The 507,920-nt window shown below is 56.6% G+C and overlaps 11 protein-coding genes, 7 long non-coding RNA genes, 1 other non-coding gene and 1 pseudogene across 85 annotated transcripts in view; 7 read left to right on the top strand and 13 right to left on the bottom strand.

The window, feature by feature from the left end:
• CDK10 (cyclin dependent kinase 10) overlaps window positions 1-18,292 on the bottom strand; it is a 24,207-nt gene extending 5,915 nt beyond the window's left edge. The window contains exons 1-4 of one of the 8 annotated variants that reach the window (XM_045045682.1): window positions 18,164-18,292; window positions 17,585-17,749; window positions 3,051-3,123; window positions 2,280-2,351 (exon numbers count right to left, since the gene is read on the bottom strand). In XM_045045682.1, the coding sequence (XP_044901617.1) occupies window positions 2,280-2,351; window positions 3,051-3,123; window positions 17,585-17,635 (196 nt within the window). In that variant the 5' untranslated portion in view covers window positions 17,636-17,749; window positions 18,164-18,292. Of the gene's footprint in view, window positions 1-2,279; window positions 2,352-3,050; window positions 3,124-3,217; window positions 3,408-5,052; window positions 5,396-5,566; window positions 5,716-17,584; window positions 17,750-18,084 lie in introns of those variants that run through there. The other 7 variants (XM_045045683.1, XM_006941827.4, XM_003998365.5 and 4 more) reach the window with 7 other exon arrangements.
• LOC123382193 lies at window positions 5,721-11,421 on the top strand. Its single transcript, XR_006590191.1, has 2 exons — window positions 5,721-6,155; window positions 9,076-11,421. It is a non-coding gene; the product is annotated as an uncharacterized LOC123382193 (long non-coding RNA).
• CHMP1A (charged multivesicular body protein 1A) lies at window positions 18,281-26,661 on the top strand. Its single transcript, XM_006941832.5, has 7 exons — window positions 18,281-18,422; window positions 20,285-20,304; window positions 22,438-22,515; window positions 23,413-23,559; window positions 23,914-24,042; window positions 24,479-24,666; window positions 25,215-26,661. The coding sequence occupies exons 1-7, from the start codon at window positions 18,416-18,418 to the stop codon at window positions 25,234-25,236; spliced, it is 591 nt and encodes a 196-aa protein (XP_006941894.1). The 5' UTR covers window positions 18,281-18,415; the 3' UTR covers window positions 25,237-26,661.
• A 2,361-nt stretch (window positions 26,662-29,022) lies between these two features.
• Window positions 29,023-47,274, bottom strand: DPEP1 (dipeptidase 1). Of its 7 annotated transcripts, none has more exons than XM_045045421.1 (12): window positions 47,124-47,274; window positions 35,508-35,712; window positions 33,691-33,802; window positions 31,646-31,778; window positions 31,266-31,398; window positions 30,967-31,150; window positions 30,724-30,793; window positions 30,207-30,383; window positions 30,019-30,103; window positions 29,863-29,938; window positions 29,473-29,608; window positions 29,023-29,394 (listed from the first exon to the last, which is right to left on the bottom strand). In XM_045045421.1, the coding sequence occupies exons 4-12, from the start codon at window positions 31,745-31,747 to the stop codon at window positions 29,227-29,229; spliced, it is 1,131 nt and encodes a 376-aa protein (XP_044901356.1). In that variant the 5' UTR covers window positions 31,748-31,778; window positions 33,691-33,802; window positions 35,508-35,712; window positions 47,124-47,274; the 3' UTR covers window positions 29,023-29,226.
• Window positions 47,275-65,607: 18,333 nt separating this feature from the next.
• CPNE7 (copine 7) lies at window positions 65,608-81,440 on the bottom strand. Of its 16 annotated transcripts, none has more exons than XM_045046379.1 (15): window positions 81,181-81,414; window positions 79,112-79,294; window positions 76,583-76,657; window positions 76,356-76,430; window positions 75,645-75,758; window positions 74,884-74,973; window positions 74,661-74,759; window positions 74,235-74,321; window positions 73,737-73,892; window positions 72,780-72,913; window positions 71,139-71,193; window positions 70,576-70,627; window positions 70,359-70,492; window positions 66,969-67,205; window positions 65,608-66,316 (listed from the first exon to the last, which is right to left on the bottom strand). In XM_045046379.1, exons 1-15 carry the CDS (start codon window positions 81,352-81,354, stop codon window positions 66,131-66,133), a joined length of 1,851 nt encoding a protein of 616 aa, XP_044902314.1. In that variant the 5' UTR covers window positions 81,355-81,414; the 3' UTR covers window positions 65,608-66,130. The 16 variants fall into 16 exon arrangements, with proteins under 16 accessions (XP_044902314.1, XP_044902316.1, XP_023101143.1 ...); XM_045046381.1 differs by having other exon boundaries at window positions 73,841-73,900; window positions 81,181-81,405; XM_023245375.2 differs by having other exon boundaries at window positions 73,841-73,900; window positions 75,645-75,728; window positions 81,181-81,404.
• Window positions 81,441-92,603: 11,163 nt separating this feature from the next.
• Window positions 92,604-95,005, bottom strand: RPL13 (ribosomal protein L13). The gene is made up of 6 exons (XM_023245576.2): window positions 94,850-95,005; window positions 94,527-94,647; window positions 94,220-94,361; window positions 93,851-94,024; window positions 93,411-93,467; window positions 92,604-92,781 (listed from the first exon to the last, which is right to left on the bottom strand). The coding sequence occupies exons 2-6, from the start codon at window positions 94,628-94,630 to the stop codon at window positions 92,623-92,625; spliced, it is 636 nt and encodes a 211-aa protein (XP_023101344.1). The 5' UTR covers window positions 94,631-94,647; window positions 94,850-95,005; the 3' UTR covers window positions 92,604-92,622.
• On the bottom strand, window positions 94,092-94,169 carry LOC111558142. The gene has a single exon (XR_002738735.1). It is a non-coding gene; the product is annotated as a small nucleolar RNA MBII-202 (small nucleolar RNA).
• A 4,979-nt stretch (window positions 95,006-99,984) lies between the features above and the next one.
• SPG7 (SPG7 matrix AAA peptidase subunit, paraplegin) lies at window positions 99,985-132,061 on the bottom strand. Of its 3 annotated transcripts, XM_011290291.4 has the most exons (17): window positions 131,730-132,061; window positions 129,175-129,277; window positions 127,378-127,467; window positions 120,099-120,340; window positions 117,975-118,114; window positions 117,001-117,103; window positions 115,326-115,451; window positions 114,842-115,004; window positions 114,325-114,498; window positions 108,431-108,555; window positions 107,599-107,701; window positions 106,805-106,915; window positions 104,894-105,009; window positions 103,276-103,432; window positions 102,701-102,867; window positions 102,026-102,103; window positions 99,985-100,398 (listed from the first exon to the last, which is right to left on the bottom strand). In XM_011290291.4, exons 1-17 carry the CDS (start codon window positions 131,910-131,912, stop codon window positions 100,198-100,200), a joined length of 2,382 nt encoding a protein of 793 aa, XP_011288593.1. In that variant the 5' UTR covers window positions 131,913-132,061; the 3' UTR covers window positions 99,985-100,197. The 3 variants fall into 3 exon arrangements, with proteins under 3 accessions (XP_011288593.1, XP_044902504.1, XP_044902505.1); XM_045046569.1 differs by lacking the exon at window positions 114,325-114,498; XM_045046570.1 differs by lacking the exon at window positions 99,985-100,398 and having other exon boundaries at window positions 102,048-102,176.
• Window positions 132,062-134,756: 2,695 nt separating this feature from the next.
• On the bottom strand, window positions 134,757-143,473 carry LOC123382335. 2 transcript variants are annotated; one of them, XR_006590561.1, is made up of 5 exons: window positions 142,810-143,473; window positions 138,026-138,719; window positions 137,209-137,277; window positions 135,768-136,935; window positions 134,757-134,893 (listed from the first exon to the last, which is right to left on the bottom strand). It is a non-coding gene; the product is annotated as an uncharacterized LOC123382335 (long non-coding RNA). The 2 variants fall into 2 exon arrangements; XR_006590560.1 differs by lacking the exon at window positions 138,026-138,719 and having other exon boundaries at window positions 142,810-143,471.
• LOC109495012 lies at window positions 134,891-142,535 on the top strand. The gene is made up of 2 exons (XR_006590562.1): window positions 134,891-135,200; window positions 142,129-142,535. It is a non-coding gene; the product is annotated as an uncharacterized LOC109495012 (long non-coding RNA).
• LOC111558010 (basic salivary proline-rich protein 2-like) lies at window positions 143,473-146,765 on the bottom strand. Its single transcript, XM_023245129.1, has 2 exons — window positions 146,723-146,765; window positions 143,473-144,386 (listed from the first exon to the last, which is right to left on the bottom strand). The coding sequence occupies exons 1-2, from the start codon at window positions 146,763-146,765 to the stop codon at window positions 143,473-143,475; spliced, it is 957 nt and encodes a 318-aa protein (XP_023100897.1).
• ANKRD11 (ankyrin repeat domain 11) lies at window positions 143,593-322,223 on the top strand. Of its 25 annotated transcripts, none has more exons than XM_045046550.1 (17): window positions 143,594-143,922; window positions 212,940-213,021; window positions 236,455-236,568; window positions 238,220-238,290; window positions 276,351-276,516; window positions 289,299-289,443; window positions 295,340-295,478; window positions 305,175-305,345; window positions 305,446-305,649; window positions 306,819-306,961; window positions 309,117-309,264; window positions 309,550-316,061; window positions 317,431-317,529; window positions 317,616-317,759; window positions 319,699-319,812; window positions 319,996-320,161; window positions 321,345-322,223. In XM_045046550.1, exons 6-17 carry the CDS (start codon window positions 289,357-289,359, stop codon window positions 321,947-321,949), a joined length of 8,532 nt encoding a protein of 2,843 aa, XP_044902485.1. In that variant the 5' UTR covers window positions 143,594-143,922; window positions 212,940-213,021; window positions 236,455-236,568; window positions 238,220-238,290; window positions 276,351-276,516; window positions 289,299-289,356; the 3' UTR covers window positions 321,950-322,223. The 25 variants fall into 25 exon arrangements, with proteins under 25 accessions (XP_044902498.1, XP_044902497.1, XP_044902485.1 ...); XM_045046556.1 differs by lacking the exon at window positions 276,351-276,516 and adding an exon at window positions 254,292-256,337; XM_045046552.1 differs by lacking the exon at window positions 236,455-236,568.
• Window positions 299,372-309,120, bottom strand: LOC123382334. 3 transcript variants are annotated; one of them, XR_006590559.1, is made up of 3 exons: window positions 307,108-309,120; window positions 301,810-304,716; window positions 299,372-301,530 (listed from the first exon to the last, which is right to left on the bottom strand). It is a non-coding gene; the product is annotated as an uncharacterized LOC123382334 (long non-coding RNA). The 3 variants fall into 3 exon arrangements; XR_006590558.1 differs by having other exon boundaries at window positions 299,372-302,864; window positions 303,068-304,716; XR_006590557.1 differs by having other exon boundaries at window positions 299,372-304,716; window positions 307,108-307,291; window positions 307,547-309,120.
• A 21,073-nt stretch (window positions 322,224-343,296) lies between the features above and the next one.
• LOC101092724 lies at window positions 343,297-344,593 on the bottom strand (annotated as a pseudogene).
• A 5,313-nt stretch (window positions 344,594-349,906) lies between these two features.
• Window positions 349,907-354,871, top strand: SLC22A31 (solute carrier family 22 member 31). Its single transcript, XM_023245525.2, has 9 exons — window positions 349,907-350,699; window positions 352,185-352,288; window positions 352,413-352,567; window positions 352,823-352,991; window positions 353,195-353,340; window positions 353,425-353,533; window positions 353,660-353,874; window positions 354,162-354,273; window positions 354,569-354,871. The coding sequence occupies exons 1-9, from the start codon at window positions 350,322-350,324 to the stop codon at window positions 354,801-354,803; spliced, it is 1,623 nt and encodes a 540-aa protein (XP_023101293.1). The 5' UTR covers window positions 349,907-350,321; the 3' UTR covers window positions 354,804-354,871.
• A 123-nt stretch (window positions 354,872-354,994) lies between these two features.
• CDH15 (cadherin 15) lies at window positions 354,995-379,545 on the bottom strand. Of its 4 annotated transcripts, none has more exons than XM_023245523.2 (14): window positions 379,381-379,545; window positions 367,255-367,413; window positions 366,906-367,061; window positions 365,666-365,810; window positions 361,658-361,818; window positions 360,636-360,764; window positions 359,970-360,155; window positions 358,879-359,132; window positions 358,148-358,290; window positions 357,749-357,985; window positions 357,232-357,471; window positions 356,895-357,031; window positions 356,488-356,655; window positions 354,995-355,562 (listed from the first exon to the last, which is right to left on the bottom strand). In XM_023245523.2, the coding sequence occupies exons 1-14, from the start codon at window positions 379,543-379,545 to the stop codon at window positions 355,362-355,364; spliced, it is 2,481 nt and encodes an 826-aa protein (XP_023101291.2). In that variant the 3' UTR covers window positions 354,995-355,361. The 4 variants fall into 4 exon arrangements, with proteins under 4 accessions (XP_023101291.2, XP_044902502.1, XP_011288592.2 ...); XM_045046567.1 differs by having other exon boundaries at window positions 358,879-358,982; XM_011290290.4 differs by lacking the exon at window positions 379,381-379,545 and adding an exon at window positions 373,595-374,308.
• ACSF3 (acyl-CoA synthetase family member 3) lies at window positions 379,540-434,517 on the bottom strand. 6 transcript variants are annotated; one of them, XM_045046572.1, is made up of 11 exons: window positions 432,994-434,041; window positions 428,316-429,011; window positions 426,814-426,969; window positions 420,449-420,603; window positions 418,827-418,972; window positions 414,559-414,671; window positions 403,973-404,099; window positions 394,077-394,211; window positions 393,384-393,495; window positions 389,359-389,501; window positions 389,101-389,266 (listed from the first exon to the last, which is right to left on the bottom strand). In XM_045046572.1, the coding sequence occupies exons 1-11, from the start codon at window positions 433,108-433,110 to the stop codon at window positions 389,256-389,258; spliced, it is 1,911 nt and encodes a 636-aa protein (XP_044902507.1). In that variant the 5' UTR covers window positions 433,111-434,041; the 3' UTR covers window positions 389,101-389,255. The 6 variants fall into 6 exon arrangements, with proteins under 6 accessions (XP_023101292.1, XP_044902507.1, XP_006941866.1 ...); XM_006941804.4 differs by lacking the exon at window positions 432,994-434,041 and adding an exon at window positions 434,410-434,517 and having other exon boundaries at window positions 389,101-389,501; XM_045046571.1 differs by having other exon boundaries at window positions 389,101-389,501.
• Window positions 398,456-402,160, top strand: LOC109495010. Its single transcript, XR_002150212.3, has 2 exons — window positions 398,456-401,528; window positions 401,989-402,160. It is a non-coding gene; the product is annotated as an uncharacterized LOC109495010 (long non-coding RNA).
• A 49,280-nt stretch (window positions 434,518-483,797) lies between the features above and the next one.
• Window positions 483,798-489,275, top strand: LOC109494692. 2 transcript variants are annotated; one of them, XR_006590526.1, is made up of 4 exons: window positions 483,798-484,113; window positions 484,252-484,305; window positions 484,409-484,632; window positions 488,608-489,275. It is a non-coding gene; the product is annotated as an uncharacterized LOC109494692 (long non-coding RNA). The 2 variants fall into 2 exon arrangements; XR_002149680.3 differs by lacking the exon at window positions 484,252-484,305 and having other exon boundaries at window positions 483,818-484,113.
• A 6,087-nt stretch (window positions 489,276-495,362) lies between these two features.
• Window positions 495,363-498,650, bottom strand: LOC123382301. The gene is made up of 3 exons (XR_006590491.1): window positions 497,793-498,650; window positions 496,537-496,706; window positions 495,363-495,904 (listed from the first exon to the last, which is right to left on the bottom strand). It is a non-coding gene; the product is annotated as an uncharacterized LOC123382301 (long non-coding RNA).
• Window positions 498,651-507,920: the final 9,270 nt, after the last annotated feature.

Below are 507,920 nucleotides of genomic sequence, written 5' to 3'. Positions count from 1 at the left end.
CTGCAGACAGACCTGCAACTCAGCAACCCCAAGCCCTGAAGACTAGGACTCCTGAAATTAGACCTGCAACTCAGGATGCCCACCCCTGCACAGAAGGACCGCTGCAACCAGACCTGACCTTAGCAACCCGCACCCTGCAAACAAGGACCCCAGGAACTAGACCTGAAACCCATCAAACACCACTCCTCCAGACAAGGACCCCTGCAACCAGACCTGGCTTCAGCAACCCCCACCCCTGCAGACAAGGACCCCTGCAACCAGACCAGCAACTCAGGAACCCAACCGCTGCAGACGAGGACCCCTGAAACTAGACCTGTTACTCAGCAACCTCCACCCCTGCAGACAAGGACCGCTGCATCCAGACTTGCAACTCAGCAACCTCCAACCCTGAGAACGAGGACCCCTGAAATTAGACCTGCAACTCAAAACCCCCACCCCTGCAACCAGACCTGCAACTCAGCAGCCCCCACCCCTGCAGACAAGGACTCCTGAAATTAGACCTGCAAATCAGGAACCCCCACCCCTGAGAGAAGGACCCTTTAAACTAGACCTACAACTCAGCAACCCCCACCCCTGCCGACAAGGACCCCTGAAATTAGACCTGCAATTCAGTAACCCCCACCCCTGCAACCAGACCTGCAAACAGCAGTCCCCACCCCTGCCGACAAGGACCCCTGAAATTAGACCTGCAAATCAGGAACCCCCACCACTGCACACAAGGACCCCTGCAACCAGACCTGGCTTCAGCAACCCCCACCCCTGCAACCAGACCCGCAACTCAGCAATCCCCACTCCTGCACACCAGGAACCCTGTGACCAGACCTGGCCTCAGCTACCCCCACCCTTGCACACAAGGACCCCTGGGACCAGACCTGGCCTCAGCAACCCCTACCCCTGCACACAAGGACCCCTGCAACCAGACCTGGCCTCAGCAACCCCCACCCCTACACACAAGGAGTCCTGAAACTAGACCTGCAACTCAGAAACTCCCAGCCCTGGAGACAAGGACCCCTGCAACCAGACCCGCAACTCAGGAACACCCACTCCTGCAGAAAAGGACCCCTGAAACTCAGCAACCCACACCCCTGCAGACAAGGACCCCTAAAACTAGACATGCAACTCAGGAACCCGACTGCTGCAGACGAGGACCCCTGAAACGAGACCTGCTACTCAGCAGCCTCCACTCCTGTAGACAAGACCCTGCAACCAGACCTGCAACTCAGCAATCCTCATCCCTACGACACACCTGCACCTCAGCAACCCCCACGCCTGCTTCCAGACCTGCAACTCAGCTACCCCCACCCCTGAGAACAAGGACCCCTGAAATTAGGCTGCAACACAGGAATCCCCACCCCTGTAACCAGAGCTGAAACTCAGCAGCCCCCACCCTTGCAGACAAGGACCCCTGAAATTGGACCTGTAACTCAGCAACCCCCACCCCTACAAAGATCCCTGCAACCAGACCTACAACTCAGCAACCCCCACCCCTGGAGACAAGGACCCATGCAACCAGACCTGTAACTCAGCAACCCACACTCCTGCAGACAAGGACCCCTGAAACTCAGCAACCCACACTCCTGCAGACAGACCTGCAACTCAGCAACCCCCACTCATGCATCCAGACTTGCAACTCAGCAACCCTCAGCCCTGCAGACCAGGACCCTTGAAATTAGACCTGCAACACAAAAACCCCCACCCCTGCAACCAGACCTGCAACTCAGCAGCCCCACCTCTGCAGACAAGGACCCCTGAACTAGACCCGGAACTCAGCAACCCCCACCCATGCAGACAAGGACCCCTGAAATTAGACCTGCAACTCAGGAACCCCGACCCCTGCAGAAAAGAATCCATGCATCCAGACGGGTAACTCAGCAACACCCACCCCTGCAGACAAAGACCCCTGAAACTAGACCTGCAAATCAGGAACCCCCACCCCTGCAACCAGACCTGAAATCAGCAGCCCCCATCCCTGCAGACAAGGACCTCTGAAATTAGACCTGCAAATCAGGAACCCCCACCTGTGCACACAAGGACCCCTGCAACCAGACCTGGCCTCAGCAATCCCCATCGCTGCACACAGGATCCCTGTAACAACACTTGGCCTCAGGAACCCCCACCCCTGCATACAAGGTCCCCTACAACAAGACCTGCAACTCAGCTACCCCCACCCCTGCACACAAGGACCTCAGCGATCAGACCTGGCCTCAGCAACCCCCACCCCAGGCCAGAAGGAACCTTGGGCAACTGGCACCTTTCTACCCCTCCCACTTTGAGCTCACCGTCCTTCTCTTTGTCCATCCGCACTTTCTTCAGGGCAACAATCTCATCCGTCTGGGTGTCCCGGGCCCTATCTGGAATGGAAACTCATCCATGATGGAATGATCAAAGAGGCTTGATCCCACATCACCCACCCTTGTGCCACACAGGGGCCTCGTTCAGAACCCTGCGGGTTCCCTTTCCCTTCTTCGATAACTGGATGCCCATTGACACTAGGTCCTCACCATGCAAGCAGCGCCCGCATCCCCACCAGACACAGGCTCTCTGGGGGAGTCCTCTCATCTAACCTGGGTAGAGGGTGCTACTTACAACAGGCTCCCTCTCAGTGTTTCTCCTTAGAGTCAGGACGTGGGTAACTGCTCTGCTCTCTGTTGTTACTATGTTCTAACAGCAAATAAGATACTTTTTCCAGGAAAAAAATCCCTTATATTGTGCCAAGGAGGCTCCTCAAAGCCCTGTGCTAAAGTGCGCAGCTTCCGAACCCCAGTAGTATAAGGTATACCAACATCTCAGCTGCCACAGGCTGCAGCCCCGGCTGCTTCTGGAAGTTCTGCATTTTGCTGTAACAGTTGCCCCAACTTGCAGGTCAGGGTTGCAAATGCAATTTGAATAAATTACATTTATTCAGACATGGTGTGGAATTTATGGCAAATACACCACAGATCCTAGTTCACTTGTAGAAATTCTGCCCTGGCTGTGGAGCAATGGGTGTTAAGTTCCTCAACTGCTGGGACAGTCCCCTGAACCCCAGACCTCCCATCTTGGCCACTCACAGACAATGCCATAGGTGCCTTCCCCGATGCGGTTCAGCTTCTCAAACTCCTTCACACTCCGGCACCGTCCCAACTGAAAGACAGAGGTGCTGGCAGTGCAGGGATTGGCCAGCTAACGAACAACTAAAGGTGGACATTTCACATTTAATTTGTACCAGGGAGCTTACTCGTGTCTTGCTCACCAAACAGAAAGACAACCACGCACTTGGGCTTTTCAAGTGAGCAAAGGGGGACGATGTTACTGGGTGAGCAGGCACCTCGAATGCATCATCACAGATAGCCTGTTCCCTTCCAATCCCACGGTCCAGATGTAGGCTGCCTGGAAACAATAACCACTGGCCATGGATGGTTAAAATTAATTAAAATTAGTATTTCATTTCCTCACTTGCCATGTGTGTCGTGCTCCACACTGCTATGTGGCTCACGGTAACCACACTGGACGAGTCAGAAAGCAACATTTCCACAATCGCAAGAGGAATAGTGAGCAGCATTGGTCTAAATTATGCTTTGGAGATGGACAAAGCTCCTAGATCCTCACAAAGCATCTATCTATCAAACGCAGTGGAAACTCATCTGTGGCAGAGACGAGCCATCCCCAACATCCACGCTGTACTTTTTCTAGTTAGGAAACACTGTCCAGTGGCGTGAGGCCAACCTGTTGGTAGCTGGATTTCTCAGCCTCCCTTGCAGCTAGGTCTGTCCATTTGACTCAATTTTGGCCAATGGGATGTGAGCAGAAAGGACCAAGGCCTCAAAGGGACTTCCCGGTCAAAGGAAGTTGGTTGCCACCCACTCCTTTTTGCTCCTGAAGCAGGGTGGGGTTTGAATGACGTGGATGTAGATCTACAAGGCAGACAGCTTGAGTCCACCTCGTGGAAAACAGCTGCCTCTCTCTGGAAAGCTAGGGGAGGGAGAAAGAAAGTCCTGTACTTAAGCCACTATATTTAGGGGTTCCTGTCCTAGCAGAGAGCCTGTATCCTGATGCACCTTTGTAATGCAGTACTTTGGTAGGTGGGCCGAATGGGCATGTCTCTTTGGGTCCAGGAAGCACATGTGGCAAGTTTCAAATTCTAACAGTCTCTCTCTGGCCTTGCTGCCTCTATTCTCTTCCCAGCCCTTGCCTTCCATCTCCTCCCTTCCCACCACCTCTGGAGCCAGGTCAGAATCACCCAGACTGAGCCCTTCCATGATCTCACCTCAGCCTCCTCTGCCCACCAGTGATTTCTCACATCCTCTCTCCTGGGGGAACCCCTGGTGCTTCCTAGTCACACTGTGTCTCTTATCTCCGTGAGGTTGCGTCTGCCACTCTCTAAATCTGGCATGCCAGGCCTCTTTGTCTCTGCATGTCAACATCCTAGTCACACTTACTAGCCTGGCAGAAACACCACCTTTGTACAGATTTTTCTTTTTTACTGTTTATTTTTGAAGGAGAGAGAGAGACAGACAGACTAAGCATGAGTGGGGGACGGGCAGAGTGAGAGAGGGAGACACAGAATCCGAAGCCGGCTCCAGCCTCTGAGCTGTCAGCATAGAGCCCGCGGCAGCTCTGGAACATGAGCCATGAGATCATGACCTGAGCCAAAGTCCCATGCTTAACTGACTGAGCCACTCAGGCGCCTCCACGCAAATTTCTTTTACAAAAAATTTCCCCCAGCTGCAAACAGTTCTTTCCCTAAAATCCCGATACTTTCATATCTTGAAGCACCTACTATTGTGTACTCTGTCCTCATCTGGGTATGTCCCAGCTCCCCTCCGAGAGGTTTCCCCTCACTCCTGCACCGTACTCGGAAAGCTGCGCGCACCTGCTGTGTGTGTGAGTGATGTGTAACCGCCAGCGACTGCTCCAGGTGGCCCCAGGTGCGCACTCCGCCAGTGTGCTAATGACGCTTTCCGGCTTCTCAGCACCAGTAAGTAGTTAAAACACTAGGGTTCAAACCTGCACCTGCACGAGCCGTCTCCCTTGGTAAAACCACTCCACACCCCTAAGCTTCACTTTCCTCACCTTTATAAAGGGTCGCCGAGAGGACTAAATGACAGTAACACACGTAGAAGCCTCCCACAGAGCAAGACACAAATGGAAGCTGCCGGGTGTCAAGCGGGGCCCGGCCACATCCATTTAAAGCCAAGGAAGACCACGCCTCCAACTCTTTCCACGGGCCAACTCCCCCCTGACACAAGGGGCTCCCGGGTCAGCCCGCAAAGCCCGGCCCCGGCGCAAAACGAAGGGACGCCCGCGGTAGAGCCCAGAGCCTGTTCTTCCAGAGGAGGCCGGCTGCTTGACAGCCCGCCCGTCCCTCGGCGGAGCGCGACTGGCCCCGCGGTCCGCCACCAGCCCAGGCCCTCGGCCCCGGAGCATCGCCGCCGGTTTCCGCGCCGGCCGCGAGGAACTCTGGGAGTGTCGTTCCCGGCCGCGGCGGCGGCAACCTCAACGCTTCAGCGCGACACTAAGGGGCTCCAGGGCGTTTCGGTCCCGCCCTGCCCCCGGCGGAGCTACGGCGAGCGGCCCCCCGTCGCACCCTGTGTTCTGGAGGCACCGTGAAATAGCCGTCCTTACGGATACACTTCAAACGGATCTGCTCAGGCTCTGACTCCGGGTCCCCCATGCCGACCGCGGCGCCCTGCTCCCCGTGTGCGCAGGCGCAAACGAGGTTCTCGCGCGCTGGCGCTTGTTCTACTTCCGGGACACGCCCACTTTAGCAAAGGTTTTCCCGGAAGCCTCCCAAAGGCTCCTGGAGGACGTCGGTTGCTGCTGTCTCCTCGCAGCACCGAGGTTTGGGCCTTATTTTAGTTTTAAGCGCGGGCACCTGAGCCGGCTGGGGCGCTGAGGAACGCCTGCGGGAGGAGGGGGAGGGCGAAGTCCGAGGGGCTGGGGAGTCCCTTGGAGCTCGCGAGGGCCGATCTGGAGCTACGCCGGGAGGGGCTTGGGCTGGACCTACGGGGGTCAGGGAGCGGAGGGCGCGTCAGAAGGGTGTCGAAGGCAAGAATGGATGGGACGCTGCGACGGACGTCCCCTGACCCACGAGTGTGGAGCACCCACTACGTGTTGGGCCCTGTCAGGCTCTGCCCTCGTGGACCCTCCATTCTAGTGGGACGCAGCCAAACGAGGTAAGTAAATAGACGGCCCGAGAGTTACGCGTGCTAAAGAGAAAACTGAGGCAGGGCAGTGAGTGGGACGTGCCGGGCGCGGGGGTGGAGCATTAAATAGGGTTCCAGGAAAGGCCTCCGTGCATGGGACTACACTGTAAATGCTAGTATTAATATAGGCTAAGGACATTTGGTAATCATGAAATTAATCATAACTTAGAATCATTTTAGTTTAAACTAATTATCATGTTCAGTTCATTCCAGCCCCTTTTTAATCATTCATAAGCTAAGCTTCTAGCTAATAACGAAATTAGAAATAGTGCCTTGGTAGGTATAGTTTTTAGATTGTTTGAGATTCTCAGGGCAGGGGTAGGAAGAGGGCAATTTCTAGGTCAAATAGATTTTTTTTTTTAATTTTTAATGTTTATTTTTGAGAGAGAAACAGTGTGAGCGGAAGTGGGGAGGGTGCGGTGAGAGAGGGAAGCACAGAATCTGAAGCAGGTTCCAGGCTCTGAGCTGTCAGCACCGAGCCGGACGTGGGGCTTGAACCCACAGACCGTCAAGATCATGACCTGAGCTGAAGTTGGACGCTTGACGGACTGAGCCACCCAGGCGCTCCTTAAATAGAAATTATTGGGTACTAGAAATTTTAGGGAGAAGGTAGGTGTGCTGGCCCAGTGCGGTCAAGTCCACATTTGCATGGGCTTGATTCTTCTGTACACACACTTAGCTGTGACAGGATGGGTAAGTAAACGTATTGAATGAATACAAGTAATGATGTTAATAATGTGTTGTTAAACAATGTCAGTATGAGATTTATTATGTTGGGGTTTACACTGAAACTGGAAGTCAGTTGTACTATTTAATACTAAAGGGGTATGATTCTCATCAACACACAGAGACAGAGGGGTGCTTGGCTGGCTCAGTAGGTGAAGCGTGCAATTCTTGATCTCGGGGTTGTGGGTTTGAGCCCCACACTGGGTGTAGAGGTTGCTTGAAACATAAAATCTTTGATAGAGACATAAAGACCAAGTGTAAAGCCTGCTGACCGTTCTAGCAACCAAGGAGACGAACACATACTGTTACGAGACTGACTGTGTCGGACCAGACAGGGCAGGGTGTTCCCTGCAGCCACTCTGGAGGAGAGTGGAGCCTGACCCGTGAGCTGCCAGTTGTGAGGGAACGCCAGCAGGGCTTCCCTGAACAGCCACTCCTGTTGGGACCCCTCATGCACAGCCAGAAAGAGGGGACGTTGTCAGCTCCCCTCCCCCCGTCCCATGGCAGCTCTGGCAAGGCCACTGCCCAAGTTCTACGTGCCATGGGTGCCCCCACCCCAATTCCACATTCTTCGTCTGGATCCTTTAATACTCGGCATCAGCTTACAGTCAAGCTCGGAGCCCGTGGGCCCCGCAGGGTGACTGTGCACGTCCCTGTTCTGGGATGTGACACCTTAAAGTGGAGTCCTCAGAGTCCAACCTTTTGTCCAAGTGTGGGGGACGTCTCGTTCACCGTAACTGCCGAGTACTTATGCCACACCCCTTCGGAAGTGAATGGGAAGGATTTTAAATTGCCCAGCAAGAGACTGGGACATGCTGCCTGCCATTCGTTCATCACTCTGCACCGGCAGTGACACCAGAGGGTTACTGATTCGCTCGTTGCCGCAGAGTTCACTCTCTGGGCCAGAGGCACTCTTGCCCTCTGCCAAGCTGCCAGCAGCTCTGGGGCAGGTGAGCCCGAGGTGGTCACTGGGGGACCTCATTCCCCGAAGGGGCAGCTGCAGCTTCTCACAGGGCAGGTGGCCCTTCTGCCGTCACCGCTGAGACTCAGCACAGTGAAAATCGACAGCTCCTCGGGGCACTTGTTTATTCTCGTAAACCATAGGCGTCTACTGTGCTAGGGTTTCTGTGTCGGTAGTAGGGGCCCCATTCAGCCTGCTCCTGAATGGTTCTCTGCTCTTCACTTCTGATGGAACCGTAGCTGGTTAGAGTCTCTTGTGAGGCTTTAGTGATGATGATCTGTGGAATGACAGCTTTCTTCTTGCTTGAGTTTACCTTTACATCAGGTTTCTCTAGAAGGAAGAAAACATCCAGGTATTTAACATGTCTGTGGAAAAGCCCTTCTAGAAGGCAGAGAATGTCTGTGTTAGGGCCAGAGCAAAAGAATTAGATGTGTGGTTCAGGAAGAGAAGTGGTCAGGGTCAAAAGCAGTCAGAACATGTTACAGAGCTTTCATGGATTGACAGCTCAGCCAGGAGGGTGGTGAGTACTCGACGCCTCTTTCAAGGAAGGAAAAGGGAGACACGCTTCCACCGTCCACCGTGGAGAGTCTGAGCTGCTGGCTGGCTCGTGCAACAGACCAGGAAGGAGAGAATGGAGAAAGAAGACAAAAGGCAGAGTCTGTCCCAGAGGTGAAGGTTCAGATACGCAGTTTCCCCTGCACAGAACCTTATCAGTCAGAACGCTGAAGAATTAGCATTTCTGATGTCGGCCACAACATCCTCTTAAACTTAAGCTTCCAAGGGTTGCACAGAGCTTGCGAAATGCCAAGGTTGTCTTACGTCACACAAGACGAAAGCAGAAGTGCTTTCTTGCCTCCAGGGTTGTGTCTCCCAGCCCCCTCCCTGGGGTTACAGGTTTGAGGCACAGCCTTTCAGGCTTCTGTTGAGGCACTACAGAGAGGTCTCTTTCTGTGCGTGTACCCAATAGAGCAGGGAGAGTTAGAATAATCGCACTGCCGCAGAATTGTTACAAAACGCTATTGCACTGGTTCCATTGCTTTGTCCCCCGCTTAAAATACCTCATGAACCCAGCTACGGGCAGGGGCGGGTGGATAGTTGCTCGTTCTGTGTCAGACATCATTCTGAGCCCAGAGTAATGACGACGGTGACTTCCAGCTCACAGCAGTTTCTGAAGTAGGTCCTCTTATGAGCTGTGTTTTACAGGTGAAGGGACTGAGGCACAGAGAGGTCATGTGCTCAAGGCTGACGGTACAGGGAGATGCTGGGGCCCCGAGCTCCCTCCTTCTTCGTCACCGCATCCACAGCTCCGATGGTTTTAACTACCAGTGAAGGGCCCATGGCCTGCACCAGGCACTGAGAGTGTCCTTTTTATTTTTATCATAAGTAAAAAAAAAAACTGCATTTCATCGTATTTTGCATTTAAGTTGGGGAGTTCATGTTTTTTATATTAATACACACTTTTTGCGTATTAAGACAAAGAGGTGATGACTATGCGATTTAAAAACTGCATATGGAATGATGTGCACGCACTGTTTGATGCTTTTAGGGTCACATTATGGAAGGGGGAGTCCGGCAACTGCTCGCAGGGCTTGGCTGAGCCCCATGTTTGCACATACAGGGGTGGCCTCTTCCACGGCAGCCTGTGTTTCGCTCTCTGGGGCCCATCCATTACACAACCAGCTCCCTTTAATGAACATAACTGGGGTTATTTGCAGTTTTTATCTTTTTCAAGTGATGCTGCAATGAACATTCTTTCATTTATGTACTTGCACATTTGTGAGGGTGTATCTACTGGGTAATTTACTGGAATGAAGATTTTGGTAAGTATTGTCCAGTTGTTTTTTGTAAAGATTACATCAATACATATTTCCACTAAGACTCTATAAACAGGACATGTCTCCATCCCCTCCCCTCATCCTTGCCAATTTGCTAAATCTTTTCCCATTTATATGAAAATGGGAAGTACTGACTTCTGCCCCCACTGGTCCCAATCACCTTCCCTGAAGCTTTACCTTAGCAAGGGGAGGTAGCGTCTTGCTGCTTATTCACAGTCCAGTGGTGTTTATCTTCCTGTGAATGCTGGTCACGTTCTTTGCTCATTTTGCACTTGGACCTTTTTTGTGTGCAAGAGCTTTTTGTACATTTAGGAAATTTGCCATTGGCGCTGGTACCGTAAACGGTTCAGACACATCAGTCTCTTTCTTCTGGCTCTTAGAGTCTGTCAGAGCGAAAAGGTGCTCCCTCCACCCAACCTACAAAAACCGTTACTGTTTTACTATGTTCAGTGTTCTGGTTCCTGGAGAATTGGAGTAAGGACCGAGGCAGCGTCGTTGCTTTCTCAGTGGTCCAGTCAGCTGTCTCTGAACCACCGAGCGAACTCTCCCATCTTTCCTCCACTCCTTCCACTTGGTGCCTTCATCATGAATTCCGTGACGGTGAGACACATGTGTCCACCCTGCTCTCTCCATGGCAACACACTTTCATGTCGGGGCTCAATCCCTCTTGTGCCTCTGCTCTTCCAGTTTCCTGCTATTTTTATGTTTTTATCTCCTAGGTAAACATTAGAATAATTTGGTCCAGTCCCCAAAAAGAACTGTGGTGTTCCGATTGGGGTCACTGATTTTATAGACTAAGGGAGAGTTAACATCTTTACATTATTGAGGTTCTCTAATTCAGAACAAGAGTTCTTTAGAGTTTTAAAACGTTTTCACGTAGGAACACGAATCTTTTTTAGGACTCTTGATACATATTACCTGTACTAGTTTTCAATTACTGTCTAACAAATCACCACAAATTTAGTGGCTGGCTTAAAACAGTACCTGTATTTGTCATCTCCAATTCTGTTGGTCCTAAGTCCAGGCTACGATCCAGCTGTCAGCCAGACTGCATCTTCTCTCGGGCCTGGGGCCTTCCAAACTCATTCAGGCTGCTGGGTAGAGGTTCGTTCTTTATGGGTGAGGGACTGACGTCCCTGCTTTCTTGCTGGCCGTTGGTAGAGGTTGCTCACAGCTCCTCTCACAATGTGGCAGCTTAAAAAAAATTTCTTTTGAGATATGATTGACACGGTAGCTTCCTTCTTCACAGCCACCTGACACTGACTTTTTAAAAAAGGCTTCTCTGGTTAGGTCTGGCTGACCCAGAATAAACTCCGTTTGAAGTCAAAACCAATGGATTACTAACGGGATCACAGGAGTAACACCCATCTTCTTCACAGGCCCCACCCACATTCAAGGGGCAGACAGGGATCTTGGGGCCTGAGAATCCCGCCTACCACATTACCAAGTTGTCTTCAGGAAAATCGGTATTTCCATCAACAATGTGTCAGAGCACTTGATCTGTTGTGTGTTATTCTTTGACCTTTCATATGATGCAAATATTTTTTGACCTTACCATTTGTTTTACGTTTGTTTGTAGAGGATTTGGGGAGATGTTTTACTTTTTAACGTAGTCAGATTCTTCAGTTATCTCTTTGTAATGTCTTTGTTTTGACTCTTAGAAAGACGATCCCCACTGAGGACTCATATTAAAATGTACCTATTTTTGTAGTCATTTCTGTTCTTTGTTTTAAAGTTTATTTATTTTGAGGGGCGCCTGGGTGGCGCAGTCGGTTAAGCGTCCGACTTCAGCCAGGTCACGATCTCGCGGTCCGTGAGTTCGAGCCCCGCGTCAGGCTCTGGGCTGATGGCTGGGAGCCTGGAGCCTGTTTCCGATTCTGTGTCTCCCTCTCTCTCTGCCCCTCCCCCGTTCATGCTCTGTCTCTCTCTGTCCCCAAAAAAAAAAAAAAAAAAAAAAAGTTTATTTATTTTGAGAGAGACTGCACAAGTAGGGGATGGGCAGAGGGAGAGAGAGAGAATCCCAAGCAGGCTCTGTGCTGGCAGCGCAGAGCCCAAAGCGGGGCTCGAACCCACAAAGCCGTGAGATCATGACCTGAGCCGATACCAAGAACCGGTTGCCTAATGACTGGGGCCCCCAAGGCGCCCCTGTAGTCACTTCTTATATTCACTCTCCCCTAGCTGGAATTTCTCTGAGCACATAGCAGGAAGTTAAAATTCAACATGAGTTTTCCCTTAAAATGGTAAGCAATTCTTCTAGCATAATTTATTGTATAATTCTTCCTTTGCCACTTACTTTTGGTGCTAATTTTATACACACACACTCATAGTAAGGTCTTTTTTTTTTCTTTTTAATGTTTATTTTTTGAGACAGAGAGAGACAGAGACAGGGCATGAGCAGGGGAGGGGCAGAGAGAGGGAGACACAGGATGTGAAGCAGGCTCCAAGCTCCGAGCTGTCAGCACAGAGCCTGACGCAGGGCCTGAACTCACAAATTGAGAGATCGTGACCCGAGCCGAAGTCGGACGCTCAACTGATGGAGCCCCCCCAGGCACCCCAGTAAGGTCTTATTCTTGTCCATATTTTGTTTCATTGATCTATTATACCGGAACTATATTATTTTAATTATTACAAATTTTGATGTATTTTTTTTAAGATTTTATTTTAGTTTATTAAAATGTTTTTTTCATGTCTGTTTTTGAGAGAGGCAGAGCGAGAGGAGACACAGAATCCAAAGCAGGCTCCAGGCTCTGAGCTGTCAGCACAGAGCCTGACCCGGGCTCAAACTCACGAACCTCGAGATCATGACGTGGGCCGAAGTTGGACGCTCAACCAGCTGAGCCACCCAGGTGCCCCTTAGATTTTATTTTTAAGTCATCTCTACACCCAATGTGGGGTTCGAAGTCACAACCCCAAGATCAAGAGTCACATGCTCTACAGACTGAGCCAGCCAGATGCCCCAATTTTGATACATTTTTAAACTTACAATTTTGAAGTTATAAACTCACAGAAAGTTCCGAAAGTACAGATAAGTCCCATATACCTTTCACCCAGTTTCCTCCAATGGTAACATCTTACGTAATTACAGTACAATGGCAACACCAAGATGTTGATTTTGGCACAGTTTGTGTTCTGTGCCATTTTATCCCATGTAACCACCACTAAGATCAAGATCACTAAGATCCAGATACACCACAAAGACCTCCTCTTTGCTATACCTCTATAGCCACACCTTTCTCCCCTCCCCCCAACCTTCCCACCCCCCTACCATCCCTAATAGACTCTGGCAACCACTGGTCTATTCTCACATTTCTGTAATTTTGTCATTTGGAGATTATATAAATGGAATCCTACAGCATGTGATCTTTTGAAATTGGTTTTTTTCCTTCAGGATATTTGAAATAGCTGACTTATTGCAAATAGGCACACTCTGCCTTCAAAAAATTATGGACATATTCAGACACACATGGAAACAATAGTATAACGATACCCATATATGCATCACCCAGATTCAATGTTTTGTCCCTTTGTTTTGTCTATCTTCCTCAGTGTTTTTCCTGAGGAAATCTCAGGAAAGCAAATCTCAGACATATAATTTTACCCATAGTTAATGCAATACGTTTATCAAATAGGGATTATTTTTAGCATAAGCACAATAACCTTGTCACATCTAAGAAAACCATTATTAATAACTAATACTCAATTTGGTATCTCAAGAATGACTTAGCCCAGGCCCACGCTGTATTCAGTTCCTAGGTCCCTCAAGTGTCCTTGCACAGTTCTCTCTGCTATGGACTGAATGTTTGGGTCCCCCCGGAAGTCAGGAAGTCGAGTGTGAAAGGCCTAATCCGCAGCGGGATGAAATGTGGAGGTGGGGCTTTGGGGAAGTGATTAGGTTGAGACGAGGTCATGAGGGTAGAGCCCCCACGATGGGATCAGTGCCCTTACAGGAGGAGGAGGAGGAGGAGACCACAACCCTCTCTCCCCAGCCATGTGAAGACACAGCAATCTGGGGCACCTGGGTGCTTCAGTCATTTAAGCATCCAACTTCACCTCAGGTCCTGATCTCAGGGTCTGTGAGTTCGAGCCTGGCACAGGGCTCTGTGCTGACAGCTCAGAGCCTGGAGCCTGCTTAGGATTCTGTGTCTCCCTCTCTCTCTCTGCCCCTCCCCCACTTGTGCTCTGTCTCTCTCTCTCTCTCTCCTAAAAATAAATAAAATGTTGAAAAAAAAAGTCTTTACAGGCAAAATGTATCTGTTTATCCCCCTTGCAAAAAAAAAAAAAAAAGACAACACAGCAATTTGATGGCTGTTTGCAGGCCAAGGAGGGGTCCTCACAGGAATCGAATCAGATTGTTGGGACTCCTCCGCCTCTAGAATTAGGACGAATAAATGTCTGTTGTTGAAGCTACACAGTCTATGGCATTTTGTTACAGCAGCCAGAGTAGACCTTTTTTCCATGTCATTTATTTGCAGAAAAATCAGGATCATTTTTTTTTCCACTAGAATTTCCAGCATTTTGGAACTGGCCGATTGCACATTTTTGTGGCGTGTTAATGTGTGGTATAACGTGCGTATGTGGGTTTCGTAATGCAAAGGTGTAAGTATCTACAGAAGTAGCAAGACAACGAACCCATCCCACAGCTGCCACAGGTCAAGCGCAAGGTCAGACTCCACCTCCGCCCCAGCGCTTACCCCCCATTCTAGTTACCGCTGCTACATGACAACTTACCCCAACCCGTAGCAGCTTGAGACAACCGTTTTATTTTCTCACAATTTTGAGGGTCGGGAATTCAGGACAGGTTTGACCGGGCAGCTATGGTTTATGGTCCCCAGGTGGCTACAGTTGGATGCTGTCTGGGGCTGTGGTCTCTGAAGGCTCCGCTGGGCTGGACGTGCAAGACAGCGGCTCCCAGGGCTGGTCACTGATGCTACTGCTATGTGGTGTCTGGTGGCTCGGCCGGGGAGACCCCTAGGCGGGGGGCCAGAATCACCTGAAGGTTTGTTCAGTCGCAAGTCCGGCCCTTAGGCTGGAAGGGCTTAGAGACCAGGGCCGCGAGGCCTCCCTAGGGGGCTGGGCTCCTTCCAGGCGGGGTGTGGCGGCTCAGGGTTCCAGGCGCCGGTCTGCGTTCCGGAGAGCAAGGCGGGACGGCATCGCCTTTCCCGGCCCAGCCTCACAAACCACTTTTCTCCACCTTCTATTGGTTACAAGAGAATGTCAAGCTGGCAGAGATTTAAGGAGAGGCTACAGGCCCCGCCCAGGTGGGAGGGGCATCAAGGTCACACGGCAGAACCCGAGGCAGAGCAGGGGCTGCGGCTGCCTTTGGAAAATGTCCTCAGCCGCACTCTTTCCACTTCGCAGCAAATCTCAGACACCATCTCGGTCAGTCACATCGATTTATACTTCAGTACTTTGGGTGCAGCTCTAAGAGACAAGGACTGGTGTGTATTCTCTGCGTTTTGAAGCACAATTCACAGAAGATAAAATGCCCAGTCCTTAACTGCACAGCTGGATTCGTTTTCACAATTGTATGCACCTGTGTAATCACCCCCAGGAGAGGCAGAACTTTCTACCACCATGCAGCGTCCCCACAGGCTCCCTTCCAGTCAGCTGGCCTCTCCCTCCCTCATTCCTACCCCAGAAAGAACTTTCTGGTTTTTATCCCATAGTAGTAAGACCTACTTTTATTATTTACGTGATACACAGCATTTTCGCCTCATTAGGACTCTCCATTGCTCTTAGCCTTTTGTAGTATTAGGTTAGTTGAAGGAAACTTTGACTCCCAAGGCCCTACTTTTTCCAAATCTAATAGGGAAATTCTTCAGCTTTACAGCACAAATGTGAGAGAGAAGCTGCTCACGCCCTGGTTTAAATGTTCCACCTGGCAGACCAGGTGTCTGCAGTTCTGATCGCCGGATCCTGCTCTCTGCAAGGTGACCAAGACCCGCTGCGTCCGCCTTATCGAACGCAGCCTTTTCTGGGTTTACTTGATCTCTTTGCAACATTTAATGCTGTTGACCAAATTACCTTCTTTCTTTTCTAACAGCTTTGTTGCGGTATAATTTACATACCATAAAATTCACCTGTTTGAGCATACCATTCAGTGATTTTTCGTAAACTTTCAGTGTTGGTCACCCATCGTTCCAGTATTGAGAACATTTCTGTCACCTTCAAAAGAACCCTTGTTCCCATTTATGGCTGATCCCTGCTCCCACCCTTAGTCCAGGCTTCCCTTTATATAAATTTGCCTTTCCCGGACACTTCACATAAATAGAATAACGATACATGTGGTCTCTTACGTTTGGCCTCTTTCAGTGGACTATCAGGATTTGGGGACTCCCTCGTGGGCACGATGTCAGTAGCTTGTTCCCCGTCACTGCTGAGATGCCGCCTTAGATGGAGAAACCACTCTTCACCTTCTCTCTTGAAACCCCACCTTCACTCTCGCTCTCTGACCTTGCCCCTCTATATCCACCGTCTCTCTACCCTCTGAAAGGAGGGTGTGACGGACACTAGGTGCCTCTCCAGCCGACACCCACCTGCCCACACCTGCCTGTACTGGCAGAAGTCCAGCCCCAGAACTTTCACATCTGAGCCTATCCTGGCGATGCTGGGCAGGTGAGACCCTCCAAGGGAAAGTTCTTGCATGGAGAACGGCCTCTCGTGAACGAGACAGCAGTCCAGTCTGCACGTGACGCCAAGGGCCATCCAGCTCTCTGACAACACTGAGGGTGGCAAAAGCGTAGACCCAAACAGTCCTTGATGCCATGGCATGCTGCTGAGCAAGCCACCGTGAGTGCCCTCTTGTGACCCTTCATTTGGGAGGTGTTGAACCCCTCAGCAGTATAGCCGCATCTTGTTAGCTGCTCTGTGACTTGCAGCCAGAAGGCTCCTGACCGACCGGCAGCGTTCTTCAAACCTCCTCCCCAGGACGCTGGCCCTTCCTGCAGTCTTCCACTCAGGCAAGGGTTCATACAGCAGGATCTGGAGTCCGGGCCTTGCTCCCAAGCCCAGCACCCTCATTTCAAACGGCTTCCTGCCCTTGACCTCGCAGGTGCCTCAATCGGAGCCCACCCGTGCTCACCAGGCCAGCATTGTCTGACCTGCCAACCATTCATTCCTAGGTCAGTGATGCCCCACGTCCCCTCCAACAGCAGGGTCTGCGGGTCCTACCTCCCGCATCCTTTCAGAATTCCTACTGCCAATACCTCATTAGTTCCTACTCCATTGCTGCCACGGGCCTATGACAGGTCCCCTCCCTGCCCCCGAGTAGCCTCTATTCTGGAGAAAGACTTCTCCAAGGCACAAACCCCATCACACCTGCCTTGTTTTAGTTATTTAACAGTTCCGTTTCCATAATGCACATGATAAAATTGATGAAAGGCTTCATATTCTGGCTGCTTCTGAGGCCAAAGGTCTGGCCACACTAGGCTGCCAACAAAGTGAATACATTTACCAAACTGACCTCTCTGTCCCACCGACGTCCTACTTCCTCTGATCCCTGTGCCCCGGGTTGAGTTCCCACATCCCTTCTTACAGGACTCCCAGGTCCTGTTCCAGTCTGCGGAATGTTGAGGGAGCAACAGTCCTGCCCAAAGACACTCGGCCCTCGGGAACGGTGGGTCTGCCTTGCAGCCAGACGCTGCGAAGTCCCTCTGGACTCTGCTATGCATCTACCACCTGGAAAGTTACCCAAACCTTTATCCAACTGCTGTTTTCCGCCGACAATTCTGGATATTTACCTCCTACGTAAAGGTCCTAAAACCCTTCCCTCACTAGGGCATGCCCCCTGCCACTGGTATGCCACCACTCAGGCCCCTTTCTACACCACCCCCACATTCCCCGGCCTCAGGTTCTGTCCCCTCCCGGGCGTGCCTTACCTTCGACTTCAGATGAAGGCCACTGCCGCTTGGCTGCCCCTCTCTTTCCATGGAGGCTCTCTGCAGGCTTAGTGTCCGGAGGCTTCTCAGACTCTTGAGAATGCCTGCCCATCGGCCTTTCCTTGGCCTTGGGAACTGAACAGACGCGCCCCTTTTGCTCCTCACCTGAAACACACGGACAATTAGTCCTACAGTTTACTGGATCCCCATCCTTCAGTTGGCTGCTTTGGCCCACAATGAAACAAGGAAGCTCGCAACCCTTGGGTCCCTCCGTCTCTCTGAACGTGGGTGTTTCCGTTGGTGAAAAGACTCCCGAAGCACAGTCCTCCCCAGGGAGGACTCAGGCGCCTCACTCAGGAGTGAGGAGCAGGGGCGGGTGGAGCGCCCAGCACCCCCAGCCCCCGGCGTGGGCGGACCCCGCCGAGCGCCCCTGTCGCCCCGCCAGCCCTGCGCGAACCGCGGCCGCGGGCCTATGAGACGACGGGCCGACGGCCCTTTACCTTTCCTAGGTTTGTGTTTGCTTTTGGAAAGTCCCATAGGTGAGCCCACCGCTCCCCGGCGCAGCCCCGCACTCCGTACCTCTGCTGGCGCGCCGCGGGAGTGACTCACAGACGCTAACCCGGCCGACCTGCGCGGGTCTCCACGGCAACGGCCCGGCCCGGCCCGCCCCGCCCGCGGGACTTGCGTCGTAGTCTCGCGAGAGCTGCCGGTCGCCGGAAGTGGGCGGTGACCCCGGAAGTTCCCGCGCGACGGAGCTGTTTGGTGCGATCGACTCGGCCCCGGGGTTCCCGTCAGTCGGTTCCTGCGAGGGCTGCCCCTGCCGGACCTGCCATGGACGGTAAGAGACCCCGCCCACCGGGGGAGGGCGGGGCTCAGCCGGGCTCCCCAGGCCTCAATCTCCGACAGCGATCTCCGATCCCTGGGCCTAGACCCCAGACCCCGATACCCGACCAGGGATTTGGATCTCCGGCCCTGGACCCCGATCTTCGATCCCCTGAGCTTCGAGCCCAGAACCCGATAAGGATCCTCGACCCCACACCCTGCCCCCCTGCCCCCAGACTCCTCAGCGTCCGCCTCCCAACCCCCCAGCTCCTATACCGGCTAGGGACATCGGCCTCCTTGGGGTCCTGGGATGTCAGGTCAGAGGGCACCAGAAAAGGAGACAGTTGCACCACTGCCCCCAGAACACCACTAAGAAAAATAGGAAGAGCTCAGGCGAAAAGCACTTACTGTGGGCCAGGCACGGTTGTGCATGTGGCCTACTGCACAACAGCTCTTGAGATAGGAACGTTATGCCCCAATCCTGCAGATGCGGAAACAGAGGTAGTCATCTAGCTCCCTCTGGTCTTGTCCTCCACTGTCTACAGCACTCACTCCGCCCCATCCGTGCTCGGGGACACTAAAGAACAGGAAGAATCAGTGGTAAAGTGAGGTACATACATTTGCTAGAACGTTTAGGGGCTGGTGTGATAGGTTTCAAAACTCACTTTGTGAAACGTAAAAAAACTGTACAACCGTGTCGTTGTCGCAAAGGAAGTTCTACGGCGGTTGTTTCAGCACCACACACCCAGCACTCCCATCACCACAAATGTTGGGTTTTGCCCCATAGTTTACCCAGTTCTTGGGGGAACTTTCTTTTGGCCGTTTAGCTTTTTTCTTGGGTTAGGTTTTGCCTTAACAGCTGTTTGCTCTCCAGAGCCCGTTCCTGCTCCTCACGTGTGAAGAGAAGGAGGCAGGGAGCCACCTGGTCACACCGTAGGGTAGAGAGTTGGACAGCCTGCCAGGAGTGTCCCTTAGCTCTGATTTACAGATTCACAGGCGGCTTTGGCCTTGACCAGGGCCTGCACTGATAGGTGGCGGATGCACGGGGCTACCTGAAACCCCACTGGGTTCTCAGCGGGGGCGGGGGGTGCTTGCTTTGCATTTGTGAACACAACACCCTCCTGGTTGCAGGATTTCCTTCCTGCATTCTGGGCTAGTGCAGCAAACCCTTTCAGACATCATTCTCCGAATCTAGAAATTGAATAAATAGAGAGAGTTGCCACGTGAATCTGGATCTGTCTGGTCCTTGAGTTTGGGTGTGTGAGTAGCAAGAGTGAGCTGTCAGTACTCCCACGTCTCTTTGGTTCCTCTGTGTCGGGAGGGAGGCTCCTGAGCCTGAGTTGATGGCCCAGGTATGCCAGCTGCCATGGAGGGTGGTCTCCGTAGGTCAGCTCTCTGATAGCGTAAGAGCCGTCGTTCTACTTTTTTTATCCATTTACTTTTGGGGAGAAAGTGTCTATAAAATATCCTCCAGTACCGAGTTTTATTAGATTGGGAAAGAATCCCAAAGGTCTTTGTAAAGTTGCATTAATTACAAACGACTCCTTGGGTTTTCACTGAGGGCCACGTGCTGCGTCCATGACCTCATTGGCCTGCACACTGATCCTTGAGGCCAGCCGGTGCCATTCTGGTGTTCTCTGGAAGGAGTCACAGGTTAGGGAAACTGTTTGCCCAAGCCCTCTGGCCAGCGGGGGAACAGAGGTAGCACACGGTCCAGCTTCTGCCTCCAGTGTGGGCTGGGCTTCCAGCAAGGCCCCATCCATGCCTGCGTCCTGATCCGGCTCTTTGTGTCCAGGAGGGTCTTAGCGGCCCCCTCTGCTTGTTAGAAGTGCCCCCTTGTCTTAGCTGGAATCCTCAGACCATCTCCTTTTTTTGCAGATACCCTGTTCCAGTTGAAGGTATGTACCAGATGACCTTTCACCCCAACCCTGTCCTGGTGGTTGGCAGATGAGGTCAGATGCTGGCAGTCGCAGTCAGAAGCACAGATTTCTGCACGGTGCTCACCCAGACTGATGACGAAGGGGGTATCGAATTGGCTCCATGGCACATTGCTTCTTTCCTTGTCTTGGGCTGAGCAGAAGCAGCTGAGTGGGCGAGTCCATGAGACAGCGAGCACGTTGAAAAGACACAACTTGGGTGTTAGGTGCGTCCCTTGATAGGCACGTAGAACTGTGCTTTCCAATTCTTTAAAATCCTATCGAAGGAGAGCGTTCTAGGCAGCGGAGCTGGCCTCTTATGACTGGCCCAGGGCAAGCTTCTCCATAACCACCTGTGGTTAGTTGTGACAGACCCGGCAGGAGTGGCGTGCAAAGGTGTTCACAGTAGCTTGTCTCCTCGTCTCGCTGGCTCAGCTCTGCCGGGGGGGGGTGGGGGGGGGGAGTTGGGAGCACCTGGCGGCACCCAGGCACTTTGTTCAGCAAGCTTCCACCTTGTGGACCGTGCTCAGGGCCGCATTTCCGAGTCAGGAAAATCTGGATTTTTCCCTTAAGCAGAGGAGGAGTGTGAGGTGGGCAGACAAAAGAAATCCTTTCCAGTAGGACAGACAAACGGCCCCGAGAGGGAGCATCCACCTGCCCTCTGCAGCGGTGAGGGCTTCAGATCTGTGCTGCCCTCCGCCAGCCACACGGAGCCCTTGGAATGTGGCTAGTTTGAGGAACTGATTTGTTACTTGTACATCATCTTAGGTAACTAGAACTTAGATAGCCATATGTGGCTAGTGGCTCCTTTGCCGGACAGTGCGGGCTTACCGAGTCTGAAGGAAGCAAGGTCAGGATGCTAGGTGCAGCAGACACTGATGTAAAAGCACCTAAGCCGTGAATGGGAATGGGTGGGCGACCTTCGAGAGCGTGCCCTGCCCTGTGAGCCCAGCACTGTGAGCACAGCACTCGGGGAGGTGGGTTTTCACAGGTCGGATCGTCTGAGTGAGAGGTGCAGGAGCAGTCAGGAGGGCCCGTGTGATGCTGGGTGACGCAGGGGCCCCACCTCTGCATGTGCTCCCAGGACTGGCCAGTGGAACACGTGGGCTGGTGCCTCAGAGCGGGTTGGCGGAAGGACAAGGGGCTATATATAGAAAAAAGGCGGGGCTCCTGGGTGGATCGTGGGGTCGAACGGTTTGCGAGATCAAGCACCGCACCGTGTGGGGCTCTGCGCTGACAGCATGGAGCCTGCTTGGGATTCTCTCTCTGCCCCTCCCCCACTCACGCATGCGCACGCTCTCGCGCTCGCTCACTCAGATTTTAAGAGAGAGAAAGGAGGGAGGGTTCTGGGGACAGAACTCTTGCAAAGAGGGCCATCCTTGGGTACGTGACACTTTTGTAGACTGAGATATATTTCAAGTAGATGTCGGGTTGCCTCAGCTGGGCCGGGTCTGGGATGTTCCGGGACAGAAGTGGCCAGTGGGGGGACGCCCACGAGAGGGCGGTGTTTGTGGCTCCAGGTCAGGCAGCGGCCCCTCCCCCACCCCGCCACATCTAGCGAGTGCAGGGCCCCCCCCCCCCCCCCCCCCCCCCCGGGCTGAGGCCTGCACGTGGGAGCCCCGTGCCACATCATCCTGCTTCCAGACCGGGCTTCCCATAGGGGCTGCGGTACTTGGCAGGCAGGTACCAGGGCGACGCGTTCGCTGCCCAGCAGCCCCTCCCAGACACGGTACCGTGTGACCAGAGCACTCCGAGGTGTGTGTCCGCTGGGAATTGTGAATTACTCCCCAGGCTACTTGGGGTAGCTTGAAACACACACTGTCAAGTTTTTTCCGCGTACGTTGAAAATCCATAAGTAGTGGCGATTGCGTGAGTTGCCTTTTTAACTTCCCACTCCGGGGGAGGGTTTGGGCAGGGTGTTCTGGGCGAGGACCTCGTGGGAAACCCTCACGGCCCTCCCTTTCCCCCGAGCCTCAGAGACCCAGGGAGCCCCCTTCGTGCAGCCCTGGGCCGTGAGGACACTGGCGGAATGGGGCAGGGAGGTGCCGGTGAGGGGGGGGGGGGGCGTGCCGGAGGGCAGGCTCTGTCCGACCTCAGTGTCCTGCTTCCGCTCAGTTCACCGCCAAGCAGCTGGAGAAGCTGGCCAAGAAGGCAGAGAAGGACTCCAAGGCGGAACAGGCCAAAGTGAAGAAGGTGAGGCCGCGTCTGTGGTTGTGCTGGCGCCTTCCTTCCGTGTGGGGGGCGCTGCCCGCGACTCTGGCCGCGGCTGTTCTCACAGGAGCCAGCTCGAGGCCTGCGGTGGCTCCGGTCTGCCCCCCGGCCCCCCGAGAGTGTCCAGAGCCAAAGGACCGTGCTTGCCTTGCCTTTGTTTCTTGGACTGTCCGCGCCTTTTACTCACTTCCAAAGCGCTGAACCTGCTTTCTCACAAACCGTGTGGGAGGCGGGCTTCCGGCCCCCCTGCCGTGACCGCTTCCGGCTCTCTTCCTTCCTTCCGCACCTGGTGCCTCGGGCCTCAGACCCTGGGCAGCGGTGAGGCAGCCCCTCCGCCGGCGAAGGGCGGGGCTGGCGGTGTGCACGCTGCCGGCGAAGGGCGGGGCTGGCGGTGTGCACGCTGCGGAGGGGAAGGTGGGAGGGGTCCGCCAGCTCTCAGGCGGGCCTTTCTAGCAGCCGTTTACAGGTGCAGCAGATCCTGGGGGTGTTGGATTTGGGGGCTCCCAGGGCAGAGGGGAAACTGGACGGCTGGCTCCGCTCTGGGTCCTTCGTGTTCCCCCGCGGTCGTGCTGGCTTCGGCACCAGCATGTCCCGCCCCGGTTTCGTGAGAGGGAGCACGGCGGGAGGAGAGAGGCCGGGCCCGGCTCTCCTGCTCAGCCCTCAGTGCGGGCTGGTCTGGCGCCCGGCCTGGACACCCCAGCTCCCGGATAGGCTTGGGGCCTAGCATCTCTGCACTTTCACGAAGCCCGCAGGCGGAAGGGGCTGCCCTACGCTAGCGCATCTCGCCCTCGGCAAAGCCAGGACCAGGTCCCTGAGCAGGGCGGGCAGGGTTCGGACAAACAGCCATGTTCTCCCAGCTGGTGCCTCCCCGACTTTCAGGCCCTTCAGCAGAAGAACGTGGAGTGCGCCCGCGTGTATGCCGAGAATGCTATCCGCAAGAAGAATGAAGGTGTGAACTGGCTCCGCATGGCATCCCGCGTCGACGCGGTGGCCTCCAAGGTGCAGACGGCCGTGACCATGAAGGGGGTGAGTGCTCGTGCCCGGGGTCGCCTGCCACAAGGACCGGCCTCTGCCGGCAGGGCCGGGGGGCCTGGCTGGGCCGGAGGAGCCACGCCAGACCCCTTTGGGCGCGGAGTAGGGATCACTCGACACGGTCAGGGCAGCACCAAAGGATGGGACGCGGCGTCCTCAGTCTTCTTCAGTGCCCATGGTCTGGGGACCTGCCAGGAGAGAGCCTTGCAGCCTGTCCTGAACCTGGCTTGGCTGGGCCGGGCCTGGAGTCCTGTGGGCCTTGTGGGGGGGCACTGCGTGCCTGGGGAGGGTGCAGAGGGCCCGTCCTTCCTTTAGTTCTGTCACCCGCCTCACGTTCTCCCGTGCCAGGTGACCAAGAACATGGCGCAGGTGACCAAAGCCCTGGACAGGGCGCTGAGCACCATGGACCTGCAGAAGGTCTCTGCGGTGATGGACAGGTTCGAGCAGCAGGTGCAGAATCTGGACGTGCATACGTCGGTATGTCGCCCGTGGTCTGGGTGTGCAGGGGTGCATCCGGGGGGCGGCTCGTGGTGGGCCACGCGTGTGTTTCCCTAGCGGTGCCCCGTGGCGGGGGGGGGGGGTCACCTCCAGAGCACCCGAGTCTTGTGGAGGCTGAAGTCGGCACACGGAGGCCTAGCAGAGAAGAGGGAGGCCCAGGGCTAGGGTGTGGGGCCTCTCCCAGTGATTGGCCAAAGAGGCTGTGTGCAGATGTGTCAGCTCAACACCCAGGGAGCTAAGAGTGCTGGAGGAAGCGCCCTAGAGAGAGTGGGGGTGGGAGCCTCGTGCAGGTGGAGGGAGCGGGCAGGAAACGTGGTTGAGATGGGTGGCTGGAAACGGGGCCGCAGCAGTCCTCCTGAGGCTGCAGGGGAGGTTCCTGGGGCCTGCACCCACCTGTCCAGAACGTGACCCCCAGGTAATGGAGGACTCCATGAGCTCGGCCACCACGCTGACCACGCCACAGGAGCAGGTGGACAGTCTCATCGTGCAGATCGCCGAGGAGAACGGCCTGGAGGTCCTGGACCAGCTCAGCCAGCTGCCCGAGGGCGCCTCCGCCGTGGGGGAGAGCTCCGTGCGCAGCCAGGAGGACCAGCTGTCCCGGAGGTGGGCTCGGTGCCCCAGAGGTGCACCCCCGGTCCCTCCTCCATGCTCTTGACGCTAGGGTTGTGGGGGAGGGGCTCGGTGCCCCCGACCTGTGCTCTGATGTGGGGGAAGGGAGGCGCAGCATGGCCTTAGGGGGAGCGCTTGTGCGGTAGACTTTGGCCCAGCGAGTACCGCTCTTTCCAGGAGGCCCCCGCCCCGAGGCCCAGTCCAGGGCCCATCTGATCACCTCTCTCCCCTGCTCCTTGTTCAGTGTCTGTGTTGTGTGTCAGCCATGGTGCTCCCACACCTGTCCACTGCTCGCTTGAGGAAAGGAGGTCTCTGCTGTCCCTAACATACCAGATTCTTGACAACGCGTGGCCATTCCCCGAGCCTTCCTCTGCTGTCCCCACGCAGCCATGCAAAGCTGAAGTTGAAAGGAGAGGGTCGCGGCTCCATGGATGGGTGCGGGGCCTTTGGCACCCAGGGTGGGCGTCTTGTCCTTGAGCGCACAGCAGGTCAGAGTGCTTCTGCCCCTCGCCCTCCCTTACAGGAGTTGTGTTGGTTCACAGGTTGGCCGCCTTGAGAAACTAGCCGAGATCCTGCTGCAGGGCCCTGCGTCCCCCGCCTCGACGTGCGGGAAGGGCCGGGGACGAGGGCTACATCTCCCCCCCCCCCCCCCCCACCTCTTGCCTTCCTGCACGCCCTGCAGCGCAGCCCTGACCTCCAGGCCTGGGAATTGTTCCTCTTAGCGTAGACGGTGGCTCTGTGTCCTGGTGGGTGAGTTTGCACAAACTTCTGACTTCTGTGGGTTATTTCTGTGACTTTGGGCTGACCAGCTCGGGGTTCTGCAGGCCTCCCCCTCTCCATCTCCTACCCTCGGAGGAGTTGATGGGGACTGACCAGTGGACACTGTGTGGACCGTGGGGGCCTCCGGACTCCGTGCTGCTGGCAGTCAGCAGGGGTCAGGGCTGCTTCCTGTTTCGGGCCGCGTCCCCACTCGGGGTTTCGGTGTAAGCCTCCAGGCTCCGAGTCCAGGCGGGCCCACCCGGGGGCGGGGGGGTGGGGGTGTCTCGTTCCACTGCCGCCTCCGGAGGACCTGGGCCCTGAGAGCCGTGTCGTGTGTCCTCCAGGAACTCAGGGTCTGCACCGAGGCCCCTCCCAGCGGGGAGCAGACGGTCTCACGCTCCCGGTCGGGTGCTGCCCCTGCACCGTGCTCTCCTGTACTGTAAATAATAGGTGCCTCCCCACGACTGGGCTCTCCTCCTGCCCACACCGTCAGACCTGGAAGTCAGAGTGGCTGGCCGGAGCTCGGGGGCTGGGAGAGGTGCCCCCGGCAGGGCCGTGGCAGCCACAGCCGAGCAGCTGGCTGCAGCCCCCTCCTGAAGATTCTCCGTGACGGGCTGTGGTTTCTAGTTTTTTCACGTCTTGAAGTTTACTTTGTTTTCTTGAAGCTTCCTGGGTTTTTTGTTTTTTTGCCAAAATAGGAGCAGGCGGCAGATGGGGGGTGTTGGTCCAAGCCTCCTCCTTGGCACAGTCTGGGGGGGTGGGAGGGTAGGTACCTCGTGGCTGGTACTGAGCAGGGCCCAGCTCCGTGCTCGACTGACCCCCCGACCAGTCCTCCCCAGATGCCTTCAGCTGCCGGGGCTGCCCTCACACCCACAGCTCTTGTGCACGGAAACGTTGGAGGCCCTTACCGTGACTCGCTACGTCTGATCTCTTGGGCCTGGTGGCTGTGGGTGTTCTGTGAAGTCCGCTGTGTTGGCCTGGGCACTCGGGACGGTGATGGGAGACCCCAGAGGGAGGGTCAGAGTGCTGGCTTCCCTTCCTCAGTGCCAACCTCGCCTCACTCCCTGGCCGTGGTCTCTCAGGGCGCCCACGTGCAGGGGTGCAGAGAAAGTCCTGAGAGTCCTGCTGCCCAGGGGGTACAGGGCTCCGTGGCTGTGGCTCATCAAAGAGCAGTGGGTGTGTTTGCCCGGTTCCTAAAACACTGTTGTGAGTAAACAAATTGATCCCTGAGAACTGTCTCCAGCTTTGCTTTCCTGGCTTTGGGTCGGGCAGGGGGCCGTAGGTGGGGCCGTAGGCGGGACCCTTGGTATGGCTCTCTGGCCCCCATTTAGGAGGCTGAGGAGGGGTACCTAGAGGAGCGCGGGTGGGGTGGGGGTGAGGTATGCATGTTCTCAGGCTCCGCCCCCACAGATGGAATTAGAATCCGAAGTTTTAAGTTTTTACCTTGATTTTAAACACACATAAAAGCGGCAGAGCACACGGTCTGTATACGCTTGTGTTTACCGCGCCCTTCGCGTCCCCTTCCTAGTGAACCGCACGTAACCCGCTGTGTCAGGAAACCACCCTGACAGCTGTCTGCTTGCCCTGCCTCCGTCCACCCAACCCAGGACCGTCCCTCCCATCTGTCTCTGGCGCCTGGGTGACCCTGAGGCCTGCCGGCCAGCTGTTTTGCAGACCGGCTTGCCACTTGGGCTGATGGGACGTTTTCACACGATGACATTGAGGTCACAGCTGTAGGCGGGACCCCCACAGAAGTGGTGGTGTGTCCTCAGTGCCTCACACCAGGTGCACAGTGTCACTGTCCTCACCTAGGACAGGTGGTGTGGGCCAGGCATCTCCCCCAGAAAGTCTCATTTTCCTCCTCTGTTGCATGTCCTGTCGGAAAAAATCGTAAGACTGCCCGCATCGCCTGCAAACACGGTCATGCTTTGTCCCGACCTCCGTGTCCCTCCGTGAATCTCCTGGTGACAATATTCGTGGTGATTTCCCATGTGCAGTTCCGTCGAAGAGTTCCTTCCCTCCGTTTCCTTTTTCTTACTCCGTCGTTTATGTCAGCGTGGACCTGTGGGTGTTTGTCCCCTGAGCGCCAGAAACCACCGCTTGCTGTCATCAGCCTCCCTCTCCTCATTTGGAACTTTGACTGCAGAAGCCTGCCGCACACACTCCCATCTTTGCTTGTGTTTGCACAAAGCGCTCAGAATTGCTGGCCACACCTCTGAGAGAAACCCCTCGCTGACCAGAGGCCCCCCGGTGCTTCTGTTCTCGTCCGCAGCCACCTTGGAGTGGTTGTGTCCCTCTCCTGTTAGAATCACGATCTTCCGTTGTGGGTGCTCCCCATCCTGCCCGGTGTGGATGGGGGTTTTGAACGTGTGAGGCGTGACCAAGGCTGACAGCCGGAACCGAATCGTGCCCCTGCCCCTCAGCCTCAGGCTGCCCAGCGATGTCCCCCACCTCCCACCCCCACACCCACGCGTATCTGCGGGGCAGCGGGGTCCTTGGAGCTGCTTCTGCACCTTGAGTTTGAGAAGTGCTGATGTGGGCCTTGCCGGGGGATGGGTGGCCCCTGGCGGAAGCCGCTCGCGTCCTGAAGGGCGTCCGTGCTGCAGGGTGCGTGCCCCTGCCTACTGCCTCTATGGCAGTTATCAGGGCCCCAAGACACCCCCCCCCCCCCAGTTTTATTTACTCCTCAGGAAGGGGCTTTTGGAATTGGACAGCAAAGCACTCCCCGGGACCAGATATGTTTCTGGTGTGGCGCCTGCAGCTGTGGTGCTCTGGAGGGATCCGGGTCATTTCAGGACAAGTAGTGAAGCCTGGGGAGAAAGTACTTCCAGGTTAGCAGAATTCGTGTGCCGCCTCCGCAGGCCACCAGGGGGATCCTCCCCACAGTCTCCACCAGACGAATCCCCTGTGGCCCAGTGGGGGCTTTGGGCAGAATCTGGCCAATTCAGGACAGAGACCCTTACTCGCGGTTTCCTCCTTTAACACTGAATCGATCCTAAGTAATCAGCAAATACCCACAAATGTCCCTTCTGGTCACAGATCTGCCTGGGAATGACAGGGAGGGACCTTCACAGGGGTGGGGGAGCCGAGCAGGCACCTGTGGGCCGTCCACCTTCAGGTTGGGAGCTGCAAGGGGCCGTCCACCTGTTTGTGGGTGTCTTAGGGCCCGGGCGCTTGGGCACTGGGGCTCCTGCTCAGGAGTCTGAGGCCGTCCAGACAGAGCGTTCTGAGAGGCTCCGGCCTGGAGTCGGGGAGTGGTTCAGCCCTGCTCCAGACCTGGCTTTCCCCTCTGAGAGCAGCTGAGCCAGGTGGCAGGGGTGTGGTCACATGTGTGTGTGCGTAAAGGTGTGGGGCACGCAGGTATACATGAGTGTGCATGTTCATTCATATGGTGGGGGGGGGGGGTCTGAAGCCCAGACCGTGTGTTTTTAGACTTCAGCAATGTCCATGCAAATCTCTTTCCGGAGGACCCAGGCACGCCTGAGTCTGGGGGTCTAGCCTGGGACCATCTTGACAAAATTTGCCCTGGGTGCTCAGGAGCCCCCCTCCCCACCCCCGCAAGGACCGGGATGCTGAGAACACACAGCCTCATAGCTCGGAAGGGTTGTTGCCTTTATTAAGGGTCCACTGTGTGTCTGTGTCTGGAACTGTCCACAGCTTCCTGCCCTCAGCTGAGCCCCGGTGCCTGCTCAGGAGAGGCCGGGCCTCGTGCCTGGGGAGCCAGACTCTCCCTGCCCCGATGCCACCATCTCCCCGGGGCCGGAGGGGGACCCTAGAGGTCCGGGCCCCAGGGCGTCACAGAAGGCCCAGGCCGAGGAGGACGGTGGTGAGGGAGGCCAGCAGGGCCCCTGGCTGCCGGTGGAGGCTGGCGGCCTCTGAGTAGCCGTACATTGTCCTGCAGGAAGCCTGCAGCTGGTCCGCCGGGATGGGCTCCTCTTCAGGACTTTGTGTGTGATCGCTCACCTGGGGACACACACTGCTTGGGCAGCCTGCCCGCCTTCCGGCAGAGAAGGGCGGGCGGGTGCACCGGCCTCTCCTTACCTGTTCCACTGCCTCAAAGACCCTGAGCAGGTTGTTGGCCAGGGCGCCCCTGACCTCCGCCTCTGTCCACCGCCTCCTGAGTAGCTCGGCCACCAGGTCTGGGTACTTGGACACATCCTCGAGCCCCACGGGGAGCCTGAGGTGAGGGCAGAGAGAACCAGGCCCTGCGTCCCAGGGGTCAGGGCCTCGGACCTGTCCACCTCCCCACGACCCCCTGTGGCCCCCACCCCAAGGCATCGGGGGGTCCAGTGCAGTGGCCTTCAGACCCAGACGTGCTGGGCCTGTCCGAGCTTCAGACCCTCATGACATGTTTGGGCGGGGGTGGGGTGGGGTGGGGGACGTGGTGTGACCTTCCCAGGTCAGCCACAGGATGTAGGCCTTGCCCCTTACCTTGAAACACCATCAAAGTCCCCACCAAAGCCCACGGCTCCTGCTCCTGCCACCTTCTTGATGTGGTCCAGGTGGTCTACCGAGGAAGGCGGCGGGTGTGGGTCCCGGGAGTGGCCCTCCCCCGCCCAGCTGCCGTGGCCACTCACACGCACCAACCTGCTACTTGGGACAGGGTGGCTTCCTGTCTGCAGGAAACGTAGTCGTTGTAGAAATTAACCATCACCAGGCTGCCCGTCTGGTTCTGCCCAGGAGAACAGTGGAGCTGTGGGCACGGGAGGAGGCGGGGCACTCCGGGACCACCGCGGGGAGGGGCAGGGAGGGAGGGCCGGCCCGCAGCCCCTCACCACCAGCCGGAGCACATCGTCGGGCACGTTGCGCCGGTGCTGGCACAGGCTGTAGGCCGAGGAGTGGCTGAAGATGACGGGAGCCGTGGACAGGCGTAGGGCAGCCTTCATGGTGGCCACGGACACGTGCGCCAGGTCGATGATGACCCCCAGGCGGTTCATCTCCTTCACCACACTCTGCGCCGACACAGGGCTCAGGGGTCGGGAAGGCTGCACTGGCCACAGTGTCTGCACACCCGGGGTTCACCGCAGCCCCCCCACACACACCCCACGAGTCCCGGCATGGCGGGCGGGACATTTGGGAAAGGTCCCCTCGCTGGCCAGGGGTTCGTGGACTCTTCAATGGCTGGAAGATGCCCAGCCGCTCCAGCGGGTACCCACCCTGGGATGGCCCTGGGGCTCCAGGTTATAGGTGAAGAAACAGGTCCTGAGAGGCGAGAAACTGCGTCCTGGGTCACTTCTCTGAGGGTGACTGTGGTCCTTGCCTGACGCCCCCCCCCCCCCCCCACCGCCTTACCTGGCCAAAGCGTGACAGGCCTTGGCTCTCAGCCTTGTCCTCTCCCGTGTCCACCAGCCAGTTGTCAGCCCTGGGAGAGCAGAGAGCAGGTGTGCCAGGGATGGAGTGGTAGTCGTGGCCCACCCGGACCCAGGGCGCTCGGACGGGGAGGAAGGAGCCGGAGGAGAGCAGGGCTAGGGATCGGCCCTGCCCCGCGGCCCGCCCCCTCCCACGCGGCCTGGCGGCCTCCCCGGGGTCACCTACCACGGCGTATTGCAGCTGTGGGTGAGGGTCAGGTACCGCATGCCCAGGCGGTAGAGTGTCCGCAGGACGCCCAGGCTGCTGTCTATGGAGTGGCCGCCCTCCACGCCGACAAGGCTGGCCACCCTCCCCTCCCGGAAGGCCTGCCGGATGCCTGTGAGGAGAGCTGGCTGAGGGCGTCGGGCACCTGGGCGTCCGGGGAGTTTCGACGTAAGGCACACCCGGGCGCCCCTAGCCACCCTGCCCGGGGCTGGGGTGGGCAGCGGCAGGGGCTCAGGAAGGCGGGCCGGACCGGGACCCACCTGCGCTGTTGGTGACACACACAAAGGTCTCCGGATACATCTGGCACATGCGCTGGATGACGTCGATCTGCTCTAGGGTCCTCTTCACGGCATCCTTGTTCTGGGTGTCGCAGGGCGTGTACGCAGACCAGAACTAGGGGCCGTGGGGGAGGGCGGCTAGGACCGCTGGCCCCCGGCCCCACGCCACACACGCTTCCCTCCTGCCCCGGGAGCCCTGGGATGGCCTTGGTGGCCACCAGCGTCCCCTTCCAAAGACTTGTGGCCCCAAGGGCTCAGGAGGGACACCGCCCCGGGCACGCCTGCACCCTGGCCAGGACGCGGTGGGGAGGGAGATGGGTGGACGCCAGCGTGAGCGAGCGTGGGGCCGGGCTGAGCCATACCTGGCCCCCAACAAAACCAGCCCTCAGCTTGGGGATGTTGGTGTGTGTGTTGGCAAGGCTCGTCAGGTTGGCCCTCTCGGTCTGAAGCTGGTTGTTGAACATGGTCAGCAGCCTCCAGGGCAGGTCATTGTGCCTGGGGGTGGGGGTGGGGGTGGGGGCGGGAGAAAGGGCCAGGGCCGAGTCAGGGTGGCCACTCAGGCCGGGGCCCTCCGAACTCCCTCACAGGCTGGGAATTAGAGCCGGCCACAGGGCTGGCGGATTGCTCGTGATCTGAGCACGCCTACGCGCAGGTGAGTTGCTCGACTGTGCCCCACACCCAGGCCGGGTGACTGAACGGAGAGAGCCTCTGGGAGGTGTTCCCTCCAAGGGCCTTCCACTGCCCAAGAGGCAAGGGCAGATGTTTGTCTCCAGAATCGTCCTGGGGAACGGGCATGGTTCAAACCACCTCCATGAATAGTGCTGGTTGACACGGGCAGCTGGGCGGGGGACTCTTGAAATCCTCCCCTTGCAGGGAGGGGGCAGGGAAATGGGGGTGTGGCCTGTCTGGCACCCCCCCCCCAACACACACCCCATCCTCTTGGGGCACCGGGGCCTCTGTGACAGCTCTGCCCATCCTTCTATGCTCCTATGGAGGGAGAGAAGGAGGGGAGGGAAGGAGGAGGCGAATGGCAGGGGCCAGTCTAGGCTGCAAAGGCAAGAACCCACAGGGCTGGGCAGATTCAGCCCTGGACCCAGGAGCCAGGAGCAGCCTCGACGGGGAGAGACCTCTGGGCTGCCAGCACCCCCCAAGTTCACACATGGAAGAAGCAGGGGCCGGGGAAATGCAAAGTCTCAGACCTGCGAGGTGGAATCTGCACTTGGATCAGCCAAGCCTGGAATACGGGACACCCGTGGAGAGCCCCTGCAGGATCCCTGATGCACCGGCGACGGCGAGGGGCCTGGTGCCTCACCCACCCTCCCCTCCCGCCCCACTCCCGCTCCCAGCCCCATCCCAGGGGCCACTGCTCTGTTTGAGGGGCCGCTTCTGCTTTCGAGACCCCTCCTCCAGCTCTGTCCTCAACCCCCATCCAGTTCCCATCCCCAATCCTGGCTCCTGCCTCTCTGGCCTCAGTTTTTCCACCTGTAACATGGGGACGCTTTGGTACTTGGCTCAGAGACTAAACTATGAGTGCCTGGACCTCCTCGGCCAGCCGTCCTGGGGTGAGCCTTTCCAAAGCAAGCTGGCTCCAGACTCTGGAAGCCCCCCAGCTCTCTCGAGGGCCACCGCCACAGCTGTGTTTTGACGTGGTCGGGTGTGGGCTGGTGGTCAGAACGCCTTTGCTGACCAAGCGGGGGCACGTGTAGGTGAGCCCAGAGTGTCCGTGCCTCTGGGCAGCACTGGGCAGGGTCCCTGGAGGGGACGTTCCTCCTGGCCTAAGGACGCCCCACCCTCCAGCCGGCAGCCAGGAACCCACCAGGAGGGAGGGGCACTTTGCTCCAGCCTCCTCCCCTCCTGCCTTCGCCGGAGCCCAGCCCGGAGTGGGGAACAGAGGTCACATTTGCCCTGCGGCCAACAATGCCCTTCTGGAGCCTGGATCCACCCTCCTTATCTGTGTGGCCTGGGCAGCACCCCCAGTGGTCAGAGGACCCTGCTCCTACTCCAAGGGGGGAGGTGACCATTCCAAGCACTTGAATGACAGCCAGCTATTGTAGGAGCGACTGCTGGAGGCCCACTACCCACTCTCCGTCTTTTTCTTGGTAACAGAACCGCCTGTTTTTAGCAGGAAACCTGGCCATTTGAAATAAAGCGACTTCGTGTCCCTTTACTGCTGGGTGTGGCCATGTGACTAAGTTCTGCCCTTTGACAGCTCCCAAAACCTCTCCTTGACTCGCTCACCCTTTGCCCTTTCTATGTCCCTTCCTCCTTCATGCTGGCTGGCATGCAGACGTAAAGGCCGGGGCTGCAGCGGCCACTTTGAAGCCTGAGGTGGGAATGATGGCCGCTGTGTCACACTGTGGAACAGCCAGGACTCCCTGGGGCTCTTTCTCTTGTTGAAACCACTTACCTGAGTCTCTTACCTGCAAGAGGAGCTAATATCACAGTGTCGGTTTGGGTCCTGTCACCTGCTCTTCACTGTCTGGCTCTTGGGACAATCCCGATTCCCAAATTCCAGCTCCCTGAGAATTCCGGGCTGTCTAGGCTCTTGGAGCCACTTACCCCTCCTGCGGTCCTCCCAACCCCCAGCACCTGACCTTGCACCCCGCTCTCTGTGCCCAGCTGCCCCCCACCCCACCCCGGTGGGTTCTCAGAATGAAGGAGCACCTTCCCGGGCTCATACTGTTGGCATCTTCTACCAGACAGCAGGGGCTCCATCTGGGGTGGGAGCCCAGGGCAGCAGCCTCTCAGCAGACCTCTCTTTGCCTCACTCCCCTTGAGTGTATACGAGGGGACCCCAGGGCCAGGAAGGAGGTACGGGGGAGGAAGCAGGGGCAGATGGGGAAGGGCTGGCGGCCCCTCCCTTCTCTAGGGCTGCCACAGCTCCCTGGGCTTCCTGTATAAGGACACACCCCATTTTCTCTGCTTTTCTTGCAGACTATTTTGTCCAACAAAGCCCAGAGGCGTCTGCCAAATAGTCACGACCGCAACATTTATCACGCACTTACTGGGTGCCAGACAGGCACAAACAGGTGCTCCCCTAACACTTCCAGCGCCCAAGGGTGTGTGTGTGTGTGCCACACGGCCCTTCAGACTGAGTGCCCAGGGAACGGGGTCCTCGCTCCCTGCTGGTATGTTGGAAATGGGACAGGAAAGGAAGCGGGAGGGGCAGGGGTGTGTGTGCCCAGGTGGCGTTTCACACGGGGGCCAGGAGAGGTAGCCCAGAGCAAAGCCCGGGAGGAGCTGAGGGAGGCAGCGTGGACATGGGGACCGGCAGGGACAGCACGAGCCTGCCTGGGGCACCCGGGAGTGTGGGGATGGCTGGGGAAGGCAGTGAAGGGTCTTGGGGTCCGTTGCAGGACTTAGACAATACTCTGAGCTCAGTGGGAGCCGTGACAGGTGGGGAGTTTGAGCCAGGGGACAGGAGCTGGTACTTCTGTCTCCCAGACTCCCTCTGGCTGCAGCCCTGAGACCAGACCTCCGCTGGTAGAAGGAAGGACAGCCAGAGGCTCACCGGATGACCCAGCAGAGGTGGAGATGGGGGCAAGGGAGGAGGGAGGACGCACCGGGCATTGGAGGAGACAGGCCCTGCCAGCTTGGCTGTGCATCAGAGACAAAACCACAAGGTGTCACCAGGGTCTTGGCTAGAAAGGGGTCTCCCTCTGTGGGGGTGGGTGGGTCAGCGGACATGCAAGTAAGGTCAAGCTGGGCACACAGCACAGAGGTGACCCGGGGACCCTGTGCTTGAGGAGGTCTCCCCAAGGCGGATGCAGGAGAGGGAGAGGAATGAGGAAGGTCTTGGAGGAGGGTTAAGGAGGGGCCTCCCAGGGGAAACTAAGGCCCAGGGAGGGAATATGGCTCCTTGGGCTACATGGCTAGTTTGAGGCGTGCCCTGGGCCAGGCCCCAACCTCCTCTATCCCCAGCACCCACTCTGAGCTGGGAGCTGGCACCCAGGGTGCAGGGAGTCAGCTTGTAGGGCACCCCAGGAGCTGCTGAGGGCCACAGGGGCCTTTTAACTGCTCCATTCCCTACAGACCATCATGTGCTGAAGCTTTGGGGGCCCTAAGAGACCCCACAAATAAGCTGAGGCCAGCAAAGGCAAAAGCCATGTTGTGGTTGAAGAAACTGAGCCCCAGCAGAGATAAGGCAATGTCAGTGTCAGGGTCACATGAGCTCCTAGCCCCTCCGGCCCCGGACCCCCCGTCCCGTCCCCAGTGGCCACTTACCCGTCAATGACAGGTGTGCCCCGCATGATTCTCTCAGCCTCATCCCGGAACTGGTCTCCAGTGCAGACGGCCACCAGGGCCCAGAGCCACCAGCTGGTCCCCATGACACAGCGACCAGGGGCCTGCTTCGAGCACTGCTCTGGCACGTCTGGCCTCGCCTGGCCGGCTTGTGTGTGGGGTCCAGCCAAGGCGAGAAGGAGCTGGTCTGTGAGCCAGAAGAGAGAACAGAGGCCTTTGGTCCTGGTGATTATTGCCGGGAGATGTCCCATTTAAGATTCATTCCAGTGTTCAATCAGTAACCAGCACTCCCTCGGGAGGGGGGTGGAGGATGGGAGGTCCTGGACCCTGTGGGCCGGGCGTTGCTGTCTGGGCCAGGCACAGGCATAGTAGGAGGCTGCTGACCCCAGGGGAGCAGAGCCAGGGTGAAAGGGCAGGCCTGGGAGGGGCGACCCTGGGTAAGGTCTCAGCCTGCATTAGTGGTACTGTCTTATTCCCTCTGCAAACTCAGGACCTGGCGGCCAGTCTAAGATCTGCAAACAAGAACTGAAACGTCATTCAGATTTGCCTCTTGTGATGTTTGCCTGTAAAAACAGTCTTACATCATCGTGGAAGACGGAATGCAGCCCCCCAGGATGCTCCCATCATACCACCCACTGCTGGGGGTCGGGCCCTGGCTGCTGGCCCTGCCACCGTCTGGCCGTCCAGCCACCCACACTCTGGCTGCAGGCTTCTGGCCGAGCAGGCCGGACTCGGCGGGTCAGAAATCTGGAGGGTCAGCGTTTCCTTAGCACGGAGGTGGCTCTCCAGGCTTTCTGGGCACTCAAGGCTCCTGATGTCTTTGCTGGAACCCATGGATCCTGGTCCCAGGGCTGGGCCAGCGTCCAGGGTTCCAGTGGGCACCCGGGCTGGGAGAGAGCCAGGCCAGGAAGGCTGCTGAGAGGTGTGGGTGAGGCAGGGAGGCTCAGGAGGGCAAGCCTGGGGGTGGGGGTCCTTGGACCCCATCCCCTCAGCAGGCTCCCTGATGCCTCTGCACCTGGACGGTGCTGGAGCCTCATGCAGACCTGCCCTGCGGAGCCCCCCCTGTCCCCCCCCCCGCCCCAAGGATGGATCCTTCCACCAGCCTGAGGAGGGAGGTCACGTCCCAGCCCCGGCTCTGCCCATTAGCTGGGTGTCCGTGCCTGGGCCTAGCCTGTGTATTCTGTTGAAAGGGCAGCACGAAAGGCTGTGGGGTGCACGGTGCTGAGGGTAGCAGCCCTGGTCTGCTCCAGCTCCTCCGCACCCCTTGAGAGGAGGAGCAGGGACACGGGGACATCCTCTGTGCCCCTGGCCCCAGACCCCATGCGAGACTTTCTCCGTCAGGATCCCCATCCCACCAGGGTGACCCTCACCCACCCCCCACTCCGGCCACAGGCTCTAAGCAGACCGCGGGCGCTGGGGAGGGTGACGAAGCCCCGGGGCCAGCTGGAACCAGGAGTCTCCGCGGAGGTGGCCGGCACACACCTGCTTGCCCTTGGCCGTCTTCTGCACAGCCACTTGGTCCACTCACCTCCAACCTCCCGACCTGTCTCCTCGGGGCCTGGACGCTTCCGTGGGCGGGGCTCTGGTCTCACCCCGGCGGGCCGCCCTCTCCACGGGGTCCCTTTTCCCGGGATCTCTCCCGGAACCCGTTCCCTGCTCTTATTTTTTTGCCTGCCCCCGATTTTTCTGTTTATGTTTAACTTTTTTTTTTTTTTCTTATCAGTTTTGTTTCGGAGTTGGGTCCTCAGAACGTGTAACTGTATTTGATTTCTCAGCCTCGTCTGAACACGCTGTCTTTACACGTGATCATTCAAGCCAGAATAATGATGGTGGTGGTGCTGGGCCCACTGTTTCTTGTCCCATCTCGAAGCTCCTCCCCTGTTTCTTGCTTTAGCCAAAATTTTCAGGGTATTTCAATTCCCTGTCTCCGGGAGTCTCACTACTTTGCTAGCGGTGATATGTGTAACAGTTGTATTTAAATCAGTATTTCTCCTTCAACAGAGAAGTCCTTCCCAGGAGGTCACAGCCAGCGGTGGGCTGAGCCCTTGATTTAAATGTAACTATGTAACTACACCTTGCCCTGGATCCAGTTTCCTGTGCACTGTATTTGCTCCTGTCTTGAGATATTTATTCTAACTTATCTCTGGCTCGTCTACAGTACTTTCTTGGGCCATGCCCCAGGAACACTTGCATCCCGGTGAATTCACGCAGGGGCTTCTCACGGCCACTTTCCAGCACGGCAGCCACGGCAGCCACGGCAGGTCAGATTCCTTTGTACACACAGTCTCGTGGCTGTGAGTTCTTCTCTAACCCTTCATCCGTTGCCACACAGCTCCATGTGTCTGTCCTTCGAAAACTGCCTGACCCTGGATTTTGACCTTCTCTCCATCTTCAAGTTCAGGATTCGTTTACGTTATTTTTTATTATTATTATTATTATTATTATTATTATTATTATTATTATTAAATTCTCTGGTCAACCCTTTGTAATACTTTATTAGTTTAAAAGCCCAACAGAAAAGGTCTTAACACACCCTCATCCCACCCCGCGGTGGGAGGTGTACCCCATCACCCCTGAAAGGTGGGCTACGTGGCTGTTCCTCTTTTCCCAGCTTTGCACGTCACACCTTGACTTCCTCTTTCCCCTCACAAGTTTGGTTCTCTCCCGCTGGTCCCTGGTTCTCCCAGGTACCCAGGTAGCACAGGGCTGGTGGAGTGTGAGGAGAGCCAGGCATTAGCTTCACATGCAAATTTCAAAGTGGGGGGGGGGCACAAAAACTTGAGCCATCGAGGTCAATAGTATTTTCACGCAATATTTCTAAAAATAAAAATTTGTGCAAAAAAAAATCCATGCTGGACAAAATATAAACTTTTAAGTGCAGTCAGGGCCCATATTCTGACTTTTCCGTTTGCCCCCAGCTCCAACACAGTCCCACCTGCCTCTAGTCTCAGGGAACATTCACATTCTATTGGCTCAGGACAGAGGACAGCTTTCCAGGAGCTGAGCTGTGGGTGTGACCACACTTAGGTGCTGCCCAGAAGAGAGGACTCAAGGCCATGGGGATGCACCAGGTGGGAGGACCCATGCAGCCTTGTCCTAGAGTTCACAGCGTCACACTGAGCACGAGTGGCACTGAGCCTGAGGGCAAACCTTCTGGGGGCCCGGGTTCGGGTGTGCATCATTCCTTTGACTCACACGCTGTGGGGGACAAGGCAGCAAGCCTTATGCGAGCTGCTCAGAGCCCTCAGCCTCAGTATCTCTGTGAAACAGAAGTCATTCCAGTCCTGTTGGAAGCGCTAACATGTAGAGCTCCCAGCGTACCCGGCGGATCAAGGCGTTCTCAGCTCCCAATTCAGCTTGCTTGTTCCATATGGTTTTATTGTTCACCTGGAGTTTCTGGTTGCTTTTGTTTTTTATTTTTTTTCATTCCACTGGACGCTGTTAATCATATTCTCTATCTTCTAAGCTCTGTGCCTCATACCTACAGCCCCTAGCTTTGGATTGATGGTTTCCACTTAATTTCTACACTACGAGTCTGCCTCCTTTTGGGTTTATGTTCTTACTTTATTAGAGCTGGTCCTCAAATCATTCCTTAGTAGTGGGTGTGGGGGAAGTCCAGATTAGAGTCCCCGGGGGTTTGCACATGGTCAGCAGTTTTGCTGGACATGTACCACTGAGCTGTAAACCATTTTCCCTTGGAGCTTGAGGGTGTCCGCACTGTGTTGTTGATGGGGCATCCAGTGTTGGTCTGAGCCCCGGGTCTTTCTGGGGAGAGGACATGTTGCTTTTTCTCCACAATCTTCGTGAGTCACGTCTTCGTCCTGGGGTTCTGCAATTTTTTCATGGTGTGCCTTAATTTGAGGCTCTATTTTTCATTCAACTAGCTCAACCCTCAGGTTTACTGATTGGAAGTCTCTTTCTGCCTTTATCACAGGGCACCATTTCTCCTCTCCCACTTACTCTCTCTCCTCTCTCCTGGCCCTGCTCTCCACCAGATGCCGGATCTCCTGTGTTCATCCTTTGTGTCTCGTTTTAGGTTTTCTTGTGCTTTTACTCTGTGTGCTAAGAGATTTCCTCAATTTTGACTTTCAGCACTTGCAATGTTTTCTTTCAGGGATCATAGATTTAATCTCCCAAGAGTGGTCTGTGGTTGATGTTTTCCCCTTGGCACTCTGTTTTTGTTACGGAAATAAGGTCTGATATCGGGGGTTCTGTTTTCATCTGTTTACCAGACGATCGCTTGTTTCTTCTGAACTCGTTCTTTCCCGTACTTTATCTGGACCTCGTGTTGCGTTTGCACACTTCCCTTAACCACTGGCCATCTTCGTCACTTCACATTGAAGAAGGCAGTGACAGCAAAGCTGGGTGTGCTGTGTGCACCCAGACAGCCTCCTGGCTTCAGATTTGGCATGAAATGAGCACGAGGGAGGGTCACATCACACAGGGGACCCCTTAACGCCAGAACTCGACTCGGGCACTTGTAATGCAGCTCCGATTTCCAGACAGACAAAAATGTTAAGGGAGGCCCTCCTGGTGTTCTGGTGTTTTCCACCTGGCTGTAGGATCCGTGCATCCATGTGAACAGCTCCCTTATCACGTCCACCCCTGCAGCGTCAGAGCCGAGTTCCCTTCTGGCTTCTCCTGGGTGGGCTGTCCCCTTCCCGCCCCTGCAGCCCCCTCCACAAATATTCCCGACGGGTCTCCCTTCTCTGCTTCATAGATGGCCTCTTCCAGCCTGTTTTCAATCCCGGAAATGTGTTGAAATCTGAGCGCTGATGGATGCTTTCCATTCTCTGATGTCGCAAGTTCTGTTCTCAACCCGAATGCGCCAGAACAGGGGACGTGCGTCTCGGCCTCCCACTGTGGCCTGGAGGACGCTGGCGTGGTACCACGAAGCCTCGTCAGTGTTTGCTTTTCATTCCAGTCACCTCCACTTGGCCTGGTTGCTGCACATGGCACCCATCTCTTTGTAACTTTTATTTATTTTATTTTTACGTCTGTTTTGTTTTTGAGAGATAGAGAGAGTGAGTGAGAACGAGTGGGGAGGGGCAGAGAAAGAGGGGGGCAGAGGATCTGAAGCGGGGCTCAAACTCATGAACTGCGAGACCATGAATCAGGGCTCCAGCCAGAGTCGGAAGCCCGACCGACTGAGCCAGGCAGGCGTCTGCGGCTGTCTTTCTCATCGTCATGTTGTAGTGGTTCAGGCAGAGCCAGGGGCTGGCCTGGCCCAGGCCATTCGTTTTTAAGGTTCACTGTGAGGAGGGAGGTCAGGCCTTTGTGAACAGCACACACTTCAGAAACAGACAGTCCTGGGTTCGAACCCCTGGCCGTGGCAGACTGCACGAGGCACAGGCGACAACAGATGTTGGCGAGGATGTGGAGAAAGAGGAACTCTTTTGCATTGTTGGTGGGAATGCAAGCTGGTGCAGCCGCTCTGGAAAACAGTCTGGAGGTTCCTCAAAAAACTAAAAATAGAACTACCCTAGGACCCAGCAATCTCACTACTAGGAATCTATCCAAGGGATACAGGTATGCTGTTTCGAAGGGGCACGTGCACCCCAATGTTTATAGCAGGACTATCGACAATAGCCAAAGTATGGAAAGAGCCCAAATGTCCAACGATGGATGAATGGATAAAGAAGATGTGGTATAGATATAAATGGAGTATTACTTGGCAATCAAAAAGAATGAAATCTTGCCATTTGCAACTACGTGGATGGAACTGGAGGGTATTATGCCAAGTGAAATTAGTCAGTCAGAGAAAGAGAGATATCCTAGGACTTCACTCATACGAGAACTTTAAGACACAGAACAGATGAACATAAGGGAAGGGAAACGAAAATAAAATAAAAACAGGGAGGGGAACAAAACAGAAGAGACTCATAAATAAGGAGAACAAACAGAGGGTTACTGGAGGGGGTGTGGGAGGGGGGATGGGCTAAATGGGTAAGGGCACTAAGGAATCTACTCCTGAAATCACTGTTGCACTAGATGCTAACTTGGATGTAAATTAATTAATTAATTAATTAAATTTAAAAAAGAAGAAAAAGAAAAGAAAGAATGCACTGAAAATAAACACGTGGCAAGGGAACAGTGCTGTTGAGTCCCAGCCTGAGCCGCAGGGCGGTCACACTGGTGGTGCTACAGCCTTCCCGGTCACCATCAGGGCCCAGCGGGTTGGCAGAACCTCCTTGCAAGCCGCCTGCCCAGACACCCAGGGGGCCACGAGCACTAGAGGCATCAGGTCCCCTCAGAAGCACCGGGGAATGAATTATCAGCTGAAGCTCACCAAAGCCTCTTCCAGCAAAACAGCATCATGATGTGGGGCCCAAGAGAGCCCCCCACCAAAGTTTCTCCCGCGCTCACGCCTCCAACCTTCCAAGGGAGGTAGTTCGCAGCAGCACGGAGGTCCCAAGACCCGTGACCCACCATCCCGCATGGACACACAGGCCGTGGCGCGTGAGCAAGCAGAGGAACGCACGCACCGACACGCGGAACGCAGCCTGCCACGCACCCGCCGTGTGCGCGTGCATTCACACCCACACACACACACGGGAAAAACAGCCCGACACATCCCACGTACACACGCACAGCTAGAGACACACACCCCTCACGCGCATGCGAACACCGTGTCCGATCGCCCACACACAGCACTCGTAGCAAACTCGCGCAGACCCCATCCACATCGAGACGTCACTGCGTCCGCACAAATGGACTCGTGACCCACACACTCGCGCACGAACCGCAGGGGCGAGAACGCTTGGACTCATCCTACGGCCGCACCTGCGGACCTGTAGCGCACTCACGTGGTCAGCAGACACTCGGCTACCCGGGCGTGTGCACGTACGGACACACACGCAAGCGCTGGACAGAAGCCCACTCACACCCAGACGTCGGCACGTGTCGGTGATGATGCACCCGCATGCTCAGCGCAGGCCGGTCTTTGAGTCGGTGTGCGCCACCTGGCCCCCACACTCGCCTCAGCGCACGCGGCACTGCCCTCAGCCCGTGGCCACCCTTGGAGCCCGGTACGCGGTGGCCCCCAATCAGCTCGGAGGGAGGACGGAGCAGGTGACACGTCCCCGGGAGAGCTTGGGGTACAAGGGCAGCTCCAGCCATTGTCCCAGGCTACCCTGGATCGGGGCGTCCTCAAGCCCCTCAGCCTCCCAGGCCCAGCTACGAGGCCACCACACTGACCTCTGTGCCCCCCAAACCCTCACTCCCCAGTCTCCTCACAGACGACACCTGTGTCTGCCCACCCTTGGGAGTTGTCTTCGGGCTGGTGGACTTGCCACAGCCCTCCTGGTCCTGTCTCGTCCCCTACTCCCCCGGGGAGACCACAAGACCCTGAGGGCTGCCCCCACTGTTCTGGGCCTCGCGACCCACCGTCCACACAGAATTGGGTCCCTCCCTCAGGGGCTTCCCCCAAGACGCTCCTACGAGGTCCTGGCCCCTTAGCCTCAGCTGGGAAGGGGGCTCTGGCCTTGTCTCACCACCTCTCGCACCTCAAAAGTGACGTTCTTGTCCATCTGCTGGCACCGGGTCCCCTGCTCCTCTTCCCCTCCTCTTTCCCAGGAGCCCCGGCCCCCAGCCCGTTGGGCCCTTCCCGTCCCCCACTCCCAGTGTGCTCACGTCTCAGGTGTGGCTGAACTTGTCTGTCTCTCCCCAGGTCTGGCTCAGAGGCCTCACTGGGCATACAGCAGGCATCCACTAGGGAACGCACCCCAACCAGGTGGCTCTCCGGCGGTGGAAGGAGACAAGTCTCCTGGACCCCTTAGAACCCTGGCCCCAGCCCAGTTCCCAGGCTCCTGGGACTCACTGTGGACAGGACGGCGCGTCTGCCTCTGCTGCTTGCTCGCCGCTTCCAGCTCATGAGGGCTGGGGGTTGTTTCTGTTTTACTTAAGTTCGTCCCTCCCTCCCTCGAGCTCTCCACCCAGCTTCCCTCTCACATAAAAAGCCACCTCTTTAAAAACAAATTCCCCCGGGGGCCTCCGCAATGCACCACTCCACGAGAGCAGGACCCAGGGGCTTAATGTCTTACACATGTCAGCTGGTTGTAGTTTCTACATGAGGCCTCAGTCAGGCGTGCGCATTTGGCCATCCACCCCCACCCCTGGGCCCAGGCAGGCAGCACTGCATTGAGTGATGAGGAAGCAGGGTCCCCCAGACAGTGATGTGGGGGTGCTGTCAGGCAGGGCGTCGACGTCAGGTGGGAGGATCGTCGGGAGGGTGCTGGGGGCTGGAGGCTCGGAGGGCACCCAGAACCCTCCCACCAAGCTCACCCCGACTGGGGATTCCCACTCGGATACTTTGTCCCTGCCCCCTAGCCTCTGCCCAGTGTCCTCATTCCCCAGGGTCGAGAGGGACCTTCTGTGCCCAGTACAGGAAGAGGGTTGGCCCTCGCCTGCCCAGAGGCTGGGGGCCCTGGTATCCGTGCGTGTCGCAGGGGGAGGGTATCTCCCCCACATTCCCAGCTATCAGAGGATCAAAAACAATCATGAATCAGAACGTCCTCTGGCAGAGCTTGGGGACTTTAGAAATCGGGAAGATCTGTGTAGGGCCTGGGCTAGCTGGGGGATGCCTTCACCAAGTGGATTCAGAACTCTGAGGCTGGGCTGGGGGACATACGCTGGAGGACTCCCTCTGGCGGGCAGCAAGTTGTCCCGACCCCACAGGGCAGGGGCCACGCAGCTGGGCCCACGCTGGGTCCCAGCAGCCCAAGGCAGGGACACAGTGGCGGGCACAGCCCCCTGCTCCCTTGCTCCGGCCCGCCCTCTGCCCTGGCTGTGGGACCCTCCTGTGCCACAGTCACCTGACTCTGAACAGGAGCAGCCCCTTAGTCAGGCACCGTGTGGAGGGTTCATACCGGACTTAGAGAAACGCGTCTCAGTGATGAGGCCTGGGGTCTGGGCGGGAGTGGGGGGGCGGATCTGGACCGAGGAGGGGGCTCTGACAGAGATAGGGATCCAAGCTGAGGGCAGAGCTGGGAGGGCGCGCCGGTAAGTGGTCCGGAGTGGGGGGGCGGAGCACGGCTCTCCTCCGGGGAAGGTGGAGGAGGGCTGCGTGTCCTCTGGGCCTCCCGGAGGCTCCAGCCCACCCGGTTTTGTTCACCCTCTCTGCCGTGTCCTCAGCTTCTGGAAAGAGAGTATAGGAGACCAGTTAATGAGGACAGAGGAGTGGGGTCGGCAGATCGCAAATGCTGTTCAAGCCTGTAAATACCAGCTGTCCCTGCGTGGGCTCTGAGCCGCCTGTGGCCACGCCACCAGGTGGACGGAGTTCCCCATAAAGGACGTTCAGGTGTCTTCAGGTGGCTGCTGGGCTTGGCGTGTTTGAGGGTAGGAGACACCTGTGGGTAACTTTCAAGGCTGCGCGCCGTGCCGGGTCCAGGGTTGCTGGGTTCTCAATTCTGAGGCCAGCCCTCCATTCTGAGACCGCCACGGTGCTGGAGGCCCTAGCTGAGGGCGCCTCCCGCAGGGGTGAGGCCGCCTCACCAGCTGTTCGGCCAGCAGATCCAGGTCCTGAGAGGCCGACGGTCCTGGGCGCGGCCCCACATCCATAGCCCCTTGTTCTAGCACAGTGACAGGGCAGCCCTGGTCATCCCCTGGATGGCTCCACCTCCCAGCATGGTCACTGAGCCCCGCCGTAGCGGGCGGCCTGCTGGCCTCGGCCCCTGGACGATAAAGTGGGGAAAACCGTGCCCGGCACGGGGACACTGTAGATTCGAGGAAGACGCGTGTGAAGTGCTCAGGCACTCTTGAGCACTACGTGTGGGGACCTCTGGGTCCCATTTGTGAAATGGGCCGGAAGCCCTAAGGTTGACCCGAGGCTGGCAGACACTCTGGGTCCTGGCCAGGGGCTCAGGCTCAGTCCCCCTCACACCCTCACCCCTCAGGCACAAGCCCCAGGTGTCCCTGACCACCCCCCTGCCACCTTCTGCTGCTGTCCTCTGTCGGCCGGGTGGGCTCCTGCAGGTGTGGCCCAGGAGGTGACCGGGTGGGGTCAGCACCCTGCAGACCCCGGGGGCCCAGGACTGCCGCTCAGGTGCTGGTAACCCCCTTTCCCAGCTCTGGAAACTGGGCCATGGTGGACACGTGCCCGGAACACAGGGTTCCAGAGCAGTGCAACCTTGAGTTACCACTCAGGACAGTATGAGAGGAGAAGGGGGCCCGGACCGCCCCTGCCTGCCCTGTCCCCCGGGTGCCCGGGAGCCCCTGGTTACACGGAGGCCACTCTCTGTGGCTTCCCGGAACCATCCCTGTGCCCCTGTTCCTGGTGGGTGCCACACTCGGATGTGTCATGTGGACCCATCAGGACCTTCGGTGAGTCTGCCCTTCTACAGACAGGAGACCGAGGCTCTGTGCTCCCAGGGGCATGTCTGGGAGACACCCGCATGTCAGGGGCACCAAACGTTCCCTCCTGCCCATGACACCAAAGCACCGGCTACCTCCTTGGGGCGGGACGCAGGTCAGGGACAATTCTGAATCCCAGGGGAGGCTCCACGCGTTGCGTTAGCCTCCGCCCCCTGAAAACAGCTCTACCGTATATGAATGTTGCCACTTCCAAGCTCCCCGGGCACCAGGCAGTTTCGCCCCGCCCGCTGGCCTGGCTCACACCCACCTGTCCCCACACACGGCCCTGAGCCCCGGACCCTGGCTCCTACTGTGCCTGTCCCTCTCTCCCTAAGATGTTCGGGGAGGCCCCTGAGGTCCTCTCCCCTTCATACGCAGGGAGTTCAACTCTGTCCCCTCCCAGGATTTGTGACAGAGATGTCCAAGGAAAGAGGAGACTGGGTGAGAAAAGGAAAAGTGATAGACTCCTTATTAAATAAGTAATCTTTAAACCATGATTTCACATGATGTAGAACTGACTGAGACAGTAATTCCAAGGGGACACGAAGGGACTGGAAGGCATGCTGTCCTTAGGGGTCACTGCTGACTGTGTTAGGTCTTCAGGAGGGAGGCGGCCCGGGCCAAGGTGGGAGGAGCAGGCCCCAGTGACCAGCCAGGCAGGGTCCCTGGCGGGGGGCTCAGAGCCCACCCATCCCAGGTCCTCAGCTTCAAGCCAGGTGACCATGGGCTGCTATGCTCCAGAAAATGTCCTTGCTTCCAAAGGGAAGACAAAAGACTCAGACTACATTAGAGGCAAAGAATATGTCCTGAGCATATTTTGACTCTATTTTGTGAGTTACTGTTGCAGGAAGGTCTGGTTCTGCCTCATGAGGGCAGAACATTCTGCGGGCCGCTTTGCTTTCCATTCACGCCTTCATTAATTCAACAAGCCCTTTCCGCCTGGTGGAGAGACAGCAGTGGGCAGGGCAGGGACCCTGCTCTCCGCCAGGCAGAATCCCAGGACAGGAAGACTTCCTGGAGGAAGGAGCCAGTCGATTGAAGCCTGAAGGGCAGGTAGCGAGGTCGGAACATTTGCGGCACAGAGGAGATGTAGGAAGGCGTAGGCTGGAGGGGCCTCAGGAGCCTAGCCAGCCTCAGTGGGTCTGGACCTCGTCCTAAGAACAATACAGAGGGGCTCTTGACTCAAAGACACGTCAGGCGAGCCTGTTTGCTGTCTCCAAATGACGGGGCTGACCACAGCTCTCCTACCTTCTAGAATTCCATTTCCAAGGCCACTCGTCTCCTGGCTGTGTCCTGCTGAGACTGGGCTCCAGGAGCAGGTACGAAGTTCTGGACAGAAATCCCCTAGGCAGCGGCACCCTACTGACCCCCAGCCTGCTCACTGAGGCCTAGGGGACACAGGTGTGTCCCCACCAGGGGCTCTTCTGGCCCGGGCCAGCCCCTCCTCAGGACCTCACAGCTGGGCCAGGCTCCAACTCCAGCCACCTGCCTGCCTTCCCAGGCCTCTCCCCAGGATGGAGAAAATGCCCCGTTGGCCCTGGGTCTCTGAATGTGGGCAAGGAGGAGTGGGGGAGGGGAGGGGAAAGAGCGGGTCTGAGAGAACCGGATGGGCGGACGGAAGGCAGGGTCACACACACGCCATTAAATGCCCCCCCCCCTTGGAGGGCCCCTTGTCAATGGCCAGAACTGTCACCATGTTGCTACAGGGAGATACCTGGACACATATGGTGACTAGGCTTACTCCCTACCCTCCTCCAGTCAAAGACAAGTCTGCAGACTCTGGGGAACAAAGGCAGGGGTGCGGGGTGCACGGGGAGGGTGGGCAGCAGCCCACCGGGGAAGGAAGGGACGCGTTTCTCCCCGGGAGGGCGGGCCCTGTCAGTGCGGTTGTCCGAGCAGGATCACGTCCCTCAGCTGTGCCAAGTCCCAAGACACTTGGAGGGAGGCCTGCATGGGCATCTCTGCCTCACTGGGCCCCAGCATCTCTCCCGAATTTCCACCCATAGTGTGGTGACAGTGAAACGGGGAACAGGGGCTGTACTGGGGGGCCTCTCAGTCACTCCCACGCCCGATACCCAGCAGCAGAAGTGACCCTGAGGAGACCCACCTACAGGAGCTCGTGCTCAGTGGGGACGGATGTGTTCAGGGGTGCTAGAATGTCACTGCGTCGCGGGGTCCCGAGGGCCGGCAGCCCCTCTGGAGGACACGCCTCCCAGGAGAGAGCCTCTGCCTCCCCTCTGTGCTTGCTCTGGGGAATGTTCTGTTTGTTTCCCTCTTGTTCCCGGGACATTGGACTCCGATTTGACCTTTTGTCTCCAATAATTCCTCCTGAACATATCTGCTCCTTCAGGCGACCTCAAGCCGAGCTGTGGGGCACAGCTGCCGGCCTCTATCTTCTGTTCAAGTGAGGGACGTGAGCGCCTGCCCGGCTTCCTACCTGCCCAGCTTGGGGCTGGGCCTTCTCTGCTCAGCCACTGCAGGAGGGGCCAGGCAAGAAAAACAAGAACGTGTGTCGGCTCGCTGGGCTGGGCTCTGTTTCCTGCCTGCAGCCCCATTTAGAGTGAAAACAGCTGGATTAAATCCCCAGTAAACAGGGACCGATGGCAGAGTGCAGCCTGCCAGCCAAGCACATTTCGGAGACAGACACAGCCAGAAGCTCGTTCAGCCGTGCAGGACGGACTTCAGTCCGTGACTATTGCACGAGGGAAAAGAACTGGGGGGAAGGAGCCCCACTTTGGTTTGTGCAGAGAGACGGCATCTTGCAGGCTGAAGGACAGGCAGGGAGGGGCGGGCGGGGCTCGGGGGTCAGGCATGTAGAAATTTCCAAAAAGCGGGAGGGGCCCCCCAAACGCATTTGCCGCAGTAGTGGGCAAAAAGGGCACATGGGGGTGTGTGAGAATCCCGCAAGCCTGAGGTCCCCGGTGCCTGACACAAGCGTGCCCCGCGTGCACACCTCGCGGTGACTCAGAACAGCACCGCCACCAAGCTGGAACCTTGAATCATTTAGAATTTTGTTCTAGTTTCGCAAAAGGCTCAGGGGAAAAACAGAGGGACGCTTCTTCTGGTTTGAATATTCTCTGGTCTAAGTGCTCCAGCTGCCGTCTGCTGTGGTAGAGAAGCAAGCTGTTCGGGCAGTTTCGTTGCTCAGGACAGTGGTAGAAACTACAGAACACGGAAACTAAGGCCTTAAAACTCGATGCGCTCCCTGTACCTTTTGTCCTGAAGCCGTAGGGGATCCGTGTTTTATGTGACGCGTGTGACTAAAGTCTGTTATTAAAAGTTACCACATTTAAAAACAGGGAAGGGAGAGGGGCTCAGTTCCGTGAGACCACCTGTGTCTGCCTGCCCCTGCCCCCCCAGCACCTTCCCCTCCCTCCGGAGCCCGGACACGGGCCCTGCCCACAGGGGGCGGATGACAGGAGCAGTCTTGAGTTCTGTCAGGCAGGCGCCTTAAGAGGGTCCAGAGCCACCCTGGGGATGTGGCTTGAGCTGTCAGAAAAGATGTTAGCGTTTGCTCTGCCCTCGAAGAGGAGCCTGCGTGTGGTCTGCTGGGGGGCAGGGGGGCTCGGGGACCCGAGCAGCTGTACCTCCTCCTGGGCACTCTGCTCCCGGAGCCCAGAACACCAGGTCAGACTCCAGACTCCAGGGGAGGGGTGCGGGGGGCAGGCGGCAGGGGCGTCGGCTCTCAGCACTTTCCCGCAGTGTCAGTGAGCTGCAGACAGCGGTTCCAACCTCGCCACAGCTCCGCCCGAGCAGGCAGGTGGCTGGAAGTGGGGTGACAGGGATCGATGCCACCATGAGCACCGGGGCCAGACAGTGAGGCCACCTCCTCACGTGCGGGAGGCTGACATCCAGGTTCTCCCCATCAGTCACTCCCGATCCAGCCGGAGTGGAGGCCTGCCGGGTCCCCAGCACTCCCTCCTCGCCTGCCCGACTTCTCATCTGTCCGGCCTCAGTTAGGCGACCCCACCTCCAGGAAGTCTTCCTTGCTGTACCATATATTCCCTCAAACTCCTGTTAGTGTGACAAGACCCCTAAAGACAAGAGCAGAATTTTTCTAATCACGATCTCATATCCAGTCCAGGCATATGCCCCAGAAATATTGGTAGGTAGACGGGTTGCTCACGGCTTTGGTTGCCCACTTTATCATGTGGGGGAATATCCGTGGTTTTTTTGTCCATCAAATGTCGAAAAGAGAGGGAGGGGCGTGGGAACCGGGTCTTCATCGCCGAGCTCTGTGCTACCGGTAAGGATGGGGTCGTGTCAGCCAGAGGGCTGTTTGGAAAGCTCGATACCCAACTACACGCGAACAGTTATTTCACGGAAACGGTAGCCCATCAAACCAGCGGGCTTTGAATAAGTTGTGTTGGGACGACAACTTAGTCATTCAAAAAAGGATCAGGTTGGAATTTATACCTCATGTTCTACAAACGCTGAGTAGATCAATGGCTTATATAATGGAGATTAAATCAGAAAGTACTAGAAGGACAGGCAGATTAACTGTCTGGAAGGCATTAGAGAAAATATTGATAAATTTCCTACATAGAACAAAATATTGCATGGCCAAAACACTGCTCGGGAGGATAAAAGACCAGTGACAAACTAGGAAAAAATATTTTTAATATATATTTTTAATGTTCATTTATTTATTTTTGAGGAACAGAGAGAGAACCCCAAGCAGGCTCCTCGCCATCAGCGAATGGGGGCTCAAACCCACGAGCCGTGAGGTCATGACCTGGTCAAAGTCAGATGCTCGGCCCACCGAACCACCCAGGCGCCCTTAGAATCGCTTTTTAAAAGTAAGCAGTCTTGGGGCGCCTGGGTGGCTCAGTCGGTTAAGCAGCCGACTTCAGCTCAGGTCATGATCTCGCGGTCTGTGAGTTTGAGCCCCACGTCGGGCTCTGTGCTGCCAGCTCGGAGCCTGGAGCCTGTTTCGGATTCTGTGTCTCCCTCTCTCTGACCCTCCCCCATTCATGCTCTGTCTCTCTCTGTCTCAAAAATAAATACACGTTAAAAAAAATTTTTTTTGGGGCGCCTGGGTGGCGCAGTCGGTTAAGCGTCCGACTTCAGCCAGGTCACGATCTCGCGGTCCGGGAGTTCGAGCCCCGCGTCAGGCTCTGGGCTGATGGCTCAGAGCCTGGAGCCTGTTTCCGATTCTGTGTCTCCCTCTCTCTCTGGCCCTCTCCCGTTCATGCTCTGTCTCTTTCTGTCCCCCCAAAAATAAATAAACGTTGAAAAAAAATTTAAAAAAAAAAAAAAATTTTTTTTAAATAAAAGGAAGCAGTCCAACAGGAAAATGGACAAAGGACACAAACCAAAGATGACAGAAAAAAAAAAATCCCTTGAACATCTGAGTAAAATGCTCAACCTCACTCAGAATGAGGGAAAGGCAAATTAATCCCAGATGCTGTTCTCCTAACGAAAATGGTGAAACTCTAAAAGTTAATTGAAATCCAGGCTGCATTTGCCCGTCGAGCGAGCAGCCCCACTTTGGGAAATTCACCTTGCTGAAATTCATTCTGCCACGCGCACACAAGGTGCTGTTTGTAAGAGGAGAGTCAGACCAGCCAAAGCTCCCGTCTAGAACCACCCGGAGCCCATCGTTCCTCGAGAGGCCGCGGATCAGCTGGGCCCAGCCTCGCGCTCCTTCTGCCCCCCTGGTGTCAGCCGGGTCGTTTCTATGGCTGCCTTCTGGGGCTTGGCTGGGGCTGGCATGTCCTAGATGCCTTCATTCTTCTGTGTCCGGCCTTAGCTGGGCGGCCCGGTGACTGAGGCCTGGCGGGGCCTCTTTCCCGCAGGATGGCCCGGGGCTCCTAGAGACCAGCGGCAGTACCTTCTACAATGACACGGCCTCGCTTCTGCCACAACCTGTTGGTCCAAACAAGTCACACGGCAGCCGTGGTACAAGGAGAGGACAAGCGTCGTGCGTGCAGAGGCGGGCAGTGATTTTCTGCAGTCGCCTCTGGAGACGACCTACCACATTTTGAGAGCAAACGAGTAGAGACAGCCAATGTCCGCCCGGAGGGGTGGTTACAACGACAGCACAGGTATTCTATACCGTATTTAATAAGTGTGGGAGGGGCGCCTGGGTGGCTCAGTTGGTTGAGCATTCGACTTCGGATCAGGTCATGATCTCGCAGTTTGTGAGTTTGAGCCCCGCATCGGGCTCTGTGCTGGCCGCTCGGAGCCTGGAGCCTGCTTTGGATTCTGTGTCTCCCTCTCTCTCTCTGCTCCTCCCCTGCTCATGCTCTGTCTCTCTCTGTCTCAAAAATAAATAAAACGTTAAAAAAAATTAAAAAAAAAAACAAGTGTGGGAGCTCTCCAGGTGCCGGTGTGCAACAACCTCCTGGATTTGTTCACACGGCGATGCACACGGGGGAAAGGAGACACATTTGTGATTGTTGGCACCTACCAAAGCCCAGCCGGGCCACACAACACGCAGTGACAGCGGCTACCAGGGGGCGATGTCCCCAGGCATAGCTTGCTAAAACTGCTTTCTAAAAAATGTCTTTAAGGTGTCCATTTGTTTGTTTATTTTTAATGTTTATTTATTTCTGAGAGAGAGAGAGAGAGAGAGCAGGGTAGGAGCAGAGAGAGAAAGAGAGAGAACCCCTAGCAGGCTCCACACTGTCAGCACAGAGCCTGACGTGGGGCTCAAACTCACAAACTGTGAGATCATGACCTGAGCTGAGGTCAAGAGCCGACGCTTAACCGACTGAGCCACCCAGCCACCCCCCCACCCCCACTATTTATTTTTAAGTCAACTCTACCTGCAACGTGGAGCTCGAACCCACGACTCCGAGATCAAGAGTGTTATGCTCTACTCACTGAGCCAGCCAGGTGCCCCTACAACTGATTTCTTTGTACCGTGCGAGGATATTACTGTACTCACCATTTACAAGAACCCCATTTTAAAAATTATATAAGAATCGTGGTCGGGGACGCCCGGGTGGCTCAGTGGGTTAAGCGTCCGACTCTTGATTTTGGCTCAGGTCATGATCTCATGGTTCGTGGGATCGAGCCCTGCATCAGGCTCTGCGCTGACAGTTCAGAGCCTGCTTGGGGTTCTCTTTCTCTCTCTCTGCTCCTCCCTGGCGTGCACCCACACACTCTCTCTGTCTCTCAAAATAAATAAATAAACATGAAAAAAATCGTGGTCTTAGGACAGCGCACACACGGCCACCCTCTTCTGCTGAGAACAAGGGAGGCGGGCCCCACGCGCCTGCCTCCTGCACGACAGGATCATCACCGGTGCCTGAGCCGGCAGCATTTTGTAACAGGAAACCAGCGCTATGAAATCAAACACACTCAGTCGTTGCTGAAATGACCACACCTCGTCCTTGCTTAGAAGGGGTTCCGGATAGGCCGTCTAGTCAGTCATCCTCAAGAAAGAGCCATATTCTCATTTCAGCCAGAGGTCAGTCCCTTCCTCCCCTCCAGAGCAGATTCCTTCCCCGGGGGACGGGTGCCGGGAGGCTCGTCTGCACTCCTGTTCCATCATCTGACCCCAAATCCAGCCCAACCCCAGCTACCCAGCTGCAAGCCCAGAAGTGGGCTGGGCTTTCCTGGGGCTTTCCAGGGCCAGCTGGGGCTTTCCTGAGCCAGCCTGGTGGGTGGGCCAAGTTTCCCAGGGATAGGCCGCCAGGCAGAGTGGGGAGGATTGCATGGTGAGTGGGGGACTCAGACTGCTGCAGGGCGTGTCCAGGGGTTCTGTTCTCCTCCCCTGGGGTGACAGAGAGCATGGGGGTGTGGAGGTGGGAACCTCAGACTCGCTGCTGCCGGAGGGGATCATTCACACTCCCGAAGTCCTGACCACCATAATGAGATGTTTGCTCTGGGGTCTTCACATAAGACGAACAAGGGTCACCTCACCCCTTTCAGCACACTCCCCCGGTGGGCTGCGTCAGTAAATGGTCCTGAAATACTTTTTTTTTTTAATGTTCATTTATTATTGAGAGATACAGAGCATGAGCAGGGGAGGGGCAGAGAGAGGGGGAGACACAGAATCCGAAGCAGGTTCCCAGCTCTGAGCTGTCAGCGCAGAGCCCGACGCGGGGCTCCAACCCACAAACCGGGAGGTCATGACCTGAGCCGAAGTCGGCCGCCCAACCGACGGAGCCCCCCAGGCGCCCCGCTCCTGAAATACCTTTGACTGATGCCATTACGTTGTCTATGTTTGGGATGTGTTCAACTTTGGGAGTCAACATTTAAAGCTCCACTTTTCCATCTTGCCCTGTGGGGGCTCTGTCCACGTGGCTTGTCCTTCAGACCTCAGCACAAACTATAATGGGAATGGCCCTCGTCCCAGAAGCGCCCCTCCCACCCCCCTGCCACCCGCCGCCCTGGTCCTTGAATAGGCTTCCTCCTCCTCCCCAAGACCTTGGCCCGTGCTATTTCCTCTACCTGACAGGCTGTCCCCCAGCCTGCGGCTCGGCTCTCCTGGGGTGGACTCTAGAACTGGGGCAACATTTACCCGCTTTCTGCCTCAATCTCCTCGCCTCTGAAATGGGGGAGGGGGTAAGAGCGTCTGCCCGAAGGGCCGCGGTCTGGGAACTCGTTGGGTGGCAGAGCTGTGCCCCACACCGGGTGCAGCTCTTGTCTCAGACCGGGGCCCCGACAGGATTCCACCCAAGGCCTCCCTGAGATGTGGGCGCCCAGCTGGCGTCCCGGCCAAGTCACAGCTTGTTCAGACGCTAACCAACCACAGCACAGCGTTTTGGAGCGCTGCTGCCTCGGACCTCAGTCCCGGCACGAGGTGCAGGCAGGTAGTCCCCTTTGCGGGACTTGCCACGACCACGGCGGGTGGGCACGCACGAGCGTCGAGCCAGCCGTGACTCCGGCCACAGCCCCCACTTCCAGAAGGAAACTGGCGGGCTGCCTGCAGAGCCGAAGGCATGGAAGGAGCGTGGGCACCCAGCCAGCCCCAGGCGGCACAGCCGTGGGTCCACGGGCTCCCCATCCCTGCGGGGGCCTCCCAGGGCTCTTTACCTCCTGAGGGGTTGAAAGGACACTTCTGCTCGGAAAAGGAAGTCCGCGAATGATGGAGGCAAAGCCTGTGTGGGAGCTGGAGCGCCAGTCTGAGAAGGCCCCGCGCTTTCCAGCTCAGCGACACCCTCTGCCCCTGCTCGGGAACCAGCCGCGTCCTTGCGCCCCCCACCCCCCACCCCGCGGCCTTTGGGGTGCTTCGGCCCCTGCTCCTGCAGAGACAGCCCGGCCCCAGCCCCTCTCCCCTCCTCTCTGTGGTCGGCTGAATGGCGGCCTCAAGACGTCCACGTCCTAATACCCGTTTGTTGCCTCATTTGGCAAAAGGGGCTTGGCAGCCACGATTAAGGGTTTTGAGATGAGCGGTGACCCGGATTATCGGGGGGAGGCCGGTGGCATCAGGGTTTTATAGGAAGGAGGCAGGTGTCTCAGAAGGGGAGGTGTGGCCGTGGAAGCAGAGGTCAGACAGACCTGCGGAGACGGCTGGCCGTGAACGTGGAAGAGATGCCACGGGCCGGGGACGTGCTGCCCCCAGAAGCTCCGAAAGGCAGGAACAGACTCTCCCCCGGAGCCTCCCTGACCCTGTGACTCAACATCACAACATGGCTGCGCCTTCCCCGTGTCTATCAGTCTTTCCCGTGGAGGGGCGGCCCTGCGCCTGCCGAACCCTGGGGGGCCCTGCCGAACCCCAGGGGGCTCTGGGGGTACAGGGGCGAGACCCCCGAGAGCATCGCCGGGCTTCTCTGCTCCTCTCAGGGTGTCAGAGCCACAGAGAGACCATTCACTTTTACTTTCCGTTTTAATTATAAAATTAATGCATGGCGGGGGCGCCCCGGGGGGCTCAGTCGGTTACGCGTCTGACTCTTGATTTCAGCTCAGGCCATGATCTCACAGTTCCTGAGGTCGAGCCCCACGTCGGGCTCTGTGCTGACAGCTCAGAGCCTGCTTGGGATTCTCTCTCTCTCTCTGCCCCTCCCCAACTCGTGTTCTCTCTCAAAATAAATAAATAGACTTAGAAAAACAAACAAATAAATAACAAAATTAATACATGGATAGTTAAAATATGCAGGCAACACAGGGGGAGGTAAAGCCGCAGCCCTCCCTTGTGCATGATTCCAGAACATTCTTGTGGGACCCCACATGTGTTTCCTCAGGACCATATTATACTTGCTGCCCTCCATGTTGGGTTTTTTCACTTAATGCTCGATCTTTGACGTCCTTCCCTATCGACACTTAGACAGACTCACTGTAAACTCATGCTTTTGTACCAGTGAGCTCAGCTCATGATGCAGCTGGGCCTCCATTTTGAGGCCATGCCCTACCAATGGGCATATTCACAGTCATTCCCTATGACATCACTGGATATCTTAATACGGCTTTTTTTTTTAAATTGTGGTTTGAGGCCTAGTGGTGGATCATAAAATTAGTGAAACAGGCCCCGACTGGTATTTGAAAAAAAAAAGATTAGACTTGACTCGACTTGACTCGGCTTAACAGTGCCCAAGCATGTGACATGTGGAGCGAGTGTGTGTGCGTGTGTCTGGGTGTGTGTGTGCTTGCACGTCTGCTGGGTCTGAGGGGAAACTGTATTTCTTTTTTTTTAATGGCAGAATTTATTCTTTTTTTTTTTTTTTTTTTACATTTTTTAAATGTTTATTTCTGAGAGAGAGAGAGAGACAGAGCATGAGCGGGGGAGGGGCAGAGAGAGGGGGAGACACAGAACCCGAAGCAGCTCCAGGCTCCGAGACGTCAGCACAGAGTCCGACGCGGGGCTCGAATTCACAGACCGCGAGATCGTGAGCTGAGCCAAAGTCGGACGCTCCACCGACTGAGCCACCCAGGTGCCTCAGAATTTATTATTTCAAAAAATAAGGCTGAAATTGGAGAGCAGGACCAAACAATTTGAGGGAAGACCAGCGGTGGGAGACGAGTTGGGGATCAGGAAGTGAGTCAGCAGTGACAGAGTCAGAGCTGGGGCAGTGCTCTAGGTAGTCTGAACACGACAGGGTGCAGTGGAAGACAGCAGGAGAGATGAACAGTCACAACTTTGAAGACTGAGTAGGAGGCAAAGCCCAAAGTATATAGACCAGATTGGGGGGATTCAGTCTGAAGTGCTCACACATGTACCTCCATTAGGCAGTTAGAAATGTGGCATCCGAGGGGCACCCGGGTGGCTCAGTCGGTTAAGCGTCCGACTTTTGGTTTTGGCTCAGGTCATGATCTCGCAGTCCATGGCTTCGAGCCCCGCGTCGGGCTCTGTGCTGACAGCTCAGAGCCTGGAGCCTGCTTCGGATTCTGTGTCTCCCTCTCATCCTTCCCCTACTCATGCTCTGTCTCTCTCCATCTCTCAAAAAATGAATAAACGTTAAAAAAACAATAAAAAAAAAAAAAGAAATGTGGCATCCGAGCTGGAGCACAGACTGATTGTGAAAACAGCTTGTGGGTCACCCAGGCCTCGGTCAAACCCCAGCTTTATCATTTACTATCAGTGAGAGCCTGCACGAGAACTTTAACCCTGCTGAGTCAGTTTCCTCACTTGAAAATAGTGCTGAGGACACATGCTTCCCCGGGTTTGAGGAATGGGTTAAATGAGATAGTATACACAGCAATTAGCAAAGGGCCAGGCAGCAAAACAAGAGGTGCCTTTGTTATCACTATAGATGCAGAAGTCATCACAGTACAGACGTTGCCGAGGGTGTGGGGCCAGAAAGCTAAAGAGAGTCCAGGACCCCCAGCCAGAGAAGTGGGCAGAGGAAACAGAGGCAAAGACATGGGGGCCAGAAGTCAGAGTGCCAGGGGGAGCCTCAGGGAGGGCGTTTCCACAGCAGGAGGATGGACCCGCCTCTTCCCACTCCGCAGTAATCGAGGACGTGGGATAAAAGTTACCCCTTGCATTGGGCAAGTGGAAGTTGAGGAAACGTATTTCTGACTGTTAGAACTAAAAAGTGAATTCAGCAAAGTAGCAGGATCCAACACCAATGCACAAAACTCTGTGGCATTCTAGGCACTAACACGGAAAAACCTGAAAAGGAAATTACAAAAATAGTTTTATTTACAATAGCATAAAAAATACTTAGGAATTCGCTTAATGGACGTGCTAAAAGAGCTGTATGTCGCTGAAAAACATTAAAGCAGGCACAGGGGCGCCTGGGGGCTCAGTCGGTTAAGCGTCCATCGCTCCATTTCAGCTCATGATCTCACCGTTCGTGAACTTGACCCCGCGTCCGGCTCTGCGCTGACAGCGTAGAGCCTGCCTGGGATTCTGTCTCCCTCCCTCTCTCTCTGCCCGTCCCCCACTAGCGAGCACACTTTTTGTCTTTTTCTCTCCCCAAATAAATAAATAGACGTTTAAAAAAAAAAGTCAATTTAGTTTTGAGAGAGAGAGAGAGCCAGCATAAGCAGGGGAGGGACTACACAGAGGGAGCACGCCGTCAGCACAGAGCCTGATGCAGGGCTCGAGCCCGTGAACCTCGAGGTCACGACCTGAACCTAAATCGACAGTTGGGCACCCAACCAACCGAGACACCCAGGCGCCCCAGGAAATGAAATCACCATCTTAAAGAGGTATCCGCACGCCCGCGTTGACAGCAGCATTATTTACAGGAGCACCTTCTGCTTGCACACGCGTGCACACCGCTGGGGCCTCAAAGATTGTCCGCGTTCAGTGCCTCACCGGTGTGAGGGAATCTGTGCAGGGCAGCGGTTTGTATGTCGGGAGGGACGAGCCGAGAGCCAAGAGCACCTATCTGCACCCCTGCCTCCCCAGGATGAAGGGCTAAGGCCCCGAGAGACCATAGTCAAAACCCCACAAAGTCGGGGTCCTAACACCACCGCAGGTGTGCACCAGCCTAGCGCTAAGAGCGCTCCCCGGGCACTGGGCCACAAGAGGCAGGAGCCACCGTGTCCCTGGTCTTTGGCCCACCGCTGAGGGTGGCCAGGCTCCCGGCTGGACCACCCTGAGCGGAGACTGTCCAGGCCGACCCTGCGCGGGGCCCCAGGCCTCCAGGAGCTTCCACAGAGCACCGGGCAGGAGGGAACCCTGGAGGAAAAGTACCCAGGCGTGTGCAGCCACTGCCGGCCTTCCCTCCGGCTTTCCCAGGGGAGAGTTTAGGCCAGGCCCCGCTGCTGCAGCTGAGGAGTCAGAACGGGCAGACTCCTCCTCCTCGTGACCGGGCCACGCGGGCCTGGCAGGGCTGAGCCGGGCACCCAGGGCCGGGCCGTGGCTGGCAGAGAGCCCGCTCTGCTCCCAGGATGTGACTTCCCCGTGTGGACGTCACGCCGAGAAGTCTTCCGAGGTGACGTCAACTCGGGTACGTGTACGTGGAGAGACGCACATCTCACAGCCCAGAGCGAGACCCAGCATCCCCTTGCCTCCCCCACGCATACCTCCTGTCCTTGAACTTCATGTAAACGGACCACACAGTATGAATCGCCTCACGTCTGCCTCCATTGCCTGGCCGCCCCGCACGCATGTGCACAGGCGGGGGGGATGTATAGGCTTGATCCTCGGGGCGAGGACCGGGCAGGTGTCTATCAGACAGCCCTGAAAGTCCTCCACCGTGGACGAGGTGCGTGGTCGGTCCTTGTGGTCCGGACACTCCTGTCTCCGATGTTCGGTGTCTCGCAGGCCCTCTGGGGGTCCAGCCGTCCGGGAGCCAGGCCCCTGCTGCGGGCGGGGTGGCCAGCCCCGAGTGCTCCCTCCGCGGCCTCTGAAGGCAAACGCACCAGCCGCCAGGGCTGAGCTGAGGCCGTCAGGGGTGCGAGCTCAGCCCTGGGGCCCCGCGGCCGGGCCTCTCACCTCAAACGAATGAGGCAGCGGCGCCTCCCGCTCCCGGGCGGCCACGCGAGGCCTTCAGCCGGTGCCAAGTCCGCGGCAGGCTCGACACAGCTTGTGGGCACGGTCCCGGCTGCCAGCCTCCTGCCCGGCTGTGCGTCTCCCCCTCCTGTCCCGTGCCCAAGCCACTCAGTGCCCCTCTGCGGAGGAGCCGCACGACGTCAGCGGGGCTGGCTGGGAACAGAGTCCTCCTTCCCTCCCGACACGTGGGAGGGAGTCTCCCGCGGGGCAGTCCTTCATCCAGCACCGCGCCCCGCGGGCAGAGCCAGACAGGCCACACTGGCCAGGCCGACCAGACCACGGGGCCATCTGGCCTGACGCACAGCCACACGGTCGGTGTTCGGGCTTCCAGAGAGCTCCCGGGGCGTGGCCGCGGCCCTCAGCCTCGGGGACCCCGGGGGTGTGGCCGCAGCCGGCCCCCCACCCTGCCTCGGCCGGGCCGTAGGCTAAGCGGTGCCCTGCCCTTGCCAACAATCCACTGCTGTGGGGAGTTCCGGGTGTAGCCTCCTTCCCGGCGAGCCCGGACACCTCGCTGTGCAGGGGCGGGTCCCCTGCTGCCCACAAGGAAGGGCCCCCCCGGAGCCGGATGGGGATGAGTCTTGTGTTCGGTAACCCGCGCGTGCCGCTCGGGCCACAGATTCTCTGACGCCAGCGAGGCTGTGCAGCGTTGAACGTGGACACGCTTCGAGGCCCCAGTGTCAAGTGTGTGCATGCACAAGGTGCTCCATGACGCCCCCAAAGGCAAGGGCAGGACCCAGATGTCCACCGCTGGGCAGTGCGCCACAGACCCGTGAAAGCCTCTGTGGGAGGAGCTGGGCACGGGCTCACTCAGGGTGTCTGCCTATGATGGCAGGTCACAGCCACTGAGACGGGACGACGAGGAATCCCGCGGGCTTCTGTCGGAGGGTCACCCTCAGGCCATCAGAGCGATGCTGACGCGGAAGAGCTGGGGTCCCTGTGTGGCACCCGGGCTGCCACCGTTGCAAGCCTGTCCTGTCCTTCCCTTCCTCTCGGGGAGGCCCTAGGTCCCCCGCTCCGCGCTGCCCACGCACGCCGTCCTCGGGCGTGCACCATGGGGGTCCTAGCGCCTCCTCTCTGGCTGTGGACACAATCAAGGGCGTCGGCAGATGTGACGCGTGTGGGCAGCACAGTCCTGTTATGAAGCAGCACTCACCCCAGTGGCGGTGGTTCTCCTCTGGTGCAGAATAAGCGTGTGAATATTCACGGAGAGTCGGTGGGGGAAGTCCCCAAGGTGTTCCCATGGCTGCCGTGGGGGTGGATGTGCTGGTGATTTTTGTCATTATTTTTGCTTACTTAGATTTTCTAATTTCCACAAAGAACATAAATTGCCTCTGTTAGAAGAAGAGAAAATCTTTATGCTCAGTAACGAGGTCCAAGACCCAGAAGGAGAGGAAGACAAGACCCACCACACTGAAGGCAGTCCTGGGGCCTGAGGCAGGCCCTGGCCAGCAAGCAGGGAGAAAAGACAGAATTCAGGAGCCGGGAGAGAGCTTCTGACGGTCCCACACAGGGGGCAGGGCTCCCAGCAAGGGGCTCCGTGAAGTCACTGCCACAGAACTTCCTCGCTTCCGCTCGTCGGCTCTCCACTTACGCCACCTCTTCAGGGAAGTCTTCCCGGACCACCAAGCTTGAGCCCGCTGCCCCTTCCGAGGTTTTGTCTACAGCAACACCCATGACAATGACGGCATTTTCCAGAAGCTTATTTGATGCGAATGCTGAGTGCGTTAGGCCCTGTCACATGGATGATTGAAGTTTCTCTCTCACATTCAAGAAATTCAGTGGTGGTTGTTTTAGGACCGTGTCCAGGAACTGGGCCCTCCTGTCTTTTTAATCTTGGCGGTATGGCTTCTACTTCCAAGTTCACCTGTGGTGCAAGACGGCTGCTGACCTCCAGCCATTACATCTCGATCCAAGCCATGGGAGCTCAGGGAGGGGAGAAGCACACCCGTAGCGCATGCCTCTCTTCCTCACGCCATGAGCTAAAGTGTAGTCGGGGAGCCACAGCCAGTGCCAAGGGACGGGTGGTCTTTATCAGGACAACTGTGTGCCCTGCTGGCATCTGGGGCCTTGTCACCACAGGAGAGGAGAGGACGAGCATCAGGTGGCCCCGAGTATCTGTGTCCCATGGACCGGACACTCCCCTCGGTAGGCACGGCAGAGGAGGCAGCCTGCCTCAAGTGGCCTCCCACAGCCGCCCCTCGGCACATGGTCACGGCCGGCCTGTGTCACCTGGACGGAATGCCGAGCTCCTGTGTTCTTGCTGTTGGCACGCAGCGGGCACGTAATAAATGTTTGCTGTTCCACCAGGGGGACGGCGGGAAAAAGAAATGCCCGAGGTGAGTAGGGTACCAGGGCTCCCGCGACCCACGGTGGCCGTCAGCCCGGCCGGCCCCACCCGGCTTCGGGACACAGAGAAAGGGCGGGGGTGTGAGGCCCGAGCGTGCGTGCTGCTGGGAGCTCAGAAAGACGCTTCGCTAAAGCAGCTGAGGACAGAGATGCCCCCCCCCCAATGTGTACACGCTCACACACGAGCCAACGGCCGGGGACCGCGGCTCGGGCCCCTTAGAAACAGCGCCAAGGCCCCGCTCGGGACTCGCTCCACGGCCCCAGCTGTGCTTACTGAGCCAAGTGGCTTCACTTGTCTGAGCCTGGCCCCCTTCGGGGAAATGGCACTCATGAGAGGCGGCCACCTGGTGAGGACCCGGGCCAGTAGAATGTCCCCTTCCCGGGGGCCCCGTGGTAGTGGCAGGCCTTGACGGGAGGAAGCGGCCGGCCCCAGGCGAGGGCTCCAGGGGCTCCTGCCCGGGGCACGCGTCAGTGCAGTGGGAGGAGGGGCGGGGAACAAGGAAATCGGTGTCGCCCACGGCGCCCGGGTGCCACGTCTGGCAGCCGGCTGCCGCCCCCACACCAATTACAAGCACTTACAGTCCCGGCCTGTGCTTCTCCTCAGCAGCGGAAGAAAGAACAGCCTTGATGCCCAGCTGCCCCTGTTCCCACCCCTCCAGCCCACGGTTCTGAGACCCAGAGGGCGGGCCCTGGGGTGGGGGAGTCTGACCCAGAGTCCTTAGCCTCTGAGGCCCAGCCTGGGCTCTGTGGGGGAGGGGCAAGCTTATAATCAGAGAGATGGGCTTTGGCACAATCGTCCCCCAGAACAAGAGAGAGAAGCCCAGCTCCTGTGCAAAACTGCCGTTCGTTTACTGAACAGGCATTTTGCTCCGAGGCCTGTGCGCCACCCATCCGTCCTCACAAGCCCCACGTGAAGAGGGTGTGTCAGTTACCTGCTGCCGCGTAACAGATGATACCCAAACTTGGTGGCTTAGAACGACAACAAGCATGGATGCATTCAGACCGTTTCTGCGGTTCCGGAACACAGGGGAGGATGGGCTGGGGGGTTCTGGCTCAGAGCCTGCCCTGTGGATGCAGTGGGGGTCTCAGCCAGGCTAGAGGAGCCCACGGCACACAGCCAGCCAGTCGTGCGTGCTGTTGGCTGGGGCCTCGGTGCCACGGGGGCCGCTTGGGCTTCTTTGCAGCTTGGCCACTGGGTCCCAAGCACCGGTGTCTCAACGAAGCAAGGCAGCAGAATGTGGCATTTTCATGACCGAGCCTTAGAGGGCTACATGGGACCCCAAGCCTTCCCGGGTGCCCGGAGAAGGGACGCTCACCCCACCTCTCAGTGGGAGGGGCCGCCAAGGAATTCGAGCCGTCACACACCCGTGTGACAGATGACGAGGTAACTTGTCCAGGCGTCCAGTCCGACTCGGGGCCAGTGCCCGAGCAGCTAACACTCTGTCTGCAAATCCCAAGTCCTTCCTCTGACGAGGGGGCGGTTCCAAAAGTAAGTGTCCTGGAGGCAATTTCTGAAGGAAGCCTAGCCCGGGGTGGCTCCCGCCGTGGGGTCCCCGGCCCATGCACACTTTCTGGTTCCGATGGCTGAGGAGACCCAGGCCTGTGCTGTTATGAGCCAAGAGCGAGGCGCTGGCAGGCTTTCGGTCCACGTTCCCTCCCTGGAAGCCTGTCTGGAGTCCAGGGCCAGATCTCACATCCCTTGATGGAAGATGTGTGGAAAGACATAAATCCTGGAATTGCCTGGAGCTGGTGGGTCCTTAACCGTGACCCTGAGCAACTCACTTAACTGTTCTGGACCCTGCTTTTCTCGTCTGTGCGATGGGCGTATTTGCCATCTCTCTGGGCCGGAATCTTGGGGTGGCACTCGATGGAAACCCAGCTCCAGCTGTCTCGGTAGAGAGGGAGCTCACAGGGCCACTTCTCTGGCCCGCCCATTTGTGTCAGCTTTGTCCCCAGGTAGGTCCAGCCCACGAGGTGGCAGAGTGGTCACCAGCTGTTCCTGGCTCCCATGCCACCAGCTCAGCCACTCAAGGAAAACCAAAGGTCAGCAAAAGTCCCAGGACGGAGTCCCATTAGCCGGCTCAGGCCTAGGAGGAGGTTGGGCTCTAACTGGTAAAAATCCCTGCGTCCTGTCGGCTGATCTGGTGACCCCGTCCTGACCCTACCTCCTCCGACAGGTGCCCAGCTGAGTCTGCCCGCTGGCCAGGCCCCATGCCCACAGCCTCCTGCCTCCCTCCAGTCCAGGAGGGGATCCTCCATAGGCCTCCCACCCCCCCCCCCACTGCCCGCCCCCAGCTGCTCCCTGCTTCCTGTTGGCCGGAGAAGAAAGGGCAGAGGGGAAGGGTGGAGGGTAGAGGCCGGGCCTCACGCCTCCGCTCCCTCCCCACCTCACCTGTTCTGGGAGTGGCTACATGTCTGCTAAGGCATCAGCAGCAAGATGACACCCTTCCTCCACTGCCCTGCTCGCTGGCCCAGAGCCACTGCCCGCCCCTGCTGCCTTGGGGCTGTGCGCAGACCCCCTCCACTTCTCCTTAGCCGGCTCTCTGTGCATTTTGTGCCCCCGGGGGTCGGAACCGACCAACTTCCCTTGGCCTCACCTGAACCGTCTGAGGCTTTCTGCCACTAAAGCAGTCCAGTCATAACAGGACTCAGTGGCTGGGTCAGGACACAGCTCACACACCCTCCCGTCTTGGGGCCCACAGCCTCCCCCACCCTATGGCCCTGCTGTCTCCCAGTGTAGATGGAGGGGGCTGTTTCTCCGGTGTCCTCTCCATCCCCAAAGAGACCAACATCGTCCCTTCCGGAATTCAGCAGTAGCTAAGTTACCATGGCAAAGCCTATTATCTCTCCCTAACAGGAGATGAATCAGAAGCTAAAAATAGGTCTCTAGAGTGAGTGGGTGGATGGATGGATGGACAGATGGATGGACAGGTGGACGGATGGATTGGTAGATAAATGAGGGCGAGAAGGGTGGATGTGTGGGGGGAAAGATAGATGGATGGATGGACAGGTGGATGGATGGATGGATGGATGGATGGAGGGATGGAGGGAGGGATGGGTGGACAGACGGATGGATTGGTGGATAAATGGAGGGCGAGAAGGGTGGATGTGTGGGGGGACAGGTAGATGGATGGACGGAGGGATGGAGAATGGGTGAGTGGGTAGGAGAGAATAGATTCAGGGTCAGGATAGTTTTGTGTTTTTTTTTCCCCGGACAACATATTCCAGGGGAAATCTCAATCAGAAGCCCACCCCCAGAGGGCCCGGAGGCTTTGACAGGTGGTGCTCCTTCTCTGACAGAGTGTGTAGCATGGAGCGCATAGTAGGTCCTTGTAAAGTTGAGTTGCAAGTTCAAGGCACCTGGGTTCCTGCCTGGTGGCCCCTCTCCACCTGGGCCTGGCTGATTCCAGGCAGTGGATCAGGGGGAGGAGCAGCACTGCCTCCTGGCATTCTCGAGCGGCTCATCCAGGAAGGACCCAGAGAACCTGAGTCTAGAGACCCCCTGTCCCAGGGTGGGGGCTGGGAGGGGGCAGTAAAGGCACAAAGCACTTCGAGAACAAGATGACACTTTATTATGCCTAAGCCCCCACCTGCGGACCCCAAGGCCTGGGTGCTGAGCTGGGGGAAGCAACAGGGGAGGAAGGCAGGAAGAAAGAGGAATCTGACTGGTCAGGAGCTCTGGGGGCACCCCGGTCTCCCCCACAGCTGGGATGCAGGCTGCGGGCCCCTCCTTGTGAGAACCAGATGCGAAGCAGGAACCACCCCCCACCCCCATCCATAAGCTTCCCTTCGCGTTGGGCTGAGCTGCTGGGGCCTCCTCCTGCTCTCTCAGGGAACCCTCCCCACCCCCTGACCCTACACCTGCCTGGCTGGGGCAGGGCCAGGCATGGGGGGCTACCACCCGCACCCCACACCTTCGACTCCTGTTTCAGGGTTCCCCGGGCCTGGATTTGTTCAGCCTTCAGCCTTGGGGGCCCCTAGAGGCTGGTCTGGGCAGCAGGGTCACAGGAGGGTTAGAGGTGGGCCTGGGGGCGGGGTACAGGAGGGCTCTGGAACGTGGGCGGGGGAGGGCCTAAGGCACCCCAAGGGTGCTTGAGACAGAGACTGGCCGCACTCCTGGCTGCCCTGCCCTCTCGGGGCCAGCGTCGTGGGTGTGGGTGCCGAGGCCTCTGGGAGGCAGCTCCCTGTAGCTGAAGTATTCCACCACCTGCCTGGGCACCTCAGCCAGCACGCACTTGGCCAGCGCCGCCGGGGACGCCTTCAGAGCGGGGACAACGTGGTTACGTCACAGCTGGGGGCCCTCCAGACCCTCTTGCCCCCGAGCTGCTCAAACCCCAGCGTCACCCTCTAGCGGTGGTGGAATCTGTCCCAGTGGCCGACCAGTAAGTCGCCTGGTGGCCAGGCGAGCCTTTGTGACACCCGGAGTGTGAGGTTGCCCTGCGCACAGCGCTGGCATGGGGTGACCTCGGACGGGCTCCGGGCACCGTCCTGAGTGGGGCCCTTGCGCCCCCAGGGCCCTGCCACCCCTCCAGGCACACAGTCAGAGGCAGGAAGGAGGTGGGTTGTACCCATCCCCCGTCCCGTAAAGCCCCGTGAGTGTGTCCACTGGCCGTGAACTTCCTTCGTGTGTCTGTCTCACAAAGGGTCTGAAAGTGCTAGAAACTGTGTGGTGCCCTCCCGGGAGCCCACCGTGCCGCCCTCTCGCGTATGTGTAGGCTTGATGTTTTCAAAATAGGAAGGTTTCTAGCTGCTCAAAAGTGGCCGAAATCCTGCTCACGACAGGAGCGGGGGAGCGGCCTGGGAGCCTGGCAGCTCCCCGGAAGGCAGACCTGTGACCCCCACCCCTGGAAGGCAGGCCTGTGACCCCCACCCCCCGAAGGCAGGCCTGTGACGCCCCCACCAGCACTCACGCTCTTGAGCTCCCGGAAGGGAACAAACTGCACGATGTCGCGGAGCGCCGGCTCGCCCCTCGGGGAGCGCAGGACGCCCTCGTCCCCGTCCAGGGTCTGCATATCCGTGAAGTCAGCGTTGCCCACCCCCACGATGATGATGGACATGGGCAGGTAGGAGGCGCGCACGATGGCCTCCCGGGCATCCGCCATGTTGGTCACCACTCCGTCAGTCAGGACCAGCAGGATGTAGTATTGCTGGGGACGCAGGGACAGAGTGGGCACGGGCCACCCCCCACCCCTTCCTCAGGCCCTTGGGGGTTGCCTGGGGGCCCTTCAGGGCCAGGTGTCCCCCCGGGGCGACCCCACGTCCCCCGGCCAGCTCTCCCCTCCCCCAGCCGCCCGGAAGCCACCGCAGGCAGGCCTCGCTGCTGGTTTCCAGGCTTTTCGGAGATTGTTGTTTGCTAAAGGGCGATAGTCACAGTCACAGTACAACTTGAGCTCATGCCCCCCTCTGTGCCCGATGCTTCTCATCTCCCAGCGCCCCCTCCCCTGGCCTCAGCCTCTTACAGATGGAGGGGCTGAGCTGGTGGAGCCTGGGTCCGAACCCAAGCCTGAGGCCGGAGAAGGAGCGACCTGATGGGGCCTCCTACACCCTGTAGGTGGCCCGGGGCCCCAGGAACAATTGAGAAAGGACAACTCTGGTACAGCTGGGCCCGGTGCCCTGGGCGCATCTGCACAGACGGACCGGGTCTTGTTTCAAATAAAAGTCCATTTCCATTGTTAAAAAAACAAAACAAAAACAAAACAGAACTACTAAAAATCCGGACAGGAGAAGACATAAAGGAGAAGAAAGAACCACCCGGCCCAGTGGGCGCTGGCCCTACACCACCACTTGAGGGAAGGACCAAGGGCAATCCCACGGGGGTCCCTGCCACCCAATCCCCGCTCCCCCTCTGAGCCCCAGACCCGTGGGACGAGTGGCCTTGTACTCGGCAGTCTCCCGGCAGGACTCAGCCCAGCCCTCAGCCCCACATAGGCGGCCCCTCCTCGGCAAAGCCCCCACGCCCTCCTCCTGCCCCCCAGCCTCGGTCCAGGGCCCCCTAAGACCTCACAGCCCCGAGCTTTGCCAGCTACTCAAACGCTGAGCTCCGTCACCCCCCCCCCCCCACCAGAACGGCAGATTTGCTCTGAGGCCCCCGAGCTCGGGGCCTCCAGGGCTGGGCAGTGGGTGGCTGTGGCCCGGCCCCAGGAGGCTGTATCTGCCTTGGAAAGAAGGGACCCTGCTTTCCCTCAGGACGGAAAGAGAGAAGAAAATCGGGTGGTCCCAGGTCACACCTAGCACCTACGCACAGTATCAGCGCTGCTCTGAGAGGGGGTCTAACAGCCCACACAACCCCGTGAAGCATCTCGGTTAAGATGCAGGCTCTGACGGAGGGGAGAAGCAGACGTGGGTGCCTCCTGGGGACATTCCTGTCACCTCGGGGGAAGCCTGAGCCCTGTTCACGGGAATCAGACGACAAGAATGTGGTGAATGCCACCAAGGGACACGGTGAGCAGAGTCCAGACCAGGAGACCTTACGGGACACACAAGCCGGCTGCGCGGTGCGGGAAGCTGGTGATGGGCAGAGTGGGGAGGGGAGGGGTCCACCAATCGCACAAGGGGCCGTTTTAACCCTGCTCTGCCTGTGAAAACCACCAGGACATGAATTATCCAGCTGGACGTGCATATACCACCTAGGCATTTCATCCTAGGGGACCAACCTTGTCTTTCAGGGGAGACAGTGCATTGTAGCTATGTTTTATCTCTCTTCTGGGCATTCATAGCGATATTTGCAGACGAAGCTATGTATCTAGGACTTGCTTCAAACTAATATGGGAAGATGTCTGCTATCCTTGATTCCGGCCTGGATCCTGTGCCAGAAACATAGTGCTAGGGAATTATAATCGGGGAAGTTAATGAAATTGGAACATATCCCATAGATTAGATAAAAGTGCAGTAGCTAAGTTACATTTCCTGAAATTGATATTTGTGCTATGATTATGTAAGAGGATACAGGGATAGTAGAAAATACACACCAAAACACTAAGAGATAACCGGGCAAGAGGCTGCAGACTGTGGCTTCTGGGGGCTCTGTGCCTGGGAGAGAAAGTGTAAACTGTGGGGCTTCCCCAGCAGAGGATGAGAGACAGTCTAGCCGGAGTCTGGACAAGGGCAAGTCACGTGGTCAGGGTAAGGCTGAGGAACAACGCAGGTCAGGAGACCGGATCACCGGGCAGATCCGGGGACCACAGGCAAATGTGGACACATGGGGAAAGGCGTGCCATGGGAAGGGGGTCTGTTTCAATGCCTTGGGCTTGGAAGCTGAGCTGCGGTTGTGCACAGAATGTCCCTGCTGCTGGGGGCGGAGGCACCAGGAGGCCAGCAGCCAACTCTCAAATGGTTTGGAAAGAAAACAATAGTAGCATACACACATGGAGAGAGAGAGGGAAGGGGGAACCAGGTGGGAGGAAGGCAGGAGGGAAATGGAGGAAGGAAGAGGGGGGAGGGAAGGAGGGGGAGGGAGGGAAGTGGGAGAGAGGGGAGGGGGAAGGAGGGAAGGGGGAGAGAGAAGGAGGGGGAGGGAGGGAAGAGGGGAGAGAGAAGGAGGGGGAGGGAGGGAAGGAGGGGGAGGGGAGAGAGAAGGAGGCGGAGGGAGGGAAGGGGGGAGAGAAGGAGGGGGAGGGAGGGAAGGAGGGGGAGGGAAGGGAAGGGGGAGAGACAAGGAGGGGGAAGGAGAGAAGGGGAGAGAGAAGGAGGGGGAGGGAGGGAAGGAGGGGGAGGGAAGAAGGGGAGGGAGGGAAGAAGGGGAGGGAGGGAAGAGGGGAGAGAGGAGGAGGGGGAGGGAGGGAAGGAGGGGGAGGGAAGAAGGGGAGGGAGGGAAGGGGAGAGAGAAGGGGGGGAGGGAGGGAAGAGGGGAGAGAGAAGGAGGGGGAGGGAGGGAAGGGGGAGAGAGAGGAGGGGGAAGGAGGGAAGGAGGAGAGAGGATGGGGAGGGAGGGAAGAAGGGAGAGAGAAGGAGGGGGAGGGAGGGAAGGAGGGGGAGGGAAGAGGGGGAGGGAGGGAAGGGGAGAGAGAAGGAGGTGGAGGGAGGGAAGGGGGAGAGAAGGAGGGGGAGGGAGGGAAGGAGGGGGAGGGAAGGAAGAGGGGGAGGGAAAGAGGGGGAGGGAGGGAAGGGGGAGAGAGAAGGAGGGGAAAGGAGGGAAGGGGGAGAGAGAAGGAGGGGAGGGAGGGAAGAGGGGGGAGGGGAGGAAGGGGAGGGAGGGAAGGAGGGGGAGGAGGGAAGACCATCCCCTGGCCCCAGGCCCCCCACGGCACACACCCCTTCTAAAACACCCAGCCCCCAGCGCACCACCTGCCCCAGGTACCTACGGAGGCCTCCCCAGTGCTCTTCTCGGCCGCTGCCATGCGGGCCACCTTGGAGATGACAGGGGCCACGTTGGTGGGGCCATAGAGCTGGACCCTGGGCAGGCAGTTCCGATAGGCCTCCACCACGCCCTGGATCCCTACAGGGGAAGGAGGGTGAGTCCGGCCTGGTGCATGCCGCCCCCGCCCCCCCCCCCCCCCAGGCCTGCCTCGTGCCCTTTACCTTCACACTCATCGTCCTCAGGGTTGAAGTTGATGGCAAAGTCATGGGACACCTGGGTGGGCACAGAGGGACTGTCAGCTGGGTGACCCCTCAGGACCCCCACACCCCCGCCTACGGGGGGCGGTAGGTTTGCAGCCCCCAGGACCAGCATGTGGAAAGAGCCTCGCGGAGGGAGTACCCCGGGTCAGAGGGCAGACAGGAGGCCCCAGGCTTGGAGTTGCATTGACCAAGAAGTCCCTCCCGCCACGTTTTCGGGCTTAAGCCAGGTGAACTGCTATTTGCGGCTGAAGATTCCAGACTCATTCCCCTTCTCCTGACAGAGACACGGAGTTTGTGTTCAGTTCTCCAGAGGTCACTAGTGCTGGGTGACCAAGGTCAGCCTCTCTGGCCACAAGCGCAGGGTCTCCGCGATCTGCCCACTGTCACTTAGGAGTCGGTTCCCAGCAGCGAGAGGCAGAGGCAGCAGGTGACCCAGGACAGCCTGTGCTACGAGAAGCAGCAGGGCCCTGGGGGCCCCCCGGCAGAGGCAAGGGGGTGAGGTCCCGGTCCCCAGGCTCCCCTACCTCATACTTGGGAGGGATCCGCGCTCCGAACCCCAGAGCAGAAAATCTCTTGTCACTGGAAAGGAAGCAATGGTCTCACACGGGGCCCCTGACTTCCCTGAGGGCGGGGCGGGGGTGCTTTGGGGAGACATTCACCAGAACCAGGACAGCCGGGCTCTGATCCACCCCTGGGTGACCAGGCCCAGGCTGACACTTTCCCGAGGGGCTGGCTCTGCTCCGAGCCGCATGGGGGAAACTGAGGCACTGAGCAGTGAAGACACCCAGGCAGGGGTGGAGCCTTCTCCATCTCTGTCTCTGTCTTTGCTCTGGGAGCAGCAGGTACCTCCTGGGGAGGCAACCAGACCCTGGGAAGCGTTGGCCTCCTGACTTGGGACCTCCGCTGTCTGCCAGCCACCCCGACAGCCTTCTGTTCGTCCATGGCCTCAGTTTATTGGTCTGTAAAGTGGGACACAGATCCCCTGCGTGTGTGTGTGTGTGTGTGTGTGTGTGTGTGTGTGTGCAGGGTGAAAGCCATGTGACTGAGGCCCAGCCCCATGTCAACACATGCCGGTTTTGACCCGAGCTTCACTTCAGAGATCAGCCACGCAGGACATCGGGTCTGGCCCGTGGAGCGAGCCCCACCCACCGTGGCCCACACACTGCCAGCCTCAGGCAGGTTCCTCTGGTCAGTGTAGAGTCATGATGACCCTCCGGGCCCAAGTCTGCGCTGGAGTCCAGGGAGGCAGGGAGGCGAGGGGCAAGTGGGGGGTAAGGGCCGCACCTGTCATCGTCCTGGGCACAGGGTGATGGGGGGGCAGGGCGGTACCTGTCATAGTCCTGGGGACAGGGTGAGTGGGGGGTGATCCACACCTGTCATCGTCCTGGGGACAGGGCTAGTGGAGGGTCAGGGACCACACCTGCCATAGTCCTGGGGACAGGGCCAGTGGGGGCAGGGCCACACCTGTCATCGTCCTAGGGCCAGGGCAGTGGGGCCAGGGCCGCACCTGTTATCATCCTGGGGACAAGGCCAGTGGGGGGGGGACAGGGACCACACCTGTCATCGTCCTGGGAACAGGGCAGTAAGGGCAGGGCTTCACCTGTCATTATCCTGGGGACAGGGCTAGTGGAAGGGCAGGGACCGCACCTGTCATAATCCTGGGGACAGGACAGTGGGGGTGGGGCCACACCTGTCATCACCCTGGGGACAGGGCAGTAGGGGCAGGGCTGCACCTGTCATAGTCCTGGGGACAGGGCCAGTAGGGAGGGGGGGGGGGAATAGGGACCACACCTGTCATAGTCCTGGGGACAGGGCCAGTGGTGGGGGGGGGGGACAGGGACCACACCTGTCATAATCCTAGGGACGGGACAGTGGGTGTGGGGCCACACCTGTCATCATCCTGGGGACAAGGCCAGTGGGGGGGACAGGGACCACACCTGTCATCGTCCTGGGAACAGGGCAGTAAGGGCAGGGCTTCACCTGTCATTATCCTGGGGACAGGGCTAGTGGAAGGGCAGGGACCGCACCTGTCATAATCCTGGGGACAGGACAGTGGGGGTGGGGCCACACCTGTCATCACCCTGGGGACAAGGCAGTAGGGGCAGGGCCGCACCTGTCATAGTCCTGGGGACAAGGCCAGTGGCGGGGGGGGACAGGGACCGCACCTGTCATAGTCCTGGCAGATCTCTCCCACGGCCACCAGGGCCTGCAGGTACTCGTTGGGCTGGAAAGGGTTGATATAGTGCAGAGAGCAGCTGTTCCGCGGGTCACCGTTGGAGGCTGTGAAATCGATGGCCACCTGCAGAGACCCGGGCTCATGAGCCGGGGGCCCCTCTCCCACCTGGGCGGGACTAGGCACCCAGAGCCCCCATTTGACAGGCAGGGGGAAGGGGGCGTGGGGAGCTGCCTGGTGAGGGGTGCAAACTAGAGCAGTTCCCGGGGCCTGTCGGAGGAGACTCCTGAAGTGACAGTCCCAGGGCCGGGCTCTGTGCTGGGGCAAAGGGCACCCTGGGGAGAGTGGGCACTGGCGCTGAGCAGCAAGCCCGGACCCTGCCAACCCCGTCTACGCAGATCCCCAGGCGGCAAGAAGCACCACGCGGGTGATACCGGCCCACGGCCCAGGGCCTGGTCACGCTGAGCCCCGAGCACCTGCAGCCAAGTGCCCTGGGCGCGGGGCGGGCTGCTGGCAAGGGACCCATGCCATGACCAGGCGCATCTCTTCTCTGCTGCCGCTCTGCCTGGGCAGGGACTGCGAGTTCAAGCCCCGGGCTGGGGTCCCCACGCGGCCCCGCCGGGACGCTTCCCTCAGGCCAATCTGGCTGCCGCTGGGTGGCAAGACCCGGACCCGTGCAGCCACGAGCGAGTGGTGAGGCGACACAGAGGCACGGACGCCGGGCTCTCCCGCGCCACTGACACCCACAGCTCCGGACCAGAGCCACCGCCGTTGGGTCTCGTGGCTTCTGGCGCTGTCCCCGGCCACCACAGGTGCCACTGCATTCTTGCCACACACGTCTTCCTGTCACTGTTCTCGTGGAGGGTGACCCCGGGCAGCTCCTGGGACCCAACTGCCCACTTCATCTGCACGGGAAGGGCCCCGAGCCCGGTCAGGGGCCTCACTGTACCCACTTCTGCACATCCGCCCCGGGCCCCGGGCCAGGCTCCGAGTTACATCCAGGGTGGGCAGGGCGCCCGGACTCTGCTGGTGTGGAGGGGCCCGTGCACTCACGGTGAAGTGAATCTGACAGCCGCCCATGATGTAGTCCAGGAAAGAGTGAACCCTGTAGGACTTCCAGGCAGGGAGGTCGGCAGGGCCCGCCCAGGACACCCCACACCCTGAAACTGAGGCCGGAGCCCCGGGGACCTGCCCCTCTCCCCCAGCTCTCTGCCTGGGGCAGCCCCCCCCCATTCCCCTCCTCTGTCTCCCCCTCCCGTCCATCCCTCCCATCTCCCTCCCGCACGTACTGGGGACCATCAGACCCCTGGCGTCCATCTGACAACGGGGAGATCTGCAGGGAGGGGTGTGCCTGTGCCCCGTTGCCTCTCTGTCAAGTTTAGGCGGGAGCCAGCCCCCTCCCCACTGTGGGTGAGTGGGGCGTCTGCGGGCAGGGGCCGCAGCTCACCTTCAGGTCTGCCAGGATGACCACCCCAGAGTTCTTGTAATTGCGCTTCTTCTGCCTGTACTTGGCATTCACGCAGTCCCACTGGGCCTGGGGCACAGGGAGAGACAGAGACCCCCACCCCAGAGCGCCAGTGCCCAAACCCCGCTCCAAGGGGGCAGGGAGGCCTCAAAACCCCAGCCCTGGACAGCATTTTTCCACCTGTAACACAGTGACTGTCGTCCCTACTCTGGCCGCCCGGCGGGCGTGGTCCTCGATCTCGGGGGTTTGCCGACAATAGCAATTTCTGGGGCCGACTCAGCTCAGGCTGGTGCCCTACCTGCCTCTTGCGGCTCCTCCCAGCGATCCCTTAGCAGATGGGGCAGGGCCCCACTTTCACCCTGCTTCCACCCTGTTTGGGGGGGCGGACAGGGAGGGGCCCCAGCTCACCTGGTCCTCCCCAAAGGCTTTCTGCATTTCCTCAAAGGTGGTGGAGAATTCCCCGATGAAGTCGTGCTTTCCGCGGGAGTCGTGATCCCAGACGAGGCACTGGGGAGCCCAGGCCCCTCAGGCCACCGGCCCCTCTGGGCCCCCCACCTGGACGTCTCCGTTCCCCTGCAGCCAGGCCAGCCCCCTGCCACCCCCCACCTGCCACCCCCCCTGCCACCCCCACCTTCAGAGGCCGCGTCTCCTCACAGCTGCAGAGGTTGTTCAGTGACACCTTGAAAGGCTCCCACACGGGGCTGAGGTTGTCCTTCACCACCTGTGGGCCGGGGGTGGGGGGGCCGGCTCAGGTTCCAGGCAGGACTGGGGGCCCAGGACCCCTGTAGTTCTGAACCCGGTCCTTCAGGAACCACCTCCGTAACTTGTGCCACGTTCCTGGGCCCCCTGGACCCCCAGCTTTTTCTTTAAATAGCCTCTTTTTTTTACTCAAATTAATTTATCTCACAAGCAGATGTTCTTGGGGCGCCTGGTGGCTTAGTTTGTTGAGCGCCTGACTCTTGGTTTTGGCTCAGGTCACGGTCTTGACATGGAGCCCTTGTCGGACTCGATGCTGACAGGTCAGAGCCTGCTTGGGATTCTCTCTCCCTCCCTCTGCCTCTCCCCTGCTTGCACGTGCACACGCGCTCTCTCTCTCAAAATAAACATGCTTACAAAAAAAAGGAAGTGCTCTCTCACTGCTGTAACTAAAATGCCATTTCACCTGTAGGCGGGGACAACAAAACACAGTTGTGAATTCTAGTGGCAGACGGCCTGGCCTGCTGGCTCCCTGATGCAAGGAACTGGGTGCTGGGGGTGAAGGCCCCCGCAGCCGTCGGGGTGCTGGGAGGACCCGGGGTGGGGGGGAGACGGGCCGGCTTCTGCCCCTCTCTTCTCATTCCCGTCCCCAAAGTTCTGCAGGGGATGTCAAGGTGCAGGGCAGGGAGCCCTCACCTCGGTCCGGTACACCAGCTGCTCACTCCCATCGTCATTGACCCGGTATAGCTCCAGGAAGGGGTCTGACTTGCTGAAGAGGTCCTGGAGGAGGGGCAGAGGCTGCGCTTGGTCCTGGAGGGGGGACAGAGGCTGCACCCCTGGAGCCTCTATCTCCTTAGCTAGGGAATGAGGGCATGACCCCTCCCAAGAGCCTCTCAGAATGATCCAACGCCTTGTCCTCCCCTCTAGAGCCTTCGCTGGCCCCCCAGCAGCTTTGTTGTAACTCCCGGGCCCGGGCCCAGCCTCCCTCCAGCCACGTGTGCACGCCCCCAGCTGGCACCCCCACCGCCCCTGCTCCTCCCCCCCAGAGGACGGCCTCTACCAGCTGAGACCCTGCACTGGGCCCCCGCCCTGTGTGAGCACCCGACGGAGCCAAGCTCACGGCCAGTTCTTCCACTGTCCGGATGGTGACCGCCCTGAGCATGTGTCCCCGTCACTAAACAGGGGCCACGAGTGCCCCTGCCTCAGGAGGCATGAGCACTTACAGATGTGGCAGGAAGGGGCCCAGGGCACAGGAACAATGGTGACAGGGGTGGCCGGCCCCACGGGCTCCGCGTGCTCCTCACTCAGCAGCCCCGTGTCTGTGGCGTCAGGAGGGCAAAGCTGGGGGGGGGGGCTCGTGGCGTCGGCGGTACGTGCCCTGGGCCCACGCGGGCAGCCTCCACTCACCTTGTCGTCCAGCTTCCTGGCCCGGAAGGACAGCTCCACGTAGCCATTGTTCCCGGAGATGTCCTCAGCTGTCACCTGGGAGGAAAGCCGTGGCTCTGAGCGCCACAGGCCCCCAGGGGGCCGGGGGCCTCGCCAGCTGCTTTCGGGGCAGGCCTCTGAGAGCCATGAGGAGAAAGGGGTGGGGTCTGAGGGGTGGAGGGGCTGGGCGGGAAGGCGGGCGGCCTCACCGTGATGGTGGACTTGCCGGCATTCCTGCCGAACCTGAGCAGCAGGGCACGGGTCACCTTCTTCTGGGCCACAATCTGGAAGTCAGAACAGCCAGGGAGGGGTCAGCTCCCGTCCCCCCCCCCCCGGGCACGCCGACCTGGCCCTCAGTCTCCCTGGGCAGCCCAGCTGCTCCAAATCAACGCCCCAGGGCCCCACGCCCTCCCTTGAATCGCTCGGCCACCTGACATCCCTCTGTGTGGCCACCACCCCTCACCCCGGACCTGGCCTCGTGTCAGGAGGGGAGACAGGCTCAGTGAGGAGGCACCGCCTGGGGCCACAGCCCCACATGCCGGGCCAGGAATGCCCACCCAGCCCCAGCTCCCCAGCAGCTCAGAGAGGCTGTGTGGGGTGTCCCCGGTCCCTGCCCCAAGGGCAGCGAGGGGCTTCAAACAGCCCCCCGGCCAGCAGGGGGCCGAGGGGGTTCCTGGACACCGCACTGGACTCCCGGCTGTGGAGGTGGCAAAGGGTCGGGAGCAAGAGTGCGACCTGGCTCTCCACCACCCTGTGCGGCCTCCCCGTGGGCTCCCACCTGCCCCTGCCCACCTGGGCCACCCCCTCCCCTCCACCTGGCCCTCATTTGGCCACCAGCCCCTAACTGGGGCCGAGAGTTGACACAGGGCAGCTGTGTGCAGCCAGGGCACCTGCTCACCAGAGGGCAGCACTGAGGCAGTAGGCGCCCTGGTCTGCAGAAGCGCTCAAGGATGACAGCCCGCACCCTCCCCCCGCCGCGCCCCCGCGCCCCCACCCCGCCCCACGGCTGCCAAAGCGCCCATGACTTCGTAGGGGACTCCACTCGTTGCTGGCCAACGCAGAAACACGCGCTATCGCCACGGTGACAGCACCCCGATGCTCATCAGCGCTCACCTGGCCCCACCTGCCGCCAGCTCCCGGAGCGGGGGCGACCGTGCAAAGTGAGCTAAGTCCGGACGGCACACGGCACATTCCCAGCCACCCGCCCCTCGGCTCCTGCCTACCTAACGGCTTCCGAGCACACGGGAACATGGCCTGCGTGCCGGAAGGTCAAAACGGGCTAAGGGTGGGAAAGCTCTCCGCAAGGTGCGAAGGGAGGGAGGCCGTGTGGCCCCAGGTTCTCCCACTTACGGGCTGCACTGCTACGGGCTCTCCGATCAGGAGAAGTGGGAAAGCTGCTGTGTGAACCAGTGTATGGTCAATAAGCTCGCTCTTCTTGGTCCCCTCAAACACCCACTGAGGTGCCTGATGCTTGGAGGTTCGGACAGGGGTCAGGGGCTTGCTCAAGGTCATGCAACTGGGGTTCAGGGCCACTGTCCATACCCTTGACCACTGACGGCAGCTGCCCCGAGGGCCGTGCCGGCCTCGATGGGCCTTTTCACTGTCTACAGTTTACAAGTCGGTCCCGACACGTGTGTGCTCACACATGTTTCTCTGTGTCCGTGCATGCATCCATACAAGCGTCCGTGCACTCGTGCCCGTGTGTACATGCAGTCCGTGCATACATGTCAAATCCCGCTCTGCTGCCGTGCAGTGATCCGTGCTGTCATCTATAAAATGGGATGACAGGGGGCCCACCCCAGACCAGCTCCGACGCAGACGGCCATGGGGATGAGTCATGCAGACATCACGCTGGGTGCAAGAAACCGGGCACAAATGAGAACACACTGTGTGATTCATGAACAGGAAGTTCTAGAACAGGCAAAACTAGCAGGGACGTGCTGGAGAGGAGGGGTCTGTAGGGTGATGTGAGCTGCTGACGGGCAGGAAGACAGGTGCCTAAACTCATCAACATCAACCCTTAAGGTCTCCGCGTTCTCCTGGACGGAAATCATGCCTCCGTAAAAAGGAAGCATCTCCCATCACAGGCTGAGAGCGAAGCGTGTGGCCCGCAGCCCGGTGCCCAGGCTGTCTCAGTGGTGGCTGGCAAGCACTCTTGCCATGCGGCTAACGGAACAGCTAGTGGACGGGACATCATCTGAGGACTGCAAACTGTCCCTCTGGTGACAGCAGCCCCCAGCGGGCTGGCCGGCCGGCTGCAGGGCGGAGTGGGGACACGTTGACGTCACGGGGTGGAAGGGATCTCGTGCCACGGCAGCAAGAAAGCAGCGCAGGACAGTAATAGTGTACGTACTTTGTGTTAAAATATATACGTATATACACACAGAGAACAAATACCCCCTCACGTTCTCACGCGAGAGTGTGAACTCGCGGACAGGCGAGGGTGCGCGTCCCATGGCTTGCCTTTCACTCTTCCTGAATTTTGAATTATATGAATGTGTTACCCAGCTCAAAACTACGTATTTTTAAAACTAATAAGGAATTTTTAAGGGAAGTCACTGTGGAGACGGGCAGAGCAAGATACTTGTCCCGGAGGGAAGGACCTCCGAGGAGCCTGGAGCACCGCTGTCCCCCACCCCCCCCACGCCCCGCCCCCAGCCCTCAGCATTAGCACAGCTGCACTTTCTACGCTCCGGGATCTCTCTTGCCCTCCTCCCTCCCAAGGGGACGGGGCCCACCTGCCCCAAGGTGCACTCCATGCCCCCAAGGAAGTCATCGTCCTGATAGCCAAGGTCGCTGGGTCCTCGGGTGTCATAGACCTCAAAGCGCAGCTTCTGCACCTCCTCAAAGTAGTAGTCGAGCGTGAAGACCTTGGAGAACACAGGGTGCAGGCTGCTCCGGACCACTTCCGTTCTGTCCACCTGCAAGCAGCCAGTGTGGGGGCCCCACAGGAGTAGGTCCCCCCGCCGCCCGCCTCTCCCTAGCGCCCTGTGCCCGGCGCTGGCCCGCAGCCTCCGCTCACCTGCCCTCAGTGCTCCTGAAGGACTCACTTCCAGGCCGTACCCTGGGAAGTCCCCCTCCCTCACCAACCTGCACTCTAATCCTCAGGACTCCAAACCCCACACGGCTTCTGGCCACCCCTGGGGGGGGCACCTCCCTCCCTGAAATAAAGACCCCCCACCCCTGTCCAGCCACAGGCTGCAGTCTCTGCATTTTCTCATGTCATGCCCACCACAGCCTGCTCCACCCCCGTCACAGATGGGGAAACTGAGGCTCAGAGAGGGGAAGGGTCCTGTGCAAAAGCAGTCCAATCAGGAACAGAGTTGGATCAGAATCCTGGGCTGATTCTGATTCACCCAAAAAGAAGATCTCTCCCCAGCTGGGCAGGCAGGGAGACTGGGGTGGGGGGCAGAGACTCCCCCTGGGTGCCATATCTCTCCTACATCTTGGGCCCCTCTCTGTCCCCAAAGCACAGCCCAGCCTGGGGAGTGTCCCTCCAGTGTCCACAAACTCCCACGCTCTCAGATGGGGGGCCTTTGTGGGCCATCCTTTCTCAGGGACATCCGCACCCAGTAGTGCCAAGGCCAAGAAACAAAGACTAACGGGAGGCTAGGGCACAGACACCCCTCATCACAGATCCTCCCCAGTGTCCCCCCCCCCAAAGATACTGGGCTGGGGCAGGCCCTTTGCCTCCAAGGTCGAAGACGGGCAGGGTTTTGCGGCCCCAGGAGGCTGGCGGTCCAGAGACCACAAGAGACCAGGTCACGGCATCGGGGGAGCAAAAAGCAGGTCCCCAGAAGCTGGCGCCTGGAGCCTCCAGCACTGTGTCCTCACAGGTGGGGGCCCCACGGGTCTGCCTCCACCACGTCCTGCCCGCTTCCCCACCCAGGTCCTCCCCAGGGGGCGCGCTAGAGCACAGGGAGGCTTCAACCCCCAACCTCTCCAGCCCACAACCCGCCTTTCTTGGCCTTTCAAGGTGATGTACACACAGGAGTGGTGACTGAGACAGCGCTTTGCACAACGCACAGGGCCCTGAGCTGTTGCCACGACCTGCACACGGGGAGGGCTGGGCTGGGGGTGACTAGGGGCGGCAGGCTGGACAGGCACCCCAGTGACCCCCGGGACCAGAAGGTATCACAGGAAGAACTGGCTCTGTGGGGAGCACAAACCAGACCCCAGCTGTCCCAGCCTGGCCACGTGCACTGCGCTGGGTCACCCGGGGCTCGGCACTCATGCTGGAGTCTGCAGGACCCTACGGGAGAGCAGGCGACTGGCTGCCCTCCAGGTGGACCAGAGATCAATCTCTGGCTCCCTAGTGCCCCAGCCTCGGTCAGCAGCTCCCACTAACCCAGCAGCCCTTCCCGGCCCTTGGTGCTCCCTGGTCTGCGGTCTGGGTGCCTCTGCCTGATGGGTGAGGACCTGGCAGACAAGTGTCCCTCCTGCGTGCCCCACAGGCCGGGGGGACCCACGAGCCCAGGCCCACCCTACGTCACCACTCGGGCCACGCCACTCGCTTCTGCAGCCCCCAGGCCCTTCTGTGCCCCTTAGGAAAGCCCCCTGCCAGCACCCTCAAGCCTGGGTGCCTCACTCTTGTCCCCAAGCCCCCCAAACGGGAACCTGCTCACAACCGCACTGGGGTGCTCCCTCTCTCTACCTGGGGGTCCTCTCAGTCGCCTCCAGTCCAGCGCCCCCCAAGTGCCGGACACCCCCTCTCTAGACCCGGTCCCCTGCCCACCGCCTCCTGTCTCCGCGTCCGCAGCTCCAGGCCCCCAGTCGCCGCTGGGCTCGGCCCCGCCGGCGCCCCTACCTGCACCCACTGATTCTGGGACCGCAGCAGCAGCAGCACGCTGGGGTCGGACTTGGTGAGCGGGTCGCGGTCCAGCAGGTGGCGGCAGCTAAGCCGCAGCTCCACCCTGGAGGCGCGGGGCGCGGGCACCGCTCTGGGGGCCGCCGCCGCCCGGCGCTCCGAGCCCGCGCTCATCTCGGGGACCCGGCGCTCGGGGACCCGGCCGGGCGCACCGAGGGGCCGCCGCGTCGGGAATGATGGCCGGGCCAGGCGTGGCCGCGCTTCCCTGCACGCCCGCACACGTGGCTCCGGCGGCCGCCACCGCGCGCGGGGACGGCGGGAGGGGGGCTGGGGAAGGGGGACAGAGGAGGGGGCGGCGCAAGGGACGAAGCCTGGGGGTGGGGGCCGGGCCGGCAGAGGATGGGGAGCCGTGGAGGGGCGGGGAGCGGGCGAGGAGGGGTCTGCGGGAGGCTAGACCCCGCCCTCAGTCCCGCAGCGGGGGTTGCCAGGGGTTCACCGGGTTCAAATTCTCCGGGTGCGGGGGGGGGGGGGGGGGGACCCGGCGGAGAGGTTTGGGGTCAGGGCAGGCAGCGCCCTCCCAGACCGCGCAGGCCCTCTGGGGCGGGGGGCACTCGGCTGCCCCAGGGCCGGGGAGGAGGGGTCCAGCGCTCCCCGCCTTCCTCCCCAGGAGCCCATGTGGAGGCCCCGCGGCATCTGGTGATGAATCACTGCCATCAGCAAGCGTTTCCCGGGCACACGCTGTGTGCCAGGCACCCCCCGGGCTGGGGCTGGAAATGAAAGAACAGGTCCCCACCTTTGCGGGACCTGTGGTCCAAGAGTGGGGAGCCTCTGCTGCCCTGGGGGTGTCGGGGCTGAGGGCCAGAATCTGACCGGGACAGTGCCTGGCGCCCTGCCATTTATCCGCTGCAGTCGTTTGCTGGGTGCCAAGGGAGGGCTCCCCCCCCCCCCGCCCCGCCCCGCCCTGCTCTGGACCACCCGCAGCAGAAGGCCTGCAGAAGAGGAGGTGTTAACAGAGGCAGAAACCACGTCCCAACCCATTCTCTTTGCCAATTTTTGCCTAAAAATAGGGCACAGATCTGGCCCAAAGCCATAGTGGGAGGGGGACAAGGAGAGGCTTTAAGGTGGACCGACAGGATGGGGTGGGGGGGGAGCGGAGACCCCTGTCTGGCGTGCCTGGCTCTATGCCCTCAGGCTGATCAGGGCTCAGCCTTGGCCTCCTGGGCTGCAGAAGAAGATTCTGAGGCCAGAGGGCCTGCCAATGGCAAGACAGGGTCAGGCAGGAGAGGTCTCCCCGGCCCCTGTGCCTGGACGGCATCCTGGCACAGAGATGACGGGACTGAACCCCAGGCACACCCGGAAGCCAAACGCCATGTGCCGGTTGGCAAAAAAAGGGAAATCCTTGCAGCTGGGGTTAGTGAGTTGGTCTCCGGCACAAGGGCCTACTTCCTGGGCACCTGGGGAAAGAGGCAAAGGGCAGTGAGACACAGAGAGGGATTTGAGGCCCGTCAGTGCCCCGTTCTGCCCCATCCAGCCTCCCCGTCACTCCTTCTCGGGAGCCGGCACAGGGCCAGACAGCTTTGGGATCCAGCTGTCAAGGGCTAGCCACTCTCCACTGTGAGTAGCCTGGCCCCCCCGGGCCTTCTGGCCCCTGCATCTTTCCCAGACCAGCTTCTCGGAGCCGAGGGGAGTCGTGTTGGGCCCACCAGCCACGCATGTGGGCTTTTGGTGGTGGCTCTTGGGCTCACAGGCCCCAGGCCTCCCAGAGCCAGCTCCTCTGCGACGCGGACCCACCTGCACACTGGGCAAGGTCTCCTGGCCTCTCTGAACGTCCGTGGGACTAAGGGCCCGGGCTCAGGTGGGCACCCAGCACCACGCTGCCTGGCCCGGCCTCTCCTGCAAGGGCCCAGGGGCTTCCCTGCCAGGCTCCTCAGTCTGCCAGGACCCGGGGGACCTTCCCTTGAGGACCGGCTCCCCCAAGCTCAACTTCCACGCTTGACCTCTGCAGCTGATGGGTGGAGGCTGTCCCGTGTGGATGGCTGTGGACCCGCCACCCCGCTGCACACCTCCGCCCTCACTGCAGCGGTGTGGAAGTCAGCCCCATTCCACAGGTGAGGGCAGGGGGCACTGAAAGTTCGGCAACCCGCCCTGGGACACCTGACTCGCCCGTGGGGGTGCAGGGCATCGGTCCTGACCGCGGTTCGGTTCTTCACCATCACACACACATCACACAGCACCACAGTAACAGGTGACACTTCCATCGAGGGGAGAGAGGAAAGACCATCAGAGTTGGGGAGTTGGAGCGTCTGAGGTGGAGAGATTTTAACGGACTCCCTGGGGTCTCCGGCCACAGCCTCACAGGACGTGGCTGTCTCCACGGGGTGACCCTGCGCCTCGGCTCCGGATGGCACTAATGCAAAGAAGCCACAGAAGAAGAAGCAGGTTTCCCGCAACCCTGGTCCGTCCGTGAGGCCTGGGCCAGTGTGGCCCTCCTGAGTTCCCAGGACACGCGGCGGTGGTGGGGCTCCCTCCTCACCCACCAGCCCACAAGAACCCTGGGGACAAGGGAGGGCCGGGAAGGCAGGGGCAGGGGGAGGGCCGGCAGCCAGACGTGGGAAAGGAGACCCCCGTTCGTAGATTTTGTTGTTGTTGTTGTACAGGAAATAGGAGTACGCGTTCCACGTCGAAAACTTAGAGAGTGTGGAGAAGCACGTAGAAACAAGAATTCTAGCGCCCAGACATAAACACCATTGTGATGTTTGCCCTTCCAGCCTTCTCCCCACGCAAGTCTGTATTTACTTTTCAAAAGTTGCCTCCAGCGTCCGAGCCCTTACCACATGGCTCATCAGACTGTCAGCGTGGGGGACCAGCCTGCCATGTCACGGTTGAGTCCCTGGGCCCAGGACTGTGCCCGGCACGTACCACGTGCTCAGTACGTTTGTTGAATGAGGTCTTTGCGCAAACTATTTCTGTTTGTAACTTGTTTCTTCTTTTATAAACGGTTTATGGCCTTCTTCCATGCCATGGACTGAATATTTATGCCCCTCCCCCGAATTCGTGTGTTGAAATCCTGACCCCCAATATGATGGTATTAGGAGGTGGGACCTTTGGCGGGGGGCCCGGGTGGCTCAGTAGGTTAAGCGTCCAACTCTTGGTTTCGGCTCAGGTCACCATCTTGTGGTTTTGTGACTTCAAGCCCCGCAGCCCAGAGCCTGGGGCCTGCTGGAGGTTCTTTCCCTCTCTCTGCCCCTCCCCTGCTCACGCGGTCTCTTTCTCAAAATAAATAAACTTAAAAAAAGTTTAAAAAAAAAAAAAAAAAGGAGGTGGGAACTTTGGGAGGCCCTTGGGTCCGTAAGGGTGGAGCCTTATGAGTGGGGTCAGGGCCCTGAGAAAGGGACCCTCAGAGCCCCCTCGCCCTTCCGCCAACGTGAGGACAGACCAAGAAGGGGAGTCCCTCACCAGATACTGAGGGTGCCGGCACCTTGATCCTGGACTTTCAGCCTCCGGGACTGCGAAATCGATGTCTGTCGTTTAGAATTGCCCAGTCTGTGGTTTTTTGGTTTCAGCAGCCCAAACAGACCGGCACTCTACCTCAATAAAAGTAGGCTACCGCAGGTTACCGGGGACCCAGTCTGGTCGCCGCCTGTCCTGTAAATCAGGTTCCACTGGAGCACGGCCTCGCCCGTCCGCTCACATTTTGCCTGGGGTCGAGTTTGCTCCAGAGCAGAGCTGAGGAGCTGTGGCCCAGAGAGCCTGACACGCTTAACTAGCTCTTCCTTGAGGGCAACGTTTGCCAAGCCCTGGCCTGCCTCCCTGCTCCTGCTGCTTCACCCTGGCGCCCGCTAACCCAGCTCCCGCCCAGCCAGGGGCTCGGGAGGGGTCACTGAGGGATCAGCCGATCAAACCAACCGTCCCTGAGGTATTTAACTAGCTCCCATTTGGTTCTTTTTAAGTTTATTTATTATTTTGAGAGAGAGAGAGCGAGCGAGCAGGGGAAGGGCAGAGAGAGAGGGAGACAGAGAATCCCAAGCAGGATCCGCTCCGTCAGCACAGAGCCCGACACGGGGCTCCAACTCCTGGACCTGCAGATGATGACCTGAGCTGAAACCGACCGAGCTCCCCAGGCAGGCGCCCCCATTTGGTTCTTTTGACGCTTCCAAAGAATCCTTGCTTTGGACGACTGGCGTTTCAGGCCACCGTGCTCTCCACCAGCCGACTCCAGCAGGCTTCCCCGAGCTCCTGGCCCTTGTCCCACAGCATTGAACTCGAGCAAGTTCCAGAACCACTCATGCCTCCAGGATCACCTGGAAAGTGGGACAAGAGCAGAGTCACCTCCAGGCTGTGTGTGAGAGGCGTGCTAGCTCAGGGCACGTCCTTGCAGGTATGCGCACCTGCCCCCCCACCCCCACCCCGCCCCCGGCCCTGCTCCTCATCAGGCGGAGGACGCGGGCCACCGCAGGCCACCGCCCCACAAGCCAAGAGGTTGTATGGGAACGCTTGTTGACTGTAGAAACTATAGGCAGGGGTGGGGTGGGGGGATCCACAGGATTTCCAGAAAGGGAACAGGCTACATATGGCTGTCTGGGTTCTTCCTTTGATAAGCTGGTTGCAAACGTACTCTCTTCCTTTGTTTCTTTCCTCCTGAGAAATGCTATTTTATCTCAGAACATCTGCAACCTGTCTCGATCAGATTGTTTTCCTACAAGATTTGGCACGTGTCTTACTTTAGAAATCAGACAGTCGCACCCAGAGGGCCCACCCGGCTGGGACAACACGCAATCTGTGGTCCTACAGCCACGTTGTCATGACAGCATCGGAGAGCCGGGACTGAGGCAGGACTGATGGGACTTCCCTCCCTCACCCCACACGCGCGTGCACACCCCACACAGACACAACACACGTGGATCACACGGGCACACAACGGGCCAGGCACACGTACACGTCAAACGCACACGTGCGTTCACTGACCAAGCGCACACACGCATCAAATGCGTGCAGACGTGCACGTGACATGGACACACAGACATGCCTGAGCGCAAACACATTCAGACACAAGGAGCCCTGACAGGTCCCTTCTCCTCCAAGGACACTGTGTCCCTTATCTTGGTGACTTCCCACATTCAGTCCCTGGCTGCCATCCCCTCCTGCCCCAAGCCCCTGCCAGGCAGGTGGTATCGCCTGTTTTGTCAATGAGAAGACCACGGCTCAGAGTGGGTGATGCCTTGCCTGAGGTCACACAGCGGGGGCAGAGCTGGGATTCTAACTGGACCCCGCAACGCCACTCAGAACCTAGTACCTCGCCTTCCTTGGCCCATCCTGGCCCCCCAGTGTGTCTCAGGGGCTTTGCTGTTCCCTCACCCCCTGGGAGGTCACAGGCGACTGTGAGGGTACAGAGCGCCTGCCACGGCCAGGGCCACAGGCCAGAGGTGAGCCAGAACCAGCTGTCCCTTCCTTGGGTTCCCCTGACCTAGGAGGCCTCCCGTGCTCGGGGCTTGCCCCGGGGACCCCAGCGGCCTGCTTCCCCAGGGCTAGTTATCCGAGGGGGAGGGAGGCGGTTGACACAGGAGCCACAAGGAGCCACGGTAACCTTGTCTCAGCCTGGTGCCCTCCACTTGTGCTCTGTTCAAGTAGTGGCAAGCTGCTGGGTCCAGGTACACACTTCAGGGACGGTATCAGACCAGGACGTGGACGTCAGCTGGCGGGGACCACAGGACCAGGGCCGGAACAGGCAGACCACGAGGACACAGCTGCCCACAGGGTCCCCGGGGGGGGGGGGGTGACGGTGGTGTGGGTCAGGGCGGCAGGCAGGTGCAGCGTCCACGGGGCTGGCATCTCCGACTGACGGACGCCCTGGTTTTCTTCTCACCTGACTCATCCGGAGCTTTTGATGATATTCTCGGTAAGAGCCGCCTGGGTGGTGCTTTGACACTGCCTCCATCCCCAGACCTTTCATCAGTGACCCAGTTTTGCCTCCTCCTCCCCAGAAAGCATCCCCCTTTCTGGGGAAGTTTCCAGAAGGGCAGGAGCTATGCCGCATTCTGTCTGCCCCAGCACTCTGGAATCAGGGTCCCTCTGCAGCTGTGGAAACTGAGGCTTGAAAACGAGGGGCCCCAGCTAAGGCTCTGCAGGGGAGAGTGGGGAGCCAGGGCTAACACACACCTTTCCCACAGCCCCATATGGCCTTCTGGCAGCGATCAGATGCCTGTCACCAAGACCCCTCTCATGTGTCCCGGACCTTAGCGCTCTGGAGGAGCAGCCGTGAGAAGGTGGATGTCCCGGGGGGGGGGGGGCACTCGGACCCCCACCGGGAAGGGTAGGTCTGGGGAAGACTCTGCAAGGCAGGCCAGCCTTCCCTTCCTAGGCTGACGGCCCTTCTGTAGGCCCCAGGCCACCTGTCCCCCTGCAGCCTGGCACCGGGTGGCCGGTCTTCCTCTCTGGAGCCAAGGCAGCCGCCCCACCCTGTGCTTCCACTTTCTGTTCCGGTTTACCTGTGAAGAGGGGTCTTGTGGCTCACTCACGGTGGCAGCCCCAGGGCCTGGCCTGCAGGGGGCGTTCAACACGTGCTGTGCACTCCCTGCTCCGCCCCAGGACCACTTAGAGAAGACACACTGGGGGGGGGGGGGGGGGGGGGGGGCAAGGAGCCACAGGCACCTGATGGCAGGGGGCTCTGACCGTCTCGCCACTGACCCGTGACAGACGTGTGTCCAGAACACTGCAGGAAGCAGACAGAGCGGGCCTGCCAGAGCTGGTGTCTGGGGACCCTTCAGAATGAAAACCCCACAAAGACAAGGCAGATACACATAGTCCCTGCAACCGGGGCGACGCCTGGCACACAGTAGGTGCCGAATAAATACCGGAGTGAATGAATGCCTGTTCCCCCTTCATCTCCTTGTCCTTCAATAATTTCCTCCACCTCACTTTCCACCGTCCCCGGCCCCTCCAATGATCTGCTGCCCAGTGCCTACCCCATCATTGGGCTCTGCTTACATCCTGCAGCCTGATTCCCTCCCCTAACGCGGTGCCCCATCTGTGGTCAGCACTCGGTGCATGTCGAGTGAAAGCCTCCTGGATGGTCAGTGCCAGGCAGGCCCAGAGCCAGACCCGGGTCCGCGTGCTCAGTATATCTGGTCTAGTTCCAAGCAACTGGAAACAGATTCCAGCTGAGGGAGCCAAACACTGGGGAAGCCCTGGGATTGGTGGGGGGCACCCCAAGACCACGGAGAGGACGGTGAGGTTGCATCACCAAGGATGTGCCCTGGCTGGGGACAGGGGACCAGTCTGCGAAGTGTGGAGCCTGGCCATGTGACCAGGAAGCGGGCCAGGAAGCAGGGCAGAGAGTAGGTGCCTTGAGCTCCTACAAAAGAGGCGGGTTCTGCTTCTCACGGGACTCAAAGAAGCTCCCAACGTGAGTTCTGATGCTGAAAAGCCAAAAAAAAAAGAATAAGCAATGTCTACTACAGAGGCCAGGCTGTGGTATTCCTACTACAGCACACTGTCTCCTAAAAGACAGCGCTCCATCCCCCCTCCAGACCATACTCAACATATAAGGCTCAGGGAGCCTGGCTGGCTCAGTTGGTAGAGCACCCAAGACTTGATCACAAGGTCATAGGAGCCCCACGTTGAGTGTAGCAATGACTTAAAAAAAAAAAAAAAAAAAAAGATGTAAGCAAGACTCAAAAGGAAAAGAATAAACTAGAAGAAAAATCGTCAACATATGACAGAAGGCAAATTTCCTTAATATGCAAAGAGCTGCTACAACTCAAGAAAAAGACATCACAATAGAAAAATGGACAAAGAATGTAACAGAGGAACCACACACACACACAAAAAGATAATTTGCCAGCAAATATGAGAAGAGGCTGAGCTTCACAAATAATAAATGCAAGTTAACAGCAGCATTCCAGGGCTCCTCACCTATAGAGGCCTGTTTAAATAAAACCCCTTCAGGGGTCCTCTACAGGCTGGAATGATACGGAGCAGCGTACACAGTGTGACTCCATTTGCTGTCAAAAAAATATTTAAGTGATCTTTGCACCCAGTGTGGGGCTTGAACCCACAAACCTCGAGATCAAGGGTGGCACGCTCTTCCAGCTGTGCCAGCCGGGCACCCCTCCCATTTGCTTTTATGAAAACAAAAGGGGCAGCTGTTTATACCAGAATATAACTTCACGGAAACCACTCTGGGTAGATGCAGAAGCTGTTCTAGGTGCTTGGAGGGTGGGGGTGATTCAGGGGACCCTTCACTTTGGTTTATTCTCTTCTCTTTTCTGGATTTTTTTTTTTTTTTAACAAAGAGCATATTTTCTGTAACTTAGAAAAGAAAAAAAAGCGAACATCCAGAAACAATAAAAGAAAACATGATGAATGTAAGTATCTGTAAATAAAAAGTAATGTGTGAGACACAAAAAAAGTAGAGAAAAGAACCCAGAGCCCTTTGCACGTGCACTTACCTCCTTCTACTCTCTGGCTTGAACTGAGTTAAGTGGCAAAAAGCCTAAATAACCTAAAACAACTGTAGTCTTTCCCCTAAATTACAACAGTTTCAAGCAAGTGGAAATTAGTGTTAATCTTAATTCTTCCTTAAAACACCACAATTGTAGATATTTTAACAAAGCAACTACAGGATAGGGCGCCTGGGTGTCAGTTAAACGTCTGACCTCGGCTCAGGTCATGATCTCACAGCTCGTGACTTTGAGTCCCGCCTCAGGCTCACTGCTGTCAGTGCAGAGCCCTCTTAGGACCCTCGCTCTTTCTCTCTCAAAAAGAAGTATAAATAAAAAAATAAAAAAAAAAAAACTGCTTAAAAAATAAAAAGAAAACAAGTAATACTTTGAGAAAAAAACCTTTGCAACTTCTATCAGAACAATGCTTATCCGAAAACTGGCAAAGAGGTACACGTGTGACACGGACCATCTGGTGGGTGGCAGGAGCCCAGGCACCCCTGTGGGCCGCCATGGCCATAGCTAGTGACACCCGTGAACCTACTTTGGGAATCTGACCTCAAAATGCACTTGCACCCCACACACGACCGGCCTGATGAGCCGAACTCCGTGTCGGACCCCCGCTCGGGTGTCCCGGAGCGCACCAGCTGGTGGAACGTTACCCGGGTGTAGAAAGGGGTGAAGGAATCTGCCCTGTACAGGGTTAGTTTCCTACGCTGCGCATCAAACGACCACACACAGTGGCTAAAACCACACACGGGGGAGGGCAGAGCACAGCCGGTTCTCTGCTCTGGGGCACCTCATCAGAGGCCGTGCTTGCTGGAAAAATTCAGTTGCTCACCAGAGAGAGGACGGAGGCCCCGTTTTCTTGTTGCTCTGTGGCCTCACGCCTCTGCTGCCCCACCAGACACACAGCCGAGTGAGGAGCCATCTGTCCAGGGCAGTTCCGCACACACTCCAGGCGAAACCCTCCAGGAGCCGGAATGCCAGGGGACGGCCAGTTGACAGAGGACCCCGTCACCCTGGCCGTGGCGAGGGCTGCCTTGGAGCCGACGGACACACAGGGACCAGTCGCGGGGGACGTCCTTCCAGCCTCCTTGCGGTGCCTACCACGCGCGTGAGCTCACTCTCACCCGGTCGTTCCCCAGCTACCGGGTCACAGGCACCAGGGTTCCACCACCAGTCCAGCACAACTTCGGCTTTCCAGGCTGGTTGGCACCGCCTGCCCTCCAGGCTCCCAGCTCCACCTCGCAGGGATCCTTCCTCAGCCTCGGGAAAGGCTGGGCGGGGGCCCCTTTCTCCCCAGACGGGGCCACAGTTCGGAGGGGACACCAGCTGGGCTGTCCCATCCATAATCACCTCTGGTACCAGACTCACCCAAGTCCTGGGTGATGTAAAAATCTTCGAACCCACCAAGAGCATTCCAGACCGCAGAGGAAAGAAGTCCTCACAACTGCAGGTCAGGGAGTTTAGCGCATCAAGCAGGGGGGAGAACCAGCTGGGCCCGGCACCTTCAGAAGCCCCTTTGGTGGGGCTCAGGAGCCCCAAGTCCTAGGATCCGGCTTACTTCCCGCCTGGCTTCACCAGACAGCTCGCGTAGCTTACCTGCAGGGGTGGGGCCGGTCCCGCTCACCAAAAGTTCGTGGCACTGCGCTAAGTGACCCTTGGAAACTGCTTAGTTCAGGTGACCCAGAACCGTGACAGAACCAGAGGAGGGCTGCTGCAGAGGACCCAGTGAACAGGGTCCTAGCAAGCGGGTCCCCTACCCCAGGCTTCTCAGGTGTCCAGCCTGTCCCAGGGGCTCCTGAGGGCAGGAAAGGCCCTTCATTCTGGTAGCACAATGCCAAAAGGGGGACAGGGTATGTCCAGAGGTGACTGAAGGCCACGCAAAGGTCTCTTCCCCTTACTCCAAAGGTTGGATCACAGGTGCTGGGGTGGTGGACGCCACGGCCGTGCACTTTCCTGGAGGCCTGGGGTCCAGCCCAAGCGTAGAGCCACCTGCGGTCGGGTAGCTTAATCCCACTCCTTACCGGGTTCTCTGCACAAATGCTGTGGAAACCGTGCCACCAGGATATCCCCTCTTCACAGGATGGTCCAGGACATGGCTTGGCCTCAAATTCCCACCCGTCAGCTGACCCTTCCCTGGCACAGGTTCTCCAAGTGCAGGAGCATGGAAGTCAGCCCCTTACAAACTTACTTCAGGTGTGGAGTAAAGTGCCTTCCAAATCATCTGTTAGATGAAAACCTATCTGAAATCTGGTTCCAAACACACTCAGGTGGCAGCACAAGTACCAGACACAGAAACACACACCTCTCATGGCTTGTGGACACCTATACCCACAAGGCTGGAGCACTGAAGCAAAACTTGCTGAGTGCCAGTCCCCAGAGTGGGCCCTGCTGGGACGAGGGACCAGCTCAGGGCTGGACCTCAGTACCCACCCGTAGAGAAACCAAGCTCCAGTTTCAAAGGAACTCAAGCATCATGCTGTCACAAAGGGTCCGGGGACAGTGCTGCCTGCCCATGAGGGCACGCTTGGCCGCCATACAGGCTCAGTAGCCCGAACGTGTGTTCAGGATGGACAAAGGCCAACTTTCTGCACCAAAGCTTGGATGCCTTGCAAATGTGGGTGAAGGGGCTGCTACTGGGCACAGGAGAAGTGCAGACAGGCCCAGGAAGGGTCTGACCCGAGACACTCAAGTAACTGGAAAATACTCATTAACAATGAAGCCAATGAACCGTTATAACACCTCTGCAAAAAAAAGTACCAAAGTTTAGGAGTTTGAGCCTGTGTCAGGCCCCACACTGACAGCGCAGAGCCTGCTTGCGATTTGCTCTCTGAAACTAAAAAAAAGCAGTTCGGTCTTTGGACTTCCCTGCAAAGATGCTGCCACCCCCTGCCAGGTCTCCTCAGCAAGGGCACACATCCCCACGTCCTTGCCCCACCCCTCACGGGAGACCGCTGTCACACGGAGACCGCAAATATCTCAAGTTGCCAACGGCGCTTTATTTTTTCTTTTCCACATCCTGTTCTGCAGCTTCTTTGGCCCTTTTGGCCCGGATGCCAAACAGCCGGGCATGGGCACGGGCCATGCGAAGACTGGCAAACGCCTTGAAGTTCTTCTCCTCCTCGGTAATGACTCTGGCTTTCTCTTTCTTGTAGACCTGGAACGGAGCACAGGAGTCAAACCCTTGCCTGCAGTGAGGCCGGAGACAAAACCCAGCATATGAGGATAGCAGAAACCGTGGAGGCGCACGCTGTCTGCCCATCGGCTGCTGAAAGGCTACGTTGACACCAAGACAGACTTTAATGCCCCCGCCAAACACACAGGAGAGGCAGAAGCGACCCCCTGAGCTATGCAAACAACCGTTGGGGGACGATGTGCTGAGACAGATATTGTGTCACCGTCAACAACAGAGAACGTGGACCGAGGGAGGCCCTGGCCCACCTCCCTGGCAGAGAAAGTCAAGGGCCCAGTCACGACCTGGATCACCAAACGTGCAATTACCTGTGGCCTGGCCTTTCAAATAGCAAAGAGGCGGACAAAAAAAAAAAAAAAAAAAAAAAAAAAAAAAAAAAAAATCGAAGGAGGTCTAACAAATGAGTCCCCAAAGATGAAGACAAGGCCCTCCCTCAAGGAGCCCATCTGTTAAGAGTGAAGGGTGTTGCTCCCAAAGTTAAAAAAGGTTTCTTTTTCACAAACCCATAAATCTTGACACAGGCCCTGGCTGCCACCCTTCAACCCAATCTCCGCCCCGAAAACTCACTGGTTCACCCCCCAAAGCCCACTTACATTCCGTATGGGCATGACCGGTCCTGTCAGCTGCGTGGCCAGCTTGAGTTCCTCGGCCTGTTGGTTAAGGACAAGAGTCACCCGGGCTCACCTCAAGTCCCCAAAGGCTGCAAGCTTCTAACCCTGGACAACAGCCCTGCTTGCTGGGTGACCCCGCCAACGGGTGCACAAGTCACCGAACCCCCGTTCCGTCGAGCAGAGACATGGAGACGCCGGGGGAGCGTTTGTACGTGAGCCAACTTACAAAGCAAACAAGATAAACCCCTAACCCCCCGGCCTCCAGCCAACAGCTTTGAACGCGACCCAGATGGGAAAGCCGGGCTCCCGGTGCTCTGCACAACTAGGGAAACGCCAGGAACTCTGCCCTTCTCCACCCACACGCGTCCCTCTATCTGCGGGGACGCAGAGATTACCCTGACCCGGCGGGGAGGGCGACTCACCGAGCTGTCCCCCTTCTTGGGGGCTGCTGGCCTCCGCGGGAACAGGAGCAGCTTGGAGCGGTACTCCTTCAGCCGCTGCACGTTGGCCTGCAGGGACTCCGTGGATTTGTTCCGCCGTCTCGGATCCACGGAGATCCCGATGGTCCGCGCCACCTTCTTGTGGATGCCAGCCACCTGCCCCCAGACAGACACGGATGCAGGACCCCCACCCCGGGGCCTCTGCTCCCCGCGCCCCCACCCGGGTGCCCGGCCGTCAGATGGAAAAGGGTTCAAAAGCGCTCTCATCAAAGAGGTGCAGCGATTCCGGAGAATGTCATCATGGACCGGGGGCCGCCAAGCAGAGCCTCCCGCGCCTCCCGGCGCACTCACCCGCAGCTCCTCCAGGCTGAAGCCCCTGCCGGCTCGCACTTTGGTGTGATACCGCACCGTGGGGCACCTGACGATGGGCCGGATGGGTCCGGACGCGGGGCGCGGGGCGATGCGGCGTGCCTTGGCTTGCCGGGCCTTGCGTCTGGGCGGACAGAGGCGGGCGGCGGTCAGCTGGCCCCCGGCCCGGCCCCGGCGCACGCTCCCGGCCCGGCCCACGCTCCCGACGGCCGCGCGCTCACCGGGCCAAGGGGTTCAAGCGCACCTGACCGTGGGCTCCCCGCGGCCCCACCCGGCATTGGTGGCTTACCTGCGGATCTTCCGCGCCGGCTGGTTGAACCACGTGGCCACGCGCCGCTGCCAGTCCTTGTGGAAGTGGGGCTTCAGGATCATGCCATTCCGGCTGGGCGCCATGGCTGCTGCCTACGGGCCTGGGGAGCCGCGGGAGAGGGGAGCGAGTCAGGCCCCGGCAGGACGCGGCGGCCCGCCCGGCCCCAGAACCCGGGCCACGGCCCTCTCCCGTCTGTGGCAGGGGCCCGAGGCCCCTCTGCGGCCGCGCCGGACGCGGCCCTACACCGATGGCGGCGGATACCACCCGATGCAGCCAAAGGCGCCTGAATCGAGCACACTCACCTCCTCCGGAGGAGAACGGCCAGCGGAAAGGAACTGCTACCACAAAGCACCCTGGGATGGTGTTGGGCTCGGCCAATCAAAAGCGCCGAAGCGTTCCGGCCAGTCAGAGTCCGGGATCCCGGAAGTGACGTCCACGCTCTCCCAGCAGACCTCGCGGCCTGGGCGGGCGTGGCGCCTCCCGCTTCCCGCGGGTTGGGTCCCGGGCCGTGCTGGGAGGACGCCGGGTCCTGCGGGACTCCGCGGCCTTCAAGGAGGAACGGCCAGGCCAGAGGAGAGCAGCGGCTGTTTGGGTGCCGAGTCTTTCCTGCTCCTGCACGTCACGGGACTCGGTACGTGCCCCTAACCCTAAAGCCTCGCCTCCACGTCCGTCTTTGTGCCTTTCCAACTTTTTGAAACATTTGTGCTTCTTTGTTTACCCAGAAGTGACACTTGTTGAGTGCTCTAACTGGAGCGTAAGTACTTCGCATGCGTTTTCACGCTGCAGGGCACAAGCGCTGTACCTTCCCCGAGTCGGGCGGGGGCGGGGGGTAAGAATCCGGGTGACGGACTGCAGACCCTGCAGAGACGAGCGTCATGGAAAACATGTATTCAATAAATAGCCCGACATAGCTCCGTGACCTGTGCCCTGCGCGTCTCCCGTTCTCCCGGGTGAGTCTAGGAAACCGCCAACACCCTGTCCCTTTCCGTGAGCCTTTACAGCCTGGTAACTCTCCTTCCTTCCCACCCCCCAGACGCTAAGCTTCTTCCTAACAGAACTTAACACTCGAAGAATTTTTTATGACACAAAATGAGAAACGTGGAGGCCTGTGTGCTTCACTGAGTACATACAGTGATGCCGATACAGTTTTCTGCCCTATTGAGACACCCTTGGGTGTTAGAAGTATCAGGTTGAGATTCATTGGGGAATTACAGGGTTTGGCCAGGGACACGGAACAGGTAGAAAGGACACAGAACATGTGTAATTTATGAAGCACCTGCAGTCTCTTGAGACGAATGCGCTGAGCCTGCACGGAAAGTCCAAACCCTAGCTCTGGGTGCTCAGTTAGGAGACAAGGACTGTGTTAGCCCCACTTTGTGACTGTTGTCAGCACAGGAGAGGCTGAAGGTACTTCTCGTGAACTTGGGAATGGTATCTACCTGTGACGTTAAGGTGACGTTTAAAATTTGGTCTGCCACTTTCACAAACAGATGGGCTCAACTGGAGAGTCCCTGGCGAGTCAGTAAGAAAGTGGCTGGAGTTGCTTGGGAACCTTTGTACTAGTTTTGAGACGTTGGGCATCGTTTGAATTTTTCCCTTCTGTGAAGTGGGAGGAGAGTCTGTGTTAGACCACAGCACATCGTGCGGTGTCCCGTACAGGGTGAGTGAATGTACTGGCTGTCACGGATGTCACACAGCTCCACTTCCATGTGACGTGCTGGGAGCCAGTGCGGGAGAGAAGAGAGCAAGTGATCCCTCCATCAGTCCTTACAAAAACCGTGAGAGGGATTATCATCTGCCTCACAAGTCCCTTCTTTCTGGTGGAACTGGAACGTGAACCCCCATAACTGCAGCAGAGGGACATTGGGGAAACATCTGCCAAATACATACTTGCCTTGGCCCGTGCGGATTTTGCTTGAACGTAGTCCATCAAATGTTAGCCCGCACCTCCCTGGTCTTTCTCAGACCCCTTTCAGTGGATCGTCGTGGCCAGATACCGTGTTCTTTTTAGTCTCAAACACACTCCTATCTCCATCCCCAGTTTCTCTTTCCGGACAGACCCCAGACTCGTGCAGTTCCGTCTGCCCTGAGCCACATCTTGACCTGAGCTGTAGCCGCTCATGGTTGAGGTGCTGCCATGGGTCACCGGTTGGGGGCTAGAAGCCAGAAAATAGAGACACTGATCAGAATCAAGTTGGCAGTAAGAAAGCGAAGTTGTAATTCAAGGACCTCGGTCTGCTGCGCACACCATGCCCGATGCAGACTCCAGGATCCCATGCTTGAAGACTCCACACGCTTACTTCCTTTGAACAGTATGCAGAATAGTGAAGTAAAAACGGTTCTGACAGGAAATCTGCTAGAAATAGGCTCAACTTTCTTGTTGGGAAAGAGGAAAATGAACTGTTATAAACTGTGTTGTTGTTGTTGTTGTTTATTTTAATTTATCATTGAGAGAGCATGAGCACGGGAGGGGCTGAGAGAGGGGGAGACACAGAATCTGAAGCAGGCTCCAGGCTCTGAGCTGTCAGCACCGAGCCCGACGCGGGGCTCGAACGCACGGACCGCGAGATCATGACCTGAGCCGAAGTCAGCTGCCTAACCAACTGAGCCACCCAGGCGCCCCGAACTGTTCTAAAGTGTTAAGCAGGAATCCTTCTGATACAAAGACTCGGCTGGCCCACGCATTTAAAAAATCATCAGCTATAGGGACAGGCCGTGTCCCCCTGGGCACAGAATTCCACAGCCAGTCTCTGCTGCAGAGCTTTTGCCCTGGGCTTGGGCCTGCAGGGGCCACTGAAGGAGCCAGCTAATGCCCCTGCGAACTGCATGCACATAAATAAGGTAGCCAGGGATTCCTGGATAAACATGCCTGACGGTGTTGGAGTGTCCTCTGCGCAGCCTCCCAGAATTTCCTTGCAAGAGGGAGCCCCAGTTACTCCCAGCAGTGCCTTGTCACTCAGCACCTGCACCTGACCAGTGCCTTCCAGCTGGTGCTGTGGGTGTTGGCTTCAGAGAAATTCCACCTGAGGCTGTCAACGATAGTTTTTGGAACACTGTCAGACACACGGTCATTTTTTTTTTTAATGTTTATTTATTTTGGAGAGAGAGGGAGAGAGAGAAGCCCATGCCGGTTCTGCACTTTCAGAGCAGAGCAGGACGTGGGGCTCAATCCCATGAACCATGAAATCATGACTTGAGCTGACATCAAGAGTCGGACGCTGAACTGACTGAGCCACCCAGCTGCCCCTTGATTTTTTACGTTAATATCATAGCAGAAGTGATGATTTTATAGTGTTTGGGGAAGTGGGGGAGGTTATATCCCAAAGCACTTTGTAAAATTTGCATGTTACGTTATATAAATACGGGCTGATGGTCGAGTTAGGAAAAGCAGCAGCCTAATAACAGCAAGGACAGGCTAATGTTCGCTGCTTAATCACAGAACTCATAACTATCCATCATCTCAGCTTTCCAGAATCGTGGCCTACCCGTAAATCAGATATAGGCTAACACAGAGGTTCCTAAAACCTGAAGGAACACTTGATGTCAGTGAAAGGCAGTGGAAAGAATATTAGTGTCATAATCATAAATGTTTTATTTAAAAACTGCTAAGAGTATGACCTTAAGAGTTCTCATCAGATTATATACCTGTGTGGTGACAGGTGTTAACTAGGCTCATTGTGATCACCCTGAGGCACATACGAACATCCAATTGTATGCGTATGTCTGTTAACTGCAACAAAAAGTGAGCTTTTAGGGAACATAAAAGAATCACAAGTACAAGTGTAGATTACAGAGGACAATTTGTATTGTTAAAGGATGTAAGTTAATAGGCTGATGGTGTTAAACACACGTTTACTTTGAAAATGTGACTTTCTCGGGGTGCCTGGCTGTCTCAATCGTAAGAGCGTGCGACTCTTGATCTGCAGATCGTGAATTTGAGCCCCACATTGGAAGTAGAGATTACTAAAAAACAAACAAAAGAAAACATGTTTTTCTTGGTGAGGAGACCTCGCATACCGGACTCAGGTGAAGCCAGTTCCAGAGGCTACAGTCGGGCCATGTTATACCCCCTTTGCCGGGTGGAGGGCAGAGGGTCAGGGCTGCGGCTCGGGTGTTGAACACGCCGGTTGCCCCGTGTGGTCTGGCTGCCCCAGACCAACATGCAGTTGGAGGAGGCTCTTTACAGGAAGTCTGAGGGGCAGCCTCAGTCCCCGCCTGAGATGGTAGAGGAGGTGTGACTTCTGGCGCTCGAGCACCTGATGACCCGGAGGTGACATCACTTGTGACCACTTGGGGGTCCAAAGTCGCAGATGCCTTGAGCCTCTCTAAGTCAGCATAGCGAACCTCCCCCATCCCACCAGTGAGTGCTAGGAAGTCAGGCTCCCCTGCTTCCGCTGCAGGGAGGGGCCGCTTTTTGTGCCATTTACGTTTGGTTTCTGTGTATCTTGTGGTCAGCAAACGATTTTCCAGAGAATAAAGAGGCACGGGCCAATTTATTGGTAAAGTAGGAGGGGGATAAGCTTGACCACATCCGTCCATGGTTAGGGTACGGAGGGTGCCACCCTGGGGCGAAGAGACCAGAACCCTCCTAACTGCATATCCATCTTTGGAAGTGAATTTGGGGACCTGGGGCAAAGGCCACAGTGCTCTCAGAGCTGCCCTCCCTCGGGTGTGACCCCCCACCTGCTTACATACTGCATCCCTCGGGCCGTACTGTGGGATGGGCGACCGAACTACCCCTTCTGTCAGGAAGCACCTGCAGTCCGTGGCTCCGAACACCGCTGCGCAGGGAGGGCAGGCGCAGTGAGAGCAGTGGGCGGGGACACCGGCGTGCGTGTGGCACACCCCTGGGCATGAGGGGGCCGAGGGGACATCGCTTGCTGCGATGAGGGGGCGTCCCAGGGCCTTTCCCCCAGATTCCTACAACAGGGCTCTTCTGTTGGTTATCTTGGGCTGACATTCTAAACTGAAACGCAGGACCCCACGTCTGGGTTAGAGCTGGCCCTGTGGCGCAAGATGGACTCTCCCCCTGGAACTTACTACAAATGCCACAGCAGGCCTCAGGGCTTACCCCTCATGTGGAGGCCAGGCCAGCAGGACAGGCTGGTGCCCGGGTCTGCACAGCAGTAGGTGGCAGTATTTTAACACCCGAGAGCCCAGGGCCTGGCCCTGATGCCGACCCTGTGGACGCGCCAGCAGGACAGGCCCACGGGAGGGAGGACAGGCGGCAGCTGGCTCGGGGGTCCTGTTAGCGCTCTGATGAAGTCCCAGCAGCTGGGACAGCCCCCGCACGAACTCCTGGCGGGAGCAAGCTGCTCCCACACAAAACCACCTTGTCACGGGGTCACCGGCCTGGGAGTTCGGATCTACATGCCCATCTGTACCCCATGCGCACCTGTACCCGGCACGGATAAAACAATCTACTAACAAAGCCAAGTCATCTGCAAAAACGTTTACCTCTCACCGGGAGGGCAGTCAATAAATAGATCTCAGAAGTCTTTTCAGAGACCAGTGAGGGCTGGGAGGGGGTACCAGTCTGGGCAAAAGAGGAACAGCAGGGGCGGGGCACTCAGTGAGGCGTTCCCTTCCTGGGTCTGCGGGGGACGCCGCATCCCCACGGCACAGTCGAGGCACAATCCAGGAGGCCGGTCTATTTGGGCCAAGATGGCTCCTCCCCGCGAAGTGGGGGCTGCTGAGGCGCCTCCTCCTCCCCGGCGTCTTGCTTCTCCCTCTCGGCCTCACTCCACCTTTGAGGCGCGATCATCTTCTTGGGCCCGTGAGGGGGCGGACCGATGAGGGCCTCGATATCCTCGTAGTTTATCACTTCCTTCTCCAACAGGGCATTTGCCAGCTAACGGAACACAGCGAGTGGTGTGTGAACCCCCGACAAGGAAACAGATGAGCCTTTTGAGAGCCGAGCACCCAGCAGGGAGGGGGCGTCTGGAGCGGGACGCCCTGGGCAGGCGGCTTCCCAGGGCAGCAGCGTAAGCGGGCAGCTCATGCACGGAACCCTCGTCTGCACCTTACAGGCAGCCTCCCGGCTGCCGGCCTCCGTCATTTTTCTGCTTCCCTCCCAAATTGTTCTCTGGGGCCACTTTAGTTTCCTTTACCAAACGCGGTGCGTGTGTCTGCACGTCGGGGAACAAGTGGGGGCTGGAACGTGGGGACGGGGTGCTGGTGCCCAGGGCTAGCAAGGGAGCCTCTGCCTCCCTAGACATGGTCCCAGAGAGCACGCTGAGGGGGCCGCGTGCACAGCCTGCACCGGCCGTGAGGGATGCGTCCCAGGCACTTCTGAGCAGGGCCACTGCTTCCTTGGGAGGGACAGAGCTGCTAAGCCCTGGAACACGCCCCGCCCCCCATGGTGCAGAGGGGGGACACCCGGGGCCCCCGCAGGAGGAGCCCCACCCAGTCCTGCCAAGCAGCAGCCGCAGCGCGCACGTGTGGCACCTGGGCCGGGTACACGGCGGGTTCTGGCTCAGCAGGTCCCTGCGCTGCCCACAGCCCCCTGGTCCAGGGGCAGCACTGTGAGGGCAGCACCCCAGCCTGGGGGAGCAGCGCCTCATCTGAATGGAATGAGGAAGTGAGGAAACGTGGCCTGTCCACAAAGTGCTGCCCGCTTCTACGAGGGACACGGGAGGCACCCGCTTCAGGTGCCGCCTTCCCAGCCTCACTGAGAACTGCAGACAGATCCCAGCTGGGGGACACACCACACCCACCAAGCCACTGCTCTGAAAACTGCCAGAGCCGGCAGCCAACAGGCAAGCGGGAATTCACAGCCCAGGGAAGCGTAACGAGACATCGCAACCAAGAGCGAAGTGGGGTCCAGGGACAGGAAACGACATTAGATAAAAACGAAGGAAACGTGAATTTAGCGCAGACTTCAGTTAATGACGTATCGACACCGGTTCACTAGCTCGTAGAAAACCCACCGCGTTAAAGGGAGATGTTAACGATACAGAAAACCGGCCATGGGGTAGAAGGGTCTTGTGCTATATTTGCAGCTTTTCTATAAATCTAAGATTATTCTAAACTTGAAATCAAAGTCAAGAGTTCAAGCCCCATGTGTGGCACAGACATGACTTAAAATAGGGGCCCCTGGGTGGCTCGGTTGAGCATTCGACTCTTGATTTCAACTCAGGTCATGATCTCACGGTTCATGAGATTGAGCCCCCCATCGGGCTCTGTGCCAACAGCACAGAGCCTGCTTGGGATTCTCTCTCGCTCTCTCTCTCTCTGCCTCTCCCCCTCCCAAAAGATAAATAAAGGAAAAATAAAAGACTGCCATGCCCCAAGTGGTCTTTGAAAAAGGTGAGATTTCAGTTGAACTGGGGGGAGTGTGGAAAGGCTGCTTTTTCTGTGGCTGTGTGTGTGCTGGAAAGAGTCCCTCGAGGAGTGACAGCCACATCAGCACCGTGTGGCGATGGCTGCCTGCCCCCACCCCCGCCGAGGGAAGGACAGGCAGGTGCCCAGAACCTTACCGCCTGTAGCTTGTCCTGGTTGTCCCGCAGCACCTTCTCCGTGTGCCTGTGGGCCTTTGCCACCAGCACTTTGGCTTCCTGCCAATGGGCGAACAGATCTGTCACGAGCAGGACGGCAGACCAATGCTCACGACATCTCCTGTGCCTGATTCTGGCACAGAATTCTAGCATCAGAGCACATGTTAGAGCCACGGGGCAGGAAGCCAACCTCCGGCTCACAGGGACCAGGAGAGCTTGGCTGCCTGTGGCATTTCCTGCCCTGACCCCATCCCCCGCGAATGCCCCTGTTCCAGGAGGCTGCCTCCCACCCCTTCCCCCTTCACGGCTGCAGGCGCCCACCAGCTCCTGGAGGCCGGGGAGCGTGCGGCCACCTCACGTGCGCACCAGGCTGGACGTGGGCCCGGCCAGGTCGCGCAGGGAGCGTGCATGTGTCCTGCAGGTGCGGGGACCGCTGGGGACCGCTGGGCGCCGGCTGCATCGTTTGGGGTGTTTCATGGACAGTTTCACCAGGGGCCACACAAGTCCTCACCCGAGAGCAGACGCTCAGAACGTGAGAGCCACAAGGGGTCAGGACTGGAAAGCCCACCATGCGGACCACGTGACGGCACAGCGCCAGCACCTCAGACACCTGCTCCCTGACCCACTGCGCCGTGAGAGGGGGCGGCACGCACTCACGTGATCCATCATCTGCTGGAGGCCCTGGCTGAAGGGACGCCGTCCAACTCCCGTGAGTCCCTCCTGCGCCTCGGGAAAGGACACGGGCCCGATGCTTGGGGCCATGCCAAACTGCCTCACCATGGAGTAGGCGATGCGCGTGACCTTCCTCAGGTCGTCCTGAGCCCCTGGAGCATGGGGCCGAGAAAGAGGTTTCTCTCCTGGCAGAGTGGCACGGGCCTGGGCCTGACCGCAGAGGACCCAGGGGACAACTGTGCCCTGTTACTGTTCTTTAAAGGACAGAGTCTTTAAACTCTAAACGCTACGTGGGGTGCACCTCTGGGTTCGCTTCCCTGGCAGCTCCCCAGCACACGTCCAGCACTGACAACACCCCTGTCAATGCTGAACCCCTGTGTCACTGGGGACACGAGCACCTGTACCAGTAGCTTGAGAACACTTAGTGAAATTCAGAAGTACGTGTGTAAGCCACCCTTCGAATTCCCCCATCGGATTCACCCTCCCAAGCCCACGAGGAAGGCGCGGTGGATGTAAAAGCACTTTGAGAACGCCAGAACCAGCACGGGCCAGCTCCTCACCAGAAGTGACCTTGTTGAAGGAGATGGATTCCGACACGCGGCCACCCAAGGCCATGCACATCCGCTCGAACAGCTGCTCCTTGGTGAAGAGGTGCTGGTCTCTTGGAAGCATCTGAGCAAAGCCCAGGGCTGCGTTTGTCCGCGGTGCGATGGAGACCTGCGGAGTGTCAGGCGGCCGAGTGAGCAGGAGGACGAAGGTGGGGTGGGGCAAGACGGGTCTTTAACTGGAGGCTTTCAAAGCAGTCAGAGCAAGTCTGCACCGGCCTCACTTTTGTGACCAAGGAGAACAGCTTGCACACCACGCAAGGCACAGCAAAGATGGCTTCCTGGGTGGAGCCAAGGAGACAGGACCCCGCCCCCCAGCCCCAGCCCCAGCCCGGGCCAGTCGTCGTGCCCTCCTGTCACCGCCCACTGCAGTGGGCATGGGACTGCACAAACCCTTGGGGACACCAAGACTGGAGACCATCCTTGCCTTTCTCCCCCACCAGCGCAGCACCAGGTTGGCACGCAGGGGCTCTGGAGAGGAAGCTGAGAGGCTAATACTTAAACGAATTACACTGTAAAATGCTCTAAGTAATGATCACATCCGCAACTGGCAGAGTGCCAGGCCGGGTGGGGGTGGGGTGGGGGGTGGTTCTCATTATGACAGATTTATCTTTTGGCCGTCAAACAGGAAATTTTAAATTACGTTTACTTCATCCAGGATCTTCCTGCATTAATTTTTCTTGAGATACTGCATTCAAGTATTTATCTTGCTTACTGAAATATTTAGTGTCCCATAAATGTCACACCCTTGGTGACTGTCCTCAGCCTGACCCAGGTCACCTCAATGACGGCCGTGTCCACTTGTCTGTCACAAACACTGGACTTCGGGCCCTCTGGGGGAAGGCCTCTCAGACACGACCAGACTAACAATCTACTTGGCTACAACTGACACCTCTGAAAAGAAGTTCAAGGACAGTAAACAGACGTGCCGGCTGGCAGTGGCCACGTGTCCTCTTCTTCGGTGCTGGGGATGCTCGGCGCTGCGGCTCCCTCCCTGCACCCGCCGGCCCCCTCTAGGCCGGACGCAGGGCACAGTTCAATCCGCACCTGCCTCCCACACCTTCACGTTTTCCTGAAGGGTCACTCGGTTCCCTGGTCATGAATCCACCATTCCGGAGGAGTTGTTTATACTATAGGCATTTGATAGAAATAAATTTTCATCAAACTCCCAAATGCTTATGAGAGTGGTAGTTCTTTAAGGTGAGCTCCACGCACCTATTCTTAAGGTTAGGAGTCGTTACATTACTGCTTTCAGAGATGGTGGTAAACTTGACAATTCTTAATTCCAAGATTGAGGGTGCAGACAGGAAAGGGGGCCCCCCCAGTCGTTGCGTGGCTCTCCAGTGGCCTCGCCCCACAGCTAGAGCCACGTGTCCTGCCCTCTGCCTCCCAGGATGAGGGACCCTGCACGGTCGCCTCTGCCCTGTGCCCCCGTCCACCTCACACCGTGCCTTCTCTTCGAGTGAGAACACGCGGTGCTTCCGAGGCCAGCGTGGTCCAAGGGCCAGTGGGGCTAACGCCTGCCGACGCCCCAGACCCGCCCGCGGCCACATGCGCGCGTGGGACAGCCCACCTTCATCACGGCCTCCGTGTGCTCCAGCAGCCAGCCGACCAAGGCGTGGCCCGACTCGTGGAACGCAACCACCTTCTGTTCTTCCTTGGAGAGGATCTTGCTCTTTTTGGCGGTCCCTGCAAGAGGGCCGGAGAGTCCGAGGGTCCCGGGTGAGTGTCCCAGGCACTCCGCCTGGCCTCACAGAGTTCCACCCTGTGTCACCAGAGCAACGTCCTCACTGGACGCTCGCCTCCCGCGTCTCGACCCCCAGCCAACACCAAGAACTGTGTTCCTCACTGCGTGAAGCTCATTTGGTGAGGGGGATGCTGCAGGCTCCCCGTTTGTGCGTCTGTGAATGCGGGAGCGGCCAGTCAAGCTCCTGCAGGCTTTAGGAACACCCTCAGCTCAGGGGCCCGCAGGGCTGCTGTGATTGGATGGGGGTCCCGAGTGGGTTCCGGGCTGCGCACTGCCGTTCCCCCCAGACGGGCAATGCAAGCCGCAGTCCCGATGCCTCCCACCTGGTGACCCTCTGCTCCCGTCACACCGTCACACCTCCCCGAGTTTCCACTTGAGGCATCCTGGATCAGCTCTGGGTTTGGGGTATTTGGTAGGAGGGTCACCTCCATTTACTGCAAGGTTATAAATCCTTCCTCACACTGGCTGTAGCAGCTCAGTCATCTCGACCAGAGCTGGTGATGTGAGCATCTACACACGAGGGTGGGCTTGAACGCGACGTGCTGTAGCCCAGGCAGGCCGCAGAGTGAGGCCGGGGGGCTCTGGTGCCTGCTCACAGGGCCAGCGTCGTCAGTATTGACAGGCGTCTTTCTCGCCTTCACACCATTACTGCAAGCGTATCAGTTCCCCCGTAAAAATAAGGGGCTTGTATAAAACCGAGTTTGTAGTAAGAAACAGCCACTTAGGGGCACCCAGGTGGCTCAGTCAGTTCAGTGTCAGACTTTGGCTCAGGTCACGATCTCACGGTTTGTGAGCTCGAGCCCCGCGTCGGGCTCTGTGCTGACAGCTCAGAGCCCGGAACCTGCTTCGGATTCTGTGTCTGCCTCTCTCTCTCTGCCCCTCCCCCGCTCGTGTTCTGTCTCTCTCTCTCTCTCAAGAATAAACATTAAAAAGTAAAAAACAAAAACATTGAAGAAACAGCCACTTTAGTTTCTCCTGTCCACGCCAATTCCTAACCGGCAGTATGGGCACCTGGCGGTATTTGTAGCAGACTTTAACTCCAGTGGAGGGTGACAGGGACAAGCCCCTCCTCGGGATGACTCACGACTGAGTGCTCCCCCTCCACAGACAAGGCCTTGCTTCTCCTACACCTTTGGAAGGAATAGTTTCCCTTTTTAAACAACTTTCAGTATCTTAGATCGAACACTGCTCAAGAACAAGCCATGGAGGGCCGCGGAAACTTCTAGAGATCGTGTCAGTGCCTCTTCTGACAGAAACCCAGGGACCCCACTTGGAGCAGTGACCATTAAGCACTGCCGGAAGCCACCCCCTCCCTGCCCCTGTCCTGCCGAGACCCCGAAGCAGAGACAGGCGGGACAGCAGAGCTCAGCTCTCGGGAGACCCTCTGTCCCCAGGCAGCCGTGGCCTCAGCCCCACGGTGGGTGGCCTGCAGCTTGGGGGCACCGCTGACCACCTCGGGGCTGCGTGCCACTCACCCTTGGCTGTGGGAGATCCTTTTATATTTCTTCTTGAAGAGTCTGCTCTTTGGCAGATTCTCGGTATTTTACACTAAGGATAAGTCTCGTGGTAACAACCTGACATAAAAATAGAACTTTGCGTACTGTTCCCTTGTCCGATCATAATTGTTTGCTAATTGCTTCCGTCACTTGATGTGGAAGCTGACCTGGCTCCCACCACCCTGCCTTCCATCTGGCTGCTCCTGGGGCTCCAGCCCTGCTGAGAACACCTCCCTCGTACCGGCAATGACTCGTTCCACGGCGTACTCGAAGTTGAACGTGTGGACGGACGTGTGGCCCTCTCGCGCAGCGTGCAGCGCGGCCTCGTTACAGATATTGGCGATGTCGGCACCTGTCCACGCAGAGGGTGAGAGGGGAGGGCAGGGGGCTGACGACTGGCAGACAGGCGGGCAGGCGACGCCCATGCCCTTTGCTGACCCCACCCACACTACTGACAGACCCATAGCATTCCCCCTCGTGCCTTCCAGCCTAACCCTAACCTCCGGGCTCTTTACTGCACAACTGTCGTCAGCAGGCAGAGCACCACGTGCTGTTTTATTCCAGCTAGTAATTCACACGTGCACTGAGGGGAAAGAAGTTAGTTTTCCTGGTTCCACAAGATTCTACTTGAGGGCATTAAAAAAAATCCAAAGGGAAGAAATTACAATAAAAGGGATTTTGTTTCTATTGCCCTTTAAAATGAGAGCCGCGCAGAAAATATCCTGATTTGTGATCCGATTCTACTCATCAACGGCGGCACATACAGCCCGAGCCCAGGAGGGCCCCGAGAGCTGGTGTGCAGAGCCCGGAAGGCAGGAGCGCCCCCTGCGGGCACGCACACGCGCACGGGCACGGTACTCCCTGAACGCCGGCGCCGGCCGTGGGCTCTGGCACCACTCCGGGAGGGAAGTGCTGTGCGGTCTGGCTCCCCGTGCACACCCTCACCCTCACCCTCACCCCCACCCCGGAGCGGGGGATGTGGGGCACTTGGGGGAGGCCTGCACCCTCAGGACTGGCAGGAACCAGCTTCCGTACCACTGAACCCCGGCGTCAGCTCTGCCAGACGCTGGGAGTAGAAGCTGCTGGCCTGGGTCAGCTTCAGGCTCTTCAGGTGCTGCTCAAAAATCTCCCGCCTTTCCTGCAGAGAAAGGACACGAGTGTGGGCTCACTCCTGCCCCACAGACGGGCCCCTGGCTGTTAGATCCCTGTCCTTGTCATCACTCCCGACCTTCATATGTGAGACCAGTTGAGAGCCACAGGCAGCATCTCAAAATGAAAGGTTAGGTCACGCATAGTAAGGGCTTACTTCGTAGGACGTCTGGTTCGTAGACGTTCTGTGTTTTCTAGACCCTGATGGGAATGCTCCTTACGCGGTCAGAGAAAGGGAAAGGTGCTGTTCTGGAAGCAGTGGCAGCGGGGAGCTCCATTCTGCTCCTTAGAGCCTAGGAGCCGTTCGAGTGTCAGACCCAGGGTGCCACCCATGTGAGGTCGCCATCACTGCCTGCTGGTTCCTGCTGCCTCGGGGCACCACCAAGGCCTGGCCACCAGAGGGCGGACGTCTCTCCAGAGGCCCAAGGAGGCTGGAGGGGCCGAGGACACCGGCAGGGCTCGCACCTGCTCCCAGGGCAACACAGCTCATGTTCCAAACCCACGGCCAGCCTGCAGACTTGGGGTCAGGACGAGACTCCTGAGGTTCTTGCTACAAAACTCAGCCCCAATGTTTAGGGATAAAGGGAAGATGTGGGTGAACCAAATGAGCTGCAAAACGGTGGGAAGAGCGGGAAGCCAAAGAAAGTCTGGACAGACAGGCACCAGGACTGTGCGGTCGCAGCTGGGCCAGGAGGGGCCGGCCCCCGGCCACCCTGACCTGCAGCGTGGGAAGGTCGATGAAGACGTGTCGGTCCAGTCGGCCTGGCCTCAGCAGAGCGTTGTCCAAGATGTCAGCTCGGTTGGTGGATGCCAGGACAATGACATGGTCCGTGGTGCCCATTCCTGGAGGGATGACAGCCGTTCAGGTGGAGCTCCCCTGTCAGGACACAGGGTGGGACTGACTCCCCCCTGGGGTCCGCAAGAAAGGAACACGTACGTTGCTCTGAATGAGGATCAAAATCCCCACAGAGCAAGAATTCACCCGTCTCCCCCAGGCTGTCGGCCCCCAGGCTGAACCACAGACCAGAACTGCACTGCCATCCAGACAGCGCCTGGGGGGGACCTCGTTTTTAGAGAAGTGCCCAGCAGGCCTGGGGAACGAGGGGACACTGTCCCCACGCTCCTTCAGTGCACTGGCTGTGGGCCAGAGCCACTGCAGCAAGACGTCTGGGACATTTTGTCCCTAATGCTGGTCTGTAGCCTGCGTTTAGGCCCTCGCTTTCTCACAGGAGTTTAAAAACAAGTGCAGACAGAAAGTTCCACCGATGGCCCAGATCTGTGGGAGAACCAGACTGGACCCCAGTTTGAATAAAGCAACTGCAGAAGTGCGCCTAAGGAGCAACGGGGCAAATCTGAGCCTGACTGGATATCTGAGTGTCATATCTGTGTTTGTAAACTATGCATTACGACGATACTGTGGCATCTCTCTGGATGTAAAGAACTACGTTCAGAGCATAGAAGATTTAGAACACGTAAGATTCAGAAATTTGGATTTGCTTTAAAATAACCCTCCCGAGAAGAGGAACGGAGCGGGGTGGCTGGAACAGGGCTGGCCTGCGACGTGGAGGTTTGCCGCCCATCTCTCTCTGCTCTGATGTATGCTTGACAAGTTCCGGAATAGAGTGAAAAATGCCGGAGGCGCCTGGTTGACTTGGTCAACAGAGCAACAGAGCAACTCTTGATCTCAGGGTCTTGAGTTCAAAGCCCACGTTGGGCGTAGAGCCCACTTAAACGATAAGTAAAATGAAGATACCCTGATCTTTTGCTAGTAAAAAAAAAATCTTGATAAGTTGACACTGACAAATATAACTTAAAACTACTTGTCTTAAGTGAAATTTAAAAGAACGGTTGCAGAATTATGGCCTGAGTGTTAGGCACTGCCATCTCCCAGCCGACTGTCACTGACTCCACTCTGCATGACAGCAGTGAGGGGCCTGGCCGAGTGCACGGGCCTGGGACCCAGCGTACCAAGGAACTGACCCCTGAGTCACCGAGAAGCAGCCACTAGGACGCCCAAACCACACCCACCTCTCAAGGAAATCCTCGAGAACCCTGTATGTGTGCATTCTCCATGGAAGGCGACAAGCCAGGATGCTTACTTGACATTTCTGTGTCAGGGGAGAGTGCAGCACGTAACCGTGACTTCTGAAAAGAACCCGGAAACCAGCCAGCACCAGCCAGCACATGCAGCGTGTCCCCCTGTGTTCGATCTGCCTGCACCGTGGTGTTAGGAGAAGTCAACCTGTGACACCCGGCAAACAAGAGGCTGACTGGAGAGAGGGCCCTGCCAGGATTCCCGAAGGCCGTGGACACGGAATTCCGAAGGCACATGAACTGAAGACACATGGGACGACGGTGGGAGTGATGGCTGCGGAAGAGCAGCGGCAGGGCAGGGGCGCAGGCGGCGCCAGCCAGCCCCAGCACGAGCTGCGGGAGCGCTCAGAGCTCTGCTGGCGGGTCTCAGCTCCACCTCCCCGCAGAGCCAGCCCCTCACTCGGGCCAGGCACCCTGCGTCACTGGGGTCACGATCACATAGAGGGTATAGCCCCCCGGGGCTGGACGGATTGCTCTAGAAACTTTGCATTTTGACCTAGTTACAGATACACAGGTGCAGCTTGGTACAGAGAAGTCCTTTCGAGGGTCGCTCAGAGCCAGGAAGCTGGCCGTGCAGGGCAGAGTCTTCTCACCGCCTCGACTAACGCACTCGACCAGGAGCTTTCTTCTCTGCAGGTCCCCTGCACGCGAGCCCCCTGCCCGCCTCTCTCCGCGTCCCCGCGGTACGCAGGCCTGCTCCACGGCCACCCCACCACCAGTCTGTTCTCGTCTCTGGGATTCTGTCACTTTGACAGTCTTGCGTAAGTGTTCCCGTACAACCTGTAGCCGCTTGACGCTGGCCCTTTTTGCTAAGCAGAATTCCCTCGGGATCCATCCGAACGGCGGTGTGTGAGCACTCAATTTCTTTCCTTTGCTTCACGGTAACCATGGCAAGGACACGCAGACTCGGTTTAGAAGCTGCATGCGGGGAGTTTCCAGCTGCCACACGTAAGCGGACCTTTCTTGGGGCCGCAGGCAGGCGCGTGAGCGCCGGGCCAGAGGGGAGGAGTGAGTTCGGTTCTGTCTCCCAGGGCGGCTGGCCGAGCGTGGGTCGGCTCACGCTTCCGGCTGCTGTACTCCAGCGAGGGCCGTGCGGGCTCACTCGCAGACTCGTCCGAGCCGCCGGTCGGCCCCCGCCCCGGCGCGCCACGCGTCTCCGCTCTGGCTGTCCTAGGAGGTGTGTTCCCACCCAGCTCTCAGAAAAGGGTTTGGCGGGTGTGGACGAGCGCGTTCAAAACCTTACATGAAAAAGCAAACGGAGCACGGCAGCCGCAGCCCCATCGGTCGAGGGGAACACGGTGCGAGGTGCCGCCCCGCACGAGTCTGTGCCGCGTGGTGCGTGCGGGGGGCCCCGTGGCGTGGCGGAGGCGCGGGCCCGCAGAAGACCTCCGCGGGCCAGGAGGCCAGACTCTACAGACCCCGCTAAGCGCTGGCAGAGCACAAAAGCAGTTCAGCCTTTTCAGCAAATGGAGCTGGGGCAAACAGACGTCCACGGGCCAAGGGGTGGGGGTGGGGGTGCACCCAGGCGACTCAGTGGGCGGGGCACCCGACTTCGGCTCAGGGCGTGACCTCCGAGTTCGGGTGTTCGAGCCCCGCGTCCAGCTCCGCACTCACGGTGTAGAGCCTGCCTGGGATTCTCCCTGTCTGCTCCTCCCCAACTCAAGCTTTCTCAAAACAGATTAAAGTAAACTAAAATGGAAAAGGCCATGTGGATGGTAGCTAGGACTTTCTGACTCCACGTGAGAACGCAGCTCACGTCCCCACACACTCTTGCTAACACAGAAGCTCCGGTGAAGGCACGGGGAAGGGGCACTCAGCACAGAGCCCTCTTTCTGCTGATCAACCGTACAGAGGTACCGAGTCACGCTGACCCCAGCACGCTCCGCGCAGGTGCCTGGCCCCTGAGGCCTGGCCCTCCGGTAGGGCCACCTCTCCCTGACTCACGAGTGGGGGGGGCGGGCAATCCCTTCCTGGTGAGCTTTTCCCACGACCGGCACAGTGTCTGCTCCGTGCCCTGCGCCTCAATGAGCAAGCACCGCCCCTCCGGGAGGACTGACACAGACCCCTCAGACTCATGTGAAGGGCGAAGAATGCGCACTGTGTCCGCACACAAAAGGACCCGTTCACCGCTGGCCCAGCCCAACAAGGGGCTTCAGTCAGGGCTCCTGGGCGCTCGTGGGCCTGGAGCGGAAGCAGCCCTATTCACGGCAGCACAGAGGTTGGGCTCAGAGGAAGCCACCGTTTGGTAAATGCTTCCTGGTGGGCTCGGGTCTGCCCCAAAACGTGGGCTCAGCCTTCAAGTGCAAACACCGATATGAGCAGGAAGGCCTATGTGGGCCTCCCGTGGGCCCGGTGGGAGGCATGTGGGGGCCTTCACCTCTGAGTGCCTTCATCTCACCTGCAATCATGAGCTGTGGCACTCGGGCCACAGAGTCACAGGGGGGTCACACACTCTCTCCACACTGCACGGGTCAGAAAACCAGCCTGAAGAAGCAGGGGCAGGCGTGCACGCCCACAGCACCTTCTCACCCAGGGATCTAGTGCTCGACGGGCATCTGCAGGAGCCGGAGGGCAAACGGACCAGAGGGCACTTTAAGCGTGGATGGCCACCTGGTCATCTGATGACTTCCAATGGCCAGTTCTCCCTTGTCCACTCGATATCACAGATGTCGGTCATTCTTTCTTTTTTTTTTTTTTCAAATGTTTATTTTTGAGAGAGAGAAGGTGCGCGTGCGTGAGTGGGAGAGGGGCAGAGGGCGAGAGAGACACAGAATCAGAAGCAGGCTCCAGGCTCTGAGCTGTCAGCACAGAGCCGGACGCGGGGCTTGAACCTCATGAACCACAAGATCGTGACCGGAGTCGAAGTCAGACACTCAACAGACTGAGCCGCCCAGCCGCCCCTTTTTTAAAAAAATTTTTTTTAATGTTTATTTTTGAGAGAGAGAGACAGAGACAGAGACAGAGACAGAGCGTGAGGGAAGGAGGAACAGAGAGAGAGAGACACTTGTCATTCGATTACAAAGACAACCAGGGGGTGCCTGGCTGGCTCAGTCACTGAAGTGCGTGACTCTTGATCTCAGTCCGATGTTGGGTGTGCAATCTACTTAAAAATAAATACATAAAAAAATTTTAAAGTAATAATAAATGAAATAAATACATAAAGGGGCGCCTGGGTGGCTCAGTCAGTTAAGAATCTGACTCTTGATTTCAGCTCAGGTCATGATCTCGCGGTTCATGAGTTCAAGCCCCATGTTGGGCTCTGCTTGGGATTCTCTCTCTCTGCCCTTCCCCCACCTGCTCTCTCCCAAAGTAAATAAACATAAAAAAAAAAAAAAAAAATTAAGCCCTCGCCCCACAGCATGGTGGAAGCCGGAGGATATCACACTGGGTGAGTCTCAGAAGGACAAACAGCAGCAGGAGTCACCCACAGGAGGGTCCAAGAAGACTCAGACTCGTGGAGACACAAAGTGGCATGGCTGCCAAGGGCTGGGAGGCTGGTGTTTAATGGGGACAGAGTTCCAGTCAGGGAAGATGAGAAGGTTCTAGAGATAGATGGTGGTTGCACAAAAAAGAGAATAACACTAATAAATGGCTAAAATGGTAAATTTCGGGGCTCCTGGGTGGCTCAGTCGGTTAAGTGTCCGACTTCGGCTCAGGTCACGATCTCACGGTTCGTGAGTTCAAGCCCCACGTCGGGCTCTGTGCTGACAGCTCAGAGCCTGGAGCCTGTTTCAGATTCTGTGTCTCCCTCTCTGTCTGCCCCTCCCCACTCGCTCTCTCTCAAAAATAACAAACGTTAAAAAAAAGTTAAAAAAAAAACAAAAAGGTAAATGCCACGTATATTTTACCGCAATAAAAATAACCGGGTACCAGGCTGGCTCAGTCAGTGGAGCATATGCGACTCTGGATCTCGGGGTCCTGAGTCCGAGCCCCACGTTGGGTATAGAGATTGCTTAAAATAAAATCTTCAAGGAATATATAAATAAAAATAAAATAAACATACAATGCCTATCCAAAAAAACCCCAAAATCTTACGAAAGTAACCGAAAAGAAAAACCATTCCGTGTCACTCAGAACCCCCAGATCAAGAGTCACATGTGCCTCCACCTGGGGCAGCCAAGCGCCCTGTGCTACCTTTCCTGCATCGGGCCGCGGGGTGTGCACAACACCATCACCTGGGTTTATCCAAGACTGGAAACCATGTCCTGCCCTGCCCTTTGTGTTCCCAGGTTTTTTCTTTCTTTTCTACTATGACCTTGACTTTTTAAAATTAAAACCTGTGTTTCTTGAGTGCAACAAGGTGACAAATAGCTCTGAAAGTGGCCTTGTCTCAGAGTCAGCTACTAGGGAGCGTGTTGACGGCACCCTCACCTGCAGCAGGTGCTAGGGCAGAGAGACGCAGCCCGTGTACGTGGGCATCAGTGCGTGTTCCCGAACAACACGCGTGAGCCGCGTGGTCCACCCCGCGAGTGGGTCTCAGGAAAAGAACCCCTTCCCTGCACAGGAGGGGGCACCCACCATCCATCTCCACCAGGAGCTGGTTGAGTGTCTGCTCCTCCTCCGTGTTGGAGAAGCCAGACATGGTGGTGGAGCGCTTCTTGCCCACGGCGTCGATCTCGTCAATGTACACGATGCAGGGCGCCCGGGCCCGGGCTTCCTTGAAGAGGCTCCGCACACGGGCAGCGCCGAGGCCTAAGGTGACACAGAGGACCGGGCGGGGAGCGGGGAACGGGAGGGGAGCCCAACTGTTGCGCCAGGGGCCAGAACGGCCCACGGAGGATGACGAAGCCTCAGGAGAGTCACCCTGGCGGTACCTGCCCCCTCGTGGACCCCCAGGCCGCGCATGGAGGCGGCTTCAGAGAACATCGCTGCCCAATTCTCTACACCAGCGGCATTCCCAGGAGCATGGGGCTTCTGTTTGCCTCTCTGTGCCCCCAATTCCCCGGCCGGCCGCCACCTGAGGAAGAGCGTGTGACGGCAGAGCCATCCATCCTGCACAGACGGTCCTGTCTGCAGCCCCCCAGGCAACACCAACCTCCAATGACCTCCACGAACTCCGGGCCAGCCATTGCCAAGAAGGGCACCCGGGCCTCCGTCGCCACTGCCTTGGCCAGAAGGGTCTTCCCACAGCCAGGGGGCCCGAGCAACAGCGCACCTTTTGGGACTTTGGCGCCGAGCTGAAGGAAGCGCTCTGGGCTCTGGAAAAGCAGCAGACAATGCAGCGCTGATCACAGGCGTTGCAGAGAGAACTTTCAAGACAGGACACATGGAGATCAGCTCATGCGCGGTCACGAATCCGCTGTGGTTCACACGGTTCTGGCGCAAGTCAGTCCGGGACTGACCGGGTGTCCCAGACGGCTTAGGCTGCAGTCGGCGGTGGGCTCTCGGCCCCCCTACTGGTTGAAAACTGTGCACTCGGCCTGCACGGCGGGTTTAATACTGGGTCCCACCACCTGACTACTTCGGGTCTTTCCTCCAGGATGGTGCTCACCTGCCTCCTGCTTGGCAGGCACGCCTACCTTCAGATAATCCACGAACTCTTTGACTTCCAGTTTGGCTTCGTGCATTCCTGCTACATCTTTGAAGCTGACTCCTTTCCCCATCTTGCCATCCACAATCGTGAAACGAGCCATCTTAAGCTGATTCTGGGCAGAAAGAACAAAGGACGGGGTGCCGTGACCTCTCAGCACAACAGGGAAAGTGAGCATCCCTGGGCCCCACCTCCCCTCGGCCCAGGGTCCCCTCTCCCACACCCCCTCCCAGGCATATGAAGGGAAATGTTTCTTGTGCGTCATGAACAGTAAGAAAGTTATCAGTATTTAACGGTTTGCCTTAAAAAAAAAAAAATGTAAAACCACCCCCCGCCCAAACAAGGTAATTTAACTATCTCTTTTGCACATAAACTGTATTTTTCTATATGATTTTTCCCGCTACTGTGTAATACTCTGATTATAAAAGCAATGTAGATAACACTGAGCTCTAGGAAAGTTCGGTAGAAATGTTGGCTGGTAAATTTCTGGAAAGCAACCAGGCAAGAGAAAGCTCGTAGTGAGGGGCGCAAACTTGAGCTCAGTTCCGCCTCAGGAGGCGCACAGACATGCCCGCGCTCAGAAAACGTGTGCGCTGAATTTATCATAGTGCTATTTAAATAAGACAGTAAAAATAAACAGCCCTAAATACACAAGAACGGTGAAACTGGCCGAGTAAAATACAGCCCGAGCCCATGATGAGACACCCTTCAAAGAGTGTGAGCGTTCAGCTACAGCCAGGAACACGCTCTTGGTCTCGGTTCTCAGGGAAGGGGCTGGGTGGTGCCGTCTGCAGACCTGCTCCGGCCGGGGCTTGAGCCCCTCAGCTCTGCTGCTGATGGGCTAACCGGCCACATGCTCCCCGCCAGGGAGGGTTCGAGTTACAACGAGGGCTACCACCAGAGGACGCTGTGTGTGTGTGTGTGCGTGTGTGTGTGTGTGTGTGTGTGTGTGTGTGTGTGTGTGTGTACACATTAAGTAATCTCTACACCCAACACAGGGCTTAAATTCAAGACCCCAAGATCAAGCGTCGCATGCTCCTCAAACTGAGCCAGCCACGTGCCCCAAGAGAATGCTTTTAAAGTGTATTTGGGGTGGGGGGGGCAGGGTGCCTGGATGGCTCAGCCAGTTAAGTGTCTGACTTCAGCTTAGGTCATGATCTCACTGTGGAGTCTGTCTGTCTGTCTGTCTGTCTGTCTCTCTCTCTCTCTCTCTCTCTCTGAATAAATAAACTTTAAAATAAAATTTTAAAAAAGTGTATTTAGGTTTGGGGCATCTGGCTGGCTCAGTTGCCAGCCTTAAAAAATACGCAGCATCTTAGCAAGTAGGAGAAACCAAAGAAACAGTCATGCCCAGCTACCGAAACAGCAGAATAAACTGGCCTATACACTAGCCTGGCTCAGCTGCCCCACGAGCCAGGGGGAGAGTGGGCCTCAGGTGGATCCCCTAGTTGGCCAGGCACAAAGAAAGGAGCTGGCAGGCCACGGCTCCAGGCTGGCCTCTGTGACAGCTTAGCCTTCACTGCGTGCTCACTCTTGGGAGCCATACTCAGCAAGCACAGACAGACCCTAAGAGCACACGTTCAGGGAGATGGGACAGAGCACAGGTGCAGGGGGATGGGACAGAGCACAGGTGCAGGGGGATGGGTGGCACGTGCCCAACTTACAAAAGCACTGAGTCCTCCTTCCCGTCCTGTCATCCCAGCCAGACGGAACACGTACCACAGGATGGCCAGGCCCACTGCGGTCATCCCCAAGGCGTAGAGGGCACTAGCGAGGGAGAGAGAGTTAGTCACGGGCAGGAAGCTCACGGGCACGCCTCGCGAAGTCCGGGGCCACGGACCCTTCAGAGATGGGAAGAGCGACCCGCACTCCGAGAGCAGCGTGCAGAGCGAGTGGTTGTGAAAATGGGTTTCCTTGTCCAACTCTGCTCTCTCGTGACCTTCTCCCACACGGGCAGGTGGAGCGTCTCCCCACGGCGCAAGGCCAGGACGTGGACACGACACGCTCACCCCGTCCTCCAGAGCCTACCGATAACGCCCAGCGAGAACCGATTTTCACATGCGCCAAAGTAGGCCACCGGTTTTGGATGGGACGGCAAAACACGCAGAGCAGGAAACCGAGTGAACGCTAGGGCGCCAGCCCGCCCTCCCGCCGCCCGCCAGCCTTGGCCCTGCACCTGCGGGAGAGACCCGCCACCGCACAGGAAGCTCAGCGCCTCAGCGGTGTCTGCCAGTCAGCAGCGAGCCTCTGCAGGCAAGCTCCGGCCGCTGCCGGGCCCAGTGTGTGGTGAGACGCCATGACTGGGAGCTAATGTGTCCCGCTGAGTCTGTAGGTCCCACGGGCCCAACACGGTCCCCGCTTCCGTCTGCCGCACGGAAACAGGGATTTCTACCGGACGGGCCCGCTTCTCCCTTTCTGTTCCACTTTCCTATTTGTAGAAGACAACGGCCCCACGACGTGCTGGATCAAGAAAAGCCACAGACCCACGGGCGCCCTCCCCACACGTGGTCCCGGACTCGCCCTCCCACACGGGGGTCTGCTTCGTGCAGGCCAGGCCACTTTCTGGTGTGTGTGCTTTGTCAGCACATTACAGAGCCACGCCTGGTTTAGTTCAGGGGCCAAATAACGACCAGCATACTTTCCAAAGAATCCTGTCCGCTTATAGGAGACGGGGATCCTGTCCTTGCCTTCAATGTTCAGGGCGTCTTCGGCGGCTCGGAGCTTCTCCTCAAACCTGTCGATGTTTGCCACCTGCATCCGGTACATCAAGGCCAGCCGCTGGGGGCAGAGAGCACAGGTGGTGCGAGTGACACACGGGCCAGACGGACGACCCCCAGACGCTGCAGGGCTCCAGCAGCAGAAGGTTCATCTGCGGGTCAGAAACTACTTCTGCGTCACAATTCCAGCAAAACTTCAATACGTGTGCTTTCTCTATCTTCAGGAATGGGGACATTTTAAGAAAAGGGAGGGTGTGCTCCACACTGACACCCCCCACCGAGCCTCAGCTGTGCGTGCAGAGCACAGAGACACGCGACAGGCCGGAGCTCCCCGCCGGGATGCAGGCAAGTCTAAGTCCAGAGCACAGGTTTTGCGCCTGCCCGCTGGCTGACCCCGAAGTCAGCAAATCAGCTAAGTGGATTTCTGTGTCCTCGGGAAGCCTTTCCTGGGTGGAGGCTCAGGGAGTGAGCAGGTGGAGTGTCCTGGCATGACGTCACCGCCGCCTCCAGGGGGACAGGCTTCCCTGAGAGGAGGCAGCGTGGCCCAAAGTCCACGCTGGGCCCCCAAATGCCTTCTCTGTGAGCCGTCCTGATGATCTCCAGCAGCCTAGACGGTGTCCTGCCAGTCCCACACCATTCTCCTGAGGGCCTGGTCCAAATGCTTTCTAGAACTAAGCCGTTCCAAGCTCAGCTTCTAAACACACTCTTCCAATCTACATGGAGCACCCAGATTTCCCCCTGGCTCTTAAGAACCTCAGAAGATGTCGTGGGGTCACAAGGCCAGATGGGAGAAACAGACGGGGGCGCCACCGGCCACAACATCCTGATCACGGTCTGTGCTGGACTAACCCCACAGACCCAAACGTCTGATGTGGACTTCATGCCCCCGTCCCTCACACACCCGGCCCAGCCAGGGAAACAGAATGGAGAAGCAAGCAATGTCCTCCTTTCTATCCCAGAAGCCAAGAGCAAAGTGTATGACTCCAGAAAGCGATTCAACTCCCCCATCTTCTCTCTGACCGCCTGGCCCTGGACGACCCACTTGCTTCTGCAAGGTCCCCCGGGTCACACAGCCGTCAGGGCCGGGAGGGGCCTGTCCCCCACAACTAAGTCACAAGCTTGTGTAAACTGACAAACAGCTGAGCACACGTGCGTGGCGCTTAGCCCTCTCTAGAGCCCTAGCAGCGCCCAGGGTGCTGTCCTAAGGGACAGAGTCCTACGCCCACGAGTAAACTTGTGCCCCAAGTGCGCACAGTATGTCCACACTGAACACCTGTCTCCCAGCATTCTACCTGGTGTCCTTTTCCCGCTGTCCAAACCTCTAACAAACAACAGGAAGGAGACTAAAACATGACAGGACCGTGGATCAAACATCTAACCCAGCTCTGAGCGTCCGTACAGAGATGACTAGCAAACAGGATCAGGGAAAAGTGTTCTGCAAAATAGTCTCGTGTCGCTACCTCTCCTGGGCCTGCCGGTGGTGTGGTTATGGGGTGGGGGGCGGGGCAACAAAGAGGCAGGGAATGGACGGTGGCTCCCTCTCATAGCGGGGTTTCCACAGTCGGCTTCCGGGGCCCAGTGCCCCACACTGATGCCCAGCTCTCTCCCTGAGACCAAATCCCACCCGTCTGACCCCTCCTCTCCCTGGGGAGCACCCGAGGCAGGGAGGTAAGCAGGCCCTGCTTGCTCTCTCCTCCCTCCCGTCCAAGGGCCAGCCCTTGCCCAACCCCACCTCTCAGCCACCCTCACAGGGAGGGTAGGCTCCTGCCCCCGGCCCCCAGGGAATCCCCCCAACAACCTTGGCACCTCAACTCACCAGCATCCGCCAAAGCTGCCCCATGTGCCAACCTGCAGCCAGTGCCAGACCCACAGAGCGGGATGTCGGGGCCACCGCTGGCTCACGTTCCCTCCTCCTCCTCCTCTCTGTACATGGCCACCACAGCTGCGGGCCCCCAGCTCCCGTCTGGGACAACACCCCCTCCCCCAATCACGGGACCTCAGGGTGGGGGGGGTGGGGGGACAGAAAGGGGCCCGCCCGCACTCACAGGCCGCCCAAACACCACGGCTCCGGGGTGCAGGTAGACCTCCACCACGTCGCTCTCGGGCACCACCTGCACCCGCTGCACCTCGCCCTTGGCCAGCATCTCGTGGACAAAGTCGTTCCAGGAAATGTTGCCCCCGCTGGTGCTGAGCGCGTTCAGCAGGCTCATGACCACGGCGATGACAAACAGGGTGCGTAGCCGCTCGCGGTACATCTGGTCCTCTCTCTCCTTGCGTCTCCTCTCCTCTGCGGGCGGGGCAACCGGGGGACCGTGAGACAGAGGCCGCAGGCAGGGCGGCAGAAGAGCACAGGGGCGAGGAGGCCGGCCCTGCGTGTTGGCCGGTTTTCAACAAAGTGGCCTGAGACAGATACTAATCACATGCCATCCGGGCCACCAGCACCCCGTTCGCCGTCTGCGTAGAGCACAAAACCAGGGTTTTCCACTTCCCGGGACCAGCGTGTGCTACGTCTCCACCGTCAGCCCTCGGCCGGGAGCACGGCTGACCCCCCGCCCTGGCGTGATCACCGGCGGGCTGTGCGCACACGTGCAAGTCTTTAATAACAACCAGACACCTGCCTCCCCTCCCCCACAGCCACACATTTAAACAGCTTAGTCCGTGGACAGATGGTGGGGTCCACTTAATTCAAGAATGTTCCCAAAGACCAACTCTTCACCCAAATCACATTACTTGGCTACTGATACCCTACTCAGGGTATGGACTGCATCGTGCCCGTTCTTAGGGGTGAGAGGAGGACCCGAGACTCGGCCCCGGCTTGGGGTGTGCAGAAACCCAGGGAGGTAAGGTGGCCCGAGCAGCGTGTGGAGGCGGGGCGGGAGGGGAGAGCCCACGGCACAGGGGACTCAGAGAAGCAGCTCCCAGCATGGGCACCAGGGAGAGGCTCCCAGAAGGAGGGAGAGCAAGCGGACCAGGAGGCCAGAAGGACGTTCAGAAGCTGCTTCCCTCCGGCCCAGAGCGCAGACGGGAGAGTCCTGCTTGCAGCCACCAGAGGCCAGGCCACAGTCTTCCTCCCAAAACAGCCAGTCAGGTAAACCCTCTCATTTGCGCGACGCTGTCATCTCAGTAGCCCACCCAGCCCAGTCCCTGGAAGGATCCGGCGCCTCCGTTTACACACCAGGCTGCCGTGCGGCCCTCACCTGTGCGGCACGGCCCGTCCTCCCGTCACGCCACCCAGACTCCAACCAGGCCTGTCATTAATGATGCCTTCACCACTTCTGCTTACCACGGCCCCGACCTCGCTCGGCAACCAAAGTTTCCACCATTGCTCCTTCCGGCACAAACACAAGCGTCCGCTCGGGGGAAGAGCAGAGGCCCACTCCCGGGAGCAGGGGGACCCAGCACAAGGGCTCAGCCCAAGCGCACACGCACCGGAACCGGTGCCGCCCGCTTCCCCCTGTGCCGCTTGGAGCTGGAGCCGTCCACAAACACACCCTCGTCTCCCAACAGTTTAGAGGAGCTGAAAGGCATTTTAAGGCAGCTTAAACACAAAATGAAGCTTATGGAGAAGGCTGTGTCTGCAACCGTTCTGAAAACCTGAAAGCGCATTTTAGATGTTCTCTTAGACTGGAACGGGGGTGCCTGGGGGGCTCAGTGGGTTAAACGTCCGACTCTTGATTTTGGCTCAGGTCGTGACCTCATGAGTTCGAGCCGTGCATCAGGCTCTGCGCTCACAGCTCGGAGTCTGCTTGGGATTCTCTCTCCCCTCTCTCTGCCCCTCCCCCCACTCATGCGCACTCATGCTCTTTCTCTCAAAATAAACAAACTTAAAAAAAAAAAGAACGGGCTATAAGAGCCTATCCAATATGTAAAGCTCAGGTACAAAGGGCAACTAAATAAAGGTAGCAGTTATTTTAGAAAGCAAATTTATGTTCTCGGTGAGTAGGTAGAGACCATGTATTTCAGTGTAATTTTCTACTTAATTGGTCTGTTGAATTCCCATCTTGTTTTCTAGTTAATAATATTGAGAGTCCCCAAACTGGGCAAACTGGGTGAGACTCCACCAGCAGGATGAACGTCTCTGTTTTAGAAGCTTTGTATGATCGGCAGGCTCTCACTCACACACAAATTGTTGTGCATCCCTGGTTCCTGGCCGGCAGTCGCAGGGCACGCGTCCACTGGAAGCACTTGCAGATTTGGGCCCAGGCCATGTGGCAACACTGCCCTTCCTGGCTGCTCTGGCCAGCACACCGGCACGCCCCGCGTGGAAACAGGCTCGCGACGATTCTGCAACTCACATGCATCTGTTTGCAGACTGTGAGACAGGGCTATGATTTTTAAAAAATATGGTTTGGTTTCATTTATTTGTTTTTAAAAAGATTTTTTTTTTTTTAAGGAATCTCTATACCCAAAGTGGGGCTCAAACTCACAACCCCGAGATCGAGAGTTGTACGCCCCACCAACTGAGCCAGCCAGGTGCCCCAGATATGGCTTGGTTTTAAACAAGATAATTTTGCACTTTTTTGCAAGAATTTCTAAAATCATGGGGCGCCTGGGTGGGTCAGTCGGTTAAGCATCCAACTTCGGCTCAGGGGCTCAAGTGATGGTCTCACGGTTTGTGAGTTTGAGCCCTGCGTCGAACTCTGCTGACAGCTGGGAGCCTGGAGCCTGCTTCAGATTCTGCGTCTCCCTCTGTCTCTGCCCCTCCCCTGCTTGTGCTCATGTGTGCTCTCTTTCTCAAAAATAAACAAACATTTAAAATCAAAAGACAGCTTGGACAGGGCACCTGGGGGGCTTAGCCAACAAAAGCGTCCAACTTCGGCTCAGGTCATTATCTTGAGGTTCGCGGGTTCGAGTCCCACAGTGAGCTTTCTGTTGTCACTGTAGAGCCTGCTTTGGATCCTCTGTCTCCCCGCCTCTGCCCCTCCCTCAATCACGTGTGCATGCGTGTGTGCAGGCGTGTGTGTGCTCTCCTCTCTCAAAAATAAACATTAAAAAAAAAAAAGCTTGCCTTTAGGCTCCAAAACACACATCTTCTTTCTTCCCAAAAACCCAACCCTTTTCAAATGCTAGCCAGGTGTTCTGACACTTGGAGCTGCCTGCCGCTGGCCTGTTTGAGAGAGAAGGATCTAGGCCGGGCCTGGAGGCAGCGCATCACGTTCCCAGAGGACTCTCCAGGCGAGAGAGGAGGGAGGTCCCAGCCCAGAGTGGTAACTGCTCTGGGGCGTCAGGACGGTTCACTGAAGGCAGGTTAAAATCGTCTGTGCTTCTCAATACAACTCCTGCTCTGGCTTCTGAGTCCAAATCGCCCTGAGTCCTGCTCCCGGGCAGAAGGAGACGGCCATGGCAGGCCCACCCTGACAGGACCTCACACACACACAGAGACGGCTGTGCCGGCAGACAGCATCGTTACAAACGTGCGCAAACACGTGCTGCATACATTTGCACGTACAACAAAGTAGAACCCGGATGCACGGGGTGCGGGGAACCGGCCGTGCACACGCTGTCAAGCGGGACCAGTGAGTAAACCCTCCTGAAAGCTACTTGGCTGGTGTATCAGGGCCACAAAAACATTTGCTTTCTGTAACTCACTAAGTGTACTTCTCAAACCGTAGCCCAAGGAAACCAAATGTAGAAAACACAAACCTGGGGGTGCGTGGCTGGCTTAGTCGGTGAAGCACGCGACTCTTGATCGCGGGCTTGGCGTTCGAGCCCCACGCTGGCTGTAGAAATTACAAAGAATAAAGTGCCTAAAAACAGACGCCTGTCTGTGGTGTTGGTGAGGTATGCAATCATGAGGGCCAGTCCGAGAAAGACAAAGGGAAACAGTAAAGGGAAATGTGGAAATGAGACACTTAGAGGACTGGCTAAATAAGAATAGGGTTTTTGGGGCGCCCGGGGGGCTCAGTCGGTTGAGCATCCGACTCTTGGTTTTGGCTCAGGTCACGATGTCAAAGTCACGAAGTCGAGCCCCAAGTTGGGCTCCGTGCTGACTGCACGGAGTCTGCCGGGGATTCTCTCTCTCTCTGCCCCTCCCCCACTTGTGCAGGCTCTCTGTGTCTCTCAAAGTAAATCAGAGTAAGATTTCTGAGGTATAGGAGGTGAAACAAAATCTGATCCTGAGATTCTGAACAGGAAATGGCATTTAAACGCTCCAGATACAAAAAGACGTCTCCTATCCCCGGAAGACCCTCTTCCTCCTCGGCCCCTCATGGCTGGGGCGCCGCATGGGTCTGCACTTGTGAGCACAGCACTCAGGCGCTCCCATCCCCTTGGCTCGCGCGTCTCCTTTGGCTCCTGACACCGATGACAGGCACGTAAGGAGCTGACAGGCCAGCTCCTGCTGCCCACGTCCCCAGGCACCCAGGGGACACTGCTGCCTCCCGGCCACCATACTGCCCACCCACCGGACAGCGGCCTACAGGACACAGCCCCTGCGAGATTCTGGTGGCAAACTCCTTTCCAGGGGGTAGCGTCCATCACCTCAGAGTGCCCCGAATCAGTCACCTAAAGCCAGAGGCCCAAGGACACAGCTACCAGAGCTGTCCCAGGTTTTCCCTCCAGAAACCCTTTCTGCAGGCCCCCCCGCGCCCCCCCCCCCCCCCCGCAGTCAACTGCTAACGCAAGCTCAGAGGCTAGCGGTGCAGGGGGATCCCAGTGACGATCTAGCTCTTTCCAGCCATCACCTGGCACCGATCCCGACGCAGATGGGGCCGAGAACCCTACCTCACGGGGTGTTCTCACGTCTCAGGGCCAAGAAGCACCAACTCAAAAGTTGTCCGGAAATTCCAGCAACTGCTTTTTTTAGCTGAACTTTTTCCTATAGCTGTGGATCCCCATGGAGTCCCAGTGGTACCGCAAAGCCATCCTTTGTCAGCCCGGCTGCTTCCGACGGTGACACTGTACAAAGCGGGCAACGAGGGTTCTGACGCAGTCCCCCGCCTCACTCAGACGCGCGCTCCCGTGTGGGACTGCCTTGTGCAGTCTTAGCACAGGTGAACGTTCACGCATCCACCGCCGGCGAAGACAGACTTCCCCCCCTACGATGGCCGGCTCTTTCGCTGCAGACCCTCAGCAGGTGGGAGGCCCAGACGCCGGGCTGCGCCTGCTGCACGCGGGCAGGTCGGGGGCGCTTACAGGCAGCCGGGCCCGCACAGGCGGCAGAGCCAGGGAAAATCCACAGTGGGTTCTCCCAGAAGGAAAAATCCTCGGCTAAACAAATAATCATCCTCTAATGAAAACTCGACAGACACGAACTCCGTCCCGTTTTCTCAGGGCACGCCACCGTTCAATCTGAAGTTCACACGTATTACACGCTCCAGGAAGGCGGGGGAGACGCAGACGCCCTCTAGCCGCGTGCGGCTGCCACCTGCGCCGGTGAAGGAGTGGGCGAGACTCCTACTCGGGAGTTACTTCTGCCCCCGCTGTCCCCTGCGCCACAGCACTGGCTGACGGCACCGTGGCGGCGACCAGGCTCAGTAAGCGTGTGGTTCAGCACCTGGACTGAGGGCCGCGGCCACTCCCGCAGAAATCACAATTGTCAGCGGGACCGAGCACGAGGAACGGGACGGCGGCGCACACAAGGCCCGCACCCGTTTCTCTACAGGAAACCCTGGCTACCTTGTCACCTCTTTCTTAATTTAGGAAGGCCTTTCCCGTGTCCATATTCTGCCACATTTCCCCCTAATTCTTTTATGGTTTTGCTGTTTAGATTTAATGATTTAATCCATCCAGGATTTATTTTGGTACGTGTGATTTCGTCTCTCTCCAAGTCACGAAGCAACTGTTCCAAACCATTTCTGACACAATCCATCCTTCCTGCGACTGCACGAAATGCCACTCTAGTTACGCCCTAATTCTTACATAAACCAGGCTCTGCTACTGGATTTTCTATTTTGTTCCACTGAGCTACCTACCTATTACTGGACCAACACGTTAATTTTTGGGAAGAAAAAAATTTTAATAGCTGCCAATATCAGCCTCGCCAGTATTTGTGTTTCAAAATCCTGCAGATTTCCTGACAAGCGAAACCCTCATCCCCCACCCCTGAAAACCTTTCAACGCGGAGTCCCTGTGGGGTGAAGGACGCACACGAACGTAGCAGCCCACAGTGGGAAACGCGCGTGTGTTCGAGTTCAGAAGCCTGCTGGGGAAGAGCTGAGCTCCCGGGGAGCTCTCTGGGTGAAAGAAACGAGCCACTGCCAAAGTGGATGCCCTGCGAAGGCGGCAGTGAGATCAGTGCAGAGCTTGAAACCAGAAATATCTAAGAAATGTCTCCACGGAACCCAGCCAATGACCACACGGGTGGCTTCCGGGAGTTAAGACCCATCTCTCACGAGCTTGGAGATGGGGGCCCCCGGCTGGCTTAGTCGGAACAGCTGCGGCTCTCGATCTTGGGGTTTGTGAGTTTGAGCCCCACATTGGGCATAGAGACTACTTTAAAAAATAATAATAAAACAAGCAAAACAAAATCAGCATCTTAGTACGAGGAAGGTCTTTGACAAGACACCCACTTCTCTACCTGTGTGTCCTTCCCCAGACTCCGCACAGGACAGACACCCGATGTCCTCAGGGATAAAAAGGGAACGATAACGGGGAATGAGGAGAGAATTAATTGTGAAGATGTAGAAATCATGTAGTGCAGTGCTGGGTACACTCCAGTCATTCTTATGGGTTAGTGGTTTCCACTGTCATTACCTCTAAGCAGCCAGCTTCTACCTTAGAGGTCAATTCAAACTGACCTTTTAATTTCCCTCACCCCTTCGCCCGATCAGAGTCCTAATTCCATAGGAGGTGAGACTCAAGGTTTACACGTGAGGTCGCTGTGAACTGGGGCTGGGGCAGGGCTAACAGGCAAAGAGGTCACTCACACGGGAGTGTTGTTATGTGTTCTGCCACCTCCTTGAGGCCATACGCTGTCCCAACCTCTCCTCTGGCGGGGAGACTGCTTCTCAAGGCCACACTTCAGCAGGGGTGTGGGGGGTGGGTTCACCAAGGTGTCCTGGTGCCTTCCTCCCCACCCTGGAACTCCTGAGTTCAGGGCAGACCTGAGAGTCACCATTTCTATGCAGAGGACAGTAATCCTGCCTGCCTACGGACATTCTGGACATGACAAGGGACACAGGTGTGGATGGAAGCCTGTCTCTACAGGAGAAGAGAAGACCCAGTGATCACATCAAAGGTTGGGGGTAGGTGTGCTCAGGGTAAGAGAGACAGAGGTGCCTGGGCTCCCTCTACTTCTGAGACCAACTTCCTGCTGCAGAGAGCAGAACACACATGTGAAGACAACCGAGGCAGCCATTATTTACGAACGTCACATAGATGTACCTTCGTCATCTTCAGGGGTCCTCGCCTTGGATTTACCATTGTCCTTAGTCTTCTGCTTCATCCTGGACGTGTTAAAATAGTAAGTGCCACCTGTAAGGAACAGGGACAGCGTTTAGCAAGGTCTGCCACTACGGGGGAGCACTCGGGAGAAGAGTATGTTCTCCAATAACCAAACCCAAACAGAAGCCACCCGAAACCTACATGCTGAGATTGAGCGCTGTTGGGTCCTCATTTTTAGTACGGCAGCTGCTACTTATGGCATTTAAAGCCACTTCAACTTATGGAATGTCTCGTCACTGCCGTTAGCAAGCCAGGGAAGAAAACTTAGTCGTGCATGTAAACTGAGGAAACGTCGGAAGTCTGCTGGAGGATGGCCTCTTCCACACACACACAGCCACTTTAATGAACCTGAGCACACGAGCCACACTGGCTGTGACGTGTGCAGCAGCCTCCCGGCAGCCACCACTGGGACACAATACTCATCACACCAGAGGCTCGGCCTTGTCCGCTAATTCCACTGCTGTTTAAAAGGAGGGGAAAGAGAGTCTCACAGCCATGACTGAGCTGGATCTTTCTTCACAACGCTCACAGAACTGCCAGTAAGACTACCCTGATGGCCCTCTGAAGAAGGTCAGGCTGTCTGGAGGGCGAGGCGTGTGTCCCTGGGGACGTGTGTAGATTTAAATGCGGAAACAGCTGCTGCCAAGTGGCCCTCCCCGAGCACACGGGGGAACCAGGCCATTTCATGTATTTTAGGAGTTGGGAGGTTTCACTTTTGCCCTTTCCAACTGGATGGAGCGGGGAATAAAGTCCCAGGTGTCAATCCTGAAGATCCTAAGGCCTCTGACCTAAGATCTTGCTTGAAGATGTCACAGTATCTCATTAAACAAGCAAACTATTTTAAGAATAAGTTATTTGTGGGCTGTTTTTAGTTACCTTCTTCATATAAAACATACACTTTGAAGAGCCTTACTAACTGTTCTTGCAGCTGCTAGAGAACACGAAAATCCTTTCAAGCAGCCCAATCATTGCTATGCACGAGAATTTTAAAAAAGTCCACTCAAGGAAGCAATTAGGCCTTAGCCAATCTTCTCTTTTGTAAACTGCTCTTTAGAACATCTAGGGGCTCACAATAAATAGAAGCCAGGGGGCGCCTGGGTGGGTCAGTCAGTTAAGCAACCAACTCTCGATTTGGGCTCAGGTCATGATCTCAGGGTGGTGAGGTCAAGCCCCACGTTGGGCTCTGTGTAGATGGCTCAGAACCTGCTTGTTTCTCTCTCCCCTTCTCTCTCTCTGCCCCTTCTACCCGCCTCTCTCTCAAAATAAGCAAGTGAGTAAAACAACAACAACAACAATAATAATTAGAGGCCAAACGGGGTGTCTAGGTGGCTCAGTCAGTTAAGCATCCGACTTCAGCTCAGGTCATGATCTTGCAGTTCATGAGTTCAAGCCCCGCGTCAGGCCCCGTGCTGACAGCTCCGAGCCTGGAGCCTGCTTCCGATTCTGTGTCTCCCTCTCTCTCTGCCCCTCCCCCACTCGTGCTCTGTCTCCCTCTGTCTCTGTCTCAAAAATAAATAAACATTAAAAAAAACTTTTAAAAAAATAAATCAACATTAAAAACATAAAAAATAAAAACAAATAAAAAGTAAATAAAAATTTTTTTTTAATTAAAAAAAAGCCAAAAGTCATCTCAGTGATTTTGTTTCTCTGCCGATGTCAGACTAGCAACGATATCCTAACTTATTTACAAATGTCACAGGATTTGCCTATCAATTCTCTATTTCAGAAGATACACACCTAAGAGTTTCCAGAGTCTGACTGGATCCTGGATGAGATGCTGTTTCAGCAACAGTCCCCGGAACCTGTCACAGGTAGGGGTCAGCAGCCACGACTGCAAGTTCTGGAAAGGAAAACACAGAGGACGGTCACCCATTCCACACCACACCACCGCAGTGTGACTGATTCCTTGTGCCAGACCTTTCCTGACAACTCCAATGCTCATTTATTGTGCTTACATGGCCCTGAAACATGAATGGCCTGAGCATCATTTCAGAGTTTTAATGTAACATCAAAACGTCAAGCGTGATGTGAGTGAGCGCAAGAAATACTGAGGGGCAGGCAGGGAGCGCTGGCTACCACTCTGTACCCAAGGATCACAGTCTGGAAAAGCACACAGAGACACAGACACACACACACACACACACACACACACACACACACACACACACACGGCAGCTGTGAGAGCCCAGGGCCCTTGATCCTGACATCTCCAGACAGCAGTTCCACGCAGAGCGTTTCTGGCTCTACAGCAGCTCACTGGCCTGTCTTTCCAAAGCTCTGCTCTCAGGGTGAGCATTTTCCCACTTGAATACGTTTATGTTAAGGTCAATGATCCAACTTAACTTTTTCTCTTTGTTGGCAGTTTCTTCATCTGCTTTTGATGTCTCCCTCAGTTCATCCCTGTCCCGCTGCTATCAAGAAAAGTAACACCTTGCTCAATGCTTTCTGGTAACAAGCACATAACATGTAACCTCCCGTTAGCAACAAGAGGCAAATTCCTAGTCTATCGAGTTATTGTCCCATTTAACTAAAACTAACATTCTTGGTTGGGTGAGACGCAGCAGGCATAGAAGAGGTGGCCACGCAACGTGGACTGGACCCAACAAATGACTAACATCAGTGTGAAAGATACAGCAAACAAAACAAAACAAAAATTGTCATTCTTGAAAGTCAGACCCAAACAGTTTGCTTAAACCAGGTTACTTTAGTTTTACTACTATTACAGCCACTGGCGAGGTAACCTGCTGAGATTTCACACTGTGTGACCTGACTACATCAGTTATTTTCATAAAATGAGCACAGGTTCAGACTGATGATAATAAAGCACGAACTTCCTTTTCAACGGAACTAAAAGGCAGGAAAAAAAGGTCATACGTCTACAGTTGCCCTCAGGTTAAAGAAGGACAGCCAGTAAGCTAGAAAAGAAGAGAATTATAATTCAAACTGGTCCTCAAGTTATGATAAAATATAATAACAACAATAAATTATGACCTAGGATGTCAAGGCTGAGCTCCTAAGACTGCGTAAAAAAAAATCAGCCATAAAGGCACCAGGACTTAGGGTCTTTGTTTTCTGGATGAAGAGTTAACCTGAGCAGAGCCTAAACAGTCTTGGCCAGAGAATGCTCCGTGATTTTGAGTTCCTAACACGTTAAGCTACAAGACAAAAGTCAAATACAATCACGTGGTGTTTGGCTCACAAAACCTCAGCCCACTTCGAACCGAACGCCAAGTACTATTTGGAACTAATCCTCAGGAGATCAGATCCAAATGAGCCAATTGTGAAATTGTTCTCCGCTAAAATCAGTGAAACTTTTAGTAGATTCAATTTATTTATCTATTTTTTTAAACATTCTTTTAAATGTTTATTTATTTTTGACAGAGAGAGAGAGAGAGAGAGAGAGAGCGCGAGCATGGGTGGGGGAGGGGCAGAGAGAGGGAGACAAAGAATCGGAAGGAGGCTCCAGGCTCCGAGCTGTCAGCACAGAGCCCGATGTGGGGCTCGAACTCACAGGCCGCGAGATCATGACCTGAGCCGAAGTCGGATGTTCAACCGACTGAGACACCCAGGAGCCCCACATTTATCTATTTTTTTTTAAGATTTTATTTTTAGGGGTGCCTGAGTGACTCGGTTGGTTAAGCGTCCGACTTTGGCTCAGGTCATGATCTCATAGTTCATCAGTTCGAGCCCCCCAGGTCGGGCTCTGTGCTGACAGCTTGGAGCCTGGAGCCTGCTTCGGATTCTGTGCCTCCCTGTCTCTCTGCCCCTCCCCCGCTCATACTGTCTCTCTCTCTCTCTCTCTCTCTCTCTCTTCCTCAAAAATAAATAATTAAAAAAAAAAAAAGATTTTTAAGTAATGTCTACACCCAATGTAGGGCTCGAACTCAACCTGGAGATCAAGAGTCTCACGCTCCACCGACTGAGCCAGCCAGGCGCCCCTGGATTCAATTTTAAGATGCCAGGAATTCAGGCAAACAGGCAGAAAATATCAATACAGGAAATAAGGGCTGGAAAAATCCAAGCTGGAGCCTGTGCGGAGTCTCTCCAAGGCTGCCCCGGCCCTTCCGTACCACCCCGCATCACTGGACTGGAAGGCACCGCTCGGGCTCAGGGGCCGGCGGCGGCGCGGGGAGAGTGGGGGAGGCCTATGGGGGAGGGGGAGGGGCCTGGCCGGGGCTGGGGAGGGGGATCAGGGGAAGGGGGAGGGACCCAGCCGGGGCGGAGGCGGGGCGGGAGAGGCCCGGCCCAGATTCAGGAAGGGGGCAGGGTCCCAGCCTGGGGTCGGCGGTTACCTGCTTGGCTTGGCCTCCGGCGCCCGCGAGTCGGATCGGAGGCCTGTAGACGAAGTGCTGGCACCTCCTCCCGCCTTCGGTGGTGAGGCCTGGGCTCCAGCCCGAGCAGGAGCCCCGCAGTCGCCCGGGCCCCGCAGTCGGGCCCCGACGGAGGGCACGCAGCAGCAGCAACACGGCCGCCATGTTGGCGCGGAAGCGGCGCCTGCGCAGTCGGGCTACCCGGGAGCGCCTGCGCGGTGGGGGCTGCCAAGGCTCTGTGCCCCCCACGCCCCGCCGCAACCCCGACCGGACTGGCGTAACCTAGCGGTTTATTAGGTGGCAGCCTGTGCGGGGCACCGCGCATAGAGCCCTGGAGGAAGAGTGCCGTGACTCTGCGCCGGGCTGCATCCTGCAGCCACGCCGGCCAGGGGCGCCGCTGCTGGGGCGGCCGTCCTTTTCCCGGGCGGAGCAAGGAGGGAGACGCGCCCAAAAGACTGGACCGTCACCCGGGACCGGTACACGGACTCGGACTCAACCCGCTCCCGGGACTGGGATTCGGACCCCAACCCCCAGACCCCACGAGACCCGGACTCGGACCCCGAACTCCCCCTCCCGGGACCGGAACCGGACCCTGGTCCGTCCGCGGGTCTCCGGGGGTCAGGCGGCAGCGCGCCGCCGGGCAGTTGAAAGGGGCCCGCGGGGCTCGCGGTCAGAGCAGGGAGGGTGGCCGGGCGCCCTTGCGCAGGCAGGAGCCTCGTCCTGAGGACGTTTAATTTCGGACAGATAGCCACCTTAACTAGTTATTTTCTGCGGAGGGCACGAAGACTTCTGGAAGTCGTCCCCAGCCCGAGACAGGAGGGAGGGGCCTTTTGGTTCGTCGCTGGCCCAGGCAGACCCGGCCCCTGGCCGCCGCTGTCTGCATCTTTCCTCCTCTTTCCCAGCCTGCGTGAGGCCCAGGGCTTTAGTGCTTAGCTTTGACGCTGCTGACTGCTCAGAGCTGAAAAGCTTGTTGAGTAGAAAAACCAAAAACTAGGTGGATGTCTTACAGAGGTAGGGTTATGGTAACGTGTTTCTTTTTTGCTTAAAAAAAATTTTATGTTTAATTTTGAGAGAGCGAGCGCGCGAGCGAGCATGAGTGGGGGAGGGGCAGAGAGAGAGAGGGGAGACACAGACTCTGAAGCAGGAGGCTCCAGGCTCCAGGCTCTCAGATGTCAGCACAGAGTCCTCTGCGGGGTTCATACTCAGCAGCGGAGAGATCCTGACCAGAGTCGAAGTCCGATGCTTAACAGGCTGAGCCACCCAGGCTCTCCATGTGCTTTTCTTTCTGTATTCTGGAAATTCCTGCAGGCAGTCTTAGTACTAACTGGTGCCTGGCTCGCTATCAGATGCTCTTAATATTCACAACTCTGAAGTACTTTTAATATCTACTTTACAGATGAGGCAACAGACTCAAACACATTAAATCCCATCCAAGGTCACAGCTAAGGAGTGATAGTGCAGAGCCTCAGAGCTGGTCGGACTGGTTTCTGGGGCTGCGCTGCTCCCCACCATTGTTCCTTGTGTATTACAAAAGTAGCATGATTTGTATATCCTTCCCCTCCCTCACTGCTGAAAACTTTGGGACCTTTTAAGTGATTATTTATTTTGAGAGAGCGCTGGTGCATGCATGGGAGCAGAGGAGGGGCAGAGAGGGAGAGAATCCCTAGCAGGCTCCCTGCTGTCCGCTTGGAACCTGACCCTGGGCTTGATTCCACGAAGGGTGAGATCTTGATCTGAGCTGAAGTCAAGAGTCAGGAGTCAGACGTTTAACCGATTGGCCCCTCCAGGCACCTTTGGGGACATTTTTAAAATTCAGTGTCTGGATTATGGGTGCTCAGCTCCCCAGCAACTGGTGCCTCTGTAGAGATTCTTGTTCGTGGCTGGTTCGTGGAGGGAGCAGCCCCTCGGCCCAGGGCTGCCTGTGATTCACACAACTGAACTAATTGCCTTTCCTTTTGTTTTTTATGTCCTCCTACCCTGGTCCTTCACCGTCAATCCTTCCTCCCCAGCCTTCCCTCCACTGTTTTTTTCTTTGCTGGTTAAATTGTCCCACCCACTTTCTGCCTTCCGGCTCACTGCGTCCTGCCCTCACTGTGCCCAGACCAGTCCTGTGACCGGAACCGAACTTCCGAGAGAGTGGTTTCTTGCACCCTATCAAAGCTGTGCAATGTGCCCTGACAGGAAGCGACCAAGCCCCCCTCCCATCCCTGTTCCCTCATCACCCAAAGCCTCTAACATGTGTTTAGGATGTGTATGTGTTTAGGAATGTGTTTAGGAAGAGTATAAGCTAGGATCCCGCTAATACTGCTTGAAGAGAAATTGTTATTGTGGTCTCTGTTGACTGACAAGTCAGTGGGAAGCAATACCGAGTAGTGGCAAGGGGCCAACCTCTGTGGAAACAACGCTGGCTTCTGTCCTCATCCTATGACGTTGAGCAAGTTACTACCTTGTCAGAGCCTGAATTTTCTCATCATTAAAATGGGGATAATAATTATCTACAGAGTGAGGCTAATAGCAGCCTTGGGGTTCCCACAGTCTCGTCATAAAGATAAAATACAATAAAAGTACGTGAAAACAGCTCATGAAGCCGGAAGTCATTCGTATCTGGGAGTTATTCCTGGGATGTCATAGCAAATGAGATTCTGGAAGAACAGATTATCGATTCATTTATTCAAAATGTTTATTCATTTATTTTTGAGAAAGCAAGCAGGGGAGGGGCCGAGAGAGAAAGGGAGACAAAATCTCAAGCAGGCTCGTGGGGCTCAAACCCACGAACCACGAGACCATGACCTGAGACTCGGATGCTCAACCGACTGAGCTCCCAGGTGCCCCCCCTCTTAACCTCTGTTTACTCAACTGTCCTTCCTCGGCTCTGTGCACTCAGTGTCCATCAGGACGCGGCTTCCCTTAACTGGCAGAGGCAACCTCACGGTGAACGGGTTGCAGTCCCATGTCCTAGATTCCTGCATTGCCACTCCGACACCAGGTGTGTTTGTGAGCTAGGCGACCCTTGGTGGGGGATGTGGAAGGAAGGAGCAGAGAGGACCTCTGCTGCTCCCACCCCTGCAGCTGTTCCTTGGCTGGTGGGGGTCCTGGGCTCTCAAGTTCCTGCTTCAGGCAAGCTGCTCCCCATCTGTCCTCCTTGTCTGTAAAACAGGAATGACACGTTAGCAGTCAAGACAGAAATTGATCTTTTGGGCTGTTTTTGGTTTTAATATCTAGGCTTCCTTTCTCCTTTCAGAGCAATTATTTGCTTCTTCCTAAATTGGGCAGCTTGGCAGCAAGTAAAGTAAGCTGTTTCTCTTTTCTTAGAACAGGTGCTTCCACACTTGCCCTGGCCTCTGAGGCCCTGGGACGGTTGCACGGTGCAAGCACTGCTCCCAGAGTCACTCTGCTGAGTTCCTGCTGCCGAGGCTGAGTCACAGAGCTCTGAGTGGCCTGTTCTACAACGAGGTATTTGGCCAATATTAGGACGTCTTCTATAAGATATACTTCCTTGTGGAGCATTTGAATAAACTCGTTCATTTCTTTGAATTTTGGGAGGTTTTGTTTCTGAACTAAAGATCTTTCTTACGAAGTGACGTCTTCTCATATCGCTTGTTAGCTGGGTTTTAGTCACCATATGTATGAGATTTTGTAATCACAGATTTTGTTCTTAAAGGGATAAAAAGTCCATTTCTACTCGCAAACAACCTGTATAGAAATTTGTGTGTGACTAAAGAGCCACGTATGCTCCGTGTTTCACTAGACTGCTGGGTGTGAGATTCTGGACCAGTGTCTCGGGGGACACCTGGAAAGGGCAGGGTCCACGCCCTCTCTGCGGACTGCTACCCCTCATAGCTCTGGACAGCACTTACTGAATGTATTAACTTAGCTTGCTGTGTTGCTTCGATCGGCCGTCCGTTGCTATGGAACAAATCAGCCTGACACTTGGCAAGTTAGAACAGTGTTCATTGTGTCACACGGTTTTCTGAGGATTGGGCGTCCGGGTGTGGTTGAGAAAGTAGTTTTGGCTCTTACCCAAGGGTGCGGTCCAGGAGAAGCTTTCCTGGTGCTGGAGGGTGGCTCTCCAGGGGGTGCCCTCACCTGGCTGTTGGCAGGAGACCTGAGCTCTTCGCCACGTGGAGCGTGTGGCAGGGACGGCCCCAGGGTGTGAATTCCAGGGGGTGGGCATCACCGAGGGTCTCCTGAGAGCCCGCGGACCACAGTGATGATTACAGAAGCTGTCTGTTGTTCACGTCTGTTCAGCAACATCCACCCCTCCGATCCTGATCCCCTGGTCACGCGACCCCAGCCCTTCCTAGGGCTGCATTAATCCGCGCGACGATTGGTTCAGGAATGCAAAGCCAGCCAATGGCGTCCTTCCTTAGAGCTCCTGTTTGAAGATGAAGGGACTGCCTTTGGGGTCATGGAGAGGATGGACCGAGCAGGCCACTCCCCCCTCTCCCACCCTGTGGAGAAAGCCAGGAGGCCCACGTGTAAAGGAGCAAAGGCTGCAGGTGAGGCGTGGGGCAACCTGGTTTGCGCCCCTAGATCCAGTCACTGCGGGTGGGACCCCCCGCCTCGTCTCCTCATCACGAGCCGCCCCGTTTCTTTAGATGCAAGTTTATGTTGGGTTTTTGGGGTGTTGTTGGTCCAAGTTGGGGTTTGCCTGTCCAGGTTCACTAGCTACTGGGGAGTCGTCACTAGCCAGAGGCCCAGGGTCCCCCAGACCGCTTGCAGTTGAATGTGCCCTGTAGCCAACAGGGTCCTCTGCTTGCTGGTCTAGGATGTAGCCAGTGACCAGGTCCGCCGTGTCTCCGCTCCCTGACCCACAGTCAGCAGCAGGCAGCCGAGCGACTCCTTTTCGCGGGGTTGGACAGAGCATGCTCTTCCCCTGAACAAGGACGGTCCTAGGTCTCTGTGCCCTTCCATTAAGGCACTGAGTGTTCACCAGCTTGCTAGATCCTAGAGGTCTATGGCCATCATGGCTTTTCAGCAAATGAACGGTGGACCTACTTCCGTAGAAGTTGCCGTGAGGCACACTGAACTCGGACAGCCGCAGTGTAACAGGGAGAGACACAGCGACAGGCCAGTGTTCCCAGACGTCTCTCCCTTGTGTGCCTCCCGCTAAGGAAAACCTTGCCTTTGTTCACTGAGACCTTCTAACGCCTGGTTCTCAGAGACTGCTGGCTCATTCCCGCGTGTTCTGTAGAGCAGAACAAAAAGATAAGGGACAAAACCAGGCCAAAAGAAAGGAGGAGAGATACAGAGGGGTAGGGGAAAGAGCCCTCCCCCTTCCCCAGAGCTGTTACGGGTTCTAAAGGAAAGATGGGGAAGGGGAGGGAGGGCGAAAGGGGCAGGTGGTGACTTTTGGGGGATTGGTGAGAGGCCCTCAAAGCAGTCGCAGAAAATGAAACAACCTGGAGAAAAAAATAGATTTTTGTGGGATAAAATGAAATTTCCCTTAACAGGTACTTACTCTGTGGCCACGACCTAGGCGCTAGGGACACAGCAGTGGACAGATGCTTGTCCTCACTGAGCTTCTGTTCTAGTGAGAAACAAAAGTCAGCCACGTCAGCAAAGCACACGGTCCGTGAGATTGTAAGTGGTCGCAGAGACAAAGCGTGAGATGGGGTGGCCGGGGCCGACTTCACAGAGAAAGGGACTCTATTATTTTTACTATTATTATTCTTTTTTAAATATCCTTTTTAAAAGTTTATCTATTTTGAGAGAGAGTGAGTGAGCAGGGTAGGGGCAAAGAGAGAGAGGAAGAGAGAGAATCCCAAGCAGGCTCTATGCTGTCAGCACAGAGCACAATGTGGGGCTCTAACCCACAACCTCTGAGATCATGACCTGAGCCAAAACCAAGAGCCGGATGCTTAACCAAGCCCCCCAGGTGCCCCAAGGTTACAGTTTCTTGAGCAGAATAAACAAAGTGACCCAGAGCCCATAGACTATGGGCGTAACCTGTCTCCAGGCAGAAGGGAGGGACTCAAACATTCGCCTGGGAGCTCTGTGGTTAGCAGGTGCCAAGAAGCCAGCCTTGCTGGACAGTGTGGGTGCCACCCACAGGGTCACTGGAAGGGGACACAGTATTCAACACTGAAACACAGCAGCGGCCCTGTAGCATTTCTTTTCTTTCTTTTCTGGTAGCATTTCTGTCCTTTTATTTTCTGAATACTTTTTAAAGTTGCAAAGTAAAGCTGGGTTTCAGGGACAACATTGAATAATTCCTTTAATACTGAGCATCTCTGCTGTCCCCAGTGCCGTATAATTGTTTTGAAAGATACGTGTACCCATAAAGCGCAGTCTCTGTCTCTGAGCAGGCTGGTGAAGCAGGGAGGGGTGAGCATTCCCAGGCTGCCTGCTCCAGGAAAGTGCTGAGTGACTGACATCCTCCGGGCTTCTGCCGCCTGGGCCTGGACGTCCCCTCCAGCAAGCTCATCTCCAAAGGTTTCTGCTTCTCACCACCAGGCTGGTACATACGTGACCTGCAGGACAGCTCCAGTGGCCATCTGCTAGCTCCAAACTGCTGAGGCCTGGTACTTCTCTATCTTGGCACACAGCCTTTCACCCTCTCCCCAGACTCAGTGGGACCACTCCTCTCTCCCTCCTTCCCTTGTTAACTGGTACACCTTCCAGTCTGGTGACATTCAACTCAATCTTCCAGACGCCAGGGCTCTGGATTGCCTTCTTGAGAATAGCTGCCTTTGCTGACAGCCTGCAGCCATGCCCTCCAGACTGCCAGACTTTTGCTGACCCCCAGAAAGGTCTTGGGCGGCCTCCAGGGGTCCCTGAACCACAGTTGGTGAACCCCTGGTCTCAATCATGGCAATTCCAATGTCATTAGGGTTATTCTTTATCAAAGATATGTGAATTTTATGCGCTTAAAAAGGGAACTTGAGGGTGCCTGGCTGGCTCAGTCAGAAGAGCATGTAATTGTTGATCTCAGGGTCATGAGTTCGAGCTCCACGTTGGGTGTAGAGATTACTAAAAAAATAAAAAGGGGACTCAGATTAGATTCAAGATTATCTTTTGTGAGTTCCTCTTCAGCTAAAGATATCTTGAAGTACCCAGGGACAGTTTGGGGAATTTGTTATTAAATCATCCCTGAATTCAGCATTAGCGAAAGGATGTGAATGGACCATTCCGGACACTGAGCACTGTGGTCCCCCCAGGGCTGGCGTCCCAACCACCTTACCAGTAGGGCTCAGCTGTACCACAGGGGCTGGTTTCCAGGGATTGCATAGGACAAAGCCTCCATGGCTCCTTCACAAACCCCAGAGAGGGGCTGCAGATGGGTGTCACATCACTTCCTGACCATGGCCACCCACCCAAGCTTCTGGAATGTTTTATGCCAGCTGCAGAGCCACAAGACCGTCTTTCAATCCCCATCTGGGCCATGAAAGTGTTTGAGAGATTTGTGTTCTGCCTCTGCTGTAATGCTGTCCAGCACACGGCAGGCACCCACGCATTTGTTGAATGAGTACACAATTCATCTCCCAGCTGAGTAAGCTCCGTGCTTTCTGCAAGCTGACGTTCATTACATAAAACACATTATGCAATATTATGACACCCTCACTAGGAAAAGAAGTCTTAGGAAGACTTATTTTTACTCTCAACCTTTCTAGTTGGATTTGTGAGAAATTGAAGAGAAGAATACTTCATATCGATTTTAAAATGACATAAAAACCGGTAGGCTACAGAAAAGATACTGGGTCCAAAGTTTTAAAAATGACGGGGTGGCCTCGGTGGTCCTGGGGCCAGGGGTCCCAGGAACATCTGACTCTTGCCACACACAGCAGTCAGTCCTTCCTCTGAGGTTTGGGAGGGCCGTGCGTCACGAGCTACGGTGGAAGCAAAGCATGTGATAATTCGTTGTGGTTCCAAATTCTAATGTGAAGAATGCTGGAGAGCTGGGGTTGACCACAGGGCTGAGGCGGGGCTGGCTTGGCCTTGGGGTAACAGGCAGAAGGGAAGGGGTCAGAATGTGGGCCTGCTCTGGCCACTTCTGCCACTTGTGTAGAAGAGGAAGCAGACAGAAAACAAGGTGGCTGGGCCGCCTCCCTTTCAGCAGCAGCCTCCGGCAGTTTTGCAAGGGTAAGAAGACCCTCACCCGTGCACCATCACTCTCCGGGTCCACATGGTGGGGGGGCAGGTGGTGTCCTGCGGAGGGTGGAGAGTCACTTCAAGCAGCTTGGCTTAGGAGTAAAAGGTCACATCATTTCTTCTCTGGGAGGGCGTCAAGCATCACCAGGGCACTGGATTTTTCCGAAGCCACATTTGGCTTATGTTTAATCAATAATTTCTTCTTTTGGCTCCTGAGGAACCGAGACATACTGCAACATAAATGCTTTGGGCAGGGTCTTGGTTTCTTGAACCTGAATCTCCCGGTGGGTCCAGGTAACTGCATTAAAGCAAACAGGCTTGCCAGGAAAGCCTGTGGGGAGGATACTACCCTGCGGAGAACTAGCCTGTGGGGATCCAGAGGAGGAATTTGTAGATCTAATTTGTTTTGTTTGGCCCACATGTTTGGCAAATTGTTTTTACTGAACTGTCCTATAAAAATTTGGTTTCTGGTTTCCATGGAAAAAAATGGAAGGTGTGGCAATGCTGGCTCTTTGGTAGCCCCCGTCAAGCCCCCCAGCCTCAGCCATGCTATCTCCACCTGGCCCCGGCTCTCCTACTCTGCCGTCCTCACCGCTTCGCCACCCCCCTTCCTGTTTCTCTTTTCTCTGGAACTATTGCAACAGCTTCCCACCTGGCCTCTCATCATGGTCTCAACCTTCACACTGTTTCAAAAGCGGTGTTTTAGAACAGGACTCTGTCCCTGTGCTTCCTGATTAAAGCCCTTCTCTGGCAGGTGCTGCTTGCAGGCTAAAAAAATCATTTGTGTGCCAGGGCACCTGGGGGGCTCAGTCAGTTAAGCATCTGACTTTGGCTCAGGTCACGATCTCTGGGTTTGTGAGTTTGAGCCCCAAATCGGGCTCTGCGCTGACAGCTGGGACCTGGAGCCTGCTTCTGTTCCTGTGTCTCCCTCTCTCTCTCAAAAATAAACTTAAAAAAAAAAAATCATTTGTGTGCCTGCGAGGCCTCACCTGTGCCTAGCTACCTCTCTGCTTTCTGTGGTTGCCCCCCCCCCCCCAACCCATCACCCACATGGAGACCCAAGCATCTTGCACTTAACTATGTAAAAGTAAACTCCCAGTTTTTCAGCCCAAAGCTCTATCCCCCCTGGAGCCCTGCCATCCGGTGGTGACTTCAGCCCAGACCCTTCTCTCTTACAACCCACAAGTCCTGCCAACTGTCTTCAAAACACATCCCAGACTCGCGGGCACAATGGCACTGCTGCCTCGCCCCACCTTCTCTGTGCTCTCGTCGTCTCGAGTGATCCTTCAACAGTAGGTCAGGCCACGGCTCGTGGTCCTGCGACCCTGCAGTGGCTTAGGGTGATTTCCCAACTCCGAGTGGGACCCTTGCTCAGACATCTTCCTCATCTTGTTTGCCCGGGCTTTACTCTGTGCTTGTGGGGCTCCTTCCTGCCCCATCTGGGGTGATTTTCTCCAAATCACGCCTTGCTTCACCCCCGGGGTCCTCCTCAAAGATGATCTTATCTGAGTTCTTCACCTACTAACTTATATTAAACAGCATGCCTCCTCTGCCCCCACTGCCCTGTATTTCACGGAGGTCTTACAACAGTGCTGAAAACACACCGGGCGCTTATAAGCCTTAAATACGTGAATATGGCCCCTTGGGCCACCGCAACCCTCTCCAACTTAAGGGCACCAGTTAGCTTGCTCCTTTGCCCACGAAACTGAATGCAGCCAGGATGGCATTTAAAATTTCCTAGCAGTTGGGGGGCGCCTGGGTGGCGCAGTCGGTTAGGCGTCCGACTTCAGCCAGGTCACGATCTCGCGGTCCGTGGGTTCGAGCCCCGCGTAGGGCTCTGGGCTGATGGCTCAGAGCCTGGAGCCTGTTTCCGATTCTGTGTCTCCCTCTCTCTCTGCCCCTCCCCCGTTCATGCTCTGTCTCTCTCTGTCCCCCAAAAAATAAATGTTGAAAAAAAATTAAAAAAAAAAAATTTCCTAGCAGTTGGGGTGCCTGGCTGGCTCAGTTGGTAGAGCATCCAACTCTTGATCTCCGGGTCGAGAGTTCGAGGCCCATGTTGGGTGTGGAGCCTGCTTATACAAAGTAACATTTCTTAGTAATAAAAACAAAATTTCCTGGTAGCAATGATTAGGGGAAAAAAAAGGATAAAATTAGTTTCAAAGCTATATTTTATTTAATGCCATTATCCAAAGTACTATCACTTCCATGTGTAATAAAAACATTTTTTTGAGATATTTTACATTCTTCTTCATGCTAAGTCTGAAATCTGGTGTGTATTTTATATTCACAGTACATGTCAGTTTGGACTCACATCTCCAGTACTTAACAGTCCTATGTGGCTAGAAGCTATCCTATTGGACAGCAGACCTAGAATATTCTCCCATCTACTCAGCTCTTCCTCAGACTTCTGACAGCAGCAGTTCGAGTGTAACACCTTATGGAAATCTTTTGCAAGCCACTCCCCCAGACTAGACCTGGTTTTCACTCAACATTCTTTCATAACTCCTTGTACGTCTTTCTCAAAGTGCATACTGTGTGGCTGTTTGATAAACACGTTTTCCCGGCCTGACGCTAAATCCCAGCTGGTAGAGACTCCACCTGCTCTGTTCCCGTCGACTTTCCAGGGCTTGATACAGTGTTTGGCCCATGGCAATAAACCTCTCTGAATAAATGCACTAAATGGCTTCTTTCACTTTACTCTGCATTTCTTTTCTCTACTGTAGTTTTTACTTACAAGTTCTGTTTCTGTTAAAATTCTTTGCTTTTACCTTGTCAGAGTATTTCCAAGGCAAATTCCCTCTAGAGAGTATTGGATTGGCTAAGGTCAGTGATTTTGAAAATTTCCCAAGGATGAGTATTATCAGAGACCAACATAGAAAGTCCTAATTCCTCCTTCCCTCCATCTAGATTTACGCAAGTGGGCGTGAGGTCCGGAGTCCCAAGTTTATCAGTGTTCCCAGGGAATCCTTACAATGAGGTGTCCACCGGGACCCTGGGTCATCATCCCGCGGGTGCTCGACAGCCCACGGCGCCCCGCTCACCCAGGGAAGTTACTGGCTGGGAGCGGGGAAATCGGAGCCTGGAAGGCAGCCGCTGCGGAGGGACCAGTTTCCTACGTGCCGAGTCCCGGCCAAGGGCCGCGCACACTCCTCGCGCAGTCCTCCCGGTGGCCCTGCGAGGCGGGCGCGGTCCTTGCTGTCCGCACCCGCCGCACGCGGAGCACCGCGCGCGCCTCCACTTAACCACAGGGCAGGGGCGCGACGGCCGCGGTCCGCCCGCACCAGCGCGCGCCGCCTGGTCTCCTCAAGCCGCGCGGGCGGGGGGACTCGGATCAGGGGCCGAGGCTGCCGGGCTGAGGCCCAGCGCCGCCGCCGATAACCTCATCTCCCCGCTCCGTGGACGCTGGATCCCGGCTTTCGACCGTTCCCCTCGTCGCTTCCGGCATTTGGAAAGACCAATCGTCGCGTCCGGGAACAAAAGGCCCGCCCCCTCTGCGAGGCAAGCAGCCAATCCAGCTGCTCGCTTCCCAACGTGCCGTGCGCCCGGACGCACGACTTTGACCAATCCGTCCCGGAACGTCCTCTGGTCCCGCCCCAGGCCTGTCACCGAAGCGGTCCCTCTCGCTGCCGCCCCTTCACGCCCGCCGGCGCACTTCCTCCCCGACGCCGTGACGTGCGCAGTCCTGTGCCCGGCCGCAGCGGGCCAATGGCGGAGGCGGATACGGCGGGCCAATGGGCGGCGGCGTCTCATGCGGCCGGCGCCCGCCGCAGCCGCCGCCGGGTCCGGGAGCCAGAGGCCGCCGAGCCGGAGCGCGATGGAGCGAGGGCCCCAGGCGGGGAGGCGCCGCCGCCGAGCGCGCGGCCCGACGTCCCCTCAGTGAGCGCCCGCGCCGCCGCGGCGCCGCCCGAGCCTGGCCGCGCCCGAGGGGCGGGCTCGCCTCCCGCCGGCCTCGCCGCTTCGCCGGCGCTCGGAGCCCGCCGCCGCCGCCGCCGCCTTCCCGCTCGGGCCGGGGGACGGGCTGGGGCTGCATGGCCTCGCCCGCGCGCCGCCGCTGAGCCCCGCGGAGCCGTGCAGCCGGGAGCCGGTGAGAGCCGCCGCGGGCCGGGCCGGGGGTCGGGGCGGGCGCCCGGGCGTGGGGCCGCCTCGAGGCCTGCAGGCCTCCTCTCTTGGCGGAGCAGCGCGGCAGGCGCCGGGGGGCCCGAGGGGCCGACTTGGGGCTCCGGGGGGCCCGAGCAGCCGTGAGGGGCTGACGGGGGGCCCCTGGGGGGCCGGAAGCGGGGGGGGGCGCCCGGGCAGCCGTGGAGGGCCGACGCTGGGCTGCGGGTGGGCCTGGGAGGCCCGGGCAGCCGTGAGGGGCTCCGGGTGGGCCTGGAGGCCCCGGGGCCGCCGTGAGGGGCTCCGGGTGGGGTTCTGGGTGGGCCTGCGGGGCCAGGGGCAGCCGTGAAGGAACTGACGGCGGCTCTGGGTGGGCCTGGGGGCCCAGACAGCCGTGAGGGCCTGCGGGGGCTCTGGGCAGCCGCGCGGGGCCGACGGGGGCTCCAGGTGGGCCTGGCGGGGGGCGGGGGGGGGGCTGGGCAGCCGTGAGGGGTTGAGAGTGCGCCTGGGGGACTTGGGAGGGCTCGGGGCGGCCGTGAGGGGCCTACGGGGGCCCCGGGCACCTGGGGAGCGGGTGCGCCGACCTCTGACCCGAGGGAGGGGTGCGTTCGCAGTGTCGGTTGTAGTTGTTATTCCCAGCGTCCCTATTATTATCACTGTTTTGAAATGGGAGCAGGCGGTTCTCGGGCTCCGAGCCGGAGGGGGCGGGCGGACGGGAGTCGTGAAGGGAGAGTGGGGGCGCCGGGGGTGCAGGAGGCGCGCGTAGGCCCGCGGAGGGGCAGGAATGCGGGGCAGCGGCGCGGGGGTGTCGTCTGGGGGGAGGGTAGGCGGGACTGGGGGGCGGGTGGGAGGGAAGCGGTGGCGGTGGCGGCTGCAACAGCAGTCCTTGGCCTCAAGGAACAATGTGAGACGTTGCCTGAAATGTTAATTTCCGTTCCTCATTTCATCATCCCCTGGCAGGGCGGTAGCTGCGAGTGAGTGAGTGAGTGTGTGTGTGTGTGTGTGAGTGAGTGAGCGAGTGTGTGTGTGTGTGTGTGTGTGTGTGTGTGTGTGTGTGGCTGGCCATGCCACATGGATTCAGTCTTCTCTCAAAGAGGGATTGTGCTGTTAAATTTTGTATCTTTGCCGTTTGTGGATGGGGGTGAAGAACTCTTCGTTTTTCTTGAGGTCTGCTCTTTTCCTGGTGCCTCATCAAGGTTTTACTGCTTCTGCTGTTCTTTTGGAAAGCTAGCCTGTATCTCGGCGTCCAAGGGTTTTTGGAAGAGGCTTTGAAAGATTAAGCTGGCCTAAGCTGGCCCTGTGCTTTGAAAACCATTTTCTCTCCGGCAGTTGAGATGCGGCATGCCTAGGTTTCCTGGTTTCTACAGGTTATAGGAAGTTTTTTATCCCTTTGCAAGAACAGGATGGTTTTGCAGATTTCCCGGTGGAAAAATCGAATTTCAGGCTTTCTTGTAAGGTGGCAGTTTTTCAAGTGATTTGAGCAGTATGCTCAACATTCCTTTTAAGCTAAGGAGTGAAAGTGCGCACAGTTGTTGAGTTGCAAACCTTAGAATATTTTGGTGCCTGTGGCGGAGTGAGGAGCGGCGCTCAGCAAAGCTGTGTAACAGGATATTGCTGGTGGAAACAGTGCAGTTGAAACAGTTGCTATTTTGGTTCCTGCAAACCCGGTCAATGGCATAGCTTGAATAGTTGCAAATCAGAGACCCCCAGACGTGTGTTCCGTTCATTTGGAGACCTTGATTTCTCATCCGAAATGTTGTCCCGGAAGACCTGCTCTGTGTTGTGTCTTTGGAGACTGATTGCACAAGTCTTCTGATATTCCTTTGAAACTGCAGTTAAAAAAAGAAAAAAGGAAAAACATCTTGCTCAACTTTGATTGTGACCCTTGAATCGGATCCTTATCTCGGAGTTGCCTCCCCCGCCCTCCATTCAGCTGCTGTCCTCTGTGTAGTTGGTGCTCCGGGCTGGATCCCGAGCTGGATCCCGGTCGGTCGATAGGCTGGCCCTCCTGAATGGGCTGGGAGGAGACAAAGACCAAGTAGCTTTGACATTTTTCTGTGTCCTTTGTGCGTGCCTCCTGACTTAGTTAAAAAGCTCCCTCAAGATATTGCTAAACTTGATCCAACTTTGAAACTTTCAGAGGCTTTTTTTCCTCAATATTGTTTTAAGTTGTAGCAAAATATACATAGAATTTACCAGAAGTTTGTTTTGAAAGGTGTCACATAGTCTCAAGTTCCTCATTTGCAGTTCTAACTTTGTGTCAGCTGTCTTCCTCGCTGGGGCCTGTCAGATGTTCTAGACCCGCTGCAGACCAGCCACGCTAATCACACGGCACCGCCGTTCATCTCTCTAAACCAGATGGGCTGCTTACGACTGGAGGCTGTCATGTTCTCTGTAATTACAGTGTTGATACGGTGACAAGCAGAACTTTCCACGGACAGAGCTGAGCTCTGCTGTTTGTATTTGAGAGTATTTTTCTAGAAGCTGTGTGTGCCTTGGGTTTTTAAGTACATTTGATACAGTAAGGTTATGTTTTATCCAGTGTAGCACAGTTATTTTGCATACGGGCAACGAGCCCATTATCAATGAAATAACGTAATTAGAGAGTGTCAGTAAATGCTGGTTCAGAGCATAATCTGCATTTGTTGCCAAAATCAGTGTTTTGATCCGTCCACTGCCCCGTGTAAGGCCCTTCATCCCTCACATGGTAAGCGTGGTGGGTGAGCTTTCTCTAATAGGATATCTGCTAGTTAAAGGGCAGAATGCTGACTGCGCACTGTGTCACTTACTGCTGTCGGGTGGGTCCATGCCCTGGGCGGGCGCGTTTTGCATGGCCCGTTTGATGAGAGCCTCCTGAAGAAATTAAATGAACCCCAATAACTAAAAGTCATTGTCTTGACATTTTTTACTATGCGTTTTCTTAATTTTTTTGTTTGCTTACTTTTGAGGGAAAGATTGAGCATGAGCGGGGGAGGGGCAGAGAGAGAGGGAGAACACAGGATCTGAAGCGGGCTCCAGGCTCCGAGCTGGCGGCACAGAGCCTGACGAGGGGCTTGAACCCATGAACCGTGAGATCGTGACCTGAGCCGAAGTCGGACGCTTAACCGACTGAGCCACCCGGGTGCCCCAGTATGTGTTCTCTTAGTTGTATTTCAAATGGATTTTTTTTGTGCAATTCAACTTTTCCAGTTTTATTTTACAGCTGTAGGAAAGAAGGGGTCAGTCTTCAGCTCCTGGAACTCAGGCAGTTAGAGATAATCAGCATAGAAAGCCTAAAAGGCTTAGGAAATGATCCACTTTAACAACTAGGTTGTTAATTCTGATCAAGATGTTTCTATTCCGAGGTGGCTCTTTTTTCTGTTTGATGGGTCTTATTCGTGGTATCTTTTAAGCCAAGTCAGACCAAGCTATGTGTTTCCTTGTTGGTTTTTGTTATTATTCTGTGCTTAACTCTGTTTCTCTCCCTCCACACTCAAAACTGTCTGTAAATAGTGTTTTATGGTACAGTAGAACTACAAATGTTATTTTTATGGTAAGGTCCCAAGTGGTTATTAACAATCTAACCCTAATTGCGTGACCTCTTCCCCCGAAGCCCCCATGTGATCCCCCATCACTCTCCCTCTTAACTCCGGATGCTTTGGCTACATTGGCTTCCATTTCCTGGATTGGGACACGTGCCGTATTCTCTCATGGCCTCGACACATGCTGGTCCTCCGTCTGGAACAGGGCCCTGCTGAGTGCACATTGTTGCCTCCCTTGCAAATCTTTGCTCGTCCAGAGCTACAGGATGACTCCCTCCAGCCTCTGGGTCTTAGTCAAATATTCACTCCCAAGGAATATGCCACCCCACCTTGTTAGAGCCACATAAACACAGTTGGGGGCCTGGGCGGCTTAGTTGGTTGAGCTTCCAGCTCTTGATTTCAGCCCAGGTCATGATCCCAGGGTTGTGGGATCGAGCCCTGCGCTGTGCTCTGCGCTAAGCGTGGAGCCTGTTTAAGGTTCTCTCTCTCCCTCTCCCGCCCCCCCCCCCCGCCTCCCCCCTTCTCCCCTGCTTTACTGCCTCTCTCGAAGACGTTAATAAATAAATACAAAAGGACTTAGCAGAATTGATGGAATACGCAGTGGTTGGATTACATCTGCCCTGTGAAAAGAAGGACTGCATGCTTAGTGACAATAGGGTTGGTCTCCGTGATTGCTCCTAGGGCATGACACTTGTTCTAGAAGTAGCTCAAGAAAGACTTGTTGAATTGTTTAAAGACTCTATATGGAAATACCGTATTTGAATGACTTTGAAAGGAGAAACTTGGGATGAGGAACTTTCATTTATTTGACTAGGAATGATGCTATGTGATTTCAGCCATTTTTCCATTTGTTTTCATTACAAATTTTCTTTACAATTTAGACAGAGGTATGGGATCTGACGTTTAAGATCGGCACAGAACAACACCTAAGGACAATAATTAACGGAAAGGTTGTCTTTGTGGGAAGGAAAATGCCTCCTGGAAGCGGTTTTAGTGAGATTGCTGCTTTCGGGGCAAAGGTGAAAGCCTGCTGAGTGTAGTTTCCTGCTGTGTTTAGTTTAGAACTTTGAGCACCTTCTGGCCCCTTGTAACGTAAGCAGTGGTTTAGTATGGCAGTGGAGTACCTGGAAAGTTTTCGCATTTTATCTTACCTTTTTTTTTTTTTTTTGACTCCTAAGCTGTTGTAATAAATGCTCCTGAGCTTTGAGGCTAAAGCTTCTGTTTAAATATAAATTCTCCAGAATGGAGTTGGCACCTTAATGTCCTTCCTACCCCAGTTTTAGCATTTTGATGACCAAAAAAGTAATCTCTTTGGAGGGAAATACACCAAAATGGAACTGTATGTTATTTTTTTTTTTTTTTACCACTTATGTTTTCTGATTAAAAAAAAAAAAATATGAACCTGTTACGTAATTGGCAAAAAGATTGATTTTTGAAGAGACTAATTATGGCTACAATTTGGGTGACAGAGACTTGAATTTTTGGTTTAGATAAGAGTGTGCTTAATTTGTGTGGTTTTAACCTCTTAGGTAAGTAAGGGGTGAGGGGAATTGGTTGTGGTTGAAAGCATTTAGGGACACCATTCTAAAACTTAAGAAATCCCACAGTTTTGAAGCTGATCTGTGACTAAAGAGTTGAGTGGGTTTGCATTGTGAAAATAAAAGAGGTCTGTCCCATTAGTACAGCTGAGGTTTCCAAGGGCTGGAAGGACTGACAGTTCTGTTGCCGGGTGGAGGCTGCCGGCCACCCCCGCGCCTAGGCCGAGGCCGTTGTGGGAGTTACAGTGTCCTTCCCGGCTGGCTGAGGGCAGGACCCAAGTTGCCAGCTCTGCCCTTGGCATCTGTGCAGTGAATTATTTATTAGCCTCAAAATCTGTAGGCACTCGTTTTCCACTTGTAAAGAAACCAGTGCGCACCAGTTCACTGTATGAAAGTGTTGGCCTTTTCTCAACGTAAAACATTTTCGATCACCTAGATCACAATTTTTGTCAAGGTTAAATACAATTTCATAAAATCCCCCTCCCCTCCAATTGTTTAACTGTACAGTGTGCCCTTTTAGAATGGTGAAATTGAAATTTTGACTTGTGAGTGCTTAATAAATGTGATATCAGAGGTTAGTTTTCATCTAAAATGTAGCGAATAGAGTTCTTTTCTCAGGGCATTAATAGAAAGTGCCCCACTCCTTGTAATGGCAGGTTCCAGAGCCAGGATGCTAATGTCCTGGAATAATGACTTTCTAAATAATGAGAAGTTTGCGTAAGGTTTTGGCTTAAGTTATGATTGCTTTGTGTTCCACTGCATTCATATCTAGCAAAATAAGATTTTCACTTAATTCTGTGTGATGATGTAAACTTGAAATCATTGCAGGTGTACCGTATAAATGTGTCTAAAATACAGAAGGTGAGGGAAGCAGTGAAGAACCTTATTACTCTTGAGAGATAAAGACTTGCTAGCACGCACCGTGTTTCTAAAGTGTGGTTTTACATCCTGTAAAACAGGAAGTAAAAATAAAGAACAACAACAACAAAAAACCCCAAAGCAGCACTCTTGAAGGATTTTTTTTTTTTTTTTTTTAATTACAAAAATGCCTGCTACTTCAAGGATATGCAGAACACTTAAAAAGAAAAACTCTGACCTTGTGGATGATAGAAAAGAAAGCCCAGGTTTTGGGGTCTGAAACTGACAGGGTCCTTAGTTTAATGCCCCAGCCCTTCCTGGGGCTCCGGTTTCAAGGCGTGTTTAGACTTTGTGACTCTTTTCCTTTCCAGACGTAGATGATTTGCTCCTGATGTGTTTGGATTACGTCGAGAACAGTCCACCTGAAATTTGAAGTATTTTAGTTTCGAGATTACTAGATTAAATACGCTAAAACTCAAAGTATTTTCTTGTAGGAAAATTTTTCCTTAACACTTAAGAGGTAATCTTTGAATTGTGTCCTTTGTCTTTATGTATGAAGCTTGGAAAAGTGATCTGTGCTTTTGCTCATGGTTTAATTTTCTGCAGATGCAGCCTTAGTGAAATTTACATGGGAGCTTTATTTCTTTTCAGGGAAGTGATTAGATCTAATTCTTCTAAAAGTGGGTTCTCATCAGATGATGGACGTTTTATTTATTTTCGTTTATCTTAATTTTTTAAAGCAGGCTCCACACCCAACGTGGAGCTAGAGCTCACGAGCCTGAGGTTGAGAGCTGCGTGCTCCACCCACTGCGCCAGCCAGGCGCCCCCAGATGAGTGACGTTTTAAAGAGGACTGTGTTGAAGCAATAACTCTCATTTTCTGCAAAAGGCTATTTGAAGGCTAAAGGCGCAGTGAGGGGTTAGCAAGTTGGGAAGAACATCTTTGTCCCGGAATCTATCCTATAGTCTCCTCCTTTCCTTTCCTTGATAGTTTTCTTTGAAGCCCCCAAATGTGTTGGCCCAAGGGGGCTGAGGAACAGACGATGAGGAAGGCTGAGTTACGTTAGATGGTGCCACAGGACGTGGGGGGGGGGGGTGAGGGAAACACGTGCACTCCCACTTGGGAGGAGCGCTTGTGTTTTTGTATTTCAGTCGTGTCACTTGCTTTTCTATAGCTGCTGTAACAAATTAGCACAGACTTGGAGGTTTAAAACCACATAGATGTGTTATTGTACAGTCCTGTAGACTAGGAGCCGGACGCGAATCTCAAGGGGGAAAATCCAGGTGTTGACAGGGCCAGTTCCTGCTGAGGGCTCCGGGGGACACTGTTTCCTTGCCTCTTCGTCTCTTAGTGGCTCTTCACATTCCTGGGCCTGTGGCTCCTTTCTCCACCTTTTTTCTTTCTTTTTTTTTTTTTAAGGGCTTTTATAAAATTAAAAAAAAAGTCTTATTTATTTTTGAGAGAGTGCCAGTGGGAAAGGGGCAGAGAGAGGAGGAGGATTCTAAGTGTGCACTGCATGGGGGTCAGTGAGCCCGATGCAGGGCTTGAACTTGAGAGCTGTGAGATCGTGACCTGAGCCATAGTCGGACGCTCAACAGTCTGAGCCCCCGGGTGCCCCCCTCTTCTCCATCTTGGAAGCCTGCAGTTTTGCATCTCTCTGACTTTCCAGTGTCACATCTCCTTTCTACTCTGTTCTGTCTCACTCTTCCACTTTTGAGGACCCTTGTGATTATATTGGGCCCACCTGGATAACCTAGCATATGCACCCTGTCTGCTGATTAGACCTTAATTCCATCTGCAAACGTAATTCCGCTTTGCCGTGTGACCTCAAATACCCACAAGTTCCAGGGATTAGAATAGGGACTCTTTGGGAGCAGTGTTTTGCTGGCTATGCTAGGGTTCCGTGGATGCGGTCATAACGTGAGGTTGGATCAGGTCATAGAGCTGGCTCTGGTGCTTTGCCTCAGTTCACCAGAACCATCTTGGCTCTGGGAAGACTCAGCCGACTCAGCCATCAGTCAGCCAGTGTAGTTTGGCATTGATGGGGAGTTAGTGAATGTGGTAGAAATACTTGTCCTGGATGAGGTCTGGCTTTTTTTTTTGTTTTTTTTTTTTTCAAAATAAACTTTTATTTTGGAATAATTTTAGATATACAGAAGTAGGACACACAGTAGTACTAGACCAGGTTCTTGAATGGTAACATTTCCCATAACACTGCTAAGGTTGTGAAAGCTATGAGATCAACATTGGTATATTACTATTAATTGAACCCCAGACTTCATTCAGATTTCACCCATTTTTCCACTGAGGTCCTTTTAGTGTTTCAGGATCCCACATTACATTTAGTTAATGTTTCTTTAGTCTCTTCCTGTCTGTAGTAGTTTCTCGGATCTTGTTTTTTATGACCTTGACAGGTTTTAAAGTTTGTTTATTTGAGAGAGACAGAGAGAGGGAGAGAATGAGAATGAATGGAGGAGGGGCAGAGAGAGAGGGAGAGAGAATCCCAAGCAGGCTGCATGCTGTCAGTGTGGAGTCTGATGTGGGGCTCAATCTCACAAACCGTGAGATCATGACCTGAGCCCCTACCAAGGATGCTCAACCGACTGAGCCGCCGAGGTGCCCATGACCTTGGCGATTTTGAAGAGTACAGGGTTTGTTTTTATGTCTTTGTAACCATTCACCCATTTGGCACAGTTACAAAGCTCTGTACCACTGACTTCTGGGTTTCTCTGACTGCTTTTCTAAATGCAGGCTGCCTTATAGTAGGAGAGCAGTCTTCAATTTTTTTTGCAACTGGAATGAATTACTTGTCTTATGGAGGGGACTCGTCAGACTAGACACACTTTGCTTTTCCCACGTTATATTGGTTTAGTCACTCTTACTCACTGCTCCTTGGGCCAGGCTGTGTTGTGGGTGCACAGAGGGACTGAGACACGGCCCCACCCTGAGGTTGGGAAGGAAGAGAGGTTGGGGGGGGGGGTGCTGTGACATGAGATAGGAGTTGAGAGGAGAGAAAGCATTTCTGGCTCTGAAGTCTGGGAGATGTCACGGAGGAAGTGTTATTTAAGAATCAGTGAAAGGGGTACCTGGGGGGGCTCAATCTGTTAAACTTCCAACTTTGGCTCAGGTCATGGTCTCGCTGTGTGTGCATTGGAGCCCCACGTCGGGCTCTGTGCTGACAGCTCAGAGCCTGGAGCCTGCTTCGGATTCTCTGTCTCCCTGTCTCTCTGCCTCTCCCCTGCTTGCGCTCTGTCTCTCGCAAATAAATAAACATTAAAAAAAAAAAACTGAAAAGAATCGGTGAGATATCGGGGTGCAGAACGCAGGGTGAGTCTGTCAAAGACTGTGGGAAGGACTGGGAGATAGGCTGTAATGTGGGACTTGCCAGCTAGACCTGTTTGAACACGCAGCCCTTGGAAACAAACAGCAGCAGATAAAGCTGGGAAAACGGACTGGGCTCAAATTGTGTAAGACCGGGTCTGCCGAGGAGGGGGCGGGGCACTGCTCCTGGTGTGTCCCAGGGTGAAGGTGGTGGACGGCCAGATGGAGGTCAGAGCGGCACCGGGAGGAGGCTTTGCAGCGCTCCTGGGCCTGAACTCGAGGAGGGGAGGAGAAACAGGGAGTTGGCTGCCGCTCTTGGAGGCAGGCGAATGCAGGGTCAGCCTTGTGTCTTCCAGTTCGTACTTTGACCACCGCCCTCCATTTCTGGGCAAATCATCAGGTTTAGGAAAGCTCACACCAGCAACACTGCTGTAGAAAGTAGGTGCACGTTTTCCAGATAAAAATGTAAAACAGCTAGTTGGAAATGGATGATGGGGGGTGTAAAATTTGTCATAGGAGCATAACTTGAATTCAAGTGAGTGGCAGCAAGGCCCATCCCAGAAAAGTGAGGAGTGGGGGGCTTGTGACAGAGCCTGGCCGAAGGCCTGGCAGAGCTTGGGGAGCGCCCCAGACGGGGGGCGGGGGGAGGCGGCCCTGTCATCGGAGGAGGGCAGCGTGGGCTAAGACCTTCCTAAAGCATCTAGAGGACCTTGAAATGGGGAGGGGGTTCAGGTGCGCTGCGTGAGCGAGTCGTCCAGGCCAAGTGGTGCTGCCTGACACGCATTTATACACAACGCTGGAAAATGGGAGGTGGGTTGACTCGGTGGATGGAATGGGGCGGACAAGTGAGGGGCAGTCTGGCGAGAGGTGATGGCAGGTGAGGAGGTGTGGCAGAGACGGAGCGTGGGAGGCCACGGAAGAGAGACAGGAGGGGGGCCGGGGCCCAGGGGGTGGAGACGCCCCTGCTGTCAGGGTGCAGTCTGACGGGTGGAGGCCAGGAGTCCAGACCTCGTGTCCAAGACAGGGGCAGTCTGGTTGAGACCGTGTGAGCTGCAGGCCAAGGATAGTAGTTTTGGGTTCATACAGGAGGGCTGGAGATTTGGGGGGCTGGAGAAATAACCTGCTAGTGCAGGCAATGCAGAAGGATTTGCTGTCTTGCTGTTTTGCCCAAAGTAATCTCTACACCCAGCGTGGGCTTGAACTCCCAACCCTGAGATCAGGGTACACGCTGACTCTACTGACAGGGCCAGCCAGACACTCCCGAACTTCGTTAGACTTATGTTTGTTTTACATTTTAAACATGTTAGTGCGTGTATCAATAGATACCTGATCAATGTTTGCGTGAAAGATCAATCTTAAAAGTTAATGACTTAGGAAACAGGCTTGTGGCTTCAGAAGAGGAATGATACCAGTCAGGAAGTGTACTCCATGTAACAAACATGTAACACTTGGAACCTGTGCCAAGCATACTAACTAGCGTGAGAGTATTCCTGATTTGCTTTAAGTCGGTAGAATGTAGGCTTTTTCCTGCTCCGTCACAGCACTGTTACCATGTGCTGGGGCAGAGGGGCTTTGTCCTTGTGTCTGTCTGTGGTTGGGCAGTAGTGAGACTCTGGGCGTCTGGCGTAGGCAGCTTTCTGTTGTGTGGCTGTCTCTGTTGGCTGGACTCTTAAGTTGAATATAGTTTCATTGCATTGCAGAAATCAGGGTAGAGCACAAATATGTGTTTCGGACAGCCTGACCATTGCAGGTGCCCAGGACAGGGTGCTCTTAAAGGGAGTTGCCTCGGCCACGGATGGACTACTCGTGTGTGGTGTGCTAACTTCTTTCTTTTACTTTTTTTTTTATTAAAAAAAAATTTTTTTTTTTAATGTTTATTTATTTTTGAGACAGAGAGAGACAGAGCATGAACGGGGGAGGGTCAGAGAGAGAGGGAGACACAGAATCGGAAACAGGCTCCAGGCTCTGAGCCATCAGCCCAGAGCCCGACGCGGGGCTCGAACCCACAAACCGTGAGATCATGAGCTGAGCTGAAGGCAGACGCCCAACCGACTGAGCCACCCTGGCGCCCCCTTTCTGTTTACTTTTACTTACACTCTCCACACTTTGGCTAAATCTCCTTGTTACCAGCCCCCTCTATCACATTACACATTTTTCCTTCCACTGGTTGACAGTTGCTGTTTCTTTGAGGGAGAAAAATTTTTATAGTTGTTATACTGTCACAGAGCTAATCCAGCCTCTGGTTCCATGGTTAGTTCTGTAGGTCTCTGCCTTTCTTGCCACTTTTCCTTTCTTGGTAAAAAAATAAATAAATAAAATTATTTTTTAAGTTTATTTGTTTATTTTGAGAGAGCACGTGTGTGCATGGGAGGGGGGAGAGAGAGAGAGAATGCGCATCCCAAGTAGGCTCTGCACTGTCAGCACAGAGCCCCACGTGGGGCTTGAACTCGCGAACCGAGGGCTCACGATCTGAGCCGAAACCAAGAGGTGGACACTTAACCCGCTGAGCCACCCAGGTGCCCTGCCAGTCATCCTTTCTTGATTTGCAGACTGCATGTAGGAGCTGCAGAGCAACGCAGTCTGGATTTTGTAAATTACGGGTGCCCGTGACTCCAGTGATGACGGCTGCCAGTCACAGCAGGGAGGGGGGTGCGTTGGAGGACTCCTGCAAAGTCCCTCAGCAGTCGTGGCCTTTCCTCACCCTGACTAGGTTGGGTTGTTATTGTTTGTTTGTCCGGGAATACTTTGGAGGGCTGTGATTTCAGGTGGGCAGAGTGTTGTATAACTGAGGCAGTGGTTTTAAGTTTTTATTCCCATATGGGCCTGTTTCTCAAATGTTGTGACTTAATTAAGCAGTAAAAATTACTCTTTGGATTGTAAAACGTGAAAGTCAAGTTTGTTCCAGATGTTAGTGAGTTTATACTAATGTTCTATTGTTAACATCATGTTATCACTTGGGTTTTCTCTTCTTGACGCATGGAGCTTTCCTTAACAAAGAGGTTCGTGATAGCAAAGGGAACCATCAACAAAATGGAAGGACTGCTTACGAAAAGGGAGAAGATATTTGTAAACCATATATCTGATACGGGGTTAATATGCAAAATATATAAAAAAACTCATATAACTGAATAGCAAAAACCCCCCAAAAAACAAAAACCCGAATAATGCAGTTAAGAAATGGGCAAAGAACCTGAGTGGACATTTCTCCAAAGGAGATCTACAAAAGGCCGGCGGATACATGAAAAGATGCCCAGCATCACTAGGCATCAGGCGGATGCAAATCAAAACCATAACGAGCTGTCACCTCACACCTGTTGAAACGGCCGTGGTAAAAAGCACAAAAGATAACACATACTGGCGTGGATGTGGGGGAAAGGGAGCCCTTGAGCGCTGCTGGTGGGAATGCAAAGCGGTGTGGCCATTATGGAAAACAGTATGCAGGATCCTCAAAAGGCAAAAATAGAACTCCCCTATGATCCAGCAACCCATTCTAGGAATATATCCACAGGAAATGCAGATACTCTCTTGAGAAGGTATCCGCACCCTACGTTCATTGCAGCGTTATTTACGGTAGCTGAGAAAACAACCTAAATGTCCCACTGACAGGCGATGGATAAAAAGGTTGTGGTCCGATGAAATACTATTCAGTCATTAAAAAATGAGGAAATCCTCCGTGTGTGGCAACACGATGGGCCTTGAAGGCATTGTGCTCAGTGAAATAAGTCAGGCAGAGAAAGATAAATCCTGTATGGAATCCAAACAAAACAAAACAAAAGCCGAACTCGGAAAAGGAGATCAGACTTGGTGGGGGGAGGGGCAGCTTGGAGGTGGTGGTGAAAAGGTACAAACTTCTAGTTATCAGATGAGTAAGCACTGGGGGTGTGCCGAGCTCCGGGTGCTGTGTGACACACGGGACGGTTGGTCGTTAAGAGTAAGTCCCAAGGGTTCTCAACACAAGGAGAAAACAGTTTCTTTCTCATTTTCCTTTCTGTTGTGTCTGCGTGGGAAGATGATGTTAGCTGAACCTGGTGTGTAAATCGTTAACACAGGAACGATAGAGGAGGCTGGCCTGCTGTTCCCCTTAAACTTACACAGGGATGTGTGTCCATTATTTGTCAGTAAAACTGGAAAAAAACAGAGATCATGGCAAGATCTCGCTGGTGTTCGCTTAGTGCTACGAGTGCCATTTAAAAACCTCTTGAACAGGACGAGGCCACGGGATTTTTGGGGCAGCCGGGGGTGCTCTGAAGTCCACATGGCTCACCGGCTCTGACTGCTGCTCCTCTCTGCCCAGTCATTGTTGCTGGAGGGTGCGTCTGTAGGGTGACTTTGCTTGGAAAGATGTGAAAGGTTAGCACTTACACATAGTGTGTAAACTGAATTGATACAGGAGTGAGTGTCACGTGCTGGTTAGTCTAGGGAAGTAGTTTTTCAGGCTGCTTTAAATAGTCCTCAGTGTTATGAAAAGTCGTTTCTGAGTAATGAGATCTTTTTTGTATCAAGTCACGTCTGTTTCATAGAGGAGGCAAACCTGCCTGGTAATTAATGTTCTTCTGGTGACACTACCCTCTCCCAGGTCAGTTCCCTGACACCCAAAACTCATAGGGACTGTGGGAGCAGGGTGGCACATTGTCCGTAGAGTTAGCAGAGGTGGGATGTTTACCTGGCGTGGGTCATTTCATGTGAGGGCCCGTGGGTCGCCGGAGGGTGGCTCAGTTCAGGCACGTTTAGTTTTCCATACCACCTCGTTGTGGAAAACTTGGGAATGATCAAGGTTTCATTTTGTTGAGGTGTGGTTCTTTGATGTGAGAGTTATGGGAATAAGGGTTTTCATTAAGCATGGAGACTTGTTTATGAGAAGTCCTAACGAAAAATTCCTAGGAAGAAGCTGCTGGTTGCTGGTGGTCGTGCCAGGAATGCGCCGGAGGACTGCTCTCCGCCAGCCATCAGGTCTGAGCACAGGACACAGTCCCAGGAAGGAGCCTCCCGCTCCTGCTGTGACTGTTGAGTACAGCAAGGGTGCCAGGCTGTCGTGAGAAGGACCTCCAGGTGGCTTGTGGGGGACGCTGTGAGGCCCGAGCGCTGTCTCTTTGGGACCCTGTGTGTTGACTTGGGGGGTGAGGGGAGAATGTTCTCTGGAGGGACGGGGGACATCAGGTTGGTTACTGGTGTAGGGCTGGGGGTCTACATACTGCTGCTGACATGAGGAATAGGATCTCTTATTTTTGTATAGATTTGAGAGATTTCAAAAGAATGGTAGACCCCAACGATTTGCCTTTACTTATCCTCTACTTGTCGTCTTTCCCTCTGTCATTGTTGCAGTCAGACCGTCTGTCAGGGTGATGGTTCCCGCGTGCACCCTGGCAGTCCTAGCACGGCCCTCGAGTCACGGGGGAGTTTCTGGGCCTGGGCCTGCCAGCCCCGAGGGTGTGCGTGCTGCTCCCCACAGTCCGGGTCCAGACTGGCCGAGCACTTGTCCTTTGTGTCCTGGTGGAGACTAGTTGGGAACCGTTTCTGAAAAAGTAAGCCTCAGGACCAATTTATTAAGCACTCCGCACGTTAAACCATTAAAAACATTTCTTTTGTTTTTCTTTTGAAGCCGTAATAAGCTGGATATAGAAGAATACCCAGAAACAAATGTGAGGTCGAATGTTTAACATTTAAAAATGTGTCAGTCGTGTTTAATAATTCTGAAAGTATTTTACGGTGAGCCCTTTTTCATGAAGCACAATTAAATCATATCCAAAGGTGTGGAATCAGCAGTGCTCTGAAAACTTGAAGCAAGGAAGGAAACATGCCCCGGCTGTGTTCTGCCTGTAACTTCTCTGAGGCTGTAGCGTCCAGTGAGGTCAGCTTACGTCCAGTGTGTTGAGGAAAAAGGGTAATGGCTTTGACGTAGGGTTCTGGGTCCTCGTTATCAAGATTTTGATAGAGCTTGCTCGTAGCTAAGCACTTTGTATCAGGTGAGTCAGTTTAATGAAGAGGTATCTTCAGATGTGGTTGAAGTAAGCTGGTTAGGAAGATGGTGTTCATCAGGGCACCCGGGGGGCCCAGTCTGTTGAGCGTCCGACTTCCGCTCAGGTCACGATCCCAGGGTTCGTGAGGGTTCTTGAGTCTGAGCCCCGCATCCTGGCTCGCTGCTGTCAGCGCACATCCCACTTCGGATCCTCTGTCCCCCTCTCTCTGCCCCTCTCCCGCTCTCTCAAAAATGAGGAAACATTAAAAAAAAAAAGAAGAAGAAGAAGAAAGAAAAGAAAAGGGTGATCCTCATCTTAAATACTGCGATACTTAGCCAGGTTTTCAGGGAATAGTTTAGAAAGTTCCCGCATCGCAGGGTTGATTTTTGCCTTTTACAAGTTTCTCCTCCTGTCCGAAAGTAGAGCGCCCCTGAGAAGCTTTTTTCTAAGCTGAAATGATGTAAAGCAAGGAAGCAGTTACCATTGATTTGTATGGAAAAAATTTTGAGTGTTCCCAGAGTCAAAAAACGTCTGTTAGGCTTTTCTCCTATCTCAGGACACCTCCTGCTAATGGTTACACAAAATAAATCAAGGTAAAGCACAGAAGCTTAAGGATCCAGTTCAAAGCTCTGGAGGCTTGATGAAGAGATTCTTCTTTTTTTTTTTTTAACAATTTTTTTTAACGTTTATTCATTTTTGAGAGACAGAGCATGAGTGGGAGGGAGGGGCAGAGAGTGAGGGAGACACAGAATCAGAAGCAGGCTCCAGGCTCTGAGCTGTCAGCACAGAGCCTGTAGGGAGGCTTGAACTCTGAAACCACAAGATCGAGACCTGAGGCGAATTCAGACGCTTAGACGACTGAGCCACACAAGCGCCCCCCCCCCTTTTTTTTTTTAAGCTTTATTTCTGTATTTTGAGAGAGACAGAGACAGCGCAAATGGAGGAGGGGTAGGGAGAATACCAAGCAGGCTCCAGGCTGCCATGCAGAGCTGGACGCAGGGCCCAAACTCAGGACCTGTGAGATCATGACCTGAGCTGAAACAAAGAGTTGGTTGCTCAACCAGCTGAGCCACCCAGGTGCCCCTTGAAGCTAGGATTCTGAGTGTAGTTCCTGGGGAAGGAGCTGGGTGGGGCCCCTGAATTCTGTTTTTGTAAAAACAGTTCTTTTAAGTTGATTTATTTTTGAGGGAGGGGGAGGGGCAGAGCAAGAGGGAGAGAGAGAATCCCAAGCAGGCTCAGCACTGTCTGCACAGAGCCCCACTCGGGGCTCAGTCCCGTGAGCCGTTAGATCATGACTTGAGCCGAAACAAAGAGTCGGACCCTCAGCCAACTGAGCCACCCAGGTGCCCCTGAAATTCTTGTTTTGCAAAAGCAAAAATGCTCTTTGGATTTCTTTCGGTTAATGAAAGCTGGTACCAGTATAGGTCTTTCATAAAAGCCAAGTGGCCTAACTCAAACTTTCAAAAAACTGAGGGTATCTGTACTTGTTCATTTTTAGCCAGAGCTCTCTCTGGTGTAGAGTTGGGGGTTGTGACCTTGATCTGTATATTCATAAACTTCCCATCTTGTTGTGTATTTTTTATTGTGATTATAAATAACAGAATTTACCCTTTTATCTTACAAGTGTCTAATTCAGTGGCATTAAGGACATTCACAGTGTTGTGTAATCATCACCACTGTTTCCAGCACTTTTTTGTTGCTCCAAACGGAAAGTCTGTCCCCATTAAACAATAACTCCGCATTTATCCCTCCCCCAGTTCCTGTTAACCACCATTCTACTTTCTGTCAACTTGATGACTCTAAGTACTTCCTTTAAGTGGAATCATAAGTATTTGTACATTTGTGTCTGGCTTATTTCACTTAGCATAATGGTTTTAAGGTTCATCCTGTTGTTAGCAGAATTTCCTTCCTTTTTAAGGCTGAATAATATTCCATTGTATGTACATACCAATTTTCTTTTTCTTTGTTTTTTAAGGTTTATTTATTTTGAGAGAGAGAGCACAAGCAGGGGAGCGGCAGAGAGAACGAGACACAGAATCTAAAAATTTTTTTTTTTTTCCAACATTTATTTATTTTTGGGACAGAGAGAGACAGAGCATGAACAGGGGAGGGGCAGAGAGAGAGGGAGACACAGAATCGGAAACAGGCTCCAGGCTCCGAGCCATCAGCCCAGAGCCTGACGTGGGGCTCGAACTCAAGGACCGCGAGATCGTGACCTGGCTGAAGTCGGACGCTTAACCGACTGCGCCACCCAGGCGCCCCGAGACACAGAATCTAAAGCAGGTTCCAGGCTTCAAGCTGTCGGCACAGAGCCTGACGCGGGGCTCAAACCCATGAACTGAGAGATCATGACCTGAACCTAAGTCGGCCACTTTAACTGACTGAGCCACTCAGGCGTCCCACCAGTTTTGTTTCTCTGTTGATGAATACTGGGGTTGTTTCCGTGTCTTAGGTATTGTGAATAATGCTGCCGTGGACATTGGTGTGCATATGTCTGTCCAAGTTCCTGCTTTCCGTTCTTTTGGGGATATACCCAGAAGTGGAGTTGCTGGATCATATGGTGATTCTATCTTTAACTTTTTGAGGAACTGCCAAAGTGTTTTCCACAGCAGCTGCACCAGTAACACATTTTTTTAAAGGAGCGTTCATTTTACTTTTTATTATGAAATACAGAAAAGTAGAATGGTAAAATGAACATCCTATGCGTATCACTCAGATTTAACAATTAGCACTTTACCGTACACTTGATTCAAACTTCATTTAGGTCTGTGTCTTACGCAATCACATTACCTTTGTCACACTTAACATAATAGACAATAACTTTCTGTCGTCTTAATGCTTAGTTTATGGAGTACTCTGTTTTGTTTGTATTTATTCTGAGAGAGAGAGCAGGTAAGGGGCGGAGAGAGAGGAAGAGAGAATCCCAAGCAGGCTCTGCTCTGTCAGTGCAGAGCCTGACCTGGGGCCCGAACTCATCAACCCATGAGCTGAAAGCAAGCGTCGGATGCTTAACCGACTGAACCACCCAGGTGCTCCTGGAGTACTTTGATTAATTGATTTTGTAAGCACTTATTAGTCTACTAAACTTGGGCAACAAGTCAGTGTTCCCCCCCCCCAACTTTTTAATATGAAACTTTTCAGAAATATGGAGAAGCAGGGAGAGTACAGCGATCACCCGTGTACTGCCATCTGGATTAAACCTTTGTTAACATTTGCCATGTGTCCTGTTGCCTGAAAATTGAAAGTGAGATGTAGACCTCATGACCCCTCTACCTCATGGACGTCTCTGTACAGTGACTGCACCCTGCATTCTGCAGCATCACGTTACGCCTAAGAAACCATTTTAGACCGTACAGCCCATTAGGTCGATAATGCTAGGTCGAACCTACACGTGTGTTCATCCCATTCATCCCATTGTCTTTGGTCATTTAATGTCAACCCTCCTTGCTTTGTTTTTTCTTCGTGAGTCCAGACCAGTCATCTGTAGAGGGGAATGCATTCTTGAGTCGTCTGGCTTTTTCCTGCTTATGTGGTTTAACTTGTTCCTTGTCCTGTGTTTCCTGTAAATTGGAAGTTCGGTTGAAAGGCTTGATTAAAGTTAGATTAAACACTTTTTACCTACATAGGCAAAATTGTTGGTTCAAAGTAGTCATATAGTGATGAAGGATCACTCCATAGATTACTTCTTGGTTGCAAAGGGTCATGTGTGTGTGTTTCTTTTTAAAGTGGGCTTCATGCCCAACGTGGGACTTGAACTCACAGCCCTGAGATCAAGAGTCGTGTGCTCTACCTACTGAGGCAAGAAGGCGCCCCTGATGTGTTTCTTTGTAAGTGGGAAGACCTGGTGGTCCCTACCTTAACCATGTGATGTAACGCCTCGTCACTTCTGATTCACAGTGTCATCTATCAGATGTTCTTACCTTATGTTTCACCTGAGTCTGTATTAATGACCATGTGCAACGAGGAAGCCTTGCTTGGATCCTGGTTTGGAGGGAGGGAACACAATGGCTTTTAAAAAATCGTTTGGAGGGGCGCCTGGGTAGCTCAGTTGTTTAAGTGTCCAACTCTTGGCTTCTCGTGGTTCGTGGGTTTGAGCCCCGCATTGGGCTCTGCGCTGACAGTTTGGAGCATGTTTGGGATTCTCTCTCCCTCTGTCTCCCTCCCCTTTGTGCATGCATTCTCACTCTCTAAAATTTTTTTTTTTTTAAATGGGGACATTTGTACATTTAAATATGAACTAGATATCAGATGATTAATCTGAATTCTTTTCTCTTTTCTTTTCAAGAGAGAATGCAAGCTGGGGTGGGTGGCAGAGGGAGAGGGAGAGAGAATCTTAGGTTCCATGCTGAGTGCAGAGCCCGATGTGGGGCTTGATCCCACGACCCTGGGATCGTGACCTGAGCCGAAATCTAGGGTCAGATGCTCAACCAGCTGAGCCACCCAGGTGCCCTGATATTTTGCTTCTGCATGGTAATGATTTTGTGGTTTTGTTGGCGATAACTTTGCTCCAATGATACGCAGATGGAGAGGAAGCGTGAGCCTTTGAGTCTGTGTGGGGCCGGCGCGTGTACCTGTCTTGGTTCGTATCTTTTCTCCGTTTCATGTGCTCACGCAAAAGTGGGAGAAGTGCTTCCTGCCGCACCATTTGGTGAGGTAAATTTAGCATGCTTAAACCGTGTCCTTTCAATGATGGATGAGACCAAAGAACCTTGTTCTCATTGTTTCTTAAGCTGCTTGTCTTCATTAATAGATGCTCATGGAGTAGACTTCCGCACATTTTTCCTGTTTTACCCTTGATTAGCTCTGAGCTTGAAGAGCTCCACGCGTTACTGATCGCCAGTCGGCTCTTGGGTGCCAGTCTGTGCACATACGTGAGTGTGTGTTGTGTGTCCTCCTGTAGAGGAGGAAGGGTCTGCAGAGAGACTGTGAAGTCAGGGCCATGTCTGGTCTACGCCCCGGTTCTTCTGATGCCTCTGAGAGGGCCAGGTTCCTAGGGAAGTGAGGAGAGGACGAGGTGTGGGGAGGAGGGTGGGGTGTGCTCCAGTGTCAGTTTCCAGTGCGGGTAGTAAACAGGAGTGAAGAATGAAAGACGGGGGCGCCTGGGTGGCTCGGTCGGTTCAGTGGCTGACTTTGGCTCAGGTAGCGAGATCACAGTCTCGCATTTGTGGGTTCAGGCCCCGCGTCGGGCTCTGTGCTGAGGGCTGGGAGCCTGGAGCCTGCTTGGGAGTCTGTGTCTCCCTCTCTCTCTGCCCCTCCCCTGCTCATGCTCTGTTTCTCAAAATAAAAACATTAAAAGGAAAAAGGAATGAAAGACAGAGATGTTTGTGTGTTAGATGGCTTAGGTCTTGCCCACTTTTATGATAGAGAATATATAAGTAACACGGAGAGTAAAATCTTGACATTTGACAGAGGTTGGCTAGAATTTTCAGGTGAAATAGGACAAAACGGAAGTCCCTGTACTTAGGGTTGTTAAGACCGCATGGTGATGTAGGTTGATTCTATCGTGAGAGCTAAAATTTTATATTTTCTTATATTCACGCAGTTTGGTCTTATCTGCTTTTGTCTTTATGCTCACTTTTCGCATTGCAGATTGTGATTCTCTTTGTGTCGGCCGGCACGGGAAGTCTGGCTCCTGGTCCTCGGCCTTCCAGTGCTTCACGCCTTGGGTGTCCCCGCGGGGTGGTCCTTGCGCATGCACGCTGCTGAGCGTGTGTAGTGCTTGGTGCAGGTGCTGGAGGCAGAGGCTCGCTCTTGTGCACTTCCTCTGGGTGTCGACTCCGTACTCACACGTGTGGAGCTGCTTCGTTGTCCCTCATCGTCATGATGCGGATGTGCCACAGCTTCTTTAACCTGCCTGTTACTGGCGGCGTGTCCTTGTTCCCCGCGTCTTACTGTGACAGAGGAACATCTTTGTATGTGTGTGTAAGTCATATCTAGTGGCTACGTTCCTAGAATTGCTAGGTCACGGGGTATGGGTATTTAAAATTTTGATGTTAGGGGCGCCTCGGTGAACCAGTCGGGTGGTCATCCAACTCTGGATTTTGGCTCAGGTCACGATCTCGTGGTTCGAGAGTTCGAGCCCCGTGTCCGGCTCCATGCTGAGCCCGAGGAGCCTGCTTGGGAGCCGCTCTTGCCGCTCTGTCTGCCTCTCCTCCACTGGCGCAAGCACATGTAGGCACATGCTCTCTCTCCAGATAAATAAGTAAACTTAAAAAATTCTGTTTTGATTTTCTAGATTGCTTTCAGTTGAGATTGTGCTGGCTCATGTTCACCAATGATGTATGAATGCTTTCAATTTATTTTTAAAGACCATTTAACTGCTTCGTGTTCTACATGTTTCCAAGTGACCTTGGGTCAAAATTCTGACTTTTGAGAGAACGTCAAACCAGTCATCCTTTCTGAATGGATGGAAAGGTTTCATACGTTGAGGGACCGGTGTTTGGTGGGTATATTTTACAGAGATTTCTCTATTTCTGTCTAGGAAAAGCTGAAAAAATTAATGGTTAAACAGTTAATGTTATTCATATTTGCCATGATTGTAGTGTGTTTGCGTGTCTGTATGATGGTGAAAGCCCTTGTGGACCACAAGGGTCGTGTAACCATGTCAGCTTGGGAGGCTCAAGTCACTTGCAAAGCCAGGGGATGGTTCTCGGCTGAAGGTCGTATCTGGTTCTGGAAGAAGGGGAAAGTCTCTCTTGGACTGTCTTCTCTGAAGGCAGAGATTGGTCTCCAGAAGCACAAATGGATTTGGGGAAGGAATACCAAGTCAAGGAAGAAGGTGGTGGATGGTGACTCCTTTGTCGTCTTCTGTTTGTGCATGGAGTGGCAGTGGTCACAGTGGCATTGGGGGGAACAAGAACCCACCCCGCCCCGTGTGCGAACAGGGAGAAGAGTCTTCCTGGGCTGCCCAGTCCCTGCAGCTGGAGGGCTCCCCATCCACAGCTGCTGCTGGGAGAGCCCCGCCCTGCCGAGTCAGGATCGGCCTGCTCGCCTGGTCCGTCCGAGGCAGGTGTGGGCCCTCATGGTCCAGACGCCTCTCCTGGTTTGGCCAGCTTTGTTTGTATTTCTTCCTCATGTTGACATGTAAATAATAATTATATCATTACAAAGCAAGTTGCTTTACTGTTCTTTAAACAAGCTCAGAACAGAGAGTAACATGAAATGTTAACGTTAACCGTCTTGCAATTCAGATTTCTGATTCTACCTCCGGGGTGTGGCTGGGTTATTAAGAATCGCGACAAGCAAGAATTAGCTCTCCAGGTGTTGAAGAAAAGGTCTTTTGAATTTTTTTGTTAAGATTTTATTTATTTTTTTTTAATGTTTACTTATTTTTGACAGAGAGAGAGGCAGAGCATGAGCGGGGGGGGGGGGGGGGGGGGGGGGAGGGGGGGAGGCAGAGAGAGAGGAAGACACAGAATCCGAAGCAGGCTCCAGGCTCCAAGCTGTCAGCACAGAGCCCGATGCGGGGCTCGAACTCACAAACCATGAGATCATGACCTGAGCTGAAGTCAGATGCTCAACCGACTGAGCCACCCAGGCGCCCCAAGATTTTATTTTTTTAAGTCATCTCTACACCCCACGTAGGGCTTGAACTCAAGGCCCCGGGATCAAGAGTTGCATGCTCCACTGACTGAGCTGGCCCTGGGGCCTCAAGGTCTTGTGAATTTGATTCCATTTTTGGACAGCAGGTTGACAGGACCTGAGTTGGCTTTGTGATTTTGTGTCTTGCTGTGAGAGAGTATTGGCTAGAATTGTTTTCTTCTCAGAATTTGCGTTTCTATCTTTCCATCATTGTTTTGCTCAGCGGTCTTTATGTCCCTTCTATCTTTTCAGGCTTTGGAGGGCATTTCTTGCTTGATGTAGATGTTAGAAGAAAGATGAGAAGTTTGATTTGGTTGTACTCTTGATTTTGATTGTGATTGCTTTTGTGGTAGCTTTTGACCCTGCTCCCTGATGCAAAAGTGGAGGACCTGGTGTACTTCATTGAGAGCAGTTTTAGTACTCATAAAATAGCTTTGAGACTTCTGGTGCGGACAACATAAAATTATTTTAGAATAATTGGTTGGTTGTGTGGATGGTGACTAGCTAGCATTATTGTCAATGTTTATCTAGTTCTTTATCAAAATGCTTCTCCTGACTGTAGCATTTCATTGTAATGGAGAATGATTTTCATGTAAAGCTGGTTGCTGTACAGTTTCTTTCTGGTTGCTATGGAAACAGTAAGGTGTGGTAGTGAGTGCTAATCAAGTGCTGGGTTACCCTTCCTGTTCACCCGCTGCAGCTCTCCGCAGCGGGAATCGGGAGGGAGGGCCCCGAATTGTCCTCTTCTCTCACCCTGTTTGGTCACAGAGGTTTCGGGATCTGGATGGTTAGAACGGTGTGATTTTCTTTCCCTCCAGCTTAAGTGCTGGGGGCTTTTGTTTTTTGGCTGAGTGGTCATGGGTTTCCTTCCTGTGTGTGCGTCTGTCTCCCAGCCTCTCTGCCTGTCCTGTAAGATCCTCTCTTAGGACACAGGTAGGAGGGTTTGTTGAGAATCGCTGTTAACTAAGACATGCTAGAATTTGGCCTGAGTTGTGCAAGTCCCCACAGCCAACCCCCCAGTTGAGACCCTCATGTCTCTGCAGCCAGAGAGGGCAGGGAGAGCCCTGCACCCTGCCGAGCAGGGAGGAAGGCGATCAGTGCCTTCAATTTGAAGATTTAAGTTCGATTTAAAAAATTTTTTTTTCAACGTTTATTTATTTTTGGGACAGAGAGAGACAGAGCATGAATGGGGGAGGGGCAGAGAGAGAGGGAGACACAGAATCGGAAACAGGCTCCAGGCTCTGAGCCATCAGCCCAGAGCCCCACACGGGGCTCGAACTCCCGGACCGCGAGATCGTGACCTGGCTGAAGTCGGACGCTTAACCGACTGCGCCACCCAGGCGCCCCTTAAGTTCTATTTGAAATGAGATTTTTTGTGTGTGAACTGTCAGCCAGTGGATTTTCATCTGTTGTGCGTCGTCCTTAGGACTGTCCTTAGGTGGCAGATTCCACCCCAGAGAGCAGCGTTCTGTTAACTTACTAAGAAAACCTTGCAGTACAGTGGCTGTTGCAAGCTACGAGGTCTGTGAGGAAGAACTTGGTCTCAGCACGGTTGGCATAATTTGTTTGAATCATGTGTTGTAACAGAGACTTAAAGTTCTGATGACATTCTCCTGAAATTCACGGCTGAGAGGCCTGTATCCAGCTGTCATTTGTGTAGGTAAGGAGGCCGTGTGGAGTAGTGCGGGTGGGTTCTGTGCCTACTGCCCCGGGACAGGTGACCACAGGGGGTTGTGGCTTAAAGCAATACACAGGTATTACCTGGCGGTTTCTGTAGCTCAGGAGTCCAGGCATGCCTTAGCAGGGTCCTCCGTTCTTGGTCCCACTTGGTCACAGTCCAGATGTCAGGTGGAATTGTGGCCTCCGTGGAAGATGGAGGCGGGGGCGGGGAGTGGTCTGAGGTCATCAGAAGAATTTATTTCCTTGCAGTTGTAAAGTCCCTGTTTTGTGCCGCCACCTGGAGGTCCCCACTCTTGGTCCCGGGAGGTCCCCGCAGTTACTTGCCCTGTAGCCTCTCACAGGTAGCGAGTCTTGGGCTCCAGCCTAAGATGGGGTCTCACGGAACAGGAGGTATTATGGAGGTGCCGACACGCTAGGCTCTGCCACACTGTCCCCCTGACCAAGGAAGAGACATCCTCTACCCTTTGCCATATTCCATTGGGTAGAAGCAAGTCACGGGTCCCACCCACTCTCCGGTGAAGTGACTCCACTCAGAGGTGGGGTCTTCTTAGGGTCTGTGGGCCATCTGGGGTGCCATTGGGACGGGGTGCTTTTTAGAGCTCTCAGTCCCTAGATTCTGGCGTGCCGGTCTTGGGTGGCATCTGTTTTGGCACGCTCTCCCCCGATTGCTTGTTCTGTTCTCTGTGCTGTCGGGCCCGCCTGCACGGGTGAGAGTAGGACCGAGACTGATGGCCACAGGTTGGGTGAGAAGAGAGTTTGGATTGAACTGGATGCTTGCCCTGCTACCTGCTGACATTTTCCCTGTGTCTCCTGTCGGGCAGGTTTGTGGTAAAGAGCAGATGATGGGTGTGGTCAGTGAGCCAGCTGGGCAGGGCCCGTGGAATGCCAGGCTCCGAGCCAAGTGAACCAAACTGCCCCTTGTCTTTCTCCAGGCAGTGGGGTGACAGTGGGTTAGGCTTAGGAGTAAGTCCAGGCTGTCCGTTTGCTCTAGCCACGCCGATGTCCTGCTGTTCCAGCCTGGGCTCTGTGGAGTGTGTGGGACCTTTGGTGGGGAGCATGCTCAGAGGCCTTTTGGACAGCATTGGCCATTTGTCTCTGTTGCTCTCTCTCTTTTTCCTTTTAAGTTTAGAGAGAGAGAGAGAGAGAGGGCAACCCAACAGGGGAGGAGGGAGAGAGAGGGAGAGAGAGAATCCCAAGCAGGCTGTGCACTGTCAGCCCAGAGCTGGCACAGGGCTCGATCTCATGAACTGTGATATCATGACCTGAATTGAAATCCAGAGTTGGACATTCAGCCAGCAGAGCCACCCAGGCGCCCCTAAATGGTGTGGCTTCTGCCTGGAATTCTCTGCTCCCCACTTTTCCCGGTAGTGCACACTCACCCTTCCGGCCTCAGCTTCCAAGGCAGCCTTCTTGGTCTCCTGGCTTAGCTTCCTCCTCGTGTGTGACTTCTGCCCCCACTTGGCAAGACTGGTGCCCTCTGCCCCACTCTCTGGTAATAACTTAGGGTTTTGTGTTACCGTCTTCCTTAGGTGTCTTCCCTGCCTGCAGACACCAGGCACGGGGCTTGGCACACTCCTGGTGGGCAGGCCCCTCGCGAAACAGCATCACCGCATAGCAAGCCTTCAAGAGGGAACTGAGAGGGAAGCGGTGTGTTTGTGAGTCCTGGGCTCTGGCAGCCTTGACCCTCTTGCTTTTCATTTGCTTTGAGTGTCAGTAAATCTACTTATTTTCACAGCTGGGTTTGTTGTGTGAGTCTGAAGTTCGTTCTCATAGTCATTGCCTGGCTCTCCCCAATACTGCACCTAACTTAGAGGTGGGCACCCTCTCCTTTTTTGTGCAAAAATAAAAGCATAGGTGGTGTCCGTATTTGGAACTTGGAGAATCAAGGCCACGTCCTTGCTTGTCTCCCGTTCTTGCTTCCTTTTAGCTGTTGCTCTGTGCTCTGGGAGTGCTTGTCTGCAATTTCAGCCTCGGAATACGGATGGCAGACGTCCTCTTGGACTTAGAACCCTGAAACACGGTGCCATTTGATGTTTCTGTCCGTGATCCTGAGGGGCTCCTTCTCCGTGGGGAGCGCCTTTACAAGAAGTCACCTGGGTGTCAGACTGGAGGAGGCCTCGCATGGGGGCAGGTGGGCCTCTGCTCTTACAGAGGCTTGTGTGTTGACTTGCGATGCCTTATGCCTGCTAAGTGGGAAGCGGTGCTAATCACGTTTGGTTTACTGCTCACGTACCCTTTGGCAGAGAGTAAATACAGTTTTTGAAAAATCAGGATAAAACGTGCATTGTTGTGCTGGGTGAAGATACGTTGCCCGGTGCTGGTGGCCAGCTGCCGTGTGCTCGGGGACAGGGCCCGATGGTTAGGGCGTAAGTGCTTACGGTACACTGCCGACGGTTGTCCTTGTCCTTCTGTGTGGCGCTGCGTGTGAACTGGGGCCCGAGTTGGGCAGTTGCTTGTACCTTAAACATCTCCACGGCGGCCTGAACCTTTCTCACAGGCCAGCCTCTGGTAGAGCACGCTCTTCCTGTTGGGCTCCTCAGGGCTGTCGGGCAGTGTGTTTGCTCTTGTGGTCCTTGTGGAGCTGAGCCCAGGGTTTTCCTTGGCCTGCTCTAATCACATGCTCAGAGGGGCACCTGGGTGGCTCAGTCAGTGGAGCGTCCGACTTTCGCTCAGGTCATGGTCTTGGGGTTCGTGGGTTCGAGCCCCGCGTCGGGCTCTGTGCTGACGGCTCAGAGCCTGGAGCCGGCTTCGGATTCTGTGTCTCCCTCTCTCTGTGCCCCTCCCCTGCTCACACTCTGTCTCTCTCTCTCTCTCTCTCTCAAAAATAAACAAACACTAAAAAGAAAACATGTCTCCTGTTCCACCAACTGAGCCAGCCAAATGCCCCTCTTGCTTTTCTTGTAAGAAGTGGAATTATATCTGCCTCTCCGGGCTTCTTTTTTTTTTTTTTTTTTTTTCCTGATTAAATGCGCTAATGACCAGGTGCCTGGGGGGCTCAGTCAGTTAAGCCTCTGACTCTTGACTTTGGCTCAGGTCATGATTTCACGGTTTGGTGAGTTTGAGCCCCGAGTCCAGAGCCTGCTTGGGATTCCCTCCCTCTCCCTCTCTCTCCCCCCACCCCTTCTCTATGCCCCTGCTCTGTGTGTGTGTGCCATCCCCTCCCCCCCAAATAAATAAAAAAACAATAAATGTGCGAATGACTGTTAAAGCAGCTAGCACAGTGACTGCATATAGCCCTAAATAATAATTTTATTTTTTTCCTCCTGGCTTGCTTTGCCAAGGGTGACATTTGATGCTTGGTAACTACTGTTTGTTTGTTTTTGTTTTTTTACTAGCTTTATTCAGGTACAGTCATACAATAAACTCCTTCTTAAAGTATACAATTTGGTAAATTTTGGCATATTTATGTACCACAGTGGAGATAATGATATATTTATCATCCTAGAAAGTTTCTCGGGAACCCTTCATAATCCCTCCCTCCCACCCTGCCCTGTCTTGCCCCCAGTCTACTTTCTGCGGCTGTAGAATACTTTGTGTTTTCTATAATTGATTTATAAAATTTATAAAATTTCCAGAAGTTTTTAGCATTTATATAAATGGAATCATTTCTTTCTCTGTTGCCTTTTGTGTCTTTGTCAAAAATCAGCTGTCCGTATGCAGGTGGATCTGTTTCTGGACACTCTCTTCTGTCCCATCGATTTCTGTCCTTGTCATGGCATGGTGTCACCATGTTGGTAGCTTTATAATAAGCCTTGAAGTCTGGGAATATCAGTCCTCAAGCTTGTGTTTTCTTTTTTTTCAAAGTTGTTTGGTTACTTTAGGTCTTTCACATTTCCGTACGAATATTAGAATCAATATGTCAAAATACACAAAAAAGCCTGCTGGGAGTTTTCTTTTTTTAATTGAAGTGTAGCTGACACAGAGGGTTAATTAGTTCCAGGTTACAGCTTAGTGGCTGGGCGGCTGTAGAGGTGAGCCTGCCGGGACCTGGAGGGGGATAGCCTTGCCTGGCTGGGTTGCAGAGAGCTGGTCTGGTGCGGCTGTTGAGACTTCCCCCTGACCACAACACATCTTCCCGTTGAAGTCAGTGGGCTGCAGTCCCCCGCTTCCGTGTTTAGTGTTGGAGTCTTGCACGTCTTTTGTTACATTTATTCGTAAGGTGTTTCACGCTGTGACATTGTTGCAAATGGCACTTAAACTTGTTTTCTGATTATTTTGGCACTAGTACAGGTGTCAATTTAAGAAAAATGATTTTGTATCCTACAACCACACTAAACTCACTAGTTCCAGTGGCTTTTTTTGTTTTGTTTTGTTTTGATCTTTATTTTTAAGAGAGAGAGAGGATCTGAAGCGGGCTCTGTGCTGACAGCAGAGAGCCCAACGTGGGGCTCAGACTCACGAACCGTGAGATCATGACCTGAGCCGAAATCAAGAGTCAGATGCTGAACTGCCTGAGCCACCCAGGCGTGCCACTTCTAGTGGCTTTCTAGTAGACCCCGTTGGTTTTTCTATATCGATGATGTTGTGGTTCACAAATGAAGTCTGTTTTTCTTCTTCCTTTCTAATCTGGATACCTTTCATTTTTATTTTAAGCAGGCTCCACGCCCGCCATGGGGCTTGAACTCACGACCCTGAGATTAAAAGTCACGTGCTCCACCGACTGAGCCAGCCACGCGCCCCTTCTTTTTTTTTTTTTTTTTTTTTGATCTGACTGCCCTGACTGGAGTTTCCAGCACAGTGTTGGGCAGATGTGGGGAGACTAGACCTGCGTCTGAGGCTCAGTCTGAGGCTCACTTCTTACTGTGGGAGGGGAGTGCTAGCTTCGCACCATTACCTGTAATGGCAGGGTAGGGTTTTCAGAGGTGCACTTCATCCGGTGGAGAAGTTCCCTTTTATTCCACGTTTGCAGAGTTTTTCTCAGGAATGGATGTTGGATTATATCCAAAGCTTTTTGCATATACTTAGTTGATTGTATGGTTTTGCTTTTTTGGTTTGTAAATACGTGAAGAGCGTTGATTCTTTCTCAGATGTTAAGCCGGTCTTGTCTTCCAGGGTTCAAAGCCACTTAGCTGTCTAGACGGCTGGCTGGTGGCTGGGTGATCAGCCGTGTGCCTGCCGTCGTCCAGCGGCGGGGCCTGGGTTCCCCATGCAGTGGAAGCTGCTGTGTTCCTAAGAACCGTGGAAGGACGAGAGTCGGGGCCGTAAGACCTGCAGAGCGTCACTTCTGCCTCATGCTTCTGGTCACAAGTCCCGAGGCCAGCCTGGACGGAAGGGGAGTGAGCTGGGTCCCACCACTCACCCGTTGGCAGGAGGTGCTTCAGAGTCCCAGTGCGGCCGGTGGGCCAGTGCGGCCGGTGGGCCAGTGCGGGTGAGGAGCAGACGCCCAGATCCTCTTATTTTGCTCTAATTATCCTAACAAATGTGCGTTTCTCCGCTTTGGTTCTCCTTTTCAGGTGAACAGGACCGAATTAGCAGATCTTTGCTAGGTTTCCCGGTAACAGTGTTGTGAAGTGTTAAAGAACATGGTGGCAGGGAACACAGGTCTGTCTACCTCATGTGTATAAACACGCACTATTATCCCTGATGCTGTGCTCGACTGTGTATCTGTGTGTGCACAGCGGATGTGAGCACGCACTGTTTGTGGCTTTGTGTAAGTGTGGGCGCTGGTGCCTCCAATCTGGTCCCTGCCTTTTGATGCTGAATTTATCAGTATCAAGATGTTAACTGAGTACTTGTTGTGGCCCCTAAGCTTGGAGAGCAGGTAACTCCCCCCCCCTCCCCCATGTCAGTGTGATTTTCTTCCAAAATTTGTTTAGTTTTTTTTTTTTTTTTTTTTTTTTTAAATTTTTTTTTTTTCAACGTTTATTTATTTTTGGGACAGAGAGAGACAGAGCATGAACGGGGGAGGGGCAGAGAGAGAGGGAGACACAGAATCGGAAACAGGCTCCAGGCTCTGAGCCATCAGCCCAGAGCCTGACGCGGGGCTCGAACTCCCGGACCGCGAGATCGTGACCTGGCTGAAGTCAGACGCTTAACCGACTGCGCCACCCAGGCGCCCCAAAAATTTGTTTAGTTTTTAATCAACAGTAATGTTAATGTTTGCCGGGTACTTAATTGTATGCATTCTCCCCCGTCTCCCCCCCCCCCCCCCCCATGGTTTTGTGTGGTCAGCAGGATGATTTCTATTTTACTGATGACCAGAGTGAAGCTTAGCGAGGAGCTTAAGAAGTAAGGCTTTCAGGTTTTAAGATAAATGGGAGAATAATTTCTTCTTCGGAGAATTGAACTGTCAGCAAACTTGGGCTAGTTACAGAAAGGGGCATTTACGTGTTCTTCATACGTTAGCATGAGGTATCTGCCTTACGGCTAGTGGCGCATGTCTTGCCAGCATCTTTTTCTGGACACGGTGTTGAGTTTATGCTGATATAACCTCATTCTTGTCCTGTTGTCAGCATGCTGACATTTTTGAAAGTGTCACTGGTGACTGTGCAGCTGAGTAGGCTTCTTTCTGGAGATGGGGAATCTTGGGAGTAAACAAGAAACATGTGCTTGTTGCCAGATGCTCTGTAGAGGGTTTTCCTTTGTCTTGCTGTGGACTCGTGGGGGAGGGGCGATGGTCAGCCACCTGCTGGCCCAGCTGTTCTGGGCTCCAGCTTTCCGCTGAGGTGTATGGGCAGGAACTAGGGCCCCGCAGAGGGACACAGTCGCTCTCTTGTTCTTGATATTAAAACTTCGCCGATCTTTGTTCTCTGACACAGAGCATCTGCTGTTGAGAGAAGTCTGTCGCCAATCTGATTTGTAAACCTTTGTAGGTAATCTTTTAGGATTTTATGGAAAATTTACAGGAGTGGGTTTTTTCCCCTTAAAGTTTATTTATTTATTTTGAGAGAGAGAGAGAGAGAGAGAGAGAGAGAGAGGGAGGGGCAGAGGGGGAGGGACAGAGAGAATCCCAAGCAGACTCCTTGCTGTCAGTGCAGAGCCCATGTGGGGCTCCAACTCACGAAACTGTGAGATCATGAGCTGAGCTGAAATCAAGAGTCGGACGCTTAACTGACTGAGCCCCCCCAGACGACCTGATTTTCTGTGTATCTGAGGGAGTCTGAAATTTCATGACCATCAGGGCTTGGATTTGACATTTTCATACTGCTCATTATTCAGTAGCTCTTTCAATATGCAGACTTGTCTTTTTATTTTTATTATTTTCAAAATTTTTATTTACTTATTTTCAGAGAGAGAGAGAGCACTAGCATGGGAGGGGGTGGAGAGACAGGGAGACAGAGAATCCCAAGCAGGTTCCGTGCTGTGAGCACGGAGCCTGATGAAGGGCTCGAACCCACAAACTGTGAGATGGTGACCTGAATTGAAATCAGGAGTCAGGTGCTTAACCCACTGAGCCACCCAGGTGCCCTTAGACTTGTCTTTTTAAATTTGTGTTTAAAGGTTTTCAGTCAGGGGTCAGATAGTAAATATTTTACATTTGTGGACCACCTTCTCAATTCATGAAAGGACCACAGACCACATATAAACAAATACACCTGCTGTGTTCAAATAAAACTTTACTTACTGACACTGAAATTTGAATTTCATGTAATTTTTGTGGTCACAAAATACGTTTTTTGAATGAGATACAAATGTAAAACCATTTGTAGGTTGTGGACTGTCTGAAAAATGGCGTTGGGCCAGATTGTGCCTTCTGGCCTCTGTTTGCTGCACCCTGTCATCTGACATGAATGCAGCACTACCTGACAGTGACTCTGGTCTTTGAAGGGTTCTTTCAGCTTTGCTGAAATTTTGACTTTGCTCCTTCCTTCTGTGTAGTTTGTTCGGCGGTGATTCTAGACTTGGGTTATCTGTCCACCTGACCTGGCGTGTATCGTCCTGTTTTCCGGTGCTCTTATGTGGCTGTATTCTTTCCAAAATGTCACTTTAAGAACTTTTGGACGAAAAGAGTATAGTGATCAGCACTGCGATCTGGCAGCATTGATGTTTTGTGAGTGTAATTGCGTCCTGGACAGGAGGCCCCTCCCTCACACGTGCACAGACTTGTCCAGAAGGGGTGAGGAAAGAAAGCTGTTGTCCCTTGTTAACAATCATGCACACGTGCTAGACTCAGGCATTAATTTTGAATTGAATGTGAACTAAACACTTTGCTCTGGAATAAAAGCGATGTGAAGTATTTGGGACGGTTGAGCTGGTGCTAACAAGGCTGCTTGTAAACTGAAGCTTGTGACAGACGCCAGACCATCAGCTGAGAATACACGGAGCTGGAGATCGCGGTGGCGGGTGCTGTGCAGAACTTCACACACAGGTGGTGAGGAGGGAGAGCACGGTGATTTAGTCTGAAAAGTGTTGGACAGGCTGAATTAGTAGTAAAGCTACTGATTTTTAGAGAGAACCTGAGTTTTTGAAACGTAATGTTTTAATAGAACTGACCCTAATAATTAGTGTTCGAGGAGACATTTAGCCTTCTTTTCCTAGGTGACGAGAAAAAGTTTGGAGAAAAGTTTGGCAACTGAAACAGGATAGTAAAGAAATGGCTCTATGAAATTTTCCCTGTCTGGTAAAACCTCCTTAAAACTGGATTCTTGCAAACCTGAGTTTTCTTTCTATTGTGGTAAAATATATATAATATAAAATACACATCGTGGCCATTTTTAAGGGTACAGTCTCGTGGCGTTGTAGTCACATCCCGTGCAGCCATCAGCACCGTCCGTGTCCACAGCTGTTTCATCTCCCTTCCTCCCACACCGAAACTCTGTCCCCGTTAAACTTTGACTCCGTGTTTCCTTCCCCTCGCTCCTGCATCCATTCTGTCTTCTGTCTGTGGATTTGACTATTCTGGTCCCTCACATAGAAGTAGAATCCTACACTGTTTTGTCCTTTTCTGTCTGGCTTATCTCACCCAGCATAATGTCTTTAAGGTTCACCCATGTTGTAGCAGGTGTTGGAGCATCCTTCCTCTTTAAGGATGAGTCACGTTGCCTTGTCTGTATAGACCACATTTTGTTTATTTGAAATTCGTCATTTGGACACGTTATCGTACGAACACTTAAGTTGTTTCCACTTTTCAGTTATTGGGAGTAGTGCTGCTGTGAACATGAGTGTGCAAATAAATGTTCAAGTCCCTCCTTTGACCACTTGTGTGTGTGTACAAAGAGCTAGAGTTGCTGGATCAAGTGGTAAAATTCTGTTCACTTTTTGAGGAGCTGTCATAGTGTGTACTGTTTCCCACAGCGACTACACTGTTTTACATTCCTGCCAGCAGTGCACAGGGTCCACTTTCTCCACATCCCTGCCAACACCGGCTCTTGGTTGATTGATTTGATTGGTTGACTGTTTGATAGTAGCCATCCTAATGAGTGTGGATTGGTATCTCGTTGTTTTGATTTGCATCTTCCTAATGACTGCTGATGTCAAGCATCTTTTCATGTGTTTATGGTTCATTTGTATACTTTCTTTGGAGAAATGTCTGCTCAAGTCCTTTGACCATTTTATTTTTTAAAGTTTGTTTATTTTGAGAGAGAGCGCATGTGCGTGCGCGTGTGCACATGTAGAGGAGGGGCAGGGGGAGGAGGAGGAGGGAGGAGGAGGAGGAGGAGGAGGAGGAGGAGGAGGAGGAGAGAGAGAGAGAGAGAGAGAGAGAGAGAGAGAATCCCAAGCAGGCTCTGCGCTGTCAGCACAGAGCCTGATTTGGGGCTTGAACTCACAATCATGACCTGAGTGGAAGTTGGAAGCTTAACCAACTGAGCCACCTAGGCACCCCTCTCTGTGTCTTATTTTGGATAATTTCTGTTGCTGTGTTTCCATGCGCACTACTCTTTTCTTCTGCAATGTCTAAAATGTCAGCCATTTTTGTCTCAAAAAAATTTTTTTTAAGTTTATTTACTTATTTTAGAGAGAGAAAGAGGTGGGCGAAGGGCAGAGAGAGGGAGAGAGAGAATCCCAGGCCGGCTCTGCACTGTTTGTGCGGAGCCCCACCTGAGGCTCAAACCCTCAAAGTGTGAGATCGAGCCCTGAGCCGAAGTTGGAAGCGTGAACTGACTGAGCCACCCGTACAGGTGCCCCTTGTATCTTTTTTTTTTTTTTTTTTTTTTTTTACCTCATTCCTTGTGGTGTTAATTTCAAGAAGTGTGATGTGGGCCCTTTCCAGATCTTCACGTGTCTTCTGTGTCCTAACTCTCACTCGTCTTCTCTGTGTCACTTCTGGCTGCTGGGTCTCGCTTCTGCTCAGGTTCTCTGCAGAGCTGGGCGATGTTTGATGGCGTTGCAGACACTGGTCTTTGTATCCTACCTGTGGTTGGATATTTTGTATTACTGCAAACATCTCGGGCTCTGGTGTGGATGTTTTCGGGCCCCCTGAAGCAGTCTGCTTCTGTTAGTTCATTTCATCCTTTGTCGTCCGGTGCTGCGTGCGCTCCGTAGCCAACCTCACACCTGCTTGTGCGCTTCTTCCTCTGTGGCCTCGCGGCCAAGTCCAGCTGCTTTGGGCTGCTGGGAGCATGATGTCTTCCTCTCCAGGCAGGGAGGCCACTCTTCTGGGTTTGCGCTGCCCACGCCGTGGCCTGGAAGCTCTCCCCAAGCAGGAAGCCGAGCAGGTGTGAGCTCACTTCACCTATTTTCCATCTCTCGGGGGTCGCTTTCCTCATCGCTTGATGTCCAGTGTCTCGAAACCATTGTTTCCTCCTTTCTGTCCAGGTTTAAGGGGAGTAGAGGTCCAGTTCCTTTTAATCCACCTTGGGCAAAGCCAGGACTTTCTAGAACTTTAGTATTTTTTCCTGAAAGCTCAGATATTATAACTGATCACAAATACTGACGTTTATTTACTTGAGTGACTGTGGTGTGTCACGCGTTCAATACAACTTGGTTTTCTGTAGCAAATTGCACTTGAGACACGGGCTTCGTCCCCGAGGGCCTCACGCTCTGCCCTCCAGCAGGTGTGCTTCATGCCCTCTGTGGTTTTGTCGTAGGATTCAAATGACCTGTACTCCTTCGTCGAAACTTACTAAAATTAGTTTTTGCTGATTAATCCAGAGCAGTCTTCAGTGACACTGGCATTTGAAACTTAGGATTGGATGGTGATGAAGAGTGTGGCTGGAGTGTGGATGGAGATTCTGCCTGGATTTGTCTGGGCTGCCAGCACTTGGGTCCTCCTCGCAAGTAGGTGATGACTCCAGAGAGAGGACGGACGGTCTCTCTTCAACCTTTATGATGGTGGTTTTCACCTCAAGACGCTTCTTCTTTCACGGCCGGGGTAGAGAAACTCTGGAGACCGCGAAGGGGAAATGGCTGAGGGCTGGTGGCACTGGACGGATTGGAAGCAGCTTTAGGATGTAAAAGATACACTTAAATAAGAAATAAGGCAGGGATTTTTCGTTTGGGGAGAATTTAAGTCAAGTTTTGTTGCGATGTTGTTAAGTGAAGCAGCTTCTTTGTAGCAGCTTTGGAGGTGATTAATGGAACACGTCTGCACGCGCCAGGGTCATGTTTAGCCGTCCACTGGAACTGTAGAGTAAGCTAGAGCACTGTGTAGCATCACCGTGGTCACTTCTCTGCAGCGGTGTCACCCTGAGAGCCCAAGGCCAACTGCGTCGGCAGACGCTCCCTCTAGGAGGCCCATGGCCTCTGTCCTTGGACTTGACCCCATGTTAACCACTGTGTGTCATTTCTCCTGGTCCATCCAGCTCCCTGTTTGTGTGTTTCCTTTGTTTGTTTGTTTGTTTTGTTTGCGTGTTTCTTGTGATAATCACTGATGTACTTGGGAATGTGTTGGTGACATTTCTACAGGAATACTTCAGACAATACAATTGCCCGTTCTGAAACCTGCAATTAAATGGCTTTTGATAGTCGTGTTTAACCCCATGTAACCGACAGCAAGTTTTGATCTAGAACAGTCCCCTTACCTCAGCAAGTTCTTTTGTAGCCTGTAACCCCCACTCCCAGCTGTAGCCTCACCCTGAGCGGACACCGGTTTTCCTTGGGCACGGGTGTGTTTTGCCTGTTTCCGAATTTTGCATACAGGGAATCATGCAGGATGCAGTATTTGGAGTCTCCTGTCACTCCCACAGCGTGATATTTTTTTTAAACGGAGGAAAAATTAGTACAAGAAATGCAGTGCTCCCAGTGCTTTGTGCCCGTCACTACCTGGTTTAAGAAGACTTCTACCCTCGGAAAGAAACTCTGTCCCATTAAGCAGCCACTGCTCGTGCCCCTCTCCCTCCCTCAGACGCCCTGCCAGGCATGCAGTCTCCTTTGGCTCTGTGTAGATTTGCCTGTTCTGGACATTTCATATAAATGAATCATACTAGATTTCCCCCCCCCTGCCCCTTTTAAGTAATCTTTATGCCCAGTGTGGGGTTTGAACTCATGACCCTGAGATTAGGAGTCGTGTGCCCTGCTGACAGTGCCCCACAAGGTTGGGTTTTTGCGTCTGGCTTCTTTAACTTGGTAGGACGTCTTCAGGGCTCAGCCATGTCGTAGCATATGCTGGAACTTTTCATGTGTGAAAAATACTCCAGGGGCGCCTGAGGGGACTCAGTCAGTTAAGCGTCTGACTCTTGGTTTCGACTCAGGTCATGATCTCACAGTTCGTGAGTTCAAGCCCCACATCGGACTCTGAGCTGACAATGCGGAGCCTGCCTGCGGTTCTCTCTGTCCCTCTCTCTCTGCCCCTTGCCTGCGCCCCTTCCCTCCCTCCCTCCCTCCCTCCCTCCCACCCTCCCTCTCTCTCTCTCTCTCTCTCTAAATAAACTAAAGAAATTCAAAACAAAACAAAACAAAACAAAAAAAAACACCACACTCCACCATATGGATGGATACATTCTGCCACCCACCTGTGGATGGGCATGCGGGCTGTTTTCACCTTTCTGCCTTCGTGACCAGTGCTGCTGAGAGCGTATGTGTGCAAAGGTCTGTTTGAACACCTTTTGGGCGTATGCCTAGCAGTGGAATGGCTGGGTCATATGGCCATTCTGTGTTTAACTTTGTGAAGAATTACCAGGCTCTCACAGTAGTTGGATCATTTCGCTTCCTGAACATATAGGTCAGGAGCACATGCACAGTTCTTTGAGAATACCGCTCCCCCTGGTCCCAGCGTCCTGCCTGATAGGTGTGGGCAGCTGTCTTCAAGGGGGTGGGGGGCTGGCGAGCAGGCCCATCGGCACAGTGACCTCCTGGGGAGATCCAGCAGCTACCTCGTTAAGTGCTGTTGTTCCCTTAGACGGGAGCTTTTCCTTGCATCCTGTCCTTCATACTTCTGACCACTTTGACTACTTGTTCATTGCCGGTTTTGGAGGGATAGAGGCCTGGAGTTCTCTGTTCTGTCCCTTTGGGTGGTATCTTCCCCTGCTGTGATGTTTTGAGACCTGTGCGTGTCTTCATGACTTTGTCTTGCTGCAGAGATGTGCCCTGACACAGCGCCTCACGTGGAACCAATTCAAAGGTGTCTGTGACGTTGGTCACTGCTGAAGAGCTTAGAGTTTGAGGACTTGTCTGTGGAGACTGCATTTAAAAAGCTCAGATTTAGGGGCACTTGGGTGGCTCAGTCGGTTCAGCGTCCAACTTCGGCTCAGGTCATGATCTCACGGTCATGATCTCATGATCTCTCTCCCCTGCTCGTGTTTGGTCTGTCTCTGTCAAAGATAAATACACATTAAAAAAAATAAATAAAAATAAAAAAATAAAAAGCTCCAATTGGTAGTTTATGAAGAAGAAAATTGGCAAATGATGTAAGAGGAGTGCTTATTAAAAAATTACCTCCTTAACTGGGTGCAGCACGGTTGCTCTAAGAACTTGCCCATTCTTAAAGGTTCCCTTACCCATTGGGTCAGGGCGGAGGATTTGCAAACTGCGACCCAGGCTCTTACACCTGTAGGTGATCTAGAACAGTTTGATCTAGAACAAAGTCGATGCTGGGCTAAATGCTGGCCTCACCGCTCTTCTCTGTCTATTCTCGGCCTTATCTGCAGGCCTGCGGGGGTCATGACCCCTCCAGGAGGGCAGGACTTTGCAGGACTTTGCACGTTCAGTTACTTGAAAGCAGCTCTTCAGGGCTCTGCCGCTCCTGGTGGACTCTGCTCCTCCCCTGTGGTGTCCACCTCCGGGCCCTTCATAAAGCCCCTCCCCCGTGAGTCCCGGTGCCGCAGCACAGTTACGGGGCCTCTTGCCGGGTGCCGTTCTGTGTGCTAGACCACAGTAATTCACTTGACCTCGGTGCCCCCAAGGCACTGGTGCCGCTCTTCTCCCTGTTGCAGAGGAGGGTACGTCGAGGCACAGAGAGGCCCAGCCACCTGCCCAGGTCATGAGTGACAACACTGGCATTGCCTGAAAGATTGGGCTGGCAATCCCCCGGGCTAGCCGGCTCCAGAGCCCCACTCTGGTCGCTCACCTGCGCTGTCTCCCCGCCTTTGGGCAGGTACGTAACCATAGAGCTGGGGGACAAGTCTGTTTGCTGGTAGCTGTATCTCCTGTGCTAACATCTTCTCGTCGTGCTGTTCTGTCTGCCCGTGTATGTTCGTGCTCATGAAAGGGTGCTTTGTAGTTTTAGTTAAAAAACATCTCTCTTGCCTCCTGTTAGCCATTCCCTTTGAAGTACCCAGGACCATCGTCAGTAAGCTAGTTACTAGCACTTTGTCCTAGGTGACACCATGGCAGCAGGAAAGGCAGTTTGGCTCGTAGCACAAAGGGAGGGAAATTATGCTAATTAGCGCTTTAACTTAGCTATAGATTCCATTTATTTTTTTAATTTTTTAATTAAATATTTTTTTCATGTTTCTTTATTTTGGGGGGGGGAGCGCGCGCAAGAGAGAGAGCGAGCATGAGTGGGGGAGGGGCAGAGAGAGAGAGAGGGAGACACAGAATCCAAAGCAGCCCCAGGCTCCTAGCTGTCAGCCCAGAGCTCTACGTGGGGCTCAAGCCCACGAACCGTGAGATAAGGACCTGAGCCGAAGTCGGACACTTAACCGACTGAACCACCCAGGTGACCCTATAAATTCCTTTTAGAAGTTTCGAGGAGGGGCGCCTGGGTGGCTCAGTCGGTTGAGCGTCTGACTTCGGCTCAGGTCATGATCTCGCGGTCTGTGAGTTCGAGCCCCGCGTCGGGCTCTGGGCTGATGGCTCAGAGCCTGGAGCCTGCTTCCGATTCTGTGTCTCTCTCTCTCTCTCTGACCCTCCCCCGTTCATGCTCTGTCTCTCTCTGTCTCAAAAATAAATAAACGTAAAAAAAAAAGAAGTTTTGAGGAAACTAATAGGGAAATAAATGCTCTGTGAGGGATTGCTGCTTCAGGATTTTTTTATTAAAAAAATAATTAATTATTATAATTAATTATTAATTATTAATAATTATTATTTTAAAAATTAATTATTAATTATTATAATTATTAATGTTTATTTTTGAGAGAGAGAGAGAGCGAGAGAGAGAGAGAGAGTGTGTGTGTGTGTGTGTGTGTGTGTGTGTGTGTGAGAGCAGGGGAGGGGCAGAGAGAGAGGGAGACACAGAATCTGAAGCCGGCTCCAGGCTCTGAGCCGTCAGCAGAGTCAGATGCAGAGCTCCAACTTACAAACTGTGAGATCACGACCTGAGCTGAAGTTGGACACTTAACCGATTGAGCCACCCAGACGCCCCAGGATTTTTTTTTTTTTTAAGATTTTATCATTTATTTATTATTTATTAAATTTTTTTTTGAAAGTGAGTGGGGGAAAGGCAGAGAGAGAGAGAGAGAGAGAGAGAGAGAGAGAGAGAGAGAGAGAATCCCAAGCAGATTCCTCAACTGTCAGCATGGAGCCTGACACTCCTGTGAGGCCATGACCTGAGCCAAAATCAAGAGTCAGATGCTCAACCTACTGAGCCACCCAGGTGCCCCTCCTCTTTTTTATTTGAGAGAGAGAGTGCGCACAAGGTGACAAGAGGGACAGAGAGAGAGAGAGAGAGAGAGAGAGAGAGAGAGAGAGAGAGAACACCTTAAGCTGGTTCCATGCTTAGTGTGGAGCCACGACCGTGGGATCACAAGCTGAGCCATCATCAAGAGTCAGACGCTCAACCGACTAAGCCATTCAGATAATTAACTTTTAAAATAAAAGCCCTTAAAAATCTTTAAAAGCAGCAATCTTACCCGCTTATCTAGCATGTGAACGCTTTATCTTTGGTTGAGTAAAACCCTGGGCTCTGAGCACAGGTCAAGGGGTTGGCAGACTTTGTCTATAAAGGGCCAGGTGGTAAATACTTTGGACTTTGTGGGCCATACATAGGTCTCTGTCGCAAGGACCCAGCTTTGCCAATGAACCACGAGAATAGCCATAGATAATTGGTAAAGTGGTAAGTGTGAGCCTGTTGTACTTTGTGTCAAAACCAGGATTAGAGGTCATGGTAGTTTATGTTTCCACCAGTGATTCTGATGGCTGATATTAAGGGTACTTACTTAATTTATGGGTGAAATTTAAATAAGTAAGATGTAACAGTACCTTACCTGGGAAGATATTCAAGAATTTAGATTATCCTGACAATTCAGAGAAATTAGGAATTTATGAGTACATTCGTAAATGGTAGGTTTTAGACGGTCTGGGAACTGTAACCATGAGAAAGGATTTGAGTTTTGTAGGTTCATAAGTAAGCACTCATCAGCAATAAATATGAAAATGAGGAGTTTAGCACTTAAAACTTGAGAATTTTAAACATGGATCAGGGTTAGATTTAACTGGAAGTACTTCTAGATCCTTAGGTGTGGGTATGGTCCTGGCAGACTGCATAGTTCTCTTTCTGGTCAGCTTTACTCAGTCTGGTTCTTACATTCTGTCTCAAGTCTTAAGTTTTTGTGTCCTTTTTTTTTACAAAAGTTACAAAAGCACAATATTCTGAGCAGCATTCAGGTCTTCACAGCAGAAGCTGGCAACCCTATGTTTACCCACTCCTTAGAGCTGCACTGCGGTTGCTGGTCGAATCTTACAGAATCTGCAGCGCCTTTCTGATGTGTATGAAAATAAGTGTGCATATTTAAAAATGTAACGTTTTAAAAAAGTTTATTTTGAGAGCATGTGTGTGCATGCATGAACTGGGGAGGGGCGGAGAGAGAGAGAGAGAGAGAGAGAGAGAGAGGATCCCATGTCAGCACTGAGCCTGACGCGGGGCTCCAAGCCGCAAATTGTAAGATCATGACCTGAGCTGAAATCTAGTCAGATGCTTAACTGACTGAGCCACGTTTTTTAAATGTGAGAGGAAACTGTGTATACTGTTTAGTTGTGGTCTTTCCCCAGTCAGCGCTGTGGACCTTGGTTCTCTGCTCCCACTGTTACTCTCTTGTGCCCTTCTCTTCTCCCCCTCTTGAACTGCCAGGCATTTTGTTGGGATCTGAGGAAAGAACACAGAAGTTTCCCAGGATATCACTGAGAACAAGGTCATACTTTTTTTTTTCTTTTTAATGTTTACTTATTTATTTTGAGAGACGGAGAGTGGATGAGAGCAGGGGAGGGACAGAGAGAGAGGGAGAGAATCCCAAGTAGGCCTCATGCTGTCAGTGCAGAGCTTGATGTGGGGCTCGAACTCAGAAACCCTGAGATCATGACTTGAACTGAAAAGGAGAGCCAGACGCTTAATTGAGCCATCCAGGTGCCCCAAGATACATGTTTTTAAAGTCAGGGATTCTAGCATGCACCTGTCTTTCCCCCTAACTGCACAATGCCTCCTCTGCTCAGGATTACTTTCTCCTCACCTACAGATGGGCTCCCCTCTGCTGTCACTCTTGCCCAGAGCCCCAGTGTTGGAGCCCCTGGGGTCGGGTCTCCAGTAAATGGGGGCAAACAGTGTTCATTACTAGTGGAGTGACCCTTGCTTGTGGGCCAGGCTTACAGACCAGGACTTGGGTACTTCCAGCGGTCTCCCCTCGCCCTCTCTCCTCCCACCCCCACTTACCACTTCCTGAGGCACACACACCATGGACAGTGACAGCAATGGCGTTCTCCCAGGCTGTGGGTGCTGTTGCGTTTGCTGCCTGCCGGAATGCATTGCTGACACATGTTTACAAGGAAGCTTCAGGTGAAAAGCTAACTGAGAGTTAGCCTGGATTCACCCTGAACCTCCAAGGATCATCAGTCCACCCCCCATGACTTCAGGACTTTGTGCTTCTGACCTGTGGGCTTTATTTTTCCTTCCTCTGGTGTTTGATCTCAAGTGGACATTCACACTATTACCAATAGTGAGGACCTTGCATAAGTCAGCTTCCACTTCTGTGACTAACATCATGTATTACTTTCTTATTTACTTTTAAAAGATTTATTTATAAGTAATCTCTACCCCCAACTCACAACCCCGAGATCAGGAGTTGCATACTCCACTGACTGAGCCAGCTGGGCACCCCACTTTCCTGATTTATTTTGATTTATTTCCGCTATGTAATATTGTTTGGCCCTTTTGCATTAATGCACTGTTGGGTTGGTTTTAGGGCAATTGGTTATATTCTATAGAATTGAGACATGGTTTGAAATTTTCTTGGGCTTCTTTGAGGGCAGAATTTTATCCTGGGGTAGTTCAGATAATTTTTCTCCTTCTGATGACTTTTGTGTCTGAGATACAAAGGAAGTTCGGGAGGAAGATTAAGTGATGAATGAACTTGGTCGCCCTCTGTCTCTACTGAATTTCTATAAAAACGCATGGGTTGCCATTCTGGGTAACTTTACTGACTCTGCCTGCCCCCAGAGTAGAGCTTTTGAGGCGTGTGCACTGTCTTCAGGTTATTTAACACTGCCAGGCGTCCCTCCTTGGAGCCCATGCTGGTTTTCCTTGGAAGACACATGGAGCACAGGTTAGAATGGTTTGTGATGTTTTTTTTTTTGGTACAAGAAGATGGTTCTGTCTTACTGTTAATCAGTGAATTTGCGGTAAATTATGTAGAACCAATAATGAAAAAAAAAGGTGTTTCCTGGAGCTAAAAATTGGGTTTGACAAACACTGTGACCTGCTCTTGGCCCCACTACGTTTATAATTAAGTTTGAAAAGGGATATGTAACAACATGGTGGTGGGGGAATTTCTTAGATACTTGAATCTTGATGACTAAAACTTTTATGGCATGTCCTTTAAGTAGAGACTGGCTCCCAGAACTTTCAGGACTGCTGGGTAACTGAGATAGCTGTGTGGGCTGGGTGCTCAGTGAGGGAGCTGCAGTAGTCACGTGACAGGCAATCTGGGCATGGGGTCGAGAGGAAACCGAGGGCACAGTCAGAATTGTTCCGTTGTATTTCCAGCCGTTCACTTGCCCTGTAACATGTAGGGAAACAGGACACATTTGACAAATACATAAGTGTTTATATATCTTTTTTTATTTTAAAGGTGATCGATGCGGGTTTTTTTTTTTTTTAATGTTTTTATTTTATTTTTGAGAGAGAGACAGAGCATGAGCCAGGAGAAACAGAGAGAGAGGGAGACACAGAATCCGAAACAGGCTCCAGGCTCTGAGCTGTCAGCACAGAGCCTGTTGGGGGGGGGGGGGTGCCTCAAACTCGGGAACCGAGAGATGACGACCTGAGCCGACTTTGGAAGCTTAAACAATTGAGCCCCCCAGGCGCCCCCAGTGTTTACAAATCTTGAAGTCAGATGCTCCACACAGAAATAATTAGACCTCTGTGACAAGGTCAGGGAAAAGAATGCCCTTCACTAATCATGCAGTAAAGACGTGCTCCCTTGTCAGATGGCAGGAGTCGTGTGGGGGGCGCACCTGTGGTGGAAGGAGGCCGGGCTAGGAGCCAGGAGGGGGGCACAGTGTGGTGGCTCCACCCTGTCTGTGCCACTTGGAACATGTCATCTGCTCCTTGTTTCAGTTTGTGACTGACCTTGTTCAGGAGACAGGCAGCGCTGTGAAAGGTATACCCGCCCTTTACAGGGATGTAAGCGTGCCCGATGTGTGTGTGTATGATTGTTTTTTAAACCACCAACCTTGCTTACCCTGGCCCTATTACAGCTGACTTCTCTCCATTACTGTGTTTCTATTCTTGGGCTTTCTCTTTCCTTTGCTGATTTGGAATAGCAAAGAATGTAACAAGCTAGCTTATAAAACGGTTCGTAGCTGCTAACAAGGACTGCAGGAAAGGGTGTGGGCAAGTGTGGCGTGAGCCCATGGCACGTTAGGGCCTCAGGCCAGGGAGTGAGTTCTGCTGTACTCAGCAAGCCAGAGATGGGGGTTACAAGCCCTCTCAGTGGGTGCTGGTGTCTGGGATAGCGCTGGTGCACGTTTTTTCTAGGACTGCAAGGCCTGCCCTGCCTTGGCCTTTATCTTTGCCCGTAAACGTTAAATGTGTGTGGGTTAGTGGCTGCTTTTAATAAGGCAGACATGAATGGTACACGAAAAGTCTTTTTGTACTTAGGCATCAGGCTTCTATTTTGTTTGTTTGTTTGTTTATATTTTTATTTATTTACTTAATGTTTATTAATTTTGAGAGACAGTGGGGGGGGGAGGGGCAGAGAGAGAGGAGACACGGAATTCAAAGCAGGCTCCAGGCTTCGAGCTGTCAGCACAGAGCCCGGTGCGGGGCTTGAACCCATGAACTATGAGATCATGACCTGAGCCGAAGTCTGATGCTTAACTGACCGAGCCACCCACGTGCCCCAGGCTCGTATTTTAAATTTCAGTTTGTGGCTTGAGAGTGTTAGTGATACGACAGTAAGACTTTTTTGTTTTTGTAAGATAACGGAAATGGGTGTTCAGATGCTGCATTAGGTTTGTTTAAGCCAAGACTTTGAATGCCTTGGCAGGATTTGGAACCCACAGCGTGAATTCTGACAGACCATGGAGAGTCTTTTCTTGAACACTACATTCGTATTAATTGTGCTTGTCCTTTCTATTTAAATTTTACTTTGTTTATGGGGCGCCTGGGTGGCGCAGTCGGTTAAGCGTCCGACCTCAGCCAGGTCACGATCTCGCGGTCCGTGAGTTCGAGCCCCGCGTCAGGCTCTGAGCTGATGGCTCACAGCCTGGAGCCTGTTTCCGATTCTGTGTCTCCCTCTCTCTCTGCCCCTCCCCCGTTCATGCTCTGTCTCTCTCTGTCCCAAAAATAAATAAACGTTGAAAAAAAATTTTTTTAAATTTTACTTTGTTTATTAAGAGCTTCCTTTCAGAAAGAGAGAATCAGCGGGGAAGGGGCAGAGAGAGAGGGGGACAGAGGACCCGAATGGGCTCTGCACTGACAGGGCCGACAGCGAAGAGCCCAGTGTGGGACTCACACTCCCAGACTGCTGTTGGGCTGAGTGTTGCACTTGTGAGCGTGTGTGATGTTGGTGATTTGAATGGGCGCAGAGGCTCGTTCCTGTCCTACTGAGGGGTTGGCTGACCCCCATTCCTCTCTGCAGCCCTAGAACTTGCCCTGAGCTCTGGCAGGGTTGGGAGGTGGGTGGGGCCCAGGGACTCACCTGGAGGAAATGGGAGGGCTCACAGCGTTTGCTTCCTCGTAGGGCTGCAGCAAGGGCTTTGAGGGCCGGGCAATGGTGCATTTTGGGGCTCTGTTTTCATTGTAGTGCTCTTAGGAAAGGGAGTTTTTATTTTCGTTTCAACGGGATAAGAATGTTATTCTATTTAAAGAAAATACCAGCTAAATGACGGTCTGGGAAGTGAGTGCATGCTTATGGCAAACACTTAGGAATATGGTACCTAGATGGGTGAACTGGGCAATCATTGGCTGGGTAGGGTAGCGGATCGCACAGAGGAGTGGGTCTTGGCAGTTCCTTTAAGGACACAGAATAGAAAACACTGGTGTGCCACACGTGCAGTATGTACTCTCTCTGAACATTTTCGTTTTGCTTGTGTGTGGTGTATCCTGGTCAGGGTGTGGATTGTGTGTCTCACTGTGGATTGTGTTCAGAAAAGTGTGAGAACTCCTGGCCTGCATGACCTTGAAGGGACTTTGCACCTCTTGGATTCTGTTTTGCTTTATTTTTTCAGGGACTGTTTATCGAACACCTAGCTTGTTCCGGGGCCTGGGCTAGGGTGCCAGTGGAGAAGTAAGATCCTGCCCTTGGGGAGACTTTGCTGGGTTTGAGAAAACAGTTCTTACGAACCAGGTATTGTGTCTGCCCCATGGATCCCCAAAGCTATTACTTTACAACTCTGAAATGGGATGTCGGATGGACACAGGCGACAGTCCTGACGAGCTGGAACTCCCGGCCCTTGGGGGGACCTGGTCACCGTTGTTCACACTGTTGTCAGCTTAGTTGAGTTGTGTATTGTTGGTGCTAAAAATCATGAAAGCAGTTCATATCGGAACGTCTTTGGGAAAGTCACGCCGAGATTCCACCAGGAAAGGGAAAGCGCTTGTGTGTGCGGGGCCCACTCCCTGCCGACGAGACGCACGCTGGCCCTGGCCGAGTGAGGGCAGTTCCGTGTTTGTTGCACAGCAACGCTGGGTGCTTCACGGAGCCTCGGGAAGGGTGATGAAGCTTTGCTGTGCTTTGTCGCGGCCGGGACTGCCTCCAAAGGCCAGAGGAGCCACTTCCTCCCGAATAGATGAGAGCCGTGGCCGGCTCACGTGACCGGCTTTCACAGGACTCAGAACTGCCCCGGGGCAGTCCCCTTGCTTTCTGAGGAGCCGGACTCCTGGCCTGGGTTCTGTGGCACGGGTTAGGAGTTGACCATGTGGATAGAACTGTAGAGGAGCCTAAGCATGCAGGGCAGCCTAGGGTTGGGCAGGGTTGGGGACAGGGTCGGGGACGAGGGCCTTGTGGGTGAAAGTTCAGGAGGTGGCGGGTGCCCACCCAGGTGGGGCTGGGTGCCTCGGTGGGGCACTGAGGATGTAGAGAGGACTGACAGTGATGGCAGAATAATTCTCGTCGTATGCATTGGCTGGTGTGTGACAGGATGTTTTACGACTGAAGACGTACGACGTGTCCGTAGTACAAGGTACAGAAAGGAAAAAGCCTGGCGGAGACAGCTTGGGAGGCTGTCCCAGTGGGCAGGAGGTGATGGGCCTTGTTGGGAGGGTTGTCCTTGGGCGGGAAGAATCCAGCGCCTGCAGTCCGGGAAGCGTGTGGGGTGAGCGGTCCAGGGGTCTGAGGGCCTGCCAGCTGCTCGTTTAGGAGGAGGGAGAGGGGGCTGCACGGAGCCCCCCAGCTTTGTTCATGCCATGATCCTTCTGCAGCAGTTTCTCTGGCACCACCGCTGGCCTTCAGGGATGCTGGCTCAGCCGGCGACATGCAGGGGATCTCCTGGGAGCAAAGACCAGGGAGTTGGTGGGGTTGCGGGGGAGGGGCCACCCAGGGACGCTGTCTCAGTGAAGTGTGGGGAGGGCCCTCAGGAGGATGGGACATGTTTGGTGGCAGTAGGCATGGGGGGGGGGGCGGGGGGCGGAGGTGGGGAGGTCGCTGGGGTTGAGCAGGGAGGTTTGTGTCTGGATAGCTCATGTGAGGACAGCGCAGGCCAAGCTGGGGGAGAAGGAGGGTGACCCTTGTAGCGTCCCTTGTCGGTGGGGCCTGGACTGCTGGCTGGGCCTTGTGTTGGGTCCTCCTGTGCTCTGCTGAAGCCTTAACTAGGACCCAGTCCAGAAGGGAAAGGCTGCCGCCATCCCGTCCACAGGTGCAGAACGGGCAGTTGGGGGAGAGGGCCATGGCTGGCAGGCTGGCTGGGACTGCTGCGGGGGCGTAGGGGGCATCTGACAGGTGCGTGCGGGGTGGAGCTGGTCACAGGAAAGCGGTGGGCGTGGGCAGCGGCCCCTGGCCTCTGGCCTCCGGAGTGGAGGAGGAGGGAGAAGGGGACGGTGTGTGTGAGTGTGGGCCGGTGCTCAGGAGGTGCCTTGGGGGCAGGGCACCGAGTGCTGGGAGTGGCTTACCCTGGGAGTGGCTTACCCGGGCCATGCTTTGGGACATTCTTCTGCTGTAGGCACTGGGGCCTGTCAGCAGGACTTCACCTGAAAGCTCTTTCCTTTCACATTTATTTATTTATTTTGAGGGAGAGAGAGAGTGGGGGAGGGGCAGAGAGAGGGAGAGAGAATCCCAAGCAGGTTCCGTGCTGTCAGCACAGAGCCCGACTTGGACGCTCGCCTCTGTTCACACTGTAAGCTTTCTCCTCGTTCTCAACACTCACAGGGTGGGAGTCTCTTCAGAGCTCGTGTGGTAGACGTTCCCTACATCGGAACATGTGCTGTACTAACGCTATTGGAGCCTGCCTCCCGGTCTGGGAACGAGGCAGGGGGACACAGCCCCCAGGGAACTTCAGGGCAGCCTGGGATCCTTCGCCCACTCCCCTCACCTCTCTGTCCCATTCTTTGAAAACATACCCAACTGGGAGCCGATCATGGATTTCTTGCATCTTGTATGAAATGCAGTTGGAAAGAGGTTCTTTTAAAATTACCCTACAATTGTAAAAGGGGGGCCCCCGGGTGCCTCAGTCAGCTAAGCGCCTGCCTTTGATTGAGGTCATAATCTTGTGGTTGGTGAGGTTCAGCCCCACATTGGGCTCTGAGCTGACAGCATGGGGCCTGCTTGGGATTCTCTGTCCCTCCCCTGCTCGTGCACACACACGCACACTCTTTTTCTCTCTCAAATAAACATTTAAAATAAAATAAAATAAAATTGTAAGACGTTGTTCCCTCAGGCGGTGGTTTTAAGTGGATCCTGTTAAGAATCAAACAAAACTTCATATTCTCTGCTATTTGCTTGTTAAAGAACATACATGCTAGGCTAGTTTTTTTCAAATCTCTTTTATTTTAATCTTTTAAAAAATAATTTAAAAAATAAACCTCTTCCCTGATGTCACTAAAGAGCCTGTTGGGATATCAGAGGAAGGCAGGGAGTCGCCAATGAGTCTGTGAGGGCTCTGTTGTCCCCAGCAGCTACAACAGCCTGGAGGTGTGGGGGGGGGGGGGGGGGGCTCGGGTCCAGGCAGGGTTTGGGGTTTAGGGTCCGAGGCTCCTCCTGGTACTCACGAAGGCGGCACCTAGGGCTGCATGGAGATGGTCCCCCAGCTTCCCTGGAGCCCAGAGGGGCTGCCCACGTTTGCCGGTCTGTGGTAGCTACAATCTTGGCGTCTTCTGGAGCCTCCTCTCCTCTGCCGGCGGCTTCCCCTGGGGACACCACGTGGTGTCCGTGGCAGCATCTGTGCGGTGCCTTTTCCCACTTCCCGTCCTGTTGGGTCCTTGCATGGCCCTGTGTTCTACCAAAGAGGCTCTTGGCGCCCTGGGTCAGAGGAGGTACGTCCTGGGAGATGGTCGCCTCAGTTTGTACTTTTCTGAGTCTCATGCGTCTGCAGGTTTGACTGTCCTTCTGTTGTGACAAGGAACAGTGAGCCTGGCACTCGCACGGCCTGGGTCTCCTTGAGGGAGGTGCGTGTCGAATGGTGGAATCTGTCCCATGGAGGTGCTGTGACGACCCCCTGAGGCCGGAGTGTTCAGGCTCTCCACAAGTGCCCAGCCTGGGGTGGGGCTGTCCACTTTGCTCCCTCCCTCTGCAGGGCTCGATTCATGCCACGTCCACACGGCTCGTTTTCCTTTTACAAACAAGCCACACAGGTAGGGTCTGGGAAGGCATCAGCCGTGAACAGTTGCCCCCACCAAGCTGGGCCTGCTCTGGGGAGATACGGGGTGCAGTAAGCCTGTGCCCCTGTACCCGTGCCTGGCCCTGGCCTTAGAGGCCAGCAGGACTAGGTGGTTTTTGCACGGTAGGTGCCGTGTGAGCTGAGTGGCTCAGGGTCCAGCAGGGTCATGGTACTGTGTGTGCCCCTGCCAGCCCTGGTGCGTCGTCCCCTGTGGGTTCCTTCCCTTCTGCAGACCCCTCCTCTAGGCTCCCTGAGGCCAGTCGCTGAAGCACTTCATGGAGACACTGGCAAAAGAGTAGGGTCTTTCAGTTGGTTCTTCATAATTGATTGTTTATAAGAATTTTAAAAGTAACCTTGCATACTAAGAAATCCCGAAGTGGTCCGTAATAATTTCAGGTCCACTGGCATCATTTTATTTTTCCTGCTTTTGGGAGTAGAGGCAGTGGCTAAAAGCGCGATGATCACCAGTTGGCTCTTGTAGTGTTGTTGGTTGAACCGGATTTTCCATGTATGCAGGGACGGACGGGTCTTGGGGACCGGATTTTCCGTGCATGCAGGGATGGACGGGTTTTGGGGAAGTAGTCAGTGAAGCTGCTGATTGTGACAGCAGGTACCCCCCTGCACCCCTCCCCAAGTAGCTCCTCTGAAGACAGAACCTTTCAGAAAGGTTTAGCAGCTGCTTTGCTCAGCAAAGGCCTTTGATGCACAAGCCCATGAAACTCGGGTGAGCAGTGTTCCATCTATTCTGGGTTACAATTCAGGGGGGAACCGTAGCTAGAGCATTCTCTGGGCGTGAAGACTTACCTTCTTATTGATAAATTCTTCTGCTCATGTCTTTTTGATGTGGAGGCTTTCAGTATAGTGTGTTGTTTATTCCGCTTGTAATTTTAAAAATTGCACACCAATAGCTATCTGTTTTGAGTCTTGTTATTTTAGGTGGGAGTATAAAAATCATTCGACTACTTTTCCTTGGTAAAACATCTCTGTGTTATTGTTATTATCTTACTGTTGATGTATTTATTTTTGAGGGGGTGGAGAGAGAGAAGCCCAGGCAGGCTCCACGCTAACAGCAGCATGTAGCTCACTGTGGGGCTTGAACTCATAAATCGTGACATCATGACCTGAGCCGAAACCAAGAGTCAGACGCTTAACTCACTGAGCCACGCAGCCCCCCCCCCCCCCATGTTCTTACTGATGAAAGATTTGAAGTTTCCATCAGCTTCTGTCCCACCCTCAGTAGGTTTGAATGTTCTCCTAAAACCGTGTACCTGACCCTCAGGTTTACCGCTCGCGCTTTATCCCGTCCAGCTGGACAGGGCACTTTGTCCTCACACACTGGTGACACATGTGCACGATTCTGCTCCCGTTCTCCTTCAGGGACAGACCTCTGTTCTCCAAGTGGGTTCACTCTGCACCCGTTTGGGTTCTCGGTCCATCCCTCAGCACGTGTGCAAACGTGTTTCTTAACCTGTCTTGGTAACAGACCACTGCTTTTTGCCCATCCATCTCGTTTGTGTGTCTTTATATGTGGAAAGGGGTGTTCCTCGTAAGTACCGTCCCTAATAAATTGATGTCTCTTGCTTGCAAAACCTGGTGGAAAGGGCTCAACAGGCTTGGTGGCCTCTGGGTGGGGAGGGCGTGTGTGGCTGGTGTCCTTCTGCACGTGTGTGTTGACACTCCTAGTACAGGGTGGTGCTGGGGGCGGGATGTTTGTGTTAGGAATTGGAGCGCTCTGTGTGTTTCCCACCTCCTCCCTGCCTGCAGGGCCCCTGATGCCCTGGAGTACAGGTATGTGTTCTCTTTGCTGACTAAGATCAAGTCTAATTTGGAATACTAAATGTTTGACATATTTCCTGGCTGGAGGAAAAATTCGTATTTGTCTTTGTTATGAAAGAGGCAGAGAGACTGGATGTTGTGGTGAAGTGCTTCGTAACAGTGGTCAGTGACCGTGACAGCCCCTTGGAAGGAGTGCCAGAGGCCTGCCGGAGGCCGGCCAGGAGTGCAGCGGCTGTGCAGGGGGCTGGAGGTGGGAGCGGGGCACAGGGCCTGGGGAAGCTGCTGGAAGCAGGGGTGTGTTGGGAACCAACCCTGACGACGTGCCCTTTGTGCACATCTCCTCCGTGAGCCGCTTGCGCACTTCTCTTGAAAGTGAGTCTTAGAGGTGTCTGGCCGGCTCAGACAGAAGCACGTGCGACGCCTGGTCTCATAGTCATGAGTTCGAGCCCCACGTTGGTCATAAGGTTGACTTAAAAGTTTAAAAAAAAAAAAAAAAAGAAAAGTGAATCTTAGATTTGTAAAACTACTCTTGAATGACACAGGCCAGCGAAGTAAAAAATTGATTTGGCCTAAAACCTGGAGGAATTGGGAGACAGAGATGGAGACAGACAAAACCAGTGTGTCTGGATAAGCTGTTTCTAGGGAGAAGGTTAGAGAGTTTTCTTTACTCGGGATCACTTTTGAGCAAAACTCTTTACAAAGGAAGAATTTTAATCTCTTGTTAATAAGCAGCTTTCTGAAATAGAGCTTCTTCTTTGTGCTTTAGGTAGGTACTACTCCATCACATCCCAAAACATAGGTTTTAATTTTGATTTATTTTTTAAAAAATGTTTATTTAGGGGCGCCTGGGTGGCGCAGTCGGTTGAGCGTCCGACTTCAGCCAGGTCACGATCTCGCGGTCCGTGAGTTCGAGCCCCGCGTCAGGCTCTGGGCTGATGGCTCGGAGCCTGGAGCCTGTTTCCGATTCTGTGTCTCCCTCTCTCTCTGTCCCTCCCCCGTTCATGCTCTGTCTCTCTCTGTCCCAAAAATAAATAAAAACGTTGAGAAAAGAAAAAGAAAAAAAAATGTTTATTTATTTTGAGAGAGAGAGAGAGCGAGCGAGCAGGGGAGGGGCAGAGAGAGGGAGAGAGAGAATCCTAAGCAGTCTCTGCACTGTCAGTGCAGAGCCTGACACGGGGCTTGAACTCACGAACTGTAAGATCATGACCTGAGCCGAAACCAAGAGTCGGAAGATTAACCGGCTGAGCCACCCAGCTGTCCCTTTAATTATGCTCTAACCGTTTAGAAGACCATGCAGAATACTGTTATTCCCTAGGGCGGAGAGTGTAGATATACCCTGGTGTGTGTTCCCAGGCACCACCGCCTGTGGGTGGCCCACCCCGCCTCTGCAGGGCTTTCTTGCTCTCCACGCCTGTTGTTGCTGGTTTGGCTCCTATGCTCAGTGATTCCCGAACCCTTGTCCTGGGCACTCACTGTCACGCCGTGGACACATTTGTCTGACTCTTCCCACGTTGGTGAGTTAACGCTTCTTACTTTTAAAAAGTATATTTTTGGGGGGGGCACCTGGGTGGCTCAGTCAGTTAAGCGTCCCACTTTGGCTCAGGTCATGATCCCACGGTCCACGAGTTCGGGTCCTGCATTGGGCTCTGGGAGCCGGGAGCCTGCTTCCTATTCAGTGTCTCCCTCTCTCTCTGCCCCTCCTCCTCTCACTCTCTGTCTCTCAAAAATAAATAAATGTTAAAAAAAAATTTTTTTTTTTTAGAATTTTGGTCATAGCTGATCTTGATTTTGCTTCTAGTGCAAGGATTTTTAACTTTTAGGCTTTGATAAAAATGTTCTTATTTATTTTAAATTTAAAAAATTTTTTTAATGTTTATTTATTTTTGAGAGGGGTAGAGACTGAATGCGAGTGGGTTGGGGCAGAGAGAGAGGGAGGCACAGAATCTGAAGCAGGCTCCAGGCTGTAAGCACAGAGCCTGACTCAGGGCCCTAACCCACAAACCATGAGATCGTGACCTGAGCCCAAGTGGACGCTTAACTGACTGAGACACCCAGGTGCCCCTGTTTATTTATTTTTGAGAGAAAGAGAGAGAGAGAGAGAGCGCGCATACTCGTGCAAGCGGGAGAGGGGCAGAATCCAGAGCAGGCTCCAGACTCTGAGCTGCCAGCACGGAGCCTGACATGAGGCTTGAACTCATAAACTGTGAGATCATGACCTGAGCTAAAGTCAGATGCTTAACCCACTGAACCTCCCAGGTGCCCCTTTTAGAGTTTTAATTTGTAGTTGTTTAACTACAATAGATTGTTTTGAAATCTGCCGGCAGATACATCATCAGGCTCAGATCTTGGATGATTTGAGGGAAGCTTTTTACAAGGAGAACCCGGGAAAACAACTTTCCATGAGGTGCTGTAAATGGCTGGTGCCATGGAGTCACTGTGGCAACACTAGGTTGCAAAGATTGCTGCAGGAGGCCTATGCTTAAATTGCAGGGCAGGGTTAATTTTTTCGATTCAGGTTTGCACATCTTTGAAACGGGTTTTTTGTTTTTTAAATTGATTTCTTTATGACTGCATTTATAATTAGATGTTAGGATGTATTCTGACCTTGGATTTGCAGGTTTGTTTTTTTTTTTAAAGAAAAGTCTGTGTAATATAGCCTATTTTGAGAATGTCTTTAGTTTCTTTAGAATGAAAGTTCATTTAGGACATCCTCCCAGAGAATTTTAGCACATGTATAGTATAGGAAGCTCATTTGAAAAAAAAAATTTTTTAATGTTCATTTATTTTTAAAGACTTTTAGATGTTTGTTTTTATTTGAGAGAGCAAGAGAGAGAGAGAGAGTGTGTGTGTGTGCAAGTGCATGGACGGGGGAGGGACAGAGAGAGAGGGAGACACAGCATCCGAAGCAGCTCCAGGCTCCGAGCTGTCCGCACAGAGCCCGACATGGGGCTCGAACCCACGGACCGCGAGATCATGACCTGAGCTGAAGTCGGAGGCTCCACCGACTGAGCCACCCAGGGGCCCTTTAGATGGAATTCCTTACCCTCATGCCTAAATCGCTGTTTCGGTGGAGGACTTTGTTACCTGTTTTTCCTTTGTTGCAGTGTTTAGGGCACATTTGGTTTTCTCTCTCTAGAAGCGAAAGCATTTGCTTGGTGTTGCTGGCTTTCAAAATCTCGTATACAGGCATACTCTGTTTTATTGCACTTTGCAGATACGGTATCTTTTTACAGATTGGAGATGTTGGCAACTGTGCGAGGAGCAGGTCTACCAGTGCTGTTATTCCAGCAGCACTTGCTCTCTTTGTCTCTGGGTCACATGTTGGTAATTCCTGCGGTATTTCTAGTGTTTTCATGATTTGCTGGTGCTGTTGCAGTGATCTTTGGTGCGATCGGTGTCTCTGATGTTACTGTTGTGATTGTTTTGGGGTGCCAGAAACCGTGCCTCGTAGAGGACAGAGAGCTTAGGTGCTGATACCTGTTGTGTGTTCTGACTGCCCCACCGCCCGGCCAGTCCCCTGTCTCTCTGCCTGTCCTCAGGCCTCCCCCTGTTTCCCGAGACACCACGTTACTGAAATTAGCCCAGCCACTACCTGTGATGGTCTGTCCATGCAAGTGAAAGGAAGAGTCTCACTTTGAGTAAAAGCTGGAAATGGCCAAGCTTAGTGAGTAAGGAAGGCATTCAGAAGCTGAGATAGGCCGGACCGAGGCCTCTCGCACTGAACATTAGCTGAGCTGTGAACACAAAGGAAAAGCTCCTGAAGGGATGAAAAGTGCTCCTCCCGCGAGCGCACGAATGGTAAGAAAGCACAATAGCCTTGTTGTTGGCATGGGGACAGTCTTAGTGGTCCGGAGAGAAGCTGGAAGCAGCCAGCTCCCAATATTCCCGGGAGCCGGCGCCTAATCCAGAGCCAGGCCCTGACTCTTCAGTTCTGTGAAGGCCGAGACAGGTGAGGTGAGGAAGCTGAGAAGGAAAGTTTCCAGCCAGTGGCGGAGAGTGGTTCACGAGGCCTAAGGAGGGAGGCCGTCTCCACAGTGTAAAAGTGCACAGCGATGGAGAGGCGATGTGCCGGGATGGGAGTTGGAGCAAACTATCTAGAAGATCTAGCCGAGACCACCAATGAACGCGTCTGGCTGCAGTAAACCCAGGTGTTCAGTGTAGACGAAGTAGCCTTCTGCCGTCTGGGACTGTGGTAGCTGGAGAGGGGTGGTCAGTGCCTGGCTTCCCAGCCTCACCACCGGCTGACGCTCTTGTCCGGGGCCGCGTGTGGGAGCCAGCCTCACCGACCACTCCCTAAGTCCTCGGGCCCGTACTGATTGTGCCCTGTAAGTGCCACGGCAAAGCCTGGGTGACAGCACATCTGTTCACAAGATGCTTTCCTGAATAGTTTAAGCCCCTGTTGAGACCTACTGCTCAGGAAAAAAAAAAAAAGATTATTTTCAAAATATTAAAGCTCATTGACAGTGTACCTGGTCATCCCAAGAGCTCTGATGGAAATGGGCAGTGAGATTAATGTTTTCATGGAGGATTCTGAGGGGTTCAAGACTTTAGTGGAGGAAGTCACTGCAGATGACAGGAAACACGAGGGCTGGGATTAGAAGGGGGGTCGAGGATGGGGCTGAATTGTGCAGTCTCATGATAAAACTTGAACAGAGCAGGAGTTGCTTCTAACGGAGGAGCAGAGAAAGTGGCTTCCCGGGATCGAATGTGGTCGTGGCAAAGCTGCCGGGAAGGTGGTGCAAATGACGACAGGGTTTGGCGCGTTAGATAAACTTCGTTGATAGAGCAGCGGGGTTTGAGAGGTTCGACCCAGGTTTGAAAGAGGTCTCCGGTGGGCGCGTCAGGCAGCGTGGCCCGCTGCAGAGGGAGGGTCAGTTGATGCGTGACGAAGCCCGTGTTCGGTTGTGTTTACCTCTGAGGTGACTGGAACACGAGTCCCCTTTCAGGGACTGTGACAGCTTCTGCAGGACGCTTCTTCCGGATGGCGCTTCGTGACCCGTTGTATCTTGGTGAAGCAGTTCATCCCTCTCCCAGGGACGTAAAGATAGTTTCCTGTGCCTTTTGGAAATTGTGTACTTTTTGTCTTTAATCTTTTTCCCAGATTAGTGTCCACGTACGGTGTGGGGCAGGGAGACGCCCCTCCATCGTTCTCATGTGGATGCGTGACCGTTCTCCGCTGGCTCACCTGCCGTGCTGCCTGTCGTGAACGGGGGCTTCTGGTGTGCCTGCACTCTTGGGGCTCTGGCCGTGGCACTCACCTGTCTCCATCCTGTGTTGCAGCTGGGGCTTGCTGGTGCCTAGAAATGCGGTTGACTCCCTTGTGTTCATTTCGTACTTTGTAGCCAGGAACTTCTCTTTCTGCAGGTGAGAAAACAGGCTGTTAGAACGTATGCAGGTCACTGCCAGGGCCACTGCCAGCAAACAGTGGCACGGTCATAATTCTGACCTGCGATGTCGTCTCTAGTCTTAGCTGGCAGTATGTTGATCTTCAGGAAAATACCCTGGCCACAGCATGACTGTGCCCCGTGGTGGCTGGTTGCAGGAGGGCACAGAGGACACAGGAGGGAAGTGAGCACACGGGACGTGTGGAAGTGTGGCCCGGACAGGGGGCGGGTGAGGCCCGGGTCTGCGTGCGCGAGTTTCCCATGCCAGCTAGATGCGCCCCTGTGAAGGTGTGTCACAGGAGTGAGGTCTCATGAGAGGTGCCAGGCTTGAGATCTAAGATTTAGAGGGCTGTTGGGTCAGAGGTGGCAGTGGCTGTGGGAGGTTAGTGGGCACCAGGCGCAGGAGGAGGAGGTGTAGGCGGATTGGACAGCGCAGAGCAGGGGCGCTGCAGGAGGCGGTGACAGCCGCTGTGGCCCTGCTGGTTTTTGCAAATGTCAGAGGGAAGGAATCAGGTGTTAAGGCACACGTGTTCCATTTTTTGGTGTGTAATTGAAAGATTTTTTTTACAGCCTTTCACTTTTATTCCGTGTTGTAGGGTACATAAGCACCATCTTTAACTCATGGGATGAGAGCTGTGTCCTGTCCCCCCCGCCCTTTATAAGTGGACAGTTCTTACTTTAGAAACAAGATTTGCCCTAAGGGGTGTGTGTGTGTGTGTGTGTGTGTGTGTGTGTGTCCCCTATGTCTTTAATTATGGGCTTCTCCTCAAGGAATTAAACATAGTTTATGTCACTGTTTTAAAAATGGTTAGATTTGAGGAGATATGAGTTTTGTTTACACTGTTCCTTTTTTGCACGTCACCTTTTAGGAGATTGGGGACGAGTGCTCATATATTGACTGTTAACATCTTTGGTTTAAAAAAAATTTTTTTTAATGTTTATTTATTTTTGAGAGATAGAGCACAAGCAGGGGAGGAGCAGAGAGAGGGAGACACCGAATCCGAAGCAGGCTCCAGGCTCTGAGCTGTCAGCACAGAGCCCGATGCGGGGCTTGAACCCATGAACTGTGAGATCGTGACCTGAGCTGAAGTCGGACGCTTACCTGACTGAGCCCCCCAGGCGCCCTGCCGTCTTTGGTTTAAATGAAACCACTTTGAGCTTCCCCCACTTTCCAGTTCCCTCCCCCATCACTTTTAAGATACGGTTGATAAATGTACATTGAATTCAGAATTTTGTTCAGTTAGAGTTAGGAAGTTAGTCCACCTAAGAGCTAAACGTAACTTCTTTTTGAGGAGCACCATTTTGGGGCACCTGGTGGCTCAGTTGGTCGATCGTCAGACTTTGGCTCAGGTCATGATCTCACGGTTCGTGAGGTCGAGCCCTGCGTCGGGCTCTGTGCTGTCAGTGTGGAGCCCAGTTTGGATCCTCTGTCCCCTTCTCTCTTTGCCCCTTCCCTGCTTGCGCGTGCGCTCTCTCGCTCTCTCTCAAAGATAGATAAATCTTTAAAAAAAAAAGTACCATTTTTTGACCCTTATTCTGGGATGTCTCAATTGACAATTTGCTAATTACTTAAGATAATTGTAGTAATTTAGTTGAAACAGATATGTGGTCAAAGCTTTCTGGTTGCATCTTGCACTTAATTGGCAGTGTTGAAAATAATTATCTATTTTAATTCTGAAGGAAGTCCTCTTGAAGGAATATTCTGATGGTGAATCCAGAAAGGAGGCTTTGGTTGCCCTGATGCTCACGCATTTGGATCCAGATTTTAGTTCCTCCTCTTCAGCTGCTTTAGTTTCACTCTTGCTGAATGGCCACCCTGCTTTGTTCTCTCTTAACAGCCAGGGCAGCCATTATTGGAGGTTCCTGTTGATGTTCTACCAGGAATTAACTTGAATTTTCAGGTTTTAATGGAGGAAAGTTGTACTCCACTTGTCAAGGGGGAGAATCACCTGCTTTGCTTGGGGTGTCTCCTGTCAGTTTGGTGGGCGGATACGCGTGGATGCGTCGGTGACTTCTCTGCTTGGCAGCAAAATGCGTCATTTCACCGGTTCAGCTACGTTACTAGAATACATTTGTCCTTCTGGACATTTGAGGAGCTCTGTCCATGAAGGGCATTGCTAGCCTATGGAATTAAATGCAGAAATGGAAGTGAGACAGACACGTTACTCCTTGAACTGAGGAAATTGAAAGCATGCTGGTTTGTGAAGGCGTGGCGGTGGCGGGCTGGTAGGCGGATGCTGCGCTCCGAGCAGATGTCCTGTCTTGAAGGGGAGTCAGCACGCTGATGGACATGCCTGACGTGCACCTGCACTGGCCCTGCAGTCCCTTCGTTCTTGCCCATTTGTGCGATCTTCAGGTGGGGGCACCCCCCAAACCCCAGGCCCTAGCAGTAGGTAGCTCCTCCCCCATTAGATCGCTAGAATCCAGAAGATTATGGAGTCTCCTTCTCTGATGTCATGTGTGGTGTGGCTGCATGAGTCTGGTTTTGCCCATCCGCGTTCCAGCCTTTAATAAGTAGCGGTTTGATCCTGTCCGTCAGAGCAGATTTGTACCCAGGAGACCTCTGTCGTGGGGTGTGGAGGGCGGCACAGTCCATAGACCAGCAGCCTGGGCCCTTCATGTCGTAACACGAGCCCGCGGGCAGCCCGCTACTCCTGGCACGTGGGTGGGATCTTCTCATTTCTCTGGCCTGTTCCTCAAATGAGGCCTCTTAAACTTCTTCTGGAGGGAAGGGTAACGAGAATTCTCAAGTTTGAGGAACACTGCTTTCTGGCGATTGTTTCCACAGTTGCATAATTGGGGGTTTGGATGGGACAGTGGGACTAGATCAGGGATTATTACTAGATTTGCTGGGGAAGCATTTCACAAAACTAACAGTTTACCATCCTTACCCCCAGCGACAGACTCGCAGAGGCATCTTTTGGGGTAGAAATATGTAGGAGATAAATCACAGGTGATTTAAGTCTTTGAGACTCAGCAGGCATCCCCTTTGCCTTCAATGCCTGTTTGCATTTTGGGCCCTGTCTCCATCTAGTGCGTGGGACAGGACAGTGGGGGGTCTTAAATTCCTGGAAGCTTCTGCATTTGGAGGCCAGCGTCCTGTGTGGGTGTCTCCCCTCAGGCGCTGTGGTTACAGACAACAGCCAGTGAGCATTACTGCCCTGTGCTGATCCCAAACATCTCTCTGGCTCTTTTCCAAGTGTGACTGGTTTCTATGCAGTCCTTGTGGGCTGGGTGCCCTCTTTCTCCCTTCATCCCTGTCTCTCTCCCTCGCTGCTCCTTGAGGGAGATCTTTGAACTTGAGAGTTCAAAGAGTTTAATCTTTGGACTAGTGAGCGATATATATATATTTAATGTTTATTTATTTTCGAGAGAGAACACGAACGAGCAGGGGAGGGGCAGAGAGAGAGAGGGAGACACAGAATCCAAAGTGGGCTCCAGGCTCTGAGCTGTCAGCACAGAGCCCGACGTGGGGCTCGAAGTCACTAACCGTGAGATCTTGACCTGAGCTGAAACCAGGAGTTGGACGCTTAACACACTAAGCCACCAAGGCGCCCATGATGCTTCTTTTCCATTTGGTAATAATACATTTTGAAAGCTTTGTAGGTGGTAGTAAGGTGGAGGAGAAAAGTGGTCTGTAACTTGGCACGTAGAGGGGTTTTTGCACTGTCAGGAAGCAGTAACCTGAAGGAGAAATTGGACACTTTACGTAAAGAAACGTATTAATTTGTAGGTGATGCAGAATCAGAAAACTCTGAGGAGCCAGCTGTGTCCAGATGAATCGCCTGAGGGTTAGGAGGTGACCAGGCCTGGCCACTCAGCTGGGGCTTCTAGTGAAATGTTCTGCGGGGGAAGCCTTCTTCCTGTATTCTTAATTTCTAATCGGTTTTGTCCCAAACTACATGTATTTGAGGTGAGTTTTCATCCGGATCGAAGAATGAGTATGAGCTGGCTGCAAAGCGCACAGCTTCTCGGAGGCAGAGGCTGGAGGCTTGTTGGGACCGCGCTGCTGCGTGAGGAGGCTTGTTTCCAGGCTGGCCAGTACGCCGGCGGGTTTGTGCTCTGAGGCTCCCGGTGGAGGGCTTCCTGTGCGCTGGGTCTCAGTGTTGGTGTACCCGTGTGACCCTGGGTATGGTGTTGGGCTCTGCAGGGACTTGCGAGGTTAGCTCATTGGTTGCCCTGCAGCGTGGGGGGCGGGGGGGGGGGCGGCACTGGGGGAAGGTCTCCCAAAGACGGCAGCATGAGGAGAAAGTAGAGAACGGTGCCTGTCCACTCTAGGAAAGCTGACGGCCCGTGAAGTCAGCTGGGTGGGAGGCACCTGCTTTAAAAACCAAGCGACACGGCAACCGGCCTCGGCTCGAGTGGGAGACACCCGGGCGCTGTGCGGGACAGCTCCCTGCAGTTGTGTCTTTGTGTGTACGTGTGTCGTCATCTTCTTCTTTTTTTAATGTTTATGTATTTTGAGACAGAAAGATAAAGAGTGGGGGTGGTGGTGGGGGGGGTGGGGAAGAGGGAGACAGAGAATCCCAAGCAGGCTCCATAGCTGTGAGCACAGAGCTGGATGTGGTGCTCAGGCCCATGAACTGTGAGATCATGACCTGAGCCGAAATCAAGTCGGACGCCTAACTGACTCAGCCCCGTGTGTGTGTGTCTGTGTGTGTCGTGATGTAAAATGTTTCCCACTCTGGATTTGAAATTTGAACACTAACATACTATACTTGTTAGTGCAGTGACTCCCATAGGCATGAGAGAGGTGATTCAGACCTGCCAAGTTCAGTTCTCAGTGTGGGGTGAGTTGGTCGGAGTAGAGGTAAAGATGCTGTCTTGATAGCATAAGTGAAGAAATCTGGACATCCACTGAGTTAGAGCGAGGCCAGCGGGGAGGAGTGTGCTGAGATGCTGGAATTGACAGAACTTGTCAGGTGGCTTTTGAGCACCAGAGAGAAGGGGACAACAGGTTTCTAATTTGGATGAGTATCTAGACACTGGTACCCGGACCTGGGTCAGGAAACACAGCAGTCACAGCCGCCTTGGGGGCCCACGTGTGCACTGCAGTGTGCCGGTGGCTGTGGCTGTGACGTGGCTGGACTCGGAGGGTTCACTGGGGAGCTCTGAGTTGGAGAAGCGGAAGGGATTTGACAGCGTGGTTATTAAAGCCACAGAGGCAGATAAGATCGTCCAGAGAGAGGCGGGAGCCACATTTAAGGAGCAAGTGCAGGAGGAAGTCTGGCTTGTGAAACAAAGTGTTAATAGAGTTGGGGAGAGAAACCCGAGTGGTTCGAGAAGGGGGTGGGGGCGGTTGGGCGCAGAGGGCGGCAGCTCCACTCCTGGTGCAGAGGGAGGGAGAAGCGGGCCTGCCCTGGATGCTCGCGGCCTGAGCTCCCTCCTTGTCAGTGCCAGTATTGTGTCACGTTGGAGGCGCGGGAGGGCTTTGTCTCGGTCGTGGACTTGAAATGCTCTCCAGGAGCCTTGTGTACATGGGGGGGGGGGGGGGCGGGTGGTGTGTGTGATTGCCTGAGTTTGATCCTGATTTTGAGGCAAATGAGTCAGCCTTTTAGAACCTGGTTTCTCATCAGAGAAATGGAACGGTCCTGTTCCGGTAGGGTTGTCACGGGGTAAGTGAAGTGTTGGGAGGACGCGGCACAGGTTAGTGGTGGGGACACGCTGGGGCCGCCATCCTGCGTGTCAGACCTCATACAGAAGGGACGTAAGTGCACCTGGGTGTCAGGTCGCAGGCACTCGGGCCAGCTTGCTTTCACTTGTCTTTTGCACTTCACCTTGGCTACTCCAGAATTCTCTAAATGATTCCTAGCCAAGAAGCAGACCCGAGTGGGAGTTCCTGGGTTCGGCCATTGTGTTAATGGGAGGACAGAGTTGGAGGCGGACTCTGCTGGCCGGGGAGGCTTTGTTTGCCAGAAGCCTCGGATGGGGCTTGGGCTTGGACGACCGGCTGGCCCGCCACTTCTCATTCTCCTGGCAGGTGTGCGGCTGCCTTCGTGAGGGGACAGGAAGTGGAAGGGGAGGGGTCCGGCCAGCACAAACTAACATTAAGATTTGTGGGTGGGGCCCCTGGGGGGCTCGGTCGGTTAGGCGTCGGACTCGATCTCTGCTCAGGTCATGATCTCACAGTTTGTGAGTCTGCATCAGGCTCTGCACTGAAGGCATGGAGCCTACTTGGAGTGCCCCCCCCCCCCCCGCCCCACCAAATAAATAAATAAACTTAAAAAAAATTAAAAAGTAAAAAAGATTTCCAGATGGACGTGGAAAAGAGAGGCGCCTGGGTGGCTCAGTCAGTTGAGCATCCGACTCTTGGTTTCCGCCCAGGTCCTGATCTCAAGATTCATGAGTTCAAGCCCCCACTCGGGATTCTCTCTCTCTCTTTTCTTCCTGCCCCTCCCCCACTCATGCTGTCTTGTCTCTCTCTTTCATAATAAACTTAAAAGTAAATTGGAAAAGATACCGTGTAAAGAATAAACTCCCCTTTGTTTTTCTTAAGAAAGCAGTTTAATTGGTTCTGGCAGTGTTCCTCTCATTCCATGGGCTGGACCTCAGGACCGTGGACTCACCCCACGGGGCTGGGGTTGGGGCTGCAGTGCAGAGCGCCTGATCACAGGTTGCTCCTTCCACACATGCTTCCTGAGCTCTGTCCTCATTACACGACACAGTACAGTCGGCGAAACATGGAGCATCGGAGCTGAGCACGCCTGCTTCCGCTTGTCTCAGCTCCGTGGGGCGCCAGGTGGGTCCTCGCAGCCCTGCGCCTCCCCCAGCTCCCTCCCCACCCCTTAGGTTGTGTTGTGCCGTGCGTCCTAGGAGTCCAGCCGCCGTACAAAGTATTGCAGTGGGTTCATGTTCTCCATGAAAAGAATACATTGAAGGAAAATAGCGTATTTTTCTTTCTAAAGATTTTATTGTTAAGTAATCTCTACACCCAACTTGGGGCTCAAACTCATAACCCTGAGATCAAGAGTCTTTTACTCCACTGACCCCCTTTGGGAGTGTTTTGTTTTGTTTTGTTTTTTAAAGTTTATTTTTGAGAGAGAGAGAGAGACAGATGGAGACAGACATAGTGAGAGCAGGGGAGGAGCAGAGAGAGGGAGACACAGAATCTGAAGCAGGCTCCAGACTCTGAGCTGTCAGCACAGAGCCCAGTGTGGGGCTCGAACCTACGGACTGCGAGATCATGACCTGAGCTGAAGTCGGACGCTTTGACTGAGCCACCCAGGTGCTCCTGGGGGTGTGTTTCTAAAGGAAACAATGTTATGTTGTATATTGAAGGATCTTAAATTTTTAGGACTAAAGAGGTTTAGGGATTCTCAAATCTTAATCCCCTTGTTTTAGAGGTTGATAGTCTGAGGAGTTTCTCTCTGGTATTTAAAAAAAAATCACCCTTTTAGGAAAAGAAAAACCTGGAAAACTTTTGTAGTTCTGTAAGTTGCACTAGATAGGATGTTTAAAGGAAAACGTTTTTAAAAAATATGTATTTATTTTTGAGAGAGTGAGTGTGGGAGGGGTAGAGAGAGAGGGAGAGAGAAAATCCCAAGCAGGCTCCTTGCTGTCTGTCAGCACAGAGCCCGATCGATACAGGGGCTCAAACCCACGAACTGTGAGATCGTGACCTGAGCCGAAACCACGAGGCTTGACTGACTGAGCTCCCCCCGCACCCCCGGAGGAAAGCATTTTATAGCTGCACGCGACTCTGCCGATGTCTTAGTTCCTGCAGTCCACGAACACGGGAGTCCACGCACATAGGTCGTCTTTGGTTTCTTAAGGCAGAGTTTTCAGTGTGCAAGTCTTTGACCTCTTTGGGTAAATTTGTCCCTAAGTATTTTTTCTGATGCTGTTGTAAACCGTGTTTTCTTCATTTCCCTTTCAGATTTTGTTCTTGCCAGAGTATAGAAACGCAGCAGATTTGTGGACACTGATCTTGTATCCAGTAGCTTTGCTGCGTTGTGCTTTTGTGTGTGTGTGTGTGTGTGTGTGTGTGTGTGTGTGTGTGTGTGTATTCTTTGGGTTTTATGTTCCTTTTTCAAGGCGAATCTTCTAGCTGGACGGCCCCGTTCAGTTCAGGCTTTTGCTGTGCCTGGTGGAGGGTGGGTTCGTGCTTCCTGTCTGTGTCCCTGATGTGCTTGGTATGTGGCTTCTGTTAAGGTCTGTCTTCCATGGGCTCCAGGGGCGGGAGTAGAGAGCACTTGCCTAGAACGAGGGGAGCTGTTCCTGACTCTGAGTTCCTGTGTAACGGAAGATAGGCTGGTACACGGTGTCCCGTGGTCTGTCCTCAGGTTGTTCGCTTTCTAGGAGTAGAGCGGGTAAGCGTTGTGGGAGATTGCAAGTAAATGAGCCATCATTTTGCTGGAGCCTCTTCACACCAATGAGGTGGAACAGTCACCGCCCCCTTTTCTGTTATCTTCATGTTTCCATTGCCCGTGACCCTGTCATAAAATGGTGAGGTCAGCAGTGCACTCCAGAGATGGGCAGATACCGGCATATTCGTGTTTCTTTTGAGTTTTGCCCTTAGAGCATGATGCTGATTTGGAATTCGATGAGTTGGCTAAGAGCTGGAGATAACTGGTACTATTTCCTGACTTAGACCCTCAGAAAAGTTGTTTTTGTGTCCTCATTAATCAGGGTTTCAAGATGTGTGTGTGTGTGTGTGTGTGTGTGTGATGTCTGAAAGACCGTTCCTCGTGGTGACGTACCATATTGAGGGTGAGCAGGGAGTCGGGGTGCTGGGGAACCTCTTGAAAGGCAGCGCGGGGTGGTGGTTGGTGGAGTCTGGGTTGGTCCTGCCTGGGAAGAGCCGGCTGGTTTTGTTTTTGTTTTTTTAAAAAAATTTTTTTAGTGTTTATTTATTTTTGACAGAGAGAGAGAGAGAGAGAGAGAGAGCAAGCGAGCAGGGGAGGGGCAGAGAGAGAGGGAGACACAGAATCAGAAGCAGGCTCCAGGCTCTGAGCTGTCAGCATAGCGCCCGACGCAGGGCTCGAGCTCACAGACCGCGAGATCGTGACCTGAGCCGAAGTCGGACATTCAACCGACTGAGCCACCCAGGTTCCCCAAGCCAGCTGGTTTTGTACAGTGTGGTCTTGTACACTTCCTGTGATTGTGCCCTCCCCCGCCACGCCCCCCGTTCTCACAGTGCGTTCCCAGTCACTTTCTCTGCTTTGATTTCATGCTTTGATTCTCCTGATTTTCTGGAATTACCCAGTTTTTGGTCTACAGAGTTTCCCTTTTTTGATTTTCTTTATGGCTGTGCATCTGTTTATTTTAAAAACTAATTTTCAGGGCACCCGGGCGGCTCAGCCGATTTAGAGTCTGACTCTTGATTTCAGCTCACGTCACGGCCTCACAGTCCTGGGTATCCAGCCCTGAGCCGGGCTGCGCACTGAGCGGCGTGGAGCCTGCTTGGGAGTCTGTCTCTGTCTCTCTCACCGCCCCTCCCTCACTCACGCTCTCTCTCATAATAAATGAATAAAAAGTAAAGAATCTGTGTCATTTTTCTCACACAGACTGCACACATCAGACTTTGGCACTTGTGATTCTTGCCTTGTGCATCCTGCCAGTCCCGTCGGCGGGAACATCTCCCTGTTGCTTTAGGTGGGTTCTCCACGAGGCTGTGCGTCGTGACGGCCTTGCCCTCAGACAGGGGTGGGCCCCTGCCCCGTCTGTGGAATGCTTCCTCAGCCCCTCCCAGTCGCCCACCAGCTGTGTCGGACACTGGCTTTTCACGTTTACGAGGTCTTCGCCTGTGCTCTGTCCTCACTGATCTCTTTACTTCTCGGCGGGGGGGGGGGACGACATGGGGGGACGGACGTGCCCTGTGAACCCCTGTAGCTGTAAGCCTACAATAACCGTGTGGTCCGGTGCAGTTCTGTTTGACAACGGAGCCTGATTGTCGTGGCCGCAGGGGTTTTGATGTGAACATGTATGCTACATGAAGCTGTTTCCGTATCAGAATGTTTCTTCCATGTGCACTCCTCAGAAATGGGGTTTCTCTGTCAAAAGGCATAAATGTTTTGGAGGCTCTTAATTTGCATTGTCTTCCAGACATAATTGGGTTAATTCCTAAAGTATTTTCCCTTAGACTGATAAGACTTTTAGGCCAGAATTTAGGAGACCTGGGTGCTCTTTGCAACTTGCTTTGAATTCCCTGCATGACCATAGACAACTAAACCTGATTTGGTTTCCTTTTTTGTCAAATCGCAGGTGGATGTACAGCCCTGGTTCTCTGCCCTTCAGGGGGGTTTGTGACAGTGTCCCCAGACGTTCTGGTGGTCACAGCCTGGGGGGTGCTGCTGGCATCTGGTGGGCTCCAGGTCAGGACTGCTAGTCAGCACCTTCCTCCAGTGCCCAGGACGCAGAGGGTGACCTAGCCTTGAATGCCACTGCTGCTGAGTTTGAGAAACCTTGGATTAAGACTACCTCAGTTTTCTTCAACACTGTACTGGTAGATGTTGTTATTTGCTGTATTCCTGGTGTAGGCATTCATCATGCATTCTGTGTTGTTCTGTAACTTTTTTTTTAACGTTTATTTTATTTTTGAGAGAGAGAGAGAGAGAGAGAGAGAGAGCGAGCGTGCGAGCATAAGCAGGGGAGGATCAGAGAGACACACACACAGAATCCGAAGCAGGCTCCAGGCTCTGAGCTGTCATCACAGAGCCCGACATGGGGCTTGAACTCAGGAACTGTGAGGTCATGATCCGAGCTGAAGTCGGATGCTCAACTTACTGAGCCACCCAGATACCCCCGTAACTGTCTTTATAAGAAAATTGAAAAGCTTAATCACATACTTGTTGCTTTTCATTGAAACCAAGCTGTGTGGTGTACTGGAATTTGCTTTTCCTTGCTTGTGTTTATCAGTGCTTGAGGTTCGTGCTAGCTTCGAGAAACCCTGTGCAGGAATACAGGGACAGAAAACCCTTGCTCCGTGTTTGCAAACACACACCCAGCTGTAAGCACTGGCCAAGACACCACAGAGATCTTTAGCACCCTGAGGGTGGAACTTGGGATCCTGCTTCATGTGAATGCCGTGTCTGAGACAGAGCCTTCTCCTGCCTCTTGTCCACCAGTGTGAGTCCCGTAGTGACTCCATACTTTTGATGTGTTTGGAGACAGAAGAGAGTGTGATGTTCTGATGGGGTTGTGGAAAAAGGGTTGTGAGTTAGTGGTGTTTTTTCTTGTTACTGTCTTGGTTTATTCTTGAAGGTCTCAGAGCCCTCCTAGGAGATGATACAGTTTTATTCAGCCAGGTTTCTTCGTGATACTGTGCCGTAATCTCTCCTTTTCTTACTGACAAGGCCACAGCGGCCACTTGATTTATTTGTTAAGGTTCAGGCCTCCAGGTGGAGGCTGAACACGGGGTGGGGGGCAGCAGGTGCTGTGGGAGGCCAGTCATCGGGGCTCTGTGAGCCAGAGGGAGAATTTGCGTTTTCTTACCGCAACAGGATGTCCCTAGAAGATGCAAAATGCAGAACTTTGACAAAGCCTTAGTAATTGCGAGATTTCCGTCAAATTCCACGTAAAGAGAAAAGTCTCTGAATGGTCCCTTCGAGGTCCCAGTCCTGAAGCCCCATCTCCAAGGAGACCCGTAAGCCACTGAGGGTTCTTTCCTGAACCTGCCTCTCCGGGCACTGCTTTCCAGGAAGCATTACTGAGAACAGAGGTTCCCATTTGGATGGTGTCCTGACGCAAATCATCAAGCGCGAGCATCTTTCCTGGGCCCGTTCTCCCTTTGTGGCCCACACCAGCCAGACACACGTTTCAAACCCTCTTGTGCTTAGTTCTGTGACATGAAGGAAGCCGGCAGGGAAGTACGGGTTGCCCTTCATGGAGAGACTGAGATGAGACAGAGACCTGAGGTAGAGACGTATAAGCTGATGTTGCTCTCTCGTTTCAGAACACACAGCGCCGATCGGGGACGCGCCCCCTTGGATTTCAGATACAGTCTTCATCAGCGTCAGCTTTCAGCTATGGAATCGGTAAATATTTTATTGCACTGCTATTCATCAGTTTGTTATTTTCTTTGCTTTGTAAGAAGGGGCATGAAAATCATGCTGGACTTCCACGTGGGCCTTCTAGGGCTTGATAGTGCTGGCCGGGTGTTGTGGGGCTTGTTCTGGACCTCACTCAGATGAGGGTGTCTCCGAGAAGTGGTGGTGAACTGTGGGCTGATAACTGGCACTCTGGTATCCCAGTGACACGGTTCTGTGGAGCCCAGGCTGGTAGACTGGCCCGCGAAGGGGGTTTATTTCTGTTCAGCCTCTTTATTTTCATTGATTGATTAATTGATTGATTGATTGATTGACTGATAGAGAGCCTGAGCAGGGGAAAAGGGAGGAGGGTGGGAGGGAAAGAGGGAGAGAATCTCAGGCAGGCTCCACACTGAGCTTGGAGCCTGACATGGGGCTCGATCCCACGACCCCGGGGTCATGACCGAAGCCAAAAATCAAGAGTGACGCTCACCGGACTGGGCCACCCAGGGGCCCCTGCTCAACCTCTTTATCTAAAGTGCTCTGTGCTCAAGGGGTCTGGAGACCGTCGGGACCCTGTACCGACTACTTTGTTTTGTGCTCTGTACACATTGCATGAACACCTGGCGTGAAGAAGAGCTTTTTGAGTCTGAGGATTGTTCCCACCTCTGGGGGAAGCAGTGGGGGCCTGGCTGTGCTCAGGTCTGGTGTCCTGTGTGTTTGGGCAGCTACTGGCGGTATCCCTAGAAGTTTGAGGCCAGCTCTTCTGGTTGGTGGGTAAGGAGTGGGATCTTTGGCCAGGTTTCCCTGCTTACTTGCTGCTTCCTTCTGGGAACCACTGGCAAGGTTTTTGAGAGGAGGGGCAACTTTACCCCTGAAGACACCAAGTTCAGGTCCGGTGCAGCGTCTGTTGCTCCAGGACAGAGTCCCCTCCCCACCTTGGGGAGATTGTTGCGTTGGAAGGCATTTATTTCCTCTGGAGTGTAGATCGCTAACAATTGAAAAGAAAACTCTCGGTCGATTTTAGTGTCTCATCCCTACGCCAGGCATTAGTGTCTTAAAGTGGACCATCCAAAGATGTGTTAACCCATTTTGCATTGTTGTTCCTAGCAGACATGAAAGAGACCTTTCCCTCTGTGTCTTTGGTGTGGAGTGTCCTTTATCTCAGCCATCACTGAATCAGGCCTCGTGGAAGCTTCCTGGCCTGTCCCTTTGACTTGACCAAAGTATTTCCTTGGAAATGGTGATAAGGTTTGACGGCACGGGAATCTTGGATGTCCCTGAGAATAGGCCTCGAATTGTCCTCCCTTAATCTGCAGGATGGTTAATGCTTAGAAAGAAGCCAGTGTGGCCAGTGGAGGCGTCGCTGATCAGGTCGGGTGGTGGGGTGCTTTGTAACACCCTGCGGGGGGTTCCCCAGGGTAGTTTCCCTGGGGGGGGGTGGGATGTGTGTGTGTGGGAGGGGGGGCGTCATAGGCAGTGGGGCAGCCACGGAGAGACTAGGTCCAGGAGAGAAGGAAAAGGTGAGGCAGAGGGTGAACCGAACCCACTCACACCGGGAGGCTGAGCTCTGTGTTTGTTTGAAAACTGTAATATTGGTCTTAATTTATAAGGAGGAAAAAGGAAACACCACTTAAATTAGGGTTTTAGTAAGTCTTTGGTGATTCAAAATAATGTATTTCCTGATTAAAAGAAAACAAGTTACTAGCAACTCTTTGCCGGCAAATTCTTGGGCTGGCCCAGTGGTGTGGAGTTAATAGATGTGTTAAGATTTAGAAGGTTTTCAACATAGGCAGGATTGACTTTTTTGGCCATATCACAAGAATAACCCAGGGTGTCTCATGCCATTTATTACTTCCATGAACCATAAATACTCAGGTAATATTGACTGTGATAATCTTTTAACAAAAGACTGTTTAAAGAAAAGACTAGTGTTTGGATTGAATAAAGATAAAGGTTCCTGTTAATGTGAGGCGTGTTGTGGCTGCAGGGAGGCCGGGCCCCCTCTTGGGGAGTGGCCCCGCTGTGGCAGCAGGGCCAGGCCCACAGCAGTGTGTGCCGCTTGCTGAGGTCTGCCCTCCATGACCATTCCTGGAATCAAAAGGCAGAATCTGAAAAACAGAATGATTATAGGCTCTCTAGTAGTTTTTCACGGTGATTCACATCAGTAATTAATTTTCATTTTGACCCCCTAAGGTCGCATATGAGCCATTTAGGTCAGGTAGGAGAAGAGGTGGGCTTGCTAAATCCCAGAGTACTTAATCCCGTGCTCTCGTCTCTGTCCGAGCATCGTTTAGGCGCCCAGTTTGGATGGTTCTGGGCTGCTCCCGCCCTGAATTGTTTCAAGCATGACTCCGCTACAGGGTCTGAGACAGCCTGTGCTCTGTGACTTGGCTTTCTGCGTTCAGTCCTTGGGCTCCTCCCCTGTGAAGCGGTAATGGTGACACCCATCTTAAAGATTTCTTCTGAGATTAAGTGGCCCTGTAAATGGGAATAAAACTCTATGAAAATGTAAGCTTTAAAATAATCAGATAAGTTTTTAAACCTTTCTTTAGCATAAAGCTAGTTTCAGCTGACAGCTGGTGTGATTCTTGCTTTGTTAACATCTTTTTTTGGTAGAGGGTCCCTGCCTCTCCAGAGCAGGGCTCATAGCGGCTCCCACTTCACCAGGGGTAGGGGAGGGTAGGAGAGTGCACGTGAGTCAAACTTGTCTCCCGGCCCTGACCCCTGGCAGCGTAAGTGTTACACTCATGCTTGTTGAGAAACAGGAGTTCAGAATTATGTTTCCAAAAACAAAATAATTTCTGAAAGTAGCATGTTATAATAATAAAACTAGTGTTTTTTTTTTTTTAATATTTATTTATTTTTGGAAAAGCACAAGTGGGGGAGGGGGAGAGAGAGGGGGACAGAGGATCCAAAGTGGGCTCTGGGCTGATAGCAGCAAGCCCAGCATGGGGCTCGAACTCACGAACCACGAGACCACGACCTGAGCCGAAGTCTGACGCTCAGTGCGTTCACTGAGCCACCCAGGTGCCCCACAGGTAGTGTTTACATGAACAGAGGTGTAGATTTTAATGGTTTATTCTTTTAGTTTGAACACCTGTAAATAGGAAAAAATGGTCGCTTTGTGACTTGCCGAAACACTGAACTTGCAAGGCATAGTTTCAGGTTCCCTGGATGTGATGCTGAGCTGGGTGTCCGCGTAGGTGGTAATCACTGTGGAGAGGTGTGCATGGCTGCACTTGGCCTGTGTCCTCCAAGCACAGGGACCAGAAGTCTTGCGGATGGTAGAACCGGGTGCCCCTCTGCCGGCTGTCCGTGCACTGGCGACACCAGGGACCCCACCCGAGCAGCAAGCTTGGAGGGCGCCCTCCGGACCCAGAATACGATGCCATCCGGTATTGAAACACAGAGAAGCTCTCGTGAGTTTGTGTGGTAGGAGTGGAAGTTCTTCCTGACCTGACCGCCAGCCCGATGCGCCTTGGCTGTTAGCTGCAGTTCATGGTCACAGCACAAGCGGTTGCCCGTGAGCTCTACTTGCCGCCACGGACCGTGAGCAGTGCTGCGTTGGATTTGCAGGTTGTAAGGAACTTGTAGGTCCTGATGCTAATTCATTTGAGTTTTTAACAAAGAGGTTTTGCTAGGGTTTAAAAATAGATAACAAAGCACCCTTTGCTTGGTTATTAGATATGTTTAGCTAATTAATTGTGCCAGTATAATTTCCTGAATTTCTTAGCGTGATAAATTTTTATTGTGTATTTAGTTCTGGAGAATACTCTTTGACTAGGCTCCCTTCAACTACGTAAATTAGATGTCATTAGAATTAGAATTCATTAAACGCATGTTTTTTGGTTAATATAAAAATTAACAGTGTGTTCATGCACTTTTCCCCAGAAGCTTTTGCCGTCCCCACATGACAGTGCTTGCCAGCGGGTAGAACTTTGGTTCTCTCATTCCAAGGTACTTGGAAAGCTGGGAGAGTTCATGTGCCTAGGGCAAGGAGAGGGTGTGGAAAGTAAGCAGGTCCGAGCCGAAGGGGAAGGTCTGAGCCCATGCCCAAGCCTGCGCCCCAGCTGGGAGTTCTGCCTTTCTGGGCCTTTCCCTCTGGGTGTTTCTAGCTGGAATGGACTTCTGGGTTCTGTGAGCCCAAGCACACCGTTGGAAGGCAGGCATGTAGAGACACCTGTTTGGGCTCTGGGAAAGGTTTCTGGGCAGTTTGTGGTAACTCATTTGTTGTTCATATATGTTTTCCTTCCATTCTTAACTGTGAGGATTCTTGTGGAGTCTGTGTTTATTTTTTAATACCATCAAATTTTAAATCTCTTTAGATTTTCTCTGTGTGTTGTATTTGAGGGTGAAGACGTACGCTTATATCCCCCTTGGAGTAGGTGCTCCAGAAGTCCTGTTAAAAGTGAGCTGCATTTTTCCTGTAGAACAGCACTTGTCTTCCCTTCTTGCTTTGCCTTGTGGAACACGAGGGCGTCCTGTAACGCAGGGTGCCGGCTGTGTGCAGCTTAGAGAGGTCTGCTGCAGGACGTTCCATGCACGGCCCCCTGGGTCTTGGTGAGAAGAAGAAGAAGGCAGGAGGAAGGTGGAGGAGTGAGAGGGTTACGTGGGGAGCTGCCTGCCCGCTGGGCCTGAGAACTTAGTCTGTTCTCCATTCTAGAACACTGTCTTGATGGTCATCTGCATTGCCTGTTGGGAGAAGGAATTGGGGAGAGCCTTCTGTCACCTGACGGGCGGTGGTGGGGGTGAGAGGTGCGCCGTTCTGAGCTGGACGTCGTTCGGTTCAGCTGAGGCTGTGTCCTCTCTTCGATGCCACTCAGGCGTCCCCACAAATACCCAAAGAGGGATGCCAAAGATGGAGGGAGTGAAGCGCTGGCCAGGGTAGCAGGTTTGAGAAGAAAGCAGAACAGAAGAGTGGCCCTGCCCCTGGGCCTGTGATTGTACCAGCAAGTGCCGGGGGCGGGGGAGGGCAGGGGCTGGGCCGCATGGCCCTGGACCTGTGCACAGCCACGGCGGCGGGGCGGTGCCAGCACGGAGTCCTGAGCCTTGGGCCAGGCAGGTCCCCCTCCTGGGCACCTGGCTCGAAGGCAGCCGAGTGTGGAGGCCGGGCGGGCAGAGCATGTTGACTTTGGCAGTGGGCGGCTGCCAGGGCTCTGCTCGCCTCGCCGTGTGACCCGGCGTGGAAGGCTCTGCTTCCAAACACAGGTGCACTGTGCGTACGCATGCATTTTCTTCCTTGACACTGACTGCTCCGTGTTCTCTTTCGTAGCTCTGTGTCCCCTCCCCCTTCAGTCTAAGCTTGGATTTCCCCGCCTTGGGCCTGGGTGGAAGCTCCTGTGGGGCTTGGAGGACATTCTGCTTGGGCAAGAATAGGGAAAGAGGGAAAGAAGTAAGGGAAACGAGGAAAGGTTCTTTGGAAATGAAATGACACTTTCCTTTTAAAGCTTTTGACTTTGTTACCTTTTGTTAACGGATGGTTTTGTTTCTTGGAAAAAATAAACCCTGGGTCCCTTGTCCATCTCTGAACACCAGAAGGGAGCAGCATCGGTGTGAACCCTGGGTATTTTTGGAGGGCGGAAAGGCAGAAGGGTAATTTTGGGGGGCGGTGGGTGAAGACAGCGTTATCCTGCAGCTCCGGGCCTCTGGGGGCTGGTGGGGGCGGGGCGGGATACGCTCGCCTGGTGTCCGCCCCAGCTGGGCAGGCGTCCTGCACCTGCTCTGTGGGCCTGGCTGAGTCGCTCCCGCTGCTGCCTCTCCTGAGTCTTCTCCTCTGTCCATTTTCTTCATCTCCTGGATGCAGTCAGCCTCTTTACAGTTTGTTCTGGTTCATTTTTTGTTAGTGGGAACCAGAGTTAAACACTGCATCCTAGTGGCTGACAAGATGCTGCCTTGGAGGCAGGTGATCCCACAGGAGTGTCAGGTGGTGCTCAGGTGACCGGTCCGGGGCCTGTTTTGTGCTGACCTCGGCCCTGTAGCAGAGCAGCACGAAGCGTTGAGAAGTACTAAGGAGATGGAGACGCCCATTGAGGTGTGACCACATTTGATTGAAGAAACCCTGTGGAGCTCTAGGGTATCCTGGCCTGGAAACACCGTGTTTTAAACTTCAGTGTTATAATTAAAACTTCCATTCACATAAAGACCGATTTTCGTTCTTTTAAAAAGTTTGCAGTCTGGCTCACCTCCCCCGACACCGTCGGCGCCCGTTTTCTAATGTGCTTTTGCACTTTCGTGGGCAGAGCGACTTACAGGGGACCCGCGGGAATACCGGCCACAGCTCGTGGGGAAGGGACGGAGACACAGTGGGCCCCCGAGCACACTTGTGAATGGGGCGCTGCAGCCCGCTGGCTGGTCTTCAGCCTGGGATCACAGAGCCAGTCTTTGGGCCTGAGTTCCGTGGCCACAGACGTGTCTGGGGCAGACAGAGGTTTGTAGGTGAGCCTGGGGCGGTGTAGCTAGAGAAACTCTATTTTGACTGGTTTTTGTAGGAACAGCTATGATCAGGTGTGTCGGCTCACACTAAAAAAATCCCTTTGTGTTTGAAGCTCTTTCCTCTGAGTCCCCTGTTGCCTGGCCCTGTTCTGTGGGCTGGCTCTCTGGCGCCCTTCACCCAGGTCTGCTGTTCTTTGGGGTTTCTGTTCAGTCTTCCCCGGGAACCACCTCACCAGAGGCCAGGGTTGGGCTTCTGTATCCCCCACCTGTAGAGGAATCTCACTCCAGAGCACCTGCTGACTCGCATCTCCCACTTACCTCACTTTACATCCTCTTTCCCCCCTACTTTTCTTGGGTTTTCCCGAGAAAATAGGTAGCATTTTCCACATTAAAAAAAATTTTTTTTTGAATTTATTTATCTGTCAGCACAGAGCCTGATGTGGGGCTCGAACCCACGAGCCGTGAGACTGTGACCTGAGCTGAAGTCAGACTCTCAACCGACTGAACCACCCAGGTGCCCCTCCACACTTTTTCCCTAAGATTCTAGGCCTCAAAGATGTTGAACAGTAGGGTTTTCAAGGTGCCGTAGCTGATTGGTGGCAGAGTGAGCGTTCGAGTCTCGGGTCCCTACACGAACGCAAGAGATAGTTGTGTTAGCGTTTGACTTTAGGGAAGATAGGAGTAAGCTGGTGGGAAGGGTCAAGGTGTTGGCGTGTCCGGGAAGGGAGTAGGCCGTATGGATTTTCTGCAGCGGCTGGCTTTCCTGGGAACCCTCTTTTAAATTTGTCCCATGGTTGTGCCACGGGCACGTTTTCTCGTATTTAAGGTCTGTGCGTGGGGGGGTGGAGGGTGAAGTCTCATCCCCAGCACCTGATGCTCTCAAGCCTTTGGTCCTGGGTGGAAGTGATGCACTGAAAACGGGCCAGGTCCAGAACAAGGCCCGGGAGCAGAATCAGTGAAACCTGGGTCCAGGGTGAGGCCCATTTCTAAGGGCCTCCTGCCTGTCATCCTTTTCCTTCTCTGTTGTCCAGGGACCTGTCTGCTGGGTCTGGCCTTTTCTGCCTGGTCAGGCCACTTACCAGCGTGGGTGGCGCTTTGCATGCCTTTTCCCCTTGTCTCCATTCACCTGGCAGCCTGAGACAAGTAGACCTGGAAGGCTTGCCCCTGGCATTTACACAGTGCAGCCGCGTCCTGAGGGCCGTGGCCTCGTCCACGGAGAACCTCATACAGGCCTGCGGTGGCCGATGCCAGTGTGAGGTTTCCTGGCCGGCAGCTCACCCAGTGTTGGTTTGCTGACTGCGTGCACCCAATACTTTTGAACCGGAACCACACCCTCAGAGCCCTGCCAGCTGGGGCCGTGGTCGCACGCATGCACGTTTGTCTGGGAGTCCTTGCTGTTGGTGTCCGGGATCGACTTGAGGGGGAGTAGCACCAGCGTGTGTGTCTGTAGCTGCTGGGGGACAACCATGGTCTCCCCCACACTGTTCATGAGATCCTCGTCCATGACCGACCAGTCTGGCTTTTTTTTTTTTTTTTTTTTTTTAAATAAGTTAAATGAAGATGGAATGTTAGCCTGTGAACAAAGCCGTGAATTTCTCTGCTCTTTCTGTGCTGTCAGTGGCCCAGGGGCAGGGAGGGGGGCCGGGCCAGCGGGAGAGGCACGTGGCAGTGGTCAGTCCTGCTGGGCTCTCTGAGTTTCTCCCTGCCCATCCTCTCCCCGTCTGCTCTCTCCGCGCCCCTCACCGCTCCTCTCTGTGCTGTCTGCTGCTGCCTCCCGGAGCATCTTTGTTTTGGAACCGGCACACCCCAGTGGGGCACAGCCTGGTGGGGTGCACGGCTTTGTGTGGTGTCCTCGGTTGTGCTTGGTGAGCTCGGGGGAGACACTTAGGCCCGTCTTGTTGAAGGAAGTCTTTCTCCTGATCGTTCTGTGCGGGTGCTTGCTGCATGTTGCCTGCTCCAAGTCTGCCGTCCCACTGTGCGCTGTCCTTGCCCTTTCTGTCCCCCGAGGTCCTGAGCAGCAGGGGTGCGTCTGTCTCCCTCACCACAGTGTCCTTTATCCACAGCTCACGTCCTTCTGGGGGCTGTGAACTTCTGTTTCTCCTCCAGGATTGCCTGTAAGTTCAAGAGCACTCTGGGTGGTTCGTAACTGGGTTCCTTTTCCCCACTGCGGGGAGTGCCAGGGAGGTGGTCCTGTCCCTTGTTAATAAGCGTGTGCCCCTGCCTTTGTGTGAGGCCTGGAGACAGTGCTGTGGTCATAGTGTGGGTGTAAAATGGGTCTTCCTGGAGGCTGTCCTATATGTGCTAGTCCAGAGTAAGTGGACTTGTGACTCATTGCACTAACCCCTTGCTGTGTGTTTGTAATTAAGAAACAGAAAACAAAGTGCATAACTGGATTCAGGACCTTGGTGATTGTCTGGTTGAAGTTTTGCTGGAGACCAGTTGAGATTCACCATGATTCATCCAGTCTGGGGGAGGGCTGGGGGGGCACAGGAGGGCATAGCGCCCCAAGTGCCTGGGGTGTCTGGGTGGGTCCCGAGGACACTTTGGATACCCAGTGGCGCGTTTCCTGATAAGGAGCCGCAGGCACACACCTTGCCTTGAACGTAATCAGCTCTGTCCCCAGGAGGTGTGGCAGGGAAGTCACTGCTGTTTTGCAAATGTGCACTACAGTGTATTTTCTCTTTATTACCTAAGTAGGGCATCTATTATAAGCTGCTGAAAATTATTTGAGGGCACAGATTCTGGGGGAAGAGCTGCTCTGGGATTCATTTAGAAATAACTGTGGGGACAGGGCGCCTGGCTGGCTCAGTTGGATGAGTGTGCAGCTCTTCATCTGGGGGTTGTGAGTTCGAGCCCCACATTGGGCGTAGAGATGACTGAAAGTAAAATCTTAAAAAAGACAACGACTGTGAGGAAATGCTAAAGGAGAGAAATTTTCTTAGGTTTTCTCTCCCGCTTTGCCCAGGTGTCACCGGGCTGTGGCAGGCGGTGCGCAGGGAAGCTCCTGCCCTTGACCATGACCCAGGTGCCTCCTGGAGAGGAGAAACCATTAGATGCTGCTTTCCGCAAGTCTGACGTTCAGTTCTTTTAAAACGACACGCCGCATTTCCGGTGGTCCTGCCAAGGAGCGCACGTTGCCTGCTCCAGAGAAGGGAGTGCCAGCCAGGGCCCAGCAGTGCCCTGACGTGGCACTGTCTCCACCTGGGCTGTCAGAACAGCCCTGTGGGGTCGGGACCGGGGAGCACAGCCTCCGGCCTCGGTGCTCCTGAAACCCCGTGCTGGGGGGGTGTGGACTTGGGGATGCTCGGAGCGCCTCCCGCTCGGGGGTCCTCTCGGGGGCAGGGCTGCATCGGCCTCAGGACAGAGCGTGGCCTGCTGTTTGCCTCTGACCCTTTAACCTGATGCTTCGTTCCTGAAGGGCCTTAGAGGGACTGCGTGCGATGGTGTGCCCCGTGTCCCGTGACATCCGAGGAGCCTCACACAGGACCAGGTGTTCTCCCTTTGGCTCCCTTCCTGGGGCCTGTGCTGTGCAGGCTCACAGGTGCCTGGGGCGTCTGTGTTCCCAAGGCTGGGGCACCGCCGGCCCATAGGTCTGTGCCGACGACTGACTTTCTGGAGGACTCTCTTCCTCGGATGACTGTTCCCAGCGAGCCATGCTGCCCCCCAGTGAGGCCAGGCCTGCTGCTCCTCGCTTCTGGTCCTGTCATGGGTCTGGCTCCTGGTGCTGCGTCCCTGCGCCTCTCTGCGCCTCTCTGCCCCTCTCTGCGCCTCTCTGTGCCTCTCTGCCCCTCTCTGCGCCCTGCAGCACACACTCTCCACCCTCCCTGCAGGCTGTCGGCCTCTGTGCCTGGGTGCTTGACACTGTTGTTTGGGGAAGTACTTGTTTTTCTTTTTTCTTTTGGATCTGCAAAATTTTATTGAGCAAGAGCTGGAGAACTTTTACAATCTCAAATCATCAAGAAAAAAAAGATTAATCCATGTCAGTGATAAGGACAGAGAATAAGTTGAACAAACCAGGTCGTTTTGATGGAGAAGTACTTTTTAAGCCACTATCAGCTGCCTAATCCTGGCTGAACGTTTGTTAAGTTCCACAGATGTTGAACTGGAACTGAAATGTTGTTCAGTTTACCTGTAAACCTGGGGGATTTTGGCTTCTATGAAGGCGTCTCCCCCCGGGCAGCACAGACCGGTCCAGGACGTGAGGCCAGTTGGTTGGGACAGACCGGTTCTGAGTTCTCGTAGGGTCACCCTGAGACTGGCAAGTGACAGGGCCAGGCGGCGATTGTTTGAAAGCGTCCCTGTGCCTGGTGTGGGTTGGCACGTGTTGGGTATTCGACAGTCTGTCGAGAGCAGAGAGAGTGCGCATGTCGGGCCCAGGGCAGGGGGAGTCTTCCTGGCAGTGAGGGCTTCGCAGCAAGCGTTTTACCTCTCACACCGTGGAGCTCCAAGCATCGCTGCGCGCGTTACCGGAAAAGCATCGCTGCGGTTACCCACCGTCCAGCTCGTCTGGGTGACCCAGTCGGTGCGCTCTCCACAGCCGATGGGTGACGCCGCGGGGTCTCTGCTTTGTGCCTCCAGCCTGCCTCGCACCCCCCACCCGGAGTGTCCCCGCGTCCAGAGAGCCCGCGCTCGGGCCCCTCACAGTTTGCCAGACCTATGTGCTCCAGATTGTCGTTAATTTAAAACAGACCAAACGTAACTTGAGGTTGTTGCTTGGGGGGGGCTTGAAGGTGGACAGGGACTGGGGCAGGAGTGGGATTTGCGGTGAGCAGGGGCCGAGTTTCTCCTGCCCCTCCTGCATTTCTCCGCTCAGGTGTCTGCCCAGCAGCCTGAAGAGGTGTCCACCTCAGGAGACCCTCCCAGGGAGGGCAGCCCCAGACTGTGGCCTCCCTGGAGCCCCTGCGGGGCACCTCCTGGTCCACAGACGTGCAAGGCCCTGGCCGGGACCCCTTAGGAAGCTCACTTGAGTCTCTCCTGCAGTGTGCCCACGTCCACGGCACTTAGCTTCTCTCCCGGAGACTAGACTCGCGATTCTCCACCCCGGTTTAGAACACTTGGGGTTCACTGGGGGTTTTACCTGTTTCAAGATGTCACCAGATTCTCCGTAAACAATTTAACTGTATTCACTTGGTCACCACACAGAATGCCTTGTGGTCCTTTCTGGTCGGTTTTGGGAGTAGGCTCTGTATCCTGACTCAGCACCAGGATTGCCGCTCAGGCCTCCTTGCCTTCCTGTCTGGCCGGCAGAGTGCACATCACTGGAAGGAGGGCTGGCCTGGTGCTGGTAACCAGCCTGGGGCGACTTGGACCCAGTCAGCTCACTCCTCCTCGCCGCCCCCACGTAGACCTTCGTTTCCTCGTCTGTAAATTCGGAGACACCTGCGTTACAGGATTCTGGATCATTTTCATCTTGACATTCAGAGGATGTTACTGGGGTCGGGCTCACGAAAGGACGCTGTAAAATTTAAAATGGTGTCTCTTTCTTGCTGAGCAAAAAAGACGAAGTCAGAGACGTGCCTCAGCCAGAGGCCCCTAGGCTGGCTCCTTGTGTGCCTGACCTGTAGCCCGCAGGGCACGCTGTCTGGTCTCCACACACCTCAGTCAGAGGTGGCTGCATTTCCTGTCTCTGCAGGAGCGCCGGTGCGGAAAGGTCTAGCGGGTGGGGTCAGGCACACCTCCGTGGTGCCTGTGGAACAAGGCCATCTGGAGCCACCCCAAGGAGTCTGGAAGCCAGCGTTTCTTTTAAACACTCAGATTTTGTATGCGTACACCTTTTCTCTCGTCTCATCCAGGGGACAGTGTTCCCGGGCCCTGGCAGGCTGTGTGACGGAGGCGGGGCCTGGGTGGTGGCATCGCCACGCTCCTTTTGTTCCTGGGATCTGTCCTCATGCTGTGGGGCTCAGAAACCCTTTATGTTGTAAACACAGAGATGTCCGAAAAACTCTTGTCTGTATGTATAATAGGTATGTCTGTTAATAAAACATTTGTTTACTAATTGTACTTAAAAGCACGGATAATAAACCCACTGTATAACATGGTTTTGCTAAAACAACTACATTTTCTGAAATAAAAAGTTGGTTAAAGTAAGCAAAGAAAATGTGTAGTTGGAAGAGGGAAGAGTACTGGAATCATTTTGACTTAATTTTGGAGATGTTCTTTGAAACGACACCCACACTGCACAGACGGCTGTCTGCGTGCTGAAGGTCAGCAGTCCCGTGGAGCTCCCCTTGGCCAGGGGTGGGGGGCCGGAGGGCCGCTGCTCCTTGGAGCCCCCTGGTCTGTCTAGCCTTGTGACTGCGTCTTCCCTCGCGTTCAGTTCTGCAGCCGTGTGCGTTGGTGATGTGAGTTTGGGTTTGTGCTGAGTTACTTCGATCTTCCAGATGCTGACGTCCTGCCTCTCATTATGTCCAAGAGTCCCTCTCGTTTCTGCAGCCTCCCCCTCCTCAGATGAGCCTGAAAGCTGTCAGAAGCTGTCTGCGCATAGGTGGGGGGGGGGGGGGCGCGCGGGGAGGGGGTCGCCAAAATTCGAACATTTGACTGTGCATAAGTTTTGCACTGGCAGTAAATTAGGTGCTTTCCTTGTAATGGCGGTCTTGTTTTGTTATTTTCCAGACATGAGTTGCCAGATGCCACAGCAGGATAGCTGGAGTTTGCACGTCAGTCACTCTTACACATAAAACCCATGTGCCCTGGAAAAGTGTTTGTGCTGGAGACACCTGCTTGGTATACAGAAGTGCTTCCTGCATACTTCTCTGTCGCATAGGATATAAAAACCAGAAGCATAGAGACTTGGGATCTACTGAAATTAATAAGTATTGCTTTATCCTGGAGGTTCTTCAGCAAAATTCAGACCATCAACTTTGCATCATCAGTGCAAATATTACCCCAGCTAAAAATGCAGCGTTCCCCTGGGAGACGTTTTGAAAGGGCTGCAGAGGATCTGTAGGGTCCTCGAACCACACCTTGGAAACAGCTGTCTGAAGCTGTTTGTTTGGTCTCTGTGGGAAAATACAGCTCAACAAGCCACGTCTGCCTGTGTTTGTCTATCACTGAACACTTACAGGCTTAGGAGGGTCTGGTCGTGTATTTTCTCCCCACAGTACATGCGTTAGCCTACATTTTCAGAGGGCTCCTGACTCTGTGGACCCTGAGTGGTGAGCCCCTCGTGGAGCCCTCGTGGAAACGTAAAACTCTGCACCCTTGAAATGAGGCCGTGCAGATCATCTGTCTTTGGGCACGTGCCCATGGGCCCGGCGCACATCCGTGACTTGTGTGCGGCTCTCACAGAGCTCTTTTCCCTGCCTCTGACTGTGCCTTTGGCCGGCGCGGGCTGCGGCTGTGCACTGTCCTTCCCCGGGGCTCCCGCAGGCCCCTTGCGTGGCTCTTCCCTCCTCGGAGCCGACCCGTACCCGCTGTCCTAGACGGATTCTCTTGGGTTCCTTAAGTCATGTGCTTTCTCTCCGCTCACTTTAATCTTGTCTTTTAGGTCAACCTGGCCACTGGATTAAAAAATTTGTCTATGTTTTTCCAAATCTTGTGGATATTTAAAGATGACGTGGATTGCAATAACTTAAAATACATCATTACGTATTGCCAGTAAGAGAAATTGTTAAAGTTAGGAACTTCTGTGTACTCCACTTATATTAGTCTCTCTAAAAACTCCTTTCTCTGAATTGGCTGCGATGAGGCCGTGAATCAGACTTTCCATCGATGCTGGAGCTGATCTGCCTTAATTGGGAAGAAGGACCCTGGACCTTTTAGTCAGTACCTCAATAACTTCCTATTTTTGACTTTTTAGGCCAATTACTCTGAACTGTGATGTCAAATCCTGTACATATCTTCAAAATATGATTTCCATATAGGAAACGATCTTTTTCGGGTTTTTCCATATAGGAAAAGACTTTTTCTGTCAGAGGCATTTTTGTGTTGGCAAGAGTTCGTTGGTGGTTGAGAGCGGTGTGGCAGGCTTGGCGGGGTTGGGGCCCTCTGTTTTCCTTGACCCGGAAGCCCGGGTGGGGTTGTAGTCTTAGAATGTGGCCGCGTTGCGGGGTGGACCAGGGGGCCTGCTGTCCTGCAAGGACCCTTGAGCCCCTCCTCTCCGCGCTGGATTGTGCGCAAGGCTGCCGAGCGCCTGGCGGGAGTGTGCTGCGCGTCGGGACGTCGTGAAAGGGGCCGCGGAGCAGCGTCCCTGGGAGTTGCCAGCCTCGTCGGAGATGCACAATCAGAGCTGTGGGTCAGGACCCACTTCCCTTTTTGACAAATGGAGTTTGCGCTTTTCTTATTTGTAGCCCTCAGAATTCAATCCGTCTCTGTTTAGAGAACTTTCTTTTTTTTTTTAATTTTTTTTTTCAACTTTTTTAATTTATTTTTGGGACAGAGAGAGACAGAGCATGAATGGGGGAGGGGCAGAGAGAGAGGGAGACACAGAATCAGAAACAGGCTCCAGGCTCTGAGCCATCAGCCCAGAGCCCGATGCGGGGCTCGAACTCACGGACCGCGAGATTGTGACCTGGCTGAAGTCGGACGCTTAACCGACTGCGCCACCCAGGCGCCCCTAGAGAACTTTCTTTGTGATTCCTCTTAGGCATCAGTTTTTTTGTACACATAAAAATGGAACTTCTCGTTGACGTATTTCCTCCTGTTGAGTAAATATGTAGCCTCTGGTAGTGCAAGATGCCGTGTAAAAGCTGGCCGGGTCTCCAGGTGTGGCATGTGTTACCCAGAGTGCGCGCCGAGTGCCGGACCAGGAGGCGTCCTGAAGGGGGCTAAACAGGAGCATGTGTTACAAGAGGGCTGTGGGTCAGGGAGCCCGGGAGGCAGGCAAGAGTCTCTGACTCCATGGCTGCTCGGGGACTGAGGGCCTGAGGGAGGGCCTCCCAGAATGTGGGCTTGGAAGGAGGGCAAGCAGATCCTGAGGTGCGGCCACAGAAGGACAGTGGCGCCCTGTGGAGACAGGAGACACAGGAAGGAGGAGATGATTGGAGAAGCTGTGGTTTGGGCGCCATGGAGTTGAGGCGCCTGCGGGAAAAGGGGCCCTGGCAAGGGGTGTCCAGGGTTCGTGAGACCGTTCGGGACCGGACGTGTGCAGGTGCGTGTGTGGGCGCTTGTGCACACAGGGAGCAGGGGCAGGGAAATGAAGGGGGATTGGTTTATGACAGAACAAACCAGCAGACTCACCCTAGCATGACGTAATAATCTCAGCAAGCAGGTTTGATGTTTTTCTTTAAGAAATTAAAAGAAAGGTATACAAGTAATTTCTCCTGCCATCATAGATTCTTTGAACGGATAATGTGTCAGGATCCTAGGTCCTTTCCTGTTTTGGGAAATGAGATGCCTGTGTTCTAATCTGCACATTATTACACATGTAAACCTCGTAATAAGTGTAGCTCATACAGTCTTCGTGTTATTTTTCCCCATGCAATTTTAGGGTTTTCAAATAGTCTCAAGAAGCAAGAGCAAAGTTGTCTTTCAGACTGAAGCCCACTCCGAAGAATCCAAGAGCCACGTTTAATTTCCAAACATTTGTGGCGAGGCTTTAGTTTGAAACCCTATTTCGTAGTTGTTTTTGTTTGTTTCAGCTCGAAACAGGCCTTTCTTCTTTGTGGGCTGTGCCACCCCACCTCCTGTAAAGTTGACTTCCTTCAGGGGCGGGGGCGAGAGGGGTGGGCTCCACAGGGACAGAACAAGTGAACCTGAATGGAAGACGTCCCCAGGCTTCTCCTTGGCTGTAGCAGAGCTGAGTGAATTCAGACCCGAGGCACGCAGCTCTTGGGACAGGGCTCCGTCACACCCTTGGATGCCCCTTTGCTCATTCACTTCACTCATTTATGTGTCACCATGAACAGTTTTTAGTTTTTCCCAGCTTTTCCTGTATGGATTAAGCTACACCCTTGCCCCCTCTCCCCCTGACCCTGCCCCCTGATTCTTGCTGGAGTGGGGGAGGGGGCCTGGAGCAGATACAGGGTTGCGGGGGAAGTGCTTTTGGAATGGGTATGGGCTCGTGCCCATAGTTGCTTTGAGATAATTGTCTAGTCGTTCCTCAGAGTTGATGCTGAAGCATCTTGTTTACTTGGTTTTATCAAACTCAAGCTCTGTCAGATCTGAGGTCCATGAGGAAGGAGTAAATTGGTATCCAAATGCCTTTGCTAAATGGCATGACAGAGGGCCACTCATTTATTTCAGATGCTAGGAGGGGTCACCAGGGGAGGTCAGACACAGGTTCACTCTCAAGAATGTTTTGTTGCTTAGGTAACAGAATTGGCTAAAATCTGTTTCCAGTGGGTCGTCGTCCCCCCCCCCCCCCAACTTCGTGTTCAGAAAAAAGCACCCTTAAGGGAGTGTTCTGGTCCAGGAGTTCGGCATTCAGCAGCACAGGTAGGCCCTGGGCACGGGGCTGTCGATGACGACAAGCTTGGTGATGGTGTTGGGTCACTTCTGATGGCTGTCCCCTGCCAGATTAGAGACCAGCCTGTGCAGCCAGGTTCTGCGGTGCAGTCACGGCAGCCTGCAGGCCGATCCTCAGCGAATGTTCCTCAGTTGGGACCTGGGCACCTCAGCCTGTGCCCCATGCTGTCCTTTTGTTTAGAAAATGGGCCAAGAGGTCCACTATGAAGTTCTCAGAAAAGAAACAAACATGGTTTTTCTTATTTCCCTTTTCCACCTACTGTAGAAAATACAATAAAACACGAAAAGGGGGGAATCTACCCTAAACCCACTGTCCAGGTCACGAGTCTCATTACTGTCCTTCAGGGGTGGGCAGTCCCCCTCCTTACAGATGCTCTGTGGCGAGGTTGGTAGTTTTTGTGTATTTCTCTCTGCAGCTCTATCAGTTTCTGCTTCAGTTATCTTGAAGCTCAGTTGTTAGCGGCTCGTGCATTTGAGGCTGTCACAGCCTTGATGACTCTGCCTCTTTCTCACTATGAAGTGACCTTACCTCTGGTGATACTCTTGGCTCTGCTGTCTACTCTGATACTAAACTGCCTGTTCTCTCTTTTGACTAGGATTAGCATGCATCCTTTTCCATTTTTTTCAGATTAAACAGTTTGTCCTTATTTATTTTTAAAAGTTTATTTACTGGACACCTGGGTGGCTCAGTGGGTTAAGCGTCCGACTGCAGCTTGGGTCATGATCTCGTGGTTTGTGAGTTCGAGCCCTGCGTCGGGCTCTGTGCTGGCAGCTCGGAGCCTGGAGCCTGCTTTGGATTCTGTGTCTCCCTCTCTCTGCCCCTCCCCTGCTCATGCTCTCTTTCTCTCTCAAAAACAAATAATAAACATTAAAAAAAAAGTTTATTTACTTTGAGAGACGGAGAATGAGCAGAGGAGGAGCAGAAAGAGAGAGGGAGAGCGAGAATCCCAAGCGGGCTCCACACTGTGAGTGCAGAGCCGGACACAGGGCTCGAACCCACAAACTGAGATCATGACCTGAGCTGAGATCAAGGGTCCGACGCTTGACTGACTGAGTCCCCGGCCCCCCGCCAATTTGTCTCTATGTTTGAAGAGGGTTTCTTGTAGGCCACCTTGTCGGAGTTGGCTTTGCCTTTTAAAGACATCCAACTGGCAGCCTTTCCCGTTTAACAGGGGTTTAGACCACTGACACTTTCTGTGATTATTGACATGACTGGGCTTCAGCCTGCTGTCCAGTACCACGTACGTAGCATAAGAACCTGACAAAGGTACCTTTCCATGTCTCCTCACCCAGTCTCTTTGCAACTGTTTTCTTACACTTTGCTTTGCTATAGTAGCAAAACTCCATTCTAGATTGCCGTTGTTTTGTTTAAACAAGAGACCACCTACGAAAGGAAGTCTGAGGTGTTGGCTGTGTCGTTGCCATTTCTGGTGCCCCACTTTTCACGAAGACTCCTGTTTTCACCCAGTGTCCTCCTTCCAGCTGAAGGACCCCACCAACATTTCTTGTAGCGCCGTTCTGCTTCTCGTAGGTTCTTGAAGCTTCTGTATATCTGGAAAACTCTTTTTTTTTTTTTTAATTTATTAAAAAAAATTTTTTTTTAACGTTTATTTATTTTTGAGACAGAGAGAGACAGAGCATGAACAGACAGAGCATGAGGGTCAGAGAGAGGGAGACACAGAATCTGAAACAGGCTCCAGGCTCTAAGCTGTCAGCACAGAGCCCGACGCGGGGCCTGAACTCACTGACCGTGAGATCATGACCTGAGCCGAAGTCGGCCGCTTAACCGACTGAGCCACCAGGCGCCCCTCTAGCTGCTTTTTGGAGCCTGGGAGCCCAGATGTGCAGTAACGGACTAATGTCTGAGTCTGCTACTTTGGCCCTCTCTGTCAGCTCTGGGCTGGTTTCACTTGATTGGTTTTTCTTACTTTGTGTTGTGTTTTCTTTATTATGCCTGGGGGTATGTGTTATATTTCTTAAAATGCCTGGGGGTAATTTTTGGACACACCTTTTATTTTGGAAGACTTTCAGACTTCTGGAAAAGTTGTAAACATAATAGAGAATTCCTGTAAACCTCTCTCCCAGCTTCCCCTGGTAGCCAGCGTGTCACGTCACCACGGCACGTTCCTTAAAACAGCAGCCAGCATCAGTGCCTTGCTGCTCACCCCACCTGCAGACTTGATTCCCATTTCCTCCGTTCCTCCCTGACGTCCCTTCTCTGGCCCGAGCCCCACCCAGCACACTGAATCGTCCCGTGTCCTCGCTAAGCTTGGTTTCCTCTGGGCCGGACCGTTTCTCAGTCTCTTCTGGTCATTGTGACCTTGACGGTTTGGAGGAGCTCCAGCTAGTGTTTTGTAGGATGTCCTGTCTTTGGGTTTGTCTGATGCTTTCTTCGTAGACGGGGGTTTTGGTTTGGGGGAGAGAGGACCAGAGAGGGGCGTGCCCTCTCCTCGTATCCGGTCTGAGAGTGCATGCTGTCACCATGGCCTGTGGGTGCTAGCCTCGGCCGCCTGGCCACGGGGGCGACTGCCAGGTTCCTGCCCCATGCAGTCCTGGCCCCCTTCCGTCCCCTTCCTCCAGAGCAAGCCTGGAGCCCTGCGCCTGTGCAGGCGGAGGGGGGCATCTCGTGGGGAAGGCGTGTGTCTTCTAGCACATCTTTGTTTCTTTATGTCGGCACGTACGCGTATATGTTTTGTGCCGTTGTTCCAGCTTCCACGTCTAGGAGTATCTGGAGGCCAGGCATCCAGTTTTGCCTCCTTGGGTGCTTGCTACGCAGTCTCATGTTCCTGAAAATCTTCCTGAGCTTTGTTCTAGGATCCAGTTAGTTCTTGGAAACAGTTTGCTCCTTACAGGGCTTGCCTTTAGGATCTGTGAGGCAGGCCGGGGCCTGGCTCAGTTTTGGGCTAGACGGCCACCCCCACCCCCGGGCCTCTGCTGCTCTCTGGCCGTCGGAGCCCAGCAGGCCCTGCTTCTCGCCTGTAAGTGGTTCCTCGCCTGCTGGTGGTGAGCTGATTCCTGCTCGCCCAAGACCCCAGGGGGCTTCTACAGGCCTCTGGACGGTTTCCTTCAAACCGTGTCTTCTCGGATCTAAACATTTCCCGCTGACACGCACACGTAGCGTTCTGGCTTTTTAATCCTCTTGAGGATTTCTTGTAAACTCTGCTCATTTGGCAGACCTGCAGGCAAAGCTGAGACTGCTTTCGGTCTGTTTCATGTAATTTTACAAAGTATTGTTTCATTTTATAGCATTAAAAAGTAACTCAGCCGGGGGACTGGGGAGCCCGACCCTGAGAGCAGCGTGGAGCCTGGACCAGAGTGGGATGGTCACGTTGGAGTCAGGTCTGTGCTTTTTTAGTAGCGTGGCGTCTGTGGGTCTTTGGAGTTGGGGATAATTTTACTGTGATTACGTGTGATGGTAACATCAGGGGAAGCCCACTGAAAGGTATACAGGAACTCTGCGCTTTTGTAGTAAGTTTAAATTAGTTCAAAATAATTTTATTTTAAAGAACCCAGTAGGTGAGTGCAGGCTTTGTTCCCCCAACTGGCTGTTCACGGCAGTGGTCCACAAGCTGAGTACAGTCTTAATAGAAGTGCCTCAAACTCACAGCTGCACAGGGTGAACCCCGAAAGCCCCCACCCCCCCCCTCCCCTCAGGAGGCGGCTCGTGGTAGCCAGCAGCGGCCTCCTGCCCCTTGTCCCCGTGTTTACATTCCACCTGCATTACTCAGCAGACTTGCTGGGGTTTTCTTAACTTGGTGTCACGTCCCAGAAATGGTGTGCGCCTTTCCTCGCTTGGGCCTTGCTGCCCGATTGCGCCGGCCGGTCGGCCTGGCCCGTCTCTCCCCGCCCTTCTGGGTCAGCCTGTGGAGCCGCGCTTCCCACACGCCCTGTGTGCGCGTCGCACGCGCTCCACCCATCTGGATGGCTGTCTGTTGGTGCTTCACACGGCCTTCTGCGGCTTCTTTGCCCTCCAGGACGACGTGGAGGGCCCCCGGCGTGGACCGTGCGGGCGCCGGGAGGCTCTGCAAGGAAGGCGCTGTGTGGACGCGTCACGCAGCCCTTCCTGCCTGTTGACCTGGGGCGTCCTAGGGGTGATTCCGGCGTCTGGGGCACACGACTGTGAGTAGACGTCCCCTTGCCTGCAGCCTGGCCAGTGATGGAACGGGGTCCTCACCTCGGGCTTCCATTTTAGGAACTCGCTGTTTAAAAGAAGTCATTGTGTCATCTGAAAATGACTCTGTGGTTTCTGTTCTGGCCTGCTGTAATCCGTGCTGGTCGGGCCGTATTTTCTTAAGTGAAAACGTTGGTGACTCGTGAAAGTATCTGCTCTTTCCACCTGCCACAAGGCGAGAGGTGACGTCACTAGATCAGGACTTGCCCCTCTGTCGTTACTTGTGTCCCGCAGGTTCCCCGGCGGGCATGAGCGGTGAGCGCGGCAGCTCCGAGTGCCCCGTGCTTGTAGCTACCCTCCCAGGGAAGGCCGGGCCTCCCCCGCCCCAGAGCTGTGCCATGTCCTCCGGGGGCGGCCCACGGCCGAGGACAGGGTGCCTTGTGGGCGGCGAGGCCTTGCGGGCCGTCCTGGTGCTGGGGGCCGTGCCGCTCCCACGTCTCAGGTCTGAGGGATGGGAGCCTCGTGTGGAGGGCGAGGGTGGCAGGGACAAGCTCGGGCAGGTTCTCCGGGATCGCCTGTGTAACCAGCGGTATATGCCTCGTGGCTCTTAGCCACCTGGCTTTTGAAAGTGGGGTTCTCTGCAGGAATCCGTGGTTACATTTGGTCACTACGTTAATAGAAAACCTTGCAGCGGGGATTATTTTTTGGCCCACATTAAAAGTAGATAAATTGTTCACCTGAAGTCCAGTGTGTTTTAATCAGTAAGGGCTTTACTTAGAAAAATGAAAAATCTGAGGAGTGAGGAAACCCTGGCGCCCCTTTGTTTCTTTCACAGGCAGATATGACCAAGCCAGTGATTTTCCATGACATGGTTGACATTGTGTTCCATAACTTTTTTTTTTTTTAAGTTTATTTATTTTGAGAGGAGAGAAAGACCATGAGCGGGGGAGGGACAGAGAGGAAGAGAGAGAATCCCAAGCGGGCTCCGTGCTGTCAGAGCAGAACCCAACGTGGGGCTCGAGCCTACGAACCGTGAGATCATGACCTGAGCTCAAACCAAGTGTCGGACGCTTAACCGACTGAACCCCCAGGAGCCCTCCCATGTTCCTTAACTTTTTAAAGCCAGTTGGGAGGGCTTAGACTTCCTTCTCTGCTTTAATGAGATTTGCTAAAATATTCAGGTTTGACCCTCTGAGGTCTGTTGTAGAGGTTTGGAGACCCTGGGGTAGTTCATGGCCTGGGCAGTAATGAGAATGAATGAAAGTGCTGGAGACAGTTGGCTGTCCCCAGTTTGTGTCTGGGGCATAGTCCTTCCTGTATAAGCCCCTGGGCGATTGGATGGAGAGAGGGTCTCCTGGAGGGCAGCCTAACCCTAGCCTCCAGCTGCGGCACCGGCTTCTCGGTCCCCTGGGGGTGCCTTATCTTCTGTGGGTTCTTCACATGGCCACCTCCCTGCCAGCACGGGGCTTTCTGTTACCAAAAATGAAGAATAGTGCCGAATAGGATTGTTTTCTTCCAAAGGCCGTGGCTGACGGGCTGTTCTAAAATGAATTTATATTTCTGAAGTCTTTGAAAGTGAGCGAAGAAGGAAAATGCAGTCCTTTGATCATACTTATTGTTGAACGGTGCCTCTGGCTTCTCCATTCTCACTCAGTGGAGCTGAAGAGGCCGCAAAGAGCAGCTCGTGGGCCAGCCCTGGGGACACTCGGCTTCTCTGGGCTCTTCTCATGCCTCCCCCTCTGTCCAGAGAGGGAGGAGCAGAGATGGCGGCTGTTGACTTGCAGTTTTCTCAGTTGGGGGGGGAGGTTGGTCAGGTGGGTGGTCGCTTTATGGCCAGAGGCCAAGAGCCTCCTGAGTGGAATGGCCTCTGTTTGGTTGTGGCCCGTGGGGCGGACCAGAAAGGTCTCCGTCCTTGTGTGCGAGCAAGTTGTCCATTCACACGTTCCCGTTGTAAACCACTGGAGACCTTTCCTTAGCCGTGGAAAATGGGACGTTTTGGAACCTTCTCTTGAAATTTGTTTTCAGAAAAGTTACAGCAGAACAACATCAGGAAAGTGTTGTTTGTAAGGTGGCCTACAAAACAGTTAGTGTTTTCTCAAATAACTCGGTGGACTGGGTAGAAAATAATGGAGAGAGGGGCGCCTGAGGGGCTCAGTCGGTTAAGCGTCCAGCTCTTGGTTTTGGCTCGGGTCATGATCTCCCAGTTCGTGGGATTGAGCCTCACATCAGGCTCTGTGCTGATAGCGTGGAGCCTGCTGGGGATTCCCCCCCCCCCGCCGGTCTTCTCCTGCTTTTGCACACACGCTGTCTCTCAAAATAGATAACCATGAAAAAATCAAGAATGAAGATGGTAAGTTACAAATGCCATTAAATACCTGTTTGGTTTGTTTAATAGTTGGGAATAAGTTGCGTTTCTGAAGGAAATTGGAATTGGATGTCCTTTGACTTGACCTTGCCTTCTCTCTTGTCGTTCCCCTCGTGCTGCTGGCCAGCAACTCTGCGGCCTGACTTCCAGTGAAGTGGGTGCTTTATCACAGCTAGGGCTCTCGAGGGCACACTCTTCCCGGAGGTGGTACGCCCTCCCTGCTGCTTGAGGAAGCGAACAGGTGGGTGTTTTATCATTTTGTAAAGACCACAGGGCAAGAGTCTCGAGTTCCCTTTTTGACTGTTACTATGATCTGGAAGCTCTCCCTTCTTTCATACAGACTGCCATGGAAAGCCACCTGTTGATGTGTCCCCTCACCCCCCCCCCCCCCCCGGGCCCACACCTGCCGGGGCAGGGCCCCCCGCCCCCCACAGTTCTGGCTGCTGAATGTGAGCCATGATTTCTGCGGTTAGTACATGTAGGCTGCTACAAAGTGTCGGGCCAGGGGCCACCTGAGTGAGGTGAGAGGACGCAAAACGTCATTTCCTGTCCCTTCCTCCTTTTAAAGTTTTTATGATCTTTCCCTCCAGTGTCATTGAGATACAGTGACGTGTATCACTGCAGACATTCACGGTGTGCAGGGTGGCGATTCGATGTCTGTTTTCAAATGACCCCACAGCGAGTTCACCCGGCATCCATCACCTCACGGAGCCACAGGTTTCTGGTGACGAAACCTTGTAAGACCTACCCTGTCCCTTTCCACAGTGAATGTTTTCATCCTCCTCTGACCCTCCACCCACCCCAGTCACCCCTCTCTGTGCCAGCCCCCTGTATTGAATCTGGTCAGAGGCACCGCTCTGACCGTCTGCCCCTGATCTCTGGAGTTCAGTTTTTGTCATTGGTTTTCCGTACTGGCGTGTGGAGATAGGTGTTGTGTTACGGATCTCAGCCGTGTTTGGAGACACCTAGGGTGACTGACGATTCACCAGCTTCAGAGCAAGTGAGGGGAGAACATGTCCCCAGACAAGTTAGCCTTCTTCCTGAGGTGTGCCTGCGTATCCCTCCACCCTGGAACTCTGGAAGGCCGTGAGTGGGTAGCTCTGGGCACCTCGCGGCAGGCTCTCCCTGGTCGTGGCTGGAGCAGCACTGCCGGTCCCTTCCCCGTGCTCCAGGACTCAGGGCTTGAGGGTGGGGTGTGAGACAAGCCTGGGCTCTTCAGGGAAGCCTTGGAGATCATTCTTCCCTGAGTTGGATTTGGGACGGACAGGGGACCATTTAGATACTTGGTCTCGACATTTGCTTTCGCTGGAGTGCCTCCTTCTTTGGGAGCTGGGGTTGACAGACACGCAGCATGGGAAGTTCCCGCATGGTGCTAGTGGGCGTGAGATATGGTCACCTTCCTGCCGGGATGCATGCACACTAATGGGAAAGGAAGGTGGGGGTGGGGCTGGGCCTGGAGGCAGCTCTCCAGGTCTGGGGGATCTGCACATGTGCCCATTTGGTGCCCATATAACCTGGTTCCGGTCCTTTGCTTTCATCTGAGTGACCATCCAGTGGCTGCGTCTTGAATCCGCAGAGCCATCGTCACCGCCGTTGGGGCCTCAACTTGACTTTGGCCGCCAGGCTCTGGTTGTTCCCGGTGCAGCCTTGTTCCGGGGCGACCTCGCTGCCCTCTCGTTGCGGGTACACGGTAAATAGCAGGCATCCCCCGCGTGTGTACAGGGGCTGTGGATGCCTCTCTGGAGGAGCTGGGGAGTCGCAGCCAGGAAGAAGCGTTTGGATTTCCTTCGGGATCTTAAATTGCATCTCTCTTGGTGGCTTTCCGTTGTCTTGCAACTTGTATCCGCGAAATAATTGTTTCCTTTTGTGGTTCCTCCCTGTTTGTGTTCTAGATGACCTTGCTCCCCATAACTGTCTCTCATCGTAACCAGCACCACAGCATCTTTTCTGCCTTACGTCGTAGGTACGTATTTCCAGGTGGTGGGAGGCCACTGGTCCCACTTTTTGATCGGCTGCGTGCCCATCCGCTTTCGGGTTGCGAGCCAGCAGCGCCGGGGGAGGGGCTGGTCTGAGCTGGGGGAAACTGAAACTTGTGGTCATGTCCCCCCCCCCCCCCCCCCCCCCCCCGGCTCCTCCAGTCAGGAGCTGCCCAGCGGGAGTCCACAAAGGAGTGCTGATGTCTGAACCTTTTCCAGGGTTGTCCTCCTGGGGTGATCGTGTGGATCCTGCCCGTGCACGCTCTGGGTACCTTGAGACAGACAAGTCCTCTAATTCTTGCTTTTCTCCTCTAAACTGAGCAGTGGGGAACCAGGTCAGGGTTACAGGTCCTTGCAGTTCTATCAGGTAGTGTGCACCTAGGCACAGCAGATCTGGGCCAGGAGGCGTGTTTCAGTGTTGACTTAGAGAAAGTGTGCTCACGCCTAAGGCTTGTAAACGTCAGTGGAGAGGTGGGGCGCATTGGTTCAGAAACTAGAATTCTCGTCATAATACGGCTTTCTGTGACGATGTTGGTTGGGGTTTTTACAGTGAGAAAGCTGTCGCTCCTTCAGACAACGTGCCCGGACTGACGGGTGTGGGCGTTTGGGGAGTTTCTGCGGTCTTCCTCCCTTCTTGCTGTCTCGTCTTTTTGCCCACCCCTGCACTCACGCTAGGGATCGATTATTTACTGTCTGCTCAGGGCCTGGGCGCTGGGCCTGTAGGAACCGGGGCTGGTGCGTCTGCGCAGCGAGCTTTCCTCTGGAGCACATGCCGGGAAGTGCCTTCTGCCTGTTCTCCTTACTGTCTCCACTTGTCACTGTGTCCCTGACCCAAGGACTGACTTGCTGGGTCGTTGAGGCCAGAGCTGCACGATTTCTCCTTTAAACCCTGGTGCCTGGTGCCAGTTGTGTCAGTGACGCCTTGTTTATTTTTATTAGAAAATTTTTTTTTATGTTTGTTTAGTTTTGAGAGAGAGGGAGAGAGAGAGCGTGAGCAGGGGAGGGGCAGAGAGAGAGAGGGAGACACAGAATCCGAAGCAGGCTCCAGGCTCCGAGCTGTCAGCACAGAGCCCGACGCGGGGCTCAAACTCACAGACCGTGAGCTCATGACCTGAGCCGAAGTCGGACGCTCCACCGACCGAGCCCCCCAGGCACCCCGTGTGAAGCCTTGTTTATATATTTGCCACCAGCTCTCCCCAGCATGCTCTTCCTCCTCCCTCCACCTCCCTGCAGAAAGTACACTGATAGGAGAGCCTGTGGCTGTCAGTTCAGCAGCTCTGTCAGTTCCCCTGCACTTCTCTCTAGATTCTCTGCAAATGAACCTGTGTCCTATTGATTTTTGTCTTTAAGCAAAGACTCGTTTGGCCTTACGGCAAAAATGTTGACTGTTCGCTGCCCGGGGCAGCTCCCTTGGTTCGGTGGTGTCCTCAGGTGGGTCTGCAGGGCGTGCGGGGCCCCCAGGGATGCAGGTGCGGCCACGTGTGCTCTGGGGTAGCTTGCCAGCCAGGTACCTGCCGGCCCCCGGCACCCTACAACTTAGGAGAGAAGGAGTTAAAAATGCATCGTCACTTTGCAGCTGGGATGCCAGAAATAACATCTTTCACAGTGGCTTTCTTGGTAGAAAGGAGGCGTTTGATACATGCTCATTTATATTTGGACCTGAATTGAAGCCTGAGCAGTTTGGAGACGGAGAAAATAGAATGTCTGGTGAATAAAGACGAGGGTGTGTGGTTTGAGAGACGAGGGCTACGAGGGCTGGAAACTGTGAGATGGTAGGGCTCTGTAGCAGGCTCGTTCTAAAATTTTTTTTGTATCTTTGAGATTTTTGATGAAAATTATATTCCTCGGGAAATTATTTGGAGATAATTAGAACATGAACGGGCAGTCGTCCGGTTTGTCCTCCACCCTCGGCCCGAGCTCGTCGACGGTGAGCATATATGATCTTCCGTATTTGGGGCTGCACGTACCGCCCCTCGAAGGGCTGGTGTTCGTGAGGGGAGGGGCGGAGCAGGGTCCCGAGAGTTCGGGGTGCCCTTGGGAGCATGTGGGTGCTGAGCACACTGCCAGAGCTGCCGCCGGAACCCCTGACCTGGTCGGGGGCACACGCGTGGCTCGTTCACGCAGGCTGCGCCTCCAGTCTCTTAGCCCCACGTCCAGGTTTCAACGTGTATTGAGACCTGTTGGTGGTTTACACTTGATTTGAGCTTCCTTTTTTTTTTTTTTTTTTTTTAATTATCTTATAAATTTTTCATTCCACTTAGAAGCTGGTAGACGGTCTATCTCAGAAATTCTTGGATTTGTGATAATGAGATAAAGAGCCCAAGTGCACCTTGTTTGCGGAGACGCCTGCCCGCTGCCTTCCGGGCCCTGCCGCCTGCAGACTGCTCTCGGACCTGCCGCGTGTGTGGCGTGGGGCGGGCGAGGGGCTGTCCCCACCACCCAGGAACCAGTCCGAAACGCTTTCTGGGCATGTCCCGGCCTCATACATTTTCGGGCTAGCTTTTTAAAGAGTGTTAGTGGGCACGGATGAACACGTGTGCCGAGTGTCCTTTCTGTGGGCCAGCCCCTCCTGGGGAGCAGCAGCGTTAGTGCACCCAGATGCGTGCCTGGGCTTGGCCACGGCTGTAGGAGACACCTTGATGCTGTGCTCTTCGTGCCATCGGCACCTGGAATGCACTGCCCTGCTGGGTGAGGCCAGAGCAGCCATCCTGTGTAGCTGGGAGGGCATCGGGTGGTGGGGGTGCCCAGGCCCCCAGCTCCCAGGGTGATCTTCCCATACCTGCAGACCATCTTCCTCCTGTTGACAGGGAGCCCTCCACTGCTCTCTGCACCTTCACCTCGACCTCTGGGGCTGGGACCCGAGTCAGGCACTGGGAGGCCTGTGGGGGGAGCACAGCATAGGGAGGAGGGACACTGCTCTGGCCTTGGTCATGGTACTTGATGGCATGTACAGGTGTCCCTGGTGTGCCTCCGTTTTTAGGGACCAGAATGCGCTGTGGCAGGTACTCTCCATCCTAGGCTGTAGGCACCGGCCTACAGCACGGTGCCGTGAGGGTGCCGTGAGGCCAGGGTCCAGTGTCGGTAGGACAGAGGTACTGCCTTTCACCCCGTAGCTACACCATTTATTTTGGTATGGTTTTGGAAATAAGGCTTTTTTGTTCAGGTTCAGCCATTAGCTTGGCTTAGGATCTTGGGAAAGTGACATAACTCTTTTGGGTTAGACTGGAGGACTCGCGGAGGCGTTTCCTCTTACTGGCTAGCATTGTGTCTCTTCTCCCATCCAGTGGTCTGAACCTGGAGGAGAGCTCCTCACGCTAGTAGTAAGGGGGAGAGACAGAATGACGGTGATCTGAATGTTCGTTTCTTGTCGTGAGAACATCGGCTGTGGTCCCTCTAGCCTTCCTCCGCTGCGTGCGTGCACGTGTGAGCATGTGCACAGCAGCGCTTCTGTGAAGGAGCTGGGAAACTGGGTGAGTGGGGAACACACGTGGGGGACTGGTGGACAGCTGTGGCTGAGAGGGAGGACGGTGTATTGCCAGGGAGTGAGTTTCAGTGAGCCACCAAGACATGGCAGCTCTCTGACGTCACACAAAGTTAAAATTTTTATTTAACTTTCTGTTAGGGATATTTCTAAACATACACAGAATCTGAGAGAATAGTGCCCTTGTATACCTACCCAGTTTCAATAGTCACCAACATTTTGCCAGTCCGGTTACATCTGTTTCCTTCCCCTGCTTTTTTGTGTCTTTGTTTTTTTTTTTTAAGTTTTTAAACTTTAATGTTTTAATGTAAATCTCAGACATCATGCTTTATACTCGCACATTCTTTGGCAGAATCTCTTCTGGTTAAAGACCTTTAAGAATCTTGGCCTTTGTTCTCTTATCAGTGCTTGGTTTGAGCCGCTGGCACTCTTGACTGTCCCTTGAAGGCCTGCTGACCACCTCGCTCCAGACCAGGGGCTCCCTTTGGATGGGCCTGTTGCTTGGGCTTCCTGCAAACCCCTCTTGTAGGCAGCTCCCCCGCTGCCCCCGCCCTCTTGATGGAGGAGAATGTGGTGGTGGTGGTGCTGTGTGGCTGTGGGTGGTTCCCTCACCCTGTCCATGGAGGATGGCACCGTGTGGCTTTTCTCATAGACCTGGAGTGTTACGGTCCATCTTGTTACGGGCTTACTTTTTCTTTTCCTCCTTAGGGTGTAAACCCTAGTGGTCATTTTTCACAGAATCGAGTGTTTACAATCCTTTATTTATGTGAGAGTCAGGTGCTGTCCTTGGTGGTCTCTTCGTGTTTCTTTGGTTTGAGGCAGCAATCAGTGGGGGGACCCCTGGGTTCAGTGCAGACCTTCACTCGTACTCTTGTGTTCTGGAACCCATTGCTCCTCTGGTTCCCACTTTAGAGTTCAGGAGGACTTCTTAAGAAGTGGTTCTTGATGAACCAACCGTCTTTGGTGTTGCGTAATGTGCCGGAGCATCGGAGATGGGTGTTTTGATGGGTTCACATTCCGGCTGTTAGATAAATACGTGGCCTGCCCTGGTCAGTGCACCTGCCTTCCACGTGGTTCTCTGGTTTCTGTGCGGCTGGGCATCAGGACACGCCCACCGTGGGCAGAGGCCTGGAGGGGACCAGGTGCGCCTGCCCTCCCCCTCAGCGTTGCCATCTTTGGGTGCTGCTAGCTAGCATAGCTCTGGCGGATGTGTGTCACCCTGGCCACCTGGGAGAGCCCCTTCTTGGGGGTGGGGTGCAGATCTCCAGCCTGCGCTGCCCTCCTCCTCTCCTGCCCCTGAGAAGCTGTGCTGGGATAGACTGTTGGGCTCGTGTGCTGACATAAAGGGAACGCGTGTGCTCGCTCTTGGCTGCCTGGAGCCGCCATGTCTCAGTCTGTTGGGTTAAAACCGCACCAGACCGTGAAGTTGGCCATGTTGGTTTGTTTCTTGGGAATAGTTACTCTGCTGAGTGTTGGTGTTCAGGCCGTCCTCTTTGGGACTTGTGCCTTTCTTGAGTTGATGGGAAAGAAACGAAAGCCAGTCTGTCTCCTTCCCGGTATGTCAGAAAAGAACACAGGCCCGTGGTGGTTTTTAATTCTCATTTGTCATGAGATGGGGAGACTGACCGTGTCATTGCCAAACATATTTAGGGACACTGAAGCATGGAGCTGAGCTGTGCAGCCACGGGGCTCAGGGTCAGTGGGCAGCAGAGGGTTCTCACCTGGTCCTTCGGTGTGCGTGCAGATCTGCAGGCCTTGCAGGTGCAGGGGCATCGCGGCCGCGCTCGGCTCTCTCTGACCGGAGTCGTGGAGATCTTAACGCAGGATGATGGTCTCCTTGGTTACACCTCACTTCTGCATCTGGGACTTGTGGGGGAAGGAAGTGAGGTCAGGTGAGCGCGGGCCAGTAGACACCACTGCCATCCTCAGCCGGGTGGACCGCGGGCTTCGGTCGGCTCGTTTTCACCAGCAGTGGGAGCTGTGCTCAAGGCAGACACTGCCCCCTCTTAGTTGGGGGAGTTGGCTCCGTGGTTCCTGGGGCGGATTGTAGGAGCCTTTGACCATTTTGCCTGACGCGATGGGGTGGGAGGGTTCAGGGTCACTGCTTGCAGAACCTGTACTGTGCTGAGGGTGTGGCGGGGCCCCAGGGTCCTGACAAGGGTGGTCCCGGAGAGGTGCTGGCAGGCTGTGTGGGTACTCGGCACTGCTCCCCAGGTCGTGGCCGGGAGCCCCTCCCTTCCAGAGACTTCTCCACATGGGCTCCACACCCCGGTCGCATGTGGCTGCCTCTGAAATCGGTGTCCTCGGAGCCTGAGAGGAACCTCACCTGCTGTAGTGCTAGAAGCTGGTTGTGCTGACTGCAGCCCCCCTGCCCCTCCAGGCCCTCCCCACCACATCTGACTGGGGCGGCCCATCTCTTTCCCTGCTGCTCCTGGACCTGCATCTGGAAAAGGTTTGCTTTGTGGTCACGCGAGCACGGGCTGTGCCTGGGCCCTGCCGAGGGGACAAGCCCTCAGCTGGCGGTGGGGGTGGGCCTAGGTCGGCTCCCCCCGGTTTCTCTTTGTTGGTTTTCTTGAGGCCATTGTAGGCTCACACACAGTTTGCCTAGTTTTTCCAGTGATGACGTTTTGCAAAACTGTGAGCAGTGTCACAACCAGGATGGGGTGTCAGCTCTGGAGCCGTCCGTCCTCGGACCTTGCTCCGGCTGTCCTGTTCTGCGCGTCCTTGGGTGTGGTTTGGTCACAGGTGTGTCTGCCTGTGTTCGGCGCGGTTCCTCACCAGGAACCCGGTGGCCTGCCGCCATGACTAGCCTGCTGTCTGTGGCTGGGGCTCTGCCCGTCCTGGACGTTTCGTGGAACCACATCACACAACGTGGGGCCTTCCACTGAGCACCGCGTCACAAGGGTTCGTGTGTGTCGTAACGTGTGTGGGCACATCATTCCTCTTCACGGCTGGATCCTGGATCCTCGTGCGGAAGCGCCTCATTTTGTCTGTCGTCATCACTTGACGGACATCGCCATCGTTTGCTCCTCTTGGTGGCTCTGAACAGTGCCGGACGAACGTTCACGTACAAGTTTTTGTGTGACGGGCTTTCGTTTCTCTCGGCCGTAAGCCAGCAGTGAGGTTGCAGCCCTGCTTTTTGGTTAGATCCGAGCCTTTGGAGAACTTTTCGTGTCTGCTGGAAGAACCTGTTGTTGAGGTCAGGGTGCCGTGGCTTTGACGTGGCGCACCGTCCTTGCCCAGGACACGGTGCCAGGGTCGAGCTGGGTTGTGATGAGGTCCGAGCCGGTCCTCGTGGCCTCCCCCTTCCTCTCCAGTCTTGTGCCTGCATCTCGACGACGTCCTGCCCCCACCCCTTGTTCTGTAGTCTTTCGTTGTCCTGTATTTTCCTTTAGAGCAAGAAGTTAATTTGACGGCGAGAGAAAGCACTGCACAGAAAAGCCTTAAAAAGATGCGTTTGGAGAAAGTGGTTGGAAGCCAGTTGGGTTTAGAACTTACCGTTTGTGGGGCGCCTGGGTGGCTCAGTCGGTTGAGAGTCCAACTCTTACTTTCAGCTCAGATCGTGATCTCACAGTGTGTGAGTTCGAGTCCCGCATCGGGCTCCGTGCTGACAGTGCAGGGCCTGCTTGGGATTTCCTCTCTCTCCCTCTCCCTCTCTCTGCCTCTCTCTCAAGAACAAATAAATAAAACTTTAAAACAAACAAACAAAAAAAAAACTTACCGTTTGTGAACAAAACCAGAAACCAGGTGAATGCAGCCTCCTCAGATGAAGAGAGCGGTTTTGCTGCACGGCCAGTTTCTTACAGAGCAGACATATACACCAGGCGCTTATTGTCGGAGCCTGAAGACACGTAGTAGTGGCGGACGAGTGTTGCGAAGACAACAAACGTGGCAGATGTGCTGGCTTCGGTATTTCGTAAAACAAAGAGATAGTTTAAGAGGGATCTTTCGCTTTGAATTACCGTTGTAATGTTGTTTTCCTCAGACGTAACTGGTTTTAACCCAGAATTCAGTGTGTGTATCCAGGAGGCGTTTCTGAGCATGAGCCCCTTTCCCAAGCGCTTACCTTGGGACTTGAAAAGGGGGTGCCTGCCCACGTCAGGGCAGGGCCCCCGCCTGCCTTTGGGAGAGGCAGCGGCACACACAGAGGCAGTGCTCACTGGACGTGGTGAGGACGATGGCTGTGGCACCCGGCCCGGGGCCACGGGCACACTGCAGCGCTGCCTGCCGTAGGCCCGAGAGGCAGGCAGACTTACCAGGCTGGGGAGGGGCCAGGGCAGAGGAGCAGGGCTGAAGGGCACCCCGGGCCACTGCAGGTTGCCGTGGGCAGCTGTGCATTTGTAGGGAGTCTGGGGCTGCGGGGGTGGGGGGGTGGGGGGGTGGGGGTGCTTTGGAAGTAGTTTTAGGTTTGGCCTTGAGGGAAGCTGGAGGTGGGGTGTCTGCAGGGGGCAGAGCCAGGGACCCATGGGGCATTGCTGCATGCCATGACGACATCAAGGCCACAGGCTCGGGCGCTCCGAGCTGGGTGAGTTGCTGACACCGGGCATGTGAGCACACACAGGCCTGTGCGGTCTCACCGTCCCTGCTCCTCCTTGTCGACGCAGCGCAGAGAGGCAGTCTCCGGATGGAGGGACAGAGAGAGGCAGGGGACGGCCACAGTGAGGGATCAGGGCCGTGCCCTGGTTGGGCCACCGGCCAGCTGCTGGCAGACCTCAGGCGGTATTTGTGCGACCAGATTGTCGAGGGTGGTTCTCAGGTTCTTCAAGAGCTGTTCCCAGCAACAGAGCCTGCGAAGGAGTTGCTGTCTGGCCCTCTCCTGGGGCCACCCTCCTGGACCCTGGGCTGGCGGGCTCTGCACAGCCAGCCCTGGCGGGTGCCGTCTCCTCAAATGCCTCTGACAGCCATGCCTGGAGCGGATTCCAGCAGCCGCGTGACAGATGCGGGGAGGAGGGGTGGGTCGGGGAGGAGGGGTGGGTCAGGGAGGCCAGTTCTGTTGAGCACGTCTCTCCCTGAGCACCATCCCTGCGTGTCCCTGTGGGCACGGTCCTTCCTCCAGCGATCCCACCTGCCTGCTTCTAGGTGTAGGGCACGGGGGTGTGGGGGTTGCTTTTGAAAGCAAGCTTCAGAAAGCCTTGTAGCCACTTTCTAAGAAAAGTGTATTTATTTAGTTATTTTCAGAGGAAGGGAGAGAGAGAGAGAAAGAGAGAGAGAGAGAGAGAGAGAGAGAGAATCCCAAGCAGGCTCTGGGCCGTTGAGGGGCTCGAGTCCCCTGCACATTGTCCCCCAGCACGGTCGAGATAACCCCCCTCCACCCCTCACCGGCCCGTGAGGCTCAGCCCATCCTGGGGCCACATGGATATTCTGACTCTTTTGGATCAAAGCGTATTTACATATTCTGTGTTTTGCATTTTTCTTGTAAGTAAGTAACTGAGCTTCATGGCTCCAACATTGGGACTCAACACAGGTCTTTTACGAACCTGCCGAATTAAATTTTTTTTTTTTTAACGTTTATTTATTTTTGAGACAGAGACAGAGCATGAAGAGGGGAGGGGCAGAGAGAGAGGGAGACACAGAATCTGAAACAGGCTCCAGGCTCTGAGCTGTCAGCACAGAGCCCGACGCGGGGCTCGGACTCACAGACCGTGAGATCATGACCTGAGCCGAAGTCGGACACTTAACCCACCAAGCCACCCAGGCGCCCCCGAACCTGCCAAATTAAGATGGAAATGTTATTAAGTAAGTGATACTGGAGAATATATGTAACGTTACCTATGTGTTTACATATTGTAAAAACACTTTGCATTTATGTTTAGTTATTTGGTATGCTTCTACATAATTAAGCATACATCCATGAAGGTCACAAGGTTAACAAGGATGTGTTCTTGTCAAGTAGGAACCGGCGTTTCTGGAATTCAGTTTATAGATATTTTCTCCAAAAATCACTGGTCCACTCTGGAGCTCCCCTTTGTACCCGATCTTTCAACTACTTTAAGAGTTCAGCTCTTCAGTCAGCCAACAAAATTGTCATTCCTGGTTGGGGCTGTTAAGAAAGAATTAACAGTCTCTTTCTTAGGACTGCAGACAGTGTATATAGTGAGGAAGGGGGTAGTGGAGGGGAGGTTCATGTCACTTTTACTAAATCTTGATTATCTTGGCTTTCAGACTTGTTATTTATTGAAAGAGGTTTCACGGCATCCTCCACAAAGTTTGGGAAAAGACTTACAATGTCATTTCAGTGCTAAAATTTGAAAATTAACGTGGTGTTCTTCACTTTGGTTCATGCTGAGGGATTTCACAAGAACCCAGTGTTTGGTTATATTTTTCTGGGGGCTGTGTTCATGCCCAGCATTTTGAGTGTGGCAGGGAGGCGGTGTGATACGGTGCCTCCTTGCCTGGAGGGGCCTGTGTCCGTGTGGGGGCTGTGCGGACTCCCAGGTTCTTCCTTTACATTCAGTGCCGAGTTAGGGCAGAGTGGAGGAGGGGAGGTTAGAAACGCGCACAGCTCTGCTGGAAGTGCTGTACTCAGGAGTGTCCCGTGAGCTACCAGGGAAGGAGGCTTCCTGCACGATGGGATGAGCCGGGGGTCTTGTGGCTCATTATCTGGTCCACACGGTGCACGCGGGAGGGGTGTGTCCTGTGTGCGTCACGTGTGAGCGGTGAGCTGGGCTTGGTACAGAGATCGCACCTGAATTTGACAGAATGAGAAGGAAATTTGGGCTGATTTTCCTAAATTGTAGGTAGCGAACTGTAACTCTCTAAGTTGTTTCCTTTAGATATTTTAAAACTTTGCAAGACTAAATCCTAATCCTTGCCTGGCATTTAAGCATAAATAGCAAATTTGTGTGTGCCGTTCAGTCACAGGGTCCATTTAGAGAATGCTTCGGATTAGAGAGTGAACGAAAAAAATGCAATGAAAATCTGAGTATTTCTGACCAGGATTCTTTAGTTTCAGAATACTGTGTGTTTTTCATACATACCAGTAACAGCTTTGATTTGTGTTAACGTTTACGTGTTGTTTGGGCTTTCCTGTTGTGCACTTCGTTTCGTAACTGGCCCTTTCAGGTTTGATTCTAAGGTGCAGGGCGACATTGCCCTTGGTGCTGCCTGGCTGAGCCTTCTTGTGGTGGCGCTTACTGGCCGACACCGTGTGGACGGAGTCACGTTGTACTGTGACCACAGGACACCTCACGTGTCCATGTTTCCACGGTGCCCCCGTGGAGCGTGAACATGATGTAGAAAGCCCTGATTTCAGAGTCGCAGGAGGGCCTGTGGTCGCTGGGCCTGCACGGCCGGCTCACTGCCCCGAGGCTCTGGTGACGGCCCGGAGAAGTGCAGGTGGACGAGGCTCCCGTGGCTCCCTCCCAGTGCCTCATACAGCAGCTGTGGCGAGGCCTGCATCCCTGAGTGCCCCTGTTCCCTGCCACCCGTGCAGGCTTCCCGGAAGAGGGCGAGTGGAGATGCCGCGGGGCTTCCGTCGGGAGATCTGATGTTGGGTGGCTGAGAGGACTCTCCAGCTGTGTCGGGAGCAGGGTTCCAGACCCTGTGGAAGAACAGCGAAGCCCCAAGGGGACAGCTGAGGATTGGGACAGGAGGTCTCTCCAGGGACGTTGCGTAGGCTAGTGTAGGACGGGCAGGGCCTGCCGCCACTGGAGCCCCTCACAGCTCTGGGGAGGCCCCCCCGGATTGTGGCTCCCTTTACAGCTGAGAGCTTTCGAGCCAGGATGACCTGGGCGTTTTACTCCTTAGGTCTTTTCTTGTCTTTTCTTGTCTTTTCTTGTCTTTTCTTTCACATTTATTTATTTTTGAGAAACAGAGTGAGACAAAGCATGAGTGGGGGAGGGGCAGAGAGAGAAGGAGACACAGAATCTGAAGCAGACTCCGGGCTCTGAGCCAGCGGTCAGCACAGAGCCTGATGCAGGGCTCGAACCCACGAACTGTGACATCATGACCTGAGCCGAAGTTGGACGCTCAACCAGCTGAGCCACCCAGGCACCCCCCTCCTTAGGTCTTTCTTGTAGGCACTAATCGTTTTGCTCTTCTGTCCTGGTCGCCCCCTTACCCCACCCGTACGAACACGGAGCCGCCTGCAAGGATGAAGTTGTCAAATGTCAGTGGTGGGTATATTCTAGGCCCTGTGTGGTCGATTTCGTCTGGAGCGGTGTTGTCCCTAGCGTCCCATCTCCTGACTTTCTTGCTGTGCTTGCAACATACTCAGACGGGCACGTTGATCTTGAATAACCAGTACTGGTTATTGCACGTAACGAAAATAGATCTGTGGGCCTTGAATCTTCTAAATATTTTAGAATATAAGATATACAATCCTGCATAATATCATCACGTGTAACTTAAATACCATTCATTACAAATATGTTGTCAAACGATTAAATATATGCAGGCTGGGGCGCCCGGCTGGTTCAGTTGGTTGAGCGTCTGACTCTTGTTTGTGGCTTAGGTCATGATTTCACGGTCGGTGAGTTCGAGCCCCACATCAGGCTCTGTGCTGCCAGCACAGAGCCTGCTTGGGATTCTGTCTCTCTACCCGCCCCCCCCCGCTCCCGGCTTGCTCTATGTCTCTCAAAATAAGCAAACAAACTTAAAATATGTGATGCTAATTTTGGTATCTGTGACATTTGTTGTTTTTAGGTTTTGTAGCTCTTACAGAGAGTCTGGTGAGTGCCGCTGTCTCTTCCCTTCTGTGTCACTTGGGCATCTCACGCTGCTTCTAGAGGAGGAAGGTGAAGGTGCCACATAGGGAATCAGGTTCCAGCTGCAGGTGCAGAGTGTCCGGGAGTCAGGTTCCAGCTGCAGGTGCCGTGTGGAGAAGGCAGAGAGGCAGGTGTGGAAGAATCTCAAGTGCCATTAATAACTGCTGTGGCCAGCAGCCAAGGCTCAGAGCATAGGATTAGCCAGAACAGCCGAGAAAGCCAGACCTCGGCAAAGAGGCAGGAGCTGAACGAGAGGCCCATGGCTGCTGCCAGGCACAGCCCAGGGACTCTGCTGGGTCCGAGGAGTCACCCTCTCACTGTGTGGTTGCAGCAGTTGGAGCGTATGGAAAGTGGCTTCCGTGGGGATCTGGTTTGGTCTTCACTAAAAATAAAACAGGATTCTTGAGCTGTCTGCATCGGGCATTGGTTTGTAGAGACACCCGTCCTGTGTGGAGGACAAGGGGGTACGTCTGTGGTCTTGCTTTTGAGATTGTTTCCTGGAGCCATCCTTTAGATGAGGACATTGGCAGTGATTGGCTAAAGTCTCTGGAATGTTTTGAAGCAGAGGACAGCTTTGCTCAGTAAGTAACTGGTAACGTAGATGTGGCAGAAACGGGCTCCGGGCAAAGGACTTGGGCCTGATGGTGTCGATGCCCTTCTCCTTCGTGGGCCGACTGGTGACGGTCCAGCAGAGTGACATCACTTCCGCCTGTGGCTTCACTTGGGCCGAGTGGGCAGGGCTGAAGCCACCAGTCTCCTGTGTCATATTTGAACCCTCTGTCGCAAGATGCAGTTGATGGCATCTGGGTCTTTACTGAACTAGGTGTCCTTTACTAACAGACATTAAAATGGCAATGAGTAACGTTGCAGAATCTTAAGCCAAAAAACAAAACACTAAAGCTGAAACTGAATCTTTTTTAAAAAATTTTATTTATTTTGAGAGAGAGCACAAGCAGAGGAGGGGCAGAGAGAGAGATTCCCAAGCAGGCCCCATGCTGTCAGTGCAGAGCCCGACGTGAGGTTTGAACCCAGAAACCTGAGATCATGACCTGAGCCGAGATGAAGAGTCAGATGCTCAACTGACTGAGACACCCAGACACCCCTGAAACTGAGTCTTGAAGCGAGATATGTGAGGGTTACTGGCACAAGGTGAATGATGTCCCGTGACTGTCGCGTGGCCCTCTGCTGTCTGCCACAAGGGCCATCCCGGCCCAGGACAGCACGCTGGTGGCTGTGGAACCCTCTCTGTGGTTGGCTGCAGGAGGCGCCCTGGGTCAGGGCCGTCGAAGCCGTGGTGAAGGTGACGGAAGACATGGCCCTCTGCCAGCGGCCTGCTCTCCATTTCACCTTCTCTGGCTTGGGAGTATATGTAATCTCCAAGACACGAGTTTTCTTTCCGGATGCCAGGATGCGTGCTGGACGAGTGTGCATTGTTTACAGAGCCAGCTCAGAGTCACTGGGGCTGGCCTCCCAGCAAGGAAACCTCTGGAACCGCCTGGCTCCTTCCTTTGGAGAATATATGTGTAGATTTCCTGTTGGCCAGATGGCAAAATCTTAGCTCAAAAGTTTTGGTTTTGTGTGTGTTCTTTATTTTTCTGAACCCACTTTGAACAGAACCTGTGAGTAAGGCCCGTGTAACCATGAAGGAGGAAGGCCGTGCAGGGGTCGTTCCCATGTGTGATGAGTAACCTGCTGTGCACATTGGGTTCCGGTAGCAGAGACATCGTCTGCGTTGCTCTTGGCCCTGTCGCTGAGCTGTGCGCACTCACACACGTAGCACTCGGTCCTGCTAGGGGTGTGCACCTGCTGTGGGCTGCACAGGGCAGGGCTCACCTAGCGGCTCCCTGTCTGCACTGCTCATGAAGGTCAGGCCCGTAAGGGCGCACGCTGCAGCCCTGGCCTTGGAAATGGCCACACCTTTGGCCATAACATTGTGTTAAAAGTTTCATCTGTGGTCTCAGTTTCTCCATTGTCTGTCTTTTTTTTTTTTTTTTTTTTTAAACATTTACTGAGTTTTTGAGAGTGAGAGAGACAGAGCACAAGCAGGGGAGGAGCAGAGACAGGGAGACACAGATCTGAAGCAGGCTCCAGGCTCTTGAGCTGTCAGCACAGAGCCCGACACGGGGCTCGAACTCGTGGACCTTGAGATCATGACCTGAGCTGAAGTCAGACTCTTAACCGACTGAGCCATCACCCAGGCGCCCCTCGTTTCTCCATTGTTAAAACCAGTGAGGGAGCCAGTCTCTCTGGGTCCTCAAGCTGTACATGTGGACGCTGCTGGTGGTGCTTGGGGACATAGAACCTGCAGCGTGTGGCCTGGAGGAGTCCCGGGAGGCCCCGTGATAGTGAGAAGTGGTTTCATTAAAGGAAAAGGTCGTGCTCACAGAACGGTTTTTAAGGACAGCTTTCAGAAAGTGAGTGCAGTGATGGCACCTGGTTTGTGTTTTGAAGGACTTCATACTTTCATCCCTTTGATCTTAGTGTTGTTTACAAGAAAGGCCAAGAGAAAGGAAGGGTGTTCCCTGAACGGAGCAGCCCGCCCTCCGGCCGCCTGGAGAGGTGGGTGTCCTGGCAGCAGGCCTGCAGGAGTGGAGGGTGGCAGTGCCTCTCCCAGGTCCCCCCCCCCCCCCCCCCCGCCTTGAACTCTGCTTGGCTTGCATGCTCCATGTTCTGTCCTCTGACCTGCTCACCTGCGGCCCCTGGTCCAGAAGCTCCCCTCCTAGACCCCCACATCCAGGTGGAAACCACTCTGCTCCTGAGCATTGCTTTGGGCACTCCAGGGAACGGTGGTCCGGGAGGGGCTGAGCACAGCGGCCCGCCGTTGCTCCTCTCCAGCAGCAAGGTCCCCTGGTTTACTGTGTGACAGGCACAGCCCCCTCTTGGCTTGCTGGGAGCCTGGGGCCCCAGGGCCGCGGTGTGGGCGCTTCTCCTGCTCTGATCGGGCCGAGGGGAGGCCAGGCCAGGAGGGGGTTATCCTGTCGGGGGAAGGAGGCCCGGTTGGGATGGGCTGTGATGGCCTCAATCATGGATGGCCTGTTGTCACCCCATCTCTGTCTTGTCTGTATGGATCTGATTCCTCTAGGGGCCTCTTAGAAGTGGAATCACACAGGGGCGCCTGGGGGGCTCAGTCGGTTGAGTGTCTGACTCTTGATTTTGGCTCAGGTCATGATCTCACGGTTTGGTGAGTTCGAGCCCCATGTCAGGTTCCACGCTCACAGCACAGAGTCTGCTTGAAATTCTCTCTGCCTCCCCTGCTTGTGAGCACATGCGCACACGCACACTCTCTCAAAAATAAATACTAAAAAAAGAAGTGGAATCACACAGTATTTGTCTTTATCTGGCTTATGCCACTGAGCATGATGTCCGTAAGTTTCATCCTTGTTAAAGCAGGTGTCAGGATATCCTTTCCTTTGCAGGCTGAATAACACCCCATTGTGTGTAAACACAGCATCTTTATCCATTCATCTGTGGATGGATGGTTGAGTTGCTTCCATGTCTTGGCTGTCGTGAGTAACGCTGATGTGACTGTGCGGGTGCAGACATCTCTTTGAGACCCTGCGTTCATTTCTTTGGGGTGTGTTCCCAGAAGGGGGATTGCTGGACCTACTGGCATAGTTTCATACTCACTTTGTTGAGGATCCGCCGTGATGTTTCGGTGGCAGCCGCACCACTTTACGTTCCTGCCGGCCCTGCACGGGACTCGTGTCTGTCCTCACCCTGCCTGGCCTGCTGCTCGGTGCCCCCCCCGAGATGCCAGCCAGTCAGGACACGTGGTCAGCGGTTTCTCTCTCTTCCTTGATAGCATGGTGCTGCCTTCACCAGCAGGGCTGTTGGTCGGAGAGGAGTCCTGGGTAGACAAAGACTGTCCATCCCGGCAGCCACCCTGCCCTTCGGAGGCGCGTGCACGTAGGCTCGGCTCGTTGCAGCACCACTCCCGTCACCCTCCGCCCACCACCCGCCCCCGTCGTTATTCCCACATCCTCATCCTCACTCCCATCTCTGCCCTGGGGTTATCTTGCAGTATGTTTCTAGAATAAAAGGTGTCAAACGTGGATGTTGAACTGTCAGCAGTGGAATCTGTCGTCCTGAGGGAGCAGCCCGCCGATCCCCATGACAGTTGGGGTTGGCCAGGAGCCGACCCCACCAGCCCCGAGTCTCCTGGGGGAGGAGCTCCATCCTTTCAGGGGGTCCATAGAATTGGACTAGAACCTTCTGAAAGAGCTGCTGTCGGAGCCAGTAGTGTGTGCATCCGGCCGCATGGCACGGCCAGCTGCTGTCCAGCGTCCCTCATTCAGTGATGACAGAGAAAGACACCTGTCACAAAGGGAACTTTCCCCTTCCCCCTTGACAAAAGATGTCTCCTTCGGACTGTCGAGAATCAGTGATAAATAACTTTTAAAAATCCAGAACAGACTGTTCATTGTTTGCAATCTATAAATGTTGCATTTTTTAAAAGATACGGATTATAAATTTGAGAATAGAAATACTGTCCTTTGTCGGGAAAAGTGGCGGTTGGTGGTGAAGTTTTCAGAATGCTCTCGCAGTTGTCCACTCTCTTCTCCCACGGGTGCGACGTGAGGCGGCCCTCCCGAGCGAGCGCGGCTCTGGGCCAAGGCCATCGGGTGCGTTTCTCCTCTTTCTTCTGTGCACCTGCCCTGCTCACCAGGCGTCCAGCTCTTCGGTTCCCAGCGCTTGGGGAGGCATTCCAGGGAGAGGCCCTGGGTTTTCCTCTGGTTTCTGTTGACTTCCAGTCCCGAGCCCCCGTCTCCCCAGCGGGAAGATGTTTTCTCTTTACTCGTGTCATGGGGTTACTTCCTGGTTCCCACCCACCCCCCAGAAGCTCTGCAGGAGGGTTGCTGCCTGTAAATAGGTGCCCACCCACCAGGCACCAGGTGTTCAGGAACCTGCTGCCCCCCTCGCTATATGTCTGCCCTCTCCAAGGTAAAGGAACAGCGAAGCATCTTGGGTTCTTACTTTGTGGATCAGCGGAATAAAACTTCTGGTTTTAAAACATCTTGTTACGTATAACACTTGTGATTAGTGGGTCTGGTTCTGAGTTTATTGTCGTAGCTGGAAAAGAAAGCTTTCAGAAGCAGCACACAGAGCTCGTACTGAGGCGAAGCTCGCCACGGGTGATAATTTGACATTTTCACAGAATTCTTGTTAGCCCTGGTTGGATCTTTTAAGCAAAACAGCCTGGCTGATGAGACGTTAGTCTGGGATGATGGCTCCCGTGTCTTCGGCCCTCATGGGGACATCTGGGGGCCGGGGGGTGGTGGCACAGGGACGAGGGTCCCCTGCCCCTTCCCCTCCTGAGACCCGCGACTGTCTGTGCGGGAAGACTTGGCAACATCTCGACCTTTTCCGATGTTTTTTTGGGTAAAAACACCTGTTGTTCCAATAGTTCCTTAGATCCTCACGCGTGTCCGGCACGTCACCATGAGCCACTCCTTGGGCTTGGAGGATCTGCCCCTGCCCCCCTCCGCCTCTGGGGACTCTTTCTTTTGGGGGGGGGCGGGGGGACTCTTTTTCAGCACAGGACATTGCAGAGCAGCACGGCATCCGCACGCTTTGATGATCCAGCGTCCACAGGGAACCGCGTCTGGTGGCTGCAGCCTCGCCAGGGCCCATCTGGGAGGAGCAGGGGACCGCTCGGCACACCTTGACATCTCCTGGCCTCGTGAGGGTCCCCATGTTTTGCCTGCCGTGGGGTTGCCGGTGCAGGTGACTGGCCAGCTTCACACGGCGCTGCTCCCTGAGATTGTATTTGGGGAGAATATTGATGGTCTCGGAGCATCCTTTCTCAAATCGAGAGTGAGGACGAAGAGGAGGCTTTTCGAATTGCAGGGTGAGATACTGTGCTTCAACAAGGACCTTTTTCTTCTTTCTTTTTAAAAATTTTTTAAGTTTATTTTTGAGAGAGAGAGGGAGGGAGGGGGAGGGGCGGGGGGGACAGACGATCTCAAGCAGGCTTTGCGCTGACGGCAGAGAGCCTGACATGGGGCTCCAGCTCCCAAACCATGAGATCACGACCTGAGCCGAAGGTAGACGCTTAACCGGCTGAGCTCCCCAGATGCCCCGAGGACATTTGTTTTCCTAATGCAGCGTTTCTCACATGTAGGACCACTTTGTGAAGACTTGTGCCTCGGAAGGAGCCACAGTTCTTCCAAAGCTCCCCGCCCTGCCCCGTGCACTAAAGTGACGCTGCTGGCCGAGCGGATGGCCGGGGCCCTGGCAGGGGTGCCGCTGGGCCGGCGTGGGGCTTCCCCGCCCCAGCTCTGCCCCACACGGCTTGCTGCCCCAGGCGCGGGTAGTCCCTGCCTCCCCCTCAGTGGCTGGTCTCGTGTTTGGTGTCTCCGTGCTGAGGGCTGTAGTGTCATGTCTGGGGGTCTGCTTCTTGGAAATGTGACATTACATAAATACGCGACTGGGTCCATCCAGTTGCCTGGACAGTGTTCATTTGTGATGACTTTTCCTGACAGCCTTTGCCTTGTGTTACAATTTTACATCCATGTTATTAGGATGAACAAAATAGACCCTGTACAGTTAATATTTAGGTCTTTAAAATGTATACCCCTTTCATGAAATATGTGACTTTAAAAACAGTATTGGTGTAATGGTCCCCTTTGCCGAAACGTGCCACTGCGCGGAAGAGACGGTGGCAGAGGTGGTGCTGGAGGCGCCGTGGCCGTGAGGATAGCGCCACGTGCAGGCTGGCGACACATGTTCCCAGGAGCAGGTGGAAGCCACGTTGACCAGGGCCCCAGGACGCTTTTCTGCCGAAGCCTGGGCGCGACTGGGCGAGAGGCGGCCACGGGCCTCCCGAGGACGTGGGGGCTGCACAGGAGGGAGGTGCGGCTGCTCCTGGAGTGGCGTTTGCCAAGCGGCCTGACAGTGCGGAAGCTTCCTTGACATGCCCCCTCTGTGCCCAGGAGGTGCCCCCGTGCCCACTGACCACAGAATGAGCACGTTTCTCCGGGGCCACGCCGAGGTGTGCTGCCTGCCGGCAAGAGGTGGAAAAGATCTTCACTGGGTCTGGACACCTGGCTTTGACCCTGGCTTGGGTGCGGCACGTGCCGCCGCCCCCCCCCCCCCCCCCCCCCCGCCCTCATCGTGACGCCCATTCCTTCCAACCACAGTCCATCCCTCGGGCACCAGGTCCAGGTTGTTGGAAGCAGGTGTCAGCCTTGTTGAAATCCCCCCTGCATACTGCACAGTAGCCCCGTTGAGGGTCTTCCGTGGGTTCGCAGATAACACCACACCCCACTCACACTCCGCTTCACGGTGCTTTCGTCCCCTCGGAAAGAAACCCGTGGCCTGTGGCCAGCACTGCTCACCCCCTCCCCACCCTGAGCAGGCCACCCACCTACTTTCTGTCCCTATGGCTTTGCCTTTTCTAGACATTTCCTGTCATGGAATCCCATACCGTGTGGTGCTCGGGGCACGTGTACCTATGGACACATAACAAGAATAAGGATGTCCATGGAGTATTGTTTATAATGGCAAAAACAGAGAACCCAGATGTCCAGGGTTCAACTTAGAGACACATTAAAGAGAGTCTATCAGACGCTTCATTAGAAAGTCGGGCGTGACCCTGTGTGAGCAGGGACCGCATCTGCATACAAACGAGGATCAGCTGTTTAACTTGGTCGTGAGCAGGTGGCCCCTTCCCAGCCCTGCGCTGGTCAGACTCCGGCCCAGCTGACATGGCCACGGGAACCACGCTGACAAATCCTTCTGGAGAAGCCGTGCGCACGTCCCATTGGCCGTCCGTGTGCCCGGCACGCACCGGAGTTGCCCTTTGCCTGCTCCTGCCACAGCCGCTGCCCCACAGGGCACGAGTACCTCCCTTCCCGACTCCTCTCCCCCAGACTTGCTTTTGGAGGGGTGAGTGTGAGGTGCCCCCTCATCAGCGTGCAAACTTGCTGTCCTTCCCCCTTCTTTCCAAAAAAAACCCCAACCCCCCTTTTACCACCAACTGCCACCCCATTTCTTTGCTCCCCTTATGGCAGAAGTCCTCTTAAAGAGACGGTCCTCCTTGTCGCTCTTACCTCCTCAGCCCCTCTTTCTGGGAGCTTTATGGAGACATAACTTAAGTGTTACAAAATGCAACGGTTTCATACGCAAAGTGTAGAGTGTGGTAGGTTTTAACACCAGTGAGTCCCGTTCCCAGCACCACAGCCGTGACATAGAACTTCTCCATCGCCCTGGGAAGTGCCCGTTTGTAGCCAACACCTTCCTGGGTCCCTGGACCCAGGGCACCACTGCTGGACCTTGTCGTTGTAGGCTTTCTTTTTCTACAATATAATATGAATGGTTTCTTTCACTTAGCACACTCTGCCGTTGGATGCATATGTCACATGTTTGTCTAATCAGTAGTTGATAGACATTTGCACAGTTTCCAATTTTTAGCTATTACAAAAAAGCTGCTATGAATAATTACATACAAAGCACTGTACGTGGCTCTATGCTTTACTTTCTCTCTGGCAAATACTTGGGACTGGGATTTCTGGATCACGTGGCAGGGAAACGTTTAGTTTTTTAGGAACCTGCCAAACTGTTTCAAAGTGACTGTACACGAAGTACCTTGATCCCACCAAGGGTGAATGAGAGTCCATTGGCTGTGTTTCCTCACTGTCCCTGGTGTGGTTAGTCTCTGTAATCTGGCCGTTCTAAGTGGATTTCTAGTGGTGTCCCTTGTGGACTTCCTTTCCCTTCCCTAATGACAAATGTTGCAGGTTATTTTTTGGTTTTGCGGGGCGGGGTGGGGGGGATCTTCTATATATCTTGTTTGGTGAAGTATCCATGCATATTTATTTATTTTTGTCTATTTAATAAAATGTTACTGAGCATTCTTTGTGTATTTCAGACACAAGTGCATCACCAGATTTTTCTTGTGCAAATACTTTCTCCCAGTTTGTGGCTTGACTTTTCATTTAATTCAGTGTCTTTGAAGAGCACAAGTTTTTATTGAAGTCCAACAGGTGTTTTTTCTTAGCTGCTTTCCACTTTTTGTCTGACCTAACGTCACAAAAATTTTCTCTTACATTTTCTAGAAGTTATGTAGTTCTGGTTCTTGGATTCAGTTTTCTAATCCGTTTTGAGATCATTTTCGTGTGAGGCAAGGTTAAAGCCTCCTCGCCCTGCTGCTTCTGCGTGGGGGCATCCAAGTTATTCCAGCTCCACCTGCTGACGAGATTATGGTTTCCCGTTTCCCGCTCAGTTGCTTTACTTTTCTTGAGAAGTGTGTGTATGTGAGAGTCTGTTTCTGGACTCTGTTCTCTTCCATCGGTCTGCGTGTCAGTGTCACGCTGTCTTGATTACTGTAGCCTCATAGGAAGTCCGGAACTGTAGGGTCCGGCTTCCCATGTGGGCCTTCATTTGCATGGTATACTTCAGAATATGCTCGTCACGTACTACAAAAAAGAGATGGGAATTTTTTTTTTTTTCAACGTTTACTTATTTTTGGGACAGAGAGAGACAGAGCATGAACGGGGGTGGGGCAGAGAGAGAGGGAGACACAGAATCGGAAACAGGCTCCAGGCTCTGAGCCATCAGCCCAGAGCCCGACGCGGGGCTCGAACTCACGGACCGCGAGATCGTGACCTGGCTGAAGTCGGACGCCCAACCGACTGTGCCACCCAGGCGCCCCAAGAGATGGGAATTTGATTGAGATGGTGTTGAATGTGTAAATTAATTTGGGGAGAACTGACATGTTAGCAGGGAATCTTATGTTTATTGAGGGAGGTCTTGCACACATTTCATCCCTAAGTAATTCATTTTGGGGGTGCTGTTGTGACTGTATTTTTTTAATTACAGTGTTATACTACTTTCATGTATACAGTATAGTGATTCAGCAATTTGGCACATTACTCAGTGTATTGTGTTTTTTCCTTTGAAGTTTATTTATTTTGAGAGAGAGCGCACACGTGAACAAGCGTGAGTAGGGGAGGGGCAGAGAGAGAGAATCCCAAGCAGGCCCCTGGCTCGGCGCAGAGCCCAACATGAGGCTCAGTCCCACAACTGTGAGATCATGACCTGAGCCAAAATCAAGCGTCGGATGCTCAACCGACTGAGCCAGCGCCTGAATGTATTGTTTTTTCAATTTCGGTGTCCTCTTGTTTGTTGGTGATGCATAGAGATACAATGGATATTTCAAATTTTTTAAAAAACATTTATTCATTTTTGAGAGACAGCATGAGCAGGGGAGGGGCAGAGAGAGAGGGAGACACAGAATCCCAGGCAGGCTTCAGGCTCTGAGCTGTCAGCACAGAGCCAGGTTCGGGGCTTGAACTCACAAACCACGAGATCCTGACCCGAGCCAAAATCGGACGCTTAACCAACTGAGCCACCCAGGTGTCCTGAAATACAATTCATATTTTAAAATAGGGACACATCTTGGAACTTTGCCAAATGTTACTTATTGTAGTTTTTTAAAAAATAGATTTTGTAGAATGGTCTACATAGATGTTTATGCCAATGTGAGTAAAGACGCATTTCCTTTTCCCATTCTGTATACCCGTTTCTTTCTTGTCTTCCTGTACCGTCCAGGTCCTGCATGCTGGACAGAAGTGTTGAGAGTGGGCTTTCTTGCCTTGTTCAGTCTGAGAGGGAAGGCTTCATCTTTCACTGTGAAGTCCTCACCTCCTGAGTTTCAGTAGATTGCCTTTATTAGGTTGGCGAAGTCTTTCTGTCTTAGCGTGCTCACTTTTTCACATGAATGGGGGTGGAATGTCTTCTGCTTGTTTCATCGATCAAAATGATAGTTTTTAAAAAAGCAATAGAGAAAAACTAATGAACTCCAAAGTTGGTTCTTTGAAAAGATAAATAAAACTGATCGACCTTTAGCCAAACAAATCAGGGAAAAAAAGGACATAACTTTTTCAGGCGCAGGTATGAGAGAGGGACTATCACGATGATCCTATAGCCATTAAAGGGATAAAGGAATTTTATTAACTTTATGTCAATAAATTTGACAATTTAGATGAAATGAATGAATTCCTTACAAGACACAAATTACCTAAGCTCACTCAAGAAGAAATAGATCACCTGAGTAGCCCTGTATCTATTAAAGAAATTGAATATTTAATTGTAGTTCTTGACACGTAGAAACCTCTAGTCCCACCTGGCCTCACTGTTGATTTATACCATCCATTAAAGAAGGAAAGGGATGCCAGTTATACTCAGGTCCTCCACAGCACGGGAGGGTGTGCACAGTCAGAGAGAGAGGACGGGACAAGAAGGTGTAGGCCCACGTCCACACAAATGTGGCTGTAAAAGTCCTTACTTTGTAGCAAATTCAGCAACACAAAAGGGTAGTCCTACTTCGTGACAAGTGGATTTATCTCAGAATTCAAATTTGGTTTAACATTCAAAAATCAATGTAATATACCATATTGACATAATAAAAGAGAAAAACCATGAGATTATCTCTAAAGATTGCCCTGCCCCCGCAAAAAAAAAAAAAAAAAAAAGCATTTGACAAAATCTCATGCCCATTTATGATAAAACTCTGCAAATGCAAGGGCACTTCCTCAGTCTGGCAACAGACCTTTTAGGAGATACCTGCAGCTGACTGGCCTCATGCTTGCAGGTGAATCGCTGAATACTCTTTTCCTAATAGCAGTGATAAGGTGGGCATGTTCATGGTCACCTGTTTTCTCTTTTTAAAAATAGCCTTTATTGTTGAAGCAGTAATCCACATTTTGGAAAATTAGGAAACACGGCCAAAGGTAAAACCTAAAACATGACATTTTCACTGCCCAGAAACCTTTCTCTGCGGTGTTTCCGTGCATGTATGTGTACATGTGTGTGGTGGGTCACCTGGGGTAGGCGGCTGTGCTGTTCCTCAGACTCTGGCTTAGGTGTCCCCGTGAAGGGGTCTGCCCATGTGTTTACAGACCACAGTCAGCCCAGGGAGCGTGAGCGGCTGGATTCCACCTGCCGACAGACCTTGAGACGAGCCGCGCCCCACCTGCCCTCAGAACCCTGGAACCCGATTCCTGCAGTAAATCTTAGTACATATTGCCTATTTAGTGTATGCGTGTCTATGGATCCTCATTCACTTGAATGTATGATGTATATTTATTAGTTTTATAAAACCCTGTCACTTTCCTATCCCCTCTGATATTCCGGTGTGGAGAGGCGTTCTGTGGGTCCATTGTTTAGCCCCAGCCAGGGTCTGGCCCGGGTGTGGCCCACGGTCACCTCCGGTAGGCCAGCCACTTCTTTTCACCCTCTGCTTTCCCTCCCGCTGACCAGAAAGTCCTTCCTTTCTGACTTGCCTTATTACTGTCCTATTCCACCATTTAGCTTGTCCTGTCTACTTCAGCTCGGCTCTTTTATGGATCATTAAAATAAAAAGCTGTCTTTACTTTGTTCAGTCTCTATTATGTGTTTTATTTTGTGTTCCTCATCATATTTTCCTTTTATGTTTTTGGATATATTCTGATTTTTTTTAATATTTATTTTGAGGGGGGGGAGAGCACAAGCGGGGTGGGGGTGAAGCAGAGAGAGAGAGGGAGAAAGAGAATCCCAGGCAGGCTCTGTGTGCTGTCAGCTCAGAGCCCGACGTGGGGCTCAAACTTCCAAACTGTGAGATCATGACCCAAGTCGAAGTTGGACGCTTAACCAACTGAGCCATCCAGGTGCCCCCCCTGCCCATTGTGATATAAAAAGAATTTTTTTTAACGTTTATTTATTTTTTTGAGAGAGAAAGAGAGAGCAAGTGTGAGCAGGGGAGGGGCAGAGAGGAGGAGACACAGAATCCGAAGCAGGCTCCAGGCTCCGAGCTGTCAGCACAGAGCCCGACGTGGGGCTCGAACTCGTGAACTGCGAGATCGTGACCTGAGCCAAAGTTGGACGTTCAACTAACTGAGCCAGCCAGGCGCCCCTATTCTGATTTTTAAAACCTCTTTGGGGATGCCTTCTGGAAATAAGTATATTTTCCTCTGAGAGCTACTTTACCTGGATTTCCAAATTTACTGTGTAGCGATATGTCGTTCCTTGTTTTGAAGATTTTTAATCACCACTCCTCTGAGTTTGTCCTTGGTCCTTGTCCTTAGAAGCACATTTCTTAATTCTCAGAGTTAAGGTGTTTCCTGGTCCTGCCTTCCCGTGTCTTAAGTTGCACTGAGGGGCAAGAAGTGATCCTTTCAGAGGGTTTCGACGTGCTCTGTGGGTCCGCGCCTGGTCAGTGCTCATGACCGTCTGTTGTGTCCTTGACGGGAGTTGGCGGAACGTGTCATGTGTGCTCACTGCTGTGTACGAATCTTGTGTACTCTGACTTTTGGTGGGGGGTCGTCTCCTGTCCTCTGGTAGTGCCAGCTCCATTTTCCCTGTCAGCTCCTGCTCTTTCTGGGGAGGCTTTTCACGTGAGCACAGGTTTGGAACCCTCTCCTTGTGAAAGGGGCCTCTGGCCGTGTTTCCTTGACTTTGCCTCCTGAGCTGTGCGTTGGCCCCAAGCCTGTGCCCGTGCTAAGGCAGCAGCCTCTGCCCTGCTCAGTATTTGCGTGGTTCATCTCTTCTCTCCTCTTGGAATCTTTCCAGATTTTTGTGTTAGATTTCCTTCGCTGATTCTCAGCTTTCCTGTTCCCATCTGATGGACTTTGTCTCCTAACTGGATTTCTTCGCCCTCTTACTTTCAGACTCAGTGAACATGTGTCATACTGTACTGGGCTTTCTGTTTGTTTTCACTTATGTTTCTCTCTCTCTCTCTCTCTCTCTCTCTCTCTCTCTCTCTCTTTTGTCTTTGGATTTTCTTCCTATTCATTTTTTCCTCCTCCACAAATGTGGCCATTATACACCTTCATTTCGTGGTCACCTTGACAGGGTTCTATGCCCTGGTGCTGACACCTGTGTTCACTTCAAGTAGCTTGTCAGTGTGTGTGGTCACCTGGCAGGCTGCCCGGGGCCAGGCTTCATGTTCCTGGTCACTTTAGCTTGGATTATGGGGGGTGTGTGTGTGGTTTTTCCTCTGACTTTCACTTGTTCTCACTGTCTCTTTTCAGTGGTATTTTCCACGAGAAGTCTTATAGCAAAACCAGAGAAAATGCAATTTGGTGTTTACTTCAAGGTGAAGACAAAAATTCTCAAGTTGTTCAACTTCCTACCTCGTCCGTCGTTGTCTTTTCATGTGTTACTGATGAGGGATGCTGCTCCCAAAGTCATCTTTCCTGTCCTCATTTTTAACCCTGACACTTGGGAACTCTGCCTGTGTGGCGGCCCCTGCCAGCTTCCCCAGGCGAGCAGGCCGGCCTGGCCTTGCTTATCCTTAGGTCTCGTTGAGCCTCCGTAGGCCCGTTTGCCGAGAAACACCCAGGGTTTTCTTCAGGACCGAGGCAGCTTATACACAGGGGAAGGTGAGACTCCTTGATTCATGGGTAATTGTGAAAGACGGAATGATTTTTTTTTTGTCCCCAAGGGGATGAGATCTGTCTGTCTTTCCCTGGGAGCTCATTCACCCCCAGCCGGCCTGTGGCCCCGAGAGAGGGTCCCCAGTCGGGGGTCCTGCCTGCTGGGCACTCCCCGTGACAGTGTGTCTCAGATCGCCTCAGCTCCTGTCTTGTTTGTAAAGTGGAAATAATGCCATCTGTTCAACTGAAACTACTTAGGGGCTCTGAATAAAATAACGTTTGGAAGTAAAGTGCTGTGCAGATGTAATTTGAAATGGATCGTTAAATCCCAGACACGGATTGGAGGGGGGCACCGTCACCCGGTACAGCTGCCAGAGTGGGGAGCACTCATCCATGCTCCCCAGCCTTCCGGAGGACAGGCAAGGAGGCTGAGACAGGTGGCCTCGAGCCACCAAGCAGTGGATGGTGAGGGGCCTGCGCTCTCCCCGGCCGGCAGCGTCCAGGGCCTCCGTTCCCTCCGTGCCACCAGCTCGCCCCGGTCTTTGGAACACGGACGCAGCCTCCTGTTGCCAGCAGCCAGCAGAGGAGCACGAAGCACGTTGGACAGGGAACCCGGCAGAGAGGCCGAGGAGGAGTGGGGAGACGCTTCGCAGCACGGGGCTCCTTTCCCAGAGCTCGAGGAGCTCTCCAAGAGGCAGAACAGCGAGTCTTCGGGAACGAGATTCTCTGTCCGTTTTCTCTGGGAGGGGACCACATAGGCCCCTGCAGTACTCTTCCTCGGGCCGCAGCTGGCCGGCTTCTTTGCGTTTTCTCACGGGTGTCCCTCCACTGCCAGGGTCTCCCCCACTCCCCCCCTCCCCCCAGCCTACACACAGGGGCACGGTCACCTAGAAAGACAAATCTGAGTTGTTTTTACTTTGAAAGAATTTGCCACAGATGCATTTGAATAGCTGGGCCTGTAAAACAGTGTTGGAGTTCATGGGTGTTGGTTTCTGTCCGCTTAGGAACTTGGACGTTGCTTCAGCAAAATGCACTTAGCTGCCCACGAACATGAGTGCTCAGTCTCACACGGTGCCTGTGTCCTGAGGTCAGCGTCCTAGAGCACACCTGTGGCGCCTTTCTCAGGACACGTGATGCAGGCCCTCCCTGCCTTCACCTCCTTCCTTTCTTCCACCCCTTTGCCGCGTGGGGGTCAGTACCTGCGCAGAAAGACGTGGACTTGTCTTCAGTCCTCAGTGGACAGAAGAGGGATTATTCTCAGGACACTTTCACATCTCCGTTTGATCACGCAGTTGCGTTTCCGTGGGATATTGAGAGTTGAGCTTCGGCGGCGCCTGTACGGAGAAGCGTATCTGTACGGCCCACAGCAGGGTTCGCGGCGTGAAATACCAGGTTTGTTTTTTTCTCTTAAAGATGTCAGTCCGTGCATGTGGATTTATTCGCCTCCTTTTCTGTCCGCTGCTTGAAGAATATGGTAGGAAGGGAATAAGGAGAAAGCAGATCATTCCCCAGCACATCAGAAGCTGGAGGAAGACGGACGGAGATGGTGGAAATTTATGATCGGAACCAAGTTGGCTTGAAACCAAGCCAGTTTCTCCCGCGTCCGGCCCCACCTCACTCTTGGCGTGTCACTCCCGCCGGGCCGTGTGCAGGCCTGGTCCCGGGCACACCTGTTTATGCCGCGGTTTATCCTAGACCAAATGGTTGAGTTCCACAGTCTTCAGATCTCCGGGGAGTATTTACTAAGTTTTCTTCCCGTAAGATGAAACGGACTGTGTTTTCCAAAGATGGAAATGGGTTCAGAGGCCCATACCTTGGACTTTACCAGGAAACTCTCCCTGATTTCCCGAGGCTGGAGGCCTGCCGCACCTTTCTCCTGTTTTGTTGTGACTTCCTGCTTTGTCACAAGAACCTTGGAACCTTCGGCCTGTGGGGAGGAGGCCCTCCAGCGACCTGGGTCAGCCAGGCCCAGAAATCCCTGCCAGGGCTATAGCTGCTCCGGGCCCAAAGCTGTGTCCTTTGCCACAGACTGCCGTCCCGTGGCCACTGTGTGTCTGTGCACGAAGGTGCCTCCGGTGGGTACGTAATTATGCAGTGTTCCGCATCCTTGGGGATTAAAAGCACCTTTGCACACGCGGAATCACTCAGTGTTCTCAGTGGGATGTAAGGCTGGGGGAGGGTAGAGAGGGCAGGGGGTGGATGGTCCTTGCCCTAATCTGGAACTTTGATGCCATTGTCCTCTGTTTACAGCTTTCAGAAAGCAGCCGGTGTTGGGTGCACGTATGTTTGGAGCTGTTGCTAAGGTGACGTGCCTCGGTCTCACCCACACAGTCTTTCCGGAAGGTGGGGACGCTTGGTGGGGTCTGTGCACACAAGAGCCTTGCTGGCGTGCCCGCGAAGTTGGTAGGCCGCCCTGTCCGCTGTATGTTGTCTGCGCCCTTTTAGCTTGAGTGCGTGATCACTCTACCTGCTGACTTACACAGAGGAGTCCCGAGACGAGTTCACTGTGGAGAGAGACAGGACAGCCTTGTTTTCCGGTCTTGTCTGCATTCCACAGCACAGCCAACCTTCAGATCCACAGGTGGTTTCACATCCTTCTTCCCCTTGACACAGGACTGTGAACTTGGGCTTTGGAATTTTTCTCAGTGGAAATCTCAGTTTTTAAAAATTTCACAGTATTGCATATGAACAGTGTGAGTCATGACTTCGGTTATGATATGGTTTTTTCTGGGTTAAAGAGCCTGAGGGGCTCAGTGGGTTGAGCTGCCGACTTCAGCTCAGGTCATGATCTCATGCCTCTGAGTTCGAGCCCGGTGTCGGGCTCTGTGCTGACAGCTCGGAGCCTGGAGCTGCTTCAGATTCTGTGTCTCCCTCTCTGCCCCTCCCCTGCTCGTGCTCTGTCTCTGTCTCTGTCAAAAATAAATAAATGTTAAAAAAAATAAAAATTTAATAAGAGAGAAGTCTGGTCATTTATAATATATAATTGCGTTCCTCTGGGTTTGTTAGTGAGTTTTTAGTTGATTCGGAAGTTGGATTTGGAAAGTAAAGTGTCCCTCCAGTGCTTTGTTTGGGCGTTCACACGTGCCGCGCTGTGTAGAAAGAAGAAACCACCGTCAAAACCTTTTTTGGGTCCTGGACTCTCTAAGAATTGGGCAAAAGCTGTAGCTCCTTCCTCCTGAGGAACACTCACGAATCGCACTTGGCTCGTGTGATTTCTGGGTTTCAGAACTATCCGGGCCGTGGGGCTTCCAACTCCGGTCCTTTCGCTGTGCGCTGCTTTGCCCAGGGCGAGTCTCGGGCTCCCACCTGACTGTTTGAGCACTGATTGTTGACTTTTTGTGGAACCTGACCTTGTTCCTCAGGAGTCTGTTATGTGCAGAGCACCCTTCCCCTCTCGCAGCCGAATTTCGTGATGAGTTTACAGCACAGAAGAGGGCATGTTCGTGAATGGCTGTGTAGTGTCAAGTTCGATCAGATTTGTAAAAGCATTTACACTCAGTTTCTTGTAACTCCGTTTCTGGCTGTAAATTTTAAAGGGACTCTTAGCTGCGGAAGGAGCCGCGCCGACAGTGCTCAGTGTGGGGTGTTTGTAGCACGAGGAGCAGGGAGACAGACACCAGCACCAGTCAGCAGAGAGCCGTGTTTCCCAGAGGGGCCAGACGCCCCCAGTGAGGAGCGCAGTTGTGCGCGGGCGACAGGAGCGCAGACAGATGGCACAAGCATACTCGGGAGGGGATGGGGCATGAGGGTCTGCGCAGTGTTTCCTGTGAAGATACCACGTACTGTGTTTACAGGCTTACACGTAAGGTAGGTGTGAAGACATGGGCGCAGACGATGAGCGCCAAAGTCAGATTGGCATCAGAACCCAAAATCTTCAGGGGCCCCTGGGCGGCTCAGTCGGTTGAGGGTCCGACTTCAGCTCAGGTCACAATCTCACGCTTTGTGAGTTCACGCTCTGTGTTGGGCTCTGTGCCGACAGCTCGGAGCCTGGAGCTGCTTCGGATTCTGTGTCTCCCTCTCTCTGACCCTCCCCCACTGATGCTCTTTCTCTCTCTCCCTCTCTCAAAACATAAACATTAAAAAAAAGAAAAAAGAAAAAGTGGGGCACCTGGGTGGCTCAGTTGGTTGAGTGTCTGACTCTTGATTTTGGCTTAGGTCATGATCTCACAGTTCGTGGGATCGAGCCCCAAGTCAGGCTCTGCACAGACAGTGTGGAGCCTGCTTGGCATTCATTCTCTCTCTCTCCCTCTCTCTGTCTCTCTCTGTCTCTCTCTCTCTCTCTCTCTCTCTCCCCCTCCCTCCCTCCCTCCCTCCCTCCCTCCCTCTCTCTCTCTCCCTCTCACCCCCCTCTTCCTCTCCCTGTCTCTCTCTCTCTCTCTCTCCCTCCTCACCCCTCACCCCTCTCCCCTCCCTTTCCCCCTCCCTCACTCTCTCTCTAAGAAGAAAAAAATTCCAAAGCAAATATGGCAAAGTGAACAGATGGTGAATACATAAGTGTTTGTTGCATTGTTTCTCATACTTTTATGCATACTTGAAACATTTCAGTGAAAATCATAGCTATTGTTACTTTATTATAAAATGATGAGGATAGAAAATATTTCTAATGAGGAAATCATGAAATACAATAACTCCTCTTGAACAGATTTAGGGGTGCTCCAAATTCCTGGGATCGTTTGAAAAGTAATTGTTTTCACCTTGTACATTCTGTAAATGCAGCTCACATGGGGTGCAGAGTAGGGCTGTGGACTTGGGCTGTGGCTTGACCTCTGTGTGCTGTGCTGGCCACCTCACCCAGGGCACAGCTTTTGTTTTGTTTTGTTTTGTTTTGTTCTTTGAATCGGTGGATGCAAGCCTTAAAGCCGGCTTGGCCACGTCCTACTCCTTTGTTTGCGTCCAGGAGGGATTGCCAGTGTCCAAGGCTGTTGTATTAGATGGTTTTTATTACCTAACAGCAAAACTTCCCTTTTATTTTGCTTGTGGACTACGGGAACTCCGGGCAGGCGGCGCTGGAGGGCGTGTCTGCATAGCTGTGGGCTCCAGGCTCCCCTCCTTCCCACTAGATGGGTTTCCAGCCTTTCATCCTTGACATGTACGTCCTGTGACAAAACTCATAGGGCTTTGCCCAGATCATGAAGGTAAAACGATTCATAAGATAAAAAAATCTTACTTGGATAAGATATTATTAATTAAGGTATTTATTATTAAATTCAATCTGTCTTTTTCTGTGGTCAGATTTTAGAAGCAGTATGTGTGCACGGTAGAAAATTAGAAAATACAGATAGGCAAAACGTTGGAAAATGTAGCCCTCCTACTCAGATGGCCAGTGTCAATAGTTTCTGGGTTCTCGATTCAACGGGAAGTTCTCTTTTATGTTACATGTTCTGTTTTCACCACCCCTGTGGGCATACGGTTTTGTAACCTGTGTTTCTCTTCCGGCCTTTCCTCTGTACCTTTGTATTTCAGTAGGTCTGAGAGTTATTTTGTGGAAACTGGTATTCTCTTGGTAACTATGGCTGTCCCCTGCCCTTGACTGGGTCCTGCGTGGTGCCTTCGTATAGCACGGGGCTGGCAGGCTTTTTCTTACACGGTCAGATAGTCACTTTTTTAGACTTTGCACCCTAAGAGGCGGCCTCAAGGAGGCCATCTAGGTCCTTGTAGACCCGTTCCCACGTGTGGCCAGCTCCCGGGCTTGCTCGCTCTGGAGGGAGGACTGTCTGGACACGGAGCATGAGCGTCCTCGCATGTGAGCCGTGACTGGGTCTCCCCCAGCCTTCCTTCCCCTGTGGGCACACGGCAAGTGGCCACCAGCCACATGCTTTGGGCTCAGCAGACTCTCTTTGTTAGTTTTTAAAATAAAGAAACCCCACTTTCTGTGGTGAACACTCCTTGCCATGGAAGAATCCCGTTCAGAGTCGTAGACATGGGGAAGGGAAGCAGCCAGGGATCCAAAGCCGAGTCCCCTCCACTGGGTGGCGGCCATCCCAGAAGCTGGGGTGGCGCCTCAGCCCCGGTGGTCTGAGGGTCCCCCTGAGTAGGACAGGAAGCTAAGTGCAGTGTCTGCTGGCCTGCAGTATGTCATGCGTACCACGTCGGACAGGCCCCAGGGCCTGGGAACACGGGGGACGGGCCATTTATCATCACACATGTTGCGTTAGTCCCCTGGGGCCTCTTCACAGGCACATACGCCTGTGACACCTGAATGGAGGGGCTGGCAGGGCCACGTCGCCCACAGACTTCTAGGCAGAGCCCGCCCTGGCCTCCCTGGCACCCCATCTTCACGTGGCCCCCTTCCCTAATGACCCTCTCCCTTCTCTTCTAGGGACTGGTTGTTGGGTTTAGGGTCTGACCACACAATACAGCACGGTCTCCTCTCGAGTCCTTAGTTTAGTTACATGTGCACAGACCCTTTTTTAAGTAAGGTCACATTTATATAAGTTCTACATGGATATATTTTTTGGGATGGGCACTGTAACCACACTACTGATGCTTTCTTGAGCTAAGCGTACATTTTTTTCTTTTCTCTCTCTCTCTTTTCTTTCAAAGTTTATTTTAAGAGAGAGAAAGGGGGGGGCATGCACGCTGTGGGGAGGGCATGGGTTAGGGGGAGAGACAGAAAGAGACAGAGAGAGAGAGAGAGAGAGAACGAACGCACGAGAATCCCAAGCAGGCTCCATGCTGTCAGCACAGAGCCTGATGCAGGGCTTGAACTCAGGAACTGTGTGATCGTGACCTGAGCTGAAATCGCCACCCAGGCACCCCACTTTTTTCTCCTTTTAAATGTAGGTGTGATGTAGACATGAGTAAGTACAGGCATGAGTGTGAACGTGTGCCCTGTGCGGCCCCGTTGCCCCGTAAGTGCCACGGGCCCTGATGCAGCCGGTGCCCCCTTGGTGTTGAGTTTGCGTTGCTGGGGCCTGGGGTTGCCTCTTCTGGGCCTCCGTCTACACGGGATTCCACTGTACACGGCTCTGTCTGGATGCGTTCCCTCCGCACGCGCTCTGTGTACGCCATCCCCGTGGGGGCGTGCGTCAGTTCACCCTTAACCGCCGTGTTGTCTCCCGTGGGGTGATCCCCGCGCCTCCCTATCCGTTCACCTTGTGATGGCTGTTTGTCTTGTTTGCAGACGGGCTTTCAGGCATGTAGCTGGTCTGTTCCCTTCTACAGAAAGTAGGACATTTGGGTAAATGTACTTTAAACATAGCCTCTCAGCTAATACCCTTTATTTAATAAGGGAAAAAAACACTTTATTTCTCTGGGCAGTTCGCATTCACATCCAGAAGCTACCCCCCACCCGCCCCGCCCCAATGTTTTTTTTTATTTATTTTATTATTTATTTTATTTATTTATTTTTAATTTTTTTTTAAGTTTATTTACTTATTTTGAGAGAGACGGAGACAGCACAAGCGGGGGAGGGGGAAGGGCAGAGAGAGAGGGAGAGAGAAACCCAAGCAGGCTCCATGCTGTCAGCTTAGAGCCTGATGTGGGGCTCGAACTCCCGAAATACGAGATCATGATCTGAGCTGAAACTGAGAGTCAGACGCTCTACCGACTGAGCCACCCAGGCGCCCCGAGTTTGATTTATTCTTTAAGTAGGCTCTATGCCTGACGTGGAGCTTGAACTCATGACCCTGAGGTTAAGAGCCGCACATTCTACTGACTGAGCAAGCCTGGTGCCTCTCACCCAGAGCTTTTTATTTGGTTTTGTTAAGTGCGGGGGGAGGTGTCCTGGAGCAACCAAGATTTTTGGCCTGTCAGGCCACCGCTGGAGGTACACTCCCCACATCCGGGCCGAAGGCAGCAGAGCCCCAGCAAAGGCCCCGAGGGCCCGGCCGCGCGCAGGCAGCGCTCCCGAAGGAACGCCGGGGGAGCTGGGCACACTGCACGCCACGGTCCCTGCCCTGTCTCCGCCCTGGATGCGGGCCCAAGTTTCGGCCGAGGGAGCCCACATCTCCTGGCTCCGCAGAGGCGAGCTCGGGGGCGTCCTCTTCCGGCCGCGGGAACAAGGAGCGGCCGTGCTTGCTGTCGGCCACCATGCACAGGCCTTCACACGGAGTCGGTTCGGTTCTCTGCTCCCACAGAGCGTCCTTCTGGTCCAGGTCAGAGCAGAGACCCCGGAAGCCAGTGGACGCTGCGTGCCTTCCTGTCGTATGTTCCCGAGTCTGGGGAGACCGGCTGTCAGCGACTTCGAGGGGAAAGGAGGTGGCTTCTTTATGGGTTTATTTCTGGAAAGTTCAGTTGTTACTAATTAGGCTTGTTTTGCTCCAAGCATCCACTTGGCGGTCCTTGCAGTTAAAGGAGGGAAGTTATTGTTTAACCTGGCCAATTATCTGATGTAGGAAAGCAGAGACGATAGGGGTTTTTGTAGCCTTTTTTCTGCAGCAGATCTCCTGCTTTGGAAAACTGGAGCATCACAGATGCAGAATTTCTGACCCAGCGGGTCCTTTTCAGACTGAGGCTGCGGTCTGGTAGCAAGCGAGTCAGCCCCGGTCAGTGCCCTCCGTTAGCAGATGGCCGTCCTGGTTCGGGTTTCGTCCTGGGGAACGTCACTGTGTGGCACTGAGGGAAGGCCACAGCACGTGGACAGGGTGAGTGGCTTCTGCGGTGCTCGGCACGGACAGATGGACACGAAGGGCTGCAGGGGAGAGGCGTGTCATTGCAGGGGCTGCAGTGAGGGCGTCACCCGCGTGGTGTGCCCTGGCAGCCAAACGGGCCTCGGCGTCCTGTGGTGACACCGTTGTGCCATGAGGTCACTCCGATGGCTGCGTTCAGCGTGTGCCGCCTGAGCTTGGGAAGGCAGGACTCCGCGCTCAGCAGGTGCGCCCCGCACGCCCAGTCCCCGGGCAGGGTCTGGCACACGTCCAGGCTCACACCGCTGGGCCGAGGTCACAGGGACGACGGCAAGACCATTCCGTCAGCTCCAAGGATTCGTGTTCACCTGTGTGGCCAGTGTTCTGTTCCTTGTGTCCCGGGTCGCCCTCTCCTGACTAAGCCACCCTGCTAGGCGCGCTGTGAGCCAGCTGTCTTCCTGAGACCCTCTGTGACGGAGAAGCACATGCCCGCTGCAGTCCCCAGGCCTGCACACGGGGCAGTGCGGTCAGTACGTGCAGAGCGGATGAGCGACTGAGGGCACAGGTGGTCACGTGGGAAGGGACGCTCACGGACAGGCAGCCACGGGTGCCAGCACGAGCCCAGTAGGCTGATGTTCACCATCGTTTTGTTTTTTTATTAAAAGAATATTTGTTTAAAAAATGTTTACTCATCTTTGAGAGAGAGAGAGAGACAGAGCATGAGCAGGAGAGGGGCAGAGAGAGAGGGAGACACAGAATCCGAAGCAGGCTCCAGGCTCCTAGCCGTCAGCACAGAGCCTGACGCGGGGCTTGAACTCACAAACAGCGAGATCATGACTTGAGCCGAAGTCGGACGCTCAACCGACTGAGCCGCCCAGGCGCCCCCTTCTTGTTTTTTTCAATGGTATTGGCAAGGGTGGGCACCGGGCACCCCGCGTGCTCCTGGTGAGGACGTGCTCACGGCAGCCTTTCTGAAGACCACTTGGCGGGGTCGTGTGGACGACTGCCTGCCCATCTCTGCCGCGGTCTGGTGTAGAAATGTGGGCTTGACAATGGGGGGTGGTGACGTGGACGGGATGGCACGTCAGGCGTCAGGGGGCACGGGGCTGTGAGACCCGATGCTGCTCAGAGTCCCCGGGTTCCCAGAATGCCCACTGCTCACAGCTGCCAGTGTCTGTCTGCACGCCCAGCTGAGGCTGAGGGAGGAGACGCGCGTTACCTCTGTTGTTGGGGTTGCCTGGGACGGGCTGCCTCGTGCAGCAGAATCTGAGAATCCTGGGGGCTCCCGGCTGGCTCAGTCAGTGGAGCGTCCGACTCTTGATCTTGGGATCGCGAGTCCGCGCCCCCACCCCCGGCTGCAGAGATGACTTAAAATCTATAAGAGAAGGAAGAATTGGCGGACGAACACTGGGTGATACTTAGTTGCGTGTCCTCCTGGTGACGCCTCACGTGAGCAGACAGCATCTTCACCCCCAGAGGCCACTGTGTTCGCACTCAGTTCCCACAGGACGAGTCCCTTTCTCTCTCGAGTCCCTTTTTCTCTCTCGAGGTTTCTGTGAAAACTGCCGGCCGTGTAGGCAGAGTCCTGGGGGCGGTGTGGCCGTGCCGAGAGCCGTGCGGAGTGGCTGGAGGCCGAGACTGCGTGCCTCCCAGAGGGACCTGCTTCAGCGGCTGGCTTCCCTCCCCGTTCTCCGAGGGTCCCCTCGTCTCAGGAGTGTTCCAGGTCCCACCAGCGTTACAGAGGCGGGGGCTGGCGTCTTCCACACGGGGGCCCGGAGGGGCGTGTGCTGCGTGCTGTTCTGTGTGGTTATCGCGTTGGGTTTCCTGTGCTGTGAGCCATCACGTAATTTAGCAGTTCTGATAAAGATCTACCTGAGAGTGTCATCGGGCAGGTGGAAACCGGAAGCCCCCCCCCCCCCCCCCCCATGGCTGTGTTCACAGCAGTGCAGGAGCACGGCAGCTCCTCTCTGGAGGGAGGCCCGGGGAGACTCGGGAACGCCCTTTGGTGAGATGAGAAATCAGACGTGTCACAACAGGGGACTTGGGCCTGCAGAGGGGCCCGTGTGCAAGGGTACTTCCAGGCGGGCTGCGAGCCAAGGCCATGTCACTGCTGCTCTGCCTCTGGGAGGTGGTGTGGCGGGAGGGGGCGGGGGGAGGACTGGGGGCAGGGCCTCGAGGGGGAGCCCGAGTTGTTGGAGCCCGGGGCCGGCAGAGGCTCAGAGGCTCCCCGTGCCAACAGCAGTGCTGGAGACGGTGCCTGTCCTCTGTGTGTCTGTGCGACCCCCCCAAGTGAGGACGGTTGTCCCCTCCCCGCATAATTTCCGTACTGACTTGCAGCCTCCAGGAACCTCATCCACGGTGCGCTAAGCATCTTGGCACTCCCATGGTCCATCTGTTCTCTGTTGGGGGACATCTGGGCTGTTCGCAGGGTTTGTACACGTCAGTGTGCACTGACAGTCGGATGTGGCTTTGGTGGCCTCTGCACCCACGTCGCTTGGGGTATGCGTCTAGACGGGTGCCTGGGTCACATCCACCTGCAGTGGACTGTGGGCCGAGCCTGCGCCCACACTCCTGGTTCCCGGGCCAGGTCCCAGCCAGCCCGCCTGGCCACCTCTCTGAGGACCCCACGGCCTGCTTAGCGCCTGGCCCGGCTGGTGTCTTGCCATCACCCTGCACCCGTCGTGGCTTCTCAGCCAGCCTGCGGTCGGAAGAACCAGGACCTCACTGTCGGGGGCAGCGTGGCAGTGACAAGGGAGGAGTGAGGCGTCGGAGAGGGATGGAGGTGCGCACCCCGGCTCCGGGGACAGCATTAGCAGCACACCCGGGCCTCCTCCGTCCCCAGCCTGAGAGGTGGCTCGTTGAGGAGCATTGAGTGAGCGCTGGGCCAGTCAGACGTGGTCCTAGGCTCTTAATAGGAGGTTTTATTTCTTTATTTTATAGGTTGAGAAATTTAGACGTATCTGACCACAGACCCAGGGTTCTTAACCAGCTGGGCCAGCGTTCCTGAAATGTCCTGACAGCTTCCTGTTGTGAGAAAAACAGCGTGCGTCCCTGCCCTCCACACACCCCAGGCACGTGTTTACAGAGTAACGTCCTTCATGAGATGGTACGTGTGTGTGATGACCCCTGATATTCACACTTCTGTGTCATGTCGTTTTCCGAAGAATGTTCTGGAAACACCCTGGTAGGTGACCTCCATCTGCACACGGCTGCAAAGCCACCGTGCGGCATTCCAGGCTCTTCTTTGGCAAAATGCGTCTTCTGTCCTTTGTCCGTTTTCCAGTTGGATTGTTTGCTGCTTGCTGCTGTTTGTATTGTGGTTTATTAATAAGCTCTTTGGTGATTCGCACATTGGCGGCTTATCTTTCACCTGGGAACCGAGGCTTTAATATTGTATGGTTTATCATTTTCCTTCTGTGGACGGGCGCTTTTGGGGTCCTGTCTAAAAACATTTTGACTCAGGGTGCCCGGCTGGTTCAGCTGACTGAGTGTGGGACGCTTGATCTCGAACTTATAGGTTTGAGCTCCATGTTGGGTGTAGAGATTACTTAAAAAAGTAAAATCTTAAAAAATAAAAGCTAGAACTTTCTGCCTAGCCCCAGGTCTCAGAGATTTTCTCCTGTGTTTATTTTCCCCTAACAATTTCACAGGTTTTTATAGTTTTTCTTTTTTACACTTACACCTAAGTATTTCATTTTTATTTAGAGCAATTTTGGGTGGCGCTGTGTTTCTGCATACTCGCTGCTGCTTTGTGGGAAGTACAGCTGACTCTTGAGCAGTGTGGGTGTCGTGGACACCAACACCCGCGTGCAACTCCCGACTCCTTCAGAGCTTGACGACTTAGCTGACTGTCCACCTGAAGCCTTACCAGCAACATGACCAGGGGACGAACATATGCTTTGCATGTTACACATATTATCTCTTCCTACAATGAAGTAAGGTGGAGAAAGTGTTATTAGGAAAGTCAGAAAGAAGATAAAATGTGTGTATAGTAACGTACTGTATTTACTTGTGAAGAAATCTGTGTTCAAGCATCAGCTGAGTACGGGATATCTGTGTGTTGATCTGGTGTTCTGCAGCTTTGCTGAACTCATTATTTCTAGGGATTTTTGGAGATTCCTTGCAGTTTTCTAGATAGACAATCATGTCATCGTCAAGCAGAACGTTTTATTTCTTCTTTTCCAATTTGTATGTTTTTAATTTCTTTTTCTTGCCTTACTGCACTGGCTCTTACTTCCAGTATGATGTCCAAAAGCAGTGGTGGCTGGGTGGGTGGGCGGGGGACATCCTTGCCTTGTTCCTGATTTTGGGGAGCAAGCATTCCGTTTTTCACACGAATGATGGGAGCTGGGAGCTGTTGTGGGTGCTTGCTTTCACATTGAAGGTCTTTCCCTGTCTCTTCCTGTGCTGAGAGGTTTTCTCAGGAGCACTGAATTGTGTTAGATACTTTTTCTGTAGGGGCACCTGGGGGGCTCAGTTGGTTAAGTGTCTGACTTTTGATTTCAGCTTAGGTCATGATCTCACGGTTCTTGAGTTCGAGCCCTGCATCAAGCTCTGTCCTGACAGTGTGGAGCCTGCTTGGGATTCTCTCTCTCTGCCCCTCCCCTGCGCTCGCATGCGCTCTCTCTCTCTCTTTCAAAATAATGATAAACTAAAAAAAAAAACAAAAAAAAAAAAAAACAAAAACACAACCTTTTCTGTATTAGTAGTAATGATTGTATGGTTTTCTGCTTTAGTCTGTTGATTTGGGGGATTTTCACAGTTTGAGCCAGTCTCGCATATTCTGCATCTATTATTAACACAGACACAGCTGTCCCCACCTGACAGGACTGTGGAAGTCACCTCAGAGTCCTAGACCTTCCCCCTTCTGTCCCGCTCGGGTAGAGATAGGCTCCTGGCAGGTGGGCTCCGTGTTCCGGGACCTGCCCTCCCTGCCATGAATCTCCCAGGCCACCGTTTGCTGGCCTTGCCTGTGGGATGTCTGGCTTGTCGGGCGATGTGTGCTTGTCGCTGCAGGGCGAGCCCAGTCCCGTCCCGGAGAGCCACCCTCGTGTGCGCCCCCAGCAGAGATGTGCGAGTGCGCCCGGTCCTCCTCCTCCTCGTTCTCTCCATTTGTGTCTCTTCTCCCTTGGTCACCTCCATCACTTTCAGTCCGCACAGATCAGCCTCAGGGGGTGTCTCAGACCTCCTCCCGCTGCCGTTATTTGCTCCGTGGTTGTCGTGCCCACGTCAGTCTCCTCTTCCATCATGGTCAGTCTGTGTCTTAGCCCTTCTGTGGAAGACGGTGTTTTGCCTCCTGTTTTCTCAGTCCGTCTCCTCCTCCCACCCGGAGATGCGTGCACCTGCGGTGTGTCAAGGGTTCGTTTCCGCCCTGCTCTCTGCTCTGCGCTCTGTGCCTTCCACAAGCTGGGAAGCTTTGAGGTGCCACCCCCGGCCCTCCGTGTGACTCCACTGCCCTCCCTGGGGGCCAGGGCCACGGGAAGGAGGTGGCCCTGCAACGAGGTCAGGGCACCCGCCTTCTGTCTATAAAGTCCGGCCTGGGTGGCACTCACACCGCGTCTTAAACACAGCCAGCTTTTTAAACTTGTACTTACTGCGAAGTATAGCATGCCACCCAACGTCCACAAAGTAAAAACGCGCAGTTCACTCGCCACAGAAAGCGCACGTGTGGAAACTCCCCCGAGCCCCTCAGCGCAGGGGGACCACGTCCTCAGTTCTGAGTGGTCTTTGTACGTGGGCCTGCGTCGCGTCCCTGGGCCCTGCAGGCTGCTGTTGTGTGACACTTAGGTGAACACACAGTGGGATTCTTCCCAGCATCATCTGTGAGACTCGTTCGGGTCATTTGTACGTTGTCGCTGCTGTGTCGTGTTCCGCGCCAGCGTGGCCTCTGATGCCGGTGGCTGTGGCGCGTGTCCACTTGGGTCGTGTGTGTCCAGGCTCACTGCAGTCACGTGGTTCACGCGCCCACCAGAAGGCAACCGTTCGTTTCCTTTGCTTTACGTCTTCACTGCCACTCGATGCCGTATTCTGATTGTTGTTCAGAATTTCTGGATTGCCGAAGCAGCTGATCAGTTTCTCATCTACTTCCCGGGCTTTTGGATTTCCTCTTTTGTGAAGTGTCTTAAGTCTCGTGTCCATTTTTTACAAATTAATTTACTTTTAGAGAGAGCATGCAGTCGGGGCAGGAAGGGAGAGAGAAAGAGAGAGAATGAGAATCCCAAGCAGGCCCCGCCCTGTCAGTGCACAGCCCAAGGTGGGGCTCGATCCCATGAACCGTGAGATCGTGACCTGAGTCGAAATCAGGAACCAGACACTTAATCGACTGAGCCACCCAGGTGCCCCTCGTGTCCATTTTTGTACTGGGTGGTTTGCATTTTTGTTAGTGATTTGTAGGAGTTTTTAAAGTGTCAGAATTTTCAGACCTTACCTTCATGGTTGATGCTTCTGGTTTTAAGATCTTTCTTTTCCTGGAAGCAGCTGTGATGGGATTCTTCTGTGCCTCTGCCCCGCAGCTTCCTGGCTGTGCCTTTGACACTTGGACCTATCGCCTGTCTAGAAGTGGATCTCTGTGCATGGTGTAAGTTGGGAATCGTCACATTTTTCTGTGCAGATGTCCTGCTGTCCCTTGCCACTGGTGGACAAAGCTGACTTTCACTCCTGTCCTGCCTTCTGGTGCCTCCGTGGTCATAAGTCCGCGTCTGCTGAGGGGACAGAGCTCTGCCTTGTTGGCCAACACTTTTGTCCACACGATGCTACTTTGACACTGTCTCTCCAGCTTTTTGGCTTTGACTTTATTTTTGTTTATTAATATGTATTTATGTAATCTGAGGTTCTTTCCTTTTGTTTTTAAAGACATTTTGCATGAGTTCTGTCTTTCTTTTTTTAGAGACCTTTTCCACTTACTTTCTTAGGACAGTTTGGGCTTCTGCTCAGTAGTTGTTCTGTGGCTGCATGTCAGTCCCTCGTGGTTTGGGTTTCCCTCCTGGGGCAGGGGCAGGTCTGTTGTCTGCAGAGCGTCCTCTGCTCTTGAGATTCTGCAGAGGCTCTCAGACTTGCTGGGCCGATTGCCTTACAACACTTAGGATTAGTGAGGACCCGCACAGCTTTGTCATGTGGGTTATAGCTTTCAAATTGTATTAACGTGTTGTGTTTAAAAGTATAACTGAGGGGCGCCTGGGGGGGGTGGGGGGCTCCGTCGGTAAAGCTTCCAACTTCGGCTCGGTCACGATCTCGCGGTTCGTGGGTTCCAGCCCCGCGTCGGGCTCTGTGCTGACGGCTCGGAGCCTTGAGCCTGCTTCGGATTCTGCGTCTCCCCCTCTCTCTCTGTCCCTCCCCTGCTTGTGTTCTGTGTCTCTGTCTCTCTCTCAAAAATAACCATTAAGAAAAAAACAAAAAGCAAAAGAAAGCATCACTGAGGAAAATTTAAAATTGTTAACTCACTTAAAAATAATAAAGTAGTACATACAAATTTTCCCTGAAAAGTAACTGTTGTACAAACAAAATCAACAAAAATTTGGTGAAAATAGTGCCATTTGTTTTGTCTACCTGCTATTTTTTTTAAGTATGAAAATAATCCACCCTCTCACAGACAGGCCATATGAGAAGGGACGATCTGGGGACCTTGTCACAGGATCTGGAAAGCCTCCTGGTTGGTGTTGGCACTGCTGAATGATGGCTGCGTTCTGTGTGTTAGTGGGTCTTCCCTTGTGGGATTCTGTAATATCCCATATTGATTGTTTGGAAAATGCTGATTCATTCAGCTATGCAGATCTCCCTAATGTTGACGTGTCTCCTTACACATTGTTTAACGAGTAACCTTAACATTTTTTTCTTGGGTTTTTTTAAATGTTTGTTTATTTTTGAGAGAGAGAGACTGAGCCAAGCAGGGGAGGGGCAGAGAGAGAGAGGGAGACGCAGAATCTGAAACAGGCTCCAGGCTCCGAGCCGTCAGCACAGAGCCCGACGCGGGGCTGGAACCCACGAACCGCGAGATCGTGACCTGAGCCGAAGTCGGATGCTTCACCGACGGGGTCCCCCAAGCGCCCCTAAAAAGTAACCTTTTAGTCACCACCAATCTCATTAAAATGTCTTTAAACACTGGGATTGGGCTCCTGGACGTGAATACCAGTTTTCCTAAGCTCAGGTTTCGCTTGGAAACTCAAATCAGCTACTGTTCATTCTCCTTGAAGTGGTAACTCCAGGTGGTTGATTTTTGAGAAGATAACTGCCAGATACCCAGTTCTTGATAATAATAAGTATTATCTTTTTCGTTTGTCTGAGAGTCTTTCTGGCGAAGCCTGTGTCCCATGAAATGGCAGGCAAGCCCCCGATGGGCAGCCCCTCCCAGAGGCTCTGTCGGGCCGCACCCCAGGCCCGCTGGCGTCTTGTCACTAAGGTTGTCGATTGTGGTTTCGATCTCAAGGACAGTTGTGGCTGTTGTACTGCGGTTGTGTGAGGACCTCGCCTCCTCCTGGGGCGCGGCAGCACCCCATCCCCGCCAGCTCCAAGGGAAAGGCAGTGTTGGCCTCACAGCCTCCCTCAGGGGCTGCAGACAGCACGGCCATCGCACCGGACGCCCGGGGGCGGGGGGGCGGGGGCAGGACCGCATCCTGGGCGCGGCCACGGTCCCATAAAACTTGATTTATGGACGTGGACATGCTAATTCCATGCGATTTTCGTATGTCACAAATTTGAATTTCTTTGTCTCCGAAGGTTTAAAATATGAAACTCGGGGCACCTGAGTCCGTCAGTGGAGCGTGTCACTCTTGATCTTGGGGTTGTGAGTTCAAGCCCCAAATTGGGTGAGGAGATTACTTCAAAATAAAATCTTAAAAAAAAAAAAAAATGATGGGGCCCCTGGGTGGCTCAGTCGATTGGGCGTCTGACTTCAGATCGGGTCATGATCGCATGATTTGTGGGTTTGAGGCCCGCGTTGGGCTCTGTGCTGACAGCTCAGCTGGCACCTGCTTCAGATTCTGTGTCTCCCTCTCTCTGCCCCTACCCTGCTCACACTCTGTCTCCGTCTTTCTCTCTCAAAAAAAAAATAAACGTTAAAAAATTTTTTTAATTAAAAAAAAATATGAGACCCATTCTTTTGTTGTTGTTGTTGTTGTTTATTTATTTTGGGAGAGAGAATGCATCCTGTCAGCACAGAGCCCAACACAGGGCTCGATCTCATGACCACAAGACCATGACATGAGCCGAGATCAAGAGTCAGGTGGACGTTCAACTGACTGAGCCCCCCAGGCGCCCCTGAAACCCATTGTTAGCTCTCAGTTTTTACCTGAGCCGGGAGAGGGCTGGCTTTGGCCTAGGGCTGTGGTTTGTGACCCGTGTGACCTCCTGCCCTCTTCTCAGAAAGGTAGAGGGGCGGCGGTTAGCTTGGCTTTTCTGTATGCTCGAAGCTGGCTTCACTGTGCTCCTACCCCGGGGACAGTGTAGCTGAATTGGGTGTTTGAGTCTCTGGACTGTGGCTCCATTGCTGCCAGGCACAGTTCTGACCTAGCCTGTCCCTGTCCCGCTCCTTTGCCGGCGGCCTTGGCTCTGCCCCCGAGCCCCCGTCCCCGTGGGCGCGCGTCTGGGGACTTGGCAAAGTCCAGTCCAGTCCAGTCGGTGCGGGCAGCCCTCCGTCACACGCCTCCTGTTTGAAGAGCCCTGTCCTAGGCCGTTTGTTCTCCTACTTCTTGGCACTGTCTTTGCCTCTGTGTGGCGGTGGGCTTTTTGTATCGGTTCTCCAGAACTCAGCCTTTGGATCCCTTTTGGGTCTTTCATTCTCTCTCCTCGAACTTCCCTCTTCTCCTAAAGCCAGGATCGCCTGGAGGCCATCTGCCGCTCTGCGGTGCGTCTCCGTCTCCGAGCGGAGCTCTCCGAACCCCCTCCCGTGGGTGAGCGCGCGTGCCTTGGGCACCTGCCCTGGCTGCGTCGCTCCTTCCCGAGGTCGCTCAGGTAGGTGCCGGCGGGCCTGCCCTGGCTGCTGCCGAGTGTCGCCTGTGTCTGTGCCGCTGCCCTTGCCCCACAAGAGCCGCTCTGGCCCGTCTGGCGGACGTGGGGCCCACAGGCCTTGTGCCAGCTTTCATGGGCTGTGGCCTGTCCCCTCACGTTCCGGCCCCAGTCCACACAAAGCCGGTAAACATGTCTTCCGGTTTCCTTCAGTTGCTAGCTGTCAGCTTGTCCCTTGGAAAGAGGAGATCGGGGTAAATGCTTGGATTTTTGCTAAACTGCAAGCATAGCCGCTGTGTCTGCTATGTCCCCCGTGTCAGGCCCAGGCTCGGCGGGAGCCTCTGTCACGTGTATCGTGTCTCCTGCCCACGTTGACAGATTGTGGTAGATCCTGCTCTGAGAAGGGGCGGCAGAGCGCATGGAGGTGTCTACTGAGACGGCCCCGTGTGTGCGTGTTGAATGGTGGGCGCACCTTGGGGAAGGCATACGCCTCGTCGCCCCCCTTGTGTACGGGGCTCTTGTCATGTCTGCCCTGCCACCTCTCTTGAACGGACTGTGTCTCCAAGCCCACAGTGCAGGGTCCCGGGGCAAGCAGCGAAGAGACCCTGCCGGTGGGACAGCAGGTGGAGCCGCCGTGGGCCGTGTGCCACGAGTACAACATGGACAGGTGCAGGGACGAATGGCCTCTGCCAGCCTGCGTGTGCCCCTGGGTAGGGAGCTGGCTGCGGATGTTCTGTTTGAGCTCCGACACATGGCCGCGAGATCACTGGCAAATTCCTGGAGCCAGCGGTGTGGGCACGGTGCCTTTGTTTCGGGGAACGGGCCGGGGTCTCTCAGAAGACTCGCCCAGCTCCAGAAGCTCTTGAGTGCTTTCCTGAGTGGTCTCCGTGCCCCCCAACAGCCTGCGAAGCCAGAGCAGCTAGCTGCTTTTCAGCTGGGGGTGTGGGAAATGCCTGCACCCGGCAGCTCATCCCGTGCAGGGAGCCGTGCTCCCTTCACCCCACATTCCCGCTGCTCTGCACACGTTTCCCGACGTACTGCTGCTCGGGTGCCCAGTGTCCAGTCCGTGTGTGTCCCAGAGTGCTGTGGGATGCGTGGTTCTTTTTTTTTTTTTTCTAATTTTTTTTTTCAACGTTTATTTATTTTTGGGACAGAGAGAGACAGAGCATGAACGGGGGAGGGGCAGAGAGAGAGGGAGACACAGAGTCGGAAACAGGCTCCAGGCTCCGAGCCATCAGCCCAGAGCACGACGCGGGGCTCGAACTCACGGACCGCGAGATCGTGACCTGGCTGAAGTCGGACGCTTAACCGACTGCGCCACCCAGGCGCCCCAAGGGATGCGTGGTTCTGAGGAGGACCAGGCATCTTCTGACACTGGCACTTACGGCGTGTCTGAGTAGGGATGGCCAGATTGCCTCCGGGGTCTGAGACTTGACGGCCATCCATTGGGTTATTTGGTTAGAAAGCCCCAGAGCCCAGGTTCAGGTAGCCTTGTAACTTGTTAGAAGGGAGGCCCCCCCACCCCCCGCCCCAGCCACAAAGATTGCCCCCACTGTGATGACTGTGTGGGGACGGGGGTCCCAGCCTCTTCTTGGGTTGAGCAGTGAATGCCCAGCAGTGAGCAGGGAGGCCTGTGGCATTGTGGCGGCCTCTGCCCTCAGAGAGGATCCGTGGAAGAAGCGGCGAGCTGAGCTTCTGACGTGTGGCACTGCCTGGCTTAGGAGGGGTCGTGGTGCTGGTGAGACTTGCTGTGGTCTCACCGTGTCTGCATCCTTCCCTTTCAAGCAAGGGAGAGGCGGACTGGTCACGGGGCTGTGGGATGGCACGGAGACCAGACAGCCTACGAGAGGGTTGGGATGACCAGGTAGATGGAAGAAGACTGCGTTTGAGACGATCTCAGCTAGCTTGTCATTGAAACACCAGGGAGGACTCGGGTCCCCTTGGCTCTCCAGGTTCCAGGCGGGTCCCGTGAGGCACAAGACAGGACGGTTGACCCAGTGCATCCAGCTCTCCCAGAAAATAAGCTGGAATGCGTCGGTGGCAAATCTGAGCCCTGGAGCTGACAACCCTTGTGAACCCGTGACGCCCCTTAAAGAAATGAGTCTAGTGTGCTGGGCTCCCAGGCCCTGAGGAAACTGGCCATCATGCTGGTCCTCACGCTTCTGACGAGTTCTGAATATTGAGGTGGTTGTAACCACGGCTGTGAGGTGGCCGAGGTGGTCTTGGCTGTCATCGTGCACAACGTCTTATGGAAAAGAAAACACAGTATCGGGGATGACACTGCTAACCCGCCAGGTGCGGGGGGGGGGGGGGGGGGGGGGGCGGTTCCCAGATGTGGGGTGGTGCCCTGAGAACAGCGGCCTTCAGGACAAAGGCCCACTGCTGGGCACAGGACACTGCACTTGGCCAGGGGCTGGCACGAAATGTCCCTTGGGCCGTCGTGATGGGGTTTGGGCCCACAGTCACTCTGCGACAGATTGCATGGAATTAGCTGGATGCTTGCAAAATGAGATGTGAAAATTAGTAAAGGGAAATTTTATTTACAATGGAGTTGGGAGGCAAGCTGGGGGAGCTCTCGCGCCCAGCACTGGTTGTCACTTACAGATTCCACTTTACTGTTTTACTACCCACCGGGAGGTCGGGAGGTTTCCTCCTCCCCCAGTAACAGTCCAGCCAATGAGGGACTGTCACAACTCACAGTTCAGCCAATGGAAGAGTGTCACAGGTCAGCCAATGGAAGAGTGTCACAGGTCAGCCAATGGAGACAGTCACAGCCCAGCCAATGGGAGACGGCCATAGCCAGCCAAGGGGAGACTGCTAGAGCCCAGCCAATGGGAGACAGCCATAGCCCAGCCAATGGGAGACTGCTAGAGCCCAGCCAATGGGAGACGGCCACAGCCCAGCCAGTGAGAAGCCGCTATACCTCCAGCTCCCAGTTTACTCCAGTGGACTCTTAGTTTACAACAGCCCCACCCTCCCTCCCACCTTCTGCTATAAAAGAGCCGCCTCTGCTTCGTTCCCTCGAATTGCCTGTGGTTTTGCCCTGGCCTGTTAGTCCTGGTGGCCATTCTCTGTTATTCCAGAAGAAACCATTTTTGCTAATAAGATAACTAGATGTTTCATTTAAAAGGTTTGCAGAAAATACCGGCAAGTGCCTCCTGGGAACGAGGACAGCTGCCTGTGGCAGAGGAGGCTGGGTCAGAGGAATTGGACCCAGTGACGTGCACCCAGGGCCTCGGTGTTCTCGTGTTCGTACTGGCTGCGCGAACCGTGACAGGCAGCCTTGGCGTGGTACTTAATAGCTTGCGCGGTACTTTCGAGCCGCCGCGGGTGTGCCTTTGAGGGCCTCCGTGGAAGGCCTTCAGGTGACACTGGCTCAGCCCGTACTTCAGACACCATCTCTGTCCAGTCCCGGGAAGAGCTCTTTCCCAGCGATGCTGGGCATCTGCCTCAGAACTGGCCCAGCTAGAACAGCACCCCAGGGCTCTCAGGACGCACAAGGACCTGAGAGCCTGGATGCGCCTGCTTACAACAAACTTCACTCCTTCCTCTTGCCTTGCGGCTTCTGGGGCTGTTTGGAAAGATAATTAGGCTTTGTGGGTTGGGGCAGCTGTCGTGGAACTGTACTGTGTTCCCTCCCTGCTGCTCCGTGGCCGTCATGCTGTCCTTCCCAGGGAGGGCGAGTGGGAGGAGGGGAGGCAGGCCTTTCCGGGCAGGGGTCTCAAAACTCTGCTTTGAATAGAGACTGCTGAGCCAAGCCAGTGCGGGGACACAGAGTGAAGTCACTCGTTTAAAGAATGAAGTGGCCACCTGTGCTCATCTCCTGGTGTAGACAGTGTGGAGTGGCCTGAGAGACCAGGGTTCAGACATCGTGGGGTCTGTGCTGTGGCCACTTGCTGGCCTGGGTGTTTCCCACGTGATCTCCATGGACTCGTGTTTCACACCCAAGAGCAGGAGGGTTGGACACCCTGTGACGACTGTGCTCGATTTCCCATCATGAGAGCAGGCAGGCAGGAACTTATAAAAATGCATATTCTGTGTAATCTTTAAATTTCTACTGAAACATTGCCGATGAGTCCCAGCAGCAGTCTCAGCGTCCGGCTCTGAGAGGTTACTCCTCATCTAGGCCGAGATGTTCTGGTTTTGTAGTGGAAAATTGGAAAGGAATGTCGAATTCACAGTTTCAAGCAGAGGAGAGGGCAAGTGCCGTTTTTGGCCCCAACCACTGGAGCGTGTGGATGGAAGCCCCCTTTCAGCCTGCTTTGCCTGCTGGGGGAGTAAGTGTCAGGAAATGAATCGAGATGGTCAGCCTTGTCCCTCTGCCCCAAATCAATTTAGATGTCTTCTTAGGTCAGTTAAGTACCAAGAGGATACTTTGTGAGATTTGATCAGTTAAGTGGGGAACCAGAAGACATGGTGAATGGCAGGTTAGTTTTCAGCACATGGGGAGCAGGAGGAACCAGGGAGTGGAGCTGCTGGTCACAGATGGCACTTCGGAAGCCACACTTCTTACCTGGTCAAGGCCATTAATTGCAGGCGAGCTAGTTACAAAAAATACTCATCCAAAATGGCAAAGCACAGAGGTGTGTCACTGAGAAAAAAAGAGGAGATTAAACACTGCACGTGGTTTGTTTGTTGAAAAGGTTTTTTAAGAGCGCCTGGGTGGCTCAGGTCATGACCTCACAGTTTCGTGGGTTCAACACCCCCCGCCTCCCATGGGGCTCTGCACTGGCAGTCCAGTCTGCTTGGGACTCTCTCTCTACCCCTCCCCTGCTTACGCTGTCTCTGTCTCTCTCAAAATAAATAAATAAACTTAAAAAAAATGACAAAACGTTTTCTAACTCTGATGATGAAAATGTAAAAAGTATAAAGAGGAACACAGCGTGTATGCAGGGAGCAGACAGAAGGTCCAGAAGGGCTGGAAGGGGCCCTGGTGCGGTCAGGTCACACAGCCACGGGCAGACACTGAAAGGAAGTTGATTGTACTCTCACGTCCCAGAGGGAGCCCGCACAAGGCCACCAGGGAACAGGATGGCCAGGAGGCGTTCGATAGGAGCCAGGACGAGGTCTTTGCCAGAGCCTTTGCTGGGGTTTCTGCAGGGAAAGCAGGCAGACACGGTGGACAGCTTAGGACTGGCTAATCTGAATCCGGCTGTGGGCTGTGCACTGGTCTCCAGTTGCCTGGTGGCTGGCCTGCACGTGCTTCATAAGGGGGTGGCTGGTAGGTTTGTGTAGGAGAGGTTTGCTGTCTCTAAGAAAAGGCCAGCTGGGGCGGGGGGGGGGCAGTCTCTCCCCAGGTAGCAAGGTTGTGTTGTGTTTTTGAACAGGTCAGAACGTCAAAATACAGAAAATAAAAAGTATGATAAACAACACAGTGTGTGTCCGGGGAAGTGCAGGGGCTGGGCCTCAGGCCCTTGGGTGGGGTCTGGCTCGTTGGGCACCGATCTGGGCATCAAAGCCTTCTGGACATCTGGGGAACCGTGAGAACCCCCTCAGAGGCATCACATGGCTGCTTTCTGCTCATTTTATTTGGGAGAATTTGGAGAATTGAGGTCCGTGTGGTGCTTTCTGGAAAGTAAAGGATTCTTGTCCCAACCTTCTGTCTGGGGCTGTGCGGGAAGGGGGCTGCGCGGGAAGGGGGCTGCTCTCCTAGAGGATGAGTAGGGTCGAGGCCATGGCTTAGAGGGTGCACCTGGGATGTGATCTTGCCCGGGGGGGCAGGGGAAGGGCCCCCAGAAGAACAGGGCCAAGCTCTGCATCTTGGAGTATACCTCCACTCCCTGGGCAGTCAGTCCTGAGGTCCCCTCCTGGGCACCTGTCCCCGCGTGGAGCACAGCCCATCAGAGCAGCACATGACATTCAGTCCGTTCTGGGGCACGGACTTGAGATTGGCTGGGCCTTGTCTGCATTGACCCTGATTGACCCTCTGTGTTCTCTCTTTTGGAGCAGACGGTTGATGACGAAGCGATGGCGGTATAAATGAAGATCGGGTGAGGGGAGAAGAACGATGCCCAAGGGCGGGTGTTCTAGAACACCACAGCACGAAGACTTTTCCCTCAGCAACGACATGGTGGAGAAACAAACGGGGAAAAAGGTAACGCCTGAGCTGCCCTCCTCCTTGCTGGCTCCCCAGTGCTGGACACTCGCCTGCTCTGGCTGTCCGTCCGTCCCCGTTCCCTCTGCGGCCGTGGTGAGACAGAGACCATCTGCTCTTGCCAAAGAGGACCTTGATCTTAAGGATGTGCTCGCGACTCGGGGACCGAAGTTAAGCTTTAAATTTGATGTTCCTGTACACGTAACCGAGACGTGTGTCTCGTAGTGGAGATGATGTCATTTTGGCCTGTTTCTGGCTCTCGGGGCCACAGATGCCTGTCATGGCTTCGTTGAAACCAAGTCTGTCGTTCAGCCATCTTTGCCTTTTCCTGAGCAGAAACTCTGTGGGGTATGTTCTTTGACTTCCAGTTTGGCTCATTCTGCATGTGAATAGGAAAAGGCAGTATAACTCTAAATTCCCCTGTCTTAGAAGAGTGCTGTCAACTCTGGGCTCCAGGTACCCCTGTCCTGCAGCCTGGGGTGCCACTTGTGAGCGTGGACTTGGAGTCGGACGGAAGGAAGCAGGTGCAGGCCCTGCCGGGTGCTCTGTTTGTGACCGCGAGCACGTCTGCAGCAGGGACACCCGTGGCTGTGCTGTTGCAGGTGAGGTAAGGGCCATGCTGCCTCGCCCGTGGCGCGGCACTGCCCTCGTCGCCACCTTCGGTCTTGACGCGTCCCTGTCTCCCTTGATGCCCGCGTGACAGGCCATCTGCACGGTGGCCTGCGTGACTCTCGTCCCCGGTGCTGGTCTTCTGAGCTGCCTCCCTGCCCCGTCTGTCTCAGCACTTGGGTATGAACGGAGATTCTCTTGTCGGTGCACCTGCCGAGACGTCTCCGGTGGTGCCTGGTTGGGTGGGGTATGTCTTCCACGTGAGGACAGAGTGAGCAGAGCCGTGCGGCCCATTGGTTTAGGTGCAACGTGGATCGGGTCGTGAACATCGGCTTCGGTGCTCGTCAGGGTGGCCGGGCCTCTGAGGCCCTGGCGTCTGGGCATTTGTGGCTGCACATTCTCTCCCACTTGTCCTGTCCCCCAGCACCCAGTGCAGTAACGGGTGGGAGCCACGGCATGGAGCTGTGGGCAGGCCGAGGCTTGCGCGTGGCCCGAGCTCGCATAGGAGAGGTGTGCGTGCCCGGGAGGCCTGTGGAGGGTCCGGGAGCAGCTCGTGATGGGCGTGCCCGCGAGGAGCTGGAGCCGTGGGGACAGATGTGCGTGGGGGACCTTGGTAGCTCCCACTCTGGGACACTTTCGCCCCGAGTGGCCAGGTTGTCCTTGGTGGTCATGGTCCCCGAGTCTGCGTGTGGATTGCGTGGTCACAGGACCAGGGAGCGGCCCCGCGCAGCCCTACCCCGGCTGGCTCCTCCACGTGGGTGGGCAGCAGGGGCTCCAGACTGCTGTGTCCACCGGCCCGGTTCTCCGTGTGCACGGCCTGCCCAGAAGGACTCGCCAACCCAGGTGGCGCCAGAAAAGGTGTCCAGAGCTCCGCACCTGTCTTGAAGGGGCGGCTGTGTGGGCCTTGTGCCCTCCCGGCTGCCTTCTAACACAGGGCTTGCTCCAGGCCGGTGCGAGTCGCTTTCTTTTACGGGAGAACGCTCACTGGGCCATAGGGGCCCGCTGGGGTCCGCAGGGGCAGCCCCTACGCATTTGCCACCGGAGATGTGTGAGTTTGGCTCTGTTATTTTCTGAAGTAAGGTAGCTTTGTACTTTTTTTTGCCCCTGTGCCAGCCAAGATAAACATTTTCTTAGCTCCTGTGGCGATCCCCGTTGTGCTAGCGAGGGAAGCCCAGCAAACCCGAGTGAGCTCCCTGCCGCAGCCCAGCTGCTCAGCCAGCTTCTGAAGCCACGTGTGCGCCGAGAGTCTTGTCAGAGCTGCTGCGCGTCTCAGGGGTGAGCCCCTGACCCTCTCTGGTTATGTGGCACGTGTTTGGTCTCCCTGCACGGCCAGTGAGGTGAGGAGTTGGGACCCAAGGACTGTCAGCGCTTCTGGTGAAATAGAGGTCATGTCTTCTAGTTCACTTTCAAAACCTGGGCTGAATCCCCATCCGGATCAGAATATGTAGCACTGTCACCGTCCTGGGAGGTCCCCAACGTGGGTTACCATGGAGGAGTCTCCCCCCGGGGGGGCTTGTAAGAGGGACGAGCTGGTCACTATCACGTCCGACTTAGAGGGCCTTCCCCGTAGCAGCCCCTCCCTGGCTCGCTGTGCGGTTGCCATGGACGAATGTCCAGCCACTTCCGGACGCGTTCTGCCACCCAGGAGCACTCGGGCCGCTCCTGCGGGGGCGCGGCAGGTGATGGCGCGAGCGCGTGCACGCTGGTAGACCCGGTTTGGCAGTTTGTCAAGGTGACCGCCTCAGTTCTGCGCCCCAGACGCTGGGGAAGTTGAGGCCGGCCCCTGTCCCTGTCACACAGCTGGTTTGGCTCTCCTCTAGCCACCCGAGGGGGAGTGGGGGGGACCTTGCTGGTTCACCTGTGTCCCTCTCTGTGAGGGTACTCTCCTGTCCCTTCAGTCTGTGATTCACGTGGGGCCAATGTTTGCCACCTAAGGTGGGGGCCCAGTGTTCATTTCCTTCCCTGTGGGTGTTCACATGGTCACCGTCACTTACTGGAAAGCGTCCCTCCCCCGCCTTTGTCCTCTGCTCTTCCTTCTGAACCTTTGGCCCTTGGTCCACGACCCCCTCGAGCGGCTGCTAGAATTTTAGTCTGGTTGTCTGCAGTTCAGTCTGCCAGACTTTGTTGTTCTCCAGAATCGTCTTTGCTAATTTTGACCCTTTGCATTTCCATATATGTTCTGGAATAAGCCGGTTGATTTCCAAAGAAAGCCTGCTGGTATTTTGACAGGATCACTTTGAACGCAAAGATGGGTCCGGAGAGAATTGCCACATGAACAGTTTTTGCATTTTCTGACCCACCAACATGGGTGTTCCTCCATTTTTAGAAGTCTTCATTTTCTTCAGAAATGTGTTCCAATTGTGTGAAGGACTTAAACATCTTTTGTTAGATTGTCTTGTGTATTTGATGTCTTTTGATAGTAACCTAAGTGATATTTTAACGTTATTTTCCAACTGTTGCTTGTCCATAAAAACCAGCTACTTTTCTGCATCTAGCAGCTCCTGATTCACCTATTAATTTGAATGGCTTGATTTTCACACATATACTCATGACATCTTAAGACTAATACGTTGTTTTTGCTGAGGGAAAGTGGCGGGGACAGGATTGAGCCAAATCCGATTCCGGAGGAGATTGTGTCTGGATTCGGCAACTGAGCACAGGGGTCCCGTCTGCTCCCGGGAGCCACTCCGGGAGGCTGTGTGTGCCGGTGCCTTTCTGACACTGGAACTTTCCGTTCGTGGCTGGGCTGGACTTGGTTTATCCATTTGCCCTCTGAGGGGCGGTTGTGAAGTTTCGTTTCTATTGTTTTGAGCAGGAGTGCTGTTCGTGAGCACAGGGCCTCTGTGCCTTGACGTTGTTTGGATTTCCCGCCAGCAACAGCTCTGCCGCGTTCTTGACAGCGTTTGATGCAGCCAACCTCTCATTTTATTATTTGTTTTAACTTTTCTTTATTCTGAGAGCTAGAGCAAGCATGAGCGGGGGAGGGGCAGAGGGAGAGGGGGACAGAGAGTCCCAGCAAGGCCCCGAGCTGTCAGCACAGAGCCCAACATGAGGTTTGAACCCCCGAACCGTGAGATCTTGACCTGACCTGAAGCCAGACTCAGCCCCTCCTGTTAGCTGCTCTGGTCGCGGCATTGGTATCTCCTCCTGGTTTTAGTTTGCATTATCCTAATGCAGAACATCTTCCCAAATGTGAGTCAGTTACGTGGATAGTTCCTTTGCAAAGCGCACATTCAGATTTTTTGCTCATTTAGAAACAGTTGTTACGTTCTGCAGTAGCTGTGGTGATCCTTACCCCTCCCTCTTAGAGGAGACACCCCCTTGTCGGCCGTCAGGTGTTGGGGACCTTGCGCCTGTGTGCCAAGAGCTCTTGTCGGGATCAGTGTTGAATTTTATCACAGGCTTTTTTGCAACTGTTGGGGTGGTCATATGATTTTCTTTATTTACATTGATTTCTTTTTAAGTTTGTTTATTTTGAGAGCGCATGAGTGAGTGTGCATGCGTGGCAAGCGGGGGGAGGGCCGAGGGACAGAGGGGGAGACAGAGAATAATCCCACGCAGGTCCCTTGGTGTCAGTGTGGAGCCTAACACAGGCTCGATCTCATGACCCTAGGATCATGACCTGAGCCGAAATCAAGAGTCTGATGACCCACGGAGCCACCCAGGCGCCCCACGTTACGCTGATCTTCGAAATTTCTTGCATTCCTGAATGCTTTGTGATTGCTATTATTTATATCATCTCTTTTATATACCCATAGGTCAGACTCGCCAGGAGCATTCTTGGTGGGAAAGTGTTTACACAGTTCGGGGGTTTTGCTGGTGGGTGTTCTTCGGTCAGGGCTAGGGGTGGCAGGGTGCAGGCCATGAGGGGCATGTCTGTGCAGCCCCGTCTCCCAGGATCCCTTCCTCATCCCTGCCCTGGGCCCCTCTCTGCACTCCACGTGCCCTCGAAGCTGGCAGTGTGTTCCAGCAGCAGTGTCCCTGCTCATTTGAGGGTCTCCCGTTGACTGCCGTGGTTGGTAGATGCTAGCTGCTGAAGCCGGAGGGCTGTCAGGAGCGTGGGCCGTAGGGACCGTGGCTGTGCTCAGTCCTGGCAGGTGGCGCCTCCCAGGAGCAGCCCCAAGGACCCCTGCTGCTGTGGGGGTGGCATGGGCGCGTGGCTGTGGCTGGACCACGTTTGCTAACAGCTTCCCCGGGGAAAATTGCAGGGAACCAGCTTCCCGGCGGGGAAGGGAGCCAGCTCTGCATGTCCCGCCCACGTCAGCCCTCTGCGTGCCCCTCGGAGCCTCTTGCTGTACTGTGGACGGGGCCGGGAGGCGGGGGGTGGTGCCGTGCCACAAGCGCACGGGGCCAGCGTGTTGGTTAGAATTGTGGAGGACCCCACCGAGCTGTCCCCACCCAGGACGGTGTCGTCAGCCAGGGCTCTGGGGGGTCCAGGGCTGTCAGCTACTGCAGCCGGCAGGGGGCCGGGGGGGATGGGGGGGGGGCTCCTGCCTCCGCTCGGTGCCGGGTCCATCACCACCCACCCTACCGCCACCTGCACTTTGGGATAGGGCTGCCCCACCCCTGCCCTCTGGGGCCCTAGGCACCTTCCGCTTCCACACGGGACCTGCTCATCCTGAGTGGGTGCTGTCATTCTGCGGATGGCGGCCCCGGGGCAGGTTTGGTGCTGACTCACCCGTGTCGGCCCGGCCCGCTGGTCAGGACGGCGCTGGGATGCGGGCTTCGTGATCCTCACCCCGCAGCAAAGCCACCCCGAGACTAGAATAGGAAGGAGGTGATGGCAGCACGTCTCCCCCCTTCTCCCCCACAACCGCCACAGGGCTTTGGCCCGCAGGATCTGTCCCCGAGAGCCACCCCCTGGTGTCCCGGGCAGGCCCCTTCCGGGAAAGGAGGGGCGCAGCACCTGGGGGAGGCCCTGCGGGCAGAGGAGCTCGGAGTGGAAGACAGGACTCTCTACCCGCCAGCACTGCCTGTTCACGGCCGGCTCTTTTCCCCCTTATTTAATCCCTCCCTGGGAAAGCCGCACTGGAGGCAACTTGTGTCTCTCTGGTGTCTTGCTGATGATGGTCCGGTTTCAGGATGACCAGCGGGGCTGCCTGGGGCCAGAGGAAGGTGCAGGAAGCCGCGTGTGCTTATGTGGGCCCGGAGGGCGGGAGGTGCTGCCGATTGTCCACACACGAGATTTGCTCTACTGGGCACGTGAACTGAAATCGTAGTAGATGTGAGGACTCTGAAAACTTAATCTGGGAATGACGTCTTCTGAAAGCGTCGCTTTCTTTTCTAGGATAAAGATAAAGTTTCTCTGACCAAGACCCCAAAGCTGGACCGCAGCGATGGAGGGAAGGAGGTGAGGGAGCGAGCAACCAAGCGGAAGCTGCCCTTCACTGTGGGGGCCAATGGAGAGCAGAAGGACTCGGACACAGGTACAGGCGCTGCCCTCCCTCCCTGCTGACCACCCCCGCCTGACTCTCCTCCTCCACAGAAAGTGTGCTGGCCTCCCTCCCTCAGGCGTCTCCTGACACTGGTCCCTGCCTGGGGTGGGCCGCCAGGACAGGGCCCCCCCCAGCCTCTCTGCACCCCTCGGCTTTGCACCAGGACTCTCTGAGGAGTTGTGCTAGAGGCCTGGGTGGGGTCCAGAGCGAGCTGCAAGGACATCTCTGTTGTTGATGTTCGGGCTGACTCGGTGCGGACAGGAAAGGCTCACACGCAGGGAACCCCCCAGGAGTGCCAGGCAGGAACACTCCCCCGGGCAGGCTCCTGGTATGTGCCCAGCTGTGACCATCAGCGTGGGCTCCTCTGCCCTGAGGTCCCCGGGCCCCCCTGGCTCTGTCCAGTCCCCTGAAAGTCCTGTGTTGGAGAATAAGCGTGTTTTCCCTTAGGGCTACAAAAGCGCACAAATTAAACCCAGTTGTTTGAAATAGAAGCCAGAGGGAGCACTGAGAGGGAGCCAGAGTCAGTGCAGTTTTCCCGCGGGTGTGGCGGGGCCTGGGGTGCAGGGCAGGGCTGTGCACGTGTGCGTGTGTGTGCGTGTGTGTGCGTGCGTGTGCGTGTGTGTACGTGAACGTGAGTCTGCACACAGCGTGCACTTCTGTCTCTGTATGTGTGTGTGTGCGTGGGGGGCTAATAACACTGGGCGCACACACTTGAAAGTCAGTGCCTTCTTGAGCAGCTCTTGGGGCCCATGCTTTCTCCTGCCAGCCCAAGCTCCCTCTTCCTCTTGACCTCCGTGCTCAGGGGCCTGCCCAGCCTGCCGGTCATCTGACTGCTCTGTAGACATGTGAACCATTCGCGGGCACGGGCGAAAAGGGCCACACAGCACCCAGGGGGCCATCGAACCTGCGGTGAATTCAACCAGAGGGCAAGGAACAGAGGCCCCTGCCAGAAATGGGTGTGGATGGGGCTTCCTGCGTGTGAGGGTCCACGTCAGGTAGCGGGAAAGTGGGCAGGGCCTGAGACCAGATAAGCAGGCTAGAAAATGGGGAGAAACGGCAGAGGGAACAGCCTGGAAATGTGTTTGTGCCGTGGCTTTTATTCACGAGGTCATAGGTCCCTCCCCCGCTTCCTCCTGTGCAGGAGCTCCCTGAGCATATGTCCAGTCATGTAAAAGCCAGAGAAGTGGGCTTGGTTTTGCCGGCAAGGATATTGAGGAAGGTTGTGAGCCCCCCAGGGGTCCTTCACGAGGGTTCGACGTGGCCCACGGCTCCTGTGGCTGAGCTGGCACAGCGGGGACAGGGAGGGGCCCGCGGATGCATGTGGGTGCCCTGGGCTCGCAGACGTTTCTGTGGGTCAGGCTTTAGGCCCAGAGGAAATGAGGGCAGTTAGCGCAGCCTGGACGTCCTCCCTCCTGTTTGTGGTGCCGACACCAGTCTTAGTGGTGGGGGGCCTGGGGTTGCTATTTGGTCGTCAGCTGTGTGGGTGCTGGGGGTGTGAGGCTGCCGTCTGGCTTCCGGGATGTTCCTGTAAATGCCCCAGCAGCCTCGCTGTGAGTTAGGGAACCGCTGTTAAGAGCCGCTTCCTGAGAGAACTTGCTGTCTGAGCTGCGCATGCGCCTGGGTAGGCGGCTGCTCTCGGGCTGTCGGCTCTGCTCTGCTGGGGAGGACTTCTTGGCACTTCCCGCTTCATCTTCCGCTGGCTTCTTGGGCTCCTGTGCTTCCGGCCGGCCTTCTGGATTCGTCTGTTGCTGGCCAGTGTTTCAGCGAGAGGCTGCCAGGTGGGTTCGCCTGAACCCACCTGGGTCCTCTGGGGCGTCCGGGAGACTCTCGGGGCGCGCAGGGAGTGCGCCCGTTGTTTCTCTGTGAGTTGTGGGTCCAGGTGAAGGCAGGGAAGGAGTCACCGTTGGGTAGGAAAAAAGCGAAGAACATTTAAAAAATAGAATTTCCCGGCCAAGGACTATGTTACAGAAATCTAAATACATATGAAATATGGTGTTTGCCCTCCTGTTATGATCGTTTTGGGGGCCGGTTTTACATCGGCTACATCTGCTTTGTTAAGATAACACAGCTAGATTGTCCAGTGAGAGGATTCTTCTGCGCATGTCGTGCAGGACTTGAATCAGGAGCCTGAGATTTCGAACTCGAATCTGTATGCGTCACACACAGGACTGGGAAGCGGGCTGTGGGGCCCCCGGCTGGCCCCGGAGGCCTCGGTCCCGTCTGCACCTCTGCCGAGCGGAGTGCCCGAGCCGGGTGCAGACTCTGAGAGCTGCACACCTCTGGCCAGGTGGTTCCCGGCCGCTGGGCTGTGCCTCCCCCACCGAGTCAGGAGGCAGAAGCCACGCGGGGAAAGACTGAAGGAGTGAACTGTGGGTGCCGAGTGACTGAGATTGGGGGACTCCAGTCCCCTCGGGGCCAGGCCGGGTCTGCTCGAGGTTCCCTGTATCCCCCCCCACCCTGCCCAGCCCCCTGCTCCTGCTGTGTCCCTCCGGCGCCCTCTGCTGGGAAGATGCGGCCCTGCGCTCACCGGGAGGGGAGAGCCGCGGAAGGCTCCAGAACTCGGGGCCCTGAGCGACAAATAGCCTCCTCAGCTGTGCCCCCCAGGTGGGAAGAAGAGGCTGCTGAGCCCCCTCCTAGGGACCACCGAGCCACCGGAGAGCATTGTCCTGGTTCCTCGACCCCCGTGAGGGGCCTCCGCAGTGCTTAGTCAGGCCTGGGGGCGGCCTGCCAAGAGCAATACGGCTCGTCTGTGGTGAAAGCTGGACACACTCTGCATCCAAGCCAGACCGCCGCAGGTGGTTGGTCACTTTAGCTGCCCACAAGGCACCCCGGACAGCTCGTCCTTCCGGAGCCAGGTCTGTCTGGGAGCAGGAGGGACGGGCCGCGTGTGCTTGCCCAAAGCAGCCTGGCGTCTTCTAGGAAAAAGAAGCTCGGAGACGGCTCCTCCCGTGGCTGCTGGGGAAGGCAGCCTGCCCCCTCCCCGCTGAACAGGAGGCGGAGGCCTCACAAGGTGGCCTCTCCCGGGCAGGTCGCCTGAGGCCCGCTGCCCAGTCTCCACTTGCGGTGTTGGTGATGAAATTCTACGATGTGTGCGCTTGCTTCAAAGTATACTAATCTGTCTACTTTGTGTATGATTAAATTTCTCCTCAGCTTAAATCTGTAAGCAAATGTTTAGGCTCATTTCCGTGCCCACCCACCCTCTTCAGGCTTCTGCATGAGCCCACTGCTGTGTTGCAGTTTTCCGTCCTTTAGTGTGGACGTAAGCCCCGCTACTTCCTTCCCGAAGCCACTTCCTTCCCGAAGCCACCAAGGTGGGCCCTGCCCGTCCCCAGAGGCCACACAGCGCCCTCTCTCCCACCCGCCCCGCCATGCCCTTCAGAGCACCGCCCCATCAGAAGCATCGGGAACTGCCTGTTCTCAGTACCTGAACGTTTCTTTGTAGCAATGAGAAATTAAGGTTTGTTTTATTTTGTGAAAAACACTCTTGTGTCCAGTATCTGGATGTTTATTCAGCAGTGCTGACATGTGAGCTACTCGTGCGCTCTGCGTTAGGGGTCTGGGGACACTCCCGTATTTACTGAAATCACGGTCACCCTGGTTCCGTAAGATCGGAAGGGGTGGCTGTTGTGACTTCTCCTCTGGGACTGTCCCTGTCTGGGGAAGGACTCTGGCTCCACTGCTGCGCGCTGGAGGCGGCATGTACGTGACCGTGAAGGGCTTCTCTGCTCACTCCCTGGCTCTCCAGGCGCTGCCTGTGGTGGTGGGGGGAGCTGCAGGGGAGCCTCTGGCTGGAGAGGACATGTGCCACCCACAGGGACACCTTTTCTGCATTGTTTTTCCTCCCTAAACTTGGACAGTTTCTTCCTGTACGGGGGGGGGGGGGGGGGAGTGTGGACTGGCCAAGGAAGGCTCTTTATACTTAAAATTCCTGATGTTCCCCATTTGCAGAATAGGTGGGAGTCTGCAGGGCCAGACCCTCACGACCACCCTGGGTTCTGTGACTCACAGGGAGGAGTCCCTAGGACCATGACTGACAAAGCATGGAGTGCAGTCCAGGGGAGCTGGCTGCAGCTTCCAGAGCCCTACTAGGGGGAGCCTGGGCTGCAATGTGGCTACTCAGCCCGGTGGTGCTCCCAGGGTCTGGGGCAGGCGCTGACCGACGGTCAGAGGCTTGTACAGACCGGCCCGGGGCTGGCAGGGTTGATGGCACGGTTCGTACGTTGGTGCAGGTTTGGATTAGGGTTTATTTCGCTTTATTTTTAAAAGTCCTCACCGTGCTTTGGTGCCATGAAAAGGGGTCAGTGTTTGTCAGGTTGTGTTGTGGGCTGTTGATGCCAGCATCGCTTTCTCATACCCTGGCTTCCTCCTCACGGCTGTGACAGCCCTCACTGAATTTCCCAGCGTCTGTGGAATGAGGACTGTGGTCCCCCTTGACTAGAGGCCACCCACCCAGCCCATGACCTGGGAGAGCCCCACCTGCACCGCAGAAGGCAGACATTGGAGATGGACCCCAGCCCTTCTCTTTTGGGACAGAGGAGACCAAGACCAGAGAAGTCAGGGGCTTGCTGAATATCCCCTCTGTCTTAAGTGACCGCTGGTGGCAATTGTCTTTAAAGGAAAGAGAGAAGTGGGTACAAACCAGGAAGGTGGAGGGAAAAGCCAGACAAAACTCAAGTGCCCCCATGCAGACTGGGGGGGGGCGGGGAGGACCCTTGAGTCCTGGTCCTGCAGCATCTGGAGAACCTGAGTGTGAGGCCGGACAGAGACACGCCCCCTTGCGGCTCCCTGCCTGATGTGGGTCGTCTCCAGCGTGCACGCTGCCCTGGCAGAAGTGGTCTTCCAAAAGCCTCTTGACTTTGGGATCGGGCCCTGTGTTGGTATGGGTGCGGGGTGCCCCCGGTACGCCAGCACCCTGCCTGCCGTCGGCATTGCCTGAGCTCCTCCTGGTATCTCCGGGAGCTCTGCGATCCCACAAGCGCCCCACCGGATGCCCTCCTGTGGAGTGGGGTCCAAGAAGTGTTGACGTCGTATGGTTTCGTGGTGGGGTGTAGGAGGTGGAGGTTTCCCTTTGGACCAGTGTGCTGGACTTTGTCTCCTGAAAAGCCCTCTTCTGGAACAGCCCAGAAGTCAGAGGTGGTGAGTGATGACCGAACGAAGGACTGGTTGTGAGCGCTCCAGGGCCCTGGGGGCTGAGGACAGTGGGAGTCAGCTGCCGGCCTCAGGCCCCTCGGGGCCACAGTGGACAGGCCCCTGAAAGCCACATCAGGGACACCTCAGGCTGGAAGGCACCATCCCTGAGCCAAAGCCCTCCGTCTCCTCCGGCTGGCATCCAGACGGGGCAAGGGGCTTTGAGAGCTGTCCCCGGAAACGAGCCCCATCCAGTCCCAGACCAGAGCAAAAGCCAGCCCTCTCCAGAGACATTGGCTTCCGTGCAGTGTCCCGGCCCCAGTGTTCAGCCAAACACTAGTGCCGGGTCAGAACCACGTACCACGTGGAAGACACTGCCATCCTGAGACAGAACCAGCCCCGGGGACCTTGCGTGGGGATGACTGGATACAAAGCACGGGTCAGTAGGGTGCAACAGAGGAGAAATTGAAAACGTGAGCAAGGAACAAGGCGCTGCCAGAAAACACCACGTAGATTTTTAAAAATACAAAACGGAATACATGGAAATGAAAATTGCCAATGGAATTAAAAATTCAACGGGCAGATCATATAGCTCATTAGATGCGACAGAAGAAAGAATTGGTGGCTTGGATAGTCGTAAGCAAGCAGATCGCCTGCACCGAGGTATGGAAAGAGGAGGAGGAAACGAGAGAGGTTCAGGATGTGGACGAGAAAGCAGACTTGGGCCTTTGTGAGACGGGGTCCTCGGGCATCGGGGCGCACTGTGCCGGGGGCAGGACACGGGTGGGTGTGCGCGTCAGCATGTGCCGGCCAGATGGCAGAGGCAGGTGGCACTCCTGCCCGGCTCCGTGAGGAAAGCCGTCTCACTGGCACACCTGCCTCCTTGCTGCCAGGTAACTGCGGTGACATCCACGTTCTGCTGGGGAGGGAAACGCAGTGGCAGGAAGTGGAGTCTGAGAACCATGGTCTCTTCAGCCCCCGCCCCCCCGGGAAGGCCGCACTCTAGCCCGCCAGCCGCGGTGGTGTGTGGAGGGAGCGTGTTCCAGAAGGCCCGGGTTGGTGGGATGGGCTGCGGAGAGTGGGGACCTGCGTCCGCCGACTGGGTGGCCGCACCCGGGCAGGGGTGACACGGTGGGGCACCGACGGCACAGACCGCGGCAAGCTGGCACCATACAAAAATCCCAGATGGTGTCACCTCAGCTGTTTTCCTGACAGCGACGCGGGGGAGCTGTCCGGGCTCGGGTGAAACCATCATCTCCCACCAGGACCACAGCTGGGCTGACCGGACGGGGCCGGGAGGGCGGGGGGAAGGCCCCAGCCTTGAGAGCTGCTCCAGCTCCGCCACCGTGAGGACGGGGGTGGCCGGCCTCCTTCCCGGGCCTCTGCAGAGCCCTCGGAGCCCCCAGAGGCGTGTCCAGGCTGCAGGCCAGTGGCCCGTCCCTGCCTGCAGGTCACTGCAGGGAGGCTCCACAGGTAGGCCTGGAGGGCCACCTCGACCTGCCAGGTTCGCTCTGCTCTGCAGCCTGGCACGGGCCGCTGGGAGTTCCTGGAGTCCTCCTTCGCTTCTGGTTGGATATTAGAAACAAAAACGAGCAGGATGCCAGAGAGGCTCTCGGGTTGTCCTGAGAGGTCGCTCTGGGTCATAGCTCCTCTTCTGGCGAGTGGGCGCCCCCCCACCCCCCAGCTGGGGCTGGGGGTGCAAAGGTAGGCTGGGCAGCCTCCTCCCCACCCCCACCGCCCTGTTGTGGACACCCCATCACAGGCACAGCAGCGGCTGGGAAGAGGGGCAGGTGACCCTGACCGCATGTCACTTGGCTCCTCTGGCCAGAAGTCCGAGCTGCCCTGGGCCCCCCGCACCCGAGGCCACATGCCACCTGGCTGGACTCAGGCCCTCTGGGTACCGGGAGGTGTGGGGGCTGGTGGAGAGAAGGGTGTCTTAGAAGGTGGGATTCTATTTGGGGGCTTTTTCCTGTGGTGACACTCAGAAGACGTCCTCCCGTTAACGCCCCCGAGACCCGTGTGGGGAGGTGGGCTGTGCCAGGCCCCTCCCACCAGGAGGGAGTCAGTACCTTCCGCTTCCCTGAGCATCGTCCAGCCTCAGCCGGGCTCTTGGCCACAGAGGGGAGGGAGGCCCGGTGCGGCGGGCACACTGAGTCTCTTCCTGAGACCGCGGGCCTGGTGTGGTGCCGTCACGTCCTGCTCCGCGGTGGGGGACGGTCTGTTGCCGCAGAAAGCCCTTTGGGCGCAAGGCTGTGGAGGTGTTCGGCTGCCACTCCCAGGAAGGGTGTCTCTTGGGACCCCCGCCACCCCCCACCCCCGACCGCTAGGGAGTCTGCTGCCTGTGTTGTCACTTGAAGACAGTGACTGCAGTGCCCTTGTGCCCGGTCCCTCTGGCACCTCAGGGTCCTGTGGGGTCTGTTCTGAGGACGCGCTGCCCACACCCAGCTTCGCACCTCCCTAGGCCTGCCCCAGAGAGCAGAGATGGGCCACCGGCCTTGTCCTCTGAAGTTACTTCGTGTAATTTGCAGATGTCCCCATGAGCAGGAATCCTCGTGTGGCACGTGTTTCTCTGAGCTCTGCTGTCTCCCTCCTCCAGCGGACTTCCTCTCTCCGCGGCCCCCAGGGAGGCGCAGGGGCCCGGAGAGGCTGGAGGCTCTGTGGTTGGAGACCAAGCGGTGGTTCCTAGGAGACTGGGTGGAAATCGGGTCCTGATTGTGGAGCAGGGCTGTGTGCACGTGCCTTCCTGCTGCTGTCCTGACACCAGGGCCCCGTGTTGGAGACACCAAGCTGGTGGGGCATCTGTGTCCGAGTCATAAAGCAGGAGGTCGGCTCGTGTGTCCTGGGGGCATGGGCCTTGTTTCTGTCATTGTTTGTACTCAGGCTGTGCGCAGGAGCAGCGCAGGGCAGAGCGGTCACCATAGAGAAGGGGGGGGGTGGTTAGTGGAGCACTCGGCCGTGTGAGAACTTTTAAACCCGATGCCCTGATTCGGGGAGTGTGTTCCAGAAAGCTCGGGTTGGGTGGGATGGCCCCGAGTGACTGCGAAAGTGTGGCTTAACTTCTCGGGACCTCGTGGGGCCACCGGGCAGGGCTGCTGCTATGTGTGTGGTTCCTTGCCCTGTGTAGAGGCTCCGGGGAGGCTGCCATCCTCACCCCTGCGCCTGCCAGCTTGTAGGCAGAACAGGGGACAGGGTGGATAAGCTGGGGTCCTTGGTCACAGATGAGGAGCGTTCTGGAGCTTTCTTCCTTTCTCGAGCCCGGGCCTCATGGGTTGGTTAGAGACTCATCGTGGCCGGGGTGCCTGGGGAGCCTGTGTTGCAGCGAGTCACAGTGTGGTTTCTGAAAGGGCCGATCGCAGTACTTTCTAAGGAAGTAGCTCACAGAAAACTCTTCTTGAGAAAATGGAAAACGACGCATCTGTGGGCTGGGGATGTTGTCCTGGAGTCGGGCAGGCGGGGCACACGGGAGCCTGTCCGGTCCATGTCTCCCAGACAGCACCCGCCTCCCCAGGGCAAACCAGAGCCAGCGAGCCAGCCGAGGGCCCGGAGGGGGTCCTCTCTGACGTGCGGAGTGGAGAGCAGGAGGCCCCCCTCCCCCGAGGAGAGTTTCAGGACCCCAAGTCTCCCATGGTGACCCTCCTTCCCTGGCTGCAGTTTGCACCGTGTGACCTAGAACACCCCCTAGCCAGCCCGGCCCCCACACCAGGGCCCCACCCAGCACGCACGGGGGCAGTGTGGGGAGGGCTCCAGGCGCCTGGTGGATCCCCAAATCCCCCGCAGGAGGGGCACGAGGGCGAAGGAGGACAGTGAGCTTTGGCTCCGGGTTCACGGAGTCTGGGGGGTGTTTTCTGTCCCTTCCCCCCGCCTCTTCCCGGAGAAGCCACGCGGTGTGTCTGTGCTCAGGGTCGGCAGGGAGCTCTGTAAGGGGTCAGACCAGTGGAGGAGGTGTGCGCTCCGAGGAGGTGGAGACGGAACGGCCGAGCTGTTCCCTCGTGTCTGGTTAGTGCTCTGTGTTGATGCCTTTAGATGCCTCCAGCTCAGTCCATGTCGTGGTACTGCAAGGCTGGTTCGCTCCTCGAAGGGCCATGGCCTGAAATGGAGGTCCCTAGAAGCAAGAAGAAAGGTACAGTACTGACAAGTCGGCCTCGACCTTTTATGTGTTTCTGAACTGTGTTTGCCATTTATATCTGCACTGTGTGGAGGCGGGACGGGGAAGGAGGAACCGGAGTGTGGACACGTGCACTTAACGGACGGAGACCTGTCCCGCGTGAGCCAGGGCCCCAGCGAGGGGCCGTCCCACCGCCTGGCGTGCGGCGGGCCGTCGCGACCGGCCGGTGGGGGCCGAGGCGGGGCAGGCCTCATTGGCTGATGACGAGGTGTTGGAGTTGTCTCTGTTACCGCCGGAGGTGACGACCGGGCGGCTCGGTGCTGCCGCCCCTGTTCTCGCCCTTTCCCTGTGAGCTGTGAGGTGGGAGGCGGGGGCTCCGCGACGCCAGGCAAGGCCGCGGGTCCTGAGGACCGCGTGGCATGAAATGTCCCCCTGTCTCCTCCACCGCCTCACAGAGAAGCAGGGTCCTGAGCGCAAGAGGATTAAGAAGGAGCCCGTCACCCGGAAGGCCGGGCTGCTGTTTGGCATGGGGCTGTCTGGGATCCGAGCCGGCTACCCCCTCTCCGAGCGCCAGCAGGTGGCTCTCCTCATGCAGATGACTGCCGAGGAGTCCGCCAACAGCCCAGGTGAGCCCCCGGTGCCTCGAGGAAGCGGCCCAGGGCCCGGCTGCTTCTGTCACCGGGACACGCCTGGTGACGCCCTGCCTGTCCTCTCCTTGGCCTGCAGTAGACACGACGCCAAAGCACCCCTCCCAGTCGACAGTGTGTCAGAAGGGGACGCCGAACTCCGCCTCGAAAACCAAAGACAAAGTGAACAAGCGGAACGAGCGCGGAGAGACCCGCCTGCACCGCGCGGCCATCCGCGGGGACGCCCGGCGCATCAAGGAGCTCATCGGCGAGGGCGCGGACGTCAACGTCAAGGACTTTGCAGGTGAGCGCTCACGGGCGCCCTCACCCCGCGTGCCCCGAAGGCCCCGCCTGGGGTCCAGGGGTGGAGCCAGGGGCGGGCGGAGGGGGGGGGGTGGTTGCGCACAGGAGTTGGGGGTAGCGGGCAGACCTCGCACTTAGACCAGGGTGATGTGCTGTTGCTGCTGAGGAAGAGGTACTGACGTTTCGGAAAGTATTTCAAAATAAGATCGTTTTCTTATTTTTTATTATCTTTAAGAGAATTGGGGGAATTTTTAGATGCCACTCTGCTGTGTTGTGTAGACCCCAGTTCCGTGGAAGAGGAGTCACGCCCCTGGCACGTTCAGGGAGAGGCGGCCCTGCCTCGGTGCCCGGCAGCCTGGGGGCCGCACCCCCCAGGGAAGAAATGTCTCCGAGAGGGCCCTTTCATTTAAGCCGGAAGTAGGTGTTCCTCCCCCGGCCCGAGACAGCCAAGCTTTATCTGCTTTGAGGGCCGTGTGGTCATGGAGGAGTATTGCCGGGTGTGAACAGGACGCTTGCTCTGTGCCGCAGCATCGGCACGTTCCACAGCCGTTTGTTCCGAGAGCGCGTGGAACGTGAGACCAGCAAAGCGGTCTCCGTGACGAACCTGTCTAGAGTGCACCCACTGCCCTAGTTGATGGGGTTTCTGATCCAAACCTAATGTAGCACCTTGTCTGAAAATACAATTTTCCTAAGGCGAGATTTGCCAAAGCCCTGGAATTTGTGTCCACAGGGTGGCCCCGTTCGCACACTGACATTTGCGGGTGGCCTGTCGAGGCTCTAGTGGAGACGGCCGCCAGAGGAGGCCTCCCCACGTGGCCTCAGCCACGTGCTGCCCAGAGGGCACGTTTCCAAACCTGCAGCTGTGGTCACAGACCCTGCCACCCTGCCCGCAGCCCCCTCGGCCGCTCTCCCTGTACCCTCCACGTGTGTTGCCAGATACGCTGGACTGAGCCTGCCCCACCTCCCGACGAGTCCCCTACCCCAGATTGTGCCCGCAGAGGGTGAACCTGGAGGGTTAGCGAGCTGCACGTCGCGGGGCAGACGGGGCGCCCCAGCAAAGGACACTCAGGGCTTCCCGGGACCGTAGCCCTTCCGCGCAGGGCGCTGCCTCGGGACAGGAGTGGCGTTCTCGAGGATTAAATAACATAGGTCCTAAGTGTCTGTTTCCAGGCTGGACAGCGCTGCACGAGGCGTGTAACCGGGGCTACTACGACGTCGCCAAGCAGCTGCTGGCCGCGGGGGCAGAGGTGAACACCAAGGGCCTAGACGACGACACCCCCCTGCACGACGCCGCGAACAACGGGCACTACAAGGTGGGTGCCTCCCCGCACCCACGTCCCCCGCCGGGCCTGCTGGCCGCCTTGGACGTCATCCTGTCGCTCCCTGTCCTGCCGTCTCTACCGTCCTGCACGTTTGCCCCTCCCCCCCCAACCAGAGCCGTCCTCTCTGACCAGCCCACCTGCTCATCCTGGGTCAGCACCTGGGCGACCTCTTGCTCCATGTGACGGGGCCCTGCTCTGGTCATGCGGGCATGTCTAGGTTTTAGCAGCTGGATGGATGATCATACGGCGGTGGAGAGCGGGGGAGGGGGGGATTCACGGGCTGCTGCCGGCACTGCACTGTCCTTGTCCTTGTGGCATTTACTGTTGGTGAAGCACAGAGAGGTGTAGCCAGTACACAGGAGGACCCTCGTAACCAGTCTGGGAGCAGCGAGTACCCAAGCGCACGGCCTCCCTGAGAGGACTGGCCCCCTTGGGGAAACGGCTGCCTCTGGGTCTGATGCAGGAGACGCACAGAGGTGGCGAGGCTCTTGCTGTGGTCGTTACCAGACCTTTGTGAAGAGGCCCAGGAAGGACAGTGGGGCCTGGCGAGGACAGCGCCTGTAGACCGGAACGCACCTCTGACGCTCTCCTGTAGCTGCTCTGCCCCGTCGCCTTGGGCAGGTGCCAGGGAACTAGCAGCACCCAGCGAGTGGCGAGCAGTCGAAGGATGATGAGTCACACAGTCGGGGGAGGGCTGTGAATGAGAAGATGCCCACGGTGACCGGACGAGTCCGGACACAGATTGTGTACTTGACGTCGGGGCTCTTGGTTAGCTCTTTGGGTTAGATAAAGGCATCGTGGTTATTTTGGTTTTTTAAGGGTCCTTTTAGAGAAATGCTAGAAAAGTTTATGAAATGCCTGGGACCCGCTAGAGTACCCAGGGTGGGGGAGGGATTGATGACACGAGTCTGGCGCTACGTTGGCAGCCGACAGAGTGGGGAAGGACAGGGTCGTCCTCTGAATCTCTGTACTTCTGTAATTGTCCTTGTAAAACTACCTTACGGAACAGACTGTGGAAATACGGGGAGGGGTACAGGGTAGCGGCCCCCGGAGAGATCCCCGTCCAGATCCTGGGACTGTGAATATGTGACCTCACGTGGTAAGGGGACTTCACGGATGGGAGTAAGCAAAAGATCGTGCAGTGGTGACCCTCGATTATCCCCACGGGCCCAGTGCCCTCTGGGGTCCGTGTAGCAGAAACCCTTCCCCAGGAGGGAGGAGACCGTGAGGGCGGCTCGCCCGCGTTGCCAGCCTTGGCAGAAGGGGCCGAGGGACATGGTGGCTTCCAGCAGTCGGGACAGCCCTCAGCAGGCAGACGGCAGGGACACAGGGCCAGTCCCACCACTGCAAGGGACCCCACGCACACGGAAAGGAAGGAGCCAACACCACACATCTGTAGGGTCAGTGAGACCCGTTGCAGACTTGGCGAGACGGAGGGGCTGGTGATTCGCTAGAGCAGCCGTGGGAAACCCGTGCCCGGGAAGCGGGGTCCTGGTGGGGGGAGGCCGCGGCGTCCTAAGCGGGAATGAGCGACGGGGTGTTCCTGGTTAAAGATTGTTTCAACACCGCAGTGTCCGAACTGGGGCCGAGACAGCACTGAACCTGCACTTGAGGGCCGTGAGTCGGCTGCCCCGGGTGTGCGAAGCACACTTGCCGGCTGTAGACGGTTGAGCAGAGCTGCCGCGGGGTCACCTGGACTGTGTCTGTCATTCACAGGACCCCCCCCTTACTGTGTCAAGGCACGGAAGAGGCAATCTTCTTTTCTAAAATAAACGAGAACACAAAACAAACCTACTTGGAAGAAGCTCGCTCTTTGTTTCCTCTGTTCTCTCAGTCCCCGCTCCCCACCAGACCTCCAGAGCCCTTCTTTCCACACCCCGCGGGCCCTGCCGGATGGCGGCTCATCGCTGGCGGGAGACCACGGGGCCGCGGTCGGCCCACCACCGATGGGGAGGACTCTGCACGGGAGCGCAGACCTCCTCCGTGTGGCGGCGTGCTCGGCTGGGGTGGGGGGCCGTGCTGTGGCGGTGGGCGGCTGTTGTCTGGTCGAGCACAGGACTCTAGGAAGCGGCTGCAGTTGTTCCGGCACGGGGGCGCGTCGCGTGCTTCTCGGAAAGCCCCTGACCTGCCGGTTGCTGTTTCGTAGGTGGTGAAGCTGTTGTTGCGGTATGGCGGGAACCCTCAGCAAAGCAACAGAAAAGGCGAGACGCCGCTGAAGGTGGCCAACTCCCCGACCATGGTGAATCTCCTGTTGGGCAAGGGGACCTACACGTCCAGCGAGGAGAGCTCGACCGGTCAGTGGCCGGGAGCCGCACCGCGTGTGCCGGCTGGGGTGGGGGAGCTTCTGGACGGCCGGGACCCCACCCCCAGGGTTTCCTCGTCCTCCGGCCCTGCCCTCACACAGATCTCTCTCTCATTTCCTCCTGCCCGTGGCTGGCCTCCGATTTATCTAAATCAGGCGAAGAGCTGTGTCTCCTCCCGTTCCCTCCCCCTCTGCCTCGTCCGCAGAGCGCCGTCCCCGTGCATGTTCAGTAGGGTCGCTGTGACTCTGCCTCTGACCTCTTCCTCCCTGTTCCCAGCAGAGAGCTCAGAGGAGGAAGACGCCCCATCGTTCGCACCTTCTAGTTCAGTTGACGGCAATAACACAGACTCTGAGTTTGAAAAAGGCCTGAAGCACAAGGCTAAGAATCCAGAGCCCCAGAAAACTGTGACCCCCGTCAAGGATGAGTACGAGTTTGACGAGGACGACGAGCAGGACAGAGTCCCTCCGGTGGACGACAAACACTTACTGAAAAAGGATTACAGAAAAGAAACTAAATCAAATAGTTTTATTTCTATACCCAAAATGGAAGTGAAAAGTTACACTAAAAATAACACGATTGCACCAAAGAAAGCGGCTCATCGCATCCTGTCAGACACGTCAGACGAGGAGGACGTCGGTGTCACTGTGGGGACAGGAGAGAAGCTGAGGCTCTCGGCACACACGATACTGCCCGGTAACAAAACGCGGGAACCTTCCAATTCCAAGCAGCAGAAAGAGAAAAATAAAGTGAAAAAGAAGCGAAAGAAGGAGACAAAAGGCAAGGAAGTGCGGTTTGGGAAAAGGAATGACAAGTTCTGCTCCTCCGAGTCGGAGAGCGAGTCCTCGGAGAGCGGGGAGGACGACGGGGACTCGGTGGGGAGCTCTGGCTGCCTCAAGGAGTCCCCACTGGTGCTGAAGGACCCGTCCCTGTTCAGCTCTCTGTCCGCCTCCTCCACCTCGTCTCACGGGAGCTCTGCCGCCCAGAAGCATAACCCCGGCCACGCGGACCAGCACGCCAGGCACTGGCGGACAGACAATTGGAAAAGCATCTCTTCTCCCGCCTGGTCAGAGGTCAGCTCTTTATCAGACTCCACAAGGACGAGACTGACGAGCGAGTCTGACTGCTCCTCCGAGGGCTCCAGCGTGGAGTCGCTGAAGCCCGTGAGGAAGAAGCAGGAGCACAGGAAGCGGGCCGGCCTGCAGAGCACGCTGTCGGAGAAGAAGAACTCTTTCCACGCCAGCGTGGACGGCGCCATTCCCAAGCTGGACAAGGAGGGCAAGGTCGTCAAGAAACACAAAACGAAACACAAACACAAAAACAAGGAGAAAGGGCTGTGCTCCGTCGGTCAGGAACTCAAGTTGAAAAGTTTCACCTACGAGTATGAGGACTCCAAGCAGCGGCCGGAGAAGGCCATACTTCTGGACGGCGACGTTCCCAGTGAGGGCAAGCTGAAGGCCTTGAAGCACGACCGGGACCACTTCAGGAAGGAAGAGCGGCTCGGCAAGGTGAAGTCGGAAGACAGGGAATGGCTCTTCAAAGAGGAGGTGGTCAAGGTCTCCAAAGACGAGAAGGCCCTGAAGAGAATCAAAGATGTGAGCAGGTCTTTCCGAGAAGAGAAAGACCGTGGGAGTAAAGCAGAAAAAGAGAAACCGGTGAAGGAGAAGTCTCCCAAAGAGGAACGACTGAGGCTCTACAAAGAGGAAAGAAAGAAAAAGTCCAAAGACAGGCCCGCCAAGCTAGAGAAGAAGAACGATTGTAAGGAGGACAGGATTCCAAAGGAGAAGGAGAAGGCTTTCAAAGAAGAAAAAGACAAACTGAAGAAAGAGAAAGTCTACAGGGAAGACTCTTCCGCTTTCGATGAGTATTGTAACAAGAGTCAGTTTCTGGAGAACGAAGACACCAAATTCAGCCTCTCTGACGACCAGCAGGATCGGTGGTTCTCGGACTTGTCCGATTCGTCCTTTGATTTCAAAGGGGACGACAGCTGGGATTCTCCAGTGACAGACTACAGGGATGTTAAAAGTGACCCCGTGGCCAGACTGATCCTGGAGACCGTGAAGGAGGACGGCAAGGAGAAGAAGCGGGAGAGCAAGGGCCGTGAGAAGCGGGACTACGGGGACAGGCGCAGCGACAGGGACGCCTTCTTCCGGAAGAAGGACAGAGACTGTCTGGACAAGAGCTCCGAGAGGAGGAAGGAGCAGGCAGACAAGCATAAGGGCGTCCCCGGCTGCCTTCCCGACAAGGACAAAAAGCGGAGGGAGTCCGCCGAGGGCGGGCGGGACAGGAAGGACGCCCTCGAGGCCGCCAAGGAGCGGAAGGATGGCAGGCCCAAGCCCGAGGAGGCCCACCGGGAGGAGCCGAAGGAGCTGGCTGGCGAGGCCGGCTTCAAGGACAGGCCCGACTGTGACTTTGGGAAGGGCCCCGAGCCCTGGGAGAGGCTCCATGCAGCAAGAGACAAGGAGAAGAAGGAGAGGGGGAAATTAGAGAAATACAAAGATAAGTCCGGTGACAGAGATAAAAGCGAAAAGTCTGTCCTCGAGAAATGTCAGAAGGACAAGGAGTTTGATAAATGCTTTAAAGAGAAGAAGGATCCCAAGGAGAAGCATAAGGACAAGGAGAGAAAGGCGTCGCTTGACCAGGTGAAAGAAAAGAGGGAGAAGAATTTCCCTGGACTTCTCTCCGAGGACTTCCCTGAAAAAAAAGACGAGAAGAAGGGTAAAGAGAAGAGCTGGTACATCGCCGACATATTCACAGACGAAAGCGAGGACGAGAAGGACGAGTTCGCGGCCAGCGGGCTCCGACTCGGGGACGCCGGGGACGCGCCGCGGGCGGACGGCCCCCAGGACACCGACCGGCACCGGAAGCACTCTGCCGACCGGCAGCACTCAGAGAAGCAGAAAGATCGAGAGCTCCGAGAAAAGAAAAAGGACAAGGGCGCCGCGGAAGGGGCGAAAGACAAGAAAGAAAAGGTCCTGGAGAAGCACAAGGACAAGAAGGACAAAGAGGGTGCGGACAAGTACAAGGACAGGAAGGACCGCACCTCGGCCGACCCCACCCAGGAAAAGAAGAACAAGCAGAAGCCTCCCGAGAAGCTGGAGCGGAAGCCCTCCGCAGAGGACAAGGCCAGGAGCAGGCACCGCGAGAGGCCGGACCGGGAGCACTGCCGGGACAGGAAGGTGTCGAGGAGCGCCGAGGCGGAGAAGAGCCTGCTGGAGAGGCTGGAGGAGGAGGCCCTGCACGCGTACCGGGAGGACTCCAACGACAAGGCCAGCGAGGTGTCCTCGGACAGCTTCACCGACCGCGGGCAGGAGCCCAGCCTGAGCGCCCTCCTAGAGGTGTCCTTCACGGAGCCCCCGGAGGAGAAGGTCAAGGAGAGAGAAAGGCACAGACACTCTTCGTCCTCGTCCAAGAAAAGCCACGATCGGGAGAGAGTCCGGAAAGACAAGTGTGAGAAGAGAGACAAGAGCGACGATTACAAGGACACGGGCAGCAGGAAGGACCCCGGCCAGTACGACAAGGACTTCTCGGACGCCGACGCTTACGGGATCCCTTACGGCGCCAAAGCGGACGTAGAGGACGAGCTAGATAAAACCATTGAGTTGTTCGCCGCTGAAAAGAAAGATAAAAATGATTCCGAGAGAGAGCCTTCCAAGAAAGCGGACAAGGAGCTGAAGCCTTATGGCTGTGGTGCCGCCGGTGCCCTCAAGGACAAGAGGCGGCGGGAGAGGCACCGCGAGAGGTGGCGGGACGAGCGGGAGAAGCACAGGGACAGGCACAGCGACGGGCCCCCGCGGCACCACAAGGACGAGCAGAAGCCCGCAGCCAGAGACAAGGACAACCCTCCAAACGCACTCAGAGACAAGTCCCGGGACGAGAGCCTGAAGCTCAGCGAGACCAAACCGAAGGAGAAGTTCAAGGAAAACCCGGAGAAGGAAAAGGGTGACTCGGTGAAGGTCGGCAACGGCAACGATAAGCCGCCGGCAGCCAGAGACCAGGGCAAGAGAGATGCCCGGCCCAGAGAGAAGCTTCTGGGCGACGGCGACCTGATGATGACCAGCTTCGAGCGCATGCTGTCCCAGAAGGACCTGGAGGTCGAGGAGCGGCACAAGCGGCACAAGGAGAGGATGAAGCAGATGGAGAAGATGAGGCACCGGTCCGGAGACCCGAAGCTCAAGGACAGGGCGAAGCCCGCTGAGGACGCGCGCAAGAAGGGCCTGGACGTGCCCGCACGGAGGCCGCTGGTGCCGGACCCCGCCCCGAAGGACAAGAGGCCCAAGGAGCCCGCTCTGGCCCCGCCGGCCGCCGACGGCAAGCCCCCCCTGGGGCCGGCCGGGGACGCCAGGGACTGGCTGGCCGGGCCACACGCGAAAGAGGCGCTGCCCGCCTCCCCGAGGCCGGACCAGGGCCGGCCCACCGGGGTCCCCACGCCCGCGTCCGTGGTGTCGTGCCCCAGCTACGAGGAGGCCATGCACACGCCCAGGACCCCGTCCTGCAGCGCGGACGACTACTCCGACCTCATTTTCGACTGCGCTGACCCCCAGCCCGTCTCCAGCACGTCCGCCAGCGCCTGCTCCCCCTCTTTCTTCGACAGGTTCTCTGTGGCAGCGAGTGGGATTTCGGAAACCGCGAGCCAGACGCCTACGAGGCCGCTGTGCACGAGCCTGTACCGTTCGGTGTCTGTCGATATCCGGAGGACCCCCGAGGAAGAATTCAGCACTGGGGACAAGCTGTTCAGACAGCAGAGCGTCCCCACCGCGTCCACTTACGGCTCGCCAGGGCAGCGCCTGGAGGACAAGGCCCCTGTGCCCCCAGGTCCTGCCGAGAAGTTCACCTGCTTGTCCCCGGGGTACTACTCCCCGGACTATGGCATCCCCTCCCCCAAAGCGGACGCTCTGCATTGCCCGCCTGCGGCTGTGGTCAATGTCACCCCCTCCCCAGAGGGTGCTTTCTCTGGTTTACAAGCGAAGTCCCCCCCTTCGCACAGAGATGAGCTGTTGGCCCCGTCCATGGAGGGGGCCCTTCCGCCTGACTTGGGCATCCCCCTGGATGCCACGGAGGACCAGCAGGCCACTGCCGCCATCATCCCCCCGGAGCCCAGCTACCTGGAGCCGCTGGACGAGGGCCCCTTCAGCACGGTCATCACAGAGGACCCCGTCGAGTGGGCGCACCCAGCTGCCTCGGAGCAGGCCCTGTCCTGCAGCCTGATGGGGGGCGCCCCCGAGAACCCCGTCAGCTGGCCTGTGGGGCCGGACCTCCTGCTTAAGTCCCCACAGCGCCTCCCAGAGTCCCCGCAGCATTTCTGCCCCACTGAGGCCCTCCACCCTGCTGCCCCGGGGCCCTTCGGCGCCCCAGAGCCCCCTTACCCAGGCTCCCCTGACTCATACCCTCTGTCAGCCACCGAGCCTGGACTCGAGGGCGCCAAAGGCGACGTGGTGGACACAGTCCCGGCCGCTGTGCCCGCCCCAGAAGAACCAGCCCCCTTTGCCCCTCCTTCCAGGCTGGAGCCCTTTTTCACCAACTGCAAACCGCTCCCTGACGCGCCCCCCGACGCGGCCCCGGAGCCTGCGTGTTTGGCCACCGTGACTCAGGTGGAGGCTCTGGCGCCCATGGAGAATAACTTCCTGGAAAACGGGCACGACCTGTCGGCCCTCGGCCAGGTGGAAGCGGTGCCCTGGCCTGATGGCTTCCCCAACTCCGAGGACGACTTGGACCTGGGGCCCTTCTCTCTGCCAGAGCTTCCTCTTCAAGCTAAAGACGTTTCTGATGTCGAAACGGAACCAGTAGAAGAGACTCCCCTTGGCCCTCCGGAAAACACCCCCGCGGGGCCCCCCGTAGTCCCGAACGGCGGGGATGTCCCTGCAGCGGCTGCCGAGGAACAGCCCGCACTGCCTCCCGACCAGGCGGCTCCCCGGCTCCCCGCCGAGCCCGAGCCGGAGCCCCCCGAGGAGCCTAAGCCGGATGTGATGTTGGAGACCACGGTAGAGGCAGGGGTCACGTCAGAGGGGAGGGCCCCCCCCGAGGACTCGGACTCCAGCCTGGGGCCCGCACCGCCAGCCCCGGAGCGGCATCCAGCGGGGAGCGGAGACGAGGAGGCCGAGGGCCGGGACCCCCCGGCGGCGTCCCACGGCACCCCCGACGCCGCTGTCGCCGCCGCCGCCGCCGCCGCGGATGGCTCGGCACAGGCACACGTGGAGGACGGGGCCGGCCCGCTCGACGGGGCCGGCCCCGAGGGACCTGTGGGCGGCATCCAGCCCGAAGCCTCAGAACCAGAACCCAAACCCGCGGTCGAAGCCCCGAAGGCGCCCAAGGTGGAGGAGATCCCCCAGCGCATGACGAGGAACCGGGCTCAGATGCTGGCCAACCAGAGCAAGCAGAGCTCGCCGCCCGCCGACAAGGAGCCCGCGCCCGCCCCGCCCCCCCGCGCCAAGGGCCGCTGCTGCGAGGAGGACGACCCCCAGGCCCAGCACCCGCGCAAGCGCCGCTTCCAGCGCTCCAGCCAGCAGCTGCAGCAGCAGATGAACACGTCCACGCAGCAGACGCGGGAGGTGATCCAGCAGACGCTGGCCGCCATCGTGGACGCCATCAAGCTGGATGACATCGAGCCATACCACAGCGACAGGTCCAACCCCTACTTCGAGTACTTGCAGATCAGGAAGAAGATCGAGGAGAAGCGCAAGATTCTCTGCTACATCACGCCGCAGGCGCCCCAGTGCTACGCCGAGTACGTCACCTACACGGGCTCCTACCTCCTGGACGGCAAGCCGCTCAGCAAGCTGCACATCCCCGTGGTGAGTACCGGAGGCGGGCGGGAGACCCGCTGGCGGGGCTCTGTCGGCCGTCCCGCGTCCCGCGTGCGTTCCTCATCCGGGGCCTGACTGGCCAACCACACGTGTGCCCAGCGCTCGGTCCGCTGGGTCGATGGTCACCCAGCTGGTCTGTCTGCTGTAGCTACGCCCTGCAGACCTCCAGCTGGGGCTGCCCTGGGGCCGCTCGGTGCCTGCCCCTGCCAGTGAGGGTCTCCCCTCGGCCCTTTTAACACCCCCCGGTAACACTCCGTGTTCCCAGTGGCCCCAGGTTGCCAACCGGAGGCCAGGCCTCACTGTCGTCACCGTGCAGCCCTGAGCAGCAAGCACCCTGGCGGCCTCCCCCCACCCCCCACTGTGGGCATTGGGAGCCCAGGGACCCCGTGTCTGTGCAGACCCCGCCATCTACACACACCACCTTCCAGCTAGCCGTCTGCATCCCCACTTCTCCCATTGTACCCTCTTCCTCGGGGTGGGCTCCTGCCACCACCCCTGCCCAGGAACAGCCCCCCTGCAGCACAGCCACCGCCCTGGGCCCCTCAGCACCTGTTCAGCCCAGGCACAGGTGACTTGCTTCATCTCGGACCCTCCCACCCGCTTGGAGGGGAGCCAGGACTTCCATTGCATTACCATCAGGCCCAGAACAGGCCTGCAGCCCACAGGGCCCACCTCAGAGCAGCCCCCTCCCCCCTGAGAGTCACACTGGATCGTGTGTTCTGGAAGGTAGCATCTGAGCTGGCTCTTTCTTCACCGGGTGTCTTCTGAACAGCGATAGGTGGCTCTGAGCGTCAGGTTCAAAGGGCGAGGCCTTGGGGGCACGGCTGCCCGGGCCACCACCCTCCCTGGACAGCCCAGTCTTCCGGCACTTTGATGGGCCACGGGGGTGGGGGACAGACAGCTTTGAGCCCGGCAGGACGTCTGGCCTGGAAGCATCCAGGTGCTGGGTCTCTTCTGGGTCACTAGTTCAGAAAAATCTGGCCTGAGATTTCTGTTCAGTGACGTGTTTGGTTGCCCTTTTGTTTAAATTTTGGTTTCCAAAACGGAGCACCATGACCTTCATGGAAAGTTCGGAAAATAGAGAAAACAGTAGGGGTCGCTGTGGTTTGTGTAACTTCTTATTTTCCACTGGGACTCCCGCCTTTCGTTCTAGAAAAAAAAGCTGTTTCCCTTCCCGTGGTCCCCACGCCATAAAGCACCCAGGCCATTAGGGGCGGGCGGGCAGAGGTCAGGCATTCCTGGACTTCTCGCCAGGCCAGAGGGTGCGTCTCAGGGCTGAGTCCTTCAAGTGGGTTGGTGTTCCTGGTGCAAGTTCACAGCCTCACCAACCACCCCACCCCCACCCCCGTGATTGCAGATCGCGCCCCCTCCCTCCCTGGCGGAGCCCCTGAAGGAGCTGTTCAAGCAGCAGGAGGCCGTGAGGGGGAAGCTGCGGCTGCAGCACAGCATCGAGCGGGTAAGAGGGGGCGGCGGGCACGAGGGGGCGGCGGGCACGGGGCGTCTGTCCGGGTGAGTCCTGCTCATCTGGCTGCTCTCCTCCAGGAAAAGCTCATAGTCTCCTGCGAGCAGGAGATCCTGCGGGTTCACTGCCGGGCAGCGAGAACCATCGCGAACCAGGCGGTGCCGTTCAGCGCCTGCACCATGCTGCTGGACTCCGAGGTCTACAACATGCCTCTGGAGAGTCAGGTGGGTGACCGTCCGGGCCCGGCACTCGCTCTCCCGTCGGCAGCTTCCCAAGAGGAGCTGGGCCTCCTGGGATTCGGCTGCACCGTGGGCAGCGAGCGGGAAAGGGCCGCATCCCGCAGGTAGCCCAGCCCGGTTCAGTGCCCCAGTCCGCGCCAGGGCCGGGGAGGGTGGCGGCGACCGCACGGCGGGACACGCAGCAAGCACCCTGGCCGTGTCGAGAGATGCCCCGCTCCAGGGTCCTCGTGGACGCAGTCTCTCCGCTCACTGAGAGTTATACTTGTTTTAGAGGAAAATTTAAATTTTAGAGGAAAATTTAAATAAGAGACGAGTAGTATCCAGGCGACTGGCTCTGTGGAGGCCCCACCGGGAAGCTGTCCTCCGGCAGATGGGGGCAGAGCAGGGCCCACGGCGAGGGGAGGATCCTGCGGGCCCTGGGGTCCTGCTGGAACAGACTTCCTGCCTGGCCTCACCTGCTGGCCACTCCCAGCGTTGACCCAGGAAGGGGTCCCTCCTTCGCCCCCGCTGTCCCATCCCCCATGCACCCAGGCCTGGGGTCAGACCGACACGGGTTTACTCCCCGATTTGTTCTCTTCCCCAGCCGCCTCCGAGACTTTTTAAAAACAACCCTGAACGTGTCATTTTGGGCCTGTCCAAAAACACTGCTGTCTCCTCGGGCCTCTCCTGTCCCCTGGCCAGCGTGCGCGCCTGCTGCACCCCAGGCTCACGTAGCGCTGCACGGACCCCTAGGGCTCTGGGCAGCGTTCTCAGGCTGGCGGTGTGCAGACAGCAGTGGTTCCGTGGTTTTTAAGACTCTTTATTTGCACATCAAGGGCTTTGCGTTCACTTACGTGCAGTCTTTAAGAATTGATCATAGGGGCGCCTGGGTGGCGCAGTCGGTTAAGCGTCCGACTTCAGCCAGGTCACGATCTCGCGGTCCGTGAGTTCGAGCCCCGCGTCGGGCTCTGGGCTGATGGCTCAGAGCCTGGAGCCTGTTTCTGATTCTGTGTCTCCCTCTCTGTCTACCCCTCCCCCGTTCATGCTCTGTCTCTCTCTGTCCCAAAAATAAATAAATGTTGAAAAAAAATTAAAAAAAAAAAAGAATTGATCATAAATATAAAAAATAAAAAAATTTTTAAAAATGAAAAAAAAAAAAAGAATTGATCTTAAAAAACTTTCCCCACTAGGGGTGCCCGGGGTCAAGAGTTTGAGCCCCTGCATTAGGCGTGGAGCCTACATAAAACTAAAAAAATTTTTTTTAACTTTCCCAACTGAACATAGTACATATAAAAACAAGATTGGTCTAGAGCAGAAAGAGAGTCTACAACCCAAAGGGCTGGGGCCTCAGTGATCACCGTGGGGGCTCTGTGCCTCTGAAAGAACCAAGGGGCTGGAAGACTTCCTCGGCTGCTTCTGAGCCTGAGGACAGTGAAGGCCTCTGCCCTGCCGAGCGTCTGCGGTGGGGCCTGCGCTCGCTTCCCGAGGCCGCACCACAGACACTGTGATGTGTGACGGCCTCCCGGGACACCCAGGCCGCGGGGGCCGGTGAGACCACCACCCTCCGTCCGGAGGCTTTACCTGTTCGTGAGCCCGTCTGTGGGCGCGGGGCTACCGTGCGTGAGGACAGGGACGTGAGGTTGGCGCCCCGCCCCCCGGCCAAGGCACCTCAGGTCTCTTCAAAGAGAATTACAGACCGAAGAGACCAAAGCATAGCCCTGCCAGCCTCACCGTGCGCGTCCCCGTGACTCCCAGGGAACGCGGTAGGGGCTGGGGACTGAGGGCGCCCATTTCTTTGTGCCCAGCACACATCCCCGCACCCCTCCCCCACACACACACACACACACTCAGCGGCCTCCTGGGGACACGCCAGCCAAGCTCCTCACGGAGGGGCGGCAGGGGGGTGACACGGACCGTGGGCTCCTCTTGACTCTTCCCCATCCAGCGTCCGCGCCTCTCCCCTCAGGGCGACGAGAACAAGTCCGTGCGCGACCGGTTCAATGCGCGCCAGTTCATCTCGTGGCTCCAGGACGTGGACGACAAGTACGACCGCATGAAGGTGAGGACCCTGTGCCCTCCCCCGCCCGGGCGGCAGCGGGGGCGGGGGAGGGGGCAGCTGCTGCCGGATCCCCCGTTTGCAAGTGACAGTGTCAGACCCCGTGAGCCCGGCTGATGCCTTCAGGGAGCTGAGGTCTCCCCGCCCCCCATGTTGCCTCCTTAGAGTGTCTTCCCTCCTGTCCAGGTGTGCGGGGAGCAGCTCCTGTCACCAGCTGGCGGTCAGACCTCTGTGGGACCCCACCTTGAGCCCTCCTCAAAGGTCACAGCACACACCCATCACCACTGCTCTGGACGTGCTGACCAGTGCAGCAGCCAGAGAGCATGGGTGGGAGCTAGAGAAAGATTAGCAAGTAAGAAGCGAATCCCCACGTGCAGGCGCTAGGGCCGCCCACGAGAGCCAACAGACTCGGGGGCACAGTGGGCACCACCCTGGGGCAGCTCCAGGAGGCAGGGCCTGGGGAGGGGGGTGCACACCGCCGGCCTCCCTAGGGCTCTAGGGGGCTGGGGGAAGGGGTCCGGAGCTCTCCATCCTCCCCGCCCCGGGGAGCCTGCTCTTGGAAAGGAGGACCGTGTTTCCCGGAGGCCGGCCTTACCTGCGTCCCCTCCCTCACTGACCCGTGACCGCGGTGCCACAGCAGCGCACGCACCTGGGAAGGTGCTGGCGTGGGGTAGCCAGAGCCCAGAGCAGAGAGGAGCCCGCTTGGCGTCCACGGTCTCGGGCAGGTTCCGGGGAAGCTCCAGGATGCTGCCGCACCAAGTCCCGCCAGCCGGGCCCACAGGCTGCAAGGGGGGGGAGGGGGGGAGGAGGCTTTCCTAGAGCAGACGGGAGTGGTGACGACATTAAGATCGGTGTTGGGCGATAGAAACGCCACACGAGCCCCACGCCCCGGATGTACCAGAGAACTCATGAAACCAGTGAGAGGCGAGGTGGCTAGAACGATGAGCCCAATAGGTCGAGTCCGCACGGGTTCGGAGACGTGGCCCCGGCGCAGCGTGGGGTGGTGTCTTTTCCGGAAGACCAAAGACGGAGCACTTAGAGCCCCTGTCCCCCCTCCCCGCTCCCCTCCACACACTCCCAGCTACTTTAAGGCGAATTAGAGACGGCGATTCCCCGCCGTACACATGCGCTTGCGCACATCTGAGCAAGCGAGACGCGCTGTGACGTCAGACTGCTCACGTCCGCTTCTCTGTCCGTGTGTGCTGCGTCCGTCCCAACCCCCCTCGGCGATCCCGTCCGAGTCCCCGTGTCCGCTCTCACCTTTGCCCGCCAGCGCCCCGGATACGGAGCCGCTACGGCACTGCCCGCGAGGACCTGCTGCCGGGGTTCAGTGCCCACAAATCCCAAACGCTCCCGGCCTAGGTGACGCGTCACCAGCCGTGAACGAGTGCAGAGTGACACTGCCGAGATTCCGCTGCAACGCCCGGGGTGGGGGGCGGGGCGCTGGGCCTCACGACTCCTGGGGCAGGGCGTGGGGCGAGGGCGCAGGACCGAGGTCTCGCCTCGGCGCCCCTCACCTGTCGCGTTTCCCGCAGACGTGTCTCCTGATGCGGCAGCAGCACGAGGCCGCGGCCCTGAACGCCGTGCAGCGGATGGAGTGGCAGCTGAAGGCCCAGGAGCTGGACCCCGCCGGGCACAAGGCGCTGTGTGTGCACGAGGTGCCCTCCTTCTACGTGCCCATGGTCGACGTCAACGACGACTTCGTGCTTCTGCCGGCCTGACGCCCCGCGGGACGGCCACACGGGACACAGGCGAGGGCCGCACGCGTCTGCCCGGCGCCGCTGCCGAGTCCAGGCAGTGCAGGGAGACCTTGTCCCTCGGGCGGGGACGTCCAGGGAGAGACCCCGCACTTGGGCCCTCCCCCCGGGAGCTGCCGCGGGAGCACGAGGAGACGGCGGCCTCGGGGTCTGCTTTCCAGGCGGCTGCACGGGCATTTCAGGAGCTGCAGAACGGATGTATTTTTTACAATCTCCTGTTCCATTCTGATCAACTACAAGAAAGAAAATTAAGGCGGCCACCCCTCACGGACAGTGACCTCCGGGTCGGAGGGCGGGGACGGGCTTCGGGCGGGCTGGGATACTGTGGCCGCCCGCCCGCTGCGGAGGGACACAGAGCCGGGACTCTCGGGTTGTGTTTTTAATGGAGTCAAATCCACGTGGTTTGTATATTTTTTCCTTTAATCTTGGGCATTTTGTTTCTCTTTCTGAGAACATAACTTGAAACACTACAGAGCCAATAATCATATAAAAAGTGTACCCGTAAACGCTGTACAGTTTTATACACATTCACAATGTACTTTTGCTGCCTTCTAGATAATTTATTTTGCAACACATTACTGCACAGTTGTAAATAACTTATGTACTGTAACATCACTTCAGTTATGTGTAAAGAAATAAATAAATTAATTAAATGCTCTTTGTACACGACAGGCCCTCTCCAGGAGGGGCCGACGTGCGGGACCCACGGGGGCTGCCCCACTGGACCACCACACTGTCTTCAACTACGTTGCTCCCCAGTTACTACCTTTTTTTTTTTTTTGAAACTAATTTTTCCCTTTTCCAGTCTTTACTGGGTCCCAAGCCCCACCCCCACCAAGCTGCACAGCTCACAGCGGGGACAGGGATCCCTGAGCCATTCATGTCCTTTTCCCCCGGGCAGCCAGACCTGGGCTTGGGGACAGAGAGGGCCAACCCACCTCCCCCCGGAAGGAAACAAGAGTCACTCGCTCCTGGGGCAGCAGGTCCCGTGCTGTGTGGCCTTGCAAAGACCATCGTCCGGCTCTGTGCCCAGAGCAGGAGCCGCCACCCTCCCCCCCCCCCCGGGGGGGGGGGGGCTGGCAGGTTCCCCAGCGAAGCTGCAGCTGTGCAAGGGTCCCGACCACTGGGACCCCCATGCTGCCAGAACCAGCTCAGAGGACAGGAGTGGGAGGTGTGCGCCCCGCCCCACGCCCTTCTGGGAGGAGATGCTCGGGGATGAGACCCGGCTGGCCTAGGGCCGCCTTCTGCACAAGGACTCCCAAAGTGGCTCCTTCCTGAGGCCGCTCTCACCGCACCAGACGCCCAGCCCCCAGCACGCAGGGTGCTGTGGACACGTGGGTGTGGAGGTGCGGGGTGGACCTCCTCGCGCACGCCCTGGGGCACGACCCGTGGCCTCCCCTCCGCCTCCTATACCTGAGCCACGGAGGAACCCCGGGGGGAGCAGGCGCCCAGCTCCGCAGGCCTGCGGGCCCGGGCGGGGGACGGGGCCAGGCCCTCGCCGAGTCCACGCGTGGGACGGAGGGGGCGGGGGAGGTCGCCCTCTCCCTCCACGGGACTCCTGGGCCCCCCCTCGTGTGCTGGCCTGGGGATTGGGGAGGGCAGAGCCGCACCGCCTCCCGGACACGAATCAGTTTTCTGGTCTCAGAGCCGGGGCCGCAGCCGCGCGTCCCCGCTGCCCGGTGCTCCCGTGCAGAGTCTCGGGGTCGGCAGCTTCAGGCCCCGACCTGCCGGCCGTGCGCGTGCGTGGGGGGCGAGGGAGCGTGCACGGGCCACGCACAGGGGGTTTGGACGGCTCGGCCTCGGAGCCGTGCGGGACGGGTCGCGGTGGCCCTGCGGGCTCCGGCAGGTCCGTGCGATGCTGGCCCAGTGTCTCCTGGGCGCCGCCCCGTCCCCATCCTGCCGCAGAGGCACCCGACCCCCGTGCTCCTGTCCGGGCTGCGAGCGCAGGGGTGAGCACAGGGAGACCCTTAGTCCCCAGAGAACGTTCCTAAGTAAATTCGAAGAACAGAGGCTGTCTGTGGTTTGCTCCCAGCGTCCACCTGTGTCTGGGCAGGAGTCGTCCGTGCGGGTGTTTGCAGAACCCCCACGAGTCCAGAACTGCACCTGGGGCCCCTGCCGACTGTCCCTGAGGACTGTGGCTGCAGGTGTGGGTATCGGGGGCCCCTCAAGAGGGTCCGGCTCTGGCGGGAAGAAGGCAGCGCTTGGCCCGGGCTCGGACACAGATGGGTGACTTCCCTACCAGTCACAGCGTCCACCACCCTGGAGCTCTGAGCCTCCGTAGACGCTGGTCGCTCTTCTGCCCCTCAGAGCCTCTCAGAACCAGACTCAGGTGGCAGCACTGGATGGGGGCCCAGTGCCCCCCCCCCCCCACAGTGCTGCGGGCCAGCGGGGCCAGCACGCCTGCTCGGGGCACACGGCCCTTCCGTCCTGGGAGCGAGGGCCAGGGTTGTCCCTGGCTGAGAGGGGCTGCGGGAGGACACCGTGTTTCTCTGACCCGCACAAGATGGCGACAGCAGAGCCTGCGACCCGGAAGCAGGTGAGGGGTTTTCATGAAAAGCCATGAGCAGCCTCCCTCTTCCCCCCAGAAGGCAGCGGAGAGGACATTCTAGAAGCACAGGAACCCGGAGGGGGGCTGCCCACCTGACCGGGTGACACTGCAGTGTCCAGGCCCATCCTGAGATGGCCGGAGGACAGGATCTCCACGGGCTCGGGGCTCCAATTCTGACTGGACGCCTGAGGCTGAGCTTGACAGGAAGAGAGGGCTCCCGGCCACACGGGCACGGGGCCCCCAGCAGCCTGCTCCACTTCCTTCCGGGGCAGAGGGAAGAGGGACGAACACCGCCCCGAATGCTTGCTTCCTTATGTTGGGGACTTCGTGACACAGGCACCGGCCGCAGCCGGCCCGGCTACTCCCTCTTCCAGACCCAACAACCCACTTCTGGTCACACAACCAAGAGAAACCCATGCATATGGGCAGAAACAGCATCACTGAAGACCAAACGTACTGGGGGGAGCCCGGGGGGGGGGGGCAGGGTTGCCTGGGGCTCAGTCAGGTGAGCATCCAGCTTCCGCTCTGGTCACGATCTCACGGTTTGGGAGTTCGAGCCCCGCGTTGGGCTCTGTGCTGCCAGCTCCGAGCCTGGAGCTGCTTCGGATTCTGTGTCTCCCCCTCTCTCTGCTCCTCCCCTGCTCAAACTCTGTCTTTCAAAAATAAATAAAGATTAAAAAAAAAGAAGAAGAATAGATTGCCCACACATAAAGCAGTGCTTCTCGACCTCGGTACTGCTGACCCGTGGCCCTAGGAGTCTCGTGACCGGTTTCCTCCACGTTGTAGGGCGCTCGGCAGCACGCGCGGCCTCCACCTACCGACGCCGGCAGCGCCCCTCAGAGTGGTGACCACCACCGTGTCTGCACGTCGCCAAACGTTCAGGGGACGGGGCGAGACCACCCCCGAGAGCCGCTTACGGACAGCGGCGAAGGCGAACGGAATCCAGCCGCGGTGCCCCTGGAACCGCACGGCTCTGCTCGTCTAAAGTTCACCAGAAGAGGAAGGCAGAGCTGCCGTGCGAGCGGCCGGCATGGGCCACCGCGCAGAACCCCCGGGACGCGACGCTTGCGGGGGCTGCCGCGAGACACCGATTCCTGACCTCGGCACTGACTAAACGGGGAGGCTCCGTGACCACTCACCACGGTGAATGTGTTCTGTGCGTCTTTTGTTCCGTTTCACAATTAAGCAGATACTTAAAGAAAGGCATGTCTGCATTTTCCCCAGGAAGCCAGGATGATATTCCAGAACATACTTTAGAAAACGCGGTGCCAGATACCAAGTTAAGATGGCGATCTGAGCCTTTACCTTCCAGTCAAAATCCCCCCAAAATGAGAAAGGGCAGATGACAAATTCAAAGGAGTCCCGGTCTCTCACAGATCGGAATCTCAGACAAATGAAAAAGATAAAAGAGGGCGAATTCACTCATCCGACGGAAAACAAAGCAGGGCTTCTAGAACAGCAAAGACAGACCTTCAAAAACCCCGGTAACAGCAATAAGAACATTGGAGCGGGGCCGGGGGAGGCTCCAAATCAACGACCAACACGGTCAGAACCCTGGAGATTATCGGGGGCTTGTTACAATCCAAGGAGCGATCATTCCGGAAAAACAGCTAAATCTCTGCAGCGAGCCGTGTGTCATTTCCATTCCCTCGTTTCCGTTCTCGGTCCAGCTCCACGGTAGTCTTGAAAACCGGCAACCCGGCAGGATCAGAGGGCTCGGACCGAGTGTGGGTCTCCTCAGGTGTCCTCCCATCTCCAGGACACTGTCACCACTGGACTTGTCCGGCAGCTCCCCGGAAAAGCCCCATTCCTGGAGCTCACTGTGTGACCAGACTCAAAATTCACCCAGTGGGAAAAAGCCCTTTCCCCACAGGTTGTGTCAAAAGCAATCAACGACAGCTGCCTGAGATGACACCGGGGACAGCAAACGAGCCCGGCCACAAACTCGAAAAGCAAGGTCTGGGGAACGAGATGTCCACGGTACGCCGACCGACGCTGGGCCACGTTCCTAAGGGTCTAGAAGGCCACGTGCACGTGCGGGTCTGGGCACAGGCTCAGGAAAGAGCTTAGAACGTCCAATTTTCTCACTTTGGGCTAAACTGGAAGCCTGTGGAGGCAGGAAGCGGAGGCCGACGGGAAGCGAGCCCCAACCCGACAGAAGAACCTTTGGGGAAGCGTGGGGGAGACTTGCTGGATCAAGGCTTTTAAGGAACTTTCTGTCCCATCACTAGCTTAGCAGCAAGCTCACGGCACAAAGACAGCACTGCCCTCATGCGACACAGAACTTAGACTCCACAGCACCAGTCGAGGAAAGTCACTGAGCAGGAAGCAGAAGCTGCAGCCAACAAACAAAGTAAAATAAATCTGGGGAACTGATTTCCAGAGTCACCATGTTATATCATTTAAAATATCTACTTTCAGGGGCGCCTGGGGGGCTCGGTCGGTTGAGCGGCCGACTTCGGCTCAGGTCATGATCTCGTGGTCTGTGAGTTCGAGCCCCACGTCGGGCTCTGCGCTGACAGCTCGGAGCCTGGAACCTGCTTCGGATTCTGTGTGTGTGTGTGTGTGTGTGTGTGTGTGTGTGTGTGTGTGTGTGTCTGCCCCTCCCCCACTCATGCTCTGTCTGTCTCTCTCTTTAAAAATAAAAATAAATGTTAAAAAAAATTTTTTTAAGGCAAGAAACTGGGAATTCTGCAGTTGAAAGTGCAGGAATGGAATCTGAGTGAACAGAAAAGGACATGAAGATAAGTCAGTTGCGATGATCAAATTGAGGAACGGGGGGGAAAAAAAAGAATGAAGGAAAATGGACAGCGTTTCGGAGACCTGTTGGATGTGATCAAGTGTTCCAACGTGTGCGTCCGGGGGGTCGCAGAAGGAAAGAGAGACAGGGGGAGAAAGACGGGTGACTGTCCGCGTCGACCGGATAGGCCACGATGCCAGAATGCAGTCAAATGTTATCGATTGCAAACGCTTCCGCGAGAAAGAAGGTGGGGGTCAACGGCTAGAATCTGAGTGAAGCAAATGGCCGTCCGTAAAGCGGATGAGGCTCGAGCAATCAGCCAGAGGCCTTGGCGGCAGGTGTGCCCCAGGGAGGAGGGAACTCTCCAGCAGACTGCTTTCAGACCAGAACGCGGCACCCGCTCTTCCCCGGTGTCCAGCCTGCGGCCTCACCTGAGATCCCGGACTCGGCAGGCTCCGCAGCCACGCACACCACTCCTCCGAGTCCGTCCCTCCGCCCCGCCGCCTGCTGTTGCGCCCGTTTTCCTGCGGAACCCCGATGCCCTTGGCAAAGACTCAAGATCCAGCTTTTAGAAATCACGTTCAAATAACGAAGAGAAGTCGTGTCTAAAGAATTAATATGACAGGAGTCAGAGAATGCCACTCACAAAACAGAGGATACAGATAAAGAATTTTTTTAAGATGAAAATTGTTGAAAAGCGCCACAACTGAATTTGAGGCGGGGGAAGGATCCACAAACTTGAAGACAGGTGAAGTAAGTTGGTCGTGTTTATATATTTATATGTCTATCTGCATCCAAAGTGGGGCTCGAACTCGCGACCCCAAGATCAAGAGTTACATGCCCTACCACCTGAGCCAGCCAGGTGCCCCCGGCTGGCTTAGCTGGCATAACTGCGAGAAAAAAGAGTGAGAAAACAAAAACTGAACAGAGTCTCAGAGACCTGCTGGGTGCTCTCGGGCGCGTCCGTGTGCACTGGGAGCTCCTAGGAGAGCAGAAATGGGCAGAAGGCATATCCGAAGACACGATGGCCCAAATTCCTCAAATTTGACAAAAACCAGTAACCTGTATCCAAGAAGCTCAACGAACTCCAAGCAGAGTAAACCCAAGAGATCCACACGTAGACGCGTCATCACCTAACTGTCAAAAGCCACAGAAAAGAAGAAAATCTCGAAAGTGGCAAGGGATGCCCTTTGAGACGCGGGAGGGAACACGGCCCAAACTGCTCAGAGACGACGATGGCGGTGAGCGACCCCTTCCAGGAAACGGAGAAATCAGGACATTTCCGGATGAACAAAGCCAAAATTCACCGCCAGACCACCCGCCCTTCAGAAATACTGAAAAGTGTCCTTCAGGCTCGATCAGGAAACACCGAATAGTAACTTGAATCCGCAGGAAGAAATAAAAAAACCCACTGGTTTTCGTCATAACTGATGAACCGGCCAGATGCCCCTCAACCTTTTTTTTTAATAGCTCACAATTACAGTAAAATGAACAGTAAATGGAGTACCAGAAAATGCCTAGAACAAAAAAGAAGGGAGCAGTAGAGGAAGTGAGGAACAAAACAGATTTGTGACCGAAAACAGCAAGAATGTCGGAAGGTCTGTCAGTAATTTAAGTGCAGGTGGATGAGACTCTCCCGGAAAAAGGGACAGGGTGGCAGGCCTTATCTTCCTGATTATGGCTCAACTACGTGCTACCTCCACGGGGCTCCGCAGAGCCCGTCGGGCCGGAGACGCCACACGCCGGGGCCCGGCCCTTCCCGAGGGGTCGACAAGCCCCCGGAGACCCACCCGGAGACTGTGCACAACGCCGCGAGCCAGCCGGGCGTCCACCGGCCCGGCGGCCACCGCAAAGGACCCGTTCTCAGGTGCAGACGGAGGCTTTTCCGGGAGAGACCGTAAGTCGGCCGTGAAAAAGCCTCAGAAAATTTTAAAAGGCTGAGATAATACAAAGTATGTTCTCCAACCACAATAGAATGAAATCAGAAATCGGTAACGGGGAATCTGGAAAATTCAAAAACTATGTGGAAACTAAGCACCACGCTCCTAAACAAAGAAGAAATTACAAGGGAAATTTAAAAATACTTTGAGATAAATCAATAGAAAAAAAATTGAGCTCCCACACCACACAGTTAACGAAAGTGGGGGAGGGGCGCCCACGGAGGCGGAGGGGGGAGGGGCGCCCACGGAGGCAGAGTGCTTTTCTCAGTAGAGCCACTGAGGCTGAGGCAACCAGGAGGGGCCCGGGCTGGGGAGAGGCTTCGGGAGCGGCCCAAAGGCCGCGAGGGGTGCAGAGCGGAGGGGGGGGCCCAACTGCAGCTCACGGTGCGGTTCACCCGCGAAGTGAGGCGGAACACGCCCTCCCCCACCTCTGCCGGACCCACGGAGGGACGACAGAGGCGCTGGAGTCGGCGGAAGCAGGCGCCTCGGGTCAAGGTCGTGAGCGGCCCGAGGGGGCCCGGAAAACACCAGATTCTGGAGTCCTGCCGAGCCAGCCCGAGCTTGCCTTTGCCAGAAAGCGGACAGAGAGAGGGGACGGGAACGGAGAAACCTTTTCTTCCGGGGACAGGAGCTAGGAACGGAAGGGGAGCCCCCGATGCTCCTCGGATTCTCGTTCCCTCCGTCGGCTCATCGTCTCCGGGCCCGGCAATTCTGCAGCAGCACTGGCGCCCCGGGTCCAGAGCTGGGGGTGGCACCGGGGCAATGTTCTCAGGAAGGAAAACGTCCTCTGCCCAGAGCAGCTGTGACACGGAGGGGGTGGGGCCGACTCCCAGGGCTGTCTTCTCCACTGTCCCCTGCATCGGCCTGAGTTCTCCCCAAACAGCCCAGGTCCAGCCAAGTTCGTGGCACAGCGGGGTAGCCAGAGGCCCGTTTCCGCCCAGAGGCTCAGAGGGGGGAGGGGAGAGAGACGCCCGGAAATAAAGAACCAAGAGAGAAGCTCAGAAAAGTGGCCCGGTGAGGCGTGAGGCGGTTTGAGTTCCAGGGCGCAGCCCCACCCAGGCCCCGTGGAGCTGTTCCTCAGGAGCACACCACACACTGTGGGGACAGGACAGGCCCGCCCAGGGCACAGGCTGCCATCTGGGACATCAGGCTTTGAGAGCTCAACGGACTTTGGAAGCACGGCCCACAGGAGGCAGGCGGAGCTCAGCCTGACTCTGTCCAGGTGGGCGGCCTGACAAAAGAAAAGGCGCCGTCCTCACAGTTTGGAAACAAAACCCAGGATCCCCTAAGCCCAGGATGCGAGAGCAAATTCTTCAGCGTATGAAAAGCACAAACGTTTCAGTCCACACGGGAAAAGACAACCGCACATGCCAATCCGAAACGGCACAGATGTTGGAAACACCTGACAGACGCGTTAAAGGAGTTTTACGCAAACACTCCCAGGAAGCATTCCTTCAACGACCGTTAAAACAGAACTTTGCGTAAAAGAAATAGAAGAGACAAAGAAAACCCAAGTTGAAATTTTAGAACCGAAGAATAAAGTGAGGAAAAACCCCTCACCACACGGACAATAGCAGAAAGGGAAGAGTCAGCAACCTTGAAGGCAGGTCCGTGGAGCCTTATTCAATCTGAATTACAAAGTGAGAAAACACTTGTTATTTATTTTTTTCTCGAACGGATCTTCAGCGTTTGGGGGACACCAACAAAAGGTCTGACATTCAGGTCACTGGAGCCCCAAGAAGGAAAAGAGAAAGAGGAGGGTGGTGAAAAACACTTCAGGAAGTAAAAGGCTGAAAAATGTTCCAAGTTAGGCAAAGAGAAAAACCTATGATTCAAGAAGCTAAGTAAATCCTAAAGAGAATAAACCCAAACAAATCCTAATCGAACTGCTGAAAACTAAAGAAAAAGAAACAAATGTCTGAAAATGAGATTACGAAAACAACCTCATCTCCAATAGCTTCACAAAGAATAAAATGGTGAGGGATTAACTTAATCAAGAAGGTGAAAGGCACACAAGTGAAAACTACAAAACAGAGTGGAAAGAAATGAAATGAAACCCAAGTAAACGGAAACACGGCCCATGTTCACGGACCGCGAGGTCAACGCTGTTCAATGTCAGCACTGCCCAAAGTGATCTGCAGCTTCGGTACCGTCTCCATCAATGTCCTAAGGACAAGTTTCTTCGCATAAATAGGAAAACCGTCCTAAAACTCGTATGGAACCTCCAGGAAACCCAAACAGCCAAGAACACAGCGGGCGCACTCACACCGCCTGCCTTCAAAACCACCCCCAAGGTACGGGGATCACGGCAGCGTGGGGTGGCCACACAGACGCGCGGGCCGGTGAGACAGGAAGTCCGGGAACAGACCTTCGCACGGGTGGCCAAACGACTTCCGGCCATTGTGCCGAGACCGTACGAGGGGGATGAGGTCGGTCTTCTCGGCACCCGGCGCTGGGAAAACTGGGCGTCCGCAGCCCAGAGCACGCACTTGGACCCTCCCCTCACACCATCACGCAAAAACTCGCTCCAAGCGGATCAAAGACCTACACGTAAGGCCTGAAACTGTAAAACTTGGAGGCACACAGAGGACAATAGTCTCGCGACACTGGATTTGGTTACGATTTCTGGACGGGACGCCAAAGGCACAGGCAACAAAAGGGAAGACGGACAAACTGCACTTCATGAACATTTTTTTTTGCATATAAATAAATTAGGTTTATTGCTGAATTTTCCCATTGACATTATAGAAAAAAATTTGAAAACACTGAAGTTTCACAAATTATGGCAGCCCAATAGTTTTAAACATCCTTTATCAAAAAAAGCACAAAAGTGACATTAGAAATATTTGTTGAGGGAAAGCAGAGCATCTGACGGCAAAGAAGTACAAATCCAGACAACGAACGGCACAAACACAGCACTCACGGGGCCGTCGCCGCCCAGAAGTCACTGCCCGCGTCGCGATCTAGGTTCCGGTTGAGGCGCTACACGCTGTCTGTCAATTAGCCTGTCCGGGCCCCGCCTCCCTCTCGTCAGAAAGGAGCCGCTGCTGGGATGAAATCCCGCGCACGGCCTGGAGAGCGAGGAGGGCCGGCCCCCGCCCTGCTTCCCGAACAAGAAAACGGTCCATACAGAGATGGCTTTGGCGCTTTAGCCCTTAACCTTGCCCCGAACCACGTGACTTGGAAACTGGCTCCTCACGTGACGTTTTGGGAACGTCACATCCTGTCCGTACTTTTCTTAACCTACGGCACGTACAGTAAGATTCTCTGATGCCGAAACACAACAGGTCAGGCCTCTGTGGCCACTCGTTCGGAGAGCTTTCTTCTTAATTCTCACCGCACAGTTACCAGCCCGTTTTGGTTTCGGCTCCCTTCTCGGGCTGAATTAAGGCTCGGGCTTAAGGCGAAGGTCGAGTCTTGGTGGGAGTCTCTTGAGGCCGAACACACACACCTGCTCTCCCCTTCGCCCCGTCGGACGACGTAGCGTCTTGTCCGGGTGATCAGAGACAGAGACACACGCGCACATCCAAGGACAGCACCCGGAGCAAAGGCGGCTGTCCCCTGCGGCCCGAACGGCGTCACCGAAGCGACGGGGGGGAGGGACACCGGCGGCCGCTGCAGGAAAGCCCTTCCCGGCGCCGTCCGTGGGCCGGACCGCGCAGAAGCCGAGCGGCTCAGCCCCTGCGAAGGAGACGAGAAACCAGTGCCACCGCGGAAAAGCCCTTCCTCTCTAATCTCAGCTCCATCTGACAAGCGGACGTCAACTGATGTCGCGACGACCCCTAACGGAGACGCGTGCCTGTTTCGCACCCGAAGGGAGGTGTCTGAACTCCGTAAAACTCTGCCAAAACCCAGCCCTGCAAATCCCAGACACCACGCGGCAGGAGCCAGGGCGCAAACCCCAACGACGGATTCCCTTCCACCACCACTTGCGCGGCCTGAGCTGGTTTCCACTGGCCGAGGGTGACCCTGGGTGACCCTGGGTGACCCCCCCCCCCCACCAAGCAGCATGAAAACCGGAGTCCGCCGTGACCTGCCGAGTGTCCGCTTTGACGTTAACACGGCACGCTCAGCGGCGCGGACGTGTCCTTCCGCCGGGGCCGTGTCCTTCCGCCGGGGCCGGGCGTCTCCTTCCGCCGGGGCCGGGCACCTGGGGCGCCCAGCAGCTCGCAGCTGGGAGAGCCGTCCTGCGCCGACCTCCACCGGTTCGTCGGGGCCGCCCGAGACGTCTTCTCTCGGAGATGCCTCGAATCTCCCCAGACCACCACTTTCTTTAGCTGAGCTTCCCACGCTTGGCCACAACTCGGTAACTTCGGCGAGACACGCGCCGTGGCCGGAAAGTAGACTTCTCGGACTGATGTCCCGCGTCCCTCGCGACAGCTGTGCTATGAGCCGCGGCCACCAGGTCACCACCGCCAAGCAGCAGAACTCGAATAATAAACTGACACTTTCTCTCAGGGCAGCCACGGCTCCCGACGGCCCCGCGCGGCGCTGACCTTCAGGAGCCTTGGTAAATGTCGTGCCGCAAAAGACACTGCCAGCGGGGTAAAAAGGCAATCCGCCGGACGGGAGAAAACACCTGCAAATGGCGCCTCTGTGAGGGACCACCCGGGGTATATAGAGAACCCCTAAAACTCAACAACAAAAACGCAACTCAATGCAAAAACGGGCAAAGGGCTCGAAGCCGCCTTTCGCCAAAGAGAACGGGCTTCACTGTTGAGCCGGTACGGAGTCCCGTGTTACGAGGCGAAAGGGCTCCGGGGACGGGTGGTGGGGACAACATTCTGACTGTACTCAGTACCACTACGCTGTCCCCTTAAAAGCGTTTAGGATGGTGAACTTTAGGGTATGTGTGTTTTGACACAACCTACAAAAGAAGAAAAACGTACGTAAAATGAAAACATTTCTGTCACCCGGAAGCGGAAATAATCTCAAGGAAACGCAGGCTACGAGATCCATTAAAAGAGGGCCTGCAGACAGAAGGAAAACGGTGTGAGACGGGATTCTGCATCCACGCAGAAAAACGATTTCCGGAACGTGAACTGCATGGTTAACCACAGAACACCGATCTCACACCTTTGCTTAAAGCAGAACTGCCTGTTTAGAAAGGAAACATGCATCACGGGCACGACAGCACACACGACATGAGACCTACAAGAACAGGGACGGCAGCACGGGAGAAACGGCCGTGCGCCCCTGTAAGGTGCGTGCATGTGAAGCGACACCCTGTCACTAGAGGGCAGGCTTTTTAACATCTTAACATTACATGCTTTTAGCCATATGTTAAAACCCCCAAAGCAGAGCACAGACCAACGAAAGTATAGCTAACATGACAACAAGAGAAATAAAGTGAATTCATAAAAACGATCCCAAAGCAGAAACAGAGGGAAAACGAACAAAGAGACGGGAAGGACAGCGTGGTGACGGACTCAGTCACATCAAGTGTGAAAGTTCCCAACATCCCAACCAGAGCAGAAACTGTTAAACGGGATGGAAAATCAAGACTCGACTCTATGCTGCCTACAAGAATCCACTTTATGGGGCGCCTGGGGGGCTCAGTCGGTAAGGTGTCCGACTTCGGCTCAGGTCATGATCTCACGGCTTGTAGGTTCGAACCCCACGTCGGGCTCTGTGCTGGCAGCTCGGAGCCTGGAGCCTGCTTCCGATTCTGTGTCTCCCTCTCTCTCTGCCCCTCTCCTGCTCATGCTCTGTCTCCGTCTCTCTCTGTCTCTCAAAAATAAACAAACATTAAAAAAAAAATCCACTTTAAGTAGAACACAAGCAGGTTGAAAGTAAAAAGACGGAAAAGATAAACCGCACTAACACTGGAGGCGTGATGTGGGGTTTACAGATCCATTTTTCAAATTCAAAGGAATAAAGTTTAAAAACTCAAAATATCCTGGGGCCCCTGGGTGGCTCAGTCAGTTGAGCCTCCGACTTCAGCTCAGGTCGTGATCTCACGGTTTGTGGGTTCGAGCCCTGCATGCAGCTCTGTGTTCACAGCATGGAGCCTGCTTGGGTCTCTCTCTATCTCTCTCTCTCCCTCCCTCCCTCCCCCACTCGTGCACAAAGTTTCTCACAAAATTAAATTAAAAAAATTTTTTTTAATTTTAAAAAGAAACAAATGAACAAACGACAAAAGACAAGAAACACACTCTTACAGAGAACACACTGGTAGCTGCCAGACGGGAGTTGCAGGGGGAGGCGTCAGATACAGGCTGGAGGGGCAAGTATCATGATGGGTGCGAGCGAGCAAGGCAGGAACTGCTGAATCACTAGATTGTACACCTGATGCCAACAATACTGCACGGTGGTTTTCTTTTTTTTTTAGTGTTTTTATTTATTTTTGAGACAGAGAGCACGAGCAGGGGAGGGGCAGAGAGAGAGGGAGACACAGACTCTGAAGGAGGCTCCAGGCTCCCAACTTTCAGCACAGAGCCTGACACGGGGACCGAACTCACGGACTGTGAGATCGTGACCTGAGCCGAAGTCGGCCGCTCAACCGACTGAGCCCCCCAGGCGCCCCTCGCTGCGTGTTAACTACACTTAAATGAAAACAATATACAATCTGAATAGTTCTACATCTGTTAGACACTGGATGTGTAGTTTTAAATATTTCCATTAAAAAACCTCTGCTTCCTGATAGTTTCACTGTCGAATTCCACCAAACACTTAAGAAAGATATAATACAAACTCTATAGAAAATCTTCCAAAAAAATTGAAAAGGAAAGAATATTTTCCAACCCACTCCATGAGGCCAGTGTTATCCTATTTGGATATGCTACGTATCCAAATAGCCCAGAAAGAGGCAAAGACAACCATAGACCAGTATCCCCGATGAACAGGAAGACAAAAATTCTAAACAAAATTTTCATAAACCAAATTTAACAATCCACTAAAAGGATAACATATCATTACAAAGTAGGCTTTATTCCAGGAGTACCAAGGTTGGTTTGACATTCTAAGTTAACCCGTGTCATTCACCACGTTAACAGAGTAAAGAACAAAGTGATAACCCTATTAACAAAGGTTAAAAAAAACGACAATCCATGTAGATTCAGAAAAAGCTTTTTACAAAATCCACCGTCTGCTTGTTTTTTACGTGTATTTAAGTAATGTCCACACCCACAACCCCGAGATCAAGAGTCACACACTCTCTGACTGAGCCAGCCGGGCGCCCCCCCACACCCATAAAACTCCCAGAAAACTTGAATGAAAAAGGAATTTACACGCCCCCAAAAAGAGCCTCTCTGGCAAAGCTACAGCTAACATCATATTTAATGGTGAAAGACGGAATGTTTTGCCCTAAGATCAGGGCTAAGACAAGGATACTCTTTCTCGCCCCTTCTGTTCGGCGTCGCACAGGTCAATCCAGCCCTAAGAATAAGGCGAGCAAAATAAAAGGTCACCAGATTATGAGGCAAGAAGCGTGTCGGTCTGTATTTCTAGGCAACATGACTGCCTACTGAAAAATCAACGCAACCTTTCGACAACTGCTACCGGCTAGAAGATCAGTCTACAACCCCCCAGCATACTTCCCGCACGCACACCGCCGCGCAAGTTGACGCGAGCCAGCACGAGCCACTGCTTCCTGTCTGTTTGCTCGTTTATTTCTTTTAGAGAGAGCGTGCGCGCAAACTGGGGAGGGGCGGAGGGTGTGGGGACAGAGGATCCGGAGCGGGTTCTGCAGCTGTCGGCACAGAGCCCAATGAAAGGCTCGAACTCCTGAGCCGGGAGATCGTGACCTGAGCCGGGCTGGAGTCTTGACCAAGAGCCCGGGCGCCGCGCTGCTTCGCATTTAACGGAACGGCCGAAACGACGACGAGTGTGCTCGCACCCGGGCCAAAGAGCGTGCCGGTGAGGGCGTGGAAGAAACGCCATCCCGGCGAACTCGTGGCGCAGACATAAAACGGTGCGCCGACTTGGAAAACGGGTTTCTCAAAAGAAATTGCAGCACAAAAAAATGGTGACGTGAAAGTTCCAAAACCCCATCGCTCCATCGCGGCAGTGATTAAGCTAACAAAAACAGGATCGGCCTCTCAGAACTCTGGGATCCAACTTAACGTATAACGACCAGGAATGCTCAAAGAAATAAGCCCCTGAATTTGGGTCACGGGGTGTAGGGGGGTGTAGGGAAGAGCTGAGAAGACACAGGAAGCTCTGGGAGCCCTTCCCCCCCCCCCCCCCCCCCCCTTGCTGAGCCGGCGGAAACCATCTGGAGGAGCCCTTTGGGAACTCTGGAGGCCGGATGATCAATCCGCAGCAAGTCTTGATGAAGGGTCCAGGCAATTTAGGTGCAGCTCAGCCTTCTGCACGCGGGCACCCGCCACCTCGCACCCCTGCCGTGGGGGCCCGCGCTCCCGGAGGGGCGCGCTAGACGGGCGTGTGCAGGGAGGACCTGATCCCCAAAGACAGGGGTGCTGGCTGCTAATGGCTGTTTTTGTGACTAAAGGGCCAGAAAAAGGGACGGTGGTCATGATTTAACACTCCGTGGGCTGAAGTGGCTTTCTGGAGATGTAAAGAAATCGTATCTGTTTTCTGGTGGTGGTGGTTCCCTCCCCCCCCCCCCCCCCCCCCGCCCTGTTTTGGGAGCCGCACGTTTAAGGGAATCGTCAGGTCGCTGGCTGACTGCACAGCTAAGAGGAATCTCAGCGGCTCCCCCGCCACGAGGAACACACACTTGGCAGGGATCACCTGGCAAAGTCACAAATGAACAAATCCAGCCTTCGAGATACGGCAACCTTTAAAAAATGCGCAAAAATGACCCACAGAGTTACCACAGCATGGTTCCCAAAAAGCCGCTCCCCGAGAAAAAATTATAAAACAGAAAGAAACCGGAAACTTCGTCTCGTTCATAAGGGAACGTCTTTTGGCAGAAACTATCCCTGAGGAAGCATCATCATAGGTGTCAGGCAAACTGTATTAACCATGTTTTTATTTAATTTTTTTTTACCGTTATTTATTTTCGAGACAGGAGAGAGAGACAGAGCGCAAGCGGAGGAGGGGCAGACAGGGAGGGAGACACAGAACCCGAAGCAGCTCCAGGATCCGAGCCGTCGGCACAGAGCCCGACGCGGGGCTCCAACCCACAAACCTTGACCTGAGCCCAGGTCGGATGCTTCACCGACTGAGCCCCCCAGGCGCCCCAGTATTTCATATGTTTAAAAAGTGTGGTGTAGGCCGTGACGGTTGGTTTTTTTCTTTGTTTTTTTGTAATCCAAGTACCAGGCTTAGGCTTTGATCCCGAGGTGTGCACTGCAAAGCCAGCTATGCCCCTAGATAAGAAACCAGGTTGCTTCCCCTGATGGAGGTTCCTTTGTTTTCAAGATCTTGGTTGATTTGGGGGGCACCTGGGTGGCTCAGTCGGTTAAACGTCCGACTTCAGCTCAGGTCATGATCCCATCTCACGGCTCACGAGTTCGATCCTCGCGTCAGGCTCTGTGACAGCTCGGACCCTGGATCCTGCTTCGGATTCTGTGTCTCCCTCTCTCTGCTCCTCCCCCGCTCGCACTCTTGTCTCTCTCCCAAAAATAAATAAAACATTAAAAAAAAAAAATCAAGATCTGCCTGACTTTAAAGTAAGTAAATAAGTAAATAAGTAAAGATCTTGGTTGATTGTGAAAACTGACCATTCGAGCCACTTATTTTTTTCTCTTCCTGCACTTTAATTCTAGCTTTTATGTTTGAAATTCGCCAACAGCGAGCCCACAAAACCCTGCCGTCAACCCCGAGAAAAGCGGAACCGCAGGCCCGGGCATGTGCTCTGTCCACAACCCTGCCATACGGGCCCCCGGCTGTTCTGTGTCACATCCAAGTCCTGTAAGTGACAAGCTTTTCGTTTTTTCAAAGTTTCCCGACGGTTATTGCCGAAAGACATCTTGCAATCATAGTGCGGACCACGAGGACCGGTCCTACCACAATACCGGCTATGGACGGGCCGACACGGCCCCAGACAATCAACCAGAGGAAACCACGGATAAAGGACTGAACTAAATCAGGAAAACGATGTGTGGTTAAATGGCAACATTAATAAATAGTATAGAAAGGAACCAAACAGATTCTGAAGCTACAAAGTACAATGACTAAGATGAAAAATTCACTAGAAGGGGGTCAGTGGATTTGAGCAGACCAGAAAAAGAATCCGCAAACTTGGAGACAGAAGAAATTATTCAGACTGAGAGGCAGAAGGAAAAACGGATGAGGAAAAACGAACAGAGCCTGAGAGACTCTTGGGACCACAAAACACGGCAAGACATGCATTATAGAAATTCCTGAAGGGAGAAAGGAGCAGAAAAATATTAAAGAAATGGCCCCAAACTCCCACGTTTGAGTAAAAAGAGGAACATACAAGTCCAAGAAGCTCAGTCAACTCCAAGCCAGATAAACTCAAAGCCAACCCAACAAACACGAGAGTCAGATGGCCGGAGACACACCGGAGAGCGGTGGGAGAGAAGCGAGGCATCACGTACAAGAGACCTCGGGAAAAGCGACAGCCGACTCCTGTTCAGACACCATGGAGGCCGCGGAGCAGTGGGAGGACATTTTTCAAGTCAGAAAAGAACTGTCAATCGAGAATTCTGTATCTGGCAAGACGGACCTTCAAGAGTGAAGAAAGAATGAAGACAGTTCCAGAAAAATCAGAGCTGCGATAGTTCATCACCAGACCTGCTCCACGGAAGCGCTATCAGGGGTCCTTCAGGGTGAAACGGAAAGACGCTGGACAGGAACTCCAAGTCGTGAGTAAAAACGAGGGGCACCGCTGCCTCAGTCGGCCCGGACGCCGTGACAAGATACCACGCTCTACGTGGCTCAAACCACATTCATTTCTCTCAGTTCTGGAGGCTGGGAGGTCTGAGCTCCAGAGGCCGGCAGGTCTGGAGAGGGCCCTCTTCCTCGCTTGTCCTCACACGGTGCAGAGAAAAGCGTCCCTCCCCTGTGTCTTCTTACAGGGGCAGCAATCGCATCCCGAGGCTCTACCCACAGACCTAATCACTTCCCACAGGTTTCGCTTCCAAACACCAGACGCTCCCCAATGCACTGGAAGTTAGGGCTTCGACACGTGAATTTGGGAGGGGCGCAATTCAGCACGGAGCACGGGGTGAAGGGACTCGAGAGGCGAAGTATAAAAACCAGCATTACCACGTCCTGAGTGGTTTTAACTCGTTTCCTGTAGCATTTAATAGGCAAATGCACTAAGTCGTTACAAGTCGATGTTAACAGGCACACAAGCTACAGATGTGAATTGTGACGACAGCAACACAAAGGGGGCAAAGAGATGTACAGGACAAGTGTTTGTAGACTTTTGAAACTAATTGGTATTATTCATACTGGTGTGTTCCAGGTTCAGACCAGGTTGTCACGTTAACTGTAATCCCTAAGGTCACCACTAACAGATAACGAAAACACACATAGAAACAGAAAGAAGGGAATTAAAATGGTATCGTTTTCCAATCAACAAAATACAAAGACAGGCTGTGATGGAGGAGCTGAGAACTAGCCAAACACATCTAAGACCGAAAACGAGCGGCAGAAGTAAATCCATAAGAAACTAGGCTGCTTCTACGAACATCCAAGTGGAATATAACTTAAAAGTTGTCACAAGAGGGGCGCCTGGGGAGCTCAGTTGGTTCAGCACCAGACTTGGGCTCAGGTCACGGTCTCACGGTCCGTGGGTTCCAGCCCCGCGTCGGGCTCTGTGCCGACAGCTCGGAGCCTGGAGCCTGCTTCGGGTTCTGGGTCTCCCTCTCTCTCTGTGCCCCTTCTTGGCTCACACTCTGTCTCTCTCTCTCTCTCTCTCTCTCTCTCTCTCTCTCTCTCTCTCTCTCTCTCAAAAATAAATAAACATTAAAAAAAATTTTTTTAAAGTTGTCACAAGACTCAAAGAAAGATATTACAGTTAATCTTAAAAAGGAAAGTCCAGGGGCGCCTGGGTGGCGCAGTCGGTTAAGCGTCCGACTTCAGCCAGGTCACGATCTCGCGGTCCGTGAGTTCGAGCCCCGCGTCGGGCTCTGGGCTGATGGCTCGGAGCCTGGAGCCTGTTTCCGATTCTGTGTCTCCCTCTCTCTCTGCCCCTCCCCCGTTCATGCTCTGTCTCTCTCTGTCCCAAAAATAAATAAACGTGGAAAAAAAATTAAAAAAAAAAAAGGAAAGTCCATCAAGGAGATACAACAACTGTAAACATATAAACAGAGAAACAGACAGTTCTACAACAATAACTGGAAGTTTTAGGTCCCCAGTTCCATAACAGATTGAGCAACCAGACAGAAATTTGGAATAGAAGACTCGAACCCATAGGCTAAGCAGACATCTGTAGAACGTCTTACCCAACAATAGCAGAATAAACTCTCTTCTCAAGTACACATGGAACATTCTCAAGGACAGATCACTTGTCAGGCCACACAACAAGCCCCCCTAAGTGTATTATTTTTTTAAATTTTTTCCCATCATCAATATTTATTGAGCATTTACAGTGTACTAGGCACAATAGAACACACAGAAAACATTGTCCCTGCTCTCGAGGAGCTTACATTCTAAAAGAAAAAAAAATACACCTCTTTTAAAAATGGTATTTTTGTTTGGTGTTTTCTGCGAGGTACTAAGGAAATAGTCCGTAGGGTGAGTTTTGGGTATAACTTAGCCCCATCATTATTTAAAGAGAGGAAGAGGAAGGATTTTAAAGGCAGACAACGACAGACCATTCAGGAAAGATAGGGTTTACAAGGAGATAAACACAATCTCATCAACTAAGGAGAGATTTGCTGCGGTAAATAGGATGAGGGAAATAGTTTGTGGGAGGCAAGCAAAGGAAGCAAGGGGTCCTCAGACATGGAGTGGAGCCAGAAAAATCATGCAGCCTTTTGTCCAAGTACACGGCCACCAAAGTAGGAATGGTTGGTGACAAGACAGAAGGCTAAAAAAGGTAATCCTGTACACCTGACAAATTGAAAGAATAAAGATCAAAGTTGAAGGCAGTCTATCACAAGATCAAGAAGTCCTTAAAAACAAAAGTGATTTGGAAGCACAAAACTTAGTTAATGCTACCCAATGTCATGATGGGCCAAGAACAAGAACATTGTGGCTTCCTAAGTTAGAAAATGCCATATACCAAAATTTTAAATGGAACACGGTACTTTTTTCCCGATCAATCTCCCGTCTGGAAAAAAAAAAAAAAAAAAAAACCACAAGGAGAAATATGGGACATGGTGGTTGGGAACAGTAGTAGTTACAGTAGTAGTATTTTGTTGTTACGATAAACTTTGTACTTAAGCTTGGTAAAAGCCCATTAGCTGCCAACAGGGAATAAGGAAAAAATTTCCAAAAATGTACAATCTCCTCTAGAGAAGTTTCAGAACCAAAAGACTAATTTACATGAAAAGCTGTAGAGAAAGTGGTTGAAAAGTCCATTCATAAACTTTTATTCCACTTATGTGAACTTAATACACGTGTTCGTAACAATTATGCTTGGATTGTTCGTGAAAATTTCATAAGACATTAAACAAAGCGAGCCATCATCTCAAGTTACTTCCCCGTTGACTATTTTTACAGCACATGCATGTTAGGCAAGTATCAAAAAAAAAAAAAATCACAAAAGCAAAAACAAAAACAAAAACAACCCTAAAAAAAGTTAAATACATGGGATTTTTGTTTTGCTGCTGGGCTCGATATACATAAAGTGATGGACATCAAGCAGTTCATTTTTACTGCATCTTTACTTGCACGTTCGTTCTTAGGTTGCCTAAAACATTGAAATACAAATACAACGAGTGTAGCAAAAATAATGAAAGCAAACAGCAGGTAACTTTACAAATGATGGAGTGTGAACCGTTTCTGCCCTCATCCAGAGCAAATTGGGTCACAACTGAAGGATCACTTCTGTAACTGTAGTCAAAGGTGTGCACATTTGAGAATGAGTACGCCACAGACGCACACGGTTCAACGTGTAATATCTACGGGACGCCCATTTCCCCTACAGCCCCGTAAGTGCTCCAGACCTTAAAGTGCCCACAAAAACTACACCTGTATCTGCAACCAATTACCCCTTTTGTTCACCACCAGGACAAACCGATATGTAGGCAGTTTTCTTTGCTTAGACATGGAAGCAGTTTTAACACTGGCCCTTGTGAAGCCACGATGTACCAAAAGTACTATGCCAAAGGTTTATACTAGTATAAAAATTCCACATCCCCATATCGGCCACCTCAAGATGAAAACAGATAACTCCCTAAATGTTAACTGGCTCTACTCCCCTAATATTAAACATAAAAACCACATGGGAGATACAGAAATTCAAATAGAAGTAACGTAAACCTGCCATAAATCGTAAACAAAAAACTATTTGTGGGACAGCATGGATGACAAATGATCTACTGTGTAAATTTTTTTTTTAATGTTTATTTATTTTTGAGACAGAGAGACAGAGCATGAACAGGGGAGGGTCAGAGAGAGAGGGAGACACAGAATCTGAAGCAGGCTCCAGGCTCCGAGCTGTCAGCACAGAGCCCGACGCGGGGCTCAACTCACAGACCGCGAGATCATGACCTGAGCCGAAGTCAGACGCTCAACCGACTGAGCCACCCAGGCGCCCCTCTACTGTGTAAATTTTAGAATGAGGCAGACAAAAGCCGGAAGGCCGATTAATTTTCCCCTCCTTCTCCTGCTTCAGCTTCGTCTCTTTGGGTATCCGACGTCCACGATGTCAAGTTGTCTCTCAGTAATTGCATTATTGGCGTGCTGTCTTCGTAGGACTCTTCACTTAGTGTATCGAGTTCAGCAGTGGCTTCATCAAAAGCTGTCTCTGCAAGAGAGCAGGCTTTCTCCGGGAGTTCAGAATCTCAGAATAGAACACAGAGAAGTCAAGGGCCAGACCCAATCTGATAGGGTGTGTCGGCTGCATTTCCTTTTCGCTGATCTCAAAAGCTTCTTCGCATGCTTGTTGTGACTGATCCACCGTCCCTTTCTTGTCATCGCCAGCAGCAACCTCAGCCAAGTAAGGACAGCAGTCTCCTTTCATTTTCAAATAGAAGACTTTGCTCTCTGCTTGGGAAGCACTGGGGATCAAAAACTTTTCCAAAAGAGACAGTGCATCATTGCGGATATCGCTTAGCTCGGTCTCAATTTTCTCTCTGTATTCTCGAGCCGTCTGTGTTTTTTCTCAGCACCTTCCGTCTTTTGCTCAATACTTGAGACGACCCTCCAAGATGACCTACGGGCTCCTACAACATTTTTATAAGCAACTGAGAGACGATTCCTCTCCTCCTTGCTCAGTTACAGACTTCATGCAGGCTGCCGTGTCGTCATATCGCTCAGCCTGCTCGGCCAGCTTGGCCTTCTGCACCAGCTCATTTTTATCCCTGACTGGATGTTCTGTGTCCGGAGTGGGTGGCGGCGGACGGACGGACGGACGGGGGCTCAGCAGTCTCTGGGCGGCAGCGGCGAGGCTGAGACTCTGTCCCTGGATCTCGCTGCTCACAGGGTACAGCCGCTCCGCAGACAAGGGGTTTCCTCCAATCACCAGCCCCGGCAGCAGGGGCACCACACGCACGATGACGTCAAACGCTCGCCTTCCCCTCGGATCCCCCGCAACCTTCCCAGGCTCACTCTTCCTCCAAGACCCCCTAAGTTTAAAAAGACTGAAATAATACCAATCTTCTCTGACCACAATGGAATGCAGCCGGAAATCAGGAACAGGAAGCAAAGTGGAAAATTCCAAACACGTGGGTGTTAAGGAGCACACTCTTAAATAACCAAGGAGACAAAAAAATAAATCACAAGAGAAATTTTTAAAATACTTGAAGACTGTAGAAAGAGGTTACAGGATACAGCAAATGCAGTGTGGGGGGACTCTAGCTATAAGTGCCTGCTGCACAAAAGACAAATCGACAACCTAACTTTACACTTTAAGGAACAAGAAGAGAGCAAACTAAACCCAAAGCCAATAGATGTGTGGGAATAAAAGGAAACTTTGTCTACAGTGGAGTCGGCCGGCAGGGGGCGCCTCACACCCAGCACTGCTTTCAAATGCAGACCCAACAGAAGGCAAGCATCCTGCTTGCGGCTACCACTTTACTATCCCAGCAGGGGAAAGGAAGGCTTCCTCCTGCCCCAGCAACAGTCCAGCCAATGGGAGACTGTTAGAACCCAGCCAATGGGAGACGGCCATAGCCAGCCAATGGGAGACTGCTAGAGCCCAGCCAATGGGAGATGGCCATAGCCAGCCAATGGGAGACTGCTAGAGCCCAGCCAATGGGAGACGGCCATAGCCCAGCCAATGGGAGACTGCTAGAGCCCAGCCAATGGGAGACGGCCACAGCCCAGCCAATGCGAAGCCTCTATACCTCCAGCTTCCAGTTTACTCCAATGGACTTTTAGTTTACAACAGCCCCACCCTCTCTCCTGCCTTCTGCAATAAGGCTTTGATCTGGCTCGCTGGTCTTGGAGTACCATTCTCTGCCATTCCAGAATAAAGACATTTTTGCTGGTAAAATAATTGGCAGTTTTATTTTTAAGGTTAACAGAAGAGATAAATGAAACAATGGAAACAGAATCAACAAAAGCTAGTTCTTTGGAAAGATCAACAAAATGGGCATTTCTTTTTTTTTTTTTTTCTTATTTATTTTGAGACAGAGCGCGCACGCGTGCATATGGGGGAGGGGCAGAGAGGAGACCGTCCCAATCAGGCTCCATGCTGTCAGTGCAGAGCCCGATGCAGGGCCCGAACTCAAGAACTGTGAGATCATGACCCCAGCTGAAATCAAGGGTGGGACACTTAACTGACTGAGCCACCCAGGCGCCCCCAAAATGGACAATTCTTTATACGGGCTAAGAAAAAACAAGACGCAAATTACTAAAATCAGAAGTGAACCAGAAAACAACTGGATTTTACAGAAATAAAAGAGGATGAGAGAAGACTGAACAATTAAATGCGAGCATAATAGAAATCCTGTGACATGGACAAATTCCTAGAAATGCAGAGGTTACTGAAACCAAGAATAAATAGAAAATCTAGACACACCCTATACTAAGATTGAGTCAATAATCAACACCATCCTGAGAAAGGAAAGCCCTGGACCAGATGGCTTGGTGGGTAAATTCTACCAAATATTAAAGAACTAACACCAATCCATCCCAAACTCTCCCAAACAATAGTAGGGAACACCCCTTAACTCATTCTATAATTCCAACATAACCTTGATAATAAAGCCAAAAATACCACAAGAAGAAAAGCATAAACCAGTATCTTAAGAATATAGATGCAAATATCTTCAAGAAAACACTAGCAAATATAATCCAGCAGCATATTAAAATTATTAGACACCATGATGATGTGCGATTTATCCCAGGAATACAAAGATGATTCAACATACAAAAATTAATCAATGTAATACACCACACTAATAGAAGGAAGAGAAAATTTCAACATCATTTCATTTCATGATAAAAACACCTAAACTAGGAATGGAAAGAATAGATCTCAAAATGACAAAGGGAACTTTGGAAAACCCAAACCTAGTGTCAGAATCAGTGGTGAAAGACAGAAAGCTCTCCCTCTAAGATCAGGCACAAGGATGCCCACTTCCACTTCTATTCAATACTGCACTAGAAGTCCTAGCTAGAGCCATTAGGCAGAAAAAGAAAAGTATCTCTAATTGCAGATGGCATCTTATATGTAAAAAACCTTTTAAAAACCCACAAACATAACATCAGCACTTATAAAGGAATTCAGCAAAGTTGCAAACATACAAGATCAGTATCCTAAAAATCACTTGTATTTTTACACATTAGCAATGAACAATCTGAAAAGGAAACTTGTAATTTCGCACACAATAATATTAAAAAGAATAAAATTGGGGTGCCTGGCTGGCCCAGTCGATGGAGCATGAGGGTCTTGAGCTTGGGGTCATGAGTTCAAGCCCCGGGCTGGGTGTCCAGATTGCTTAAATAAACTTAAAAAAAACTTAAATAAAAGAATTAAATACTTCAGGAATAAATTCAACCAAGGAAGCATTAGACTTGTATACCCAAAACCACAAAACATTTCTGAAAGAAATTAAAGATGATCTCAACAGAAGGAAAGACATGTTGTGTTCAAGGATTGGGGGACTTTGTACTGCTAAGGTGGCAGTATGTCCAAATATCTCCAAAGCGTTAAACAGATTCCATGCAATCCCTACCAATATCCCAATGGTCTTTTTGGCAGAACTAGAAAAAGTGATCCTAAAATTCATATGAAACTGCCAGTGATTCCAAATAGTCAAAACAATCTCGGGGGTGCCCGTCGGCCGGCTCAGTTGGTGGAGTGTGCGACTCTTGACCTTGGGATTGTGGGTTCAAGCCCCACATTGGGTGTAGAGGTTACTTCAAAATAAAATCTTAAAAAAATATACTGAAAAAGAGGAACAGAGTTGGAGGGCTCACACTTCACATACTACAAAGCTACAGTTATCAAGACGGTGTGGTAAGGCACGAGGACAAACACACCAAGGGACTAAAATGGAAAAGTCCAGACGTTGACCACACAGCTGGCCACACCGGACGCAGTTCAGTGGGGGAAAGAACAAGTCTTTCCACAAACGGTGCTGGGCAATCTGTCCACATGCACGGCAATTTAGATGAACTCTTATCTAACACCACATGCAAAAAGTAACTCAAACTGGATGAAAGCCCTAAATCAAAGCACTGAAATTGTAAAATGCGTAGGAAAAAAACCCACAGGTGCAAATATTCATAATCTTGAATTTAGTAAGTTTCTTACATGACACCAAAAGGATGAGCATAAAGGAAAAAGTAAATTGAACCTCGCCAACATTACAATATTTTTGCATCAAAGGACAATATGAGAAAGGGAACAGACAACTCACAGGATGAGAGGAAATATTTGCAAACTGTATCTCTGATAAGGCCCAGTATCCAGAATATGTAAAGAATACTTAAAACTGAACAACAAAAAGGCAAGCAACCTAAGCAAAAAACATGCAAACAATCCGAACAATCATTTCTCCAAAGACATGTATGTGGCCAATAAGCCTAGGAAAGGATGTCCCACATCACCAGCCGCCAGGGAACCGCAAATCGAAACCGCAGTGAGCTGTGTCACATCCACTAGGGGAGTGCTCTGTCATGGGTCTTTAAACCCAGACAGACAAGGACAGTGTTGACAAGAATGTGGGCACTCCGGAGCTCGCATGTTAGTGGTGCGAACGTGAACCGGGCAGCTGCTGTGCAAAAAAGGTTTGGTGGCTCCTCAAAGTGACACACGGCCTCAGCACACGATCCAGCGATCCCGCTCCTGGGTCAGTCCCCGAAAGAACTGAAATCAGGGACTCAACGACGTGCACACAAAGGTTCACAGCGCGGATCATGACAGGCAGAAAGGGGAAACAGCCTGAAGGGCCACCAGCAGATGCACCACAAACAAGCGGCGCCACAGCTAGGTGACGGAATGTTGCTGGGCCACACAGAGGACGAAAGTCCTGACACACAGGCCGCGAGCAGGCGAGTCCTGAATCCGTGACTCTGAGCAGAAGCAGGGAACCCCGACGGCCCCAAAGCGCAGGGCGGAGCGTCGGGTACGGGGGCCTGACCGCACAGCGCGAGGCGGGGCCCCAGAGTGCAGGGCGGGGCGCACAGCGCGGGGGTGGGGCCTCCGGACGCGGGGGCGGGACCTCACAGCGCAGCGCAGGGGTGGGGCCGCCAGGTTCAGGGACGGGGCCTCACATTGCCGGGAGGGGAGCACAGCGCTGGGGGCGGGGACACCGGCGCGGGGCCGAGGCCACACAGTGCAGGGCGGGGCGCACAAGGTGGGGGCGAGGCCACCAGGCGCGGGGGCAGGACCACACAGTGTAGGGCGGGGCCCCGTGTGGGGGAGGGGCCACCAAGCGTAGGCGGGGTAGGGGCGGGGCCGCCTGGAACACAGGAGAGGAGCCCCCCTCACGTGGGCGGAGCCGTCACGTGGGAGGGCCGCTGCTTGATGGGGATGCAATGGGTCCACTAGGGAAATATTTTAGAACCCAACAGAGGGGCGCCTGCATGGCTCTGTCTGTTAAGTGTCAAAGTTCCGCTCAGGTCGTGAAGCTTGGGGTCTGTGGGTTCGAGCCCCACATCGGGCCCTGTACTGACAGCTCAGAGCCTGGAGCCTGCTTCAGATTCTGTGTCTCCCTCCCTCTCTGCCCCTCCCCTGTGTGTGCTCTCTCTCTCAAAAAGAAATACACATCAAAAAAAATTTTTTAAACTCAACAAAGAATGGTACCCCCCCCAACACATAGCTTTATATTACGTGAATTTCAGCTCAGTAAGAACATTTTTTTTTTTTACCGAGAAAGAGGAGCGCAAGCAGGGGGAAGGGCAAAAGGAGAGAACCCCAAGCAGGCTCCATGCCCAGTGTGGAGCCGGAAGACAGGCTTGATCCCATGACCTGGGATCATGACCTGTCCCAACCACCCAGATGCCCCCACAGGAAGAACGTTTTTAAGCCAGGACAGTCTGATGTGCAAAAACTTGCCATTACAACACACAAGTCAGGTCCAGAGTCCCAGCTCAGAGTCAGAGAAACTAGTTCGGAAACTCAGGTGTAATCTGTAGGACCTACTGTACTTCTCTCCAGAGCAAAAACGCTGAAGGCAAACGCGACTTACCTCGGTTGTGGGGAGGAAGACTCCGCCAGGGCGACGGGGCGGGGTTCCCAGGCGCGCCCACGCACGATGCCGGCGAAACTCCTAAATGCCCGCGCGCGCCCCGACTCAGGCTCCTGCTGCACAAACCCGCCATGACCCTCCGACTCCCAGCGGGGCCTTGCCTGACCCGCAGCACCCAGTATTACCGCAACCCCGCCCCTCACCTGTGGCTTGCACCTGAGTGGCCCGGACGGCCAGCCCCGCCCCGGCCGCGCCCTCGCACGAGGACACCTGCCCGCCAGACCACCCCCCCACGCCCCTGCGCGAAGACGCCCCGCCGACCACGCCCTGACCACGCCCCTACCGCGCCTCTGCGCGATATCACCCCCTCCGGTCACGCCTCCCTACTACTTCCACGCACGTGGACGTGGCCGATCACGACCCTGAACGCAGACGCCTGGCCATCAACGCCCTTGACCACGCTCCTGCACGAGGACGCTCCCCCGCCCCCCCCACCATGCCCCGCCTACCCTACCACGCCTTCGACCCACGCCCCCGCGGGAGGACGCCCTTCCGACCACGCCCCACACGTGTCCGCCCCGCACGAGGACGCCCTGGAGAGAACACCATCGACCCCACCCCCGATCACGCCCCTGCACGAGGATACCTCAGACCACGTCCCCGCCCCGTGTTGACGCCCCAGGTCCACGTGCCCGCGCCCGCACGCCTAGCTGACCGCGTCCTCCGACCACGTCCCACCACCAGGCCTTCGCAGCCGCCCCGCGGCAGGGGCGAGGGCACCCCGGCTCTCCTCTAGCCCGCTCTCCAGGCCACGCCCCTGCCGGCCTGGCCCCAGGGTCCGGCCCTCGGTGGCTCGGCTCCCGCGCAGGCCCCGCCCGCCCGAGCGCAGAGGCGCAGATGGAGTCGGAGACGCGGGTGCTGCGCGCGGCGGGCGGCTTCGGCCGGGCCCGGCGCCTGCTGGCCGCCGCCTCGTGGCTGCCGTGCGTGGCGCTGGGGCTGGCGCTGGGCTCCGAGCCGCTGCTCACCACGCCGCCGGCGCACCACTGCCGGCCGGACCCCGAGCTGCTGCCCCCCGCGCTGCGCGCTCTGCGCGGGCCCGCGTTGCTCGACGCCAGCGTGCCGCGCCTGGGACCCGCGCGCGCCCCGAGCCCCTGCCTGCTCCTGCGCTACCCTGAGCCCGAGCCCCACGCCCGCCCCAACGGCACGCGGCCCTGCACGCGCGGCTGGCACTACGCGCTGCCCGCCGCCGGCCTGCTGCGCAGCCCGGTGACCCAGGTACGCTCCCGATCAGATCAGCGGAGGACCGGACGCGGGAGCACGCGGGCCCGACGATCGGGGTCTCCGCCTCAGCCTTCTCTGCCTCATCCTGTTTGCTCTCACTCTAACGCCTCTCGTCCCCCCCCCCCCCCTTTTCTGTCTGCCTTCCTCCGTCCTCACCTCCCTCCGTCCCCCCTTGCTCCTCTCCCTTGCCCTCTGCCCGCGGTAGACTGGGGCTTGTCAGGTTGGGCTCTTAGTCGGTCGTCAGGTGACGCAGCAGATGCCCAGGTTGCGGGGGTGCCGGGCCGACGGCGGAGCCTGCCGCCCGAGGACTGCCACTGCGGGCGGGCAGCCTGGGGGAGGAGGCGTTCAGCCGAAGGTCTGAGCAGATCGGCGCCAGGTGGTCCGCAGTAGGTGGCACTCAAGTGCCACCAGCGTTTTGAGCAAGCTGTGGCTTTGGGCCATGTAGGTGTCGAAGGCGGGTTCCCAAGACAGGAGGCTTTGAATCAAGGTAGGCACGTGGAGATACGTTTGCGAAAAGCAGACCTTTCGTCGGAGGTGCAAACGAGCTGGAGGGGAGGTGGGGGCGACTCGGGGGGTGGGTTGCGAAGAGAAGGGGAGGAGGCAGCGGGACCCTCCCAGGCCCCTCTTCCGCTCCTTCCTCCCTGGGGCTTGGGACCCGCCCAGCTCTGCCTCCCTCCTGGCAGCCTCTGCCCCGCATCCCTACCTCTGTCCCTGGGAGGATCAGCTCCAGTGTGGGAACAGGGACAGGGTTGCCACGTCTTTGCCTGAGGCCCTGAAACCGGCTGGGCTGCTGTCTTCCGTCCCTTCTGCCCCACGGCACCCCTGCCCTTCTGTGGGGGTACTGATCAATCAGCACCCCGTCAGCTTTCACAAACGTTTGGCTTTTAAGATAAAAACTGTGATGTAGTACGATCCAAAACAGTACGTTAAGTTTGGGGAGGAGGCGCAGAAACCTGGAAGGAGAGGTGGGGAAGTGCGAAACTGAGGTCAAGGGCCATGTCAGGGAAAAGCAGGTGAGCGCAGGCCTGAGTCACGGTTCCCGAAATCAGTTTTGAAGTGAGCCGTGTCGGGGGAGGTGAGGGCGATGCCCTGGAGGCCTTGGCACAGCAGCCAGCAGGAGCCTCAGCTCTGTCAAGGGTCCCCTGGTGGGAGACCAGTGGCTGCAGAAAGGGGAGTGGGTCCCCATCCAGAGAAAAAACAGACTTGGGGTTCCAGGTAGGCATCCTGGGGACCCCTGTCATTGCCCTCTGGGGACTCAGACCAGGAATTATTCAGATTCTGCGGGGAAGACTACCAGAGTCAGGAGATCATGCTGTGTGACCTTGAGCAGGTCCTCCACTCTCTCTGTGCCTCAGTTTCCCCTTATCTCCAGAGAGGAACTGGAGCAGGCCATCGAGCGCCCCTGGCAGCCTGGCCTTCTGGGAACTCGCAATGGGAAGGGTGGCCCGGCCAGCCAACAGGTGATTGGTGTCCCCGTAGTGGAACCTGGTGTGTGAGGATGGCTGGAAGGTGCCCCTGGAGCAGATGAGCCACCTCCTGGGCTGGCTGCTGGGCTGTGTCTTCCTGGGTGCGGGCTGTGACCGGTGAGGTGCTGCCCCTTCGCTTCTCTCCCAGCAGCCCCCCCCCTCCCCTTCCAGGCCCTCAGGGTCCTGCCGGATGCCCTAGCTGTCCTGACCCGCACCCACGTTTCCCTGGCTGCCCCCCCAGGTTTGGACGTCGGGCTGTGTTCGTGGCCTCCCTGGTGCTGGCCACAGGCCTGGGGGCCAGTGAGGCCCTGGCGGCCAGCTTTCCCGCCCTGCTGACCTTAAGGCTGCTTCACGGGGGGGCCTTGGCAGGGTTTTCCCTTGCCCTCTACGTGGCTCGTGAGTACCGCGGGGGTGGGGGCCCTGGGGAGCACCCCCTCCGGCCAGGCCTCCCACTCTGCTGCGGGGCAAAGTCAGGTGGCATGGGAGGCCCCTCTGGCACTCCCGCTGAGGGCCCTTCTTGCGGAGGGGGGAGGGGCACTCTTTGTTCTATGAGGTCTGTCCCTGGTGGGAAGGTCCAGGTGCTGGAGCTGTAGGTTAGTGACCGGTCCCCGCAGCCCTGGAGAGGTCCTCAGGCCATCTGCGTCTGCTCAGGCCTGGAGCTGTGTGACCCCCCTCGTCGCCTGGTGTTCTCCGTGGGAGCCGGCCTCTTCTCCGTGCTGGGCACGCTGCTGCTGCCTGGCCTGGCGCTTCTGGCGCAGGACTGGCGCCTCCTGCAGGGGCTCAGCGCCCTGGTGACGGGCCTTCTGCTGCTCTTTTGGGGGTAAGCGTGTCACGGTTCAGTGACAGCATGGCGGCCCGCGTGTCACTTCTCTCCGCACCTTTGTGCAGCACCGGGCGTGTGGGTGTGGCACAGGGATCCAGAAAGCCGCGGCATGACTTGTTCCCCTGGATCCAGAGAGGCGTCGTGAGCCTCTGTCCTCCTTGCGGAGAGGACCTGTGGACATTCTCGCCCCACCCCTGCAGGTCGCCGGCCCTGTTCCCTGAGTCTCCCTGCTGGCTGCTGGCCACGGGACAGCCAGCCCGGGCCCGGAAGATCCTGTGGCACTTTGCAGAGCCTGGGGGCCTGGACCCGGAGGACGGCTCAGAGGAGGAGAGCTCCCTGGTTACAGGTGATGCCCCAGCCGGGAGATGGGAGGCGGGTGCCAGAGAAGGGTCGTCTCTCACACGTGCCCCTCATGTCCCCGGAGCCACAGAGCTGGACACGCTGGGTGCACAGAGCCCCCGGCCCCAGTACCACTCCGTCCTGGAGCTCCGGCACACCCGCGTCGTCTGGAGAAACGGACTCATCCTGGGCTTCAGTTCGTGAGGAGGGGAGGGCACGGGTGGGCTAATGGGGTCTGCGCCTTCCACCCCCACGGTGGGTGGGTCTTTGGTCGCTGGAGTCCCCCGCCCTGGCTGGGCCATAGCTGCGTTCTCCCTCTCTCCCAGGCTGATCTGCGGGGGCATCAGAGCCGGCTTCCTCCGCAACCTGGCCCCGAGCGAGCCCACCTTCTATTGGCCCTACTTCCTGACCGCCGGCCTGGAGGCAGCGGCCGCTGTGCTCCTGCTGCTGACGGGGGACCGCTGGGGGCGACGCCCGGTCCTGTTGCTGGGCACCCTGGTCCTGGGCCTGGCATCCCTGCTGCTCCTTGCCGGGACCCAGTGTGAGCTTGGGGCCCTGCCGATACCGAGTCCTCGTGTTTGGCAAAGGGTCTGACCGATGTGGGGTAGCGGGATCAGCCCCTTCCTGGGGCCACGAGAAGGTAGCACAGGAGACGGGGCATTGGGATGAAGTTGTGGTTTTTGCCCCATCGGTCTTCCCACCGTGTACTCAGGGAAACTGAGGCCCAAAGAGTCAGAAGGCCAAAAGGATCCTATGATCCCAGATGGGGAAAGGCTGGGGAGGCCAGGCCCTGCGGGCAGCATGGGAACTGCCGCCTCCTGCCCCCAGACCTGCCAGGTTGGACCATGCTGTCCCTGTCCGTCCTGGGCCTCCTGGCCTCCCACGCCGTGTCTGCCCTCAGCAGCCTCTTTGCGGCGGAGGTGTTCCCCACGGTGATCAGGTGAGCTTGGGCTGCCAGCCACACCCTGCCCTCCCCGTCGAGCCCGGGGTTCCCACCACCTCTTGGGGGACACACGGGGGCCGCTGGTCACAGAAGGGAGTGGAGGAAGGGGGCCGGGGGCTTGGGGAGCAGCGAGGACAGAATTGCGGTGGGGGGGGGGAGCGGTTTTGAATTTTCTGATGAAAAGAAGGAAACGTGTTCCAGGCCAGGGGGAAGCTTTTCCACAAAGACTTTGAGTCCCCCGCCCGCCCCCGCTTTGCCCCCGGGCCGCCCCCCACCGCGCGCTCTCCCGCAGGGGGGCCGGGCTAGGCCTTGTGCTGGGGGCCGGCTTCCTGGGCCAGGCGGCAGCGCCCCTGGCCGACGTGCACGGCCGGGGCGGCTTCTTCCTGCACCACGTGGTCTTCGCCTCCTTCGCGGTGCTCGCCCTGCTGTGCGTCCTGCTGCTGCCCGAGAGCCGGGGACGCCGCCTGCCCGCGTCGCTGCGGGACGCCGACTGCCTGCGCGGGTCCCGGCCGGAGCGGGACGGCTGACTCGCCGGCGCCCTGGCTCCCTTCCATCCCCGCCCCGCGTGGAGGATAAAGGCATCCGTGGAACTTGGCTTCCTCGCTGCTGCTTCTCTCGGGTCGCGCGCCCTGGGTTGGAGGGGGCTCCCGGTGGGCTCACTAACCCCCCTCTTCCCCCCCCCCCCCGTGGGGGGCAGCCCGGACGGCGCCACCGGCACTGGAGAGAAGGGCAGGTTTTTAATTCAGGAGTGGGGGGGGGGGGAGGGGGGAGCATGAGTGGGAGGCCGCTGGGGGCCGGCGACGTGGGGGTTCTGACCCCAGGGAAGGCTGATTGATGCCAGGCTTGTCTGGCTCCCGCTCTCCGGGCGCTGGGTCCCTCGGTCTCTGTCCTCCCTGGGAGAAGTAGACTTGCCCAAGGGCCTGGGGGCCCCCTGGCTGCCTCTACAGAGGTCAGCCGGGCCTGGAGGCCAGGCTGCCTGTCCTCGGAAAGACGTCTGTCCTCCGTGTCTGGTGGTTGTACCCTGAGCAGGGCACGCGGGTCCGCATCAGAAAGCCCCCCACCCTTCCCTGGCCCTTTTCCGACCCTCACGGGGGCCCGTACAGGTCAGCCAGCCGGGCGAAGCGGGGGCCCCAGTCCCGCAGGCAGCTGTAGTCCTGGTCCTCGTCCCCCAGGCTGGACAGGATGGAGCTCAGCGTCCCTGCCACAGAACCATCCCCCTCGTAGTCGTAGATGAGAGCTGTGTCATAGGGCGGGACACTGGGGTCACTGTCTGCCACCTCCAAGCCCTGCGGAGAGGCCCGGGAGAGCTCAGGATCCCTGCCGGCCCCAAGCCCCGCCCCCAGCTCAGGCTGCAGCCCGCTCAGCCCGAGACACCGAGGAGGGAGCCCCACCCCCAGCCCCGCGGGAAGAGGAGGGGGAGGGGCAGAGCCCTGAGTGCGGGCACCGTGGGGAGACCCGCCCCACCTCCCTCTGGGCGGCTCTCTCCTTCCTTAGGGCTGGGGTACGTGAGGCTTCCTAACATCCCATCGGTGAGACCCCCGTTTCTGCCTTTTAAAGATTTCGCAAAGGGTCCTGTCCCGTCCACCTCCGTCCGTCCTCTCACCCAAAGGGTCACACGCCCTCCTAACCGGGACCTGCACCTGGGCCTAACCCCTGCCCGGGCATCTGTAGGGGGCTTCCTCTGAATCAAGGCCTGTGCTCGCGGGCGGGTGTGGCGTCGGGCAGGCCGGCAGGCGGCACCCTCTGCTCCCCCACAACCCATCCAACCGGGCCGCCTGCCTTCTGAGCCTCCCCCGTCTTGACTGCGAGAACTCGCCCATGCTGTGCCCACATAACTGTGGTTCCGGGATGCGACTGACAGCTGCACCCCCAGCCTCGGGACACGCTTTTGTCGATCGGTGTCCGGTGGAAAGTGCCGCAGAGCAAGCTCCAACCCACCCCAGCTCAACCGGGCTCGGCGCGATCCGGGGCGGGGGTGGGGGGCAGTTCCTCTTCCAGGGGACCTGTGCCTGTGGTCCCCTGCACCTCCCCAGCCTCACCCAGCTCTCAGATTGTCAGGGGTTCCCCAGAAGCTCAGCTGGGGTCCCCAGCGACGGACCCACTCTCCACAAATGGTGCGCGTCCGGAGGGTTCACAGAGGCGTGGGCGGGAGCCCCTGTGTGCGTGTCCCCGTGCCTTTGCCCCTGTCTGCACACCTCCAGGGACACCTACATCATTGATGAAGTCAGCGATGTCAGCGGGGCTGGTGGGCAGCATGCGGGGTGGCTGGGGGCGCACTCGGCCGAACGGGGCATCTCGGCGCAGTGGCGGCCGTCCCAGGGGAGCGCACAAGGCTGCCAGCTCTGTTGGGTGGCGCAGCTGGTTGATGTCGTAAGCATCCTGGGGACACAGTAGGCAGAATTCAGCCCCGATCAATCACAGGGTGGGGTTTTGGTCCCAGGCACCCTGGTGGGATGAGGGGGGTGCGGGGGAAGGGAAGAGGACTTGTGGGGGACACTCCCTCCTCCTGAAGGTGGGGTGAGGGGTGCTGGAGGGGGACCCACGGCCTAGGCTCTCAGGGACCCTTCCAACCGCTTAGCATTTCTAAACCACCACCTCCCCCAACGCCCTCCCCTCACCTGGTCCTCCTCCCCGCCCCCCTGCTCGTCATAGTTCAGGATGTTGTCCCGGAGATCGTCCTGCAGCCCGTGCAGAAACCCTTTGTCCCCTGACTGCCGCCGGGACCGCGTGACGAGGGCGACCGGCAGGGCGAGCACTGGGCAGGAGGGGACAGATAGGAGGTGGTGGGTGCCCGGTCATCCAGCCGGGTCTGGACATGGGGGCATGGGATCGGGTGGTATGGGGCCTGCGGGGGGGGGGGGGGGCGAGGGGGGAGGGGGGAGGGAGGGTTAAGGTGGGGCGGGGCCTGCGAGGAGGCGGAGTCAGGGCAGCAGGTGTCCGGACGCGGGCGCTCACAGAGCAGGAGGATGATGCTGGCCAGCACGATGACCAGGGCGCCCAGGCTGACGCCCACGCCTCCTGCCCTCCGGGCAGCGGCCCCCGGCAGACAGGCGCCATCTGGGCCGCAGCGACACACCGTCACGTTCAGGGGCTGCTCGCGCTGCTGGGGTGGCTGCCCGGAGTCACGGAGCAGCAGGCTGAGGCGGTGTAGACCCTCCCGGACCTGGTGCCGGAGCCGCAGGCGCGCGTGGCTCACTGCAGAGGGCGCCCAAGGTCAGCAGGGGCCTCCCAACCCGATGCGCCCTGCCCCTGCCCCTGCCCCTCCAGGGCCCCTCCGCGCCCCTTGCTGCTCGGAGAAGCGGCCTGGTGGCTGAGAATCCCAAGACCTGGGGCCTCAGTTTCCCCATCCTCCCACTGGGCGTGACAGTTCCTGCCCCGCCCGAGGATGCGGCGGGAACCAGCAGGACCACGGTGCTGAGCGTCCCCCAGGTCTCAGGGCTGCACCCGCGGGCCGGTGTTTGGAAAAACTCACCGTTAACCCGGCTGACACTCCAGTTCCGGGTCAGCTCTGGGACACGGGGACTCAGCTGAAAGTGGAAGGGAGCCCCGTGGGGGGGCAGGTCCGCATCCGTGGCCCCCAGGAGAAGGCCAGAACCCTGATCTGGCTTGCTGCACACGCTACCAGATGGCGGGGACAGCTCAGGGGCGTGGTCATTGACCTCCAGGATCTCAATGGACAGGGTCCCGGTGGCCGTGCTGGGTGGGGAGGCTGCAGGCGGGAGAGGCCGGGTGGGCTCCTTGCCCTGCTGGGGCAGACTGCCCACCCAAGAATCGGCTCCGCGGCACGCGCAGCTTTCAGTCCTCGGGCAGCAGCAAGGATGCCCCGCCCGGGTCCGGGAACCCCGGAGCCCAGGCACAGCTTGGCACTCACCATCGTCGTAGGCCAGGATGATGGCCCTGTACCAGCCATCCTTGAGGAAAGGCGAGGCTGGGCTGAGCACTCGCTGGGTCTGGATCTGACCCGTGGCTTTGTCCACCCGCAGCCAGTCGTCTGGGTCATAGTCCTTAGAGTAGCTGTTGGCCAAGGAGGGGACAGAGTGATCCTGAGCAGACACAGGACCCCTAGGGGTGTGGTCATACAGAAACACACATTTCCCACACACGTGTGCATGCACGCACCTCTGAAGCTAGGCCCCCAACTGCCCTGAGCTGGTGGTTTCTGTCCCAATTGACAGATGAGGAAACCGAGGCTCAGGGAAGGCAGGTGAGGCCCAGGGCCAGGGCCCCACGGCCAGTGAGTGCCACAGCCAGGCTTCAGCGCGTGGGCACCGTGGAGACAGACACAGATCCATAGGGCCAGGGCCAGGACGACATCCAACACACGAAGGGCCGGCCTGCACACACCGGCTCACCGGAACGGACCGGGTGGCGTCGGTGGGCCAGCAAGCGCCCAGCCTGGCCTGCTGGGACGAGTTCACGCCGACACGCACGTATGCACAGGGCTCGAGGCCCCAGGGACGCTCAGGGCTGTACACGGACAGACGTGCCCTCTACCCTCCGACCAGGGCTCTGACGGGAACCCTCCACCGTGCTCCGGGCCCCGGCTGGGCAGCGGACAAAGGAGGCCGTCGGCCCCCTCTGCCTCACCCCCGCGGCCCCCACCTGAGCCTCTGCAGCCGCTGCGTGTCAGGGTCTTGGGCAGAGAAGGTGGCCACGGGGGTTCCCGGGGGCACCCCCTCAGGCAGGCTGGTCCGCAGTGGGTTCTCCTGGAACACGGGAGCCTCGTTGATGTCCTGCACCCGCACGCTGACCCTGGCCTGGCCCCGCTCGGCCCTGGGGGCGGCCGCCTGCAGGGGGGCCTCGTTCTGCACCGCGACTCTCAGGTTGTACTGCTCACAGCTCTCGTAGTCCAGGGGCTGGGGGGGGGGGGACCGGGGGGGTGGTCGCTCAGGACTCCGGGCCCCCCTCACATTCGAGGTGCCCGGAGGCGGCTACGGGGCAGGGTGAGGCCCCCACGGTGGGACCGTGGCCCCTTCAGTCTCTCTTCACAGCCCCTACTCTCCCTGTCCCTCATTAGCCCTGCACAAATAAAAATTATTCAGGACCAAAAGCCGCAAAGAATAACATAAAAATGACAGCTACTCGTCACTCAGAATGAGTTTGTTAGGCGGCACGTGACCAGCTTCGTGCGTCACTTGGTCAGGCATCCTCCCTGGTGACTCAAGCAACGTTCGTCCGGGCACGCAGAGGGGGCTGGCACCTGGGGTTAAATTAACCTCTGCCACCTGCTGACTTTAAATATTGTCCCGGATGACCTGAGTGGGGCTCGTCCGTAGCTCACAGCCGTCGAGAACAAAGCTGAGATTTTCCTTTAGAGGAAAGATTCGGGTCCTGAGTTCCCAGCCCGCTGGGCCTGCAAACCCCCGTTTCCTGCAGTAACGCTCCTTGTGCGTCAGCATCTAAACAGGTCTGCACCCGTGTGTGTGTGTGTGTGTGTGTCTCCCGCTGCTCCTGTCTCCTGGCTTCAGACCCGCCTGACACAGGTCTACACGGCACCCCACACCGGAAGAAACAGCACTCCATCAATATCACCCGGGCTGTGGCCGGCCCCGTGCCCCGGGGTCGGCGTGGCCTGCGCCCAGAACCCCAGCATTCCCGGGTCCCCTAGCATTCTGCTCTGCCCCAAACGGGGGCCCCCTGAGCTCGGGTCCAGAAGCCAGACCCCAGCTGGGGAAGCCGTGCACCCCACTCACCTTCACCACAGACAGCACGCCCTCGTTGGTCTTGGGGTCTGTGCGGATAGCGAACTGTCCCTTGGGGTCGCCCTCCAGGATGGTGAACCTGGCTGCCCAGTTTGGGGAGCCCGGCAGGTCCCTGTCCTCCACCTGAAGCCGCCCCACATCCACTCCGCTGACAGCCTCCGTGGCCTCCATGAAGAACTACGGAAGCCCGGCCCTCGTTACCGCCGGGGCTGCGGGGGCGGGGGTGGCCCCGCGGGGGGATGCCCACCCCTGCTCCCCCCCTGTTGACTCCGCTGCCCACCTGCCCCCCCAGAGCCTCCCGGGCTTGTGGCCTTGGGAATCACGGCCCCCCAGGGGTCCCCACGAGGCCCTGTCCGCGGGCTCAGCTGCGGGCCAGGCGCCCTGTGTGCCGCCTTGTCCCGGAGGCTGGGGCTGGCTGCTCCGTCCCACGCGGCGGGGGTGGAGGGAAGGCTCCTTCCTGTTGCCCGAGGGCCACCGAGGGGTCTCGGGGGGACGCTTCCCCCCAGGGTCTCCCCGAGCTTCTCTGTGTCTACGTGCGCACAAGCCACCAGTCTAACCTGGGTTTCTGTGCTTGTCCTCAGACAAGTCCTTGTCTCTCTGTCGGGAGCCTGAGGAGGGAAGGACAGTCCCCAGCGTGGGTGTGGTCGGGGGCAGTACCTCGTCCCTGGTGAACCCAGGGGCGTTGTCATTGACATCCTCAAGGGTGATGATGGCTGAGGCCGTGGCGGTGAGCCCATCTCCAGACATGTCTGCCACCTGCAGGGTCAGATTGTACACGGCGACCACCTGGGGACACAGCAATGAGCATTCAGGGTCCCCGGTGGCCCCGTAGGGCCCGGTGGGGGGGTGGCGTCGAGCAGACAGCACCGGGCTCAGCCTCACGGGAGAGCCCTGTGCTCATCACAAGCCCCAACACCCGGCCTTTTGCTCCCAAGCTCTGGGGCAAAATGTGCCGCCCGGCCCTCTGGGTCTGACAACACGACTGCCAGCCCAGACTATGAGTGGGCAAGAGGCCAGGCGTCGAGTTGGGTACACATTCACGGAACACCACAGCACGCTGGAGCTGAACCAACAAGCTGGGTCCCTGCCCTGAGGGGCCACTTCCAGTGGCAGAAAGAGGGACCGACGAAGGCCACCTGATGCAGCAAGTGACTAGACAGAGCTGTGTGTGTAGCCGTGGGGAAACCAAGGAGGGCTTCCTGGAGGTGCCGAAGCTGTGCAGCGGCAGCAGGGGTCCCGTTGGAGGAAGAGTGTGCAAGGACAGAGAGTGGCTGTTACTCCAGAGCACGACTGGCCAGTGTGGGGTCAGGTGGATGGCCTACCCCGTGCCAGGAAGCCCGAAGGCTTGGCAGGCTCCAGGGCGGGGGAGGCTTTCGGCAGGACTCGTCAGGGCCAGGCACCATACGGAGGGCCCTTCCCGCTCTCCTCGGACCTAAACCCACGAGCAGCCACGAGACGCGGGTGTACCAAGCTGGGTTTGTGTCCAGAGCCACTGGGAGTATCCACAGCAAGCAGGGGCTCCCTTCCACAGTGTCGGGGGAAGCACGTAGGGTGGGCAAGGCTGGGGCGGAGGGCCCAGCTTGGAATGAGCCGCCCCATGAGCCTCAGAGCGCCGAGAAGACGGGCAAGGATGCAACCCTGGCGGCCCTGGCCCCCAGCCTTCATGGCGGTAGCCTCACCTCGCGGTCCAGACCCACTTGCACGGTGCGTATGTCCCCCGTGTGCTCATCGATGCTGAAGAGCTGGGGGCCGTCCTGCTCCAGAATGGAGTACCGCAGGGCCGCGTTGTCTGTTTCCGGGTCATCAGCGTCTGTGGCTTCGGCCCTGGTCACGTAGGTGCCTGGTGAGGACAGGGACGAGCAGGGAGGACACGTGTGGGTGCCAACCCCTGGCCCCAGGACACGCCTCGCCGTCCGTGGCCCACCGTGCCAGGTCCAGGCCCCCATCGGTCTGTACGAACTTCAACATTTAAGCCGTCTGCCTTGCGCCGGTTGGAGGAGGAAGCAAGAGCGTCTGATATACACGTTCGATCAAGAACTGACACTTGTGTCCCCCAGACACGGAGACAGTCCAGCAGGAGCTGAGAGCCCGGGGTCAGATGGGGGGAACCAGCTGGAAAGCGGGCCAGCTCCGAACCGGCAGGAACGCCGAACTAACAGAAGTAGAGACACGTGCAAACACAGGTGTGAGCAGCACACACGCAACACGCGTGCACACACGCACAACACACACACTCGTGTCTGCACACAGAAGCACGTCTCCCAGCTCTGTCTGCTGCCGCGGCCAAACAGCAGCCAATCTGACGAGCCTCCTGTTGGCCAAACACGGACAATGTGGGCATCAGAGCAATGGCTGTAGTGGATGATAACCCACCGAACGAGTCAGACTCCGGAGGTCCAGAGTCATAGAAACAAAAAGAGCATCCGCAGGCACACGTCCACAGGGCAGAAAGCCCGCTGACAAAGGGTGAAGGGACAATGGAAGTAGGAAACCACCGCCCCCGCCCCTAGGAGAACGGTCCCAGACAAGGACCACGAGCAGATGCTCACACTGGGGAATGGAAGTTTAAGGAGAAACAGAGGACGAGCACAGTCGCAGAGGATCTTTCACAAGATGCCTATTAATTACAGGGGGAAAATGGAAAAATCACAGTGGAGGGGCGCCTGGGGGGCTCAGTCGGTTAAGTGTCTGACTCAGTTTCAGCTCAGGTCATGATCTCATGGTTCAGGGGATCGAGCCCTGCGTCTGGCTCTGTGCCGACCGTGCGGAACGTGCTTGGGATTCTCTCTCTCCCTCTCTCCCTCTACTCCTCCTCTGCACTCTCTCTCTCAAATAATAAACTAAAAAAAAAAAATCACAGTGGAGAAGCCCGGCAGACACCCCCTAAACAAGGCAAATCGAAGTCCACGTCTCCAGGAACGGGACACACACTCCTGATAGGACACACTGAGAACTGTGTTACCCAAGTGCAAATCCTGAATCCAACCACACAAACCCCATCCGGACAACCCATGTTCTTCAAAGTAACTGAGTAAGTGCTTCAGAACGTCAGTGTTAGGACTAAGGAGGTGTGACACTTGGACGGTGAAAACTACAAACGCTTCGGAAAGAAATTAAACCCAAGTAAACGGAAACACGGCCCATGTTCACGGACCGCGAGGTCAACGCTGTTCAATGTCAGCACTGCCCAAAGTGATCTGCAGCTTCGGTACCGTCTCCGTCAATGTCCTAAGGACAAGTTTCTTCGCATAAATAGGAAAACCGTCCTAAAACTCGTATGGAACCTCCAGGAAACCCAAACAGCCAAGAACACAGCGGGCGCACTCACACCGCCTGCCTTCAAAACCACCCCCAAGGTACGGGGATCACGGCAGCGTGGGGTGGCCACACAGACAGACGCGCGGGCCGGTGGGACAGGAAGTCCGGGAACAGACCCTCGCACGGGTGGCCAAACGACTTCCGGCCAGGGTGCCGAGACCGTACGAGGGGGATGAGGTCGGTCTTCTCGGCACCCGGCGCTGGGAAAACTGGGCGTCCGCAGCCCAGAGCACGCACTTGGACCCTCCCCTCACACCATCACGCAAAAACTCGCTCCAAGCGGATCAAAGACCTACACATAAGGCCTGAAACTGTAAAACCTGGAGGCACACAGAGGACAATAGTCTCGCGACACTGGATTTGGTTACGATTTCTGGACGGGACGCCAAAGGCACAGGCAACAAAAGGGAAGACGGACAAACTGGACTTCATGAACATTTTTAAATGTTCTGTGTCAAAAGACACTATCAACGGGGTAAAAAGCAGCCCACAGGACGGGAGAAAACACTTGCAAATCGTGCCTCTGTGAAGGACTACCCAGGATATATAGACAACCCCTAAAACTCAACAAAAACGCAACTCCATTCAAAAATGGGCAAAGGGCTCGAATCCGCCTTTCTCCAGATAAAATATACAAATGGCCACAAAACACATGAAAAGGTGCTCGACATCAGTAGTCGTCAGGGAAACGCAAACCCACATCACGAGACACCGGTTCACACCCACTGGGACGGCCATCGTGAAAAACCAGAAGACAAGTGGTGGCGAGGACACGGAGAGACGGGGCCCCAGGCGTGGCCGGTGGGGTGTGAAACGGCGTAGCCGCCGTGGAAGCAGCACGGTGGTCACCCAAATGAAACGCAGAATCGCCGTGTGATCCATCAACTCCACTTCTGGGTTTATCCCCCAAGGAACCAAAAGCGGGAACGTGAACTCACGTCCGTAACATCACTCACGGTAGCCAAGGCGCGGAAGCCACCCAAGTATCTATCTACAGGAGGACAGACAAGGGAAGCGTGGTCTGTCCACACAATGGACTGCTGTTCAGCTTTAAAAGGGAAGCAGATCCTGAACACGGATGAAGCTGGATGCTTGTGCTCGTGAGATGAGCCGTCACAGATGACAAATACTAGAAGGTTCCACTTACACGAGGTCCCTAGAGTATACAGATTTACAGAGGTGGAAAGTAGGTGGGAGCCAGGGTCTGGGGACCGGTGGTGGGGACAGCCGCACAACATTATGAATGTATTTTTCAAATGTTTATTTTTGAGAGAGAGAGAGAGAGAAAGAGAGAGAGAGCACGAGCAGGGGAGGAGCAGAGAGAGGGAGACACAGAATCCAAAGCAGGTTCTAGGCTCTGAGCTGTCAGCACAGAGCCCTATCTGGGGCTTGAACCCATGAACTGTGATCTGAACCAGCGTCTGATGCTGAACTGACTGAGCCACCCGGGTGCCCCACGTTCGGAATGTATTTAACACCACTGAACGGTCCCCTTAAAAATTGTTAGGATGGTAACACTTACGTGTATTTTTAGCGCAATAAAACTTTTTTGAAAAAAAAAAAAACAACACCACATCAGGGTCAGGAACGCCTAACGGCCAAGGAACCGCTCCAGACGGAGGGGAACGAGCTTAGGAGGTGGAGCGGGACCATCGTCCCAACCTAACGGTGGAAACAAGCAGATAATCCACAAAGACGCAAACGTGATCAACGTCACAACTCTGTTGCAATTCTTTTTAGCTTTTTTGCAAGTCTGAAAGTATGCAAAAAGAGGTAAAAAAAAAAAAAAGGTCATTCTGAGTCTTGAAACACGAAGAAGGAGGTGAAATAAACAGACGTGTGGGAGCACCTCCCACGAGTCCGCCCTTCCCAGCCTCTCAGGCGGAAGGCTGGCCTGGGATTGGACTCAAGCCCCTGCGACCGGAGCGGGAAGGTCTCTCCTGCCTGGAACAGGTCAGGCGAGCGGGGCCCTCCGGACAGGAGGTTGTGCCTTGTTTGAGATCGAGATGTAGGCTGAGGAACAAGGACGGACATGTTCTGGAAGCAGGCTTACAGCATCATGGTGAGGGTGCTAAATCCACGGAATTGTCCGTTTTTAACCGCTCAGTCCTGTTTTGTGTGGATTTCACCTCAGTGCAGCAGCAGCCTCCGTCCCAGCTCGGCCACCATAAATCCTCACTGCTTTTTGGAAGACGCTGGGGTGTGAAACTTACACTGAAACGGGAAGTGACTGCAAAGTCCCTACCCCTGGAGACTCCGCTTGCTTACTTTTGGACGCTCTGAAGGACCACTGAAAGTCTTGCTGAGTCTCCCCGGGCCTTCTGACGGACTCAGAGCCCCCCACGCCCGCCGCAGCCCCCCAGCCTCACCTGGCACTGCTCCCTCCAGCACCCGGCCGCTGAACGCCTCCTGCCTGAAGACGGGCCGGTTGTCATTCTGATCCACAACCACGATCTCCAGGTCCGTGGGCTCCTCCAGGGTGGCTCCTCCCAGGTCCAGAGCAAAGGCCCTTAGCTACCCAAGCAGAGAGCAAGGGCTGGTTCTGTGCTCCCCCAGTTTTGGTGGCCCCCACCAGGCCGTGCAAAGGGACAGCAAGTGCAGACCCGGCGTCCCGCTGGGGACACCAGTTTACACAGGGGAGAAAGGGCATGGGGTGGGGCGAGTGTGCAGCAGCGAGACCTCCCTGCCACCAGCCTGCTCGCCCACAGCAAGGGAAGGCAGCGCCTCGCTTCCTCTCTCGCCTTGGCTGCCGGGAAGCTCACAGGTATGTTTTGTGCGCGACTGAAGGCACAGTCTCACTAGTGCTCCCACTCCATCCCTTCTGCTAATCGGTGCAGGCTCCTCTTGGAGCTTAATTATCCCATGAAACGGAAATTAAGCCACTTCCCTGCTTCTGGAGAGCGGGCATGCTATGGTGCCCAGGTAGGACCGTGGTCTCTGTCTGATAACTCTCTGTGTAAGGGAACCAAGAGCTCGTTCTCAAAGTCTGGACGAAGAACGTTCAGGGCACGGAAAAAGCAAAGTCAGAAGCCTCCTCCTCCAGGGCCAATTCAAAACACTTTGGAGACTCCAGGCTCGGCAGGACACCGGACTCTGTGGGGAGTCAGGTCCCTCCCCCCTCCATGGCCTCTTGCTCCCTTCTCTCAAGCGTCACAATCCCGTGCCTCCGGGGCGGGGGGATCCCGTGCCACCTTCCCCGGAGAGTCAAGGGACACCTGCCATTGGGACGTGCCATACCGTGGGCTTCTGCACAACGCCCACCACACATGGCCCGGCTGGGGGCAAAACTGGGGCAAAACTACACCAGCGTCCAGTGGTGTTTTCCTGGGAGGCTGACAGCGGCTCTGCTGGGGGCTGCCCAGTGCCGCTTCCCCGGGCAGGACCAAGCCCCGCCTCCATGGGGCCTCAGTTCGCTCATGCTCATCTGTTAAATGGGAACAGAATCCTGAACATCTTCTTTGGAATGCAGGTCCTATAGTCCCAAACCCCTGTCTGCACCTACCAATTAAGGACATGTGCCCTCAAGTCCCAACCCTGAGACCAGGAGCCTGGTGGTGGCAGGAGCCCCCCCCCCTCTTTCCTGCCAGCGCTCCCCACAGCGGGCCCCACCCTGAAGCGGTCTGTCTTCTCCCGATCCAGCATGGCATTCAGGAACACCTTCCCGGTGAACTTGTCAATGGAAAACACGCCCTGGGGCTCCTCGTCCACACCGGGGCCCTGGATGCTGTAGATGACGCTGCCCAGTGGCTGCTTGTCGGACTTGATCTGCCAAGAAAGGAGCCCGGCTGGGGGAGGTGCCCCAAAAGGCAGGGTCCCTCCCTCTTCCTGGCCTTGACTCCTCCCCCAGCAGCTCGGCCTATGACCCCAAAGATGTGCTGCCCTCAGGGCCCCTCCAGGGACAGCCCAGCCCCTGCTCTGCCCCCAGGGCTCCCCCCTCCCCCTTCTGTGCCCCCCTCACCTGCACCAGGGGGTACGGAAGACGCTTGTGGTTCTCGGATACACTGATGGGGGGGATAACCCAGGCTCTTCGTACACGGCCTGGGGCAGGTGCCCGGTGCCAGGGGTACAGGGTACTGGGCCTCCTCTGCCCAGGGACTCCCAATGACAGGCCCAGGCTCTGCAACAAAAGCACAATTAGCTGTCAATTACACAGCACGCAACCCCAGTGAGCCCGGCCGCCGAAAAGTGGACCCACCGTAACCTCGGCCCCCATCAGAGCCCTGAGCTCACGGTCCTGGGAGACCCCACAGCCACACCCCAAGACTGGAGCCCCCAAAGCCCTGCATGTGTCTCCTGTCGTCTCCTGGGAGCCCCTGCGGCCAGAGCTGCCCCAGGCCTGGTGGATGTTCCCTGACCAGCCGGCCGAAGCAAGGCTGCCGGGCCCCCACCTCCTCCCGGAGTGGCCCAAGGGAGGCGCAGGCACGGGGCCTTGGGGAGCATGGGGTGCTCAGGGGGCAGACGGAGCCAGAGTGACGAACGAGGCAGCTGCTGGCAACAGCTGCCAGGGGGAGGCTCCCAGGGACACTTCGTGGGAGAAGACTGTGGCTAACAGGGTGTGGCCACCCTTCCCCTCTCCCACAAATGCTTCCCGGAAGCGGGTGCTCGCGGAGGCCCTACAGGCAGGTCGGAAGGGGCTTCTCCAGGCTGCTCTGTGGGATTGGAGGCTCAGCCTGTTTCCAGGGTTTCAGCAGGACCCGCAAACTTACCCGACCTCACCGTGCAGACTGGCCTAGCTGCAGGGGGGTTCGCAGGGCCCAAGGGGCTGAAACGGGACCACAACACCGGGTGCCGACCCCCTGCTTTCCTCCCAGCCACGGGGCCAGTGGTAGGGTTCACACCACTACTCCCGGGATCCTCAGGGCCCTGGGGGTGCTCCCTCCTCTTTCTCCACACACTTGGGGGGGCCGGGGGGCTGCCAAGGGAAGACGGGGAGCACGTGGCCGCCGTGCTCACCCCCTCCTCCGCAGGGGCGGGTGGGGGCATGTAGATACAGCTCAGGCCCTTCCCTGGGCCAGCCTTTGGGCTCAGAACTGGGGCCATCAGGGAGCATGGTGGGAGGAGGGCACCCGTCAGAAGTCTCTCGAGACCCACTGGCCACTCCCCGTAGTGACCACAGGTAGCCCCACCTTCCCAGGTCAGGTGGGGAAACTGAGGCCCAGAAAAGGCACTGTCCCATGAGTCAGGGACGGGCTGGCAGCACAAACACATCCCGAATTTCCCGGCCCTGGTCTCCGCGCCAGGCTCTTCAACAGGGTGCCGGCTGGTCTGAGTGTGGGACCAGGCACTGTGGCTGGCTGGGCACAGGGGCTCTGGTCCAGGGGCACAGGGTCCCACTGAATTTGGTGAGAGATGGCGGCACCTGGGGTGGGGTCTGGGGGAGGGGCTCGGTCACGCGCTGGGACCCAGCTGGCTTTGGGGGTTGGAGAAGGCAGCCTCTGAGGCTGCTCGGGCCCCGCCCCCCCCCACTGGCAGCTGCCCCCTGCCCTGCCCTCCCTCAAACCCAAGGCAGGACGGGCTGGCTGGGGGCATGCAGAGTGGACACCCCCTCCCAGACGCCAGCCCTCTGTGCTCTAGGGATGACCCTAGAAGCTCTCTGGCCCCACCCAGGGTCTCCAGGCCCCGGGTCCTTCTGGAGGAGGCGCTCCCTTTTGGCTAAGGTGGACAGGGTGGCTCCCTGGCTGCCCTGTGCCTCCTCGACACCGTGAGCTCACCCCCCAGCCTCCGTCTGGGGCCTCACAGTCCACGGAGAGTGGGCATGGGACGGGGTGGTCTCGTGGTCTCAGAAGAGAGGCGTCAGGGACGAGTGACGGGGGTGTTCTGGGTGGGATGGGACAGGGGCAGGAAGGAGATGCCAGCTGCCGACCCGTGTAACCCTCCGCTCTACTCCCTGGCACCTTCACCTACCAGGACCAGCACACAATGCTTTCCACACGCTTTGCTCGCAAAACAGCAGTAACATTCACATGACAGCTGAGCTCTCCTTGTGGCCCCAAGCCGGGTCCCCAGGCCTGGAATCGTCCCCCTCCTCCTCCTCCTCACCTGAAATCCCAGGGGCACTGTCACCTGCAGGGGCCTGGAATCTGCGAGGCAGTGAACATGGTTTATAAAAAGGACCAAGTTCCTGGCCAGGCCCCCAAGCTACTCCAGCCCGACAGACTGGCAGTGCCTGGGGCGGCTAGGGCTTCGCGCCAAACCCACAGAGCACAAACCCTTCCAGGTCAGCACCGTGTTCCCGCCAAGCGGAGCCCTGCTGGCCTCTGTCACCGTGCTAGCGGGGACAGCATCTGTTTCCTGAGCATCCCGAGGGCGGCACGGGGCTCAGCGTCCTCCTGTCTCAGCCCTTTCTGCCCTCCCTAAGCCCTCACGCCCCCTAGGAACGAGCACTGTCTCGTTTCACAGCCACCCAGAGTAGGGCTCAGAGCGGCCGAGCCACTGGCTCAAGCCCACACAGCCAGAGAGCAGCAGAGGTGGGGGGCACAGGGAAACCAGCTTCTGAGCTCCGTCGCTCCCAGGAGCGCCTTCCCCACCCGGCCTCAGTGTGGGGAGGTGGACAGGACCGGGGGTGCAGGCGGGGGCCGGTCTGCAGGGGGGCTAGCCCCCGATCTCAGGCTCTTGGAGGAATGCTGGGGACACACTCTGCCCCGTCCAGCCCACCACACAGCCTCCGACTGCCCCTCACCCCCGTCTCTGCCAGCGGCCTTGGCTTACGCCGCAGCGTGCCCAGCAGCGTGGTGCGGGGCTGGTGCGGTCGTGGCAGAGCCTGGGACTCCACGGTCCAAGTTCAGGAGGTCAGCAGAAGCCACAGAACCTTGGCAGGGACCCCCTGCCCAGATCAGAGGCTGCGGTGGGTGGGGCGGCTGGGCCGGGCCACAGCCCACTTCCGCCGGCCAGCCCGGGTCCTCCCACCACCCCCTTCCCAGAAGACAGACGTGGCCGGCTGGGGGAGGGTCTGGGAGCTGCCCGGGGACCACGGGACATCTGGGGCCAGGACGAAGCCACACGGACAAAGCCAGCTCACACAGACCCCCAGCATGTGGGCAGAGCGAGAAGGCACCACCGAGTGGATGCGGGCTCCCCTCTGCTGTCCACCGTGCTGCTCCCACGCCCAGCCTCAACCAATGGGTGTGACGACCCCAGTTCCCCCAAGTGAGGCCCAACGATACCCCCGTGCTCATCCCTGGCCTTTGCCTTAACCAAGAACCGAGAGAATAGTCTGGAAGCCCTGGAGACACCAGGGCCACTGTCCCTCCCCGGGGCCCGCCCCCAGCCCAACACCCAACCCCAGCGGGTGAGTAATAAAGCCCCCCACCACCCCTGTAGGAATCCGTTCTTCGTGGCGTGGCCCACAGGGCTCTCTGCTTCTCTCCACCAGCCCACGGTGGGTTCGGAACAAAGAATTCTAAGCCACGGCGTAGTCTCCCCGGAGCCTGGGAAGAGAGCTGGGTGCTCCCCCAGCCCGGGTAGAGAAGCCGTGGACCGGGAAGGCTGGGCGGGAAGTGAGGACGGCCCACTTCGTCTCCTGGAGCTGCTGGCCTTTAGGGGCCCCTGGGGCTCCCTAAAATCACTGCTGAGATTCAGACGGCCGGCAACAGGCCTGAGCTCGGGCTGGACTTTTGCTCCCGTGGCCCAGCTTCCTGGAACCCTGTCCACGTCGCGTCGCGACTGCATTAGGGGAAGGGAACATGCTCTGCTACCCCATCCGGCGTCGTTGGGCGAACCTTACAAAACGTAGCTGCAGACGCGAGCTCGAGTGAGAGGTTCCAGGGTTAATCCCACACTTGTGTGAGTGGAGACCCCTCCAACAGTGCTTTTGGCTCGAGGTTTCATGATCTAGGAAGCGGGTGGGAGGCCTGGAGCCTGGCGGAACGGGGCGGCAGGGGCCCGGGGCGGGGGCGTCTGCCCGGGCGGAGGGAAGAGCTCCCGGTCTGCACCCCCCGCAAGCCTCCCAGGCCCGAGCCCCTTCTGCCCAGGCTGGAATCCGCACCACCCCGTTCCTGGACGGCCTGGCCGGCATCAGGCATGCCAGGAATGGGCCCAGCTGTTGCCCCAGCCCAGAGAGGCCCCTGCACGTCTCCTGAGACGCCAAAGTAAAGGGGTGAGAAGAAGCAGCTGTTCCCCCCCCCCCACCCCCCAGCATCCTCCTTGCAGGGACAGGTTCGGCCACGTGAGGGCCACTATGCTCCGGGGCTGCCCTGTCCACCTGGGGAAGAGAATGGTCCAGGAGCCAGCTGCCCTCTGCCGCCCCAGCTACTGTCATATCAACGTGACTAGAGAACGTGGCCTGCGCCAGCCTGTTCCACGGCCTTTCCCACGTTGCCTGTGGGGGCCTTCACATGTCCAAGTCCCCAGGAGTGCAGCCAAGGCCTCACCTTCCTTCCAGAAACCGTGTGGCTCACCAGCTTGCCCCAAATCATCCAGGCTCCGCCACCCCCCACTCCCGCCCCCCCAAGGGCAGGGCCAGCTATGGGGGCACTGAGGGCCGGGGAGGGGCCCGAGGGCCCAGCTCTGAAAGTACACACTCTAAGCCCCCTAGGTGAGATTTTAGGGGACACACGTGGGGGAGGGGTGTGCCTTGTCCCAAAGGCACAGTCAGCACCAGATCAATGCAGAGCCCTGTGTTGGGGCCCCTCCTGAGCCAGCCCTGCCTCGCCCGGGGCCAGCCGGTGGGTCTCGGGAGCTCACAGAGGTGGAGGAAGGGATGTCCAGGAGGCAGCCTTCAGCTGCCATGTGGCTCGACAGGAGAGGACAAAAGTCTGAAAGCTGAGCTGGATGGGGGAGGGGTGGATAGAGCCCTGACACTGATGTATTTCGGGGGGGGGGGTCTAGGAAAAGCTCCCCTCATGTGCTAATCTGAGCCACATCGAGTACAGAACTTGTGTCCAAGCCCCATGGGCTGATCCCCCCAAATCCCCAAAGCCTCCAGCTGTGTGCAGGGGTCATTCCGCGAGAGCCCCAGGGAGAGGACCTCCCCTGCTGCAGAGCCACCCCAAACCCAAAAGAGCAGGTCTCCGTCATGTGCCTGCCCAAAGTACTGGGTCTGGTGAAGGGTGGGGGTGGACAGCAAGTGGGGGGGGGCATCAGAGGCGTGGAGCCTTCTGGAGTGGGCCCCAGTGTGTGGGGGCATACGGTCCTGCGGGAGGGCGCACAAGAAGACTGCACGGTGCGACCTCCCAGCAGAGGGCTGGGGGAGCCCAGGCCCAGGTGGGCCCAGAGGTAGGGGTACAGGTGACCAGAGCGAGGGGTGCCGGGTGTCCCGAGGCCCAGTTGCTGGGCGGGGGGTGGGGGGGGGGAAGGGGTCCAACTGGAGGGCATCTGACCAGCTTCCAGCCACAGCTGGGAGATCTTTGGGAGTCAGGGGGACTCAAGAAGCCCAGAGTGGGTGCTGGGAAACTTGACTGTCCTCACCAGTGTCTGGGACCCAAACAGCAAGCACCTATGGGCACTCGCCAAGCCCTCGAGCTCAGTACCTGTCAAGTATAAGGCAAATAAGGTCCTCTATTATGCACAATGTCCCCACCACTGCCCGGCCCTGGCCTCTGGCCTGTGACCCTGACTCAGTCTGCTCCCCAAAGGCAGGCCACGGCTCCACTCCCAGGCTCGGAGTAGTGCCTGCTCCGTCCAAAGGGCCACTCGGCCCAGGACTCAAGGAGATGTGGCCCCCTCCCAGGGGGTGCCCATGGTGGGGAGAGGGGCAGTGGTCTGTGCTTCCTTCTATCCTGCCCCGCTCCCAGCTCGGAGAAACCGGGGAACTGGGGCCAGGGGGGGAGTGTGGGGGTGTGGGCTGTGTGCCAGGGGCCTGGCTCCCAGGGCACTCCCAGGGGAGAGTGGATTCCTGGAGGGCAGAGCCCGCAGCTGCGCCTGCCGGCGGGACACAGGGTGGAGGTGCCTCGGACTCCACTCACCAGGGTCACTAACCAGGGTCACCTGCCTACCCAGCAGGAGTGTCAGGGAACCGGCCTACCAGCTCGTCCAGCTGGGGTGCTCCTGCTGCCCCCCCCCTCCCTGGCTCTCACCACAAGTCGGGCAGGGTTGAGGGGCGCACCTCCAGGGGAAGGACCGGCCTGCTAGGTGGTCGCCGGGCGGCCACCCAGCTTGGCTCCCCGTCCAGTTCAGTCGGAGACGGATACCCTTTGCCTCCGGACCCCGCTGGGGCACAGAACGCCCTGGACAGAGCTGCCCACCGGGCACCCTCAGCTCATGGGTCCTCCAGAGGCGGCCAGAGCCAGTGGTCCCCGGGAGCGTCCCACTGTAAGCCGTAGGGCAGGGGGCAAGGGACTCCGCGCGGCCAGACGCCTTACCTGGGCCAGCAGCCCGAGGGCGACGAGGAGTGCGGCGTCCATGGGCCGGCGGAGCGGGGGCCGAGTGTCCGGCCGGCAGCCTCCTGCTCGGACACAACGCGGGCTGAGTGACAGCACAAGTGCGCGGGCGGGGGCCCCGAGTGAGTGACAGCACATGTGCGGGGGCGGAGCAGGAGGCCGGGGGCGGGGCCTGGGGCTGAGTGGCAGCACGTGTGCGCGGCGGGAGGCGGGGCCTGAGTGACAGCACGTGTGCGGGGGCGGAGCCAGGGCCTGGGGCTGAGCGGCAGCACGTGTGGGCGGCGGGGCGGGGCGGAACCAGTCCGGAGGCGGCTGTCCAGGGCGGCAGAGCCCTGGGAGTCCAGTAGTAAGAAGAGGAAGCCGGCAAAAAAGACGGAGGTGGGTGGGGGCTGGGCTAGGAGCCAGAGTGGATGGATTCGTCCATCCACTAATTTTTACGTTGCTGCTCCGTGAATTCACCAGACACACTCTTGCCTCAGGGCCTTTGCACTGGCTGTTTCCTCTGCCCCTAGTGCTCTTCCCCTGCGCCTTGAGGGCTTTGTCTGATGGCAACCCCTGAGCACCCTATCGGGCACTGGCACCTACCTGCCCATTTTAGGTCACAGTCTCTCGCACTGGGGTGGGGCTCCCCTGCGCCTGAATTGTTTCTGCGGATCCTCAGGGCTAGCACAGAGGAAGGCCAGGCCTAGACCTCGCCTGGGGTTGGCCCTCCCCACCCCAGGCACAGCCCTTCCTCCCTCCCCTAGGTTCCCCCCCCCCCCCCCCCCCGCCGTGGCCTCCTGTTCTGGGGCTGCTCTCCTCTTCAAGACCTGTGCCCCTGGTGTGTGTGTGTGTGTGTGTGTGTGTGTGTGTGTGTGTGTGTGTGTCGCTCACAGGCCCAGGACACAGTAACGGAGGGTGGAGAGCGCAGGACGGAGGAAGGACCCTAGGAGCTAACACACTGCCCTCTGAGCAGGAGGGGGGGGGGGGATGTCCAGGGAGCCTGGGTCTTCTCTGTGGCAGGGGCGGGTCCTCCGCTCTCCTGTCCAGATCGTGGGCCGTGGAGCAGGTGTGGCACCATCTGTGCCCTTGGCCTGCTTGGAAGGAGGCCAGGCTGCCTGAAGGAGACTCTGGCAACGTGTCCCTGGCACTCACTGCTCCGAGGTGGGGAGTCAGAGAGGGGGCCTTTCCATCTCCAGGCTCTGAGACCCTGGGCCTGGGGAGCAGCCTCTAAGGGCCACTGTAAGGGTAGGGCTAACCTGTAGCCTTAAGAAATAACAGCTTTGTTTTAATACCGTAGGTTAAGGGATAACAGCCTTAGCCTATCAATCAAGGGCTGGATTAGCGCGTGATCGGATTGGGGCAAGGGCCTGTTTGAACTGTTTCCACCTGGGAACTATCCCTTTGTTCTGTTCCCAGGTGATAATAAGACGATGTGGTCGGCTATAAAAACTCTGTACCCCGCGAGACCGCACGCTGGTCAAGAGTGTCGGTCCCGATCGATCGGTTTGCCTTGCCTCTCGTTGCAGTAAACTTTGTTGTGACTGTCACTGGTGCCCGTAGCATTCTGTTTCAGGAGTCGTGTGGATGCAACACCACCATGCTGCCTCTGAGATTAGGGACCCCGAACAGGGGCGGGACAGCCTTCTGAATGCCTGGGGCTCCTGCCTTCTGGTACTAGTGCAGGGGAGAGGTAGAAGGGGATGGGTGGCTGAGCCTGAGTCCCCTGGTTAACCTCAGGCACTCTAACGGGGGTGAGGGGAAAAAGCCTTGTAAGACCCCCTCCTCTCTGCTTATTTGCCCACCCTTCTGGCACCTTGCTCTTGGCCATTTGTCCCCCACCAACAACCTCTGGGGGTAGGGGTTCTCCAAGGGGAGGGTGAGCTGGGTCCGGTCATGGGTTAGCCCCAAGCCCAGGGAAAGGCCGCTCCGACTGGGTGTGGTCCTGGGTTGGTGAGCAATCCTCCCCATGGGGGTCCAAGTGCAGGGCCTTGGGGAGGTCGTTCTCCCCGCCACTCTCAGTTTCCCCTTGTGCCCAAGCACGAGCATGGGGGGCCTTGTCCAGGGCTGGGCCACCCCAGCCGCGGGACCAGTTCCCTCTCCTTCCTAAAGCAGGATCGCCCCTCCAGAAAAGCCCTATCGTTTTCCCGAGGACTCGGGGCATCCGACCCCCTGGACTCTCCAGGCCTGCAGCTCTGCCCCCTCCCCCGCGGTCACCCCCTCCCCAGACTCTAACCTGCCGCCCGAGGAGGCACCGGAGCCCACACTCCACCCCCAACCCCTGCAAGGAGCAAGGGCGGCTCAGACGTGGGGGGGGCGTGGCCTCGGGGTGGCCGGTGGGCAGGGCACACGAGTGGGCGGGGCTCAGGCTGCTGGGTGGATGATGGGGGCGGGGACCGGGGGTGGACACAGAGGGGAGGGGAGCGGAGGATCGCCGGGGTCCGGAGGTGCTGAGAGAGGGAGGTGACCTGACCCCAGGTGTCGGCCTGGGCAGGGGCAGTTTCCTTGTGGACGTTCCCTGGGGTGCCTGTGGTCACCCACATGGAGATGCCTGGGGGACAGCTACCTATAAGGACAGTAAAGCCCGAATGGTGGTCCCCGAGGCCCAGGCACCAGGTGGCCCCTGTCTCTGGGCCCCTCACTTTAGAGGCAAGAGCAGAAGTCCTGAGGAGGCCAAGGTGACAGACCAATACAGGTGGGGCCTGGCCAGGAGCCCGGCCAACCTCTGGGAGCCTGGTCTGGAGGCGAGGAGAGAGGCTAGGTGGGGGCACGCCCACTGCCTTTCCTTTCTTCCATGGTTCCCGGGTCTGGGCTCTTGGGCTTGAGTGCTGAGGACAGTCCTGCTGGGGCTGCCTCCCAGAGGGGTCAGAAAGCACTAACAAATCCTAATGGGGGGGGGGCAGCAGCATAAGGGGTTCCTCAGTGGATGATGGGTGCAGAGTGTGGCGGGGGGGGGGGGCGTCCCGAGGCCCTGACTAACCCTGGTGGCCTGGATGAGGCAGTGGGGTCCTGGGCTGATGGGCCCCGAGGGCTTGGCAGCCAGGCACTCACAGCCTGACCTGGGTGCTGCTTACAGGGGGTTGGGCTGCAGGTGACCCAGAGGCTCTGGTCTTGTCCTCCCTCCAGGGCTGTCCCTGACCTCCATGTCCCCAGCTCCAGTGGCTGTCCTGCCCAGTGGCCACGTGCCTGCACCTCTGATACAGTGATGGAGATTCCAGCCACGCAGTGGCCCCAGGTTCACTGGATGTGGTATCCTGTGTTCTTTAGGGGATAATCAGTCCCAGGGATTCGGTGGCTAGGGAGGCTTGGTGTCCTCACGGCTCCTGCCATGTCTGCTGGCACCAGCAGGGGGCAGTGTGGCTCTAGGGAAGCCCTGGGAGGGGTGGCGCCGACAGTGGGCTGGACCTCCCGCTTCTGGCCCAGAGGTCACCCCGCTCTGTGCTCAGGGGCCAGGTGGGCGGGGTGATGTCTTCGCCCCCACCCTGGACACAGCTGCCCCTTCCCAGAGCGAAGGGACCCCAGCATGGACTCCTCAGCCTTCTTGCTGTCCCAGGAGGAACAGAGGGAATGCTGCCTTTGGGACCTGCACAGATTCCTGCCCACGTCCGGCCCAGACCCCTCGCCCACCACGGCCGGACCACGCGCAGCCTGCCCGAGGTTTGTTTGGCCCTGGTGCTGGCCCTACGGGCAGCCTGGACTCCTCCCCGCAAAGTGCTGGGGCAGCCCGGCCAGCACGGACTCCAGACAAACGGCCTCTGCCACGGGCACTGTTGTCGGCTGAGTCAGGCCGCCCCGCTAGAGCCCCGAGGTCAGCCCAGGAGTGCTCAAGAACCCGAGGTTAGGGGAACAGCCTGGCCATAGTGATGTGGGCACACACTCAGGGCTAAGTGGGAGCCAAGCCAGAGAACAGAGGTCACCGGGCACAGATGGTCAGATTTTAGAGGAATCTGTGAGCTGTCCCCAGGCCAGTTTTGATGGAAAACTCACTCTAGTAAAAACTCTCACCAAGACAGGCCGGGGGGCCCGTGTACCCCAAGGCCCTAGGGCAGGTGTGCGGGCCCCCCATCCTGCTCGTTCAGTCTCAGGGTGCTGAGGACCCAGGGGAGGGGACGATGTGGGCGGGAAGGTGTGGAAGGCAGGAAGGGGGAGGGCAGGACAGAGGCGTGTGGTGAGACGGTGTCGGGGGGCCAGGGCGGTGTGACACATCCCTCAGGGCACGCGCACCAGGCTGGGCCTCCTTCACCAGTGTCTGTGCTCCCAGCGGGCCTGGCTGGCGGTCTGTGCCAGTGGGCGCTGGCAGTAACACCTGACTTTGGCACAAGGAGCAGGGCTCAGAGGGACCAGGAGGCACACGCCCACTCGGGGTCTCGTGGAGCCTCGGGATAAGCTCCCCTTCTTCAGAGCGGCCTCCGTGCTCCGTTTCGCGGCTGTCACCACATGGGTGGGTTTGCAGGGTCCTTGAGTCCTGCTGAGTCCCACACACCCAGGCACATGAGGCCACCTAGTGGCTGGTCCTTTCCAGGCTGGGGGGAGGGGAGGCCAGAGGGCCACCGGAGGGGCTGCAGGCCGCACGCCTGTCCCTCACGTGCCTTACCCTTCTGTCCACGAGGCCCAGAGACACGGCCAGCAAAGCCGCCTGCACACTGGCACCTTCTCAGTCTGGGTGGGGGAGGGCTGGGGGGGGTGGAGAGCCATGCAGGGGTGGGGGCTTCAGACAGGGGCCCCCTCCACCCCCACCCCACTCCACTCCGCTACTGTTGGCTCCATTGCCTCTCATCAATATCAAGTGGATTGGCGACAAATCCGCGAGCAGAGAATCCAAATAACTATAAATCACGTTAACGATCATTCAGACGAAATCCGTGGCTGTAACAGGATCGGTGTGGTCTGGCAACGCTGCCCTTCATTCTGGGGCCGCCGGTGGTGGCACTCTGCCTAGGGGCAGGGTCTTGGGGGGCCTCCAGGGACAGGGCCCACGAGACAGATGCAGGGCATTAGAGCCTTCCCATCCGACCTTCTCCTGCAGACAGACAGACTCGGGGCAGAAGGGTCAGGTCGGTGCAGAGCCGGTGTGAGGCACAGAAGGCCCCCACCCCCACCCCCACCCCATCCAGGACTGCAGGCTGCTGGGTGAGAGGCCGGGCCACACCACACAGTCCCCCGTGGATGGCCTCCTTGCCTCTTTGGGGAGAATCGGCACGCTTCAGCCATTCTCCTTGGTCCTGACCCTCCCGGCTCTCCCCTGGATGTCGGGGGCCTGCGTGCACCTGTACGGGAGCCTCCGACCCTCGCCTGCTCTCGCCCAGAAGTCTCTGGCGGACATGCAGGCTTGCCCAGCGCCCTCTGCCAGCTCATGCTTAGCATGTTCCGGCCTGAGCCCCACCTTGCCCTCTCTCCAGCCCCCCGGTTCCCCCTCCTGTACTCTCCATTCAGGCTGCTGAGCTGGAAACCCCAGAACGTTCCAGACTCTTCCTCCTGCACCTCCTATACTCGGCATCCCCGAGCTGGCACGCACCTCCCGTCAGTCAGCTGCTCTCTCAAGTCCTCTGACGTCTCTGGACCCTGCTCTGGTCCTGCCCCTGCCTCAGGCCCTCAGGGGCCGACCCGACCTGGGCACCTGGCTTATTCCCGGCACCTTCCTCGGTTAGAGAGAGGCCCCAGCTTCCATTTTGGGGCGCCACTGCTGCCCCACTGCGGGGCTCTTGCCCTCCCCAGCCAAGGAGGCATGTGGCCAGCCAAGGCCCAGCACCTCGTCCCCCCGAGTGAGGCTCCGCGGGGCAGGCCCGTACCTGTACCCAGTGAATCCGAGGTTTAACAAGTAACCGCATCTGGCAGACAGGCCACAGCTCCAGGCGGGTACGGGAAGGGGCTTCCGCAGACGCAGGGTTGGGGCTTTGGGAGGTGCCTGCCTGAGTCTCCGATGACGCTCGCACCTTTGGAGTGATGGTGTCCATGTGGGTGGATGGCCCGCCGGCGGTCTTCACCTGAGCACGGGGCCTGGTGGGGCCCACCCTGCCCTTGGCCTTGCCCTGGCCGGTGGTTTCACGCCTGCCTGGGACGAAGTCACGGTGGCCCAAGGTCTGTGTCTGTTGAGAAAAGCAAGATTCAGAACTCTCTAGAGAGCCTGCTGCACTAGCGCTCCGACAAGATGAAACCACGCTCACGTGCCCAGAGACCGAGGCCTCTGCTGAGCTCCGGGCAGGTCACCTGGGGTGCGGGGGGGCCGGCCCGGATGCCGTCCACACAGAAGTGGGGTCAGCGGGGCGGGGCCGGGCGCCCCAGTGTACGTTGATGGCTGCAGAGGGGCGTCTGCGTGTGGACGGCGCTCAGGCAACCGAGAGGACACGGGGACCGGAGCTGCTCATCTGAGCAAGGCCCCCCCGTCCGCTGGCTGTTCCCGTCGTGGAGACGCACTGCCGTGTCCAGGTCAAAGACAGCCTCCACAGCATCGGAACAAAAAGGCTCACGAACTGGGAAGACGTGAACGCCAAAGGGGCCGGAGGCAGAGATACAGAGGCCTGGCTTGGGCCCGGGCAGCTCGTCTTTGAAGAGTGACGACAAAACAGAGGCTCGGATGTGCGGAGGCCACGCAGGTTGACCACTCAGAGATGCTTGCCAAAACATCAGCGAGCGTTATTTATGACAAGAAATCCGTTGAGCCAAGAAATTCAGAAAACATCACTAAATTTATCCAGTCGCTGTAAAAACAAGCCTATTAATTTTTGTTTCCAAAACAAAACAAGACTGAAACTCTAGAAGTGTATCAGGATGGGAGGGGCAGGGAGGAAGGTTACATCCTGGCCACAGGGCCCGCCTACTGCGTAACTACAAACTTGGAAAAAGAACTGTGAGTGTTACAGTACGCATTTAAAAAAATTTAAGGGTACTCAACAGAAATTTAATTTATATTTATTATTTTTTTAATTAAAACATTTTTAATGTTTATTTTTGAGACAGACAGAAATAGAGGACGAGCAGGGGAGGGGCAGAGAGAGAGGGAGACGCAGAATCCGAAGCAGGCTCCAGGCTCCGAGCTGTCAGCCCAGAGCCCGACGCGGGGCTTGAACCCACGAATAGCGAGATCATGACCTGAGCCGAAGTCAGATGTTTAACCAACTGGGCCACCCAGGAGCCCTTACCATTATTATTTTTCAGTAATTTCCATGCCCAGCATAGGGCTCAAACTCACGACCCTGAGATCAAGAGTTGCATGCTCTACCCACCGAGCCAGCCAGGTGCCCCAGAAATTTAATTTATAATTTCCTAATGCACAAAGAGAACAAAGTAGAGGTTGCAGGATGAGGGGCGTCTGGGGGCTCAGTCGGTTCAGTGTTTGACTCGGTTCAGGTCATGATCTTGCGGTCTGTGGGTTTGAGCCCCGCGTCGGGCTCTATGCTGACAGCTCGGAGCCTGGATCCCGCTTCGGATTCTGTGTCTCCCTCTCTCCCTGCCCCTCCCCTGCTTGGGCTCTCTTTCTCAAAAATAAAAAAACGTTAAAAAATAAAAAAAAATGGTTGCGGGATGAAGTCTATTTAAATACATCAAATCGTCACAATAAATGGCCTACATTCACTAACTAAAAGACAAGCCATCCCCTGGAGTCAGACACGTGGGCTCTCTGCTTGTGTCACGAGCAGACACGTTGAAACCAAACGGAGCCCATGAAGAAATGGCTCGGGGTTAGACGGTCTGTCTGTGCCCCCAAAAGGGGAAGAGCAAGATTTCTCAAAAAAAGAAAACTTACGGAAAAAACACGAATAGGTATAGAAATGCTAACTAACAATCCAGCAAAAATACATAATATATCAAGAATAAAAGGGCCGAAGAACCTAGCGCTGAGACATAGGAAGGACAGACAAAGCAGCCTGCCGTGTGCAGATTTGAACAGGCCGCATCCCGGAGGGGAGGCTGACCCCGAGGTGACCACACCGTCACGTGTCCAGTCACTTGGCTCTGGAGCAAAGCTGACCGCGTAGGGGGCACAAAAGGCGCCTGGGTTTCTAAGACCCGGGACCACAGGCCTGTGCGCGCAGGATGGCGGGAGAGCAGGAGGAGCTCGGCGGGCTGACAGGTGCTCCCAGGTAACTCACGGATTAAGAGATTAAGTCAAAGTAGAAATGACGACGGTTGGAACCAGAAGTGCCCCATAGCCAAGCACGAGGACGCTTCAGTGGTGCCTCAGCACCGGGCTGTATTCACAAGAACGAGCCTGACAGGGGCCAGGCAGGGGACGGCCCGGCCGAGGCCACTGGGGGAAGGTCAGGTGGCCTTCGGGAGGCCGGGCCGCGGTGTAGGGTCCAGCACATTCCGAGTCCCGCAAGGGCGTCCGGGCTCACGGCCGTGTCTTCCAGCCACGTCCCCATGAGGCGAGAGCGGCCAGGGCGCTCGAATCCCACGTCATGACCTCACCACCTCCCACAGCCCTACCTCCTGACACCATCACCCAGGCCGGTCACTTTCAACGTATGGATTTGGGAGGGGGCACAAACGTTTAATTGTGCAGCATCTGCCGGATCGGTTTACCCCCAACATAAAAAAAAAAAAAAAGGCAACTTTGGTTTTTAAAGCTTCTTGGATTTTGGAATTGTAGATCAGAAACCACAGGGCCAGCTCAATAGTCGCATTAAACGGAGTACAACTCAGGCCCCCTGACCCCATCTGCACACTGTGACCCCACAGGGTTTCTTCCAGGGACACGACTATGCTTCGGTGCACAATACCATCAGCAGGGTCCAGAGTAACAAAGACGGGGCGCCTGGGGGGGCTCAGTCGGTTAAGTGTCCGACTCTTGGTTTCAGATCAGGTCACGATCTTATGGTTCGTGGTTTCTAGCCCCTCATCGGGCTCTGCACTGACCGTGAGGAGCCTGCTTGGGATTCTATCTCCCATCTCTCTCTGCTCCTACCCTGCTTCCTCTCTCTCTCAAAAATAAGTAAATAAACTTAAAAAAAAAAAAAACAAAAAACCAGTCAAAGACAGGATGGCCAATTTAATAGAGAAGGAAACATTTCGGTGAAATTCAGCGTGCGTTCCCAGAGCATCTTAGCAATGAACGTGCTGATCTGCATCAGGCGTCCGCCTGCACTCACCTGCAGAGCTGGAGGGTGGCTCTGGGCCATCTACCCCCTTTCCTGGTCTGTATTCCACTGGGCATTTCAGTGGCGCGATGAGAGGAGAAGGAGTGGGGAGTCACAGGAGGAGACGTGACCTGCTAACGGGCAGGCGTTGATGACCCGCGGGAGGAGCCCGCCAAGAAGCGAGCAAGGCCGCAGGATGGAAATGCAACACACAAACCATTTCAGCGAGCACTTAAAACACGGATGAAAAGTCCCACTTGGGATCTCAACAAAAACAAGAAGGACCTGTGACCAACCCTCTCGAAAGACGGGCACGATTATTACTGGGAAAACGACAACACAGGAAGGAGCCCACAACACAGAGCTGGGCCGTGTTTGTGGGCGGGAGGGCGCACTTTCGTGAAGATGTCAGATGTCACCATGTTAACTTATAAATCTCATCACCCCCGATAAGGTTCTTTAAAAAAGAACTTTAAGCTGCTCTTAAAATTCTGGCGTAAGAGCAGAGGGCCAAGAACAGCCAAGACGGTTCTGAAGAAGGAAATAGCGGTGCCGTGTGCTAACAGGCGCCTTGGCTTTGGAAACAGGGCAGAGGGTGGCACAGCCTGGAGCAGGACGTGCCCGGATGCTGGGCAGAGAGCGGAGGCCCACGTGCTTCAGGGGACAGAAGGAAACACTGGTCACTCCACGTGGGAAAAATCAGGGCCTTTCACACAACGTGTGAAAATGAATTTGCAATGAATGAAGGGTTTACACGAGAAAAGCAAAGCTTTGTAACTTTTAGAAAAACACATAGGAAAGTGTATTTAAGAACTTGGGGTAGGAAAGGAAGTTTTAGACAAGAAAAACTCAAACCATAAAAAACCTGAATGCATGTGAACACATTAAAATTTAAAAATTCTGCACATCAATAGACACCATTAAAAAAATAAAAGGCAAGGGGCGCCTGGGTGGCTCAGTCGGTTAAGTGTCCCACTTCGGCTCAGGTCACCATCTCATGGCTTGTGAGTTTGAGCCCCGTGTCGGGCTCTGTGCTGACAGCTCGGAGCCTGGAGCCCGCTTCAGTTCTGTGTCTCCCTCTCTCTCTGCCCCTCCCCTGCTTGTGCTCTCTGTCTCTCATAAATGAATACATGTTAAAAAAAATTAAAAAAAAAAAAAAAAAGGCAAGCCACGCAACCAATGCATAATCAAGAAAATTACCGACAACCAACTCGAAAATGGGCAAAGAACACGAACAGGCAATTCACAGAATAAAAAATTCAAATGGACAATAAACATATTCAAAATACTCCACCTAAGCAGCAATTAGGGGAGTACAAATTAAAATAAAGGGATCCTATTTGACACCGAGCACCGTGGCAAAGATTTAAAGTCTGTCTGTTTTGCGTGGAGGCGAGATACGGCATCTTGTCTGCTGGAGGCTGTCTACACGACATGGTCTTTTTGGGAAGAGGCCTGTGCCTACGACCATGCAATCCACCCGTGAGACGGGTGGGCCTCTGCATGGCAACTCAGAGCTTAGGTCCACAAACACAGCCAGCAGCAGAACAGCATGAACTCAGTGGCAGATTTGTGTCACTCTGAGAGAACATATCACAAGCACCGGGCACCGTGTGTTCAGCTCCTGAGCGTGGGACGGAGGCTGGGACTGCTGTCGTTACTTCTCGAAAAGGATCTGAGGCAAGTCCTGCCCGAGGTTAAGACCCAACAGGCCGGGTGGACACGGCACTGGCCGGTCTTCTTTCTTCCGTCCTCAGTGTTTAAAGTGGTTCTGAAAAACGTACTTGAGCCACTGTGAAGAGATGTCACCATTCTGGGGCTGGGAGAAGCAGGGTCCACATGCAGGCTGCTTAGGGGCGACAGGGTCCCGGGCTGGAGCCCCATGCCAGCTGCTGCCGGCTCCCAGCATGTCTCTGAGCTATCCCTGACCCTGATCTGGCCCTCACTGGTCACTGGGGGCCCAGGGGCAGCCGACACCTGGCAGGAGGCTTCAGAGCCCAGATCGGTGTTGTTTGTAAACATTTGTGTGTCTGTGAGCGTACCTACGTGTGTGTGTATACACCCATCAGTGTGTCTGCTCAGCGGGCCGCCCGTCCGGCTGGTGCAGTGTGACATCGTCTTCTCAGAAGCGGCCCTTCCTCATTGAGGCAGGCGCTAATGGGAACGTCACGGACGCCGTGTGGGCGCGGCTGCTTGTTCCTGGTGTCATTTTAATGGTTATTGTGTGCTGGTGGGGACAGCGCCGATGGGCCGGAATGAAGCAGACTGACAGCTTAATGGCCTGTAACCCTTAAGGAGTAATTGGACGGCCGTGTATCTACGAGCAGACTGTTAGCGACGACGTGACTGGCAAGCCGATGACGAGACGCGGCCCGTGTGGGAGGGGCTGCGGAGGGGCCAGGGCCGCTACGTGCAGGAGCGCGCACATGCGTGGACCCTACACGCAGCCCCCACCGTGCACACACGTGCACAAGGACGCCCTGCCCTGCAGGCATGTGCTCACTCCCTTACACTTGACACGCGGTGGGGAGACTCCACCTGCCAGCAGACGCAGGGGGGTGGGGCCTTCAGGGAGGGCCTTGGCCGGCCACCTGCCCCAGCCCCCCTCAGAGGGGCCGCGTGGCCTCGGGGGAGAACAGGTCAGGTGGGAGCTGCCCCCCTGGTACCTGCTCTGTGCTGGGCCGTGGCTGCGCTGCAGGAAGGGCTCCGCTTCTCAGATGCAGCCTGAGCCCCCCGGGCCCCCCGCCGTCCTGAGCTCCTGTTCCCGTGCCCCCGCTCCTGGGGCCGGGCCCCTGGATAGAGGACCCAGAAAAGCCACCTGTTAGGGGCTGAGGGCCAAGGAGCGAACCCCTTGCCAAGCCTGCCGCCTGCACCAGGCACAGGGAGGGACCTTCGGGAACGGGATTTCCACCAAGTCCTTCTGCCTCAGGCGTGGGCGCTTGTCCCTGCCTTGCCCGTGGAACAGGCTCTGAGAGGCACGTGGGCTGTCGTGCGGGTGCCCTGGCCGCCCACCTCGGTGCTTTCCCCACAGAACCGCCCCGACCTGGGACCCAGAAGAGGGAAGCGAACGCAGGATTGCTGGGAGGTGCTGGCAAGGACACAGCTGGGGCCTCCTGTCCCGGCTGAGTGACCGTGCCCGGAGACCCTCCCCAAACTCCTCTGTTCCTGTGCCCAGACCCGCTTCCCACATTCCGCACCCGCCACAGTCACAGCCGCGTGGGTGTGGAGGGGCTGAGTCCACAGGAACCAGAGGCTGCCAGCTGAGGGGAGACTGCCACCATGCTCCTGGGGGCCGCTCGTCCTCTCAGGCTGGGGGCTCATGTGCTGAGATGTCACAGGGCTGCTTCCTCCTGGAGGCTCCAGGGGACGGTCCGTTTCCCCTCTCTCCCGGCTTCTAGAGGCATCCACGGCCGGCAGAGTGTCTGACTCTGGGTCCCCGGGGATGGCCCTGCTGCCGCAGTTCCTGGCTGCCGACCAGGTCCTGGGCTCCCGGCTGCCCCACCTCCCTGCAGACGGCCTCCCGCCCAGACCACCGTACCCGCACGGTTATGCATCTGTCGGCGGCCTCGCTGTTGGGCTTGGTTAGTCGTCTGACCTCACCCCCAGACAGAGAGTGGTTTGCACCCAGGCTCCCTCTTCCTGGGACCCTGGGCCGTCGCCCACCACACGGCGCCCGTTTGTCTGGACAACAGGCTGGGAACACCCGGGGCGTCTGTCCGACACAGCCGGGCCATGGGAGCGCGGCCGATCGGGTTTGCTGCCCGCAGGGGGGACCTGAGTGGGGCCGCCGCCCTTCCCTCCCTCGTACTCAGGGTGCACCCCACCCCCCACCTCGTGGCAGAGAAAACAGAAACAGAGTCTGGCTTTCAGAGCTTCAGCCGTTCCAGGGGCTCTTGGGAAAGGACCTCAGGGCTCGTGCGTGCGCAGGCGTGGCCGTGGCCCGAGCCCCTGAAGGCACGCGTCTCCCCCACGGGGCTGCCTCCATCCGCCAGGCGCTGCCCCGCTCCACACGGTTACGCCGTCCTCCCGACACGGCGAGCAGGGCTGGTCTCCAACCCTCCCAGACGGGAACCCCAGCCTTAGCGCCCCAGGACCCGGCTCTCGGGGCGCTCAGAGCGCTCGCACGACTTCCTCCCTCGGGCACCTGGCCCCTGCCCTGGGGGCTGCTGGGGGCGCCCCACGCTCACCTGTGTTGGCGGGGGGGCCCCGCTGCCCCTGCCCTCAGCTGGAGAGTCCGATCCCAGGGCCCTCGTGGGGACTCGCCCCCGTCCCGACGGGAGAGGCGTCCGTCCTGGGCCCGAGGGTGCCGCACAGAGGATCTCTACTCTCGTCCGGTGTCCGTCCAGTCTCACTTCCCGCCGTGCCCCTCGGAGGGGTGTGGGAGGAGGGTTTCGGGAGAAGCCAGATGCCATGTGTGGCAGGGGGAGGCCCCAGGGCACAGAGGGGAGACACGGAAAAATCTGAGCGTGGACAGCAGTGGCCGTGGCCTGGGAGAGTCCCTGACCGTCGGGGACTCTGCGCTGTTGATGGTGGCCGGTAAAGGGATTAGGCATGTGGCGACAGCCGTGCCCGTGGCGGACGTGGTCAGGGGGCACGTGGCAGCCTGGCCTGTGCTGGCCCAGCCCTCGAGGGAGCTCAGGTGGGAGGCCATGCTGGGACCACCAGCCTCCACGGACTGAGCTCCAAGGAAGCAAAGCCCTCAGTCCTTGGCCAGAAGAGCCCTAAGGAAATGCCAGCCTCAAGTCATGAAGAGGGAAACTGAGGCAGAGACAAGGCTGTTTCCAGCCTTTTCCCCACGTCACGGGGCCCGGCTTCTGCTGGCCCCGGTGCCCGTACATGTGGGTGAGGACCTGTGCCGTCTACACCAGCTGTGTGTGCTCCTTCCCTCCGGGGCCCGCCTGCTGCCCTCCAACAGCCTCAGCCCCAGGGCGCCTGACGCCTCCACAGGAGTCCCTCTGGGGGTGAGGGGGCCAGGGGCACCAGCGGCCGCTAACCAAGCCCATGGCCAACCTCAGGCACCTGCTCCTGGCCCTTCTCTGGGAGTGGAGCGCAGGACAGCGTAGGGCTGTCCAGCCAAGGGGGAAGCGTCGTCATGCTCGGTCACATGGACAAGGAGGACACGGCATTCCGTGTCCTCAGAGGCACATGTTCCCAAAACAAGCCAACGTCCTTCTGTGGTCTTGTTAGTAGAAGGTGACTATTAGGCTTTCAAGGTATTTGATACAGAGTATAGCATAAACTAAATAATTTTGTGAATGGTTTCAGGAATCAAAGCTTTCAGGATTAATTAAAGACCCTGCAACCTTCGATCTGATTCCCCCCAGTGGCAGGTGGCTCCCTACTTACAAGGCCAGACCAGGGCCAGCCTGAGCACACGCTGTCCCGTGTGGTGCCGAGGGCCACCCCCCCAGAAGAGTCGGACGGCAGGCAGCCAGCTGAGCCCTTCCGGTGGCCAGCCTGCCTGGCAGGCAATGACTGGTGTGCGTGTCCCGGGCTCAGGCAGGAGCATGGGCTGGTCACCCTGGAGCAAACACCACGCCTGGGGTCAGGCTCTCGGGGAGCCAGGCCGCACACCGCGCGGGAGTAGGGGAGTAGTCGGCCGGCTTCCACAGCGTCTCGAGCACCTGGCCCCTGCCCAGGGCCAAAATGGCCCCTCCCGCCCCAGCCCCATTTTGCTGGTCTTTTAGGCAAGCGTTCCGGGCACATAACGTTCAGAAAGAGCTCCAGACTCCAGCAGTCTTGGGCACAGCAGCTGCTGTGGTCTCCGATAAACTATCCAGAAGCTTCTGGATTTTCTGCTTGCAGTGTGGGTGGGGCACCCATGTGCCAGAGCCAGCACCACTAAGAGCAGAGGTGCAGGGCTGTGGGGCGGACGCAAAAGGGTGCCGTGGGGCCCCGGGGAGGGCGTGGCACAGATAGGTGGGTCAAGGCAGGGCAGCTGTCGGCCCATCAGACGGACTCTCACACAAACAGCAGGATCGACAGCGACAGGGGCCGCGTGGCCACGGAGCCAGAAACTCGGATCCCCTGGCTCATCCATCACAGAGGCCCCCCGGCCCCTGGTCTAGAAAGCTCCTGTGGGGGATCATGGGGCCACATGTGGCCGCCAGCACAGCATCCAGGCACTCTGCTCCGAGCCCTGAGTTCCCATGGCGGTCCGCTTGGCCCTGTGCAGAGGGACGCCCCTTGGTGATGCCGCGCTCACGGTGCCGGGCTGTCCCCACCAGGATACCCAGGCCCACTCTCCCGGTTGGCTTCTCTGAGCAGTCGGGTGTCCAGCCAGGAGGGCCTGGAGGGGTCACAGGTCACCTGGGGAGGCCACATGGACAGCCCAGACTGTGGGAGACACTCGGCTGTGCACACAGAGGCAGGACTTCTGTACCCGGCACGCGATGCCCCCCTGCGCCCCTGGGCAGACAGCACGGCACATGCTTGTCTTTGCACAGACTTTACTGAATTTTGCTTGGAGGCCTGCTGCCCTGGGGCGTGCCGCTGGACGCTGCGGGGACCCGCCCAGCAGACGGCAGCACAGGGAGCCACGCTCGGTGTGGGTGTGGCCGTGAGGACGCAGCAGAGGCGACAGGGGGTCACGTCGGATCTGAAAATCAGCACTGTGATCTCATTTCTGCTAGCCCCGGCACTGTTCCCTCTGATCTGGGGGGTTCTAGTTTACAGGGGACGCTGGCTCACCGGTGCCCGGCCTCGGGGCACCCTGGTCACTCGGGTAGAACTGCCTGATGAGATCTCTCTTGTTGATCTTCCCCATCTGGTTCCGTGGGATCTCCTCCACCAGCAGCAGCTCAGAGGGCACGGCGTACGGGGCCAGGACGCCCCTGCAGACAGGAGCAGTGTCTGAGTGGCAGGCACTGGGGCCCGGACAGCCCCCTCCCAACGCAACAGGGAGCCTGCAAGGTGGGCAGATGTCCCACGGGGCCGCGAAGCCCGGCCACGTCCGAGCCGGCTCTGGAAGGGCACCCCGCTGCAGGACAGCAACATGGAGGGAGCTGCCTCGGCCTGGGTTCCGGGCTCCCTTGTGGGCAGAGGACGAGCCCTCCTCGGGGTCAGGCCTCCCAGAGCAGGGCAGGGCTGCAGGGCTGCAGCCAGACGGACGGAACGGGCAGGCGGGCAGGGCCGGCCGGGGGCCCCTCGTGGGCTGGTGCTGCCCTCCCTGCACCCCGCAGTCCCACGAGGGGCCCCGTTTGATGGCGTGTTCTCCTGAGTGGCCACGTGGTAGGATCTTGCCACCCCCGGGCTCTGCTCTGGGACTGCTCCTCGGGCCGTAGGCACTGGCTCCCCTGAGGCCCTGTCTGAGCCACCTGCCCCTTCGTGAGGAGACCACAGGATTCGGCCAGACAGTGGGGGCAGGAGAGCACAGTAGCTCCTGGCCTCCCGGGCCACTGAGCTCCACTCTCTGGGGCTGTTGACCACAAGCTTCAGGCCAGAGGGACACGGCATCCCAACGTCCACCTGGGGCCAGCAGGCACGTGTGGCCTCTGGTCTACAAGCTGTGGGGGCATCTCAGCCGCCGGGGAGGTCGTGGCGAGGTTGTGGTGAGCTCGTGGCGAGCTCGTGGTGAGCTCGTGAGGGGCCGTGGCAGAGAACTCCCAAATCTCAGCCTTAGCGGCCGGGTGCTCACGAACACGCACTTGTCTTCGTGGGCCGTGTCCATCTGGCCATGGGCAGCGAGCGTCACCAACACCACACTGAACGCATCATTACTCTGGGGGGCTCGGGGTTCAGGTGCTGGCTCGTGAGGGGACAGGGGGGCCCACCTATGGTCCCGGCAGCTTCGACACACGGCCAGCTGCCCACTAGGGCCCAGAGGACACAGGCAGCTGGGCTGGACTTTGCTGCGAGGCCACCAGGACTGCCGGAGGGGCTCTGGAGCATGGCAGGGCAAACCTGGAGGTCCGATCCAGGGATGCAGCCCCTCCCAGCCCCCCACCCTGCTGCCCAAACCCCGTGCCTCCAGTGCCTGTGGGTGGCCCTCCCCTGCGTCCCCTTCGGCAGGCCAGCGCGAAGCTGGTGCCACGGCCCAGAGAGAGAAGGCAGAGGCGGGCCTGGGGGCACAGGACGGAAACACGCATCACTTCCTTGTGACTGAGCCCTCTCTGAGAGCCGATGCTCGAACAGAAATACAGCTGAGCCTTGAACACCACCAGTTTGAGCTGCATGAATCCGCTTGTCAGTGGAATTTTTCGATAAATACAGCACAGGACTGTAAACATATCTTCTCTCCCTTGTGATTTTCCTAACATTTCTTCCCTGCATCCCGCCGGGCTGTAAGAGCACAGTAAGACACACGACCTACAAAGTGCCGTTGATCGACGGCTATTGGCGAGGCCTCTGCTCAACAGCAAGCCGTTAGCAGGTAAGTCTTCGGGGTCAGAACACACAGAGTTTCGACTGCGCGGGGGTCAGCGGCTCGCGGGTCAGCAGAGTGAAGAACGCAGTGTGGGTGAGTGTGCGTCGGGGGCGGCATTCGCACGGAGGGGCAGGACGTCACGGGGGGCCAAAAGGCGTTAAGTTAGAGCCCGGTGTTGCAAACCCTAACTTAGCAGCCACTTTTGAAAAAGGGAACAAAAGCCATGGAAATCAGAAAGTGGTCTAAAGGTGTGATGAAGGATGCAGGAAGGTTTAAATCCTGCGGACCCTGCCATTTCCAAGGACAGCAGTCCTTCTGGACCGGGGACTCTGACCCTGGGGACGGTGGGGTGTGCTGCCCCAGCCACTGCCAGGGGGTCTCAGCTCAGCAACTGGCCAAGCGGGAAACGTTCAGAATCACCGCAAGGCAAGCTGTGCTCTCAGACGGGGATCCTGTGGAGTTGTTTGCTAACAGCAGGCTTCCTGGGGAAATGGACACGTGGACACGGAGGTGTCCCTCCCCCCAACCCGCTACTTCACGGCGCTTCTCTGGAGCAGGCACTAAGCCAATGGCCTCATCAGACATCAACACCATAGTTCAAGAGCACAGACCCCGGATTCTTCCCTGGTGTGTAAATCCACACCCCTTTCCGACCTGGTATTTGGGGGGTGGAGGGGTAGTGGGTGGTCCACGTCCCAGACCCTGCGAACGTGGCCCTGTCGCCCCGTCCCAGGCCACACCCATCCCCTCCGAGGGGACGTGCTGCCTGAGCCCCCAGGTCTGGCTCGGGTACAGCACAGAGAGGAAGTCAGCCCTCCCTGAGGAGTGGAGTCTGTGAGGGCGGAATCTTCAGAAAGGAAAAACGTGGGAGCATAGAGGAAAATGTTATTTGAAAGAACCTTTAGAAAGACTCCCAAACGGCAGTGAGCATGACAGAGAGAGAGAGAGAGAGAGAGAGAGAGAGAGAGAGAGAGAGAGAGAGAGAGAGAGAGAACCTTCACTAAGAGCCTCATCTGGCAGAGCTGGAACCGAGGTCCAGAGTCAGACCTGCCCATTCGGAAGGAAGATCCCTCTTCTCCCTCCACGGGGTGGGTGGCCTCCGTGCCACCGCCCAGTGACTGCCCCACTTGAGGACACAGAGGCCCGGACACCGGCCTCATTGGGCTACAGTCCTAGAGGCGGCAGGTCAGCCACCTGCCCTGGCCTCCCAGGGGGCCCCCCGGAGCAGAGAGAGCCCGACCAGGCGTGTGCATCCCCCAGAGCACAGAGCCTGTCTCGCGTCCTCCCCGGCCCCGAGCCAGGCGTGTGCACACACACCTGCGGGGTGGACACGAGCCCTGGGGTGCGGGGCTCCCCACACGGGGGCGGCCAAGACTGCGCCCTGACAGTCTCCGCAGAGAGCTCAGCTCAGGGTGTGTGCTTTCTTCTCTTTAACAAAGTAATTTGTCTAATCAAAGCAGCTACAGCCACTAGAACCTTCTCCTTTGTTAAACCGGCTCTTCCAACTGTGACTTCGAAAATCCAGGGGAAGCTCCTGGCCCAGCTGTGCTGCCCCTCACGAAACAAGGCTCTCCTGCTGTTTGTGAAATCACGTTGGATGAGCTAAAAAGATCTTAGTGCTGAGGAGAGGGAGGCAAGTTGGGAAGAAGGGGCTGTAGGGGAGAGAGTATGGGCAGGAGAAACTCCCCAGAATCTGGGGCCATTACTGGCAGCTTCCTTTCTGAGCTGCCTCCAGACCCTGGTCCCTGCCCATCGGTTCCCAGCCCGATGGATCACGGGGCACCGCAGACACAGGGAAGGGGGCCTGTGAGGCTGGCAGGCACAGAGGCCTCGGGGTCATGGCATATGGCACAGAGGCTCCCGGGAAAGGGACACATGGTGAGGGACGGGCCTGCGGCTAAGGTCGGGGCGCAGGATGGGAGGGCTCTGGCCCCGACTTCCAAAGAGCACGTGCAAAATCCCTGTGTTCAGCAGACAGAAGGGAGCCCGGGGAGGGGGAAGGGAGAAGAAGGGGGCGCCCTGCCTACAGATTCCTCTGGAAGGCTATAGAGGCCCCCCAGCATGCACCCTGTCCCACCGCTGAAAGGACGGGGGCTCCCACCCGGCATCCTTGTTTCTCTACCTCTGTCCTACCTGCCATTACAGACCTTTCCTGGGGCCCCTTGTGTGTGTGTGGGGGGGGGCGGCCTGGGGAACGTAACACATCACCTGACCTTTCAGGCTCCCCCTGACCCCTAGATGGACAGCAGCAGGACCGGAGACCCCCTCCACCCCTCCCCCGACCTCGGGACGGCCCACCCCCCACCTGTCCCTTCCCCCGACAGCAGGACCGCTGCCTGCCTGCCCCTACCTTGCCCATTCTTTGAGCTCCCTGTGGGACAGTGAGTGTCCCTCCTGAAGGGTCACCACTGCGGTGACCCGCTGGCCCCATGTCATGTCTGGAACTCCAATCACAGCCACATCTGTGGACAGAAGAGCAGGGAGGGACGCCTTGGAAATGCCACGATGGCTAACACGGGCCCGGGACACGCCTGGGATGGGGGCCCTGAAGCAAGAGCCCGGGAAAAGCTCACTTAGCAGCCACCTGGAAGGGGCGTGGGGTCAGCACGGGGTCACCCTGCTGGGGATGGGGGGGGCAGGTCCCCAAGGGCCCTTGGATGGAGCTCAGGGTGGGGGTCAGCTTTCCCATGTCTCTGCCTTCCCTGCACGGCCCCAGGAGACAGTCACCGCTAAGAGGACTGGGCACAACGACAAGTCCAGAGCGGGTCACGTTGGGGAGCCTCTGCCGTCCTCAGGGTCCTCACGACCTGTGACCTGAGCTCAGGAGCTTCCTGGACCCGCAACCACCGGTGCCTCTGGGCACAGCTCCGATGCCCACGCCTCTGCTCCAGCCCTCCCTGGGGCCGTGCTCCTGAGCACAGGGGCTGTGTGAGGTGGTGCGGGAGGACGTGGGGTGGGAGGAGGTGGTGCGGGAGGAGGTGGGGCGGGAGGAGGTGGGCGGGCCCCAGCAGACATGGGGGCGGGGCGTGGGGGCGCCGTGGACCTGTGATGCTGGGGTGCGCCAGCAGGAGCCGCTCCACCTCCAGGGCGCTGATCTTGTAGCCACCGCTCTTGATGATGTCTACGGACGTGCGACCCCGGATCCAGTACCTGCCGTCCTTGAACACGGCTGTGTCGCCTGAGGGAAGGGGCTCTGGTCACCAGCAGGCACGCGTGTTTACAGGTGCATTGCGCGGCTGGGTGCCCGTGTCTGGGAGCAGTACCCCCCCCACGTGGTGACCCCGTGGGACGGTGGTGGATGCGGGGTCTCAGGACAAGGCGGCAAAGCCCGAGTTCCAACGGCTGTGACCTCAGCCTGAGGTCCCCACTTAGACAGCAGTGTCCCAGAAGGGCCGATGGAGATCGCCCGCCCGTAGAGACCAGGGCTCAGAGGCACGGTGGCTGGTGCCCTCACGCAGCTCGGTCTCTTGCTGCCCCTTCTCAGGCCCGTGACAACAGAGGCAGCGAGGCCCAGCTGTCTCGGCCATCCCACCGCGGGGTCCTGGTCCCAGCCGGTCCCGGCGCGGCCGGTCCCGCCGCAGCTGCCTTTCGTCTGTGGGGTCTCATGGGCTGCGCACAGTCACACGGGGTCTCTGGCAGCAGAAAGTTCTCCTGCTCCCCCACCCCGACTTCGTGGTCCCCCATCCCGCTTCCCCCGGCGGTCCTCTCTTGGGCAGCGCTGGGCAGTATGACGCTGGCCAGCACCCTAGCGCGAGCAGGCGGGTGGCGTGGGGACAGCGAGTGCCAGCCCAGGACGTGAGGGCCCGGAGGAGGTGGGCGTGTGTCTGTGCGCCGACGTGTGTGAATACGTGTGGGCACGTGCACGTGGGGACACCCCCCCCCCCCCAGCGCTCTGAGGACAGCGCTGGCACGCCCTGCCGACGACCGCACACCCCGTGCTCCGTGCCGGGTTCCTGGCTCGAATAAATCATAAGTGTTTCATCAGGAGTCACGCCGCCCGTGCGGGAAGGCACCATCCATCATTCCGCACCCCGCCCCGAGCTGCCGCAGCGTAGCGCGTGATCCGGTCTCCTGAACCAGACGGAAGCCTGTGGGCAGCCGGGCGGCCAGCTTGCTCAGATGGAGCGGGAAGGCCAGGCTTCAAGAGCACAGGGCCACGGGCGTGATGGGCTCTCCCCCGCCGACAGGAAGCAGAAGAAGCCAAAGGCTTGGCAAGTGCAACTGGAAAGGGCGTCGTGGCCCCAGGACAGCTGACTGGGGGGCTGGCTGGCCAGCGGGGAAGGGGCCCAAGTGTGGAGGCGCACGGGGGTGGGTGCAGTCGGTCTTGGGTCCTGCAGGGCCCACCGTGCCCCCCACTCCTGGGGTGCAGCCCCAGTCCTGGCTGTACCCCTTCCCCACTGGATGGCTGTGTGGTCTCCTGAGAGCTTTCTGACCGCCGGCCACCTGCTCCTTAAACACCCCAAACGGCCCTAGTCCAAGCAGTTACTGCTTCCTGCTGCTGGAGGGGACACCACACTGGCACTCAGGTCCTCCAGCAGTTTTCGTGGGCCAGCCCCCACCATCTCTACTTGCCCAGAGACCCAGCGGCTCGAGCGACCCTGCCCTGGGCTCAGGCTCCTGTCCCTGGTCCTGCTGAAGACGCCCCATGCGCCCACACCGGGGCGGGTGAGGCTGTACGCCAGGCCACCTGCCCTACCATACTGCAGGGGAAGGAGGCCCAGGGCTCTGGCTCGCTGCCCTGGACAGGGAAGGGGCCAGGTGGGGGACCACCGTCTCGGGGGCGAAGGGGACCAGGATGGGATCGCCCTGCTGTCCCAGGGACCCCTCCCCACCGTGCCTGGAGACCCTGAGGCCCCAGGCACCTCGGTTCTGAGTGCGGGACCTCGGGCGGAAGGGTGGGGGCTCCGGCTAACCCGGTGACACACTCGGAAGTGGGAGGCCTGGCCCGCAAGGCTGCTGGACCTCCCAGAGAGCAAGGGCCTTCGCCACCCCCTTCAGGCGTTCTGCTCCATTTCCTTGGGCACTGGCTGAAACAGAGGCTAAGTCCAGCAGAGATGGTGGCTGGCAGGAGGCCACTGTCTCCAAACCCCGACCCCGCAGACCCCACAGGCCCCGCGGCCACCTTGGTCCCGGCGTCCCCCCTCCTGCCCCCCCCAGACCTCGCAGTCAGCGACGCAGCCCTGCCGGAAGCCGCCGATCCCGCAGCCCCCGCCCACCGGCCTGCCATTCACGGCCATGAGAAACACTAGTGCCTCCCAGACCCAGGTGGTACCGGGACAGCACCCCCCGCCCCACGCGTTCACGCACCTGGCCTCCTCGACAGCACACCCACTCCTTCCGGCGCCGACCCCGCTGCGCCGTGGACACCACCTGGCCAGTGTCCAGCCCTGCCCCCGGGGAGATGGGGGTGAGCCTGGTGGGCGGAGACACGGGTTCTGTTTTTGGGCGGTGACAGCCGACACGGGACGGCTCAGGCCTGCCGCACACCATGGGGCCGCACCTCCTTGCAGGGACATCCTCGCGTGCTCCCCAAGTGTCCATGTCAGGCGGGGTTGGGTGTGGAGCCTGGAGGCCCGCCCGGAGGACACGGATTTCCTGGGAACCATGCCGGGTACACTTGTAGGACCTATTTCGGCGCCACGCCCTAAACCACAGGGATGGGGGCGGAGGGAGGGGGGACCCCGAATCTACTCTTGCGATGAGGGCAGTGAGCACACGTGTGTGTAGGGCTGGTGGGCTTTGGTGTTGTGCGGGGGACGAGGACGCTGGGGAATGGTGTGAAGGTGACCGGCCTGCACGCTATTTGCACTTGCTGTGAGTCTGTGCCTATTTCAAATAAAAAGTTTTAAGAAATTGCTGTTTGGCCTACTGAGAAGTTTCCGGCCTCCCCTGGCGGGCTCACGGCCAAGTCACTGCAGCGTCTGAACCACCCCGCAAGGAAGCAAGAAGTCCTTAAAGAATCTGTGAACTAAACTCAGGACTGAGACCCAGCAAGGAAATTACTCAGCAGGGTGCTAATCAACGTGCCTGGTGAGGTCCCCTCAGGTGTCAGCGCTCCACCCTTGCTGGCAAACACCTGCCTCGCTCTCCGGGGGCGGAGGGCTGGGGGGGAAGGGTGCATGGGGGTGCAGGGCGGCAGGAGAACCCGGCCCTCCACTCTGTACCTGTGCGTGTAGGGCCCCACCAGGCCCCGTGACCCTGCGTCGCCCCCAGCCAGTGCTAGGAGGCAGCTCGTGGTGGGTTGACTCCCTCAGCCACAGGCCTCTGCCCCCCAGGCCTCCCCACCCCCGGAGGTGCCCGTATGCGTGCAGACCAGCCAGGGCCACCACCGTACCCAGCAGGCCGTGGCTGCACACGGGGTTTCCACCCGCTGATGCTGAAGGCTTAACGGGAGAGAGGACAGTGCAGGCTCAATGTCCTTCCCGAGGCACCTGGCTTCTGTGTCGGGGAAGGAGGCAGCCCCTCGCCCGCCAGCGAGAGGCCAGGCAGCAGGGCCGAGAGCCTCATCCTTCCATTAGAGCCGGCTGACGGGCAGCCAGCCCAGTCCCGTGCCTGCCTCGGGGGGGCCTCGGGGGGGTCCAGTTCTGCATCCAGAGCGTGCACACGAACACCGGGTCCTGGGGCACGGTCAGGACTGAGTGCTGACTTTCACTCCGGCCACCCACCCACGACTGCTGCTGCTTCAGGGGAACCCTTGCACCCGCTGGCCGCCTCGGGATGCCTTGCCAGCCGCAGGGGGTGGCCTCCTGGGGCCCACAGAAGAAACCCCAAGTCCCTTGATGCCTTTCACAAAGACGAAGGGACACTTCTAGGATGGAATTTTCCAGCTCTGCCCACTCGGTCCCCGGGACCTGCCTCTGCGCCCGCTAGGCCGCTGCGTTCTCACAGCGGCCCGACACCCCGGTCCGAAGGGGCCTCCTTGTGAGTTCCCTCTGGCACAGGGCCCATCCTCGGGGCTTGTGATTCCCTGCTTCCCTGTGAACAGTCGCTGGAAGGCATCTGGGACCCTCCTGCGTGTCCCCGGGACTCCCTGGGCCCTTCCTGCCCCACCGTAAGGGTCTAGGGCACAAAAGCCATGGGTCTAAGTAAGTCCCAGCAGAGCAACAGAGGCTGGGCCCACGGGGAGACCAGGCCTGCCACCCAGAAGGGGCCTCACACACACAAGACCCCAATCGAGTTGGTAACTTTCACTTTTTATAACAACTATTTATCAAAGGGCGCGGATTCTGGAATCCGCGTTCCCTGCCAGTGACCATCCTACCTCTCAGCTCCGGAGCCCACTCTGCGGGGGTTTTATTCTGACAGATGCGGTATCACCACCCGTAAACCTTAGTGCGGGTTTGCGGGTTTGAGCAGGACGTGTGCACCGCTCTCAAAGCCACGGCCACTTCCTGTCTCCGCCTCAGTCATTGGAAACAAACCTCCCGACACCCGGAGGCTGCTTTTCCGGATGCATGGGCGTGCACGGGCGGCAGACCTGGCAACCTGGGCCGCTGGCGGGCACACCGTCCTCGGCCGTGCGGGATCCGGGGCAGGCAAGTGAGGGACCCAGGGGCGGGACCAGCTGGCTCTTCCAGCAGCCACGGGGACTCAGGCTTTGGCTCCTAGTCCCTGGGGAGATGGGGGTTGCTCCCCCCACCGCTCCTGCGTCCGTCCGTGGGCACGGAGGCCTAGGCCGGGCAGCGGGGGGCACATGCGCCAGCCCCTCTCCTCGGCTCTGCTACCCAGACAGCTGGGGGCCTGAAAGACAGAGGAGCCGCTGTCACCCGCCTGCACGAGGGGGACCCCGAGGCCCGGCTCCTCCCTCATGCGTCGGCCTCCCTCCCGCCGCCCGGGGACTCACTCCTGTGACGAAGAGGCCTAGGAAGACGCCGGAAGGAAATGGCACAACTCCCGGGAGAACGAGCCCCCTAAAGCCCGCCGATGTGACACACGCTGCTAGGCCCTCTCCCTCTCAAGAAAACCAAGAGTGACCACGTTTCCAGGGCCCGAAGCCTTCAGTAAGGACGGTAGGAAACGCTGGAGGCTGCCAGCTGGGACCCAGGGGTCGGGAACAGCTGACCTGCGGGGTGTGGACAGGCGCCCCGGGAAGCTGGTCGGCACCGGAGGCTCGGCGGACGCGCCGGGGGAGGCCGGGGGGGCGGGTGCGTGGGGGAAGGAGGCCTGTGAACACGGGGCTCGGCCTCCCGCCTGCCCTTCCTGCTCTCAGCCCCTGCGCGCCGGCCGGGCTCCAGGGGGAGAAAATCAGCCGACCGACTCCCAGAACCGCAGGCCGCGGGGATCCGAGCACCGGCATCAGGACAGAGTCAAAGTCGGAGCGGCCTCGACGCTCGGCTTGTCCGACTTCAGGTGTCTGGGACGGAGACGATTCTCCAGGACCGCAAAGAGGGGAAAGGCCGTGCAGCGTGAGGAAGGGCGCGGCTGCGGCAAACGCGGAGGCTCCGACCCCGAACTCTACCGGCCCGACAGAATGAGCACGTCAGACACACGTGCCCCCCGAGTGTGCACCCGCGTGCCCGTCGTCAGGGGGCTCCTGGGCTCCGGAGCGGAAGGGAAGGAGGCGGCCGCGGGTGCAGGAGGCGCCCGGTGGGGGCGGCCGGCACCGGGGTCTCCCCCAGGAGGCGGGGTGGCGCTAGACGCCTTGCTCAGGGAGGCGAGGACGGAAGGACCACGGTTACCATGAGCCTCGGGTCCGAGTGCCCCACGCACTGAGGGCGGGGCCTCCGGGGCGGGCTCCCAGACTGCCGGGGCCACAGGGGTCCTCAAGCTGCGTGTACAACTTTGACATAAACCGCAAACTCACAGTCATCCGCCGCCCAGGGTGTGGGGCCGAAGGAGCAGCACGGTGGCCCGCAGGTGGCAGGAGCTCGACATCCAACGGGGGCGCCCTCCGCATCACTGCCCGCAGGAGCCTGTCCCGGGGGGTCTGAGACTTAGCTTTATGAAAGCAGAGCCTGACAAGTGACACAAGATGACACAGGACAGCACCCCGGGAGCCCTGGGAAACAAAGGATTTTTAAGCAAGACAAAAAATGAAAGACACGACACACTCAGGAAGGAGCCGCCAGCACGGGGGCCGGACCAGTAGCAGACTGTCCCCAGGAGCAGTCTGTGCCCCGTCGCCTGGCACAGCCTTCACTGTGACCCCGCCTCCCAGGTCGGTGACAGCCTTCCCTTCCGCGCACCCACACCCACGAACACGCGTGGCCGACGCCCAGCACGGCATCACTGGGTGTAGGTCCTGACTAGGACTTATTGGCCAAAACGGAAGATCCCTGGTTGGAGAAGCAAACCAGAACTCAGCACAGCCGCGAGGCGGGAGGTGAGCAGGGCAGACCCGGGGCCCGAGCGCCCTCCCGGGTCCTTCTTCACCAGGGAAGCGGGGAGCGTAAGCACGCGTGTACCCGCCGTGTCCGTGAGAGCAGCAGCTCGCTGTGGGAGCGCCGGGGGCCAGAGACCCAGGCAAAGAGGGAGCCCCTCACACGGGTGACGGGGGCCGGCGGTGTGCTCAGCGCGCAGGAACCCAGCACGCGCAGGGCACGCGTCACCAGTTCATGTTATCATTGGTCTCCAAAACACGGTTTCTAAAGGCCTCTCAACACCCACTGTCGGGCGCGCCTAACGACCGGCAGCCTCCATCACTGCCCTCCCGCCTTACCAATAACGCCCCGGCGGACATCTGCACACCCGTCTCTGCCCACTCTCCTCATTCCCTTGGACAGATTCGCAGAAACACTCCTGACACGATCCCACCTGCAGGAGGGGAAGTACCAGCCTCATGGCGGCGAGTGCCAAGCGTTCAGAAGCTTTACCAATTTGGCGAAGGAGTAAATCTCGGTCTCTGTACTTTCCTCTTTCGTCACCAGGAAGTGAGACCGTATTTTATGTATTTTTACGGCCAACCGCCCTTCTCTACTGTGATCTGTCCGTCGCCTTTGCTGGCTCCCCCGGCCCCAGGGCTGCCTGGGCTCAGGGAGCGATCCTCTGGGGGGCACGGCTCTGGAGAGGACCCCTGTGTACCCCAATGCCCGCCAGGGCCCCTCTGTCGCCCTGCTGCTGAGTCGCCGTATTGTCGGTCCCCAGTAATGACGTCGCGTGCTCGCTGCGGAAGAAGGCAAGAACCCGCTGGTATTCTGGTGGATTTGCTCAGGGCACTTGCTTCCCACGCCCTAACAACCTGCAGCCAACGCGTCAATGTGTCCTTAGCACGCACGGTTCGTGAGGTCCCTTCTTAACGCTAAACAGCGTATGATGAAGTATTTTTTAAAGTCAGGCCGTTTCTGTTTCCTTATGTTCAGTTATCGGTGTCTTTAACACAAAACTGCTCAGGGGGAAGCATCAAAGGCAGCAGAAAGTGTAAGGCCTGCCTAGCTCTGTCCCCGTGTCCATTCTATGTCCCCAGCTCGATGTCCCCAACTCTGTGTCCTCAGCTCCACACAGTGTCCTCACCTCCGTCTCGTGTCCTCAGCTGTGTCCTCTGTCCTCTGCTCCAACAGTAAGTTAACATAAAGGCCGGAGGGCACCTGGCTCTTGGGGTATATCACCTGCCCCCTGCCCGGGCCGGCGCTGGTGCCCACGTGCGATGGTTTCTGAGCCCACGTGGTGGCGCTCCGGCGGGACGAGAGCCAGGAGGGGTCGCTGTGACTGCCAGAGAGTTTCTCAGGAGACCCTGGATCTCCTCCCCGAGGGGCAGCCACGACCCCGGGGGGGGGGGGAGCGGGGGGGGGGGGCTTGTAGGGAGCTACCCGCACACCTGGGGAAGGCGGCAGGACCTGGGCAGGGATGGCCGGCGACCTCTCTCCTCTCCTCCACGGCGGACTCGGCCCTTCCCCGTGCAGCCGCCAGCAGCGGCTCCCCAGCAACCCTCCAGAACCCCACGGCAGGAGGGGCCGGCCAGGGAAAGGGTTAAGTTTCATTTATCCTGATTTCTATTTAATATCATGCTCTCCCCGCAGGAGCCGGCAGCTGTGAGCTGATTGCGCCCGCTCGTTACGCAGCCTGTATCGCTAATGGCCTGTGACAAAGGCACGCGGCTTCCAGGCCTCACCCCCGAGAGCCAATTAAACACACACACTCCCTTCCTGTTTGCAGCGCATTACAATGAAATTAAACTGAGTTTCAAAATCATTTTCTCCTAAAGACATCTCTTTACAATAATTAATGCAGGCTATCCCTTTTCAACGCAAATATTCACCGGCGGCAGTGACTGGATGCTTTCACGCTGACTGCCCACACTGTGCACGCGGCCACCGGTGCCCAGGGAGCTGCCACCGGCAAAGTCCACGGGGCTTGGGCTCCCGGGTTTTTAGAGAAAAAAGCATCTGCGGCTTTTCACCTGAATTTAAAAATAAAAGAAGACGGCCATAAAGCAAGTCAGGGACCATCCAGAGGGCTACAGACAACAATTAGCTCAACATAAGCGTTTCTTAAACAACGCATTTGAAAGACAATGACACGGAGAGGTTTGCTGCTATGAGACCGGCTCGTGTGAACGCGGTGTCCCTTCGCGGTGTCCACAAAGGGACACCGCGCGGCTGCGAGCTAACGTGCTGACCACGTCCTGTCGTGGGGACAGGAGGTTCCGAAACAGGTGACCAGGGTTCCTGGGTCCTGACCCCTGCGCCCTCTGCTGACCTGCCAGGGTTCTCAGGGCCCGGCCTTGCTCCGAAGGCTGACAGACGGCCCCTCTACAGACCCTTCACAACCATCTGCACACCGGCTTTCTCTGCCCCGCACAGAGGGAAAGGGGAGCCTGGATGCCTCCAGCCGCGGCCGCTGGGATGTCACTTTTGCAGGCAAGTGGCAGAACCACGGAAGCTGCCGGACCAGCAAGTCTGGACCCACGTGCCGCCTGGCCAGTGGGACAGGAAGGGGACACCTCCACGCCGCCCCCCCCCCCCCGGAAGATCCTTCATCCGTCCCTTCAAACCAAACCCCCATCTGATGGGCCCACACGGCACCCCGAGACCGTCAGGGTCTACGTGGGTCCCCGCTCTGCCACTCGGTGACCCCAGGCCCACGACAGCAGCAGATCAGAGTGGACACGCGATCCTGCCGTCCACGGATCCACGCCGACACGAGCCCGGTGAGGTGCCCGCGCGAATGCCAGCCACAGGCACACACTGTGGGGCCACGAGGCTCAGGGCCACAGCCACTGTTCTCCTAAGAGGCGCACGGTGACCCCACGGCACCCCGCTCCAGCTGCCTGCCATCTCTCCTCGGCTCTGCCCCCCACAGGAGAGCACGGAATGAGGCAGATTTCTGCTTACGGGGCCGCGTATGGTGATATGTGAAAACAGGCCTTTCTTTTTGGAAAACAGTGTCTTGAGATTCTTACGAAATGATGCATTCTCAGCACAGAAGTTTTACAAATACAGACAAACAAGAAGGAAAGGAGAAACCACCCAGAAGCAGACCATGCACATGTTCTAAGTGAGCACACACAGAAGTGAGTTGCTGTAGTTGCAAACCTAGCGTTCACAAGGTCTGCTGGGACCGAGGAGGGGAGGCGGGGGGAGGACAGAAAGGGCGAGGACAGCGGAGGGGGAGGGGCCGGGACACGGAGCCTGAGCAGGCTCTAGGTCCCGCTGGGGGTGGGGGCCCCCACATCAAGGCAGCAGCACAATCCACCCAGGCACGGTGTGGAGAACAACGTAAAATGACCCAGATGGAAAAGGAAGCACATAGTATCAGAAGGACCTAGGATCCTGCGTGGGGGGAGGGGGTACGAGAAGATTTACAAAGCAGGGGGGCTTGGGGAAGGTGGGAGGGAGGGGTGAGGAGGGTGTCTGACACTCAGGGGGCTCCTGACTCACGGCACGTGGCAGGACCACCAAGCCTCACTGCTGCCCTCATTTCAGAGGTTGGTGGGCTCTGGGGGCAGGGTGGGGACACAGCCTTGAAGATGGGGTGTCCCCTTCGCTCCGGCCCCCCTCCTACCTGTCTTGAACCAGCCGTCGCAGGTGAAGGCGTTTCTGGTTTCTTCTGGTTTGTCCCAGTATTCACGGAACACGGACGGCCCCCTGACCAAGAGCTCTCCTTCCTTCTCCGTGAACCCTGGGGTCACCTACAGCACAGGAGAGAAACATGTACCTCAGAGCACACACCTCGCAGTGTGGGGCTCCCCCCGCCTCCCTCGTGACCCCTGGAGACACGCACCCTTCCAAAATTAGACATTTTGTTGGAAGTGATTGAAAAATGCATCTTTCTTGTTTTGTTGTTTTTAAATGTTTACTCGAGAGAGCGGGAGAGGAAAAAAGCGGGTGAATGCATGTGTACAAGTGGGAGAGGGGCAGAGAGGGAGAGAGAATCCCAAGCAGACTCTTCACTTTCAGCACAGAGCCTGACACGGGGCTCAATCCCATGAACCGTGAGATCATGACCTGGGCCGAGAACAAGCATCAGGCGCTTAAGCAGCTGAGCCCCCGGGTGCCCTGAGAAACGCACCGCTCAGTCCCAGAGCCCAGGCAGACGGCGCTGTGCGGGGAGCCGTGAGGCACCGCGTTCGTCCCACAAAGCCCCGTCCTCTAGTGGAGGACGTGAGTCTCTGACCCAGGTCCCGGTCGGAGCCTGGCTGGATTGGAGCCGCCTGTCCACTTGTAAAAGCTGTGATCCCGGCACCTGATGAAACTCCCGTCTTCAGGGTGCTTCCTGGAGAAACACACACGCAGGACGTGTGTGTGAGGAGGCGTGCGTGGCCGGCTCGCGCTCCGGGGCGGCAGCAGGAGCTGGGTCCTGGCAGCTCCCGCGGGGCCTCCGCTCGGTTAGAAGGAAGCTGAGCGGAGAGCCAACCGAGAAAGGCTGGCTCGCGAGCAGGCCCCAGGTGTCCAGGAGAGGGCGCGCCCGGATCACGTGGCCCTGGGAAGCAGGGGGCTCCCTCTGTTGTGACCACAGCGCAGGGCAGGAGGGAGACTGGGTTTTGTAAGAAGCTGAGAGGCTCTCCGTGAAGCCAGAAGACCGTGCAGAGGACGAGCACGTCGAGAGGCCCCGTGGGAAGCTGTCAGTGGACCCAGCAAAGGTGACTGAACCGAGGCCAGTGCTGTGCTTTGACTTATCAACTCCCACCTGGAATGAACTTATTCTGGGGAAGAACCATCCCTCTTAAACAAAAAAAAAAATCAGAGCCCCCTTTAAAAGAGGCTGTAAAACTGTCTGACTCGTTTGTCTGAGGCCTGGACAGAATGTGGAATTCCAAGAACGACACAGCAGCTGTCTACTGACTCCTGAGCCCACTTCCTACAGACACAGCAACCCCACCCCAAGGGGACAGGGCTCCACGTGCAGGGCCCAGCCGAGCACCTGCCATCTAGCCTGCTTGCAGGAGGCAGCGTTTGTCTTTCAGCTGAACCAGGGACTTTATTTGAATTTCACCCATTTTTCCACTGCTGCCCTCTATCTGGTTCCACTGCCAAGGTCAGACTGGCCACAGGGCAGCGAGGCAAAGGCCCCGAAAATCAAGAGGCAGGCACCCAACCCCAGAGAAGGCTGGCGCTGGATGACTGAAGCTAACTGGGTAACAGTAAAACAGTAAAAAAGTCAGCATTCTCCACTGGAAATAAACAAGGCCCAGAGTCTCATAACATAATACTCTCGCGTCCTGGGCGCAAGATTACTCAGCACGTGAAGAGCCAGCAAAATGTCAACTCGTATGGAAAAAGGCCATCTGTGCAGGACAAGGCCGGGCGGCGCAGATGTTAAGCGCCCTTAACAAAGACTTTAAGACAGACATCATAAACGTGCTCCAAACGGAAGGGCAAACGCTCTAGAAGCACATGGAAAAACTGAAAGCCCCGGGAGAGAAACGTTATAAAGCAAAACCAAAGGGAAATTTTAGAATTGGGAAGCACAGTAACAGCAGTAAAAAAAATTCACTGGATGGGCTCAGTAACAGCACAGAGGTCACAACGCAAAGTCTGAGAACTTGAAGACCGGTCAGTAGAACTGGCCCAGCCCATCTGAACAACAGGAAAAACCAGCCCTACCCTACTCCCTGCTGTAAGGGCCCACATTCCTGCTACCGGAGCAGCGAGGAGCCAGAGGGGTCGTGGGTAAAATCTGCCTGAAAAGTCTCAAGTCTGGTGAAACCCGCAGATTCAAGCAGCTCAGCGGACCCCCAAAAGGACAAACCCAAAGAAACGGCAGCTCAGACACATCATGATCCAAGCACTGCAGACCAAGGATAAAGGAAAAGCCTGGCAGTGGCCAGAGCGGACTCGCGCCTCAGACGACCACCACCTTCTCACCAGAAGCCGCGGAGGCCAGAGAAGCGGGACAGCACCTTCCAAGCATCAGCCCGGAACCCCGGGCCCAGTGAGAGTAACGTTACGGATGGAAGAAGAGACAAAGACGCTCTTAGATAAAAAACAAGACAGCCTGTGGCCAGCAGATCTGAATTAAAAGAATTGCCAGAGATCGTTCCTCAGACAGAAGGGAAATGATGCCAGAAGAAAACAGGGAAGCTCAGAAATGAAATAAAAGCATCAGAATTGGGAAGCACCTGGGCGAATAAAACGGACTATTCTGTTCCTCGGGAGGTTTTTCCGTTTTGAGTGCTGAAAGCGAACATCATAATCTTGCCTAATGGAGGTCATTACCCCTGTAGATGTTACACACGACAACGGTGTTTGCTGAAGACAGAGAAGGCAAAGGGACCCGTATGTGGTGACAAAGATTCTTTTTTTTTTTTTTTTTTAATTTTTTTTTCAACGTTTATTTATTTTTGGGACAGAGAGAGACAGAGCATGAACGGGGGAGGGCCAGAGAGAGAGGGAGACACAGAATCGGAAACAGGCTCCAGGCTCCGAGCCATCAGCCCAGAGCCCGACGCGGGGCTCGAAGTCACGGACCGCGAGATCGTGACCTGGCTGAAGTCGGACGCTTAACCGACTGCGCCACCCAGGCGCCCCAAAGATTCTGTACTTGACCAGACTTTAGTCAGGCTCCCAAAATTTATCACAGGCCCACCTGTGCCCTTCCTGTAAAATCTAGTTTTTTTTTTTTTTAATTTTTAAAAAACTCTTTATTTTTGAGAGAGAGAGAGAGAGCGTGAGCAGGGGAGGGACACAGAATATGAAGTGGGCTCCAGGCTCTGAGCTGTCAGCACAGAGCATGATGTGGGGCTTGAACTCACGGACCTCGAGATCATGACGTGGGCCGAAGTTGGACGCTCAACCGACTGAGCCACCCAGGTGCCCCTGTAAGATCCAGTTTTAACAAAACCCTGCTGTTTGAGTTTAGCAAGAGTCCCCCGCTCTGATACCTGGTCAGCCTCACATCTGGTATCACCCTCAGGCGACACGTGATCACCCGGCCTGCCCTCAGCAAAGATCCCGTCAATCCCGCCTGCTGCTTGCAAGAACATGTCCACAGACCACACTGCACTCAGAGCTGAGCCCAACCTCTCCTCCGCACTGAAAAGCCCCACCGCAGGGGGCCCTACACTTATCCCAGTGTCCTGGATGAAGTCTGCCATGCCATTTGTAACAAGCGTCACTGAGCATTTTTCTCTTTGACCGTGGTAGGAATTCTACATTCTTCTGGGAGTGTTAAGTGTGGAGTCTAAGTAGATTCCAAAAAGGGAAGTATATATATTATAGGCCCTAGAATAACTACTAAAAAGCTGTACAAAGGCAGATAGTCAAAAACTCAACAGGTTGGGGATCCTGGGTGGCGCAGTCGGTTAAGCGTCCGACTTCAGCCAGGTCATGATCTCGCGGTCCGTGAGTTCGAGCCCCGCGTCAGGCTCTGGGCTGATGGCTCAGAGCCTGGAGCCTGTTTCAGATTCTGTGTCTCCTTCTCTCTCTGCCCCTCCCCTGCTCATGCTCTGTCTCTCTCTGTCCCAAAAATAAATAAATGTTGAAAAAAAAAAAAAAAAAAAAAACTCAACAGGTAAATTACAACGGGCTGCTACAACATGGGTCCAAAGAGCGCAGTGAAAGGGAAGCTGAGCAAGGAGAAACTGGGCCAACAGACAGCGAGCAAACGGCAAATGGTGGTGGGTGGTGGTGGCTGGAGTTCGCTCGTTTCCATAATCAAATTCAACGTCAATGCTCTCAGCACACCAATTAGAAGACTGTCAGGGGGACGGGAGAAGCCATACGTCATCCAACCACACACCACCTCTACGACACTCACTTCAAGGACAGTGACAAGGCAGGTTAGAAGCAAGGGGATGGGACCATACATCCACATAAACACCAATCACAACAGACTGAGCAGCTGTATTAACATGAGACAAAATGAACTTGGAAGAGAGAACGTCACATACAAGAGGTATCACAAGATGACACAATGGCCAAGTCACCAAGAAGACGTATCGATTATCAACGTGCATTCACCAAGTGACAGACTTTCCAAATGCATTAGCAAACACCAGAAAGCAGAAACAGACTATTACGGAGGAGAGTTCACACCCCTCCTTAGCGACAGAACCGGCCAGACACCCAGCACAGACGTGAGGAGCTGAGCACACCGACCACGGACGCTCGACCCACATGCGCCGTGGCCGGAAGCAGCAGCATGCGTGTCACCACCGGGCCACGTTCTGGGGCACACGGTACACCTTCACAAAGTTAAAAGAACTGGAATCGTATCCAGTATGCTTTCTGACTGTAAGGGAACTACACTAAAAATGAGGAACAGAAAGATAACACACAGCCTGCAAACACTTGGAAAATAAACAACATACTTCTAAATGATCTGTGAGTCATAGAAGTCTTAAGAGAAACTAGAAAATCAGAAAATACTTTGAACTGAACGAAATGAAAACACATAAAAATTGGGGGGACAGGTCAAGCTTCAGCAGCGCTTGCTGGGAGATTTGCATGAGCAAACTCATGAATCAGGAAGGAGAAAAGGTCCCAAACTGACAACCTAACGTTTCACCTTAAGAAACTGTAAAAAGTTGGGGCGCCTGGGTGGCGCAGTCGGTTAAGCGTCCGACTTCAGCCAGGTCACGATCTCGCAGTCCATGAGTTCGAGCCCCGCGTCGGGCTCTGGGCTGATGGCTCGGAGCCTGGAGCCTGTTTCCGATTCTGTGTCTCCCTCTCTCTCTGGCCCTCCCCCGTTCATGCTCTGTCTCTCTCTGTCCCAAAAATAAATAAACGTTGAAAAAAAAATTAAAAAAAAAAAAAGAAACTGTAAAAAGTGTAAAACGCAGGCTAGAAGAAACGAGGATAAGAACGAGAAACCAACTAAAATGAAAAGAGAAAAGCAACAGAGAAAACTCAATGAATCCAAAAACAAGTTCTTTCAGAAAAGACCAATAAAACGGATGAACGTGTAGCAAGAATAACAAAGAACAAAGAAGGAGAAGGCACAAATTCTCCACAAGAGTGACAAGAAGAATACTTCAGGTTATGCAGACATGGAAAGGTTCGTAAGGGGTTGCCACGAGAAACGCTATGCATAGAATTCAACAACTTAAATGGACCGATTTCTCAAAAAACATAATCTGCCAAAACTCACCCAAGATGCATTAGATGACCCGAACAGTCCTATCTATAACTGTTAAAGAAACTGAATTAATGGTGAACCTCTTCCAAAAAAGAAGCCTCCGGGCCCAGATGGTTTCACTGGTAAATTCTATCTAAATAAACATATAATACCAACTACATGCAGTCTCTCCTAGAAAACAGAAGAGGAGGGAATAACTCCCAACTCACTTTATGACACTAGTACTACCCTGACACCCAAACACGACAAAGAGAAGCACAATGAAGGGAAACTACAGATGCAAAACCCCTCAGCAAAATGCTCACAGATCCAATCCAGCACTATATAAAATAAATGATATACCATATACAAGGGGGTTGGTCCTGGGAGTTCAAGGCTGGTTTGATATTAGAAAATCAACCAATGTCGGACACCTGGTGGCTGAGTCGGTTAAGCATCTGACTTCAGCTCAGGTCATGATCTCACAGTTCGTGGGTCCCGCGTCCGGCTCTGTGTTGACAGCTCGGAGCCTGGAGCCGGCTTCAGATTCTGTGTCTCCCCGTCTCTCTGCCACTCCCCTGCTCATGCTCTGATTCTCTCTCTCTCAAAATTAAATAAACATTAAAAAAAAAATAGGAAAAAAATAAATGTAATGGGACATGGAAAGGATCAGTGAGCTAGAACACACACACACCAAGAAGACCTAAATGAATGCAGAGGCATACCATGTTCATGGATCAGAAGACTTGTCGTAGTGAGGATGTTAATTTTCACCAAATTGATCTACAGATTTAGTGCAATCTTGATCAAGATCCCCAAAGGATTTTTTAATACATACAAACAATCTAGTTGTAAAACTGGAATGACAAGCAAAATAATACCAATAACTAAAACAGCTCTGAACAAGAATAAAATTGGTGGCATAAGGCTATAGTTCTGAGACCCACCATAAAGCGACAGTAGTCAAGACTGGTGTTGGCAGAGAAACAGATACACAGTTCAAGGGAGAAGAGCATACAACCTCTGTATAGACCAGCTCAGATATGTACCACCCCTCATGGGTTCAATACCATAAAGACACACACATCTACCAGTCCTAATTTTCCTACAGATTTGCCAGGGAGTCTCTGGACTACAGAAAGCAAGTACCAAGTAACTAAAATAGGCCATCATTTTCTTGATGCCAAAAAAAACACAATTTTTTTTTTTCATTGCTTCAGGGAAAGAGGGAAAACGAACCACCAACTGGAAGCTCTAAATACACATGCACCCATTACACAGTGGTTTATGTGATACTGACTCATCAGACAGACTTTGGGACAAAGGAGTCAACTTAATTTTGGTCACTGACATTTATAAGTTTTAGAGACAAGGGTACGAAGGCTTATCAAGGGTGAAGATAGGGGGCCGCCTGGGTGGCTCAGCTGGCTAAGCGTCCGACTTCAGCTCAGGTCATGATCTCACGGTCCGTGAGCAGGCTCCACGCTTAACACAGAGCCCGATGTGGGGCTCCATACCATGACCCTGGGATCGTGACCTGAGCCGAAATCAAGAGTCAGGTTCTCAGGGCGCCTGAGTGGCTCTGTCGGTTAAGCATTTGACTTTGGCTCAGGTCATGATCTCACAGCTTGTGGGTTCGAGACCCACGTCGGGCTCTGAGCTGACAGCTCAGAGCCTGGAACCTACTTCTGACTCTGTGTCTCCCTCTCTCTGCCCCTCCCCGCCCCCACCTTGCACTCTTTCTCTCAAAAACAAATAAACATCAAAAATTAAAAAAAAAAAAAAGAGTGAAGATAAGCCAGGAGAAGGGGAACACTGATGAGAATATTATCACAGAGAAATAAATGATCTAAAATAATGCGTAACAATAAATGTTACCTTAGGCTACATTCCATCACCTGGATCACTGGGTCACAAGTGGGACCAGAGCCCTGCAGGGGTGTCTGCTGTGATTCCTTAGACCTACTCAGAGTTAACACCCCACATCTGCTGGGACGAGTTCAGAGGCAGGCAGGCGATCAGCAAGGCCCACACCTGGTGCTCTGGGGGCCCCAGCTGTTCCCAAGGATACGCGGGTGCAGGTTGGATGGGGCACACCCCCAGACTTGGGTGCCCAGCAGTCACACACAGTGCTGCTTCATGCTGCAGCCAAAAGCCTGGGCTGTTTTCATGGGGACTCTCGTCTTCGTCTTCAGAGGACTCACATGTAGGACTGTCACGTGGCCAAGGGCACGGGCACCCACGCAGAGGTACCACTCCGTTTACCACAAGCGGCCGTGCTAGAGAACCGCCAGCACTGGAACGAAGCCTTCCCCGTCTGAAAGCAGCCTGAATGTCTTTCTCTGGCAGCGGCAGGTGCTAGAAAGCCCCCAGGTACAAGCCCGGACACCTGCCCAAGTTCACAGTGAGGGGTCCGCTCTAACCGTCTGTGGAGAAAAGCCTGCCGGAGTAAGAGGCAGGAATGCAGGCAGGTAGGCCATGGGCCAAGGAGGCCGGTGAGGGCGGGTAGGACCCATGGTAGGGCCCCTGTCCCTGAAGGTCCCCAGGTCCCTCCTTGGCTGTGGGCTGCCACTGTGGCCCGATGGACGGCTGTGTCACTCGGTGCCGCCCACTGCTCAGGGCTGGAAGGATCCGGGTAGGCACGCAGGGACGGGCTCAAGGCAGGAAGGAGTGGCTGCTCGCCTTCCGTGGCTTGAGCGTGCCCTTCAAGGGCACGTGGGGCCAGCGCTGGTGCAGGCGGGGGGAGAGAGGCACGGGGCAGCTAAGGGCTGGAAGACACTCATCCGGCCCATCAGGCGCCTCTGGCCTTCCTGTGAAGATTCCCGGTTTAGGGTATGGCCATCTCCTTCCTGGCCCTCGACACAGAGTCGGTAAGCCCAATGCATCCACGAGGCAGGGGACACGTGGCAGATGATGGTCCGTCTGTCGGAGGGGAGCGCCTCTGCGGGGACAGCCTGGTCACCCCACCCCCCACTGAAGGCCAGAGCACGAGCAGGCCCTCTGGCTCTCCGCCCCCAGTCCTCGCCCTGCCGCAGGTCGCATTCAGCCGTCGGTGGCACACAGCAGCGACAGATGGCAGGGACAGGCGGGGGCGGGGGAAGGAGTGGAGGGGAGCCCAGGAGAGGCTGGTGGCCGTCAGGAGGACAGGCGGCCGAGCAGGCTGCTGTCCGGAGCGACAGCCCGCATATGGACAAACAACAAGATAATTAATTTTTAAGGGGAAACGAGGGAAGCAGAGCTCGCTGCCACCGCCCTGCGCCAGCCGGAACACCACACGCGGTGTGTCTGCGTTCTCGGCGAGAGACGATGTTTCGTGTGCAGGCCAGCGTGTCACATACAGCCGGGAAGCCACTTGTCTGCTGCAGGACCTCACTGGTGCTGGCCGGTGCTTGGCTCTCTTGAAAGTGAGCACTTGGAAAACAAACAGATGCCGTGTGCAACGTGCTTGTAGGTTTAAAGGCGACGCCGGCTGGGCGGCCGTGGCACGTGGAAGATGCACCATAGCAAACAAAGATGCCGGGTCCTCCAGGCAGGTGCGGCCTTGACCGCGGCCCGGCAGCCAGGCGAGACAGACACCGAGAAGACGGAGCCACTTCCTGTGCATCCAGAGAAGCGTCCGGGCAGGGCAGCCTGAGGTCCCGCCAGACAAAGCCGCAGGCTTGGGAAGCGCCAGCTCAGAGCTGCGGACGGCGGGACACTTGGGTGCCCCCGGGCTTCCGGCCACGTCAGCAAGCAGCCACAGCCAGGGCGGCCTGCGACGGGGAGACGAGGACACTCGCTGAGGACCGGCAGCGAGAGCCCAGACGGTGCCCCGGCAGACGCGACGAGGCTGGCACTCACAGGCCCGGGCACGTGAGCCGTCCTCTGGAGCCGTCAGGGACCTTCTCAGACACGGGCACCACCCGGCTGCCGCAGCCACCGGGCGTCACAGGCGTGCACCCCTCCCCGCCTTGCTCCGGGCCCGTGAGAGCAAACACGGAATCTTCCCGCCATCTGGGAAGCACGGCTCGGCCCAGCTGTTCCCTGCTCCTGTCTTCCCCAGGGCTCCCCTGTGCGGTACAGAGACCCTGGTGCCCCCTGCCCCCCGGCCACTCGCGCCTCATTCCCGGTGCTGGGTTCTGGCCAGAGAAGCAGCAAGGACCGTCAGGCTGCACAGGCCCCAGGAACACCGCGACTGGGAGCCGGGCGACGTGCCGAGGGCTGACCCTCCCCACGGGGGCCCAGGGGCGGGGTCTTCTTGGGTAAACGGAACACCTACTTCTTCACTGTGAACACGTTCGTAGCACTACACCTAAACCACCAGCTCCACCCGCTTGCTTGACCGTCTCCTCGACCTCTCACTCCAGACACGGAAACTGAGGCCACGGGGCAAGGTCACAGGGCAAGGCCTGGCACAGGTACGGGGCTGGGAGCCACCTCTCCAGGGACAGAAGCTGACACGTGGGTCCAGTAGAGATCAGTCTCTAGTATGGGCATCGGCTACAGAGAAGGTGATTTCCTTTTACATCAAGGTTCCAGTCCCACCAACCCTCAACTTTTCTGTGGTTTCTACTCACCGACGATCAGATTTGCAGCTACTAGAAACTTCACTGAAATAAGACAGTAAGTAGTATCCCCTTCCTCACCCTGGTCAACCTAGAGTAACAGCAAAGCCACCAGATTCCAGCGGATGGCGGCAGCCCTCGTTCTTGGGGCCCTGTGAGCTGCCCGTGGTGGCCTCGCAAGGAACCAGCCACACCCAGCCTGGGTTTACTGAGAGGAGACAGGGCCCCGCCAGCACAGCGCTTTTAGCCAGAGGGTGCCTCCAACAACCTGTTTTAACAAGGGCCGTCCAGAGGCTGTCACGACCCAGAGTGGATGGAGCCTGAGGAGGCGGGCAGAGTGTGGAGGTCGGGGCCCAGCTGGCCTTGGCCCTGCTCTGCACACCGTCCGTAGGGCATGGTGCCCGGAAACACCAGTGGGGGCCCTCAGGAAACACCAGCCTGAACCTGTGTCGGGGACCCAAGGAAGAGACCTTCAACCTCTGGCCTGCTGGGCGGTCCTGGCCGTGGGACACCTGTGTGCCACCAGCTGAGCACAGGGCAGTGGCCCACCTTTGTCTCCTTCTCATTTCCTTCCGCGTGGAGCACGTAGGGATAGCCCTCCTTCTTGGGGTTTTCTGAGACAATGCGTACCTCCACACCTGGCAGCGGGGTCCCCACGGAACCTGCAAAGACAGAGAAGGAGAGGGCTGCACGCCTGGACGTCCTGCACAGAAGACGGTAGACGCCAGAGCGGAGGGGACCCAGTCACCTTAGGGAGGCTCTTGGCACCCGGGCCGAAGGCTGGGGCTGCCACCACCTCCCCCTCCAGCACCTAGCTCTGCTGTAAGGGCACAGGCGTCGGTGGCCTGTCCCCGGGGTCACCAGGAGCACCTGTGTGCAGAAGGCCCAGGAGGGACGAAGCAGGCAGGGAAGCCTGTCACCCGCTCTCTGGTTCATTTATTAGGCACCCATGGTTTGCTCGGTGTGTTCCGGAGCACGGGGGGCAGCGGCCTGCCGTGCGCTGAGGGCAACGCGCAAGTCCCCACGGTGAAGGACCGTTGCGGCGGAGGTCCCGAGACCAAACGCTCAGCGTCTGTGAGGACTCACATCCACTGGAATCAGTGAGGGATTGTCACGGGACAGACACCCGGGAGGCCAACTCCGAAACTCTACATCCGCACAGGAGTCTGGGATCCTGGCCTCCTTTTGCCAGAATGCCGCTGTACTATCCTCGCGGCCCGCCCGTCTCTGCATCTGAGGTCCTGGGGGGCGAGGCCAGGGCGGTGTCCCTGATGGGCGGGGCGCATCCGGACCAGGTCCCTTCTGGCCCTTTGCGTTCTTGTTTTGCTTCCGAAGATTTTAAAAATCAAAGTTAAATCTATACAAGATACAATCACTCGTCACAAAGCGCACAACTCAGTGGCATTCTGCACACGCGTGACGTGGGGCAACCGTAACCGCCACGTGGCTCCAGAACTTGCAGTCACCGGGCGGAAACCAGAGGCGTCAGCAGTCACGCGTTCTCCCCCACCCCCACAACCCGTCCATCGGCTGCCTCGGCGGGTCTGCCTGCTCCGGACACTTCTACGAGGACCTGACACACGGGTCCTCCCCAGGCCTGCTAGCAGTGCACGGGCATGGAGCCCGCGGCCGCGCAGGCAACAGGACTCTCGAGGCGCCACACGGGAAGCGAGGGAGTCTCCTCCCCAGCGTGAGACACGGATACCAGACTCAAGAAGCAGCCTCTGAACCCAGGCCCTCCAGCCCCCTCCTCCTGGCGCCGGGCCTGGCATCCCCTGGGCGCAGTGGAGACCAGATGCAGTATTCCACACGCAGTCTAGACGCACTTGCCAGGGGACCTCGAGGTCACCTTTTCTGGATTAAACGGCCCCTTTCCCTTAGACTGTGGCGGTGACAAGTTTAACTCTGCTGCGTAGACTGTCCTTTCCTGGGCCTCCCGGCCTAGAGAGGTTGACGGGCTGGCGGCTCCCAGAACTCGGCAAACACGGCGCTTTCTGGCACCGCCGTATCACAGAGGGCAGGACTCGGGCAGCAGGTGGAAAAGGCGCCCGGGAGGAGCGGTCTCTGTGCCCCGTGCCCTCCACGGCACCACCGCCAGCACCATATGGGAGCACAGACCGGACATACGCTTCTTACCAGAAGGGGGTCCGTCCTCCTCTCTGAGAAACGCCAGCGCCCCCCGTCCTCCCCAGCTTTCAATCCACTGGTTTCTCCTTGGAACATTTTTTAAAAGGAGAAAGCCGTCCTCCTCGGCTCCCCCTGCCCCTCTCTGCTCTTTTCTCCCTCTGAACGGCGAATGCTGCCAGCCGTTAAGATTTGTAACGGACGTGCCGACGGAATCTTGATTCATTACAGCATCGCGGACACGACAATACAGCTAAAACCTCCAGGCAGGGACGACCCTGGTTTCAGAGGCCTGACGTCCCGCAGGGTGAGGTCCACACAGAGAAGACCCAGTTCGGGGCGGGGGGAGGGGTCAGCAATGGAGCCCATACCATGTCTGTCCCACCCCAGCTGGCCGGGCAGACCACAGGCAGCCACCAGCCTGCCCCCGCGGGGTCAGCTCCGCCCCCTCCTAGCCTCCTAGCGTCCCCCTCCCCCCCCCCCCCCGGGCACAGTCATAAAACGCAGTCTTTAAAACGGTCCTCAGCTCTCCCCAGATGACCGCAATTGGCCCGCGGCTCTGTCCGGAGTCTGGGGAGGGCGGCCAGTCCGCGGCCGTCCCGAGAGAAGGGGGACAGGCCGGTAAGGCTGGAGCTGCCGTCAGCGCTCCCCCGAGTCGGCTGTAGAAGCCGCTGGCGCCTCTGATCTCCACCGCCAATTAGAGTGTGATTAGGCCCAGCGGCGCCTGGCATGAATTATTCATCTCCCTTCATGGTACCGTGAGGGCCTCGGAGAAGGAACAACCGGAGGACCGACCCAGAGCCTGACTCTCAGCAAACAACCCTCTTCCAAGGCTGGCCTCGCCCCGGGCGCCCAGGCCAGGGTGTGAGAACCTGCAAAAACGGATCCTGGCGGTCCCCGGACCCACGGAGAGCGCCACACTCAGAGGCCACACAGGCTGCAGAGAGGGAGGGCCGGCCCGGGGCGACCCCGAGCCGGGAGCAGGTACAGGGGTCCCGAGTGTGATGCGAGCCCAGCCCAGGCATCAAGACGCGCAGACAAGACCAGAAGGTGCCCAGGACGCCCTGTCAACCTGGTTTCTCCAGAAACGACGCCACTTTGTTTTTTTCCAAAGCAAACAGGATCGTACCCGCCTGCTGGAGGCCTGCGTTACAGAAAAAGGTCACAGGTATTTGATTCAAAGGTAAGACTAGCGACGAGGCCCCTGAGGCCTGGAGGAGAGCTGCAGCCTGACTGAAGATTCCAGAATTTCTGCCCAATAAATCTTGGGTTTCAGAAACTTTGGGATCCCCCTTCCGCAGAGGGGGCCGGAAACGGCCAGGTCAGCTGGGCACGCTTGCGTGACCTCTGTCCAGGGCAGCTGCTCTCCCTGCTCACCTGAGGACCCTGCCCCCCCACCCCGCCACCCCATCTGCGGTGAGCCCCACGCGGGGCCTCCCTCGTGCACTCCATCCTGTCCTGGCTCCTGGTCTTGGCTCTTGGCCTTGTGTCTGCTCTTATAATTAAGGCCCAGAAGGCTCTCTGTGCATCTCTGTGCCCCTCTCTGTGCCTCCAAACCGGGCCGTGCTGCTGCACTCCCGGCAAAGCGGGTGTCCTAGTGCAACGGCACGGACACCTGCTCCGTGGCACAGCGGGTGTGCAACCCTGCCACCCCCCAAGCCTCAGGGTCCTGGTCTGTCAATGGGTAAGAGCGTCCCAGCGCCAGGAGCCGCTCTGGACGCGGTGTGGCATCTTCTCAGGCAGTCAAGTGCTCATCTGCCTTCGGACCCCACGACCCCCCCCTGGGGACTCTCCCACGAGGCATATGTTCGCACGGCACCTGCACACGGACATTTATGACAGCCCTACTGGTAACTGGCCCAAACCAGACACAGCCCAGCGTCCTTCGGCTGGCGAAGCGGTAGCAAACAGCGGCCGGTCCGCACCGCGGAATTCTGCTCGGCGCGGGAAAGGACATGTGTCTGTGTGGACGCCACACCCCGCGAAGGGACCCAAAAGGCCACGTCCTGTAGGACATTCCAGAAAAAGCACAGAGACAAGGTGCATGCCTGCCTGGCCTGGGGTGGGGGGTGGGGTGCCGAGCACACACAAGGGGAGGGTCTGCAGCATCGGACGTTTCTGTGTCTCGAGTGTGATGGGGGCTACATGGTTAGGTGTGTTTCCAAGACTCACAGACTGAACGTGGACACGGTGAGTTTTATCGTACGTGCGAGATACATGCATGTGTGGATATAATCACAGACACAGAAGCGTTTGGTCTTATTTCTAAATGCGATCCCTCTCGTGTTGTGGACACCATGGACGGGGAGGGAGCTGAGAACAGAAACGGGGCACGTTCACTTCCCGGGCTTGGGCTCCGCTGCGGACTCCCTGCTAAGGACCCGGGACGTGAAAGTCTGAGCTGAAGTCAGAGTGGGGCGCTGGAGAAAAGGCTGGACTTAGGAAAGGTCATCCAGACAGATAGAGGGCTCCCTCACCCCTGCCCCTATACCCTGCGTGGTTCCTGGATGGGACGCTCTGGCCAGCGGCAAGCCTGGTCTGCGCGGAAGTGGCAGGGGGACAGGCCCCAGCCACCTGGCCAACACCCCCAAGAGAGTTCTCCGGCCCAGCAGGGCAGCGCGCTCCCCAGACCGCCCCCCCCGCCCCCCGAGGGCTCGGGGCACAGGGAGGGAGAGGACGCGGCTGGTGGGTACCTGGCGTGCGAGCCGTGGTCAGGGGGTTGGACAGGGCCATGCCGATCTCCGTCATCCCATAGCGCTCCAGCAAAGTGTGGCCGGTGACCCTTTGCCACTTCTCCAGCACAGGCAGGGGCAGGGCGGCGGACCCCGAAACCATCAACCTGCCGGCACGAAGGGGACAGGCAGTCTTAGGGACCGCAAGTGGACACACACAGCTCTTCACTCGCCGCCACTGCCCTACGGTTCAGGACGTGAGTGGTAGTTGCGGGCTAAATTCTAAGTCTGTGTTTTGAAATGAATTTGTTGGGTGTATCTTAGGGTGCAAACGAGTCTTTCAAAGGAATGGGTAATTGAAGTAAAAAAATAACTTTAGGGTCTTCGAAGGCATTCTCTGCGAGCAATATGCTATTTATGAACCAGCCCAAACCTCAGCAGAGGTAGTAAGGTTTGGGAGAAACTGCTTCCAGGTCAGAGGGCGAGAGGCCGCCGGAAGCACACGGCCCACAGATGGGCGCTGCTGTAGCCGGCTGGCTCGCGGAGGGGACAGTCGCCCAGGCAGCCCCCCCGGGGCGCTCCTGTCCCCGCCTCACAGCTGTTCTGTTTCTAGTTCACGAGGTGAGCTCACGAGGACCCGTCCCACCACGAGCCCGAGCCGGTGAGGCCTTGGGGCCTCTGCCTCTCGGAAATCACCCTGGTTTCCTCTCTCTGATCCCACGCTTGCCCTTGGCTCTTTAGGTCTGGGGAGCATCACGACTGACGCCGCTCTTGTCCTGGGGGCCAGATGCCTCGTGAGGGGGATGGGAGGCGGGAGGCGGGCAACACCGGATGACGAGCAAAGCAATGGGGGAGGGGGCAGAATCACGGCCGTGGCGGATATTGGCTCGGATAATCCGGAATTCTCTCCAGGAAGCACAGTGGACGACCCTCCTGTGCTCCTCCTAAGAAGCGGGAACCGGGGGCGTGGAGCGGGGTGGGAGCAAGCCACAGGGACACGCGCACAGATTTCAAGGTCAGGCTGGCGCAGCGGCTCACTCGGTGTTCCGCTGACTGGCTGTGCTGGCCTCATGGAGCCACACTCGGGTGACGTGTGCCTGCCGGTCCTGTGAAAAGTCACGGACTCTCAGGACTCCCACTGCAGCGACAAGCAGGGAGAAGCGTGCGGTGTCTGCAGGTGCACGGGACAGAGCGGAAGAAGCCTCACGCCGCCGAAGGGCCCAGGAGAGCCTGCGTGTCTCTGTCAGGAAGCGTGTTTGTCCAGGGATGTGGGAGGGCAGGGGTGGGGGTGCTCTGGAGGGGGGGGCGCTCAGGGGCCAGAGCTAGAGACCACGGCGGAGAGAGACGATGGGGGGCTGCGAGGAGCCATGCTGACGAGGGGTCAGAGTGGATGGGGCAGCCCTCTTCCTTCAGACTGGACCACCAGACAGACAGACAGGCCGGCAGAGAGACAGCTGCACGTGGACAGACACGCAGCGAGATACAATACGGACGGACGTGCGGAAAGTACAAACGGCTAGATGTAGACTCTACAGGAAAGGGAAAGTGCTGCCTCCTAAAACCTAGAACTGCTTTACTGGAAGTAAGTTACATGGGTGATCTTTCAGACTTTCTGGGTAGGAGAGGGGACTGTTTTCACTTACCTAATTTTCTCCTCACAGACAGCACGTACAAAATCCTGGACGTGAGGCTGAGTGAAATGTTTGTCATGATAATCCATCAACTTGGCATATATTGTAGGCACCGCCATAAATACGTTAATTCGTGGAGCTTCAGAACTTAAGAGCTTTTCCCAAACCTAAAAAGGAAAAAGGAGGGATACGGCAAAAACGTGAAAAACCACACACGCACACACACACACACACACACGCACGCACGCACACACACACGCTCAGACGCACACACACACGCACACACACACACGCACGCACACACACACGCTCAGACGCACACACGCGCACACACACACGCACACACACACACACACACACACGCTCAGACGCGTGCCATCTGCTTCCAGAACAGTTTTCTTTGTGGAGACCGCTCCTTTCCCTCGGCTCTGAGGGGCCCGTAAGCGGCTCCCGTCACTTTCACGGGGTGACACAGCCTCTGGCCACTCCGTGGACCCGCTGTGCCAGCGACACTGGTGTCTGCTGCAGGGTGACCTGTGGGGGACAGCAAGTCGCGAGAGGGGGCGCGGCTCCGGCGTCGGCCCGGTGTCAGCAGCGGCGGGGCACCTCACGCCCTCCCGAGGGGCACCGGTGAGCCCCGGGTCAGCACAGCGCCTGGCGCCAACAGAGGTGGTGAATGCGCCACCGTCCCGGCTCACCGGAAAGGCACGTGCATTTTGTGTCACTCGGCAACAGACGCTTCTTGATTTCGTACAAAAGCGCTTCACGTGTCGCCTAGTCCTGGAGGCAGCTGGGGCAGCACACTCCCTCTGCGGCTCCCCTCCCCACGGCGCTGCCGCATAAGCCCTGGTATTTGGGGGGGGGTGCAGAGCTCACGGCACTGGGCCCCCGGTGCCCCAGACACATGCAGACCCCGGCCCACAGCTTTTGAGGGCCTGGCACCTCACACGCTGCCCCTTGACTGGGCTCTCAGGGAAACAATACCGTTCCTTTACAGACAATGATGGGCACCCCCATGTGACAAAGCATGTAAGGAAACAGGAAGATATGACCCATAATTAGGAAAAAAAATGTCTTTGAGCAGAGCCTCAAAGATCCAGATGTTGGAATTATCAGACCGGGAACTGGAAGCGATTACAACAAACAGGCTACAGAATTTTGAAGAAAAGGTGAACAAAACAAGAGAAAATCAAGGATCTCATCGGGAATGTGGAAATACAAAAAAGAACCATCACAAAACCAGGAGACATCCTGTCCAAAGTCACGAGTTCCCCGGACAGACTCAGACACGGATAGGAAGGCACAGAAGGACAGAAGCAGTCGGGCACAGGCCGGTGGCAAAGGTCTACACTGAAAGTGACGGGACAGGACAGGAGACAGAGCAGTGCGGGCGACGCACGGGCGACCGAGGAAACGGCGGCCCGGCAGCTGCAGCACTGACGAGACGGCGGTCCTCTGCCGCCTGGTCGCAGCGTCACCACGTCCCCCGGGGCCCCACGCCCCTGGCCGCATTCACGTGGGAGGGTAAGGACCCAGCAGAGCCGAAACAACTGTGACAAGGGAGAGCAAGCGTGGACGACTCACAGCTCTCAACTCCCCACCTGCTCTAAAGCAACGGTGGCCAACGCAGCATGCTGCTGGTCCAAGCTCAGACCCCCAGATACGGGCCGACCAGCGCCCGGAAACAGACCGCCACGCACGGCCAACTGGGTGTTGACAAGGGAGCCCCGCTTCAGCCGGGGAGAGGTCATCTTTCCAGCGGACAGTGCTAGGACAACTGAACACGTACCCGTAAAGGATGAATCTGAGACCCTCACCGCGCACAAAAGTTAACCCAGAGTGAATCAGAGACCTAAATGCATGAGCTCAAACCACAAAACTTCTGGAAAAAAATCTTCGTGATCTTGGTTGGGCAAAGATTTCTCAGCGGTCACGCCACAAGTGCGATCTATGAAATGAACGGATACGATGGATTTCACCAAAACACGTGTTTCAGAAGATACCATTAAGGCAATGAAAAGACAAGCCAGACCGGGAGGAAATGTTTGCAAACCATCCATCTGATAAAAGACTTACATCCAGAACATATGAAGAACGCTTACGACTCAGCAAGATAAACAACCCAATTTAAGAAGGGGCAAGAAACCTAAACAGACGGCTCACCGAAGATACAGGGGTGCAAATAAACCGTGAAACATCGCTCCACCTGACTGGTCAGTAAGGAAATGCAGATCGGAACCACGAGGGACCTCACTGCACATCCTCCACAGTGAGTGTAGTGGTAACTTCCAACAACGAGTGCTGGTGAGGATGTGGAGAAACTGAGGTCCCCGCACACTCGGGTGAAAACGTAAACCAGGAAAGAACGGATCTGGAAAACAGGTTGGCGGTTTCGGAAAACACAAAACGTAAACCCGCGCCGCGATGTGGCCATCCTGTCCCTGCAGATCCCTATAAGGCAAACGGAGACAGGTCCACACAAGGGTTTGCGTGCGAACGTTCACGGCAGCGCCGCTCCCACCGGGCAAAACTACGAGTCTCCCACGGGCCCGACGGACGGTCCAGGGGCGAGCGGAACACGCGCGGCCGCACGACGGGGGCCGCTGACCCCCGCGCTGCAACGTGGATGGAGCGGAGACGTTGCGCGGAGTGACAGAAGCCGGACACAGGACCCTGCGGGCGGTAGGACTCCCCGTACGTGCAGCGTCCAGGAAGGGGAATGCACGGGGACGGCGGTGGATGGCGGTCACCGCGTGGGAGCAGGGGTTGAGACAAAGCCCGAGAGACCACATTTATGAAGACTCCCTGAATCATTTACGGTGGTGACTTGCATGGCGTGAACCACGCGTCGACAGCCACAGGAAAGACGCGACGCAGTTCAGGGAAACGAGTTGGGAGGCTCACGAGCCAGCGGGGTGGGGGGCAGGGGGAGCACCCCACAAGGGAAGGCCGGGTCATCGCTGTGCAAGTTACGGACTCCGGACTGTTTAAAGCAGCAAGGGTGCACTGGAGGAAAGAAAAGACTGACGGGACCGCGAGCCCGGACACAGGAACAATCAAGAGAACAGAGCAAAAGCGCCGACCGCCAACATCAGAGTTAAAGGAGACACCACCTCAGAGCCCAGGCACCCCGGAAGGACAGGGAGGGAAGCACGAACTCCTTCAGGCCAATGCGTTTCACAATTTTAATGGTGCACAATTTCTTTTAGAAACAAAAATGGGGTACCCGAGTGGTTCAGTTGGTTGAGTGCCTGACCTTGTTTTTTTTTTTACTGTTTGTTTAATTTTGAGAGAGAGAGAGAATGCGAGCGGGGAGGGGCAGAGAGAGAGGGAGACATAGAATCTGAAGTAGGCTCCAGGCTCTGAGCTGTCAGTGCAGAAACCGACATGGGGCTCAAACCCACAAGCTGTGAGATCATGACCTGAGCCAAAGTCAAATGCTTAATCGACGGAGCTACTCAGGTGCCCTGAGGACCTGACTCTTGATTTCGGCTCAGGTCACGATCCCAGGGTCGTGGTATGGAGCCCCGTGTCGGGCTCTGTGTTAAGCGTGGAGCCTGCTTGTGATTTTCTCTCTCTGTCCCTCCCCCCCCAACACCCCCCCCAGCCACACTGTCTCTCTCTCAGAAATAGAAAATGAACACAAGTAAAATAAACACAAAAACTTACCAAAACTGACACAAGAAACAAAATAGGAACCATTAGAAGTCTTGAATCCGTTAAAGAAACGGAGCCCTTCGTTAAAAGCCTTCCTGGAGAGGTCTGGCCTGGATGGCTTCCGTGGTGAGTTTGAGCAAACCTCATGGGAGGGACAGCCGCGGCCTTAACACCAACCTGCCCGGTGGGGGAGAGGCCCTTCCCGAGGGGAGCACGGCCCCGACACAGAAGCCCAGCGAGGACGCCCCCAGAGGGCTACAGACCTGCCTTCCTCATCAACACAGATGCAAAAGCCTTAACAGGACGTCAGTAAATCAAACCTAGCAACACATAAAAGGACATCACGTCCCGACCACGGGAAGTCTGGGCCGCAAGGTTAGGAAGCTAGAAACGTGAAAACCTTTGATCAGCATAACCAGCCGTGTTAGCAGACTAAAGGGAGAAAGAGATAATAAGCAAATCAAGGGGGAAGAGGCTGTGTGATCATCGCGATAGGTAAGACACCTGTGATACCCTGTCCCCTCTAAGAGAAGAAGTCTCCGCAGACAGGGACGCGACAGGGACGTCCTCAGCTGGTAAACGGCATCTACAAACCCAGCAGCTAGCATCACACTGAACCGGGAACCGTCAACGCTTTCCTCGAGACCGTGGGTCAAGGACGTCCACGACGGTCACCAGTTCCAGATCAGAGTTACAGAAGTAAAAATTGTCTGTATCACAAGACAGTGTTAAAAAAGACACTGTTTGTGAAACACCAGACTGGGGAAAGGTTCATAGCGTGTAATTCTGACCAAGGCCTTCTACCCAGATTGTATAAAGAAGACCTACAAGTCAATGGTAAAAAAAACACCTCAAAGAGATTTCGAATGGCCAACAACATATGAAAAAGCGCTCAGGAGAAATACGAATTTTATAACAAAAACAGGGTGGTGCTGGGCACGCAGGAAGGTGGCTGAAATGCAAAACCCTGGACAAGTGTGCTGTGCTGCCCTCCTCGCTGCCGACAAAAGCAGGGAGCAGAAGCCACGGTTTGGCAGTTCCTCCTGAACTCAAACGCACAAGACGTCCTGACCCAGCAGCCCTACCCTGGGGTATGTACCCCAAGGAAAGGAAAATCTGTCCCTGCAGGAAGTTCCATGACGATGTCCTGGCAGCTTTACTCGTAAAGCCGAAGTGGAAAGCACCCAATGTCCCCCAACAGGAGAATGGAGGGACAGCAGCGGAGAAGGGATGAGCCACCGTCGCGTGAACGCGGACACATCTCAAGAACGGTCAGGGACGGCAGTCTCTGTGCCCCCATCATTCGTGAGGCTCAGGAGACCAACTGCCCTAGAGCAGGATGACAGAAGAGGTGGCCGCGTCTGGGGTGGGGGGGGGGCGGAAGGGGGCACGGCCAGCCTCGCAGGGCGGGGACAGCGGGCCTCACACACACACACTCACCGCAACGCGGTGAAACACACACTATCTGGGCATCACACTTCGACGGAAGGAAGCGAAAACACACACACGGGCACAAACCCGACCCTCTCGCTCCAACGGCTGAGAGCCACTCGACCGTGATGCCAATGTGCGCGAGGACACGGAGCCACCCTCACACTTGCCGGTGGCGGTAAGCGCCCTTCCACACGCGTGTCCGTGGCAGGTCATGGCCGAGAGACACGTCCACAGAAAGAGCCTTACGAGAGTGTCCTCAGCGGCCTGACTCACAACGTCCTCGGACTGGAAACCGTGTCCTTCGATGGCAGCACGGCTAAGCAGTGGGACCCAACACGGTGACACAAGAGACCAAGGGAGCCTCAGGGCAGCACAGGAATGAACCTGAGCACGGCACCACGGGCTGAAACGTCAAGTCCGTTCTAGCGAGTCCGTTCAGGGCAGCCGTGCGGCCAGGGGTGGGGGGAGCAGGGCGGAGAGAGAGGACAGGAAGGGCCTGGGTCAGAGCCCCGCCGGGAAGAGGCGTGTGCGTGCCAGGACCATCGCTCGACCGTCCAGACGGGTCTGTCTGTCTAGAAAGTGGGCGGGGCCTCAGCCATCTCAAAGCTGCAGACTCTCTGTTCACTTAACACCACCAAGGACCCTGCAGCTCAGAAACAACACAAACGGATGAAGGGCAGAGTGAGGCCGAGAGCCTCAGGGGAGGAACACGCCGTGAGGACCGGCACACGGGAGGCCCGACAACGAGGCCCCAGCTGGACCTCCCGCTGTGGAACGAAGGAGAGCCGGTGCGGTTGGCTGAGCCACGGACCCCAACGTCCGATTCTTAATCAACATGGATACGTCACCTCGCGTGGCAAAAGGGGCTCTGTACCTGCGGTTAAAGCTTTTGAGGAGGGAGGGTACCCTGGACACGCAGGTGGCCCGATGTGACCATGGGGTCCACGTGAGGCAGGCAGAGCCCGGGGCGAGGTGGCCACGAGCCAAGGGCACAGTGCCACCCGATGCTGGAGGAAGCCAGGACCAGCCTGTCCCGAAGCCTGCAGATGCGAGCCACCCTGCGCGCACCCTGACATCACTCTAGAAGACTCACCGTGGACTTCTGACTTGGGAACTGTGAGGGATCTGTGTGTTGTCGTCAGCCCCCCGCCCCACCCCGGTCTGTAATCCTTTGTTACAGCAGCAACGCAGAACTCACACAGCCACAGGGTCTCACTGCAGAGCAAGGCGCCCCTGGTCCCCGGGCGCCCAGATCCAGCCATGCCCGCAGCCCGTCCCCTGCTTACCAGCTCTGCGCTGAACTCAGGCAGCATCACACAGGTGGCGCCCACCCAGAGGGGACACAGCAGCTTGTTGACCACGCCGTGCACGTGGTGGAGCGGGAGACTGTGGAGGATCACGTCGTCCTTAGTCCACGCCCACTTGTGGACCAGCCCCAACACCTGTGGGACGAAGGCTCGGCCTCAGATGGGAAGGAAGCCACCAGGCTGGGGAGGGGAGGGGAGGGGATGGGAGGAGAGGAGGGGAGGGGAGGAGAGGAGCGGAGGGGAGGGGAGGGGAGGGGAGGGGAGGAGAGGAGGCGGGGGAGGACAGGGGAGGGCAGGGGAGGGGCGGCTCCCACTCTGGTGCCCGGTGCCCAGTCCTTCACGGCTTCTGAAGGTGACGGTGGCCTCGTGACCACGGTCTGCTGGCTCACGTGCCGACCCCCGTGTCCAAGAGCAGAGCTGGACACGGCCAGGGCTTTAGTGTGGGGGTCCCAAGTCCCCTGCATGTGCCCGTGGTGGCTCCCCCCCGCCCCCGCCCTGCCCCCGGCAGTCAGGGTGCAGTTCTGACTCCGGCAGGCCCTGGGATTCCGGGCCTCGGCAGAGTCTGGCCGCCCACCCTCCACCGCCCGGTGCGGCACCGCCCTCACCCCAGCTGAACCGTCACAGAACCCGGAGCTGGGTTTCCTGCCACAACCTTGGCTTTCAGTGAGAAGCAGTGTGGGACACCCCCCTTTGAATGTTCTCAAGATCGCCAGTGGGGACGTCGTCCTGCACACCTCAGTGACCGCTACGGGCAAACCCACGTGACCCGCTCACCCCTTTGCAAACATCAGCCGAGGGATGGGGTCTCCTCAGACACAGAGTATGTCTTGCAGGGGAGACAGAAAACACATCGTGACACCCTGCCTGCAGTCAGCCCGGACTCAGTTTACCCCGACGTATGGGACCGCTTTGGGCCAAGACTTAACCACTTCACCTTCGTGGTCCTGAGCATCGGTTCTATTTTACTGCTCCTAGCGTGTAAGGGTCTTTATCATCCATGCAAACGGTTTCCGGAAGTAGGAAGGATGTACATTAAAGGTAAACACAGCGGCTGGGGAGTTTCCCAGAGATGCTGAGGCCACAGAACACAAAAGTCACACCCAAGGTGTGGGGTCCACGAGTTCCTGTTTTCAGGTTTCCCAAAGAAGCCCCGTTTCAGGTGCCGATCACGCGTCTCGAACATTCGCCTCACGGCTGCTCTCCCCGAAACCCCTCAACGTCACGTGTCGGGGCACGTTCGGTCTCTTGCTTGCGGCCCCGCCCCATGGAGCCCCTCGGGGGCCACCAAGTCCCCCTACACCCGAGTGAGCCCCCTTTCCCAGAGCCGCCCCACCCGGGGTGGCGGGGCGGGCGGTCACGTCTCGCCGCGTGCTGCCGGCAGGGTCGGTAGGACGGGGGCAGCCGCGAGAGGCCCCCCCGAAAAGGACAGGAAAGCCAGACCGACCCCAGGGGCCCCAGCACAACGGCGTGCGAGCACTCACCATGGCCCTGATGTTGTCATGAGTGCTCAGGACGCCCTTGGGCCTCCCTGTGGTCCCGCTGGTGTAGATGATCATGGCGCCTCGGTCTCTCCAGTTCTGCTCCGGCACCCGCCACTCCCCGGGCGCCTCGGCCGCCGCACCGTAGACCGTGGGCGGGAGGGGCAGCAGTGGGACCCCCAGCCTCCCGACCACCGGGCCCAGCAGCTCCACGTACTCCCGGCCAGCAAGGACCACGGCGCTCCGGGAGTCCCGGATGACATACTCCAGCTCGGCCTGCGGGTGCTTCCTGTAGAGGGGGACAGCGACGCCCCCGCTCATCCACGAGGCCCACTGCGCGACCACGTAGGAGACGTCGTTGGAGCACATGAAGGAGACCCTCTCCTCCTGGAGGTCCCCGCCGGCACACCCGAGGAGCCGGCACAGCTCCCGGGACAGGCGGAGGCTGTGGTGGTAGAGGTCCTTGTACGTGTGGTGGCCGTGCTGGTCAACGAGGGCAATCCGGTCCCCGAAGGCCAGGGCCCGGCTGAACACGGGGGCACTCCTGTCCGAACAGGCCGCCGGGGCCGTGTGCAGGGGGCTGCCTCGTCTGCATCTCACGGGAGGCGGCCGCCGGGAGGCCGCAGCACAGAGCAGGCGCCGGAGGGACATCACGGGTGGGGGGCAGCACCGCACCCACAAACGTCCAAGTGGATTTACCTGGGGCGGGGCAGGGAGAGAGGGCGCCACAGGTTACCGCCGCCAGAGCGGGGGTGGAATTGCCCAGATGGCGTCGGCCGGCCCCCGGGCACCAGCTGACATCCCGAACCGAAAGCCACCGCGACGCGGCACCTTCCGGGCTTCAAAAATGCAGTTTCTAAAACAACTAAACTAGGCAAAAACCAAGGAAAAGCAAGTTCAAGGCCCTTCAAGTAAATTCTGAATAACTTACTGGCTGGAGAATTACTAGCTACGAGGAGGGAGCACCGAGGGCCGCTGAGCACCTATTCTCTGTGCCCCCCGCGGGCGCAGCCTGGAGGCCGGGGCACCCGGAACCCACACACAGGCCGCGCTTTGGCTCCGCACGCACCCCTCCCTGGAGCGCGGTCCAGAACGCGGCGGCCTGCAGAGGCCCAGACAAAGTGAGTCTGCGGGTCTCAGGTGCGTCAGTCTAGGTTTAAGCCGAAGGGGACTCTTCCCTCTCTGTCAGAATCAGGACCCCGGGGCCAGGAGAAGAGCCCTCCGGGAGGGGCTGTGGTCGGCTGACTTCTCCCTGCACTTGTGCTGAGCGCCCAGAGAGGGGAGCCTCCTGCAGCAGGCCCCTCTGCTCTGGGCCACCACCTCCTGGGGACAGCCAGGGGCGTCAGCACTTAGCAGGAGAGGGCGCAGGCTTTCAAGACTGCCTCCGCTGGACCGCAGTTTGGAGCTGAAGTTCAGCTCAATTCCAGGGGTCAGGAGCCCACCTGCTTCCTGGAGCCTCTGCCACCAGCACGACCGGAAGACTCCGGGTTGTGCGACCGTTCGCTCCGGGTTGAAATCCCCAATTTCGCAGCTCCTTCAGCTCTCACTGTGCCCCCCTCCCTGGGCGCACCCCGCGGCCCCTGCCCCTTCTGGGCTCTGGGTCGCCGGCAGTGAAAATGCACCTCCCGCACTAGGATGTGTCTGCGCCCGGTAACCCCCTTCGGCTGCGGCCGGGCTGCTCAGTGGGCAAGGAAACCACCTCGGACTTCACACAAAGAAACTTCCAAGGTGCCCAGCCCCCAAGTCAGAGACAGAGCCCAGCCAAGCTCACGCCCCCCCATCCCGGAAGAGCCCCCCGCCCCCGCAGCAGAGCCTCCCATCCCAGCCAAGCCCACCAGAGCCCACAGCCGGTCAGCAGGCATGAGCCCAACCAATGACCGCACACCGCCGGTCCCTGGAGGGTGGGGTGGGGGAGGACAGGCACAGGGACCCCAGAGGGCACCTCTGGATATGCCACAGGCTGACGGGATGCCTGCCGTCCAACAACACTGTAACGGAAGCTGTACCTCTTGCCCCCTTCCCAGCAGGCGCAGCAAAACGGAGACCAGGAGGGGCCCAGGCGCCCCCACCGCCTCCCCCATGCTCTGTGTCCCACTCTCTCCCCCCACTCCCCCTGCTCAGCAAGTTCTCCCCCTGACAAACCCTGGCTTTACTCTTTCATTCACTTGCCACAGGGGAAGACTAATGTGTTCTTGTTTGTTACACGAAGGAAACGGTTTTGTTCTCTGTTCTTAATTTAAAAGCAAATTATACACAACACTTTGTAATTACCCAACAACACAAACAGGCTGCGGAAGTGTGAACCGTGCTTTGTGCGAGCCCCTGAGCCCCTCGGCAAGCAAGTGGTGGGCCATGCAGTGTGGGGGCCCCGTGCAGTGTGGCAGGCCGAGGCTTTCTCCTGCGGCCTGGGGGCTCCGCAGGGAGCCTCTGGGCAGCCTGGCGGGGGGCCTGTCCAGCAGCCACCAGGGGGGCCCCGCCCGCACCGCAGGCCTTCCAGGACCCCCTCGGCTCCCGCTGCTGGCGGAGGCCCCGGGCGAGTCCGCCTTAACAGTCCACAGCCTCCAGCCGCCTAAGGGTCGGTTCTCAAACATACCGGACCCCACGCTATTTCCAGATGAAAGAGGCCGTCATTCAAAGCCCCCGTGTCCTATCACTTCTCTGGGTCCTTGTCCTGCCCTCTTCCCGTGGGTCAGAGGCGGATCCGTGGCTGGGTCTGCGCGTCTGCTACTATAAAGAAATCTGCCAAATGGTAAGGAGAGAGCTGGGCTCAACCAGAGAAAACAGTAAACGTGATAAACATGTTTCGGAGAGAAAGCAAGCTCGTGAAGAACAAAGCAGGGTAGCTGTGACAGGTTTCCTTCCCTCACTTCTAGCAAATTCTTCTCTATTAGCCGTAGTGGCCAGAGGGAAAAGAAAAGAGTCCGCGGACAGAAAGCCTGCTACCAGGCACTTCTGGGCCATGCGGAGGCCGGCTCTTCTGGGGGAGAGCACAGGACAGGTGCTCAGGGCGCTAGCTGGGGGTGCTAAGGAACGGAGCACCCCAGCAGCCGCCAACAGCTGCCTCTTCCACCTCTGTCCCCAGAGGCACCGGAGGGGGTGTCAGGCGTGGGGCCGTGACTGCAGCCACAGAAATCCACGCCACTTTCCTTTCATCCACATGTGCTCCCACGTCTCCCCTCCAGGCCCTCAAAGAACAGACACCTCCTGCCTCCCTGTCACTGGGAGATGGGGGTACGCTGCCTGCGTGTCCCGGGGTCCCAGGAGCTGCGCCACACCAGGGGCAGACGGCACCGAGAAGCTGGAGTCTGAGCCCTTGGACCCCGTGCCCTGGGGTCAGTCCTGAGAACCGGAAAGCAGGGCTGGCCCCGTAAACAGGGCTGGGGACGGACGGGGCAATGGCCCCAAGAGGCAGACATCTGACTTCCACCCCACAGGCTTCACCAGCCACAAGCCAGGCTGCCCCAGGGCATCGACTCAGCCACCCCAAAGGATATTTCACAGTCAGCTCAAGATGAGACCGAAAAGCCCCAGAAAACAGAAGCCCTGTGTTCCCACAGTGGTATTTTTAAAGCATAGCCTCAGAAAATACTCGAGACGTGCACCACGACGCACAAACGGGACGTTCCCTGCGATGTTATTTACGATACGGAAAACTGGGACTCAACCAGAGGGTCCAGAAGAGCTTTAAGGAGATCAGGGTGAGCACGGGGTGCCGGGGCCCCAGCCCAGCTGTGGAGGGCGCGTGCTGACCGCCAGGAAGCGTCCTGCAATGCCACCGAGGGAAAAAAATGGTTGCAGCTGAGAAGCCTTGAAGGCGGACACACCAGGTGATCGGGGGGTTGTGGGAATCAGGTGATTCTTGGCTCCTCTCAGTGCTTCCCAATTTTCTCCAATTCTTCTGAAATGAGCACGTACAACTTTCAGTCCAGTGTTTCAAAAGCCTAATAAATGTCATTTAGTTTCTAAAAGTGGAGATGCTTCCAACTGCAGCATTATTTTCTTCTACACAAAAGAGACAAAAATATAAACCCATTTGTTTTGGGTGGTGGGTCTGCAGGGTGTCTGTAGCTCTCCATAGCTCTTTAGTTTCTCAAAACGATAGAAGCAAATAAAAAGGAGACAACAGCGTTTTTCCTTCAGTTAAAACTGCCGGTTCGTAAGAGGCTTGTGCAGACGTGGAAACATCGGTGCCGATGCAGCAGCTCCTGCGGCGGCCGCGTGGACGGGGACACACTAGGCATCTCCCACTACCAGTCTGAGCGTCTGGCGGCCGGCGAGACGGGGACAGATGCCGCGAGCCGAGGGCTCCCGGAAGCATGGCCTCAGGCCAGAATCGCCCCAGCTAAGGTAAGAAGGAGCCCGCCGGGCAAATGTCCGGGGAAGGAGCCACGGGGTGCACGTACCGGGCTCCCAGGGGGTAGTTCGTGGAGCAGATTCTGAGACGTGGCCCTCCCAGGGCTCACCAGGGGGCCTCACGGCAAAAATTACTTTTAATTTGGGGAAATACTGCCAGAGTCCCCTCCAGAGAGGATGCGCTCATGTATTCTGGCACCAGACTTCAAGACGGCTTTTAATCGCCCACGTAAGTGACCCTGAAATGACTCGTCATGAACTCTTGTAGACAGGGCTAGTCTTCAAGATCAGGGGATCAGGGGCCCGACGGGAACAGGCAAAAACATACCTCTATCCAGGGCAGATGACTGTGTGTCATCCTCCTGGACACCTCTGGGTCCAGAAGGACCAACAGACCCTTCAGGAAGACAGCCCCACCTTCCAGCCACAGGGCCTCCTTGGTCATGGGGTCTCCACCACCCCCAGCGGCTCAGCTTCGACTGCCACTGCCACCAAGTAAATGCAGTCAGGCCACGGGTTCTCCCTGTCTCAACGACCCAGCTCCACGAAACTGCTCTTGGGTCACCAGCCGGCCACGGGCACCCGGCTGCGATGTGGCAGGATCCCGGCCAAAGACCCAAGGAACCTGCATTTTGGTTTTCTTCTCCCAGGACACGCTGTTTTCAGGTTCCTCCAGCGGTGAGAAGCCCAGCCCGAGACCTGACAGAGGCCACTGGTTATGCTCACCACCCAGACTCTCCGGCGGAACCGAAGCCCGCGGGGCATCAGGAAGGTGGTGGGGTCACACCCATGGCTCAGAGCACAGGCTCCAGAGTCAGCACAGGCCTGCACCGGGGCCTCTGCTCCTCCCCCCTGGTTTCTGCACCTGCCTAAGCCTTCACTTCCCTTTGGTTACAAGGCCTGCGTGCAGCCTGTGCAGGAAGGACCCAGGGGCCCCGCGGCAGGAATCACTTCCTGAGTGATACTTGCATTCAAACGAGGGTGGCTGCTTTCTAAATGAGCAAGAGCGCACGTGACGGCCCCCAGAACCCGAAAGTCTGTATTTCTAACAGGCATCACGGTGCGTCCAGGACCGCTACCCTCAAATCAAAAAACCCAAAGGGGGAAAGTCCTGCTCAAACCCGGATCCGTATCAGGAAGTAAAATACTGTTTCAAAAGTGCCGCCTGGAGGCGTGACACGGGCCCAGGCCGCGTTCCACCCGGCTCATTCGGTCCGCCCTTGGGCACGGCCCCGCACCTCGCGGCGGCCGGCCGCCGCAGCCACCACCCGAGGCGCCAAGACGCTCCATGGTAGCAGCGCGGCCCTGGTGCCCCCGCAGACACCTGCCCCCTGGGGGCGGCGACGCAGCCATTCCCCGGAGTGACGGGCGCTCCCACCGCTGACTTCTCGTCCCTCCCCGGCTGGCGCCCCACTCATCGCCTCTCAGAGCCCGGCTGCTCAGCCGGGCGGACCCGCCCCCTGGGCGCCCGCCGCACGCAGCAGGCAGCGAGGACGACGCGCAGGGGGCGCGGGCACCTCAGGCCCGGCGGAGACGGAAATGATTTACTTTACACGCGGCGACCCGGCGACCCCGGCACGGAGGCCGAGCACGGACAGCGGGCGCCCTCCCCCCTCCCCCCGCCTCGGCACGGCCGCCGGCGCGCGGCCCAGGCGCCCCCGCGGCGCGCGGCCGAGGAGGCGGGGCCGGGACGCGGAGGCCTGCGCGCGGGGACGCCTGCGGGGCCGGGGACGGAGGGCTCTACCTCGGCCCGCGCGGCGCTCGCTCCTCCTCCTCCGGCTCGCGCTCCTCCTCCGCCTCCCCTCGGGCCGGAACCGGAATCGCGGCTGCGCGCGCACCCCGCGTCTGGCGCCGGAGCGCGTCCACCCCCACCCTCCCGGCGCGTGCGGCGCCGCGGCGGCGGGTTCCGGGCGCGAACGTTCCCGGCGCCGACAGCGGGAGGCGCCCGCCGGGAGGGTGTTCGCTGTGACCTCGGTCGGTGGACTAGACACCCGGCCGCTGGGCTCCCGACTGGACCAGAGCGTCTCAAAACTGTAGCTACCGGCGGGGCGTGACGGGGCTCGGCTGCGCCACCGCTGCGGGTGTTTGAACTCGGGGCGAGAGTCCGTTCGTTTGGCTGAAACGTGTGATTTTTTTTCTAAAGTAAAAAACAAACGCACGCAAGCCGTGCGGTCCAGCGGTGTGTGGGCGCAGGTCGTCCTGGATCGCGCACGGCCCTCACTGCGGGCGGTCCTCCCGGGAGGACGGCGCTGGACCTGGGGCCGCGGGGACTCACGGGTGGCGCTGGACCTGGGGGCGCGGGGGACATGGGGACACGGGACACACGGGTGGCGCTGGAGCAGGGGTGGCGCGTGGGTGACACAGGGGGCGCGGGACCTGGGAGTGCAGGAGGCACGGGGACACACTGGTGGCGCGGGACCTGGAGCAGGGTGACAGGGGTGGCGCGTGGGTGGCCCAGAGGCAGGGGCCCAAACCTTCCCGGCTGTGGCGCAGAAGAGGGGAGCCCCGTTCTCTGTCAGGAACATTCCGGACACTCAGGGGAGCTCCTGGAGAAGGAGAATGCCATGGCCCAAGGGAAGAGGGGCTGGGGATCCCCCAGAGACAGAAAAAAAAAAAAAAGACTAGGAGATGGAAAACCCCAGAGGAAAGATAAGGAAATGGGCTCATCCAGAAGGTCCTATATGAAAAATAGTAGTTTTGGGGAGGGACAGCGGAGAAGGCAGAAATCATCAAAGAAATTCATGACAACGAGCACCTTCTGGGTGGAGGGCCACAGAGTGCCTGGTACAGTGAGTGCACGCAGACTTGGGTCCCTGGTCGCAGATCCCAGCTGCCTGACGTCTCACTTGTGTGTTCCAGAGGGTCGAACACCTGACATGGCCCACCTGAACTGGGTCTTTCCTGTTAACGGGCTGAGTGTTTATGTCCCCCTAAAATGCATATGTTGAACCTAACACCCAATGGGATGGTATCAGGAGGTGACCCTTGGGAGGCGCTTAGGCCACGAGTGGCTTCCTGCCTTTACAACGGAGGTCCCAGGGAGCTCCCTCGCCCTTCGCCACGCAAGGACGCAGCCAGACGGTCATCGGTGAACCGGGAAGCGGGTCCTCGTCAGACACTGAGTCGGCCGGCACCTTGGTCCGCAGCTTCCAGCCTCCAGGGCCGTGGCTTATGGGCCCCCATCTGTGGTTCCCCGTTACAGCTGCGGGAGGGCTGTCTTAACACTTCCGCTGCCGCCTGCCCAGCTCACGGCTGTTCCGGGAGCTCGGTCATGTAGACTCCTCCTTCCTTTCCACCTCACGTCCAGTCCTGGTCATCTCTCCTTCAGAGTCCCTCAGGAGCCAGCCCCTTCCCACCAGCCACTGTGCAGCCACCCCACGGGCCCTGGGAAACCCTCATCTCACATCCAGATTACTGAACTAGCCTCCTCCTGGTCTCCCCGCTCGCCCTGCCCCCACCCCACTACCAGCTGCCTGTTTCCAGTGCAGCAGCCAAGTGGCCCAGTGAGAACCTGAGTCAGATCCCAGCTTCCCCCCCGGTCCCATTCCCACTGCTGCAGAGACCTGCACCTGACAGGTGGGAGTGGTCATTCCCTGCCCCCCGCCCCAAGATGCAACTGATGGAACTTCTTTTAAAAAAGCGCCCAACGTTTACTTGTTTTTGAGAGACAGAGACAGGGAACAAGCAGGGGAGGAGCAGAGAGAGGGAGACAGAATCCGAAGCAGGCTCTGGGCTCCGAGCTGTCAGCACAGAGCCCGATGCGGAGCTCCAGCCCACGAACCATGAGATCATGACCTGAGCCGAGGTCGGATGTTCAACCGACTCAGCCACCCAGGCGCCCCTAAACTGATGGAATTTCTGTGTTTGCTCCTTTGAGAGGAGATCCGAACAATCGAGGCAGAGTTTGGGCATAGAAAACCGATCAAGAGACAGGGTGGTGATCCACGCAGGGAAAACGGGCAGGCGTACAGCCACGGCAGAGAAATCGTGTTCTAGGAGGCCGTTCCCTACGGCGCTTACAGGCTCACATTTACAGTAGCTGCACACGTTGATGTTGACCTAACCAAGTCCATGGCCGCCTCTCAGGGAGGGACGGGTGTGGTGGGAGAGATGGGCTCTGGGCGTCCACAGCAGGAGCAGACAGTGACAGGGACCACCACGGAGGCTCTGCAGGCACGTGGAGGCAATCAGCGTTGCCTCTGGTGGGCGGGAAGGGCACGGTGGTCTCTCAAACTGTGTAGCTGATAAACAGACTGTAAAATGATTTTTATTTATTTGTAAAATAGTTTCTCAAGGGGGAGGGGGCAAGGAAGCCCTTCGTGTAAACTTCACGGGTCCTCTGAGCCCTCAGCAGCCCCTGCCCAGCACTGCCACTGTGGCTGTGTTCTTGCCTCTGGCCCCTAAACACACCGAGGTCCCCCTAGGGAGGGCTTTCCACCAAGCACAGAGGGGAAGGGGTCACTGTCTACACGTAAATCCTCCTCACCACGGCTCCACCCTCCCCTGAGTGGCACAGGACCCTAAGTGCGTCCGCGGCCTCCCCTTGGCCTCCTGGCAGTTCACGGGACAGACGGGTGGGTGTCTGTGCAGGTGCCCGTGCCCCCCAGGCCTGTTCGAGGCGCAGAGACGAAGACAGAGCCCCTCGCCCTCCTGCAAGTTACACGCTCGCAGGGGAAGCAGAGAGAGCGGTGAATAGACAGACACACCAAGTAGTGTGACGTGTGGACTGAGCGGTTGTGTCCCCCCACAATTCACATGTTGAAGCTCTGCCCCTTATGTTAAGAAGTGGGGCCTTTGCAAGGCAATTAGGACAGATGAGTGTGTGAGGTGGAACCCACGACGAGAGAGCCGGGAGAGCTTGCCTCCTCTCTGCTCTCTGCCAGGTGAGGACACAAGCAGGTGACAGGTACCTGCCAGGCAGCCGGTTCTCACCAGGCACTGGACGAGCCGGCACCCTGGTCATAGGCGTTGGGCTACAGGTGATGTTTTGTTAGAGCCGCTGGGCTGGCTGAGGCGGACGGCCCGTGCCCTGAAGAGTCGAGCCAGGCAAGGTGACCGGAAGGCTTTCAGACACGGAGGCCCCGGGGCCCCTGCCAGTGGGTGCCCTGAGCCGCGACGGAGGGCAGTAGGGCCGAGGCGCTGTGTGACTGGCAAAGGGCTGCGTTGTACCCGTTCTGCAGGTGAGGAAACTGAGGCTCAGAGAAGTCATCGTGTGTCCTTGCTCCTGCCAAGCGACGGAGCTGGGATCTCGAGCTCGGAACCCACGTCCCGCCCCCTCTGCCCCACGCCTCCCTCCTCCCCACGGCTGTGAAGCGGAATGAACAGCCCGACACGTGTCCCCTTTGCTTAAAGTCAGACTCCACCCCACATAACAACAACTCCCATAAAGAATGAGTCATCTGCACAAGCTGTGTCCCCAGAGATGTTCACGGCCGTGCGACTCGCGACAGCCACAAGCCAGGATACAACTCATTAGGGGGCCAGGATAACGAGACGCTGTGTCTCCAATGGAAGGAGAAGAGTGAAGCTGCGCAGAAACCTAGAATTACTGATAATGATCTACGGCTGAATAAAGATAGCACCAACATACTTTCTTAGATCCTCACGTAAAAATAGAACCCGAGGCGCCTTGGTGACTCGGCTGGGTGTCCAACTCCAGCTCAGGTCACGATCTCACGTTTCATGAGTTCGAGCCCCGCGTCGGGCTCTGTGCTGACAGCTTGGAGCCTGGAGCCTTCTTCCGATTCTCCGTCTCCCTCTCCCTCTGCCCCTCCCCCGCTCGCACTCTGTCTCTCTCTTTAAAAAAATAAACATTAAAATTTAAATTAGAGCCCCAAATTGCACGTGCGGTAGGATTCCCCACTATGTGTGTGGACAAAGCAGGCGGGACAGCGCGAGGAGTGCAGGCATCCGTCTTCCGAAGGCAGGAGCTCCTGCAGTCGCCCTCAGCGATGCCCGGTGAGCCCACACGTGCACCTTCGAACTGGTGGGGAGCTGGCCCCACACGTAAAAGAGCTGAGGGTCCCAGAGCCGGCAGGCCCGTGTCCGGGGGGAGGGGAGCCCCTCACCCCCCAGAGGGAGGTCCCACCTGTTCTGGACCTGGCTGCACGTGGATCTGACCCCGGGAGGAGGGCTGCCCTCGGGAGGGAGCCTCGGGTGGGCAGGGCCTCCACGCCGGGCTGTTCGCCTGCTCCTGCTTCCGATAGGGAGCCCCCGAGAACGTGAGGGGCTGTGGTCGGTGTCTGAGGCCTCTCGTCCCCGCTCAGTCCCCCTGCTAGCAGGCCACGTGGCAGGACACTCGCAGCTGCCCCTGGACACTAAGCACTGTCACTGTTCATCAGCGGCTCGGGCAGCAGCCCCTCCACACAGGCCCCGGAGCAGGTGCTCAGGGGGCGGACGTCAGGTCACGAGCTAACACACCATGAGCCCTGTGGACAGGCCCACGAGCGAGGCACCGAGGCCTCCCGTCTGCGGCCGCGGGAACAGCCACCCTGGAGGTGGTTCCTCCAGCCCCGTTCGGGCCACCAGATGAGCCGGCAGCCCCTGCTGACCTTCGGGGCCACCAGCCGGGGAGGCCCCGAGCCAGGCCGCCCGGCTGAGATGCGCCCACATGCCTGACCCCAGAGGCCGTGAGAGATAACGAACGTGTGGGATTTTAAGCCACGACGTCCTGGGGTAATTTGAACACAACTGCTTCCGTCACTTGTAGCTGTGTGGCCTTGGGCAAATTAACCTCTCTGGGTCCGTTTCTACCTGAGATGAGAATGCCCGCTTCCAAGGGACGCTGTGAAAATTAAGTGCTGTGTTCCACATAAAGCTCTTAGCACTGTGCCTGCGGCACAGCAAGTGTGAGGTTTTGTTACCCTCATCCTTACAAAACCTCGACAGAAGCATCTGCGTCACAAAGTAGGAGGGGATCTGGAGGTCCCCGGTTCAGACGCCAGTTCAAGGAAGGCATTTCGGAAGCAGCACGTGAATCGGTGCTTGAAGGGCCAGCAGGATTTGGACGGGGCGGGGGGTGGGGGGTGGCGGGAAGGCAGGGCCCCGCCACGAGCAGTTCAGGCGCAGCAGAAACTCAGGGCCCGCACGGACCGCGAAGGGTGGCTGGGGTCACGCTGGGGTGCCGGACCGAGGGAGTCTAGAATTTACATGGGGGGCGGGGGGAACCAGGCTTCTGAATCAGCCACGAGATGCTGGAGGGAACCTCCGGGCGCGGCACCTGACTCGTTCTCGGGGGATGTCCCGCATATGGAAGGTGCTCAGAAAGAAGTGGGGGGGGTGTGGACTCTCGTCACCCCGAAGCATCAGCGGCCGATTCTGGCAGGACCAGGCATGAAAGACGGAGACTGGTGTGCTTGGAAACACTGCTGTCACCGGTTCACCTATTTGTTCTGCAAATCCAGGAACACGGCCGTGGCAGAGCACGTTCATACCCACGTGACACCACCCCACCTTCCTTCTTTCCCCTGGGTCCCGATTTTCCTCACGTTGGCACTTTCCCCAAGAGGCATGTGCTTCAAGAAAGGGGGGTGGGGCGGACTCCAGCCCCACAGGGCAAATCGTGATCCCTAAGCCAGTCACAGTGGTCTCATTCTCCCTGCCAGCGACACCGGTCCATGAGACGTGAGTGCAAGTTGGGAACACTGTCCTCACCGACGAGGAGAGATGCTTTGGAAGAAGCAACCCCTATGTGTCCCTGGTGGATTCTGTGTCTGCATGTGATGTCTGGAACCGCTGCAGCCATTTTGCAACCGACGGAAGCGCCGTCCTGAGAGTGAGCGAACAGAAGAGGCAGACAGAGCCTGGGTCCTGGGCCATATCCCAGCCAGTGCACTCATTATATCAGGAACCACCCTACCTCTGGACTTCTGCTTAGGCGAGCTAAGTTGCCACGGTCACTCTGAGTTTGGTTTTCCGTCCTTCGCAGTTGAAGTCACCCAAAGGTAGCAGCGGGAGGAGGGGACGGACTCATTGACGACCAGTCAGCTAGTCAGCCTGCCTCACTAGCAGGGCCCGGGGAGGAAGCGGTGAGGAGGGATGAGCAGGTCGTCAGACGCGAGGGGCCTTGCCATGCCTCCAGGGCTCGAGACCAGGCCCTACCCACGGCCCAGAGCAAGTGACCGCGGACCGGAGGTTGGGAGGCTGCTCTTGGCCGGGGCAGGGGGGCCGCCGTGCTCAGCTGGGGAAGTCCCGAGCGGAGGGCCACAGGCCAGGGATGGCCAGGATGTCCCCACGGGGAAGGCCTCAGAGCGGAGCACGGCGCTGGCACGCGGTCCTCTGGGCCAGTGCCCCTCAGAGGCGTGACCGCAGGGCCCACGGCCCTCCCCAGGGGTCCCCAAGGCCGAAACCAGCTCCATGGGAACACTCGGCCGCCGGCTGCCTTCCCACAAGCCAGCCTTGCCCTGCGGCGCTTGGAGGCGGCCCGAGCGCTCCGCGGTTCACACGCGCACTCCAGGAAACGCAGCCGCTCCCCCGAGACCGTCCTCGATGAGGCAGCAGGACGACTATTTATATGAAGTCAGCGTCTGGTATCTCGTGCGACAAACAGGAAGCGCGCACAACCACTGCTCTTGCCCTGGTGGTTAGCTCGTGCGCCAGCCTGCCCGGGCTCGGGGACGCGCGGTCGCGAGGACGTTTCCTGCAGGGCCGGCCTTTGAGCCCGTACGTGTGGGTGGGCCTCGCCCAGCCCCCTGAGGGCCCGGAGGGAGGAAAAGGGGGGGATTTGCTCCCCGTGTGACCTGACGTCCACGCGTTCCCACCTTCGGAGGTCGGCCTTCGGGCGCTGGCTGGATGGCACTCCTGCCCGGCTGGCCTCCGGCTCGTCGTACCCGGCGGGTCGGGGGGCTTCCTGGCCTCCATGATTGCGGGAGCCGAGCCGGGTTGCGGGTGCTCCCACGCACGTGCGCCTCCCGCCGGCTGCTTCCCTGGAGGAGCCCGGACAAGACGCTTGCTAACTGAAGCAGCGTCCACCAGCGGGCCGACCTTGGAGGGCAGGGCGGCCAGGGGACACCGGGAGGGAGCTCGCAAGTGCTGCAAACATTGTGTGGGATAAGATGGGGTGACACAGCACAAGCCACCAGCTGGACTCGTGTTCAGGGAGGGCCCCCGTCCTGCGGAGACTTAGGACTCGTCGCCTCATCGCCTCCCGCCTTGTGTCTCCCCGCCGGCCTCAGCACGGCAGAAACGGGAGCCCGGAGTCGGGGGCCGCTGGAAGCAGAGGCGGGGTGCACGGGGGCCTGCGAGGCAGGCGAGCTCAAGAAGCTTCCGGCAGCCACCCCCGTCCATGCCGTCCTGGGCCGTCTTCTCTCTGCCCCACTGGGCTTCTGGGGACGGGTGCAAAGGGCATTAGCGGGACCCACAGGGAGTCAGCCCGGGCCCGGCCTCTTCACAGCACGTGCCTTAATTTCCCCAGTGTTTTAAAGTAACACTCACCCTGAGATCTGATCAGAGAGGGTGCACGGTGCACAGCCTTTCCCCCGGCAAGACCTAGGGCAGGATGGGCGGCGTGGAGCCCAGGCACCCGCAAGGACAGAGGCGGCTGGTGTCAGCAAGGTGAACGCTGCGGGGAGCTCTTGGACCACGGGGCGGGAGCAGCTGAGCCAGACCACACAGCTGGAGCCCCGGACACCCGCACGGCCCTTTCTCCTGCTGTGGACGGGAGCCGGGAGGTCCGGAGGGGGCCTCCGCCAAGGGGCTCATTCAAGAGGCGGCAGCTCCTGGGTCCAGAGTGCTGCGGGGGGCGAGTGGTGGGGAGGTGGCCTGTCTTCAGAGCACGCTTCCCGTCGGGAAACGAGAGGCCTAGGAAGCCTCCCGGCTGTCCCAGAGCCCGGCTCTGCCTCACCCGGGCTCCCACCCACATCCTGCGCTCAGCATGGGCCTGGGCCAGGAGGTGCACTGAGCACAGCGTTGGCCCGGGGTGCCCCGCCCAGCCCCTCAGCAAGGCCAGCCGCCCAGCACGAGGGCCCAGGCCCTTACAAGACAGGGCTGCTGGCCTGGCCTCCACGCGGCCACGCCCAGGGGCCTGGCTCCCGTTCCCCATCCTGGGGCCGGGCCCTGCTCTCTGCTCCCGGTTGTCTCTGCTGGAATGATTTTTGAATTCAGGTCACTGTGGGCTCGACGCCCCATTTCCAGACCCAGTGCGAGTCCCTTGGAAGATGCCAACCGTGTCCCATCCAGGCTCACCCCTGGGCAGCCTCGGGGGAGCAAGGTGGCTGGCGGCCCATCCCAGCACCTGCCGGGCTCCCGGGCTCCCGCAGGCACGGGCTGTTTTCCTGGCGGAAGCGGCTGTCGCAGGCTGGCGGGGGGAGGGGCCGCCCCGCGCTGGGCCACTGGCCATCGGCCAAGAGCCTGGGCTCCTACAGCCTGCTCCGTCCTCGCTGGGCTCCCCACGAAGCCGGTTCCCTGGTGCACTTGTCCCATCCTTGTGTTTCCGTCTCAACACTCCCGGAGCACATTTGCATTGGCAGTAGGGGCATGTGGCTTTAATGAAAATGACAGTTGAGCGGTTTCGGTCCCTCGCCCCGGGGCCGTTCCAGAGTGGGCTCGAGGCCAGCCCGTCTGCGGCACAAGTGCCCCGTTCTCGTGGCCTCCCTGCCGCCCGCCGGCCCCTCTGTGCCTCGGTCCCCCTTCCCCGGGTGGTCCTGTGCCCTGCGCAGGGCTGGCTCCATCCTGTCCCTCCAGACAGGTACCTCTGCCTCCTGGACACCTGCACTCGGGAGAGAGGATGGGGACAGCGCCCCCCGGCACCTTTGACACCACAGCCACAGGGCCAGGCTGGTCCTTCGCCCAACACAGTGGCATCTACGGAAGCCGTGAGCAGACAGTTGGGCCCTCGGGGAACTGGACAAGGGGGCAGGCAGGACAAGGTAGCAACGACACGGAGTGACAACGGTGCCACGGGTAGCTCACTGAGCCCTCACCCCCGATCAGCTCGGGCCACGTGAGTCCCACGTGGACCTCTCAAGCCCACCGCAGGGCCACGACTTCCTTGCTTTCACAGCCAAAGGAGAGTGACGTGGGGGCGGCGCGGGGACACTTTGGAGTGGCCTGCTCCTCGTCCAGCAGCCACACGGGCACCACTGAATGACAGGGTGGCCAGGCGCCTGGTGCTGGACCCCTGCTTTGCCACTGACTGGCTGCGGAGCTTCAAGCAAATTATTTCTTCTCGCTCGTTATGCCTCACTGTCCTCACCTGTAATTGGAGAGTTAAATGAGGCGATACGCTCAAACTACCAGGAGCGCCGGTCACAGAGTAGGTGCTGTGTGTTAGATAGCCTTGCTGTCACCGTCACCACCGTCATCACGGCCACCGTCACCACCATTATCATCACCACCGCCACCGTCATGATTCCCGTCATCGCCGTCGTATCAGCATCGCTAGATCAAACGACTGTCAGCTCCCGTCTGTATGAGCTGCATGGCCTCAGGTGAACGGCTGAACCTCTCAGTGCCTCGGTTTCCTCTCCTCTAAGCGGAGGTAACAAGCCCTCGGCTCCCGGAGGCCTGTGAGGATTAAAGCGCTAACCTGTGCCCGTGATACGAGCACGCGCATCGGGCGGGTGCCCTCTCTGTGCCTGGCACGGGCATAGTGTCTCCTCATCCACTCTCAGGGACCTAGGAGGCACCTGCTTTGCAGACGGAAAAACTGAACTGGGGAACACAGGGTCCTAACAAGGCCTTAGAGCCAGGAGCTGCTGGAGCTGGAGAACAGCCTGGGGCTGACTGGTGCTGGACTCCGCTCACATCCCCTCCCTGACCTTCCCTGACCTTCGCTGAGTCGCTCCCTGTGAACTTGCCAACGGCCCGTGTGCTGACGGGGCTGGTCTGGCCGGTGCCTGCCATCAGGGCCTCTCCAGGCCCCCAGGGCTCCTCAAGCGACGCGGCCGGGGCTGGGAGCCTCTGCGTGAGCTCAGCGTTGGCGCGGTCTCTGGGTCTCCTGTTGTGCCTGGCACCCGGCGATCGCCCACGATTGGCCGGCACTTTGGGCTGCGCGGTGCCTGGCAGCTCCCGTGTGAGCGGTTGCCCGGCAGGTCCAGTGTGGGAAGAGGAGTAAGGGCCACGGCCCGTGGCCTCCAGCTCCGGGTGGGTGAGGCGTAGGGCCGCCGTGGTGAGGCCCGGCCGCCCTGCACGAACGCAAGAGCCACGGCACCTGTGCTCAGTGCCCAGGCCGCCTGCCGCGTCTGCCTGTTGTCTGGCCGCACGCGGCCCTGCCAGGAATGGTGGCGCTGGGGACACACCGGGGCGACGGCCCTCCAGGGCCGGGGCAGCTCCGGGGCCCCGTGCGGCTGCAGCATCGCTGGCGTGGCCGGGTCAGTCCCCACGGCTCCCCCAGAGGCCGTCCCCTCCTCAACCCCTCATCTTGCTTTACTCACGAGGATCCCGGGGTGACCCTCCTCTCAACAGACAGAATTCTGTCCCCGGGGCCGATGCGGCCTCTGCTCCCGATGTGTCCTTCTAGAACATGGTGGGCATCTCGTGCTGGCCTGCAAATATTTGCTGATGCTGGCGGTAAGGCGGGGGGAGGGTGCCCGCATGCACCTGCTATGGGAGGGCCTCCATACACAGCAGGGTCAGGCCCGAGCCGCGAGTCTGGTCAGCACCGGCTGAACAGGCAATTCTTCTGGCCAGCACAACCGTCATATTTTTATTTTATTGTTTATTTTAGAAAGAGAGAGAAAGAGTGCATAAATGGGCGAGAGGGTCAGAGAGAGAGAGAGAGAGAGAGAGAGAGAGAGAATCTTAAGCAGACTCCACGCTCAGTCTGGAGCCCACTGAGGTGCTCGATCTCACGACCCTGGGATCATGACCAGAGCTGATATCAAGAGTTGGACGCTCAACCGACTGAGCCACCCAGGAGTCCCAATGATCCCATTTTTAGATTCTCTCTGGGTAAGGTGTGACCTCCGCCCCCCCCCCCCGCCCCACTTCCTCCTTGTCTGCACCTGCCGCACCCCTCCTTCCCAGTCACTGCTCCTTGTCCTTGGCTGGCAGAAATGGGGGCGGATGCCGGCTTCCTGTGCCCCACCCCTCTCCCACCCAGATGATTCCACACACGTCAGGCACCTTGAATGTAAAAACAGAGTCCAGCAGAAAGGACACTGGTCAGTGGTCACACGTGCAGCTGTGAGTGCCACAGGGGATGGGCAGTGTGAGGGGCTCCTGAAGAAGGTCAGACCAGCAGGGATGCCCCCACAAAACCCCGACTTGGGGGCCATCCCTGAGCCCATGCGGCCAGGTTCTGAGCCACCAAGGGGTGACCAGCTCCCAGTGACCAGGCAGGGGACCCGGGTTCTGGGTTGGCTACGCAGTGTCCCCGGAGCTCACACCTGCTCTTGGGGCCTCGGTTTCCCTCGTGTTGAGCTATGGGGTTGGTTTGCATTTTTAACACATATTGAACTGTCTGTTTGAACCATCATTCCTCCCAATTTTTTACGTTGAAAGCCTAGTATTCACTTGCTCCAAACAACACTGACCAGGAATACGTGAACTGGACGGTTGGAGTTTCTGGCAGTAGGGGTCGGGTTGGGGTTTTGCTCTCTCACCCCCTAAGGCAGCCTCGGAGAGGTCCACAGAACCCTGGTTCTCCATGGAACCTCGTTTGAGAATGCTGTCCCAGCCTGGCCGGGGAGTGAGCGGTGGTTCGAGCTCCTCCCGGGGGCTGGGGGCTGGGGGCTGGGGGCCGGACAGAGCAAGCCCGAGTGCTCGGCAAGGCTCCCGGGGTCCGCACTTGCTCAGCGCTCCGGGGTTAACGTCTTGAAACCCTTCATTCTTTTCAAACAAGCGGCCTCACTCACTTTGTGTCACCCCACAGATGGTGCGTCGATCCCGGTGCTGAGCCTATGGGGGGGGGGCGGGTAAGGATAAGAGCAGAGCCTGGCCACATGGACCCTCTTCTGTGGGCTGGCCACGCAGGATCCAGGGACACGGGAGCCACGTGCACAGGCACCCTGGTGACCCGGCCGCAGAGCGCCTCTTCCTGGTGGCCTGGTTGGTGGCACGTGGGCAGAGCGGGACCTCCGTCCCACACCCCCCAGGGCCCAGCCCTTCAGGGTCACCTTCTGAGGACGCCCGAGTCCACCCGGGTGCCCGGGCAGAAGACCAGCCTCCATGCCACCCTCGCAAAGCCCACCTGGTGGCCCCTGCGCCCACACGCGGAGGGGTTTCACTTCCCAGTCCTGGGTGGGCGGGCGCGGAACATCCCTGCACCCCCGCACTGCACACATCGGCTCGGTATACACGCCAGCTGGGACCACCCCTTCGGGCTACAGCCGGAGCAGACAGCTCCCTCTGCAGGGCGAGGACAGGCCACCACGGCAACATAAGGGACGTGCTGGGGGAGGGGCCGGCCGGGGACCCCAAACCAGGCCCTGGTCTGAGACACCACCCATCCCCCCAGCCACTAGGCAGGGTCAGTGTGTGATTAGTGAATCAAGTGCCTCATGTGAACATGCCTTCAAGTTCAAAGAAATTTCCAGAAGCAGGGCAGAGTGACCTGGGCTGAGGCTGAGCCCTCTCACAGGATGTGGCCCTGGCCCATCCTCAGGGGTCCTGAGGGTAATTCCTGCAGCCTCCTCCAGGAAGTCCCGGGCTTTGGAAGGAGGCCTGCATGGGCCAAAGGGAAAACCCTTCTGTGGGATCCTAGTCAGGTGTAGCCGCGGAACTGCTGGGGGGCTGTGGACAAGCACTCCCCCTGTCTGGGACGATGCACAGAGGTGTACCGGGGGGGGGGTGGGGCTGGCTCCCTGCAGCCACTGGGGGTGCTGGTGGGACCTCTGACCTCCCACAGGCTCAGGCTCCAGAGCTAAGCTTCTATGCCAAGGTCAATGTGCCCTGGGCCTTGGTACCCCAGCCCTGCTGGGGGGGTGGGGTGGGTGGCGCTGAGCCCTGGGCCCCGGCAACAAGGGGACAGGGGCTGAATGGGCTTTGAGTGGCCGTCTGTTTCAGGGTTCACAGTCGTGATCCTCATGCTAGAAGCTTAGGGCTCACGCCAGGAGGCGCGTAAAGCCTGCAAGATCACACGGGATAGGCACAGAAGACACTCGTCTGGTCCATGATTTCTCCTTGAATCACCACGTGGGAGTTCACTCGAGGGGGAGAGAAGGGAGAACCTCCCCCCACCCCGACACAGTGTCCGCCCATACAGGCTAGAAGGGACGGGAACTTGCACGTCTCAGACGCACCAGCTGTAGCGGGGACCTCGTTCCCAGCGGCAGATGTGGGGACCGAGGTTCCGAGAGGAAGGGGCATGTAGCCAGGGGGCGGCGGGTCTCGGACTCGGATCACCAGCAGCCCAGCTGAGCCCGATTAGGAGCCTGGAGGGTCCAGCTGGGCTCCTCGGGGACTGATGGGCCCTGCCGTCCTGTGGAGCACCTCAGACCCCAGCCGCTGGCCGTTCCCCACCCCCACCCCCAGGCAGCACGGTGGACAGGGCCGAGCTGTGGTCACTTCCCAGGCTCAGGGCCGGGGTGCAGCCGGGGAGACTCAGAGCTGCTGGGGGTCCGCAGGAGGGCCCGAGCCCCGGGGGAGCCCCGCACCCCTCCCCCAGCTCCGGGCCCCTTGCTGAGCAGACGGGGCATCCAGGGTCAGAGCTGGGGCTTTTGGGCGGCCTCCCTTCCCAGCAGGCCATGGGTGCCTCTGGGTGACACGTGGCCCCAGACCGTGGACAGGTGGCCTGCAGTCTCGTGACCCAGGGCAGGTGGGCCCGGGTGAGTCACGCGCTCAGCCTGCTTGGAGGTCAGCCCCGGTTTCCGGGGCCCCACTGGGTGTCTGACGGGGGAAACTCCCGTGAGCCGAGCCCTCCCCATGCCCAGTCTCCCTTCCTCTTTCCTCTGGCCCGGCCTGCACTGGCCGGGTCCCGCCTGGGGGCCACGGCACTGACGCCTCCCCCTTTGCTCAGCCCACTCCCGCTCAGTCCCCCTCTGGGGTCTCTGTGGACGCCCCAGGATCCCAAGAACTCAAGAACCAGAAGTCTCCTCCCACAGGAGGGGCCGTGGGGTGAGGGTCCCTCAGAAACCTTGTGCTTCTCATGACGCAGAAGGGAGACCGAGGCCCAGAGCACGGCCGCTCATGACCCATCTTCAGACAGTGCCGGGCCTTGGGGACCCGTCAGGTACAGAGAGCCGACCCTTAATGTCAGGAGTCCCGGCTTTGTCCTTGGGTCAACACATAGCTGCTGGGTACCATTAACCAAAGACGACGCCGGGCTTAGGATCCCCGCGTCTTCCAGGACTGTCTGGTCCCCAGCTGCGTCCCTCCCCAGAGACACTCAAGTCCACCCCGCACTAACCACAGTCCTCCACGTGGCTTCTGCGAGGACACCCACGGGCCAGCACGTCCAGCGCCTCTCCAGGGCACAGGCATCCTGAAAACGTCCTCAGGCTCTTGTATCTGGACCCTCCCTAGACCCTCCCGGGATCCCCTACAGACCTGCCCTGTCGCCGTGGCCCCCACAGCCACACGCACTTTCGCCCTCCTGGTCCCGCCCGTCTGTGTCCACAGCACCCCGTCATGCCTTCCTCTGGGGCTGTCTGCGCCCCGGACCCCCGGGCCCCGTCCTCCCGTGCGCGTGGTCACGGTCACCCAGGCTTCCGCGCCTGCCCCCGGGTGGGACATGGTGGGAGGGAGGGGCTGCCGAAGGCCCAAGGAAGCGTGGAGGGTGGTAGACGCGTCCGGGATCTTGGTTGTGGCGACAGCTCCGTTCCTGAATGCATTTGTCAAAACTCAGGCCCGACATCTTAAACACTTGCCTTCCGTCCTACGCCAGTTCTGTCTCAATAACGCTGTCGGGTGTGGTAGCACCCAGGGCAGTGCACCTGCAGAAGCCACGCCAGAAACACGAGATTGGCGAGAGAGAAGACAGAACGTGGGCGGGGGTGGGGGGCGGGGGTCCTGTGTGGGCGGCGTCCCCACAGAGAGCCAGGAACAGGGGACAGAGCGGCCGTCCGTGACGTGACAGAAACTCATCCCATCTGAAGGTGAGACGGCTTGTCTGCGTCTCGTGAAATTAATGAAAGGGAAAAAACCCTTCGATAATTCTCAGAGGGAAAAAGTATCTTAAGCGTTGAGGGTACAGAAATAATTCTATTAAACCTCTGGGCAGAAAAATAGTTAAATATTATACTAAATTTGTCACGCCCTTGAAATAAGAAGTTCTAAAAACAATACGGCAACATTCAGAGTTTTGGGAGAAAACGATTCTGATCCGAGATTTTGTATAGAACAGAGATGTTATGATGACCTGCCAGCAGGAAGACATTCCTGATTATGAAAAACTCGGGAATTGTGCCTCAGACGAGCTGCAAGCTGACAAGGACGGAGTTGGGGAAAATGCCACCCGAAAGGACAGTTCTACTACTGAACTCTATCTGAGAGTAAAGAGCTCAATACAGGAGCAAATCCAAATAATCACCAAGATGTGGTTAGAAAACATGATATCGATGGCAAAATCAATTTTTTAAAAGACTTTACTTTATTACTATATATTTTTTAATGTTTTTTTTAACGTTTACTTATTTTTGAGAGAGAAAGAGAGAGAGGGAGAGCAGGGGAGACGCGGAATCCGAAGCGGGCTCCAGGCTCCGAGCTGTCAGCACAGAGCCCGACACGGGGCTTGAACTCACGAACCAGGAGATCACGACCTGAGCCAAATTCGAACACTTAACTCACTGAGCCACCCAGGTACCCCTAAAGGATTTTATCATTTAAAAAATATTTTTTAATGTTTATTTATTTTTGAGAGAGAGAGAGAGAGCATGAATGAAGGAGGGACAGACTGAGAGGGAGACACAGAATCGGAAGCAGGCTCCAGGCTCTGAGCTGTCGGCACAGAGCCCAAAGCAGGGCTCGAACCCACGAACTGTGAGGTCATGACTTGAGCCGAAGTCAGACGCTTAGCCGCTTAACCGACTGAGCACCCAGGCGCCCCAAGGATTTTATTTTCAGATAATCTCCAAACCCACCATGGGGCTCGACCTCACAGCCCTGAGATCAAGAATCACATGCTTCGCTGACCTAGCCGGCCAGGTGCCCCCCCACCAACGCCATAAACAATTTTAAAGGAAAAGTTAATATGCTAAAACATCAGCCAAGCAAGTTCTCCTTCTCCTAAAATGCCAACGAAATCAGGGGGGTGGCAGAACAGGAGCCCATGTGGGCGGACGGAGGGAGGGGCCTCATACCCGATGCAGCCGATTGGCAACTCAGCAGGGCACGTGCGTCTATTAAAACGAGGCGACTCAAGAAGACTGAGAACGGGAAGAGTATCTCCCCAGCACCTGGTGGTAGGAAGCAGACGCACACCCAACAGCCACGCGGGATGGGGACGGGGGATGCGGGAGTGGTGACCCACTTACCCTGCGTGCCTAACGATAACGATAAATACACCCGACTGCTTTTTAAAAGACAAAAAGTCTTTCAGATTTGGTTAAAAAAAAAAATCAAAACTGAAGTCTATAAGAAAAGGTGTGAAAGAAAGTGAATCAGAAAGGATACACTTCAAGTTAGGTCGGGAAACACGAGTTTCGGGGCTGAAGGGGGAATTCGACACAAAGCTGAAAATGAGATAAAAGGGACCGATTTCTCTCAATAAAGGGTATAAACCACAGCAAAGGGACAACACAAAGCTCTGAAAGGTGCTCCTTACGTCTTATTAACGGGCAGCGAGGGTGGATGCCACAGACCCAGTGTCGGACGACGCTGGACCGCCAGACCCCGCAGATGGACCGTCGCCCTAACGTTGGGACCGCTGTAGGTGCACGTGCAGTTTGAGAAACAACACGGAGACTCCGGGCTCTGAGTCCCGTCTCTCCTAGCGGTGCCATCTCGCGACATTGTCACAGGTGTAGCCAAGACCACACCTGGACCCTTGCGGGGACCCCTCACGCTGCCCTTCACGGGGACCCTGCCGCTCCCACCTTCTCCGTAACCCCTGGCCGGCACCCCGTTTCTATAATTTTGTCATTTCGAGAATGATATACAAATGGACTCACGACGGATGTGACCTTCCGGACTGGCTCCTTTTGGTCCAGCACAACCCGCTGGTGAACCGGGCTGTGGTGCCCCGAGCGGGGTTCCCCCTGTTCAAGGCCGTCCGGGCTGCTCCCACTTTCGGGCTCTAACAAAGTTGCTACGAATGTTCTAGTGTGGACGCAAGCATTCGCTTCCCCAGAGCACCGCGGCTGGGTTTCACGCCAGAGGCGCCAAACTTGTACTGGAAGGCGCGAGGAGAGGCTGCCGTGTGGTCGCCGTTTTCTGTTGTAACCATCTCGTCGTGCGCACGCTGGTGGGTCCTTGAAGGTTTTACGCTTCATCTCCCCGAGGCCAACGACGCTGGGCATCTTCTCCTGTGCTCATTCGCCCCGCGCTCCCCGGCGAGGCTTCTGTTCCCGCCTCCCATCTCCTAACTGGATTGTCTCTACAGCGCGGGGCTTCAGGGATTCCCTGCGCATCCCGCGTACCAGCCCTCGATACATACACGGTTTGCCAAGACGCCATCCAGGGTGCAGATGGCCTTTCCAGCCTCCTAACGAGGTCGTTCACCGAGAAAAAGCTGTTGATTTTGATGAGGGTCAGCGTATCGGTTTTTTCCATTTATGGACCGGATCATGTTTGCTGTCAATTCTAAGAACGAAAACATTCCCGTGGTCCTAGGAAACCTTCTGTTTTCTTCTAAACGTGTTCCCGTTTTACATTTTGGATTTAAACGTGATCCGTTTTGTCAACGTTTTTGTGTTCGGGTGAAATGCACGTCACGTCACATCAAGTTCACCACTTGAACGCGCGCCCCCCAGAGGCGTGAAGTACCTTCACGACGAGCAACCACGGACCGTTCGGTTCTGCACAGCCACGCGCCCCCCCCCCCGACTCCTCGCAGCCACACGTCCAATGTCTGTCTCTGTGAATGAGCCCGTTCTGACTACAGTTGGAGTGAATTTTTGCACAGTGTGTGAGGCTTAGGTCACGGTGCGTAGTGTTGCCCGTGGACGTCCCGTGCTCAGCTCCGTTTATTGAAGAGACGGCCCCTTCCCCCACTGGACTGCTTTGTTATCGTCGCCAGAAATCACTGGGGGCAGATTTGTGTGGGTCCCATTTCTGGGCGCTTTGCTAGGCTCCATCGATGTCTGACCTATCCCTCCACAACGTCATGCGATCCTGACTCTGTCGCTCTATGGGAAGGTTTTACAGCTACTCTCCTCTTTTTCAGGATGGTTGTTAACTAGGTCCTTTGTCTTTCCATATAAATTTTAGAATAATCTTGTCCATGTCTGCAAAACACCTTGCTGGGGCTTTAATGGAAATTGTGCTAAATCCATAGCTCAGTGTGGGAGCGGATGGTATCTTTATTGGCTGAGTCTTCCAATCTATGAACATGACACGTCTCTCCATGTATTTGGGGCTTTGGTTTCTGTCCTTGGCATTTCGGAAGACACACCGTATAGATCTGGTACACGCTTCGTTGAATTTACACCCTAGCGTCTCCTCTTTTGGGGTGCTTATAAGTAGTATGGGATTTTAAAGTTCGGTTTCCTCACATTTGCTTCTAATATACGTAATATTTACAACACGTATTATAAATACACCAGTGATTCATGAGGAAGGCAGGTCTGTAGCCCTCTGGGGGCGTCCTCGCTGGGCTTCTGTGTCGGGGCCGTGCTCCCCTCGGGAAGGGCCTCTCCCCCACCGGGCAGGTTGGTGTTAAGGCCGCGGCTGTCCCTCCCATGAGGTTTGCTCAAACTCACCACGGAAGCCATCCAGGCCAGACCTCTCCAGGAAGGCTTTTAACGAAGGGCTCCGTTTCTTTAACGGATTCAAGACTTCTAATGGTTCCTATTTTGTTTCTTGTGTCAGTTTTGGTAAGTTTTTGTGTTTATTTTACTTGTGTTTATTTTATATTTTTGAGAGAGAGAGAGAGTGTGGAGGAGGGGGAGAGAGAGAGAGAGAGAGAGAGAGAGAGAGAGAGAGAGAGAGAGAGAGAATCCCAAGCAGGCTCCGTGCTTAGCACAGAGCCGACATGGGGCTCGATACCACGACTCTGGGATCATGACCTCAACTGAGATCAAGAGTCAGACACTCAACCGACTGAGCCCCCCAGGAGCCCCAGTTGACTTTCTAATGTTGAGCCAACCTTGTGTAGGTAGAAGCAATCTCACTGGGTTATGGTGCTTAGTGATTCTTACACATTGTTGGATTTGATTTGTTAAAATTTTGTTGAGAATTTTTGCATCTAAATTCAAGAGAGATACTGGTCTGTAGTTTTCTTGTTTTCTGCTGTCTTTGGTTTTGAGAACCAGGAAATTCTGGCCTTAAAAATCTGTCAGAGAATGCTGCCCCTTCTCTGGTTTTCCAGAAGAGTTTGAGACGAATTAGTGTTCATTGTTCCTTAAATTATTGATAGAATTCTCCAGGGAAAGTGGAAGTTTACTTTTTGGTTACGAATTTGACCTGCTTGAATGGCTGTAGGACTGTTCAGATTGTCTTTTTCATCTTGGTTGAGTTTTGGTGGTGTGGGCTTTCTTTTTTTTTAATGTTTATTTTTGAGAGAGACAGAGACAGAGACAGAGAGACAGAGCAGGAGTGGAGGGGGCGTTGAGCAAGAAGGACACACAGAATCCGAAGCAGGCTCCAGGCTCCGAGCTGTCAGCACAGAGCCCAACGTGGGGCTCGAACGGATGAACTGTGAGATCGTGACCTAAGCTGAAGCTGGACACTTAACGACTGAGCCCCCCAGGTGCCCCTGGTAGTGTGTGCTTTTCAAGGAGCCGGTCCATTTCTTCCAAGGTGTCGAAGGCACGAGCGAGAAGTTTTCTGTAATATTCCTTGATGACATCTGTAAGGGCCCCGGGGTCTGATGTTGGCAATTTCAGTCTTCTCTCGTCTGCGTGGTGTCAGTCTTGCTAAAGGCTTATCAATTTTACAATAATAAATTTTCATGCGAAAAGTAACAATGCTGAAATATGTCAGGCAAACGTGGCTTGAAAAAATGTGAAAATGGACAGATACAGTAGCAGTGGCTACACTTTAGCACACTTTCCTGAATTTTTGACTAATCAAATTAGCAAAAAAAAAAAAATAGAGAGGAACTGAGAAATGTCATTAATTAAATTAATTAAGTAGGTCTAAATTTAAACTCTGTTCCCCACACTCAGGAAACAGGTTCTTTTCAAGTTCCCTTGTCGTAAGTACTAAAACAAATCACTCTTCAGGCGACGCAGAATGCCTCCTCGGGGAGGGTGACCGGCTGGTCCCGGTCTGCCCGGCACTACAGGTCTCGTGTCCTGGGAAGCCCCTCGGTGCCGGGACAGCCGGGACGGGTGGACGCCTCAGACGTTACCCAGGCAGGACTCACAGACCACAATATAAATGATTCACAATTAAAGCGTTGTCCCAATTCCCAGATAGAATTTAAGACATAACCTAACTGACAAAACAGAAGCCAAGACTGCCATCACAAAACGTCTAAACGCTAACATAATGAAATCTCTACATGTTTGTACTCAAGGTCATGGCCGTTGGTAAACCCGGGAGGAAGGGCGTCCAGATCAAGGTGAGAAGACACCCGTGGCCAGGTGTCACATGGGAGTGCCACATGGGCCCTATACCCCAAAACCACGTCACGCTGCACGTTAAGTAACTGGAATTTAACTCGAACTATAAAGAAAACAACCCAGAGGAAGTATGTGAAATAAAGATAAAGCAAGAGAACCCAGAAAGAGAGGAAGGTCGGCTGCCCCCACGGTGGCCGCAAGGACGACGGGCCGGAGAGAACGCGGGAGACCACATCCAGCTTCCCCTGCGCTTGGGCCGAGTACGGGGTGCAGAGACCCACGGGCTGCCCCCCCCCCCCCATCAGGAGACGTGGTCACAGATGAATTACTCCGGTGCCACAAAAGAGAAAGTCCACGTGATGTCGCCCATGGCTTGTTTTGGGTCGGGTGGGGTGGGGTGGGGGGAGACTGTTCGTTACTTTACAACTTTTTGTCCTGAAATTATTTCAAACCTACAGGAAACGTGGAGGAATGACATAAGGAACGTCCCTTCCCCTTTCGCCCGGTTTCCTCAACTGGTATCGTTTTACTGCGTTTCATCGCTTTCTGCCCACGCGGACACACGTTTCCAAACGCTGGGAGTAAGTTGCAGACGCCACGCCTCTCGACCCCTAAATACTTGCGCGCAACCCCAGCAGCGCTGTGATGTGGAAACCTTGCACCGTAAGCCCCCGAAACTGTCCTGGCGGGCACAAAATAAGGCTCGGAGACTCACGTCGACGTTCGAGAAGAGCCGGCCCGCGCCATCGCGCACGCGGGGGCACAGGTGCGTGCAGGCAGGTGCCCTCGGCCCGCGGACGCGGTGGCGCTCAGCTCTTCCCCACTCCGCACTCAGAGACGTCTGCCACCCAGGGAGGACTTCACGCCACGGAGACCGGCACACGCCGGCAGGCAGCGTTTTGGGGTGCCTGCTTCCCGGCACCCCGCGGCAGAACAGCTCGCACGCGCGCACACGCCCCACCCAGGGGGCGTGTCCGAGTCAGGCTGTGGGCGCCTTGTCTCCAGGCGGCGGCCCCCCTGGGGAACAAAGGTCGGGAGGACTGGCTACAGGTAAAGGCCACCTGGTGGGGGCCTGGAACGCGGCAAGCGCCCCACAGACGGGCCCGTCATCGTTTCAGGGGTCGGTGCTGCGGGCCCCCAGGCAGCCACGTGGAGGCCTCCACGGAGGGCAGAGGGCAGCTCCGCCCCCCCCCCTCCCCGCCCCGACTGGTGCCACGGCTGGGGCAGTGAGGGCAGAGGAGCCCCCTGTGTGTGGGGACCAGCCACCCTGTCTGGGAGCACAGCCTCCCCTGACTCTTCAGGCAACACCTGCCACCCCTTCTCCAGCCGGGCGGGACAAAGGCCCTGCCCCCACAGAGCTGCCGTTGAGTGGGGGACAATCAGTGAAGACAGCCAGTAGTCAGACTGCATGAGGGCAGCATTACAGTGAAAGCGAAGCAGGTCCGAGGCGTGGGCCTGGCCACGTGGGAGGTGCACTCTGGGAAGCCCTCCCTGCAAACTTGGCACTGGAGCAGAGACCGGGAGGAGTGAGGGGGCGAGCCATGTGGATCCCTGGAGGAAGAGTCTTCCCGGCTGCTAGAACCGCATGTGCAAAGGCCCCGGGGCAGCAGCTGGCAGCATGTGTTCCAGGAAGGCCAGAAAGCAGATGACATTGGTCTCTACCGCTTCCTGTCGTTGACACCTCCTCAAGTCTTCCAGGGCAAACAAGGACACCAATGAACACAAGCGCTCCTGTCCTGCCTGGGTGGGAAAGACGGGGGCATCCCGAGGCTCTGGGGGAGCCGTACCTCACCAGCACCTCACCCAGCACATCGCTGCTCACCCAGGGGCCCCTCCCGCCCACTCACCCGCTGAAGCACACACCACCTCCGTGGCATGCCCCCTCGTGGGTCCACACACACTCAGACCACGTGCTCCCACGGTCCACAAGCCCACCCGACACTCAAATGTAAAAACAGCGTGCTTCACCCACACTGGCAACTGCTCACACCTTTGTATCCAGTGCTCCCCTGAGGCCTCACCCAGCCTGTGAGCACATTATCCACTGGGGAAACTGAGGCACGCAAGGTCACAGAAGGTGAAAGTCTGCACCTTGGGGAAGCTGGGTCTGGACCAAGGCCGGCGGCTGACACGTCTCTGCACGTGGGGTCACCAGACAGCACCCCCACCCCCACCTCCTGGTTCCCTCCACAGCACAGCCCCAGACTGGGTGACCCGCAGAGGCGAGGCTGTGCAGGGAGCAGCAGGCAAGCCAGGGTGCCCTGGGAGTGGCCCTCTGGCAGGTGAACCACCATAAACCCCGCAGCCCAGACAGCGCCAGGTGGTACCCGGCCAGGGTCCTGGGGGCCAAGGGAGGCAGGTGTGACCCAGCCATTCACCGACCCGCTCTGGCTGGAGAGGCTGGGGTGACAGGGACTGAAGGCACGCACCAGGCCACTCAGGCAGCTGCTGTGGCCGGCCCGCCAGGAGCCCCCAGTGATGGATGAGGCGCTGGCCCAGCCAGGGTCCCCCGACTCAGCCCATCCATCAGGGTGACAGCCGGAGCCCCAGGAGAGCTTGGGGTGGGGAGCCATGGCGTGAGCCTCCGCAGCTGTGCACACAGGCACCCTGAGGAGGCGGGGCTCGGGGTCACTCTGGCTGTGGCCACGGGTCCGCCTTCCCGACGGCCTTCCCTCCCCGGCCTTGCCCCGCGCAGGGCCAGTCCCTGCCCCGTGCCACAGGCCTGGTCTTACGTCCACACCTGTCCCTGCAAGCTCGTCTCATTTCATTTTCGGAGGCTGTTCTGGACCCTCCCGATCTTCCCTCCTATGGGGACTGAGAAAGGGACGTTCGTAGACCGGCCACGGGCCTGGATCCCACAACCACACCCGGACTGCAGGTGTCACCTGGCTGGGCAACACGGCAGCTGCCACAGTGGCCACAGATGCCAGGTCCCACAGCCTTGGGGGTGTGCCCCGCCCCCATCACATCACACGCTGGAGGGGAAACGCGGCAGGGAGCAGAGCCCGGCGGGTGAGGGGCTGTGCCCTCGTCCGTGGGGTGTGGGACTGGAGTGGGGTGTCTGCCACGCCCGGCGTGGGTGCCGGGGACGGAGCGCTGAGTGGCCCTGCTCCACGTGGAAGGACGCTGACGCGCCCTGCAAGGAGGAAACAAGGAGCCCCGAAAAAGGGCAGGAAGGTCTGATGCAGACCACGGCGTGGACGAGCCTTGCAAAGGCCGTGCCACAGAGAAGCCACGAATCCAACACTCTGCGACGTGAACCACCCGGAGCCGGCAAATCCAGACGGAAAGCGGGCCGGCGGGCTGGGGCTGGGGCGGGCCTCCGCTTGCGGGGATGGAAGTGTCTGGAACAGGTAGAGGCGGTGGCCTGAACTGCGCACTTTCCTGTGGCTTCAAGGGCCACTGGTGCGTTATGTGGATTTTTCGATTAAAAACACAGGTGTGGCCAGGGAAGGCCCCTAAGGAGGCAGGCGAGCAAGCCTCCAATGCGCAGGGGGCGCCGGGCGGGAGGGGAGCGGGAACTGCTGGCACCTCGGCAGAGGCTGCTAGAATCTTCCGGAAGCAGCCAGAAGGTGTGTGGAGGACAGCCGAGTGAGCGCAAGGAGGCAGCAGGAGGGCAGGGCTTCAGGGGCCGTTCCTTCCAGAACCTCTTGCAGCCCGGGCCCTGTGGAGAGGGAGACCCAGAGCCTGGAGATCAGAGGCTGCCCTCGAGTCACCAGGAGCAACCTGGGGCGGGGTGGGGCACTGCCCTGGGGGAGTAAAGAAAGCGGTGATCTGAGAGAGGTGCCATGTGAGGGGGTGAGGACCTGAGGGGGGTGACGACCCGAGGGGGTGATGTGCTCACGCTGGGCTTGACGGGGCTGTGAGGAGAGGGCAGGAAACCAGAGCAGCCACCAGAGCCGGAGTCGCAGGCAGGGGCCTTGTCCCACCACGAGCAGAGCTTTAGGCAGGGAGGTTCCGGAGGGAGAGAGGTCTCCGGGCGGAGCCTGCACCGGAGGTGACCGGGCCTCCACCTGGCGTCCTGCAGTGGCCCTTCCTCCTTGTCCGTCCGGAGAGCGAAGGTGTGGAAGTCGTCAATCGAGTCCTTAAATCAGCGGTGAGAAAAAGGAGACACAGAGAAGCAGGGCGGGGCCTGAAGACAGGCCTTAAGACGGGGCTTAAGGGAGGCTTCTCGAGGACGGGCGGCCGTCGGCCCAGACGGGCACTCAGGCCTCAGCGGAGCGCGTCTGCGTGACCTCGGCCCCGAGCAGCCACCAGAGCCGGGCCAGAGGCTCCCCTCCCTCCGGGCCGCTTGCTGGCCGCCAACCCCGTGGGCCGTGGGGACGGAAGGGGCCCCGCGTCCACGGCCCCCTCTCGGCTGGAGGCCGGCCCGTCTCGCGCACCGAGGGCCCCGCTCCCACGAGGCCAGGCGTGCCCACCCGGCGCCTTCCCTGCGGCCCGGCCCGTGGTGGACCGTGGGCTCGGGGAGGCCAGGCGGCCCTCGGCCGTCTAGCTGGCGGCCGGCGCTCGGCAAGCAGCTCCCCTCGGGGACGGGCCGGGGCCGCGTGTGGCCACGAGGGGCGCCTGGTCAGGAGACCCCCCCCCCCAGACGGACAGGAATTCCGTGGGAGGGAGGCGGCGGGGAGGGGGGCTCGAGCCCGGGCCCGGCTTCCGCGCTGGCGCAGCTCTGCTCGCTCCCGGCTTTCTTGGCTAGGGCTGCTCCCCGACAGAAGGGATGCGTGTTGTCAGGGGCGGGGGGCTCGGCGTGTGTGCGTGTGCGAGAGTGTGTGTGTGTGTGTGTGTGTTTAAAATACAAGAAAAGCCGCAGCGGCCGCCTGGCGACACTCGGCTGCGGGAGGCTGGCCGGGCTCCGTCCCTGCCGGTGCCTCCGCGCTGGCACCGTGGGGGCCAGGAGGGAAGGGGACGTGGACGCTTGCCACGAACGGGCGGCGGGGCGGGGCGCCTCCCGGGGACCGGTGGGCACGGGGGCCGGACTGGCAAACAAAACCCACCGCAAATCGCTGGCAGCCGCCGGGCAGAGGAGGGACGGAGGACTCGGCGGGGAGCAGGCGGACGGAGGCGGCCGCACAGGTAACGACGTGCGGGGCTCACGGGTGGGTGGCCGGCTCTCGGCGTGGACACGGGTCGCGTGGCCGGGCAGCTTGCAGGAGGCAGCGCGGGTGACCCCCTCAGCCCTGTCTCCCCCGCCGCCCCGAGGGCCTGCGGTTTCAGATGCAGCGGCCGAGTTGTCTGTCCCGGTGGCAGGGGTCTCTCCCTGCACCGAGGAATAAGGCTGGGCGGGCGGGCTGGGCGGCGTGGGGGCTTGAGGGGACAGCCCAGGGTCCCCAGCGAGGCCGTGCTTCTGGCCGCGGTGCTCGGGCCCCTCCCGCTGGGATCCTGCTGGCTCTCAGGGCCAGGCCCACTCTGCGCCATTTTTGGAAGGTGTCCCCAAACGTCCTTGGGTGTCTGCTGTTTCCTCTTGAAGGCCAACCCAGGCGCTCAGCAGGGGTGGGGAGGATGGGTGGAGGGACACGCCTGGAGGAGCCGCGAGGCCCCAAGAGAAGCGTGTCTACGTCCCTCCCTCCCGTCCAGGGCCCCACAGGCTGTCTTGGCACCACGGTGTCTGTGGTGGGACCGCAGCCAAACGTGCCCATCAGAGGAGCCTGGGGGGGGGGTGCCAAGGAGCCCAGCTGCCAAGGGCACGGGGCGGGGGGGGTGGGGCGGGGGGGTGGCGAGCTGCCTGGTGGGGACAGCCATGCGTGCTGAGCAGAAGGGGCCAGGGCAGCGGGCGGGTGCCTGGCCAGCCCTCCTGGGCAGGGGGGCTGGGGAGGGAGACCGTGCACCCTCCCCGTCCCGTCTCCAGGTACATCTGGGGCACAGGGGCAGGCAGGACGCACCCCCCGCCGCTGCAGGGGCTCTGAACCGGACGCCGTCCTGTGGGGTGCTCAGAGCAGCCGGTGCGGACCCAGAAAGAAGACGCCACACAGGAGGCCTGGGCACGTGCTGGGCGGGGTGTGTGTGGACACTCTGCAGGGCCTGTGCCCTGCGCAGGGGTGGGGCCCAGCTCTGCCGAGTCAGGAGGAGCTCGGGCTGCAGGAGTGGGAGACGCTGAGTGCAGAGCCTGGCTGGGGCTACGCAGCCTTGCCCTTGGAGGGCAGCAAGGGTCTGGGCTCAGATGCAGGCACATGGGGGGCGGGTACCCCGTGCAGGAACCCAGGGGACGCGGGATCTGGAGTCAGGTTGGTGCACACAGAATGCTTCAGGCAGGGCTCAGACCCCTGCAGACGCTCGAGCGGAGGGCAGGGGCTGGCCGTGGGGGTGAAGGGGCCCCAGAACCAGGGCTGGCGGTGCGCCAGCTGGGATGGAGTCTGGGGTCTGCCCCTTGGCAGGGTGGCCCACGGTCTCCAAGCCTCAACGTGGGTGGTTGTGGGCAGCCCCCCTCAGCAGGCAGGCGGGTGTGGACCAATCCTGCAGAAAGAGCGTTCCCACATCTTCTGGGACCACAGCCTGGCGCTCGTGCAGGTCTGCTTGGGACTTTGAAGGCTAGGTTGGGGGGTCATTCCGTCCCCAGCCCCCAGGGCTCTCCAGCGATGGCCCCGACCCCCCTACCTGCAGGGCAGGTGCTGGCCTGGCCCAGGTGATCCCTGGTCCGAGGGCTCAGCAAGGAATGTGGGAAACCAACTGCCCCCGACAATGAGATGCCGGGACCCTGCCCACAACTGCCTCGTCCCAGTGGCCACGGGCCTGGGCTGGGTAGGGCGGGCAGCGGGAGCAGCGCGGTGGAGGTTGAAGAAGAATCGGGCCAGGATGTCCGCCAACACGTGGGCAGGTCTGTCCATGAAAGCAGGGTGGGTGGCAGGGAGAGCCGGAGGGACCGTGGGGTGGCCAGACCTGAGCCGCCCTCGGCAGTAGAGGCCAGCACCTCCACTCACCGCTCCCGGCCCCTCTGCCTCCAAATTTCACAGCCCTGCTTCCTGCACGGGCTCCCAGCTCCCCGGAGACCCCCGCCAGATGTTCCTAGTGGTCACCACACCGCATCCACAATGAAACGTTCGTGGAGCCTTCCTGCCTCTCAACAGAGAAGCCTCTGGGGCTCCCCACAGCAGGGAGAGTGAGCCGGGGCACCCAGCCTCCCAGAAGGGTCCCGGGCGTGAGCAGGGGTCTACGGCTCCCTTCGGTCGTTTGCTCTGGTGTCTCACGGCCCCTGACCCTGAGCCCACCGCAGCCCCTTCTGTCACCTGCTGGAAGTCGGTCGGTCGTCTGCCCGTCCAGTCACCGTCAGCTGAAACCTGTACGCTGCGTTCTGCACACAGAGCTCGGGCTTCGCGATGTCTAGCAAAACAAACCGGACTCCCTGCTCTGGGCCACACACACGTGACGCCCCCCCACGGGCTGGCCCCGCGGGGCATCCCCCAGGCCCTTGCAGGGCGCACGCAGCTGCGCCCACCATCTCCAGCCTCCGAGGGGCCAGCCTTGTGCCCTCACCGGTCTCCCTGCAGGTCCCTGAACTGCAACGGACCCGGGTGGAGCCAGCTGCCTGAGGGGGTCACTTCTCCAGCCCCCAGGCCCCCAGCCCCTGCAAACTGCTCACCCAGGCGAGGCAGGGGCTCCGTAGGCCCACATTCGGCCTGGAGGGAGGCGGGCTGCGGCACCGCCCCGACTCCCAGCCCCCCTGCAGCGTTCCATGCTTCACGGCTGGGGCTCCAGGCCAGGGCCCTTGGGGTGGCTGCCTGGGGAGCCCCGGGCAGTCAGACGCTCCCTAACGGCCCTGAAGCTGGCTGCCTGCTCCCTGCTGTCTGTCCCGGCCCTTCAGCACCTCTGTCCACACTCGGGGAGCCCCCCTCCTCTCCCCAGATCAGGCTCCAGGCATTCCAGTGTGCTCTACAACCCGCGGGGAGTGTGTCCTCACTGCTGGGTTGTTGGATAAGGCCGTGGGGCTGGAGGAGAGGAGGGCAGGGGGTGTCCAGACCAGCTGCACTCGGTGGGGGCGGGGGCAGAGGGGTGTGGGAGGGGCTGCCTGCTGTGTGGTCCCTCCAGGCTCATCTGTAAAAGAGGATGATGCTTCCAGCCACACTCGAGTTCACAGACACGGTGCCTGGCCCAAATCACCCCAGGAAATACCAGCTGGTGCCGACCAGGCTCCATTTAGCCAAAGCTGGCAACTGCTATCAGCTACCCGGGGTCTTCCCCAGGGGCCCCCTCATGGGGGACTAGGGGGCCCAGGGGCCCAATGCAACCTTCTAGTCCAGCGACCTTTATGAAGAAAGCGTCAGTACCTGGTTGTGCTGTTAGTAGGGAAAGGGGCTTGGGACCCTAGAAAGCCCCTGGTTGGGGGCCCGGGGTGCTGTGTGAGCCCCCAAGCACGGCCTCACTCTGCACCCCACACCTGGAGGTACAGAACATACCCCTCAAACGCAGGAGGCTCAGGAGGAGGGACAGTCTGGCAGGGCTCCGCCTGGAGGGCTCCTTGTGCTCCCGGCCTAAGGGTCTAAGGAGAAGTCGGCCTGTGGCCGGTCTTTTAACAAAATCCTCTGCCTTCCTGCATTTGGTGCCTCTACTCAGGGAGGGCTGGGGGGGGACAAATGGCTCCCCTGAGATCCCCACTGAGATCCCCACAGGGTGCAAGGAAGCACAGTCACGTGAGGGGTCTGCTGGGCCCCAAGCTCGGGTCTGTAGGTGGCAGCTACGGGGAGGCTGTGCCCACCAGGGCCCGAGTTCTGCCCCCGGGGCTTTCCTGGGCAACATGTGTCCCTCATGCTCTCGGGGCCCCCACTTGGGAGACTCTGCCCATGGGCCTCCCCTCCCCCACTCTGCCTACCTACAGAGGAGGGTCCGGCCTGGGACTCCACGTCAGAGCCATAGCCCCCTGTCCTGGCCTCTGGACTGAACCCTGGTGGACTGAACTGCCTGCGATGCAGAGAACTCTCACCTCTGGGGGCAGGGAAACACTTGGTAACAGTGCCATTAACGGAGCCAAGCCTTAGCTGTGCCCAGGGGGTCTTGTCTAATTGCTGGGGAGGCAGGCACGGGGACTCAGAGAGAGGTCAAGTCTCCCCCCCAAGGCCATGGAGCTGGAGGTGCAGAAAGGAGCTGCCAGAACAGCAGGCCAGAGCCCTGCGCGTGGCCACCAGGATGGGCAGAGGGGAGCCAGGACCCTCCCCCAGGAACGACGCCGGTCCTTCAAGGTCACGGTCCACGGGTCCAGTGCCGGTGCCCTCCCCCGTGCAGGCGATGGGCTTGGGCCAGGGTGGCGGGGGCTGGGGGGCGCAGTCAGAGGAACCAGAGGGGCCACATCCCCGTCCGCTCCCCAGCCGCGGCCACCTTCCTCCCCTCGCTGCCGGCGAGGTAATAAGCTATGTGTGTAGTGTCGGAATAACACACGTTCGGCAGAACAAATAGTGTTAATTTGCGGCGGGGGCAGCAGCTGCGGCAGAATTAACAACCGCGTGTGGGGGATTAGTGGGGCCATGCGTCACCGTCAGAGGGACAAGCCCCGACGAGGGGCGGCCTCACATCTCCTGGGAGGCGGTGTTTCCGGGAACCTCTCCCCTCCCGAGACCCCAGCCCAGAGTGCCTCGTGCCCACCGCCGAGCCCACCCAACAGTGCCGCCCAGGTCGGGAGTGGGGTCGGGCATGGCCTCCGTCCGCACCTCCAGGAGCCCAGGCCGCACGTGGTGGGGCAGGTGGCTCGGCCCTGTCTCAGACACTGGCTCACCGGCCGGGCCCCCCAGATACACCCGGGGCCAGACCGCGTCGGACCTCGTTCTCAGCTCCCTCTCCCTGAGCCCTCCATGGACGCCCCACCTCTGCTCCGTCCTTCCTTCTTCAAGAGCCTCCCCAGCCCGAGCCTAATCAATCCGCCTGTCTACTTGCTCCTATTCATTACCCGCTGTCCGCTGCTCGGAGCCTGGGGTCCCTATCGATCGGCAGAGATGTTGGCGGCTCCGAGATGCACCGCTTCTCCCAGGCGACTTGCCTTCCTCGGCCGCCCGTCCATGCGGCTCACGAGCGCCTGCCATGGGCGTCGGGGAAGGCTGCCATCACACATCCCTGCCCCACCGCACCCCATGCAGATTCAACGTCCTCCACCCATCCTTGTCGCTGCTGGGGGCCCACGTGCGCTTGTGCACCTTCCTGATCCTTCCAGCTCTGGGAATCTGGGCTGTTCCCCGGGAGGGGCAGAAAGAGGCAGGTGTGGGGGAGGGGGAGGGCCTGGGGCCTGTTGCTGCTCCTCGCCAGCCCGAGGGGCCCAGGATCTTCCCACCGTGCTTTCTCTAGCCCCGGCCTCGCCCTCCCCTGTGGGGAGGAGGGTTCTTCTGGATTTGTATGTCTGCTCTCAGGGGCCTGCTGCTGAGATCATTGCTGGGCACTAGAGCCTTCAGGGAATGCCTGAGGACGTGGCTTGACCCAAGCCATAGCCCTGGGCCCAGGACCCAGGACCCAGGGCGTGCACTGCCCAGTCCTGTGTTCTCCAGAGCCTGGGTCACACCTCTGATTCCAGGTGAGGAAACTCAGAGCGGGGATGGTCTTTCTCCTCTGACCCTGGATCACCCAGGGTGACTGGGTCTTTCTCCTCTGACCCTTGATGACTCAGGGCCTCGGGCAGCCTGCCGGCCTGTCTCCACCGTAAGTTGCCAGGCTGGGCCACCCAGCCACCCGTCTGACTGCTTCAGGGTCCTTATGACCTCCAGGGAGAGGCGAGGGTCTCTAGTCATTGGAGCCCCTCACCCAGGGGCGTCCTGCCACTCTGGCTCGTCAGCAGACGTTCCAGGGCGAGGGCTTGCCAGGGGCTTGGACAAGTCGGGGCACGCTGTCAGCCTCCGGGAAATCAAACCCCACACCCAATACATATAGGTGCAGAGCAGAAGTGGCCCCAGGAGTTCGGGGAAGGAACAGCGGCCCTGGGGGTCCCCTGGGAGCAAAGGCTGACGGGGGGCAGTGGGGGGAGGCTGCAAGGATGGGCCAGACCTCGCGGGCGGGGGGAGGAACCAGCCCTTCAAGAAGAGGACAGAGGTGTGGCCCCTGTTCACCTCCTGAACCCATCTGCTTCCGGCTGACTCTGTTCAACCCTGGCCCCAGGCGGCCTCCAGGCCCTCTTGTCTCCTGTTGTACGAATTCCTACTTTGCAGAAAAAACATCTTTCTGGGATGAGATTCAGCCTACAACCACAACACATAGGACGGTTTGTGAGTATTGCTCTGTTGCGAGAGGGGTGGAGGTGATGTTCCCACGATCACCCCTGCCCGTCCTGCATGGAGGCCTCTCCCTGCAGCGAGAGGGCTTGTCCACCACAGCCTGGACCTCGCTGTCCCACACCCGGCCCGGCTCCCGATGGCAGCCATCACCGCAGCCCCCCACTCACAGTCCCGACCGCGGGATCCTGGGGGGCGTATTTGCAGGGTGGGTTGTGGGTTTGGCGGATGGGGAAGAGGGGCGGTGTGCAGGATCTCTCCTCTCCCCTTTCCCCTGCCTGGGGCCAGGAGGTGCAGAGGGTGCTAGTCCCCGCACCTCTTCCTGAGCCCGGGTGGCCGCGGTCACTGCCGGGTCACATCTGTGGGGCACACGAGAGCGGCTCCAGATGCACAGAAGGGCTGCACGCACACACGTCAGTTTCCTCCGGCGCCCTCTTGGCGCCAGAAGCCGCCTGTTCGTTTGAATGCATAATTAGCCCGAGCATTCTACCTCGCTAATTTCGAGGCAGGGGAAGGGAGTGGAGGGGTGCAGGAATTTGCATATTAATTTAGCCGAGGGAGAGAAAATTGTTTACCACTTCCTCCTCGCAGAGGACTTAACTCTTTCCTGTTTGCTGTCTGGAGCCGTGTGGGAGGGCCCGCGTGGGGCACAGCCAGCCCGCCCGAAGGCCCGAGTCCTCGGGGCCAGGCTGCCCGTACAGGGGGCCTCAGGGGCCCGACAGTGCAGGGACGGGTGCTCCTGGGGGTCTGCTAATGACCCCCACCTCCAATCTTCAGGAACTGGAGATACCTGGGCCTTTTAGCCGCCCCTTGTCTCCATCCACTTGGTCATTTAGGCTACAGCCTCCACGGCACACCAGATCCCGCGTCAGCACAGTGCTGGGGGCCGCGGTGGGTACGTGTGGCTGCCTCCCCACCAGAGTGACAAGTCTGCACTCACTGAGGGGCGGCAGAGGAAAGCTACAGAGAGCCCTCCAATGTCAGAGGGAAGACGAGCTTTCACAGGAGTGGTCAAGGCAGGCTTCCTGGAGGAGGTGGCATCTGCCCTGGGCCCTGGAGGAGAAGGCTTTTCACAGGCAGAGGAGGACGTCCCTCCAAATGATGGAGCTTGTGACAGTAAGGGCCAAGGGGGCAGGAGGCACTCTGGAGATGTTTGGGGAGCTGGGTCCTTTGTTCTGGTCGGATTCAGGGCTTGTGAGATCTCAGAAAGGCCCTGATGAAGGCAGAGCGAGGCCAGTGCCCTGCACTTGACCGCGTCACCGTGTAACTGAGCCTTCATCTTGCTGTGAGGACACTAATGACTCCACAGGTGGTTGCGGGCTGGAGTGGGGACGCCCGGCGCCCCCAGCACGGTCCTGTCTTCAGCAACACTGCTGTGTGCTGTGGCTGAAATCCCCATGCAAAGGACAGCAGGGCATCCATCCGCTTGGAAAAGTCTGGAACATCGAAGTGACCAGGCAGCTCCAGTTTCCCCAGAGACCATGTTTAACGGGGGAGACTTGGAGGCAAAGGCCTCATCTTCAGTGTGGCAGGGACAGGGGCACACAGCCGGTCCCTGTCCCCCAGCCCCACGAGCACCAGACCAGTAGCCACGAATTGCCTGGGCCACACCTGCCCACACTGCAAACCTGGGTGAGGGCGGCCCACTGCCACGCCTGACGGCAGCTAGCAGCACAGCTGCACGAGGGCATCGTCCGGCATCTCCTAAAGTGCACAGACGCCACCTGAACCGCAGCTTTGGAATTAGGACAGAGGGCCCTGATCCAGGCCAGGCCCTGGCCCTTCTCACAGACTCTGCTTCTCTGCACCACAATAGGCCTGGCCTCATCCGGAGCCAGGGCAGACATCACTAATCGATCACAGCGCCTTCCCCACGACCCACAGGAACTCCGGGGAGCCACCGGCTGCCAGCTGTTTCCTCCTGGAGTAGATAAGCTCCAGGGCGCTCCTACCAGGGGTGATCTACACCCCACATGCAGGGGTGTAGACTCCTCGAGAAGTCACGTGGCTGCCAGCACGGAGGAGAACTGGGCCGCGGACCCAGGAACAGCCTGCTCCCGCCAAGCTTTCTCGCAGCCGCCAAGACCCGCGGCAGCTGGTGAGTGGTGCACTCGCTGGGCTGCGCCTGGATGGCTGGCCACCCACACCAGATGGGAGATCTGCTGCCCGGCTCAGTAGGGCACCAGGACGAAGAACACGGGCCTTGGGGTCACAGAGACTTGGGTCCTGGAAGGGCTGTGCTCTGCAGCTGGCCATCCTGTGGCCTGGAGGAGATACCCCAGGGTACCCCAGGTGTACTGTGCCTAACAAGGTGGGTGCCAGCAGGCAGTGACGCACATGCTCCACCGCAGAAGCCCACGATGACCAGAGCTGCACAGCCACAGGCCGTGACGATGACCACAGGGACGTGCCCCTCAGCACAGGAGGCCCGAAGACACAGGGTGTGGTGAGGTTAGGGAGGGACAGCGGTAGCAGGATCAGGGACACGATGACATCCAGAAGCAGACCCGCTGGCTGTAGGAAGAGGGTCTGGCGAAGGAGGGCGGCCCCGGAGCACCCACCGTGCGGCCCGCAGGTGACGAGACACCCTCAGAGCCAGTGCAGGTGAGTCAGGGCCTGGACAAGGGCTCGGTTCCCCAACGCAGCCAGGCCCCTCACCATGGACTCCTCTGCTGGAGGGGGCTGGGGGGCTCTCACCCCACTCAGGAGAGCTGCCAGGACGTGGCTGTGATGGAGGGGGGACGGAAACAGGCCAGCACACAACCGGTGCAGAGCGGCTCGGCTCTCCAGGTACCACCCTGTGGGGACTCAGCCTGGCAGCTGGGGCCGGAGGGGGGTAGCTCCAGGAAACTCAGGAAAGACACCCCACTGCCGCACCCCTTCTCGCCCAGGCCGTCCACCACCAGCCCTCCTCCCAGGGAGTTGAGAGGAGGGGCCGCCTTCTGTGTGGGGGTGGGGCTGCTGGAGGGCTCCTGTCTGCAGGGCGAGGCCCGAGGGCCCCGCGGTACAGCCCACAGGGCTTCTCAGGGTGGCCTGGAGGCACCTGCTGAGAATGCAGATCCCTGGGCCCACCGAGGCCCAGTGAACCCAAAACCACCCTCCAGGGTCCCACTGGCTGATCCCCGGGGCCCTCCCAAGGTCCTTGCCCCCCCAGGGTCCAAGAGGCTCCCTGTCCTGCACGTGTCCCTTCAGGGAGCCTGGCAGACAGAACAGCAAGGCACTCGGGGGCTGAGCCACGCAGGGCTGAGGGGCGTGGCTGGGGGCGGGGGGCTGGCAGAGCACAGACCCTGAGCATGTGGACGCGGAGCAGCTGGGTGGGGGGGCTGTGGCTGGGTTGCCCCTGGCCCCCGAGAGACCGAACCCAGTCAGTGGGGTCTACCCAGCGGCGGGGCGGGTGCCCTGGGAGGGCGGGAACAGCTTGCTCGGGCCCCTGCTGTCTCCGCTCATGCGAGTGAGCCCGGATGGCTCCTTTGTTTGGATCCGTGGGCATCGTGGGCTGGGTCTGGAGGTAATCGTCTCCCTCCCGCAGCTGGCTGTCAGCTCACATCTGTGAACCAGCTTCATTTTCACCGTCATTAACAATCCCAGGTCTGACAGGTAGGGAAAATCCCACGTAAAAACAACAACCCAGGGACCGCGCACAGCTCTAGCAGGAGCCCACCCCGCCCCTCACCACTTTGGGGTGGGCTGGGCTGAGCTGCACAGGTGCTGACCCGCCTCGAGCGCACGGCAGGGCCAAGAGGAGACACAGAGGCGGAGGGCACACGGCACGCGGCAGCGAGTGGGGCACAGGGTCTAGCGTGGGCTGGGTGCCGCTGCGGGCGGCCCCCCACAGCCAGCCCCACTGACAGATGAGGAAAGGAGACGCGCTGTGCAGGACACACAGCGGGAACCAGACGCTCCTCTCTGACCTCTGGCTGGAGACCCTGGCTGCTGTCCGCCTCCCTGCTCCTCTGTGTGGGGCGAGGTGTGTGCCCACGGGGGTCCACCAGGGCCCATGTGTGTCTCCCCGGGCACTGGAGGAGGGTCCCGTGCCCCCCACCAGGTCACACAGGCACTCCAGCGGGTCACAAGGACAGATGCCAGCCCTATCCCTTGACATCTCCCCAGCACTTGGGCACACCACTTGGTCCCCTGAACTTCCAGGAGCACGACGATAAACGGCGGTAAGCGGGGTGGACACGCCTGCTGTGGACCAGGAGGGCGCCGGGCCGGGCGTGCATGGTGTGACAGGTCCCACAGGTCACCCTGGGCTCTGCCCCCGCTTCATCGGCCCAGACGCTGGGCAGTGTTAAGCGCTCAGGCCCCAGGGGAGCCTGCCCTCCCTTCTACCTCTACGGGGCTGGTGCACATGCTGGACAGCAGGCCCCACGTCACAGGCCTGGGAAGTCTGTCCTTAGCGCCCACCACCCAGAGACCCTCCTACCGCAGGGTGGCAGTCACAGGTCTCAGGGCTTCTCTGCTCTGTGCTTGGCCTGGTTTGGGCAGCTGGGGGCCCGGGTGAGCCTGGCCCCACAGACAGCAGGGACCTTGGCTGGAGCCCGAGGTGGCTCAGAGCCCGGGTCTCTCCCCAGGGCACCTGCGCTCACGTGGCTGCTGACACCTGGAAAGAGTTCACATAAGGTTCAGGGGGGATGATGCACCGTCCCAGGGCGGCCAGCCCCCGCCTGGGAGACGGGGGCCCTCTGCCAGGCCGGGACCGCGGCACCACCGGCTCAGCCCTGGCAGCAGAGGGGTGGAGGCCCGGCGCGTGCAGGGTTAAGCGCTGATTATAGCTTTGTCTCTGCGTCGGGTGCATAATGTGCTCATTTGCATACTGCAGTGTGCGCTCAATTAAAATGAACTTTTAATTTCTTCTAAGTAAATTACTTCTTGCCAGTACGTGACGCGCACAAATGTCAGAATAATGGGAGAGCCTTAATGAGCTGGGGAGTGGAGCGGGGTGGGGGGCCGCTGGGAATAACCCCAGGAACACGCATGTCCACACGCTGCACGGCAGGCACACGGATGGACGCACAGACCCATGGCCCACCCAGCACACTCCCCCTCCACGCACAGGCCCGGGGCAGGTGCGGCACACAGCCCTACTCCCTGCGTGCCTCCAAGCGTGGGCACACCCACTCACACACACGAGATGCACACAGACACAGATCCAACCTCCCTTCCTTGGGCTTATTTATGTTATGAAGAAGGAAGTAAATGTGGAGGAGTTGAAACAAAGAAACAGAATCCAGAGGCTGTTCTGCCCGAAGGGCGTGGGGAAGGGAGCGTCGGGCTGCTCTGGGGGCAAGTTCAGGGGCAGTGTGGGGGCAGTCCCATGGCTGTTGCCCCAGAGACAGACATCGGCCCTGACCGGCCCAAGCCCGGCTGTCCGCAGCCTGAGCCCTGATCTCCACCATCCCTCCTTCTCCCTGCACCTCCCCCATGGGACAGCCGGAGAAGTGGGCTCGAGAAGGGATGTGCTGCCCTGGGCAGACATAGGGACGGGTCGGTCTGTCCCCAAAGCCTGTGTCTTTTAAGGGATGCGCTGCCCTGGGCACACACAGGGACGGGTCGGTCTGTCCCCAAAGCCTGTGTGTTTTTGCCTTCTCATCCTTCAGGAGTCCAGACTGGAGAATGTTAGGGAGCAACAGCCTTCCACTGGCCCTGCAGAGAGGCGTCAGGGACAGGAAGCTGACACCCCCCCCCCCAACTCTGTGGCCTAGCTCAGATGGCTTCAGCACCTTGGAGAGGGCTCAGCTTCATCAGGGTCTCCGGAGAGGCTCTGGCCTGGGACCGGAGTCCCGCACAAGTCCTGTCCTGTCCAGAGGAGGCAGCAGACGCACGGCGTTGGGCCCACACGGACGTGCCGTCAAGCGATGGCTCCAGTCCTGAGGGGCCGAATGGCCACCCAGCTGTCTCCTCTGAACCTGCCTGGGCTGGGGGCTCCCTGCCACCCAGTGACTGTGACCAGTGGCCATGCCGCGGAGCCAAGCAGGAGCCTCTGCCAGACATGTGCAGAATGGCCACTGGGATGCCCTGCGGGCGAGCACCCCACCGACTGCAATGCTTGAGTCTTGGAGTGAACACCCTTCTCAGGTCCTGGGAGGGTCAAGGAAAGATGGAGACGTGGATAATGAATCTGAGAACATGCGGACAGGCCTCCCCAAGAGGATGCAGCCAACCAGCAGACTGCGGGCACCTACCCAGCCCTGCGGTAGCTCGCGCAGTGTTTGAAGAGGCTTGTGATCCTGCAGGGAGGGGCACAGACATCACTGACAATTTGGGACAAATGCCTACCCTTTAGTGGGTGGTCAGGAAGGGCTTCCTGGAGGAGGAAGGCCTGAGCATGATGCATCAGGATGAGGACTCATCAGGGGAACGCAGGGGTCACGATGGGCCGGGCCAGTGGAGGGCTTGTGTCCAGGCGTGTTGGAGGCTGAGGTGGGAGGGGTGAGAAGGAGCTCCCGGCAGGCTGGAACAGCTCACGAAGGGCGCGGGGCACACTCCTGAGCTCCTGAAAGGGACATGCTGGAAATGACCTGGCTTTAAGATGACAGGAAGGCCCAGCGTCCGTGGGGGGTGGAGTCAGAGGCCCTGGGGGTCCGAGGCTCCGGTCAGAGCCTCCAAGTTGGCTGTGGGTGATTCCTCTGGATTTGGGGATATACTGAGAGGGTGGTGGGTGCTGTATTAACAATAACTTGTCCTTGTTCACAGGTGAAGGGAGGCCAAGGTGGCAGCTGGTGGGAGGGCAGGGGCCTCCAGGGACACCTTCTCCTCCTCTGACGTACCCAGGGCACCCAGGGTACAGATGGAAGGCCCCGCCCAGCCCTCATGGGGCAGGGAGTGAAACTGAGGCCAAAGGGTCACCCAGCCAGCCCAGCCTGGTAGAGGGCAGCATGGGGGAGGGGGGAGGTCCGGCCAAGAGGGTGGGGGAGGGCCAGGCTGCCAGCACCAGCGTGGTGCAGTTGGACATGATGTCTCTGCCGCGCAGTCTCCAGAAAGGAGGCAGCATCCTGGTGTCAGAGGTCCCGGCAACGGGCCGACGTGACGGAGGGAAACCAGAAACGTACAACGGACAGGAGAGGGAGGGAGAGAGAACAGAGCTGGGAGGCTCAGTGACAGGCCTGCCCGATGCCTACTCACTCCCCCTCCTCTGTCCGGGACTCCCACTGGGCATTCACCCTCAGCGCACCTAGGACCAGCCAAAAGGTGACAACGCACCGTCACCAAACCTGCACCGCACGGCTTCCCTGCCTTTGCTCCCGCGATCCTCGCACCTGCTCCCATCCCCCACTCCGGCTGACAGACCGAACCCCTGGACCAGCTGCACCGCTGCTGCCCAGAGCTGGGCCCCCCACCAGCAGAGAGTAGTTCTCTCTTCTAATCTGCCACAAAGTGATGTGACCGGGCCGCCCACCCTCCCCTTCTGCAGTGGGGGTGCGGGGACACCCGCAGGGCCCAGCGGTGCGTGCGCCTACCCTAAGCGGAGGGCAGCAGTGTCCTCCGCAGGGGAGAGGCATTCTCCTCCCTCAAGCGGCTGTGCCTTTAAGAGGACGCATCCCACCCTCGGCCCCCTTCCCCCATTTTTCATGCCAGTCTCTTCCCCTGGATAGGTTCTGACAATTACCACTTCCCTGGCAGCTGGGCTGTGTGTGCATGTGTGTGTGTCTATCTGTGCACACGAGGTGACTGGAGCCCAGCGCTGAAATTTACATTGAACCACAAATTAATTTCATAATTTTTTCCTCTCTAATTATGCCAACATCTGCTGCAAAGCCAAGCTGTGCACATGCATTTTAATATCTTCTCCCCCTTCTCCCTCCTCATAGCATCACTGTCTGTCTCTGCACTGAACTTTTCAATAATTATCACCAAGAGAAGATCTCCACTTCCATTTCTCCTGTCTTTCAAGATGGGAAGAGACAGGAGAGAGAGGCATGAGGAGGGACAGAGAGAGGTGGGGGGACCACGGAGGAAAGAGGTACAGACAGAGAGGGCAGGGGGAAGACAGAGAGAGGTCGGTGCACCACAGTCTCTGAGCAGTGGGGTGGGGCTGGAGGGCGGCTGATGGTGACTCCTGCAGGGGTGGGGACAGAGAAAGGGGGAGCTGCACACCTGCAGCCAGGGGTGGGCCAAGAGGGGCGCAAAGGACTCCGCCAGCCCCTCTCTTACTGACAAGCCACACGGCTCCGTCTCCCAAAAACCAAGAGGCAAAGTACAGTCAAACCAAAGTGGTTTTCTGTCTGCTGCCAGCAGGGGCAGGGCCACATGAGGCTAGAGGGACACAGCGGCCCTCACCGACTTTCCTGAGAGGCCAGTCCACCCCCAGGCAGGGTGCATTTGGCCCAGCACCTTCACTGTGAGATGTCCTGCCTGGGTCCCCAACAGGAGGGTGGCCTGACCCATGTATGGGGGCACCCACACCTTCCAGAGGCTTTCTATGCCCACACCAGGCTGGCTGAGGCCCCTCCAGGCTTGTGCCTCACACAGGGTCCCTGGGCGGACATACCTTACTTATTCCCTTATTTCACCCCATTCACCCCCGTCTCAGAGCTTTGTGAGGGGCAAGGCTTTTTTTTTAAATGTCTTAGAGAGAGAGAGAGACAGAGACAGAGACTCTTAAGCAGAGAGACAGAAAGAGACAGAACGAGGGAGTTGTAAGCAGGTTCTTTGCTCAGCACAGAGCCCAATGGGGGCTCAATCCCATGACCCTGGGATCGTGACCTGAGTTGAAATCAAGAGTTGGATGCTTGGGGCGCCTGAGTGGCTCATTCGGTTAAGCATCCAATTTCGGCTCAGGTCATGATCTCGCAGTTTGTGGGTTCGAGCCCCGCGTCAGGCTCTGTGCTGACAGCTCAGAGCCTGGAGCCTGCTTCGGATTCTGTGTCTCCCTCTCTCTCTGCCCCTCCCCTGCTCACACTCGGTCTCTCTCTCAAAAATAAGTAAACATTAAAAAAAAAAAGAGTTGGATTCGTAATCGACTGAGTCACCCAGGCATCTTGAGGACAAGACATTATCTGTAGCCCCCGAGCCTTACACATGGTTGATGTTGTGATTTCAGTTAAATAACGAGTAAATGAATGACATAATTGAAGTGCACCACCAAACTTCCCTCATACAGAAAACAAAGGGGCTGATCTCTTGTGGCCCAGTGTGCTCACCCTCACTGTTTTCAACGTCCACCCCTCCCCAGCCTGAAAGGTGGGGGGTAAGCAGAGACCAGTCCACCCCTCCCCAGCCTGAAAGGTGGGGGGTAAGCAGAGAGCAGTCCCTCCGCATCCGCAACAGTTAAAACAGAACTACGTTTATCGAAGCTACAACGCACCAGGTACCACGAAGGCTTTCACAGAGCACAGTGCGGACCGTCCATTCGCTTACTGTCCAGAGAGACCATCCCCGAGAAAGTGACGAGGCTCCGGGGGGGAAAGCTCCCCGCCCCAGCTTCCTGCCTGGAGCCATCCCCAAACCGGCACAGGAAAGAGAGCCCCGACACGGAGCAGAGGAGCCGGGACACGGAGCAGCGGTTTCAGAAGGTGGAAGAAACACAGGGTCGTGTCGGGGCGCGGAGGGGTCTAGGAGCACAAAGGAGGACGTGACGCAAAGAGGGAGGCCCGGAAATCCGCACACCCCTTCTCTGAGCGGTTGCACAGGGAGCCGCATCCGCGAAGGGTGGGACTTGACAAGACCTGGCACAGAACCACTAAGGGCTGCGAGTTGACGGGAGTCTGGAGTTGGCACAGTGCCGGGTCCGGTGCTGGGAGACACTGCAGTCCAGACAGCTGGAGGCACAGACCACACCAAACACCCCGCACGGCATGTCTCGGAAGCAGAACCGTCCTGTCCCTGCTTGAGGTCCTGCCCTAACAAAGCCCAAACCGAGCTTGGACAGATTGAGCTACCAGAACAAAACTTCATGGTCTTTCAAGAACACAACGTGTCGTAGGCCACCGACCATACAGGATCACGATGTCCAGCATACAGTACAAAATTATTAGAAATGCAAAGAAGCAGAAATATTAAACCAGAAAAGAAGAAAGAAAAACCAGTCACTAGGGCAGACCCAGAGATGACGTAGATGTCGGAAACACGAAAGAAATATTTCAAACAAAACAAGATATGCGTGAAAAAATGGAGACTCTCCACAGAGTGGAAACCACAAGGAGAAAAAGCTAATGGACAATGTAGAACTGAACAATACCAATCTTAAAAGAAAAAATCAGGGGCGCCTGGGTGGCGCAGTCGGTTAAGCCTCCGACTTCAGCCAGGTCACAATCTCGCGGTCCGTGAGTTTGAGCCCCGCATCGGGCTCTGGGCTGATGGCTCAGAGCCTGGAGCCTGTTTCCGATTCTGTGTCTCCCTCTCTCTCTGCCCCTCCCGCGTTCATGCTCTCTCTCTGTCCCAAAAATAAAAATAAGCGTTGAAAAAAATAAATAAATAAAAATAAAACAGCAACAGTAACAAAAAAGACTCTCAGGGACCTGTGGGGCAATACCACACGGTCTAAAACACATAAGTACACACACACACACCTACATACATGGTACGGAAAGAGAGTGGGGCTGAACAATATATTTGAAGAAATAACTGAAATTTCCCCAATTTGGTGGAAAATATCAACCCACAAATCAATAAAACCTGAACAGCATGAACACGTAAGACAATTATCTAAGAACACGCTAAAATCAAAGATAAACAGGCCAGCTTAAAAGCAGCCAGCGAAAAACAGACACATCATACACCAGCGAACATGTGAGATACATGGTTGACTTCTCATAGGAAACGCTGCCAGCCACAACACCGCAGAACGCATCTTGAAAGCGTTTAAATAAAACCGCGAACCTAAAATTCTATATCCTACAAAAAAGAAAAAGTAAATAATGAAGCGGAATGTGGGTGATTTCAATTCATCAGGCAGGTATAACAGTCATAACGCAGTACGCACTTAGTGAGAGCTTCAAACTAAGTGCAGCGAAAACAAACAAATCTACAGGGAGACGGAGACAAACCCACAATTACAGTTGGGGTTTTCACTCCCTTCTCAGTGACTGATTGAATGTGTGGACACCAAAATCCGCAAGGACATAAACACATAACACTGTCAACCCACGTGAGCCAACATGACCTAACAGGGCACTCACCCCACTCAACAAAACCAGGATTTACCTTTTTCTTCAAATGCACGTGGATTGTTCACCATAACACATGTCAATAAATTTGAAAGGTTTAAATTAACACAGAATATATTCAACTGTAGTAAAGTTGGAAATCAATTGCATTAAGATACGTGCAAAATTCCCTCAAACATTTGGAAATTAAATGACAAATTTCTAAGTATGACTATGACAAATCACAAAGAAAATTAAAAAATATTTTGAACCAAATAATAATGAAAACATGACACGTCAAAATTTGTGGGATGTTGCCAAAACAGTGCTTAAAGTAAAAATCACAGCTTTAAATGCCTGTGTTAGAAAAGAATAAAGGTTTTTAAAAAATGATCTAAGCTTTCGCCTTGAAAATCTAGAAAAAAGAGCAAATTAAGCTTTAAAGAGTAGAAGAATCCAATAAATATCAGAAATCAATAAAATATAAATTAAATAATAGAGAAATTTTTAAACCTGAAGTTAGTTCTTTGAAAAGATTAATAAAAATTGATGAACTCCTAGTTAGATTACTCAGAAAAAGAGAGACACAGAAGACAAAATTTCCAATATCAGGAATGAAAGCTAGCACATCACCAGAGACCCCACAGACATTAGGAAATAAGAGAATATTACTAACAACTTTATGCCAATAAATTTATGCCAATAAATTACCTAGTGAAAATAGGTAAACCCTTTGTTGTTTTTAATTTTTTGTAACGTTTATTTATTACTGAGAGACAGAGAGACACAGAGTGTGAGCAGGCAGAGAGAAGGGGAGACACAGAATCCGAAGCAGGCTCCAGGCTCTGAGCTGTCAGCACAGAGCCCGACGCGGGGCTCGGACTCACAAACTGCGAGATCATGACCTGAGCCGAAGTCGGTCGCCTAACCGACGGAGCCACCCAGGCGCTCCAAGAGGTAAACCCTCTGAGGGACAAATTACCAAAACTGACACAAGAAGAAATGGAAATTCTGAAAAGTCATATATCAGATGACAGAACGAATTCATAATTAAAACCTTTCCCACGCTGAAGTGGCAGCTGTCTGGCTGCGGGCAGGGTGAGTCTTGGGGTTTTGCTGAAGAACCGGAAGCACGGAAAGGGTTTGTGCACGCGGCGAGGTGCCGAGAATCCTGAAGCCACCTACACCTGACTGCGGGTACCTTAATCTGCCTGGCTGTTTGTACATCCATTTCCTCACTCACAACAACCTCACTTTACACATGAGAAGAGCCTCAGAGAGGTGCTGTTTCTTGCCCTCTCTGGGTGCCCAGGGCCCAGAAGGTTCTTGGAGCTGCCCGGAGCTTGCTTCCTGCACCTCCTTTTCCTTCCCACTCCTGCGCCTTTGAGACAAGGACCGGAGCCCCCATGATCTGTGGAACCGACCTACGTCTTCAAAATCAACATCTTGCAGATATCCCCTCTTGTTCCCTGGACTTAGTATCTTGTTAAATCTTTCATAATAGGTTCTCCCGGAGATCATGGACTTCGTAATACAAACACACACATGTACACACACGTATACGGTGACGCGATCCATCCCCAAGCCAAGCTGCTTGGACAGTGGTGGGATGGCCATGTCAGGATGACAGGCACACCAGAACTGACCTGGGAACTTCAGGACAAGTGGTCCACCTGAACGGGCGATGTGACCACATCCTTGCCGTCTAGAGGGTTACCGGAACACAATAACCGTCCTACGCACAGTCACGCTCTGCACCGTGATCTTGAGCTCGCCCGCCACCACGGCGAGCAGGTAGCAGGTGGAACCAAGTAGCCACTATTATTATTCCTGCCTCAGGCAGGTCGACTGATTTTTCTTGAAGCCAGAGAGTAGGGACCCATTTCAGGCCTATCACGGATTTCCCTGAAAGTGCCTTCCTCTCCTACAATTTCCTGAAAAATCTGAACGTACAAATGTAAATCTATAGTTGACAAATTCTTCTTGTTTCTCTTTTTGTCGTCAGTGCCAGGAAGTTCAGAACAAAACTTCAGGCTGATTTGGGGTCCGATAATCTACGAATCACCTCGCCGTTTCTATTCACACAGTTCAGTTGTTTCTTGCATTTCCCAAACCCTCTTTGGAAGCAGATGGGGATCCAGTTATAAATAGCATTTTTAAAGGAGTCAATCTGTGCGCACAGGTGGACCTCACAAGGCGCCAGCCAGTCCTGCCCAGCACTGAGTCTCCGGGAAAGTGCCTTCCCAGGGGTGTCTACACTGCTGGAGTGCCTCTCCTGAGTCACCTCCATCATGTGCTTCTTCCCTGTGCAGAGCTGGTGGGCGCATCTGGTACAGTGCATCGAGCACTGTGTTAGGAGCCAGGCCACCTGAAAACTCCAGCCTGCAGGGATGAGACTCGGGACCCTCCTGGGACCACCATCCCCCACCCTCTGCAGAGCCCAGGCTCCGTGAGCAAGAGGTTCGGTGGCACCCAAGGCTGTGGACCCTTGTGGGGACTCCACTCACTCTGCGGCTCTTCCCAGTCCTGGTTCTGGGCCCCTTCCGCTGGCAACACCTTTGCCCGCCCCCCCGCCCCGTGGAGAGCAAAGACACTGCCGAGGGACCCCCTCCGGGTCCCCCGCAGCAAATCCAGCATCCTGGCAAGGGCACTAAAGATAGGAAGCGGGCTGGGAGCACCCTGTGTGCGGGCCTCAATCACAGCTCAGGTGTCATTCCGCCTGGACCCTCGTGAATTGTGAACATGCCTGTGTCCTGGATGGCCACGCAGGGGCCCCGCACAGCATGGAGCCTTCCAGGACCCCGGTCTTCTTACCTGTGGAGCGAGGCTGCCTGTGTCTCGTCTCTCCCACGGGGAAGGACGCAGAGGCACCTGCGGACTGAGGCCACCATCCCCACGGGAAGGATGGCGAGGAGCAGAGGACCGGTCACGTCACACCCGGACCGGTTGCTGACAGCCAGGACCTGCGGGCTAATTCAGGAGCCTCCCGCCCTGCAGCCCACCTCTTCGCACCCCGCCCTCGGAGACTGACTATTTTGTTATTGTTGTTAATTCCTCACCAGGTGGAAACCCGCACCGTGGGGCTTAATTAAGCTCAGCCAGCTGTTGCCGAACATGGGCATGTGACGCTGGCAGAGCCGGGCTCGAGCAACAGAGTGGGGAGGGCGAGGGGTGAGGAGCAGTGGGTGCCTTGGGGGCCCTGGGAGACCAGCAGCCCAAGCCCAGACGGGAAGGGGTCTGAGTCCGGGGGGCAGGAAGGCAGGCTACCAGAGGGGACCTCGCAGGTAGGTCCAAAGATGTGGCGGACCGGGCCCTGGCGGGCACTCCCCAACCCGCATTGGTGCAGAGATCCTAGCTCCTAAGAATTGAGGTCCTACGGGACAGAGGAAGACTCTGCAGGGGGACGATCGCCCAGGCCCACGTAAGGGTGTGCTGCCCAGGCCCTCCTCGGCGGCCCCTGGGGAGAACAAGGTGTTGTGTGTGTGTGCACGTGCGTGTGGTGGGTGCATGAATGTATGTGTGCATACGTGGTGTGCATGTACGAGTACACGTATGTGCACATGGGGTGTGTGCACGCACGTGTGGTGTGTGCGAGTGCAGATGTAGTGTGCATGTGTAGTGTATAAGTACATACGTGTGTGGCGTGTGTATGCCTGTGTGTGGCGCATGTGTGTGCGTGTGTGTGAGCAGCTGCACTGCGTGGTGTGCAAGCTGAGTGTGCAAGCATCAGGTGAAACAAAACGGAACCGTCCCACTTCCTGCAGGACACCTCCGAGCCGCTCGAGTGTCGTGAGCTCCGTGTGCGCCCCGCTGGGAAGTGCTGGGCCGGGAGGGGGGTGTGGGCTGAGGGTGCCCAGAAGAGCGGACACGATGCCGGGCACGGGAAGGGCCCGGTGCTGCGTGCCGGCCGCGGCGAGGTGCCACAGCAGGCACCAGAGGCCAGACCGTCACCCCAAACGTATAAACAACTCCTACGAGTCAGGGAGAAAAACAGGCAATTGATGTTGACCCTTCACAAAAGAAGAAACCCGCCGGCCAGTAGACACAGGAGAAGATCAAGCCCAGCAGAGTGGCTGCGGTTAAAAAGACCAACGGAGGGAGCTGTCGTGAGGACGTGGGGCGGCTCCCCTGCTCACCCCTGACCTGTCAGATTGCGGGCATCGCCTACGACCTGGGATGTAAACATACCTACAGACGGCCTTCGCTCCCCGCCCCCGTCAGCTCGTTCCTCCCCCACAGCCTCCCCCCCCCACCCCGCCCATCCCCGGTCAGCTCATCCAGGCTGCTAGGACGAAACCACCACAGGCTGGGGGGCTTACAAACACCCCCTGGTTTCTCACAGTCCTGGACGCTGGAGCTCCAAGACCAGGGCACAGACGGCCGTCTTCTTGCTGTGTCCCCGCGGGGCGCAAGGGGCAAGGGCTCCAATCCCATCACGAGGCTCCGCCCTCCTGACCTCATGGCCTCCCGACAGCATCACGCTGGGGGCTGGGTTCCACAGATGAATTTGGGGGACACGACACTCAGTGCGTACCCCCACCTAGCAGAACATTAGTGTCCTCCGCCTCCTGGGTCTCAGTCCACCCCCACCTTTGCCGGGTCATAGCCTTTCGGACAGAAGTTTACCATAGCTGGGGGCGCGGGGGACTCCTCCTTCCTAAACCTGCACTCACTTCAACTGCTGCGACAAGGCGGGTGACAAAGCACCTGGGAAACCAGTTCAGGTCCCCATCTCTGACCAGGGATGAACAGGAAGAATGTAGACAATCGTGTCTTTCTGCCGGTATGTTCTCGTTTTCTGAACACTTCTGCCGACCAAACCTCACCTGGGTCTCACCACACCCTAGCAAGATGAGCACCGGATTTTAATTACCCCCCTCGCCACCCCCATCACACTGTTGACAGCGGGTGAGACTCAGCAAAGCCTGCTGGAGCAGACAAAGCAAGAGGCAGGTGGCCTCAGGTGCACACCACAAGCGTAGACGGTAAGGAAATGTTACCTCCCCAAACGGAGTTCAGAAAAGGGCAGGTTCCCGCTCGGGCTGATTCAATGGCTGCATGATGTCATCAGAGACTCATATCCCTTTCACGTCACCACCACTTCCCTGGGTCTGTCACGCTTCTGCACAGTTTGCAAGCAAACCTCTTTTGGTCCCAACCACCTTAATCAAGGATGGCGGTTTAGCAAACACCCTTGGTAGACAGAATGCCCCCCTGCGAAGCCAAGGGCAAAGTTGTTTGTTTTCTGGGGTAAAGCTCAGGCAAGTTGGCCCACAGCCCATCACTGAAGGCTCAGGCTCAGTCACCATTGTTCAGACACCCTGCATGGAGAGCACCCACCTGGACCACACTCACGGGATTCAGGAAGAAGGAAACGCGCTGCGGTCTGCACCATGCCCAACCAAGCTCCTGGCTCTGATCTCATGTCTCCTGCCAGCATCCTCGAAGGCAGGGCGGTCCAACACAAGGCCGGTAGCAAGATGGCCCAGCGACCCCCAGCCTCACACCCAGACACGGGTCACCGGCATCGAGGAAGGTGGTCTGTCCTCCTACAGATCTCCCTCAAGAGGGGGAAGGATGGTCTCCTGAAGTGTCTCGTACTGGGTCACATGCCCATTTCCGAACCAATCGTTGAAGGGTAAGTGAAGGAAGGCCGGTGGGTGGGCAGACAACAGGGTGCCCCACCGGCGGGCTGGCAAAGCCGAGGGCCAAGGCAGCAGCCCTGTCCGAGAGCCGAGAGCTGACGTGAAGCAAGCATCCTCCCACCTCCTTCTCCAAGCGGGCAAGGTCCCCGTTCCAGAGGAAGCACGGAAGCAGCAGCCCTGGCTCGGGAACACAGGTCAGCATCTCCCCACGCGTCTTGCTCCTCCCTGCTGGTGACGAACGGCCACGGTGTCTAAAACAGGCCACCCTGGCGCTGGGGAGAGGGAGGGCGTCCACACGGCGGGCTCCTGGGAGGGGGTCTCAGCCCGGAGTCGTGTCCTTCTGCCGGCGGGGGCCCCGGCCCCGCCAGCTCAGCCGGTCTTTCCGACTGTCCGCACGGGGGGCCCCCAAGCAGGCTGCAGCCCGCTCCAGCAGCCCCCTCACCAAGACGTGCCCTGCACCACCTCGCTGTCCGGGCTCCCCGAGCCCCCTCCCACTAACTACCTAAGGAGAGGAGGAGGGGAGTGGGACGGAGAGGAGGAGGGGAGTGGGACGGAGAGGCGGAGGAGCCAGACCCCAACGTGGCCCAAACCAAGGAAGCCGGTGCCGCTCGGTGCCGGCCGGGCACCTGCCCGCTGCCTCACCGACAGTCGCCACCCTGGCTCTAGCGCGTCAGCCAAAGGCCGCGACCTCACTTCCGGTCGTGTAAGCACCTCCCCCCGCCCCCACGTGGGGTGACTGACACACGCTGGGCCCAATGAGCATTAGGCCGCGTGCTCATGCAGGCAGTGCGCCTGCGCAGGAGCCACGCCCATCGTGAGCCCGGAGGCGCCGCAGCAGGTGGGGAAGGTAGGGTCCCCGCACAGCGTCGACGCGGCCCGCGCGTTCTTTCCTCGTTCCTCGGGGATGGGCTGCCTTGTCTGGCAAGACTCTGCCGTTAGGGTGAGCCGCTGCAGAGCCGAAGGAAGACCTGAGGGAAGGCCGGAGACAGGTGTCCTCCCAGAAGGTAGAGGGAGGGCGGCCGGGGGCAGGGAGGGGGCGCGAGCTCAGTGCCGCCCCTGGAGCAGGCTGCCGGCGGCAGGGACAGGGGCCAAGACCCCGGGACCCGCAGCCCCGGTCCGACCGAGAGACACCCTCTGCACAGATAACCAGGCCGTCGGGACACCTGGCGTCCAGCCCCCACTGCATGGGCCCTAGGGTGTGAGCTGCGTGCAGAATGGGGGGCAAGGGTCTGGGCACCCTTCTGGGACCTGGCAGGGGTACCATGGAGGCCGACTTCCCCTCCGTGTTCTGGCTTTCAGCTGGACAAACGGGCAGAGAGCAGCAGAAGCCGGCCGAATTCTGCGTTTCCGTGATGGTGTTCCCAGGGTCACGCCATCCTCGCCTTCCCCTCCGGAGCTCCGTTCTTCCATCTGGGTCCTTTGGCCTCCAGCCTTCCCTCTGTCCTCACGGTCCCAGGGCCTCCAGAGCCTCTGCAGAGTGAGGCTGCACAGATGGACCTGAGCTGTGGTCTCTCCTCCCCAGTGTGAGCATCTTAGATCATAGGGCATCCGCCTCTCAAAATACTCTGGGGCCCCCTCATTGGTCTGAGGGAAGTCCAGTCCACATGTGCCCCCTGTGCCTGCCTGCAGGGGACATCACCGCCTCCACCAGTGTGGAGACTGTGCTCCATCCTGTAGTCAGGCAGGGCCACATGGTTGGCTCTCCAGGGTACTCTGAGGGGAAGGCACTGTGTTCTCTCACTCCCTCCCTAGCTGGTGTCCATTTAGAAGGTTAAGGTTCCAGAAGGTGCAGCAACCCCCTCTGTCCTCTCTTGGGCCCTCCCCTGTCAGCTCAGTCCCTCCTCTGTGCCCTCCTAGGAAAGGGAAACCCAAACCATTTACGTCTTCGTATTAAAGTCAGTGCTGTGTTGACCAAGCCCTGGCCCTCATCCTCCAGGCACGTGGGAAGACCATGTTTTCCATACCTCCTCGCTGTTTGGGGGGCTGGGCAGAGCTCTGGGTGGGAAGGATGCGGGCCGCTTCTAGACCTGCCCCATAAAACCCTGAGCTAGAGGTGGTCGTGGCTCACGGTTTCCCCGGGACCTGTCCGGCCTCTCTGAAAACAGCTAGTTGGTGGGACCTCGTCTGCATCCAGAGAGCTAGCTGCAGAGGAGTCCAGGATTGGCTGTCTGCTTTCAGCCTTTCCAAGCGGGAAGCGGGTGGGATGCAGGTTGAGAGAGCAGATCTAAAATGTTTGCCCAGAGTCCACCCTGTGACTGCTCGTAGCACACGCGTCCTTCCCTTCAGATCTGAGCTGGCAAATACAGCAGGAGCTAAGCCTGCTCCGACCAAACCCAACGCAACTTCTGCGCCTACAGGCTAGCAGACCCTCTCCCCAGCGAGCAGGACTTTACACCCTGTTCTCCAGAGCGGACTGACTGCACTGGAAATGCCTGTGACCTGCCTCGTCTGCCTCAGAAATTCACCCGATACGCTTGCCCGGGGGCATGTGGCAGAGGGCTCATCGCTGAGGAACAGCTGTGGGGTCCGTACAGAAAGCTCAGTGTTTGGGAGAACGATGGACGCAGAAGCAGACTGTCAGAGGGAAAGTGGGAAGGCTTTCAGCTGGGCTCCACCTCAGGGTTTCAGTGCTGGCTAAATCCCAGAATCACCTGAGGATGAGAAAGTCACAAGTCACTCCTACCAGACACATCCTGAGTCGGGCTCAGGATCTTCGAGGTGGGCTGGGCTTCGGTCCCTGGGGCTCGCTGTCCTGCCAGGGGCTGCCTTTCTGGCAGGGACAGGATGGGAGATGCAGACACACTCATGGGCAGGTGGCTCACGCACACACACACACACACACACACACTCACGCGGGTATCCTGGGACAGCACGTAGTCACACAGGTAAGCCTGTGTGCAGCTGTCCCGGGAAGGGTGCGGGGACACTGAGGCCCTGGGAGTCAGGAACCAAGGGGACGTTTCGATTTCTGTCTTACAGTGCTGGTCGTTGGCTTTTGTTGTCTTGTCGTTGTAGGCGCTTAAGCCCCATTGAACATTATTTTCGGGGTGCTTGGGGGGCTCAGAGGGTTGAACGTGCGATTCTTGGTTTCGGCTTAGGTCATGGTCTTGCAGTTCGTGAGTTCAAGCCCCGCATCAGGCTCTGCACTGACAGCGTAGAGCCTGCTTGGGAGTCTCCCGCTGGCGCTCTGCCCCTCCCCCACTTGCTCTCTATCTCCATCTCAAGATAAATTTATTTTATTATTTTTTTATAATTTTTATTTTCAACGTTTATTTATTTTTGGGACAGAGAGAGACAGAGCATGAACGGGGGAGGGGCAGAGAGAGAGGGAGACACAGAATCGGAAACAGGCTCCAGGCTCTGAGCCATCAGCCCAGAGCCTGACGCAGGGCTCGAACTCACGGACGGCGAGATCGTGACCTGGCTGAAGTCGGACGCTTAACCAACTGCGCCACCCAGGCGCCCCTCAAGATAAATTTAAAAAACTTTTTAAAAATCATTATTTTTTAAATAAAAAGGATGCCTTCTCCAGACACTGCCGTCCCTCCAAGAAGGGGATTTCTGGCTAGCAATGACCTTGGAGCATTATTTGGGGGCAGACAGGCCCCCTCAGCCACCCTCTGTGGGTTTTCCAACCCGGCCCCAGGACTAGGTGCTCATCATGCAAAGGGCAATGTGCTCCTGGATAGGGTGTACAGATGACCGGCGGAGCTGTCCCTCCAAGACCTGTTCTGATGGCCCTGAGCAGTTCCGTCTCACGGACGTGAACCTGTGCTGGGCTGGACCCTGGGGAGCCGGCCCCCTCCTGGCAAACAGCTGGCACACGTCAAAATGGATGCTCTGGGGAGGAAGCCCGTCGGGGGAGGCTTGTTCCCGCCTCCCGCACCTGCCCCCCACACTGCAGCCTGACAGCCCTCTGCTGTGCCCCATCCCAGTGCCACAGGCCACCTCTCTGGGTCACAGGTTTTAATCGTCTCTGAAGGGAGTGCGCTGGACTATAGCCACCAGCCACCAGAGTCGCCTGGGGCTTACTATGCATTCGGAGTCCAAAGGTCCACCACCGGGGACAGGATGGAGCCATCAAATCTGCACGGACAAGCTCCTGGGGGCTCTGATGGCAGCCCTGAGGGAGCAGGGTCTGGCACAGGGGAGCCCTGGGGGCAGGAACAGCGGGCAGGGAGCAGTGCCTGGCCTGCGAGGGTGTTGGGAGGGGCCTTAAAAGTCCACCTTAAAAGTCCAACTCCCCAGCACCGGGAAGGCTGCCAAGACAGGGCGGAGGCAGCCTGAGCTCTCACACCGAGGCCCTCAGCACTCCCCCGTGGTTCACTTTTAATTGGATTTAATTATTTTCTATTTAATTGCATTTTTTTAAAGCTCTCCCCAGTGGTTTCTTGATCTGAGGATCTCTTCTTTCCTCTCTGGGCCGGAGGTTTGGCCTGGGTAGGGATGAAGGCATGGGGCCAGGGTGGCTGGGGGCCGTGGGCCCGCCGAGGCTCCCCCGGGGCCTGGGAAAGGCCTCCTGGCAAGGGCACTAAAGATAGGAAGCGGGCTGGGAGGCCAGAGCTGGGGCTGACCCAAGTCCCTCCCTGGGCCAAGCAGACGTGCCCCCGGTGCCACCCACCTGCTGCAGGGTCGGGCTGCCCCCACCACTTACCTGGCCGGCTCCTCACCGTCCTCCCCCTCTCTGCCCCAAAGCCTGGGGCACCTCCCTGTCACCCCCAGAATCCAATCCAGGGTCTTCTCACCCCTCCACACAGAGCCCCTGCAGGTCCCCCCCGAACCTGCTTTTCCATGTGGTGGCGCCTGCCTCTCCCCTCCTCTCTTCCTGAGGCCGCCCACGGCCAGACTTTCAGGAAATGCATTAGCTGCACAGACCCTGTCCCGGCACCAGGATACCCATCCCCATCGTCCATCAAGCGTGGCTGCATTGGATTTGCAGAAACCCCTCCTGCAAACCCCCAAGCCCGTTTGGGCTCCTGACTTGCTTTAACCAATAGGATGTGGCAGGAGTGTAGTCGTGTGAGTTTGGAGTCCAAGCCCTACGAGGCTGTGTGGCCACCACTTCACCTTCAGGCTGGGAGCCCCACCCTGAGGGAAGGAGGCTGGTCTGGCTCATGGAGGCCTCGGGGGCACACTGAGCACCATCTGAGGCTTGTGAGTGAGGTCTCTGTGGGCTCTCCAGCCCAGAGACTCGTTGGCATAAGCAGCTGCAGGCATAAACCCAGGCAGGAGCAGACAACCCGCAGTCACGAGAAACAAGAAATCACTATTGTTCAGAGCCACTGACATTCGGGTGTTTTGTTGTGCAGCAAGAGTTACCCGATAGTGGCCACAGCAGGCAGCACCTGGCTTTCCACACTTAGTTGGACGGCTCTCCGGCCCCAGCATGCCAGCCTCCCCCTCCCCCGGGCCCTCAGAACTCCGTGCAGACACTCGCTCACTCGTAGCTCTCTCGTAGCTCGTAGAGGAGATCTGATTCCCTTGTCCTCCTTCAACAGCTGCCATCGCCCCAGGATGGGGTTAAAGCTGCCTGGCTAACCCACATCAAAGGCCATACCCATCTTGTCTCCATCCAGCCCCCCTCCGGCGCCCCCGCCTCTCCACTCCCCGCCCTGGCCTCCTCGTGCTTGTTCTGCCCATGGAATGTTCTTCAGCGGCTTCTCCATGGAACAGACTCATCTTCCAAGACCCAAATGAATCTCCGTCTCCTCTGAGAAGATCTCCTAAGTCTCTGAGCACCCCGTGTCCCGCAGCCTGGCACCCCGTCCTTGGAGCCCGCTCCCCTCCCTCAGTCCGCGTTGCGGCTCTGTTCGTGTTCACCCTGCTCACTCCCTTGATCGCAGCCCCTGGCAGAAAGACGTGGCTGAGCCCCACTCTGTGCCTCAAAAACATACACAGCAGTCCTTTAATACGAGATGGGGAGAATGCATACGAGTGAAGGGACTGGTTCCTTCCTGCGCCCCAGGGGATCACCTCTGCAGCTCCCAGGGTGAGCGCACCCCTACCTGGAACCTTACCTTAGATCAGGAGCTTGAGGGTGGACGAGGTGTTGATTGTGGTACTTCCCAAAGGCTGGCACAGCACCTGGGCACGTGGCGCGACCTCTGTGAACAGGTGGGTGGATGGGTGGATGGGTGGGTAGATGAATACATGCGTGTCCAAAGTAGAGGCTTAACTTCCTAAGTTGGTAAACTTTCCACCACAAAGTTCCAGCACCCAGTTTGGGCAGAGCGATTTCAGCCGTGTGCGCCTTCTGCCGTGTGCGCCCAAGACACAAAAGGGAGGAGTTGACACCAGTTCTGCAAATCTCTCCTCCCCTTGACACAGGAAGAGCAACTTAGTCCTGGTTCCCTACTTGGGTTTAGGACCTACACTGGACCACTCTGGGCCAAGCCCTTTCCCTGGGACAACCTCTCTGCATGTTCCCTCCAGTGTGCACTGCCTCTTCTGGGCATTCCTGCCATTAAATGCTCTGGGAATGGCTGAACTGCTCTAAGGAGTGAAGCCTGGGGCTGGCGGTGGGCAATTAAAGGGCCGCTCCAGCCACTTAGTCTCAGGGAAATCGTTGGCAATGTTGAGGGCAAGGCCCTGGGTAGAAGCGGGGTCACTGCAGGGCTCCAGGTGTCTGTCTGCACTTTGTTCTCTGCCTAGACTTGCAGGCGGCCAGGCTACTGCAGGGGTCACAGAATCGGCAAAGGACACGGGCCCTAGACGTTCACTCCTCCCTGTGGGAAGCTCACTCTGGGGTCCACTCTGAGGTCTTGGACAGAATCCAAATTAGGAGAGAGAAAGGCACTTTCTGGTCTCAGTCCTGCGGATCGCCTGTTCCGGAACGTTGCACAAGCCACTGTAACTTTCTGGACCTCAGTTTCCCATAAAGCACCCATACCTGGCCTCCCTCGCCCCATGCTTCTCCCAGTACTGTGTCCGTAGCAGACAACACTGATCAGTCCTGGCTGTCTCTGTACCTGGCATCAGAACCTTTCTCGACGCTGCATTCTGAGCAGGGGCTATGAACAGACCGGCAGCGTGGGGGACAGCCGGTGTTGGCCGGGCTGAGTTTCTTTCTTTTTTTTTGGGGGGGGGGCTGAGTTTCTAAAGCGCTATCTGGCCGTGGGCGTGATGAGCCGTATCCTACTGACCGTGTCCATGTTTCTGACAGCATTGTGGGCCTCACTCTGGACTGTCTCCTCATCTCTGCATTTCCCTGGCACACAGTAGGCCCCAAACGCCAGCAGAGAAAAATGAATGAGTCGCCATTTGTAATAATAAGTCCTTTCGCGTTTGGGCCCAGGGAGGACATGTGCTGGGGTTGATGTCAGTGTCCGTATCTGTCTGCATCGTTGGCCCACAGGCTCTGTCCTTCTTGGCATCGGGGGGAGCCAGCAGAAGGCTTCAGACATAACCCATGAGCAAGAAGAGATGGGCCCCACTCACCACGATGGGCCCTGGCCACACACAGGGGACAGGTGGCCTCCCCTCACTGGGCTGGGGCTGCCAGGCTCAGCAGGTGTAGGGAGCTTGGCCGATGGGGAGGGGAGGCCAGACCTGGCATCGGCCCCCAAAGGGCACAGCCAGCCATACAGGTGGGCAGTTCCCACCCTGAGGACATTAGCCAGGATGCAAGCCAGATGCCCAGGTGAGAGGCCTGCTCTGACCCAAGAGGAGCTGACCCCAAACCACAGGTGGCCTGCCAGGCTCACCACCTATCACCTCACAGCAGCAGCGTTGTCACATGTCAGCCCATGGGGCTGGACTGCATTTCCGCAGATTCCCTTCCTGTAGGGTTTAGACATAGTGGGTCCAGAGGGAGAGTCTTGAGGGGGATTTGGAGGGGAAGGGGAAGCTACCCCTTGTCTGGGTCTATGGAGTCACCTGTGGCATGTGGCCAGGCCTGTGACTGTGCCGCCGTCCCCTCCCCCCTTCACCAACTCTGACCCTGGGGCGTGGGGACATCCAGCTCTGTAATGCAGCCCAGTGTCTGCAGGCCGCCCAGCCCCCAGGTCACAGACGCAGCCGGGAGCCGTGCTGAGGCTTTCCGGGGGCTCCAGCTCACATCTGGGGTGCATCTTGCCCGCTTTCCCCACCACACAGCACCTTCGCTTCCAGCACCAGACGACAGCCCCACAGAAGGGGGTTAACCAGGTGCCAAAGTGTGTGTGGTCCGGTTGCTGTAATGAGTCCGTGTATATCTGCACACACACATATCCATGTATCCCTAACACCCTCACACCGGCGAGCCTGCCTCTCGGGGATACACCGACATGTGTGGGGAATGGAGAGTAGTGGCAAATAACCGTATGATAAATATCCTGAGAAACCATGACTTGAAAGATGCCATCAAAACAAAGTTCCTCTTCTCTCCTGGTGACGTGTCAGTACAGGTGCACCTGTGTCCAATGTCAGTCCGTGTCTCTGGCTGGCTGGCTCTCTGTGTCTTTCTCTCCCTCTCTTTCTGACCATCTTTCCTGAGGCTTTCTTGCCTGTCACCTGGGTCAGACTGCTGGGAGAGGGTGGGCAGGCTGCCTGGCTTCAGCACCACGGACAGAGGAGCTGATCTGGAAGGCCCTCCGCCCCCAGATTTCATCCCCCGTGCCTCGTCATCACTGCCCACGACTCTGTTCATTCATTTGTTCATCCCCTGGGCAGCCTCATCCAGTGCGATGGGGCTGTGGCCACAATAGCAGGAGCTGTGACACCCGTGTGCCCCTGGCTGCATGCACCACATGTGTTAGGTCGTTCAGTCCTCGTAATGGCCTGTGAGGTCAGCAATATTGTGCCTACTTTGCAGATGAGGAAACTGAGATTTGGAGCAAGGAGTGCCCTGTCCAGGGTCCCACAGCTGGAATAAGGAGGGGCCAGCAGCCAAACCTGCCCACACAGACACACCGCCCCCCCCCACCCCAACAAATTCATGCCTCCCCCTCGCAAAGCTTCAAGGAAGAAGGGGAATGTTGAACAGTTTTAGATACCGCTCACCCACGACCCGACTTTACACTTGGGAATGCTGGGGCCACCTACCCATCAGAGCTACACATTTGTAGAGGAGGCGGGTCTGTCGCTGAACCACCACGGACTATCCCAATGGCCCCGAACCAACCCACAGCCAGCCTGAGTGGAACAGTCAAAGCCTGTGATCAGGAGGAGGGGACAGGCAGGTGGGCTAGCCAAGGGCCCCCGTGTCCCGTTGGGTGCCCACTCTCAAGAAGACCTTCCTGTCATAATTCTCATGTATTTATAATTCTCATTAATGATTATTAATGATTGCTGATATTTGCGCAGAGCTTTTCTGCTGGATAGGAGCTCTGGACCGGGTGACTTGGCATTTGCTTATGAGTAAAGCCAGAGGCAGAGGCAGACCGGCCTCAAGGGAGGGGAGCCAGTGGCACCGGCAGTCCCCGAGATGAGAAGCAGCCACAAGGACGATGCCGGGAGAGCCTGGCCAGGGCTGGCCAGAGGGCCACTGCCCAAAAGTGCAGGGTCTGGCACTTGGGACTTTGAGAGGCTCTGCACAACCAAACGTGTGCCTCGGGGATTAAAGTTAGGACTTTGGCCATTCTTGTGGCCTTTGTGCTTTCTGCGCCCCCCTCTGTGCTCTGACGTTTCTCTTTGAATGTGCTTGCTTGTATCGGCTCAGCCTGGGGGAAGTGAGGCCTCACCCCGTCTGCGTCTGGGTCAGAGGGGACTGTGCTGCATGAGGGTCCGGAGCAGCGTCCATCTCCTGAGTGCCGTGCTCGCTTGCTCCCCACGGCATCCTTAATGGGGTGTCCCCAGCACAGATGAGGAAACAGAGGCTCAGAGAAGAGAGGGGACCCATCTGGGTGCATCCAACTGGGGAGCGTGTGCACCTGGTCTGTCGACTCCAAAGTCCAAGCTGAATGTGGGCACGTCACCCACTCACCTGTTTCCTCAGCTGCAGAATGGAGGTGACGAGAATGCCCATCTCACAGAGTCACTGCACATAGAGCTCATGAGCATGTGTAAAGCAAGAGCAGAGTGCAGGGAGGGTTGTGAGCAGGTCTGGCCATCCATACTCACATACACATCCCCAAGCCCGAAGTTCACAGTGTTCGTGTTTTCCACACGCAATGCATCCTAGTGGTTTTTAAATATTGGTCTTAACACACAAAGTTAATGTCTCAGACCACAGTTCTAAAAAGTCCTGCTGGTGACAGTGGAAGGGCCCCACCTGGAAGGGGACCCAAGGACAGATCCTGAGATGGGCCAGCCTCCCTCCAAGGTCCTGTCTGCTTGGCCGGGGGGCTTAGCATATCTTGATTTGGGGATGGGGGTCCTCCCTCTCCCTTTGTTCCTTCCCCACAGAAACCTGGCTGGCTGGAAGAATCCAGGAGGTTCTAACAGAGAGAAGCATAAGCAAGGAAAAGAGTGATGGGGCAGGGCGGTGGCGCCGGGGCAGGGAGCAGCCTCGGAGAAGCCGTGCAGTCATTTCGGTGCCTGGGCTCGTAGTCATTCCTTTAGGCCCCTGTTAGTGGGGCCACCTTGCCGACACAAGCCATCACTGGAACTGGGATTCAGGCAGCATTTCCTGCATGGAGGGAGGTACCATAGTGCTCTGTGGGTGCTGTGTGCTGAGTGCGATCAGTATGCCGGGTGCTGTGTGCTGAGTGTGGTCAGTGGGTGTGGGTGTGGTCTATCTGTCGGGGTGTGGTCAGTGTAAGCACAGCTCCTGTGACATCACCACGACACCTTCCCACCCCCAGCACGTGGCCGAGGCGCCTCTGTGATGGTCCTTCTCCTTCAGCAGTGAGTATGCAGTGGGCACCTACCGTGTGCCAGGCAGGCCCTGAGGTTTCAGCAGTGGATAACCAGACTCAGATGCTCCTCCTGTGGCACTACCACTTTGGGAGCGAGGCGGGGACAGTGCAGTAACCGGGATTAGGGAGGCAGGAGGGTGGTTAAGAGAGGGCTCTCCGCGGAGGTGACATTTGGCAAAGACTTGGAGGAGACGACGGAGGAACCCAGCAGACGTCTGGGAGAAGAGGGCCCCTGGGAGGCGGCACAGCACGTGCAAAGGCCCTGTGCAGAACTGGCCTGACTTTAAAAACAAACCAGAGGAAGGAGGCTGGGACCTCTGGGAGTTTGAGGTTTTCCCTCTGGAGATGGGAGCCACAGAGGGTCTCGGGGTTAGAGGGCGTGGTCGGCTTCCCCTCCTCCCACCTCTCTGCCTGCGTCACATCCCTTACTGTTCTTTTCCCGTAATTGTGCGTTTGTTTGTGTGGTTGTGTTGAGCCTTTGTCTCTGCCAGCGGGCTGACAGCTCAGGAGGAAGAGGCCACGCCCCGCACAGAAAGACTCAGAAGGATGAGGCTTGGGGGGGGTGGCCCTTCCCCCGCTCACACTCTGCAGAGCCACTTCCTCCTGGTGACCGTGGCCCCCAAAGCCCCGAAAGCCAGGGCCCGCCTCCCCTGGGGGGGACCCCGCCGCCCCTGGGGGGGACCCCTCCGCCCCTGGGGGGGACCCCTCCCTCCGTCAGGTGTCTGCACCTCGGCTCCCGCTCCCCTCCGGTCCTCTGCCTGCGTCTGAAAACTTCATGAACGAGAGAAAGGAGGGAGACAATGGCCAGGGAGGGGGGCTGGGGGGGGGGGAACCCAGTGTCAAGCCGCTCTCAACTCCGCATTTTCCACGGCATTTAAATGCCCGCGAGCAGATTAACGAGCCCTCGGCAGCGGCGGGCGTCGGCGCTGCTGTATCTGGAGCGCCAGCCTCGGCCGTGTGAATATTGATGGCCGGGCGGGCTGGAGGCGGCCGCGCGGCTTTATCTCGCGGGCCCAGGCTGCCTGGCCCTTATCGGGCCGGCCCGGCTGCACAGCTGCTCCCGCCTGCCCGCTCCGCCCCCGCCGCCTGCTTTGTAATCAGAAGAGAAGAAGTTGCTGTCTTGATATTTCCATTTTTGTCTCTTTTATTGACTTCATTTTCATGGCTCTCAGGGAGTGTTTTCTGTGGTCGCTCACATCTTTCTGCTGCCCCGGCCCCTTGACCGGGCTGCGGGATGAAGACCCGGCGCCCCCTTCTCCAGCCTCGTGGGCCCCGTCTTCTCCCCGGTGCCCCTCCCCCCCAGGTCCCTCCCACAGGGCCACACCCTCCAGGTCCAGGGCCCTGGACGTGCAGGTGCACACCCCTCGCCCCGGTCTCGAGCTCCCAGCAGAGCCCCAGGGAGGAATCGGTCTCAGCAAGCCTTAACTGCAGCCGCTGAGGGACCGCGGGGGGGGGGGGGGGGGGCGGGGGGAGGGGGGCCGGGCCCGTCACAGGTGAGGGACGGGCACTCCGAGCTCCTTCCCCTCGGCTGCCTCCATGGATGTGGGGGAGACGTGATTATCTCCCCTTCGCAGACGAGGAAGCCGAGGTTCTGAGGGGTTATCAGTCGCCGCCACCTTGCTCCCCGCTGCTGACTCGTGGCAGAGAGGGACTGCCGAGGGGCCGGGCCTGCAAGATGCGTCTGTGCAGGGCACAGAGCCGGCAGGGAGGAAAGACCCGCCACCGGCTGCTGGCCTCCTGGCTCCGTCCGTCCTCTGAGGGGCAGGGTGGTCAGATCCCCGTTGCGACCGTTAGCCAGAGTGTGTGACACGGGGGGCCGAGGGGCCGGGCCTCCCCCGAGAGCCTGGCTGAGTGTCATCAGTGCCCCTGTACTGGGTGGAATAGCATCTCTCCAAAAAATATGTCCCCATCCTGATCCCAGATGTGGGTCATAAATGTGACCGTGTTCAAAAAGAGGTCTTTGCAGATGTGATTAAAGAACCTCAAAGTGACACCAGCCTCAATCCAATGACTAAAGTCTCTGTAAGAGAAAGATGCAGACACAGGGGAGAGGCCATGTGAGGACAGAGGCGGAGGTGGAAGGACACAGCCACAAACCCAGCGACGCCTGGGCCCCCGGGGGGTGGACGAGGCTGGAAGGACCCTCCCCTGGAGCTTCTGGAGGGGTGCGTCCCCTCCTGGATCTCAGACTCCAGCCTCCAGAACTGGGAGGAAAGAGATCTCTGTTGTCGAGGTGCCCACCTGCGGCCACCTGTTAGGGCAGCTCTGGGCACTCACACCGTCCCCACGTGGCTGAGACCCCGTCCCTGCCCACCCCAAGTCTATAGCAGCAAGCCTGGTGCCTGCTCCCACAAAGGTGCTCGGCAAACATTAGTTGAACGAGCAGATTAACCCAAGCGGAGGGCTCAGGCCTGAGCACCAGGCTGTGCATGGGGAGTGTGGGTGTGTAGGAGCTGGGCTGCCCCTGCGCCCCCTGCAGCCCCGCATCTCCCAGCCCCTTGTGGTTAGGAGGGCACATACCCCCTGGGGTCCAGCTCCTCTCTGGAGGTGCTGAGTCTGTGGCTCTGGGAGGTCTGAGCAGGGTGGGGGCGGGGGTGGGGGCTCCACTCACACTGACGTTTGCACGAGCAGGAAAAAGTCTTGCCGACTGACCTGCTCCGGCGGCAAGCCCGGCCCACCCAGACCAACACGGTGGTGGCCCCCACGGACCGAGGGACTTAGGTGGCCTGTGTTTGCAGGTCACGGCACGAGCCGGTGCTTATGAAGAGTGCGATCACCAGAGGCCACTGCAGCAGGGGGGGTTAGACGTGGCTTTGGATGTTCTAAAAAGAGGAAATCAGAGAATCCGTGTGCTGTTTGGGATATGTTATTTTCTAGAATTCGTGCTAAAGAACAGAAAGGCTGGCAGCTGGTGCGGACCAGTGTGGTTTCTGTCACTAAAGAGAAGGGTCAAAGCCGGAGGCGATGCTGAGGCTCGGTTAAGCCATTGTTCCCACCAGCCACCGCTCCCAGTGGGGGGGCCTCCGATGACTGCCATGGGGGGAGAAGAGAAGCCCCTGGGCTGGGGAGGGACGCCTGGGAGATGGGCCAGACCAAGGTGTCCCTGGGACCAGGGGCATTCCCACATTAAGCCCCTCCCTGCCCAGGGATCTGGGGGTGCCGCCCCTCCCCTGCACACGGCTCCCAGGTTCCACACCAGCAGGGCCCTGGCCCCTGGGGGCCAGGACTAAAGGCTCAGCGGAGGTGGGAGCTGGACAAGCCCAAGGACAGCCAGGCCCCTCAGGCCGGTGACGGCAAGGCATGACGCAGACCCCCACGGTCCACCAGGCACCTCCAGGACAGAGGACGGTCCCCAGGGCTGCCCACCCCACACAGCACACGGGAGCCACTGTTTGCAAGCCAGAGACGCTGAGGTCCAAGACCTGGAGAGATGGGGTCAGCCGGGACACGGCAGGGCCAGCGGGGGCGGCCCTCGTGCCCCCATGTGAAGGCCAGGCCCCTCCAAGGTAGAGGCCATTAGGCGCCACACGCAAAGCCCTGGTTAGTAACAGAAATAAAAGGCCGTGTGCTCCCTGGTAGCGTCCTCGCCGGGGGCCAGGTGTTCAGTTCGGGTCTGTCCAAACTGCTCTTACAGCTCCCCCACCCCATGTCCGCCTAGACCAGCCCCTCTTCCTTCCTGTCCCCCCCCGAAATGTCCCCCACCCGAGACGGCCCCCTCCCTCCAGCCAGGGTGCAGACTCCAGCCTCCAGGTGAATCTCGTGGGATTTGGGGTTTCCTGTTCTTCTAGCTGACCATAAGCTTCCCATGCCCTCAGTCCCAGGAGCCAAACCACACTTCCTCCGCCCTGGGCTAGAGCGGACACCACGGCAGACAGGCCCGCGCCCCAGGCCCCGGACCCCAGGCTCACCTCGGGTCCGCGGGCCCGATGATTGTGGAGAACCGCTCTGTCTCCTGGGCCACAGCCCAGACCAGGTCCCTGAGGCCACTCCCCTGGGCCAGCCAGACCCCAGCCAGCTGCAGAGCTGCAAACGAAGACATTTCTGTTGTTGCCAGCGGCAGGTTTGCGGTCCTTTGTCATGAGCCTCAGGGCACTCATCCAGTGCGCTGGACCGCCCTCTTAGCACCCTGGGCTCGGACACCTGGGCCCAGGCTGGGCTGTGACGAGGAAGACCCAGGGCTCGGGGCAGGGGAGATGGCAGCAAGGGTCACCTGGTCTCCCCCTGAGCCCCACCCCACAGGAAGGGGGTCCCATGCCAGTTTGTAGAAGCGAAGGGTACGTGACTTCCGGAAGGACAAGAAACGCCGACCAGCAAAGATTCCTCAGCTAGGACACAAAAAACATTTGCTGTGGGAGAAAAAGTAAAAAATAGGACTTCATCAAAAGTAACACCGTCTGCTCTTCCCGAGACTCCGTTAACGAAACGAAACAGCAAGACACAGAGAAAATACGCACAGTACGTACATGTGACTCTTTGCGTTGACAATTCATAAGGAATTCTTGGCTCTGCAACAAAAGTACAGACACCCAACGAAATGTGGCCCAAACATTAGACACTTGGGTGAAAGAAGACAGACAGATGGCCAACGACCACGTGAAAAGATGCTCGACATCCCTAGTCGGAGAAATACCAATTCATTGCTTATCGCTGCACATCAACTAGAAAGACTCAAATTAAAAAGAGAAAAGAAAAACCTGGGGCACCTGAGTGGCTCAAACGATTGAATGTGTGACTCTTGATGTCGGCTCAGGTCATGATCTCACGGTTCCTGGGATCGAGCCCCAAGTCCGGCCGGTGCTGACAGCGCGGAGCCTGCCTGGGAATCTCTCCCTCTCTCCGCCCCCCCCCTTCTCAAAATAAAACTTAAAAAAACAAAAACAAAAATGTCTTGTTAAAATCCAAAAAAACAAAAAACCTGACTATCAGATGTTAGCAAGGAAGTGGAACTCGTGGGGACGTAAAATCAGGGCAAGTACCTGAGAAGACAGTTGGGAAATTTCTCATGAAAGTGAACGTACTTGCCATGTGACCGGCGCTTGTGCTCGGGGGCACCTCTCCGAAGGAAGGGAAGACCAGCGGTCTTGCGCACAGACGTCTGCGGTAGCTCAGCCTGTGATAGCGAAACACCGGGAAGAACCCGGCGTCCACAGGTACAGGTGCTCGCGTGCCCGGAGGACGGCGTGGGGACTCAGGGCACGAGCACGTCCCCGGAGCGTCGTGCCGCCGCGCAGAAGCCGGGCGCAGAACGTGTGTACCAAGTGACCCTGCCGCTGTGCGGAAGGGCCAACACCGTGAAACTCACTTCGTTAGGATAGCGGTCCGGTGGGTGCTTGAACTGGGGGCGGGGAGAAGCGATTTTAGGGGGGTACAAAGCGACGGAAGCGTCCTCTGCCTCGTGTGCAAAGTGGGCGTGTCGGTCCCCACGCCTTGCGCCTCGTGCGTGCGTACGTGCCGCCGTCTGCGAGCTGGCGTTAACAAGGCCCGGGCAGGCGGGAGGAGGCCGACGCTGCTGCGCGCGATGGCCCCGGGCGGCCCCGGCCCTGCGGCGTCCGGCCAACCACAGGCGTTTGCTTCTTGCTCACGTTACTTGTCGGCGGTGACAGGTTGGCTGTGGTCGCTCTCGTTCCCGCTCACAGAACGAGGCCCTTGACGCCTCCAGAAGCTGCCGCTCTGTCCCCACACGTTGCACGGGCCACGATGCCAGGGGACCCCGCCCGACGCTGGAGGAAATACTGCCTCTCCAGAAAGCAGGGGCGGGGTGTACCCTTGCCGTAGGGAAGGGCAGGGAGTGCGTCATTGCAGAGGCATCGCCGGCCCCTGGGGAAGCCAGCAAAGGGACCCCAGGGCCCTGAGCTGGGGCTGGGAGGTCGGGTGATACAGGCGGTCCAGGGGGAGGAAGCATCCCCTGAGCCAAGCCAAGAGGATGGATGCCAGCGGGCGGTGACAATCGCCACCCTCACCGAGCCTGACCGGCCCCAGCCTGCACGAGGCACATTTTCACTCCCCAGATCCTCACATGGCCCCGTGGAGTGGAGGAGCGGGAGGTGTAGACAGGTCATGGGACCTGCCCAAAGGTGTGCAGAGAATGGAAAGTGACCCGGCAGCGGGGTTCCTGTTCCACAGCCAGTCCCTGGGGTGTGGACAGCAAGGGTGAGCCTGGGGCTCCCTGGGGGCAGCACGCCAAATTGCCAGGACTCACCGGGACGCACCGGGGCACATGACAGCCAGCCACAGGCAGCCTAGCCTCTGCCAGCCAAGCGAGTGGCCAGGCCAGCTGGCCGTGTGGGGTTGGTGGGGGGGGGGGTGGCGGCGGGAGAAGGTGGGGGTTGGGCACCGCTTCCCACCTGTCTCCTCCCTCAGGTGGCACCAGTTTTTGGCGCCAGATCTTCACAGCCAGGATGCAAGGGTCCAGGGCTGTGGGATGGGCTCGGTCCAGGTGCAGGGAGCCTTGCCAGGCGGGGAGTCTGCCACGCACAGAGAGCCCAGCGGGGGCACAAGGCCAGCGGGCTGGCAGAGGGCCCTGTCCCTTCTCCCTCGGCACTGTCCCTGGGGCCCTGTCTCTCCCTGGCACTGTCCCTTCTCCCCCAGACCGCCTGCCTGCTCCGAGGCCCTCTTCTGCCCTCCGACAACTTTGAAAGGCGCAGCACCGGGTCCCCGATCTCTTCCCGTTCATTTGCGCCTGCTCCCCCAGCCGCTTCCGATACGCCTCCTCTCTGGCCACCAGCTCAGAGCTTTGCTCCGCGGGCCCATCTCGCCCGAAGGTGCCCATCTCCAGCCAGCAGAGGGTGCAGAGTGAGCTCCCCTCCACACCGCTCCACCTGCCGCTCTACCTTAATGGGGTCCAGGCCAGCCTCTTCCCTCCCTGGCCCCACCGGCTCTCCTCCCATCCTCCCCTGACACCGCCCGGTCCCAGCCTCAACAGTGACTCCCCCCCGAGAGGCCCAGGGGCCCTGCATGCCCTCTGACCCCCCGCGTACAGCCCTTGCTCCCTGCGCTCCAACCCCGCTGGCCTGGAGCACGCAGCCCGTGTGCCACTGAGACGGGTGGCCGCGTCCGGCAGGGAAGGGGCCGTCCTGACCCCGGGCCGTCCACCATTGAGGAGAGAGGTGCCCAGTCTGAGGGTCACTGGATTGGAAAACTAAAAGGTTTTCTTTTACTTTCATTTGTGTCTTCTTGGATGCACTTTTATTTCTGTAAAGCCAAGTTGCTGACCTACATAAATCTACTCCTGCCTGAAAATCTCTTTTTTTTAACCTTTATTTACTTACTTGGAGAGAGGCAGAGAAGAGTCCCAAGCAGGCTCTGCACCGTCAGTGCAGAGCCTGACCTGGGGCTCGATCCCACGACCGTGAGATCATGACCTGAGCCCAAACCAAGAGTCGGATGCTCAGCGGACTGAGCCCCCGGGCGCCCCTCCTGAAGTTCCTTGCGAGGCACGTCTGCTGGGGATGCATGCCCTCCGTTGTGGTTTGAAGACCCGTTTCCCCAGCTTGAAGGTAATTGCAATGACGTCCGGGTTGGTGGTGTTCAATTCTCACTGTTTCCTTGCCACACGGCTCCTGACAGGGACCCCGTGTGGCGCTCACCCCGTTCCTCTGCGGGTGACACCCCTCCGGCCCCTCGCAGGACGCTGGCTCTCTCTTGTTTTCTGCACTTTGGATGTAAGACGTGTGCACGTGGGGGGGGGGGGTTCGTGGGGGATCCTTGTCCTTGTCCTGCTTGGTCTTCTCCGAGCTTCTAGGGGCTGTGGTTTGCTCTCTGCCATTAATTTGGCGAAGTCCTTGGCCATAACTCCGTCCCAAGTTTCTTCCCGGTTCTCTGGCTTTTCCTTCCTGCGTCTGAGGCCTGCGTGCGTGTGTCCTTCTGCCTCTGCTGTGTGGCTCCTGGACGCTCTCTGTTCCCTTGTGGACTCAGGACCCGTCCGTTGGCCTCCCTCCAGCTCGCTGACCCCCTCCACCCTGCGGAGTCCGGGCAGGAGCCCACGACGGCGCTGCCCGGTTCCGTCCCAGTCCCGACCTCTAGCAGCTCCTTCCGAGTCTGGATCTCCCTGCCTTCGCCATTCACCTGTTCTTTCGTGTTGTCCACTCCCCCCGCCCCCATCCCTGGACATATCAGTCCTAGTTAGTCAAATTCCGGTGATCACGCGGTGTCTGTGTTTGTGTCTGCTCTGATGCCTGTGTGGTATCCCCAGGCTGTGTGTTTTCTTGCCTTTTGGAACGCGGAAGCCAGACGTGCCGGCTCAACAGCAGCCCCAGAACTTCTGGCGGGCGTCGGATCTGAGCGTCCGGGGATGGGGCGCCCAGAAGTGCACCTGTGCCCCAGCGGGTCGCCAGGCCCCTCGTGCCGCTCCGGGGCCTGGTTTTCATGGAGACGGTACAGCAGCCAGGCCCACGAAAAGCCGGGCAGCCCGGGGCTCCTTCCGTGAGGAGCGGGGGTCTGGGCAGCAGAACCGTGTCGGGGTGAGAGTCTAGAGCGGGAGGTATGAGCCGCAGGCCCGGGACCCTTAGCAGCGGTGGGCCGCGTTAGCTTTCCGCGTGTTCTCTTAAAACTTTCCCCAGAAAACAGGACCAGTCACAATTCCGGAAAAGGTTTCTTAGGGCAAATTCCTGGAAGGAGCAAGGGGATTCAGCAACTCGAGGGGTAGGTGGCCTGTGCTCCCCAAGCCCTGCCTGCAGGACCCGCGCGCTCAGCCCGTCTGCACCAACGACCAGCGTGCGGGGCGAAGCACGAGAGACTAAGAGCTCTGCCACCGACCGTGTGGGCCTCCGGCAGCAGCCTTCACGGTCGGGACCTCGTTCTCCTCATCTGCAAAGTGGGCACAGCAGCCTCAGTGCCGCCCGTGTTCCTGCAGACGCGGATGCCCGGGCTTTTCCCTCTAATCCCCAGCGTGGGAGACAGCCCGCGAAGGAGGGGGGGCCCAAGAATGAGGGAGAATCGCACAGCCACAGAGGTGACTTCAGCACAGTTGGGACAGGACAGAGACACAGGGAGACAGAGATGTAGACCACTGAGGGGAGCTGCCCACAGAGGGGCTGCCCTCAGGGTGGTACACAAGCCCTGGAGGTGTTTCTTGGGGACCTGACCCCCCCCCCACCACCGCCCACCCAGCTCTGGCCCAACCGCTGTGGGCCTTCCCCGGATGGCCTGAGACTGGACGAGGACAGACTAGCTGACACCTTGTCAGGTCCTGGGCGCGGCGTGTGCCTCATCATGTGCCCCGTGTGTGCCCCGGCAGGCGGAGGGGGGCCTAGGTAAGGGAGAGGACGCCCACCCGCACGCGGCCCCAGGCGGGTTCACACCTGTTGGGGAGCAGCCCCTCCCAAGCTCTAGCAGGACATTCACACCTTCCACCCTCCTGCACCTCCTCGGCTGGAGCTGGGACCCTCGGGGAATGGCTGGGGGCCCGGGGTTCGGGTGGGGGCTGCTGTAGGGGATTGTGTGCGCCTGGCAGCCCGGATTAGTGACCTATTAGGAGCACCGATGGGTATGTTCAGTCAATGCTGCTTTTGACTCATTCTCAAAACCCATATTATTGGCCCAACGGAGTGTGACCGGCTCCTCGAGGATCTGTCCAAGCCACGTGAGTGCGACTAATGCCACAGGCTGTGAGGCAGGCGGCCAGGAGCTCCAGGGCTGCGGAGGGCTCTCCCCCGCCAGGGGCCCAGCCCGCGCGTGCAGCCCCATCCGCCCCCCCACCCCCAGCCCCAGGTCAGGCCCTCCCCTGGCCCCACACCTCCCTGTCTGTCTGGGAAACAGGGGAAAACGCTCCCACTCCAGGCCGATGTGGGCGTGAAATTCAGGATACTTAACTGTCACGGGTTGAACTGAGCCATGTTGAGGCCATGACCTCCGGTATCCGTGAACGCGACCTTCTTTGGAAACAGTGTCGTTACAGATGTACTGTCTGTATACAGTCGGGGGCTCGCAGAGCGGACGGGGGGCCTGGGGCGCAGCTGCAGGGGCGTGCACTTGCTTCACCACGAAGAAGGCGGGAAACGCTGAGAAGCAGCTGTCCTGTCGCGGCGAGGCACTCACACGGTGCGCGTGTGCAGATGTGCACGCGTACGTGCAAGTAACGTGTGCAGCATTTCTAGAACGCACGTGAGCCTGCAAACCTCCGGCTGGGTGTACCGTGTGTTCCTCACTATAGACTGCACCCAACGAGGCTTGAAAGCCGCGGATCTGGGCGCCTCTCGGTAGGAACACCAGCCCACGTGTTCATCCGATTCCTGTCCGTGAGTCTTCTGAGGGGCTGGTGACCCCGAGGGACCTGGCTCCCGGCCGCTCCGTGGGGTCGCAAGAGCACTGACCGCGCGGGAGGACGCAGTCCAGGGGCCCTGGTCCCACACCTCAGCCCAAAAGGAGACGGCCCCCAACCTGCCACAGCCCCCACGGCCACTGCCAAGGGCCCCGGCACGTCCACACCCGGTGAAAACCCAGGGCAGGAGCCGACGAGAGAGGACAAGGCCCCTCTGGGTTCTCCCCCTGCCTGGACACCAGCCCCCTACCTTTGGTGGACGGGACAGCTGCTCTCCCTGTGGGCCCAGGGCAGGTGCCCATCTGGCTGTCCCTGGAGCCACAGGGCCGTAAGGACAGGAGGCAGGAGGCAGAGCTGTGGCCCCCAGGGCCCCTGTGTTCACACCTGCCCGGCAGCCCTGTGGTCTCTTCCTCCAGCGACTGATTCAACCCCTCTCTCCACCCCCACCACCGCCTCCTGCTCCAGCCTGGTCATCAGACGCCTGAATCACTGCTGGCCGGTCTCGCTTTCCTCGTTGGGGGTGGGGGGGCAGAGTGAGGACGGAGGGAACATCTGTCTGCCTTTTTCTTTTCTCTTCCCCGCTTGAAATAAGACCAGTAGAGGTGTCCATGACATACAGTGGACAGGTCTCAATGTGAGTCCCAAAGCGAGATTAAAAGGGTAATATTTGTTCAGTCCCAACCTTGTCTGAGCAAAGATCTGAAGGAGGTGGGGAGCAGACCACGTGGCCCCTGGGGTGAGTGTTCCAGGCAGAGGGAACTGCAGGTGCAAAGGCCCTGAGGTGACCACGACCATCCCAGCTGCTGTCCATCTCTATTCAGGGAAGAGCTTGGCCCTGTCGCTGCTGAAATTCTGCTCCTGTGCCCACAGTGGGGTCTCAGGGCAAAGGGCCCGGCTGGCCCTGCGGGTCCCCACCTCGCAGCTGGTGGGTGAGGCTCTTTCTACGTCTGGCCCCAGGATGCTCCCCGGTGGGCGTGGGGAGGAGCCAGCCCCTTCCGGAGGAAGGGTTGTTTGGGCTGCTAGGCTCCTGGGGCCGGTGGGGGCGCGCAGAAGGGGGGAAACGGGCAGCAGGTGCTGCTTCTAACAGCTTTGACTGGCTGCCAGTTGCCTCTGAAATCCAGAGCACATCTGTGTTCATCAGTTGGCCAACAGATGGGCCCGGTTTAATATTTTTGGATTCAGTTAGACTCCAGGCTGACGTGAACCCATACGGAGCACAGGTGTGAGCAAGGCAGCATCCTGCGGCAGGCAGGGTGGGGTAGGAGACTGTCACCGGGGGAGCAGAGTTGCAGAGGGCAGGGGATGGGGACTTGCTTGGGCGGGAGACCCTCCAGGTGCCCCTGGGCTAAGACCCTCAGGTTTGCCCGCAGATTTCGATGGAAGCTTCTTGCAAAGCACCGGACACTGTAATCCTCCGGCCTGTCCTGGAGGTGATAACGGGCTGCCCAGCAGAGATAATTTGGACAGAGGCAGAGCAGAGCCTGGGCCGATCCAGATGGCCAGTGTCGCGGTGACTTTCCCACCAGTAACTGCTGTTGTTACTTAATCGTGTCACAGGCAGGAAAGCACCCACCCCGTGCCCGGTATCTCTGGGGCCACCTTCTCGGCTGGCCGGGGGAAGTTCCCAGGAACCATGATAACACTGCCGGATGTGGCCTGGACTTCACAGCTCCAACCAGGATCCTGCAGACAGCTCCCCCCGCCCCGCCCAGCAACTGTTCGAGGTGGGAGCTGGGTGGCAACATGACCGAGGTGCCCGGGGCGCCCGGCCACGAAGGTGTCCTGTGGCCAAGGCCCTCCAGCTGGTTGGCAGCAGTCCCGGCCAGGGGTCTCCCTGCACTCAGGGCTGCGCAGAGAACAGCCTGCTTCCCGTCAAAACGCCTTGTCAGCCCAGCTGATGCTGGGGAAACTGAGGCCCGGGGCAGTCAGGGAGGCTGTCCCGAATCCCGGGTGTGCAGCTGGGGCTGTGGGCACAGCGGCTTGGGTGTGTAGCCACTGCTTTACCAGCCTGGCCTGTGGATCCCCGGAGACCTGCCGCATTTCGTGGGCGTCCCTTGTGGCTGTGGAACATGAGATTCTCCGGCCTCAGCCAGCCCGTCTTGTGGGGCCCCCACGATGGTGGCTGCGCAGGAGGACTCAGTCATGGGGTGGCAGCGGGGAGCAGGCTCCTACCTGAGGCGCTCCAGTCACACACACACACACACACACACACACACACACACACACACACACACGTGTGCAGAGGCCTAGCCGGCCACGTCCAGCCTCCCGGGCCCAGTACAGAGGAGCCCGTAGTTCACATATTCATTCCTTCGTTCATTCATTCATTCATTCATTCATTCAACAAATAACCATCGAGCACCTGCTGTTGTTTCAGGTACAGCTGCAGGTGCTGGGGGGTGTGGCCAGGAAGGGACAGGCGCGGGCTCTCCGTAAACATAATATCAATATTTGGAGCATGAACAAAGAGCCAAAGAACTCAAGATGCTTCGCTTTAAAAGGATTTTTCAGTGCAAACCATAAAAGCTGACCTCTTCTGGGGTCTCAGCACATGCTAGGCGACAGACAGGAAGTTACACGAATCTCCACGAGCCTGCTGGCCGCCCGCAGGAGGAGGACATCGCTGAGGGTCCTGCCGTCTTAGGACAGTGCGGTGGTGAGCACGAGAGGGGACACCGGGCCAGCAAGCAGCACACACCCCTACCCAGCAGCGGCCCGTCTGGTCGGGCGGAGGGAACTGCCACGTCAGTTCCCCACGGAGCCCCAGAACTGTCCCGAGCGCCTGGCCGGGACCGGCCCCTGCGCCCATCGCCTCCATTACAGGGTCCACACGAAGGGCCAACCCTGAGGCCCAGGGCACCGCCACAAGGCTTGGAGCCTGGTGTCACCCCCTGGACAGACCCACAGCCGCCTATCACCCTGGGGGGCCCAGCGCCAGCCGGGTCCAGGCCTGTATCCTCCCCTCCTAACCCACCTCTGCGTCAGCCTCAGGCTCCACCTCTCCTTCTGGGTCCTACCCCTCCTGTCTTCCCCAAGCCCTTACCCCTGTCCCCACCCTCCCAGGCTCCCACGGCAAGCTCATGCCCTCCCAAAGGCGAGGACCACCAGGGATGTTCCCTTGTCACCAGGCACAGCCATGTGACCCTTCAGCCAATGAGCTTAGAGGAGACCTGCCTGGAGGTTCTGGGAAAGCTTGTCCTCCCTGGCTCCTTTTCTTCCTTCCTTGAAAGCGATGGCCAGAGGCTGTGATAGTCGGAGCTACAGCAGTGATCTTGGAGCCATGAGGCAATACACCAGAAGACAACACACCCACGCACAGTGGAAGACAGAACGAGGACGGAAGGAGCCGAGGTACCTGATGACGCCACCCTCCCCTAGGCGCCGGGTAATCCGGTACCTGTGTTAGGTAAGCCCCTGCTGGCTGGGTTCTCTGTTACCTGCAGCTGCACGGAAATACACAGCTTCGTGCACCTGCAGCATTCCACGGAAATACACAGCTTCGTGCCTGTGAACTCCCGGGCCTGACGTGGGCCACTGCCAGCCCTGTTGGGAGCCACCCGCAGAGAAGAGCTCGCAGACAGGGTCAGGACAGCTCTGCCGCTCCTGGCCACGTGACCGGGGTGGCCGCGGAACCTCCCCACCCGGGTTCCCGTTTCCCATTTGAAATTGGAGACGGCCCTCCCTGCAGCCCCTCCAGGGTGCTCCAGTCTGGCCCCACGCCCCAGGCCATCTCTGAGGCTTGGTCAGCTAGGTCACCCACGACTCCAGACTTCGGGAG

This window comes from Felis catus, chromosome E2 (assembly GCF_018350175.1).
Source record: "Felis catus isolate Fca126 chromosome E2, F.catus_Fca126_mat1.0, whole genome shotgun sequence".
Lineage (NCBI taxonomy): Eukaryota > Metazoa > Chordata > Mammalia > Carnivora > Felidae > Felis > Felis catus.
The sequence above is the reverse complement of the archived record's forward strand: the minus strand, read 5'-3'. Positions and strand labels throughout refer to the sequence as shown.

What these genes read in the sequence shown, in the direction of transcription:
- SPG7 (XM_011290291.4), bottom strand. Translation starts at nt 131,912, where the DNA reads ATGGCGGCCGTGTTGCTGCTGCTGCGTGCCCTCCGTCGGGGCCCGACT. An exon ending in AGTTCGTGGATTATCTGAAG is followed by an intron (nt 115,005 to 115,325) that starts GTAGGCGTGCCT and finishes CTGCTTTTCCAG; the next exon opens with AGCCCAGAGCGCTTCCTTCA. An exon ending in TCCAGCAGATGATGGATCAC is followed by an intron (nt 102,104 to 102,700) that starts GTGAGTGCGTGC and finishes GCCCATTGGCAG; the next exon opens with GAAGCCAAAGTGCTGGTGGC.
- DPEP1 (XM_019818436.2), bottom strand. Translation starts at nt 35,611, where the DNA reads ATGGGGACCAGCTGGTGGCTCTGGGCCCTGGTGGCCGTCTGCACTGGA. An exon ending in GCCTGTCACGCTTTGGCCAG is followed by an intron (nt 30,384 to 30,723) that starts GTAAGGCGGTGG and finishes GTGTCGGCGCAG; the next exon opens with AGTGTGGTGAAGGAGATGAA. An exon ending in ACGATGTGCTCCGGCTGGTG is followed by an intron (nt 30,104 to 30,206) that starts GTGAGGGGCTGC and finishes TCTCCTGGGCAG; the next exon opens with AACCAGACGGGCAGCCTGGT.
- LOC111558010 (XM_023245129.1), bottom strand. Translation starts at nt 146,765, where the DNA reads ATGCAAAACGCGCCCGCCCAGGGCATGGACCCACCCGACAGCA. An exon ending in CATGGACCCACCCGACAGCA is followed by an intron (nt 144,387 to 146,722) that starts GTAAGTGACACA and finishes GCCCCCCGCCAG; the next exon opens with GCCCACCTGGAGCCCCCGTC.
- CPNE7 (XM_045046375.1), bottom strand. Translation starts at nt 81,354, where the DNA reads ATGAGCGCGGGCTCGGAGCGCCGGGCGGCGGCGGCCCCCAGAGCGGTG. An exon ending in AGCTGGTGTACCGGACCGAG is followed by an intron (nt 74,974 to 75,644) that starts GTGAGGGCTCCC and finishes CCCGGCCCACAG; the next exon opens with GTGGTGAAGGACAACCTCAG. An exon ending in GGATCCCTCCCAAGTATGAG is followed by an intron (nt 70,628 to 71,138) that starts GTAGGGGAGCCT and finishes GTGCCCACCCAG; the next exon opens with GTGTCCCATGACTTTGCCAT.
- SLC22A31 (XM_023245525.2), top strand. Translation starts at nt 350,322, where the DNA reads ATGGAGTCGGAGACGCGGGTGCTGCGCGCGGCGGGCGGCTTCGGCCGG. An exon ending in CTTCTGCTGCTCTTTTGGGG is followed by an intron (nt 352,992 to 353,194) that starts GTAAGCGTGTCA and finishes CCACCCCTGCAG; the next exon opens with GTCGCCGGCCCTGTTCCCTG. An exon ending in CTCATCCTGGGCTTCAGTTC is followed by an intron (nt 353,534 to 353,659) that starts GTGAGGAGGGGA and finishes CCTCTCTCCCAG; the next exon opens with GCTGATCTGCGGGGGCATCA.
- ANKRD11 (XM_045046560.1), top strand. Translation starts at nt 289,357, where the DNA reads ATGCCCAAGGGCGGGTGTTCTAGAACACCACAGCACGAAGACTTTTCC. An exon ending in GGAGTCCGCCAACAGCCCAG is followed by an intron (nt 305,346 to 305,445) that starts GTGAGCCCCCGG and finishes CTTGGCCTGCAG; the next exon opens with TAGACACGACGCCAAAGCAC. An exon ending in GCAAGCTGCACATCCCCGTG is followed by an intron (nt 316,062 to 317,430) that starts GTGAGTACCGGA and finishes CCGTGATTGCAG; the next exon opens with ATCGCGCCCCCTCCCTCCCT.
- CDH15 (XM_023245523.2), bottom strand. Translation starts at nt 379,545, where the DNA reads ATGGACACCATCACTCCAAAGGTGCGAGCGTCATCGGAGACTCAGGCA. An exon ending in CTCGGATTCACTGGGTACAG is followed by an intron (nt 367,414 to 379,380) that starts GTACGGGCCTGC and finishes CTTTTGTTGCAG; the next exon opens with AGCCTGGGCCTGTCATTGGG. An exon ending in CAGCGGCTGCAGAGGCTCAG is followed by an intron (nt 358,291 to 358,878) that starts GTGGGGGCCGCG and finishes CTTGGCCAACAG; the next exon opens with CTACTCTAAGGACTATGACC.
- ACSF3 (XM_045046571.1), bottom strand. Translation starts at nt 433,110, where the DNA reads ATGACCAAGGAGGCCCTGTGGCTGGAAGGTGGGGCTGTCTTCCTGAAG. An exon ending in GTCTGTGAGGAGAAAATTAG is followed by an intron (nt 418,973 to 420,448) that starts GTAAGTGAAAAC and finishes TCGTGCCGGCAG; the next exon opens with GTTGATGGTTTCGGGGTCCG. An exon ending in GAAATGAGAAGGAGACAAAG is followed by an intron (nt 404,100 to 414,558) that starts GTGGGCCACTGC and finishes CCTGTGCTGTAG; the next exon opens with GTGACCCCAGGGTTCACGGA.
- CHMP1A (XM_006941832.5), top strand. An exon ending in ATACCCTGTTCCAGTTGAAG is followed by an intron (nt 20,305 to 22,437) that starts GTATGTACCAGA and finishes GCTTCCGCTCAG; the next exon opens with TTCACCGCCAAGCAGCTGGA. An exon ending in GAGGACCAGCTGTCCCGGAG is followed by an intron (nt 24,667 to 25,214) that starts GTGGGCTCGGTG and finishes GTTGGTTCACAG; the next exon opens with GTTGGCCGCCTTGAGAAACT.
- RPL13 (XM_023245576.2), bottom strand. Translation starts at nt 94,630, where the DNA reads ATGGCGCCCAGCCGGAATGGCATGATCCTGAAGCCCCACTTCCACAAG. An exon ending in TCAGCCTGGAGGAGCTGCGG is followed by an intron (nt 94,025 to 94,219) that starts GTGAGTGCGCCG and finishes GTCTGGGGGCAG; the next exon opens with GTGGCTGGCATCCACAAGAA. An exon ending in CGGTCATGCCCATACGGAAT is followed by an intron (nt 92,782 to 93,410) that starts GTAAGTGGGCTT and finishes GCTCCGTTCCAG; the next exon opens with GTCTACAAGAAAGAGAAAGC.